Raw genomic sequence first — 576,716 nt, 5'->3', positions numbered from 1 at the left:
GATTTTATCATTATCTCCGCTAACAGTGCCTTTACAGAGTGAGCTATGCAGTTTACAGAAAGGTGACACACAGTTATTTCCCATTATCCTAAAATGTGCAATTTAAAGTTAACGTGAGTTGTTTTTATCTGTGTATATGCTTCACACAAAATCCAGATTTTGAAGCAATTAAGATAGTGTTAATACAAGGTACTCTCAAGATTCTTTCAAGTTGAAAGCTTGCTTAAGATTAATGTTAAAGTTCAGGTTTTATTCTCTTGCCAAAGTACATGCTAGGTAACCTCTTGTTAACATTAATGGGAGTTAAATATTTGCACTCAGAGGAAAATAGACCCCAGTCATGATACAAACTATGGTTATATTATGTAATATAAATAAACATTGCTCGTTTAATGACTTTTACTGCCTTATTATGGAACAAACTGTCATAATAGTATTGCAAGGCTTTATGATATAAACTACTGATTTTTATTGTGCTGGTGATTTCCTATCATTATAAATGTATAAATGAGGTGTTCTTTGTCTCATGAGATTTGAACACTAACTTTAACTTATATGGGCCAAGTCTTTCAACAGTTTAATGAATGACCCAAATAAATCACTGTATCGGTACAGTACTTCATATACAAGGAGGGGACCTTTATATCACTTCAGTGTCTGTATCCTCAGCCAAATGAGGTACTTTGGTCCGTACCCCAGACTACAGCAGCCTGGGTGTTGCCCAAATGGAAGTGTGGCTGCAGATGGCCCTGCTAGGTCATTACAGCCACTGGAGAGAGCTGGAATGCAGAAATGCTCAAGCCACGTCCCCAACATGCCTCCTGCTACTCTGCAGGAATTTCCTTGGGGCTAACTCACACTGGCTCATAGCTATTTCTACTTTAACTCCCAGCAGGATAAAGAATAGGTAGGACAGCTTATTGGGGCAGTGGGACTGAATGGTAGGTGGTTCTTTACCTATCTGGATAAGATTCTCATTTGTATTTGAATTTTTCTCATCTGCTTAAAGTATTTCTCAAATAATTACTGAAACATCCTTTCAGTAATCCTGAAGTAGCAATTGCTTCTCGTCTGGATTTTCTGTATATGATATAATGTTGATTTCAGTCGAGCTTTTATTTACTTATTTCAAGGTTAAATAAAATACTTGATTTTCCATTTTTGACATAGCTTTGATTTTTGCTTAAGACACTACGAAGTATATTTTAAAAGGAAAATCATACAATAGCTGAGAGCTGAGTTCAATGCAGTACAGTGGCTTCAGCATAACCATTTCTATTTACAATGCAATTAGATGTTGTTCTCCTGCAATTAATGGGCCAAATGACACTCCAGTTATTACAATAGGCTTCCTGATATGAATCTGAGAACTCAGGTTGATACTAAGACTTCTGGAAATGCCCGTGTTCTACACAGATGCAACTGGGAGAGAAAAGCATCAGCTGAGTTGCTGTTTCTGCCGCTGTTGGTTTTGGCCCACTGTGTCTTGGTCTATATATGAGGAAGCAGCCTCTCTCTCTCTTTTCTCCCTTCTCATAAAAAGAAGGCAAAGGGTACCAGATGGCATGTGTTACAGAGCTTTTCCTTCTAGCATAGAATTTATTTCCAAGATGTAAAATTGTGAGGATTCCTTCAGTCATCCCCCTAGAGTCACAGGTTTGGTATCTCGCCAATGGCATGTAATACACTTCCTGGCATGCTGTAGGAGAAGTAAAATTAGTTCAGAACTTCACTTTACAGTTGAGGGGTTTTTTTACTGTGTTATTTGAACATGCCTGGAAAAGGATCAGTGTTTAAGATTTATTAACCTTTTCATTTCTGAGTTAGCCATAGCCTCCCACCCTGGTTGTAGATTGTCAAAATATGTGAACACTTTGAGTCTTGTTGCTTAATGCCACATGCAAGTATCACTCATGCTTTGTTCCATTTGCTTGGTACAGACTACAGCATTGGGAGGGAACTGGAAGTGATATTAGGAAAAATCTTTCATCTATATAGCTTTTCTTACCAAAAAATATTACTGGTAAATTTTATTTTTCAGGAGTTGGGGTTTCCAGGTGTAGTTTCAGGGTTGTTTTTGTAGACAGAAGAGAAAGAAAACAAACTGCAAAATACAAGTGAGTAATTATTGTAGGCTGTTGCCCTTATAAGGTTTTTGAGGGAACTTAAAGCCACGTCAAAAAAATCCTCATGAAACAGTTGTCACAACCCAGTGATTAATACATATAAATAAATATTTCTCTGGTTTGCAGATTTGGGTGCAATTTAACAAGTTGAGTGTCAAAAGAAGGTTTATCTCAAGGGGCTTCAGCAAAAACTTTGTTTAGCTATTGGGACATGACAATGAAATTCTTTGATGGCATTTGCCTCTTGAAGGCTTTTTTCTTTTTCTTTTTTTTTTTTTTTTTTTTTTTGCATTCTGAGTTTTATTACATGGGTGTGAGTATTTGTTTAGTATTATGAGGAAAACTTCCTGGGTTTGGTTTTTTGTTATATCTCTCATACATTCCCTTGCCAATTTATGGGTGTGCTGCACTGTTATCTCAAGAACAATACACATCACACCGTATCCATGTAGTTGAGCGCATGTTTATACAAAAAAGGAGATTGTTTCTGTCTTGCTATAATCCATGTTTGTACAATTCTTTCAATGTCTTTAATTGTTTTGAACTCTAAAATGAAATGACTTCTAGATAAAATGAGCTTTCAGCTCTCTCCTTTTGTGACAGATTCCAGAGCATCTCTACCTCAAGGCACGTTTGGTCACCATTTTGCCTTTGTGACCCTTCCTAACCTGTACCACTCAGCAGGCTAGCACTAATGTCAGTACTGTTTACTTGGGCAAGACTGATAGCATCCAGGTGGAGTTTCCAGTCCTCTTCCCCCCCCCCCCCCCGCCTTTTTCTTTATACAGCCATGGAATGCATACCCTAACCAAAAAGTCAAGCAGCAGGCTATTTTGCAGATACGCCAGGTCTTTGTTTTACAAACTAGTTAACATTGTAATTTTCTTTTGCATAAACACAGGACAAAGCCCCAAGTCAGTGGGAAATGGTCTGAGGTATACTAAGGACCTGGCTTGCAAATCTGCATTTTTCCCTTTATTTGACCTTTTCCAAATACCATTTCTTTACACTTTGCAGTGAGCTTGTAGCCCTCACTTCTCCCTAAAGTACTAACACCAGCACATCTTTATTTCATTGATTTTAATTACTTGTATGCTGGTTTAGTGACACCAGCTTACTCAAATGCCCTTTCCCTGTGTTTCTTTCATTATTTACAGATTTCACCTAGATGAACAAGGTTATGCAAATTAGTATAAATCAGTCCACTTACAACTTCTGACACTTATGATTAAATACTGAATTACTGTCCTTGACAGCTGAAAGCTGCACAGTTCCTCTCCCTTCTGAATTTAAGACTGGAAAGTAATTCTTAGCAATTAATAATAGATCATTAGAAATATTCTGAAAGTATCCACAATTGAACTGTAAAAGCAGTGCGACTGACCAGAATCCTACAGAGTACTGCAGCAGCGCCTGTCAGAGAAAGAATATTTAACAGCAAGTGCTTGCCTGCCTCTCAGCTCCTCCAGCCAGCGTAAAAGCAGGGTAGGACAAGTCCCCAGTCGTGTCTTTAGGGACAACCTTTGCAAAGAGCTTCAGTACCATTAGCGTGGCAAACTGTGCTGGGTACTTCTCACAGTCAAGTACAGGAAGTCCAGTGTAACCCCACCGCTCAGCTGAGGTTACATTTCTTTAATGCACGGAAAGCAGGAGTCTGCCACTGAAATGCAGTGTGAGTCTCCATCCTTTGGCTCCAGTTGTAGAGCTCATGCTCTTACCTCTTTTCCAGATAACAGCTAATATGATAGCTGTTTTCCAAACCTTTAACCGAAGTTTAATGCTGATACCCGTGTAGGTTTGCTGGGCAAACAGATGCAGCCCACTGAATTTTAGAGACACATAGCTGAATGAATTTTTTGCTCATTCAAAAAAGATGGATTTTGTCAGCAGGTGAAAATCGCTTGATATGACGGGTTTTAAACATATTTTGTCTCTGCCCATTGGTCTTGAGAGTGGTGACTTCCTTTTTGCTGATTGTAGGAGTGGTGTGAAGCACTCTGTCCTTCTGTGCTCACCTATCAGTGCTGCAGCATCTTTGTAACTCTGAACGAGGATTTGTGCACTGATGAACTAGTGGTGAGATGGTGTCCTGTCCCACTCAGTGGGTGAGGTTAACTTTTTAATTCTCTGTGCGGTAGTCACGGGTAACAACAATTACTCCATGTTCAAACAAATCACAACTTTACTTAAGACTCAGCAGAACTACAAAAGATAGAGACTTGGCGAAAGTTATAACAATACTTAAAACTTAGTGGAACTATGAAAGATGGCTTAGCAAAACTTGTAACAATATTACCCTAATGTGCCGAAAATTTAGAGACAAAGAGAGTGACAGAGGAAAAGAGAGAAAGAGAGGGAGGAAAAGAGGAAAGATATCATCACCCCTGGATCCAGCGATGTTCTCTGCTCATAGTGGTAGTCCTCAGGTTGCGGGCACACGCCGAAAACTTATGTTTCCTCTTTTTATAACCCAATGTGCCTGTCCCATAGGTGGGGGTCTGTCATCACCGAGCAGGTGCAGTATGTGCTTAGGAAATGAGTTGGTGGGTTGTGGAGGTCTTAGAGGTCTCTCAGTCTTCCTCACTTTGAGGTTGACCAAGTTGATGACCTTTCACAGGCACGCACATGCAGAAGACAGATGGTCTTTGTCTGTATGTTTCAGGAATAGGGGAATGGGCTCACAAGATGGTATCCTGCCTCCGCAGCTTCTGTCCTTGGTCAAGACGGATGTTTGCGACATTCCCTTGTTATCAGTTTATCCCTGCTTATGTCAAGGCAGATGCTTGTGACATTCACTCGTTATCAGACCCTTACAGATGGTACTAAACAAAGTACCCCCAGAACCCCCAATTTCCCTTAAGTTTAAAACTGGAGAACAGCAAAATATCAGTGACTTTGTTTCTGATTAAAGTTGCAGAGCTGACTTTAACATAGGCCAGTCCTTCATTATCTGTTATATATTAGTTTGGGATTCTGCTTGTTGAGAAGCTGAAGTTCCCTGCAATAAGATGAAAACCTGTTTATTGTGCCTATTTTCTTGTGAAAGTGAGTTGCAGCTAGTTTTGTTATCTTATGGTAGTTGATTGAAATATTGAGCAAGAACTCCTTTTTGAGAAGGTTCATAGATACCATTTGTGGACTTGTTATAAAATGCCCATCTAAGAAAACAGTGAAGATATTTACAAGTCTCAAATCAAAATTCATTTACCACGGAATATCAAAGTGTCCTGCTATTTACTCTATCTTTGTGCAGGAACACAGTCACTGTTGCTGCTTTTATCACTGATAACATATGGGGATCTAATTTTAAATGTGCTTTAAAGGGAATGTAAACCAAGAAATCTAGAGGTTTATGACATTACCTTGATTTGGTAGTGTTTTCTCCAATATGTTTGGAGGCAAGAGAGAAGGAAGGGTGGAAAGATGATGCTTAATGAAGCTAGTCTTCCTAGGCTCCATGTATTAACATTTCTGTAGAGGACTGTGCAGAGCTATGCAGAATATCTGCATTAAGCTCCTGTTTCAAAACCTACAGAAGGAGTCTTTCCCTCTGCGCTGAAGACAGAGGAAGCTTGGAGAGAACAGTCTTTTGGAATACCCTCTACTGATGCTTAGTAATTATCAGAGAAGTCAGGACACTGTTGCGCTAAAAATCAGTTTACTCGAGTTTTTCGTTCTTTTGAGCATATGGTTTTCAAAACTTGCCAAGAGGTTAACTCATGGAACGATAGCACTAGACTACCTGGCTCCAAAACAGCCCTTAGCAGTGCAGCCCCAGGTATTGTCCTGCTTCTGCGACTAGGGCAAACCCCAGTCTGCAGGCAATAGGGAGGAGAGAGAGGGAATCACCTGCCTGTAGTCGCACAATTGCCTGGCAGAAGGTTGGGGCTACAGTCCAGGTCTCTCAAGTCCAAAGTCAGCATTCAGCTCATCAGGCCAAATTCCCTGAAAAACTGTGTAATAAATCTATGTAAGTCCAAAGGTATTTGAGCTTAAACTTGCATCATAAGGTCTTGCTTTGTTATATAAAGAATTGTTCAAAAACTTTAGTTCTTGAGTGCTACTGAGTGCATGACCTTTTTACGTGTAAGATTGATTCAGACAATGTTTCTGCATAAGTTAGGTGGCTACTTGCAATGCTAAAATGGACACTTTCTCCAAAGATAAGAAATGTCTGGCTTCATTGCTACCTCAGGAATTAAAAAAAATATTAAAATTACACCAATAAAAAGGTCTTGCATCATGCCTAAGGTCATTAGCATCTGGCTTTGGGAAGCTGCCAAAGGGAATGAATTTCAAAGGCTGAAACTATTAGTTGAGAGCCTGCCAGTCCCAGGAGATCTTACCTCAGTCTTGGAGCAAGAGCTTCCTGGCAGATCTTAATAGCTGTGACAGTACTTTCAGTGTGAGGATATGACTTATGATTGAGTCTAGAACTACTCAGGGCTTGGAAGAAACTTTTCTAGCACAATGAATGGCTCCAGGAAGTCACCTGAACCCAGCGAATGGCCTGCATGCAGGTGTTGCCTGCTCACATAAGTTCTCTCTGCTCTGGGGGAAAACAGATGCTTTTCTGCACCTGCTCTACTTTCAGCCCAGCTAAGAAGAATGCACTGCATTAATCTTGTATAGAGGTGACCAAAGCAAGGTGAATCTGCATGGTCTCTTCCCCAGCCATAAACAGGCAGCTCTCTAGATGAGCACTGTTGTATATAACCCCCTAAGCCAAGAATAGGCGGTGCATATGCAGAGCAGGCATTGCTCTTACTGAGTCCTCCAAATACTTTTCCAGCCAAAAACCCCAATCTTGTCTAGCTAATCTGAGATGAGTCATAGTCAGATTGTTTCATAAAGTCCCCTGCCTTTGTCAGGCACTGGGAAATGGATCTATGGTCGAATGTTATCTGCCTGTTAATGTGACACTGCAGATCAAAATAGGTGCCCGTGCCTTCCAGCAGCCTTTACAGACACAGCAGTGAGGACAGAAGAATGCAGACTATTCTGGGGTACAAACAGCTGCCCAGGGGTGTACTTTGGAGCACATCCATTCATTTTAAAAGGGGAAAGTGTGTGTGTTTTAGCACATAAATAAAACCAAAAAGAACTTTTTGGCTGAGAGGCATGCAGGAAGTGAACTTCCAAAAAACCCCTCATAAATAAATAAAGCAAACCTGCAAGTCGAATGCATCACTGGTGTAATTCCTTTTCTTCAGTGCTTTTTGTCCCTTTTCCAGTGTGCTTTTGTAGTCAGTGTCAGTTATTGTCTCCAGACATTAAAAAGCTGGTGTCCTCACCTTATTACAGATGGAAATGTGAAATGCAGTGATTACAATGGAGAGAGGTCCTTGGTTTCTTTTAGAGATGGTAAAATAAGTGAGCATAAGCACAAAGGTATTTAATGGTTCACCAAAACCTGCCTTGCTTCACTTTCAAGTTCACTGTCCTGTTGTTCTCACCTGTTCTTAACAGATCATTGGTAACCCAGGTGTAATTGAAAGAAGTGCCTAAAATCACTTGCATGGCTATGTAAGCGGACAAAGAAACACACGGCGTTTGTTCCAACAGTGCATTGGTGTTGCTGTACATAGAGATGAAATATATCTTCTAGAAATAAAAAACATCATAGTTTCACAGAGAGAAAATGTTGGCATTTAAAACTTAACCTGTGGTTCATCACTCTTCTGCATGAGATCATTGAACAGAAGAATGAATTTCACAAAACATAGTACAGATAATTTTAAAACAGGATGGATTACTGTCTTGCTTTAACCTCAGTAATGATGACTGGAAACTGTTCCACAATGTAGAAGTGAAAGTTGATAGGTCTCACTTCAGTTTGCATATGGATGCAGTTTAGTTCTCATGTGGGAAGGTGTGTACATCACTGAAACTGCCATCTATTTTTTCTGGTTTTGGGGGGGGGGGTTGTTGTTGTTTTGGGGTTTTTTTTTTTCTTTCTGGTAAATGAGCAGCAGGATCAGGGAAAACACGGATTTGAGTGAGCTGTGAAAAGAGAACATGTTTTTCTAGAGTTGGTCTCTCCAGAGCTAGATTTGGGTGCTAAGTGGGACAGGGTGGGAAAACGTACACACCTAGTTGCTGTCCCCAGACCCCTCAAATGTCTGTTTGATGCCTTTTCTCAACAGCTAAAATAAGACATAATTTTAAATACCTGCTTGCATGGGGCCTGTGGATTTTGTTGTCTGAGGAGCCAGAAAATTTTTTGCAAATAGTAGAGAAAACCTGTTGTTCGTATGGTTGAGGTTTGGTTCTTAATTGCAGGTTCAGTGACATCCTTTGTGCAGTTTCATCTGTAGGGTGAAAATTTAAAAGTGATACACAAGTCACTTAAGTATTTTAAAAACATTAACAATCTTATTATGCTTAAATTTAACTTTAAAGAAACTGTCTGAATCTGAAATAAAATACGTTTGACAAAGATTGAGCAGTTTGACCTAAAATAAAATTTTGAAGAGCTGCTGAAATATTTTTTTCCAAATTGTACTTGGAAAATAACTTGGCAATCTTTTTACTGATGATATTAAATGAAACTCAAGTTAATTGTTTTTAAAAATGCAATGATTATAAATTAAGAAAAAAACCCCCATAAATACTAATAAGTAAGTTAAAAGGAGATCAGTGCAAATGTGAATTCTGCTATGCGGCCCTAACTTCTTGGTGCGAGGTACTGGCATTGGTAATTGGGTGTATTTTTGCCTAAAGCATCGCAGCAGAGTGCCGGACCTGGTGTCCCCTTGGTGCTCCCTAGGTGAGTGCTTGGGTGGTACCTGTGCTTCCTGGTAAAGAACTGTATGATCTCAGAGAAGAGGAGCAAATGCTCTTTAATATGGATGTCTGTCTTTTCCCAAGATTACTGTTACTTTATTTACAGCTTATTTATTTGCCAGCCGCGTTTCAAAGTTAGCTGAGTGTTCAGAGCTTGGTACAGATGGAAAGAGGCCAGTCGGTAACTTCCAGTCCAGGATACAGTAGTTAGTCACCTGAGGTTTGCAAACTGCAGGTCTTTGATAAACACTCATTGTTTCAAACTGTGCTTATTTACTAGAGAGGTAATACAGTAGGTATCTGCTGTACTCTTGATCACAACTGTTATTTACTTATGCTCATTGTGCCAGTTTTTCTAATTATGACTGGCTAGGTGCGAGGCAACACTTTAATTGGTAAGTAAAATAAGCAACATTTTCCACTGCTAATGGCTGGCTGTGCAGAGCAGTTTCTAATTAGACTAAAGAAGCACCAAATACTGGCATTTTCACAAACTGGCTTTCCGACAGCTTATTTACATCACAAAATCGGTATATAAAAGTAGCTTGCATCCCTCCTCCCCTGTAAACACGTGTTTCACATTCTGTGAGGCTGATGCTTTACAATGAATGTCATCCAGATAATGTAGTTATGGAGTATGGAGAAAGCATCTTGATAAACAGAATACACAATTTGTATGGCTAGAAATGAGTTTTTAGAGCTTTCTAAAGAAGCCAATTTTTTTAATAGATGTATTGCAAAGGCTCCGTTATTTCTCTTTGCTGGCCAGTATAATATGATGGTTCTGCACAAAGACGTCTTTTTTCTAAGTCTATAGAGGAAGAGTTTGTAAAGGCAGGGATTGTACCTATACTCTGCTATTTTTATAAACAGTAATTGTCACTTGCTTGCTAAAATGGTGGTCAGGAGAAAGTGCTATTCTTGGGAGGAGGATGAAGCTGCAGGACTGACTGAATGACAGCCTGGCTCTGTCACGGGTTTATTACAGAACTTTGGGTAAATCACAAATTTACCGGTTTGTAAAAGGGAGATAATGCTAAGCTTACAGTGAGGGTCGTGATGTTTTATTGGTGTGTTTTTAATAAAATGCATTGAAATTACTTGAAAAGAATGGCCTTGGAGGTATATGGAATTTATTACAGATCTGGTATAAATTGCCTTTCTTGGAACTAAACTAATTTATAGCAATGAGGATTTGAACATACTCAGAGTCCAAAAAGGCATGTCCTTCCCTACCAAAGAGAAAATTAAAGTTGACTCCAAGTATTTAATTTCTATTTAAAATTTCAACAGTTTTTTTAATAAAGATTGTGCCGACAATATCATGGCATCATTTTGGCATGAGTGATTTCAAAAGAAGATAGCACTAAATGCTGATGTTGAGTTTGGTATTTTTCCCTATTCAGGTTTTTGTCTAATCAATGTAGAGGTTTAGTGCTCCTTTACTAGAGAGTGATAGAGGCTGGATGCCAGCTGCACCTCCTGCTTGTAGAAGACACAGTTCAAAAAGAATATTCTCTTAATAATCCGTCAGGCAAGCTGTGTATGGTAGAGCCATATCTGGGTGAAGAGTTTAATGCAGAAAAATTTATGACAAGCCAGGGGCTTTAGAACAAGGCATGTGGCTGGACTAATAAAAATGTCTCACAGTTACTGCTGGAGGGCTTGCTCTGGCTTCCCTTGAAGCAAGCGACGCAAGTCACGTTGGCCGTGCAAAGGCAGGATAAAGTCCTTTAGCTTGTGGAGACCCCCAGCAGGAGGGGACACCTGTCCAAGCTATTGAAAAAGGCATCAAAACTAATCCTGAACTCCCATTAACCCCATGCTGCTCCAATACAGCCTGTTGCAGTAGAGTCGCCTTTACATCCTATAGGGCAATGACCGTTCAGCGCTTCTCTATAGGAGCCCCAGGCTCCGTCTTACAACTGCTGTGTGGTTTATTTTAACATGAGGACAACATAAAAGAGAAAAGGAGGTTTGTGAAAAGTCACACAAACCGTGTGTATGTTTAGTATACCTGAAGGCTCGTTACTTCCTTGTGGTAATCCTGCCAGGCCTCCTTCTTCAATCCCTTCTGTGTCGGTCTGGCAGTCAGCTTCCTGCAGATATTCTACCCCAAACCACTGCTCCATAAGAGACTTCTGTTTTACACCTGCCATCCTTCTTTTAATTGTATGATTTCGCACCTTGTTCTAGGCCTGGCACTCCTCCAAGCAATTCCCAAGCATCCACTAAAAAGTGGTTGGTCTTGAAGCATTTTTCTTCCTTCCCACTTTTCATGCTATGCATGCCCCCCTATTATTTTAAACCAGGGTATTAATGGAGGGAAAGCCCTGGTAACCAGTCCAGTGCTTCAAAGTTATTAACAGGGCGGCTCTGGTCTCACCCTAAAATAGGCTCGTGCTTGTTCAAGTGTATTTCAAGCAGCACAGATGCTAAAATTTAAGGGACTCAGTAGCTAACACAACACTTATTCATAGCAACTTTGTGTTTCTTGAATTGCTTCTACCTGTTGCAACATTCAAACGTTCCCACAAGTAAGTTAGTTCCCAAACTTGCTAGCTGTCTAAATAAGCATCCTAGCCACTTTACCTGAGTCTAGTGTCCAGATCACCCAGATAGATACAGCTTGAGCTGACAAGGAGTTTAGTTCCAGTCTGAACACATTTAAGCTAATAATTTCCAGTGTAAAAGTCTGTTGTTAATGTTGCCAAAAAAATACCAGGCAGCAGAGAGATTCTGGTTTTTTCTGTATAAGCAGTCTCTTGTCAGAAAGCTCCGTGAGGCAGGGATTAGCAGGAGGAGGAGAGGGGCTGGAAAGCCTGGGTGTCTGTAAGCGGAGACGGGCTCTGTGCTGGAAGGCTGCTCTGTATCCTGGGTTCAGAGGAAGGCAAAAGTGGTGAGGGGATGAGAGGAGGGGAACTGCGGAGACTGCCGCCTTGCCCCATTGCCCAGGCATCGGAAAATAAATGAGAGCTCACGGCAGATGCCGATTCCTCAGCCAGCTGTTCTTGGCAATGAATAAAAAGGTTAAAGCAAGGAAGAGTTATATTTATTTATATATGTGTGTGTATGTATATGTATGTACATATTTTATTTTTAAAAGATTGCTTTTATTTCCAGGTTTTTAATTATTTCAAAGGTTGACTGTATTGGAGGTGCCACTCAAAACTTCAGAGACAAATCTATTATTGCTTATATCACAGGAATGCCCGGAGGCCTCTTGTAGGGACAAAGCCTCATTGTGTCAGATGTTATGGAAACATCATGTATATCTTTGATTCATAGTGGATTTTGAATCACCCTTAATAGTTTAATATTTTTTTCCCATCACTTAATTTCAGTTTTCAAGCTCTGAAAGGGGCTTTTACACAGGATTTGTAGGTTCTGGCAAAAACTTCTACAGATCGCTACAGCTGCCTCTGCATACCATTTCTATACACCACCATTGGCAAATACCAACAGCAGGCAATAAAACTAGATATAAGTGATTCTGAGAATGTATCGCAGTGACAGATCCAAGCATTAGTTGAAGAAAGAGTAGGAAAACTAGACTTTTTATTTTTGGTGAAGTAATCTTAGAATTGAAATGTCCCTTTATTAGCAAATTATTTATACATTCTGTGACCAAAAATGGAGGAGAGAGAAAGGTAATGAAAACACTAAAGGATCATTTGGAAAAATTCAGTGTAACATTTTCAGTAAAGTATTATCACATTTAGGTTTTTTTCCCCAAGATCTGTCCTAGCTGCTGATAAACCTTTTTGGTTTTTTTTTTTTACAAGATAATATAACAGACACTAGGTTGACTCTACAGTGTAAAGTTGTCCTGTTGAGCAGACAGATAGTAAGATACTTGCTCACACCATTTAGCAGCACACTCTGCAAATAATCTTTGGAAGCCACTGAGACTATTCATGTATTTTAAACAAGTGCTTCTGTAAAGTGCTGGCATTGCCCAGGAATGGTCATTTTATTCATTATGTGAATGCAGCAACTTTGAATTTGTTCAGTGCAATATAAAATAACATCACTATGCACAAATATTGGAAGACATTTGGACTATGGCTGCATAAAGTGATGGTTTGTGTTGTTTAGACTGGTGTTAGCCAAAATTCCAACATTTTTGTTAACGCCACTCACATCATCAAGGTATATCCAAAGCTACCACCAACTAGCCAGGCAGCTTTCACATATTATCCTTCTGCACTCCATTTCTAAAGTCTTATCTCCCTTGTCCGTAGCCAAAAGCTACTAACTTGGAACAAAGTTCAATCAAGACCCAAACATAATGAAGAAGGAGAAATCACAAAAGATGGAGTTAATGGCTGCAGCTACCGCTGTGGATCCTTTTGCCACAGGCTCTGAAAGTCTGGAAAATTAATCAAAGTTCAATCAAGGATGTATGATATTGCGGCTGCTGCAGCAGCAGTGTCTGGGGTCACCTGGGAGCTGTCCATTAAAAACAGCTCCCTGCAAACCATCCTGGTATCGATGTGCTATCCCGGTTGAAAGGGGTAGTCAGATGCTACTCCAGGATGTTGCTATACCTTCTGCTTTCACTCTTGGGTAAACTTCAGAAGTTCAACACATTTTAGACATAAAAAGAATAGGCACATGTCTGGAGCAAGTTAAGGAAAGAGGCGGTTTTAAAGGAATCTACTAAGTGGAAGATGGGTGACCCTTTCAAGGAAGCTTACTTGGAATGTCATTGTAAAATAGGAACTGAACTTTCTTCCTTCACATCACTAAGAAGGGGATGTAGATGGGAAAAGATTACTGAGAATAAAAGTTTTGGCTAAAGCATAAAGTTTTAAGAAAAGTCTTCAGCGGAGTGGGAGAGCTGGTAAATATGCCTCCATAATAAACAGTGCTTGACCTGGTAGAAACAGTACTTTAGACACAGTTGTTAATTTCTGACCAAATGGTTGAGTTTTGTAGCTTAAGAGCTTCGGGGAAAAAAAATCTTACACAGATAAACTGTAGCAACTTTTTTGCAATAATTCTTCATTCAAAAATTAATTTTAAAATACAGAATCTTTGCTTTTTATTTCATTACCTGGGGAAAAAAGTGCCCTGTAACCTGTGGATGTTTATGATTAAAACTTGACAACACTTGTAGGCAGGAAAAATTAATTTTTCATTTTATCAGTCTACCACTGAGACATGTCCTAGTCATCTCTCTAATACTCTAACACTCCCATGAAACAAAGCAAAATTGCCACCGCTGGTATTACTGCTATGTTACTCATCGGTTATTATATGCCATAATTTAAACGGTTGAAAACCACTACCTGGTATTAAAGAACAAGAAGGACAGGAAAAAAAAACCAAAAACCAAAAAAGAACACCAACCAACAAACCACAACCAAGAGGAAGGAGAATGCTGGAGGCTGTGAAAATAAATACAAAGCTCCATATTTTAGGTGAAGTGTATCCTGCATTGGTAGGACTCAATCGTCTCTGGTAAAAAAACCCAACAGCATGACTGTTTCAAGTATGATACTGCCAACTCTCCTTTTTTTTTTTTTTTTTTTTTAACCATGTGAATGTGAGTGGCTACCAGTTTTATGGCAGGCATTTTATTCTGACTTCAACACACCTCCGGCCCGATGTCACACCCTTTGGCCCAGGGGCACAAACGTGGTTCCTGACTATTCCTCTTATGACAACATGAAGTCTCTGGAATTCTGTCTCGGCCCTTTCAATCAGATAGCGTAAACATGTCTGTCTCCCCATTGTATTTCTGCCTGCTTCATCAGTATATCTTAACTGAAATTACTGGTATTCTTTTGATAAACCATTAGTGTTAGGAAGGGGGTTGAATTTTTTTGTTAATTACTACATCTTGGTGACAGACAGAATCTGCCTGTTAAAACTTGTGTTGTAATTTGAGGATTAAATGCTGCACCTCTGAGAAACATCAGTATCAAAACTGATTTGCTCTAAGAGACTTAATGTTGTTAGGAGCTGCAGTTTGACAAAGTAGATTCCTTAATAATAGAGTTAGCAATTAAATGTTTTAAACTCCTCACAGGATTTGCAAGATGAGAGAGCGGTTGGTAGAATTGTGCAGAAAGGGAAATATTTAGCCAATACAGCTCCCACCTTAATCCCTGGCAGCAAGAGACTTCAACTCCCATTATTGTTTGGTTATTAGATAATATTTGAAAATTGTATTTCACTTGATAACACCTTTCTCATCTTGCCCAAAGGCTTGCAGGTTCATATTCTCTGCTAGCATTTTTGTGCGAGCCCACCCCAAACTAGATGACCATGCAAAGAAAGATGGGCAAAGCTGCCAAGAACATTTGGGTATCTTGTCCTTGCTGCAGCATTCCCATCTCACTCTTCAGGGTGGTATCTCTAGTTGGGTAGGCATCTCATTCATATGACATTCATGATGCAGTCTTTTGCCATCCATTTAGATGGAAGCCACATATTTCATTATAGTTAAAAAAAAAAAAAATTAGAAAGGTAGAGAACAGAACAAATGGGTCAGCCAGTTTTCTTTCTCACAGTCCAGGGTGGGGGGGAGCGGGAGGAAGGAGAAAAAGTCCTTTAGGTTATGTCTAAAGCTGTTCCGATCGAGGCAAGTCACTTTAAATATGCTTGCTTTGGATAGCAATGTGTTGTGATTCATATTTTTGTAACAACGCTTCCAATCTTGATATTTGCTGCATATATATATACACACGCACAAAGTGTTTCTATTTCTGCGTTTTTAAACAAATATATTGCATGGGGTTAAAGAACTTCAAAATTGGTGCTTTTTTGGCCTGTTTGCAAGCTTTAGTTACAAATACAGATTTGGATTCTGAAGACCATTTCCCCTTGAAGTTTGAATTTTGTGGAGGTTGATCTTTACAAAAAAATTTAAAGATGACAATATTGCTGTGTATGCTCCTTATTTCTTTTCTTGTACTCTTTGGTTGTACATATGGAAATCCAAGTATAGAAATTACTAAGCAAGAAGGTAAAAGGTAATGTATTTAGTTTAACATTATAAAGCGGCAAAAAGACAGAGAACAAACAATAGGAACAACCAGGAAGTTTGCAAAGGGCCAGTAGTTTAGCTGGATGCTCCGGGCTCCACATTGGGTCAGATGGTGTTTATTAAAAAGCTGGGGAGGGTGGAGAGAGTGCAGAAGGAATGTTGCTTGCAGAGAAGATACATGTTTTAGACTCATTAAGACTCTGAATTGTAAGGTGCTCTGAAATGATCTAATTAACCTACCTAAAGAGCTGATGAAGCTGTTGAAAAATGCAAAGTAGAGCATGATGGAAAGAAATAATTTGGAGCTTTTGTAAATGCTGTCAGATTCTGGAATGAAGCTGTAAGCATTCAACAGAAAGTCCCAGTTATCACACAAGTGGGTGAACTCACCGGTATGGCATACATGAACAATGGATTATCTCTACTGCTTTCATTAGCAGAGGAAAAAAAAGCTATATTTATCTGTTTGTCATGAAGTATATGCTAAAAGTTGTGTGTCTCTCTTGCTTGGTGCAAAAGAGCATTAAAGGGAGGAAATTAAAACGCTAGGAAGCAAAAAAGTGGAATAGAGTAATACTACAAGTATGTTAATGCTATCAAAAAATCAAGTGTGGCAGCGTATCTCTTCTGGTCATCCTAAGACACCTCCAAAAAGACTTAAGCAAAGAATGAAGAATCAAAGTTGAAGAATCAAAATACACAATTATAGAAATCATTGGAAGCAGGGGAAGGCTTTGGTAGGAGGATCATCAACAGGACCACCTCAATTAGCAGAGAGATTAATAAGATATGACATGAACAAATGTGGTGATTAGCACAGAGTAGTCGAACCAAGACCTTTGCTTTTTGCTGTTTCACACTTAAAGCAACATGTTTTAAAATCAGTATATTGAAAAGCCTTTGCTGTGCAATGCATAACTAAGCTATGTTGTATAAATATGGTACCATGCATGCTGAGAAATTGGCCTTGAAAAAGGATTTAACTTAAAAAACCTAACTATATTAGATGGCAAAATGTTACAAAATCACGTTTTTCAAAGACAAATAGATTGTGGTATAAAACAATAACTAATAAATGTTAAAAAGAAACTTACTATTCAGGCAGGGTTTTTCATAATTGCTAATTGCAGTGCTGCTTGATCCTAGGGACTGTTTCAGCAAAGAGGCACTGTTTCATGGGGATGGATCAGTGGTACGATCTGATACTGGTCATGTCTTTCTGGGTCTGCATATGCACTACTTTAAATATTAATATTTTGTAATGGCCAGTGCTCACTTTACTGCTATTTTGAGCTACAGAAGAAAAGTAGTGCTGTGAACAGTTAGATGAAAATTAGTGCTGAAACAGGGATGCAAATGCAGACAGCATTAAGTAAACTTCTTGTTTTTCTTAGTGCAATTAGACAAGAACCCAAATTGAATGTAAACAGCAATACAGCAATCAACATTTGAACTCTGGTTAAGCTGTTAGGGGGAAAACGGTTTTGGACACTTTATATTATGTGTTTGGGCCACCTTACAAAATCAGACTACCTGGAAATACTGAACAAGAGATTTGGGATTCCCTGCTGCTTTGACGAGAACTGGAGCGTCCTACCCAACCTTCCACTGATCTTAAGAAACTTTATGAAGTACTTTATGGCTTTAGCAGGCCTATTTGTAGTTTGACTAGTGCTCAAAACCTCCTCATTTTCAAGATCTGTTTCCTTTTTCTCCTCCTGCCTCTGCAAAATCTTGTGTCCCTTCAGTCCTGGACCGCAATTCTTACTCCTGTTGGCTTTTCTCCCTGAAAGGTGACCCAGTGCCCATCTGTATGATCATGGGGCTGACCATTCCTTCACTTGTCTTCTGAGAGGTGAAATGTTTAATCCACACATCTCTCCAAGGCGCTAAGCGAACAGAGCATTAAGTTAGTGCTAAGATCTTTGCCAGCACTGATTTAAGTAAGAGGGACATAGTGTACTATGTGTTTGGAATTTAGGCCAAGCAGGCAGGACACGGAGGTTAACGCCGTTTTGCAGCTAACTCTGGTAGAAACAGTGCGAAGCAGGCAGCACGCGGTTGGGGAAGTTACATGCCCATTTGCCTAGGGAACACAGCAGCAAGGACCAAACCTACTCCTAACATTTAGTCAGTGCTTGATTAGTTTCTTGATATTCTTTCTAGAATATTTTTTTCTTTTTTGGAATCAAACACCAAAATTGAGGTCATGATTGAAATTTCAAAGTCAGGAGAAATCTTTTCGTGGGGATTGTATTGAACTTTTGTGCTCTATCACACTGGCTCAATTGTAGTGATTCCCTAGGATTAATACCCATTTTTTAAGCATCCTAGATAAGAAAATCGGGTAAGAGCAGCAGCTTTTTGTCTGTAGTCCGTTCCCTGTGTCAGAGCTCTTCTCAACACCATGAATACTCTTGTATCTGGTTAAATAGTTTTAGCACTTCACGATCTGCCCCACATCCCCTTACGTTCAAGCTGCTCTGAACACACAGGCTGAGACACGGAGAAGAAGAAACAGGCTGGGGCAGGTGGGAGGAGAAAGCAGTTTTCCTTGGGCTGCGTTGTTACACCATGATTCTAGGTATTTACGTTATGACTTACATGGAGTTCAGACCAGGGAACCCCTTTCCTTTGCCCTCAGAACTGTCCCTGAGAACACAGTAAGATGCTGTGGTTTCCTGAAGGAGCTTACAACTCAAATAGATTTAAAAAATAATAATAATTCAGAAGCAAGGCAATAGAAATCAGAATTGAAATAACTTGCCCAAGCCTGGTGCTCTGTCCTGATGCTTGTTTCATTCCACAAAAAGCTGGTTTTCTGTTAGATTTTACTGCTTGAAGAGGAGTGATGGGAGTCAGCCTCTGGTTTTGATTTTGGTCATTCTTCAAGAGACATCTTGATAACTGTTTTGCACAAGCAAGCTTGAACTACAAATCAGCTAAAATTACTGCAAACGACGTTAATGTGCCAGTATTCCTTTAGAAGTTGACCTGTAGATACAAACTGTGCCTTGCACATGTCCCATTATGCTAGAGATCATTGGATTTTACTAAAAGGTGCACAGATAGTAAAATGCTGAAAAATTGCTAATCAGTAATAGTGAATAGTTTAAAAAGAACAAGGCATGAATATGTTCCCATAAAATATTCATTGAAAAAGCTTGAATACTGAAAATAATGCTTAAAATAAAAGACTGTTAGTAGATAATTAATTAAGAAAAAAGTAAATTGGTCTTAAATTGTTTGCTATGGATAGTTGGCCCATTTAATAAGAATTATCATCTTCCAGGCAAATGGCAGATAGCTGGTAAACAGTTTTTTTTCCTGGGAACTGGCTAGAGGGGAGAGCAGCTCTCCACACATCTAAGTTTTACTCACTTATCATTTTGAAGTCAATTCAGAGCTTCTGGCGATTTGTGTAATCTTAAGCCAGTCTTCCCACTTTTGTTGTAGAATTCTCAATCAGGTAGAGCCCTTTTTAGTTACATCGCTGCTTATTTCATTAAGAAGGAAATATGATTTTAGCAACAAGGTGTGCCTTTGGCTTTGAGTTATCATTATGAGAGAGCAGTTAGGTTTTGTCCTCATCACAGAACACATGCTTTTAAAACACTACTGTTAAGAATCACCTCAAATGATGTTGGCCTTGACTTCTCAGGCACTTTTTCCTACAGTTTACAAGACTGCTTATAATCCGTGTGTAGCTGTCCTGGCACCAGGATAGAGAAGTGCCCCCGGCACATTGCGAGGGGCAGAGTTGGCACTGAAGCCCCCATGTAGAGCCCTGCTGGGGAAGGACCAAGTTGCCACAAGTGTTTGACTCTTCTCTTCCTTTGGTGGGTTTTGGCAGAAGCATCTGGCAAACAGTACTATAAAACTAAATCCCCCTCTCCATTTTTCTGTCTTGTTCAATAGCTCAGTTGGACAAATGAGGTACAAGGTGGAGAATCCTAGGGATTTAGGGCCAGCGTATGCTTCGTGGGACCAGATTCTGGTATCGCACTGGCTTTATCCTGGCCTGGTTCCAGCCACTGCCATGGAGCTAACATTAGCTGTACTCCAGTATTTAGTAAAATGTAAATTTAGTTCTCTCCTTAAGCACTGTGCACGTATCTAGCAAATAGTAAATAGGATTAGAAGACAACAAATTAACCAACAATAATAATATGTTAGCTGTCTTCTCCCTACAGCCATCTTATTTCCTGCTGCCTTTCCTATGGGATTACAGGTATTCATCTGGTCAGATATTGTCCTGGTATGTTCCTGCAAGGATTCCCACTGAGTTCAATGCGACTTCCTCATGTCTATCTCTGGATGTAGTACAGTGTATTCCTGGGTTAAGAGAGTGCCAAGAAATTATCTACAGGAGTCAAAAGTAGAGTAGAGAGGAGGGGAGAAGTGTTTTTTTCAGGGTTTTGTTTTGTTTGGTTTTGTTTTGTTTTTTTTTTTAAATAGGTGAGAAATGACTATAACAAAAATCCTGCTCTAACTCATGAATGCAACCCAACACCTGAATAACTGAAACCAGATTTTAGTCCAATTACCAGAAAGCAATTCTTCTCTTGTCTTTATGACCTGTACTTCTGTTAATAGGAAGCTTCAACTTCATAAAATGAAATAAAATTCAGCTCTAACTCAAAAGTAAGTTGATAGGGGGAAATGTTTTAACTTTAAAAAATACACACCCCACTCAGTGAACCTTTGAGACCTGCAAATGTTTAAAAAAAAAAAAAAAACCCACAGCAGCTGCAATTTGAAGAACAATGCTCTGACGCTAAAAATAAGTAATTTTAATCATAAGTACCTCATAGCTTATTTGCAGATAGTTGTATACTCTGAGAAGAAAAAAAAAAAAAAACCCAAGGAAAAAAAAACCTGTAATAGGCCTTAGGTCAGCTGCATTGATTTAATGCATTACTTAGGCTGCCAGAGCAGAGGTAGAATCTCCTCGCGCTGCATTAGGAGTGCCTTGAGCCTCCGTGACTCCTTTTGATCAAATCTCTGTGAAAGATGAGTGTCATGCCCTCTTCAAGCCAGCTGTGAGGGGACTGCCCTGCGACTGGAGGAGCACGCTGGAGCACACCACTCCGGGGCAGCGAGGTGAGAGCTGGCTGCAGAGGTGAGAGGCAGACACAACTTCGTACTGTAGGTCTGGAGAACACCAAGGGGGAGGATCTTATTTCACTCCCCTGTGCACAGCCTGAGCATACATCAGACCTTGAGGTGCTCAGAGTCAGACAAGAGTAAAGAGGCGTGTGATGGTTCTGCCTTAGTACTTGTACAGGCAGGAGTGTTTCCAGTACTTCTTTGTACAACTCACTGAGGGAATGGGAAACTGTTTTATAGCTCTGGAAACATAAGCACAGTAAGAATGTCTGAGGTAAGGAAAGTTCTTTGCAGTTCTATATGAATGTGTATTTTTACTGTGCAACTTTTACTTGTGGTTATGCACTGTGGAGATATAAAAAAAATCTTGTAATGGTGTTGTTTTGGGTAATGAACAATGGAGATGAGAGCTGTAGGGAGCTGTACTCTCCATTTCTTCATTACAAAAAGATACTGTGAAAGTAGAAAACTAGTTTATGTAAAAAATCCTGTTTTTCTTTCTGTCGTGCACTGTAAACAACTGTTTGACTTTTCTGTTCTATAGTAAGTAATGCAGAATTGCAGGCTGATTATAATAAGCAGAGCCATCACTTGTGTAATTGTTTTCCAATTGTAGTAGCAGCATGTAAATCATAAATACTTGACCATGTTTAATTGTACAAGTCCTCAATATACATTCATAGCAATAAAATCTGTGATTTGTGACTCAGATGTTTTCTGAGTCAAGTGCTTTAAGCAGATACATTATCATTACTGTGACGTATAAATGCACTGGAGAGCAGACAACAATGTAATTTCACTATGAAGTTCTTTAGAAATTACCACTAAAGTGGAGTCTAATGTATGCCCTTTATATACAATTTATTCTTGACTATTTAGCATCCAGAAAATAAGGCCAGTAATTCTTTTCTTAGGATCAGTCTGTCTGTATTTGGGGGGGGCAGGAGGGGAAGAATGAGTGTGAGAGTGTGTGTATGGGGGGGGTCTGGTTTTTTAAATGTACTGTGCTAATTAAGAGGTTAAATGCATCAGAATACAAAACGCTTATTTAACTTATTTTGATTTTTTTTTTCATCACATAAAAAAATAAACATGGTTTAATTGTCAGCTCATACATATTGAGGATTTGTTAATGTGTTTAAGATACAGCATTTTACTTTCTGGCTTATTAATTGGTCAAATACTTCTAGTCCTCTGTGTAATGAATCCTTGGTTTAAAAATGAGAAGAGGGCAGATCACTAAGAGGACTACTGATATACACAGGCTGTGGTTTATCCTTCTGTAAAATCCTATGGATAAAAAGTGACACTATTTCCCCCCCTCCCCCCCTTTCTTTTTCTTTTCTTTTCTGTTTTGTTTTGGTTTTTTTTTTTTAATATTTTTCAGTTTGAATAACCTGGGAGCCAGACAGCATTCTGATATTTTGGGGATGTGGGAGAGAGAAAATGAAATGAACTGGTTTTGGTTTAATTTAAAACAAACCATTGTTTGTAAGACATTTAGCAGTCAATTTTCACATCTGATCTGAAGTTGGAGTTTACTGTGCTCATTTAGCTGAGATTGTTGTTCAAGCGATTCCTATATAAATTTTTGTAATTCATGTAACTACTTGGCTTCTTGAACCTCGGGAGCTGATTGTTTGTCTTATCTTTTGGTGAGCTAACTCTGCGTTATGTTGCAAAACCTTGAGGCATGTTGTGTTTCTTCGTGTTCCTGCAGTCTGCAAGTGAAGTCAGCTTCATTAGTTTCATGATGGCACATCAGTGCATGGCTGGTGTTGCCGCTTCCTTCAAGCTACTCCCGGAGCATGATCTGGGCTGCCTTGGTTTGGATAAGCTTGTAAGGATTTGTCAGCCAGATGTGACAAGATTGTCAAGAGGCAAGTAAAGAAGGAGATCTGATATTAATCAGTGCATAGCTTGGAGCCAAACTTTCTCAAATGCAGTGTAGTAACATGTTCTTCTCATTTACTGCTTCTCTTTGTGGCTATAGAACTGCCACTGTCTGAGTTTGACGGTTAAAAGGGATGCCAGCTAATAGTCTTTAATTGTAAGGATACATTTCTAGGTGGGAAAAGATCATATGCTTCTATTTTTAACATCCTTTTGGAAAATACAGTTCTGTTTACTGCAGTTTGCTGAAAAATATGCAAGCGTTCTGTTAGACAAGAGTCTCTGTTTCTCTACTTTGGTTTTAAAATACAGAAATTGTGGCTCAGCTCTCAGTGCTGGAGGAGTGGGAGGCGGGGAGCCTCACGCCACTTCAGGTCATGGTGCAAAGTAGGACTAGCATTATTTTTAACTGCTAACAACAGTGCGTGTTGGTTTCCTTTGTTCTAGTGATCATAACAGTATCCACTGAAGAATACCTTTCTAATTTCTTCTTTTACAGAAAAGGGAAAAAAATACGGACTTTCAAAGAATGTATCGTGTATATTGCATTATATCTATTTACCATTATGTGCATAACGCTAATAAGTTTTCTTTATAATCGGTATAATTGTGCATTTCTGTTTGAATTAAACTCTAAAGTTTTTAGTAGTTTGTAGCTTAACCAGACTTTCCTTTTAACAATAGGTGAATGTGTAAAAAGTAGCTAATCTTACATTATGGAAAATACATTTTTGTTATACTTAATATATGGATTTTTGCTTGATTGATTTTTAAAAGGTAATTGTTCTGTTTACTCTTTGAACTACCAAACCATCTACAACCTATTCAGAAACCTAAAACTAATGGTATCTGCAAACGCATCCAAACCTGCAGAAGAGCTAAATCTTCACAGAAACAGGAAAAAATATTACGAACGTTGGGCCACTTCATGGGCTTTACTATAGCCGAGATGAAATTCTGCCTACTTAGGCTGCAACAAGGTTTGGCCTTTTCATACCAAATGTCTTGACTTCCAGCTTCTCTGCCTGTTCATGATATTGTTTAAAAATCTGTTCATAGAACATTGAGCATGTCATTCCATTTCCAATCAAACAAGCCAGTGATGTATTTTGTTTTCAGGAATAAAGACTTCATTATGATAATATTAAATATACCTCTGAAAAGAACAGGAATGTTCTCATTTTAGATTAGTTTTTGCTACATATACATGTTTTAAAAGCACATTTTCTGTGATTTGACATTCAGTATACATTTTTCATGTAGATTTCAGCTAAAATTCAGGTATGGATCTTGAATTCATTATTCCAGGAAAACATCCACCAAATGCAGGGAAGGAAAACTATTGCTTTGGCCCTCTGGGTCATCTCCGGCCCTTCCTGGTTTCAGTGGTGCAGTTCCGATGTGCTGGCCAGCCAGCAGTTTTTGTCCTAGCAGACACTACAGTTGAAGTTGTACAGCAAGTGCCAATAACTTTTTTATTTTTGGTTTTTATTTTTTATTATTTTGTTGCTAATTGCTCTCTAAAAAAATCTGCTTAGAGACTGAAATTTCAACATTCAGATGCAAAAAAAAGAAATTATTGAGGGAATGAGGACAAGTGACGTTTTCTATCAGACTTGTCATTTTAGAATAAAGAACAGTGATATTTTCATTCCATACTTTAAAAACATGGTAGGATTGTTTCTTTAAACAAACGGGGGGGCAGAAAAAAAAAAATGCAAACTTGACTTCAAATTTCAAATGTAGATGATTATCAGTGAGAAATGGTTTTTTTTTTATTTGAAAGTAGCTGATGTCTCAAAGCCGGTTAAAAATTTCCTCACCTGTGTTCAATAAAAAGGAATACTAAGTTTTAAATTGTGAAATTGCCAATGGAGCTACAATTGTTGCGTAAAATATTGCGTAACTGTAGCACCATAGATAGTATCGTGTCTATGTGTACAAATATTGTTTGGGTTTAAAATTTATGAAATTGCATTAAATGAAATTGCGTAACGCTAAATATTTCAGAGAGCTGTTATTTTGCTTTTATTCTTTAATCTATGTCTTTACTCTGTAACAGGAAAATAAGAAAAAATTAAGCATGCATATTTTATGGCTTTGAGACTTAAGTAGCGGTGTGAGGAGCTGAAAAAGTCAGGATTGTCTTAGAAACATTAACTCACCCACATTGCGCACATATAGCGTTTTATAAACTAAGTAAAGAATTAAAGACACATTTTAAAGGGCTTGCATTTGATTTATACTAATATTCTTCATTTCTCTGACACATGGGCATTTGTGTTTATAACACTTATTTCTTGCTAATGTAGGGCTTGGATTTAAGTATTTAATTAAACTTCAGTTCATGGATAGGCCTGTAGTTTCAGCATTTAACGTGGCATGCATAGCATGTCAATATGGATAAATAGTATGTGTGCAATTTATTTGCTAGATTAAATAGCATCTAGTGCTTTATCATAAGAAATTTCACACCATTTCTATCCAGTGACTTATCTTTACCCCTGAAGCTTATGCAGTTTTTCTCATCACGATGCAGCAATCTGTTACTCATTTTTGAAATGCACTAATAAGAATGATTTTTCCTGTAAATTTATTAAAAAGGGGAGTTACTTCAGTATCTTCTGACAGACTCTGCTTAACACTCAGCAAAATGTTTCTGACCTGCACAGGCTGGGGCAGGCAGGCCATGGGATCTGTAGCATCGTAGTCTGTTTCAGAATCAAAAGTAAATAACAACTGTAAGGTAATGATAATGCCACGTTTTTCATTCCTCACTTTGTATTTGTTGTTTTTCTTTTCCAAACCAACTGGCAAAAGAGGCTCTAAATGCATTCCCGAGTTTGACCAAGCTGTCTGTCAGCACACACCTGTTGTTAACAAGGCAGATTAATTGCAGCGTGAGCCAATGTATCTACAAGCACGTTGCTGAACAGCAAAATTAAGTTTTACTGTCCAGTGCTTTTTGTTTAAAGAGTAGCAGTCTGAGTGTGCATGCACACGCGCGCGCACACATGCTTTTCTCTTTATAATTATTTTGACAGTGCCATTAACAAGAGTTGCCCTAAGGGGCCCTACAGGGTAAGTGACATGCACGAGGAGTGATTTTCATCCCGCAAGTTATGCTGTGATTAAAGTTTGGCCTTGCAGCGTGCTGCCTTGCTCAGAAACGGCTCCCTTCTGCTTCCTCGCCCAGCCACGTTGCCCGAGACCGCCCAGAGCTGCCCTCCGTTAGCTGTGAGAGCTGCCGCTGAGCCCGAATCGGCTGTAGGGTTGTGAGCCTGTGGTTAGTTTAGTCTCTTATCTCAGCTCCTCGCTCTCAGGACTGTTCTCAGTTAGAAAAACTCTTTAACAAAGTGGTGACATGTGGGCTTGTGGTCCCTAATTCGGTAGGCAGCTAAAACTGTCTTTTAAATCCACAGGCATCGTTGGTTTGACGGGGTGGTGCCATTGTGTGAAGGTATTACCTAATTTCACTTCCATCTTACTGAGCCTTTTCACTACCCTACACACACACACCCCCGCCACTCCACTTTTTGGCTGGTTTTGAGGAAATTTTAGTCAATTATTACAAGGACAATTAAACATTTTCAGCTCAAGGTGCTCAACTGCACCCACAAGAGAGAGATTTGATCAAATTCTAGGCCAAAACTGGCTTTGTTCAACCCCACTGAGGGAGAGGGTAATGGGGTAATGCAATTTGCTGCAGATCTGGGTTGTAAATACTCTGTTTATGTCTATTCTCAGGCGGTGGCTGTTTAAAAGGAGGTCAGGTTTTGGTATCTGACCCCAAATAAACAATATGAATATATACATAAGGATCCAGATAATTAATGGGATGTATTCTGTGGTCTTATCTAGAAAATGCATTCAACTTGTGGCCTTTGTGTTCTTATGATTTAGGAGTAAAAATCATAACATAATTTCCGCACAGAGAAGGGATAAGTGGGAGTTGAGTGGTATCAGCACAAGCCAAAATTTTCAGCACGATAGGCGTTCAGTTTAACTCCTAAATCCATGTTTGGCCTCTGAAACAAAAGCTTTTTGTCTGGGTTTTTCAAAGGTTCTTGCACCTTCTCAGCTTGGTAGGAGTGTACATGGTCGGTGTGTATGAAAACCAGCCCAGTTATTGAGGAGCCGTCGTGGATGTAGGAACCGAGTTGTGAGCGTGACTTTGTGTTTGGTGGCACTGTAAAAGGCAAGTTGTGGCCCATCTCCATCTTTCCCATCTCTCTTCCAGCTGGTCTCTTAAGTAGGAGACAAGAATTTTGCTAAATTATTTTACTAATAAGCAGTTTGTCAAATGAATCATCTAGGGCTAGTATTTTAAACTTGTTAATGGAGAGGGTTGGAGCTATTTGGTCAGTTCAGTTTACTCTGTCGCATCCATGTGCAACTTTACTTACTTCAAAGCTCACAATACAGAAGATATCAGACTGTTTTCTGGATACTACAAACTGTAAGGCTTGTTTGCTTCTCATGAAAGATGTTTGTTGTTACTTATTATGTTTATTAAATAGCTGTATTAATAGCAGCTCTTACTTTGTAAGAAACTTTTTTTTTTGTGAGATAAGACCATGGAAATAGTGTGTGCAGCATTCAGTCCAATACAATTAGAAATCTTATAAGGACCTTTTCCTTGTTTTAATATTTTTACGTAATTATTTAAGTATTTTTAAACGCTAGTGTAGAAACAGCAGAACTTGCAACAACCAAATGTACTTGAGTTAGGCATTAAATGTACGTGAACGGAAATCCCTTTGTTTCAAGGGCTAAGGATGTCAGAAGCGGGCAGTGTCTGTACACTGTCGGTGTGTGTACCTTACCAGTACAGTTCTGACCTCAGCCATAACTGAGAACCTTAAACATGTGACGAAAGAAAACACCACAGTACTGAGCTGAACACATGCAAGTTGTAGCGTGGGCCGAGTCTGCTTTGCACGGAGTAAGACTCAAATTGGCATTGTCACCGTCAGACCTGCACATGTGTAAGTGCGTGTCAGCACACTATTGCTTGGTGAGTGTCTCCCTTTTCCCCATTCCCTGGTTGTCCTCCCAGCTCTACTTACAGGCAGTGAAGGGTTTCCATATTCTGTCCATCCTCCAGGCATCCATCCCGTTTCCTCTTTGAAGTGAGCATGTTGGGAATAAGAAAATGGCCCAGAGCCTTTCCTTGAAGATGTTGCAGGGGCCCTCCTAATGTTCTCTACAGGCACATGGGATTCGTAGCCTCACTGCACCTTGGAATAGGTTGAATCTTTCAAGGAGCAATAGATATAAGATGCTTAACTCTAACAGATAGAATATCAACATGCAGTTTAGGCTTAATTGTTGGGCTGTGTCTTCAACAAGTGCTTACACTATCTGGAGCAGCCCAACACCTTTTGTGACTGTACTTAGAATATACTGGAACATATTTGAGTTCCAATAAACTAGAGGGAGCTCAACAGAGAATCAAAACCTGAAGTCTGTGTTTAGGAAGAACAGCTACAAGGGCTAAATATGTATTATAGACTGGACAGGGTGGAACTCCACAAATACATGTGAGAGAGCTGAAAAGAACAAATATTATTAATGTGATACAGATAGGCACAGCTGGGTTGTGATACAGTGAAAGTAAGGTGAACAAAATGTAAACTGAGAACTTGTTTTAAATCATGACAAAACTGACAGACAGTATTATTTATCAGTGGAATATATCCCTAGGGGAAGTGGCAAAAGTTGCCTGACAAAAAATGGACAGAGCAAAGCTTTGCTCATTGTATGATGTGGAAAAGTACGGCATTGACAGAGATGCTTAAGATAAGGTTTTTTAAATTTCTCTCTCCTCTTTCAGTGCTTGTTCAAAGGATTCAAATGCAGAAGTAATCAAATGTAACTGGGTGATGAAAAAGGAAAGCTTATTTCAACTTTACAATTGCAAGAAACCTGGTGGGTAACAGTAAAAACAGGAAAAAAACCAAACTGGACAGAAAGGCAACTTTGCACTCATGTATAGTTACTATTTTCCTTACTGAAAGATGCACACAGATTTGGATTTGGCCTTTGATTTAGCTGTGGACTATGCTTTTAAGAGATGGTAAATGTATCCTTCCCTTTACATGCCTTGCAAGTCTTTTACAAGGTGCAAGCAAGAAAATATTTCCTAATAACCAGACATATCTCTCATGTTTAATTTTATTTCTACAAACCAAAAAGAGAGCTTAACTTCGGTGTATTATTCTTAATATGTGAGAAGATTGTTACCTGTACTCTAGGAAGTAAAGAGACTTTCATGTTTTGTCTGCTGATTGGCAGACGAAAAGAAAATCCTAATGCTTTACAAATTGGTCTTTTTCCCCTGTTATAAATCTTGCCTCTTCCTCCACAAGTGTTCTTACTGTGGAGCTACTGCAAGTCTATTCTGCAGAAATGGGACACGTCCCAGTTCTTTCCTACCCAATATGTGCTCACCGTAGCACGTATCTTGGAGGGTTACATGTATTCAGTGGGATTACTTTTTTTGGGAAATGAAGGCAAGATGGCCATAGGAGATGCAGCTTGTTGCTAGAAGCCCTCAAAAAAGGACGTGAAAAGCAGTGTCTGTTGTATCTCACCTAATGAAAGTTTCTCTCACACATTTATTTCGTGTAACTCCTATTTATTCTTCAAACTTACATTTTAAACTGTTAGGAATTTCTAATCCCTGTTTGCAAAAGATGTTCCTGTAATACGGCATCAATGATACCATTTTGTCAGTCATCCACACAGCAGAGCAGTGAGGCTCTCCATGGGATGGCAGTAGCTTAAGAAAAAGCAGTTTCTAAAGTGAGGGGTAGCGCTGTGCAAAGAAGACGGGAGCTCTTCTTGGATGCCAGAAAGAAGTAAGGGTGCTGATCTGTGCATTACTGATGCTAAATGCTACCAGGGTAACCTGGGATTTGCTCTTCCATTTTATTGGTGTCTGCACTTGCAGCTCTCACTGCCTGCAGGGAGCCAGACCGGCTTTCTAGCATGAGCACAGATCTCTAACTCCATCCTGACAGGGTCTTCCAATACTTACTTTTTAATTTATTTCCCAAGCCAAAGTGTTGTCAAACCAGAATCCACTTAACACTGAATGAGATTTGATACAGTCATAGTGCCCTTCTCTTCCTGCATTTTTTTAAACCAGCTGTTAAGATGTTGCCAGTAAGCATAGGTTCCAGAAGGCTTTGGGAGAGCACAGATGATCTCAAACGTGCTTTATGAAACAGAGCCTGATTCTACACCCAGAATCAGAATGAACTGGTCCCATTAGCCGGTGCTTTGCTTTAGCTGTGAAGGCTGCGAGTGGGTTGCAAAGAAACATTCAGCAACTTCTGAAACATAATCGAAGCCACATCAATATCTGGTGAAAAAGATGTCAGCAGTCATGACTTTCAGGCAACAGATGTTCAGATTTCTTTTCCAGTGATTAGTAGTTAGATGTTTTTCAGTGGCCAGTTTAATGGTTAATCTGTCTCTCACGTAATGAGGAATCATTTATTAAAAATCCGATGTTCAGATTCCCACAGTCGTGCTGGTAAAACCACAGAAAATTTTGATCAGATTTTTCAACTCTATTTTTTTAAAAACATAAAGTGCTGCTGATAATGGATTTGGAAAGATCCATTCATGAGGGAGAGAGTGACTGGAAAGCAAAAACAAGATCCTTGATGATAGCATAAGATTTATTTTTTTAAACATCTGCCTTACATTTCTGGAAAATGAAGCTAAATAATAGACCTGAATGAAAGGATTGCACTTAACAAATTTTCCACTTTAATTTCCATCTATATTTCCAATCCTTTAATTATGATTTTGAAGCTTTAAATGTATGTAATATAGAAAGTTATTCCTTTGTTCTATAGAATGAAATTGTGTGTACATTCCACTTGTTGGGAAAATAAAGCTCATTAAAAGACTTGATATAATTACAGTGCCTTAGAATAGGTATATTAAGGATAGTAGGATTAACAGGCAAAAGACAAGCATATTAATCTCATGAAGTTTTGCGAAGTTTCTCTTCATTAAACTCTGATATAAGTTAATTTGGGAGATAATCAAAGTGCATATTTTTACAAGTGCCTTTTTAAGTTGAACAATGAATGAAGATTGAAAATTGTGACTCACCGATTATTTTAAAAGTTAATTTTGCCACGTTACGTATTCTCTGTGATTATATTAATGCAAACGTTGCTAGAAAACTTTTAGGAGACACAGACTCTGACAAGCACAAATGAAGAGAAGTGCTGCCAACCTGAAAAATCACACTTGTTTCTTCTCAGGGACCCTTACAAGTAATTTTTTAACTCAGCGACAGATCCCTGATTCGAGGGTACACCTTTGATACGTTAGCAGCATGCATGCTAACTACATCTAAGACTGGTGTCCAGAAGCAGTAATGTATTGACTTGAGAGGGGATCAATTCCGTATTTGGAATAGAAGGGGAACTCTACTCCCTTTCTAATAGCTGCTTTCATATATGTAAACCAAAATGTCCTTCTTTTACTTTTTCTGATTTTTGCATGTGCAATCTTCTAGACATCTACAGGAAGACAAAATAAATACATGTACCACGTAGAAGAAAGATCTTACACAAAGCTATGAAATGCAAACTTGTGTGGTATATCTTTCTTGTCTAAGTAGAGAAATTAAGAAGAAAAAATAGCTTTAAAGGTCAGTGGTTTGTGGAACATGTCCAAAGGAGAAGGAATGAAAAAAATTTTGAAATCTCAATTAACTTATCATCATGACAGCTTTTTTCATTGTGCATATTTCTGTTACTTCTTGCAGAAAAAGGAAGTACTCTTTTGTAATTTTGTCTGGAGGGACTGCAGAAAATGCATTCATGGAATGCACTGTAGCTTACCGAACCTAGCAGGGTCGCCTATGGAAGGGGTTCAGTCTGTGCAAGTCACAGGATATTATGTATGTACAGAGGTAGAATACTTGAACTGCATTATTGTTTGATAGCTTGTGAGAGAAGTGAATCATTAGCCAACTACACTTTTTTTTCCCCAACCTTTCCATATGAAATTTATGGCTTTTTATTGTTTATATGAAAGTATTTTAGCATCTCAGTGAAAATATATTCTCCATTAAAGTGAAGCAATTCACACTGTGTAGGGTATTGATGTGTATTTTATGACTTTATGGGGAGCACAGAGCTTTTCTCAAGCATTCAGTATTTTGCAATGGCTCCTTTAAAAGATTAAAGGCAAAGTGATTCAGAGAATTCAATAGCCCTGTTGCCACTTGCTCCGATCCTTCAAATAAAGATGAATCTCAGCATCAAGCCACTGCAGTTTGGAGATGTGCCTGTAAGCTAATTCCTTGATAAGCCAGCTACTGAGATTTTAAAATCTCAGTCCAAATCCAGTCATGTAAAGCACTAGGCATTCAAACGTCCTACACGTGCTCATTTGACTGTTGGATGTAGTATCCTCCTCTGCCCTGAGTCAGTCAAATTCTTCAAGCCTAAAGAAATGCCCATTGCAACCCCAGTGAAATTAACCTTTCTCTTGTGTCCTTTTCATTTTAAACATTTCCTGCGTCCATCTTTCTTAGTCTGATTGTCCAAAAACTTGCTGCTTTGTATGTTTTCCAAAAGTGCCAATGTGGGGATGCCAGCATTGAAAAGACATTAGTTTTTTCTTCAAATCTTGTTTTGGTTTTCTATGGGTGTTAATAAGTAGGGAAGTCCCTGTTTTGCCTGAGGAGCAGGAGTAGCAGCCAGTAGTGGGCATAACTTTGCCTTATTTCATATTTGCCTCTCTATTGTTTACAAAGTAAAATGTCTTGTTTTAAAAACAGAAAAATGCAGACATGTTACCATTGCATTATCTTTTTTTTTTTTTTTTTTTTATTCCAGAGCAGCCTCTGTGCCCATTAATTTCTTCCCTTTCCTTCCCTTAATAAATATTCCATTTATGCAGGAACTATTCTCAGTATCAGATCTAAGCAATACAGAATCCTACAAATGCTTTGCTCTATAGCAGTCCCTATGGAGCTTTAACTAGGACCTCAAAGTTATGTCTGCCTTCTGCAGCAGATGCGCACGTACAGAAGAAAGCATATATTCCAGGAAGTAAGTTTGTATTACCCTGTTGATTAGGAGTATCTGAATACTAATTTGATTTGCATTATAGATGACTTTGGTGAGAGTAAAGTGATGCACAAATTGAACTGTGCAACTGGTTGCTATCTGTTTGTGTGCTCTGTTTTGCCTATTATCTTTCAAGCATTTCCCTTACAAAATGTGATGACTATAGTCTTTGAGGAGTTGGAGTACTTTTTGGTGAGCTTTGTTACTGAGAAGCATTAGTGAACTCACTTATTTTTGACAGGATACATATATTCTATGTGGATACTGCTGTATGTGAGGGATGGCATATATGCAGAGCTAATGCATTGCTCATTAGAACTTCCTATATTGCAGTATGGAGTTCCAGCAAAACTTCGAGAGTGGGACTTCCCTCAGTATGTCTTTGTTTTCAAACCTGCCTTAAAAAAGTGATCTTACATGAAGATCATAGCTTAGGTGAATGCACAAGAACAATTTATTATTTTTATAAAGGTGCTTCAGCCTAAGTAAATCCACAGAAGTGTTGCTACATGTGTCATTAAATATTTTGCTTCCATAATATTCTACTATTCTAGCTGGTGACCAATTCTCTTTTAAAACAGAGGTAGAACTGCATAACTCGGGTTTTGCCTGGATTATTTATATTGCACATTGATAGGTATGTGCTGGTATGTTAACTCTGTCTTCATATGGATTTTATGGGTATATCGTATATGTATAATCTGCACACTCTAGATGGTGCTTATATATTACCTGTCATCCTTTCTATTGATTTCCAGGCTATCCGATGCACTCTTGTGAACTGTAGTTGCCAGTGTTTCAAACCTGGGAAAATTAACCAGCGACAATGTGACCAATGCCGGCATGGATGGGTAGCACATGGTAATATTTGTTCTTACAATCTATATAAAACCTTTTAGGATCTTCCTCCATATAGCTTGCTTTTTGTGCCACCCCTCTCCCCAATATATTTTACATTTCCTTTTATCTATGTCTTCTGACTCAAGTTTATTTACATTTTGTGATTTTATTTTCAGCCCTGAGCAAATTAAGGATTCCCAACCTCTACCCATCAAGCCAGGTAGAAATAGTTCAATCCAATGTTGTCTTTGATATCAGTAGCCTCATGTTGTATGGAACCCAAGCCATTCCTGTGCGCCTTAAAATTCTGCTAGATCGGCTTTTCAGTGTTCTGAAGCAGGAAGAGGTTATACAGATTCTCCATGCTCTGGACTGGACACTACAGGATTATATACGTGGATATGTGCTACAGGTATTTAGAGTGGCTTTTTTAGAGAGAGATATATATAAAAGTAGTATTACATAATGTTCTCTAGTTTAATCTTATCGGTGATTCACAATGCATTAACAGTGTGGTACATCTGAAAGGCAGTAATAGACTTGTAGAAACTTAGCGCCAGAAAAGAAAGGATGGACTTTTGGTCATTGCTCTCTTTTTAGTCAGACTTAACTGAAATCTTCCTACTTTGCTCAAATCTATCAACAAAGGTAAGCCAAGATAAAAAAGAAAACGTTACTGGGAATGTATTAAAGTAAAGGCTCCAGAATTTGGTCCAGTATTATTTAACCAGTGAGTTTACTTTTATGCAGCAGAATAATACATTGACAAATAAACTTGCCATCATTTTAAACACCAGGGACAATGTTCATCTCTGGTGTAGTGCTACTGACCTTACTGGAGCTACATCAAGGATGAATTTGGCCCTATGTGCTTACACTGATGTTAGTCCTTGCTACTGTGGAAGTTACCTTTTATGTAAAGTAACGTTATGATCTTACATTATGACACGAATCAATATTTAATGGTCTCGATAATCTTGCTTTTTAGTGTTAGGATTAAAAATATGGAATCAATTACCTTGAACCTCTACCACATGAAAAATTTATAATGTTACGTTCTTCATCATCTTAGAAACTCTTACATGCACTGTGAAAAATCTCAGTAGGCCATCAAATACATGTTCTGTGATAAAATATTTATTGTAGTTATTGGGAAAAGTTAGGCATAGCTAGAGTTTGAAAGAACTCCAACACTCTAGTGTAATTACAGCTGTGCTCTGTGAACACTGGCAATAGATCAATACAGGTTCATTTGTTCTCTGATCTTAGTTGCTTGGAAGATTATTAAACTTGCAATGAAAGAATACTTGACTTAAATGAGGAGCTAAATCTTGGTCTGATTGCTCCATCTCTGCTGTCTGTGCTTACATGATACTAACTGTTGTTCAAGTGAAGTGTCTTAATTTTTGTGGGGAAAAAAGAATAGTTTATTGGAAAGTATTAGTTCAGAAAGAAATAATATCACCAATGTGGTAAAATTTGGAAGAAAGTATCACAGAATTGGCATTAATCACTCATTAAATAGAGTGATTTTTATCATTTTGCTAGAAAAGAATTTTTTGTCCCTGAAAAAATGAGATCTAGAGGGGAGGGGTTTTTTTTGTTTACCTTAACTAATGTCTGATTCATTTAAATATTTTTGGCTTTAGGATGCTTCAGGAAAGGTGCTGGATCACTGGAGCATAATGACCACTGAAGAAGAACTGGCTACATTGCAACAGTTTCTTCGTTTTGGAGAAACTAAGTCCATTGTAGAATTAATGGCAATTCAAGAGAAAGAAGGGCAATCAATTCTAATACCACCACCAACTGTCAATTTGGATATTAGGGCATTCATTGAGAGCTGCAATCAACACAGTCCTAATTTTTCTGCTTCCCTGGACAAAATGAGTCCCACCAACATTCATCCCTTTGAGAATATTGTAAATAACATGGCTTTCATGCTGCCGTTTCAGTTTTTCAGCCCAGTGCCTCCACCTTTGATAGGTTCACCACCAGAAAGACATTTGATTGAGCAAGGTCAAGACCATAGCAATGAAACTAAACAAGATGTTCAGATACCATTTTCTGACAGCAGCTTCTTAACTTCTAGTTCTGCACCATTTCAAGTTGAAAATGAGAGGAGCATAAATGGTCCAGATGTCACCACTAAAACAGAAGATGATGCCCTTTTAAGTGATTCCAGTTCACATAATACAGCAGCAAAGCTTGAAATGACAGCACTATCTCCAGAAAACAAAATTAAGTCTGTTGAAAAAAACGGCACTGCGCCAAGGAAAGGGCGTGTTTTCTGCACTGCATGTGAAAAGACATTTTATGACAAAGGTACTTTGAAAATACATTACAATGCTGTTCATCTGAAGATAAAGCACAAATGCACAATTGAGGGCTGCAATATGGTCTTTAGCTCTTTGCGTAGTCGAAATCGTCATAGTGCAAATCCTAACCCCAGACTCCATATGCCAATGAACAGAAATAACAGGGATAAAGATCTAAGAAATGGTTTGACCATTGCTGGACCTGGAGATAGTAAAAGGACAGAATTTACAATTTTAACTCCGGATAGCAGAACTATTACCAGCTATGCCAGCTCTTGTACAGATTCAAAGGGGCAGGCTGGGTTTCCCAGTATTGGACAGAATGGTGTCCTCTTTCCAAACCTGAAGACAGTACAGCCTGTTCTTCCTTTTTATCGTAGCCCAGTCACACCAGCTGAGCTTGCTAATACTCCAGGTACTCTTCCTTCTCTGCCTCTTGTGTCTTCCTCAATACCAGAGCAGCTTGTTTCAAATGAATTGCCATTTGACGTGCTACCCAAGAAGAAATCTCGTAAATCAAGTATGCCTATTAAGATAGAGAAAGAAGCTGTTGAGACACCTAATGAAAGTAGTGATGTTGCCAGTTCTGAAGATGATACGCGTCTGCAAGTGGTAAGCGATGGAGAGCTTGAGACCTGTGAGCATAAGATACAGAAGCGGGTCACCGACAGGGTGGAAAAGCACCCTCTTTCAGGTAATTCGTGGAAATCTGTCTCTGGGGTAGAGGGCCCAAAGTATTTTGAATCTGTCTTTGCGCCAAATAACAAATACATCAAGGATATCTCTGAGAATGAATTGCATCACTGTGAGAAAGAGGTTAAACCAGAAGAAAACCAACCATTAAAAATAGTTTCCCATGAGATTATGTATGAAGATCCAAAACACCACCACAATGATGTTATAAAACCAATGACTGAACCCCCCATGTATGTTAAAGAGCAGTCAAAGCGCAGGATTCCTAAAAATGACTGCCCCGAATTGCAACACCACTTGCTGACCGGGGGCTTTTTCAGCACTTTGTCAAACAGGGGTGCTGCCATTCCTTGTTTTGAAGACTCTAAAGATATGGATCATGTCAGTCAACATGCACTAGGGATTCAGAAGGAAGAAAGCCGCTTTCATTGTGACATCTGTAAGAAGACTTTTAAAAACCCTTACAGTGTAAAAATGCATTTTAAAAATGTACATCTCAAAGAAATGCATATTTGCACAGTTGAGGGCTGTAATGCTGCTTTCCCTTCTCGTAGAAGTCGAGACAGGTAAGAAAATTATAAACAAAATTGTATTTATTTTACCACCACAATGGAGCCTAATTTGAAATTAAAATGAGTGTTTGAGGAATGGAGCCTGCAAAGATTTTCTGTGTATCCTCGTATAACAGGTACGATAACTTATCAGAACATTCATGAAATGAAAATCCATTGAAAGAAACATTTGCTTTCCACTAGACTATGAGGTATTAAATAAAGCCATGAAAATTTCATAACTGATAAAGACTGCAATAGTTGAAAGAATACTTTAGAACATAAAGGAAAATCCACAAGGGTATGAATTCAGCAATTTTCCAGTAGATGCATGTGTGGACTTATATGTTTAATATGTACTTTCATATGTATTTTAATGTATACAGTGTTCTTTAATGAAAAAGCAATGAGATCAATTCAGGAAATCTTCACTTGCCCTTGTCCTTGCTTTACTCAAGGATTTTGAACAGATTGGTGGGAAAAAGCCCATAAGAAAAGCAAGATTACTCTATGTCAGTACAAAATTAACATTACACAGTGCTAGTTGAACTACCACGATCTAGTGTGTATCCACATTGGTAGCACTTTTATGTGAGATTACATACTGATTCCTAAACTATACCGTGAGCTCAATTCAGTTTACTGTTAGCCGCAGTATTGCGTTGCTGTAAATCATTGTATTTCAGCCTATTACGCACATAGGCTGAGAAACAAGAACTGAGGATTTATTGTTGACCATCAGTTACGTATCTGAATTGATAAGTGATAGACAACAAACCTGCTAAAGTGCGACTAAGTGTTGTGAGTTTTCTAACCCTCCTGTGACAGTGTTACAGCAGCTTTTGGCTGCAGGAAGCATGCCTGGATAGTAGTTCAGAGTGACACAAGGTTTAGATTGTCTGTGATCTGCGAGGAGTACTGGAGCCAGCTGATGCAGTCCAGAGAGAGGATGAGCCAGTCTCTGAGAGGACTGGCCGCTGCATCTGAGATGCACAAATTCATCTGCTGCTGGCAGGGCTTCACACCCTGATCTGCTGCCTGCATCTTCCCAGATGTGAATTCCTCTCCGCTGTAACTGTGATATGGGCCACAGGAAAGAAGGCCAGCAGTAAGATTTGCGTTCACATGCCACGAATTCCTTCCCACACCAATATATTCAGTTAAGTTTTAACATAGGTGCTTTCGGAAGATGGTTTATTTAAAAACAAATTTTAAAAAGCCAACTCAGAAGAAAGTTCACAAGCTTTGTACAAAACAGTAGTTATTTGGAACAACTCTGCAGAAGTTTCTAGAGTTTAATGTAGAGTACTGTAATGGCAAGTGCAAAATATTTCTGTGCCCTTTTGAACAGTTCATGGTTTGGATGAAACCATGATGGCAGGGGGAAAAATGAATGGTTTCCCTGTCTTGCAATAAACTGAATCTTCTAGCCTGAGCCTGGAAGTTCCTGGTGAGCTGATTGATAGTATTCAGTGAGGAGCAGTGATTTCATATGTTTTGGTGGTTTTAAACTGAATCTAGAGATGCCCATTTGAAAACTGCAAGTTACATAAAATGCAATATTCCTTCATTCAAGGCAATTCCTGTCAAGGAAAAGCTCTGTACCAATGTTTACAGCTGCACCTTGGCACATGGTTACAATACTTAAGAGATCAATATTTTTTTGTAGATTCAGGTGTCACTCCTTTCCTGCTTTGGCCATTGGGAAAGGATCTTGCTTCTCCCCCCCCCCCCCCCCCCCCCCGAGTCCATTCTCTGATCTCAGTTCAGTACACAGAAGGTTTTTAGACTGTCCCCTAATTTTTAGGCCCAGCACTAGATGTAGTGGAGCAGACAGCTATCCGCAATGCTGGAGAGAATCTGAAACGTTGATTTCTGTTGAGTTATTTCTGATATATGCCAGTGCAAGCAAGTTCAGATACCCAGTCACATGTGTAAATCGTCCGTGTGCAGTCCCAGTGTGGCAGTTGGTCAAATTAGAAGTATTACAGTTCATGCATGCTACTAAATATTGATTTTTTTTCTTTGTTAATGATCATTATGAAACAGCTGTTAAGTGAGGCGAAACACTTTCTTGCTAAGCTTGTCTTTGTTCTTCTAGACATAGTTCAAACCTAAATCTTCATCATAAGCTTCTGACTAAAGATACACTGGAATTCAACAACCATTTCAATGCAACATACCTCTTGAAAGACATGGCTAAGGAGTTTTGTCAAGATGTCTCTTTAAAACAACATGTTGGACATACTTCTGTAATCTTCAAAGGAATGAACAGAACAGGCAGCTTGGTTTTTCCAATGAGCAAAATTAGAGAACCCTGTTCTGAGAGTTATGGATACGATCCATTGAATGATGGAGCTGTTCTGGATCTAAGCACTACTTCCAGCATTAAATCTGAGAGCAGTGCTCATTCTTCTTGGGATTCTGACGGAGGAAGTGAAATATGCACCATGCCCTTGGATGATAGTGATGAAAGCTGTGAAGGACCCAGCCTATTGCCCAATGATGAACTCTACCAAGACTGTACTTTAATTGAGAAAGCGAATCAAAACTTTACAAGTTTACCTTCCAGTTTGCCAATAACTTGTCATATATGTCAAAAAACTTATAGTAATAAAGGAACTTTCAGGGCTCATTACAAAACTGTGCATCTCCGCCAGCTCCACAAATGTAAAGTCCCAGGTTGCAACACGATGTTTTCGTCTGTTCGCAGTCGGAATAGGCACAGTCAAAACCCTAATCTGCACAAAAGTCTGGCTGGGTCACCAACTAGCCTACAGTAAGATCGTGCTGATCTTAATTTATTTCTGCTAAGAATTAATCATTTCAGTTAAGGAATGTGTTAACTTTAGTTTTATTTAAACTCATTTGACTTCTAGCCCACTCAACAACCACGATCAAATTCTTTTCTCCTGTATGTGCTCTCCAGCAGTTTCCTTTAGCAAAGCTTGGTGCTGTAGTTTTTGTGCAATTGTTTGGTTCGATGTTAAAGAGCTAAAGCTTCTGTGAGGAAAGGAAAGTATCTTAGAAATGGGGGAAATATGGAGTCATTAACTAAAGTATTTCTGATACCTGTGAAGTATTACTTGTCAACAATAGGAGCTTCAAATAAGAACCATTGTCTCTTGTGTTTACATGTTAAATAAGTTGTTGTGTCGTGTAAGAAATGAGTAACGATTGGGGTGAGTTTCTTCTGGTTGGGTTGAGAGTTGGGGCTACCATTTCGTTCCTGAGACCATAGTCTGAAGCTGACTTGCAGTATTAGTTGAACGTGGTATTTGCAGTTTATTGTATCCTGGAATCCAAAAGATAAAATACAAATTTAGGAAGACTTTGAATACGGTCCAGTATCCTGCAGTCCTTACTCTAAGTTGGCATTTCACTTGAATAAAGATTGCAGTATTTTGGCTTGCTTAGAATTTAATATCACTTGCTTTGCAAAAAGAGGGGCTACCTAACTTGGCAGGGTTGCCTGAATAAATCTGAGATGTTCTGATAAATCATAGTGATAGGAAAAAATGAATAGGTTAAGCTAAAATTTCTAAACCACAGGAAATGCATCCATAAAATAGGAGGAAAAAAAAAACAACTTTAATTTAAAATGCACTTTTTGAGTTCCACTTTCAGGAAGAGAAAAAGTTTTTGTTAAAAATAGAAGAAAAAAGAAAAAAAAACAAACTGCTTAAGAGTTTGAAGGTGCAATTCTGAGAGAGAGAGAGATAAAATGGATGCGTCCATACCTTTCATGATTCAGCAGTTATTGTTTCTCTTACTGGTGGGGGAAAAACATGTTGATCTTTGTAACACTAGAAGAATGCTTATTCCCATTCACACCTTTTTTTTGATGAGAGCATTGTTCAATATCTGTTCAAATGTTTAATACCTTTGTACTTGTCCCTGTCATTAACAGTATTCTGCATTATGTTCTATGCACTTAAGAAGACTGGTCTTGCATTGTATTTAAAAAACACTTTAATATTTAATTTGTAGTCACATCATACAAATGCTGTGTGTGTACTTGTGGTGCATCTTCTTTGACTGGATCACTTCCAAAAAGAAAGCAAGTCTTACAGTACCTTTTTTTTTTTTTTTAAACTTTAATTCACCAGTTGAAATCTGTGGATCAACTCTGGTATGCAAGCATGATATTGACAGCACAATCTGTACATATTATACCAAAGCGCTTACAGTATTTGTGGTTTCTAGAACTAGTCTAGTTTTCCAGTATAACTGGATCTTAGTCTTTATTCATTTTTGTGACTGAATAAAAATAGACTGAATTTCTGGATTTCATATGTATGTAGAAAGAATAGTACCATGCTATTGCCATATGTCTTGATGTTTAACTTATTCTAAAAAATACTATGGTATTGTAACCATTTCATATTGTATAAAAGAAACAAAAGTGGACTGAATATTTCACTAATTCTTTTGAAAACTGGTTCGTGTGTGAGTATGGGTTATGCAAGGAAAAAACATGACACAGTTGTAAATGTTTGTGCTCACTAGAAATGGTTTCCATGCATTGTGTAAAGTGATCTTCTATTTTTTTAATTTACAGTAGGTTTATGTGATATTTAAAATAATCCATTTGTGCTTGAAGCTGTCAGGAAAAATTATTAGCCTGGGGAAAGTTGTGCCATTGCTTTGAGTTTTTGTGTTTTGGTGGGGGATTGGTGTTCTGGGGTTTTTGGGGGGAGTTGGGTGGTGTTTGGTTTTGTTTGTTGGGTTTTTTGTTGTGTTTTTTTTTTTTTTTTAAATGGGAACTTATATCAGTGGAGATCATGGTTTGAAAGCTTAAGGGCACAATCATAGAAGACACAATTGCTCCCAGCTTTTGATAGTATAAATCAATGATTTGTTATCCAGCTATTTCAAGCTCTCTCTTTTTTTAAATATATATATATAAACTTATTTGTTTAATCATAAATGGTGTTTTTTTGAAACAAAGCGCGATGTAAACTAATGCTGTAATGCCCATTAATTTAGCTTTCACTGTGTCCAAAAAGGAAACACATTTGTATACCCTAATAATTTTGTATGTGTTAATAAAAACAAATAATAATGCCTCTGGTTGATTCAGAAAAGTAGGCTTTTTGACTGAAAAAAATTACTATTCTTAATTTTTATTTAAAAAAAAAAAATCTGAAAACACAAATTCCATCTGTAGAGAGCATTGTTTTGACAATGGTACTAACTTATTCCAGAATAAGAAAGTGTCGTTATTTTAATGAGCCATTAGAAATAATGTAATAAATGCTGCCAGATATTTTATTGATTTTTTTTCTTTGTGCAGTAGGCAAGGGTAGAGATTAGTTTAAATGCCATCGGCTAAACAGAAGGTAAATATCTCATAACTGAGAACTGTGCTAAAATATAGATATTTTGGGCGCTATTTATACTTTATATTTTGGAAAGGTGTTATTGTTATTTCTCCAAAAACTGGACAGGATGGGAGATTTATCAGAATAGGCTAAGCCCTTAGTACCTCTACTACGGCATATGTATCTCATGAAGCATTTGTGTAGCTCCCTCCTCCTAATACCACAATGTGGCTGGACCAAGCCTTAACATCTCCTGTTAGTTTTAAATATGTGTGATGCTTATAGCTGCCTGAATCACATATTCACCACAGATGTTGAAGGAAGTAACCTCACTTCAGAATAGTAGTACCATTTTTTTTTTTGAGCTTTTCAGAGTCAGTTTGGAAAGCTGAAGCAGCTTCCACTGCCTGAGATTCAGTCCCAGAGATGTTTACATCTGTGATGCTGCGAGTATGTACAGTTGGAGGCTCAAATCTTTGTGTGAGATTCGAACTGGGCCTGGACGTGCCCACCCTTGCTACCCAAGTATGTTGCTCCATTTTTTATTTGTATCTTTTTTTTTCTTCCCTTAGAAAACAAGAGCCTCAAAAACTAGATCCTGTCATCTTTCTGTGACTCCAAAGGAGAAGGCACAGATGCACACTGCGGGGTAGCCACTCTGTACGTTTGAGCATCCGATTTCTCAGAATACAGGTATTTTGAATAGTTCTTGGTAGCAAGCCTATGTCACTCTGGAAGAATGAGTGTCCTAGTGCTTAAAGGAGTATTTGCAGAAATGCATTTTGAACTGAGTGTAAGGAATCTGTTTTTATAGCTCCAGTTTTCTAGGTAGTTTGAAAAGAACTGCGGCAAAATGAGAGGCTATTGTTTCTGATGAATCTTTAGTGAAGTTATACACTGTAAAACCCAGCAGAGTGGAGAAACAAGTTCTGAAAATACCTGTCTGATGCCCTGCTTTGAATAGGGAAGCCTAAAAAATAGCTAAACTACTTGGACTTAGTCCAGGGTTTTTAAATAAAGTGCCAGGTCCTCTGTGAAAAGGGTTCACAAGTGGCTTCTGATTAATCAGCAAGCATAGGTTTAAGAAATGCAGCTAAACTAAAAACATCTTTAGAGTTTGAGATACAGCCCATAAGGATTCCATTCAGCCTGCAAGTGAGTGTTCATTTCCAAACTGAAATGAGAGTTTGACTCTGAATTGGGAAGGAGACAACAATGCAATAAGAGAAGGAAGGCTGGATCAAAGAGGTTTTGTAGAGAAAGCCAGGCCACAGGTTTTGTTCAGAGCAGCATTTACTGCCAGTCCCCCCATTTGTGGGGAGGGCAAGACAATATATAAAAGGTAAGGTTTGAAGTTGAATTAAGTATGCATAGTGTGATCAAGTCAGCTTTGGATTACTTGGAAAACTTTTGGAAAACTCTTTTGAACAGCTTGCTGGCTAGCGAGATTTCCACGTAACCTCAGCAAGCATGTTTCTGAGATAGACTGGCTTTTAATTTCCCCTTGCTTTCACCCCCTGCCCCCCAGCTCCCCGTGCCTTTTGGCACTCCTTGGATTACGCAGAGTTGCTAACTTGCAAATGTACTGTTGAAACATCACCCTGTTAAGCTCTAGCCTTGTCAGCTCCGTTCCCTGTGAGCACCCTTCAGCTTTCATGTGTGTTCTGTAAACGGGTGAAGGAAAGGCAATGCTGTGAAGTGACAGTCCCTCTCTGGTGAGCACAGCTTCTACTTCTGCTCCAGTTTAGAGCTTCACAGAAGAACTTGCAGCCCTTTGTCTTGTGTCTCTGTAGCTCCTATCCTAAACTGGTAAAACTGACTGTGAATTACTTGCCATTATTGCCTGCAGATGCACGTGTTTAATAACCAGAGAAGTTGCTTTTAACTCCTGGGTGCAGTACTAAGAGTGTCAAACTTGTGCTTGCCAAAGTCTCTAACAAAACTCTCATTTAGTTTCAACTCTAAGTACCACCGTATATCAGCATCCTTCTACAATTTTCTGAAACATTTTTCTTTTCAATGAATTAAGGCAAACCCAATGTCTCAAGTGCAAGATGATTCTTTGCTTCAGTTGTTTAAATCTTTGGTCACTAATCTTGTTCTATAGTTTCTGCTCATTCAGCGTAGGAATTTCCATTATGTGCTCTCTTATTATTGTTATCGTTAGTTCCCACCTCCACCACTCTTTTGAAGCTTACAAGTTTAAGTAGAGGCAATCATTGAAGACCGTACGCTTAGCAGGTAGTTGCAAGTCTGAGAAACTGTCAGGGTTGGACTGTGGAAATTAGTTACCACTTTCTGGGAAAGCATGTTGATGTGCTGCTTGAAAAGAGGTCCTAGAAGCACCACGTACTAGAAAAAGCCCAAGCCTTTCCTGTCATATGATGATAGGAGTGAGAGAATTCAGTACTTTTGAAGCTTCCCTGTTGACTTTTTGAGGTTCTGAGTCAGACTGTAAGTTTCTTAAGATGTCTAACACATTTCCTACTCATTCTCTGTCTGCACATCTCCTACCACAGACTAGCATTTCTCAAGTCCAGAAGCCCAGTCTGTCCTTCCCACTGAAGCCTAAAGTCATAAACAGGGAGGTGACTGTCAAGGATGAACTGAATAGTCCTGGATTTTTTTCACCTCCTCTCTGTATCTGTTCAAATTCAGAAACAGCTAGTCCTAACATTTGCTCAGTAACAATAATAAACTACAGTGGCTTCCTAATTTCTTTTAAAAAAGAGGATACTTGAGTTGCAAGTAACAGATTATTGTTAAGGTCTGTACTGAGCAAATTACACTGCAGTAAAATTGAGCAGGCAAAAAGATTTCAATTTGAGTTCTCATTTTAATACCAAAATTATTATATTTAATTATAGTCATTATACAAGCCCATTTCTAGAAAAATATTTATCTTATCTGAATCTGCTGATTTATAAGAATGACAGTATATATATGCACTCCATACAAAAGTAATTTATGCACACATATATCAATACATAGTATAATTGCATATGCATAGGGCTGCATATTTATGTTAAACCTAATTCCACTCTCATTTATGGTAATATAAGTTGGGAGTAATTTCAATGAGTTCAGTAGAACAGGGCATATAATACCAGAGTCATGTCTCAACAAGGATCGTAAGTTACTTGTGTGAGTACATAGGCTCACACTGGCTGCTTACACTGCTTTGTACTCGCTGGCTTACTGAAGCAGGTCAAAATATAATACTTTGAAAGAGCAAATAAGTTTTACTAATTTCTGTGCCCCATCTCCACTATAAATAAGTACTTTGCAGCTGTATTTCTACATGACCAATGTAACAACTGTATTATGAGAAGTGTTATCTTTGCTGGTAAGATAGGATGAGACAAATGTTGTGTAAATGTAAAACACTAACTCTGAGTGAGCTCTGCCAGTTTAGGCAAGTTCAAAATCTGGACAGATATACCTTATGACAGTCAGACAGTCTCCAGCCAAAAATTCTCAAAGAGAACAAAATGTGTGAGTGTATGGCATATAGAGATGTGGAAGAACCAGGAGCAGCCAGAGTGACTTCAGAGGAGACTCTAGGAAAACAACATAACTTACTAGAGAGGAGACACATTATTGCTGCTCTGGGAAGCTGACATCTGCATCTCTGTGTGGGATGATATAAACCTTACGTTGGATTCCTGAGCACAGAGAGGCCATGTGCAAGTGAGAGGTATATGCAGGCTTCTCAGGCTGCGAACAGCTTGAATAGAGCATGCTCCAAACTAGCAACTTGCCTAATACTATCATATGCACAGTAATGCAGGGCTTGTTAATAATATCTACAAAAATGAGGGCTTATCTCTCTTCAGAAAGTCACTGTGCAGAGCTTCCAGCCTTCACTGACGTCCTATAGACTGTGAGCCTCTCTGCTTTCCTAGGCATATGCAGGAAAACCTCCTTTGAATGAAATTATCTGCTTAGTTTGCTTTGCCAGCACTCTGCCTCCCCTTGCTTTAGCAAAAAATCATGTCTTTACCCTCTGTATACAGAGGATGGAGTAGCTACAGCTTCTGCTGTGCCCATCCTTACCCTTCAGCTATTTCTTCATCTCCTCCCTTTCCAGGGGAGGAGGGGGCACCTGGGTCTCTCTCACTGCTGTGGAGTTTGACAAAAATCTCCAGGCTCCTTTTGTTTTTTCTCAGCCTTATCTTGCACAAAGAGAAGAATGAAGAACAGTAGCTGGAAATGAAACTGGGGGCTGTAACTTGGAGAGCAACCACAGGGTGGTTCCAAAGGGTGAAGGAGTGCATGGAGCACATAGTTACTAATGCGGGTGACATTTGTGCGCTCTTGTGTGTTATCACCATTCACAGAGAGAGAATCTTTGGTGAGGGGTTCCTTCTAGGGTATTTGTGGCAGAAGCAGAGGAGATCTTTCTTTGCTGAAGCAAACAGTAAGAACTGAATGGAGGAGAACCCGTTTGGGAAGCTATGCAGGCATGAACGGCCGCTGCCAGTGAGCGGGTGATGATATTGTGGGAGATGAAGCATGAATGGAGAAAGATCTGCATTTTGAAGATGAAAGGGAAAATGTCTGTATTCTCTGATTCACTTTCTTTTTTCCTACTCTTTTCCCTGTTGCATTTGAGAAGGCTGCTCTCCCTTCTTGTATTCTGTCATGATAGGAGAAAAACCTCTTGTAAGGGGACCAGTCGGGAAGCAGTCTCAATTTCTCACCCATACATTTGCAACACTCTTTGTGGTAAAGGGATGGGGGTTTTCCCCTCATTGGGACCATGCAGTTCAGCTGTAAGAAAAAAACCCAGTACCTCCTCTCACACTCAGCTGCCAGCATTGCATTACACACTCTTTGCTCACTTGCTAGTGCCCTTGAGCAGATGTAATGTGAGTCTGGTACGTGCTCTGAGGATGCATTCTTCATGTGGAGGAGGGGAAGGGCTATCTACAGGTAACTGAGCTGGTTTGGAGCTCAGGAGACCTCCGTGAAAATTCCAGCCATAACTCTAACTTTCTGTTTAATTTTAGGCAAAGATCTGCAAGGGCAGAATATGAGTTTCCAACCTCATTAGAAAATTGTGAGAGTAACTGAGCTAATAAAGGCTTGGATGTATGCTGTGATATTGCAGAACATGTAAGTTCTATAAAATCCTTTTCGTGTCCCTATGGATGATTATTGCAAGGGCAGTTTTTGGATGATATTATACTTCCCCATCCTTTAATTCCTTATTTAAAAAAAAAAATCTTCAGTATTCATAAGCAATCACTTCCTCCATCATCAGTCTCTTTGTTTACAGCAAAATGGCAATAAAAAGTAAATGACTCTGTTTTTCAGATCTAAAGAGCAATAGTCACTGATGTCAACTCCCATCCCCTTTCTATTACCTTTCTGTGTGACTGAAAGAAATCAATTTGTTGTTAAACTGGCATTTATTTTGGTTTACATGTCAGGCTAGTATTGGAGGGAGTGGGTGATTTTATTTTTTTGGTCATTTTCTGAGTCTGTCCTGTGAGGACATGTTCAGCATGGGTATATACTGCTGCACTCTTCTGGCTGGAATCAGAACTGGCCAGACCAGCCTCTTCATTGCTAACAACGGGAGGCAATTCTGGTTCTGCCACATAGTAGATGCCTGTGTAAAATCTACACAGGCATACTTTAGAAAAATAAAATCTAAATTTTCTTTCCTCTTGTTTCAAGAGGTTCATAGCAGTAATCTCCCAGGCAATGCCTAACTTGACATACATTCCTTACAACACACCGTATTCTGTCTTATGAGGCCTGTCGGTCATTGTAACGGACCAAGATCATGAAGTGTGCAGCACAAACCAACTGTTAGTGCTTTAAACTTTGAGATAATAAATACACATGACCATGTTAAGTAATGGAAATATATCAAGTGTTGCACATCTGGTTTCAGGGATGCATATAACCCAGACAAAAACAATAGTCAAACAGGGAAAGTAGAATCATTTCCAGGTCAGTAATAATAACTGTTCACACAACACTCAGGGGAAATCAAGCATGCGTACTTGCATTCAGATATGTACTGCAAACTCAAGAAGTCTGCATACCCTTCTATAAAAGCATGCCAAAGTTTCTTTCAAAAGTTGTGTTTTTCATCACATTAATTACATGTTGAATTTGGATAGAAGACCCCCATCATGACGTTACATCAACAACTTTTGCACTAATATAAATACCGCAAAGAATCCTGCAAACTAAAATGAGCACTCTCTAGCCCAGAAATCTCTGCAGAACACGGTTTAGCAGGGCAGAAATATCACCCTACTTGGCACCCTGCTTCTGAAATTTAGAATACCTCCTGAAGCAGTGATGCTCTTCTAGAAAGGGAGAAGATATCTTTCTGATTTCAAATTTCTTCTTTTGTATTTATAGTTTCTATCTTTATATTAAATCACAGATCTTTCTTAGATATATTTTTCCTGTGCTTAAACATGAATGTAAGTGGAAAACTAACACAGTGCCTTTGAAAATCCCAAAATTGCACAAATTCTGTGAACAGTGAAGAATGCACCCCTTTCTTAACATCAAAGGAGAGTCTCAGAGCATTCAGAATGAAGATAAAAATGTTTAATTCTGTGTACAGAAAATACTTTCAAGTGAAGCATACACTGGAAAGAGAAAGCTCCCTCCCCAGTGTTTTGGCCTTCCAGCCTCTCTAAAGTCCCAGGACTAAGACTGAGTCACAAGTAGAATTTGAATGCTTTATTTGTTGTTTGTCATCTTGTCTGAAATAATTATATGCTGCCACATTAGTGGAAGAAGGTTACTCTATGGAAGAAATAGGGGTAGTTGGATGCTTTATAGCAGCTACGTCTCAGCTGGAGGATAGTCCAAGTTTCTGGATCCGGGTGCATGACCTTGTGTCCATCCCGGTGCAAGAGTCAACTTACAGTCTTATCGTGTCTTAAGGACCAGTGCCCTAAGGCATGCACCTACGTTATTTTCATTGCAAACAGCGTGGCTTAAAATGTGTCAGAATAATATCATTGGAATGGGCGTGCTTTGAGGTTTTTTTCTGCGTAACACAATGATTGACTTTTTCATCCCACTTTTCCAACCTAGGGTCCTGGCACCAAGCAGCTGTGTGGCTTCTTTGCACCAATGCAAAACTTCAGAAATATAATTTGATTAAATGAAGGGAAAAAGATGTGTATTTTTGTTCTCAGCCCTGAGAATTCTTACAGAATCTAAAGCTAAGTGGGAATTAGAAATGTGAGAAAAAGGACCCAAGCATGGAGAAATTAGTGCCATTGGTATGTTACAATAAATGTGGTTTGGGAAGTCTCAGCTATTCAGCATTGTATTCCTCCAACCAGCAAACCCAAAACGTAATACATTATAATTCAAATTGTTGTTAACGTTCCATTTCTATCTGTTGTTTAGAGTGTGAAAATCAAGCCCAGTGCTGCATCCTTACTCAAGGTCTATGTTACAAGATCTTTCTTATGTGGACTGTGGTATAAGGAAAGATCATTCACATGATCAAATCACGGCCTTCCTACGTATTTACTCAGGCCTTTTGCCCTGAAAAGGTGACCCTCGTTTTTAAAGTGCTAACTTTGAGTAACAATACAGAGCAGAAGTATATTATTTTTTAATTTTAAAAAAATGAATACTGTCTGTGCAACTTTATCATGCACGAAATTGAGAGTGGCTGTTGGAATTATACTATCTAATCTGTTGAAAGCCTTGAATTCACACCTGCAGGTAACTGAATTAATAGCACTCAGTTTTGTAAAACAGCTAACTAATGGCAGTATTATGCCAAACATCTGACAGGTGGAATACATATGAGTTCTCTTCTGCAAGTATTGTAACATTGCTGAGTTCTTAAAGTTCATGGCTCCAAAACCTGAGAGTAAAGAATTGTAATCTCATGACTTGCTCCTTTCTCCACACTGTTCAGCAATGTTTTTTCTGTTGTTGAGCACTTTTTCTGTTGTTTTCTTGTGCTGTGTTAAAAGCTGGACCACATTCCAAGTTTAAAAGTGAGGATCTTGTATAACTTGTGCACTTCTGCTTCTGTCTTCTGTTATTCCCAGATTCTGCTCTCACATAATAAATGTATATTTCTGCTGAAGTCAATATGTAGGGGGAATTTTTTTTTTCCAGACTAATGGTAACCTTTCTCAATAAAAGGACATCTTTAAATGTTTTGCTATAGCAGCTGTAAAGCAGAAGGATAGATGTTGGGGGAAGACGTGTGGTAAGATGGCTCTGAACCTCTCTGCTAGAATTTTTCTACAAAGAACACATGCCAAGAAGAGACACCCACAAACCCTCTTTACTGGTCTGATTATTCATCACCTTCTGCTGGGTTCTTGGTCTATTCCTGCCCTATTTTCATTTCTTGAAGGTGGCTATGGCCTACTGAAAGGCCTTAAATTTTGAAGCAGCAAGAAAGGAGGGATCTAACTCTTGTTTAGGGACCTAAACAAGGACAGAAAGTTCCTCAATCTCTCTGCTTCTTTCACGTGAAGTGAACATAAGAGCCACTTTTGGACACAAAACAGGGCCAATGTGTCTTCTCTCTTCTTCCTCTGTTGCTCATCTTTTCTTTATTTGATACTTTTCTTCTGCATCCTGGTGCTTCATACGGATCAAAATTCAGTTGATAGTTGAGCTCAAGGCAGGCCTTTGATCTGTGGTATTCTGGTGAGCTTTAAATCAAATAGACTCACTTTGAGCTTCTTCAGGTGAAAAACATGACAAATGTGCCTTTGAACCTGTAGCCTAGGATCATTTTCCTTGCCATTCGATTTCTTCCTAAATGTAAGCTTTTTGAAAGGTCTTTGTCTGAAGATTTTGGCTCATGGAAACATTTTGGCACAATACAGAATATTTATGGAAAACTAAGAAAAAAGCAGTAAGAAGGAGGGATATGGTCAATTGTACTTACTGTTCCAGACCACAATGATACTTGTGTGGTAGCTGCAGAGGTTCTGAACTCCATAACTCCAAATTAAATCTTTGTGTTTTTCCCAGACAATCCTGACTCCCATTGTAGCTTCTTCCAGCGTCTTTCAGTTATACAATTATCCAGCAGGGTAGAAAGAGGAGGGAGTTTTATCTACAATGTCATCCAGACTTGCAGCAGCTATGTGGGAGGAAAGCATCTAACTGCAAAGTATCGGAACTGGAATTGAACCCTGATATGCAAAGGTTAAGCAGGTTTGCCTCTCATCTCCCCATTATCATAATCACAGTACATGTTTTCAGCTAAATACAAAGTAGCGGGACAGATTGGATCATGGTGATTTCCCCTAAAAGTCAATATACCATCTTAAATCAGAACCAATACTAACAAAACAAGGATCAGCTTTAGCTGGAATGCAGGTATTTGCTGGGAAAGAGGGAGTGAAACATGAATCAAATTCTACCCAGAGTTTGCAAATCAAAGAACTACTGAGTTGCAAGTGAGTTTTTTTTCAAAGGACTGCAAGAATATCTACTGGAGTACCCAGGGACTTCTGTCTCATGGTGAATTACAAGCAGAAGACAGGTCCAGGCATTGATTTGACTAAAACATTCAGTTTGAGACACAGTGGAACTTTTTGCTGTTTGATTAAAATTCCTTGTGCTAAACCACAAGCAGTTCCTCTCTTCCATTTTGTCCCAAAGGGCTTGCTGTAGCGGGGGACACTGAGCAAGGGAGCACGTTATCAGTCTGTTTGTTCAATACGTACACCTGCTAGCTGTGCATGAGTAGGAGGGATTGGGTCAAAGCTGAACAAAGAATTATGGTGCTGCTGGAATTTGGCCTGTGATCACATCCATATAATGCCGCCTTAACTCCAGTATGATTACATTGGTGTAGGTCAGAGTAAATGGCGCTCCTGTGCTAAGGCAAGTTGTAGGTCTCGTGCTATGTGCTGCAAGGAGTATAATACATTTTCTCATTTTGCAGTTGTTTGTTGTCTTTTAAGGCTGAATTTGTTTCCCATATTGTTCTCAGTACATGCAGCTTCCAGTACTGCCTCAATGCCCCAACTTGTAATATTTTGTGGAAATGGAGTGAGAGAGAGCATGTATGTATGTAGTTACCATCTAATAATGCTAGATTTTATGACATGAGTAAGAGTTATTAAGAAATTGGCTTGTGATTCTTCACGCATTCCCCACAAAACCTGCTGCTGTGAGTCACCCCACTGAGATTGGTAGGATCAGACCTTGACACGCTCCAGCGGTATTTGTCCAGTGGTCTTCTCTTTACAGAAGCTGGTGGTGGTGACACAGATGTGACACAGATGTGCTAGATGTGCTGGACAGGTCACTGGTCTTGTTTCAATTTGAAATATGGAACTGTGATTTTTGGAAAGCTGGAGATGAAAGGAATGTGCACCTTTCACATCACAGTTAAAAAACTATGCCAGGATGTATGTATCGAGAAGCGTTCAGGGTGAACAGCCATTAGCAGTATTTTGTTATTGTATCACAGTTATTGTAATGTTGGCACACAAGAAGGTGTTGCAATTGTGCTACGAGCTGGGGAAATTATGGCGATCCTGCTGCAATACTCACATCACGCTGTTCTCTGCCATAACAAAATATACACACCAGCAAATGGCTTGGCACAGAGGAGGGTAAAGTTCTTTCCTGAGGTGAGGGAAGGGAACTTGCCCCACCCTGATGATATTGTTTGAGCTTCAAAAGAGCCTCTGTTTGAGACTTCTTAAATTTTCTTGGTAAATTGAGATGCTGCACAGAGCAATTAAGAGACCAGACCTAAAGGTAGAAATGCTTAATCCTTATTTTTAGCACCTTGCATTTCACGAGTGCATCCCACTCAGTGAAGTAGATTAGTAAATAAAATTAAAGACAGGGAAATGTAGGCATAAAAATAAATCATTTTCTCATAAGCAGATGGTACGCTTGTATTAGAGCCAGATGAGAAGCAAAGAGATTGTAGCCTGAAAACTGAATGTCTCTTGGAGCAGTTCCCCTTTACCATAGTTAGATTTCAACTTAGGGATCACAGTACACTCTGACAAGAAAGGAGAAGTTTTTTTTCTTCACTTGAAATGAACTTGTCTGGTTTGCATCCAGAAGTGTGATATTTACAGTTTAATACTTCTCTGATTTATTTAACAATGAGGGGCTCTTAATTCTTAAACTCTTTGAAACATGTTGCTTTTGGTAGATAGGCTCCACGTGCTGCACAAACCTTAACAGAGTTATTTAAAATATCTTACATAAGGAAACCTTTCTTGAGATTCTCTGTGTATGCAATAGATGGGCATTACTGCCCTATGAAGTAGATGATGATTTCTCAGGCACTCAGATTCCTGAAGTCTTGGTTTTGTTTCTTAATCCCGTGAAGGGACAAAGCCTAACAATGATTTTTGAACCCTGCGATGTGTAAGCAGTCCAGCCAGACTTTAATTATTAGTAGGCAGAGACCTCTGCTGGAAATTGTTCAGTACTTCAGGGAAATATAAATTTCTATTAACAGTTAGAACAAAGCTTGGAAAACCCTCCTGGTGAGAAAGGTCAGAGGCCTGGGAAGGACTACGTCCACAGCAGCGCAGATATTCTTTATGTGGCTGTTCTCTCTGTCCATTCTGTGAGAGCTGAATGGCTCTCTTTAAAGACAATAAGTGATCTAACTTGGATCTGTACACGAGTACAACAATGGCAATACTTTTGCCTCTGGGCAAAAGCAGTCCGTTTGTCCCAGCAGTGTCTTGGCAGACAGCAGTATGTCCATGGCGTTGGCAACAGCCATGCAGGAGATGCATCTTTGGCTAATGCGGGGGACCCCAGGGAGAAGAGAAAGCCCAGCTGGACAAGTCTTTCTGGCAAGTACACCATAGTAGTAGCACTAGCATGTGCTAAGTAGTTTCAAAGAGAGCCATTAACTGCATTGACAAATGATCAGCAAAATGTTGAAGCCACAATCCCTGTGCTAGTCTGTCCTGCAGGAGCCTCCGCACTGAGATTTTCTTTTATTAATAGTTGCAGTGCTTTTGGACATGATGGTACAGCTAGCAGTATGCTGCCAGTTTCTCATCTCAGGAAAGGCTGGATAAAGCTAAACCAGGACTTGACCCAGTAGTTTTCACAGTAGGTTGCAAAATTTGGTAGCAGTCAGAAGAATTGGCTTCCCATTTCTGAAGAGAAAACCAGTTTTGCTCTGGGACAGCACCACAAACAGCAAACCACCAAAGCTCTGTGTGTGTCCTACCAGGCGTAATTCTGAAGACCCCCAAGTTTGTCTCCTGATAGAATTCAAGCTCAAAAATAAAAGAACACTTCTCATGGAGACTGCAGATCATAAGCATGTGCTGTTATCTTCTCCCCAATTCCATTAAATGTCACAATAAAATGTCTAGAAGCATCTGGATTCTTTGGAGTTGATCAGTCAGTCCATTGGTCTGTTATAAACAGTACAATTCGGTGCATATTATGCTATAAAATGGCCCTCATGCAAAGTTTATTAGTTAATGGAAGGATTCCTACTGACTTCAAGTTTTTGATTGTGCTTAAACAGAGCATCTCCACCAGCTACGTAATATGCATATATAGTAGATCACATTTTAAGAGTTTCCCTCGCCATTTACAACAACTGCAGCTTTCTCTGCTTTAAACTAAGCAGGGTGTAGCTGGTGACCATGTGTACAAGGACTGGTAGTAAAGTTTTCAGTGTGAGTGACAGTCTGACAGGCTTCTTGAAGGGGTTGGCATATTAACTTTTAAACTAAAGCTTCCCAGTGGATTTCCCATTTTTCTCAGAAAAAAAAATGCCAAAACTTTCTTGGTTTATCCTCAGACCAATGCCCAGTTTATAAATCCTAGCTTTGTAGTATTTTATGGTTCTGTCTGCTAATGTTTCTTTCAGTTAATTTTCATACAAATGCATTCCTGCTCTTATTGACCAAAATAGCCCATACTTGTGGACTAGTTCAGTTCACACACATCTCTCTATCTGAAAGAATATCCAGAGTCACAGATTTTCTGATTAAAGAAGAAATCAGATAATCTTGGCCTAAAGGTCTTTCATCCAGCACCCCACCCCACAGTCCAGCCTCTATATGTAACTGCTTGTTCAAAATTCCTTCTCAGTGAGTTTCATGTTCTGCCTCTTATTTGGCTCTGTCTCCTCTTTCACAAACCACTTCTCACACCAATGCTAGATATATCTTAGGAATTCCTGGGCTGCTTGGCTTTTGATTTTTAGAAGAAACCACGTGTCTCAGAACCTTTATTTTACACAAAGAGCCCATTGACCTAACCATTTCAGTGATGTTTAAGAGGCAGAGGATCCTCTGCTACCACCTTCCTAACACATTATTTGACTTTTCTTTGATCTACACTAACATCATCATTTTTCTATGGTAAATAGAATATGTGGCCTTGTAACATTTAAAATAGATAGAATATATTACATACATAATAGACAGAAGATATTAAATAGAGAGCTGCATTCATACAGATTAGCTTCCTTGACATGCCAGAACAAATTATTCAAATATATTTTACATTATTTACTATTGATCATAAATAAAATTCACATTGTGATAATCCTTGCTATCATATGGGGCCTGCATGTTGTTAATTTCTCCAGATGTAGGTGGTTTTCGTAACCCGTATGTATCTAGTTTTTGTGACAAACACGTGTCACAAACATAGGCTCTACTGGGCTGGGTGCTAGACGTGCAGAGCAAAGAGAAAGTTTCTGATTTTTCTATACACTCCACCATAACGTTCCCAGGCACTATGCCTGAACTTAGTTTTGTATTGCTTCTCCCTGTGAGCGTGCTAGTCTGCACTGGCACTTCAGGTTACTTAAGCGCTCTGGTGGCCATTTTAGTGTCAAAGGAGAAAAAAGAATACAAGTAAGGCGTTCGGAGTGCTTGGCTTCCATGTCATCCTCAAAAATATTCTGATCTAGTGATCCAAACTGAAAAATAATTTCAACAGGTTGTGATAGAAATTGGCAGTCCAAGCAATGTTCATAAAGAAACACATGGCCAGCTTAGGATAGTACAAAGCTGCAAATTGACTCCGTTATTTCACAGAGGATCAAACACTGGGCAGAAGTTTACTGACGCTACTGTGCTCAACCCTGATGAAATAATTGAGATTGCAGGTGGAAGGAACATGTAGCCCATCGAATCCTTTAAAACGCCCATTGTTTTTATTAGTATTTTTATGTGTTATGCACATCATTAGCACTGTAAGGAAAACAGGAGTCATAGTACATGTATTTCTGAAAGGAAGCTAATTTTAGAGAAAGCCGTTATCTTCCTTTTACACTACAAAGAAGATTATTAGAAGTACAACAGAAAGCAAGAATGTTTAGAAACTGCTTTGGAGGCCACTTTAAAGGCATTTGTATGTTATACATGATCACGGAAATGATCATGAAAAAATGCATAGATGAATTTTGAAATTGTAGAGGTTTTGGCAAGCAAGCGAGAAGCCCTTTTCTCATAGTCATCTGTTTTTACTTTTACACTAAAACAGCGCTGTAGTATCCTTTTAAATGGTGTGGGAGCCCCCAGCTGGGCCTCCCTGACTTCCAGTGCAAAACCCACCAAAATGTAGGAAAAAAGCTTTCCCTCTAAATAGCAAGAGCCATGTGTCCAGAGTGCATGTGTGTAAGCTATAATATAGATCTGAGTTGTGTGATTTGTGTAGATTTTACAGACTAGAAGTGAAACCAGTTTTGTCACCATATTGACACCTTCTCCTAGAAGAAGAATTCAGACCAACCAGAAAACAAAAGCCCAGCATTGCGACTAATCAGTCTTAAAGATGGAATAAATTAACATTTTAAAAGCAAATCCATCCCCAGCAGAGTTGTTAGCCAAGAAAGGGAAGGCTCCACTGAATCCAGTAGAGATTCAGCTGTTGACATTGCACAGGCATATTCCGACGCATGGTGACACAACGTCAAGAGGTAACATCTTGTCTTTTCAAGTAAGAACCTTTAGTTTGCCTCTGTAGGATTTTTCATACGGAGGTGTCTTTACTACAACATTCATTCTATTCAGTCATTTATTCTTGGAGTTTTTCCTATAACATCTGAGTGATTCAGTCAGTATATGTATAGGCAGTAACAATAAAGCTCCAGGCCTTAGGAGCATCACAACATAACCCAGATTCCCATCGATTGCAGTAATAACAACTGTACATGTTCTGACTTGGCTTCTGCTCATTACGGTAGCAGCATCTCCAAATGCCACTGCCCATTCAGTGGCAGACTGGATGCTGCATGGTGGGGCAGCAGCCTTTGACATGTCTGGCAACGAACTACATCCCATGAATCTGGAGACAAGCATTTAGGTGCTCAAAGTCCTAGTTTTTAAGTGTTTGAAGCACAAGCTTCAAATAAAAGAGCTTGCAGGGGCACTTCACTAAGAAAAACGGGAGAAATGGAGCATTTGTCCTTAATACAAACCAGAATGGTTACTGACAGAAGAAGGGCACTGAGAGGATCAAAGCTGTTGCAAAAAAAAAAAAATAAATGTGGTAGTTATAAGAGAGGGTGCAGCAGTATCCTCGTTCCTGCAGATACTTACCTCTCTGCAAAATGCTGAGAGAGACTGCACATAAACATTTTTATTATCATGTCACATGATGGTGCTGCATTGACGGTGATAGATTTCCTGGCAAATGTTTGTGTAGAAAGGCAAAAACATATGGCAGAGTGATCTACTGTGAGACGGCTGTTTGGACCTCCGCCCAGCCCTTCAGGGATTCTCAGGATCAGTAAGAACCAGTAGGTTCATTACAGTGTGTGTGTATGAGAATGTGTGTGTGAGAGAGAATGAGTTCATATTCAATGAAATAGAGGAATGTGTGTATAACATTCCTGATGTCTGAAGGTTTACATCAGCTTTGTGTGTGTATACTTCACTGAATACAATTTTACGTTATATATGTATACAGTTTAAGTAACGTTTAGTATAAATTTAATCTTCCAGGTTTTCGTTAGTAGTCTGTAAGTGAGCAGAACTATTTATTCAGTATTTATAAGACTGAAATTCTGTCTGGAGAACTCAAATGCAGGATCTTGCTGGTTGTGCAAGTGGGCAGTCAGAATTACTGGGAGTTTTACACTCGGTAGGCTTGCGTGAATGTGCTTCCTTTCATTGCCTTGTGCAGCAGAGGACTGGATACACCGGGTGCACACTGGCCAAATTATTCCTTCTATTGGTATCAGCAAAGTTGCACCAAGAGCATTTGGCCTATTGACCTCTGCTACAATTACAATTATTATGAACTACGTATTTGCTGAGAAATTAATTCCTCACTTTAATTTGTACACCTGCTGTCACTTTATTAACTTTGAGAAATGAACATAAAATGGAACCCTCTTTTGACTGTTCATTTAAAGCCCCGTTGCTGAAACAAACAAACAAATTGCACAAAGTCTATATCATGGCCGGCACTAGATGTAAAACAGCGTATGGTTTTCAGTTATAGAATAGCCTGCTGTTACTGGATTATACTACTGCCCTGAATCTCGATTGTTCATGCCCGTTGTTAACACGCTAATTTTATGTTATGTTATTACTGATATCCAGGTAAATAGTTTATATTGGTTTGGATCCCTCCATATTGGATGCTGAAGTCTACATGCTATGAGTTCCTTAAGCAGCTATTGTAAGGTGCAAACTATGCTGGAAGGCTGGCAGTAGGCAGAGGAGGGCACTGCATGGGAAAGCAAGCTGCAGCTCATTTCAATGTCATGCCATTGCTGCCTGAGACCTGTCCTTCACATAGATGTATGGGAAAGTGCATCTTTTCACGTTGGCAGGGTCCAAAATAACACACAGGTCCAGAGCTAGACCTCAGTTTAAGCTCTGTGCTTAAACTGAGGCTTGCAGGGCAGCACAATTTAACTAAAGGTCTGTGGTGCCTAACCAGATGTATCAATTCTTGCCTTTCTACTGCTCCTCTGCTAGCCACACTTCAGAAATTCACTGTTGATCACTTGATGGCACAAAGCAGTGGGGAGCGTTCAAACTATTTCTCCTCTTTGGACACCGCGGGCCACATGGCAACAAAGACTGGCTTTTATCTTCATAGGGCCAGCATCTGCCCGGTACGGCAAGCTGTCAGACCCCATGAGGTTGCAGAGGGAGGATGCAATACAAGCAATTAATACAGGCATTACATGAATGGACAGAAGATTTGGATATCGCTTTTGCTCCCAAAGTCCCTGCTCATCTCCAGACAGGCAATATGCCCTTTGAAAGTTTCAGTGGGAGGTCTGCCTGAGTAAGACAGGAGCATCATGTCCAGTGGGAGTAACAGTCTATAAATACCTGTCCATTATAAGACTATCATTGCCAATTCTGTTTGGCTGCTTCATCTCATAATATTCTCTTTGACTTTCTTAATACTAACCAGCCTAAATATTTTATGCTTGTCTTCCAGCAATATACTAAGCCCCTTGCTGCTACTCAGTGAAGATAGGTATCATTTTTCTGTTTATTCTGAAACATTGTAGTTCTCTGAACTACAGTGGGAAGGTTTGAACTAGTACTTATGTTCAATGAGATAGCATCCACTTAAACATAAGTGACAGCTAAAGAAGAAAATAAACAAGTGGCCAGAAACAAGCCGTTTCCTCACCAAGTCACTATGTTCTAATTAAATAGTAATGTTGTCACTTCTCTTGAAATATGTACATTTCCTGGGTTATAATAATTTCTCTGCAAATCTGTTAGGATGTCTATTATTTTGTAATATTTCTATTGTCTTTGTACCTTATTCAGATTTTACATTTTAGCAACTCAGTTTCTCAGTGATATGAATCAGGACCAACTTCACTGTACCCAAAGTAGATAAAGTGGCAGAAACAGTGGCAGAAACAGACCCTTTGACTTCCAAGAGACCTAGTGCATATTGGCTGTTTGCTGGCAAGTGCAGTAGCCCTGATTTATTATTATTCTATTTATTATTTATAAACATATAACTTTCCAAACTCAGAAGAAGAAAACTATGCTGCCTTTGAAGAGGGCAGTGTTGAGGAAAACAAAGTCAGTCTATGGGGAAACGGATACATTATACAACAAAGGAATCACTGAAACAGCAGGCAAAGTTATGTTAATTATGAGTTATAATCTTAATTGTTATTAAGCACGCTAACTTCCTTTCCTCCTCCACATCCCACTCGTGACCTTCTCTTCTCATCCTATATACCACTTTAATTCCAGGCTCTTTACATTCCTATGCCAACCCTTGCTCATTCGAGCTGTGGTAGACCTAATCAGCTGTCCTGGGTGTCTGGGAGGGCTAGGGTTTTGGGGAAAGAATTCAAAAGAAATGAGGTTGTGATTCCTGAGAAGCAGGATATGAAGAACATGTCACGAGCAGGGAGTATAGGCTGGAGATCTCTGAGAGACAAATAGGTGAGCAGGATATTAGGTTTGGCATGGTAAATGGGGAAACAATCGACATGTGGCTGCCACATGACCAGATGTAAGTAGGAAGGGGCAGTCTTGCAGGCCATCGCAAGAAACATGATCTGGAGGTAGCGGGTATGTGGAATGTGTGAAGAAATGTGCTTTTAAGAAGTTCTCACGGGAGCCAGCTGGAACCAGTTCTTGCGTTGCACAGGGTGGTGTGCTGATCTTTCAGAGTACACCAGAAGGCTTAAGTGATAGCATTTCAGACCAACTGTGGTGCTGGTGGATTCAGCAGCTTCACTCCCTCCCTTCCAGCTTCCCTTCACTCCCTGGAGAGGAAAGGAGCAGCTGCCCAGAGAGTTGGGTCCTTCTTTGTTAGGAATGAGAGAAGGAGAGAAAATACACATTTTATGCCTGGCCAGTGATGACTTACTTTCCCTGCAACCCATCAGGCGCAGTATCATCCATATCCACTTCCCCAAGCACTTCTTCACATCCATTTTCATCCTGGCACCCATCATGGTCATCACCCTCAGCATCACCGTGGCCACACAGCCCAAGGACTCCCTCAATGGCTTCGACTCCAGCAATATCTCAGTCCTCACCCCCGAGTTCCTTTGAGAACTGGTCTCATCCAGGAGTCAGGGGGATGATGCAGCAGGTCTAGGCAGGATGAGGGTGGGAAAGTGAGGAAAAATGTACTGGTTTTGGCTGGGATAGGGTTAATTTTCTTTACAGTAGTTCATATGGTGCTATGTTTTGGATTTGTGATCAAAACAGTGTTGATAACACAGGGGTGTTTTTGTTATGGCTGAATAGTGCTTATGCAGCATCAGGGTATTTTCTGTTTCTCATGCTGCCCTGCTAGTGAGGAGGCTGGGGGTGTGCAAGGAGTTGGGAGGGCACACAGCCGGGACAGCTGACCTCAACTGACCAAAGGGATATTCCATACCATATGACATCATGCTCAGCAATAAAAGCTGGTGGAAGAAGGAGGAAGGGGGGATGTTTGGAGTTATGGTATTTGTTTCCCAAGTAACCACCATGGTGATGAAGCCCTGCTTTCCTGGAGATGGCTAAACACCTGCCTGCCGATAGGCAGCAGTGAATGAATTCCTTATTTTGCTTTGCTTGCATATGCAACTTTTGCTTTCCCCATTAAGCTGTCTTCATCTCAACCCACAAGTTTTCACTTTTACCCTTAAATTCTGGAGATATCTGGAGAAAAATGCTCATGGAAAAAGAAAGATACTAAGATTTGGATGTGGCCTAGGTAAAAGAGGGGGAGAGAGCTAAGACCCATTTTACAGATTTGAGTCACTGAGAGTTTGGTGATGTTGACCATGGGAATAGAGGAGGATGATCTGAAGAAAGCTTCAGAGGTGACATCATGGGAAAAAAATGCTGAGTTTTTCTACTGATTTCAACAGAGTTGCCAGGACATTCCAGTCATTCAGTTTGGATTCTGTTGAACTCTTCTTGATGCCAAGCTATCCAGGAAGACACTCCTGACCAAATTATTAATTAATTCTCTGTCTTTCCTGTGATAACACCTATGCATTACAACAGATGAGATTCTGGAGCTGTGAATTCTAGAGCAACAGGTACATCCCAACATGAAACGGCTGCCTGACAAGGGTTTCATGGTACAAAAGAGTCACAATCTCAAGAGGTTGCATGCTAGCCACATTATTTCTTTCTGTTCCCTGGCTTCTGGCACTGTCATTCAGGTGACACAAAAGTGAAGTTACAAAGCTCCTTAAATAAATATGTTCTGTTGTCCATGTCGGGATGTAATTATTCATTAAGTCACATTCCAAAAGGCACTTTGATGAATGTACCACAGGGCGTGTGAGAGAAATCCTTTCCTTGAGTATTTATGAGGGGAAACTACAATGGGGTAAGTGTCATGAATCTGGCACTAAATTTATTGTTCCTGTCAACTCTCAACATATTTCTCACCCAATAAATTTCTGAGGCTTTAGATGACACATTTAAAATATTTCTCCAGAGGAGAAATGTCTGTTGCAGGTTTTCTTTCCTAGGTATTATGGCTTTATAGCTTTAGAGATGGAGTTTCTCACCTGGCCATTTGAAGAGGCATTTTATAGATTAGTATATCAAATGGAGATGAGAGTCATTAGCTTCGTTGTAATGAATGATGTCTCTACCAAACATTTAAATTATGGGAATGGCAAAGTAGACTGTGCAACTTCTGTCCGACAAGATAATCTTCATATCACAGATGATGTTTACTGTGTGTTAATGGAAGAACAAGATTTTGATGAGTGTGTCTCAACAAATGGCTGCTAAAGCGTCTCACATGCCACAAGAGAAAATTCAAAGAACAGTGAAGTTGCAAAGTCAGGTAGTCAAATGTTGGGAAATACTTGTGCTGAGGTTGCTGGTGCAACTTTAATTCTGCTGTCTTCTTGGAAGGTTTGTGATACAATCTTTAATAATCTCTTTCTGGGATGGTTTGGTTGGGTTTTTTTGCCTGTAGAAAATCTCAGGCTAGTTACCAGTTAGAGACTCTAGGAGGTCAGAGAGTCCAATACCTTTGAATGCAGTGTCAAGATTTCCACAGAAGTTGATGAATTAACTGATGGCACAGTAACAGATCATTAGTCTTTGCATGGAGAAGTTACCAGCAGAGAGCGAGATGTACTGGGCCACAGAATTTTGTTAGATCATGTGTGGGTTTTCTCAAAGTTGTCTAAGATATTCTGAAATCTTTGTGTTCCTACACTCATGGCTGCTTTCACCCCTGTATCCTAATTCTTTTCTGCTTTTCTCACATCTTTCCCAGGCTGTAGCTCCTGCTCCTCTTCCAGTTTCTCCCAGTTCTCTGCATGCAAGTCTGGTCACTCCAGTCTGGCGTACTATCCAGGTACTCACAGGGAGACAGCTGTGTTTTCCTCTCATGAGCTTTACGTCCACTGTCATCTCCAGTCATAAGCTGAATCACATCTAGAGCATGTTTACTCCAGACAGAACATCTGAGACTTGTTTATCAACCCCTGTTGAGCACATAGGAATGCTTTTCAGAGTCTTGCAACTTGGCTACATTTTTATGGATATTCTTAGGACAACAAAAGGTACCTGGCAATTTGGTAATTTTACAGTTCTTTCTTCTACTGTCACTGTCAGAAGAGTTTTGATTTTAGCCACACAATCATTGTGGAAAATTTAAATTCTAATGGTTAAATTATGAAAGATATACAAGCAACTGAAAACAAAGGTTTGAATTGGAAATTGTTAAGCAGCATTAACTGTAGGCATCTTTTGTCTGCTGTAGCTTCACTTGAAACGCCTGTAGAGAACAAGGAATGGCAGCAACGCATACTTGCTAATAACATTTCCATCCCATCCAAACCTTTCCAGCTAATAGTGGAAGGCTCCCAGTCAGACAGGAAGTTAATTTTAACCGAAGTGATCCAATCTTTTCTGCCGCCAGGATATGCATTCACACCTCTGCAACATGTAAAGCAATCACCTTAAAGATTGTCTAATTTAAAATCATTAGGAAATTGCTCCAGTGTATAACATAAGATTCATGAAACTGAGTATAGATAACTTGCTCCAGCTATGATACACACCCTTCTCCCTTCTAAGCTTATTACAGAGAAGGCTTAAGATCCCCTGGCGAGCTTCTTATCTCCAGTAATTAAGAATATCCTAATGGGCATGGTAAGTGCCTTTCTGTGCACGTGGGGTGGACATCTAACATCATGGCCTCTTTCTGCCTGACATGAAGTAGCACTGTGCTTGCAGACAGTGCTCTCAGACATTTCTTGCGCAGGGGAATGGCTCAATTGTGACTCAGAACAATTTCCTATTAAAATATTTAACAGACAAGCACTAGCTTACTGTGGACATAAGCAAAATACTTATCATCATAATCATTGCTGACACATTTTTACACACAGGAAAAGGAAATGCAGAAGGAAAGAAAATTATATCAGCTATAGATAGGTAAGTAAAAAGAAATAATTTTATTTCAGTATCTTGCAGTGAAGTTGATTATACAAGTGGCCATGCTGCAGAGCATTTATAGTCTGATCTCAGAAGGGATTTGAGTGGGGAAAGCAAAAATTGTAAGGTGGACAGGGACAGAATTTCAGAGGCAAATATAATAATCTGTGTGGCTTCTACAGACACAATATAAGCAGCATCTCACAAAACAGCAAGTGCAAGATAGCAGCAGGAATAGGATTCATATACAAGATAGTTTGCATACAAATGTCCAATATATATGTGCAAAACTATGATCATGGAGTATTTTATGCAAAACTTAAATACATTTTAAAATTTATTCATGACTTTGTGGGTGCTTTTGAAATTAGGCCTTTTATGTCCACACGCTGTTTTCTTAAAGATTGATCCACACTTTTGAATCAATGGAATTCTTTCTCTATGAAAATTTTCAACCAGGAATGTAACTATTTTTCTCCTCAAGTGAATGGGGGGAAACAACCAGGGCTGGCTTAAAGCTTCTCAACAGCTCGAGAACACTGTTTCCTGGGAATTATTGGGAAAGCAAAATTCAGTACTGTGGTAGTGGCTTCAAAACAGTTACCTCAGGCACCATCTGTCCTGGGTGACTCATGGTTTCACTGCTGACCACACTCCTGGCCCTGCCACCTCTCTGCATGGTCCTGCTGGGCTTCTGCCTTTACTCCCTTCCCCTGCTCATACTCGTATATCCTGCCCTGCTCTGGAAATATAACACCTGTCTGGTAGGATGAAAAGTGAGAGGGAACTTGGTCTTATAATTTTGGGGAGCTTAGGGGGGGAAGGGGAGAGACATCCCTGCTGCAGGTCTCCCTTGCTCAGTGAGGACACGGTGTTGCTGCCTCTGTGACCTGCTGCTCTCTCTCTGTGCCCAAAACAGACTCAGCTGTTGACTTCTGCAGACTCAGCACCTGGCCTATATACACGTAGCGTACATATTAGCAAGCCTCCACACCCTTCCATTCACAGTTATGATCTGAAACTGCTCTTGAAGTGTTTGGAAGAAACTCTCTTCGTTCCCCTTTCCCACTTCTGTGTAGAAGGGGTAGCTGAACTCCTCTTTGTAATAGAAGAGAAAGGAATAGAATACAGGTGACATAGCAGAAGATCTCAGGCTTTGTATGCTGCGATGAGCGGCTGATGGGGTTATGTACACTAAGAAACTCCTTTGCTGTTTGAGCTGAGGTGGTTTTCTGTGCTGTTAATGTGTGGGTTTTCACTTATCAGCAGGGAAATTTGCTTTTTTTCCCCATTCTTTCCCAGCATCTTAACCATGGCTTAATGGAGGAACCGTCTGCAAAGTGTGTTTAAGAGTTTGCAGCTGGACAAAGCTGAGCAGAGTTCTTACCTTGGCAACTCATTCATCCTTTGCAGCCTACACACAAGAGAAAAAGAGAGCCACATCCTTGCATGTCCATGGGAGTAGTTTTCTTTGGAGCTCTAGGATGTGATTACCTTCACTGCAGACTAGAAACATTATTCATTTACGGCATCTTCTACAGATACCAATGCTGGGACAAACAGAAGTTAAAAAGTGGACATTTCAAAGAGATGTTTCAGTTCAGTATCTAGTCGCTTTGAATTTTGTTATTCTGACATTAGGAATACATTGTTGCATGGATGTGTATATCATAGGTACAGTTTCCTTTTGGAATAAATTGGCATACATCCTGCTCCTTTCTGATTTAAGGTCATAGGGTCAGAATCATAGAATGTTTTGGGTTGGAAGGGACCTCAAAGATCATCTAGTTCCAGCCCCCTGCCATGGGCATGTCACTAAATAAGTTACTAGAAACAGCTATTAATATCTGTAGATGAAAAGCAAATAATGTATTTTAAAAAAAACCAAACAGCTCCATCTCTCTAGTAAGTATTCCGGAGGTGAGGCTGGTTTGGGATATAATAGAGGTGTGGGAGGTAAGACACAACACACAGGATTATTCTGGACAGACTCAGACCAGAGTCCACAGCTCCTGTACTCAGAGATTTTATATTACATTTTTCTGAAGGGAATTTAAACTGAAATGAGCTATCAGTTTAAAAGGATGCAAAATCCTATCTGATGTGAAAGTGAAAGTGAGCTGTTTGGCCACATGTCTATACTGAAGGTTGCTGCGTTGGCAACCCTGTCACTGATCTCGGTACTTCAGGAACAGATAACAGCATTAAGCACAGTGCAAGCTAATCATCTAAATGTTTATCCAGCTTCTTGGATTGTTTTTTTTCCATTGTTAGTCTGCTACTGATACCTAATGATTTTACAGCAGCACTTCCCCAGGCAGAGAAGTCCTTATCCTATTTTATGACCTGGAGTGACAAACTTATTACCTCGTGTATTACCAACAGCAGCGTTTGGGTACCAGAACCACATGTGGGGACACCATAAACAATAAGACTCTTCTTGGTCCTGTTCCAGCCCAGGAATGGGTGCTAGAAGAGGCATTTCTTTCTCTTCTTTCTCTGCCATTACCAGCCCTTACACACTGGTAGTGCTCTCTACGGTCCCTCTACCTCCCCCCCCCCCCCTCCAGAAATGTGACCCTACAGCCTTCAGCCACCTATTTCCTTCTTCATCAGCCAGAACTGCCTGCAGCCAGGTGCCTTCCTTGGGACTCAGAGAAGCACCCAGCCAGAGCCATCTCCCTAAACCCAAAGTGGACAGTTGCTGTCTTGCATGTGGCAATGGTTGGGGAACCCACTGCTACAGTCTCAGCCAAACCTGCAGAAAAATCTTTTTTTTTTTTAACTGGTAACAATATGGTAAAACCAGCAATACCTGGGGTTTGGATTTGTGAGTTGCCAGTGCTTCCCTTTCACAGAGGAGCACGTTTGTAAAAACTGGCATCATCTGGCAGGTCCCAAACACCCTCTGAGGGGAAGCCCTTCTATGCATTTAAGCAGATCCCAGGTCCAGGTCTTTGTGGCTGTAGGCGGGGGTTTTTGAGTTTTAGGCTGAGAAGGAAGGTGGATGGACTGGTGATGAGGAAGAGGCTGGGTACAGAAATTGGGAAAACCCTGTGCCCTGTAGCCAGGCCTTCAGCCCGGGGCCTGCCTGGGGCTGGGTGTTCGGCCACATGGGGAGGGCCAGGGTAAAGCCAGGGGTGCGCAGGCACCCTCTGGGTGCGGGGAGGCTGGTTACAGGGTGTGTGCCAGCGGCACTGGGGGCCCAGGCACCTTGAGGAGACGATCCACGCAGTGGCCTGGGCCTCCATGACAAGGGGGGACAGGGCACCCCCAGGCCCAAGGGCTGGGAGCCTCTGGCCAGGGGAACTCGGGGGCTCTGCTGCAAAAATCAGCCGGGCTCAGCCGGCTTCTCCTCGTCGCCCAGCCTCCATGTCGGGTGCGCATAAAGAACCATGTCATGCTTCAGCTGGGAAGGAAGGGCCGGGAGGGACTGGAGTCGCTCTCTGTTCTCCTATTTTTACAGAAACCGATCTGTGTACCTACAAAATAACAGGAAGGGAAAGCGCGGGGGGGAGGCGCGGGCGGGGGGGGATAAGAAGATCCTGTTTTCGGTCGCTGCCCGAGGAGTAATTCGGAGGAGACGGCTCCATATTCCCGGGGCCGCGGCGGCTGCGGCGGGGATGGAGCGGGCGGCGCGGGCGGCGTAGCCAGCTCGCACGGGGGGGCCGCGGGCAGCGCCGCGCCCGCCCGCCGCCGCGGGGTGAGGGCTCCCCGGCCGCCCCCGCCCGGCCAGGCACCCCGCCGCCAGCCGGCTCCCTGGTACCGGGGGCTGCTGGGGTTGTGTCCAAGGCCTCCCCCTCCCCCGCGTACACACTCACACACACACACACACTCACACACACACTCACACACACACCCCATCTTCTCCTGCCGCCGCCGCCGCCGGAGAGATCGGGGATTGCCCGCGGCCCGGCCCCGCTCCTGGCTGCGCCCCGTGCCCGGGCGCATCGCACCCCGCGGGGGCTCGCCCGGCTGCCCCCGGAGCGGTGTGTGCGGGGCGGGGGGTGTGGGAGGGCGGGGGGACACACGGCGGCTCCCGCGGCGGCTCCCGATGGCTCGTCCGCGGCCCCGAGAATACAAGGCTGGAGACCTGGTGTTCGCCAAAATGAAGGGGTACCCGCACTGGCCGGCCCGGGTGAGTACCGTGGCGGGGGCGCCCGGCCCCGGCTCCGCGCCGCCGCCGCCCCCCTCGTCCTCCTGCCGGGAGGGCAGCGGCCGGGCCGCGGTGAGCCTCCGCCGGAGGCCCCGGCCCCGCCGGACGGGGGACCGCGGTGCGCGCCCACCCTGTTATTATTGTGCATCTTTTCTTTGATCTGCAGATTTCTCCCCGGCCCCCCGGGAGGAGGAGGAGGAGGAGGAGGAAGGGAGGGGGGCGAGCGCGGGCTGTACCTGGGTTGTTATCGCGGGGAGGAGGCTTGGGGAGCCGGCAGCGCTGCCTGCATGACAACGATGCTGTTTATTAAACGCCCTCCCTCGCCCCGGCCCCCGGCGCCCCCGTGGGGCAGAGGGGCCCCCACCTCCCCCGCGGCCGGCGCTTGGGGCAGGGTAGGGCAAGGCGGCCGCATCCCCCGGGCCCAGCGCGGCCCAGGACCCTGGCGGGGAACAAGGCCTCGGGCCGGGCCTGGGGACGTGTGTGTGGAAGGGGCACGGCCCAGGGCAGGGCCATGTCTAGGGGAGCATGTGGAGAGAGGTGAGGCCTGGTGGCACGCAGGGGGAGGGGGCCGGGGCCCGGAGGCAGGCAGCTGTTGTCCTCAGGGTGGTGGGTGCCAGGAGAGCCTGGAGGCATGGCTTGGTGTGGAGAGGTTGGGTGAGGTGAAACAGGGCCTAGCTCTGAGGTGCTGCCCTGTCCGTATGGGGTGCTGACATCCCTACAGCTTGGTGGCTGCCCCTCTGTACACAGGCTGAGCGTTGGGCCTCCCGGTCAGCCACTGGCTTTATTTTGTCTTTTACTGTGTTGACTTTCTTTCATAGCTCTTTGTCATTTTTTGTTTTATGCCACTGTGCTATAACTGAGGTGGAAAGGCATCGTGGGCATTTGGCAGTCAGATAAGCACCCCATTGTATTTAAACATCCATTTTTGGTGCCACTACAGTAACGCGGAGCAGGGCTTTCTCTGGAGTGTCTGGTACCATGGCACACTTAGACAGCCTGTCCCTTCCCTCCTTTTTGGTCACTGTTGTGTAAACTCACTGTGAAACCTGTGTGGTGTGAACTCATTGGCAGGCATCAGCCGGTGACAGTCTATTTACTGGTCTTCTCCAGCCTTACCAGGATGATTGGTTCGTGCTTCATGCCATCATTTTCTAGTCAAGGAAAGATGCTGGTCTTTATAAAGAGCATGAAGATAATGAAGTGTTGTATACAGCATGCAGGAAAACATAGATGGGCAGGATAAAAGACTGACATTTAGCATTACCCTTGACAAGGGAGCCCATGAAAAGGATGGGTGAGAGTGGTGGAAAGTGAATTGAAAGGTGTCCTGAGTATAACTGAGGAAGCAGAACTGATGTTGAACAGCAGACACTGTACAAGGAGGGAAGGCCAACACCACAGGCTTAAGCAAAGGTTGGTGAAGAAAGAATAGTGAGGGTGCTAAATATCTAGAAGCATGTAAATAAGGTGGTGCATTCAATTATTTTGGCAGAGCAGACTAAAATTAGCATGCAAAAGGCTGAACTTAATCAACACTGGGTTGCGGTTTTGTTATTCTATCATTATACAGGTTGGTGGATACACTACCTAAAAAATGGCAATTTATGTCAGCAGAACAGCATGATCCACTGAAAATTGACTTCTTTCCTACCTCTGTCATGGTTTAATTTACTGTGAAAATTTTAATGTGAACAGTTGAGACCATTACCACGTTGAAGCCTGTTAATCCCTTTCCTTTTTGAGCCTTTGTAAAACTCCCGTTTGTTTACCCAGAAGCAGAACAGGGCCTTTTGTTTTAATGGCATTTTCTTTCCTTTAAAAAAATCATTATATGCTATGCAGCTGGTCGTAGCCTTTGACTGGGTGTCTAAATAGGTATCTGAATGGCAGTAATATCCAACAGAGTGCATATTCACTAGGAAAAAATAGGTGTGCTATTAACATAACTTACTTCCTTTGTGCAAACTAACAGGATGTAAAGTTCAAGCGAAGACAAAGCAGTCTCTAGTTTTAACATGACTTAGCAAGCGGAGGTAAAAACTGTAGAGAGCCCAGACCCTACCGTCGGGTAGGAAGAGAGCAGTCAGGCTAGGGGAGCGTGAGGGCTCAGTTTTAGTTCACCTGAGCGTCAAGAGGCACAGAGTGTGTTCCTGTAACATGTGAGGCAGTTACATACAACTTCATGTTAGATTAGGCTGATGTCTGCGTGAACCTAATGTATTGTTTGTGAAAAATACAGTTCATACCATCTTTACTAGGACTTTTCTTCATCTTGGTTGCCAAGTTTTGCCTGATGTGCACTTCCTGAAGCGAAGAAAAAACCTAGTGAGGATGCTAGTCTTTATTTTGTTTCCCAGAAAACATTATTATATACAAATAGGAAGAAAAGAAGTATTTGAGTTGAGAATGCAAGTCAGTTACTCTGATTAACTGAATGCCTTTTATCCAGGGGATTCACTTGTTTCGAGATCCTTGAGTGTTTGCTACCTGCATCTTTATTCATTATGCAATTAGCGTGTTTGATCTTTGTATTCTCGTGTAAAAACTTACATATTTCATGCTAATACACTAGCTTAATAATACGAGTAATAATACATTTAAATGGCAGTGTTATTGCCCTTACCAAATGGTGTTTTGCATCTCTCAGACCTTTAGCATGAATTTCCTGTCTATGGACAAACTTCTTAAACTGTGTTTAATAAACCTGAGAAGTACTAAAGCAGGACAGAAAGACTCTGCCTACCCTTTAATGAAACACATGGACTTAACTGACCTGGCTCAGAATCAACCATGTATTTTTGTGTGCATGGGTAGGGTCATACAGAAAATCTAACTCAGATCCCAGAAGCAGTCCAGCTGCAGTAGTGCAGATCTGCAGCTAGGTCAATTATCCTTGTCTGTCATTAGGTATGCTTCTGGGCTCAGGCAGCTCCATGTGGCACAACACGGTCCTAGACCATTAGCCTTCCACCCCCTCTCTTTGGAGGTACGTTGCGATCAGCAAGAACGAGACTGGCAAACCTGACTTTCATCACTGTGAATAAAGAGAGACAAACCGTGAAGAAAGTGGCCAGATAGTGATGATATGCCCAGGGACCATTGAAAAATTTTGCCTAATAATTGATGTTGCCTTATAGCAGTCAAACTGCATTTCACATTTCTTTGTGGATTGGTCTAGAATTAATTTGAAAAGGACTAAACTTGCCATACTTTGCCGAAACGGTAATGGCTAGTAAATGTTGTTTTTACATACCCTATTAAAATAGAATTGGTGAATAAAACCACTCTCTTCAAAAGATGCTTTTAGATACTGGGTGTCTGAAAGACGTCACTTAGGTCTTATTACCTGGAAGGCCTGCTTTGCATTTTGGTATCATGTTTTCTTGGGCAAAGCCAAAATTTCCTTGAGTTTAACTAGAGGACAGTGAATAGGTTTGGGGTTTCGGCCCCAAGAACTATACTGAAGCTTAATAATAACAGTAGATAAAATACTGGCAGCAGTTTGATTTAAACATGGGTTTATGTTAGCCTGTGATGTCAGTTGTCTTCAGATGCTCATCAAAAATGCAGAATAAATACAAATTGGCCAGGTCATCAGTCGCTGTAATCTAACAAATAAGCAATTGTGTATCCAGGGTGCATGGAAAAATAAGAGGGAAGGTATTATTGTGGTTAAAATGTAGGAAATAAGGATTCAATTCATTCTACATTTCATGAATGGTCTTTGCCTTTGAAGCACTAAATCCCTCTGTGTCTTAGTTCCCTGTTTGTAAAAGACAGTTAACAACACTTTTCCCTTTAAAAAGGTGTTGTGGAGACAAAATCACTAACATTTATAAGTTGCTTGGCTACTGCCATGCTAGGAGCTGTGTTAGCAAACATAGACAGAAAAATCTCTTTCTTCAGATACCCTAGTTTATCTAGGATAGAGGTCCTGCTTTATTGAGAAATTGCCCCTTGAATAGTCACTCAGATGAGATAAAAGGGAAAAACTAGTGGTAGCTTCAGAAAGATCAATAATGGTGTTTGTTTTATGAGCGACCCTGAAGAAACAATAAGCACTTAGTTGCTGAAATTAGCTGCTGATTTAAAAATAGGAAGGAAGCTGTTAATGCAACTGTAGAGAGCAGAGGAAAAAGTCTGGAATGACCTCAATAAAATAAGAGCATGCCCAAGTAAATGGCTGATGCCATTATTGAACAGAAATCTAGGATCATACAGCTGGGTGGACAAGAACTATATTTGGGTAAAAGCAAGTAGTGTGTATAGGGTTGGTAAAGTTGATTTGGTACAATGCAGAAGAGATCCAAGCAGGTAAGGCGATGTATTTCAGTGTAAAACACATGGATGTGTAGAGCTGTTCAGAACATTTTGTGTTGGGAGGAGAACGTAGCCTTTAAAGCAAGGATGTCACTCTAGCTATTATGAAGGTGGATTTACTGTCTTGTGGAGGTGAATTTTCCTATTTTCTCCTGTTTGTCGTGTCCAGTTCCTTTATTGCTACTCTGAATTAACACCTACTTGAACTCCAAATTTCTTAGTTAGCTGACAATCCTCATATGTGAGTATCACTATTACATAGCATCTGCCAATAGCAATGGCAAAATGGTATTTGGGGCACCTTAATGTATTAGAGTTGCAAATAGGTACGAAATTTTCAGTATCTTGCTTAGAGTAATACATAGTAAATGCTATCATTTTAATGGGAACTAGCATCTGTGGCAGGCTGAGCATCATAAATATAACAGTGATTACATGATAGGTTTTAGTGGAGTATGTTTTTTCAGTATTGTTGACTATGATGTCCCCCATCCAGCAAGGCATGAAAGTAAGGCACTTTAAAGTATGAACTAAAGTAATCCAAGGGAAGGGCTTAAAGGTAAGCTTACGCTTAAAGACTTTGTTAGACTAGAGCCTAAAAAGATAAGGCTAGTAACACTACAGTATTATAGCATAATATAACGTTAGAGACTATTAAAAGAAATTACTACTACAGAGTGACAGAATTGCAGACGACGTTCAGTATCAGTAAAAAAAATCAAAAATCATATTTTTTACACCCCTATGCAGGCATTTTAGTGAATAAACCTCTCTCTTCCAGTTCAGTGAAGTATGGATGGAGCTAGGGGGTTGATTGTGGTGAAGGTCTCAGTATAGGACCAAGGCCTAAGTTCTGACATAGTTTGGTAAAATACAAGATACCTAACCAGGAACAACTTTGGACAGCTATAATTGCAAGTATGACAGCTTGGAAATATCAAACTCTCAAAGGCATCATAGAAGAAAGAGTCTACATTTTAAGTGTTTGATATTGCAAACAGACCATTTGTTTTCTTATTAGTATAAGGATAAGGGAAGGTAGGTTTTCCCTGGCAGGGTTTATCTTTTTTGGCAAAGAATGACAGACGAAAATCAGATTAGATCCAGAAGACTTCAAAGGGTCCATCAGAAATAGACAACAGATCTTTCTGTTTGTTTTTCTGCCAAAACCCATTCTGCAATCTTGTGAGCTTTTCTCCTTGGCCATTTGGGACCTGTTCAGTCCTTCACCATGTGCTTTGCTCCTTTTTCCCCTTTTGGTTGCTCTGGTTTATGACCTCACTTTTGCCATGTTACTAAATACGAGTCTCCTGTGACTTCTCCTTTACCAACTCAGAGCTTCTTCCATCTCTCTTCTTCTTTAATTATGTACGTCATTCATACATCACTCCTCAGAGATCTGCAAGCAATTTTTCATGGCAGGTCTCTGTTCCCTTCTGACATGAGACATGATTTGCTGATCACTGCAAAGGTCTGTCTTCACCTAGGAACTAATAGCGAAGTCGTGGCTTCTTCAGGCAGCACTCCCATGACTTCAGCTGTGGTGCATCTGAACAGAGCACATTTAAGGCAATGAGTACTTTATGAAGCTGGTTTTTACTTTCTAAACCTTCTGCACCAGGTTGGCACATGTTAGATAGCATTTAAACTTTTATTTGCAGATATCTGGTCATATTTAGAGTAGGTGTGAGTGCCTTTTCAGTGACTTCGTCAGCTCACTGAGTACTGTTTCCTTCATTTCCTAAAGCAAAACCAACAAGGAGTGAAGTGTGAATTCTCCTAGTATTCAGAAGGTGGGGAACCTCAGCAGCTGATGGACTTTCTCCATGCTCCTGCATTCTGCTCTAAGTGTGACTTAAAAACAGATTTCATCTTAAAATTGTAGTGTAAAATGCAGTATTTTTTATACATAAAGGTGAATCATAGCTTACAGTAAAACCTTTATAGTTGCTCTTGTTTGGCAAAGAAATAATTTTGGGGCCAAGATGTTCTATGTTTGTTGTTAGCATGGCAGGGATATTTGGGAAACTTCTTTAAAATTCAGTTCTTTAAATCTCTCTGTTGGTTGTTTTTTTTTTCCTTTAGTTTAAATAACTAGCCCCAAACGTGCAAGTCTGATCTTTTTGTGTAAATGACAACGGGTGAATACATTTTCTCCTGCGGTGTCATGATTTTAAGTCCAAATGAAGATAACCCAGAATGAAGACAGTTGTCTCAGAAGTTTTGAGGCAATAAGCAATTAAAGTTTTTCATATCCATACTGTACAGGCTTTTTGTTAGATAGTTTTCCTTGTCATTTTGAAGCCACTGAATAATTTTCATCAACTAATCTCATGAAAATCATTGGATACATGTTTTGTCTGAAGGAAGGGTGCCCCACTGAAATTGGTAGTCTGTCAAGTCAATCTCTATGATTTGATTGTAAAAAGATATGAGAAATGTTAGTTTCCATTACATTAACTGACAGATCTCTTCTTTTTATTAAAGAACCTTTTAGGACCCCCAACTGGAGTGAATTTTTTGTAAGCATAGACAGCAAAACGAAGGCTGAGTTTTCAGTCTTAACTCTTCATTTCCTGATTTCCCCATCAGAATAATGCATTAACGAGTCTTCCTGTATTTAGGGTAATAAAAATCTTGTAAGCAAGTGATTGCTGACAGTAAGTATATACAATTGTCATTTGAGGATAGATGAAAGGATTTCCTGATAATGCTGGAAAAGTGATGACAATGTAGAGAGCTTGGACATTTTAACTGTTTGAAATGGTGGTGTCTGAGCAGTAAAGACCTTTTCACTGTATGCTTGAGAGGCATAAGGGAGAACGAGTGTGCCTGAGGCCTCTCAGTAATACTGTAATTTGAGTGATAAATATAGCAACAAACACTGGAAAGTAGCCTGTGTGGAGCAGGCAGGAAGAGGTTGTGGAGCCAGCTTTTTAAAGGTGTCAGGAATTGGCTGAACATCAGTACTTCCCTGTACCTTTAGGTACTTTGGTACTTTTCAAGTCTTCCCCATGTCATCTGTATCTCTGATCTCTACATACCATGGACATGTATGTGTGTGTATACACATACCTGTTCTGTGCATAGATATACACACCCCCATAGAAAAGATAGATGCTTAAAGCATAGGTGTAGCACCTTGCTGTGGTAGCACATCACTTGACCTTGGACTCCAACAGAGGCAGCATCAACAGAGAAGGGCCCGGTAGTTTGGCTGAAGCACAATAGAAGCAACAAGAATAAACAGTTATTTGAAAGAGTCCAAGAAATATTTGGCAGACAATTGAGTATCATGAGGTAAAGCTTCTAAAACTTAAAGAAGGAAACAGATCCTTGCTTCCTCCTCTTGGGAAGGTCTCTACATTACTGGCTCTGCACATCTGAGATATTGTTTCATTTGTGTAACGGCCAGTTCTAAACTTGATACAGAAATTGGAAATAAACTGCAGATTGATTTCCAGTTTTCTTTTCTTCTGCTCAGACTATTTGACATGACAGTCTTGATAATACTTACTTTTACCTAAAGGGTAGGTGAGACGTGGCTTTGGTGACTTTTTTGTTGTTGTTGTTGTTTTACATTAATTTTTTGTTCTAGAAAACAAAAGGAAGGTAAGAAGTTTGAGTAAATACTCCAGCATCTTAACAAAACAATGAACTTCCCATGTTATGATGTAGTTCCTATTGCCCTGTTCTGAAGTTCCTCATCCTTCGAATGGTCTCAAGTCATCCCAAATATTATCCTTGGCATCACTGCTGCTTCAAAAAGACACATAATGTTCTTGAATTTCAGAAGAATTTTATCTCTGTCTCCTGGCCTTTTGTAAAGCACTGCTGTAATCTGAAAATACCTTCAGAGTCAACATAAAGGGAGGAGATGCTCTGGGTAGCACAAAGCCCAAAGTTAGAAGGGACAGGTGTCCATAGACTCTGGTCTCTGCCTTAGAAAAGTACATTTAAATCTCTTTCAGTTTTCCATTAGCAGACTGAAAGGATAATTAGCATACATCTGTAGCCCTGAAAATGCAAACTGGAAACAACTGTTTATTTTGCCTTGCAGCAACATGTAAAAAACCTAGAGAGAGGCTGTTTGCCAGCTCTAGTTTGGCTGCTTGAATAGAAGACATCATGTAACAAAAGAGGAAAAACAGGGCAAGGAAATATCACACACCAAAGAATTTCTTCAAGACCGTCAGTTAACAAAGCATTCTACATAGAGCAGAGTAAGTAGGGCCGGGGAGGAAGGAAAAAATCCAGGCTGGAGGGACCTTACAGGGATCACTGTGGTGTCACCAGTATCGACTAGGGAACATTGTGTCAGCCTTTAAAGTCAGTAACCTTGTGCTCCTTGGGCTTGGAAAGCACCTACCTGTGAAGCCACTTATAACACAGAAAGTAAAACCACACTGAGGCAAGGAGTAGAAGAAACTTGAAGTCTGGGAGAGCTCGATACACAATTGCACAATAATGCAAACCATTTCTGGGAATCGATCCCATATCAGACTGGATTACTAAATGAACTAAATACAAGTACGTATTGAAACATGGGGAGTAACCTTACAGAGATGTGTAGCATCAGTCTGGAGATGCAACCCAGGTGGGAGCAGCAGGAAAGTACAGATAGAGGAGCAAAAGCTATAGTTGCAAATAACAATTCTGGAGTTGCCGTCCTTCCCTTGATCTGTTTAAGCATTTTGCATAGAAAGTGATTGGATATACACAGCTCTTTTTCGATTGTTTTTCTTCAGCTCCACAAATCTTACATTTTACAGTGTTCAGGCTTCCATGAAAGGGATAGTATGAACCCCTTCTTTAGTTCCTGGAGGATGAGGTATCATCCTCAGCTGGAATCTCCTCCACATGAAGAAAACAAGAATCCGGGTCTCTGTTCCTGGCTGTTACCCTGGTCCCTAACCTATTGTTTGGTAACTAGGAGGCAGTTCCTCCAGCTCCTCCTCCACATATCCTTTGGGAAAACTTTAGACTTACGGTTCACCTTTTCTATGGAACATATCAGTATCTTCCTGTTACAGCAGCTGGCGGGGGCGGGGGGGGAGGAAGGCACTGATGGGGTGGCATTTGGACTAGCATGTGCCGTGGGTCGGCCATCCTGACAAAGCAGCATAAGATGATGTCAGAAAGCAGAGCACTGTGCCTCAAAAGGAGGTTTGTGTCCTTCCTACTCTCGAGTTTTGCCTTTCTCTTTCCTACCGCTTGTGCAGAGACCACCCAAGCACAATGGCCAGCAGGCATAGAGGGGTGTGATTTGCACCCCATAGCAGAAGTGAGGCCGTCCATGCATGGCCTGCCTGCCTTCCTTCCTTGGGATAGTATTTATTATTCATCACTGTATGTAAATTGATCCCTCCGGCCCCATTGGTTGCTTTTCGGTGTGTGGGTTGACATAACTATCTGTGTATTTTTCTTTAGCTTCCTTCAACTTGTTACCAGCCTGCACAGCGATGTCCTGCACAGGGCCAAAATAATTTTCCTGGGTGCGGTCACACCATGTGAGGTTGTCTGCCAGCTCTCTGGCAGGATGTGTGTTTGCATATGGGGATTTCTGCATATTGCCTTGACCTTTGCAGCACATTGGTTGTTCAAATGTAACTTGTGGTCCACTATTGGCTTCCTGTAGTATTGCTGCTTCCAGCTTTCTCTCTCTTATGTTGCTAGTCCTTTTCCCCAGATGTGTTAGCTTTTTCCTTTTGCAAACTAAATTTCAATTTACTTGTAGCTCTTATTTCTCACAGACCCAGGACTCTGTGAGTCAGTTGTCGTATTGGTTTTACCATCACTGGGTGTAGTTAAATGACTGCATGTTTATACATACATGCACATGAGCATAAGAGACTATCTTAATACTTGCTTGCTGTCCCCAGTGCTTCTTCCAGAACATGGAAGAAGGTGTTAAGTGAGGCAGATCTGGGCAAGGAATAGACCTAAGCAAGGCATCTCATGCCAGGCACTGTGCCCTACTGTAGTGCCATCTTTTGTCATCTTTTTCTTAAACTAATTAGTTGCTAGTTCGTTTTCAGCCCAGATGTCACTGTTTCCATCTAAGCCAGTGTAAAGTTGTATTTCTGTCAGGATTTCTTCAGTCACCATTATCTGGAATCCAATTAGGTAGTGTTCATTCAGGGTGCATCACATGTGGAAGTGTTTGCAGAATTGAGGTTCCTGTGTTCTTAGCAGCCTACTATTACCACTGTGTTTCATTATCCTCCAGCTGGCACGGGCTTGGGCATTTCATGTGTTCTGGGAGATCCACTGCAGGGCTGGTGGCTTGCTGTCCTGGTTGTTAGGGAATAGCGGAAGGAAGATGATAGCTATCCTGTTAGTTTGCTCTCTAAAGACCATGTCCCAAAGGCAGCGAATGAGTTTGACTGCAAAAAGATTCCTTGATTTCAGTAAAACTGCTTACATGTGTGCTGCCGTGCCTGTAGAAACATAAAGTAGGACCACAGCTTAAGGGAGAAGGCAGACGTTCATGTTAAAAAAAAAAAATAAATAAAAGATGACATTCCTTACTGCAGTGCCTCTCCAAATACCAGGGCTTTTGAAAGATATTAGTGGTGCAACGAACTCGACAGATAATTCTTTTCATATGGTGTCTGGATCAGGTGACTCACATATGTTCACATTTTCAGGTACCCCGTTTGCTGCTTTGTATCGCGAGTTCTTTTTCAAAATCTTCCTCTTGTGCAAACTTTATTTTTCTTTGTCACAGTCAGTATTTCTATCACAGCTTTCAGAGGAAGGTAGCATAAAGTTATTAAGCCTTGTGGTTAGAATTTTAATCTCTGCAAAGATATATCACCAGTAATAAGCTTGTTCTATCTGCTAATATTTTGTTTTCTTTGCATTTATTTGAGAGTCTCCAGTTTGGAGCTTTTTATTGTTGTTAAGTGAGTAGGTCAGTTTTCTGAGCAGGTATTTTGAATTGGTTCTTCTGGTAAAATGACAAGAATTCCTTGTTAAAAGATGAAAACAGATTAGAGAAGACATATTTGTCAGACAGGGCTCTTCAGCATTAAAATGCTGTGAATGTTTCCTCCTTATCTTTTGGAAGATGTTTTATGCCATCTCCTGCCTTACAAATGAATGGATTCACCTGCATATATAATTGCCATGTTATTGTGCTGGATGGGATCTGATCATACAAAGACAATGGCTTTGTTTATGCTGCCAAACTGTATGCCCAGCTGTGCTTGCAGGATCAAGCCTCTAGTTGTTAAGTGTCTAGAAGCCCATAATAATAAAGATTTTAGTGGCAATATGTTAAGAAAAAATGCCAGCTTCTTTAGCAGATGTGGGAGCAAGGGGAACAATTTTTTAATGAGAAGCTTATACTTTCTCTGAAATATTTGCTGCTGGATGAAGGTGTTAGTTTACTTGTTTGTCAAATGTCAGCAATACAGTTGACCTGGTACAATAACAGGGCTGTCAGGGTTGTCTCCAAGGCAGATTTATTGAAAAGGACACCATTGTGAGTGCTACGTGTGAGACTGAATTGAGGATCTTGACAATTAAAAGCTTTGTGAGCTAAAACTCTTTGGTTGTGGAGCATGGTTTGGACACGTCATGTATCATCACCAGTGTGTTAAAAAGTAAAGGCAAGGGACACTTAAAATTTTGAATACTAACTGAAAGGCTTTTGGTTGGATTTTGTTGATTTGTATGAGGTGTATATAATCACTGTCTCTGGATCCCAGGATAAATTTGTATGTGCAGTGTTCCCTAATGCCCTTTCTAGTTCCAGATATGTGTCTCACTAACCAAGTTCTCTTTTATGTGTAATTGCCTTTTCCCAGTTATTTGCGCAATATGAGTCAGAATAATATGCTATTTCTTTACAGCTGCTTTTTAAAACAAAATGGTAACTGGATTTAAAGCATGTTTTTTTACTGATATGCCAAGGGAGAGTGCTAAGCTCCCATGCTTAGTATGGATGCCATTCCTTATTCAGAGGTAAAGGGTGTTTTAAAAATTTAATATTAATGTATGTGGGAAAACAGCTATTACAGTTCCACACGTGTAATTTGTCCCTTGAGAGCCTGTATCCTTTTAAAGTCATCATTCCTTTAAAATTAGTCTTCTGATTACCCCTCCAAGTCTGGTATAGAAAGGAGAGCGAGCAATGGCCAGAAGGCCTTGGTCTTGTTTAGGGAAGGAAAGTTAGAGAAAACCAGAGACTTTTGGAAGAAAGTAGATTCTAGAGTAAATGTTGTGACTTCTGTAACATAACTGCAGCTGAGTCACTAGGTTTTGTGGATAACTTGTGTTCATGGTAACACCATATTCTGAGAGGTTATTTGAAAGTAACACCAAATACTTACATGTACCTCATACACGTACTCAGGGTAACTTACTGGCTAGAAAGAAAGGATGTTATAAAGTAGCTCTTAATCCTACAAGTGTATAAACATCTAGGCAAGTTCAAGCCCATAATTAAGAGAATGCTCACATGCTTAAAACCCATATTTAGTGTTTGTGATGTAAAATATATTTTTTTAGAATAATGGACATCCCACCCTAGCAAGTCTGGTCACTACCATACTGATATATCATCTTGTCTCTGACATTAATACCACTTACAAGTCTAAAAAACCATCTTTTTGTCTTTTTTTGATTTTTTTAAATTATTATTTCATTTGAGTAATTTTTTTTCTAACATGGTTTAGTAATTAGGATTTAAGTTTGTGGGTCTGCATGTACATAATGGAGTGCTTTGAATATTTTTATATAAAGAGTTTCATTCCTGTAATCTGCTGCTTGAGATTATTTTTTTTTATTTTTTGAGGGAAATGTTCATTTTGATAAATAACATTGTTAATCTTTTAGGGACTATCTAAGTAAATTTAAGCAACATTACATTTTTGGTCAAAATAAATGAAAACTCTCATTCTGAGCTTTTGGAAGCAGAAAAACAGGCAGGTGGGGAGGAATATGACTTGGCTTGGAAAAACTCGCTCCTGACTCTCTTTAGGCAGACAGATTAAAATTCCTAAGAGTTTAACCTAGACTGAGGAACTTTGCAAAGAAGGTATTTGACACCGTAATGACAGCTCCTGGAAATCTGAGCAGAGATTGAAAGCAAACCCAGTAAAAATACCAAAGTCAGGTCCAAGGGCTGCACAGAGACTGCTGTGACTCCATGAATCTCTTTTCATTCCACGGTTTTAGCGACTCAGTCGACAGAGGCAAAAGTTCCATCTTACCAAAATAGTCTGCCGATTTAATTGGTTGTTTTGTACCGTAGATGGTGGCTAAGGCCACGGAGTAATGGAAACAATTATTTACAGGCAGTTGTTAGGTTTATAGCGACCCTAGGCTTTCTACAGACACTGAGCTCTTCTGCAGGTACGAGTTTGCAGTTTGTCAGCAGAGTAAACAGGAAAACCTGCCTTTGAAAAATTATTGCAAATCACTCCATTTCATTGGCTTTGCAATTAGATGCCACTGCTTCTCATTCCCCCCAGCTTGTGTACGTGGTGGTGTTGTATGTGTTATTTGCATCATGACAAAATAATTGGCCTGTGTGCCAGTGATACCTGGTGATTATATTTACCCATAGCTCCAAAGTCCAGACTGAGGGCTCTCCCCTGCTGAGGAGTCCCAGTCTACCACCTTCATGTACGCACCCTAAGTGCCGTGATTTGGTGCTCTGAGTGTGCCTGTGCTTTGGCAGTCCTCAGCACCGGGATGTGGTGTCTGCCCAGGGACCTCCACCATTCTTGGTGCCTGCAGAAGTTACCTGTTTGTCTGGCTAAGTCATAGGTAAATTAGTTTATGATACTGTTGAAACAGAAGTTTATGTTTTGAAGTAGATGCTTAAGTCCTGCAAGTAGATATTCTGATGAGAACGCATACATTCAGGTATTTAAGACCACAAGTCTTTATGGTCTGTGGGTCCACAGAGGGCATCATAGTGAAGCCAAATACATGCTTAGCTGTGTCTCCATTCCCTCTGGAGGACTGGTCAGGACACTCATGTAGTCTCATCTCTCCTACTGCATCCAAACCTCAGAGGGTTGCAGGACAGTAAAAATGTTTTGTGCTTTTAAGGGACAAAGCTTTTGTGGTTTTTTCCCTTGTAACAGTAAGCATTTTTTTCATGCAGGCACTTGTTCAGTGACAGGAGTGTTTCAGTCCCCTGATAGACTCCTTAGCTGCAACTGACGGTAACAAAACAGGTCACAGAGGAGACAAGCAGGAAGGTTTTCTGTACCCAAAGGCCCAGATGATAGTTGCAACCTCCAGAGTGTCAAGCTTGAATCCTCTCTAGCAGGAGCCCGCGGGCTGCAGCAAGTGAAGCAGATTGTTCCCTTCTTTGTCTCTAGCATGTTTGTCTTCACCCTGATGCAAACTGGAGGCTTGTATTCTGGGACCTGCAGTCTCCATTGATCACATTTCCTTACTTAGAACAATTTTAGCCGCAAGCTGTAGTGTCAACAGGGTTTTGTGTACTTTGTGGGAAGCTGGACCAAATATTGCACAGGGAAACTCGGTATTCTTCAGCCTGGAAATATTGTACAAATCCAATTTTTTTAATTGACTTTTTGGAGAAGTAAATTACATTGGAAAAGAAATAATAAATTAAGCCAGCCAAATCTAGGAGACAGCAATCTTCCAGAAATTTGCTTACCTTTTGGCTTTAAGTGTGCCAATATGAGTATAAGGACTAGCAACACTTATTTTAATAAAAGCTTGAACAATGGAATATGGAGCTTTGGATATGTGGAACAGGTGAGCCTTGAGTATAAAATTTGGTCGTGTGTATTTGACCAAATGTCAACGCTTTAGACAGACTGTATCTGATAGAAAAGGTTTTGATCAAGTTGACTGGCCAAAAAATCCTCTCTCATGAATATAACATTTTCCTTAAAAACAAACAAAATCAATGAAATAGTAAAATTGTAGTGTAAATATTGGAAGGCCAAAAAATAGTCCTCGGTCTGATGAGTTCTTACACCATCCATTCACTCTTTCTAGCAGATGTGATATAGAAGGTGTCAGGGTTTATCTGAGCACTTTAGGGAGGAAGATGGTATGACTTTCCATGTCCCTTTGGTTTATGAGAAGAGAGTGGCAGGAGAGAAATACAGTGTTTGTGAATGTGGAGTCCCTAAAATTTCTCATTTGTTGATGTCTTGACTGGTTAATTAGTTTCTGTTTGCTGTATGTCTTCCAAACACATTTTTGTATGTGCATTTCTTGCACACTTTTATATTTCAAGACAACAATATTTGTAGTAAGATGATAAAGTAGGATCACCGGATTTTTTCATCAGAAACTGCTTTCATTTGGTGTTAGTGGGCTCACTGCGGTTTGCTTAGGTGGATGTACATTGCAAATAGTATTTTGATATCTGAGGAATAATTCAGATAAAGGAGAATCAAGCTTTACTGTGCTTAAAGGGAAGAAAAGTAAACACAAAATGCCTCAGAGCTGGCAATATTTGTTGAAAACTAACAACCTCTCCCCACCCATCCACAACTAAAAAGTAATTTTGTGAGCCATGAAACTTAAGAAGTTTATTTTTCTCTGGCTTGCCTTTATGTGGAACCCCTGTTGTCTGACGGTTTGGTTGAGCCTGCATTGCAAGCTGTCTCTCAGCATATGGACTACTTGTCTGTCTGTCTTCTGATGGACAGCTTATTTATCACAAAACATGGGAAAATTTAATATCTCTTTGGCCTTTCTCCTTTTGTCTGGTTTGGCAAAATTGTCTCATGTGTCCCTGAGTTATTGCAGGTAAGAGTTGGACTGAGAATAGTGTGATCACATCCTTCCCTTCCCTTCCCTTCCCTTTTTCCCTTTTTCCCTTTTTCCCTTTTTCCCTTTTTCCCTTTTTCCCTTTTTCCCTTTTTCCTTTTTTCCCTTTTTCCCTTTTTCCCTTTTTCCCTTTCCGAACAGACTGAGGGAGAGGGGGGAATTCCTAGTGGTAGCACCATTGCTTCACTCATAGTGGCAGGGAAACACTTCATTTGGAAAAAATGGAGCATTTTTGCAGCAGTCTAACTTTCGGCTGTGCTCACTGGGAGGATTACAGTTTGATAACCTGAAATCCTCCTCTGACAGAGCTGCAAGTATTTGTTATTAGTAATACCTAGCATTTTAGCCATGGACCTCAAGTGCTTTCTAAAGAGGACAGTACCATAGTCCCCATTTGTAAAGTGAGACTGAAGGAGATGCAGTGATGTGGCCAAGGTCATCCCAGAGGCCAGTGAGAGAGATAGGACAAGGCTTTGTCTCCTGCTCTGACAGTCTTCTGTCCACCAGCCACCAAAGCTCACAGAGGACTTGAATCACACGAATAGATCTGTTATCTACAAAGTCATGCATATAGATACCAGTCACAGAACTAAGCTATGGCCCCATTTTCATACTGAAGATTAAAGCAGCTCTGCAGAATGTGTATTTCAACTTTCTGCCTTAAAAATATGCTGCTAATTAGGGATGTAAAGGGGCTGAACTCAGCTGCAAGACTGCTGATCTTTCCTAGTGAGACATTGCCTGCCAGCATTGTTTGGACTCCAACTAACCCTTCATTGTCTTCTATCTCATAAGGTCCTGAGCATGCACAGAAAAAAAGGAGGATTGATGTCTTTATATTGTCATTTCTGGCTGTCTGCAGAATACCCTTCAGCCATTTTCAGCAGTGCTCAAAAGTATGCTCTGCTGTTTTTAATCTTGTTGTGCTTTTTGTTTTTGCTGGTGGCACTCTTCCATGCCCAGAGACTTTTTTAATTTTTACTTTTGTAGCTGTGCAATTCCACCTTATTAACTTGGATTCTGCTTCTAGTCTCACCCTTCACAGGGTTATCTTTTTTAATGGGTGAAAAAGTGCATATGCCAGCATTCCATACTAGGAGTTCTAGTATGCGATGTACGTTGGGGAAGGAGTTGTGCTCTGCTTCACATATCATATAGTCCTGATAAATGAGAGAAAAAATCTGCAGTCTCCAATCAGCTTTAGTTGGATTGCTGTTCAATTTAAGTACTACAGAATTTGAGTCAGTTTTTAGCTTGAAGGAGATTGGATATATTTTTCTTTTTTTCTTTTTTCTTCCTTTTTTTTTTACATTTTAGGATCCTCTGGGAAAAAAAAATAATATTTTACATTTTTACAGAACAGTATTTTAAATAATGGTTTAGAAAGGATACTGCCATACTACTGACTCCGAGTAGCATTAGCTATTAAAAAGCATATTAAATCCATCTGAATAAAAACATTGTAGAAAAGCAAAATATCCTATTTTAATAATGGATTTTGAAGAGTATTGCTTTTATCCATCTAGAGTTTTGCTAATAAGCTAACTGCAGAAGATCAAGCTGCTTGCATGTGTTGGGCAATAATAAGCAACTTGAACCACTTTCCAGCAAAAATACTATAGGCCTTTGCTCGACTGCTGTGCAGTGACTCCAGGGATTTCAGTGGGAGATACTGATCTCTGCAATGCCTCTGTGTGCTTTTGCCAATCAAAGGCATTTACAGTATGTCAAAACAATCAGTGATTACTGCTCTGCAGTTTTAATTCCCTCTTTTTGCAAAATAAAAGGACTTGTTCTTGTGGTTTCAGTGCCCACATAAGCATCTCTGCATGCTGAGGTAAAGCTTTCTTGTCCGTACATGTGGACCTGATAAGTATTTTTGCATAATGCCTTTTTTTTTGCAGTGTAAGATTCTGTTAGAACATAATGGAACAGGGTCTGGTCTGAAAGCCACCCTGACAGCCTGGAATTCCTGCTTCTGAACAGCAGCTTATCCACAGCACAGAGATTTTGTGATAGCCATACAACATGACACCTGCTGTCCCTCCAAGCGGAAGAAGACGCATCTGGGATGCCCTTCCGCCTTGATGGGCAGAACTGCCCCTTTCTTGACCGCTGCAATAATGTAAACCTCCGCAGAAAGCTGCTTCACATAGACGAGCAGACAGACAAAGCTTGCCATTTTCTCTGTACCTCGGAGAGCCGTTTCCCATTTTGCAGGGAATGTAGAGCTCTGCGGAGCAGAACACCCGGGGGGGTGCAGCTTCCTCTGGTTCTGCACCAGCCCTCCCTGGGAGCTCCTGCGCCTGTCTGGAATATGCCATGTTATCCCACAGGCAGGCACGGGGATGATTTGTGCTTCTGGGAGCCACTGTTGTTCTCGGAGAGCAGCTCTGCGCTGTCCTCCTTGCAGAGCTACGGCTCTGCAGCTCCAGTCCAGTCCAGCCCAGCCAGCCAGTGCCTTTCTCCCCAGGGTCCCTAACCTCATGGCAACTGGGAAGAAAGTGTTGCAGTATGAGTAGTGCCAAACCCAGCCTGTGAGAACCAGTTGGAAACACTACCTGAGAAGTCAGCAATTACTCGGCACCACTGAGAGCAAAATATTCGGGCTGCATATACATCCCAGCCAGTAAATCACAATGTAAGGAGACAGACTTCTTGCTTGCACATTGGTAGTCCCTAGCAACACCATTTGATAAAGCCCTGCTCTGGTTTCAGAGGTCCAGGCTAAATTTTCTGTTCAGTGTTCCTGACCCTAGAAGTCTGGCATTTGTTTACTGAAAAAAAAAAAAAAAAAGCACAGCTACGTCTTTAAAGCTCTGCTGCTTGGTTGGCAAACAAATGCTGGGAAGTGCAGCTCTGCTGAGGTTGTGCAAAAAGAAAGCAATTGTTATTCATTAAGCAGATGACAGCAACGGGAGCAAAGGGGATAAAACTCGAAATCTGAAACCACCTGCTTTAATTTTAGCCATAATTGAAGCGGCTGCCCGTGATGTTGCTGATGCACGTATCAGATTTGCACGCCATGCGCTGCTCTCACTGATTTCTGTGGCAGCAAGCTCCAGCCCACTGTCTGCTCTGGTTCAGGAGGGGATGAATCTCCTGTTTGATTGCAGGTTATAACGGGCACTTTAGAATCTGTTTGTTTCCTTCCAGGAGCAAAATGCAATTGCAGTCTGGCTCTCTGATAGACAGATGTTTTAGTCATTAGTGAGGTTTCTGTGGCCACACCACTGTGTCCTAGTATGGGTGCACTTATCTCTTTTGTTCCTGGTTCGAAGCAGTGCAGCTTTTCTCGCTCTTGTGCTCACATGCTCACTCTCTTTCTCTCTTTCCCTCTCTCTCTGTCTTTGATCTTGCTGGTATGGGGAAAAATATCAGATCCAAATCTTCCACATATTTAACCAAAACATCTTGTAGGATGGGAATAAATTGTGACTGAGTGCAGCAGCAGGGGGCTGCAGTATGATTGCTTGTACTGCTTGCTTTCTGTTACTGCAAAATAGCAGCAATCCTCAAGGAGTGCTGGGGCTCTGCAGCTACATAAGCACTTAGGGGCTCAACATTCACAGAGGGCTAAGGTGGTTTTGCTGGGAATGGGTGGGCTGTGCAAAGCTTTCCTCTATCGGTCTCAAATTCACATGAAACAGGTAAAAAGGGAAGAGATCTTTCCTAATGGCAGAGGGGGTCTCATCCTTCACTAAATTCCCTGGAGTTTTTGCCATGGAGTTAAATGGCCGTAAGATAGCACTGTCACTTCATATTCAACCTCATTACAGTACTAGCGACATAAGCCTCAGAGCTGGGGAGCTCACAGCAAAATCAGTAAAGGCAGGAAAAGTCTTGACCTCAGCTGCACAGTGAAATGTTAGAGTGGGAGCAGTAACGGTCTATCCTTGAGCTGTTTAGTGCAGATTTATACTGCATGTGTTTGTATGTCTATGCCAGCTTTCAAAAGCTATGAAAAGCTTTTTTATGGTTTCCTGTGATGATACATAGTCAGAGGGGATGCTCAGATGAATAAAGAAATATGCCACGAAATGGGGAACAGGTGAGCTGCGTGACAGATGTGTGTGCTGTCCTTTGTCGATTCAGTGCTGCTCCTTGGCTAACAGTATGAAGTGCCGGGAATACGACATGAGGCTTAACTCCACTTGGGATGTTGCTTAGGGAGAAGATCCTCACTGCTTTGGAGCATAGCACATTGTGTGATGTAAGATCCCCATTCCCTTCTGATCAGCCTTCCCTACTAAGCATGTCTTCATTCCTCTGCTTTACTGATCATTTACAGCTGTTTGCTTTATTTCATGAGAAATTCTTAAAGGGCTGAGACAGTAACTGGACTGCGCTGTTCTGTAATGCAGCCCAGAGCTGCCGCCGCGTTTCGAGCGGCCAAATGAGATTCACACTCAAGTCCCAGCAGACATTGTTCATCTTGGTTGCAGGAGTCCACATTTATCTGGGGTCTAGTATCTCCCTGGACATCTTCCTTGTCGTAATAAAGACGAAGATGGCTATGGCATTGAGGTGTAATACCCCCCTACTTGGTAGACTGCCAGCCCAACCTTTTTTGGTCTGACGCGTAGATACTGCCATCTTTAAGGAGGCATAAAATGTGTTGCAGAGTGGGTCATACCCTGACATACTATCAGTTTGTAAAGTGAGTTGCAGTGGTTTTTCCCTGCAGTTTTTTTATCACTGTTATAGTCTAATACCTGTATTTAAATAATGAATTAGTGAGCAAATAACCACATTATGGGCACTTACTTAAAAACAAATAGTGTCAGAAAATAATGAGTTCTAAAAAAATATCTCTGGCAGTTTTTCCTTTATGTATTCCTGGTGATGAAGAGGACACCAAACAGCCTGTCATGTCGTTTCAGTTCCTTTTACGCACAGCTGGGCTAAAAGTGAATGCACGCTTCCATCTTTCACCAGTGTGTATCTTCCTTCTATATGCATTTAAATAATAGATTCTCCTTTTATTTATCAATTCATTAGCTTTTTTAAGTAAAAGAAGTTGTGTAATTGCTATGCCCACGAGGCGTGTGACACCTCTGACCATCATGGGCTGTCTCCTGCAGACCATGCTGGGCAGTGAGTGCATGGTGCCAGAGCCCACCATCCACAGCCCTAAGTCATGCCGCAGAAAAGACAGGGAATGGTTTGCAAATGCACTTACATCCCCTCATTTTGGTGTGGCTTCAGAGAATGCTCCGCTTAGACCTAAAAGATAGGCATCCATTTCTTTTGCATAAAGGAGTCCTGTGATGTTACAGCTCCACATGTGGCTCTGGTTTCTCTGTCCCCAACGAGTATCCTTGCAGAAAGACCAAAAGTACTTGAATTCTTCTAAAAGCTCATACTCCTTTGAGAGCTACGTAGCCAGCAGATGCTTTACAGTGAAAGAGAATATCCTTTGAAAACAATCTGGTGTTTATTAATCAACAAGAATTCAGTGTTTGGGGTCCTTTGGCAGGAAAAGAGAAGGAAAGCACATGTGGCCTGGCCTCCTGAGTGAAAACATGCAGGTTCCATCCCTGTGCTCTGCTGAGGAGCAGATTTTGTATAGCATTGGTATGTCAGCACTTTGCTCTCAGTTCCAGTGACATTTGGCAGGATTCAATATGCTTATGTTGAGACTGAGTTGCCTAAAACCCAGGCAGCAAGCCATTCACCTGTTCTCTGGTGTTGCCCTATAGATACCTAGATTCATTAGACTCCCTCTTAGCTAGAGAGTTCTCTGGACGCTTAATTTTAGACGCCCACATATGCTCAGAAGTGCCATTTCTGGGAAGGCAGGCACTTGGATCTTATTTAAAGCTGTGCTGTGTTTCTGGTTTATGTGGGTAGGCACCTGGACTCTGGTTTTTTGTTGCAGAGGACTGAAAAATGAGTTATGGACAAGACTAAGTCACGGGCCTAACCTCCCGCCTTGCGACCATCGCTCTTGCTCAGACATCGGAAGATGGGATCTAGGCGCTGCTCAGCCTGAGGGGTTAGTCCCCATCCTGACTATATCTCAGGAGAGCACCCTCACCATCCCTCCCTTAGCTGCTCTGCAGCTGTATCTTGAGAAATATGAGGCCAGGGATAAAATGTGAAAGAAGAGATTGAGCACAGAGGGGAGCAGTGACCAAAACCAGTTATTAGGATGCTGCAGGGGAAGGAGAGTCCCAGGCCCTCCTCCCTGGCATGTGATGTCCATTTTACACTGGGTACCACCATCGCCATCAGGAAACACCGATGGGAGATTGTCTGGTTTTCTGGCTGCAGAGTCTCAGAGGTGCCATCTGTTCCCCATTTGTTGCAGAAGTTATTTAGGTGGCTGTGTGAGACAGACAGGATGACCCTCTGGGCTTCGGTGCCTTTGATGAGACAGCATCTGAAGTTAACACTTAAACAGACTTGATTTTATTGCCTTTGTGTATAATAATGCCCATGAAATCATTAAAACTTTTTGTCTGCTCCTTGGTCTTCTGTCATCTCCCTGTAGTGTTTCTGTCATATGCTGACTTTGTATGACCTGCCTGCCTGAAAAATCACCAGCCATCCTCCCTTTCCCAGCCCCGCACGCAGGGGTGCGAGGTACCTGCACTGGCACTTCCATGGCTCGTTAGGGATTCTTGGATGAGGGACACCACATTTGGGAATAATCCTTTTTCCATTTCTGACTCACAGATTGATGAACTCCCTGAAGGAGCTGTGAAGCCTCCAGCAAATAAATACCCCATCTTCTTTTTCGGGACTCATGAAACGTAAGTGAATGAACATGGTCTTTTCCTTTGAAAATATCTTCTTCCACTGCAGCTAATGTAATCTCCACTGATTTTATTGGAACAAATCCTGACTGAAGCCATTGGGAGCCTAGAGATAGGTCCTGTGAGCCCAACTCATTTGTATCAACACATGGAAGTGAAACCTGAAAGTAGGTGGGAGCACTGCTGCATGGATGGTATACCATGGTGTAAGCATAAATAACTACTGGTGCCGGTGTTTCCCATAAAGAAAAGTGTTGGCATAAATTTATTAAAGGGTCGTCTGAACTCAGGTGAAGGGGCAAACATTTTTTGCTTGGATGTACGTGATAGCAGGGATCAGGCACATTTGGGTTCGTGTCCTGTGTGAGAACTCGCTCGGTAGTTTGTAAAATGAAGGGAAACAGACCCCAGAGTCTCACGCAGTTTTCACATAGCTTTAAAATATATGTATTCCTGTGAGATTTGTGCTGGGGATGTTGTAGGATGGAGCTCTCAGAAGTGATAGAAGAAATGAGCTGGCTGAGCTCATAGGAAACGAAAGAAATCAGAACAGAAAGGGTAAGTTAGGTCTAGTAGTAACTGCCACAGAGTTGTGCAATTATAATGTACGTGTGTCTGTTTTAAACTATGTCAGAGGTAGTTAGAAAAAATAAATCAGAGTTTCCATTTTGCATGAAATGTTTACATTATAAAACTTTTCCTTCCCCACTTGCAGGGAAGGAATTCCTTAAAAAGCGGAAAATGAAAAAATGAAATTGTGATGACATTTAAAATTCAATTTTAGAGGTTAGAAGCTTTATTTAAAATTTATTGTTTATTTTTGAATTTTAACATTATTCCAGAACATAATAAGCCCTACAGCTCATACATTACATTTTATTTTAAAAATCTTTAAAGGCAGTTTCTGCTTAATAAGGATCAAAATAGCCCCTCTTTAGTTAAAATATTTCTTCCTGTTGCTGTAATGAAACAACCTGATATTTTGATATATTGTGATCTACTACTAGTGTCCCAAAATAATCTAAAAAGAATAAAGTTCAAATAAACTTCTGATGCTTTAAATTCAGAAACCAAAATGTTTGTTTTTTTGTAATGGAAAAATTCTTCATGAGAAACATTTTGAGAAAAACCTCAGACCACTTTTATTCTGAAATGAATGAATCCCAAACTGCTAATCTCTTTTGTTTGGGATGTTGTTAGCCCATGATCTGACTGTAACGTCTGCAACGGGAAAACAGTTTGTAGTTACTACCTTAATAATTTAAAAAGCATAATGATTAAAAATGAACTGTAGATTGCAGCTCCTTAGTTTTATAGCAGAGCAGTGGAAACTCTTGTGCTCTCCCAGTGGCAATGAATGTATTTCAAACAAAGATGTAGGCAATTTTTCAGTGTTTACTATACATAAAAGGCTTTAGAAACATTTCCATACATTACTGTTGAGCTAAATTAAGGTAACTCACGTAAGTTTCACGCAGTTTTCCTTTGTTATTTGTATTAGAACTGTTTGTATGTATTTTTTTGCAACAAGGAGACATCTAGTATTAGCAAAAGCATAGATAAAATAATTTATTCAGATCCCTTGCTCTGTTGTAGCATTTAATATTAACCAGACATCTGTTAGTTTGGAAATCACTGTTCGGCTTTCAGGTAGAAATGCATTTTTGGCTTTGTAATTATAGAATTGAGATATTTCTCAATGAGACAACGAAGTGTGGATACCATTCTTCTCCTGTGTTGTTAAAAGGAAACTCTTTCCCCAGAGACTTGCCATCTGATGCCTTTAGCCACCAGTTTGCTCTGTAGTGGCGAACTTCTTGGCCAGTGGGATGATTTAAGTGAATGAGACTTTGCACATTCATAATGCTGGGAAGAATCAGGGCATAAATCAGGCATTAATCTGAAATAATGTTTACAGCAAAGAATAAATATGATCCTGTGATTAAGGTGTTAGACAGAGACTGAAGAGAGTTGGGTTTTCCTCTGTAGTCTGCTGTCAGTTTGAGTGTGACCTTGGGCAAATCTCTGTGCCTCAGAAGCCTGTCTGCAAAAAAGGGCAACTTCCCAACCTCATGGGGATGTTATAAGAATAAATGTGTTGTAAATGGTGGAGCTCCAACATCCCATGGTAATGGAGACCATAGAGTTAATGTTAATTGCAAAGATCATCAGGAAAGTAGGACAGTGATTATAGTGAAGGACGCTGTGACTTGCTCAGCTCCAGTCATTGGTGACATAGAATCTTCCATGTGGGAATGAAGTACTTTTTTTTTGCTTTCACTGTTTTTAATTTAACTTACAATTAGCCATCCCCTCTGTACCGTGATACAGAGCCCAGTAAGTATACTGGATATAGATACTCAGTGAAAAGCAAATTATGCTTTCTTCAGTTTTATGTAAGAAGATAGAATTTTACTGTAAAGTATGTAGAAAAAGTAGGATAAATCACCACTCTTCTTTTTTTTTATTATTATTTTTCCCTGCATTGTGCTGCCTGTGCCTGAAATTAATTGGCCCAGTGCATAGCTGACTTATGCAGCAGCAGAGCACAAAATCCTTCCTTTGCTGTGCTGTCTAAAAAACAATTTGGCCGCAACCACTCTGTGTGTCTCATTGTTTCCTTGTATTACTCATCTGCCTATATTTACCCATTGTTTCTTGTCTTATATGAAATTATAAGTTTTTTGGGAAAGAGAACATTGTTATTGTGTTTGCACAGAATCTAGCATGCGGGGGGCTTATTCCAAGACAGACGCTCCCAGGCCTACTGGCAGTATAGATAATAATAAATGCCACTGCTTTTACTGTCTAGTAGTACAAGGGATAAGTTTTGGCTCATGGGTTCTAGGGACTCCTTACATGCTTTAACTTTTCATAGGGTATTTTTAGGCTTTTCTGGATGTGTAACACACAGGACTGGAAGTTTGGTCCCTTGCTATCACAGGCAATTACGTCATATAATCCCTTTCATAAACTGTTCAAGTGCCAGTTCCCAGCAGTAGTTAATATAATAAATGAGACCCGTTTTAGTTGTTTCTAGAGAGACCCAGCATGATTTTGCAACATCAAACGTCAGGATGGTGAGCCAATACATTAAATCAGACTCACAGCAGTAACTCAAAGTCAGCGTGTTAAATAAATAAATAAATAGACAAGCAAACAAATAAATAAAACTGAAAAAGAAATGATGGCCTGAGCAGAAGAGTAGAGAAAATATTTGCACTGTTAATGTTGGGTTTTTTTGAAGAGGAGGAATTTAAGTCTTTTTTTGAATGTTACCTTTGTTAAAATGCAGTGCGTTCCTGGGGCCCAAAGACCTTTTCCCATATAAAGAATATAAAGATAAGTTTGGGAAGTCAAACAAGCGAAAAGGATTTAATGAAGGCCTGTGGGAAATAGAAAACAACCCCGGAGTAAAGTTTACTGGATATCAGGTAAATGACTTTCACTTCTATTCCTCCTTATCTTTCTTGTTTTCTTCTTTGAAGACTTCTTGTCGATGTAAACATTGTATGAGTGATGTGGAAGGTCCTGGTTTTGGTGGAACTAGAAAGTTTCACAGCTTTTGTAATTGTGTAATGTAAAGACAGCTGTGGTCTTGCACTCTGTGACAAATTGAACTTTAATCGTACTGCAGTGCCCTTTGCTTTCTGTGATATTCTGGGGTGGTGAAGTGGAAAGTTCTGTGGCAGATTTAGTTGAATTAAAAATGGAAGATTTTATTTACTCCAGTATAAACATGAATAATTTCTGACTTCTTCTTTCTCTTGTTTATTTTTATATCAGGCTCAGTGTATTTTACACAGACCTTAAGGTCACTGCACTTTTGATTTTTACATTGGTAATGTATAACACGTAGGACACCACTGCCAAAGTTGTGAGGGGTGAGAAGGTGGAGGTTTACACTGCTGTTACGAGATAGTAGCTGCTGTACAACAGCTCTCCCTGTTGGATGTCCGGAGCAAAAAGTCAGTGAAGCTGGAGGGGGGGAAGAGTAGTTGGGCTGTGTAAAACCAAAGAACTTTTCTCATTAAAAAAATGTGGTCCTTTGAAGGCAGAAATCACCTACAAAAGGCGGCGAACACCTATTACATTATTAGCACAAAACCTTACAAACCAGAGATAGGGACCACCTGCAGACAAGCTGCTGCCCCTCTCAGTTCCTGTTTCATATTTTCAGCCCTACAGATGTTTTGCATACACTTGGGGATTTAAAAAAAATCTAGTGAATAGTCTGTGGGAGATGGACTGTCAAAGAGCTCTCAGCCTTCTGGTCAGGGTTTGCTTTTTCCTAACATGGAGATCTTGCCCTTTGAGGGGTTTGTAACAACCATCTTCTCTCCTGAGTAAGTCTCTCCTGTTGCAGCCAAAGTCTAAAAGTTTCTATAGTTTTGCCCAAAGTGGAACATGCCAGATCTCTGCACTGAGCAACCCTTAGTTCTCCAGCAAATGCATTTTTGTTATCAGATCTTTTGTTTCTGTGTAAACCCTTCAGAACACGCTATCCCAGAATCTGCATCTGATAACTGTTTCCAAGTGGTGACTGAGAAAATTGCCTTTGCAGCCCTTTTTCTTGATAATTGCAGGAATAACCTGAGCTCTTCCTGACTGTAGTGATTAAAGTGTAAGCTGTCTGATACCAGGATTTCTGTCTTCAATATAGAACAAAAAATAAGTAATAGATTTTAGTGATATTTTTGTTGTTTATGTTATAATTGTTATTGTTATTTTAAAGGCAATTCAGCAACAGAGCTCATCAGAAACTGAAGGAGAAGGAGGAAATACAGCAGATGCCAGCAGTGAGGAGGAAGGTGATCGGGTAGAAGAGGATGGAAAAGGAAAAAGAAAGAATGAAAAAGCAGGCTCAAAACGGAAAAAATCCTATACTTCAAAGGTTATCTTCTGAGTTTTGCCATTGTTACCCCTATGCATTTATAATTAGAATACTGTCCACCTCACAGCAATCTATTCTTCCTTCTTCAGCATTTTGATTCCAGTACTGTAATGATGGTGTTCAAACAGGCAAAGGGAAGTGCTCTTGCTTTTGTAGGCAGCCTCGGTGAGACAGCACTTGAAATCCTCTGCCCTGTTCGAGCACCCACACTTTGAGAAGGAGGTGAAAGTATGGGAAGGAGTTCAGAAGGGCTGGAACGGAAATCTATGAAAGATGGATTGATAGGTTTGATCATCTTAGATAGGTATTTCCCCATGAAGAGCAAAAAAAAATCCTTAGGAGTGTGCCTCCTGGGAGACATGAGATCAGGTTTGAGTCCTGTCTGGGAGAATTCCAGCCTCCCTCTCTTGTCTCCAGTGCGAGTACCCCAGATGCTGTGCTAAAAGATACAGCAGGGTCAGATGTGCTCAGCTGCGCCTGTTGTAGCTGAGTGTCAAATACTTCAGTACAGGATACAGAATGGGAGGAAGAACTAATTCATTAAGCAGGGAGTAGGGCATTCAATTTGTAGATAATAGACCTGCACTGTAGTACCTAACTGACTTGTTAATATCTAAGTAACGGTATAGATGAGGAAACTAAGAGTAATGTGTCTCATAATGGCTGGTGAACGTAATCACCCGCATAGTGACAGCTTTGGGTTCAGATACACTTCTCACTTGTTGCCTGGGTGAAAGGGAGCAACATTATAGTCATTTCCTCTGGTTCTGTGTGTTCCTCCAGGTTTGTACTTCACTTAAAAAATTGTGGAAAGTGTGGCAGAGTCATGTTCATTCACATTCATGTTATTCTTCCCTGAAAGTGAAAACTAAATGAAATGAAAAGAAGCAAGCAAACAATCTGATCCAGGCTCAGTTTGGGGGAGAGCAGGAGTTTTTGTGGTTCACTTGCTGGACAAAATGTATTAAGTAATTTCACCCCCTTTGTGTGTTTTATATTAGGAATTCAGGTCTGGTCTACCATCTTCCTTCCAGAAGACCCTGGGCAAACAGAGGATTAGGAAAATGGTGGCTTAATGCCACAATTTATCCTTTTGTACTGTAGAATTGCATAACATAAGGGGAGCAGAAAAGATGTATTGGTTCCACATGGCTTTAATGCTAATATATTAAAGCTGACAGCACTAAAAAAAGTATGGAAAGCAGCTCTGCTAATGTTATTCTCATTTTACATCTCTGTGTTTAATCAAAACTTTTGTCAAGCTGGCACCATCTGTTTCATTAACTAGCAAAACCTACAGGTGACCCAACACTAATACCCATCTCCTATTACTGTGTCTGTCTCACAGTCAATTGTGCTGCCAACCTGTGCTTTAACACAGAATTTCTCCTTTTGCTTCAATGATGGCAGTAACTCCAACTACTTCACCTGAAAAACGCTTTTCACCCCACGTATCCTCCCCAATATTCACCTTGAACCACATGATCAGACAGCGTTCCATGTACATTTCAAAAGTGTCTTTCTATGATTGAAACTCAGTTTTTACTTTTTAACTTTGTTGTTGATCATTTTAGAAATCCTCCAAGCAGTCACGGAAATCTCCTGGAGATGAAGATGATAAGGACTGCAAAGAGGAAGAAAATAAGAGCAGCTCTGATGCTGGGGACGCAGGCAATGACACAAGAAACACTTCTTCAGATTTGCAGAAAACCAGTGAAGGGGTAATCTTCTGTTAATATAATTCACTTCCCGTGCAGTTTGCTACTGGGGGCTTTGGCGCTAGGGGTGAAAGGCATCGCATTGCCGTGACCTGTGCAGACCACATGCCATCTTTTTACATTGCATTTCAGTGCTCAGAGTGTGTCTAGAACAGAAACGTGGGACTGGTCCCTGCATTGCTACAAATTTTGCTCTAGAGAAATGACCAAACGAGGAAAGATACTATTAGCATTATTTTTGTTTCAACACTAGCATGGATGTCAGCTGAGAGAAACTACTGAAAACCATGAGCTGGAATGATGCAAAATTGATGCGAGAGCAGATTCAGACTGTGTAATGCATTTTGGCTCACTGAACAGTGGGAGCCTTCACAGTTGGTTAAAATTTGTGCAGTCCCACTGACTTCTTTGGAGTTCATGAGGGTTGATGTGCACTTCACAGACTCTGCATACAGCAGGTTTTAGGGCAGGTGCTGCTTGGGATATGATCTTCCAAGGAGGGGACATACGGTCTGCCCCAGAGCAGGTTCATATGATCTCCTTGTACCTTTGCGTCAGTTGTGTGTTCATATCAATATTATTTTGTTGTGATCACAACAGCAGAGAGGAAGGCTACAGAGCAGGGGGATTGGCACAGGAATTGGGTAATCATCAGCCACCTTTAACAACCACTACTATTTCCATGCCTCTGGAGCAGCACAAGCCTCCCTGCTCCAGCATTACCGCTCCAACTCAGACCCAGTTCTTGTACAGTTCCCGTGCCAAGGCTCTGCCACGTGTCCAGCAGCCGGGCTGGGCTGTCACAGGAGCTGCTGAGTGACATGAATCCCCAGGTGTGAGAGGAAGCCAGCCAGCACAGGCTCTCCTCCGACATTGCTGAGGTGCCTTAGCACCCAGCCGCGTGCTGAGCCTCAACCCTTTTTCACAAAACACAACCGCTGGGGAGCTGCTGTCGTCTTCTCCTTAAAGACTCCTCCCAGAGCTTCCTTTCCCCTCGTGTCTCTGTGGTACAGTGGATGTGTTTTGTGGCTCTTCACCTTATGAAGACTTTGATACATGACTCGTGGCATCAGGAAGGTAATATGCCCTGACCCTCTCCCGTTCACTCTGAACAAGCAGCTGGCTTGAGGCAGAGACTGACACAAGGAGACGTGTTCTTCCCAGCACCTCACCAATGTAGTCTGAGAGTTTGAGGCTGAGTGTGGTGTAGTGGTCATAGCACATGTGTTGCCCACCTTCTGGCTGGTGAACCCTGTGACTCTTTCATATCTTCAAATAGGTATTTGAGTGAGAAAACTGGCCATAAGGTCCATCTGAGGTGGCAAGAGGTTCAAGAAGGCAGTGACGGGATATGTCTGTGAACTTCAAGCACACTCTCCATGAAAGGACCAAATGCTTGCTGAGTTAGATCAGTTGCACATTACGTGGCTAAAAAGTCAGATAGGATGTTGGCTTTGTGGCTGGTGACATTCATATGGCTCTTCCTTCTGTATGTGACATGGTTGTAAGCGCTAGGAGGTCAAGTCCAGCGTGCTAGAACATCTTGGTGCTCTGCAGCCTTTTGAGGATTGCAGGTATGTCAGCCCCTGTGCTGAAATATCATCAGCAGTCTCTGTGTCCTTCCTGTCAGCACCAACTCCAGAGAAATACTCAGTCAACATCATTGTCTTACCCATGTGAGCAGTTGGCTTTGCTCTGACTTCTGCAACCCCAGTACTCAGGCTTGACCTCACACTTGAACAACCAGTCTTTAACTAGATATTGGATGCTTTTAACTCCACCTTATGGGAAAAGTGCAATTTTAGTAGGATGTACTAAAAAGAGATGGAGAGACCGTTCTAAGGGCAGTTTGAGATAAAGGCACTGATAAGTTTGGAGAAATTCACATCCTGATCCAGATATTTCACCTTGGGCATTTCTGCTGCAGGATCAGCATTTCACATGTAAATCCTCTTTTTAGATTTTGTCAGTAGTGCAGTTCTCTTTTAGGACCAGGAGGGGACACTCCATCTCCTGGAATCCCCAAAGCCAGACCAGGTGTCTTTTTAGAAGGTATGCCTTCATCAGACACAAGGCACTCAGGGAAAGAGTAATCAGATTATTTTTTTTCAGTTGGTGTTAACAGCCAGTCACACAGGATGTGTCTAGATTGACCTGCTGGGTACAGAGCCGGCTGTCCTGCAGCCACCTTCTGCTGGACATCCAGACTGGGAGTCTGCCGGAGGGTGTTGAACTTCTCCAGCTCACACACACAGGAGGACTTCTATAGAAAGGAAGGTCGAGAAAGACCAACACGTGCCTGCAGAGTTGGGATATGGTCCTCTTGTTCACACGCATGAATTCAGAAGAATGTCTAGGTCTGCTAAAAGACTCCATCATAGATGAGATTATGGTCTCTTTAAAATCCTTTACCTTGCGAGAAGAGCGTTGTACCAACGCCCCGCAGTCAGAAGAAGGGCTGTCTCCTCCAGAGGCGCTGCCTGCCCACCGCTGCCCATCCTGTGGGGCCAGCCGAGCTGGGGGGGTCGGTGTGGCCATGAGATGGCGTCAGGAGCACGCCGCTCCCAGCGCTGGGTGCTCCACACGGGGCTGGGGCTGCCCGAGCCTCCACCAGGAGAGACGTGGTTTCTAAATAGCCTGTAGAAAGGCACCATGAAGGCAAAGAGACAAGAAGAATGAGATTTCAGGGCCCTGATCTCAAGGATAGGCGTGTTTGATTCCCCTGGATTTGCCACTGTGACCGGCTGCTTAAAAGATGCCAGGTAGTGGAGGCTGGGGAGGGCTGTGGGAGGCAGGTGGCAGAAGGCTGGGGGCTCAGCTGCACCCTACTTGTAGTGTTCCCCGCGGGCTGCATCCGGAGAGCCTTTGGCTCCTGTGCTGTGCACCTCCCAGGCCTCTGACCGGGCAAGAGTTGCCTAAAGGACACAAGCAGCTTTTCTCTTAATAATGCTAATAATAATGAGGTCGTGATTATGTTTTATGATGCCTGGACTGCAGGCTGAAGACGCATCTCCCCTCTTCAGACCAGAGGGAACTTTGCCTTTTAATCACACTCTTACCCTCAGCATTATGGGGATCTTCTTGAAGGATTAACAGCTGAAGCCAAATGATTGCAGGAGCATCTTCACCTATATTTTTTAATGAAATTTCTAACCTCCAGGTGGTAGAGAAAGGCTTGAAAATGTGAAGTGATGGCTTCCTAAAGACTCAAAACCCAGAGCAAATAAAAAGTGCTTCCAAAGCTATGATATTTTTTCAGCCGATTTCATACTGTTCAAGGGCTCAACTTGTGATTTTTTTTTATCCCTGGGGTTGACAAAGCTGCTTTCTTTTCTTATCTCCATCCCTTAGATTCTCAACTATTCTTGAGGACTACAGGCACTTTCAACACAAGAGACATGTTTCCTCAGACTCAGCCACAGTTTGTAACAGTGCCCCGCCACTGCCAGTTTCTCAAGCTCTTTTCCTCACTGCTGTTCTTTGGCTGATTCCTTCCCCAGAAAGATGCAAAGCCTGACCCTCAGGGTTTTATTATCTAATATTAATTAACTAATAATATATTAGCTAAGACAGCCCATCCCAGAGTTTGCTCAAGTCAAGAGTCACAGACACCCCCCGCCATGACAGTCCTCTGCTATTAAATACTAAATTGTTTTGGTTTTCTCAAAATACCGCATAAAGAGAATATTCCAGTGGAAAGGCTATTCACAGCTCTGTGTTGGTTACTTTCTATGGAACAAAATTAGCTCATAAATCAGTGAATTCATGGCAGCGGATTTACATTCCACATTTAAATCTCCAGTGACTTGTATGTTTGTTTCTTGGCTGGTATAACTCTGAATTTTCATAACTGAACACCTAAGTTGCTTTTTACTGTTGCTCTCTGGATACCCATATAATGACGTTTGAAAGCTGGCTGTAGTCCCTGCCCTATTAGAGAGTATTTGAATGTTAAGGTCAACACTCAGGGTGTGTGGCAAGTTTTTCTTTTGGTATTCATTATTTTAGTTACAGTCTGGACATTGTGTTGGTAAACAAGGCATTCTCTTTGTGTAGCGATGCATGTGGTTGCCTTTCAGGAGGTGAAATTATTTTACTGAGTCTTTGAAAAATAATAAATTTGTTGGAAATTAAATACATTTTTTTTGCTCCTTGGTACGGCCCGAATATTGGAGTAAAGGACTGTGATCTTTTTACTCACACTGACAATCAGTTACTAACATGGGAGTCAGTGGATCTATTTGTGGAGGCGACTGCTTGCCAGCATGAATAAGGGGATCAAAATCTGGTCCAAAATTACTGCCATCTGATACTATTGCAATTGGGAGAACATATTTAAAACAGCCTGTGTCCAGGACGTATTTTTTGTTGTGATGTTCTTGTGGGGTAGCAACAATTCCAATTACTGCTCTGAAAGACAAGTGTTATGGCCAAACTGGCCATAGAAAGACAGGTCCATTGTGTCCTTCTGATGCGGTTTTGAGATGTTTGGTTCCTTCATTCTTCCTTCTTTACTTCTCAAGAATAACATTGGTTAGGCTGCATTACAGATTTGGGGTTTTATTGACATTAAAAGCATAGCATTTAGGGCTATATTCAATGTAAAAGCATTTATGTGGGTACTTCTTAAGAAAATGAAAAGAGAGTATGTATTTGTGTCTGAATTTTTTAGCAATTTAAGATAAGTTAAAATCTATCCCTTCAAAAAAGATAGTATTTGTAAAAAATGTGTTTATTGCACAGTAAAAATTTCTATGTAAAAATCAAATAGTGGCGTACTCTCTGGTGTAAAGAGGTGTGTTTTCTGCTGCCTTCATATAGCTCAGGACAACAGCACTGCTAGATAAGGCAATGGGACATAACTCGGGAGAAACATATATGTCTGAATGCAAGCTGAGATTAAAGCAGCCGGTGTAGATGAAATAAATGCTTTGCATCTCTGTGCACATCGAATCCTGTAACCATTTTGACCTCAAACCAACATGGAATAACAGTGATCATACAGAGCAAGTAAATAATTATCTGTCTGCCCATCCAGCAAGAGCCTTTAAGTACAGGATGGCTGAGTCAGTTGCCAGACACTGTGGAGGAAGGAATTTTCAGTGCCAGAAAAAAAAAACAATTTGTGGGTTTAGTTTTATTCCCCGCTCTGTCCTTCAATTTTATTGATGATTGAATTTTTTCACTCGAATCAGTCAGATTCTGTGCTCTTTGTTTTGTGCGCAGCAGTGTTAGTGCGACACACGTTGCACCATACCTTACAGTAAAGCTGAGGGACTTGTTCAAACAAAGATGATGCGAGTTGATCTGTTTCTGAAGAGACGTGAAACCATGGAGACCATGGAAACCGCGCAGCTCTGCCGCATCCTCGTTCAGCGGCTGCCGCAGGAGCCGGGCAGCACGTGCTGCCTGGGAGGGGGAAGGAGCCCAGGTCCCTGTGCAGCCCCACTGGCCCCAGGGGCTACCTGCATCTGGGGAAAGACAACTGCTGACTTCTGGGGCACCTGGGAGTGCATCTGGGAGGCAAAATGTGTGTCGTGCTGGAAGGTGGGTCTGGAAGCTCAAAATCCTAGAGGATGATTTGCATACCTGGCTCTTCGTTGTCCCTCCTGTGCCACGCCGTGGCCCAATGGACCTATCTGAGACAGCGGGGAATGGAAGTGTGAATATTCCCAGCGCCCCACGTGAGAACGGTGCCTTAGCCCAGGGGGGAATTGCTGTTATTAAGTACAAAGGTTCCATGCTCCGAAAGGAGAGCTTTCCTTACCAGATCTGAGAGCAGTACCATAGGGACCGACTGTTTCACCACCCATCCTGCCTGTCAGTGCAGGGCAGCAGCTGTCATTCCGAACTTTAGCAGAAGGCATGGCTTGATTGACTGATCATTTGTAGTTGTTTTAATGGGTGTCTGCACTTCCCTCTGAAGGGAAAGAAACAGCAGCAAACCCCTCCGAGCCCTGTCTCCAAAGCTTCTGTAAGTATAATCTTATTGACTCTTAAACAGGAGAGAGGTCACTGGAAGTGCGTTGTTCTGGATGAGCATTGTTACATCTTTTGGGGGTGGCAGGGCTCCAGCAGTTCCTGCAAGCCGTCATTACACGCATGAGCATTTTATAATAACCCTTCATCGTGTGTCCTTAGTCAGGATGTACCAGGACCTCCCACACAGAAAGTGCAGGTTTCCATTACTTACTGTTTGCAGACCCCTTGTCACAGGAGAAAAGAACCACACTGAACAAACACGGTGCAGGATCCCACACTGCTAAGTGGGCACTTGTATGCTCTTATCCTCTTGGGTAGAGAAGCCTAGTCCACCTGTAGCCATGACATCACACACAGCAGGTATGATGGGCCAGAGTGGGAGAGCGCTTAGGCAGCAAACTGCTAGCGCAGGGATGTGAAAATGTCTTCATATCCTCCTCTGGATCCTGTGTAAAATGAAAATTCCGTCATCCCCAGTGGATTTAACCTGTACCCCCCACACACTTATTCCTTCATGCTGAATTTTTTCTTGGATGACCAAATACAGTACTCATTCCTTCGTACCGCTTGTACGTTGTGTTTCTTTCCATCCATCAGGGTGTGAGTGGACAAGCGTTCACACTCTGAATTTCTTACCAAGGAGAAGGGACATATTGCTCAGGGTTAGATAGTCACATTAGGTGTAACGTTGCATGTCTTCGTGTTGGAGAAAACCTCACCTGTGAGTGAGTTTTGCTATATTTGCTTAATATGAAGAAACCAAGACTTGGAGACACTTACATGACCATGAGGACAGCCCGGCCCTGTTCCCACTAGTGTCAGTGGAAGCAAGAGCTGACCTGGCCTCAGCCATGAAGTAGGAGTTTCTTCCTTTTCTGTCATCACCTGACAGTGAACTCCACGCCAGACTGTTTCCTTTTCAGCAGCAACATTCAGATACGTCAGCCGTGAAAGCTGCTTATCTGTCTTCACCCTTGCCCAGTGTTCTCTGTTTTGAGCAAAAGGGGGTTCTCATCCCAAGGCGTTTGGGAACCCAGCAGCGCCTCAGCTTTTGCATGAAGCCTGTCAGTGATTTGGTGCAGTGGGAAAATGCGAAACTTGGTTGTGTGTGAAGTATATGACAAGATTCCTAATGAAGCGATTGGGGAAAACAAAAAACAACCCACATCCATGACTGGAGCTGCTTATTTGAATAAAGCCCTAAATGTTCACTTTTAAACCATGTTCTTTAATATTTTGTAGTGGTGTGTTTAGTGGATGTAACATAAGCAGTTTTCTCTAGAAAAAAATGTCTCTTCAAACCGACCGGGCAGTTACTTGTACCTGTGACTCTGAAGTGTGGGAATATGGCATTAATTATACCAAGTTTGTTGCAGCATGCTTTTTCTTACATTAAATGTGATTTTTTTTTCTCTCCTTCTCTTTCAGACTTAACCAACATAATGACTGCTGAATATTAAGGGAAAACACAAGAAGGTTACATGTTTGGTTGTCTAATATTCTTGGATTTGATATGAATCACCGCATCTGTTCATTAGTATCATCAACAGCATCCCAGTTTGTATGCACATTATTCACATTCCTATCTGTTGTGTTTGCAGAAATGACATTTTACCCTTTTTTCTAAGGGTTACTTTTTGATTTTCATATTCTTTGGTTGCATGAAGTTGCCCTTTACCAGTGGCTGAGGTTTATGAAGTATCGCATACTTGAACATGTTTTAGATCCCTTTTCTGGATAGAAAAGGTGTAACTCCAAATTACATCACTCTAAATCAGCATTTTTTTAAAAACAAGTAAATCTTAGGAATGAGTCCCCTCCATATGAGACTACAACAATATCTTCCACCTACAAACATAATTTTCAATTTCCCTATATCCATGCTATTTTGATTTTTGATCAGTTTACAACATAAAAGAAAAATTCCTTTTCAGTTGAGATCACCGCCAAGTTCAATAATGTAATAAAATACCTTTCCTTATTAGAAGTACCTAGCTAGTTATACTCTTAATACTTCTCAAAATCATGATGTAATGTACACTATCTGACTTAGTTCCTATATGTGGAGTTAGTGAAAGTCTTTTTGTGTTTCTTTAGATTAATACAAGGATTTTTTCCAATGCCAACACAATTTGAAATCATTCATTTGGATGCTTTCCATTTTTAAGCTTACTGTGATATAGAACCCTATGGGAAACCAAAAGAAGACATCAATTTTAAATAATGAAAGGCTTAAAAAAGGATGCTGTCATTCTGGCTTTTTTTTCCGTTTGGAAATAGAACTAGACTAGTAAGTAAGCATTCCAAATCCATTATTCTGTGTACATTATTGTTGCTATTGTGATAATAGAGATTTTTATTTATTTTTATGCCAGCTTTTATTGTGAAAACATATTTAGTCTGGTTTTATCAATCCTTGTTATGCTTGTCCTTGGAACATCTTTTGCGTATTCAAGGTTTGTAGTTGACGAGTTTACTGTAAAAAACTGAAAAAAAACCACAACAAAAAAACAAAAAACAAAACAAAAAGAAAACAAAAAAATGTATTGTTTTTACAGAATAAATTTATTGGAATGTGTATTGGGAGTAAGGTTTGAGGTTGTAAGCAACTAAGTTAGCGTCATATTTGGCTTCATACGTGTAATAATGTGAGGTATTAATGTAAGTCAAGTATTAAAGCAAAACATTCTGTTAACATGAGTTGACCATAATAGATACAAGTGCAGGTGAGATCTTTATTTTTTCTGTACTTTGCCTTTTCTGGATAACAGGAGGTTATTAAATTCACCTTGAATGTACTCAAAGTTTCTTTAAAAACATTAGAAGGAACATGGGAGGCTCAAATGCCCGTTTGTGAGCCAGCATGTCCCATTACAGCCCAGCAGCTCTGGGGTTGTTTTCCTGGGAGGACGTACTGGGACGGAGCTAGCCCAAATTGTAGTGTACCTGGGAGGAGCCCACGCCGGGGAGGCTGGGTGCTGCTGAGTTCCTCTTTGCCAAGAAGCACTGACTGAGATGTGTTGTGCTTATTTTGGACCTGCCCCTTTGGCCAGAGGTACCAAACCGTGGGTTCTCTCTTCCGAGCGCTGCTGTGAACTACACCGCAGTGCTCGACGGGAGAGTGTTAAAGCATGAATTTCTCGCTGTTCTGATAGTCCCCTTCTGCAGGGTTGCAACATGCATGCGCATGAGCTGATGCTTTCTTGTTACTGGTTAGGTTGAAAAAGACAATTAAAAATCTCTAAATCAAACCACCCAAAAGTCAACATCCCAAAATAAAGTGTTTCCAGTTAAAATGTATCAGCTAATTTCATCTGCCAGAAAGGCACTAAATGTACTGCTTTTAGTAAAAATACACGTAGAAGTCATAGAAGTAGTTCCGTTTGCAAACAGAAACATAAATACACACCCCAAGGCGGTTGCATTTGCTGCTACTTGTTTATGACCCAGGAGCGTTAGCTGCAAAGAAGCACAGGGCCAGCCCCGCTCCTGACAACGCGTGCGGGGGTGTGAGGCCTGCTCAGTCAAGGGAACAATGGTCCCCCTGTGCCCAGCTCGGAAGTGCTAGTAAGCACACGCTTCACTTCAAGGAGATGAGCAGTCCTTGCCGAAGTGAATCCTTAAAAGAATTAACAAAACTATATGATTTGCTTATTGTACCTAGATTCCTACCGTAAGAGTTGACTGCTTCTTCAGAGATTTCTTGGGATTTTTAACAAGGCTGACCCACAAGACATACTTTTTGACAAATAAAACATGTGCATGTGACAGAGTTACGTATGTTAATTTTTCACACTGCAAAATATTGACCTTCACATTCTACAGTAGCTCTGTGTAGGGATTGCTAGCTCTGATATTCTTCAGTGTGTGGAGGCTAAACACTGACATCATTATTATTATTTAACTTCATGCAGTATTTCTAAAACTGTCAAAGCAGCTTACTTAAAAATAGCTATGTGAGCTAGCGGCTCCACTGCAGCACAAAGTCAAAATGTTGAGAAGTGGTACTGAAGGCAGTCATCTTTATTTTCCCTTTTTGAGTAGGATAAACAAAATAGACCGCGCAACTTTACACAATTGTGCAATTTTACACATCTTACATGCTTCAGCTGGGTTCCATTTAAGCAGTTCAATTACATCCCAACCCAATTATATACATAGCCAAAAAGAGGAGCAGAAAACAGTCGTGCTATTCCATTTTTTCTTCTTGTTTTGTTTTCATAAAAAACTCTGGCTTGTTGACACACCGGTAAGCCAGCAGCTGGGGAAGAATCCCATACATTACGTTCAGTATCAGAAAAAACTGTTTTGCTTCTTCAGGGACTCTGTAGATGTAAGGAGTTCGAGCATGAAGAGAAGCACCAATATGGGAAAATTGAGCCTGTGGTGTGTATAGAACGTATATATTAAAAAAAGGGTGAAGTTGATGTGTATTTTGGAAAGACAGCATAATCTGCATGCATGTATGCATCTCCAGTGACATTTGCCAAGCCAATCCTTTTATTTCAGAATTATCCATCATACTTCTGCACAGTGGTATAAAAATACAGGCTAAACTAAGGTCATTAACATCTTGGTATAAGAGGGACTGACAGTACCATGGTAGGAGGTTTATTATATGCACGTGGTGGCACTGCTCTTTGCATCAGGTATAGGATTTCAGCCCTGGCTTATGGGTGATTATTCATGCAACAGGGTCCGTGGTCCCTCCCCAGGCAAACAGCTGCGGGCATCACCGCAGAGATCTGCGCTCCTGAGGCTCAGCCCTGCCATGGGGGTAGGACTCGCACCCGCCTACCCAGGGATGTTGTGTTTGGCACCAAGGGGAGGCAGGCAGACACTCACTCACTCACTCTGAGTGAAGTTAGAAAAAATCTTGGAAGCTATGTTAGTTTCTTTTTTTTTTTTAAATCTTAAACCCAGTATCCCAGATTCTGATCCCAGAACTCCTGATGATTTCAGAAAACATCTGCAATATTTGGCTTTTGGGCTGGGGGCGATTCTGAAGTATAGATTAAGTTTACAGTGAAGGTTGTATGCAAAGACAGGCTTGCTGGGCTGAAGCGTATTTTTAGCATAAACAAACATTTAAAGATAGAAGCATCAGGATAGTCGCTGTCTTTTGTCTCCATCTGTTACCTGCTATTTCAAGCCACAGCTCATTCACATTAACTATTGTCTGTCCTTTTTATTATTAATAGTTAGTTTACAGGGGAGGAGATCTGAGAAGATAAACATCAATTTGACCTTAAGCAGAGCAGGAGAAAGGGACACCGAGATTTTAGTAACACAGAGGAGAACACTGTGGCCAAATTGCGTCCTCTGTTCTGGCTTCAGCAGGAGTTACTTTGGGCTCAGAAAGAACAGAGTTCTGTTCACAGATAGCAAAGTAGAAAGTGAAATACAGTGCAGGTGTTTTAATCCACACACCTCTAGCAAAAGGTTAGGCTGAGACTATACAAAATGGAGAAGGAAATCAGTTCTCAGGTGATTCTAACCACCTCCACTTAACAGGGGAGCTGATCTCGCAAACCTGAGTCAGGAAATGGAGCAATCAAAGAAATCAAACACAAACACACTTCAGCAGAGTGCCACTTAGCATGTTTCTGTAAATAGCTATTACACAGGTACCAGATGTTCAGGGGCATGGTATCAGCAGCTTTTTTATATCAGCCCCATAATTCACTCACTCTCTTGCAGCCTGTGTGTTCTCACCTGTCTCAGCTAGGAACTACCTTTGGCTCCTCTCCCTGCTACCTTTCCTTGGGAGCCATCTCAGCCAGAGCATTAGTGCTCAGCAACAAAGACCTCTTCTGATGTGAGGTAGCAGTTTCCCAGGAAGATAGCTGGCTGCTGTCAGGCTTCAGGTAGGAGGTGTGGGGTTGTCTGATATTACCTAGACACTAACAGCCTCTTGGTAGTGTTTTAGAGCCTCTCCTGGGGTAAACAGGATGCTAAGCTACGTACTCCTTTATGGAGGATTGCAAGGCCTGCCTGTCTCCAAGAGTAGCCAGCTGTGCAGCATAGTAAGTTGATAGTAAACTCATACTAAGTTCATAATAAACTGCCTCAGAAAGAGCTGTAAGGGACTGTGCCTGAAAGACTTAGAAATCTCACAGTCTCCTAGATGCCTTTGAAGATCTAAGCCTTATTTGTGGTCTTGTCTCTTGCAAGAATTGTGGCACATTAGTGAGCTTTGAGCATTATAAAAAGACAAAGCAGAAATGTTTTGTTCTATTTGTAGCCCATGAAGATTTTTATCTAGCTAATGATGTACCATATAATGAAGTTATTGTTTATTAGACTCATTTGTCAGTATAACACATTGCTTTTTCCTTTCATTACCAGGGAGGATATTTAGGTCTGTTAAAGTCACTTTTTTTTAAATTTGATTTGCTTCTGTGGAAATTGCGTTATGTCTTTAATCTCATGTGTTTCCTTTCCATGACTGTACTCTTGCTTTTATTTTGGTTGGGGGTTTTTTGGCTACCTTGGGGCAGGGATGCGTCTGCAAAGCAGATCTCTCACTCACCAGTAGCCCAGTCCTGCTCTTCTTTCAAGTACCAGGCAAACTTGCACCAAATCCATCATTTTAAGCAGTAAGACAAGAGCCGTTAGTTACTGCAGCACGCTCTGCCTCCTGCGCGGTAGACTGGCATTGCAGTGAGAGCAGCCTTGAGTCTGCTGTGTTACCTTGCTGTGATCAGATCTTCTCAGTGAATAAGCCATTCCTTGGTGCTTTCTGTTACTGAGCCCTCTCTAAGTGGAGAATTTTGAGGATCAAACCCCTAAATCTTGGCTGAGAAATCAACCAAATGAGATGCTGCAGGTAAACTTATAAGGTAGCCTTATACATTTAATGTACAGCCTTTGTTAACCTCAAAGCCTCGGCCAGCCTGCTGATCAACCCATCCTACAGCAATTGGAAGCTGTCTGGTGCTGGACGTGGCACTGCTTGACTTGATAGCTGCAATTTGCATGCACCTGCTAATCATTAAGCTTCTTGTCTGTATGAAATAGTTTGGGTTTGGATCTTCTTACAATATATTTTACCTGTAGCCTAATCATAGGCTGTACTTTGAATATTTCTTACCCTGCAGTCAAGAAGGCCCTCCCGCTAGAGACAAAGAAAGGCCTGGAAAAAGGTTAGGAGTCCTTTCTTCACTCTGTGCCTTCTCTCTAAAACTGACTAAAATTAGGCAGACTGTAACTGATTTTGGAAGGGTTTGGACCAGACCTTATGCTTATAAGGAAATGGCTTATAAAGAAAGCCATCAAATAGAGTGAGAGTAACCTAGAAAAACATGTTCCTTGGGTTAGGTTCTCTTGTAGACAAGAGGCACTAGAGAAACTAGCCAGCAAAAATTGCAAGATTAAGGAAAGCACTTAGATGGAGAAGAGAAAAACTTTTCACATCTTAGGGAACAGGGAAGTGGGCTATGGAGAGCTGGTGAGACAGAATGGTTTTGGAGAGCAGGGCTGTGGCCCACTTGCATTGAGAAATGACAGTTTAATCCAATTCAGAGGCTATTACAACCCTTTTGTGTACTCAAAGCTTCTGGTACATTAGTTGCATGTAATTTAAAGAGCTCTTCACAAAGCTTCAGAAAGTCCAATGACGGTTAAAAATCCTCAACCTGGAGGAATTTTTTTGGAGTCTGGATGTTAGTAACAGAATAATTCAAGCTGAGAGCTATGTGTAATTCTGAAACAGTAAGTATTTCTCTCTGTGTGTGAAAGGAAGGGTACTTTAAGAGGTTTTCAGTAGATGCAACACATAGTATTTTGAGACTTGTTTTTGTAAAAAAAAAAAAAAAAAAAAAACCCAACAGAAAAAGAATTTAAATCCCCACATTCCTCATCTATAGGAGCAGTGTTCATTCCTGGGGGAAATGCCTACTGTTTCCATCATCAGATAGTTACCTTTTTTGTACCTTTGTGCATAACAAAGCAGAATGTGTTTCAGTAACTACATACATTTTACTTATCAATTGCAAGTGTTTTAACTTGAGAAAACAGCAGTCAAACTTGGAAATGTGTGTTGTGCCTCAATTACCAAAACTAAAAATAATACAGAAATGAGCCCTCAATTCATTGTCACACACATTTTTTCATCCCAGGTTGCTCATAGTTGTATCAAGTCAAATCAATTAAATCATGCCTAGTTGTGGGACGAGTGCAGTTGATTCTGCAGTGTGTTAAAGTCAAAACTACAAAAAAACCCAAACTTAAAGAAATGTTTCTTGAATCAGGATAAAATGTGGGGAGTGTGCAGGAACATAGTTCTCTTAATCAGTTTTTGTCAGGCTGTGGTTTTTGCTTGTGCTTAGGACAAGCTTCAAAGAGTAAGATGGGAAATTGAGTGTTAGCTTTGGATAGCTTTTCTTTTCCTTGTCTGACGTGTAAATCAGCATTATCCTGAAACCATGTGACAAGGGACAACAGAGGGTTTCTAGGCTTTGGCAACAAAATGTTGCATGTATTAATTGTACAGCTAAAAGGTACAAGGTGCCATTAAAAAAGTGAGTGTTTTGTTATGGGAAACATCTTAAAAAAAAAAAAAAAAAACCACAAAAAAAACCCAACAAACCAAAATCAATCAAACAAAAAACTGCCTCCAGTCTGGAGGGCTGAGCTTCTTGGGGATTTTGCAAGGTTGCAATAGCACATTCTGACTTCTTATTGTGCTAAATAATCTTTGAAGGAGCGTTTCTTTCCTGACTGGAGAACTTGTGAAACCTGAGTGATCTCTCAGTAGAGAGGTTCCTGACACTGGCTTGCCTACTTTAGCTAGCTTGTGCTTTTTTAGATTAGATTTAGGCCAAACACAGTTGTATGATATTTATGATACCTTTTGAGCATTTCAACCTCCTCATTAATATGTTTGCCAGATTCTGTTTTGATATAATTTGGTGAATCAAGATTCTCTATAAACTGGTGTGTTTTAAAAAAAAAAGTCATATTCTCTGTGATAGTTGCTCAGAAACAGAAAATAAACTGTCACTCCCCTGTCCTTACTGGGCGGTTAAGCTGGATTGTAGTTTGTATCCATGATTGTTTCTGGCCTGGGGAACAAAGTGTTGGTCTAATAGTGGTACCTGACTTACACTTATTGCCATGTTCCTATGTTCTCGTTATCACTGCAGGATTATGTGCGTATCTTCTGCATTGTCTGGATGCTCATAGTGCATCTCACTTACTACATACAGTACAAAGCAATTGTCACTGTCTCAACTGCTAAATGGTCAGTCTATATGTCATGAAGTCATTTGGTAGTTCCTTTTGAATTGTTTTGGCCAGTCTTCTCATAACCATTAGCACCATGTAGTAATTAACAACAGTTATTTATTTAGGAGAATCAGAACAGAATGAGATAATAAAGTATGATCATTTCCTTTGGCAACATGAGCCTGTATTAGTGTTATTGTGGTTTGTGGCTCAGGAGGTTCCCAGTGTTATATCAAAATCATCAACTGACATTGTTCATTTTGTATGACTACTAGATACTTTTTCCATTTATCTTTTACACTACCTAGTTGTCCAAAACATTTTATGGAAACAATGTATTATGTGGTTTTGGTTTTTTACATGGTTGATAGTTACAGCTTTAACACAGGCTTTCTTCATGGTCTCAGCTAAAGAGTAAGTGGTGCCTAATATGGTTTAAATGAACCCAATAAAAAGATTCTGCAGAAGGAGAGAAGTCTGGTGAAGCAAGAATGCAGTCATTAGAGACATATAATAGGTTTGATTCTCCACTCTCTTAGTTTTTTACAGATATAAAAGGCGATCTGAGTTACAATGGCATAAAACCTGCATGGGAAGACCAAGCCCTGGGCCCCTTACTTATTCCATAGGTCTCTACTTATTAACTTGTAATTCAAGAGTGAACATCTCACAGAGAAATACCTGAGCTAGTCCTCCAGCATGTATAAGGGTTAAATCGGGCATCCAGGAACAACCAGGCACCAGTAGGCCATACAGAGCAATCACATAGTATGGCACAGAGTAGAACATGTATGCCAGCATCTGCATTTTAAACAGAAATATTAGTTGCTTTGCAGTGTGAGGGAGATACACTTTAAAAAATGAGCCAGCTGCTGACTGAGGAGTTGAGACTGTTCAAAACTACACTCCTGGCAGCAGTATTTCCTAGGCCTTTTTGCAGCTGTACCTTCTTTGAGAAAAGAATTTTACACCTGGATGCTGTTGACAGGATCCAGCTACCCTGAGGCTTCCACTAATACTGATGGCCATTGTCTCTGCCCCATCCAAATCTACTTCATCCCAGACATGTTTTCCTACCCCTTGCCATCTTGAGACCATGTCAATAAGCATGGTTTAACCTAACTTGGTGTCCAACACAACATGGGTGTCCATTTCTCAAGCTCCATTGCACTTTCAGTTGGGAGGCAAGAGATACACCCAAGCCCACCCCTTTCCCAGAAAGAACAGGTCCAGCAGAGATATTTGGGTTCTGCTCATTGCCTCACTTGAGTCCTCTTATGGCTTCAGGCCCTGCCCCCATGCAGCAGCCAGGGTTACCTTGCAGATACTACAAAACTAAAACACAGTGTTCCTTCCTCTGCAGTGCTTGTGTAAATAGGGTTTGGAAAAAGAGTGTCAAGTTTCAAAGAGTGTGTTACTTGTGACAGAAGTGTAACATGAGCTTAAGGAATCTAGTACTACTACACTCCTTTTCACTCCATTATTCCAGGCTGAAAATCTACTTTGCCCTTCTAAGGAAGAGGAATGATCATAAAAAGCATGCAGGTATGTTTCATGGGATATATTAAAAGAAGCCTCAGTAATTAGGATGTGTAACTCCAGGTAGCTGATTTGAATCCAAGTTAAGTTTATTGCAACAAAGTGTTGGTACCCTGTAATGGCTGTAGTAGAAAACATGAAATACTGTTTAACTAGCCATGAACAAGTACTTCCCTTATTGATATTGTCTTCTGTGAAACCCATGGCTTCATCTTTGCGCCAGTTAACAAATCACTTCTTAACACTCTATGCTCCACAGTCAATGCTTTACCTGAAGCTTAGGATAGGCAGCAGGATCTTTTATATAAGGCTCGTGAAGTTGAATATATAGCCGGCAGAGTTCAGCAGGGCAATCCAGAGCAATCTAAGAAGAATTTTTAAAACTTCCTGTGAACAAAGAATTTGTTCTACAACAAACTAACCTGATACTTCTTACCAGCCCTAAAGATTCACTAGTGGTTTGCAGCACTGCTACCCTGGCGTCTTGCTCAAAATCTATTGCAAAGGTGATCAATTTGATCACCAATTAAAATGCTGAAATGCAGCCTCCTCTCAGCTCTGGCTCAGAGGGTTTGCTAGGAAATGCTGACAGCCTGCTTTAAAGATTTTGACTGGAAGAGAATTCAGTCAATTGGCTATGCTGTAGTAAAAGTATAATTGCTATTGATTTGCTCTGATAAACAGTGTTTGATCCCAGCAAATGAACTTTCCAATGGAAAATTGCTCAAACAGTGGAAACTTGATGTTCAGCACCCAATTTTAGGATAGCAAGCTATGAATGTAGGCCAAGTAAAGAGTTGCATTGTGGCAAGGTAGCAGTGAAGAGCAATGCAGAGAGATGGGTGTCGCTTAAAATAATAATTTTAAAGAGTAGCAAAGGAAGGATTATTGGATTTTACATTCCTATAGAAGGAACAAATTTCCCAATAAACATGGAGAGAGACCCAGTTGTAAAACTAGTTCCTTTTCATAGTAGCCCTTAAAACTACTTCAAAAAATACTATTCTTAAAATGACTTAGCAATCTGTCAACAGCTGTCACTGTGTTTTATAGCAAGGCGTTGTTAATGCCTAAGTTATAGGACTGAACAGTATGTTTTGCACAACTTAATTTCATGTGTATTTGTTGTGTGACTTTGAGGGGGAAATGCAAAGATTTACAAACAGTGGATATTCCTCCCTGTTCTTCTCCAACATGGGCATCCAAGAAGCAGGTCTGAGTGGACTATAATGGATTATGTTTTCTTAGCTTTTTCACAGAATCATGGTTACTGCAGTTTACACAGAGATGTTAAGTTGATCTCTGTGTGTATAAGCAAGACCAGTAAGCAGGTAAAGGAAATATATAAGGAAATGACCACACTCTCAAAATCAAGAAAAATAATTCCTCTGAGAAATGAAGTGGGATTGCTGAACCAAGTTAGATGTTGGAGCACGAGATTAACATTTCCCACAGCGAAATTACAGGTAAAACAGCTGATTAACCTGCATCAGTGGTGCTCTGAAATAGCATGATCTGTAAGAAATGAAGCAGTCTGTGACAAGTTAGGAGGAAAAAAAAAAACAAACTTGAGGCAAGTTTTCAGAGAAACAGCAGAAGATGACAGAGTAATGTGAGCAGCAGAACTACAAAAGAACTGTCTGTGCTAGGTAAATAAAATGTTGCTTGGGTACTTATCGTCACCTCTTACTTGAATTATTCTAGACAGGATCAGATCTACAAATCAAGCAAGCAGGCAGGCGGTTGTCTAAGACACCTAAACATTTGAACATTCTGTTCACTGAATGATACACAACTTCCCTTCTGCTAAAGACAGAAAAAGCTTTAGAGCTGACAAAGGACTAGATTTACCTACTACTGGATTTACCTACTTCAAGCATTTGCAGTACTGGTTAATTCCTTCAGAAATTTTAATTCAATCAACTATGCTTAAAAAGCAAACAAAAAAAATCAGCTCTTGGTAAGTAGAAATAACGTGGTGTTCAGGTAATGTGGATTTTTTTTTTCAGGTGGAAATGTACTATCTCATGCAGTGTAAATTAACTTGGATTCCTATATAATTTTAACTATGCATCTCTGTTTAGACAAAAATTAATACAATTTAATTTAGCTGTTTGTCACCATGTTCTTGGCCATAAATGTAACACCGGACCAATGAAAATAGTTTTAAGTCATGTTGATCTGTACTTGCGATGCTATTTACTCTTGTGATTGTGCACCTCCATTCTTTTGAAAAACATACTTCACACAAGGCAAAATGGAGAAGCAAAGCACCACTAATAAATAATCAAATTGTTCTTTATATTTCTAAGGCCTATTTCAACCCTGAAAGTCACAGGATTTCCCTTAACCAAAATCTACATACTTTTTAACACAGACACAGTGGTTTCAAATTTAAGTCTGACTGAAAATTAGAAGCCAGAATATAAAAATATCTTCAACTTACCATGCCCCTAAATATGCAAAACCCCGTTGCTAGAATGAGGTATGCAGCTAGGAGTAAATCTATTGGTCGTCTTAAGAGTCCTTTCTTCTGGACTTCCTGAACCACCTGCAACACAGTGTGTGTTTAGTAAGTGCATCCTGGTTCCATGTGACATGTATTTAACTCCAGATCACTTGCTATAAGAAGGGTGAAGCGGTGAAACGTAGTGATAGAAGCAGTTAGTTCTCAGTTACATTACACTATTTACCCACTGATTTCAGAGACAGAAAGATTGCCACATCTAGAAAGGTGATATCAGACTTCATGGGATGCAGTGAGGAAAATTAATCTGAATAAACTCTAGAAATGAATGGATCCAACTAAAGCCATTTCAAAACAGATTAGCTTACTTTCAAAGCAACCTGAATCAAATGAACACTAACTCTGCAATCCCATAAGCTTTAAAGCAGCATAACTAACTTCAAAGTTGCATCTTTTGTTAATTGGAATGAATTCATTTTCCTGAATGTCTCTATATAGAAAAGCTTTGAAAATGCACATTTGTCTCAAACATTTGAAGTTGAATCTAATACACTTTGTGAAAGGACTGTTTGGAGGGACAGTGAAATGAGGGTCCATCTCATTATTGACAGTGAATGAGTTTCAGCAGCCTGTGACGCTATTGAAATTAATGGAATATCACTGGCATAAAATAAAAGCTTTTCTTTGGCCAGGTGAGTTCTCTACTGAGTTCAGTGAGCAAATAACATATCTTAATATGTAATGCAGAAATAGAGAATGAAATGTGTGTGTGCATATGGAGCATGTGGAAAATCCTCCTTTTATTACTGTACACTGTGGAGTCCTCCTGAAGTGTGGAAGCACTTCTCAGCACCTGGATCTGATCTGTTCTGTGCCTTCTTTCCTCAGCCTCAGAACAGGAATCCCCTGCTGCACCACGTGGGCACGTGAGGGGTTCACACTCCACAGTGGCAAAGGCCATGTAGATGACTAACATGGAAGATGGCTTGGAGGAACCAGAGTCATCTCTTTGCCTATGTGGTAAAACTTGCAAGAGCCGTGGAAATAAGTTGAAGTAGACTTTCAGCACTCTGTAGTCACAGACAAAATTATAAGCACTTCAGAGTATCTTTCTGTAGTTCAGAGGGAAAACTTCCCCATTTATATGTTAGTCATTTCCTCTTCCTTTTTATTAGCCGTGTGTTGGCATGCAGACAGCAAAAGAAAAACCTGATTTCCTTCCTGTTATACATTTGTGGAATTGTCTCCAAAGCACAAAACAATAATTAGGATGTAGAGGCACTCAGGATCGAGATAACTCACAATAAAGTTATTGAAACAGGAGAACTGATCTTGCAAGCACAATTCCTGAGTAAGAACTGCAAGGTCTGAATTGTAGTTTAACAAAAATAAGGCTGCTTTAAACACATAGGCCATCCCTTTCATAAAATGATTTCTTTTCTTCTTTTAAATGATCTTTTTCAGAAAACAAGTGACATCTTTATTTTTCAAACACAAGAAACAGGTCTGTTTTGGCAGAATGGTAATTATTACCTGGGCCTGTGTCACTTCACGGTATTTAAAGTACTAGTGTAGGAATGTTTAATATTACCTGCAAAGAATATGTATTTTCTAATTTTTATTCCTATGAAAGACAAAGGCCTCCCATGGCTGCTGAGTTGCAAGTCATTTTCAGATGTAGTCTACCTAAGGATAATGGAAAGTTTGAGGGTTGATATATCTTCTTTCCACTTTTGTCTAAGTATGAAGCTTATATATATTTGTATCATTCCTCCTTTCAAAAGGTATATTAAATGAATGTGCATATTTACTGTGATCACAAAGCTACACCAGAACCTCATACTTAGAGGTTTTGGAGACAAAGGCAAAGTTAGTGGACACAACCTTTGATGCAGTACGAGCTTGAAATTGCCAAGGTACAGAAAATTTGTACCTTTTTTCTCTATGCATATATTTATGCAAACAAAATGAAAATGCAAAGCTTAAAAAAAGCAGAAGCAAGAATTTGGAAGACAGTATGCACTTGGCTGACAGACCTCAGCTACATAGTACTTTTGCCTTACCCTTCTTTTAACCAGCAAAGTCACCTCATTATGTGCTAAAATGAATTATATGTTAAGTACGCTGGCCAAGTAGAGATGACCTGCCACAGGTTTCCCATTTATTGCAAACAACATTGAACTCCACACAGATCTTGCCAACCTGGCTGTTTCTCTTGTGTGGCAAGGAAGTGTGTAGGCATGCTTTGTAATTTCTCTCACTTCAGGAAAAAGCTATTTGCTATCACTTCTGTGAGGCTCTTTACACAATCAGTTTTAAGGAATCAGAATAATCTTGTGTGCTGTCCGTAGAAATCGGTCCCTTCAGAATTTGTGTGCAAATCTGTTTATGTGTATTAATTCTGTTAATGAATTTTAAATTACATTAAGCTTTTCTGAGCTGATACACTTATAGCTAAATCTGCTGGGCTTTGTAAATACTGCAGCACAGCTGGGTCTGATTCTAAGTGAGGGCATAACTCCATTCCTCTCCTGTGCACTCACCTCCACTAGAAAACACCCAAAGCTTGATTACCTCTTCTCTGTCCCCACAGTGATTTTTTTTTAACTAACTTGCTTATAATAATATTATAGCAATGAATACCTTGGCCAACAGAATATACCTTGTTTATGTTGCTTTCACATAAGTATTTTTTCTATATATTTGCACCATCGTGTTTAAAAGCATTATTACATTTTCTTCCTGAATCTTTTAATACCAACTCTGAATAATGATAGCTAAAAACAGTTCAGTTTTACAGCTAATTGCAAATGATCTATTGAAAGAGAACTAAATGTTTTCAGGACTTAACAATGATTACCTAACTGATCAGTAGCATTACACACAATTATTTTGTGGAAACACTATTTAATGTAGGACTGAGTTGTGTGAAAAATAAGAAAAATTCCTGAGGAGTCATGTTAAGTTTTAAAGGCATTTTAAGGTATGCAGTTATTGAACCCAGGTAATTATGGTTGGATATGGAGCATAAATTAGCTGTGAAGATAAAATGCAACCACTAAAAAAGAAACAACTTGGGAAGGGTAGGAGGCCCCAGTGAAAGTAATCAAGGCTTCTTCTATGACCTTCTGAGCAAGGAAGTTTAGGTTTACAAGAAAGGATTCACTAAGTGCAACATTAAATTTTCAGATCACCAGCTTTTTATGCACTCTCTTTTTGAAATAAAATTTAAAAACTAAGTTTGTCCGGAATATATACCAAAGTAAAATATCAAACCTAGGTAAGCAGTTTAGCTCCTGATAAGCACAGGAGACTTGGCTGTATTTCAGCAAATAAGCAGTCCATCATGTATTTTCTCGATAATAGCAATTTCTGTGGTGTTCTCAGTACTACGAAAACAAACTGAAACCTTCATCCATCCTCCATGCAAAGGATGTTCTCACTAATATATATGGCAAAAATCTCCATCACTGCCTTTAACTACACTTAACTTCCCTACCCTGATGACTCTAAAGAATGTGTTTCTGGCCAGAGTTACTGACGCCTTTAAGTAAATCAACTCAATTTGCTCTGGGATGGCATATGTGATTTCCTATAAACCTATACAGGAGGGTAGAAGAGGGTTGAGTACCTGAAGTCTCCCGCAGTTTGCCTTTCATAGGGATTTGCCCTAAAAGCATTGATTCTGTAGCGGTTCTTCAAACTTCAGGAGATATGAACATCTGTCTGTACTTCTCTTTCCTACTGAAGAATTATGGATGGATGGCTGAATGCTCCCTTTCATACATTTCTGGGAAAATCTGTCAGTGCATCATCACCTGTTATTCTATGCCATAGGCTATGCCCCTTACACACTGACTGCATATTAGCTATGGAGTAGGAACTCACTCCTCCATCAGTGTCTTATGTTTTCAGTTACAGAATAAACCTGACTGAGATGCAGGAGCTCTTGTAATGCAAAAATATTAATGGATTATATTACTTAAAACTGATATGGTATGCTGTGGCAATAAACTGGCTTGCTTATAGCAACAAAGCGTTAAAGATCTGTTCTGTGCTTTGTACTGCAGTGATTTTTTAATTTTTTTTATAGAACAGTGCATATACTGTTATTGCATTTTTTGATTTTATGTTATGTTTGATTTATTTAATGTTATGACAGCCCAACTATTAAATTCAAAGGCAAAGGTCTTAGGAGTTTTAAGTAAACATTATTTTTACAGATTTTTTAAGCAAAAAGTAAATAATTTTCATATCAATTAATGTACAATCTTACCTGTAAAATCTAATATTGAAGAATGCACATACAATAACAAAAAAAAAGTTACATGAAATCTGTAAGTCATCTGCAGAAGAATATTTTCCTGCAGAGCTTCTATAAGGCTTTTGTGGTGTTTTATGAAGCTGGTATATGTCAATATTTTCATCAGCTAAGAAAGTGAAAAAAAGAAACTGCATAGATAGAGGGTTGTAATACAATTACACATAGAAATGAGTTTTCTACTGTATACATGAGATTCTTTCACTTTTTCTTTATCCCACCATAATGAAATGGTCCTGCAGTATAGATAATTTTATACTGTCCACACAGCCCAGCAGCAATTGTCATAACAGTGAACAATTACAGTACATTCCACACTCACCAAGGGACCTATACAACTTAGTAGAAACAGCAAGCATATTTCAGTTTTTCAAAGAGCAGCCAACACTTAAATACAATAATATTACCTTGACTGGAGTGTCGTGAGTCACCGAAGGTTGGTTATAAATTCGGAACCCAGCCCATATGGGAAGGCAAATATATGGTACGCTTAAGAAAAAAGCAGGACACACTTTCGTTCCATATTTGCCTGTTAAAAAAAATTATAAGATGTATGAGGATTTGTAAGCTGTGTTGCAGAAGAGTTAAAAACTATCCTTTGTAATATCAAACCTGAAGCAGCTATAGTAATGTAAACATAAACCATTAGAAATTGCTGTTAAAGCAACACAGAAATCTTATTGAAAATAATGTGCTCAATAGTGGTAAAGTCACAGGTCACAGAGAGCCTATCAGGAAGCCATTTCAGAGATAAGGGGGGTTTTGAGGGGACAGGAGACCACCTCTGTCACTCTATAGTAGGTAATTTTATAGGATGGGACAGCTTTGAAATCTCTTAATGGAACCTGCTTCAAATAGAGGCATCATTTTTTAAAAAAATGGAAAAAAAGGAATGTATCCATTTTTAAAAGATCTAATATAACATGCATTTTCCGAAGTCCTCATTTTTCCTACAGGCCTGTACTAATATTTGAGGACAAAATATAAATTCAGGGAGCTATCCTCAGCCCAGGTAAATCAGGAAAAACTGTCTTTTACACTGGCTAATCTTTATGCCGGAAAGGAAGGCAGAAGGCATGCTCTTGAGAAAAGGTTTTTCAGCCCTCCCTAGAGGAAAGAGGAAGAGAGATGGTCGCATTAAATCTGCTGGAACTGGACTGGCCTCAAGCCGCACCATGAATATTCTTCCTCTGGCATATAAAGTGGGGTCATAGCGAGCTTTTCTAAAGTTGTCTGCAGGATTTTGACCCGTGAATGTTTTTCTCAGTTGAACACTTGTCGACTTTGCATCAATTTAAGCTTTGCTAAAAAGGAAATCTTTAACTGGGGGGGTGGCACTCTTAAAGGACCACCTTTCAATAATAATGATGTAAAAATTTTTATTACAATTCTCAACCTCTAGCAGCACAGCTGTGCACTTACTTATGTTAAAATCTATGAATGTTAATTTTATTTTGAAAATATAGTAACTTCCAGATTTCACTTTTAAAGGTGATTTGGATGCCTCTTGTAAGCTGCTTGAAAGTCAGACTATTAAGTAAACTGTAAATTTTATGCAAAATAAGATTTTTTTTTTTATGATACTAAGCAACAGTTACTGTCTCATTGCTTAAATTAAACCTAGTTTCGATAAAAGCCTGATGGGTATAACAAAATACAGTACTTTTTTTTTTTTCCTTGAGAACAATGTAAATTGAAAGTGGTTTTTTTTTTTTCTGGTCTCCATCTTGCCCTCCTGATATTTAAATTTTGAAATACCTTGCATCTCTTTACTGATACTCCTAAAATTCCTCTTTCATATTATTACAGAAAGAAACCAACGCTGCAGTAAAATACAGATAGCCTAATGCTGAATTTAGAAAATGTTTCACAGGAAAAAGTTAACCATATAAATTATGTCCTTACCCACAATGTTTCCAGGCATAAAGACAATGATGCTCATGATAATGGAACCTAGCCAGTAGAGGCCAATGGTTCTATAGCTTTGTCTGTTTAAAAAAGAAAAAAAAGACAATTACTGCACCATCCCTAAAAATCCCCTACCCCAAATCACCCTCAAATATTATACTGATTGCCATGGTTGTACCTTAGTAAGTAAAGGTTTTAAAATCTGTACCACAAGGCAGCAGTGGATTCTTCCTCTGAGAGGGCGATATGGAGAAATCCTATGTTCATGTGTGAAGTTATCACATGAACAGTACAGGATTTGTGCATACGTAGTTATTTGCCATTATGTTTCACTTATCTGAAGGCTGACTGATTTTGCACATCACAGGTTGTACAAGACTATCAGATAATTAATAATTTCATTCTGGTAGTGCTTCTATTACCAGTGGGAACATTAGCCCCTGGAATTTAAGTACTTATTTTCTCAAACTCTTTATTCAACAGTGAGAAACATAAGAAATACTCTAAGAAACTCTAGAAATAACCATTTTCTCTTAAACTGCATGATACTCTCTAAAATAGATGTTTTAAATATGTAATTAAAAAAAAGGTTTTACACATGGTTTTAATGTGCATCCTCTTTAAGCTTTCATTTTAACTAACATAAAGCATTCAAAGGGGCTATGTTCTCTGCTGCAGAATAAAGAAGAGAGACTACAACTCAGTGGCTTTGCTGGTCTTATTCAGCCAAGAGAAAGGGTAACTTGGTGAGGTTTCACTTCCTAAAAGTAATGAAATTTTAATAGTGTTGCTTTGGCCTAAGACATGAAACAGTCCTGAAAGAAAAAATCTAAATACTACAGAGAAAAGAAAGCCCTTTGTAGGTTATACGAGAATGCAAGCAAAGTAGACAGTACACAAATCAAAATTACTTACTCCCATGCAATAGCTGCCACCATCAACAGATACATCAGATAATGAACGGAGCCATCCCAATAGCAGATCACATGGCCATAGGCAGTGTTCAGATATGGTTCACCCTAGGGAACATTTATTTTTAAAAAGATACAGTGATTAGAGGAAGAATAACAATTAATAAAGAACAGCAGGAAACAATTTCAGAAAAGTAACTAGTGTTCTTTCAATCCAGGGGTACAGTTTTTGACTGACAAGACACATTTCCAAGCACAAACCTGATTTAGGTAGGATCAGGTATAATTAAATCAGTTCTAAGGTTGCAAAATAGGATGCAAGATGGAAGGCAAAACTCCTATGGATAACTGTCAGCGTTGTACTGCTATATTATGGAAATATTAGTTTTCCATATTTTAGTGATAAAAGCCCAAAATAAAGATACATTTAACGTGGAACAAATAGAGATATATTTAGTAACCTAGAGATTTACAACAGCATTGAATATATTGATGACAAGGTATAACCTTGTAAGGTCCAAGTCATTTCACACTAAAGTTCATGGAATCTTTTCAATGACTTCAGTGACTTTCATGAGAAGCCCTTACTGAGCTATTTTTGGTGGATGTTGATATTCAGCAGCTAACAGATTCTGCTGACTAGGTATCTGGCATCAGCATTTTTTAACTCTAATTCCTTTTAGTAAAGTGATTAGGCAAAAATAAAGGAGCAGTTTTGTTTCCTTCTTGGTAACACATTTAGGTACTGCAGTACTCATCCACTTCTGAGTGCGGACTATCTATGGCTTTCTGTAATTCTATGCAATTCCCACAGAAGTTAATTCATTAAGGCATTCATAAGGCATTACTTCAACTAAATGAAATAACATTGGAACTTGAAAGGTATGCTATTTTTTCAAATGAATCAGTGATTTCAAGTCAGTGAAGGTTCTGTCCATAGCAATAACGAAACAGGTCAATGACCAAATTCAAGATGACCCTTTTCAATATGTTAGTGGCTGTTTTTTCTGTGACAAATACTATAACAAGCTATTTATAGTAAAGATTTTGTTTACATTTGTAAGCCAAACAATTGTTTACCTCTCTCAGGTAATGAGTCATGAATCCATCAATAATTCCATCCTGTTCCAGTCCAATTATTAGATTTACCACACTGGTAAAGGCAAATACAGCATAAACTGTAATAAGATAAAGGGGAAAACAAATAATAAATTAATAAAGACTTGGAATCACACAGTTACTTCACAGTCCAATAAATTCAGTCAGGCAGACACCTGTTGAACTAGATGCATCTACTTTGAGGTCATAGATATTTAACACATAATGACTTTCCTACATAGCTTAATATTTCTTAATTAGTGGTTAGTCAACAAAGCCCTTAGGAAGCTTTTCTTAGGAATGTGTAATTATGTAGAGCTGTGGGTACAGCCTACATGGAAAACCAGCATCTGCAGAAAGGGCTATGTAGCCTCTCAAAAATCTTGGTCACACAAAGCAGACAACCTTGACTGTAGTCATCTCTTGGAAAGGAGAAAGGACAACAAAAAGGAGGTGGAGAGAGAAATGTGACTTGCCCTTTTTGGAGGTAGGCCAGGCAAACTGCATTAGCCACAGCAGTCCATAGGAGACTTATATGGCAAGTTAGCAAGTCACTCCTTTGAGACAGGAAATGTATTTGCAGTAGGTTTATATTATTAATTTCCTTTGACTTCAGTGTGAACTAAAAGTTCCCGGCCTCACACAGAACACTGGGAACAGACATCTACGAGTTGCAATGAGGAGGAAGACAGAGGGCAAATACAGGTGGTTTGTATGCTGCTTTGCCTATGGGCCCATCTTGTAAAATTTGCAAAAACATTGGTGTTTTTTCTACTAGATTTTTGCTATACAGTCTAGATCTAAGGTTTCCTTTTAAAAGGTAATAAATAGCTCTATTATTTTATGGCAAAGTATCAATATAGAAATCTTTGTCTGAGTCTACAGAAAGCCTGAGCTAGGAGTTAGGGTGGTTTGAACTTTCTTATGCTTCATTGTTACCAAGACATACCATAAAACAGCGGGTCTTTTGGAGGTTTTCTTTTGACAAGAACACGAGCCAACAGAGCAATAAAAACCAGAACCAGCAATCCAACTGCAACAATTGCCCAGGAACTGTAACAGTATTAAAAAGAAAAAGAATTTAAAAGAAAGATGGAGAAAGAGACAGCATTTTGCTTCTTCAGCTTTTCTTACCAGCTATCCTCAAATGCACGTACTCTTACAGTAACTTTTAATACTTTAAAAGGCTGTTTTTAAAGCCCATCACGTAGTCTGTCATAGTATTCATTTTATAGTTTTGCAGAATTTATGTGCCTGTCTTTTCACATGTGATCATCTAAAAAAAGAAAAAACAAAAATAGCTAGATAAACAACATATCCAGGAGTCTAGATTTGTCCAGCTAAAATCAGTTTTCATACTGGTATCTGCAAAAATAAACAAAATGATGGAAAACTTAAAGGCCAAGGAGAGGTGAAAGTCACAAACAGAGATTTCAAGGCTGAAAATGATCATTAGAAACATTTAGTCTAACCTCAGTACTAAATTATCTACTCAGGAAATTGCATATTCACAAATAAAACACATCAGTCCCATGGAATAGAAATAACAATGTGAAGTGCCTATGATGGGTCTAGGTTTAATTTCCAGTTTTGGAAGTGCTACCAAAGGTCTCTCCATCCCTAGAAGGCAGGATGACTTGGGGGGCTCAGCAGAAAAGACCTTTTCTCTGAAGACAGGCTATAATGATAGTGCATGTGAAGTGTTAGTGGAGGAAAGCATAAAAATCTTCGGCATAAAGCTAATTTGTCTCCTTCCCCAAGAAAACACAAGTTAAGAAAATCAGTTTGTAATTGGTTTATAGCTCTAAGTGCGTAAATTGTATTTAGTTCTCCTTAAGACAGACTGTCTTTCTCAGCCTTCACTTTCATGCTTGTGTACAGGGGAAAAAAAGGAGGGGAAAGTTAGGTGAAGTCCAGAAGCATAAGCTAAAAATATTTGGCACATGATTTTATATGTGGTACCACTCTGTGTGTCAAGAAAACAAGTTGTGTACAAACAAGTAATACTGACTGTGACAATTTCAGCCTTACTGAAACTTGTCTTAAAATTATCGCAAAAAAAAATTTGCAAGATCAAATATTTCAGAATATATACACACATACTTTCTGAGTCAGGATGAGCAGTACTAGCTTGTTGATTTATTTTACGGTTTGAATCTTCTGCTAGTCTGTTTTTCCAGTGATGAATTTCTTCATACCATTACAGCTGTTAATATTGCAGTGACTTTTCACTGCGGTCTATCAGTTTGAAATAAATATTGGCAACGAATCAAGTAAGTCAGCATGTGTTATTCGGCATTTCTCTAGCAACGAGAAACAAAAAAATAAGTTATCGGCCAGAAGGAGGAAAACGAGGAAGGAACAGATGTAGCAAAGCCTTAAAAACACAAAGCAAATATTTGTGCAGTAAAGCTGCAAAACACCCCAGGCTGTGGGATCACAAAATACCACAAGGACCTTTAAGTACATTGGTTTTTCCATGAGGAAAAACCTTTCTTTTATAGACCTGCGGTTTATCCTGGGATCCTATTTTTTTGGCAGAGCAAGGGCATATGGACATTTTCAGTTAAAACTCGCACGTCTTACAGGGTGCCTGAAGCGTGCGGCTCGGGAGCTCACCGAGGCCAGTGCGTTCTTCCATTCGTTTTTAAATAGAATTGGATTTTGTTTGCGAATGCCTTGACAGGGGAGCCGGAGGAAGCCGCAGAGCCCCGGGACAGCCTCCAGCGCCGGCTGCCCCGGGCTTCAAGGCACGGTGAGGGCGCAGCCACTGCGGGGCCAGGCGATACCTTCTGGGCTGGTTCGTCCTTTTGGCGTTACCAGCCAGCCCCGGCGGCAAGCCGCATGCGGGAGCGGCGATGACCCGAGCTCCGGGGACAGCGGGACACGCGTCAGGTGATGCGAAACCGGCAGTTTTGAGAGAATTGGGGTGAGCAGCCAGGATGGGCTCCCCAGCCAGGAGTCCCGCTCGTGTCTCCCCGGTTGCATCCCGGCACGGCTTCCGTTAGAAGACGCGGGCAGGACCCGGCAGCGGGTCTCCGTCTGCCGCCCGAGCCGCCCACGGCGGGGCCGGACCCGTGCCCTCCACTGCCCCGCTCCGCCTCCCGCCCTGTCCCGCTCAGCCCCGCGGCCGCAGCTGCCCTCTCCCTGCGCGGCCGCTAAAAATACTCGCCGGGCTCCCCCGGCCGCCCGCTCCGCTCCTCTCCCCGCAGGGCGGGAGCCGCCCGGCCTCGCCTGCCTCACCTGCCGCCGGCCGCCAGGCAGTTGAAGAGGTACGTGACGGGGATGGCGGTGAGGGAGAGGACAAATACGCCGGTGGCCGCCGAGGCGCTCATCCCCGCGGCGGGAGGTGACAGCCGCCCTCTGCACCCCGAGGCGAGCGCCGCGCCTTGCCCGAGGCGCCGCCTCGCCTCAGCCCTTCACGCCCCGCGGAGGGGCGCCCGCTCGCCCGGCCCCGGCCCCGGCCCCGCCGGCCTCTGCCCGCCGCCCGCCCCATCGCCGGAGCGTCCCGCGGCGGGCCGCCCCCTCCCGCCCCGCGCGGGAGAGGTTAAATCTGCCTCAGAAACCGGAGCCGCCCGGTGCTCCTCCGGCGGCTCGGGAAGGGCCGTGGAGCTTTCCGCCTGCCCCGGGGGGTGGGGGACTGGCCGAAAAGCGAGGCGACGCCGAGCGGCGATGCCGGGGGTGATGCCGCCCGCGCGGGGGCCAGCACAGCGGCGGCAGGGAAGGGGGCTCCTCCGGTAACCGGCAACGAACGACGGCGGCAAAATGCCAAGTGGATGCTGTAACAGTTGAACTAATTGTTGTGGAAGAGGCTTCACAGGTTAATTGTTAACTAATGACACCGCCAGAAGTGGCAGGTGGATGCAGTGGTGTGCGCGGTGTCTTTTTGGAAGCAATCCATTTTGGTGCAAGGTGGTAGATGGAAAAGGGTTCCCTTGACCCAACTAGTGCAGGAGACTCTCTAAGAAACCCGTAAGAAAATATTATGCATCTCTTTTTGCATCAGAATTTTGCTAGGTTATTAGGAACAAGGCCATTAGCATTTTAAAAATGTTTTAACTGTGAACTTACCTTTTCCATTTAAATGTCAAAAAAAACCCCAAAATTAGGCATATGTTTGAATTTATCCATTAGCATTTTTTTTCTGGCTTCAAACTTTGTTTATACAGGAGTATCAACACTAAACTGTCAGTGTGCAAACAAAGGCGGAACAAGTCTTGTGTGCAAGGCAAACAGAAATGAAAACCACTATTCCTAGAAGTTACTGAGCGTTTATATTCAGGACGTTGGCAAGAAAGAATGATCATCCTGTGTTGCTTGGGGGAAAACAGCAAATGCATTTCCAGCCTGCCAGGCAAGCTCTTTCTGGTAGAGATCAGGAAGTATTAATGCAGTTATAATGTGTCCATCTGCAACAACAGCATAATTCTGGTTCCCTTGCGGTGAAACGATAAAAGGAGGACTGCTAAGGTGGCTGAGGAAACAGGGCACCTGTCCATCAGGAAGAGGCTGAAGAGCTTGGCATACAAGTGCTCTCCATAAATACTTGAGGAGTTAACACCAGAGAGAGAAGAGAACACTTTAATTTGAAGCTGTTAATTTTAAGCTGTAAAGAAACTTTGACTAGTTTTTGGAAAGAGATTTTTAGCTATGAGCAGTAAAAGGTCTTCTAAGTCTTTTACAATAAGAGTAGTGAATTTAAAAAAAAAAAAAAAGTCCAGTTTTAAGATGTTATTTGATAAGTTTAAGCAACAGACTAATTGATGTGATTGCAAGAAAGGAACTTGATTACCCAGAACATATCTATGTCCTATATATTATATACAAACAAATTCTTGCATAATTATTTCCAGTGAGAAAGGCCTAGAATCTGGCCATAGGTGTATGAACGGGTTAAACCATGCTCAACCAAACTATCTGGTAAAAATATGATGCAACTCCTAAAAGTAATTTAGTCTACCCAAGTGTCAAAATTGCCATTGGATGAGTCAGGGCTAAATTTACCACCTCCAAATGCCTACCTTTCAATGCACAGCCGGTTTACTTCTCAAGCTTTCAAATGTATAGGCTGCTTATTTGTAGGCAGCTGCCACAGTGCAGTCTCAAGATTCATGTCTCAAGCTTCACTCCTTAGTTCCTGTGTCTGTAATAATGCTATATGGGAAACTTCTTCCCCATCACCCTGCCAGCATGTTCCACCATTGATTTGCACCAGGCTTGTTAATCAAGTCGTATTTCAGCTTCTGAGCAGAAACTGTCAGGGCACATTGTGTGGTGGGCACATAGCAACTCACTGGTACAGGGTGCATTGTTTGAGTCTATCATGTTGACATTTATCAACTTTTGATTTAAAAAAATTATAATCATCGGTAGCAGAAAAGACCCCATGATAGTTTGAACATGTGGATGCCGGTATTCCTCACTTTCCATACTAGAAATCTTTACTTCTAGTAGCTACACATCCTTCTAATTCCAACCTTCCTTCTCTATGCCAAAATAGCCTGGCTTCTATTTCAGTCTTTATAAAGAAAATAACATCCCCAGCATTCTTGTTGACTTTATTTGTATAGTTGACACCAATTCTAGAGGAAAAGGGAAAACTTTCTCAGTTAGCGTAGCCCAAAACCATGGACCAACTTCCTCAACAGCAAATAGTTCAAAATTTGGCTTGAAGTCAGAGATTAAATCAAACAGCAGACTATCTTATTGATCAAACAACACCCTCAGTTTAAGAGCAGGAGTCCTCAAAAACTAACACCTGCATTTCTGGAAAGCTGTAAGTGTTCTTGTGGGGGAGGAAGGGGAAAGAAGAACTTTGAGTTCAACTGTATGTAACACCACCCTCTACGCACAGGTACCAGAACAGCAATATAAAAATGAAGGTGGGAATAGGGTGTCTTTAACAACGTAATTATTAATCCAAGTGTTAGATGAAAGTGGTGTTGATAAGCTGCTGCCACCAGAAAAAGTGTAACCTCTCAGCTTCCTGTCACATACTCAATTATATTAATTTCTTGATGTTGCAAAAGCATTTTTTCTTTCTTTTTCCTGAATTTTATAAATGGTAACATCATCATGAGGCACATAGATGCCATCACTTGTAGAAAATCGTACAACTATTTAACTATTTAGCAATATTAGCTGTCAGGATAAGATTGAAAAACACGTATATCTTACATAAACTGCAGTGAAGCTTAGCAAAGCAAAATGGAGTAATGAAAACAGGAAAATTAAGACTCCTTTCCATGCAGAAATTGTCAGAGGATCATATTGATTGACAACATGAGATTCCTTGAGTTCTGATCTTTCATTTCATCTGAAAGACAGTCCCTTCAGCAGCACAGTGTCAAAACTGATGATCGTTCACCACACTGTAACATTCCTGTGTCAGAAATGACATGATTTCTGTCTAAATGGTCATTTTTAAATAGGTAGCCCAACTGTTTCTCAAATCACAAGTATCAGCCTTATGCCACATGACAGACTCCTCACTGGGAATCCTGACCGCAGCAACGAACCAGACCCACTTGTGTGGCCCCTTGGCGAGCAATACTCATTACACAAGCAGTATGCCTGGGCAGGTGTTTGTTAGCTTCTCAGTGACAGCATTACTGGATCAATAATCAGTATTTATAATATGGGAGATGTTTCTCTTCAGTCTCTCTACTAAATGATCTTGATGTCAGGACTAAGAAGGCATTTGTAATTGTGCCAGCAAAAGAATGCTGTGGAGGACATAAAAATACTTATTTATTAATGGTCAGCTTCAGAGTAGGAGACTAACTGGCCATTAGGTCTTTGTGTCTACTTTTAGACTGGGAAACAGCTCTTATCTTTAATAACTGCCTGTTAAACCCTAAGAAATTTTAGGGCGTAAGATTATATTGAGACATAGCTGATTTTATTTTAAATCAAAGAAATTACATTAATCTATACAAATATAGGTAGGTGAACCTTAAGCAAGCACACGAAGATCAATGCAAGGATTAAGAGACGCTATTTATAGCTGGTGGAAGCATTGCTCATGTGTTTGCATATGGCTCTGCCAAGCAGCAAGCTTTCACTGCATTATGATGCCAGCTACAAAATACCGTCCTGGTACAAAACAACTCGTGCCATTCAATTTTTATTGAACTAAGCTGGTACATTCTTGAGAGTGTATTTCCTGTATTTGCAAGCGAGTTTTTAAGGCAAGAGAAGACAGTAACCAATAGTCCAAATAAATATGGGTTAAAAATGGAATTAAAAGATGAATTAAAAGCTTCATGTTTGGGATTCTTGTTAATTTGTTAATTTGCTGAGGGAGCAGCTTAGACCGCAGATATCTGCAACCCTCCAACAGCTTTAAATCCAACGTATTCTTTTTCTGAATTTCTTGTTAGTAGAGGGCATAAGACCTAATAAATGATGCTGCATTGTAAATCACAGACTGCATGGTGCACCAGAGGCAATATAATGTAGTTCATACAGTATGCATTGAGGGTCAGGAGGCCACGTGCTAATGATCTGCTGAGGATTTGGGGGGATTCTCTAGCAGCAATCACAGCACCAAAGAAGCACGCAAAGAGGAATTAGTGATTAGTGTCCATTCCACTTACAAAATTGAGCATCCATACCTCAAAAATGGAGCTACTTTTGGTGCTACAGCCTGTCTATTCACCAATTAATAATCTTAAGAGGAATAGAGATATGTCAGAGTAAAATTAATAGGCATTACAGTAAAAGGGAGTATGTCAGTTGTACTATTTGACTTAAGCTGTAAATGGCAAGAGTGTGGCTTCTTGTTAATCATGCGGAAATTGAACTGCTAGCTAAACACCCTGGTAGAAATGGAGGAAATGTGTGCTCTGTCTGGAACACGGCTGTGCCTGAACACATTTAGCAGGGACTGAAAAGTAAATAGCTTCACTAAATAGTCTCTGCTCAATCATAAAGATATGCTGGTAATAACTAATAAAAGAGTTTCCCCCTCCTTTGCTTTCCAGCTATGCAGTAACAGAATATTTTTAATTATTTAAAAAATATGTCAAACTATAAGACTTTTCATAGAGCCAGCCATGTCAGTATTTGAAATTATATGTGAAATAGGCATGTGGTAAGTAAAATCTTCTAAGGCTTAATTAATTGGTTTGGATTTGTAATTATTTTCAGATAAAAGATGTGACGAATGTTGCTGTTGCCATTTGCTGTATATATTTGAAATACATAAATGTGCAGAATGAAAAATGAAAGACCTACCTCTAGAACTGGAGTGACTAAAAATTTCCATGTGATGGTTGTATCAGTTGTTCACGTCTCTATGTTAGGATTCTGAAAATTTTCACAGAAATATTTTGATTAGCAGGAACATTTATGGCAACAGTGTACTGTAAGTAATGATTACAATATATTAACAGACATTAATGTAGAAATTATGAGTATTATCACTAAAAATCAGAAAAGTATATCAATATAAATGAGGGCACAAGACACATAACAACCTTAATACTCCAGGACAACTAGCCAGCTCATCTGAAAATGTGGAATAAAGTGCTCGCATACAATAATTACTTATAGAAATTATAGAAATAATTATGAATTTAAAAATTCTGAGAAAGTTGCAAATTTATTATGGTCAGTTTTAGATTACAGTTGAATTTATGGGAGAGAAAAAATACTAATTGCTCTTATTTTGGCTTTTTTATCAACATTATATAGCCACTTTACAAGACATAAGAAAAAAATGTAATCCCTGCTCTTCGTGTTCCTCAGATCTAAGACTCCAAATTTGTTTTCTGTGCATGCATGGATCCAGTGGTCCAAAAACTTCAAGGTTATGTTACATGCAGACCCCATATCACAACAGTACAGGTAAATGCAAACCAGAGAAAAGAATTATTATTATAAATAAAAAAGGAAGAGTTATTATTATTATTATCATCTTTATCATTATTATCATTATTATTTGTAAGCATTCTTACTGCACATTTACATATTTGAATAACTTTAGTGCTACTAGTAATTCAGTCATGAGAAGGGTAATATGCATATTTGTTATACACAGCACTGGCATGGATCAGATGTAGGGGATTTTAAGAATCTAATTGAGCATGGAAAGGAAAAGATGTCATCAAATGGCCCCAGCCAGGAAGTTTAATCAGAAACAAATCTGTGATTTACTCTGAATTATTCTCTTCCCTCCTGAAGCAGAGAAAGGATGCTAACCACTTATGAGAACAATTGCTAATCACTGTAAAAATACGTGCCAGCTCAAAAACTCCGATCATAACAACAAACAGCTCCTTAGAACCTACACAAAGCTGAGTTCATGTGGGAAAAAGAAGGAAAGGGAGGAGAATTTAAATAATTTCAGGAACAAGTGATTGAAAACAATACGCTTTGTAACTCAAACCCTTTTGATGGCTCTCACAGAACTGGCCCTGTTTCACCGGCAGGCATGGCGAGGGCCGCTGGGCAGGCATTCCTTTGTCTCTGGAACATCCCTGGCATCACAAGTATCTCAGAAATCCCTGCAGTTTGATCAGGACATTCTCTGGTTCTTCTTCAGTATCTATAAACCCACTTTGTCCTCTCTCTCCCTGCTGGCAAGTAAAGGAACCTCAAAACTTGGGGAGTTCTTTTTTCATGAATTTCCACAGCAAAAAGGCACCAAGTCAGTGTGAGCTTGCCCAGGCCATTATGGTAGACCTTGAAAGTGAGTTGCTCAAAAGCGTATAGACTCCCTGACCTTCTGTTTGCTGGCTAGTGATCAGGACAACCTTCACAGCTATATAATATAATACCGTTGAACTTTTGTCTGCAGCCCTTGATTTGTAGCCATTCTGTTACATGAGATCAAACAAAAAGTTCTTGGGCCAATATGCACTGCTTATGTTATATAAATATTTTTCTCTATATTGATTTCTGCTATATTTCCTAGATGAAAACTGAGCATACTAAGAAAGCAAAAAACAGGACAGCATTTTAGTGACATTCACATGTAGCCCCTTTTTGGAAAGGCATTGTATATTATTTCTGATCTGCACTGGTGAACACAATCCCATGACAACACAATCCCATGACATCACATTTAAAAATGGCTATGATCCATCTACTGATAATGCCAAAGAAAAACTAGCTGATTTTTTTTTTTTTTAAGGAAGCTGGCACTAAGATTACAAGGTGAAACAAATGTCTGAGGCTCATTGTCTACATGTAGAAAAGCCCAGTTTCAAAAGGAAAACTGTTACTTAATAGTCTTAGCTCTCACTTCCAAAACTGTTTAAATTAGTGCATTTGGCTTTTAGCTGATCAGATCTGATGGGCATCCAGGTTGCACTTCTCTTTTTCTTTGTCTCCTTTCCCGTTTTTCTTTTTAGACTTTTGATTTCTTTCATCTTATTTTTATTTGTTTCTTTCCCCTCATTTTCTCTCTCAACTTTCTTTCTCAGCCTTTCCCATTTTTTCTGTCTTGCATAGCTTTGTCATCTTAGGATTGATTTCTCATCCCTGAAGCTATCTTACATACTCTGTCTGCCCCAGCCGCTCTCCTTTTAGTTCTTTGGCGTACCTTTCCCTCTTTTTCCCTTAGCCTTCTTCCATCCTTGTTAACTTCCTCTAGTGTGTTAATGACAATATATTCACATTTTACAAACACAGTTCTCTATAAACAGAGCAGTCATGGCTGTCAGCTCTCAGCTGACAGACTAACCTGTGAGTGAACACAGAAAGGTAAAAGCAGAAAGACAGCAATGAAGGAAACTCATTAATACCCAGATCATCCCATGACTGAAAAAAATACACCCAGAAAACTATTTATTTGTGTCCACGGTGTCACCATTTCCCTCACGATTTTTTCTGTCTCCATCCCTAGCTGTTGGAGGGAATCTGCGCTTCTCCTGCTTTCCCCTCTTTGCCCACCTTGGGACAAGAAAAGCGCAGAGGTGATACCTTCATTCTTCTAAGTCAGCAGTATGATTTTATTTTTAAATATAGCCTGTGTGCAAAGCTACTTGCAGCTTTCTGGTTGGTATACTACGCCTTCCTGTGCCCTTTCCCACTATAGTTTACCCCGCTGAAATTGCTTCCATCTTGCTTAAGGTTCTCTGAAACTTGTTCTGCGAAACAGACCACATTTGCTTGGTCTCAGTTTTGTCCTAATTATAAACCTAAATGCAGAGTGGTGACATATTCTATTCCTCTTTTAGCCACACGCTTCCATAAATGCTGACAAGTCAGGAGCTATGATAAATAGCTTTCAGCTCCATGATTTAAATTGCTGATGTATTTACAACAAAACTCCAGTAGATGGCAAAATGATCCACCTGATTTTTCAACTGACAGTGGCTGGTTTGACAGGACTGTGAAAACGCAAACATACCCTTTTTGTCTTTCCCCTTTCCTTCCCAAAAGCCACGAAGATATGACACTAAAAATGATCCTATTTTGCTTGTCAGAATTTGCCAAATTAATTTACATTCCCTGGTTCAAGGACGTTAATTTTGATGGCTACTGCTTTAGGCACAAACCCCACACTGCCTCTCTGCCACATTCACTATTGCTAGGTTTGCTTTGGTTTTTCTCCTCGGAAGTTTAAAACATGAAATGTCGAGACACATTGTAAACGGATTTCTTTTGTATAGGAATTGTAAGGTACAAGTGCCAACAGTCATTAATGTTTCAACACTGTTTCAGAAATAGTTAAAATAGGTGATCGATCCTTGTTCTGCCTGTTACCAGAAGGAATGAGGCATTATAAAAATGAATTTGCATTTCTCGTGGGCAAGTAGAATAGCCGCAAGATCTATTCATTCCCACATGTAGCCACATACATTTCCGTGACTGTCGCAGTGCCGTGTGCTTTGCATGCCTGGTTTTTCCCCCTTCGCGGTTCTGGAAGCGCATTCCCCCCGCACACGCGGGTATCAGACTCCTTTATAAAACTGACAAGTGACACAGACCCAAAGCACGGCCCAGAGGCGGCGGCCGACGCCTGGAAGACCCCGCTCCTGCCCCCGACGGCCTCCGTCCCCTCAGCCTCGCGCGCGTCCCCTCAACCTCGCGCGCGGCCGTTGGGGACCGGCAGACGAGCAGCAACGGCTTCGCCGCGAGCCTGCGCGAGGTAGAGACGCATGCGCGGTGCAGGGGCGGTGAGCGGTTGACGTCGGGGCGCGCGGCGGACGTTCGCGTGCCGCCGGCGGACGGAGCGGCCCGGCCCGGCCCGGGCCCTCAGGGCGGCGATGGCGGCCGCTGCCGGCGGCGGCTCGGGTGCGCCCGTGGAGACGCCCGCCGCCGCCACTGCCGCTGCTACTGCTGCGGAGGCCGGCGCGGTGCTGCAGCGGGAGCCGCTGTACAACTGGCAGGCCACCAAAGGCTCGCTGCGGGAGCGCTTCGCCTTCCTCTTCTCCAACGAGCTCCTCAGCGACGTGCACTTCGTGGTGGGCAAGGGCAGCCCCCGCGGCGGGGGCGGGGGGGCACCCCCCGGGCCTGGCCAGCAGCGCATCCCCGCCCACCGCTTCGTCCTGGCGGCCGGCAGCGCCGTCTTCGACGCGATGTTTAACGGCGGCATGGCCACCACCTCGGCTGAGATCGAGCTGCCCGACGTGGAGCCCGCCGCCTTCCTGGCGCTCCTGAGGTCAGGCCGCGGCGGGGCGGAGGGGGGCGGCCCCGGGCACGGGGGGGTGCTCCTGGGCTGGGGGCACGGCGGGGCGGGGGGACGGGTCAGGTCTCTTCCCTCGCCGGTATCGCCCGCCCGCGGCCGAGGAGCCGGGCCGGGAGCCCCGCTCGGGCGTTGGTGTCACTTCCTCGCTCCGCGGCCCCTCCTGGCTTCTGTCCCCGAAGAGCCCTTCCTTTTCCCCGGCCCCCCGTGTTCGTCTCCGTGGAGGGAGATGCAGAGAAAACGCGTGACCACCTTGTGGGCTGGCAGGCAAGGTCAGACCGCCCCACGAACACATTTTGGTGCCTTCTTGCTCTTTCCCTGCATCCTTTATCCAAGAGGAGTGCCCTAATCTTAGGGCAGCTAATTGTCCATTCACAAAAGTACTTTGGTAGTGCTGCGTGTCCGGTTTGGCTTTTTGATTCCGTTTTTACTTTTCAGTAAGGTGATGGGAGTTAGCAGTTTCTCTGGCTGTTGCAGCTATCCATCCACCTTCTGATGATGGCTAAGAAGGGACAGAGGCCGTTGTGCCAAGCTTTTAATTTCATTTGGTACTTACTTTGCAATTTTATTCATGTTGCTGTTCACTTTTCTTTTTCAGCAGTGGTAATAAATTGTTGTATCTTTTTACCAGAGTAATGCCCATTGTAGTCACACTTATTTCAGATATTTTTGGGTGGAGAGTGAATATGCAGCAGAAGGCAGTAACTAACTGATTTTTACAGACAAATCACCCAAGTGAGACTGAGTGCAGTGATGGCAAAAAGTATGTAAAATGGGTTAATGATTTCTCATTTGAGCAGAATAGGATCTGCTACTTCTCATGCTCACAAAACTGATGAGTTTATCTACCATTTCTTTTTACTCACTGTACTCAGTGGTAGATAAAAGTTATGGTGTTCATAGAGACAATTGCTGATAGTTTCTTTGTGCATCAGGCTGTGGTGTGGTAATAAGACTAAAAATGCTTAACCTTAAGGCTTTTCTCAAAGAAACTCTCTGCTAGGCATAACCTCTATAAAATAGATGAAATGGATTTCTGTAGTGAACTTTGGGAAACAAGTAATATTATTGCCTGGAAATAAATACATAGTGTCTAGAAGCTTTCTGTAATGGGAAAAGCTCCAAAGTCTTAGGAACTTTCTCTTTGTTTTGAGGCCTAATAGATAAGAACGGTGAGAAGACTCATCTAGTCCTTTTCGTAATCATGGACACAGGAGTTGCAGCAACTGATTTGAAAAAAACAAAAACAACAAAAAAACCCCCCACAAAACAACAAACCACCATGCAGCAGCAATGTGTCTCTCTTGCCATTGGCAAATGAACTGTATTCTGTGGATTCTTAGCAAAGAGGGAGTGGCTAGGTGAAGACTCTGTAGCAGAGTAGGAGATAGTGGGAAGTATCTTTCAAGCAAAATGGTTTCAAAGGTTAAAAGTAAATGACTGTGCATATACATGTTTATATATAAGTGGAAAAAACTGGACAGTGAAAAGTGGATATAATGAGAAGTTTGGATAAAAATATAAACACAGAAACAGGAGAATTCTAAGTAAAGATAAGGAAGGTATTTGAAAACTGTAGAAGTGAATGAAGAGATGTTGTTAGAAGCAAACAAAAGCTATCTTGTGTTGGTCAAGCTGCTAGTACGTAATCGCCAGGGGACTTACGTAAGTAAACTGATTATACTTGTGTCTTGTCTAAGTATCACCAGACTGATGAACTGTTGAAGCATCTCAGGTTTGATGTCTTTTTTGGTATGAAATACATGACAACTTTTTAGGACATTCTTCCATATTTTATATATATCTATCTATCTTATATTGGAATAAATATACACTGCAACACCTTGTTAAAAACATATATAAGGAGAATTTTAATACAGTCAAGTACTGGACTTCTTCCATGCTTGTATACACTGTTTTTAAAGTATACCAACTGTAAGACAACCTGGTTTTTTTTCCCTGAGGTTGGCCAGAAAAGGCAAGAATTTACCTTGTGCTGTTGGCCTCTTTTATCTATCATTAGTAATTTGATCAGGTAATGATGGTTGCCTCTTATAGGACCTTTCTTTAATCTTTGCAAAGACCAATTTGAGGTGTATTGGCTAGAAATTAAGTTGGGATCTTTGAATACACACAGCAAATGAACATCAAGGTAAAGGAAAGTTTAAGTGGTGCAAAAACTTTTAGGGATAACTTACTAATTATTTAATGTTCTACGACTCGTTTCTATTTTATTTACTCATGTGGTTTGTTAGGTCCTATCTGTAGTTGATGTGTTTCATAAAGATCTACTGACAAATGCTACTTGTAAATTAAAGTCAAAGGAAAATATTTTTTTATGAAAATTTTTCCAATTCTCTTAAAAAATTAATTCCATCTATATCTGTTCAGTGAGACTGAGTGTCATTTCTCCGTCCTATGATGTAAACTTTCATCAGTATTAGTGTTTTGTCACAAAATAGATAGTAGTTCAAGAATTATGTTTATGGGGAAGAAAAAAGTAGCTAGAAATTGAACAATTTAAGCATCTGATAGTCACCAAGTTAATGTGACATCTGTTTTTTTTTCTTTTGGATGTATTCTTACACAATTTAAAATCACCTACAGTTGCTACTTTTTTCTGGCAGAGGCCTCTAAAATAATAGATTTGTAGACTTAAAGTATTTAAAAATAATGAACTGAAACTTTGATTGATAGTACCAGTGTAATTCCAGTAATATGTTGTTTTTCCCCCTAGAGAAAGTTGGGTAGTCTTCCTTCTCTGTGGACTAAAAACTTAACTGTAAAGATGGGAAAAGAGGAGCCTTTTAAAATTGGCAGGGGAAGGGGAGAGAACTTTCTTAGAAAACAATTGGCTGAGCTCAAAGCCTAGAAATGACTGTGGTGTGTGTTTTGGCTTATCATCCAGTATTCCTCTTCACTGAAGAGTTTTCAAACATGAGCCACGGAAGTTTTTTTTTAAAGCAGCTGACTACTTCAATAATTTGACATATAAATCCTTAAGAGCTGAAATAATATCAATCACAAAGTTTGAATCTGCTTCCTAATTAAATAGCTTTTTTTGGTATGTTTCTAACTGTACAAATTGACTAGCAGCGATCAAGAAAATTAACATTGTCTCAGTAGGATTCTGCTTTAGAGTTTCATTTTGTTGGTTTTATAAGATTTTTAAAAAATTTCATTCACATTTTAAAATACATTTTACAGTAATTTAATTTGTCCTTTGATCATAGTATAAAGGAAAGTGACGACATGGCACAAATTTAGCAGTCCACCTTCCAAATGTCTTTGCAGAGGACTTTGGCAAGCAGTAAATAGAGGCGTAATCATGACTAACTGGAAAAAGATTCCTGTGTGCTTTTATAATGGTGAAAATATTTCAGCTGTTGGGAAGATGCTAAGACTAGGGGAGGAAGAAGTGCTAACCTGACAGTAAATAAAAGTGGCATAAAATGTATGAGAGGCTTTTATGTAAAGTGAATGATCAAGTGGTCCCTTGGAAAATTGTTCTGGTCACTGAAAGTGTTCTTCCACTATGCACATACACATGCCTCCCATCCTGGATGACAATAAAATGAGTCGATATCTAAGGAGCAGGTTATTTCTGTAAGTCTCTCGAAGGGGAGGAGAGGAGGGAAGAAGACAAGGGAGAAGGCTAAGTGATCTTGATCCCCATTGAGTCAAGCGGAGGAGGAGCAGTGCTATAAATGTAAAGGTGTGCTAGTTCAGGCATGCCACAAATGGGAGAGTTAACGCAGAGACAGAGCTCTTGGCACTTGAGCAGAGGGATTTTTAGAGAGAAGACACACCTAGTGTTCCTCTTTTGTGAGTAGATGAATACATCGTGATCATCCATCCATATACTTAAGGGAAATGGGATTATACAACATCCTAGAGCAATGTACTTTTTAACCATTTTTTCATAGTTTTTACAGCTACTGCTTAACTTTGCAAATTCATACTTTTTAGTGCTTTGAAAATCCCAGACAGGTATTGGCATTGTCAAAAACTTGAAATATTCTACACAAAAACCTGACAATATGACTTTCTTAGTGTATTTGGACACTTCTTGTCATGAGTTCTCGCAGTTTCAAAGTACGTAACTACATTGCAAGTTCTGGGACAGTGAGTTGTTATGGTCTGTGGTGATTGATGTGTAGAAACAGGTAGTGAGGTCAACAGGGTGAGCTTGAGATGCTGCACAAATTTTAATTATCAGAACTTTAATCACATAAGTCAGTTTGTCATTGACACGCTTGCACTTGAGGAGTGTCTCTTAATATATATCCAGCCATACGGCAGGGGAGGGATTGGAGCATAGAGCCTCAAGTGTATCTTTCATGGGATGAAAAAGCATCCTGTAGCTCATAGATCTCACATGAATTAAAAGCCTGCGTGTACATGCACCATTATGACATTTGATTTCCTGTCATTTGGCTGTGTAATTGGTTTCTGATCATATGAGGAGAAAGCCTGCAGAATTCCTGGGAAAGCAAGGATCAGAAAAGTGCGATTTGGAACTGCACCCCGATTCTTAAGAAGGTGTAGTAGAAAGTGAACCACAAGCCAGACAAGCTCCTCTGGTGGGTCAGTTCATTAGCTTCAGGTTGGACGTGCTTAAAGAATAAAATCAAAATCATGTTCCAAAAACAACTTGGTGAAAATGTTAATTTTATTATTTTTTTTTTAGGATTAGGTAAAATTTATAATGTAGTTTGCATGGTAATGCTGCTTTTTTACAGCCTGTTCATGCTCAGCTCTTGCATGGTTTGGATTTTAAGCTCCTATAAAGTCATACAAGGAAGGTTAGGGCATTTTGAAACAGGTTGGGGTTTTTTTGTTTTTCAAATCTAAAACCAAAATCTAAAGGCACTATTCTAGTTCTTTAATGAACTACTTGGCAATTTGGTATACAAAACTCTACCTACGAGATGTTAGTTTCTTAAAAGTAAGTTTGTCAGTGATTGTGACTGACAAGACAGCCCATCATTTTCATCAACAGATAATAGCTCATAACTTTCATAAATCAATTCTAAATGAACTGTATGAAACTTTTACTAACAAAAATGTTACCATTTAATTAAACTATTTTTTTCTAAAAGCTATTTGATGTAAATCCAGTTTAAAAACAATCTAGAGCATCATTCACAACTGATGTGAAAGCTGGTCATTTGAATGGATTGGAGTATTGTAATGGTAAACATGTACCTGTTGGTAAGTGGCAGCAAATTTTATGTTGAAGGCCATATTTAATTGTGTGCTAGCAATTACTGAGAATTAGAGTTTTCTTCGAATATAAGAAATATAAATAGCGAAGAACTTTAGTTGAAAGTTTAGTTCTAGGTTTCTATTACTTAGGTCTCCTCACGTTGCAAACAAGTTTGAGTCCATTACTTTCACAGGTTTCTTCTGTTAAATACTAACTAGTTATTGTTACATTAAAAACACTTCTAAGCACCTTCTGTCTCTACTTGTTGCTTGCTATTCATTTCCAGGAGGTTCCGAACAAAAAATACTAAGAAATATAAAGGAAAGATTTGGTCTTCATTGTGGAATTCCTGCTAATGTACCCTGGTTTATTATGTTTAATCGCCTGTGTGTTGGGGACGAATGTATTTTTGTAAATCACAAGCTATTCTTGATTATTATCTGAAAAACTGATGAAATATTGCTAAGGTTATCATCAATGTCACCTGTAAGAAAAGTTATTTTTAAAAAGTCATCTTTTCCATACAGAACCCTAAAATAAATCTTATCTTGTCTGGTCTTGAATAACACCTGCTTAGGAAACAGGTTTTTTTCCTGGTTTTGGTGGAGGCTTTTATGTTTTGGTTCACAGCTTCTGCTAAAATCTCAACCAATCATCTAGCCTCAAGCAGTGGAGACAAGCCAGAGTGTTTTGCTATGGCAGGAATAGAAGAGTCAAGGTCATCTGCTAGAATATTACTCCCTTTCCTCTTCTCCAAACACTGCAGAATGGTAACTTTGACATAAGGTGTTAACCACAGTCTGAGTCCTTGACTCAATTCTCCTCATGGTGGAGAAGCTAGTGTGCACTGTCAATAAATTAAGTTCAGTAATATAGCCATGTATTGATACTTAGAAATACAGCTCTTCCTAGTGAATCAAAATAGCATGCATTTGTATGTTAAGTAATTCTGCAGCTCAGCTGTTGTTTACAGTTCGGTAGCTATGTATAACTAGTACAGCCAGATTAGTCTTGGGGAGTAATACATATTTAAAACAAATGTATGCCATTAGGTTAACGTAATGTTCTTTCTTTAACCCTTTAACTAGCATATTAATTTGTAAAAATGCTACATGGTGAAGTGTTGCATGTTCGCAGTGCAAATCTTTGACTTGTTTCCTAAATGCAAAGAGACTGTTACGTCGTGCTTGACTGCCCCCCCTCAAGATACATTTTTGTGATCTGTATTTGTGTATTGATTTTTAGGTTTCTTTATTCAGATGAAGTTCAAATTGGTCCAGAAACAGTCATGACTACTTTATACACTGCTAAAAAGTATGCAGTCCCAGCCCTGGAAGCACATTGTGTGGATTTTCTAACGAAACACCTCCGAGCAGATAATGCCTTTATGCTGCTAACTCAAGTAGGTAAATTTAAGCTTAGTTTTGATTTACTAGGAAAATCAGTATTTGGAGGGAAATGACTAAGTATTGCTTCACAGTGAGTTTGCTATCACATAGTCTATTTTATGTATAAAAATGTCTTGTTCCTCTGTTAGCATTTTTACAGACTCAGCTTCCTGTTAATCTGGAGGAAAGACTTAGTGGTTTGTCAACTTTATGCTTAAGATGTTTTTCTTTACCTTTTTAGGCTCGTTTATTTGATGAACCTCAGCTTGCTAGTCTTTGTCTTGACACAATAGACAAAAGTACTATGGATGCAATAAGTGCAGAAGGTTTTACTGATATTGATATAGGTAAGTTACTTTGTGCATCCTAAGCATTAAACTTCTGAAGGGAATTGTAGGGCATGAGAAGACTTTGTTACAGTAACCCAGGATAGTTTGCCTCTCATCCAGTATGTAGAGTCCCAAGGATATATTATCTCCTTGTGACGGTAACCTGAGATAGTTTGTTTTCCCCCTCATCTGAACCCACCTTTGCACAGATGCCAATGTGATGGGCAGCTGTGGATCTCAGAATTTGGACAACAGCACTTGCATTAAATCAGCAAGTTTGCTAATGAGAGCAAAACAGGACATTGCATGTGTATGATGTGTTAATCAGCGCAAGTTTTATTATCCACCCCTGCAGTGCTTTCCTTTGAGCTTCACTCCTAAACAGGGTTCCACTGCATTGGGTCCCCATTTGATTAGTGTAGGTGTCCTGGGGTTACCATGACATAAAGCGAAAGCTTTCACTTGCTGAGTGTTGTGCCTTGTCCCCAAGGGATCCACACCTGCTTTTCCCGTGTAACAGGAATCATACTGTTTTGTTGCCACATGGTACTTCTCTATTCAGAAGATCAGGTATGATTTATGAAATCTGTTAAAAAAAAATCTAAACTGCTGGTTTCTCTGTTTCATCTTTTATGAAAAGCTAGCAGTTGTAAATTTGCTTAATTTCATTGATACTATATGTGTCTAAGATTTTACTGCAATTCAGGTAGACTGTGTGAAAAACTCAGACTGAAGGAAAGTATTCCAGCTGCTTAAAGAAATTGCAAAGTCATTTGTTAACTCATGTTCAGTGGGATTTGTACCCAGACTGTGAGTGTTCATCTCTACTCTTGATAAGTCCCAATCTGTTTTGACTTTGCAGTATGATACTTTTGATGACCGCAAACATGCCTTGCTTAAATTCAGGGCATATAAAAATTCCCAAAGAAAACAGAATGTTCAGAATATGAAAACACATTTTTTCAGGCTTGTGTTCTATGGTAAACTGAGACTTTTTCTATACCTGTTATTTATAAAATGCCAGAAAGATTAAGAAATATAGGAAAACTTGCTTTTGTAAAACATAAACGAGAGTACCTTGCCTCACATTCTGTGTTTCACCTTCAAGCTTTGTGGGTGGTAAATATGTCAATGTTTAAGATCACTTCCATGTATCATTAAACTGGTTTTGTGTGCACCATTGCTGCTTGTGTCTGTAGTTGATCCAGATTGGTAGGTGCCTAATCGGATGGGAATATGACAAAGTCATCATGAGTAACTTGTTTTTTTCAGTAGTGTGCATTCACCACTTGGTCACTTCCAGTTTCAGTTTTGCTCTAGCCATGGAAATTCTTTCGGGTATTGGTTGTCACTACATAGTTTATATATAGTCACACTCTTAGGAATCAAGAAGAAAGTTCACATGCTGTCTTCATAGCAGGAAAATGATTTTTTGGTTTGAAGTCTATACACCATTGGGAGATTTATTTATATGTAAGATGTCTTATCTTTGATGCATTACTATGAATGTTCTTAGTGTTAACTTGCTTAATGTTTTAAGCTTACTTCATGTGTAGCACTGTTACTGGTTTGGATGAAAACTGATGTAAATTTGTTAACTTTTTTTCTTTAGACACATTATGTGCAGTTCTAGAAAGAGATACCCTTAGTATTCGAGAAAGTAGACTCTTTGGAGCTGTTGTTCGCTGGGCAGAAGCAGAATGTCAAAGACAACAACTGCCTGTGACATTTGGAAACAAACAAAAAGTCCTTGGAAGAGCTCTTTCCTTAATCCGTTTTCCATTAATGACTATTGAAGAGTTTGCAGCAGGTGAGTTTTGGGGTTTTGTCTTACTCTTAGACCATATCTCTGCACTGTCACCTGTGAGTGTTTAGATGCTTAAAACTCTATTCTGCTATTAATATTGTATTAGTAAAAGTTGTAATGAACAAATGAAAGCAAAACATTCTGCAGAATACGCTCTTACCGTTGGAAAATATTATCATCTTCAGTTTGTGAATCTGTGTGGTTTAAATACAACAGCTGGAGTAATTCTTCGAATCATCTTAGAAGTTGTTTCTTTTCACAGGCCCTGCTCAGTCTGGAATCTTGTCAGACCGGGAAGTCGTAAATCTCTTTCTGCATTTTACTGTCAATCCTAAACCTAAAGTAGATTATATTGACCGACCAAGATGTTGCCTTAGAGGAAAAGAATGCAGCATTAACAGGTTTCAGCAAGTGGAGAGTCGCTGGGGCTATAGTGGAACAAGTGATCGGATTAGGTATGGCTTTTGAAACTAGCTGGAGGAGGGACAGAGAAGTGTGGGAAGAAAGGGAACATGTTACTCAACTTCAACTTTTTGGCATAAGATACAGTAACAAACATGCTGGTTCTGTTTGGGCACGTTTGATCTCTTCCTTTTTTTTAAAATAACTTAGGCTGTTGCACACATGAAAACATGAAGTAGCAAAGAACAAAGTTCAGGAGGACTGGGTGCATTCTAGAGTGATTGTTTGTTAGGTGCATATTTCTTTTTAAAATACCAAGTCTCGATCTGTTTTTATTTTGGAGATATTCAAAAGAATCTGGTGGGTTTTTGTTTAGTGATACTGACTATCTTGGGGGATTAGCAAAGCTTTAACCTATAAAGCTGATACCTTACAAAGCATTTAACTTAGTATTGAAATCTAAATAGAAAGCATTATTGAAAAAAATATTAATTTAATGTCATTTTCAGCTTACTTCCCTACTCTTCAGGGCGAGACTTTTTCCTGCTTGACTGTAACATACCCATCACAGCTTTTTAAATCCCTTTTTTGGCTTGTCTTACTAGGTTCACAGTTAATAGAAGAATTTCCATAGTAGGATTTGGATTGTATGGATCTATTCATGGACCCACAGACTATCAAGTTAATATACAGGTACAGTATATTCTTTTTAAATAGGCTTATGCAGAAACTACACTTGTAGTACTTGCAAAAGGTTTGGTGTATATTTGAATTGGGTAGGAGCAATCTGATAGGCCAAGAATCTAACCCATGTTTTGTCCCCAACAGTGGTGATAAGCAGATGACTAGGGAAAAGTAAGAACAATATGAAACTCTTCTCCCTTTCTGCTGTATTCTGAGTTTCCTCAAGTGTTTCCTGAGGCTGATTTGGTTTTTCTATTTAGTAGCTCTTGGTGAATCTTTCTTCAGGATACTTGTCTGGTCTAACCTTGTATTCCTGTAAGGAATTTCATAGCTTTGTAATCTGTTCAGTTGTGCACAGAATCTGTCCTTTAATAAAGTTCTAGTAATTCAGGAAAGACATCTTGGATTTATCAGCAACAGCTCTCTTAGAGCTTAGAGTCTTGTCCTTGCCCAGAGCTTTTTGTAAAGTTTGACATCTCATGCGCTACTGATTCAGTCTTAGGTAGAAGGTTGAATGTTACTGTAACTTATTCTGAAAAGGTGCTTCAATTTTAGGTTTGCAGAAAACATTGTCCCGCCATGGGAATCTCCCAAGTTTCTTCTGCTGGTAAATTACTTAAATATATTTGTGGTTCTCCAGGCTCCTATGTGAAGACCTTATCCTGCTGCTACTTATATCTTCACACTGTTTACTCCACAAGAGAGTCTACTGGGCTCTACAGCTACTGCTGTGTTGAAAATTATTTAGCACTGGCTTTGATGCTTTCAGATAGCTGTTCCTAAACATTCTTTTGGCCTGCTTAATTGTATTTTTTACATTTTAATCTGACAGTTTGAACTTTTCTGTTTTAACCTGGATACAACTTCATATTTCTATGGGATGCCCTTTTTTTGTTTGTTTTCCAGTAACAGCCTTTTGCTGTTCAGCCATGCCAGCTTTTTTTCCCCTTTTCTCAAGCCTTTCCTAATAGATGATATGTTCTGATACAGTACTTGGGCACATGATGTCCTTTAGTAGTCTGCATGCTTCTTATAAGGATTAAATTTTCTTAATTGGTCCTCCTAGCTTCTTTTGAACAAGCTTCTTCTTTTTTCTCTTTTTGAAATTTAGCACAGCTATGGTAGGTTTTCTTTTGTTGTTCCTGTGGCAGCATTGACTTTAAGTGTATTATGGACACTGTTGCATAGTGTTTCCATTATGAAATTTTGAATCTGATCCTGCTTATCACTCAGTACCAAATCAAGGATTTCATTTCTTCCTACTGAGCAATTGGTTAGCAAGCTCACAAAATGGTCAGTGGTAGCATCTAAAAATGTCACCCCTGCTTTGTGTCCTCATATGACCCTTGCCCGGTCTGAGCGGGTAATTGAAGACAGCACTAAAATTGTATTTCCTGCTCTTGTGGCCTGTTTGATCTTTCTTAGCATGTTGTGGTCAGGATTGTCTTCTAGTAATATTGATCCAGCACTGTATTTTTTCCTTTTTAAGTATGGAATTTCAGTCTGTTTGAATTCTCTTATTGAGATTGGTTGTGACTTGATTCTACGCTTTCTAACAAGGTATTAGCATTCCGTGACTGGCACAGTTTTACTCTGCTGTGCATTTCATAACGTGGTACTATTGCATCACATTAATTTATTAGGTGTGTGGGAAATCTTGTGAAAGAAAGAAGGTGTGACTTCATTTAGGAACAGAAGTTCCATTGTCCCTGCTTTATTTCATAGACACCTAGCATGCGCTGGAACTGCTTTTTTAGTTCATTTCTGGGCATCCTATTTAAATGACAGTTTATTTGTTTTCTGTTTCCTATTTGATGATTACCATTCTCTGACTGTCCTGTACTTAAGGATAGGAATTTTGTGTCTGACTCTTAAGAAAAAAAAAAAAAGAAGTGCCTTTCCTCTTATGTTGTTCCAAAGAGAATGTATCTGGAATGAGGTTTTGAAGGAATTTGTTGGCTTTGCCACATTCCTCAGTTTAAAAGCTCACTTGCAAATTCCTCGATTTGAAGTGCCATCAGTTGGGTTTTCTCAAACTATACATCTATGTAAATAAGTAGCATAGTGCACTAGATTGGATTTTTAGAGCAAAAGAGTTGGTACTGAGGACCTAGCAGCTATACTATACATATCTGGGGATATTTACTTTGTATTAACTCTTGTTTGATCATCTCTGCTAAATTCCTGTTAGCAGATGAGAGCATTTGGTGTGCTCCCTCAGCATGTTTGCTGGATTTATTTCATCTGAAAAGAATTTAGTTCTTGCAAGGCAAACCGAAGCATATTAAGTGGGAATGATCAAGAGATTCACTTGAAAAACATGTTCCTGATCCACACTGAAAGACTAATACACCTTTATGGTTCAGATGAAGGCCATCTGTCTTATACATGTTCTCTTTTTTCTGGAAGTATCCCCAATTCCTGATGAATCTGAAACACCTGTCTGAAAAGGTTGTGACAAAGTTTAAGTCCCCTGTCTATTTTTCTTTTTGGACCAGTGTCACTACTAGCAGAGCTTCAGATAGTTAAGCTTTAAATACTTGTCTTAAAATAGTGACAATGTATATTGCAAATACATCTTTTATGGGAAAGGGGCTTATGACTTCAGCATTACAAATAATATTTATATTGGCTGTAGCTGGGGGGGGGGGAAATTAGAGCACATTTTGCCTAGAATAGGGCTTTGTCTCATTTGTGCAATGTTAAAAATTATGTGGAAATTTAAAATAAAATTTATAGGGTTCTTGTCAGCGCAGTAATCATGAGAAGTGTTCATGTTACTCTAAAGCTCTGATATCCATCTTCTGCAAGCGGTATTCAGCAGCATGGATCAGGATTACTATCCAAAATGAGAAGTGAGGTATCTGCTACTACTACACTGTAGTGATTCTTATTCACCACTAAAATTGAAGGCAAAAGAAATAATGTGTAGTCTGAGTGTAATTTCTATGCTGAATATAGAATAGAAATAAATTGTATAAAACATAGCAGCATAAGTTTCTGTTTTCTTTTAACAATGTATCATTGACTGCTTATGTTATCTGTGAAAACTTGTTTTCTAAATCAGCCACAGCCAGCGAATGTGCTTCCCTCCTGTGGGCTGTGTAGGTGTATGAAGATCAGCAAATCTAAGTACAGGATTATATGTAGTACATGAAGCTCAGAAGCCGAAAGTCTATGAGCTATTCTTCATCTCCCAAGCAAAAACTTGAACACTGCTCCAACCAGGTTACAGTTTAGCTCACAGATTGGACAGCCTGTGTAAAACTCTCAAGCTATCATTCGGCATGCAGCTGGGTCAATCTTAGTGATATCGGGAAATTACACCTACTTTCCAGGTCTGAGATTGCACTATCCTGGCAATTAAACTGGGCAGAGTAGGCAACTGTTTGCTTGTAATATTCTAACATGCATACAATAAGAATATTTCTCAAGTTTGTAAACCTAAAAATACTATTTTTATGTTTTTATACAGATAATTGATTATGAGAAGAATCAAACACTAGGACAAAACGATACTGGATTTAGTTGTGATGGAACGGCCAGTACATTCAGAGTTATGTTCAAAGAACCAATAGAGATATTGCCAACGGTTTGCTACACAGCTTGTGCAACATTGAAAGTAGGAATACCTAACAGTAGAGAAGAAAATGTTATTTTGATGCAAGAGTTGTTCTTTTGATGGGAAAGTGTCTTCTAGGTCTTGGATTTGTTTTAAGTTTAGTACTAAAGAAAGCTGTAGGTAAACTCCACAGTAACTTCTAAGACTGCTACTTCTCTTCTGTGCCACAGCACAGAATTCCTAACTGGATCTCTTGTGATTTCCCACTTCCTGGCTTGATTTAAGAGTTAGAATGAGTCCTAATGGAAGTCACTGATTCTGTGTGGGCAAAAGCACTGTCTAGAATATTTTATCTGGCAGCTCTCTATAGAAATTTGTTTGATTTATCAAGGTTATTCTAACCACTAGCTAGAGTCAAGAAAATGGAAAGCTTTTTTTTTTAATCACTTTTTGTATACTGGTGTTGAAATCTAGGAATGTCTCCCCTTAATGTTATGGACAAATTTATTTATTCAATGTTTTCTCAAAAATCTTTTAATATTCTTTTAAATATAATTCCCTATACAGAAATCAAAGTTGAATGGGTTGGAAAAAAATGTTGTACACTAAAAGAAGCTGAGGCAGGGAACTAAGTGAGAATATAGACAACCTGTATGACAAGGAGATATACTAGAAAATATTTATTCATTACTAGTTGGATAAAATCAAGTGGTTTAAGTCTGCTGTCAGAGAAACTTTTGTTATTTAGACATAGGGCACTTCCTTGTGTTGTCTGTGATTTTTGTATATAACTTACATGGTGTGGGTACAGAAATTTTATACTATTAAAATAACCTAAGTCAGTAGTGTTTGAACTTCAACATTTTATGGGTCTTACTGCCCACTTCCATTCAGTTGCTGATCTCTTCTGATGTTTTTCAGGGTCCCGATTCCCACTATGGAACAAAAGGTTTGAAGAAAGTGATCCACGAATCTCCTACTGCTAGCAAAACATGCTTTGTCTTTTATAGTTCACCAGGTAACAACAATGGTACATCAATAGAAGATGGGCAGATACCAGAAATAATATTTTATACATAATTTCACATGATAATCCCAAATGCATATCAGCGGACTTCAGCTTACTATTGGCAGCAGTTAAAAAATTTTGTGAAATTACATGAATGTGTGAGAACAAAACTAATTTGTTTGAGCGGTACCAGAAAAGCTATTTTCTCTGCATCGTTACTAGCAGAATGTAATTTAGCTTTTCCTCTTAACAAAACGTCAAGTGGACTAAGTACTCTGTGTATTGAAAAGATTGTTTTAAATACTGTCTTGTGATTAATTGCTTTGTATTTTCACCCCTTCATTTCTCATGTAGTAAAATTCATTTTTGGAACTGGAAAATCCTTACTCATTATGAACTTCTTGTCCTAAAAAGACAGTAAAGCTGCTGCTGTAGTTCTAGCATATACTTCTTTCCAAAATGACCTTGGAATGACCTTATGGACATGAATTGCTACTTTTTTTTTTTTTTTGAAGTACATCAGCAAAGCTGGATTCATATTGCTGTCATCTTGACTTTTTGGATGTGCCATGGAGAATTAATGGACTTGGCACTGCAGACAGCACCTGCAGCTGCACTGAAGAAATACTGTGTCAAATTCAGCAATAAACAGATCTTTCCAGAATCTCTCTTAATTCAGAAGGGCTGTTTTGGAACTTAGAGCTGGTTATGGAAATAGCCACTGTATATACATATGTGCCTGTAAGAAAATGTATAATGTGAAAATAAGAATACAAGACTACAATGTTATTTTATCATTGCATATTCTAATATTAAAAATTAGTATAAACTAAGGTTTATTTGTGTGCAACTAGTTCTACAGCTTGCATACAATAATTTGATGCAATTGATGTATGTATATAGTACGCAGTGTCTTGCAATATGTGCTGTGTAGTAGTAGAACTTCATGTACAAAATCCTGTACACAAATCCTCCCACAAATTATAGTAAAGTATTAATTTGAGAATACAGATGGGAAAAAAAAAATCACCTCCTCTTTTCTTTTCCCTACTTTATCTGCCTGCTATCGTGGAAGTCGTGCAGGGCTTAGGTCTGAAAGCTCAACCTTTAAACCAAGCTCTGCCAGCACCCTACCGGGGCCGGGTATTAGCACACGCGGCGCCCGCAGCTCCGGTCTCGCCGGGGCAGGCGGGGGAGGCAGACAGGGGAAGAGGGTGCGAGCACAGCCCCGGCTGCCGGCGCCTGGAGGTGCCGCTGCCCGGCAGACGGAGCGCCCCGGCCCGCTCCGCCCTTACCGCCCAGGCGCCTGTGGCGCAGCGCGCAGGCGCGGCAAGGGTGGAGCCGAGCGCTTCCGGGCGGGGCTGCCTGGTGTTGCCGGAAGGGCCGCACGGCACTATGTTGGCCCTCGTCGGCTTCCGTCGGCTGCTGGCGGCGCCGGCGCGGAGCGGCGGCGGGGACATGCCCAGAAAGGTGCGGGTGGGGAGGGCCTGGGGAGGGCGAGTCCCGGAGGGGGGGGCGGGGCGGGACGGAGACCCTGAGGAGGGGGGGTAGGTGGTGACTGCGCCTGTTTCTCTGTTTCAGGGAAAAGGAGCCGGGAAGGGACCCGCGGAACCGGCCGCCGCTGCGGGACCGGTGGCGGCGGCGGGTGACGGCTGCGTGAGGGTGGCGGTTCGCGCCAAGCCTGGTGCCCGGTGCAGCGCCGTCACAGGTGGGGCTGCCTCCCGCTGCCTCCCCGCGCCTGGAGGGAGGTGCTGCCGGGGCGGGGGGGGTCTCGGGAGAGTGTGCCCGCCGCTGTGCCGGGCGTGAGGCGCGGGAGGAGGCGGGACAGCGTTCTCTTGGAACAGCCGGGTTGAAGATGCTCCGGTGGCCTTTCCCGCCCTAGGAATAACCGCCCGTAACGGGGAACCGAGCGGGAAAGCTGGTTTTTCTAACTAGTCTTTCTAACGAGTTCAACGGCTTATCCTTAACGCCTAAGCTGTAAAAGAAACAAAAACCCACACCAAAAAACCCCACAAACAAACCCACCCAGAAATCAGAAAACTAAAGAAAGTAAAAGAAGCCAGGAGTAGCGCTTCCACGTTCCGCTGTAGGTAACGCTAGGTGGTGCCGCGAGCATGGTGTAAATTCTTCTGAACAGATTTTTTTTTTTTTTTAAAGGAGTCACAGCAAACACACTTGGTCAGCAGCGCCTCAGTTTGACGTGTGTAATTTTTTGCATGCTACTTGTATCCCAAGAGTTCGTACGGTTTCCTTTGAACTCTAAAGTTTGATCGAATAAAAGGTGTTCTCCCTCTGGACTTGCTCACGTACAAATTAGAACTGCTTTTTATGCAGATATGTCTGTGAGACTAACGTGGTGGACTGTAGGAGGGTATTCAGGTTCAATTGGCAATGCAAGGAAATTGTTGATGATAGCATAGCTCTCTGGGCAGGCTTATTTATCATGCTTTTTTTTGGCGGGATAACCTGATTTGTATTATGCTACATGATGCCAAGCTGGACTACACCTGCAGCAGAATGGACAATGTAGAGAGGGGCTTAGAACATAAACATTAATTTTCAGGAAACAATAACTAGATGTTTTGAATATTTTGAGCATAAAATCCTTAAAATATTTGTTATAGATGTGACAGCTGAGGCAGTAGGTGTAGCTATTGCTGCACCTCCATCAGAAGGGGAGGCCAATGCAGAGCTGTGTCGCTACCTCTCTAAGGTGCTAGAAGTGAAGAAGAGTGACGTTGTTTTAGAGAAGGTACTTCCTTTTTCTTTTCTTTCAGTCTTGCCCTACTGCAATTTAAATTCAAGATTTTGAAATGTACTTTTCGAGTACAGGTCGCTGCTCTCCAAGTTGAGCCCAAAAGACACTTTAAAGGTGTTTAGTTGAGTTAATGAAATGATTCATTGAGAACAAACCTCGTGTAGGAAGAACCACAGCTCATCTTGAGATCTTAAACCAGAGTAGTTCACATCATGATATATTTTTCAAATTTGTGTGGGGCATGTTTTCTGGGTTCTTCAAAGATTCTCTTGTTTTCATGTCAAATGCAGTTCACACAGTTTGTGCTTTGGAGAGAATGTGCGTTTTATTAATAACTTTAATTTTCTTGAAGTAACTTCTGTATTTGAGGGAAAATTTTCTGACAATTAACTGTCACATGTAAGCAAGAGCATATGTAAGCACTTGGGTTATATCTGAGCCTCAAGAGTTTCTTTGTATTAGAATTTACATGTCTTGACTTTGGTGAATGGAAACTCTTTGTTTTATTCATTGCACTGAATAAATAATTTGTTTTATTAATTCATTGTACTTAAAGTTAGTCTTTCCAGCCATGTTCATTTATAGTTTATGAACATAACAGCACAATGAAAAATTGTGCTTTTTATTTTTGTCTGTTGGTTTAACATAGTAGTTGTAGAAGTCTGCTAAAGGATCGTCATAAATGGCAACATGATGAATGAATTGAGCACTGTGTTACTGAAAGGCAGAGGTGTGAAGATTTGAATCTTGTTTTTCCTGAATCCTGGGCAAACTGCTTCATTTGTTTATCAATATTTTACAGATAACACTGTTTTCCTACCTTAAAGGGATGTTCGGGTTTAACTATTCTCATAAATGTTAATCCAAGTTGAACATAAAAGGGGCCAGTGTTGTCTGACCTTCTTGACTCGGTTGTTCTCACCTATGGTGTCCAAATAATTATGTTAGTGTTTGTTTTTCACAAGCCACTGTCTGTTCTCAGTGGAGCACTGTGGTAAAGTCTGTATTTTACCTGTGGCTTAGATTTTTTCCATCCTGATCTGCTAGGTGTAAACAGTGAGTGATTTTTTGGTACTGGTTGCTGTCTTATGTGCTACTTGCTTTATGATGAGTGCTAACATTAACAAAACCAATCCAAAGCAGAAAATTGGTGGGAAATGATCCAGTATAAAATTGGGGTTACCAGATTTTTATGGAAGGGCCTTGATTTTCATCAGCAGCTGGCTAGACCACTTCAAAAGTCTATTTTTAATTTTAAGTTTCATGCTATATTTCTGTATAGTAGAGTTAAGGAATTTTTCCTCCTTCAGGATGTCCCTTGTGGGTTTTTCAAACTTTTTTGCCAGGCTGCAGATTAACAACCAACTTGTTTCTCATGGTTTACTGAATACTAGCAAAGTTGTGTCTTCAGGCAATGTGAAGTGAGGTTGCAGGTTTGCCAGTTCCTGTGTAAAATAGCATGGGGTTTTTTTCAGTAATACAAAAATGGGTCAATAATATTTCAAATAACTGCTGTATGAATCTGAATGTCTTATATACAATGTGATTTCATTTCAACCTGAGAACTCAGCTTAGGAGTAACTAATACTCTGTGGGAGACAACTTTGAAGAAAGATCTGAAAGTACCCAGTTATCAAATACATATATATATATATATGTATTATACCCACACACTTTTTAAAAAACAAAAATGCAAATTGGAGTCCTGCTTCTAGATGATACAAGTGAATTATGGAAACTTATCACTCCTCGCTTTTCATTGTAGCCTATAAAAAGAGCATGAATTCAGGGCATGCTCTGGGAGCCATATCCAATTTTAAAAGGACAGTAGATAAGACATTAACTAGGAAGGACATTGATCTATCTCTTTCTGCTGTTAATTCTGCATGCCCATACTTTAAGAATTCTTTTTAAAGTACCCAATCCATTGGCATTGCAGTGAATTTTTTTTTTTTAATGTGTATTTGGTGGTGATTCTCTGAAAGATGTTTTTTATGTGTGTGTCTAAACCAGGGTGGTAAATCACGTGACAAAGTGGTGAAGATTTTGGTATCCATGACACCAGACGAGATTTTAGAAAAACTGAAAAAAGCAGCTTCCAGTTGACCTAAAACAAGACCGGGAAATGGGACAATGCATCTTGGTAAATGGACTGATATTCCTTCTTAAGTAAATCTTGTCCTGTTGAGAATGTGGGTAAGGAGTAGGCAAAGCTACTTCCGCCTCCCCCCCCAGTTAATATTGGTGCTGTATCATTGACGTTTTTGTGTAGGTTTGCTTAGAAAAACTTGGCTTTACTGAGGCTCTGTATCTGCTTCTGTCACTACAGACTTTTTTCCCGCTGGAGTGTTCCCTGTTGGTAAGATTTGTCCTCTTTCCTGGTTCCTAAACAAATGGTTTAGAAAACTTGTTTCTTAGTGAACCAAACTTTGGTTAACAAAGTAAAAAGCTTGGAGTGACAGGCTTTAATGTGAAAAGTGATACAAAAGGATGAGTCTGGATGGATGGTAAAGACCCTGGAAGAACGTTCTCTTCAGTATCTAGCCGCAGGTACTGGGTGCAGTTTTCCACTATGTGCACATGTGTACGTTTAAAATAAATGTATTTGAGGCCAGTATACTGTTGTTGAACATGCAAGCAAGCTAAAAGCAGAATCGCCTGAAGAACTGAAACAAAACTAGAAGTTTGCAGTATGAAAAACTGACCCAGAACCTGGTAATTGCACACACCGTGTCACTTTGTAATAGTCTGTAATTAGTTTCCTGAAAAGTAGCAATACAATCATGGTTTTTTGCCAAATGTATGTCAAGTGTAATGACTGTTTTTAATAAAAGGGGCGAAAAGTATTACGAAAACTTTGTTTTGTGCTTATGTTTTAAACTAAAAGTTTCCTAGAAGTCACTTACTAGAATGTTATTTTTAAACAGGGCTTTTTTGCAATCTTTCCTTGATTTAAAAATGAGTAGTATTCAAACCCGTAGAGAACTGAGCAGAGTCATTTGCAGAACAGAGCAAGAACTCTGAAACAAAACATACAACTATAACCCAGTCTCAGGGCTGATGAGAAGAAGGTTTAACTTCTCTCTTTGTCACGCTTCAGAGGTCAGAGTAAGATTTAACTAGTATTTCCCCAAAATGTATGTGATATCCCACATGTCTCTGATAAGAGTTTGCTTTTTCATCTGCATCGCTGCTGAGATCTGAAATTGTCCTATCTTTACTATGGTTGTCGTATTTAAAATAGATACACACACACACAGAATGCCTAAAATAAAAAAGAAAAACTCTTCTGAAGGTTTGTTTAAGATTTATCGTACTTTCTCCTGGAAAGCAATATTATGAATGCAAAAGTTACAGCTAAATTTCTTTACCAGCTTCATGCAGTGCAGGCTTCATAGCTCATAATTCAGTTTTTCATGGTAAAAAATCTTTTGCTTTAGGAAATTCTTTCTGCTTCCTGTTATCCTAAATATTGCAACAATTGTTTTTAGAGTTAGATCACTGATGCTTATCAAGATGACAGCTCCTTCAAGGTGACTCATTTTCACAGATGTTATGAAGAATGTTACTTTCTTGTTTGGATAGCATTTGGAGAACTGAGTCTAAATTGTGAATGCTGTTTGTGTAACGGTTTGCATCTGTGCTCCTTACTTTCTCAGGCTTTTGGTCAGCCATACGTTGCCTCAGTTGCCGTTCCTTACTTATCCCTTTCTGTCTGTACAGGCTGTTTTTGTTTTACCGTTCTGTCAGTTTTGGTTTATGGCTCCTTGCTGTGTCATTTGTTCTCGCCCAGCAGAGAGGTGCCATGTCTTGCAGAAAAATTAAGGCAAAGCTAGCCAAAACTAAGTGTTCATGGCTTTTTTTTTTTTCTTATTTCCTAAACTACTTTTTATTGTGAATAGAAAACAGCAATCAAAAGACTGAGGAATCCTGCATTTATAAGTTATATTCTGAGCTGGATGCTGCAACAGCTGTTATAAAGATTTCTTAGGAAGCTAATACCATATGTGCCATTATTTCAATATAGTACGTAATACATATAATGTATTACATTTTCCCATGACTTCAGACCCAGATTGGAGGAGCTGGGTAGGCAGGTACAGTCTCTGAAGTCCATTGGTCTTCAATGATGATTATCTGCAATAATAGCCAATTTAATCTTTCAGTTCCCTCTGTGTCTTGGCAACGTGTTCTGCCTAGTGTCTTTGCCAGCTTCTGCTTCAGAGGTCTCACCTGTCCTAAATGCCTTCAGCTGGCATCCTGCATCTTTTCTTCCTAATCAGTGAAAGTAACTTGAAGACAAATAGGGTGCCTTCAGTGTAGTATGATGTCATTTTTATGTACCATGAGCCAGGCACATTGTCACAGTCATCACTTGTCAATCAAAAGACGAGTACTGTTCAGCTAGGAAGTTTATTAGTCCTTGGGCAAACAACCACCGTGCCCTCCTCCCTATTGCTTTTCGGTGTTCTGTTGCATTGACAAGTGTTTGGGAGAGGGGGGAGCCATTTATATAAAACTGCTTTTGTGCTTGGCCAAGTACTTTTCTTCTGTCTGGATCATAGTACAGCATTTGAGACTCGCTTTAATCTGTCCAGTTCAGCCATCATACAGTATTTTTTCAAAACTTGTTGCAGTTGGCTATTTTTTAGCATTGCTTCTTAGGAAGCAGAAATATTATTGGTGCAGTAGAATGAAGTCCTAGCTTCTGTTGGTCAAGGCATTACTTAATTGAGGCCCCAGTGATGGTGTAAAAAAGCCATGGCAAACGGAAGCCACAGTAGCAATCAAAGCAGAGAGATGGAGATTAAGTTCTCCTGGTAGCAGTGCCCTGTCTCACTTAAGACTGAAACAGTGGGCTAGCTAGCAGTGTGGCAAATAAAGCCTTTATGTGCTGGGAACAGAGAATTTTTTTAATATGAGTAACCAAAATTATTTTAGAATAAGTATAATAGTATAAATAACACTGGGTTGTTGCCATGTTTAATATGAGAGCTGCTCGTATCAATGTTTTTCTGAAGTCTTTTAATTATATCCATAATATCTTGGTTGTGGATATGGTGACGTGCCTGGGAAGCAGGAACCGTTGGCCCACAGTATATCAAAAGTGAGGTACAGAAGAGTTAAGCAGCTTGCGTCACCAGACAAGTCAGTGCCAAAACTGTGATTTAGGCTTAGCTCTTTCAAAACTTCTATTGAAATCCTAACCTGCCAACTATCTCTTCATGAACACAGTTAAGTATCTTTAGTTGTGTTGAGAAAATTGTGGTAGCAAATATCCCTAACTATTCGGCAGAGTATGTTTTTAATAGAACAGAGTGGTATTGTGATGTTGTAGGAGGCTTCTTCCGAGAATTTCAAACCACTTTTCACATCCCCTGTCTCAAAGTGAAACTTAACTCTTACTCCTAGACCGGTTTAAAAACATTGTAGTGCCAGTTGCTGCCCTCCTCTTACTCGTTGGTCCCTGCTTTATCCTTGTGCCTAAGACTATCTGATTACTCAGCTTCTTGAAATCATACTATTGACTCAAGCACTGTCCTTTTTTCCTAATGTGTTGTCTGACCAATTTCAGTAAAATGTGTCTAATGGTGATTTACTATCTTCCTACTTATAGACCTAGGCAGTCAGTGCATTTTTTATATAATTAAGTTATTTAAACATTAGCAAAATAGAAAGTTATCTAAATAAATTCTATGCCAAGCAGTCTTAAGGCATAGAACATTCTTGCTCTTTCATCCACTTGGTTACATTTATTTTCTAAAATCCAACTTTGAAAGTAGGTGTATGGTTTCATTGCAGTACTCTAATATGCTAATTAAGGCTATTTATACCCTCTGAAGCTGGCCTCTTTGCTCGTTTACTTTCAATCCACTCCATTTATCACCTGCAGCGCATTCCTATCTCTCCTTTTAGTCCCAAGTGTTTCTAAATCCCCATTTCTTCAGGTATCATCAGTCTAAATAATCCTGTATAATTGACAACTTTGTCAATAACTGGCAGTGGCAATTTACCAGAAAGCACAGTTTAATATCTTCCTTCTTTCAGCCTCCAGGAAGACAGATACACCTGATCTTTCTGCGCATTACTTCACATGTCTCAGTGTTTCCCCTCTCATACTGTTTATTTGCATATTCTTGAACCAGCTGAATCCCTTTTTAAAATTTTTTTAGTTCAGCCTACTGTATTCTCCCCTTAATGTTTTTAGTCTTTATCCCAGGAGGGTGATTCACTGCCGTATTAGCTATTATAAAAATGTGCTCCCCTGTCTCCTTCTGGGAACACAGTTCTTTACCCGCACGTAAAGTGTATCTTGGTGGTTATTCTCTAGGAAGGCTGCTGCATTTGGGGCAAAGTGCTGTTAGTGTAACCAAGGCGCAATAAACAGTCAGAAAGCTGCTGAAGAAATTAAATACCTGCCCGAAAGGAGGAGTCTGATACTTCTCTAAGGTACTGGGAATTAATTTTTTCCTGGTCCTTTGTATATTAGTTTTTCAAGTAATTGTTTGTGAGCCATGAAGAATTTTGCTTTCATCTATAAATGCTGCATTTATTTGTTTTTGCATTGTTTCAAGAGCTGGGGAAGTTAGAGTGATGAAGTAGTCTACCATACAATCTTACTACAGCTCGAGGCTCGGGTTTTGGAACGTTATTTAAATAACATTTTGAGTTTCCAAGTCTGAAGTAAGGCAGGTGGAAAGGGAAATATATTGAGTATCAGTTTAGCAGTTGGTCACTATAGAAACATGCTGTAAAGAGAACCGTTAACCATGGACTTAAGGAGAAAAGAATGCTGAAATAAACAGCAGAGGGTCAAAGCCTCATTTTGTGCTGCTCAGATAAAGCAGTTGTCTGCCTTAAGAGAATAACTGGGGTTTCAAAGTGTAATTCTGGATTGATTGTCATCAAGTTGCCTTTATTTTATTACCTAGTATGCGTGCAGCGCACATGGGAAGGGCTGCAGCATGTTATTCCTCCAGCCAGCTTTCATTGCTGTAGTGTTTTTAAACCAGGATGCATTGAGGCAAAATTTATAAAAAAATTTCAAAGCTCTCAATGCATGTTAGGACATACTTGGTGCCCATCTGTCTGAAAGGGGCATTAGCAAGTTGAATTTTATAAAACAAGCTCTTTCTATGGAACCTTTTTTAACTAGTGCTACTTTCAATACCTTGTCTTAACATCTACAGTTTTCTGCTTGTTTTCTGATGTCCAGAAGGTCTGTGGGGTTAAATTTGGTAGCGGTATCCCCACACATGCTCAGCTCAAGCAGCCACCTTCCTGACATCTCTGGGCCCTGGGTTCGTATGCCCTCTCGCTGCCTCTCACGTTCAGTTTTGCTGCCGCTGTATCAGGTAAGTGCCCTCCAGCAGGACCAGGCTCTACGGGGATGTTTCTGCTCTTTATTTGTCACATCAGCATTGTTTCTGACGCTTATCTCCTTAGATGCTACTGCATTTCTTTTTCTGTTTCTTGGGCCTGGCAGCTCTTTGAGATGCCTTCATTGTGGAAGAGGGCAAAAAAGACCTTGCAATATAATCTTTGCAATTGGAGGGCAAACCTGTCCCTTCCAGTGAGGCCCTGTAGCAGCTCTGTGTCACCTTCTGGCATTTGCCCTTTAATAAAATGTCTCCTTTTGTCTTCAGTAAATCTGACGGTAATCAGCTAGCACGTATGTGAGGTCATGTCCCTGCTATGAGGAAAGATTGCTATTAGCTGCTAGGATGCACTTCTGAACAGACAATTTTCTTCAGTTTCTTATCTGCCTTTTACAATGGAAGTGCAATCTGTTACTGATAAACCTGATAGGTTTATGGGTTTGTTGTTTTTTTTTTTTTTTCTTTTTCTTTGAAAAACCTGATTAAGCTCATCACTGGCTGAATATAAATGCTAATACATAGAGGGGACCAGCCATGCAAATTGCACTTGGCTAATTTTACTTAATGAGAATGTCTGATTCTGCTCAGTCACTTCCTTGCTGAGTTCAGGTTCAGCTACTAAAGCAAACCCAGGAGCTTTTTGTTAAATATTTTAAAAATATGATCAGCTTAAATGATGTTCTCAAACTGTATGACTTCTGTTTGCTGTGATTGCTGTCACATATCAGCTAGAATAAATTTTTTTCTTTATTTAATGCAGTGCCAGGCAATATTTCTGGCAAAAGATAAATGTGAAACTAGAGCATGTGAAAACACTCATTTGACAATAGCTGTCATTAAATTGTGGATGTGTGGCAAGGCCAGTCTTTCAGTAGCCAAATGCCTGTGCGTGTAGCAGTAGAGAAGGTGTAAGATCTAATTAAACAACTTTCAGTATTCTGAAAAGTATATAAATGCTAAATCTGCAAAAATAAGTGAGCCTGTCAGTGGCGGTGTTGGTATACGTGTGTTACGCACTTTAAGAAACAAAGACAAAAAGAACATGTAATACCACAGTGCCAGCTGTATGGGGTTGCCATTGCAAATCTGAATTTGAAAGTTTTTTTCTCTGATCTTGCTGTAAGATAGACGTCCACAAGAAACAGAAAATTTTCTGTACCACTGTTCATGTCACAAGGCTGTGAAGAAAAGTTCCACTGAAGCCTGTCTTATGAAAATGCTATTTAGCAACCCTTTCTGTAGAAAACCTTTGGTTTCTCAGCTGCATATGATTCCTGCTCACTCCAGTGGACCTACTTGGTCTTTTTACCTGAGGAAGAATTTAGTGAAGTGCTCCAAGTTTTACACACTTGGGCTTATAAACGTAAATAAGCCATTTCTGTTAGTTCATTTTCAGATCTTAGCTATTTCCAGGCTGGGTTTTAGGCTTTGTCCTGAGGTTATCCAGTGGGAGGTACTTTGATTAGACTCTGAAGAAACAGAAAGCGTTTGATTCCCGGGTTTGCATAGTAGGTGAACTTCTCCCATCCAGAAATAAAGAAAATAAAACATGGTGGGGAGAAGGGGGGGGGGGAAGGAATCATTTACATTAATCAAAGGTCATTTATTGGGCTAGGAGCAATTTTGCTTGACTTGTTGGAAGTATTTGCTGCATGTCCTTCTAAGATCTGCTGGGGAGGAACATGCATCGAATAGAGGGTGTGATAGACTCTATAGATATTTTGTAGCACCTGCTCTGCTGTTTAGCACTCAAGTCAGAATGGGGAAAAAACCCTGTCATGTTTTTATGACTGTAAATCTAATAATTTGCAATATAACGTTCACAGTTATTTTTTACTAGCAATCTATGAATCTAGGTGGGAAAAAAGTATTACTTCTGGCCCTCTTGGTGTGAATCCTGAGCCCTTAAATGCCAATCTGAATTTTTTTCAGGAAGGAAAGATTAATCTTCTGAAATGATAGATTCATGTAAGGGCCGTTGATGTGTATTATAGAAAGAGCATCTGCTGATGTTGTATGGGTTAAAATACGAATTCAGATGGAAAAGTTGGTGAGCTGCTCAAAGTAGTTCATCTATTCTTCCTTCCTATGTCATTTAAATAAATTGATTCTACAAAGGCAGCTACAGTTTGCCAGTGGTTTTTTCATTTTGGAGACTGAAGGTGACTGAACTATTATCCTTCACAGCAAGTCAGGACTAACACTTTGTAATTGCTGTGAGAGGTTGGCACGTCCCCTTGACACCAGAGTCAGCCAACTGCAACTCCCAGGGTCTTGTCTTATCTGCAGAGCTTCGTCCAACGTGTTGCGAAGTCTCCCACAGGTTTCCATTACACTAAACTGGGAGCCCAGCCTCCAGCCTTTTGCAGAGGGAGGAGCTGCTGCCAGAAATGCTCATTCAGGTTAGTAGATATGGTGCGAGTTTGCTCTGCAGGGGATGATAACTGGACTGTATTAAAAATTGGTCCAAAATATCAGATGCTGTCTTCTATTTCTGTGTCAGAAAAGAAAGCATTAAGGCTCTAATTAGAAGAGAAATTTGAACTCGGAGAAATTAATTCCAATCATTGTCACCTTTCATATCTGAATTTTGGACCTAGCTCCTCTGCTAGGTCTAATTTCCGCTGTTGAAAAAGTACAAATTCCAAAAGGGGATGACATTTCAAGGTTTAAGTGAAATCACTTGGGAATGGTAAAATCAGGTCTTCTGGTTAACTGACTCATTCAATAGTGTAGTATGTGAGAGGGTAAATCGAACACCTGTTTTCTTTCGCTTTACTGTCTGAGAACAGCATTGAGTAGAAGAGACACCCGTCCTTGTTTCTTCCAAAATGATGTGCTTTCTCCACAAAGAAGCCTTTGGTCTGCTGCTGCGTGCCTGTTCAGTTTTAGAGGATAAATACAGCCCACAGTTTTAGAGGGTAAAAAAATCTGTGACTTCTTAGTTGCAACAAAAAAGTGTGACTGGAGGCAGGTTTGGCAGCAGAGAATAAGCTACCAAGGCTGCTGTGAATATTGGATTGGCAGCAGGGGAGATAGCTGTATTTAGGATTTTAGAGAAGAACTTGTCCTAAACAGTAAGGCTTGAGCCAGTTCTAGACATCAGAATTGCTGATTATCTTTGTGTCCAGTTTCATGAAGGACAGAATCTTTTCCAAAGAATGTCAGACTTCTGAAATAAGAAAATAAGAGCTTATAAACTAGGTATAGCAACCTCTGTGTTTTGTCCCTTTTCCCCAGTCTTTTGTGTTTGTAATAACCTACAAATTTTCATTCTAGATTAGATGCAGGTTCTTGGAGATGCATGCTCCTCTGTTCCTTTGATAAAGTCTCTTGTTGCCACTGTAATACAAATAATAATAAGAGCATAATCAAGGTTGTATTTGTTTTGTGGTTATTCTGAACGCTAGAGACTTACAGTAATTATAATACCATTAAATAGTAATGGAAAAAAGATTTAAAAGTAGATCATGAGACTCCTGGAAGAAGATGAAAATCTTGTTCAGTTTTCTTCGCTTACCCCAGGCATTACATTCCTCTCTTTTATGGCAAAAAGAGCAACCTAAAATGATTTCCTAAATGCTGGGGCATATATCAACCCTTCTGTGTTACAGGCCAAGAGTGCTATATAAAAGACAGGTTTATGTGGGAGAAACTAAACAGGAATGAATTCAGTTTCAAAAACTAGTTTTTTGTAATTTTGGAAGCGCATTGCCTTTGATTGCATTTGGTAGTCAGAGATACTGCATTTAGTGCCTGGAGACAGGAACATAACTATGAAGAAAGCCTTAGTGTGTGTGTATATGTGTGTGTGTGTATATATACACACACACTTCAATATACACTATGGAGTCTGATTGCTTTATGAATCTATGCAGGGTTACGACACTATTTCAAAATTTCTGGAGTGTGCTGATGTAAAAACATTATGTGATACGGCTCTATGACCCAGCCCTTTGTTTTGTGAAACAATACCCAGTCCCAGCATAGTGATCTGTACAAGCCAGTGTAAGGTGGTATTTGTCTCCCGTCTTCTTCCGTAATGTGTTCACAGTGTAAAGCTCCTGTTATGTCTCAAAACTCTGTGTAAATACGAGGGATAAGAACACTATCCATCTAGAAGGCAGGTAATAAAACTGGTTGTGCTAAGACTGAAGGTGGCAGGATCCCGCAGGGCCAGAGGTGAGTGCGCAGGCTCTGTACTCTGCAGGTGAGACAGACCGGCTCCAAGGAGTCTTCCAGCAGCTGCAAGGCCGTTGCCTTGCCCTTCTTTGGGATGGGTATGTTTTAGGGCAAAAAGATTTTTTTTGGGGGGGTAGTTTAATCTGCCTACTTTGTCTTGTGTGAGCCACAAGGTCTACGTTGGGCCCTGATGATACAGAGTCTCTGTGGCTGTTGCAGTGTTTACAGTGTTCATTTGTGAGGGGGCGATGATGTATGTGATTTTGGTTAATGATCCTTTAACACGTGCTGCTTCCAGTTGAAATTGGAAGAGAGCATCCAAAGAGAAGGACAGGCCATGCATGATAAATACCTCTCCCACTGCACAGTTAGAGTAGGCTCATAATAAATGTGAAAAATGCAATTTCATTTTCCTTCAGCTTTTCAATTTCCTACTAATACCTTTCACAGAGGAAAAAATGTTTTTTGTCAAAATCATTATCATTTAGAGCTATATAAATTTGAAAGCTCTTAGAAGGTTGCAAAGGTGAATTAAAATACCCATTTTAATTGTTCCTTAAGCATACTATGTTTGACTTTGTTTTATTCCTCTACCTCCTCTTGTGTATGGTGAAGTTTCCTGACACAGGGCCAATGGAGAGGATGTATAAACTGATTTTAGTATAATCCCATTCTGGCCTATATCAGTATTCAGGATGTATTGCTTATCTTAACCTGAAATGATGTGTTAATTTGACTTGGAAACGGAGTAAGACAGAGTAAACAATTTATTGCATTAAATAAAATCATAACTACAGATCAGTGATTCCGCTGTAGTGTTTTGCCTGTTAAAATAGAAGGCCTTGCCGTTACTGCATGGGAATCTGCAGTTTATCATCAGCCGGCAGATAATCAGCCCAGTTACCAAATTGTGCGCTCTCCAGTTTTGCCTGCAGGCCAGCAATGTCACAGGGGCAAGCAGAGCATCGTCAGCCTCCAAAACAGCACAGACCCAGCGTGGCACTTCCCCAGCCCAGTTGCGAGGCAGATGTTATATGCATAAGAGCCTTCATGCGTTATAACTTTTGTTTAGGTTCCCAGCGTGCTGCAGTGAACTGACTGCTCCTATATATTTATATCTGTTGTGCTCACAGAAAAGAATGTGGTTTATTTAGCAGCTTAATGCATAGGAATTCAAATAAATTCTACTCTTTGGACCCTTTGCTTGTTTTCAGGTCCATAGTGTTCTCCACCACTGTCTGTGTTAAACCCAGACAAATCCTAGTGAGGTGGCAATGATTTTTTATTACCTACAGTCATTTTCTTTTGTTAAATAACATCCTTTCAGCTGTTGAAACTGAGGCACTCTTGTGTAGTTAACTATGAGATTCCCATATTAAACTTTACTTGTCTCTCTTTGCAAGCAATAGCAGGGGAGCTCGGTAGAGATTTGGGTAGGTGCTGTAAGGATCCTGGGATCCCCGAGTAGGCTGCTTTTATCCCAAGTGGTGCAGACAAAAATACTCTAAGGTCACTGTCACGCACTCTCCCACAATGAAGCTATCCCAAAGTAACAAATCCATAGCTAATGATAAACAGTGTAGAGGAGAAGAGGTCCCATACGTAAGCCATTGTTAAGAAAGAAGAAACTGGCAATGAGCTCCAGCAGGTTCAGAGAAGAGCTTCCAAAAGGAAAATCTGTCCCTCGATTAATCTAAAACTAGACTGGACAAGAAACCCCAAGCCCAACTACAAATGCTCTGTGTGTGGAGGGATGGGATGATGGCATGGTGGCATCACAACAGGTAGAGTGAAAGAGGCTGGTGACAGGGAGTTAGGTTTTTCCCATGTAGAGACTATATAAAAGCTCTGCTCTGATTTTGCCAACTGAAACCAAGATGCAGCTATTTGATATGGTTTTAACTCAGGGTTGATGTTTTGGTTATCTTGATGGTCACTTTGGGAGACATGAATAACAAAAGAGCTGACATTCATTTTCTTTTTTTGTGTTACAATTCTTAGTGTTTTCTAGCAATCCTTAAATTTTCTATACTAGTAGCAGAAAACGTGAAGAGCCTGAGGTTTTCTGAGGCCTGTCTTGGGTGGCATGGTTACAGACAGCCTTTTAAAACAGTATAGGAAGCGTGATCTAAAGAGACAGAAATTAACAGTTAAATTCATTCATCAGTTGCTGTCCTGTAGCACTGCTGCGTGCCATATGCATGTGCAGCAAAAGTGGAGTTGAGCCAAAGAGCAGCTGAGTTTGTGGACAGCTTTGAATCCAAAGTCACAACGGGACCTGCTGGGATGTCTAGGATCCTCCCCCAGAGCATTAATGAGAAATAGATGCCATCTGGAGGAATTTTCTTGCCAAGGGACTGTGATGCCATCTTTGTCTTCCAGTTCTCATCAGTCACAAACAGCTTTTAAATAGATTTGTATTTTACCTTCAGTCAGATATTTCATCTTCTCAGCTACTAAGGACACTCTGACCATTCAATAGACTCTTCTAGAAGAAGACTTGATTTCTGATAAGACACATTTTGTGCAATGGCTACTCTGTCAGCCTTCTCTTTTCCTTCACCAGTACATTCCCTCTTTCACCGTAGCTGACTCGTCCACTCCCCTTACCGCTCTCTTTTCTTTCCTCTTCTTTTGCTGTAGATGCAAAGAACAACTTTACCTTTAGTGTTTTTGGAACTCAGATGCTTAACTATGTAATTCTAGTAGTTTGCATTAGAATTTTTGCATCTACTTGATTAAAAAAAAAGTCAAGCACTATAATACTTACACAAGGCTGGAATTTTACTTACTCTTGCCATGATTATATGGTGTGTGCATGAATGTTTTTAAAATCAATTAAATATAAATGAATAGTACATTCAATGTAGTGATCATCATGAGTTTTATTGATGTGGAATCTAGATTGCACAGATTGCCCCCTCATTTTTAATTCACCTCTCTTTAATTCAATGTTAACTATCAAATTAGACTACCCATACCTTGTAGCTATGATGAGGTTGTCTTCATGCTACTTATATTTTTGAAGGGCTTTCCTACTACACCCATAGGACTAGAATCACGTATTGTTTAGTGCAGATCTAGCTTTGAGAGTTTGCTAGGCCACAGAATCCCAGCTGTACGCCTCTAAATACTATGCTATGTAACTATGGAGTGACATAAAGGCAGTGTTTAAATCAAGTGACTGCCTTCATAGTATCTATAATGTGTTTGCTTTTAGCTTAAAAAATATTTTAAAATCAGCAAATCAATTAATTCCCTCTCCAGAATGTTTCTAATGTGTTTTGTGGGGACATACAGACCCCAGGTGAGATTGTTACACGCCGTACCTATGTTTTCAATGGAGTAGCCCCTGCCTGGGAGGATTTGTTGCAAAAATACAGAGCTCAGAAGAGGGAAATGGGGCAGACTTACCACTGTTTTGCGGGTGGAAGCTGAGACACAAAAGCATTAAAGGTTTGTAGCTGAGCTGGGAATTAACATGCGTGTCTGGTTCTGTCTTTGAAAACATCCTTTCCTTTTAACTTTCTTTTTAGTTCAGGTAGAATGACTGGTACTGTGGCAAAGTTGTCTTTTTAGAATTTTAAAGTAGCTTTAAAAGGTCTTCAGGAGTGTTCAAGAATATGGGGGACAGGTAAAGCAGATATATCTGAAATAAATAGCCTGGTGCCAGCGTAGTGATCGGAAGGAGAGAGTAAAAACAGGATCAGATTTAAAAAACAATTTGAGGCCAGTAGTAAGAATATGTCTAATGCAGGTATGGAGGGAAGTAAGATTAGGCTGATCTTTTATTACCTAGCAATAAATCTGTTTTGTCTCTAAAAACTAAAATCCCGAAGAGGTTCTTCAATTGCATTTACCCAGACTGCAGGCTATGTGATCAATAGCTATTTGTTTATCGTTCCCTGGATCTGTCCACCTTGCTTAAGGACTTAAACTCTACCAGTGCAATGAGTCAGCTGCTTAACTGCTTCCAGATTCCTACGTCCATGTTCTGCTGGCTTGTTTTGGGCTGGGGAGGTCCCTGGAGTCTGTGGAGGAGGAAGGAATTTCTCTTCCCTCCCCCAGGCCGTGGCATGGCAGTTAAGTCACTTGATAACCAATAATCAAATCTCCAAACTTATTTTCCCCTACAGGATTCAGGATACGAGAAGAAACGGCCATGAAACAATTGTTCCTTTAGCTCAGCTGTGCTCCTTCCCGTCATTGCCTGGGCTGTATGACGTACCCTCCCACTCCCATCTTATCTTAGAACAACAAAAATTGTAATTCGGCTGATGGAAGTATCCTCTGACCTGCAGGGTTGGAGAAATAGGATTTGCCCATGTTGGCAATTTAAGGTAAAGGTCCTTTATGTTCTTATAGCAGTTTAGCTGTAGCAGGGGTTTAGAGGAGGGTGTGTGTATCCCACGCTTGATGCTCCATTGGCTCACTTCAGAGCAGGCATTTCAAGTGTGTGGCTTATAAATGAGTAACATGGGCTTGATCTGAGGAGAACATGTGTCCACACAGAGCTCTTGCACTAAACTGATCTAAACTCCAGAGGTTTCGTATGCTGCATTTAAGTGTTCATACCATTAAAACCACTGAAGCAGTACTCTTAAACGTACTTTGTTTTAGGTCTCGGTGGCATTCATAAATCAGGATGACTAGAAAGGGGTAAAACTTAAAACCCAGGCCTTTGCTATGGAAAAATAATTTTTTTCATTTTGTAAAAGGAGTATGTAATCATTTGGGGCTGGTTGCACTTGGCAGTTACTACCATTACTTTCTTTTTCTTGAGCACTTTTTTAATACAAAATGTATTGTTTCGAGCATTTCTTCAGAAACAAACTTTTGACATAACTTTTGACAAAGAGCATCTGCTTTCTGATCAGCTCGGATCATGCTAAACTTGGAACATGGTGGCCAAAAGCTATGTGAAACATCTTATGGTATGCTTGTGTTTTTGACCTTTATCTCAACAGTACAAATTATAATCTTAAGTAGTTAACTTACGTGGGTATACAAATACCAAATTGTTTTTCCTCACTCTGAACAAGAGCTTTGAAAAAGCTTAGTGTCTTAATCATTCTTTTAACACATAACATGTTTCAGTTTGAAGATGCTGCTTCAATCCTTGAAGATTTTTTTTTCGTGGATAAAGTTGGGCCTTGGTTATTTTTGTAGTTCTGTAACAAATAACTAAGTTTTCTTAACTTTAACTCATCTTTTGAATAGATGAGTTTTTTCTTCAAACAATGAGCAGGTGCAGCTTTGATATTTGTTATTGAAACATCTTTTATTAGTGAAGCAAGGTTTGAATTACACAATATGCAAAAAAAGAAAGGTAGCAGTCCCTACTTGTGGAAAAAAGTCCTCCAGCTGCTGAAGTATTATTTGAAAAAGAAGCATCTCTGTGTTTGGAAAAAGACAACATTCATTTGTATTCCTGCTGGTCATAAATAACAAACAAGGTAAGCATTTGGGATAGTGATATGATTTATCCTGGTGTATGTTTATTAGACTTAAAGGAAAACATGGTTATTACCAACTTTTGCCATCACTTTTAATAAATTTTCAGTTTACCAGGACAGAGTTCTTAGAAAGTCAGGGTGCAAGCTGTATAGAAATAACACTTTAGCATCACTGTTTCACATAAGCAAATGAGGACTGACAACCACTAAGTACAGTCCGTGCTTTACTGAAGAAAAATAGAGGCCATGGTAAACCCAAAAATAAATTCCAGCCTAGTGAAAAAATTAATCCTCTTGAGAGGCAAGATCATTGTGCACCACCATACTACGGTTGCCATCTACTCTCCTGGCAGTGTTGGAGCCACTGGACTCTGTTTTGATCTCTAGATTTACCTCCGTGTGCCTCGAATTGGGCTGTGTATCTCCTAGGTACTTTCAGGGAAACCTGATCCGCCCTGTAATCTTGCTTAGCTTCCAGTCATTAGAACGTCAGTGCTGTGAATAATTGAAGCAGGGTTATACAACTCACTTCGAACATACAGGGACAAGGGGACAGATACAGACATTCTTCCTGACTGGCAAGTGAAAGGCAAGGGAGGTGCCGTTTCGTTAAGTTGCTCCTGAGGCAGTCAGTAGCTGCTATAAGGAGCAATCCTGTTTTCCCTTCCTTCTTGCTCCATGTTCCTATCCCCTCTTGTTTGTGGGAGTCAGAGAAGGGGTGACTGCACAAGTTGGATCAGCTAACAAAATTCACTGAGTTGTGCTATTCAGAGATTTTTTTTTTTCCTAAGGAGTAGGGGTGGTGGCAGGCAAAACCTTAGCTTAAATGATACAAAAAGAATTTTCTTTCCAACATCTCAGTATGAGAAGCAGATGTGAACATGTTTCTTGGTTAAGCAGAATATTTATTACCAAGTTAACAGTATGAGTTTAAATATATTAAAATATATTTAAACAGTAGGAGACTAAATATATTTTTGTTCTAGAAGCTGAATATTGATTATATGTACATTAGAAATGACACTTGCCTTCCCTGTCTGAAATCTCTACTAGAGCCTCTTGAAAGTAGTTCAGCTTCTAACTAACCTTTCAAAGCACGTCTGCACGTTTCTATTCCCAGCTGCAGTTAGGATAAAATAGACGTTGAATAGCGGTGAACACTTGTAGAATTGTATCTCACAAATCACACTAATTTTTTTTTCTATGCACTTTCTTTTGCCTTCAAGTATCGAGTGGCTTAGCTGTGATTTGAAAGCCTGTAGTATTTTTTAAAATGCTAGTTAAGAAATTGTATAAAAGCTCCTGAGTTTCCTTAGTTGTTGGCCACAGCACCTGTATTTTAGCATAATTCTTCATTATCAATTAACAGTCCGTACAAAATTGCTGTATGTGCTCAGGATTTAGAGCTGCTGCAAGAACCATATTCAGAACTTCTGGGGCATTCGAACTCTTGGTGAAGTGACAGTAATTTTTTTAATACATAATGTTTATCTTTCGTTTTATTCATGATAATAATGATGTCTGAGCAAATGTCAGATGGAAGAAATCTCTTAAAGTGAGATTCCGGATGCTGAATTTTAATGTTTACCCTGCAATCTCCAGCATAGTTAAAGCAAACAATTCCTGTAGTGTTTGAAGTTGCAAATGTTAAAGTTACCCAGCCTTAGTTTTGTCATCTCTAACACACAGTAACGCACAAACCATAATTGCAGGCAATGCTACTGGTTTTATTTAGCTTGACAGAAGCAATAAACCAGACTTTGTCATAAATACTAATTAATCTAAGTGGAAACTGCTGGAGGTAATACATACTGAATTCTATTTACCTTTCTGTCCAGTGCAAGGCCTGCATTTATTTAGAAACATATTTCCCCCCGAAAAAAATTACATTCTTGCCATAATTGTTCCAAGGAAAGGTTTGTAAATTATACAAGTCCTTAAAGTTGAATTGAGAGCTCCAATGGTGAGGCAGATGGGGTCAAGAATGTAAAGACAGAAGCTGGGAAGCTGCACTGGCCTGTTTGTCCTGGTCTGACAGTCAGGAAGCTCAGACTAAGAGAACTGAGATCGTGAAATGTGTGATTCCAAGTCATAACTTCCACTTAGGCCATCTTCATCTATCAGCTGCTACAGCTTGGTCACAGTGTTGTAGATTCTTTATTCACTAGCTGAAAGACACTAAAAATAAAATAGTTATTGGGCTTGAGGAAAGGCAACAGATGAGACAGAATCCATTCCTTTTGCCAGGCTTTATTTCAACCTGAGATGCTACTCCAGATGGTACGGAAGAACATCACCCTGGCACAGCCTGACTTCCGTGGCATAGCTGGCAGCTTCGGGCTCTTTGCAGAAAGAGATGCGCTCCCTTCTTGGAGGGGGGAGTTCGGGTTATCTGGCACTTTGCACGTGATTCTGCATTGAAAGGGATTTCTACCGTACCAACTTGCAGGTTCTCTGTAGTGCACAGACAAGAACTTCCTACTTCTTATATCCCCCAGTGTAATGGCTCCTCAATATTAATGAGGGTTAGAAAGGCTGCATTTCATCAGTAGAACTCCTTAAGGAAACCCAAACCTATCAATAAAAGATTTCTAAGGTTAAACAAGTGAATTCAGGGCAAATACTGTGGGGACTATGATATTAAAACTGTATCAGAGCTAACAGTATTATATGAAAAGCAGAAAACAAATACTTAGCAGGTAGATGGAGACACCTACGTCACAGCTTTTGTATCACAGACTACGTAAAACCTACATACAGTGTGTGTTTCCAAGATCAACAGTAAACATAATCTTTAGCTCTTAAAAGCATCTTATGAGTTGGGAGACTGTGCTTTTGACTTCTATATTTATTCTTTGATTTTAAATCAAGATGCACTAATTTGCACTCCTTATCTCATAATGTCATGACTTTTACAACAGCATGGATGGTTCCATGTTTCTGTACAACAGCTGAAGAAAATGTCAAGTAAAAAGAAATGCACTGCTCTCCTGATACAAATTGGCTTATCACGTAAATGGTGAAATAGAGAACTTTGACCCTATTATAGTAGAACACAAGATAGTGGATTAACATTCCAGACTGCTAATTAATCACAATGTGTCTCATCCTCTTGATGTAGGCCATTCTTCTAACTTAAACCAACAGCTGCCCCGTATTAGCGCTTATCTGTCAGTACTGCTTCTTGCGCAGCTGTCAGCCTAGACGACAGCATTGCAATTCTGAATGTTTCAAAAGTAAGTTTCAGAAATACTCAGAAACATCCTTACACGTGAACTATACTTTTATTGTGTGAATGTTTTAAAAAACTCACAGAACTTAAATTCTAAGAACTGAATAAGACTCTGCACTGCTTATGCTATTTTCTCGTGCAAAAAAAGTACAGAACAGTACTGATTACGGTTCCTTTCTTCTATAACATGTACAACGTATTTCATACAAACTAATTACAATTATCATCAAAATTTTACAGCTTTACTGAAAAGCTAGGAATTCCAAAATTTGTTATGCACATACCAAATGTATTTTAAGATGATACAAATTAATCTAAGTCTGATATCACTTCTCTGGTAAAACTTATGTATCACTGAGCTACTACAGTAAGAAGATACATATTTAAACTACTTAATTTTTATTGCAATTTTTAGACCATGTTTTAAGAGGAATACTGCAAATAAATTGAAGCCGTTGAGTCAACAGACACTGTATCGACCAATAAAATATTTCTGTAATAGCATCTCACCTCTTAGTTTCAGGCATCTGAAATTCAAACCAAACTGAGCTTTTCTACCAAAAGCCAAACTAAGAAATTCTCTCCAGAGAAAGACAGTATGTTGCTTTCAAAAAGAACTATCTTAAGGCAACATGCCACTGCTACAAGCTGCACACAAACCACAGCTATTTTCCCCACCTGTTGTGCTTTCTAAAATGTAAGAGAGAAACTGCAGTGATGGAAGAAGTGTACTAGTATGTATTCAGACAAAAGAATATGAAATAGAAATTTAATCTAAGATCTACAGACTCTAAACAAACTCTGTATAATACACTTTTATTATTCATAAAAGGTATTCCCTTTTTCAATTCACACTACAAATAAACAGCAATGGAATGTAATACTGACTCTTCAGTTATCTTTACAACTGTGGCAAAATAAGAAAACTGAAGTCTAACTCAATTTGTTACACACATTACTGAACTTTCAAACCACAAGTATCATCAGTAGGGATGGTAACGAGGCCCTGGGTTGTAGGAGTTGTAGCCGTATTGTCCATAGTGAGAAGAGTACGATTGTCCTTGTCTGTGCTGCTGGTAGTTATTACCCCAACTTCTTTCTGGCCTCTGATTAGATCTATAGTCACCTTGCCAGTTGTATCTGTCCCCTCTAAAATATCTACCATCTTGAAACCTGCAATTAAAAGAAATGTCAAAGATTCATAGAAGTTGTGAGTTTTAAAAAAGATGAATGATAATGAACTCTTACATTTTAGTTTTCATGAAAACTGTTATGTAACTATTTATACACCCAATTACTTATCCATTTTTATGACAAACAGATAAAAATACATCTACAGTCATCTGAGATAATTTCTTAATTTCATATTACTACTCAACACACTATTTGCTAAGCAATGGGAGGTCAGTTTGTTTCCTATCACAAAGTATTCACAGGCATTAGGTGAACTGCTGGAACTTTGAAGAGAGACTCAAACAGACCATGTATCTAAAAAAAAAAAACCAGAAGATAAATCTGTAGCTGTACCAAAGCCAGGTTCAATCTGGTAGCTTCATGGTTGAAAGCTGTGGCAAAGCTGGCTTAAGTACAATTTAGCTACCTAACAGCATGGAGTCCTGGGATCTGCATATTCCTTAAAATACATACTACCGCTGCTTCATGGTCTCTTGTGGATTCCCAGACTCAAGAGAGTGTATCTCATCAGTTGTACTTAGCCATTGTTCAGTCTAAATTTTGGCTTTTCAGCTGTATCTCAATTCCTATCAACACCTGAACTGCCTCACAGTCACTTTCTTTGGATATCTCAATAGTGTGGTGTAGACAAACAACATCTACATGTGGTTCACTTTGTGACCAGAGCATAGATGTAAGAGTTCATTAGTTTAAAGAACCACAAAGTTTTGTAAGAAGATCTCCTTAAACAATCACTTTTATTTTTTAATCTGTAGAAACTGATTCTGTGTTTAACTTAATGACAAGCTTCTAGGGTGAGAAAAAGTTAGAATGTTGTCCTCCTTTTCTTCAGACAAAGCACAAATCCTCTTTAGATATTTAGCTAAGAAGTCTTCCTAATTGTTAGTTGGGACTGGAGTTTAACTGCTTTATATTAAAGGCTGATGTTAGTATTACCAAACATACTATATGCTGTAATCGTCATTTTTCAGTCACAGAAATCATGTTACTGTCCAGAATTCAGTAAAAAGCTGTAATTACATCCTGAAGAAATAATACAAAATATTTTGCAGTAGGCAGGTAACACTGCACTTGCTAGACAGAGATGATGAATTTTACAGTTATTTCTAATAGATAAAAGAAACAGGCTAATCTAACAAAGCACAGCAAATGTTTAGGTTACAAATGAAAAATTTTTCTGGACAGCTAGCAACAGATAATCACATTATTAGCCTGTTCCTTCGCACATTTTCCTGCCAGTTATTATCCAACAGAAGATAGGCTGCTTAGTTTTGCAGAACTTCCATCTTTCCCCTCTGAAAAAATGTTCGTGGCTGAGCAGTAACAAACCCCAGGGCAATGGGTTCGGTGGTTCCAGCTCATTCCTTACTAAAAAGCAAATTACTTAATACTTTTCTACACAATGCAAGAACTTTGACGATCAGTACAGAGAAAATGTAAGACCTCATTACTTTTCAGGGAAGACTATTTCTATTAAACAGTTACCTGTGAAGTAACAAGAAGATACTTCTATTAACAGAACAAATTCCTGTCTTAATCTGAAATAAATGATCATTTAACTATATGTTTGTGAAACTATCAAGATTGAAAAAAAAAAAAAAAAAAAGGAAATCAGTACCGATCTCTGTTTCTCTGGTTGCCACCAGATCTATTTCTCCATTCTTCAACTATAGGAGGGGGATCTGCAGGGCGTTTCAGATATTCTTGGTATTCTTTATCATCTGATGTGAATCGATGAGCAAACATCTTTTCATAATTCAGGGGCATGTCAACCAAGGAAGTCATTCTGAAAACTTTAAACATGAACACAATAGAAGTGGCTTTAGCAATGTACAAACACTCTTAGTGTAATAACAGCTACCAAAATCCACTTAGGGCAAATGAAGTTCAATGAAAAGTTACACTCAGATTAACAGCAGTAAAGTTTTGGGCAGACAGCACAGATGACTGACTCTTAAGTTTTGACGATCTAAGACTGTAAATAACTCTCCTGAATAGGTCATCTCTGATGGAAAACAATTCCAATTCCACATGCAGTCCTTGGCCATCTATACTTGATATGTAGACACCGATCTGTCTCTACAGTGGGAGTGGTTTTAAGGGACTCCATCCACACAGGAGAAATTCAACTCTCATTAACAGCTAAAATAGTCAGCCATTACACAGCAGCACCTTTGAATCAATTTTGATAGACCTAGATTAGGTGAGATGAATCGTGGTAGAAAGATATGGGACATTTCTGAGGGTTAGTAACAGAAAAAAGTATTTCTCCAGAATGCACTCCCAATCTACTCCTAATGTATTTCTGACAGGAAAAACATTATTACAATCAACTTGAAAAGTTTGCTAAGGCAGATTATCATGCAAACCCCTACAGGTATACATAGCCAGCAAAGCAAAATTATCAGATTTATTCACAATAATTTATGTGTTAATAACTTGATTCGGAGAAAGGATAGCACCTAGGAGGATGTTAAATTACCTCATAATATGCCTCTCAGATGGGACTTGTGTTTAAGACCTTAGTTTCCTTAATTACCTGGCTATATATGCATTTGCCCTTCAGACACTGGTGCTATCAAGTACTGACCATCAGTAAAAGTCTGGCCCTGATAGCAGATGCTGAGAAAAGCTCTACGCCTACTGTTCCAACAAGCCCTGGGTAATTTAGAGCATTAAATGTCTTTGCCTCTAGACTTCCAGATTAAGGTCTTCTGCTGTCTCCTGAAGATTTGCAGGTAGGACCAATATTCACCTTGCAAACTGGAGGGAAGGGACAGGTTTGTTCTGGACCCTGAGGGCTAAAGTATACACCCTCAATGACCAAGCCCAATTCTCCCTGCTGTACCCACGAGCGGCTTGAGACTAGCGTGAGTAACTGGGATGTTTATGGGGAATACAGCACAGTACTCTTTTCTGTAGGCTGAACTGCCCTTTTGTCAGCTTCAGGAAGCTCAGCGTCTGGTGATCTCCAGAGCCCATCTGCAGCCTTCTCTCATCCACCTGATGATGCAATGTAAATCTTTCTGAAGCAGGTGTAGGAGTTATTCCTGCAGGATGTCCAGTGACTTCATTCTCGTTTTTTGCAATGAGCTAACCTCGTTAGTTTTTACTATGAGCTATCTCCAAGGAACTTAGCTCCTCAGGGGCTACCTCAGTGGGGGCGGGGAGGGGTGTAACACGGCCCTGGGGACCCACCGCATACCACTACAGCCTTCTCCAGAGAGCAGTGGAGAGCTGCTCTCCTCACCATTAATAATTTTAACATCAGTATTCATCCTGCGGCGACCGGTAACAGGGGAGACCCGTCACCTTCCTCCGCCTAAGGCCAAACACTACCTTGAACAACGGACTGGGCTCACTCCCCTCACGGCGGATCAGGCCCGGAGCCCTGTCCCCTCACAGCGCGTGGGGCCCCGCTGCAGCTTTGCCGGCGCCGGTCGGAGCTCCGCCGGAGGAAAAGCTGAGGGGAACAGCGGGGTTCGGATTCCGACCACCCTCCTCCCTTACAGCCTCTCCCCACCGCCCGCCTCACCCTGCTCCGCCGGCCTCCGCCGAACCGCCGCAGAAAGCCCTCCTCTTCCGGGCCGGGCCCCGCCGCTTCCTCCCGCCGCTGGGGCGACGCCGCGTGAGGCCAGCGTCCCCTCAGCGGGCCCCGGCGTCGCCCCGGTGGCGAGGGGAAGCCGGTCGGGGTGGAAGGATTGATTCCTCAAATTAGGATTTGATAGAAAGCACGTTGACATAAATAATATTGAGATTTGTGAGACGCTTTCCTTGGCTCCTACGCAGGAGGTGATACCTGAAATATTTGGATTTTAACAGGAAGGTGCAACTGAAAAGGATAAAACGAACGTGGTGCCTACAGCCATAGCCCTGTGGCTGTTGATGATGCGATATAAGTGTGTTTCAGGCCTAAAAAAGCTCAGAGATGCGTTGAATTCTGTGTGGGGAAAGTAGGATGACATGAAGCCATTATGGCAGTTAAATAATTCTGCGTAAACCAAAATAATTCTGGATGGCATCTGCTCCAGCAATGTATTTATGTTCCAATGTGGTGCTGTAGGTAGTGGTTAGACCTGTCGCCTTTAATTAACATGAAGTTACGCGTGAGCTTCAAAACTTTCCCTAAATGAGGTCCTGAACTGTACCTCCCCTCCTGTACTGGTGTGGCCCTGGGTGTTATTACTAATTTACAAAGTGCCACAGCAATTATTAACAGCTCGCTGCCCAGAGGATTTGTAGTACAGGGATGCGCTGTTGCCTCTCCACATCAAGACCTTCCTGCAGCAGAAATGGTGTTGGTGTCCCTGTTCCCCTGTTTGCCTTGTTTCCGCAACACTGACATCTTTGCGTTGCTGACTTATTTTCCACAACTCTGAAGCCGATGATTTTTAAATGGTCTCTTGTGCTGTGTATAAGAAACGGATTTTTTGTTGGACCCTTTCAGAAAGCAATGGGTTTTTAATAAGCTCTGCTAGAGACTATTGCTCACAGTCACTAGCAAAGCATAGAGACTGATAATCGAGTACGTCACGTGAAACAAAATACCCCAGCAACAGCGATAGTGGCATCCAATTCTCAAAAAATAGTAGACCCGAATAAGTGCCCTTTGTTTGATATAAACAGCAATAATTACAGTCTGCTTTCCTGTGTGACCTATAGCAGAAGTGTAGTGTCACTTCCAGAATAGAACTGATGACCTCAATCCAAACAGCCTAATGCAAATATCTTAGCCTGTATAGCTAGTTCTAAGCCAAACAAATTGTCAATTGAGGCTGAAAAATAATATATTTTAGCTTAAGTTTTCCCCATATAATCCCTGTTCTACTGACTGTCCTTTTAAAGTGGGCTGAAGTAAGCAGGATTTTATTTCTTCCCCAGCCATGTTTCATTTTGACCACTGGATATTGCAGTTTCAGGTGTGTCTACAGAGGATTTAATGTATAAAATTCATGAGATGATCCTTAATAAAAGGGAGATTTTTTTTTTTTTTTGAGGCTCTGATCTGCTCTTTCCTGGGTAACATTTGTCATTAAAAGACAAAAATTAGTATTAAACTTATAGACTCAAGTCATCCATACATTTAAGCACTTACATAATATAAGCATATATGTAAGTTCTGTTGAAGGCATGGGCCCCTTGTCAGTGCTGGGAGCAGTCCTTCACAAATTACAGTTTTGCTAAGGTGCTCTCATCAGCATATTCTGCACAGAAAACACTTGCAGGGCATGGCTAAATCAGAGCGGCACGTAATTATATATGTGATGTGTATTTATATATGATGTTTGTGCTTTCTGTCTTTTTTCATGACACATCTTTACACCTGCTGTGGGTTATAACATCAAGAAGGAGATTGCGATCCAGGTTGCAATTTCCTAAGATTTCTCATAGAGGTTATACTGAAGTTCAAACCGCACATAAAAAACCCAAAGTGACAGGTGATTTTTAAAGGAATAAGGGCACTCAAAAATTAATATTGTCACCAAGTCAGACTTTCAACACGCACATAGCACATACTTACTTAGTAGGTGCCCAGGTACTTAAAAGGTCTAGCTCCAAGTGTTGTCAAGACTGAGGACTTGATAATCCACTCTTGCAATCTTTCTGCTCACTTCAAGGCTCTCCGGAAAATTAATGTGTTGTTTTCGTACAAACACAATCTTGTAATCAGCATCTCTGAAGCCTACTGTAGTGTGATACAGCCTCAAAGCGTTTGCTTTTTTTCCCTGTGGATTTCATTATGTTAAATAATGTACTGTTAGATGAAGTCTTATCTTCTAAATTTTAAACTAAAAGTTGTTCCTTCTAGCTTATCGGAAATTTATGGAGCTTTTGTGGAACAGAACTTCCTGACTGAACAAAGGAGTATACACTAAAACTAGCAAAGTCTTGTTTGCCTTGAAACAGTGGAAAATGACAGTTCTTTTTATAATTATTTAGTCTTGATAACTCTTACTGTTCTGCCACAAGACTTCGTGTTTGATGTTTTACATAAATCCCCAGCTTCTGGACTCATGTGTTTTCATTATACTCAACTTTCATTTGAAAATTAATTTCTATCCCTTGTTATTACGGACACTTCTTGGGAGATGAAGTAAGTCTGCTGTACAGGATAACCAGCCTGTACCAAGAAGCAAAGGTAAAACATTATTCAAGTTTTATTTGTTTAAAATCTTATAATTTTTGCAATTTCCCATTTCTTTATGACTAGGTTTGTTGTTTTATCTCAGTAGAGGTTGACAGCTGTGGCATTTTTAATGAAAAGTCAGCATGTATCTCGGTAGCGGGAAAAAAGTAGAACTACGTTTTTGTGCATTTCTGTACCTTTAAACAGGAAGAATCCTTTTACTTCTGTGTTAATATCTACCCTGAGAAATCAGCTAAGGAACTAACATCCCTTGTAACTGGGGCCTGTCTGATCAAGGGAATATTTGTCTATAAACGAATAAGCAGAGAAACCTGCATAGGTTGTTATGGATCCTGCTGGGTTTTTTAATAGGAAAATAATATATCAGATAATATTTTGGTGAAATTTTATTTATCTTCAAAACTCTAATTTTTTTTCTTAGCTTGCTGAATCTGCCCAGTGCTTTCCTGTCAGCCCATTTCCCTCTCCCCCTGTTCTTTTTTTCAGTGTCTCAGTTACAGTGTAACTGAAACCCTGGTTTGTTTGTACAACGAAACCTGATTTCCCCAGATAATTTATTCTAGGAAATGGTGATGTCTGGCACTGTTAGAGCAAGACTTTGTGTTCTGGCTAAGGGCAGGTCCAAAGGGCGTGCATGGCAGCCTTGTTATTGATTACACACTAAAGGAAAGCTGTGTCTCTGTGGCACAAGAGGCTGTAAGACCACCAGGGGACATCGGAGCAACTAATGACCGCCAAGTATTTGCTAGATCATTCATTGCACTGAGAGGGAAACAGAGAGAGTCTTTAGCCAATCTGCAGAAGTATTTGGAGTTGTGCTTTTTCTCTAGGACCTCCTGTGCTCGGAAGATCAGTTCTCATCACGGAGTATTATTCCTTTGGCTGGAAAGGATTAATGCCTAGATGAAGCTCACTTAAATTAACAAGAAAGACGGAGATATAACAGCTGTTACTGACAAATGCCTCCGAAGCCCGTGCAGTTATTCTGTCAGATCTCTGCCTTGCCTTTGCCATTATATTGTACAATATTGCCGAGCTTCACAGTGTCTTTCACACACCTCCATATGGTATTGTAAAGTGAAGTCCATAAAGGAACAGACTGCGCCGTTTCTACCAACTTCACTAAACTTAATACAAGAAATGTTTCCTTCCCGTAACAATGACCTTTAAATGTTAACTGCTTAAAAAAATAACATTGTCGTTTTTTAAGAAGGGGAAAATGCAATTCCTGCTGCTTGATTGTGTTACAGAATAACCGTTTTGGTGCTGTGGGGCCCAATTCCTTTGCATTAAGCTTACAACAGTGTAACACTTGATTAGAAGGAATTTATTCCTAATTTATGCCAGTATGAAAGAAGGCCTTTAATTTTCCTAAGAGCTATTTCTGTTATCAGTCTTTTAAAACTTGCAGTCACATTAAATTATATTTCTAGCGTATTGTTCTTAAAATGAGTGCAGAGGTGGTGTTATCTGACTGTCATTTATACATATCTATATACATATATACAAATTAAAAATCACTACATTCTAGCTGCCTTCTTTTATTTTCACCTTTTAAACTGACTAAGCCAGCTGTGCCCTTTGGGGTCTATAAGAATGAATCATTTTTATTATTTTTGCTCTCTTAGACAGTAATTACAGAGTAGTATGCTGTCTCTGTTTTTTAATATTATGGTGCCATTTTAATCCATGGTGCAACACCATTAACTTCAGCAGAGTTACACTAGAAATGAATTTGTCCCCAGGAGGCTTTTCCAAATGTTCAGTTCTTTCCTCATGATTACCCAGAGGAACAGAGAAGAAGGCAAGACAGAGGGCCCTTTGATAGGAGGAATGTAGTTCAAAGTGAAGTCTTGTTTCTGCCATTGATGGTGCTCCATATGTTCCTCATTTGGGGTGGAGGTGGGATAGACCCCATGGAGGCACACATGCTGTGGCTGAAGGGCAGGCAGAAGTTTTTTCATAGCACATCTGGTGCACAGGTTATGTTCCTCCCCAGACGTAGGTACTGTACAAATGGGAAAAAAAAAAAAATAAAAAAAGAAGGAAAAAAAAGTGGGAGGAATATTCAGACACTTAAAGCCTACTTCCGTGGAACTGCTTGAAAGTCAGAAAATGGAGTAGCCGAATGCTAAGATATCAAACTCATCATAATCATCAGGCTGTCTAAACTCCAACTCAGAGGCTTTTTAGATGTCAAGTAATCCTGCAAGTGGGGATGTATGAATCAGTGCTACCATGGATTGCCTATTGTAAAGATAGTTGCAAAATACAAAGGAGGTACTTGCAGAAGTTTCTAGGAGTAGATTTTATTCATAGTCAATTTTCTTTTATAGTTGGATATTTAATTTTAGTTTGGGCTCATTTCTTATGTTCATACCCAGTCTAAAACATTCAAATCTGCTGCAGTATGGAAATGCCAACTCGTAAGTTAGGTACAAATTAGTAGCACCCAGTGGAGTTCAGAAGGGGAATTTAGAGAATTTCCTCTTTGCTGTCAGGGAGCAGGGAGGGATGGGGAGCCGATGGGGTAGGGGGCCCATCCCACAGCCCCCGAGCAAGGCTCAGAGGGCCAAACAAGTTCGTGGGGATGAGACAAGTCCAAGACAAATCAGAAATTCAGTCCGTGGGTCACTGCCCAGACCAACAGGGTCCATGGCCAGGCACCGCACAGCTGCAGCACAGCTGGATCTGAAGCCCGGCACAGCCGCGGCGGCGCTGGGCAGGGACCGAGGGCCCCGGGCTGAGCTCACACAAGCCCCTGCGCCCCGGGGCAGGGCTGTGGGGGAGGCCCAGGGGGGCTGGTCATGGCAATTAAGGCCTGTCAGTGCATGCAGGGCCCTGACGTGCACATCTGGTAACAATTTCTGGTATGTTTGAATCAGAAACTCAGATCCTTGCAAAACCTAGGATCTAGCAGAAGGAAATGGTTATGCCTTTTTAGCAAATGTCTAGCGTTTCTCCTGAGTTGGATAGTTTATGGAGTTTGCATGTTGCGTGCCAGTCAGTTGCCTCGGATACAAAGTCAAGTATTCAACCTCTGAAGAGGATACCTAGGTCTCCCGTTTGAGTCCCAGAGTCTCCCTTCTCTGGATGGTGACGTTCCCCAGGCGCTGAGGCTGTGTGGGACTGCCATGCCCTCTCGGAGGCCCAGGGTTGCAACCTGCCCTTGCTGCCAGCCCTGCAGATAGATGCGCAATGAGGCCCTGCTCCTGCCTGTCCTCCTGCTTCCGTGCGTCAAAGCCACTGCAGATGTGTGAGCACACGTTCAGGTTCTGCTAAAAGCAAGAAAATTCAACAGCATTTCAGTGTTTTGTTCCCTCTCAAGGCTCAGGTCAGTGGAACTGGTCAAAGTAATGCTCCCTCCATTAGATACTAAACATGACTCCCCTCAGATGGCTTTACCAAGAAGCTGTTAGCCCAGGAATTTGTCTCCCATCTTTCTCTTCTCCTTGCACCTAAGGAGAGTTCTGGAATGTTCTCTGCAGTTCCTCGTAAGGTTAAGGGCCACTAGAGAAAGCAAGGGCTGAAGTGTAGACCAGCTTTGTTCTACTTCAAGTTTGAAGTGTCTTCTTAGTCTGACATAACTTTTTTTAAAATTGTAAACCAGAATTTTCCTGAGATACCAATCTGTCCTGAGACCACACCGTGCTAAAGTGAAATAAGCTATAAGTGCAGGCTCAGCCTGCGGAGAAGCCTGCAGGATTTTGCAAGGCTGGACTGAGCAGTCTGCTCCTTGTTCTGACATTGCCTCGCTACTGGCATGCAATCCCCTGTGCATCCTTGTGTTGTCCCTTGCCCTACACAAAATCGGGAAACTCTTTGGGCAGAGACTATCTTTTAATTTTATGTTTGTGCTGTGCTAGGGCTGGTCCTTGTCTGGGGGTCTAGGTCACCACTACTCCTACCAGTAATAACTCTCCTTCCCGTTACTAAATTAGGACTGGAGATCATTCTTTCCAGCAGACAAGGGTTCCTAATCGTTTAGCAGATTACACTGTGGCTGCCACCCCTCTGCATCCCCTCCTGCCCTCCCGAGACCTCTGCCTCGGATGTTGAGGCACAGTGTCCTTGCCTGCCCCAGCGCTGCTGTAACTCCTTCTCCATCTTTGCCTCTGGCTCCTGCGGCGGTTTCCTTTCCTGGAACCTTTCCGTGGTGCCGCTGTTCCCGTGGCCCTGCTCACCCTCCCAATTTAAGGTCTCTCTCTTCATCGCTTTCTTGAGTTGTGGCTGTCTCTTTCCCATCCCTGCGCCGCCTGCAGAAGTCATGCTGTGGTGGCAACCAGCTGCCTGGTGTGCTAGTGCTCAGCTGAACGCTGCTTTCTAATGTTGGCTGGGAACCAGTGCAGAAGAACATGCCGACTGCTCAACAGTCTGAACTTAAAAAAATATAGAGGTGTTATCTTGGAAAATGCAAAGTTGTGATGGAGCCTCTGATGGAGGCTTATTAAAAACAAGCTCAGAAAATCTCACATATAAATGAAAACCACACAGTAATTTTTGGTGATGCGTTGAATGTGATTGTTTCATATTATGCTATGGCTGCTCATTTTAAGAATAATACACAGTTCTTTTCTTGGTCTTAAATGCTGCTGTGGGGGTATCACAAACTTCCTGAGTAAAAACTTTAATTAAAAAGCAAACGTTAATCTCCAAGCAGTAGCATCTGCAGCATATTGCAAGATAAGACTTTGCCAACCTGAAAAACTAAGCAAGATTCTAATTAAATCAGGGAAAAAAATGATGAACTAGATATATGTTTTATTTAAGGATGGCAGTTACATAAGATATCAAAGATCTCCTGGTTGCTATCTGATGGGAAATGTTGCTGCCAGATCTCACAGACTATTTCCAGGGAGAGAAATCCTTGTTCCTCTGGTTCCAAGTACTGTTGTGATTTTGCCTTCAGCGGGGTCAGGACTTTGCTGTGGCTCTCCATTTGACTCGGAAGTCACATCGGTCCTGTTGAAAGCTGCAGATGATCCAGCAATGAAGCAATGTGTCAGCATGGTATGAGGAAACACTGCACTGCGAGTGCTGCCATCTTTCCAGCGAGGCACAAATACAAAGTCCTGACTATTTATGGTTATTAAAGGTCCCAGTGCACCTTTTGAAAAGTAAGGCTCTTAATCCCTGTGTGCTGGCCAAAATCTATTTTCAGTGATGCCACTTTGGCTATCAGCATTTCCTATATTGTTCCAGATGGAGATAGTGTTGGCCATTGCATCCTGTTCCAAACTGCGCACTGGGCTCCTCTCTGTTTTGGAACAGCTGATATTTTCCAGAAACAGCCATGCTGCAGTGGTGTGTGAAGTGATCTCTATATATCCCTCACTTGTCTCACAGGAATGGAATGAGGATTAATCAATTATGACTGAATCATGATCCCAGTGAAGTCAAAAGAAGGGTTTTTTCCATTGGCATCATGGGGGCCAGGGTTGCATTCTGTGTAGATATTGTTGTTTTGAGATACGTGCACATAAAAACAAATGAAAATGCAAAGCATTGCCTTGTTGAAGGTGTCTGTGTAGTGAGAATTCCTTTAGCTGGAGAGGAGAATGCATTTTAAAGGCTGTTTGCTCAAGAGTCTAGTTACTTGGCACAACAGGCGTTATTGTGCATGAGGAAATTCTGGTTTGTTGGATGTGGCTTTGAGCATGCAGCGTTGGCTGGCCGGCATTTGTGGCTTTGCATGTCCTATGCATTCAAAACATGCTTTGTTATGCTTTCAGGGCCAGCTCCTGCTCTTTTCCCAATGCAGCTGATGGTGTGGAATTGTATCTCAAAGCCATGTTCTTACAACCATTAATAATTCAGCTTTAAATATTGGAAGAAAGTTGGATACTGAGTAACAATAGCTGCAGGTTATTCTCTTTGACCAAATGTTAATTCTTCTGTGCAAACAGAGGATCTAAAAAAGAACAACTCTGGCTAGATTTCTAAAAGCCTGCGAAGATATTTACTGCTTAGATCTTCTGTCACATGCCACTTACGATGTCACATTTCAAATTGTAAATCAATTTACAAGTTGGACAAGTGATATCACTGAAAAACATTTTTGCAGGATCACCTATCTTCTTCCATGCAAATATAATAATAGTACACCTCTCATGCAAATATAGGCAAGAGTGGTCATGGACTATTTTGGGAAAAGCGTACTCACCAGATGGACATAGAGAGAATATTCAGTCAGCCACTGAGGAGCAGAAGAACAGTAATAAATATTATTAAGGGTGGGTATGGATGAAGATTAGCCTATTCCTGCAGGAAAACTATCAAATTAAACTTAGAAAAATGTTGGTACATGCATAATATAAAACATGTGCTCTTCTGCAAATGAACAGTAAATGAAAAATAGAGGATATGTGTCATCCATGCTTTATAGTGTTGACTTCATTTTCTCAAGTACATAGAAAAAGGTTTTGATGTGTGTATGTTAATATTTCTCTATTGGCTAAAGATTAATTTAAAACAAAACATAGCTCAAAGCTTTTCTGGAAGTTGTAAGTGTTCTACTCCATCTTCCACCAAGTCCCATGGAGTTACACTGAATTCTGTAACTGCGTGCTTAGTGTCACCTCCCATGGTAGTGTGCTGTGATCCCTCCCCTGGCTCCAAAGCCCTAACTCAACTATGTCTGAAAATCTTAATATGCTATTAATGCACGGCTGCTCTGCCTGCCATCCTTTCGGTAATTCTTCAAAACCCAGGTAAGCACTCTGGATCTAAAGAGTGCTCCTCCGGGTGCTTGAGCTGCAAATATGTCCCTAAAATGGGTGTGGGGGTGGGGGTGTGTGTGTGTTAAGTATTTTCAAGTGACTAAAAATTTTGCTCTGATTTTTCAAAAAATACGGATTTTATACACCCCCCAAGGACTATGACATTTCCCCAGAGAAGTGGAATCTGTGTTTACCGTTAGATAGAGCACTTTTATAACTTCTATTAACTAGGTTTACACAAGATTGGATTTAAGAGTGTTGATAGTAAATACTTTGTGAGAAGCAAAATATGGAGCTGAAAAAATCTGATGGTGTTCTGATGGTGTTTGTTTAACTGATTGGTAGTGTTTATATATTTTGTCATCCAAGTATTGCTGCAGAACAAAGTTATATTAGGCAGAATTAGGAATGCAGAAGCTCCCCTTGAGCTAGCTTTACCTAGGGAACACATGCAGCCTAACTTGCCATCCAGTAGATTATTTTAAAATGTATTTCCTCATCAAAGTTTTCCTGGCATCTTTGATTGTGGGAGCTGTAGTCTCGTTGTTCTTTTGTCAAATAACTATTTTTTACTTTTCCAGATTTTAATTATTAGTGTCATAAAAAGAGAAAAATTTCTGCATGATTTGTGGCCTTCTGGCTTCACTTTTATTATTGATTAATTATTGTAGTTTAGCAGGACCTAGACATAAGGACTGGTATAAGTCAAGGTTTTTAACTTAATTTGAAAATGGTATAAATTAAGTCTAATAGGGTTTTTTGGTTTTGGTTTTTTCTAATGCATTTTGGAAGCATAAAAATATTATCCCACTTCTTAAATGCATCTTAATTGCTTTCTATAGGACAGTCTGCAGGGTGAAAAACTCAACACTTTTTTCAGAGGATGGTGCAAAATATAGCTTTTGTGGTGACAAATAGTTTCCTTCACAAATGAAAGTTATCCCTGTCTGTGAAAGACACTCATAGCTGGGAACTTCCAACTTCGTATCTCTGAGCCAGGTCTGGCTTCTGTGAACTCAAGATATTTTCCACACTTGAGAAATCTTGTGCTGTGGTGCCACTCGTGTCCTTATGAGCTTTAGTGAGAGTTTTGGGGTGCTCACCACTATACCTCAACCATCAGGTTTTGTAAATAGGCTTGAAATCCCGTGTGGCTTCATTCCCACCTGGCACTCTGTGCTGCTCGATCCTTTGAGAAATTCATCCAGGCAAGGGATCCAGACACCTCTGCCCACAAGGAAACATATGAGCCTTTATCAAGGCATCGGACATTCACGTAAATAAATCAGACCTCCAGCGTACCCAGGAGATGTCTTCCTTTTCCAGTTAGGCAGGCAAGGAGCTGATTAAGGGACAAAGTCCGCCGATGAGTAAGGTATAGAGAAATACAAAGAATGAGGTATTTTGCACCAGTCTGAAGTACAAATTCCCTCTCTTTCCTTCTGCCATACCCGTCCCCCATCCTCACATGTCCCTGATTACACTCTGAAATTGTACCCACCGCTGGAGAAAGCCAGGTGAAAGGCAGCAAAATTCAGTTTTACTTATGCCACTCGAGCTGGCTCTGGTCTCACGGGCAGGATTAGTTCTACACACAATGCAGGACCACAGCAGAGTCCCAGGCTCAGCAACGATCCCTTGGCCCCGCAGCCCCCTTGGAGGCCAGAGCCCTTCGTGCTGCAGGAGAGCTGGCCACAATGAGCCTGGGGGGAGTCTTTCTCCACCTCCCCTCTTCCCTATCCCCCCAGCCCCTCGCCCGGCTCGCTGACCGGCACCCACACCAGACATTGTTCATGCACCGTAGAGCCCGACGCAGCCAGTATAGCGGAATGGGCTAATTAAAAAGGCAGCATTTAAAATGCCAGACTGTGGTTGCTTAGAAATGTAATCCAACTTTGGTATTATTTTCGAGCTTAGATTTTTGAATCCAAAATTCCATGTGACGGAAGAGATGGGTATTTAAACAGATGTCTGCAATTTCTTTAAAAAATAGAGATTGAGTTACAGATGGTAGAAAGGGCCTGAGAATTAAAAACTCCTGAGCTACAAGAAAATTTACATGTGAGCAAAATGTTTTGCTGAAATGAATGGTCGTGCAATTCTGCATGTTTGAAAATTAAGGTTCTTTCACCAAAAAAGTTAGTATCTTTTTCCTTTTATATTATCTGCTTCTCTGCTAGTAGTCTTGGCTGTCACTATCATCGTCACAGCCAAGTCACAATATGAGGGTCCTGTTTCTAACAGACAAGGCATATAGTTCTTTTCTTCTCCTATCTCTTGTACAATTTGGCTTGCCAGGATCAAAATCTTTGATCTGAGTTAGTTTAAAAGAAAGCTAATCTACCCCATCTGTATAACCGGTGCCTGATTGCTCTAACTTCCATTTTATAAATCACAAATAAATGGAATTTTGTGATGTAAGCCTGGAAGGAAACCGGAGTCATCATCTGTACTTGCAGATGAAATGGATTATTTTTTTCTTCTTTTGGGGATTTAAAAAGAAAATGACCAAAATAAACTTTGAGTGAAAAAGCTGATAACTTCTATGAAATGCAAAGCACCGCATATTGGAAGGGAAAAACTGAACATAGCTTTATGAAGGTCTCCACTCATGCATATGTGCTCAAAAAACCAGCAGTATTAGGATGTATGTGAAACAAGTACATAGACTCAAATACAAGCTGTAAGGAGACTTTTACTTGCAGTACTTCTCACCTACTCTGCAGAGTCCCAGTTTGTCCATTGCAAAACCAGTTCAAATTAACATGGTTTCAGAGAAGAGCAGCAAGACCCAGTAGGTGCAGAAGAAAGCTGTCACGTGAAGAGTGTGCCACCTTATTTGCTTTACATTGGAGTGGACATAATCAAAGGGTCTACATCAATGAAAACATTGAGAACAAGAATTGGGAGTATCTGTTTTCTTAATCTTACTTTCTAAGTACAAAGAAATAGGTCTGTTAAAGGAATGAGGTTTGCTCCAAGTATGGGACCACCTTTATGAATGTTTGGGTTCAGGGTGCACTCCTGGGTGTGTCCCAGGCTGGATTTCTAGCAGACCAAAGTATAGAGGATGCCTAGAGGATCTGTCCCAAATTGTTTATTAATGGTGACAGATGCTCTCTGACTACGCCAGTATTATTAGAAATCCATCGGCCTCTTACAATTTTTCAGCCTTCAGCACTGTGCTGGGTACTCACATTCAGGGGTGGGAGACCTGTGGTGGCTGGTAGGGCATTATTCTCATCTTGCTGGCTTTCTTTACGTGCCTATGTCTTTTCTCTCTAAAATCTTATTTAATATTATTTTTTGTTAGCTGTGTATTTGTCTTCATTGAGAAGGCAGTGTATAACACATTGTGACAACACACGCTCTTTGCATTTACATAAAAATCTCCTCTGAACTGATATTTGAGTATTTTACAGGACAACTTTTTGAAAGTGAAGTAGAAACTGCTTGTGTACCTTATATTACTCCACTTCGACAGGAGCTTCCTGGCACTAAGTAATTATACATATAAGAATAAGCTGCAAAGAATAATAAGAGAATGTTCAACCTACTCATTTAAAGATGATTGACAAAATGCTTTTAAATGGGCTTCTCCTTTTTTTTTCCACTTTTAAAGACACAGAAAGTAGTCCTACATGATTGTTCTGGGATTATTTTGGTTTATTTCTGGAGGAAAGTGGAGAGGAAAACTACTTTTACCCTAGAAATCACATGTCTTACTGGAGGACTTGGTGAAGGTCTCAGATGTTTTTTGTGAGCTCTGACATTTTAATTGAAAGGACAGGAATGTTGATTTTTTTAAACAAATAGATCCTTTGTCCATATTGTTTGTTAGATATTGGATTAAGTAGGTTTTAACAACAAAAATTGCAAATCAGAGTGTTTTCAATAGTCTGACTTAAAATCCTTTCTCTTCTCAGATGCTCATCTTCAACATTTTATATCCAGTGATATAATAATTACATTAATTCTCCATTTGTCAAGGGATTTTGAAAACTAATTCTGTTTCAAATGTAAAATCAAGAATTCCCCAAAGCTTTTTTGGTTAAACTCCTGGATAACACAAAGCTTGAAAATGGTTGGTTATTTGTCAAAGGAAAAAAAAAAAAAAGGGAAATGGCACAATTCTGTTGGAGTAAAAAAATGCAAATTTCATCAGTCTAGTTGGAAAAAAGATAAAATCACAGTATTGAATATTTTATTTAATACTATCTGCCATGGGAGAAGACTACCTTGAAGTATAATAGTTGAAAACAGCGGGTTTTCTGAAATAAAATTATATCTAAAATCAAAGGGTGGCAAAAGATGACAATTGTGAAAGCCAAACAAAAGGAGAGAACAGAAACACTGAGAAAGAGGAAGAGATTGGTGAGCTCTTTGCTTCTCAGACTGCAGACTGAGTACATACTCCTGATCGCTAGATCAGTTTTCTGACAAGGATATTCACCCTGTATCTAGGAATCAAAAAATTATATTGTTAGAAGGCCTGTGGGAATAGAAGAAATTTCTCATCTAAAGACGTTACATATTTTTACAGAATGTGGGCATTTTTATTGCTCAGCTTGAATCATACTGAGGGATCCTGTGCCTTCAGTATTTTGAATCTTCCTAACCGTGCCACAGTAATAAGAGCACACTTGTGAATACTAAATGAGGACTGAATTACCATCACGTATACATCCTGCATCGGAGCCAAATCGGAAATGAAATATCACATCACATATGAAAGCTGAAGAACTGATTAATTTTGATAGCATATTTATAGTTCTCATTTACAGAGAACTCAAAGTACTTTAAGAAAATGGAATATAAATTACACTAAAATAATGTAAATAAATGGGAACTATACATGAAGTAGGACTCTTTGTGACAGCGGAGGAGTTCAAGATGTCAAGAACTGTCTGTAGAGCAATCGCTTCATTCAATATTGATAATTGATCAATTGAAGTTAAACGTTTTGCATGAGATCTGGGCCTCATACAAATCCATGGGACTTTTGCCATTGAGTTAAATGGAGGACAGGACTTCATCCTCCTTTTGGCAGAGATAAGAGGACAACAGTGTGCCATGCTTCAGAAAGAGGAATATCTCATCCATTTGGAAGAATACAGGGAGTTTCAGATGGAGTGCACTTACAGAAACCCAAATATGAGCAGAAAACTGGGTTAACTCGTTGTCCGCCAGACCAAATGCCTCAGGGTCCTTGGGAAATGGGACCACAACTCCATCTCTTCTAGAAGACAGTTCTGAAAAGAGCATGAATCAAATGGGAAGACCTTATGAACGAAAGTAATATACAAAATTTTGTATCATGCAAACTTCACAGTCAATTTTGCTTCCATAAGCTTAAGCTTTTTTATAATTGGGGATGAAAATACACTCTTGAATGCAAGATTGGAAAAGATTAAAACATTAGAAAATGCTAAGGCAACTGCAGTTCCAATTTTCATCTTAGCATGACACGTAGTAAATGCATTGCCCCATTTTGATCCAATTCCATTAGATATTTGTAAGTCACATACAGTGCTTGTTCATAAAACACAGCTTTCAGATACTCACCAAAATGAACAAATTAATCAGAGAGGACTAAGACAACCTCCCTCTGATGAATGGAGTATGTAATTTAACAAAATGAAGTAAATTATGTAAAAAACAGTGAGATAAAATCATCAGATTTATGGTGGGAGTTTTTTCCACAAGATTGCTAGGCTGCTATTTTTTCCCCTGAGAGAACGCTACCCCTCGCTGTTTCCCCAGGAAGAGAGGAATGAACATATCAAAGCAATATTCAAGGCTGCAGCCCATTGTGAACACAAAAAGATTGTGACTTTTGCCATGTCTATCCTGGAGGAAATGGAACCTTGCCTTCAGCTGGCAGAACAGGACATGGGAAGTCCTTAGACATCAGTGATTAGGTAAGGAGTTAAGTCTCCTTCAACATCCACAGTAACCATCTAACCACGGTAGAGAGAGCAGGTTTGTTGGAATGGTGTCATCCCACAGCCTCTTGTAAACATCTGTGTAATTCATTCTGCTTTTTTTCCCCACGGCATGGACTTTATTTGAGTGTATGGGATTGAAATTCCATTTTGGTGTTCCAGACATCAGGAAATAGTTGTCTGTCAGAGTTTCATTGTCCATAGCTGGACACATTGGAAGGTGTTAGGTTGCTGCGTAAGTTTTACTTTGAGGTCCCCAGGTAACACTGGAGACAATCCCAGTTATTACACACAAAGATAAAGCAAGCAAACGTAAAGCCTTTCCCACAACTTCTAAACTTTCTTTGAAAGAAAGGATAAATCAACATGAGATAAAAAAAAAAGATTAAAATAATCACTCTTGATGGCAGGGTATTAATTATAACTTTGTGTGGGAGAAGTTAAAATCCTCTCTTATGTGTGAATTGGGCATCTTTTCCCCACAAAAGAATAACTGTGTCTGTGTAGCACAGTCCTACGAATACCTGCACAAGCAGGTCCATGGCTTTCCTGAAGGTTTGTGTCCTGTGATTGCCTATCGGATGTCAGTGTGGTTGGGCAGCTGTAACACAGCTCTTCCACACTGGGGCAATTTTTCCTTCCATGGAAAGGAATCATCCCTCTCTTTGTTTTCATAAATCCTATAGGAAAATGATAGCTTTGGGACCATGCCAGGCACAGATTTGCAGGGGGGCTGAGGAGGACTAAAAGAGGGGCAGTCCTCCTGATGCGATTTGGACTCCTGGGTTGAGCAGCAGGCTGGTGGCCAGATCAGGACTGTGGGGCCGAGTCTGCCAGGGCCGATTGCCCAAATGTGGCTGAAATTGCCCAGTGGCTCGAAAGCTCTTTGACACGGCACGCACACACGGTGCTCCCTTCCTTTCCCTGGGAAAACGGATTCAAACCGTGAAAAGACGTGGGGAGGGCTCGATGGTGGGAGAGAATCGCCTGCGTTTCACATGGCGTCTCTCGGCGGTGACATCGCCTCGGGGTCGGAAGGGCACCCCCGGGATCCGCTCTCGGACCGCGGCCGTGCCCGCGGCGCGGAGCCGGGGTTAGCGGCGGGGCGCGTTCCCGCGGCGGGACAAGGCGGTCTGGGCACAGCCGGTCCCGGGACAGCCCGTCGGGAAGCAGCCGGTCTCCCTGGGAAGCCGATCCCGGGAGGAGCTTGTCCAGGACCGCCGGTCTGGGCTGCCCCCCGTCTCCGTTGGGGCTTCACGGCAGCGGGCGGGGCGGCTCGGGGGACACCCCCACAACTTCACCCGAAGTTTTCTCGCCGCACCGTCCCCGGCAGGTCGCGCCCCCACCACCCCCCCGGCGCGGGCAGCGGGGGGACGAGGTGCTGAAGCCTCCCGCCGGAGCTTCTCGCTCCCCACCCGGGGCACAAACCCCCGCAGCAAGATTACTCTCGCCGCCGCCACCGCCGCCTGCCCGGGCCCGGGGCGGGGAGCGGAGGGGCCCCGGGGGCGCGCCCCGCCCCGCTCCCGCCCCGCCGCCCCCGCGCTGCCGCCTCGCAGGGCGGCGGGTGCCGCGGGAGGCTGCTCGGTGCCGCCGCCGCCCGGGAGGGAGGTTATGTAAGGGGGGAGGGAGGCGGCGGGAGGAGGAGCAGGACGCCTCGCCGCCGCGCAGCCGGGCAGCCGCAGCCAGCCGGGGCCGGTACCGGGGCGGCCGCATGTGCGAAGTGGGGACGCGGCCGCCGCTGGCCGCCGAGCGCGGGGAGCCGCCCGGGGGTGCCACCGCCGCCGAAAGGTGCCGAGACATGGGGTGAGTCCGCCGGGCCCCGGCCACGCGTGGGCGCCGCGTCCCACCCCGACCCACGCGTGGGTGCCGCCTCCGCCGCCCCGGCCCCGCGCCCCGACCCACGCGTGGGCGCCGCCTCCCGCCCCGGCCCCGCCGCAGGTGCGCCCGGCCGCCGCGAAACGCTGGGAGACCCCGGGTGCCCTGTGAGCGCTCCCCAAAACCGGCGTTTTATAACGTAATTACTCGTTTACCGCCCGCTCGGAGCGGCGGCGGGGAGGCTCCCGCCCGAGCCACCGGCGGAGCGGGCACGCAGCGGTGGAAAAACACCCCCGGCACATTACCGGTGCCAAAATCCCCACTGGAATAAGCGGGGAGGAGCTGGGGGTGTCGCGGCCCGGGGGAGGCTGATGCGGGGCCGGAGGGTCCGGTCGCTCGCCGGGAAGCTGCGGGATGTGCGCGCCGGTGTGAGCAGCGAGTTCATTGTCAGATGTTCCATGCTCTGGTTCAGCGAGAGCTCTCGGCTGCTGGAGGCACACAATAAACTTGCCAGAACTGTGCCAGTTGTTCGTTAATTTGTGTAAATATTCCCCCCTCTTTTTTTTTTTTTTACATACAAGAAGTGTCTGCTCACATGTGATGGCCTCTTGGAGAATTCATCTTGATCTTTCCAAATATCAGTCTTGCGTTTTTCCTATCTTATAACTTTAACAGGGGGACAAAAGCCGACTGCTGGCATTAAAGCAGTTTGTGAACTAAATATCAGGAAACAGAGGTTAACGTTGTGCTTTTGGCTTGACCTATATAAAGGTTTGAGATCCTCTCGACCAGAATGTCTTGGGGGATTCCAAACCCACACATTTAATTTGCTTTATTTTTATCCTATTATGTTCTCTTACACCTTTTCTCTTCCTTGCCTCTCCTCACCCCCCTGTGGCAAGGAATCGTTCTCCAGTTTCTGAGCTTCCTCATGCAGCTTCCAACTATGCAAACTCACACTATAGATTTGTTTATTATTGTCAAAGTCATATAATTTGAGACAACATGGATAAATAATGAATTAAAATGACATGCATGTGTCTGAATTTGATACCCAGGAGTACTGAATAGAAGTACAGGGACAGAGGGAGAAATAAGATCTAAGTAAGTATCTCCACGTGTTTCACTTCAGGATTACAAGGGGCTCGTCTATTTCTTAATTATGTAAAGTTCCACTGGAAAATAAAACAGAAACTGTCCTTGGGGTTGGAGAGGGAAACATCAAAACCTGGCTGGAGCAGTGCTGCCCCGCTGAGTCCAGGATGGACAGAAACATCCATCCAAGGGAAACTTGCCTCAGTCATTTTCCCTGGGCATCTCTAAAGGCAAATATTTTTGTTGTCATCATTTTTAACCATTTTCATACTGGTAGATCGGTCTAGCTGAAAAGTTCAGCTGTGACTTGAAGAGAATTGAGTGGAAGGGTACAGCGGTCCCCCACCCCATTCTGTCAGTCGTAGCTCTGGGCTCGGCGTGGTCCTGCTCTGCCTCCAGAGCTGTTCAAGCTGCGAAGGACTTGAAGGCTTTTGAGTGCCTTGGTTGTGCTCGTGTCTGCGCTGCTACTTGCGCTGTGTTGGGTCATGCAGACTTATACAGGTATAAGGCACGTTCACGAGTCGAGTTCAATATCCTGATTTAATGTGTTTCACTTCAAGTAAGTTATTTCAGTCTTACACTGGTGCAGGTGAGATCAAGCTCCCAGCATCATTCATTCCCAGGGTTTTGGCGTGGGTTGTACACGTTCCTCGCACACTCTGTACAGAGTGCAGACAAGGTGGTTTTTGGATGTATGTTTTGCCCATGTCTCACATCAGCTTGCCATTCACCTTTCTGCTACAGAGAACCTGGAAGTGTGTTTGTGAGAGTGGTATTGCAGCCGTGGCTCAGCACGTACGACACAGGAGCAACCCCCCCAGGTTCCATCTCTGCTGGCAAATCCTTCACCTCAGTGTGCTCCAGCTTTTCCTTCTGTGAAATGGGCACCTCTGTACTCATCTGTCTTTGTGAAGCATGTTGTGATCAGAGCTCAGTCTTTCTTGAAAGAATATATTTTGCCCCAGGCATTCCAGTGGGATTTGCTTCCTGGGCACGTTTTGATGTCACGTACGGGGCATGTTCTCACAGAGATTGTGACAGTGACTTGACTCTTAGCTCTTATAATATTTTTTTTCCCCTATTCCTGGGGGTGACCATTGGTAATGATTCATTTAAATGCTGCCTATGGATTTGGCAGTGACTGATGGTGCTATGAAACCTGATACAGCTACTTGAGCTCAGCAAAGCTATTTAAATTGCTTATTAGCTGTGAGCTGAGCTATTTAAACTGTTGTTTTAGTTCAACTTACTAGGCAGCAAGGTAGTGTCAAGTTTTACAAAAGCGATTTACATGTTTAAAAAAAAATAAATGCCCGTAATTCAGGGCATGTGAAAACAATGGGGGGGGGGGGGAAGTGTCCAGGCAAAAAAACCCCAAAACCTGCTTCAGTGTTCATTAAAGTCAATGCGAAGGTTTCTGCTGGCTGAAAACCATTGTCTTTGGGTTAAGCCATTGTTAAGAATCTCACTGGACAAATGTTTACTTTAAAAGGAACAAATCTTTTCCTAAATCACCACTTTCTTCTACCCAGCATATCTAATAACTGCCATTACCTCAGCAGTCTCAGAGCTTAAACTTTAGCTATATGAAAGCCACCATGTAACACATTCCCAGCTGCAGAAATCTTCGTCTGAAAATACCACCTGATTTGTCTCTTGGTGTCGCAAGCCAAGGGCTAACACAACCCGGAAAATGGCTCGCTTGTCTATGGCTCTGACTTTAGCAAGCTGTACTTACCCATCTAATAGCCACGATGTGATTCAATTTGACCTCGGTTTAAGCGGTCTAAGCTAACTTTCCAGTTATAAAGATGCTTCGGTTTTAGTTATTAGATGATTTAAGGAGGTATTGGCTAGCTGCTTCCTCTGTGCTTACATTCTTTTATTGTTTTCATTTCTTTAGTATCTTTGTTTTTCCTTATCAGTCTGTTACAAAGTATTTTTTGTTATTGAGGCATGTGACAAGTATCCAGTTTGATTGGACCTGTAAATCACTTCACTGCTGCTGAAGCTGTTATTTATATTATCTATTGGATTAAAACTCAACTAATTTAAATACCCTCTAGCAATAAAATTGAGTTTCAAATCTGGTTTATAAATCATATCAAAATGAAAATCAGGCCTCTGAGTGTAAGAAATTATTGCAGAAAGCTGTATACCAAGGTAAAATGTGTGCTACACAGGTTAATGATGAACTAGCTCATAGCACACGTTTCTTTTGGCTGATATGACATGTCCTGCTTTGGCAGGGGCTAATGTGGTAAATTAACCCTGGCTGGCTGGATCCATCCGTACCTCCCCCAGGTGGGAGGTGGGAAAGAAGGTGGGAAAAGGTGAGTTTCCAAGCCTGGGTCAAGCGATGAAGTAACCTCATCTTAAGGAGACTGGACTCGTCAGCAAGACTTGGCCTCTCCTGTAATATTTTCATGAAAAGGTGCAGTTGAGGACCTAGATTTCTGAGACTAATCGTATGTAATGTTTTTATTATGCAGTGACATTTCAGAGCATCAGGAAAGTCTGCCTTGCACTCCCCCCTTCTGCTGTTAGCAATAGTAACGTCCATTGGCCAACATACGGCTTTATTTGGGGAGTAAAAGGCAAACAAATGGGAAGATGAGGAAAGAAGGCGGTGAAGGAAGCAGATGATGTGATGAAGCGAGTGTTATAGGAAGACATTAATTTTGGATGATGTTCAAGCTGGCCTTTCCCGGTACCAGCAGTACTTTAGATACCATGGTGATAAGCTTCGCCTAAGAAGCTCCGTAGCGGGGAATAGCGTGTTGTGGAGGAAATTCAACTTGGCCGTCGTCCAGCTCCCGCTGACATCCACAGGAGTCTCGCGCCAGCTCCCTCCAAAGTTTGGCTAAGCCATCTGTCCACGAGGAAAGGGGACTTCCTGGGACCGCGGGAGTGGCGGGCAGATAACAGTACCCAGCTTTTGCTGCGAAGCCAGTGTCCCTCAAAGCAGGGCAGGGATGAGTGTATGCCCAAACGCAGCTCAGTTGGCACTGTGAGCTCAGGGACTCTTTTCTGAGGTTTTTAAGGCCAGCAGCTTCAGTTCGGTTCCTAGCATAGCCCAGGGGGGCAGATTATATCAGGTATCATCCAACTGGTGATTGTGTTGATGTTCAAGGAAAGGGACTGAGATTTGATAGATGCTGTTAATCTCATGATTTTTTTTGAAGCAGCTGGCTGGGGATGCTTGAATTTTCACAGCCTTGGTTCCTTATGTAGCTATTCTCATTTTGCAGAGTGGGTATAAATGGCTGCTGTTCTGAGAATTCGGTATTTCTGTGTACCGATATAGGTGTCTGTACAAGATCCAGTGGTAAAGTCAGGTTCAGAGAACTTTAAGTTCTGGAACAGTATGTTGAGTTCACTGAAATGGATGGGAAAACTCAGCTGACCTCAACAATATGTATAAAACCTGTTATATGTAGTTCCTTTCTTATATTTAACACAATAAGATTAGAGAGGCAGGAAACTTGGGGGGAAGAAGGAAAAAAAAAAAAAAGAAGAAATAGCTAGATGGTCATAAGGATTTGTGTATGCTTAGGATTTTGGTGTGGTTGCATTCAGGTGAGTAAGCAAACCTGTGACATGGGAGTGTTCTACCCAAGTCTGTCGTCGAGTGAGAGCCCTTGTCTTCTCTCACATGAGTGAGAGGAATTTGTAACATTGCAGATGCACGTAACTGAGTTTGAGCAAAAAATCTCCTGTGTGAATAAGCTCCAAGGAGAACACAGGATTGGGAGAAATTACAAAACAAGCTAACAAGAGTAGCAGAAAGAAATGATGAAGGAATGATTGGCATGAAAGACACAGTGGGTTAAGAAAAAAATCATAGGGTCTGCTAGAGCGAAGTTCAGCAAATTGCAATAGGAAAAATCTGCCAGTACCACAACTAGTTTGAGTGCCCTGGTGCAAATTTCACCAAAATTTGCTCACGTAGACAATGCTGTAGAAAGAGTGACCAGAAAGAAAACTTAATGCTAAGAGTGATCATAATCAAGTTTTGTTCAGCTACTAGCCTAATTAATTACAACTGTTAATTTGATTATCACTTGAGAAAAAACTTATAAATAAAATATTCTCCCCAAAGTTGGGATGTCCCTCAAGCTCCTCCTTCTATTTGAAAAAAGGATGGTGAGTAGGTCTCCTGATAAAAAAGGCATCATTTGAAATGTTAAAAAGAATTATTTGATGTTCAGTTGCTTTAAACCGAAAGTAGTTTTAACTGGTTCAGGATCTGACAAAGTGTCTTAAACTGTTCAACCATATTCCCAGCATGACTGAAAGGCGCAGAGAGGAGCAATGAGTTTGCCGAGAACCCAAGAGCAACGGCATCAGCCTGGTTTTGCATCTAGATTTTCTGCAGTGCTGTGTATTCATTTTATTCCTTCGGCTCTGTTAATGCAGTGCCTACAATAAATAGCCTCACCCATGAACATGTATTTAAGGACGCGTAAGCATTTTGATTCAGCTGTTGGTTTTCCTGTTGACTTTGTGATAGGGCGTGTGCAGAGTGGGAAGGTCCTCAGTCCTGAAGGTTGCTACATGGTCAAATCTCTGCTTGCTTTCCCCTTGAATGCTGTCCGTCGTGTTTGTGCACTTCGTGCACCGCAAATACAGCGTGTACTTGTTTATACTGTGTTTTGGTCATGTCTCTTTAGGATGTAAATGTGCTTAGGGGAACATATTTCAACTGTGTTTCTCTGATAATTCAGCTGTACACTGTAAATAGCTGACGATCCTGTTATTAAACCTCAGAATGTGACAAGGGCACTGCCTTCAAACGAAGACAGGAAGCATTTAAGCTTGAGCATTAAAGAAGCACTTTTAATGGCAAGAGCAATTAGGCAGGGAATAGACCATTAGTATCAGGGAAGGTTACTGCTGCGCCATAGCCACGCAGCACCCAGCACAGGTTAGAGACGGCGTGAGTAGGGGTTGTGTAATATGTACTCATGCAAAATGTACAAGATGAGATTGGATGATGCAGTTGATCTTTGATCATATTTTTGATGACACATCCTAGCTGCTCTCTGCCTGTTTGTAAGAGAAAAATCTGCCCGCTGCTGCTGGCTTGGATGCTCTGTGCTTAGCTCATGTGTGACACGGGTAACTGGCTGCTTACTCCTCATTGACGTAGCAACTATTAGAGGCTATTGGGCCCTCTTGCATCACTTGGAAATGATTCGTAATGGTAATTTTGCCACTAGGGTCAGGATTAAAATGAAGATAATATTTTTAAATAATTGATGCTTGAGGCGTTTTAGAATTTGTTTAAAAAAAAAAAAAGGATATTGCAGGATGACATCACCAAGTGGGACAGCCTGCTTAATGACTCATAGGGGAGCAGGAGGCTCTGCTGTGTAGGTGTTTTAGGATTTGTGGGCTTCATGTTGAAGGCTGGCAAGACTGGGAGCTTTAGCTGCAAAACAACTGTGGCTTTATCGTGGAGAAGAGAGAACAGATTTGACACAGGGGAAAGAGGGCCTGGCAATGGAGGTGTGAGCAGAAGTGACTGCAGGTTACTGTGCAAAGCTTGTTCACTTCGGTGGCAACGCATCCTCCCTTCCTGCCTCCCACACGCACACTAGTCTGATTTTATTTATTTGACGTGGCTTATCAACATGCAAGATTGTAAGAATTTCTGGAGTGACAAACTGTTTTCTTTCCGTCTGGAAGTTTCAGTGCAGCCTACAGGATTTAGAAACTTGAACCTTGCTGCAATTCAAAAAGAAATTTTCTGTAGAAGTTGCACTCTTCTGTCTACACCTCAAGGGGCCTGAGAGAGCCCTCCAGAGCAGCTAGGTGTTGTTCCCTGTTAGCGTTTGCATTATAAATAGAAGTCCTGCAACTGCTTTCTTATCAGGCGAGGTTTAGTACCTCGGTGCAGCAAGACAGCAAAGGCCTCTTCAGAATATGTCTAAAAATATGTAGCCAGCTTGTACGATATTTTTTCCTAAAGCTGCTTCTAGTTGAGCTGAGGATCCTTCCTTGTGGACTGTGAAATGGTATGTATGAGTAATTACTGTATAAATACTTGTTGTTTGCCTGTGCTTAACGCTTTGCAGTAGATCCTCATCAGCCATGGAACACTGTATTTTAGGGAGGGGAAAAAATATAAAATTTAAATCATGCATGGCTCTGAAGGGAAATATCAATTTTATTATGTGGAGGTGTGAGCATCTTACTTTCAGTATTCATTACTGATTGTTTTATCCCTGGAAGAAGGGCAGGTATTGTAGTCAGAGCTGGGAGTACTCAGCGAGGCTTTTCCTTTTGAAAACATAGTACTTCAAGAGGTGCACTCTCTTCTTCATATTAATTGCATTGCGGTGACTGACTCGAGTTCTTCACTTTCGGTGAGTTGCTCTGTAATATGTAATCGCAACACTTCGTTGTTGCCTTTGTTTCATTCCCCAGTTTTATCGGGCTCTTGTATTCTGGCTTCCCACTATAAATCTGTTGCACACATCTAAAATGTCTCCCTGCAGTTGTTTAAGTGGGAACATGTGATCTGGTTTGTGATATTGAAAACTGTCGATGAGAGCATTTGAAAAAAAAAAACAAACCAGGAGAAATGCTCTGAGAGGAGGTGTGCAAAACGTCACCAACCAGCACTCGGGGCAGCTTGGAGGAAGTGTGGGTAAACTTGGGGAGAGTCTGACACCTTATTATTGTTTATTTCAGAGATGGTGACGTCTAAAGATGAGGCAGGAGCTCTGTTCTGGCAGGTAGTTCAGATGCCAGTGCAACGATGGCAACAGCGTAGTTGTACCCCAGTCTCTGCCTCGACGTCAAGCCACCTCTTCCATCTTTACGTAGTCCAAACCCCTGGTAGCCCCAAGGCTGAAACACTCCTCCCTCGCTTGCCCAGACAGGGCAGCCCCGAGGTGCTCATGGGCACAACGTACGCCAAGGGCACCACCATTGCCCTTGGATAGACAAGGAGGAGATAAAAGCATCTTTGGACTCTACTTATGTACGTGTATAATCCAATGATTATCTCCAGCTGAGACAGGGAGAAATTTATTCTTTTATGAAACAATAAAGGAGATTTAGTTGCCTAAAACTTTATAGCACACGGGTGAATAAGAGCTCTCTCTTCTCATGATTATCTTGTGTTTGACAGCTGTTTGTCACTTAGGTAGTCCATTACAGGAAATAGCTGATTTACTATTGTCTGTTGTTTATAGAGGTGGTCTTTATAAACTTGTATTTAAGGGATCATCTAAAAATGCTGATACATAAAAATGAGCCTAATTTGGTTTATAGTTGTTTTCAAGACGAGCAGAAACTGACTTGACTGAGAACAGGGATCTGACACTTTACTACACCCACCCAAATTCAAGGAAATTCAATTAAAAGCTTGAATCTCTAATCTCAGTTACAATGAAACACAATAGCTGCAGAATGAGGGTCAGATCCCACGTTGCAGAAAGGGAGCTGTTGGTTTGGGAGTTATTTGGGGTAGACAGGGAGGCTGCTCGCCTCCCAGGCACATCCATGCGTGAGTCCATGCTTCCTCAGGGAGCTTCCCTTTCCCTTTCCCTTTCCCTTTCCCTTTCCCTTTCCCTTTCCCTTTCCCTTTCCCTTTCCCTTTCCCTTTCCCTTTCCCTTTCCCTTTCCCTTTCCCTTTCCCTTTCCCTTTCCCTTTCCCTTTCCCTTTCCCTTTCCCTTTCCCTTTCCCTTTCCCTTTCCCTTTCCCTTTCCCTTTCCCTTTCCCTTTCCCTTTCCCTTTCCCTTTCCCTTTCCCTTTCCCTTTCCCTTTCCCTTTCCCTTTCCCTTTCCCTTTCCCTTTCCCTTTCCCTTTCCCTTTCCCTTTCCCTTTCCCTTTCCCTTCATGCCCTTTCTACCTTCCCCTGTGCTTTGAAGCAGGGCAATGGGTGTACATGCATAATGTGAAATTCCACTTTGTCTGATGAGAGATCTGAAGGACTAATAATGTCTTTAAAGTTTCCGTGCGATCCTCAAAGACGTTCCCCGGACAGAAAGTTATGAGCATCTGTTTTCTGAGACCTTCAAAATTGCATATTATGGAAGATGCATCAGCTTTCAAAGACTTAGTCGCATGCAGCCTGATGCTCCCAGCAATCACTCTTGCCATGCTTTGTCTCTTCAGACTTCTCTGCGAAGCCTGTGGTTTGGGCTTCCTTCTTCAGCTGGACTGAGCTCCTCGTGAAGCCTGGGGTAAACACCTCTCGTGTGGTTGTGGTTACCTGCTTTTCCCTCTACAGGGAAGGTCTGTTCTGCATTTTCAGTCTCAGAGCAGTAATCCTGCATTTGTGTTGTTCAGATCTTTGCAAGAACTTTTCTTTGTTGAGTTAGAAGTTAGCACTTCAAATTCTATGGGGGAGAAGTTTCCAAAGTTTATATTTCACGTTTAGAGTTTGGAATGGAATCAAAATATCTAATCCACTTTGCATTCCCCGTTTGGTCTTTCCTCCCTGCCTTATGAATTGGCATCCTTGTCCTTAGGGCATAGAGCAATATTGTGCGACTCTAGAAGGCTTCTCCCATGAGAAAGTCACTGATTTGCAATACGCTTTCAAATAACCATTAAATTAGCATACGTGACATGAGGTTGTACTGGAAAGAGTTTATGCTCGTCAACTGCTTTACAGGATGACCTCTCAATTATTGGCTGGAAGATAAAATAGACACACGATCGCTGGGAACGATTCGGGATGGTTCAGTGCTGCCTGTTATTCCTTACAAGAACGACTGATTTCCATGAGTTAAATAGGGTGGTCCAAACTTTTCACCTGGGATCCACGTTACTTTTCCTCACTTTCTTTTCTTTTCCCGTCTCCTTTTGGCACTCCTCCTTCCCCCGTGGTGACATTGGAGCTGCTGCGGCTGCCTGCGGGGAGGACAGCCTGGCCGGTGCCTGGGGCGGCAGCAGCTCCGAGTCCGGGTCAAAGCGTTGGCTGGGGAGGCACGTGGAAAACCACGGGGCTAGCCTGGGTTGTCTAGGGAGAAGTGGGCAACTGAAATGTTCCTTTGCTGCCTTTCAGGAGTAGTGACGCTTCCCAAACGAAAACTGTGTTTAGAGAGATTTGTGTGTAATAGAGGCCTTACAAGTCAAATCGATTTAAATCTTAAGGTGCTAAAGTGTGAACGTGCAAAAAGCATAGTAAGAATTTCTCACCAATTGGCACTTTATCCTCAGTGGTGAATGAGTACTTGATCCATTCTGCATACTAACACCAGGCACTAATTTTAGATCACAGGGACTACAAAGACCGCAGTTTCTAGCTCTTGACTTGCTATAATTTACTTACAGCAAATAGGGGAAACTGGTGCATAAACTTTTTCTCTCCAGCAAGGGAGGTGTCTGCCTCTGCTAGGAAGGAATCTCCTACATTAGTACGTAATACAAGACATGATTTTTAATCCTATTTTAAAAGAAATAAATGTTCGGAATTTTGTTCTGAAAATGAAGCAAAAAAACCTATTTGAGTTGTGTAATATGGCTTATTATTCTAGCATAAAAGTCCATCTAGAATTTATTGAGCTGATTTTGCTCACATATGTTTGGTACAAATAAGCAGTAACTTAGAGCAGGAGAGGATCACATCTCTTGCACGTACTCTCCCGTTGTTTTGAAGGGTAAATTCACTGCTGCATAAGTCTTATAAAAGGTTCAAAGCCCCACAGCAAAAGTATTAGTAAAGGACGCAGCCATAAGCAGGTTGTGTTATTTGGGATGCGTGTCAGCCTGACGTATTATCCATCGCGTGCTCTGCTTGCATTGGGTGAATATGATGAGCTACCGGCTTTGTGCTGAAGTAGCACTGCAGAACTTAGCAATGGCTTATCCTGTCGGCAGTGAGCAGGATGAGCCTCTGGTCACCAGAGGCTCACGGGATTGCGGTGGGCATGGTTCTGTCCTCTCCCAGTTGATTCCTCTCTTGGGAGCAGACGTGAGGACAGCTGAATGCACATAGGACACATATAGTCCTACTCCAGAGACCCTACTGTCCATGGTTTGGGCAGTCATCCACTGTATTTACATGGGCCATGGCTGGGTATGTGGCTGCCTTTAAAAACAGGACAATAACTGCAGTGTGTTTTCAACCAGAGAGCAGAGAAGGATTTAGAAAAAAATACCAGGAAAATAAAGTATGCGTATGAGTGCTGCCTACTGACGGGGCAGCCAGCGTATCAAGCAGCACATAGTGGCAACTAAATAAGGGCAACGCAGAATAGCTAAACTGAGGCGTGTTATCCCCTGGCTATCATAGCATCGCTGTACTCCAGCTGAGGCCCCAGTACACAGCCGGTTTCATCAATAACTGTGCAATACCCGCGGGCCCTCGCGCCTGCACCGAATGGCAATCCTGGGAGAGAGCCCAGCCCTGGCGTGCCAGCCCATCCAAGCTCATCGTTTTTACCCCAGTCCATGGACAAATTATTTTAGATCATCTCTTCACTTTAAACATTTTGGTAAGTGTTAATATACTTTCAGTGCTGTGGAAATAATCACCATATTGCTGTAAGATTTGCCATCTGTCCAGAGATGCTGAAATACAATTAGTCCATGTAGTCCATTTATCAATCTATAAGTGACAATATTCACATTCCTGGCAACTTGGGCTGCTGACAGAATCAGCACTTGTATAGGCCTACCTGTCTGACCTTATTACAATCAATATATAAACGAGATGGAAAAAATCCCGTTGTTCAGCTGTGTCCTTCACCCTTGACAGAAAGAAAAAGGTCTGTATTGGAGTAAATGAGACTGAGGAAATGTTATGCCTTAATTTTTGTAGCACTAATTGGATTTTTATGTCTAGTAGACCTTAATTTTATAAGGCAAAGCCAAATTTACTTGCAGTCTTTCAATCAAGAAATACCAGCAGGACAGAGTATGTCACAGGGGAAAAAAATATTATTAAATCCTCTCCTTTGTATTAACTTCCAAGGCACAAAAAGCTGAATGTTAGAAACATGAGAAATGTGATCATTAGCATCATACAGGTGAGATTTTATTCTTTCAAGGTTTCTTCTTTGACTTCAGAAAAGTGAGAAGATGTCTTTTCAGCAGAGTGAATAATTTTTTGAAAAAAAGGTCGAGGCCTTTTTGTTTTAAAATTACTAATGATCTGATACTATAAAGGGTCTGACTTTTGACCGCTCCTGCAGATCTAGCCCCTGGTGGGTGTCCTAGCTTGGCTGCTCAGGACTGTTACCTCCTTAAAACTTGGGTTAGATTTGTAATGGCTAATGCATATCCAGAAAATAACTTGAACTTTTTATTTGTTTTTACATATTACCCGGACTCATCTTGTGTAATAAGTTTGTAATAAGAATATGTGCTATGTTTTGTTTATTCTACAAATTTTCAGCCAGCCCACACTAATTTTTGAGACTCTGCTGACATGGGAATGTAATTTCCCCCCCGACACACACCTATTTGCATTATAGCCCATAGTTATGGAACCTGCATTGCATGAAAAATGCTGATACTTAAAATTAAATCCTGCCATAGCCCACACCTCGTATAACCTGTATGTTGCAGAACCCACAGGGTTGGAGGCATTGGCATGCAGAAATCAGAAGTGCTGAGGGAGCAGGACTGTGGAGATCAGAGAGACGTGGCTGTTGAGTTTCAGGAATTTCTGGGATAAGTTTCTCCCAATATTACCTGCAAATATGTGCTTTACTGTGGTGTTAGCAAGTTGTAGGGGTTTAGTTTTGTGTTTTTACTGGTGTAGGGGCTTTTGTGGCAAGGGGAGTAGTGGGGGTTTTTTTTGTTTTGTAGAAACTGTGTTTCTCATGAATAACCTGTTGGTTAAGTTTTTCAGATTTAGTAGTTTTTCTCTCTGAAGCTCAGGAGATTACCAGAGGATCTTCACTTTTCTCACTGGCGTTGCTGACAGCTTTTTATACCAACAAATAAATGTACATATCTGAGATCTGTACTGTAAATCTGATGGCGACAGATGGTGTTATATTTTTAAAGATTAAAGTGAATAACGTTACCTTCTAAATGTTCGAAATTTCCTTTGTATTTTTAACTTGAAGCAGAAGAAATGTGTCATTCTGTGATCTTATTGGCTGCTAGTAAATACATTAGTTTCAAGAACCGTGTCCCCCAGTTCCTTAGAGAGGTGCTGCCTGTGTGCTAGCAGCAACCAAAATACTCTGGTTATTGATTCCATTAGTCTATTAAAATTGCCAGAAAATTGAAATCTGTTTTTTTTTCCAGATAGTCTAATTTAAACTGCATTGAGTGGGGAATGACGCTGGCTTTAGCTGTGCCCGTTTGTGCCCAGCACCTTGCCCTTTCCCAACGGCAGCTGTGGGGTTGCTGGCCGTGGGCATGGGGCAGGCACTTGCACTGGAACCTCTCTTTGTTGTTTTTAATACACTGTCTTTGGTGCTCTTGACTACATTTGGTGATTTTTGCCTTCTAGATGGTTTGCTTTAGAAGGAGGCTGGTAGCAACAAACCTGTTGAAACTTGGCAGCGCTGTTGCCAGCCCGGTGCTGTTCTCAGCACAGGCAAGTTGATACATGTACCAAAACCCCAGTGCGGGCATTGGTTTGCATCTTTCTAATCCCTTACAGACTAAATTGCTAATTCTTTAATTGCTTTTAATTTTTACATCCTTAAGTTTCATTAAAGGCATGCATCCTTGTATTAAACCATCTGTTGGCACCCTTTTTCTTGCTGGCTAATGAAGCACTCAGACCTGCGTGTTTTATTAGCCCAAGTGCTCTGGCAGCATCTCCGGTCACAGCGTGTACGAGCACCGGGCGCACGCCGTGCCCTGCCCGTGCTGCTTGCGTGTGGTGGTGGCCAATGGGACAAGCAAAGCCCTATCATTTTCTTCTGACGTTATGGCTGGTAGAATTCCTTATTTGATCCTTTAGGCAGTAGATCAAAACGAGTTATACAACTTGTTCTTTAAACTGAACTGATTGGCTTTTTTTTCCCCTGGTGTAAGTGGAAGAAAAGCCTCAGGGGAGAACATTTGAATAGAGTATGGGAAAGCATATCGATAATTACATGCATGGATTAGTGCACAAAAGTACTCCCCTCCAAGGATCTGCTTAGTTCTGTGGCGTTTGAAATAATGGAGTGTTTAATCGTATTTTTTGCAATAGTGAGACTTTGATTATGCTACTGATTAAAATCAACTTTTCAGAATTTTTTTGTGCAAAGATAACCTCATCTGCCATGCAAACTCTTTTAGCATGGGAGACAAAAGTGTCCTAAACCTAAAGATGCTGCCCTGGTGGTGTCAGCGGGTTTTACATGCACACGCACACACGGTCTTTCACTTCAGTTTTCTGTTTGTAGGTACAATGTATTTTGATTATATATCCTCTGACATTTAGTCTTTTCAGTTTTGTAAATAAACACCAAATAGCTCACACAACCTCAAAGTATCCCCAACCTTCTGCCACACGGAAGACATAGTGCAAAGGATTAGTAATAATAATTAGGAATCCACTAGCATGCTAAAGGATTTTCCTGCTGATTTACAAACACAAAATAAATTACTCTCTTCCTCCAAAATTGTGCCTACGTTATTTTCTCTTCTTTGCTCATTTCTCACCAATGCTAACTCTAGGTGTGTATGGCGTCTGATGTGGGCGAGGAGGCTCAGGAGCGACTGTGGCTGCTGGCACCTCATCTCCCCCAGCAGGGCGGGTGCTGGGGGCCACTGGGCAGCGCTTGCGGGGTGGGTGAGGCCTCTGAGGAGCGCTGCCTCTCGTTTTTGGATGGTGCTCGAGGAGCTTGATGCAGTTCAGATCTGCACATTGGCTCCTTGTTTCTTCTTTGTAAAACAAACCAACTAACCCCCGTGGTGTTTTCGCGTGCATGAGAAAATTCATGGTGGCACAGAGCTGCAGAGCTGTGGTTTTGTTCGTGTTCGGTTGGGCTGCTCCAACAGTAGCAGAGGCTGGTGTGTGCCCCGTGGAGGTGAGCTGAGTGTTTCTCACACGTGGGGTATACCTGGGCCAGCTCAGCCCTGCACACCCCACCGTAATGAGCTCCTGTGGGCTCCCTCCTGCTCAAGCCTCCCCGCACTGCGGCAGAGGGTCTCGCCGAGAGCTTTCCAGAGCAGCCCCCAACATGTAAAATGCAAGGCGAGCACGTGCCAGTGTGTCATCCTTCCTAACATCAGCTGCATGGGGTAAATTTTGGGGCGTGCACCCAGGTCTGTGAGCCAGAGCCCAGGGAGTTGTCACAAACCCGGTGTTGCCTGGGTTTGTGTCTGGGTGGGGACTGCCGGCACCAGGCAGGGCGCGGAGGGAGGCTGCTCGCTCTCTCCTACAGGCTTGTGCTCTCTACTCCAAGATTTACACTTTCAATTTACAATGGCAATCTCTCGCTGAAATATTACAATGCAAACATTGTGCCACAGAGGAGGCTGTGCTAAAAGCATTAACTCTAGTGGAGCTGGGGCGAACCCAGAGGATGCAATTTTTAACTGATCCAGAGAAATAGGAAGGGTTTGGGGTTCTGTGTATGTGCTGATGCAGCCTCATTCATCAACGAGGGTAGGAGAGGTGCTGGCGGTAAACAGAGTAAGAGTATTTTTTTCAGTTTAATAGGGTTTGAATTTATTGCTATGCAAATGGGAGACCATGTAAACATTACTGGGAGTGCAAATTTATGGATCCTCTTTCAATGTCTTCTCAGGAGAAATCTCTGGAATAATCGGAGTAACACAGCCAGTTTCACATGCAAGTGCCTCAACTTGCTTTTTTCTAATAAATAACCTTACCTGTGGAGGGTTAGTTCAGGGTCCTCTCAGTTCCTGTTACTTGAGTATGAGTGTTTATTCACAGTGTCTTGAAAGGTTAATAGCTTTCTGGAGATAGCCCAAAAATAAAGTGTGAGCTTTTTCGCTGCTGAATTTAAGCCTTTTAATTTGTATATTGACTTTCATAAAGGCATAATGGTATTGTAAGATCTCACAGATGTTACAATGATTTTCATACCGAGAGCTTTTGTCCTGAAGATTTCTTCTTTTGGACTTACTCAGCTGCAAATCAAAAATGAGTTTAATTAATGCTTGTGCTTTTAACAGAAAATTCCTCTTTAGCTAGCTAGGTTTTTGGGGTTTTTTTCTTAGTAACTGGAACTATTATGTTTCCTACAAATGCAAGAAGCACTTTGTTAAATATATTCTGTCTATTGAAATAATAATGCCTGTAAAAGAAGGGAGCTAAAAAGATGGTTGGGTTTTTTGCATGAATTTCATATATTTATACAGATGAGTTGATATCAAGTATAAAGTGGGCACCAGAGAATCACAACTGTGGTGATTTGAACGAGTTGCACAACCTTGCCCTCGATTAGCGCTGCTGCTGGATTCAGCACTTCTATTCAGCCTCATCACGGTCTGCCTGCAAGACAGGAATTTCAGCAGCTGAAAGACTGCAAAGAAGGACTTTGAGTAAATTATATTTTAAAAATAGCTGTTTCTCTTTCTTGTTTTCTCTTTTTTTAGGGACAGTGTAGTCTGGGTTTTTCAGAAGTTGTTCCCCGTACCTTCCTATGTACCGCAGTTCCACCCTGCAGCAAAGCACCACCCGGGAGCACAGGGCTTGGCTAGCAGGGTACCGATAAATGCAGTTTAAGGGGTGCTTGCGCTATTTTTATTTTTTTTACACAGAGGAAAAAGAAAAGCAAAAACCAAGTGCAGTTGTCCCCTGCAAGCCCATCCTGTCGCTCTAGGCCAGTTCTCCCATCCCTCATGTTCAACAGATATTGAAGCCTCCCTTTTCTCTCTGTGCTCCCCCTTTCTGCCCTGTATTGCTCAGGGTTGCTTCTCCATCCTTCCAAGTAATTTTTGCTATGGAAATAACTGCATGAGGAGGAGTATTTGCTTTGCAGGACAAACGGGAGCTGCCCAGGTCTGTGGAGGTGAGGCACGCTGGACAGACCCGCATCCGGCCACCGGTGCTCGGCTGCAGGAGGGTGGTTTGCAGGGCTGGCATCCTGTCCCACCTGCCTCCGCATCGTGTGGGAGCAGTTCTTAAAACCACCGATAGTTTCCCTCTGGTTTGTGAAGACCCTTAATTTTTACAATAATCCCGTTTGTTGAGTGGTGAATACTCAGCTGTTGATATAGCCTTGTAAATTCACGTAGTCAAAATCTTGCCTGGATGGAAGATGTGGTATAAAACTGCCCTGTAATGATTGCGATAGCAAAGCTACAGAGAGGAAATGAGGCAATTTAATTTTATTTCCAGGCTTGCTACTGGCTCTGTTGTCCCGGGATCCCATCTCACTCTTGACAGCTGTTTCCTCAGGTGTAAAATGGAGCCATTACCCACCTGCTTGCTTCACACTACCAGTTTTGCACCCTTGCAAGTTGGAACAGGCTCTTCCCTTTTGCCGGTTGTGTACGCTGGCAGCCGGCACCCGAACCTGCCTGTCACAGCTGATGAGATCTGACTGACCTGGATTAATTAGCGTATGCCCATTTGGGAAGGGAGCAAGCTGCCTGCTTTCTTAATGCTGCTTTGCTGCTACCACATCTGTAAAATGTGCAGGTTTAACGTTTGCCTCTCCCCAGCTCTGCGTATTGCCCGTGGTGGCTGGGCCCAGCCTGCCGTCCTGGTCCCCAGCCACAACCCCAGCGATGGGCGCTGAGGTTGCAGTATCTCAGGGAGCGGGGCTGAGACAGCTGCATCTGCTTCGTTTGTGGCGAGGGTAAGGGGGATGCGCTTGTCTCGACTGGAGTACATGTGGTGAGGCGAGGAGGAGTCCTCCGACTTCGTCCTCGGTCATCATTAAAAAGCTCATTCATGTGGTTTTCCGCTTCCTGAAAAGATTTGATCCAAGATGGCATGAGCCTTCAGTAAGTAGAGATAAGGGGCTGGAGGATAGCGGACTCTCTCTTTTGCTTTGAGCAAAGATTAATTTTGTGTATAAAGTGCATCCGGTGTGCTAATTATGAAATGTGACCCCGTGAGCTGTACCTTCTCCCCACAGCAGTTACGTCCTTCATCAGAGGTCTGCCTTTGAGTTTTGGTGTTTTGGGGAGAGGGGTTAGTTGTTTTTAAAGTTGGAGATGTGCACGCATGAACAAGTGAGTAGTGTTACAGGTAGGTTAAACAGTATTTTCCCAGGTAATTTTTAGGCATCATTACTTGACTGGACTTTCATTGAAATGAGTATTTCAAATAGGAGAAAAATCTCCATCTGTGAACGCAGGGGCCATCATGCAACAGCAACATCGAGGCAGCAGCAGCCTGGCAGGGCAGCTGCACGCCCCGAGGCGTGGGGACCCCGATACCAGCACTGTTGCCGGCTGCAGGGGGACATTTGGGGACTTCTGGGGTCGCAGAGAGTGACCAGAGAGCTTGCTGCTTTCAAGGGGCAAGATATATTTATTCAGTTTTGTTTGGGACCGAAGGCACGCGTTTGCCTCGCTGATGTGCTCTGAGCCTGTGGAGCCGTGTCGGAGGCACAGGTAGCGCTCGGTGGCTTTGGGAGCTGGCGTCCTTACCATCCCGCTTTCCCACGGGAGGAAGGGCGGCCCTGTGGGACAGCTGTGCACAGCTGGCCACGCCTGGGGAGGGGTGGCATGGGGACAGCACTCCTCTTTTTAGCAACGTTGCTTATTTCTGAATGATCATAAGTAAATACAAATGGCACTCCAAATTACATTATATGTGAAGATATACGTAAAGGATCAGTTATTTTTATTGCACTGTCAGGCAGTAGTAGCGATGCTTGATCCAAACAACTATTGACACCAAGTTTATCACATTGCGTTTAGCAAATAAAATTTTTTGTATCATGACCAGTGATGGGGGATATGTCACAATCTAGGATTTTGTGTTCGTATCTACTCTTCTTTCTTGAAAGATCCTCATTATCTAATACTTGCTGTAGCAAATCACTGCAGATCTGCTGGCGCTGTCAGGTAGTATAAATCTCAGCGTGTGCATGACACTGGCCTGTAGCAGGAAGCGCCACGTTCCAAAAAACTCTGCGCTGATGCGCTGTCTGCAGGCACGTGCATCCTCCAGCAAATGGCAGTTATATGAGGACATATTCTTTTAAAAAATATATTTATTCCAATTGGTAAATTAGTTAGTGCAAAGCTGTCTTGTATTAGTGTGGAGAGAGCACAAATAATCCTGTCCTGTAAACTAGGAATCCTCTTCATGGATAATTTTATGTGATCTGTTAATAACAGTTTTGGCAAAATGTGCAAATGGTTTTGCCTCTGGTGAAGTACGAGAGCTCCTGTCACAAATATGTTTGATGTTCCAGATCCTACAACAAGTAAAGGGGCTGCTTTGTGCTTTCTACTTCCTGCTCGGTCAGCGCGTCGACCCGATGTGCACTGGATGCTTTGCCCATTTAAAAGAAGTTGGGTGCTGATCCCGCAGGCATCCCCACAAGTCGCTGTGTTATTACCGAAAAGATTGCTCAAATACAGAAATGTTCACATCATCGGTGCCTTGATTGGAGGTGGCTCCAGGTGTTGTGTGCGGCTGGGGTCCGGGGCTCTCCCAGGTGCCGGCTGGGTGCCCAGCCAGGGCTCGCCGTGCCGCCGCTCCATCAGCCACCAATATCGCAAACCCCTTACGGTGCTGGCTGCCAGTCAGCAAAGGCTCTCTACAGCTGAAGTGATTTAAACCACTGGTTGCGCTCATGATTCAAATGGTAAATAAGGAACCTTGAATGAAATAATGTGAACTTTTCCTAAGTGAGAGCCATTCCTGTTGATTGGGAGGAGTAATGTAAAATACACGGCTTGCAGCTTGTCACGCACTTGTGAAATTTGGCATGGTTTTATATTAACCAGAAAGTGATATGGTGGATGCAGTTAGTTAGCTTCACAGTCTTCGTTTATGGGGTTTTTTTAATTCCTCAGAAAAGGTTAATGACATATTTCTTCATTAATGGAGAATGATTGTTTTTTACTTGAGATTTGTCTCACATGACACAAAGATGGCAATCGAAAGTCAACTAAAATGTGTAAAACCATGACTTGAAAATTGCAATCATATTTATAATACATGCTGGTCATATTTAATAACAAAAAAAGCTTATCAAAGTGTGTTTTCTCTCTTAATCTGCATTATTAAACAAAGAACTGTTAGCTATAATTTAGGTCTCCATTTGCTACTTTTCAAGCAGCTTTAAATATTGGATGTTACCATCAAATTGATTTTTAAACAGATTTTTTTTTTTTAAAAAGAGTATTTAATCAATCATTAACACCTTTAGTTAAAATTCATGAGATTTTAAACATTCATAAATTCTTTTTGTCTTCTGATTTACAAGTCCACAGCCTGGCTGGCAGCGCCAGTGCTCCCTGGGCAAACTGGCAGTCTCACGCAACCACCAGCTTACAGGGGCTAGAACAACGCAGGATGTGCTGTGGGAATTTCAAGTTAGTAATGCTGTTATTTTAGGCATAAACCTTGATAAATCTATGATCAAATTAAAAGGAAAGAAACCCTGGGAAATGAAGTCATTCCTCTATCAGTAAAGCGAGTTGCAAGTAAAGTTGCAAGTGAGTAACGCAGAATAATCCTCCTCAATTTGAAGCTCTGTAAGACCATGGTAAGTGTTTTAAAAGTGTCTAATTCAGAGTTTCATTTGAAAGTGGAGTGCCACAGTTTTACTGTTGCCTGTGTGTGTGCTTCACTGGCCAAAGGAGGTTGGGATGCAGTGAAGGAGGATATTCCCTGCAAACGTTAAAAGCTGCACCACTGGAGTTTGTAAATGCTGTTGGCTTTGTCGACCCGCCGTGGTGTGAGGGACAGCGTGGTGGCACCGGCTCCGAGTGCTGGTGGAGCCGGCTCACGGGCCGGGCTGATGGGTTTGGGCTCCTTGGGGTACCAGCTGAGCACAGACCTGCAGGAGGATTTGGCAGCAGGGAGCACAGCAGGGCAGGGACAGCCCCAGAAATGCATCTTCTTTTCTTAATTATTAGGAGCCAACACTGGGAAATCCTTCCAGGAGGTTGTGTCCTGGGGCTTTGCTGCCTTGTGGAGCCACCTATGGCAGGGAGGTCAAAGGCATACGTGGAAGCATCCAACTGGCCCTTCCAAATTTGAAACCCAACACAAGGTCAACAGCTCACTTATCTTGAATGAGTTAAAATGCTTAAGTTTACACATTGCTTTTACTTTTTTTTAAAATAATTTATCAACTAGCACACTATCACTGTGAGTAATAGGGCTGCTATTTGTACCCAGAAGACAAAATGCACTTTTTTTTTTGTTTAATAATAATAAAGATTAGAAACATAGTCAGGTTTTGCCTTTACTTTTTCATAGAAGCCCCACATGAATGGATAGATGGCTGTCTTGAGCCCTGAGCTTCATTATCCATTAATTTATCCACTTGGATGCATGTTGACAACAGTAGCTGCTACAAGACTCCTGAAAAAAGGGGGACAGATAGTTTTTCCCTTCATTCTACTTTTGTTATCTCCAGTTGTACTTTGTGTGCTTACTGTTGCTGCTGCTGCAGAGAGGCCAGGCATAATTTTAACAGTGTTTTCTGGTATTGTTAAGATGACTTAACAGAGTTAAAGTTGTTCGTGGAATGGGTTTGTCTGAAGGAAAAGTCTGAAACTTCTGAAAGTTTCAACTGCAATATATAGGTCATATTACCGTTAGCAAACCCAGTTATTAGTAGAATCCACTAAAAATATAGAGCTAAGTAAAAGGCAAAATAAATTCAAAATTATTCTTCACTCAGGGAAAGTACATATTTTTAGAGTAAAAGAATAAGTAGCTTGGGGAAAACTTCTCTTCACTGCATTCCTTATTGCAAAGAAACCCCACAACCTTCATGGGTGTTACACTGCTAATCCTATGTAATGGATGATGGAAATATTTTTAAAATGTTACGGAGACCTGCCTCTTCTTTCCTCCCAGCTAAGGACAGCATTGATTTTAGTGTGTGAAATGAGAGTCAGGTTCAGTGATAAGGAAGAGCCGAAGCAAATGCTACTCTTTCACAGCTGTAACATGACAGTGCTATTGTAATTCCAATTTATTTCATATAAGTATTTTACAGAGTTCAGCACAGCTATCCATCCAGACACCTGCATGGCAGCCCCTGGAAAAATGTAAAACTTTGCATATGTCTTACAAGGAGAAAGCCATGGTTTTATTTTTCTCCCTCCTGAGCCCTCGCTGGGCTTTGCAAGCTCACTCCATCTATGCTGAGCTAATTCTACAGTTAGACTGCTTCATCTGTTTGATATTCGCAACTTTATCCCCCTCGATTTTAATTTAACTGCAATGGTCAAGATCACGTGCGATGCTTGATACGGTTCCTACGTACAGTACCTGAAGTTGTTCTATTCTAAAAATGTATAGGTGGATATGCACGGAGCTGAACATTATAGAAATCTTAATAAAAACATAGTTCCAAAACTATGGGACTGAGAATAATAGAATTATTTATATGAATAGGAAAGAATAGCATATGAGAGCAAGAGATCTCTCTGGCCTTTTACCTACCTCTTTTCGTTTGCTTTGTGCAAAATTCAGCCTGGCAGCCTTTTCAGTTTCCATGTGGTAAACATTTTTGGGCGGTAGCTCTGTTGTAGTACAATTGGGTTTGAATCCTGTCATAAGTCTGTCAAGTGTAGCTATTCATGATATAATTTTTTGTACACGATAAGAATATGTTGAGCAGTACACTTAACATAGACTGTTATATACTGTAGCTTTTAAGAATTAGAAGCATAAAAATGTACATAAAAGCACAGCAGAGCTTGATTTGCACTTCAGTTCTACTTCTAAACTTGGATTAAAGGTATAGTTGGAAGTTTTATGGCCTCTAAGTAAGTCTTAATTCTGATCTTCAACCTAGATGACTTTGTGCATATCACGTTTTGTTCTTTTGGTCCTGCATCTTCTCTGCTTTTACGTGTGATTTGCATTGTCACGTGTTGAAGGTAAAACAGAATCCCTCCACTGTGTGCACAGTTTTCTTGATGAGAAAAAGCATCCAAGGAGGGTTGGTGTTTAGGAACGGGGTGTTAGGGACAATACGTCATCCGCTGAGGGTTGAACTGAAAGGCAATACGTATCGACGCAGGGTTTTGGTGGTGTTTCTTTTCCCCCTTGCTTCCCAGGATGATTGGCTGTTCTTGCGTCTGATGAAATTTTCATGCACATCTACAGAACAGTGGGATTCTAAGGACAGAGATTAATATTTCAGTAATTATACCTTGCCTGTAGGTTGCTGGAAGCGTTGGTGCATCCACAGAGGAACCCTGGCTGCAGGCAGCGATTCACAGGAATGTGCGGCAGGAGGAAATCCAGCTGGGGGGGCGGGGGGGGGCACGTCGTTGCTTTTGGCAAAATATGTGGATGGGGAAAGGAAGAATGTATGCGAGTGTCCTTTCCTGGAAATAAATATTTTGAGGAAATATACTTGGGTACCAAGTTAGTATAACATGGGAAGAAAAAATTGCTTCCTGGGCTACAGCAGTAACTTTAGGGCTCTGAATGTCACTTAGCGATGGCAAGGAGAGGTACCCAAGGCTGGATTGTGGCTCGGCAGTCTCTGCCTTTTCACTTGGGGGATTGCCAGGTGCTCTCTGTCTTGTGATTTCAACATGCCTGGTCAAGGCTGGGCTTCTGGGACATTTCATCTTCTGCAGACTCATGCATCCATTTCTCCTGTCCCTCCCTATTCCAGAGAACAGCCCATCTTCACCACCAGAGCCCATGTCTTCCAAATTGATCCCAGCACGAAGAAGAACTGGGTTCCCGCAAGCAAGCAGGCTGTAACTGTTTCCTACTTCTATGACAGCACGAGAAACAGCTATCGGATTATCAGTGTGGATGGAGCCAAGGTAGGAGGCTGATGGTACCCTGGCGTGTTTACTGTGCGGAGAGGATCGTGACTGTCAACCCTGGCTGAAGATAGACATTGATGGGCGACATTAAGCACTTAAATTCATAAATAATCACTTTTTCTATATAATCCATTATGGACACTTATAGTGATAACTGGAAAAACACAGGGCACCTTAAAAGTGATTTTGCCAAACTTAATTGATTTTATCTCTGACTAGTTTGACTTCACGATCTTAATGAGCCAAGAGCTTTAAGTGTCCAAATTGAGTCTGCAGCACAGTATCTGAAACCACCGCCCGTACTAGGTAGATAAGGCTTAGGCCTTTTCGGTGAAAAAATGTTCTTTGTAAAGAGAGTGAGGAGGCAGATATGTGCAGACTAGAGCTTTTAATGTAAATGCCAACTGCATATTCACTTTTGCCTGGTTGAACTGGTTACAGGTTAGCACTTCATTTTCTTCAGCTTTTGCGCTGGAGTTCCTCAGCCTCAGGCGACACACTAGGCATGAAGACTCCCCCCCACACACTCTTTTTTTCTCATTTTGTTTTGCATTACCAGATAGTGTGCTGAAGTATCTCCTGTAAGAATCCCAATCAGTTGGATTGAACAGGTTCCTCAGACAAGTGTTTTTATTACATACCAGGTTTATCCCTCTGATTCATCCCTCCAAAGTAACTTGTAAGGTGACAACTTTCCCCTAGCAGACCCCAGTCAGAGGTATTAGTTAAAATATTTCACTCATGTACAAAAATCATCGATCATTCCTGCCAAAGCACAAACCACAGGATAACGAGACAAGTTTACAGCCTGTTTATCTGTGCTCCTGTTTGGATGAGGATGTTAAAATATCACTATCTTGGGAGAGAGAGATCACAGAAATCATCCCTTAATAAAGCTTTTCTATTTGTCATGCCTATTTCACATGCTTGTTTTTCCAAACATCTCCTGTGCTATATTTGGTTATATATTGGCTTATAAATCAACCATACTGCCTGTTTAAATTGATGGTAATGTTTCATTGACATCGGTATAGCATTAATATATCACCATCATTACACTGTTTGTGCCGGTGTGTTCATTTCCAGAACGCCAGCTAACCGGCTGCCTTGGTTTGCAGTCAGCACACACAATCCCTGCAACTTGCCGGGGAAAGCTGGGCCCCCCAAATTTGCTTACACCCCACGGGTGCTCCTACACCTGCTCGGGTGAAGCTGGCGCTCGTGGCAGCGGGCTGTTGGCTTTACAAACCCAGGCGAGCGTGACATCCAAACCGAAACTGCTGTACTCGCAGCAGTGGGTGGCTTGATTTGTGGCTGTGCGTGCATGCATTAAGACCAATTAATGAAAAGAAAGTAATTACTGTATGTGGCAGGGGGAAGCTGCAGGGGCAGTGTATGCCCGCAGCCAGAGGGTCCTGCCAAGCACTGCAAAGCGTGTGCTGAGAACAAGATGGGCACCCAAGCTTCGCCTTGTGATGTGCCCAAAAGACGTTCAGAAGGAAACACCCCCCGCCCCGTTTCAGTGTGCCCCGGAAGAAGGTGAGCTTTCCATGACTAAAATTCTCCCCCTGGGGCTTCCCGAGCAAGAATCAATTGCTGGCCACATGAATTATTCCTCTTGTATTGAACCTTTGCTGATTAAGGAGCAGGTCAAGAAGAGATGCTGCCTTCACGCTCGCCTCTGGAGAGTCCCCGGTTACCCTGCCTGTCCGTTTTAAGAGTGCTGATTTGGAAAAAGAAGGGGTTTTGTGCCCAGACAAAGTTAAAAGTTGCTTTTCTCCCTCAAAAAAACATTGTTTAGTGTTTTGACCTACTTTTCTAGCCCAAAATGAAACTGGGTAGGACTGTGAGGGAGAATATAGACAGCATCAGTTGGCGTTGTCCTGCTTTCCGTACATCTCACTTATTAGAATAAAGTCTTCCGTGTGTTGGCAAATACCAGCTAGATTAGCATCATGGCATCACTGCGGGCAGAAGTTATCCCTGTTTTAAAGACAAAAATGCTGAAGCTCAAGTAAATTGGGGAGTTGGCCCTAGAAGGAAGGTGGTGATGAAGGACATGTATCTCTTACAACTCTCTGGCCTTGTCTGAACTGCAAAGTGACTGTTTTAACAGTTTATTTTAGACAGACACTTACAATGCACATTGGCTTGCAGAGAAATCTCATTTAAATCCAACTTGTATGCAGCAGTTGAATTCGTTTGGGATTATTTTTTTTTACCTTATGTTGATATTATAATAAAAATATTTTAAAGTGATCAAGAATACAGGGCACTTCACTTAAACTTTGTTCATTATCCAGTTGCATAAGCTTTATTTTACTTTTAGCATTCAACGTATCGCTCTGGGTGGCGTGTTGAATTGCAAGTACGTGGGGTAGCGTAGCGCTGCTGAAACCAGTTAGCACTGCTGTCGTGCAGAGCATGGGACAGGCTGCGTAATGCCAACCTGATATTTAGTTTCCTCCTGAGGCACCACCGACCCAATGGGCTGTGATTCTCACAGCAGTGGCTTCCTCAGGCTGCTGCTGCTGTCCCCGAAGGTCCGGACCCTCTGGAGTCCCCTGTCCTTCAGCCCATCCTCTCTTCTCCCAGCAGGCGTAGCCTGTCCCCTTCTCCTTCCTGGCACATCCCTCGCCCTCGTCCCCAAACCCCGGGGCGCAGGAGGGTGAGGAGGGGTGCTGCAGGAGAGGGCAGCGGGAGGATTTAGGAGTGGGCTGAAGGGGAGCCCGTGTGTTTAAGGGCATAAATATTGGGAGCTCCTTTTGCGAGCAGGGCTGGCAGGGGGGCGGGGGGGTTGCTTGGCTCTGCTGCCAGTGAGTGCAGCAGGACCCTGCTCTCGGGTCTTTACCCGTTTGCCAAGTGGCGGGGAAGGACAGAAGGGCTTGGCTGGTGCGTGGGGTGGTGAAGACGGACGTTGCGGCAAAGAGGAAAATTGGACAGAAAGGGAATAGGATAAAGGTAGGGATCAGAGTGAATTAGAGGGAGCTTAACTCTTCCTTTGCAGAGGGATATGCAGGAGGCTCGTGCTGAAAGCCAGGAGTCCGATATGATGGGGGGCAGCCAGGTGAGACCGTACGCCTTCCAGGTGCCAGGTTTCTTCCAAATCTTCCCAGCCCAACAACAAACCCCCCTGTTGAAATGCCTGGGGAGTCAAGCACTGAAAAGTAGAGATCCTAGATTTAAAAAGCTTGTATGACTTTAAAAAAAAAAAGCTAGAAGAGAACAGGTCTTATAATTCCTGTGTCTTTCACAGAAACACAGGTGCTTTATAGCAATTTATAGCAAAAGATTTCACAGATACCATACAAGTATGCACCACGTGATCTTAACCAAGATACCATTCCCAAACAAGGGAATAGATTAGTATATCTTTTAATTATATTATAATTGACTTGTATGTTGTCGAGAATGTAATTTCATCATGATGTTTTAAGAAGTTTCTAGCCAGAGGCTGTTTAAACTGCAGCATAATGAATATTGGAGAAAATGATACAGTAAAATGCAAGGGCACATACTGATTCAGAGTTAATGAGGCAGCCAAGAGACTTCACCATATGAAAGCACCCAGCGTTGTGGGCAAATTCAGCCCTGTTGAAAAATGAGAAAATATGGTGATGATATTGGGCGAACATGCACTCGTAAGTGCCTGGTTGCTGTGGGGAAAGCCACACGCAGGGCTCCTCATTAAAAGTGACCTACATTATTCTGCCTTTTAGAGGCGAAAAGAAAGTTTGGAAGTATGAGAATTACTCAGACCGATATCCTCTGTCGTCCTCTGGAATGATACATGGTAGTGCCCTGGTTGGTGGGTTTGTTTATTTTTTTATACACTGGAAATATGTGTTATCCAAACAATACAGGCGAGGGGGAAAAGCTGAGAAGCTTGTTTCCATATAGAACTTGAGAAGGAAATATAATCCCTCAGAAACAAGCTTTTGTCCTCATTTTCAAATGTTCAGGTGTTCTATGTCTACAAAACGTGTGATTGCAACAGCATCTTTTTTATCTTTTGGGAAATAAGTTGTTAATAAGGAACATAAAGCTATCTTAAAAATTAATACCCAGCAATAAAGTGTATAGTGAGACTTTTTGAGACAGCAGCAGCAAAGTGACACAGTCAGAGTCATCTGAGATGCCAGTCTTGAGTTGTTTCTGTGAGACGCTTATACAGATGACTGGCAAAAATTAAAATCAGGGTTAAAAAGATGAATAGATTGCAAAAGTAATTTTGGTAAATATATGATACAGAAACGTGGACTTTGTGTTTCAGAGGAAAAAAGATCGTCAGCTGACAGTCATTCCCAGTTGCTAGATCATTTAAAAGAGTTTATTACCTAACAATTACCTTGAATATTGAAGATCAGCAGCTAAGTTGGGCATAATTGTGTGAAAGTATTGAAGAGAGAACCAGAAAAATTGCTGTGCTGGGAAAGCAAAATCAGTGGGTCTATTTCAGAAGTAAATTGAAATTAGTAAGAATAAGAATATGGGCCAAATTTTGCCAATCAGTATTCACGTAATGCTCCCCAAAGTGAGTACAGTACGCTATATAGCACGATGAAGCTGGTTGATTAAGTGACATGTATGTCCTGGTAATGGGATCTGTCAGTGAGTGTCACAGCAAGAACGCACAGCGTGTTTCCCAGAGCAGAATGATGCTGGCAGGGACAGAGCCCCGGCACCATGTGGTAGCAGATATTTAGGAAGGCAAGAAGGAGTGATATGTAAATCTGCTAATATTTTATGTATTTCTGGCTTTCTCAGTTCCTGTACCAGTCCTAATTGCTACCTAATTGAATAGCTGCCCACCTCTTTACGACCACGCTTTTTTTGTTCTCACGACTGGAGACAGGCATCCTCGGCACACGGAGGGGAAATTCGGAGCTCTTCCAGTGCTGTGTTCAAAGGCTCAAAACAAATCATTTTCTTTGCCCATGGAAATGGAATTATTTTAAGACATAGTTGTTAAAAATATCCTAGGGTATTTTGCCAAAAGGTGACTCTTAGATTTAAGAAGCTTTCCTTTCACAGGAAAAAAATTGCAGGGTATGGTAGCACGGATGAAATTCCTTCATCTGGTTAGTTCTTTATGTTCTTTTTTTTTTTCCTTTCATTGATGTAAATTCAGCCATTAAACCAATAGCAACTCTTTCTCAGGAAAACCTACCAAGTAATTTAGATATTACAAAATTTTTGGCACTGAATTAAAAAAAGGCTTCTGGCAAGGCGTACCTCACCGGGGGCCTGCGTTGGTGTGGCACCATTTAACTGTGCTTCTGCGACCTGATGGATCTGATTTGTGATAACGTGTAGCAGAAATAATCACAACATCGCTTTCCCTCTTGGCATTCAGAGTATCAGCGTGTGTTCGCCTGACCCCGTGCTTGATGAGTTAGATGGAGCGATGTACCATGTTCTATATTGTTTAAATACATAATTTTTTTTAAATGCCCAAGTTGTTTAACTACCTCAATTTTCAGGTTTAATAATTTTGTAATGAAATGATCAGAAGATATTATACAGCCTTGGGTAGCAAAAGATAAAGGGATGTAAAAGAACATGAAAAGTGACCTTACAAAGAGGTGCGTTGCCTTTTCTTTTAAAGTGTATAGAGAAATCCTGAATTAAATGCTACAATTGTGAAAGGTTTGTGTGAGTATGTATGTGTGTTTTGTCAAAGGGACGGAGAGTCTTTTATTTCCAGTTTTGCCTGCCCTAGTTTTGTTTATGGCCATCGCTTGTCAGGAGTGCTGTGTGCATCCCGGAGGAGCGTGGTGCTGCCGGGGTCCGAGCTGGATGCCCTGCGCTGCTGAAACACCGACAGACTGCAGCACTGGCAGGACTATGATTTCCAGAGAGCCTCTGCTGGTAAAATCAGATTAAATTGCAGAAAATATTTTTTTATTCCAGATCTCAAAGTTTTTTTCACTGCTGGATACCTGAGATGGATATTTGTTTTTTTCAAACCTTTTTCTGCCATGCTCTTTTTTGCCCTTCACACCATTTCTTCCAGGCGGGGTGTGAAAACTCTGCTTTTCTGGTCGTCCCAGAAAGAGTGCCAACCGTAAAACAGGGAGGTGGGGGAGGCAGGGGCTCAGTAGTACTTATACTTCTGACACTAAGAACCAACACCAGAACGACCTTTCATCAAAAAGGCAGCGTGTGACACTTGGTACTGTTTGAAGCGCCCAGAAGACACATCCCAGCTTAGGGGTGACACCGCATTAGGGTAAGCCGGCAGAGAGGTGACCAGGTGGTGACCGATCCAGTATTCCTGCATTCTTGGCCATACCTGTCCACAAAAGAAACTTTCGTATGCCGTAAGAAAAGATTTCCAGTACTGGTCTGGCTGATTACTGTAATACAAAAATTTGAGCATATTTGATGGCCTTCATCTTCTCTTTATCATAGTATGTTGAGTATTTCATGAACTATTGGAGCTAATTTCAACATGATTATTAGCACTGAGGATGATAGTGGAGCCATAAAAGAGTAATTCCAACAAATGGAACTAATTAACCCCCCACATAAAAGGAAGAATGTCTTTTGAAATACAAAAACATGGTATAAAATGTAATTTTAATGCATAATCCTGTCTTCCAGTGTGCATAGCTTGTGTGCGTGTTATAATAAACATCTCATTGCTTTTATGCTAGCATGATGACTATTAAGTAAAAATATTGGTTGTGGGTTTATGATCTTTATATAAACAAAATATAATAGGTAAGTATTTCACAGTTGATACAGAACAACTATAATAATATCTATATACTAAACTTCTGCGAATCCATATTAGAGCCTTTAAAATAATTTGATGCCATTTAATCCACTCTCATCAGACTAGTTTGCTTCGCAAGGCAGCTGCAGTGTGGACTTTTCCCAGTTCAGATTACCTGCCCCATGCTGGAGAACGATGCTCGTCTGCTGGAGACGTGTTCTAGTACCAATTGTGCTAAACGAAGTACTTTGTAAAAGATGCCTGAAGAGTCTCTGGCTGCTCCTTGTCATCCTTTTTGGGCTTGTTGTTGTAAATAATGAAGCTGGATCGGGCTGCTCTCTGAGAGACAGCTGCTCCTTTTGTAGTGAAGTTCTCCTTCATTTTGCATGATGAGCAGATTAAAAACAGGACAACATCTGTCCTGCCCCGAGTCACAGCACACCAGCCTAACCTAAGCTGGAACTGGTCTCTCACTCAGGCAGTGAAACAACTTGCAGTAAATAATGAATATTTTTACTGTGCTGGTTTTAATGGCTGCTTCTTGATGTCATTTAAAGATGTTACAGTTGTGGCGATGCAACTTCCAGATTTTTAGCATCGCTTTGAAGGATTCAGGGGGAACTCTCAGTTTTAGGAAAACTTGCCATCAGTGGATGATGCTGGTGCCTCCCAAGCAGAGGGTGCTGCTCCGGTGAAGGCGGGGGTGCGGGCACAGGGTCAGCAGCAGCCTCGGCACGAGGGTGTCTGCATGGGGTGGTGGGTCGGGCACCTCGAAGGTGTGGGGTGTGCCCAAAGTGTCACACTCCAGGAAGGTCCTGTGCAGACATAAATCATTCAGTATTGAAGAGAAATGTGAATGTTGGGGTTAATGGAAGTTGAAGTAGGACAGGCACAAATGGAAAATGAAATGCACGTTTTAGAACAAGCGTCAGTGTCTATGTGGGGTCAACACACCAAGGTGTGCACTGGATCCTTCTGCTACGTAGACCAGGACTTCACATTCTTCTCAAAGACATCTTTGAAATTAGAGTGAATGAAATTCAGGAAAATAACAGTCCCTGATGATCTCAAAATATTTTTGTTGTCTATGTTTGTGGTATACTCAGCTGAACTAAAGTTACCTGAGTTTTTGTTTCTCTCCAGATGTTAAAATAACTTGAGAACATTTTCTTTGGAATTTGGTGATGAAGAAATACAGCATAAAAGGAGAAGCAGAGCTGTCAGCCAAGGATGAGACTACTCGCTTGCATCACCTTTTATTTGCTTAAGGTGATATGAAGTATTCAGAAATTCAGGCTGAGGGGAGGTGCAGGATTTAATAGTTGGGAGGATAGTACATTGCCTTGAGTTGTGTCTGCAGGAGAATTTTCAACAGCTGCCAAGACTGGTGTAGGTAGGTAGAGCTAGTAACATTGGGTGCGCTTGTGTGGACAGGTCCTTGAGTGTTCAGAGGATTAAAAAAAAATAGTACTGTTAGGGTTTAACTGCAATGGTAATTTCAGAATTGCTAATGCTAGTGGAGATGAACTGGAATGGAAAGAAAAATTAAAAGTGTTTGCACAAACAAGACCTGGGACTGCAGTTGAAAGAGAGCTTGTCTAAAGCTGAGAAATGGAGCAAAGTAAATAGCAGGAAATTTGGCGAGTCCCCTGAGATTGCATCAACCAGAAATCCTGATCATCTGCTCAGGCTGTGTTTTGGTTTAAAAAAAATATTAAAGTCTAGAGCTGTAGAACTCATATCACTTAAATGTTTCTATATTAATCTCTTTCCAAGTTATTAACTTCGAAATGTGAAAAATCCTCTGTTCATTGTCCGGATTATTTCTGGAAGTAAATCCTTCAGAAGCCAGTTAGTAAGCTTAGGAGAAAAGATAACAAAGTGCTGGCAACAGCTGTATCCTTGACAGAAGCACCGAGGCACATCTGCCACTGTTTGATCCCTCCTGGCTCATTTTCCTGCTTGTATGTACGGTGCGCGTGCGTGTCACTGGCTCGGTGGGAAGACCACACACAACTGAATCCAGGAGATCGATCCTGCAGAAACCTTTTCATAAACGCAATTTGGTACTCTTTAAAAAGAAAAGAAAAAGAAGTTAAAAATCCACGCTAGAGGATTTCTTGTTGCACCGCTCACCGGCAAGTGGGGAAACTGTGGTCTGGGTAGGTTTTCCCTTTTTGTAACCTGTCCATGAAATTTTATGGAAAAGCTCCATCAAAGAAAGTATTTCAGTGCATAACTTCCTCACACAGAGTTGTTTCTGATACCAGACTCCAGTATTAATGTGGCATCCAAACGTGCCAGAGGGGTTAATGAAACCATGTGATGTTATTGTAAAGAAAACTGGAATCGAGCAAAGGATGCTTGCTTTAGGTCGTGGTCCTTGAACTTAGCGAAACTTCTGAAGATTCTTGAACAAATTTCTGGTGAAAATTATCCATGCCTGTAGTTAGGTGAAAACTGAGGGAAAAAAATCAAGATTTTTAGTAACATCATCAACACAGGCACAACATGGTAGAGTTTGCAGATAGCTTCCCACTTCTTTTTTGGTTTCATCAGTTGTTCAAAGCAAAACCTGTGAGATGAGACTGAAATAGGCAAATTTATAGGTGGTAAAAACTTTCATACCAGCTCACCAGACTCCAGTGAGCGCAGTGGTGCTCAGCTTGTTTGCAGGTTTTGCACTGTGCTGCCTTTTTTTTCCCAAAGAAATGGGGCTGAGGAACCTTGTGCCTAAAGATGAGCTGAACACATGCTCCATCCCTTGGGCTTTCCACAGCCTCCTCCCAGGGCATTAGGGACTTCTGTCAAGAGTTGCAATGGATGCAGCACTGCTTAGCTCTCGGTTTCTTAATCTGCGATTTTTACTCCCTCTTTTTTTAAGTTCAACTACTGAAAGTAATAATAATTCCTCTAAGCTGAGCTTTATGAAACTCTAAGGATTGCTTGTCCAACAAAACCACTACATCAACTATTTGCTCCCTTCCCCCCCGCTGCTGTAGTGCCAGAGGTATCTAATACTTGGAAAGCCCTATTCGGAGAGTTAATGTATCAGACATGCTAATCAAGTCATGCCAGATGGAGTTTATAAATAAACTACACTGCATTGTGTATTCTTACAATTTGAGCATCAAACATAATTCAAGGCAATATTTTCCTAGTTTAAAAAAAAAAAAAAAAGCCAAACATTACTTCTTCCTTGATTCTGGATTGTGAATTTGCATCCAATGGCACAGTGGTTGTTGGATGGAAAATGAGGAATAGCATACAGGACTGTCAACCATTAAATACTAGCTGAAGTCCAAAGCTAATTCTCCCTGAAGAGTGAACAAAATGATCACATGAGCCCCAGCTAAACTCCACCTAGCTTTATTTTTTAACAGCAAAATAAGGGATGAGGCATTTCTGAGGATGCAGAAGGATTAATATTTTATATTATCTCATAGACACCTTGTGTCTTCAGTTATGTTAGAGCATTGTTCCTAAGTGTTGCTAGACCTGGTTGCCCTTGATTGTCATCTAACACCGACAATTTCAAGGTGCTTTAGAAGATGTCAAGTAGATCCTGTCATCTCCTCAAAATAATGTACCTGCCCTTCTTGGCCATTCCTCATGTCAAGGGACAATTTTTCCAGATTTTAGAGAGGAAGCGGTAAGCTATCCCATTGCTGACCGCTTGCTGGGGTGCGTAGGTTGTTAGAGAGTAGAAGAATCTTTAACGACGCCACGTGGCCAAGCCCCTTCTGACCTCTGCAAAGGGACCTTCAGGCTTAAATGAAGCTGTTGTCATACAGCTTGAAGGATGCAGAAAATGATTAGGGCTTAAATGATTCATATAGGGATGTGGTTATACTCTACACAAAGACTATATGCTTTTATTAAATCCTCCAAAGCGTGAATGTGATTTATCTATGGGGTTTTTTTTTTAGTTGTATCGAATTGTAGATAATGCAACCTTCTCCTTCACCCCATTTTTAGTCACCAGGCAAAAATGAAGAATCTCCACTGTATCCTTCTCCCTGTCTCTATCAGCTAGAAACCTTATTTCTCGTGTGAAAATAACACACAAGCATCTTGGTTTATGTATTTTATAAAACATTGCATGAAATTCCTGGGTAACAATTTGTTCCAGTTTAGAAGGTTTGAAAATCCTTGCTGTAGATTTTCTTCATGAAACAGCTGCTGGTGCTTTGAATCGGGTGGGTGGGTGGATGTGTGTGCTGTGCCTAAAAGGAAAAAAAAAATTCTAGTCAGATGTCAAAGCAAAAATAGGAGATTTCAGAGATTTAGACTGGGTGGAGGAGGTGGGAAGCCAACTCTGCAGAGATGTTAATTACCTTGGGAAGAAAAAGAGCGCAATGGAGTAGGTGTAGCAGGAGATTTACTTAATAGAATTCACATCATCGTGAACCCACTTTCGCTGCATTTAGACAGGTTCTCAGTGAGGGCTTTACAACAGAAATATTTTACCAGAGGAAAAACAGTTATTAGTCTTTTTATGGGGGGAGAAGGGGGCTATTTTTACATCTCTTTTCATGAAGGAGGACAAGAGCTGTATGGGTTTTCTTTGATTTGTTGGCTTTTGGGGTTAAAAATGAACGTCATCATTCATTGAATTATCCTGGGGATGCAAGGTGACGCAAGGAAAGAAAAAGATGATATGTGCAACTGTAGAAACGGCTCTTTTGCAGCAGCATGGGAGACACTTTATCCGTAAAAGGTGAATCTCCTCTCTGCAGAGGGAGCTCAGGTTGGGAAGTAAACGCTTCGGACTGCAGCAAGTCCTCTGCGGCTTGCAAGGCGTCCTGGCATCTTCCTCTTTGCAGAGTGCGGATGAATCACTGCGGTTCCCCTTCCACTCCTGCCTCCCACAGAAATACATGAGGTAGCTATGGAAGCTTTTGGAGTCCATCGACAGGTGAAATAACCACTGTCCTGGTTAACCGTGTGGAGCAGTAATTCTTGAAAAGCAGCGGCTGGCCAGGCTTACTGGCACGTAGGGATAAAGTGATGGGTACCCAGAGCAAGAGTCTGGTAGTAGATGTCCTGCCAGCTGTTGCCTACCCTGTGCTCTGGCCCCCCCCAGGCACGCACAAACGATGGAGCGGAGCAGGAGGAACAGCAAAATGGAGACACTCAATGCTCTTCTTCACATATGTTTACAGTGTTTCCAATCTAATTGATCCACAACCTCAGCCTGGCCCAGGTAAAGCACTGTGTACATGTCAGGTGCAGCAGATAAAAAAAAGCCAGACTGAGTGCCATTGCTGCTTTCAGTTTTCCCAGGCTTTTTTTTTTTTTTTTTAAGGACCTTCTACAAAGACTTAGCAGGAAGGGTGGGGAGAAAGATTTGATCACATCTGCTGGCCCTGATTTGTAAAACAGCTATAATTAATCCTCCTGCATTACAGGTTCACTGTTTTAGCCAAAGGCGGTTTGTTCTTTCATCCCCAAGTTCTTACGCTGCTGTGAGTGTCTTTGTGTTGTTCCTGCTTCACTCTGTTAGGTGGCCTCAGCAAGGGACTCTCTTTTTTCCTATGAATAGCACTGTTTTTCTTAACAATGTGTGTGTGTATGTGCATGTGTGCAGGACTAGAAATGAGATGATCAGTTTATCACCGGTGACATGTTGGCGAGAAGGCATTACATGTAAGCCTATAAGCTGTCAGCAGAGGTAGGAAGGATGGTAGATAGCAAAGGATAGTGCAAATCACGGAAACGTAGGTGGGTTAATTCCATGAGGGAGTTGCTGCACATTTGGGATAGAGGGAGAATTTCTCTGCAAATCCATCCTTGTCTCCTCATCTTCACATCCAGTGTCACAAGCCCTTCTGATTCACGTCGACTTGATGGGCTGGAAGAACCTGCTGAGCCTGTGATAGCTGTGGCCAGAGGATTAGCAGCTTCTTTCCCTCTTCAATTCTGTTTTTGGGCTGGGATACATCTTTACTGAAGATTAACAGCCTGGTGGGTTGGGGAAATTAAATTTGACAAGGGCTGCAAACTGGAAAGCACATATTCAGAGGTGTGAAAAGGAAATGGGGAGGTTTTAATGTAGTGACTTCTTAATGAGTAGATCCTATGGCCTCAAGCCTTAGGTCTTTTCTGGAGGTGACGTTACTTCAGAGTAATAGGTGATGTGAATTTAAAGGGGAAATTCCAGAATAATTCCTAATCTGGCACTCTTGTCTCAGAATAAGGGAGCCTTTTCTGATTTGATTTACTTTAATGTGGTTCCAAAATACATTGGCTAATATATTAGCTCGCTATTTCATAGCTCTTATTTCAGTCTTTTCCCAGGCAGAGAAGCTTGTGGCAGGGCTGCCTGCATTGGCTCACCATCCCCTTTGGCAGGCATCTCATCAGAGGAAGCGTCCCGGCCGATTCCTGTGGGCGCGTTGGCACTCCTCGGGGCTCTGCCAAATGCCCGCCACGATGGCTGCTCTCCTCCCCTTGGAGCTGAGCTTGCAATCGTCTCTGCTTTTCCCTCCTGTGAATCTGGCAAGCCAAGGCCGACGCGACCGGGGCGTACGCTGTGAGCCAAGCCAGCAACCCCCCATGTGCTGCTCCAGCTCCGCTCCCTCTGTTCTCCAGCCGGCCGACACACACTTCACCTTACGTTACTCAAGCGCTGACTTGGGAAAATGTACTTTCAGGGGCCACATTGGCTTTCCCCTTTAGTGCGGTGGTGTCGTACAGGGAGTTTGGGAGGGCAACCTTTTAAATAGTTGAAGCATCCCCTAAGATAAGAGGCAGCTATACGTATTATACGCAGCATGAGCTGCCAATACATTTTCTTCCCTTCTATACACTCAGGTCATCTTGTGACCTCTCCCTGCTTGATTTATTTGGCAGTTTCTCTCCATGGGAAAGCAGCAGGATGGGTGTGTTACAGCCTATGAATGTTCAGCTCTACACCCCCTGATTTGCATTCACTTTTATCTGATGGATATACCTGGTGTGTCTCTAAATGTCTGGAGTCATTTCTGGTTGATGCAGTGCTACCTTGTACTGTGAAAATTCTTCTGTGTCATCTTTAAATAAAAATTTAGATCTGTCAGGATTGTTTTTCTCCCAAAGGAAGTGAAATTAGTATGAGATTTTTGTTTGGCTTATGTGGATGTATCAGGAATGTTCATCATCTGACACGCTTGCAGGTAGATGAGAGCAAAGGCAGATTTATTTATTTTTTTTAACCACATGTAGACAACTCAGTATGATGAATGAGTTTATAATTCTGTAAGGTGCTTATTATATTATACTCCTCTTTGCCTTTGTCTTTAGGGAGAACTCTTTAACCACTTCAGGGATTGATTGCACTTGATTAGAGAGTAGTTTGTCTTTTGAATCCATTATCCTGGATGAAAGTCTGCAAGTTTATTTCGTTTTCTGAAGCAGCCGGAATTGCACCGTGTGTGTTATACGAATGAGGACCAAATGCAAAGTTGTTTCATAAGAGCCCATTTGAATTGATGAGTGGCCTTTTCTTACAGAATTATAATACTGGATTGCAGGTAGGGGTGGAAAAGAGCCCACGGGCTCATCCTGCCTGCAGAAGCTTTCAAATATGCCCTTTCCCTTCCACACCCTTCCTCTCAGCTCCTTCCTTTGAAACCTGAAAATTCTGGCTCATCCTTTCATGAAAAAAGGAAATTTTCCCAGTTTGATTGAACATTCCCATTGCGGTGGCCACAAATGCTAACCCTGCCTTCTGCCCCGGCTGGAGACCTTCTGCCTGGGAGATAGAGGAGGGGTGGGATGTACTTTCCTTCTGGTCTCACATAGCCGAGGGTGGGCCAGCTTTGGGAGGGGGGTAGGCTGGGTTACCTGGCAGGAGTGCTTGCAATCCTCACTTTCTATCATTCTTGGAAATCATAACGCCCTTTCTTTCTCCTAAACAAAACCAACATGATTGATCCCTCGCCAGTGTAGTGTCTCTGCTCTGAGATGATGACCAGATTTACATGGGAAGTGAATGTACAGGCTGGTGCTCCCAAAGTTTAATGTTATAGCATCTTCCGGCAAGCGTGACGAGAGGGTGGGTTGAGAATGGGGAGGAAGACTGGGTCGATAAGTGCAATGTACCCGCAGCATCCAACTCCTCTGAACCGTTTCCATGAGCTCTGATTTAATCTCCTTAGGTTTTCACTTCTCTGTAGGAACGCAGCGTTTCTGAAGTGCCTGACTGACAGAGGAGGATTTAAGGAAATAAAAGGCAGAGCTGGCTTCCAGGCAGTTTCACTAATTGCAGCTTATTACAAATTTAATAGATGAACTGTCAGTTTCTTGAAGGTGTGTGATCACCACAACTTTTTCTTGGATTCTGTGCTGGCTATAGAAAAAAATCAACCTCTAAGGTGCAAAGCTAATGTGCATTTCATTGCTCAGTAAGATGTTTCTTGGTTTACAATTTGCAGGCTTCATTATTCCTTTTATCACATCTTTGATAATATGGAACTGTGGCCTCAAAGATATCTTTGGTGTGTTTATTTTTTTATATATTTGTATTTACTCAATTAATATTGTAGGAGGTATTGAAGAATTTTATTCTTCTTGGAGTCTGTTTCCAGTGAGTGAGGCTTTTTGCCTTTCAATAAAACAGGTAATTTTATTAGTTTTTCTCCATAGATGTCTAATTAGATAGGCACAGTAGGACTGAAGTAATACTTTTTATCACTTGAAATTTCTGGGTATTGCAGAGCTTCTAAAATAAGTTCTGTAACTTGAGAAGCTAAACATTTGTAAGTAGTTCATCTGTCTGATGTAAGATTTTTAAAGAGGAAATATACATATTGCACTTTAAGAAAAGTTTTTGGAAAGCATCCTGATTTTTCTGGGTTGATGGTAGCTTTTCCTCTCTTCCTGTGACTCTCCATCATGCACTCCTCGTATTATCATGCTCCCTTCGCATTGTCAAAACGCTACAAAAATCTTTGATTTTCTTTTAATTTAAATCTCTGAACTCACACTTAGATTTCATATTGGCTGCATTTCTGTTGTGTGACTTAGCCGGAGGAGAGCAGGTCTGGGCAGCTTCGCTTATAGCTCTGCCTGTCAACTGGCCGTTCAAAGAGATGTTCCGACCCTGAGAGCCGACGTCTGTACGGTGTGTATCGGCCAACGCCGGTCGCAGAGTCACCTCTCCCTCTTTCTTACCCATGGGATAAACCCACGCAAAAAACAGTTTCAGGGGTACCAGCCACCAGGCCCTCTTCTGCTTTGACCCTTTTGGTGAAACTTTCAGTGGTGGGAAATGGCAGAAAGTCATACGTTTATTTGAAAGTGATGGTGCAAAAAGAGGGAACCACTGAAGTCGAGCAAGAAAGAAACTAAAAGCATCAGCACAGAGGTCAGAAGTTAGGGAGGGGACGGAGGCAAGTAAGGATCTTTCACTGGTAAATTTAATTCATACTTTTTGCTAAATGTAAATGATAGCTTAGGAAAAAAAACCTGCTTGGAATACATAGTAAATGATGTTGCCAGGATACTTCCTGATCATGTTAATTAAACTGTCCCACAGATTTGGCTTAATTACTGCATAATTTGCATATTGGAAATGATGGTATGCATTACTAAAGAAAGCTCCTATTCTGTTAGCAGAAAGAACACTGTACATGAATTAATTTCCAGGGGAAGGAGTCTCTAGACTCAGATAATGATGTATCTTGAAAATAAAGTTAAGATTTTTGATAATGAACTGACATATATCTCATTCCTTTTTGCAAGATTACATTTTATGCTTGTTCCATTAAGTTCCTTAGAGACCTCATCCCATTGTTGGCTATTTCTTTAATTACAAGAACCACTGTTGCTTTCAAGGTTGCTGGTGGTGAAGCAGACAGTAGTTAACTAAGTGGCAGAATATTTGTCTTGAAGAGGCCCACATGGGCCTCTGCATGGCGGTTGTTGGTGATGCACTTCGCAACCCTCCTAAGTTAAACTCACTACGAAGCTATCAGTTTATCCTTGTCTTGTTTTCTGTTGTTTTGTGTTTGGTTTGGTTTGGTTTTTAATTTCTGACATGTCTGTGGCATCCTACTTGTGGAGGCCTGAGGCCAAATGGAGAAATGCAGAAATCTCTCTTTGCTCTTCCAGTCTGAGGGCAGGTGTTGCTGGTGGACACCCTGCTTGGAGGCCTCGGGCCATCCCGGGTGCCTGGCGGGGCGGTGGGAGTAGCCATGTGCCTTTGTAACACATAAAAAAAGAGGCTTTTTGCATATGCATTTCTGCCGGGGTGATTTTATAGCTCCTGTCCCTGCTGTTGCTTTGAGTTCAGTGACGTTCCTGCAGCCGTGTTTAACTGCAGGACTGTGATAGTGCTTTGGTAAAAGGAGACAAAACTTCAGAATTCCTGCATGAAGTAAGACAAGATAGAAACTGTTTTGTCTGAGGAAAAAAACCTTCTGAATACAGCAATTTCCCAATTTGGACTGCTAATTGCTTTGGATGATAGGATCCCGTTGTTACTAGGATATGCATTTCCGATGTGGCTTCTACTTTTTAATTCTTTTTTTGTTCTGCTTTTAAACAGGTGATCATAAACAGCACAATCACACCTAACATGACCTTCACCAAAACATCGCAGAAGTTCGGCCAGTGGGCGGACAGCAGAGCAAACACTGTGTTTGGTTTGGGCTTTCCATCCGAGCAGCAGCTGACGAAGGTACTGGGGCTCGCTGAATTCCTGCAAAGGCTGTCTTGTTTCTTATTAGTGAACAATTGCATACACCCATCTGACCTCTTCTGAGCTGCATGCCTCTGCAAGTCATCTTCATCTGTGCAAGCTGCCCATCTCCTAGAATTACCCTGTGTCCGTATTTACAGAATCAGGCAGTATTGCAAACTTTGTGGTCAAAACTATAAATTAAATCTGACCACTGATGATGGCACTAGTGAGGTGATCTTGATGGTATCTTACCCAGTGGCTGAAAGCATTTGTGTTTTCAGATGTTTACAGAAACAACGTGAACTTTGAAGTATTTTTTTGGCATCTCCCTGCCCTGTGTGCTCATTTCAGCCGAAAGCAGCACCAAAAGCAAAAGGAACCACTGATATGCCAGGACTGTTGGCATTAGGGCTGCCTAATGTGGCTGAAAGAAGAGAGTTGCTGTCCCAGCCTCAGAAACGTGCGCTTTGATGACTTGCTGCCGTTGGCAGCTAACTGAGGTAAAGCAGGTGCCAGCCCCCGGGGCTTGCTGGTGCGCCCGTTTTGCAGATACCACTGTTGGCGGGGCCGTGCTCTCAGGAGGCTCGGTAAACTGATCTGGGTTAAAATAATACTGCATTTTTGGCACTTCAGCTCAGTGATGTGATTCACAGCCCTGACCCAAAGTGGTTTTATCACAGACCTGAGGAGGAGGGAGTGAGTCGTGGCAGAGGCGGGGGATGAGGAGCCAGGGAGGTCTGACTCCAGGTTTGCTGGCAGAGCTGTGTCTCGGAGCTGCACCCCAAACATGGATTTGGCATTAATGCAACACTTCCCTGGACCAGGGACTGGCTACAATAACAGGCTTGTAAAGTCTAGAGCTGCCTTTTGTCACGAATAACCAGGAGTTTAAAATACATCCTCTGTCATTAGATCAGTGGTCTCGCCAAGTGCTCATCAAGCAGCTGAGATGTTTGTTCATGCAGTAAAAAACCCCTGCTTATCTAACACATAGTTGACACTTGAAGCATGGCTACTTGGCAGTGGATTTTGTCAGTTAACTCACCGCTGTGTCCTTGGGCACGGCACATGGTCTCTCATGTTGCTGTCCTCTTGTGTGCTTTGATATGAAAAGAATCAGGAGAACAAGGTGGTTCTTGTAGTGTCTAAAATAGCAAAGGCAGACCATTGCAATGGAAGGAGGACCTTCCCATCAACTGAGTTGTTACAGGAATTTGTTTTACTAAGTCAGTCTTACTGAGTTTTTGCAATTTCCAGAGAGCTGCATTTTTGGCAAAACTGTTTTGTTTTTTTTTTTTAAATGAGGTGCTGGTTATGTTTTATGATGCTTAATCAAGTGTAGGAGACTGCTCATTTCACCTATACATACTCTCCACTCCTGTGGCAGAGGTGTTCATAATAGCTAAATAAGTAGTATGGGAATAAGGGAGCATTAAAGTGGGCCTAGGGGAATAGTTTGTTTTGAGTAACAGGTAAGCATGGTACAGTGCAACCTTTGGACACCAAATGAAAAAACTAGCACCTTTGGATAGCAATTTTTAATCCTGGATTACTGAAATTGCACCTCTGGAACATGACAGGTGACCACGTGGTACCTCGGTGCTGACTGGGGTGGAACATGCACCACGCACAACATGGAGCAGGTGGTGCTGAGGCTGGCTCAGGAGACAAGACGTATAACAAGGCATGAGGTACATTCGGAGGTCCTTGCACCCTAATCGGGGAGATTTTACCATATGCTCCAAAACTGTCCAAACACGTACGTAGCATAAATTTAATGCTGGTATCAGAAAGCAGCTCTTTAATGTTCATGTGGCCAGACTAGAGTCAATCTGAAGAACATGTTGCATGGGCACAGGGGCCCCAGCACCAGCTGTGTTTCTCTCCAGATCGGTTTGCACATCTGTTTGCACTGCAGGACCTGCCGAAGAGTCCATTGCCAATAATACAGACTTCTACTTGCGGGAAAAGCTTTCCAAATCAGCAGAAAGGCTTTTTCTGGTCTGAATATCGAAGGAGAGCTTAAGGGGAATACTTCTGAAAATGGCTCAAGATAATCTATTTTAAAAAAAATAAAAAATCTGACAGCTATCTAGCTGGAAAATGTAAGAAAACCTGGTTTATTACCACCATGCAAAGCAATAGGACAAAGATAACCCTTATCATCCATGCTCCTTGGTTTAATTATTGAACCATTAGTACAAAAGATCAGAGATGGTGGAGAGATTACAGATGTATAAGTATCTTGGGAACAGTAAAATCAATCAAGTTTCATTTTATGTTGATATCATTACATTCTTATAAAAGACATAAATTAAAGCTTGCCAGTTTTACTGGAAATAATTGAAGCTTTTAGTCAGGAACTGGGAGGACACACTAAAACTCCTCTAAACCAGAGATCAATAGCCCTGGCTTTAAATACATAAATAAGTAAATAAATAAATAAAGCTGAAACATGTCTGCTGAAAATAATGAATAATAAGGAGACATGAGGAGAGGTTAGCGCACCTAAAAACATCTGCATTTTTAAGTATATTGGTTAGCCTAATCGAAGATATTGCCTCTTTCTAAAGCCTTGCTTTTCCTGAGATACATAAGCATATAATCTAGACCTATGGGGAAAAGCAGTTCAAATTAAACATGAACCATTAATGAAAACTGCATTCAGTGGTGTACTAACCTAATTACCATTCACATTGATTGGGAGAATCCCAGGGCTTAATGTTGATGTCCGACTCAGGGTCCTTTTCCCCTCTGGCAGGACTCGCTGACCCTCCTTTCCCCCCTTCCCACCCTGTGCCTTCAAAAAGATCTCAAGACATTATTCAGACATCGCTACAGCCAAATGGAAATAGGAATCAAAAGACAATTAATGGTGTGCCTGGGTGTGCTGAAGAGGCAGGGCTGGTGCTGTAAAGGCAGTGATGTGTTTTGCACTTGAAGCGGTTAGGTCAAATTTCTGCTATCATTCAAGGTGCTTCGATGCAGACATGCTATCTGAGGAGGTGCAGGTAGTCAAGGGCATAGGGACAAAGATTTATACAGGTGAGAAACCCAGTAAACCCAGACTTTGCACATCATAAAGCAACTGCATCCAGCATCTGGGGAGCACTGGACTTTATTTCTATGCATGAGTGGACGTTATGTGTGCGGTATTCGCCGGGCAAGAGGGGAGAAAGCTCAGAGCAGCGTCTGCCCCTGTCCCCAGCACACGGTGCAGCCCCTGCCCAGTCCAACCAGCATCGGTGCTGGCAGCACGCTGGCTGTGCTAGAGCAAATTGCCAGCCACTTGCTGGAGTAAATAGTCTTGTTCGCTGCCAATCTGCCTGGTAGTGAGGGCTCATGCAGGGAAAACCACGGGCAAAGCCACGCGTCCGTTGTGGGTCACGGCACAGTGGTGCTCCCAAACGAGACCGTCGCATCACCCAGCCTTCTGCAAACTGAGAGGGCGATGAAATATTTATGAGGCTGCTTTGGGTGGGAGCAGCTGTTTCATCTATCGACACTGGCACACTTTTTCAGTAGAAGACGTAAAATACTATGCCAGATCAGCAGCTTAAAATTTACACATACAAAATAATGCTTTTTAATGTATAAAATGCTAAGAAGGTCTATTTAAATATATATATATATCTCCAGGGGACAAGCTGGCTGCAGATTTGAACAGCCTTTAAATAATTTGTGCAATGCACAGTAGCATCCTTGAGTCCCCATTAAATTTCACTGGCCAAGACTCATAATCAGAGCGCTCAGGGGCTGCAGCAGCCTCAGACTAAAAGGCTTCACTAGTGTTGGTAGCAGCAAATCTCTTCCATATTGTAGCTCCCTGGGGCACAGGAAGACATGTCATATAATCCATGATGGACTATTGGAGTGGTGTTTAGTTGGTGTTTCTCCTATTCCAGTCTTTTTTTTTTGCTAATTTTCAGGAGCTTTGTCTGCCCAAGGACAAGGGTGGAGGAAAGGGAAGATGAAAAGAGTAAAGATGATAGGAGAAAGAGCATGATTTTTTTTTTTTTTAGTTGGTTTTGGGTATTTATACACGCCATTGCCTCTTGAGACCACATTTACCAAGTTTTCATTTACTAAACAGAAGATTATTTCACTTTTTAACTAGGATTTTCACATTTGAAAAGCAGTCCCTATTGTTGCAATGGTTTGACAGCTCAAAGTCGACTTAGGTCTTGGAGTTGGCACATGATTTTTTAGTATCAGTCACTTGCCAATTGCTTGTGTTTGAGACAGAAGGAATTGGTTACTGGAGAGAAAGCGTCTCTCCAATTTCTGCTAGTGATTGGCCGCTGTGGCCATGCCATCGCTCTCAGAGAAGCTCTCTGGATCTCAGTAGCTTCAGAAACGCCTGGTCTGCCGCTGTAGCGATTAGCGTTGGTAATGCTTCCCTGAGTTTGGGCTGTCATCACCATGCTGCTGCACTCAGAAGAGTAATCAAGTGAAAGACTTTAATTTCATAACAAGCCAAGTGATCCTCTGTAGCTTTCAAAGACAGACTGTTAGTAAAATCTGGTAGGTATTAATTAACTAAGGAAAAAAAAACCAGCAACAGCAGAACTCTTTATGGACTGGCTGTTTCCAAGTGTATGGGGTAAACAAAAACCAGAGACAGTCTTTCACCACGGTTTTTGTTACGGCCATCTTTAAATTTCTAACGACAATGAGAATGAAGGGTAATATTTTGACTCTTAAAGCCTAAGCTCTGTCACTAAGATGGTGAAAAATTCAGTTACTGGTGCTTGTTTCTAAAAGCAAATGTGTTAAATACATGTGTTGGTAAACCAGAGTCATGACTGAAATCTATTGTGCAAGGAGATCATTATCAGTTTTGTATTGAAGATTCGCTTTGCTCAGTCATACACAATTTTTTTATTATGGATATGTGGAAAAATGACCTTTCCTTCTCAGCTCACATAATTTTTCACAGCAGTCTCCTGTGTGCTTTATGAAGATAGCTGCAAAAATAAAATCTGATAGATCACTTCCAATTCTTTTTGTCTTTTCATATTTCATATAGTCCATGAAGAACCTTCATAAATTTTTCATACTTGCCCATAAAGATTTATTGTAAAAGAGAGACTCAAACCAGCCCTTTACTATTTGCAAGAAACCCAAGTGTAGAACTTACTGTTGGTACAATATTTTAGAAATAATCATTTTGTTATAGCTGTTTTGTCACAGCAGGAGGTACGTTTAGTGTAAAGTTGGAGTTAAATCACTTAAGGCGAAAATGTAATGTAGCTGTTCCTAATGATCTTCATAGTGCTACAAAGGTAATCAAGTCATTTGTGCGTGTAGTGACTGCACATGCCATCAGATAGCAACTGCTGCCATCCCAGAACACATACTTTGCATATGCAATTTCAGCTGTTGTATAGAAAACAGCTGGATTTGAGGGCTCGATCTTCATTTCTAAGCATTGTCAAAGACCGTAGTCTACGACTGAAATTTCACTTGGTTTTGAGAATGTGCCCATCCATGGGATCTAAGAATGATGTATGTGTGTTTGCTGGCAATTTCCATTGGTGTGTGTTATACAAAACACAGATGCCTCCACATATAAATCCAGATTTCTCTTAGACCAGTTGGAGATTTGTTTTATCAGTCTTTATAGTCCCAATATTTTACCAAGAGAGAGCGTGCTAAATGCCTGCTGTAAATCTAAAAGGTAGAAGATAAGATTAGTAAGTGGATAATGATTCTTCCCATTCCTTGACTATAAAATGTGATGCGTGTTCATGCTTTTATTTACAATTTTGTCATAAGTGTCCTGAGTTATCTGAGGATATAATGGCAGTCCTTTTATTCACAAACTGTACAATAAAATAGATTTATTTATATGCACTTTTAATGTGTCTTCCCTTTCTAGTGTTTCAAGTTTCTCAAAACACAGGCAAGCAAGACCAAGCTGCTTTAGCAGGAAGACAAAGTTACCCATTCATATACAGCATACATCTTAATTAAATTCTTTTTAATGCCTTTTCTTTCATCTTTGAAATCCTCCTTTTAAAACTTTAAACACTGTTTAAAGTGTTTAAAGCCCTGCAGCCCTGATCGGCTGTGATCATACTTATATTTCAAAAGTGCTGGACTGGCTTCGGAGCAGATGTCCTACAGCAGCTTGTAGAGATTGGGATCGTTCCTTTTCATCTTCATCTTTCCTTTCCCCTGCCTCCCCCAGCTTGCTATAACCCTCTTACAGGAAGCATGCAAGCTTTTCCCTGAAGTCTTCTACCTTTATTTTTGCTCGTAATAAGAAAATTAGACCAGAAAAGATGTGTTTTCATATGGCCCCATCTTACATTCAGATCTACCTCTTTCTCCTTTTTTCTATGTCTTGATAATCCCTTCCTTGCATCCTGCAGGTGTCTCATGAGCTCATTTGCATTCTTTAATTTAATTGACTTGCTCTTAGGAATAGAAGGCTGATAATTTTTTTTATCCAAACATATGTCTTTTATACTTTCAACTTTAATAGACTGTCAACATTGAGTGAAACAGAGGAGGGGGAGGAAATAAACAAAACCAAATCAAGCCAGAAGACACTAATAGCTCCTTTTTCTCTCCATGGGTTTTTACTGTGATCGGCCAGAGCTTCAGAGATGTCCCCTCTTTTAGAAACACCTCCATTCCTTTTGAAAGAACCTTCCTGCAAAGAATTAAAACCTTTTTTTCTTGCCAAAAATTTTAAATTATCAAAATTAGTTGTTCACTTTTGGAGATCTATGAACTATATAAATATAGTAATCTGAACAGTTTAATAGATGACAAATCATTTTAATAAATATCTTTCGTGCTTTTTCCAGTTTGCAGAGAAATTCCAAGAAGTAAAAGAAGCTGCCAAACTAGCAAGAGACAGATCTCAAGAGAAAATTGAGACATCAAGCAATCATTCCCAGGTTTGTAATTTAGCCATAATACCTTATGCATACAGGATAAATAATTTAAAGTTAAATTTTCTAATGGACTGTACCAGCTTCTGGCAGCAGGCTTAAAGTATATAAAAATGAAGATTGCCGAAGGTAATTGTCAGCTGCTGGACATTAACATTGTCAGAGGCATATTTTTCATCCATGCATGCTCTTTGCCTTCATTTATATGTATTTTTTTTTCAGCAGTTCTTGAGCTATTATAACTGTTTTATAACAGGGGAAGCTATACATCCTTTGATTTGTACCGTTACACACACTTGGGGTCACTGGAAAGTAAGTCAGTGTAATGCTTCAGCAGACAGTCGATCAGCTTCATCGCGATACTTCTGTTTGTCATCTGTCGCATCTACTTTTGCTGGAGTTTGGTTTGCCAATGGAGAGGCTGACTTTGTGGCCATGGTGCTTCACTGCCTAGGTGTGACTAATGGAAAGCCGTGGTGTGGGAACGGAGGCGGTGCTCTAGGGAGCGGGTGGGTGGAAGAAGCTTGTGTTGCGTATTTGTATGATACACTTTTCTAGGCAGCACACCTTGATATAGCCAAGCGCGTCCGTGTCCAGGGAGATCTGAGTTTCTTACGGATGGAGGGAATTGAGTGTTGTTGCAGTCTGTCTGTATGTTTGTCTGTAATTTCATACGCATTGCCTGAGGTAAGAATGAACCCTGTTCAGTGGGTGTTCTTGGCCTGGGCTAATATTTGGAGGAAAGTTAGACAAATTTTGGTCAGAGAGAAATTCAGATACATGATCAGAAAAAAGTTGTTGAATGCTCTTAGTCTTGCAGCTAACCTCCTTTGTGAGGTCCACAAATAGCGATCTGAGAGGCCGTCTTTGGATAGTCATTTTTTAAAGACTTTGGTCATGGCCTTTATGGTTCACTTTGTTTGTTCTCTGTTGGAGATCAGCACCAGGCAGTCTAGGAACGGCATCTCTTTGGAGGAGCAGTATCTTCTTTTTTTTATTTTTGGTTTGTGCTTTGTGTACTTCCAGGTGCACTGTATTGTTTCGTTATCTTCAAAAAAACCCCAACAACCTTTAGAAAACACAAGCCTTGTCAGTTAAAACACTTAAAAAGGTTTTTTTAACACTTTGTGTATCATTATCATTTTTTCATTCTTTTTAAACAGACCAGCTTTGCAGCCAAGATGTAAAGGGTATGTGTCTGTGGCCATTGTTCTGGCAGGAGAGCATATGCAGCCTAGGTCTCATTAGGATGGTGTGGGATCAAGATTACAAAGCAGTTGGTGTTGTGGTGATGCAGGAGACGCCCAGTGTTCATCTGTGTGTTGTGCTGCAGGAATCTGGACGTGAAACACCATCTTCCACTCGAGCATCTAGTGTGAACGGGACAGACGATGAGAAGGCGTCGCATGGTGGTCCTGCTGAGGCACATCTCAAGTCTGAGAATGATAAATTAAAAATTGCTCTAGCCCAAAGGTGAACTTTCTTTAATACCTAAATTGTGTTGGAATAGTGTGCTATAATTATCTGATGGCTAATGAAATTAACAGAAATTATTCAAATGTAATTGCATTAATTTCAAATGAGGCAGTAGAATGGGTGAATGAGCAGATTTTAGCAAGTACCTCCTGGTATCCGGTTGAGAGATATTTACTATTTAGATTTTTCCTGACCTAGTTCGTGATGAAATAAGATCTCTTTTGTTCTGCTGATGCCAACTCTTATAACCACCTTCATTTGTGAAGTTTTAGAGCTACAGAAATAATATTAAAGCCGCAGGGGAGCAATTGCTACTGATAACATGTGAAGCCAATTTCTTCCTCTTTGAGTTTGCTACATTTACTTTGATGAAAATAGATATGAATTTTTAAAATTATAAAAAGGAATGAACTCAACCATAAAAAGTTGAAGTGGGAAATATAATTTCACCAGGCTGCTTAGAAGTCTTAAGGGGATGGTTCTAAAGCTGTGGACAATGCCCTTTGAAGTCACATTTTTTGCTATTTGCTTTGATAAATTATTTGAAAATGCTGAGAAGAGTAATTTGCAACTATAGTGAAAATACAGGCATTGGAATATGCAAAGTTACATTAAAATAGAATAATTCTCTACTGGGATCTTGCCTTGGTCTGCCTCTTGCATGTCAATATATTTGTGAATGGAAAGAAAATATAACAGGATCAAGCTACTCTTAAAAAGCTATTAAAAAAATAAGGCAGCAGCACCATAAGCAGCACTACCCAGTGAGCAATTCTAAGGTTGCATAGATTATAGTTGCAGTACATCATCTCTCTTTATTGACATTTCAATAGAGTAACCTATTTCAAATCATAACGTTTGCTCGTTCCTCCTGCTGAAGACACCTCCACAGGCAAGTAGCAACTAGCATGTAGGGAGCTTCAAAGCCTTCCTTCCATTCACTCTCTAATCTCGTGCTCTACGCTGCAGCTTGAAGCTTTGGGGAATGAGTAGTTTAATTCTTCAGCATTATGTAACACTTTTCTGTTTAAGGCTGAGCATTAAAAAAAAAAATCAAATATAGGTAGTGTCAACCCCCTGTCATCTTCTCTTCTGAATGATTGTACCGTTTGCAAATGTGTAGAGTTGCTCTGCCGCACGGGTACCACGTCCCCAGGCCCGCCAAGCAGCAGGTGCTCAGCGAGGCACAGCCGTGCCGCTGTGGAGGCGAGCGCAGACCGTGCGCAGCGCCGGAGTAAAACCCCTGTTTGCAAACGGTGGAGATCCCAGATGTCAGCTTAACCCTGCAGCCTGCTTTGACAGCAGGACTTTTGTTCCAGAAGCACAGGTCACTGTTGCTGGAGTTGATAGATCCCTTTGTTTTGACAGAGACAGTCAAATTAAGGCTTAGGTTCTCCTGTGGCGGGCAATGGCTAGGGGCAAGTACCTGCATCTGAGCGTGCTTGATCTCAGAACAACAGCTCATTGGTAAACACGCGCCACGGGTGGACGAGTTTGCAGTCAGGTAAAGAATAATGATATGCAGAATTATAAGGTGAAGCCGCCTAACGGCACCTTGGTTTTTCTCAGTTCATCCAATGTGAAGAAGTGGGAGACGGAGCTGCAGACGCTGCGGGAGAGCAACGCCAGGCTGACCACGGCGCTGCAGGAGTCCGCAGCCAGCATCGAGCACTGGAAGAAGCAGTTCTCAGCCTGCAAGGAGGAAAACGACCAGCTCAGGAGCAAGGTAGCAGAGCATACCCACAGGAGAGCCATCTCTTCCAGTTAGCTGCTCGTGCCATTGCTCTTTTCCTTGGATTTCTGCTGCTTTACCTTGGTGTGTGTGTTAGGAGACAGATTTTGTCTTTGAAAAGGAGGTGGATGGAGGCGGGGGAGTTGAGGCAGCTGCTTCCCTCTGCGCGCAGCGGGCAGGGAAGTTGAAAGGGCTGGGATCAGCGGGAGGACTGGTGCTGCCGCAGCACGTGAAGCTCCCTGTCGGCAGGGGTTCCTGGCTGGGGTGATAAAACAGAAGAGTTTTAAAAGTGGGATTACTATTGCATATCCCTTTCAAAGCTCACTTAAATACTGCCGGATGATGAATGAGCAGAAGGCAAAGATCTGGCCTGGTTACCCACAGGAAACTAAGCTGGGAACCACTCAGTATTAGAAGCAAATCCCAATGGCAGACAGGGGAATGAAGACGTGAGTTATATCCTCAGCTGTGAGCTGGGTCCTCCGGCCCTAATACCAGGCACATCTCATCCAGAAACCTGCCAAGAGGCATCGTCAGAAGCTTTTTGCCCTCCATTACTGAGCACAACATTTCTCAGTAGCTTAAGACGGAGGGTGAGCAGCAGCTACAGCAAAGAACAATTGAGAAGTTTAAATTTTTAAAGCCTCAGTTTAGAGTAGTCATTGGTACTGTCCCTCAAATCACACCGTACTATCCATCAAGTGCCAGTAGCAGCCCCACGCAGTGCTGGCCCCAACCTGGACACGGGGAAGCCTGGTTTCCATGACCACTGCTCGTGGGGACAATTTCACTCCCTTCATCTTAAATGTCTTTGAAAAAGCTGGACCCTTTCCCCATTCACTTAGATGGATCACTGGGACGTTTGGAGTAGAGATCGGATTGTATCAGCCTGGTGAGGGGTTTGGGTTTTTTTGGTTTTGTGTTGGCTTTCAAAGAGGGGAAGGAATTTCATATCTTTTTGTATGTCAGTAGGCCGAAAGTAGTATTTCTACGTTGGAGGTGGCCTGGGTTGCCTGTTGGCACTGAAATTCCACATGGAGCAACCTTTTCCTCAGGCAGATGCCCTCTATCTATTTGCATGTATTTTAGGTGTGCACAGCGATAATTCAGAGATCAAACCAGAGCTGTGTTAGCTGATGTTACATTAACAAATTAATATTAACTGTTACATCATTTGGGTTCCTATATCCAGTCTCTTTTGGATAGGGGAGAAGTGAGAGACTGGAACAGCACGTTACAAGAAAAGAGCAGATTATGATTATGAATTACTACTGATTACTAACTACTAATTTGTAGGTTTTTACTTTTCTGTACTGTTGCGGAGAAAAGTTGTTCTCATTAACATTAACTGATGAAACATGCCACATCTCAGTAGCTGTAGCCTAGATATGAAGAGGTTAGCAAAACACTGCCTTACTACAGCTGCAAAGTCACCGTACCGATGACTAGCCAGGCTGTGCAGCAATGCTGTCTGTATAATGTGCTGTCTTTGTCTATGCAGTGAGGTTTTCTGAGCTTTTCCCCCGAGTAGGTTCCTCACTCGGTGCTCACGCTGCACCACTGCAGCGCCCTGGGAAGTTCCTTCTCCTTTATTAATTGGGTCAGAAATTTTTGCATATTGCTCTACCTTCAAATGAGGGAAGTTATAATCCCAAAGCAACATGAAGCTGAGAATTAAAATACATACTTTAATGAGCTGGCCCGTTGGCCTGTGGGAAGTGCATCTTCTGGGAACTAAGTCCAAAGCCGGCAGGAGGAGGTATGGAGAGAGCAAAGCACATCCCTGGGCAAGAGAACAAAGCGGTGTACATTGTTCTGAACTGGTTCTTCCCCCAAAGTTTTGGTGTTGTGTCCCTTGTACTCTAGCTTGAATAATAAGCAACCCCTGAGGAGGCAAAGCTGGGAGTGCTGGAGAGATTTCTTCTCCTTGCTGCGTTAAGAAACCCCGTCCCTTATAGACTTGTGTTGGTTTCATGGAAGTGAAGTGCAGGTTTTATCCCCACTTATTTAAGCAGCTCAGTGTTTTGCGCATTCTTGAGTAATTATATGAGATATTGTGTGAGAGGGAATAAACACAGTCCCAGGGCTTCCTAGTGGATGTGTAAATTGGCTCTTTTAAATGAAAGCAGCAATAATTTTATTGCAGTGAATCAAGTGCTATGATCTAGGAAACAGATCCATGACAAATCAAAATTGCCCATGCTTCCCTCTGCTCAGTGGAGCAATGCCCCTTTACATCAGCCACGGTCTGCCCCAGATTTCCAGAAATTTGAAAAATTTCACCTAACGTCTGACATTTCTTAAAGATTGAAGAACTGGAGGAACAGTGCAATGAAATAAATAAAGAGAAGGAAAGAAATGCGCAGCTGAGTAGACGTCTCCAGGAACTGGAAACAGAGCTTCAGGACAAAGAGCTGGTAAGTGCCCTGTACACAGAAATAACATGTTTTTGAGTTTGAGTGGCTCAGTCTCCTTCTCTCTTGGGATGTAGATTTATGGACTGGCTCACCTACACCCAGAAGCAGCCCAATGTCTCAGGGTGTCACCCATTTCTAGATTTTCCACATTCAACTCTTTAGCAGTAGTTCAACAGAGTTCCTCAGTGTTGCTTTCATTATATGTTATGTGCTGTGACAGCACACATTAATTTGGCAGTGGTTAACAAACATGATACTTTTATGTATACAACACGTTACTCCTAATAGAAGAGCTGGAGTGGTGAAACAAGTTGCCCAAAGCCAGGCAGACCTAGGCTGAGAACAGAGTTTCGGTTGCCAGTCCCCATGTCCTGAATTCCTGCAGATATCAGGACCATCATTAGAAGATATAATTTACAAAATATCTTGGCATTTGTGTAACAAGTCCTGTTTCTTTATGCAGGTGGCTCATAGTCTTCAGCTTTGCTGTTTTACGGTCTCCCTCTGATCTCAAGACTAATGCCAAGAATGAGAAATTCAGATTCATTTAGAATACCCCACTTTGTCATTTTTGACGTACAAGGTGTTCATTTTTCTAAGGAGAATGACATTGGTGGCTTGGAGCCCCTGAACAGTGGGGAAAATAATGGGATCCTTGTATTTTCCTTCATTACTGTGACCAAATGCTCTGTGCTGGCTGAAGAGAAAAAGCTATCAGCAGGTGCAGTAAAGTTTGCCATGTGCCATTACAGCATCTCTGCTGGTGCTCTTAAAAGCAGTGCTGTTAAGGGGTTTTAAGATGGCACAAGGAAATAGTTTAGGGAGATGGATTTTGATGCACTGTTATAAATATAATATGGTTTTCAGCCCCATATTTCAAAGGAAGATGTCATGCTTTCTTCCCAACCTTTCTGTGGTAATAGCATGTATAATAACCCTTATTCTCCGCCAGCATTTTCCTCGATTCACATTTTTACGGTACCAAATGAGCCAGAAAATTGATTGACTTGTGAATATTACGTGCCTATCTTCCATGTACACTGACAATATACTAACTTGTTTTCAAACTGCAGACTTACATTAGCAGGTTCCTGATTAGGTCTAAACCACCCATAAGGAACCTTTTCCTCGTCTGCAATTCGAACCGGCATAAAGCCCAGTCGTGGACGTTGCTGATAGCTGCTGATAGCCTCTTCATGAAGGAGAGAGAAATTTAAAGACATGGGAGTCAGGACAGAGCTATCTAGTGAAATATTTATGTATATACCAGATGCCATGTGCCATATACCATATATATAGTATGTATATAAATATGCACACACTGTATTAAACTATTTATAGTAAGTGTGGAGTATAGTAGCATGTGTATGTATATACACATAGTAAGTATATATAGTATAATATATTTATATTTTGAGCTGTGAGTCCCCAAGCATTATTTATGTATATACAGATATATATGTATGGGAATCAGGGTGACTTGAGAAAAAAACGTTATTGTCTGGTGCTGTGGAAGAGCTTGACCTATGGGTTCTGTTACACTCGTAACTTAATTTGTGCAATCCCTATTGCACTCTGAGTTCACCTGTTAGGGAACAAATCACATTTCGTAGCCAAGACATCTGCCCTTGAGATAGGAGTGGTTTTGCTGTGCTGTGTCAGTACAGCTCAGGTAGGACATACCCCCGTTCACTCTTGAGACCGTCACCTGCACGGGCAGTTTCTGGAGGAGGCTCTTGCACTCTCTTCAAGGCACAGAGTTTCTCTGGACCTGCAAATGTGCTTTTCAGATGCTCTGACATTCTTTCTGGAAAACGTACAGGTTTTCTTCAAGTCTTCCCCTACTACCCACAGTGGTGGTGGTCGTTTGTGGTGTGAATGTATTCAGCGCCCTTAATTTCCATCAGAGACGTGATCTCCTATCAAGTCACATCATTGCTCTTTTCATGAACTCCTTTCAGCTAGTCCTCTCAATTTTGGTAGTGATGCCAGAACTGAATACAAATTTTGGGGGGTGGGGGGGTGTCTCAGAGCTGTACAGTGGAGGAGAGCCCGTTACAGCTGTGCTCTGTAATGATGTCTCTGTATATTCAGCTCGTAATGCCATTGGCCTTTTTTCGCTGCCATATATCATTGAAAATTCATGTCTAATTTGCCCTTTGCTACCATCTATAAATTGCTTGTAGCATTACAGCCCTTCAGATTTCTCTCCTATTGAATGTTTCTTTTGCATAGGTATGTGTTTTCGGTTAAGATTTCATTAATATAATTAATGGCATTCATGCTAGAGATTGGATTACATTGTCTCTTTTAGAAAAACAAAGTCAAATATATAGTCCAATTTTCTAGTAGAATATTAGCATATATTTTGGAATGCAGACATGCTATTTTGATTATTTTACATCCAAATACTGTGCAGAATACAATAAAATATGCACAGTCATTTCATATTCTCAAATTTTCATTATATTTTAAATTGAAGCTTGCATTAATTTATTTTTTTCTTTTATATTTTCAAAGGAACTGGAAGAGCTGAGAAAGCAGGGTGAAATTATACCACAGCTAATGTCAGAATGTGAATCTGTATCTCAGCAATTACAGGTACAGTTTAGCAATGAAATTAATTTTAAAATAGTTCATACATTTATTTTCTTTCTCGAAACTATATGCTTTTCTTTGTTCAGACTTCAGTGGCTGAAGGCAAAAGAGCTCCAGTTTGTAAAAACAAAAAATGCTAATGACATGCAAAATACACCGTGCCCTTCCCAGCACAGGAGTAATTAAATAGCTCAATTTCTTTGCCTGGCTGTTTGCAGAAAGTGCTTTGCCTGGGATCACGTTGCATCTATCTCCTGCAGATTCCAGGCTATCCTGGATCCCGTATTTCTGCTGCCCTGGGCTTGTGGAGCTGCACCACAGCCATGTGTGTCGAGCCGCACTCCAAGACCCGCGGCTAATTGCCGCAGCGGCACCAGGGAAGGCTTTTTGGAAAGAAGCAGATGAGCGTAGCTACACACCACCAGGGAAGAAGAGTTCACCTGAGGATGCATTGACATGCTGTGTCGTTCCTTTCCAGCAGAGCATGGCTCGCTGTGGCTTGGTTTTGCACATGTGGCTCCTCTCCTGGGAGATGCTCGCTCGGAGCAGAGCCGGATGGGCTGCGGGAGCCCTGCCCCAGCCGGAGGCTGGGCTTTGTGCGTCACTTGTTAAAGCCAGGGCTTGTTAAATGCAATAAATTAATCCATGAAAGGAGAACAAACACAAGCAGTCTTATCAATGAAATAAAATCCAATCAATGAAATAAGCCATCACGCTGATAATCTGAACGATCAAAAATAATTTAGAAGGCTGCTGAGGAGTGCAGATGATGAAAATGGTTAAAATATGAATTTTGTTTGATTCAGTATGGTAAAGTATGTTGTCTATGGCTTTTGGTGAGAATAAACGGGTGCTTACATGCATGAAATGGAGAACAGTGGGCAGAAGAGCTAACGAGAGGGGAAAATAATAGAACAAACTGCAGCAAGGGAAGTGTTACAAGGCTGCCCCATTCCTTGCCTGAGTGCTCACACGAAGTGGAACTTTAAAAAAATACCAATAAATCCAAAAGTGCTGAATAAAGCAGTATTATTGCTCAGGCAGTATTTTCTAAGCTTGTTTTTCAAGGTTAAACCACCATAGATAATTCTGTATGTAATCGGTGGCACGGCGTCTAATTCTGCAACTGTAGCAATGACAGAAATATATGCACAGTGAGTGATTTAAATCCAGCTGAATTTTAAGATACCAACCAAATGACAAAATCTGATGCAAAGCATCTTTTCCAGTTAATCCGTCCCCTTTCTTGCGTGGGCTTCCTTTCCTTTTAATCTGACTAGCACGTGTCACTTGCTCTCAGAGGCGCTTGTCTTAATGAGTTTGCAGAAGTCAGAGCAAACTTTTACAGGCCGGCTGCCAGTTGTTGCTTTACCCTATTAAATGCTGTTCATCCTTCTTCTCTGTGATCATCTTATTGTCTCTTTTGTCTTTAAGGCTGCTGAGAAAAGGAACAAAGATCTTGAAGAGAAAGTCAGAACGCTAAGGACAGAAGTTGAAGAGAGCAAACATAGGCAGACCAACCTTAAAACTGAATTAAAGAATTTTTTAGATGTACTAGATGGGAAGATAGATGAATTACATGATTTCCGACAAGGACTGTCTAAACTTGGGGTTGACAACTAGATGGCAATAGTTTTTTTTTTTTTTGTAATCTAGGGTCTGGATGTTTGATGTTTTGTTGATCCCAAATGTGTGTTTTACAAAATATAACTAGAATGTTCCACTTGTTTGCATCGTTTTTGTACATAGAGGCTGAAAATTTGCTGTGGGGGGGGTTCGGTTTTGGGGTTTTTTTTGTTTGTTTATTTTCCAAACCAATCATGCTGCTCACTGAATTCTGTTGAGATTAGAAATTTTCTATATTGCTGCTCTGGCTTCGTGGGGTTGGGAACAGGTAGAGCGTTCTGTCTCAGGAATCTGGAACTAGATCTACCTTAAAATGAATATGCAGTTAGTTGTTGCAGGGAAATTTATATCTTTCTTAAGGGCTGTTGCAACCATAGAAACAGAAAACAAGTCTTTTTCTTGTCTGGACTATCAGCACTCCTAGCAACATCCACTTTTATTCCTTGGTGGAGCAGAGAGAAGATTAGCTGGAGCTCCTGCAGTTTGTAAAAATGTGCCTGTGATGAGCTGCAGTCAAGTGAATCGCTTCACACAGATACCAGTATCTTTAGGGACCACGTCGATCAGGCCTGGTTTGCCGAAAAAACACCCCAGTGGATTTCAGATAACCTCCCATACAGCTTGCCTGGACCCATACGGCACAAAGTCAAAGATATAGAAATGAATTTCAGTCATACATCTTACCGGGGAGGTGAGGACAGCTTCTCTTGCTTAGCAGGATCATCTCTCTCTGGCCTTCAATTTTGAACCCATGTAGTTCCATCATTATGTGCATCTCTGAAAAATGACCACCTGAGTCCCGGGACCAGGTATTTATTTTAAAAAGCAATATGTTGCTGGTTTGTACACAGGGCACATGCACTGCTGCGCAACTTGGTGGCTGTTGATTAACTTCTGCAGTGGTGAAGAAAGGGATGTCAATCTGAAAAGCAATATAAGGTTACTTGAAGGCGTTGCTCAGAAGCAAGGTTCTGCCCAGGAGACTGGCAGGGTCCTGACCACATGAAATCAAAATCCTTTCCTATGATTTCTGCATTCTCACCTCGTGTGTCTTGGCAGGAGGGTGGACATTAGTCACCAAGTTAGCCTGTCCAAAAAAACCCCAACCCAAACGGCAGAAATGCTGTTGTATTCTCAAACTGATTATTCAGCAGCTCTAAATATGTTTTGAGAAATGCAAGGTCGTACGCTGGGCTCCAACGGGAAGGAAGTTCACTTTATCACAGACAGGGATGTAAAAAGGGCCGGAGAGGAGGATTCAGCCCAAGTTTTGCTCTTGCCCCTAGGACTGCCTTCAGCTTCTCTCTCTTCTCTCTCCATAACCTGGTTTGAAAGTGCATTTACAGGGGGTCTGCATAAATTCAGAAAAGAACTTTTGTTTATGTGACATTATTATTAGTTGCTTAATTCAGACAAAGCTTGGTTAAGAGCTGCATTAGTGCATTCCAGCGGTGACTAATATAAACTGGCCACACTTTTTTTTTTTTATTTACGGGGTTTTTTCTTTTCTCGGCATGTCTCTATTAAAAAAGTGACCTTTAAAAGAAAGGTGGTTTATAAATGAAACACGCATTTGTTACTTTTTGCACATGGATATGTAATTTCCATGCTGGAGATAGGATCTGTCTGCAATTGTCCCCTGAATTTTCATTTCATCTGTTATTGTTGCGTTACCTTCATTGCCTGTTTTTTAGACTGGACATTGTGTATTTTTGGTTTTACTCCTTTTAAACAACAGATGTGAAGCTGGGACCTTTCATAACCGTTACGACCATTTAAGTCTCTTTAAAAAAATGCTGTAGGCTGTTGATATTTAAAAATAAAAATAAAAATAAAAATCAGGTACATAGCATGTAGGCGTGTGAAAATTAGACTTTGCCAGCGTGGAAGATGCAACAATTGCATAATGTGGGGTTAGATCAGACTTCTCAAAATTGAAAATGACGTCAGAAACTGTGTGTGGTTGTGCACAAGTGATCTCCATTTTTAGTCTTTTTATTTGATAGCAAATCAGATAGACACCATCATTTAACAGGCAGCTTGTCCTGCTTCTCCTCTCCTCCCATGCTGCTTTAGAGTTCCCAAACTGCAGCCAGTCCTTGCGTCAGCTGGGAACCAGGAGATAACACAACTAAGAGCCGCAAGCAATACAGGTAGTCGGTGCCCTCCGCGTCACGGTGTTTTGTTGCTTTTGCATCCAGGACCTTGCTCCATCTTCTGGTTCCTTTTTCCTGTTGAGCAGTCTTAGGGCTTCCTTCTTGGTTTTAACCTAAAATCTGATTTTTAACATGATTCTGGGTAGAGGGATACAACAAATGATTTTATTGGGGTTAATCCAGTTCTTTTTTTCCACCTTAGTCAAGTCTAGCTCAGATCCAGTTCATTAGGAATGTATTAAGCCACTCTTAAACTGCAGAGAAAGTGTTTCTATGGGATTGCATCAATTTAACAGATGGAGTTTAATACTGGCGCATTAAACTGGTGCATAGCTCTGACACGGGTGGTTATTTCTGTATCCTTCGTGCTCACCAGAGGAATGATGGGGTGTCCTTAGAGGAATCGCTACTCTGGCTCTTCTAGTCGTGCCCCAAATGTATATTTTCCTTATCTGCTGTAGCTCTAATGTCGTTAGGGGTGCCTGTACATGGCTATACACTGTGGGAAACTCCCTCCATCAAGCATCCAAGGTCTTGCTATAATTACCCCCTTTCTCTCTTTTTCCTTCCCAATAGCTTGAAGTTGAGAGCTTCTATGTATAATTACTTGCAAACCTCTCCCCACACTCGCTCTCTTTTAATGTTTCCCTCTCTTTCATTTCATTTTTCCTCTTCAAAAGCCAAAAGCACGTGAGGAAGAGGCGGCACATGCTCTCAGGAGTGTTTGGATGTCAGCCACAGCTCCCCTCTCCGGCCTGGCCCCGTCCCTGCCCCAGGACCGGAGCCCCGTGCGCCCGCTGAGCGGGGACCAGTGGTGTCACACACTGCTTATTCCTTGACGCTCTGTGGTGGCCCAGCAATAACCCCTGTGTGCCAAACCGTGAGCCCCACACTGCTCCTCAGGGACCAGTCCTGGCATCAAAACGCCTGCTCCCTCCTGGCGGGAGCACGGGGACGGTGAGCCTTCCCCTGCCAAAATGCCCACACCGTCCTACGCAGGCATTTGTTCCTCCTTTTGTGCACGTTGGGGATTCAGCCCGTGCCAGGAGCTGCGCTCAGCCGCAGCCAAGAAATCCTCATCCCTGTCCAAGAGAGGGTCCGCAGAGCTTGGGTTTGTTTGTTATTAAAACGCAGCGCTGGGCAAACCCTAGTTTCCCCGTGCCATTGGCAATGAAGTAGGTCGTCGCTCCGTTTCCACGGAGCCCGCGTGGAGGTGTCTTTATACAACGTTATACCTCACCTTGGACAACTGTGGGTTTGCTTTCCGCACACAAGTTTCTCCCTCAAAGTGTTTGATGGCAGGATCTATCCTACCTCAGCTACACAGTCTTTGGTCAATAAAGGTCTCGCGCTGGCACTTCCCGTGCCGATGCCTGCCAGCTGCACCGCCGCGGGTCCCACCACGCTGCCCGTCCTGCCTGTCCGCCCCGGCTGGCGTCGACGAGCTGGTGGCTCTGGGAAGAAAAGTCTGTGGTGGCCTCTTGTGACACGGGGTTAGCGAGTGTCTTACTGCCTTCTGGGCTTGGAGCTGATGTCAGAGCTGCTGAATAATGGGTTTGGGTTTTTTTTCTTGGTTCAGTGGCCAAAATGAGAAAGAAACAGGTCTACTTTGTATTAGCACAAAACCTAAAAATATTCAGCGATAGAAAAATATATGGAGATAATTGTTTTCAAGGGGAAAGAGTGTTTAATTAGAAAAGTTGTTTCACATTTTGGAAAATGACCTTAGCCTCATCTTTGGAATAAAGTATTTCAAAATGAAAAACTGCAACGTTGTTTTGCACCCCAAAATAAAACAGATTAGCCTTTTGCTTTTTTCCCTATTTGGCTGATTCTTTATCTGCTGATTTTGACTCAAATTCACATCTAGTAGTTTTGTTTAGCCTAAAAGTGCACTTTCAGCTAAATTAGTACTTTCCAGTGTTTTTCTGTCTATGTCTCTTTGGTGTCTCCTTTACTAAGTGAGCTCACTGGAAGAAAACTGTCTTTTCTGTAAGAAATTCCGTGCCACTTCTCACTCTCTACAGCCTAGTGCTCAAAAGATGCTCTTTTTAAAACTAGTTTTACACTGGGTGCATCTGTGCCCAGAAAACAAATGTTATTTAGATGATGCCTTTTTTGTAGATAAACACCTGGTTTTTATTTTGCTGTGAGCGATTTATGGTGAACATTTTTGAAAGCTGCTCAACGAATTAAGGGGAGCGGGAGGGGTGTCTGCGGTTCCTCCTGCTGTCCCTGCCACTGCTGTTGCTTTCAACGAGCATCAGCAAACGCATTCATGGTGTTAAGGCGGGTGCTCGTCCTGCGCTCGGCGGGCACGAGGACCCCCCGTCCCCCTCTCAGCAGGGCACAAATTGTCCATAGGCTTCCGCACTCTTCTGTTGCACTGTTTTCTCCCCAAGCGTTCATTTTCTCCCTTATTAATTTCTTCCCACCTTTGGCTGCTTCATGACTGATGGAAGGAAAATTCCCTGTTAATGCCACCGCCTCGTAGCGGTGGGGGTTTCTCAGCCACAAGACCATGCTCTTTGTTAGGTGCTTCTGAGTAGTTATCTCTGCAAAACCCTTCAAAGCATCAGTGACTTGTAAGGAATATAGCGCGCTCTTCCTGAGCCTATGGATTAGCAAAGATAAAACCGCTATCAGGGTGAAACGCCCCGCTCGGCTTAGTGTGTGACTGATGCTGAATCCCGAGGGAAGGGCTGGAAGGGGGACTCGGACAGCAGCAGCAGCTAATTTTGACAATCGTTTCAGCAGAAGCTTCAGTGAAAGACGTGCTCTGCCCACAAGCTGTGGATGTGCCGAAGGTATAGGATGGCCGCGCTGAACTGTCAGCTCATCCGCCTTCGTCCGGGCAGTTCTGGGCTCATCAAGCCTGTAAATATCAAAAAAGTCCTCAGCATATCACAGAGGCGGCAGTGTGAGGGGTGAAAGGCAAATATCCACGCACACAGCTGAGCAGCGCTGGTTTACGGTCAGACATTTTCAGTCAAAAATAGGAAAAGCTGCTGCTGTCCTACGCGGGCTCAGCAGCACCAGGGACCTTGCAGAAGGGCAGGGTCAGCTTTCGGGGACTCCCAGGCTGGGCAGGCAGGGTCTGGTGGTGGGCACGATTTAGCAACTGTGGGGCACAGAGCTACACTAAAGTAATCTTTCTTTCCATGGATCGTGTTCAACAAGCACCTGTGTGTCAAGCAAAGCAATACGTAGCCACAAGACGTTTAATCCAGACACCTCCAGATGGAGAGCCCCAGCTGGCCGACACAGCCTGGCCGGGGGTGCCCTGCCTGGAGTCCTGCACCCCCAGCAGCTCGGCAGTGCTTTAGGCTCATTTTTAGAATATAAACTTGACGGTTACCTGAAGCTTCCATGTCTTAAATACTGTTCTGTGCGGTAAACCAGAATGTACCTGAAGTGAAAGACAGGGTTAGGAGGGGAATGATAAACGTGGCGAAGGTGCTTCCGAGCGAAGGCTCTCCTGCAGGCTGCGGGCAGAGCCGGTCCTGGCCAGGAGAGCTTTGCTTGCATCCCTGGGGGATGGTGGATGTCTAACCAGTTTGACTTTCTACTGTGTTTTGTCTTAGCTCTTCTTTTTTTTCCTTTTTTTTTTTTTTAAAAAAAAAACAGCCTAAACATAGAGTCTTCGGATGAAGGTGCCTATACATCCAAAAATTTTATATGCACATTTTGAAATAGATTTCTTTTTCCTTTCTGGTCATTTAGTTACCTAATAATAATGACACATACAAGAAAGGCACTTGAGAAAAATCTGTCTGCTGTTGTATTTTTGTTTGGGTTTGGTTTTGGGTTGTTTGGGTTTTTTTAACACTGGTCAGCAATAATTATTTTAGCCATATACTAGCTAAAAGGACTGATAATGTAAGCTTTGTGAACTAAGCTTCTAAGTTTGCAGTACGTTGATTAACTTGGGCATGTGAAAAGGGAGCTATGCTCAATAAAAGAGTATTTTGCAGCATTTAGATGTTTTCATTTAATTGCCTAATAGTGATCATGACCATACTATTCTATAAAACCCATCATGAATGACAAACAAAGCACATAGGTTTTAACATGAATATATCCCTTGTAGTTGAAAGTTCTGAGAGTGTTTTATTGTGGTCTGCTATACCAAAATATTTAGACTATTATGAGATTTTAGTACTAAAGATAAACATACACCCTGTTTTTACTGTTTCAAGTAAAGTTTAGTGAATGACTGACAATTTGTTGATATACAACTGTGGGAAAACACTGCAGTGCTCTAAATGTATACTTTTATTTGGGTTTATTATATTTACTATATGGTTTAATGAAAACTGAAGTGTTTACTACAGTTGGATCATTGTAAAAACATCTCTTACCTCGTCATTTTTGTCTGCTGTGAAAAAGTACTTTCCTCTTCTTTTTCTTTTCTTTTCTTTTGTTTTTTTTTTTTTTTTTCAAATAGACCATAGACAGTCAGTGTTAACATTTAGACTCCTAGTAGCAGTAAATGCTGGGTTTTATATATATAAAAGGAAAACTTGATTTTTTTCTTTATCAACTTATTATATAACTTTGTGATTTTTATCTGATTTTATTGTAACATAAAGTTGTTTTATGTAAAAATATATAGTTTAAGTAAAATCTCTTGTCTCACTGTCTTCATTGACTTTGGAAAATGAACATCCTTGTGGCTGCAAATCTGAACTCAAGGTAATGCTGTCCTTTGAAAAGAACACGTATGGAATAGCGCCTTAGATAATCTTAAAAACTCTTTTTCAGGAGGTGGAGCTTTACATTGCTTGTCTCACCCCACTGGCTACTGCTGGTTCATCCAGAGGGGGCTGCAGGATTGGGGCGGGTGCATACGTACATACTGAACTGGAAAAGGAGTATCTAGAAATACTTTGGCTTGCAATTTTGGACTTACTGCATGCTGAGAAAGGTCTGTCACTAGGAGAAGGCTTTTTGTCACCCTGTTTGGAGGATGCTCGGGACTGAAAACCCTCCCGTGACTCCTGTAACTGATGTAGCAGCCCCTGGTGGCAGCTAGCGCTGGTATTTTCTCCGGAGGAATTACACAGGACTCAGAAGTAGCCCTCTGTATTGAAATCAGAGATGTTTTGACACCAATGTCCTGTATCAGCATATAGCGGTTGCTAAGAGCCCTCTCAGAAGACGCCTCTTCCCAAGGTCCTTGCTGGTGTCTGGCAACACAGTCCACACTCAACAGCACATCCCTGGTAGGGGACAAGGCTGAAGTCCACCTACAGACAGTACGTAATGATGCTCTCAGCATCGTTGTATTCATCGTAGAGAAGCCAGGTTTGCTGTCTTTGCACCAAGCCAGGCTTCCCCAAAGGAAAAAAGAAGGTTTGAGGACTGTTAAATGGCTGAGGCTCATCGTGCCTTTGTTACTCTGTGCTACAAGGCTGCAAATGTCAGCTTTGGGGTGGGCGAGAAGCACGTCTGCCCCTGACCTTTCATCAGAGCTCTTCTACCAGGAGCCATCAATAGCTCCGACAAGCAATTCAGCAAATTCTGGCAGTCCCTGAATAACCAGTAGCCATAAAAGCAGCTTATATGTCCTCTAGTAAAATGCAAGTAACGGTCTCTAATTCTTAGCAAAAAAAGCATTTGTCTATTTGGCTTTGCATAATTATAAAGCCTGGTGTAATAGCAGTACCTGGGTGTACATCCCATCACCTACGGTTAGCGGAAACAAGCCTCATTCTCCTGTTACCAAGCAGGCTGATGATCCCGCAGCGTGCACTTCCACTCCTCAGCGATAGCACCCCTCTCCAGTCACGCGTGGGGAAGTGCCTCGTGCCGCCAGTCGCGTGGAGGTGCCAGTTCGCTACGGGCACATCTGATGCTTCTGTAGGCTAATTGCCTTATCAAGTCCAGGATATATTTTTAGCATCGAGAAAGTCACTGGTCTGTGTGAAGGCTGTTCAATGCCGGCTGTTCATAATGCGGGTGACCAGGGTTTCCAAAAGAGACAGCCGAGTGACGCTGCCATCGGGGAAATCTGCTGCTGTCTGTCTGCGATCCCTTAATTCTCATGTTCGACTGGATTCATACCAGAAAGCTCGGGGAGCCTCCTGCATGGGGGTTGGACTTCTGAAGTTATCCATTAAACAGCTTTTTACCTTGCTGTGTGACGCTGAGCTGAAAATATGAGCTGAAGGGAGATGAAGTTTAATATTTGACATCCAAGCGGATGAACGACCCTGCAATATGTCCTCCTTTTGGTTAGCTCGTATTCCTTCAACAGCGTAGGAAAAGCTAATTTTCTTCCATTTGGAGGAAAAAACCCACCGCACCACCACGGGGGAGGCCTGTATAAAAGCAGTACAGTGGATGAGATCCCTGAGCAGGAACAGGCTTGCTCGCTCCGTAACACATGTAACTGGTGACAGGGCTGAACTTACATAAAAATGCGACATTATTCTGGCCCACGCGCTCCAAACGCTATGTTCCGCACTTTTCATCTAAAGGCATGTCTGCACCAACAAGGGAAGAAAAGAGGATGTGTTAATTATATATTATTCACTTAACTGTCTCCCCACTTCCTAGGAGACTTGAGCATTTATGCACAAATCCTCTGATACGTACAGAAATGTGCGTATATTTTCTTTTATTTCTTTTTATCTCCTAAGAAGTAGCCAAAAGCTTGTAAATAATTTTAATGATTTACAACATTGTATATCCTTTACATAATCAGCATTGCCAACCAGAGCAGAACAGCACCAGTAAGCCTAATATGTAAGGGGCTAACCTTCTCCCGTGCACAACTACAATGTGCGTGTTAGGTGTACAAATACAGCAGTAGCAGGTGAGAAAGTGAAGCCAGGCAATGAATGTAGCTCGGACCCTGACCTGCAGCTTTGGCCTCGGAACCAACTGGAGCAAAGTCCAACCATCCTTCAAAAGCGGAAAAAAAAAAAAAATACCAGGCGCACTGCCAAAGTTTGATCTCAGCGAGCAATGCTAGAAAGACTCGTAAAGCAGCTCTGCAAAGGCCGTGCCGGTTACCTGCAACACGACTCTTCAGTTTATCTTTTAACACGCGTCAGGGTAGCGCCGCCATGTAGCTGTCCCAGGCTGTGAAGATCTGAGACCTGGCGAATTTTAAAAGCTTGGCTAACCTTTGCAAGGCAAACATCTCTGATCTTATTGCAATACTGCATTGCTGGGAACACTGGACGGATCATTGCAGCCGAGTGGTACTTAACTCTGGCCTCGGCCTGCGAATTTTTCAAAGACGGATCTCGGTGCTATGAAATTCCTTTTGGGTCTTAACACTTTCCTTGAAAACTGAATATATTTCAATAACTTTTCAGAACTGTTAGATCTTCTCGGAAGCACTGTCAAATGAATTGATCCCTAGATCAAAGCCCTGTGGGCTTTCATTTGGGGTGAAAAAATAAGAAAATTTTGTGTGCCAATATGGAGCCCAGCTTCTGGCTTCAAGGCTGGTACCCAAGCGTACAGGCACAGCACTTAGAAATGTTTTACTGAATCAGCCCTGCTGGAACAGAGCTTTGGGGACCAACTGTTCTCCACCATAAAATGCATCTCTTCATAAACACGTGCACCCCTGTGTTGGTCTGCAGCGGTGGTTTGTGTCCAGGATCCCAGAGCTAAACCCCACGCAGCTTTCCGGGACCATGCTTCCACACGCGGCTGGATGCTGCAGTCTGAGTGAGGGCTTAAATACCCTGAATAACATTTCTTGACAACGGTTTGCATTTAATTAGTCAAATTTATGAGCAGATACATCTATTGGTACATGAAGCACGTTGATTTGAGTATTTTTGTTTTCCTTTCATGTCCTCTTCATTCATTAGTACTGGCAGTCTATGAAAAAGAAATCTGTGGCTGCTGTAATCAAGAGAGATTGAGCTCTTGCTTTTCTCCCAGCTTCCCATCATTGACTATGATTTGTTGCATATGCCCCGGATTGGGCTTAATATATGCTGGCTGGAGGGAATTCAGACATTCAGGGAATTATAAATAATACCAGCACAGGCAACCTTTTTGCATTATCATGTCACACTGAAGTGTATCAGTTTTCAAAGCTATTTTCTTTTAGGCTTCTGCCATTTATTTTGTTGCTACCATTAGCCATGGCTTTCATTTTTCTGTGGATGCATGTTTGCTCTGTTCATTAACCTGAAGATGAATGATGCAAAATGAGATCCCAGAGTTCACTGAAGAGCGAAGAACCCAGGAAGGAAACAAAGTATTTATGTCTTTCAAATCCCACTCATCTATAGCTGTGTTGGGTGCATTTATAGAGATAATCCCTGGCTCTAAAACCTGAGAAATCGCAGTATTTCACTTTCTCCTTATGCTGCAGAGGTCCCATGGTCGTCAGCACAGTCATTTCAGTGGGAGGGGAATGGCTTTAGGACAGGGATAAGAAGGACGCCCAAATGCTGTTTGAAAACCAGGAAGGAAAAGCAGCACGGATGCATTATGCTGCAGCCTAGCTCTTCTAAATCCTGGGGTTTAACGTTTTGCATGCCTTATCAGTTCAGATGAAGGATGAGTGGAGTCCTGTGTCCTGGTCCATCCCTAAGGTGAGATGCAGCATCCCTTGGCAATCCACAGCTTCAGCTGCCCTGATTTTGTGTCTTGTTACTGGGTGCTGGAGATAGAAAGTGAAACCACTGACCTGCAGAGGTTTTTGAACAAACTCTGGACAATTTTCTTCAGGTATGGTTGCTGTAATGGATTTGATTTTTTTTATGCTTTCTGGATAAACCAGCATTGCTGATCACAGCTCCGTTTTAGAAAATAACCATAAAGGCATGGATAGGCTACTACTGACCTACAACTCCTTGTCTCTGCATGTGATAAATGTGTATAAAAGCCAACGCTAGAACTGATGGGAGTGTGCAAACGGGCTGAGAAGCACAATGTTTAAGCAAATTAATTTGGGCTCCCTTTATCTTGCAGACCAGCTCATTTTGTGCAAAATGTGGAACAGCAACACTGGCGTGCCTCATCCCGAAGCCTCCTTTGGGTCACACCAGGCAACTGCAACGGAGCCTGGTGGGCTCAGCAGACCTGTATCGAGGGAAAACATTGCTTGTCTCTAGATGCCTGCTTCACCTCTGGTCCAGATGTCTCCTTGCCCAATTTAAAGCTAATTACAGTTATACAGATGACTGCAGCCCTGCCAGACCCCATTCACATCGCCGTGGGGAATACTGCTGCTGCCGGCAGTCATCCCGCAGGGACGGAGGTTTGTCCTCACAGCCAGCCCCATTTCTCCCACTGGGCATGGCATGGGGAGACCCTGCCCTCACGGGAGCAGGCAGCTGCCTCGCGTGCAGGCAGAGGCACTGGCGCTCACTGGTGAGCAATGCCGGGTGGGAACAGGAGTGTCTCACACACAGGCTGCGTCTCCCTGGCATGCGGCACTTTTCCCTGGAGCAGATGCTTCCCGGAGTGTTTACACGTGCAAAGCACTGCTTTCAGCACAGCAAACGATGCATTCCTGCTTCACCACTCTGTGCCTGCATGCTCACACACACTTTTCAGTAGTTTGATTCCAAAATAGTGGGCCTGCTGGCTCGGGAGGGAGAGGATGGAGCAGAGCTCTCTGTGTAGGCGGGGGGAAGCGTAGGTGCTTGATCCTATTTTGCTGTCACCTCTGTTTTGCAGGAAGAGACTGTGGGAAGGGCAATGACTCACTTGCTGATGAATAGTGATTCGAGCACATCTCCAGGAGTGGGACAGATTCATTTCATAACCCCCAGCGTCTGCACTGCCCACTGCCAGGGTGCTGAGACGCGCAGATAACCACGCTGCTGGTGTCGGAGCTGGCTGCCTTTCAACCCCGTCTCGGTGAGAAGAGGATGGAAACCGGGGGTGGAGCAGTGTCTGCAAAGACGCCCATGGGATGGTGTTTAAACAATTTCGCCTCGGGGTAGAAGAAGGGAGCTGCAAATGTCTTTATCACACTAAGAATGCTTAACTGACTCTTTCAAGTAGGGGTAAACCCAGTCTCCCAGTAGGACATTGAGTTTCTTCCCCTAGCTGCAGCCTGGCCACCATTTCCCCGGACTGCTCGCCTTTTGGCTACTACCATGTTGCTGTGGGTTGAGGGGGTGCGTGTGCTCCCTTTCTGTCGTGAAGCCCTTGTTCAGGGCTGGCCCCGAGCCACAGCCGCACAACCCCGCTTACCTGCAGCCAGCTGCCTGGGAGGCTGCTTTTCATCCCCCATCCTCGGTGCTTTGCTGGGGATCTGGGGCAGGAGGGGGATCTAATGGGAAATGAGCAACTGTGGTTTTGCTAAATATGTTTTCTGAGCAGTTTGTGGCTCACTCTTACTGCAAGAGCAATGCCTTGCTAAAGATGCTTGTTTTACAAAGCATTTTTCCGAAGTAGCTGAGCTGTTAATGTCACTGCTACCTGAGCAGATTTAATTGTGCAGCTTCTTGCTTTCTGCTGAGCGTGACATGCTGAGAATGAAAATCACATACCTTTTTGCCAGGAAAAAAAAAAAATGCCATGTTCTGGAGCAGTTTTGAGTGTGTGTATCCCCCAGGGATTCATTCACATATTGTTCTGAGCTGCTTTAGCTGCCACGGTTTGCTGTGGCATTTATTAAAAGATGCCTTTAATATCATTCACCTTTTATCATCGCCCCGGGTTTAATTGAAACGATGTGTCCCTCTTTCCTACTAGTATCACGTTATTATGGTGTGTAGCGCACAGAGGTGCTCTCAGATGCAAACAGGAAGTTTTGGAATTAAAACCATACTTTTGAAGCAAAGGCATGCGCAGCCTTAAATCTCATTTTCTGCAAAGGCTGCACACTCTTACCTACCAACCTCTTCCTTGTAAAGGAGGACTGAAAAAAAAAAAGAAGCATGTCCCATCTTTTTGTTAGGCCTAATGAATGCCTTCATTCTGATCCTTTGTCCCTCTTGCTCCTGGTGCCCTGGCATACATATGCATCTTTTTATTTCAAGGGATAATAGAAGTGAGTGGAAATGATCGAAGGACGAATTTTGGGCGCTGACTTGCAAGCCTTCCCTGGCACTGCTTCAAGCCCAGGCACGTGCAATAGTCCCTGTAGTCCCACAGGGTTTCGGTGGCCTCTCAGACATGAGGGGCAGCAGGAGGCAGGTGGTGGCTGCACAGCAGCATCGGCACCCCTGGGATTTCAGCCCTGGCCCCGCTGGGGTGGCGGGGTGGCAGGCGAGGCTCTCGCCTCACCCAGGGCAAGAGACACCCCTGGGCCGGCTCCTCTGCGAGGGGGAGAGGAGGAAAGGCCCTGTAAAGACCGGGTTAAACCTTGTGTTATGGTAGAAGCAGAAATTTGGTGGAGTTTTCCTCTTGGTTTTAACAGGAAGGCAGAGAAAGGCAAATGTCCGCAGCATTCAGGCATGGCGTGGCTCGCACCAGCGAGCAGGCTGCTTGTGTGACACACCAGCCGCTTCCAACCGTCCATCTTGGGAAACAGCCAAGGAGCAGGAAACACACATGGTTTGAATGGAGATGATAGGCTTTGGAGTTTTTAACACAATTTGCTATTAGGTGAAGCACTTTCATAGCATGTTTATAGCTCTCTGTATATAGAAGCATCCGCAGTTCCCAAGCACTGGTGGTGAGGACCGGGCATCTCCCAGCTCCAGTTTGCACTTTCCCAGTCCCTTGTGCGAACAGCAGTAACTCCACGCCCCGCAGACAGGGGTGAGGTGATTCCTGTTGCTGAGAGGCCCATAGGGGAGGACAGGCTATATTTGTGCAAGCACATAAATCAGCATCAATGTCCAAATAGTATTAAATTAACTCAGAGAGGCTCTTTGACCATGCATGAGTAAAGTGACATATTTGCTCGAGTCCCTGTAAGAAGAGAATCTGGATTACTTCAGAGTGTTCACACTCAGACTTGATTTGCTTGATTCAATACCATTTTGCAGGAAAAAAACAAAGACAGTATCCCGCTTGTGAGTCAGCCCTGTGTACTGAACTGGGGGGGTGGTTATGGAGGAGCTTCATAAATCACAAAAAGCGTCACTTTGACAGAAATGCTGACAAATCCATAGCTGCACTGGCATTACCAGCTACGGCCACCGTGCTCCGCGCGCCGGGTAACGTTGCCACGACTCTTCTCTTGCTGTGATCAAAGCACTGGGATTTCAAAGTGAAATTCTTTTAGTCAGACCAAGTAGTCTTTGAATACATTAACTTTAAACCTCCCTAAAAATACTGGCAGCCGCTGTCTGGACTGCCCACATCTAGTTAGAGAGATCACAAGCCACAGTGATACTGATTTATAGAAATTGATCTCTTTCTTTACCTCATTACTGGGCTTTCCAGCAAATCTGTGCATTATTAACTCTTTAAAGCCAGACAACTGTATTTTTTTAGTTTAAACAAATCAATTTCTGCAGCTGGACAGTCAGGGCAGACTATTCCCACTGAGGGGTTCATTTACTAGCCCAGGGTGAGATACTTTAAGAAGGGTATTAAATGTCAAAAAGCTGTCGCAGCAGTTTTGCAGGTTACTATTAATCTAGTCCAGTAGAGCTGGTCATCACGGAGCCAACCCGCCACTCCAGTTTCTCCCATTTTTGTCCATTAGCCCTTGCACGTTGCTGAAAGTGCGTGGCACCAGCAGCAGTACCAAATCTGCCAGAGCATGCCGAGGTGGGAAGGTGCTTGCTGAAGCCTGAGCTCAAATCCAGATTAAGACCTCTCTCCTCTCGACACTTGCAGGTGGCTTCTCTTGAGTGCCCCAGCAGCCTGGAGGACATCAGCCTCGGGGCACTGGGGCCATTTCCTACCTGCCATTCCCTGTGCAGCCCGGTGCCAGCGGCACAGGACAGGTCATAGTCACGGAGAGCCAGAAAAAAAGGTCTGAGGGTGATTCGCTAAGGTTTGGGGTTTTTTTTTTCAGTCATCTTAGATTTGGGCATCTCTCAGCAAATGAGCTGTGGCTTTCCCCATGGAGCAAACTGAACCGCAAGACAGTACGATGAGCTCACATGCATGGGCTGGCCACAGACTGCAAACCTCCCCCTGCCGCAGTGCATCAGCGATACCAGCAGCACCTCAGGGTGTTTGTCTAACCTGCTTTTAAAGATTACCAGTGACAGAACTTCCACCACCTTCCCAGGCAATCTGTCCCTGCACCTCTCTGCTCTCGCTGTTTGTTAAAAAGGTTTTCCTACCATTAATTTGAATCCTTCTGGCTGTAATTTAAGCCCCTTACCTCCCTGTGAACTCACAGAACAAATTACTACCCTCCTCTCTGCAGCAGCCTCTTACGTATTTGAAAACTGCTCTCGCTTTTTCTTCTTTAGGCTAATGCCAGTGGTTTTGGTGTTTTCATCTCCTGGCACTGCGGCTGTGCATGGGCTGCTCCATGTCCTGGGAGCCCTATTCCCATCAGGGCTCATCTCTGCTGAGTAGCAGCCTTCAAATTTTGGTAGTGAATCAAACAGCAAGGATATTTGATAGAGGTGAAAGCTTCCACATGAACTAGAAAATTGCTGCAGCACATTTTTCACAGAGCGGGCCTGTTGGCCATATTGCAAATGAAGCGGGCTTCAGAAAAAAACGAGGTGGATTCAGAGAGTTCTGAGTGGGCTTTTAAGGACATTTTTTCATCCTGGGATGTAGAGAGCTCTGTTGAACACCCAAGATCAGCCCCTAGCCGAGCTCCAGGTATGGCTGCAAAAGAAAACTCTAGGTAGGAGAAACCACTGTCCAGTGGCGCTGTTCCTCAGACGGCCTCTCCTGGGTAAAATTGCTGCTGTTAAACACACAAAAGCTGTAAGATTTGTTGGAGAAATTGCAACTCACTCACTCTCTGCTTACTTTAAACTGCTGCATTTAATCCCTAGCACTGTAGCTGAGAATTCAGCCATAGCAATAAATCAGCGACGGGCTCTGCCCTGGACTCTGAGCTGCCTTTTGGCAGGAGGTACCAGCCATGGGAAGGCAGCGGAATTTCTGCGCCCTTTCCCTTGGCTTTAAATAACTGCACTGCTAAAGGGCACAGCCTGCATGAGGGCAGCTCTCAGCCCCTGCACCAGCCCCCTCTGCCCTCCCCACGCTGCTGGCCAAGCCCCCCTCTGCCCTGGGTATCCTTGGGGAACAGATCTCCACACACGAAGGACCAGGTTTTGTCCCCAGTCCCGGTCTGGGGGAGGAATTCAGCTGGACTCTGAATGTGCAATAAATATGCCCCTGCTCCCCCCCGGTTCAGCACAGCCCTTGTGCCCAGGTCAAGCTCAGGGGCAGGCAGGGTGGCGTGTGCGCACCGCAGCATCGTGTCCACCAGCTCCCCTCTGCTGACATCACATCAGAAGCGTTGAGTAAGAACTGACCTGTGCTGCTGCCGCTTTTGTCTCCATTTGTCTGATGGCAGTGAGCAAAAAAAAAAAAAAAAAAGTTTTTTTTTCTGACTTCCAAATCGCAGTAGGTGCTGAAACACTACAAAATGAACCCCCAGCTGCTGCTTCTGCTTCTCACATGAAAACTGTTGCATACATATTTACTGTGCTGATTAAACAGATCTGCTACTCTACAGTAAAACAGAGAATTAAAGCACCGTATTTGCAATTCTGTTACCAAATTACAATTCATAAATATTTGAGAAAATAAGGCTAGTTGCATATATGGTTACTGAGTGAGCACAGTTGCTGTATGGCTGCCACTTGCTATCAAAAACCAGAGTAGCATGGTGTTAAGTAATGCTTACTTCACAGTGGCGTCCTAAAATGAGAGCACTCTGAACCCACTTCTTCTGTCAGGATATATTTTTATTAAGGGTCAGTATGAACTCCAGAAGAAACTTTAAATAATTTTTGTCACTAGCTTCCCAAAATAGAAACAATCTCTAAACTGAATGTAGCTGAATTTTTAAATAGTGAGGTTCCAGGCACAATGCAAATATCTGCCACTTATAAGGCTATCAGGTAATTTAAATTCATGACAGTAGCTATAAACATGTATTGATGTTCAGTGGAGAAATGCAGGTCTGTATTACAGGGCCAGATCCCAGAAAATACTATATACAATATTTTGGCTCTTCATTTCATGCCAACAGTTCATTGTAAATGTAGGTATATGAAAAACATTCAGCATCTAAAAATCCTCTATATTTAAGCTTCCAGCTAAAAAGTAAACTTTTCAGTTATTACTACAGTAGTGTTTATTTCAAACTTGGTAGTAATTTTTCCAATCAGCATTACCAAGCCCATTCATAAGCGCACACTTTATAACATAATGATAAATGGAGTATCCACGTAGTTAGAGTGAGCTGTATTAGACAAGCAAAATGTCAAAGAAATTTCTGGACAATGGAGGTAGGAATGAAAGGTTCCAGATTATGCTAAGTTTTGTGGCCTGCCTCTAACACCACGGATTTGGTTCTACTTTTATCTGACAAAACAGATTTTCAGTTAGTTTTTCACTCCTTAAACTGTGTTGTGATAGCATTACCTACTGTGTAGTAACAACCTAAACAATGTATGTTTCAATCCAGTGTTTTGGCTGTCTTCAGAAGCAGTGAAAATTCTACATGGTTGAGCCAGAAATAGCTATTAATGCAAGCATATTTTGGAGTATGATTTCTCATCCAAAAATAATGATTTGCAGCTCCTGTAGAGAATCAATAGGATTCTTTTACTTTACAAGACATTTTGGACTGTGAGAACACCACGCACAATCACACTGTTCATTCATTTTGAAAGGGACAGTCTTCTACAATGTGCAAAATGAGACACACGCTCTGTTCCAGTCAGTATGTCTGTTACTCTGAATTGGTTAGCTGTCCCATTCTGCATTATTCTGATCATTGTTTTCCTCTTCTTCAGAATCAGCAGACACTTTCTTAATTCTCTGGATGACTGCCTTAATGCTTCTCTCTAGCTCATTAGTGGATCCTTTACTGACATCTTTCTCAGTATCTCGATTCACTTTTCTTAGTTTAACTCCTTGTCTTATGGCAGAGAGGATGTTGTCTTTTACAGAGGCATACGGATTTGGCTGTTCCACTCTGCGAAGATGAACTTCACTGTGTTTTAGAGAAGCCAAAACCTCATCCATGGAACCTGCGACAGATAAATGTATTGTTACCAGAAGAAAGAGCAAGACAACCACACTTAGTTGTATAAAACCCTACCCAAGTGTACAGGGTTCTTCCTTTCATCTTTGCTAGAGACAGGAGAAAGAATGGTCTGTTCTGGCACAGTCTTTTCATGTTTCTGCAACGCCAGGCCCTGGAACTGCTTTTAAAAAGCATTTAAATCTTTTCTATCTAGAATTGAGAATCCAGCGCCTCTTCAACATTATACAAGGTTGTGCTCTAAGGAAGAAATGATACACAAAGGAAGATGCTTCTTTTTCATTACAACTTTATGGGCTTTCAAAAAAAATTCACTGAACCAAAAAATCTCTTGTATTCTGTATTAGAAACAATCTACCATTCATCCTAGCTTGCTCAGATGCCCGCTGAGACTGTCAATTGCATTTTTGCTCAGCCAAGAGAAAAATGAAAGGATTTGAGTAGAAGGGCTTGAAACGGCACCACTGAAATCAGTGGAAGCCTGATCAGACCCTAAGCAGGCAGGCAGTTCTTTTCTGTATAGACTTAAAAAATAATTCTCATTTTACAACATGATTTAAATCTCAGGCGTATGTTTCTGAACTTCAGACCATAAAGGACACCATACTGAGAGAGCTTCCACTAGTTCTCTTGATACACGCTGCAATTTGTGGGTTACTCCGTCTGCTGGATTCTTTGTTGATAGCTTCAGACTGTTGGACAGGGAGGCAGTTTCCCTGGACAGCAGTCGACTCCTACAGCCATAGCTTCAGACCATCTGTGCCTCACAGCTAGAAGTATTTTTGCCATGCGCAGTGCACAGGTTATGTGATTAACATCAAGCACTTGAAATGTAACATTCTGTTAAATCCTGCAGTACCTTCAGAGACTGAGATGCCAGAAAAGCAAAGATCCACCAAGTTGTCCTGCAAAGCCTTCAGGTAAGAAAGTCTTAAGTCTATTAATCAAACAGGCTGCCTGGGAAAAACTAGTCAGACTAACAAATTAGAAAAGAAGTTTCCCTTGGAAAGTATGTTAACACATTATGGACAGTATATTCAACACCAGAATATGAACCTCTCCTGCTTTTCATGTGCAGAGACATGAGTGGCCCATGTGTAACTAAAACCAAGCTGTTTATGCAGCTGTTTCAGTAAGTTCCTGTGGCAGTATTTTATTGATTACTATTACAGCAATTAACATGTTTTTTCTTCATGAAATAGGCAAAAACAACCAATTGGATTTCTCCAATAAACAAAAAAGGATTGTTCTTATCCAAAAATAATGAAAGGACATCAATGTTAGACTGTAAATGGTAGTAAATATTAACTACTAGCAAGGCTGTTCCAGTAGCAGACTACACTGGTGTACAACTCCTATTTGTTAATCAAAGCTTCTTAAGAGTATCTGTGGTAGAGTTATCCCACAGACCTCCCAGACTGAAGTCCGCATGCTAATCCACAGGATGCACAGTAGTTTGTCACAGTAACTCGACTGCGTCTCAGCCCTTCAGCTGCTTCTACTTCCCCACACCTTGGAAGAGCTGAAAATGCTGAACTTTCCCTGATATTCCTGCCTGTGGTTTGCCTCTTAACTGAGAGGATACAAAGGCTGCGTAGATGTATTGTGAATAGTCTGAAAAGGAATGTACCACATTTAAAGACATGCTTCATTCTAGCATAAGCTCCACTGTGAAAAATGACAATAAAAAATTGCTGCCTTCTAACTTAGATCAATCTCCCTTACATAGTCAAAATATCTGCTTGCTTTAGAGATAAAAATAAGCCTGTTAGCAGGATGTAACCAGTGCAGCCTTGGGAGGCTGCTGAGCTCTATTCTCATTCAAACTACTGTTTCAATTGCTGAGTTCAGCCTTCAATTACACCTGCATGATCTTGCTAACAAAGCAGAGGTGTAACAGTGCGGAATTTTTGCCCTAGGAATATTAGTATGCCAAAACTATCCATCTGCCTTTCAAATCCTGGTGGAATTCTGCATGAACTCTCTTAAGAAATCTTTATTTAGAAACCAAGCAAATTGTAAGTGGACGCACGCTGTGCATACCTTAGAAATGCAAGCAGTCCAACTGCTAGCTCTGTAGTACATAAATCATAAACACTAAAGTGTAGCCTTACTACAACTACAAATCTACCCAAAGTGGTCTTCTGACTGGACAGGTGACTAATCCTCAATCAAAATACCACATTCGGTTCGAAAGTTGCAAAATTATGGCAAGAACAAACCTGATAATAAAAGTTGCTTCTCACCAAACAACATGAATAAACACCCTCTCCTTTCTTCTGACACCTTCCTACCTATTACAGCAGTGGGGTTTTCAGTGTCATGAGAAATGCAGGTCCTGAATTAAGATCTCCACAGAACTAGAAGTGCTGTGATTAATCATCGTTTAAACTAACCTGTAAGGCTGTACCTAATAAATGTAGGATTCCAGCAGAGATTCAAGTTCAAATGTCCTAAAAAATTGACCTGTCCAATTTGACAGCACTTCCCCAAAAACACGGAGTCACACACTCTGAGCATCAGGACCCTGTGAAGTATATCAAATGGGATACACAAATCATTGTTACTCATTTAACATCCTGAGTTATGGTCAGTGTTATTGTATGTGGTTTCTTAGACTAAGCTTTCCAAGAGTTTCATTCCCTTGAGCAAGACTGCACACTATTCCTGTTCAGAACCAAAGGGAGGGAGAACAGAAAAATACAGGAAACAAAGAAAAAAACACCAGTCGATGTGAGCCTTCTTACCTATGTAATTATTTATACACCTCCTGGATGAGTCATCCTGTTTGTGCAGTGCAGGGCTTTCTGTGGGGCTATCAGAGCTAAGGGGAAGTGGTTCATCCTCTGGTGATGATGGTGTCTTTAACTGGAGAGGTAAGGGGGGAGGTGGAGAAGGAGGGGGTAAAGGAGGAGGGGGTGGAGGAGGTGGTGGTGGTGGCAGCAAGGATGGAGAGACCATCAACCCCTCGCTGTGCTTCTGTAGCTCTGTGTTGCCATCAGTAACAAAAATCTGGACAGGGATATCTGCTGGGGTATTCTGATATGAAGCTTTTGATTCTTTGGCTTCTACTAGCAGTATGCTCTTTGGCTGCTCTGGAGCTGCCCTTGTTCTCAACGAAGGTGGACAGGACAGTACTGCAGCCTGCTGAGTGATGCTTTGTGGCAACTTGGGACTGAGAGGCTGGGGACGAGATGTTTTCAGAACAACATGAGCTGGACACTTCTGAAAAACAAATTGTAAGGCAGAAGGTCACATCTCCATTGGACTGGCCAAAACATCAACCCCAAAGAGACAAAAAGCCAGAGAGTACAGACCTGTCCCACTCATCCATTCAAGCAGAAAATTCAACCCTGAACAGATTTAAATGGATATCAAGGTATTTCTTTCAAAGCCATTTCCTCACTCATACTCTTTGCAACAGGTTCTGCACCTGGAAACTATATCCTTAGTGGATATAATCCTCTTGACTCATTACACACAACCGTATTTTAGGCTATCCAAATGGTTGTCTCTGATTTGGACTGTGCTAACACGTGAGTTATGGCTATTTTCTGACACTGTGTTTTGACACCATTTAGGACTACTGTAACACAGTACTTGCCTCCCTGAATGTTTTCAGCCTCTCCAGTGTTTTCTGACGTTCCTGGCTTATCCAAGCTTTTTTCTTTTTCTCCTCCTCTTTTTGCTTGTCTCTCTTCTGCATTAAAAAACAAGTAAGTGAGCCTTAGAGTGTGAAAACAAGCAACTGCCAGATTCTCCAAGGCTGCTATTCAGTACTCACTATCTGTATGCTGTGATGCTGCTGGAAGCGTTTTTTGCTTTCCTCTGCCTGTTGCAGTCTCTGACGATGGCTTGCTTCACATTGATCCTGGTAGAACAGCAAAATTCACGCAACCTTTGGTTAGTTCCCATTTACTGTGCACCATCTGTGCCATTAACTCCTGTGCACAAGCCACTAAACAGCGACCAAGGCCAAGTGCCTGGCTGGGCCAGGAAGGATAGCTAAGCTCAACCAGTGGCAGATGTGAGACCCTGAAGGTAAAGTCTGTGGGACTCCTTCATGGCTAAAGCCAATGGGATCTTTTGTTCTCCTAATTAGTGATAGGGTTATTCATGCTGCAGAGCAAATATACCCAGATCTGAACCGATGCCTCTTACACTTAGCTTAAAAAAAGGAGAAGAAAGAAAAAAGACAAAAGCAGAAAAACAAGCTCTGAAGAAATTTCACTCAGGTGCCAGCTGAAGGAAAGGGGTGCAAAGGCATGAGGAAGAAGGCAAGCAGGAAGCTAGCAGGGCATTACAAAAATACAAGGCTACTTTTCCCGCCCCTTATTTGCCATAGGTCCCAGTATAAAAGCCAGGGAAGCAAAGGTATGGGAAGCACAATGAATGTCTAACAGGGATACCTTCTGTTAGTAACAAAATGCCACAGAGAAGCTGCAGGCTTCAATATTTTCTCTGGGAGACGCTATTTGTCACTGTGCAGAGGGGGATTATCCACATGGCTGGGTAAGCATTTGCAAATCATCTGGCATTTGGCTTTAGCGTTATATAACCAATAGACAGCAATTAAGTGAATGAAAACAGAAGCAAAGGAAGTGTCTGCCGAGGAAGCAGTCGCAAGCAAGAGACAATGGTGGCTCACAAAACATTTCCAATGTCACTCCCATTTTGTCCAGTCTAGTGAGAGGTAAAAGGCCAGAGAGACTGGAGCTTAAACTTTGCGCTCTGTCTCAGCAGGACTGTGCAGGTGTAAGGTAAGCTCAGCTCACTGGGAAGGTTCATGAGAGTCAACTGTGATCTCACTTGTGTCTTCCTAGTGTTCTGCTCTGAATGAGAAACAAAGGAAAAAACTGCCCTTTGCACAGAACTGTGAGGCTGGAGAGAGAATTGCAGCAGTTATTCCCCTCCCTCCCATTCAAAGGTAAATTATCACTGTGTGGGTTGCTCTGTCACTGCAGCTTCCTTCATTGCAGGCCAGGCTTCCTCCTGTACTGCAGCTGTGGTGTATAAGTCTGCCAGGGCAAAGCTCCAGCTGGCCACAGCAGGGCTCTGGTAAGGTTTAGCTGATAGGGGAACACCTCCTAGGTCACCCATGTAAGTTTGTGCTCTCTTAATAAACTAGAGGGGCACTTGCACCACACAGTGGAATGTAAAGCTAGATTAAATCACATTGCCCCTCTTTCTGTTTGGAGGCCTTGGCACTGAGTCACATATCATCTTGTATGCTCCACCCAAATATTCCCTAGCTGTTTCCTAGCCATCCCTCATGAGTCAAGACATCAGCTAAAGAAAATGCACATCTCCAGGACTGCATTTACTTTTTTGTTCCTGAGGTAGGCTCTCCTGGCACAGACAGTCCCACGCTTTGACTCCAACTGCTTAGTCTTCTGCCTCAGCACCGTCATTTCTGACAAGTTAGCGTAATGTTGTCCCATTGTCTGTTCAATGACCTTGAGCTCCTCAGGATTTTCACATGTATCATAGTAAACAACTTCATCCTGTTTCTCTAAAAAGGCATTTGGCATTTTTTTAAAAAACCCAAAAATTGCCACAGTTATTTAAACATTTAAAGAACTAATGACATTTTAAAAGCCATTGAAAGCAGTTAGTTATTAGGAATTGTAATGCTCCAGAGCCGAACTTGGTCCTTCAAAGTCTTATGCAAACATGTCATGTTACTCACAGGGGTGCTTTGCAGGATCAAATTTATGCTGTTAGCATTTGTTGTTATTTAGCTTCCTCTTTCAAATGTCTCTCTGTGCTTTAACTCCTACCTTCATCAACTGGAGTTTTCCTGGAAAACTGAAGACTCTGCTGATCAACACTGGGTGACTTGTTTCACTATTTACCAGGTTTTAATTATGCAACAAGCAGGAGCAATGTTCACTTCACGGTGTACACAGTAATAGAGAATTCATAAGCACAAATAAGTGTAAACAAGACTGGTGCCTAGTTTGGTCATAAATATGTTACGAAGAGACACTTAAACTGGAATATAGCAGTACTCAAGTACCATCTAGCTATAATCACCTCTTCTTTTGTCATTACAGGATGTATTTTGCAATTTCTACATGTTAGATTACACAGATATATGATGAATTTCAGAACCCGTTTCAGCAGGTCACGATATCCAGAGTTTCTACACATAGATCCTGTAACTACGAGAACAGTTAAATATTTTCAGCACAAATTATTCCATATGCTAAACCACTGCATGCGCATATCACAGCTGCTGTGAAGGTGAGCTATCAGTGTGACTATTTTTTTAAACTTGTGTTATCAAATTAGTGTCACGTTAGTCAGAAGACATAATATCAGATGGTGCCACGACATCAATGTTTTCCAATGATGCTCTCTACTATCAAGACCTGAGCACTGATAATCATCCTTTTTTTCTTTTTTGAAGTGAAAACAGAGCAGGCTATATCATTCCTGTGTTTTGGATATGTGCTTAAATGTTTGTTTATTCTTACCTTTAATCTGTCTCCTTAAAGTGTCCAACTGTACAATAAGCAGCATCTCTTCATGTTTCAATATTTCAAGCTGTACATTATATAATTCCAGCTGCATTTCATAATATTGTATTTCCAGCTCCTCCACTACAGTTAAGTTCTCTTCTTGTTCACTGAGGTTCTCCAACTGTATAGCCCCAAATAGAAAATAAAAAGCATTAATAACAAAATATGCACACACAAACATGCACGGATTCACAAGTACCTGTACAGAGCCTGGCCTAACTGGCAGCTGCTTAGGTGCTTTGGTATGGAAACAACAGAACATTAGAAATGGCTTGGAGCAGAAACTCAGAGGAGCAGAGAGCCTTATTAACTGAAAGTGTAATTTTACCTTAAGTCTACCAGGAAAGACTTCATTATAATCTGCACAAATAATACTGCTCCTGAAAACAATTATACATGGTGCAGTACACTACTCTTGGAAAACAAATATCAAGTACTCCTAGAAGCAGTTAGATAGCATCAAATCAAGAAGATTAGAAGATTAATATTAAATAAATATCTTTATTTTGCAGTGTCCTCTGAAAATAATATCTGGTCTTTATCTCCCTAAAATGAACAATTTTAAAGGTTAATATCACAAATGCTAACATGACACTTGAACTGTAAAAGCATGTATCTTAACCTTTCCTAAGTGTCCTCATATGTGCAGGAGCACTTTTAAAAAACTGGAGACATGCATTTTTTCTGCAACTTAAAACCATGTTGAAAACCTAAGCTGTTTCACAGACAAAGACTTTGAAAGTCTACTCCCATGACCACCCTGGTAGGTTTTGATCAGCCCTTCACAGAACAGTGACAGAAAAGGAGGCTTTTCTTACATTTTTCTGAATGCCAGCTCTCTTCTGTTTCAGGCACAACTCTCGGGCCCTCAGATGCTGAAGGGTTTCTTTAGCTAACATACATTTCAGGTTTTCTAGCCGTGGCAAAGCAGATGCCCACGTGGCTTTACCAAATCTTTCCTGATCTTGTTCCATCTGTTTGTGCATTGCTGCAGATTAAAACATTGCAATAAGATATGAGAAATGCAGTATGTGTTTCTACTATAGCTGCAGTACTAAAAATTCTGATGCTATTAAACAATTTCTGAAGTTCTTTAGAAATTACAAGACTAAAAGGTTTAATTTATGATTTTATATATGTAAGTAAAATACTTCACTGTACCATGGAAACATACCTTAACAGTTACACAGCAATCTACTCAGTTAACATGCTGAAATCCTTGAGGCTTGCATATCAAGCATCAGAAATGCACGTGGGTTTTGTTCAGAGGTTTGCAGCCATAAGTCTCAGGCCTTGATGATGTTTATGTGCAAGCCAAATGCAAGTTGTAACCCAAATTGGTTAAAAGATATAAATCTTAAGTGAATAAAATGCTTCTTTCTTAAGGTGGAAACTTGTCCTAACCTCAGGGTCTGCAGAGAGAGACCAGCAAAGGTGACAAGAAGAGCTCTCAGTCCCCTAAGTCAACCTTTTGTGTAAATCATAGAATCATAGAATGGTTTGGGTTGGAAGGGACCTTAAAGATCATCTAGTTCCAACCCCCCTCAACTAGACCACGTTGCCCAAAGCCTCATCCAACCTGGTCTTAAACACTTCCTGATTACCTGCCAGAGCCTTTACGGTTTCCTTGAAGTAGTTCACAGTGATATCCTGAATGGAGCACACAGCATTCTCAGCTCGCTTAGTCCATACTTCAGCATCTTTCTGCAAAGCTGCTACTCTTTTAGGCCCCAAATTATCATACTGCAAAGATTTCTGCAAGGAGACAACATTCTCAGTTACCAACTGGTTACCACAGTGGTGCAGCCCGCATTACGCTATACTTGGAGACATTTCAAGCAAGGCAGAGCACAGTGGCAAACATGACCTTCCCCTCATTTGACATAAAATGAATCATTACTCATACCTATGTATTGCCCCGTTCCTCATTCTCTGGGCTAACTCGGAACCTGTGCTCCCCAATCACGACTTCACGCTTAACTTTGGATTAATTTATTTCTTAAAGTATTTTTAAACTATCATGTTAAAAATCATGTCCAACACAAGTGTTTTTAGTTGTTACTAAAAGTAACTCAAAACCACTCTTCTACGTGCAATGTTCTCTTCTATTTTTCCCCTTGTGTTGACAGCACATTGCACTGTCAGGTTCTCCAGTTTGGCAGTTCTTTCACACAGGAACAGGGATATAGAAATGTAAGAGAGTATTTTCAAGTCCACAAAGAGTACATGGGTACAAGACCAGTATATTTTTAATATTTTTTTAAAGAATGTGATTCCAAATGAGCCTAAATATTCTTTTGAGTTGTGGTTGGTTTTTTTTTTAAATACTAAAACAAACTTTCTGCTTCATCCATTCCAATTTTCACTTTAATTTTCAGTACAGCATACTGGGTATTTTATCTTCACAGATTTACACCTTCAGTAGCCAAGAACCTTAGTCTAAACTTAAAACTGTTCTCTTTTTTTAGAACAGCTCCCTTCAATTTTAACAGACTATTTAAGGAAAAATCAAAATAGTAGATGGCTGTCTTTTCCAGGGGCATCATAACTTTCAGTATGTGCTTCCAGTTTAAGATGCACATAAAATTAAATGGACGAAGTGACAACCGACATGTTCTAATCTGTACTTCTAGCAGGTTGTAGCAGCAATAGGAAACTTTGTGTGGTAGGGTCTCCATTCTACCACTGCAACTGAGCATTCTCAATGTCACAAACTAATCCCACTGAAGGTGGCACAACGGCATCAACTTAGATCTCTGCAAACTCAGCCTACCAGAGAGTAATCCGCAGAGGGGGGGAAAGCTTGGGAACGTTTTCCTTTTAATTCCTCAAAACAGAGGGAAGTGGAACTCTGGTGGGAAGACAGCTGCAGTTCTATTCAAGCCAATACCATGGATTCAGAGATCCTCTGAGAGCAGTTCTGCACTAACTCTGAATTTCTCAGTCACGTTTGGTGGCTTGGCAGGGGGAAAAAAAGAGTAGGTAAGCACAGAAGTAGGGAACATTAAGTGATTTGAGTCTAAATTGCTCCAAGAGCAGCTGATGCCCTACTGTATAACTCAGCCTTCCACTGTGCAAAGGCAGACCTACCAGGATTTCCAGTTTGTACAGTGTCGCCAGCTCTCGCATATCTCTGAAGGGCTGCAGTAAATACTGGTAGAATTGTGTTGCCATGGTGACCAAATCCTGATAAGTTTCGTCTTCTTCTTCATAAACCTTCATCAAAGCCACCATTGTGTCAGCATTTTCATGCTGCTGAAGAACCTAGTGGGATAAAAGGTAAATCAGACTTGGCTGCTTTGCATTTGTGTGTGCTGACGAGCTTTGGTGGAAAGGACCTGCCTTTTGTCATTTGATGAACCGGTGAGACTTCCTGCTACACAGGAGGCATATGCCAGGCATTCAGCAGCCACCCCTAGCTGGAAATATCGTTAACACCATGCTGTTAAAGGCACTAATTGCTGCATGTTGCATTGGGAGACTGCAAGGAGAGAGAATCATGCCTAGGGTTTCCACCACAGGAATTCTAATAGCTCTGTGCAGATGACTTGGTTGCTGCTTTTTATAAACACAAATGGGAAACTGGGGAAGTCTCTGTATGGGAAGGACAAGTAAGGTATTCTTAAACTACCTCTTGCATTGCTTCCACAATTACTAAATGCCTGCTCACATTAAATGAGTTTCTGGATCCAGAATTTCTGACTTAGGGCACAGGAAAATCAAATTGCCATTTTAAAATAAGAATTCAGAAACAGATTTCTACTCCTGATATAGCCTGCAGTTAAATTCCTTTCACATTTGTGTAATTTTTAATAGTTTATTCTAATCTCAATTCTAGCAATATTACGCTTTGTGACTTGTAATTCTTCCAAGGAATGATTGCCTTCCTGATACACTAGTCCTTATTTAAGGTCTTTATTTCCTTCTACGACACAAAGTTGGAAACTTCCCTTTAATTGCATTTGTTTACTGGCACCAATCAAAGCTTCAAAGATTTTTCTTTGACAGCAGCTAGCAGAGACCATGGTGCGCTCTACGTGCCAGGATAGTGAGCCAGCTGAGAGAACACGGCTAAGTTCCACTGGGAAACACAGACCTTCCTGGAAGGACAGTGTTCGTTCTACAGCTCTGTAACAAGGGAAGGGAATAGGGTGTTAGGTGCTACAACAATAAGAAAAAGCATTAGAAACATAAGCTTGATTGTGTTGCAACTGAAAAGCACTGGAATTAAACCACCACCTTTGCTCTTGCCAGCTGAGTCTGGGTAAGACAACAGGAGCAAAGTTCCCAGCTGTGAAGGCATTTCCCCAAGGAAAATCCACAGAAGTCAGCTCAAGGGCATTTCCCACCCATTCTCCCTCCAGGCCTGGCACAGGCAGGACAAGGGAACACAAGGATCTGAACTGCAACATCTCTGATAATCCCAGAAGTCCTGTAGCCCTTTAGGCTTCCCAAGGAGCTCCTGGTGCCTCAGAGACAGTCCCAGGGCCCACCTGCAGCAATTTAACAGTCTGCTTTTCCCTCACTATCAAAGCCAAATAGAAACACAATAGTTCACTTCCTGCTTCCCATACTCAAAGCAAAAAGTAAGGGGCATGCTGCTCCCGGAAGATGTTTATAGTGAGTAGAGGGGAAGTATTAGTGACATTTTAAAGTCAACTCATGAAAAAATTATTCATTACAAGGGTTTGGGGGTTTAAGGGTTGTTTTGTTTTTTCTGTGTGTAAAAGCAAGGATTTTACTTTCAAAATCTGATATTCTTTTCACAGAATTCTGGTTTGCCATTAGCCCAACTGACTCCTGTGGTTGTTGTAACAGTATTGCTCCAGGGTTATTTCCTTTGTCTTTGAACACATACACATGAAAAAAGTATTCAAACAATACTACTCTACTCCATCTTGTACTGGTATCTTCCACATTCTTCAAAATTAATTTCCTGGTCCAAAGGATGAAGTTTTTGAGAAGGAAATGGATGTAAAAAGGGAAGAAGGATGCTCTGAATCTTAAGGCTAGTTGAATGTCAGAAAAGGCAAGTTTTATTTCTTGAATCTTACATAATTTCATCTAGACTGCAATATAATGAATTTATGTCCCTGTTGGGCCTGCAATACAACACTTCATAGCATGTTTAGCCATATCTAAAATACAGTTTGAAATAGCAGAATAACTGGCACTGAGTTATACTTAACCACCAAATCCCAAACTGCCACATGGCTGTACATGCTTGTGCTGCTTGCAAGAGAGCATGGTGGCTAGAATTTATTTCTAACTGGGCCACGAACTGTCATAGTCAGTTATGAAAACTGTAGCCTTTGCATAGAACACTGTGCATGAACTTCATGTTGTTCTTCAACTTGTCTTTTTAAAAACAGTATCTTTCTGAAACAGGAATGTTGTTACAGCTGTTAACTACTGAAATGGGAAATAGAAGGCTAAAGCCAAGTGTCTTGACTTTCCCCCAAAGCATGATCATTTTTATAAAACACCTTTCAGCTTACTTTGCCAGGAAATAGACTGCAAACAGATACTGCAAGAAAACTGTAGCAGCAACACACTAGTGAGCTTAAAGTATCTGTAACCCTTGTTTTGATGTACCGATGCCCTAATTGCAACCATGTTACTAGATACCGTCCTTTAAATTCATGCTTACTACAAGGGGAAAAATCCAGGAACACATCTCCAGCAAGAAGAAACTTACGGTACTAAAGGGAGAAAGGACTATCATCATCACTAGTTTATACAATCATTAGGCCAGTATTTGACACTTAAAAAAACATAACACAATTTCTCTGACTGCGGAATACCTATTTGGTGTAGGTCCATGGCTAAGTTTGGTTTTAATAAAAAAAAACTTGACTGAGAATCCCCCAGTTATAGGCATTACTGCAAGCAGGCAGTCTGAGACCTTCATAGAGAAGTTAGAAAATTAAAGCATGATCATATTCTTCCCTTTGGTTACCGTTCCACCCATTGCACAACACTGCTGGATATTTTTACCAATGTGTTTTTGTAGGAGTGCTTGCAAGCAAGCGCCTCAACATTTTTATACTAACTGCGCACCCGGAGCTGGCTTATTCTCCACTTCATAAAGTGGCACTTACAAAGACTGATGACGCTCAGTACTTCAGAAAGTTGACCTAGCAGTTTCCAGACAATCAAAAAAGTTTTTGTGTAGGTACTAATCCAAACATAGGACAATACCTGAGCAAGATGATATTAGTGACTTGGTCACACTTGCTCACGTTACCCAAACGTGAGTCTGACCCGAATTACCAAAAGTCTTGCAGCAGAGGCTGCTAACCTCATGCACACAACTCCCAGGTGAGCAAGAGGTGCTAAAGCAGAGGCTCAGACAGGTGCACCTGCGAGCCGGGCTGCAGCACAGAACAGCACAGGCAGTCCCACACCGAGGGAAACCTGCAGGGAGAGCTGGGGGTGGCCCTGCAGCCCCCCCCCACCCCGAAGCCCTCAGGCCGCTGCACTCCCTCAGGCGAGCAGGCCCAAGCCACTGGCCCCCTCAGGCCTCGCCGGCGCTGCGGGGCGGCCCCCCCGCCCGGCCCCAGCACCCGTACCAGCCGCAGGGCCTCCTTGGCCCGGGCCAGGTGGCCGCGCAGGGCCCTCCCACGGAGCTCGTGGAGACTCTCGAAGTACTCATCATCGCGGAGGCGGCGGTCGGCGGCAAAGAGGGCGTCCAGCACCACACGGCCGCCGCAGAGCTCCAGGGCCCAGCCCAGGTAGCGCTCCAGCTCCCGGCACAGCTCCTGCACCTCGGCCTCCCCCGGCGCCGCACCACCGGGGAACAGCACAGCCCAGAGCCCCCCGCCGCCGCCGCCGGCAGCGCCGGGCAGCGTGGGCGGCAGCGCGGGGAAGGCGGACTCCAGGCGTGAGCAGACGGCCGCCAGCTGCCGGTGAATGCCGCGTAGGGCCGACGCCGAGAAGAGGCCGGCCCAGCTTTGCGGGGCCTGCGCTGCCGCCTCCGCCCGGCCGTGGCAGGTCACGGCGAACGCACCCTCCACGCCGTTCCAGCCCACAAGAAAGCGGAGCCGCGGCGGCTGAGACTCGGCGAAGGCGGTGTCACGCACGGCCACCCACCCCTCCAGGCTGTCGGGCTGCGGCTCCATGATGGCGGCGGCGGCCGCCGCGCAGGCCCCACGCCCGCGGAGCGAAACAGAAACCGACAGGCCTTAAAGGCGCCGCTCGCGCACGCAGCGAGGGGGCGGGCCCCGCGCGTCGCGTCGCCGGCAGCTGGCGGAGCCATTGGCGGGCGTCGCCCGAGGGCGGGTCCAAGGCGTGGCCGCCGGAGGGGGCGGAGTGGGCGGCCCTCACACAGCTCGCACGAAAATAAAGAATAAAATTGAAAGAGTAGGAGGGCAGGCCTGCGCAACGCACGCAAACAGCCTCGAGTGTGGGGAAAAAAACTTATTTTCGTGAAATAAGCAGTTATTTCTGTGAAGAGTGGTGGGCAGGGTGCATAAGACACACAGCCCTGCGGGAAGGAGCACGGGCATTACCTCAGGGTGTCCCTGCGCTGCGGGAGGCCTCCGCCATTTTCCTGTGCCCCATGGGTTTGAGCCGTTGACTGGCTGAAGGAAAGCTGCCGTGTGCAAGTGGTTTTCCAGCCACTGTTCCTGTGGGCCTGGCAAAATTTCACAAGTTGTTCCCAGCCAAAACCTCATGCTCCTTCCCTGCACTTCAAAATGGAGACATACGCTACCCTGTGTCAGCATTCAAGCCCAGGGATGGTGGGTGGCCGCATGCACACGCTGTGCCACGCACCCAGAGGCCATGGCCGCAAACCATCCTAAAGTCAAATGGTACTGGTCCTTAAATCAAATTTGGTCCTAAGGTTGGCATACTTATTATACCACCTAAATACTGCCTCGCAGGCCTCTGAGGGGAGTGGGGAGCAAAGGGAGGGTTTATATAGCACATAGCTCTTATTCAGACTTCATGTGCAAGGGCAAAAATAAGTTCTCGTTCTGAAAAATTAATAAAATTTGTCTGACAGCATGAATGTTAACATTTCAGCAAAGGCTACATCGTTTGTGTGAAAACATTTCTGCTCTGATCTCACAGATGATAGAGGCACTGTCAGCAGTAATGAGATCATGACTACATGGGTAATTAACTTGTAATTCCTTACCGAAAGAGCAAATAAGTGCACTTCTAGAAATGTGAGGAAATGACACCAAGTTCAATTGGAAAATGAGGAAAAAGCAGAGCTGTGTCAAGATCCAACAGACGTTTCCCCATGTGCTGTCCCTGGAGCTCAAGACGCATATGATGCAATGTTCTCAGTCATGCTTAAAAACCTCTTGCCAGCAAGGCTGGCTCAGTAGTGTGTTCACAAACAGATGATGTATGCTGGACAACTGTGGGTTTGAGTGGATACCTAAAGCTCAAGTGCTACAGTAATCACAATAATCAGTGGTAATATACAGCCTGGTTTTCATCAGGTGAACCACTACTGAGCACACACTGAAGGGATACATTCCTGTGAAAATCCTCCCTCGCTGGGCCATTGGCCACTTTCTTCACTATAATTAGCTTTCCAGTGGTCTAGCATACACATATAGGGTGGGGACGTATGTATACGTATAATAAGTGTATGCAACATTGTGATTTCTTTTTTTCTGGAGTCTGATCTTGATTCCAATTCAACCCCATAGTAAAGCTTCTGCTAATTTAATAGAGAGAAGGACTTTGCCATTAAACTTTTGCAAAGAACAGAACAGATACTTCCACTTAAATACGCAGCAATGCTGTAAGTATGCATCCAGCCATTTGAGTTAGTTTGTGCACATTTTGTGTATCCCACAGGCGATACTCTGCCTAGCACCACAGCCTTGGAAATCACGCCTAGAGTCAATGACTGCACTCTGCCAAGTTTATTAATACCAGCTCAGAAAGTGAGAGGGTGCTCTGGCTTTAGCAAGGGGTCCGTATAATTGTTCCAAGTACTTCAGATCCAGGAATCAACCTTCAGAGCCTTTTCTTGGTGTGTGACATTCATCCTGGTGACACTCAAGTAGCACGCAGCTGAAGGACAGCCAGGGCACATCTATATTTGTTCCATTGCTCATTGCTGGCATGTCCCCTGAGCAAAGAGGCGGTCTAGGATTACGGTAACAAGTCTTCCAACTGCAGTCATAGGAAAGTGGCAGGGGATTGCTTTCGTGTGAATTAATTTTTACTAGGGGAAATAAATGTGAAGTTTGATGCCATCTGAGCTATCAGAAGAATTTATGACGTCTTAAGATAGAAGGCAAGTTTTTAGGTAGTAACATTCTTTGTTATATATTTTTGATAATTCATGGTCACGGACTTAAACATTCTTCACTGTAATTGTATCTGTTCCTGTAAACTGAGCAAACACTGAGCAATCATCTGAAAATCTTATTTAGGCAGCAGAGTTCCAGACGAGCTTAATTATGCTCATTTTAATTTATGTTATTTAATTTCATTTTGGTAGGAAAAATATTTGTTAACTCACTTTTCTAGTTAGTAGTAGCTTCTAAAGGAAGCCTTCCTTATTATAATTATGGGGAAAAAAGTCTTTGCGGGAGCCAGACAACATTTTCTGGTATGTGTCAAGACGTTTTCTCTGTTTAATATGTTAAAATTTGCATGATTTATTTTGTCACCTTTAGCATAAACAGTATTTCTGCCTAACTTCAGTGTTTTTGTCTATAGTAAGATTTTGCTAGCTGTAGAATCCACACCCATATCTGCAGTGCCAGAAGAGAAACGGTGAACTTCTGTGTGTGTTTTCTTGCAGATCTGGTAGGCTGGACTGTTTTCAGTCATTGATATAAAACTAGAGAGTTGGAAGTTTCTTAGCGTTTTTCACTGTTTTGAGAAGTTGCTTTCTAATAATTCACTGGCTGTGTTGACTTTGTTAGCTAAATAATCCTCAGGAATATTAGTAAAATTTTGATGAAATAAATTTGAAGTCATAGCAAGTACTCAAAACTACAAAGAGCATAAAAAGTAGTTTGAAAGCAAAGCTATGTGAAAGCTTCTGCAGAAGCTCTGATAACCTTGATGTCTGACTGACCTTTTGGCTTTTTTCTGAGAGAAAGTGGTTTTAAAGCTTTCGCATGCTTCACTGAGCTAGGACTAGATGTAACTATAGGTTCATTAATATTCAGCTGAAATCTTTCCATGAACTCTTTTGATCATAGTAGTAAACTGCTGAGAAAATTGACCTGAGTAGTTTTGTAGCCATGATTTTGTTAGTGCTGGTGAACAGTGGAGGGCTGCAGGGACGTTGCAGCTCTGACAAAGCACCATGTGGTCTTTCTGTACTAGCATTATTTCATCTGCTGTTGTTAATACGGGCTGGCTGGAAAGAGTGGGCTTGGGGAGTCAGCATTAAAATTGCCCTTGCACCTTTAATGTTATCCCACATGCATCTGCTTTATCATACAGCTTTGCATTTCCCATCCACATGCTCTTCACACCTCCCACGTTACACAGAATGGACAAAGTGTGCAAGCTCCAGGTCAGAGCGGACTTCTCTCCATTCAGGGGTCAACAACTTGTCTTGCTTCCTAGTTACTGTAAGCTTTATCATGGGAATCATCATCAATCTTTTTTTTGAGTTTCATTTATGTTAAAAATATATATTTTCACAATACTTGAGAACCCCCCAAAGGGAAGTATTTTTCCCTATTTTATAGAAAGGACTCGAGACCTGGACTGAGAATAATGCTAAAAGAAACCTCTGGTTTCAGTATCAAGAATGGCAATTTGAAAAATCCAGAACAGGATTTTTCAGGGCATTTACTAGTGTGTTATGTGGCATCAGTGGTCACAAGGGGGGCATCCTACAGTATGCCTGACTGACAGTTCAGGAAGAGCACTTGACAGCAGCTGAAGAGTGAGCAGACTTCAAACCAGGCCATCTCCAATTGCACAGAACAGCACTAAGTGCGCCTGAAGCACAGTTGCAGCGTTGAGCTGGGGACAGGACTATTCCACAGTTCGGAAATCAAACATCAGCTGAGCCACTCAGAAAACATAGGATGCACACCAGAGACCAGCTCTCTGCTGTGCTTTGGACAGAGGTGAGAAAAAACAAGCCTTCCGTGGCTTCACCTCAGAAGCTTTGATCTTTCCCGTGCCTACCTCCAGGCCCTGAGCAGTCCTCAGCCAAACATATTCCATCAATATATTTTTAAGCAAGAAAACTCATGTTTGATATCTAAGCATGTGGCTAAAGGTCTTTCTTATCTTTTACAGGTTTGAGACTCATCGTCTCAAAAGCCTCACTGAGGATACCAATGTCATCCAGATCTGGCAGTGCAAGAGAGTATGAAACTAGTGACCAGTTGCTTGGTCGTTCAGCTTCCCCACCAGTCCCAGAGTCTAACGAGACTGAGGCTGAAGGCTTGATATTTTATCACATGGATCTTTATGGATCAAAGGAGAGGTTTGATATCTTTCCTGAAGAGCCATCTGGTCAAGGAGACAGATCTCTTGGGGATACCAGAAGGGAATCTGCATTGAGTAGCAAAAAATTTCAGCGCTCACAAGAAGCTGGATATGATTTGGAAAAGGAGGTTGCAGAGTTGGCTAAGATGTATGGACTTGATGAGGATAGAGAAAAAGAGCTTGAGCTTCTTGGAGGACATCTGGAGATGGTGGAGAGCAGATGGCCACCTGCTCGCACAGAAAAAGCAGGATCACAAAGCTCCATATGTAATGCATCAAAACACAGCTCGCCAGTGAAAGATCGAAGTCAAAGCACAAAGCAACAGGGACTTCCTGGCAAGGCTGCTCAAGATGAAGATCAGAGCAAAGCCAGAGCAGAGGATGAGGCTGAGAGCCATGCATGGTCCAGAGAGGAGCTTAGCAGTGGCGGCATGTCGGATGAGTGGAGCAGTCAAGCTGTCAGTGAGGAGGAGGAAGCCGCAGATGTTTTTTGCTCTACCTGCAAGATGCCAATCCGAGCTTTTGACAAACTGTTTGGTGAGCACAAGGATCACGAGGTGGCTCAGCTCCCCAGTGCTGTGGAAAGCGAAAAGGTAAGAGTAATACAAGTGTACTGTGGTGCCTCAAAAACAGTGTTCAGCCATACTAAGAATCACACTGGGTGTTTTGGTAGGAGGAGATTCATAAAAATATGTGCAAGTTGGAAGAGCAGATTGCTCAGATGGAAAACTTTGCCAGTCACTTGGAGGAAATCTTCATCACGGTAGAGGTAAGGCATTTTTTCTTAGGCTAACTTTGTGGTAGTGGGGTTAGAACAGTTTTGACAGTTCTTCAGTTGTTAATGAGGTAATTATGGTAACAGAGCGCGGAGTTATCTTGGGGTTTGCCTAGACTAAGGTACTCAGGAAAATTAATCCTAATGAATTTTTTAAGTGGGCTAGTAAAACCACATTAAGCATTTGCACAGACACTTGCATTCAGAAATAAAGTGACCCCCACTCAGGTTATCTTAGTTTTAAATGACCAAAGACCTGTGATCTAACTCGTCCATCCAGAGTGTACACCTTGTGTTCACTCGGTTCCATTCACAGAAGTGCCAGATACAGGCAAACCCTTGGACCAGCTGCATCAAGCTACAGCACTTCGAGGGTTGTGCTCCTGCTTGCCTGATGTCAGCTTGGCCTTGGGGGAAGGGGCCCAGCTGGCAGCAAGTCAAACTGAAGCAGTAACTCAGGGCACCTACTGTCTTTTCTCTGCTGCACGTGGCACGGAAGGACATCGGCGCCTGGCAGTAAAGCCTTGCCTGCCCCTTAAATCTTCCTTCCTAATGCTTTCTCCAGCAGTGAGTGAGGATACCAGCATTAGCTGCTCAGCTCCCCCAGCGCGAATCCATGGATCCCACTGGGTTGCTATGGTTTCTTTTATGGAAAGATGTGCTTGACTGTGTTGGTGGAAACACTTGTGAGATTATGGCTAAAATATATCCCTAGTTGTGCTCCCTGGGCTTAGGTTGGAGATGGTTGACTTGCATCAGTGTTTTTATTATAACTTCTGATGCTCTTCTTATGCCTGGAACCAAATCCAACACTCTCTTGTGCCTCAGTGGGGGTGAATGATTAGAATAAACCCCTAAAAAAATGCAAATTACTCAAATTACAGCTTCTGTGTACTGGCATTGACTCCCTGGCAAGGAGAATTTTAGGCAGATCTGAGTAAGATTTTTCTCTGGCTGAGCTATGGATCAGGCCTGACACCAAGGAACAAACCCCCAAATGCCTTGCAGGAAAACTTTGGGAGGCAGGAGCAGAACTTCGAGGTGCATTACAATGATGCAGTGCAAGTGCTTGCTCAGAAGTATGAAGAACAGTTGGAAGCACTGGGGGAAGAGAAGAGGCACAAGCTGGAAACTTTATATGGGCAGCTGGTCAGTTGTGGGGAACATCTTGACACCTGCAAGGAGCTGACAGACACCACCCAGGAGCTTTACCTGGAAAACGACAAAGCCAATTTTATGAAGGTAAAGAGTGTTAACTGGCAAGGCCCCTTCTAAATGTTCTTTGCTGCTTGCAAACAGTCCCCAGCTGGGAAATCTCAGCATTTCTAGAGGGCATTTGGGGTGCTTGGTCCATGGTGCTGCCACTGCTCCAGGTGCTTGGCATGGTGGCATTAACTTAGTGGGGCAACACAATGGGGCCAAAATGCAGAAACAGCAGCAGAAATTTGTAACTTGGATGCCTAATGATCTTTGAGTCTCACTGGGGTTCAGAGAGAAGATATCTCTCTAAAAAGCTTATCTCAGGAAACTCTGGAAGCACTTAGTGTTCATTGCCTCATGCAGGCTCAGCTCTCTTGCTCTATTCTGGGCTCACAGCAGGCAGGCTGATCCAACCACTTTCTTGCTCATTTTGTTGGAAAGTTCAGCTGAACAGGAGGCTCCAAACTAAATACATCAGGAGCTCCTGCAAAGTGATGGATGAATTCCACTGCTGAGGAGGTGTCGAGAAGTTATTTTTCTTTAGCAAGTAGAAAAATAATTGAAAAAAAAGAGAATTTTCACTGCTGATGAGTGACTGCTCTAATCTGAGCCATTCTGTGACTCAGGTGGGTGGGAGCATTTCTGTAGCATAGCCACAGTAACTTCTGAACCGGACAGTAAACAAATCTCCTAACACCTCCAGTCTGCTCTGACGGATCAGCTTGCTGTGTCACTACAACCTGCTGAGTTCTCCGCATAAGCTGACTTTTCCCGTTCCTCTGCATCTCTGGAATAACCTTATTTTCTCCTTAGCTCATAAGCAGTTTTACATCACCCCTGGGAACTATTATTCACCAAGAAGTGAATAGCTCTTGGTTGTGAGCTCTCAGCTGCTTAGGTTTCTCCAGGGACAGTGTGTCTGTCTTCCAGTACCATGCACTGCTCGAACTTGCTCCAATGCAGATAATTTCACTAAGTTATTTTCTCCAGCTGTTGTTGGTTTTTGTTTGTGAAGGATCTGTTGGCACTCTGGACACTTGAGGAAGGAGACAGTCTAGAGTCTAGATGGGTAGACACTGGTTGCTGCCTGATACTGCACGTTATCTTACTGTCAGTTCAGCCAAGATCCGTCCGTTTGAATGGACAGTTAGGCATGGCTTTATTCTTAGACCTGGGTGAGAACTAATTAGTTCACTCTAAGGGCTGCATTTGGGACAATTCCTGTTAAGACAGGTGAACAGCATGATGTAGACTAATGCAAGAAATATATCTTTTCTGTCTTTAACACTCTCTCTCTTTTTTTCTACAGGCAGCAGTAACCATGGTTGACAGGTAGTATCACACTCTGGGATTTTGTGTCACATTCCTTCCTGCTAATTGGGCCTGTTATTGGAGACACTTGCATGTTGTGGACTCTGTTCAGACACACAAATGTTATCTAAGCTAGTAGAGCTATTGAAATCTTTAGTATTTCTGGTTCAAACTGCAGCAGAAAAGGTTGCTCTGAGAAGTTTAACACTCAAAACTAGTTTTGAGCCAATTTTAAAAAACCCAAAGGGAGAGTTAGAGCATGAATAAATCACTGTTTTCAGCTTAGTCATAAGGAACTAATTTCAGTGACTGAGAATCAGGGTTGCTAAAGATCTTGAAAGAAATTCTTTGGATACAAATCTGCCTAAAACTGAGCTCCCTAAATAGATTAGTAACAGGCTTATTTATGCATTAGTATGGAGGGGTAGAAAGTCAAGCTGTGGAAGCTCAAAACATACTGAAAGATCTTGGAGCAGCTGGAAAAAATCTTAAGGCACACTAAATCAATTGCAAAAAATATACATTTAAATTGACTGTCATCATTTATGAAAACACAGAGAAAAGATACCCCTTTGTTTCAGATTTACAACACCTAGGACCATGAGGTAATAGTGTCATAAATTCTAAATAATGAAAGTCACAGAGCCAATAGCTTTCTTCCCACAGAGGGGTGCTAGGGAAATCTCACTCACCGGCTGAGTGGGAGTGCAGTGTGTGGCAGCCGGCCTGCTGCGTGAGCGGGGCAGACGAAGTGTGGTCCCTCAGTCCTATCAGCATCCAGCTCTGTTTGGCATCTTGGAGCACTAGTCTGATGTATGGCTGTGTATCTCCAAGCAAAGGGCATGGGGAGGCTGAGCTTTGTACAACTATGAAAACATTATTTTAAGGAAATAGCTGTTATTTTTGAGTTTGATGTTCTTTTCCTCTCACTGATAGGTATAATAGAAAAGTATCTGCAACACTATGGTACTTCCAATTAGATATTTTTTTTCCCTACCATTACAGGCTAGAAGAATTCTTAAAGAAAGAAGTAGATTTAGAGCTTTCAACACTGCCAGACTTTGAAGAGCGGGTCATAGATTTCTCTGAAGTTGAACAACTAATGAACTCCATTAATACTATTCCAGGTACTCTTCCTATCTGATCATTTTTTCAGACCTATTTACATTTAATTAAGGAAATGCATTAAACAAAAGTCCATTACTTCTTTTAAAGGAGAACTCCAAAGGCAGAATTAGCTTCTCCCTAGTTTTCCCTCTAGATTTTTTTTGTTTGCCTACATATACAGAGACACTGGCAGATATTTTGGGATTTCTTTTTTCATTTGTTTTCAGTAGAAAATTACCCGAACTGCCAAGTTTGGTCTTCCCTGCTTTTGCTGGATGATTTCCTAGAAGACTCACAGAGACCCCCCCTTCCATTGAGGGGTCAGGCATGCTTAGTTGATGATAGCTTGTCTTACCTTGTAGTTGCTTGAACAAAGTAGAGAGGGACACCAGACTGCTTTAAACAACCTGCACAGCTTCTCTCATTAACCAGATTTCAGTGCCTTATTCCTCTGCTACTTAGCAAACATTTTTCCTGTTATCCACAGGAAACAGAGCAAAACCCAAACAAATTTCTAATGATGAATGAAATAAAAATATGAAAGATTTTACATCTTTTATGGCACACCACAAATGGTCAGAAAGAACAATATGATTTTTTTTATGCCCATACATTGTTTTTTCTTAAAGTAAAATAGCATTTGCTACTTGGCTGCTTGTGCTGCTGACCCCCTATGTTGGACAGCTTTTCCCTCATCTTTCCTCCAGAAGCTCCTCAGCACCTGCGCTGGTCCGCAGGAGTACAGTGTGTGTCAGATGTTGCTCCTGCAGGGCTGTACTAGGTCGCTGGGGAACAGCGGCTCTCAGGGGGAGATGAGGTCAAGTTTACAGAGGAAGGTTAGGCCAAGGCTTATGTATTTTGTTGTTTTGATTTTGATTTGAAGCAAGACTAGTTCATACACTAGTGACCTGATTATTATCTGCAAGTATTTACAGGGTCTGCTCCTAACTTTTCTCCCTGTGGGAGGAATTTGACTCTATTCAGTGCCTAGGCTTTGTGTAAACACCTTTGTGAGAGGAGAGGTGTTTGCCTGTGAACAACATGCCATGCTTATACATTCAAAACCTGACCTGTTTTCCCCTCTGCAGCTCCTTGTGCCCCTGTGATCAATCCCCAGGCTCCCAATGCAGCAACTGGCACCTCACTGAGAGTTTGCTGGGGCCTCTTCTCAGATGACACTGTCGAGTGCTACCAACTGTGCTATAAACCAGTGAGCAATGAGCTGTGCAGCGATGAACAAACAGGTAAGGAGGCCTGGACCCAAGTGCCTCTGGACTTGCTGTGTGCACTCTCTCCACCACCAAAACTGTCATATCTGCCACCACATTTCCTGCTTCTGGCTTTGTCACTCTTCCCCTGCCAGGTCTGCCAAGCAGCAGGACCCATCACAGGAGCAAAGTCAGGATGGGCCAGCAGCTGGGATAGCAGGAGTGGGAAGGGGACAGTGGCTGGAGTCAGGTCTCAACAGTAGCATTTCCTTTCCTGGGGGTGGGCACTGCCTTAGACACACATGCGTTGTATCCACTGCAAGGCATAGTATTTTTAGAGAGCAAATCATCATATTATCGGCACGCCCACTGAAACCCCCACAGTCATCTTACAGTTTATCTCAGTGCTAATAATAGGCTGTAACACCCCATCACCCACACGCACAAAAAAAGAACCACAGAACCATCCTAAAATGTCCCAGCCTTGTGACAAAACTGCTAATAATATTCTTGCAGAACCTTTTACTGAAAACACCCAGTCACTTCTCCAGCAAAACTGGAAGCCAGTAGTGCCAAATGGCCAGTTCAGAAAGAAAAGCAGAACTTGTCCAAATTTTATAAGAATGAGAAATGAGTAATGAATAGCTTCAGCTCTTGTCCCGCTGCTGGGATGAGCTGACCAGCCAGCACCCCCAGAGTGGGAACCCGCAGGATCTTTTTAGAAAAAAATCAGTGACAGGTGGGTGACCTTTCTTTTGGGTTGTTTTGTGGTTTTTTTCCTGAGCTGTGTAGCTCCTTCAGAAGCTGATGCATTATCTGATTTATACCTCCTTAGAGAAAGGCATGCTGAAACAGCCTGACAGCTAATCAAAGGGTATGGAGCACAAGGAGCTCTCTTGAACCTAGCACACAAAACAATGCGCCTCAACTCCATTATTTGAGGCAGCTTTGGGTAAGGGTGAGTAACTGGGTAAAGGCACTGTAAATGCTTTGTTGTTTTCATTTCAGAGCACACGCTGAAAGTCAAAGAAACATACTGCACCATTACTAATTTGTTGCCGAATACACAGTATGAATTTTGGGTCAGTGCTTTAAATGCCTCTGGTATCAGTCCACCAAGTGAAAGAGCAGTTTATGTAACAGGTAAAATATTTTATTCATACAACTATGTGACCTTCATAGTGAAATTCAGTCATCTCTGAATTTTATACAACTAATGCTTTCTGGGCACTTCGTTTCTTCTGATGTAAGTCTACTGACTGCACGGGAATTTCCTACTTTTTTTTGGTGAGCCTATCAGGCCAATTGTTCCTGTTTTAGAGCTGAAGAAACAAAAGCAAAGAGGCAAAATAACTTATTTAAATGCGAGCATGTAGGAGAGCTGGGAATAAGGCTCAAGTCTCCCAGTGCTGCCAGGTGGAGGCCAGTCCTCCTTTTATTGGCCTGTATATATTTTGTGGATTCACCTGCTATGCTGCCTTTGTAACTCCAGTTCAGTCAAGCATATTTTGATTAGCATGGCTTGTCTTCAGGAATTCTTCCCAATAGCTGAACCACAAGAAGATTAATTACAGGCCCCGGTTCTCTTTTGTGAAATCCTGACATCAAATTGAGCAAGTCAGAGTGCGATCTTCAAGCACTCGTTCCATATGTCTTTGACATCTTAGAGCAGAGAAGAGATGCACCTTTATGACAAAGATAAAACCAATGATAGAAAGAAAACAAATGTGTAATCAGTCTCTATCTATGTTACTTCTCTGATTAATTCTCTTGGGACCTTTATAGTCCAAATTAAGTCTTTGAATAGTACTGTTAATCGCCCTGCCTGCTGTTTATTGTCCATTGGGGAAGCAGGTTTCTTTAACTGTATAGTATTAGTACACACCTTTGTACTATTTTTTAAGTCCTCAAAACATGTTTGTTGCAAACATCTCCAGGCAACAGCTTAGAATTGTTCTTTTGCCTACTTTTCAGCTCCTTCCCCACCTACCATAAAGAGTAAAAAGATCCGAAGCTGTGAAAATGCAGCACTGGTGTGCTGGGAATCTAGAGACATTAACCCTGTCGATTCCTACATGGTTGAATTGTCCAAGCTGCCAGATGAAGAAAATGGCAATATTATTACTGAGTGAGTTACTATTCTATCAAGTCCATGATATGTAGAAATGAAACCATTTCATGTCATGTGGCATCAGGTAGCACTACGAAAGAACCCATGAACCTTTGGTGAAATCACCTTTGTAAACATTCCTGTTAGAAAAATTAATTGTATAAATATTAATCAAAAATGACTATACAGGGTATGGGAACAGGGCAGAAGCAAATGTGAAAATCTGCATAGTCTGTCACAGACTATCTCTTACCCCCACTACTGACAGCTAACTCTACAAGGTGAAGTGTTGTTGATGGGTTACAGGAGAAGCTGATCATGTAATTTCTTCTTTGTTGTTCAGAAGAATAATCTGAAAGGCCTATCTTTGTTCTCTACCCTATCATTTTCCATGGATTTATTTTCTGTAGATCTATTGTTGGGATTCCTAACTGCGAAGTCCTAATTCACCTCCAGCCAGCACAAAGCTATCGCATCTGTGTTAGAGCCATAAACCTGGGTGGTTCCAGTGAAAGAAGTGAACCTGTCCTGATACACACCACAGGTACTGTACAGCTCAGAACAACTCCAACAGCCTATTGTAGCACCTATTATCTCAACGGAAAGATTCCTACTGGTTTCAATGGCTTCTGGATCAGGTCCTAGTCTCTTACATCTAATTACACACCTGGTAACCTTTTAGGAATGAAAAAACCCACTTTTTGTAACAATAAGTGCATTGCTCTACCTCTGTAATTCACAATTATTTCTGTCCAGTACATTTGATACTTGGAAGTTACTAATTTCTAAACGTTTTAAAAGACTAGATCAACCCAACACCCCCAGGTGTTGCCAGCTTGCCAAGTACTGGCACATCACTGAAGAAAGTTGTAGTGTGAATTTACTTTACTTCAGAGATTACCTTGTAATGATGCTGCTACTGGAAAGCATGGCTGAGACAGTCAGCACTTTCCAGAGTTATTTGGATATGCAAAATATTCCTGTGTATATATTAGACCATCTCCAGCTTGGCTGGGGAAGCTCTGAGGGCTGGTTCCCTTTATTCATCAGGAAAAAGGCAGTCTAGCTTTCAGCTGGAAGCTTTGCTTTCGGTAACCGACAAAGTATTATCACCTGTGCTCTCAGTGCCATGCTGGGCAAGGATTAACCTTCTCCCCCAAAGGGAAGTTAGAAGCCCTTTCCCCTCCCAACCATCTAATCAATCAAAGCTCGTTTTAATGACTTACAGGTAGACACCTGTTTTCATCTTCACCACTGCTATAATGACGCTGCAGCTTCACCAGGGTGTCTCAAACCTCCCACATCACTCACAGATACATTCACACCATACCTGTGTCTCTTCGGCACTTACCTTCTGTGAGAGCTTTGCAAATTGCGCTTATTCTGCAAGCTGACCACACACCCATTAATCAGTGAAAGGTTATGTTTCAGTAAGAAATCTGTCTGCTACACATCAGTGTAGCAATCAGAAAAGAAATGGTCATTCTTAAATCCCTAGAGAGGAAGACTGTCATTGTGTTACCATTGTTTGTATTTCAACTGCTTAAATACAATATTTGAAATTGGCAATTCTACTTGCACAGCATGTGTTTGTTTTCAGCAGCACATGCCTGTAATTGCCCTGTCATTGTTTGTATTGTATTTGCATTGAAGTAACTTGCAGTTTGATTATAATGATTTCATTTGGAGAGATTTATCTTCTCTGAGTCTATATTATGCAAACAGCTGATGCAAATTGATCTGTCAGCTGCAAGCACTCACCTCCAACACTGGGAATGACCTTTGATTCTTACTTACTGGGGTGGATACACAAACACGAACTACAAACAGCAGCTGTGACGCATGTGGCTGCTCATCAGAGTGCAGTGCGTCAGACCTGCTTTGTGAAGTCTCTGAAGGGAGAAATACAGAAGTACTTTTATCCTGGGCTGGCTTAGCTGACTTACCTCTCTGAGGGCTGATCTGATGAGGAGGTGCTGAAGCATGAGGGATGCTGTGTATGGCACCTTTGTAGAGGTTCCTTCTCTTCAAACTGTGCCCAGCATTTCTGTGGAAGAGTGGGACCATGGAAAGGCCTTTAAGCCCCCCTTCTCCTTTCAGAGATTAAAAATAGATCACTTCAGCTCTGAGGAAGATGACTCGAAACTGGACAGTCCATTGCAGGGAGGACTCCTCATCTCTGAATAGCTACTTCCTGCGCAGTGCCTGCAGCTTTGAGCCCTGGCTGGGTTCCAAACCAGGTTAAAGCCCCTTTTCTGCTTTTCCCAAGGCTGTAACTAAACAGTGTTAAGCTGTAAAACACCCATTTATTTGAAAAACTCCAAATGGACAACCTTGTCCTCTGACTGTCAGCCACAGATTCCTTCCAGAGCACTGGTTAATCTTTTTGTGGATCCAAACGCTTCACCACACCCTTGCTGCAAACCCTAATGCCATAAGGAGTTGCTGGAGTTATCCTCAGGCATTCTCCTCTCTTGCAGGCACCTACTTCTGCCTTAACGAGGACACAGCCCATCCCTTACTGGCGATTCTAGATGACGGATTTACAATTGCATGCGATGAACTGGAAAACCCGGAGTGTGATCTGCCTGTCTATGATAACAGCTTTACAAGGTATACAGAAGAATTTCAGTTGCAACTAATGCATGTGGTTTGTGGCTGCTTCACCCACAACACACCCCTACCTTGACTTTCAATCCACTAAAAAGGTTTACTGCTATTGCAGCTCTCCCCACCTTCAAGGCAGGCACCAACCAAGAAAACTTCCAGACTGTATGTGTGTATAATGTATAGTGTTTTTTTCCATCTTGGTTTTTGCATAATTGACTATGGTTGTCTTCAGTTTCAGACAACTGCAAACATCTTTGTCAGTCCTTTTAAAATATGGATTACTCATCTTTTAGAAAATCAGATTTAAGGTATTTCAAGTTGGGCTTCTAAGGTAACTATTCAGTTTGAAATGGTAGACTTTCCCTGTAGTTCCTTGGAGAGTAGAATTCTGTATTGATTTATCCAGGCTTCATAGTTTCACTGGGGTATCGTTCCTGAGCACCATTACTGAACTCCCTGTGGCTTGCTGCTCTTTTCTGAGAAGGTCTAAGGTAATTAATACATCTCCCTTTGCATGATGTGTGCACCGACTTCTATTAAATTCCAAAACTTTCTTCCCATTTACATCTTTACAGAGCCCAAAAAACCCCAGAAAAATGTCACAAGCTAAAAAAAAAAAATCAAACCCCATATACTCTTAATTCGGCACTAGTGGGATCTTTTTTAAAAAGGCATAATTATTAGGTTCTCTTTTAATTACAGTGATCCAGCACTTGCACACTTCCAAGACTTGAGAAGCTGGTGCTCCTCTCTGCTGGCTGTTGCTTCCTCTCTCCTGCCCCTTCCTCTGCAAGCTGCTGAGGTTATAGAGCCTTGCACGAAATGTGCAGGAGGCTCTGCCCATCCTTCCTTGGTCTCATTTTCACACATGGAGATTTGGGGCTGTTTTTATATAGCTCTATCCAATGGAAACCACCAAACACCCATCTGATGTAAAACTCGTTCACTACAGCCAATACAACTGAACGGGCAAAAAAACCCATTGGTGCTTTGGGCACCTGACCGTCTTCTTTGAAAGAGGCTTGTGTAGTTCAAAGCACAGTTGGTCTGTTTGTTGGGGTTTTTTAAATAGATGCTAAGAAGTGTCTAATGGGGCTTTCAGCAGCTCTCTGATTTTGAGTTTAAATCTCTCTAACTGCTCTTTGGAACTTAAGCATCATTTGGAAGTTAATGCAAGTTCATAAAGAGGATTACAGATGCAGCCAGCCACGATTATGTAAAAACCTGCTTACACATGTTGGGCACCTTGAGCTAAATTCAAACAGGTATTTAAGTGCCAAATCAAACGCTAAGGAAAGGAGAGAGATCTGAATACTTGCCTCTTGATGAAAACTCTAGCTGATACTATTTGGGCCTACAGATTTTACTTTCAAAACAGAATTAGGCCTTTTGCCATTGAAATGAGAAACTTAGCTTGCCAAAACGCACGTTTCCAGACAGAACCACAGAAACAACATATAACCAGGACAGGTATCTGCAGACACAGAATAATACAAGCCCACAACTTAGCCCCTCCATGGAAATGCAATGTTACTAGAGGGCTTGGTAGAAAAGAGCCAGGAGATAGAAGATTCTCTTCATTAAAGTCATCATGATAAGCCTAAATGGGATTTCATCCCACTTCCACAGGGTGCTTTTATGTTTCACGTAAACAGCCAGAGCTGGCACTCATCTCATTCTGAACTCTGAGGCTGAGGTTTTAATGCCACTGTGAACTCTCAGAAGCCTCTTTCATGCCAAGATACTGTGAAAAAAAAAAGAAAAGAAAAAGCTCCCTAGCTGAAATGACTAACACTCATACTACAAGGAAATTACATAGCAAACTCTTCTTTCTGAAGTTTGTGTGATCTCTGAAAGACTAATGTGTTTCTTAACCACAGCAGCTCCTATGATCTGACTCAAGATTGCCTTGGTGGCTTTGCAACTCTCATTACTATGGTAATATTTTGTTCACACGTTTACCCATCCATTATTTTGCATCATTCCTTTTCCTTCTCAAGCTGTAGCAGCATAGCCTCTCTGTGTCTAGATTTCAGCAGCCTTTAAGCTATTTCCAAGACATCTACATGCATTTGTAATAAACTGTACACCTGCTTTTAGTGATGTCTGCTGAGGTGGCACAGAGTACAGCTGTCTTGCTGTGCATGCCTGTCCTTACGCATCAGGCCCTTCGAATGCTGAGTGCAGCTTTCTCAGCATTACCTAGGGGTAAAGGAGCTCAAAGTGTCTGCCAGTAACATCCTTTGCCTATGTAATGTACATCTTTAGACGACTTTATCACAGAAACATACAGGTTGTGTATCATCCAAAACTGAAGATGTTTTGAAACCTGCTATCCCCTGTAGCACGTACTCCTGTCTGTCTCCCACAGGTGTATTGGGATCCTGGGCAGTCTGATCCCATTTCCAGGAAAGCATTACTGGGAGGTGGAAGTTGAGGAAGATACAGAGTACAGGATCGGCGTGGCTTTTGAAAACACTCCAAGACATGGTTATCTGGGGGCAAACAACTCATCCTGGTGCATGAGGCATATCATCACACCATCGAGGTAAGGGCTGTGGAGGCTACGGGTCTCCTACAGGAACACCTCCTACATGTACACCTGCAGGCAGAGCAGCAGAGAGCTCCTACTTGCAGGGGACAGCCAGAGATTTTATATGAAAGCCCAGACCAAGCACTTAAAGAGGGGCCTCTGACATTGCACGGTAGGCACTGTGAACTGCTCTTGGAAGGATACTGGAACCTTTAAGCAAATCCTTCTGCTTAATGACATTCTCACATTGAAATAGGCAGTCCCAGGAACAAATCTGAATAAAATCTGCATTACAGAAGTTAGCTGTAAAGGCCTCAGTTTAGGTCACCGAAACCCCAGTGGGAAGACAGAGTAATAGATCCATGTAACCTAGAAACTACGTATCTGGCTAAACCCAGTTGTATGCAACTGGTTTTGATTTCTCTCCTACCTATGGAAGTACCTAACAGCCACACCTACACGCAGAAATGCCAGCTCCCCTTACACCTCAGCTGAACCTGCTGGCTCTCCCCCCGACCACTGTATTAGCATCATTGCCTTTGACTCCTGTGTGATTTGGGCACTCCGTGAAACATCCAGGCACAAGAAAACAGTCATCCCCCTGCCGGCACCCCCAAGTATCACCTGCTGCCTGAATGGCTCACCACTCAGCCTGCAAGAGTTGCCAGGGTCCCCTTGAACAGGGTGCCTGGACACCACCTGAAGCATAGTCAGCAAATGGTAAGGATGGCATAGCACAGGCTGCTGCCTGCTGGTATGCAGGGAGAGGTTTTAGATGCAGCTTGCTTGGCTTGAGCACACACTGCTCCCCAGGCACCTGCTGCTCTCCCCAGCAACTGGCCTGCTGCACAGCCAGAGTCCTTAGCAGCGCTGGCATCTGCCTCCCACATAGCAAGAAATGCCGCTTAATACAAGAGACCAAACCCACTAAAGCTAATGACTCTCCCATACACTGCAGGCAGGCTAATTTGATTTCCTTGCTACGCTGACCTAAGAGGGACATTGAGGTTTGTTCTCATTCTTCTGGAGCAATGAGCATGGACTTCAGAGAGAAAAGGGAGCTGGGCCGTTGCTCAGTTTGAATCACTGTCACACCCATTTCTGCACGGAAATCTCAGGTTTGAGTGGTGTGGGTGGAGGAGGTGGTTAGTGAAGAAGCTGGCCCTTATGAAATGCCAGTTAACTCACTTCAGCTGAGTAAGTCTTCTTTCTGCTCAGGAAGGCACGTTCCCATAAAAGTCTCATATTTTTGGTTGCAACGTGCCACACTAGGGAGAGCTGTTCGAGTAACTGTTACAGGACCTCAGCATTACTCAAACAGTGACTAGATGGGGAAGAAGAGGGCTACCCTCATGACAAAGCTGCTTACGTACAGAGCACCTTCCTGGCCTCCAAGGCCTCCACAGTTCAAGAATCACAATTAAAAGATGTCACCCTCTAGTAAATGAGCATGAAGACTGGAACTTCCCCATCAACACCACCCTGGCTGAACAGAAAGTCTTGTAAGAAAAGCAGCTGGAAACATCATTTAGAGAGCAGGGTTTGAAAAATGATGTTGAATAGTCTGGAGGATGCCTAGCCACGCTGCGTCAGGCAGCCTCTGCCCAAGGGATTACGCTCCCTTGCTGCTGCTGTGAAGGTCAGCATGAGCAGTTCCTGTAAGGCTGGCAGGAAAGAGGGCTCGGTACCACAGGCCCGCAGGGAGGAAGCAGGCAGCACGGCAGGACCTGGAAGGACAGGACTGAGTCATCTTGCCAACTGTCTCCTCGGCATGCAGACAGCTATCCAGGGCAAGGCTGAGGGGACGACAAGTGTTGTCCTGGGACAAGCCTAACTGCCCTAAGAGAGCACAGCTTCTTCATGGAGGAAGGGACAACTTCAGGCTACACCTAGTGTCAAGAGGGCACCCTCCAATTTACAGGACACCCACATTGCCCTCTAAGACATGGAAAAAAAATGGAAAGTCCTATGTCACGCTCTGACCTCATCCATATCGAAGAGCTACCACCCATCCATGTACAGCCACATTGGGATATGAAATAAGAGGCCTCTTACACAGGTTAGACACGTTTGAGCACTGCTGTGCGGAAGCACTGAGCACACCATTCCTCGGCAAACAGCCATTGCTCAGCAAAGCAGATGAGACTGGGGCAGTAACCACCAGGCACACAGGAGGGGTGGGACTGTGAAGCAGGAAGCGTACCCTGGAGCACACTTGTGTGCACAAAGCCCTTCCTTCTGAGAGCAGCCAGGGTGCCCTCAGGTTTTTTGTCTGTGTTTCTTGCCTACAGACACAAGTACGAGTTCCTGCACAGCGGGATGACGCCAGACATCAGAATTACTGTCCCCCCCACAAGGATTGGCATCCTGCTGGACTATGAGAACTGCAGACTGTCATTTTTCAATGCAGATATCGCCCAGCACCTTTACGCATTCAACTCGCACTTCCAGCATTACGTCCACCCCTGCTTTGCCTTGGAAACACCTGGTATCCTACAGATACATACTGGAATTGCAGTACCCCCGTGGACTGCCCTCCCATAACCTGTGTCCTGCAGCTGCCACCTCTACATGTAACCTGCATGGAGCAATGCCCTCTTTCAGCATTACCTGCTCCATCACACTGCCTATAAACCAGCGCTCTCCCAACGAAAGAGCAAAGCGAGCCTGACCCAAACCAGCTGCCTGAGCCCTTACGACAGTTTCTGTCCTCTTAGGCAGGATCTTGGCAGAAACCATTATGGTCACAAGACCCATCAGCATCCCAGAATTCTCCAGGTAGGAACGGACACCATGCTTCTCAGAAGCGACAGTATCACCAAGCAGCAGGTGGCAGCTGGATCACTGGTTCCCCCAGTACCTATTTGATGCCTGGGGAACTCCCCTGTTCCAGAGCAATCATTAATTCCACTCTTGGGTCTACTGAAGAGCTAAAAATTCAAAGAAAAAAATAGCAAAAGGCACAATCACTGTACAGCTGCTAGACAGAGCTGAAAACACTCCAACCATGAAGCTGATCTCACAATCAAGTGTTCTTGTCGCTACATGAAGCCTGTGACACAAGATAATCAAATACGCCTCCCTAGCCTGTGAACTGTTAGCGCCTACCACACACTTTCTGAAATACCCAAGCATGCACCACAATCTCAAACATTAAAGGACATTTTTACAGAATGCCCATGCTTCTCATCCATTCTTCCAGGGAAAAAACAAACCAAGGCCTTTTGCAGTGCTCGATTGCCCCTACAAAGAAACCTAAAGCATCATTTTTAGCTTGTTCTTTTTGGCCCTGCTCACCTCCACCTGGGTACATCCCCCCACTCACAGATCTGCCCTCCCCCTCAGCACCAAGGGCTTCTCACCAGATGCAGGGTCCTTGGAGCTTTGTGTGTCCAGGGGGCTGGCCCAGCACTCAGCTGAGATGTCCTCATTTAGGCTTCATTTCCAGACAGCAGAGAGGCACTGCCTGTCAAGCAGGCTTGTCTAGCTCTAAACAGCCTCATTTGAGTATGTCGAAACTACCTGAATTCAATCAAGAGTCATTAACAGAGATGCTTTTCCACAGATTTATTGCACATTCATTACAAAAATCATTGGTTCAAGTTACCATTCTAGGGGATCGTCAGGAACAGGCAGCAGTCTCTACAGTATACAGGGTCCTTACAAACAGAGCCTGGCAAAACTGAAGAGATTTGACATAGAACCATGTGCCCAAAACTTGTCTGTTCTTCCCCAAATACCTTAAAAAGGTCTCCCTAAAACAGGCTTTGCAGAAACCATAAAACCAGGAGCTGAATATGTCATTATGGCAGTGATTGGTACCATCTTCTCTTGGATATCTATTTGTTTTGCAAGCCTCAAAAGAAGATGGGTTGAGCGACAATCAGCTACAAGTACAGCATCACTTCTTAGCCTACCAGGAATTCAGAGATTTCCAGGGCAGAACAGTCTGTTACGGTCACTCTGTCAGACCTTCTGTAAGGCAGGCCAAGACTTTCAGTTGCTACATCCTGCAGCGAGCACAACTGTCCCCAGCAGGAACAGGTGACTTGCCAGCAGCCACTGCCAATGCACAGGGCACGAGGTGGCCACATGAGCCCTGCTGACTGATGTTGGCATAGCCGTACCAGAGAGCAGCAGCTAAAGCATACAGCTCCTCTGCCAGGGAATGAAGTGGTGAGATGTTTTAACACCTTTCCCCCCCCCCCGCCTTTGCTTAAAAATGTACGCTTTGATTCAGGGTCCAATTTCCACCCACTGGAACATGTTTTACCTTTATCTGCCAAAAATTGAGAGCCAAGCTCTTCAAGTAGATATCTGAAAGAGTAAAACACGCAAGAGTCAGAGCAGAGGTACGAGGATGTCTGAACCTCCCAACAAAGCCTTTAATGCAGAAAGGCTCCCGCTGAACCCAACAATTCTGATGAAAGCAGACGTTCTGTTGTGAAGTCCCACTGCTCCCCACCAACAGCTTCCACCTCAAGTGTTTAAGCCATACCTGTATCCTGGCACCAGGATTAGCTGTTCATCTCAGACAGTACAAGAACCCAATCCAAACTAGTTTTCAACTGGTGAACTGCCCTGGGAGTCCCGCAGGACTGCAGCAAGGACAGATTTTTCTGAGCCAAATGCGAGGTGCTCGGGCACCCTTGGAGTGGGACTCTATGGGTACCAAACAGCTCCGCCACTACGTTGCTACTTGATGACTCCGTTGGAGAATGCAGGCCTGATGGCTGAGCACAGAGCAGCCTGCTCAGCAGAATACGACTCAGCGGTCATCGCCAGGCATGGTACAGGACAGTTAAGGCAGCAACAGAACTATCCGAAAAAAAGAACAAATAAGCAATAATTGGCTACTAGGTTAAAAACAATATGGGAATGAGTTTGCATGTTTCTGTTTAATAAAAGCTTCATCTGTCAGCAATAACCCAAGCATTTCCTCCCTTAGGAATGCCAACCCTGTCACTTAAATATTTATGCAGCAAAGGAAAAGGCATGAACAACCTGAATTTTTTAAAGCCAGCCGTCACTGTGAATTACCTTTATGTAACTGCTTTACAGGGAGGCCACCACTTCCACTACGGGGTCTATTGATCAGACCAGTACAGCACCCAGGCTGGAAGTTCACATCAACCTCATCTTTCTGCAGAAGTCCACCAGACCGGAAGAAGTGCAGTACTTCTGTAAGACTGTAAGGGCCAAACCCTGTACAGAACTGGAAGGTGTATTTGACAGGAAAAGGGGAGTCTCCTACTGAAGCTGAAGGGCATTAATGGGTCCAGCAGAGTACGCCAGAACAAACACCAAGCGTATTCGGTTTATCTGGAATCCTGGGTACGCCACTCATCTTTGAGAACTGTGTTGAGCTGTCAATCAGAGTTAGTTCTTTGCATTGTGTCTCAGATGAGGTAAAACCAGTTCTCATCTCTGGCCTGTCTACAGGAACTCTGGCTCACAGCTGAACTAGGTCATGTGAAAGGACAACAGCCAGTTACAAACGAGCTGTCCCTGTCTCTGACAGTGAGTTACGTGCTGCAAGATGCATTTTTCCTGGTACCTGTTGGCATTTTTCTTCCTGTTCCTTTTCACTCTGTGCATTTACTGGCAAGCAGCAAAATTCATCATCTGTGAAGGACAGGAGCTCATGCCTAAAGCTCTGGTGTCAGCCACCTGGACCCCACAGGCTGCTCTGATTTGCAGCAGCGATCTGTGCATCCCTGCACAGCTTGCAGCAGGAGGACTGCCCAAGGATGGGACACCCCAGCCAGGCCTCACCCAGCAGCTAACTGGGGACCTTGCCAGGGCTGCCCAAAGGCCCCTGGGCTTAGAAGGAGGTACCCTCAGACCCCTTTAGGCTGGGCAAAAAGGATCAATTTTCCAGTTCTTTTCTGTTTCCTCTCCATTTAAAATATCGGTACACGTTGTTGCCACTGGAGGGCATCCCATGAAGCTCATTCACAAGGCTGCACTGGTTATCAGACAGGTTTACCCAAACGGTCTGTGGCTAAACACACAGTTACGGTTTCCAAGCTGGTTACCATAACCCTTCAGCACATCCAGCATCCCTCCTCACCCAGTCCTGGAGCGGGAACAAAGGAACCCATGGGCCTGTGAGCAAAAAAACACACGGGTGAGAGAATGTCAAAAGAACAAATGCAACATTCAAACCAAACACACCTGCCATTTTCTACAGAAACACCTTTTAACTTGCTCCCTCTGATTGCCATTAAAACCTTGTAGGTAGATGAAGTAGGCCCTGACTTTATCTCACAGGCAGGCCTTGTTCTTCCACCATGTAATTTAGGAGGATAGTATCAGTGGAGTCAGTATAGTGTCACTGGCTCCACTTTCTTAGTCCTCCAGATGAATCTCTGTAAGAAACTCCTGGGAAGTCTCAGGAACTGACTGTGCCCTCCTACAGGAGACTGCAGAGCCTGACGACCCAGCCTGGAAGGCAATTCCCTATTCCTGCCCTCAAACTCGGCTCTACCTTTGTAACTGCCCACTTCTGTTTTCCAACAGTAACCAGTATTACTCATTAGCAATGCACAGCAAAGCCAGCGACCACGCAAAGTCGAGGCTCTGCTTCCCGTTCCACTCAGTACCTGGACTCCACTGACTCACTGCACAGCCCTGGGACAGCCCAGACACACCGCTGACTTTTTGTTAAATTTTCTCTCCATTGCATCTATGCTGGTGTGCTCAATTGTGAGTATATACTGGGACTCGGCTATCCTGGCCTCAACTTAAGCTTTTTCCAAGCAGGCCTACGTTTTCAGCTCTACATATGCAAGCAATACCGAGGCCACAAACTGCTCCATAAGATGGCCGTAAGGGGCTTCCATCTCTGCCAAAAGGGAGTTTGGGCACAGCTGGAGCTGAATAAAAGTGTTTTTCTGCAGACGCAAAGCTGTGGCTTAAGCACAGCAGCAGAAAGGCTGCAGCAGCGAAGAGCAGGGTATCAAGCCACTTCATAACCGCAAAGCCAGCGGCAGCCGCTCCTCTCGCAGGGCCGGCCACGCTGCTGCGGGCGCTGCCCCAAGCCAGGTCGTGCCCGCAGGCTGCTGGGCCCGGCGGGCAGCGCAAGGGAACGGGCGGCGCTTACCTGCCGCCCTGGGGAAAGGGCTGCGGGCAGAGGCGCCTCTTCACCAGCCCCGGCACGACAACGGCCGCGGGGATTTCCACGCGAGATGCACATCACGGCGGCAAATCCTGTAAGGCGATACACGAGTAGTGAAGACAGGCGCAGGCCGGCGGCACCGCGGGCGGCTCCCCCTCCGGGAGCGGGGAGGGAGGCCGGGCCTCGCAGGGCGCCCACCGCACAGGGGACTCGCTCTGGCGGGAAAGCACCGAGGCCCGCCCCGGCTCCAAGGGCAGCTTACCCTCCCCGGGCCGCTCCGCGGGGCCTTTACGTGACCCGCGAGCGGAGCGAAGGGAAACCCCCAGCCCTCACACTAGGCCGGTGCCGAGCGCCGCATGGCGGGCCCAGGGCGAGCTCCGCTCCGCTCCGCTACGCCGCCGCCCTCCCTCCCCCGGCCGCGTACACCCGCCGCAGGCAGGGCGGAGGAGACGCTGCGCCGGAGCAGGGGCGCAGGCACTCCCCCACCGCCATGAGGGATCCCCACCCGCCTCACCTCGTGCCGCTGCCATTTCCTGCGAGCCGAGCCGAGCCGTGCCCAGCCGAGCCCCCGCCCCGCCAGGAGAGGCCGCCCAGCGCCGCGGCGGGTAGGCGGGCGAACACTTACCGCCGGGCGGGGCCGGCTCTTTCTTTGCTTGAATAAACATGACTTTTCCGCCGGGCGGGCGCTGCCTTCCCTCCGCCGGCGTGGCCCAGGGCGTGCCGCAGACGGCAACCTCAGGCGGGGGGAGCCGACGCGTGTTTTACGCTGGGTGGGAGCTCCGTCCCGGCGCGGGCCCCGCCGGCTGCTGGTCACGCGTTGGGCGGGGGAGCGTGGCGGCCGCGAGCCCTCCTGCCGCCTGTCCCGGGGGAAATGGCGGCTGCGGAGGTGCCTGGAGGTCGGCGGGAGTCGCCGGGACTGCGCCCGCGTTGGAAGGGCAACGTCAGCCCGAGGGGCAGCTGGCCAGGCCCGAGTCCACTGGCCCTGTACCCTGCCTGGCCGCCGGCTGGGAAGCGGAAGGGTTTTTCCAGCTGTAGCTCTGTCTGGCTCCTTGCTGCTTCTAGCAGCCCTCTCCCAAACACCACCGCCTTGTGCAACACCTGCTGGGCTTGTCCGTCTCCTTTCCTTCCAATAACAAGTGCTTGATCCTGCATATTTAAGCACGTGAACAAGACCCTGCTACTGGGTCGGGGGGTGATTTCCTTTCCCCTGGGCCCTGATGCGGGCACTGCTCTAGCATGGCTGAACGAGAGCCGCCAGCTCGCAGCAGCTGCCAGGTTTCCACCAGCAGGACTGGAAGCTGCTAACTGATCTCAGCCCTGGGGCGGGTGGTACACGGCTCCCAAATCTGCCTGCGCGGACACCCGCCGTGCAGGCTGGGCTGGGCCCAAAGTAGTGTGTAGGGCCCCTCTATTCGAGGTATTTCACAGCCAGTTGGATACACTCAAGTTTTCTCTCAATCTCTAAACAAAATTCCTCATGTTCACCTACAGTGTTGGAAAGCACATGGTCAGGAAATGCCTGGGGCCACCCCAACATCTCCTGCCCTGTCCTACTCCCATGCTGACCTGAAAACTGTAGCTGGGCTGCTAGAGTAAACCTATTTATTGTGCCTGTGCAGTGAGAGTCACAGCCTGTGTAATAAAACGCTTGATGAAATGAACACCGAATAGCCTCGCCATTTATTACCTGAGTTTGTAAAGCTTTCCTGTAGCAAGAGTCAGCAGCAGCCCTGCTTGCCTTCATTCCTTTGGCGTGGCTTTTCCTGCTGCCAGGAAAGCACCCAGTGTGTTTAGTACAGGCCTAGGCTTTGGGAGAGCTTCAGTAACCTCAGACTAAATCGTTTCATGTCTTACAGGTTGGCCCACCACCAGTTGGGCTGGCCAGCCCAACCCGAAGCCTTATGTGCGTGTGTTTGCCCCTTTTGAGTGCAGCGCATCGTTAGGAGGGCTTAGCTATTCATCAAGCTGCAGCTCGCTCTCTCCTCATTGCTAAGGCTCAGGGCAGAGGCAGCTGTCAGGTAGGGACAGGCTGGGGGGGCTTCATTCATAACTTTTATTCTTGCACAAGGCAAAGAAATAGCCAGAGGTAAAGAGCAGTAGCTGTAAACCACCTCTGCAGCCTCTGTGTTCTGCAGGTAACAAAGCTCTGCTTGGCCTTAGCAAAAGAAAAGCAAATTGCTCATCAGACTCCTCTTCCAAGCAAAGTAAACACTCTGCCTCCTGCCCTTGAAATGGCTTATCAAAGAGCAATACCTCATCAAAGCCTTTTTCAAACCTGGGCTAACTACTGTTCTTGCTATTATTAACTGGAGGCAGTTTGGGAAGGGGAGGTAGGGGGCTTTGATTCCTCTGACATGAAAGCTTTAAAGAAGAGAAAGAAGTCATAGTATCGACCTGTGATGCCGTGGCACACAGATAAAAGCCTCACTGTCATTTTTGCCTGCAGAGCCTCACCATGACTTCAATGGCCTGACTTTGGGGTAGCTCAAGCCTGATTTATCAACTACAGTTTTCCCCCTCCGGTCCCACAGAGCACGACCTCTCCTCCTCTCCAGCACCCCACTAAGGCAGGGAGAAGAAAGTCATGTTGCTTCCCATACATAGAAGCACATGGTCTAGAGCGACGATTTATTAAGCCCAAAATTTCTGAGCACACCTTAAGAGATCACTTGTGTTGACATCCAGGAAAGGACACTTAAGAAGCAGTCTGACTTACTCACAGCCCATCAGATGTAAAAGAAAACCTTTATTCCTAGCAGAGAATTTCAATTTCAGAATCACTGTTAGAACCTGTGCTCTTGCTTTGCATTCCTCTGTCTGTGCATTAGTTAATATTTGGCTCTTAAAAGAGTTAAATAAGCTGACAGGTCAAAGGATAGACAAAAATACAAATACATATACAAAGATCTGTTTAAATTAGAAATTGATAGTACTTTTTACTTTTGCTGCACACGGAAAAGCAACCATCAGCTTTTAGGCTGTGTGGTGCCCTCTTGGTCCCTCAGCATGTTGCTCATGTGTCTTGGCTGCCCCTGGGTCAGCTCAGTTGGGAAGCTGTGAAGAGCCTGTGCAGGGGGGCTCTGCGCTTACAGCACCAGCAGCAAACTGAAGAAAATCTACGCTCAGGGAGCAGCTGACCAGAAGAGGTGGGAACAGGTCTGAACTTTGTTCGGCCATGGCCCCATGGCATTTCAGGTACAGACTATAATAACGGGACCACATAGTTGTAACCAGTCTGGGGGCAGACTTTCTTCAGAAAGCCAGCATGATCTAAGAGGTGGACCTGTGGGTAAAAAGTAACACCTAAGAGGCAGATTCTGAACTGAACTAAGCCAATAAAAGTGAAGTATAATTTCACCAAAATCAGTGCATTGGGAAGGTTGTTTTTATTTGAAAGTCCTGAGGTGGGGCTACTGGTGGGCAGGTGTTCCTCTGTGGGATGCTAAGTGGGAAAAAACCCCCAAAAGTGCCTTTTTTCGGACCTTCTAGACATACTATTGACTCTTCTTACAACAAAAGCAGCACAAATACCACTTTGCTAATACATACTGAGCCAGACTTAAACATGTCACTGATAATTTACTTAATATTGTTAGGTATGTACTCTGATGTGGTTCAAAGAACACTTGTTTATTTAAAACAGCTTATTTTTAAACAAGGCTTTTTTCTTTTTTTTTTGTTCCTGGCATTATAGAGCAGCTAAAACTTTATACTTTCTGACCTTGGCTTGTCAGAGATTTGTCATAACAGGGGACAGCATATTTGCACTGAGTCTGCCAGTGTGGATTTCCAGGGGCTGGGAGAGGCTGCTCACTTTTAGGGCTTGGTTGTACAGTGAGGAGAATTTCATTCTGCTCTCATGATGTCCTGAGAACTATCCATTCAGGCAACTGGAGTCTTTCTCCCTAACTATCCCCCAAAGCCGTGCCTGATGTTATGCATGCCGTTCCCAGCCCAGCCTCAGTGGGGTGGCTGGGCATCTTGCCCGTTTCTTAGCACTTATATTCATGCTATATCATTGCAGTGTGTCTTACTTACGGTAACCAGCGTCTGAAATAGCTGGCACCACCCACTGCTGGGGACAGGCGCTGGGACTCCATGTGCACACGCCGATGGCACTCGGCACTCCCACGAGGTCAGGACAAAGTGGTGGGGGAGGACAGATTTCTGGCTTCGCAGGAGCTCTGACCAGCATCTCTGTAAAGTGGCAGTGACAAACCATTATGAAAGAACCCGCTTTCTAAATTGCTTTTCGTACTTTGTTTGAAAGTCAGCGTGGTTCAGGCCAGAGCCCACAGCAGCAGCCCTGCGGCCCCCGGGTCTGGGCCATGGTTTCTCCTAGGGTGGACACCGACAAGCCACTGTGCTTCCCTGCAACTTGTTTTACTCACCTGCAGAAGGGCTCTGTGGGTCATCTTGCAAAGCACTGAGGGAGCTGTGAAGGAAAAATTTCATTTTCTGTAAGGAAAAAAATATTACAGCAACGTAACTTTTTTTTTTTTTTTAGGCAAAAAGGGACAGTTCTTGCTGGAGGTGCAAAGCAATATTCCTCACACATTCCACACTGCAAATACCAAGGGAAATCTCATCAAACATATTTCATTTCATCTTTAGGCTGAAGACAAAGCCGTACCTCCTCCCAAGGAACTAGGGAGCTGCAGGATCACCAGGATGACGTCATTCTAGTTGGTTATAAAATGTGCTGCACACGGAACTTGGCGCTCAGCGTGCTCAGGTTGAGCTAAGAGCTCATGTAATGAACTCTGGGGAAGGATTTACATCAAATACCACTTTGGAATATTGAAGTCAGACAGGACCAACTTCTCACTTGAATAATTACTCACTGGCTAAATTCCCCCTTTCATTTCAAAACCAGGCAACCACCTTTTTCACTTCCTCTCTAAACCTGTGTTCATTACTGTGCTATTTCACTACCTCAAGAGAAACATACGTGATTAAAGGATGAAGTAACTTCTATTAATTATTATGGGCTGAACCAAGATTAGTTTTAGCTCTAGCAATGACTCTTGCTACTCGAGGGGGGGAGCAAGCAAACCGAGAAAAGAGAGATTCAAATTTCAACAAGTGCCCACAGCTGCTTGTCTTTGTTAACATAACCTCAAAGGCAGAGGTGCCTGCAAATGCTCCTGAACTTCAGTTTGCATGTGGGAGTACAATATGAAATACGTGTTCACACTTCACGCAGGAGCAATGCAGTGCTCGCGAGCTGTTTTAGTTAACTATGTTTGTATTCTTCTGTCTGTGGATACCGGTGTAAGGCTGTCAGCCATTATAGGGTATTTTTACAGGCTTACTTTAATTTGAATCAGAAAAAGAAGATTTTCATGCGGTAAAAGTTGTTGTGAGCAGCAAGAGCCCATGTGAAAGGCAGGATTTATTCCCAGCCTTACGGCTGTGTGTTTGAGGGAGATACAAAGCCAGTGGAAGTTAAGGGAAGGACTCCGAGCAAATAGGATCAGAATAAAAATGGAAGACAGAGAAGCTGAGAGGGAAAAAGTAGAACATCAGAAGACGCAAAGACTATTTCCTGGCTTGACAAAGACTTACTGTTAAATCACAGGCGGGGCTTGAATGTCCAGGACTTCAAAGGTGTTTAGAAGCCTCAAACCCATTTTACTTAGTGGCTCTGGGTCCTCCGGCCTTTCCAACTCAGCTGCCTCGCTTGTTAAAGAGGATGCTAACACATAGTGTTGCAGGGTTTGCAAAGCTAAGTTCACTGAGGTTTGCGTGGGAAGTATGGGAGGAGATTCTTAAAGATGTTAAACAAGGGGAAAAAAAGGAAAATATGAGACACTTTGCTGTAGTAACATGCAAAGCAGGCACCAAGAGAAAGCATTCAGTGGAGTTACAACACAGAAGTCCTTTGCCCACAGAGCCACAGCTTCAGCAGAACAAAAAATAGCTGAAGCACCTGGACATCCCCTTTGTTCTGAACCAGCAGTACAGGCTGCACAGGGACACAGCAGTAATTTAAAAGCTCATTTTCTGCATCCAAACATCATGTTGGGATGAAATGCAATCCATCCTGCTATCATTTAATGACCACCCCTGGGACCACTGTACCCTGGAGGCATGATGTCACACATCAGCAGAGAGATTATTTGTTTTGAAGCTTGTGAATAGCTCTGAGACTTCATTTCAGAGTGTTCCACGCACAGTCATGACTCAAACCCTTCTGGTCTCACAGAAGGGCACAACTGGCTACAGTTTCCCTGGGCTGTTTCTGAGCATCCTGTAACAGATTAATAGATATTTAATTTTATTATCCTTTCTTCTATGTAGGAATGGCTTTGTCATTGCTCCACTTCCTTCACGTTCATGACACATGTTCTTAAGTGTCATTATCAACGATGTCTCCACTGAGACAAGCAAAGACAGCCACAGGAAAAAGCACTGCAACCAAACCCAAGGCATTCCATTTTAGGTGATTTTTAATTTTTATATAGCCATTGGGAAGATCGTAATATGAAAACCATCTTCAGACCTGTGGCAATGTAGCTGTGCACAACAACTGTCTGGTTTATCCTTTTGGAAGAATACGCAATTTTATACCTATTCCTGGAAGGGACCAAGATACTCATTTAGGGCAATTTGCTGAGGAGCCAACAATTTTTTACCAGATCATAATAGTTCATATTCGCCTGGAAGCAACGAAAGTGATACCCAGGTTTAGCAGCAGTATTACCTGATTGAAAATATGCAGCATGGAAAATAGAGCCAGTCATTCTGAATGGGTCATTTAATTGCTGAATTGCTGAACCTTACTCAATTTTAAAACACATAGCTTTAAGATTAAAACCCCAGAGGTGCATAAAGGACCTCTCCTTCATCGTGTCTGCATTGGAATTTACTCTTGTATTAGCATTAAAGCAAAAACAAATGAAAGTGTAGACACTGTGTAAGACTGCCAGCCTGTCTGAAATGGGAAATAATTTCAATCATACTCTTTCAGTTTATTCCAGTGTTCTCCCTTCTGTGGTGAAGGACCATCAGTAAAGCCATGGTTTCTGTCCCAAGCAGAGCTCTATGAGTGACAGTTCAAAAGCACGGGAAGAGATACTAAACTGGAAAGGGTTCAGAGCACAGCGCATGTGATGTTGCTATGTAATCTTGGAAGAGAAAGGAGGGGGACCTCGAATGGCTGAAGAATTTGTAATGGGATCCAAAGACATTTGGATACTGGAGCGATAAATGTCACATTACAACTGTTACTGCTGCACATCAAGGCCCTTCCTGCTGCATGGGCAGCAGCCTGGAATCGGCCCCACTGAACCTGCACAGAAGGCTTAAGAGATGTAGCTTGCAGAGAGAAGCTCAGTAGGAAGAGATCTTAGGTAAGGATCAGCCATGGTGGTTCCAGACCTTAATTATAATCTGACCCTGGCAACAGCAAAATTTAGATGGACAACAGAATCAACAGAGCTGCATTCAATAGCTGTAAATCAGTGTTTTATGTTAAGTGAAATTATTGTACACCGATATGGACATAAATCTGGCTGATACAGAAGGTTGATTAGCACAGCTCTACGCTCCAAGTAATGGCATTTACGATGCAGTGTGAATTCAGGGAATTAATCATATTGATCACATCTCTTCAATGATGATGCATCAGGCATTTTTATAGCAGATTAAATTAACTGCTTTTACCATTCATTAATACAACCCAGAATATTAACTATGCTTATGAAGAAATATTTTTACCCCCTTCCTGCAGACATTCTCTGGACACGTATGCTGTTAATTTTCCTGTCTCATCCTTTTTTGCAGCAGATAAGTGGAGGAAATATTGACAGTGTGATCCAGCTTCCCTCCAATGGAGCCAGAGTAGCTTTTCCTTCAACTAGGTACAGGAGCCTGCATGCAATGGAAGACATTAACGCCAGGTGGCAAATTACAGCCGATTACAATAGGTGCATGTATACAGAAACACAATGCCAGGAAAATGTTTTTGGCAGCCAACTCTCCCTTTCCTTGCATGTTCCCTTTGAAAATAGGATACTTCATTTTTCCAGCCTTCAATGGAAATACTTCTGCTCCTTCAGTATCGATTGTACGACCCCTGGAAGATCACGAAGGACGCCATGCCTTCTGTCCCACTATTATCTCTGAGACAGTGACATGGTCTGGGCACTCCTAGGCAGGATCTGAGCCCCACCGGGTTAGACAGTGTACACGCATCGATGAACTAAAGGAAATCACAAAAGGGAATTCCCTGCCCCAACAGCATATAACCCAAATACTACGTAGGAAAGGAGACCACATAAGTAGGGTAGGGGCAGCACTGGCAAAAGGCATGATGCAAACACGAACGGTAGTGAGCTACAAATGGCAGTGGCCCATGAGTGTCATTGGCTTGGAGATGAAGCAGGAACACAGAACCAGGTCACAACTGGAGAGGTCACCTGTTCCTTTCTTACCTGCTTTAAGGCTTCTACTGCTGCAGTCCCTGAACTGCTCCATCTTCCACCTCTCCCCTGCTTGTGCTGCTTCAGGAATGGTTCAAAAACCCTCTAAAGTCAACTGCCTCTGCATTGACAACAGTCAGCAATTCTTTCCGTGCTTTTGGAGTGCCTTTCTGCCTACTGGGAAGGCTGACAGGATACTCTTCTAGTCCTTCAGTGGAATACGTGTGGCACTGCTTTTGGCTGTGAAGAAATTTGTCCAAGGGTTTGATGGGCTTGCCAAGGTCAGGCCACAAACACAGGGGCTTGCCAGCCATATACCACCTTTCATCACCCTTATGCCAGTCCAACCCCCTCAAATTTTCCCTTCCCCAGACAGCAAGTATCTTAAAAGAATGTCCTGTATCTTAGTCTTCAAACTACAAAGTAAACATGGATTTCAAATGAAATGGCTAGGACTTTGACACTTCTTAAAATATACATTTTATTATTTTCTGGTGTTTGCTATGAAGGTTTCATTCAAATTGTGAAGGTACACAGCCTTTACAAACTTCTTGAGTTAAAGATTTTTGTTGGTGGTTTTACATTGTGTTTCTTTCATGGCAGAGGAAAATACATAGGCTATAAAATGTTGAAATTCATTAGGTGTTTGGTATTACCTCTTCATATATGCTGTGGAATGCTTTGTAGAAATACTATATAAAATAAGGCAGACTTTGACAGGGAATTCAGTCATAAAATTTCATGGGAGAAAACAAAAAGTTCCAACATATTATTATTTTTGTAGCCAAGGGAAGATCAGGTGGTCGCCACTGGTTTGTGGGAGAACTACTGCAGTTCTGGTGCTCAGACAGTATACATTTCTTGTTTATTCTACTATTCTCAAGTGAGACCTTTTCAATAAAACTTATTTTAATTAACATAAATCAGACAATATTTAAACATACACATCTATCCTTACAGTGCAATAAAAATGTATCATTGTATAGTATTTTGTATTTGCATTATGAAAATAAAAGGTCTGTACATCAATTAAATGTATATTAATGAGTATGAATCATGTAAATTTGTAATGCATCTAAAGTTGGCTTTGGCTTTTAAGTATTTATAAATTCATAGAAAATATTGAACATCTAACAAAATAAATAAAACATATCATTTTAATCATAGATGCTAACAATCAACCTCAAAAATTCTTGTGTTATTTTTTACATTTGCTACTAAATTTCTTAAAGAGAACTCACTTTCAGTAGTGCTCAGAAGTGAATGATTGCACCTTCTGTGATGTGAAAAAATAGAGTACATCTATTTTTCATAGATCAAAAATTCCTTCATAGAGAGTTGCATTTTAAATGTCTGATTGTTCTATGTAACTGTCTTAAGTGCTTATAAAAAGCATGTAGCTTTCTCATAAAAGCTGTGAGTCTCTATTAATATAGATATTTCTTTTTCACTTGCAGGATTGAGGATTAAGCAAAATCTTCTAGTGAATGTCCTTTTTATGAGGATTCTTCAAGGTCTTCCAGCTTCACATACTGGTATGAAGATGTCGCAAAAATATGTTCACTAATAAACCCTCTTCAGTACAAGTACTGCAGCAATCCAGTGTAATTCCACTTGATAGGCTTATTTCATTGGAGTCCACACATGGTAGTTTGTGGAAGTCAACTGCTGACCTCATGTTCTCTTGAATTTGAAAGTTCTCCAAGCACATGGGCTAGCCTTACTGTAATACTGAAGAGACCAAAACAAATCTGAAATCACATGAATAAAAGTGAGCTTGAATAAATATGCATATGGTTAGTAAATTACACACCATGGTCTAATTGCTATTCTGGTGGTGGTCGAAGGCTCCGCAGCTTCCTTTCATCTAGTCCTTTCCAGTATTTAAAGTTATTATCCAGATGCTGCATCAAATTTGGCAGGTCTGCAAATGCTAGGGAAGAGAGGGCAGAGTGTATTTAGTTTGCAGAATTTAAACAGTCATATGATTCTGTCTGCTTATATATCACTTGAAATGTCTGGGAAACTGTGTTAAGAAGGAAAGCTTGAATCTGTCATACTGATACTTGAAATGGTTTTGGCTGTATAGCTCTCATCACTCATGTATCACTCAGGCCACTGAGAACAGTTCTGTAAGTCTACTTAATACTGGTATTGCAAGACCCAGCAAAGGAACGCGGTTTGCCAGGAGGGGCATAGCTAATTATGTTTGTAATTATTCTACTTCATCAAATCTCAGTCACATGTCATGATCTGGCATTCAGGAGAGTCACATTTCTGACCACTTTTACCACGGAGGCAGCACTTGGAAGGAAATAGCTGCTCCCCCAAGCAGTTTCCAGACTGGAGAAATTTGTCTTGAAGAATAACCGATATTAACATGGACAAAATGATTGTGCCCAAAGTGCTACCAAGGAGAATATGTTCTGTTCTCAACTTACAGAGAAGCAAGTTTAAAACAAAGAAAGTTAAACATTGCCTGAATCTAATATATTAAAGAGAAGCCATGAGAATGGCTTGTAGCAGTATCAAAATACTTCTAAGTAATAATGAAGTTATTAAGCTTGCTTGAACTGCAGAAATCTTCCCTTTGCTCCCCCTTTCTTCAGGAGCCATAAGAAAGCAATTTTCTATCACAGCAGTTTCAAATGTTCACAAAAGACTTATTATCAGGAAATACAGCAGAATTTTGCTTACCATCCCAGGCATCAAACATATCCGTGATGAAATAATCGATGAATGATATTTGGGATTTGGGGATGCTGCAAGTATTTCTGTCAAAAACTGGCATCACAACAGGTAAACCTTGCCTTTTTTCTTCATCAGTCTGCAAAAAAACACTCTTGTGATTATTCATCTAAGACACATTCTGTTAATGGGCTTCTTTTAGCAGCAGATTGTTTGGCACTGACTAGAGCATGCAACTGCTCAATAAACAGAGGAACCTGAATAAATCTGAAGAAGCAGCAATTTAATCTTCAGCACCTAGCTGTTTCAGTTTCAGCCAAACAGCAGACGGATAGTGCCTTCCAGTGTTTCCCACAAAGCAATACATTTGCCTTCTGCATCTGCACAGAAAGCTGACCCTAAGTAACTTCACGTTACTGATTAAGTTACGACTGCTTCTGAGCTAAAAGATGCCCAACCATTCTCAATCTCTGATGGAAGTGACATTCTGTATAACTCAGAGATGGCAAAATATCTTTTTTATCCTCTTCCCCCCCCCTCCCCCCCAAGGTACCAAGTCCCAATTGCACTATTTGGTCTATTACCTGTAATAATGACTCTGCCCTCTCCTTTTCCCCATCTTCCTAAAACCCTTTTTCAGCACAGTGTGCTGAGGTCTTACAGCATTTCCTGGAGTGAGTGCTGTTCCCATGCTAACACTAGGACCTGATGATTCTATTCTTGAGGCAGAGCCAGTACACGGGTACACAGAAGGCACCCTTCCTCTGCCTCTTGTGATGGGAATGCATTTGCAGGCAAAACTCAAAAAGCCCAGCTCCAAACTGAGCAACTTGAAAACTTAAATTTTTCAAAAACTGCACTGTAGAAGTTGTCAACTTCCATCTGTCTGAAGGCATCTAGTCTTCTATCAGCATGAGTAGAATCCCATCATTTAAAATAAGTTATTATTTTTCACATGACGTAATGCAGCCTTAGACGTTCTGGGACACTGGCAGTGTATGCACCCTTCTCTTCCCTTTTCGAGATGCTGAACTGGAATTTCAGCAGCCCGTTGTAGCTGCCTTACCTGTGCAAAGTACTCCTCAGAGATGCGTCCAGCCCACTCTATACACTGCTCTATGGGTCTGCATGGGTTGGAAATGTCAGCACACTTTATCAACATGCGTTTGATAAGGATACGGTTTTCAGGGGACGTGAGAACAGTTTTGATTGACTCTCCATCACCATTATTCTGTAACATTTAAGAATGAAAAGCAATCCATTAGCAAGGTCTCTGTGCACTTACTCAAAAGCTTTGTGCCCTGGGAATGCTTTCAGCAGACCCTACAGGGATCAGTCCTGCTACTGGCTACCATATTTGATGTCCAGCCAAATTTATAGGGGGATTATGAATGTTAGCCACAGCTCTGAACTAGCACTGAACTCCAGGTTCTGGATTCAGTCACTGTCTTTGTGACAGATCTCTTGGGCATCTTTGGGCAAGTCATCTAATCCCTCTATGCCTTATCTGCCTCCTCTAAAAGTGTGGAGAGGATCCATCCATCACCACACACATAGTGATGAGCACTGTGTAGGCAGATAAATGTAACTCTCTGCTGAAATCCAAGGATTAATGGACTTGCACATTAAGAGTGGAATAGCTGGTTTAAAAAAAAAAAAAAGACTGACCCAAGATGCACGGTCATCCTCTGCACGCAAACCTCAACAGTGTGAGCATCAATCATTCTGAGAGAATTGCTGTTATGAGGAGAGTCAGATCCCAGACTGCCTCCCAGGCATGCTCCTCATTCCCTTCCGCTGGAGCCAGGTTAGTCCATCAGTCTCTGACCTGACTGGGAATTTTGCTTTCTGAGACTTTATCAGTATTAAAACAATATATTAGAAACATGCTTCCGAACAGCCTCATCTTTCCTCTGCAAGTCTAGGAAAGTTTTCAACCCACACATGACTTATATTTGGTTCCCAGGCTGCACATAGAAGCATGTCAACGGTACTCTATATTTGGAGCCAGCATACAGCTAATGTGAGTAAAGGCTCCAATGATCCAGATTAGAAGCTATTTTCTGTGGAGCTCTGATGAAGTTAGTTTCCAAAGGACAGAGATTCAGGATTAAAATCTCTTAAAAAATTACGTATAAGTACAACATCATTACTTGACTTTTTAGGGATGGATAGGTACAGAAATTTACAACACTATCTACTCAGAATAGAAACTCTTTGAAGCAAGGAATATACTAGATTTCTCTGGCACCTAACAAGGTCTTGATCTATAGTCAGAGCAGTGAAGAAGTAACGGTAATAATAATGATAATAATAATGTGCCTCCAGTTCCTGCAGTACAAAGAGGGAGATACAAAGCGGCAGAAACGTTCTGATCTTTTATTAGGACATATTTTTCAGAAGAAAGTTCTTGTGGGGAAGAAAGTTCTTCCAGAAGGAAGAAACTGACAATAATAAAAACCTATTATTTGGCAGTATACTGGCTCAGAAATACCAGCTCCACAGGTCCTACCAAAACGAGACTCCCAAACCAATTGTTTTCCCTCATTTTTAGATATATGGAAGGGAAAATACAAAGAAACAAAAGTGAGGTGCCTACATCTCCAAATGCATAGCAAAATTAGGTAAGAGAAAGCCAAAGTAAAGTGATGGAAGCTCCAGAAACATGAGCAGTGTGTAAAAATTAAGCATGGAAAATTATTAGAGATCATTCAGTTAAGGATAGTAGAGAATATCCTAGTAGGTAAACCACGAGGAATCAAGAAAGGATGTTTGCTTCCGTGATCTGTTCAAACCAAGGGCACAGTTCTACTTGCTGGATGCGGATGTCTTGGGAATAAAATGTGCTAACCGTGCTTAGTCCCAGCATCCTGCTCAGAGTGCAGAGGTGCTCCGCATGTCAGATGTTGGCTTCCTGTCATAGGCTTAGGTGACATCATGAAGGGAAATGGGAGGATAAAGGATGCTGGAGCTGGAAAGGATTTTTTTCAGTTTATGAAACAAAAGAAGAAAGGAAACAAACAGAGCAGCTTCTCAGCATGGCTCTTTGAACAAATATGTATAAAAATAATAAATAAAAAAAAATAAGTGGAACTGTCCCATTTGGAACACATGGTTGGCAGCTCAGCCTGCAAACACTACACTGAGTCACCGCCATGACTGGAAACCAGGCCAGGAAACACACGTTCCCGCTGCAACCAGATACACAACCAGACTTGAAGGAGGATCTGTCAGTGTTGTTCTGCTAGTAACAAGCACAGCAAATGATTGGGTTTACCCGCTTGCACATTACAGGCCTTTTAATAGGAACCTGCTGAACTGAGAAACTCCCAACCAAAAGAAAGGAAACATTTTGCTTCTTGTTTTCAATAAAAAATGTATAGCCTTTGTGTTTCTTCCCATCCTTGGGCAGAATTTACTGTGAATCGCAAATGCTTTGTGGGGTAGATTATTTCCCTGCAGCCCCCCAGGGCTCAAGGGCAGAAGTAAACTTTTGTTTGCTTTCTGTATGTCACTGTATTTGTTTTTACTGTCTGACTGTACAGGTCCAAGCCCTGTTCTTCAGCAGCAACAGCTATTCAGCTCTCCATAATAGGCAAGAAGAGGAGTTTGGCTTTTTGGATGGATGCTGCTGCTCAAAAAACTGCTGCATCTCAATTCTTGGGGCTGCGAGAAGGGGCTCTGCGCACCAAGCCATGCCAGTACAGAGCCCTCCGGCTCTGACCAGGCGCCCTGGAGAGTTACACACCCCACAAGGTGAGCTGGTGCGGTGCACTACACCCAGCAGCAGCTCCCTTGTTCTCCTCCATGTCTTTTCCCCTCTGACACTGAATGCTGCTATGCTCACTCAGAGAGGTTGCCCAGCTGCACCCCTGCAGATTTTCAAGAGCTGGAAAGAGAAGCCATTTCTCAGGACTACTGAGAGAATAGGTCCTCTAGTGAGCCTACATGCCAGACTACACTGGGGGGTGAGCAAGGACACAGTTTGGTTGCCATCAAGCAGCTCCTTCACCTGCAGACTATTTTGCACAGTCAGTTAAGTGCCCTGGCTTTTCCTGGCTAGCTCACTTGCTTGTAATCTACCAAGAATTGCTCCTCCTTCTTTTCTTCTTGTTTGTTACAATCAGAGAAATGTTTAGCCACAGAATTTTCCATCCATTTTGCTGGCCTTACATTTCCATTAAAATATCCTGAAACAAAATATGTCTATCAGGCATTCAAACAAATTAGCGTGTTATTTCTTAAAATTGTTCTAAGCAAAACTGGTTCTGTGGAAAATTTCACAATCATAAATTAATACATATATATGTTTAAAAAAAAAGGTCTACAGTGAAAGAGCTTGATCATCTACAGCTATGGGTGTAGGCTAGCCTGCAGGCTGACACTTCATATTAAAAGATTTTGTTTAATACTATTCATAACTGCCAATTTAAGTTGTTTGGTTGAAGTTTCCCCACCAGGTGTCCACCTCAGGCAAAGATTTCCCCCTCCTGAAAACTGCAGTTAAAAATGTTTTGGTGGCTTCTAAATATGAGGTATGGGGAAATAAGCTCTTCGTGCTGATGTTAAAAATTATTGCTGTTTTTCTCTTTTTCAATACCCTCACATCTTTATGAGTGAGGACCTGGAATTTAGTTGGAGGGATGGTTTTGGGGTAAACCAGTCACCACACCCCTGTGAAAATCTGCTGGAAAAGTTACAAACTTTGGAGAAAAAAAAGTTGTGGTTTGTGTAGACTCAGTAGGGATTGGTGGAGCCTGGGACTGAACAGGACTCTCCCTGCAACTGTAGTTCTTGGCTGTGCTGGACCAGGCACTGTCCAGGTCCCAGTTTTGTAGCAAAGAACAGGGAGCCTGTCTCCAGTACTTGCAGTACATAAAACCTGCAGAAAAACAGCAGCAGGGAAGAGGAGGTTGTTGCCTGATCTGAATGCAAAAGAAGTGAAGAGAAGGAGTAAAGTGGCACAAAAGTCCTGGGAACTGTGAAGGAGAGAGGAGACTTGCAAGCAAACAGAACTGGAAGAGGAGAGGAAGGCTGAAAAAGGGGGGACTTGTTGAGTGAGGAAGCTAGTACTGGAAAATGGAGGAGGAAGAGAGAAAGAGCTAGTGAGGAGCCAAGGAACGCAAGGGTGGGTGAGAAGTGAAAACAGCATGACAAGATAGTGGGCAGGGAAGGGGCTTTGAAGTCAGAGCAGAGTCAGTGAAAAATAGAATCTGATGATACAATTAAGGGCTGACTGCATCATAACATGTGCATATAAATGGAGTCATTAGATTGAAGAGATGGTGGTAGTCCTGTCACTTTATAACCTTTGACAATGACTTCACAATTTAAGCCTGTTTTTTCACCATCCTTCTTTTATTTGTAATAGGTAGGAGACTAACTGTGGTAAGCCTTTGTTACAGATGAGCCATTAAATGATCAATCTAAGGACAAATGGGTGCACAAAGTAGTTCTGGTCTTCTCTAGGCTCTGGTAGCAGTGAACAGGCACTTGTAGCAAAGTGTAGATATGTCCTGCGCAGTGAACTTCATAATTACACAAGGTCCAATATAGCACCCACAAAAATCAGGAGTATTAATCTGTCTGTGACTTTAAGCCACATTCTGCACCATAAGGCTGTCTGGGAAAAATACTTCATAGCCACAGACTTAACAGCCTTTCTCCTAGTTTAGTCAGTAAAACCAGTATCCTACTGGGACTTTGGCTTCACATGCACATAGTTCTCATTAGCATCGCCGGGTGCCAAGAACAAAGCTAATTCTAGTATATACTCCTGTGGACAGAGGTACTCTCTTCCAATTAAGCTCCAATCTGCTTCTGATAGGTGAAGGAACAAGACCTGTTCCTCTCCCACCTTCAGATAATTAAAAGACTTGCCCCCCCATTACACACAACAGCCATAAAAGTGGGTTTCTAAAAAACATGGTAAGAAAACACAGAAAATCATTATAGCTCCTGCAGGACATTGCCACCGATGCAAACTTTATTATAACCATTTCTGAAAATCTTCTCTTTGCAAAAACCATTCCAACAAAATTATACACTGCTCTTACTGGCAACAAAACTGCTGGTTGAAGCTGTTATTGAAACTGGTGTGGTTTTTCAGAATGAGTTCTTAACAGGCAATTTCATTGTGTCCATTGGGTTCCAGATGGCTATTGATTATGTCTATATGATACATAATGCCACCATCATCTATTTTAAAGATTAAAAAAGAAAGTAGACAGAAAACCCATGAATGCTGCTAGGCAGTGCTGAGGCTGAGGGCCCTCATTTCCAGAGAATGTGCCATATGGCAGTCAATATACCTGCCCTTATGCTGCAGCACCAGCGGTTCCCATCGTGAGTGAGGGAGTAATTCAGCTTCTGTTCTGAGGCAAATCTTGGTCCCTTTGCAACAATGGCCAACAAAATGCCAGGTCTTGCCGCTAGCACTCTCTCTATGGAGTGACTGGGTTCATCAAATTTGCATTTTTAACAGGAAAATATACAACCCAAGCTTCTGGTCCCAAGTATATCATAGCACTGCAATATTAATAGCAACCAAGTAAGTTCTACTCATCCTCAAAATGTGTGATGACCATATTAAGCAGAAGGGCATTCAAACCCAGGGGTGAAAGACACATTTCTAGTCTCTCTTCCTCCATGTTTCTGATGAACTTTCTCAGAATACCATGTGGGGATTTCCTACTGCCAAGGTTTCCCAGTCCCTGCCTAGTCATTTTAAGGAGGACTTGGAGTGTTTGCTTACCCCATTTTCTTCTAGCGCTGCCAAGGGTTTATTAATGCTGTTGACAAACTTGTTGACATGCTCAAAGTGCTTTGTCATTTCTGTTGCTAAGACCATGTCAATAATGGCTTGGCGAAGGGTTCGATACTCATTCCTGTTTAAAGAAGGAAACAATTAAGAATGCTGGCTAGTTCACAAAGGGCTGCTTGCTAAAACAAGTCTAACAAAAATGCTACACACCATTTCCATTAAAGAGAGGTGCTGGGGGAAGAAAGAACAGTAATAAAGGCTTGGGCAGCTGCATCTATCCTGGATGAAGTACCCTATGGTGTGCAGAGACATATGTTCTAGAGGCATGACTGGATCTCTAGGAGAGAGAGTGCACGAGCTGGGCAGAAGCAGCGGCACCAGCTACTCAGGAGGGCTGCCAGGACTTGCCACACCGGTGTGTTCCCAAGGCGTTTAGCACAGACACTCAGCAGTGGCTCATGCTCCAGACAAGTTTTCAGCAATACTTTTCTGCTGTATCTTGAGAAGGCCAAGGCAATGGTCACATCCTCACCCTGAATGCCTTTTTAGGACTGGAAGAAGAACAACCATTCCTTCACTATCTTCTCCATTGCAACATGACATTTAATTTTTGACTGATGCTCTGTGACTCTTTCTATCCTTGTTCTACCCAGAAAACATCTACCCACTCAGCCATAGCTTGTCCTCTATATGCAATGATACACAATTATTCTTCTAGACTTGCTAACATTAGGATTTACACTAAGTTCCTTAGATAAGGTCCACTTTTTTATCCACAGAGGAACTGAAACCATGGGATTACTCCTAAGCCCATGCAGGACAGGCAGAAGCACCCTACTGTGTTAGAAGCAAACTTCCACAAGGGCTGCAGACAGTTATCCACAAGGCACTGCCCTCCTCTACAATGCTTGTTTGTATTATCTTATGCTATACGGAAGAAAGTGAGAGATGTGAGTGGGCAGACAAGGACCCTCGGTTTTAAGCTTACCTCTCCATGTTTTTAAATATATTGCATTTGTCATCCCGGGTGGTGAGCTGGAAAGCCAGGGCAGCGTGATGGCTCTCCAGCACTGCCGTGTCATTGTAAAGAATTGCTAGCTCACTGCCAGCATTGCACAGGAAAGAATTTGTTCTTCCTGGGTGATCCACGTCATGGACTGTGGCAGCAATGAGTGCGGCAACCTCATCAATCGGATCCAAAGTTTGCTGAAAATAGAAGGATGCTTAGTTTTCCTGGCAGACTCATTAGAAACCCTACTCTGTCCATAAGATTAAGCCAAGTTGCTGAGGAATAAAAGCCAGAACTCTGCAGATCACTAAGGGTCAGATGTTCTAGACAGAGCAACGGAAAATTCATTATAAGCTTCATTGAATACTTTTTTGGCCATGACTTTGTTGGCCATTTTGTGCCTCTTGAATTTTGCCTTAGCCACACCTTTGACAAAGCACATCAAATTAAACAAACGCAAAGTAATAAATTAGTTTGTGTTTTCTAACAACACAGAAACCACCTTCACTTGGAGTTACTGTATTTGGCTTGGAAAAAACCCCAATACTGCTAAAAATTATTCTATTTCCACCAGACCCCTTCATTTCTTTTGGAACTGTAGTGTCCTAATCACATTCCATTTACGTGCTGGCTAGGTTTACAATTTGTAAGGAATGTTTCCCATATATCCAGTTCTATAATAACGGTGTCCTGGGGCTACAGCTAATATGAATTCTGTGAAGAATACTTGATGGTTTACATGCATGGAAAAATTACATGACACACTGTTCTATACTTTCTGTATCAGATTCTGATTCTCTTAGCGTGCTGCACTCCATGCTTTGTCTACTCACACTGCTCATTGCTTTATGTCTAATTATATCTACCCTATAATGAAATACAAAACTATCTGACTTTTAAGGTTTTATACTTAAGTTTTAATATGGTATTAATAGCATCGAGGAGAAAAGAACCAAGCATCTCAGAAATATGTTGTATACATTTGGAAACTAGGCTTTGTGCTGTGTTTATGCTGGCTTTTTGTGAAGGACACAGATACAAAATAATTATGTTAAAATTTTTAATAAAATGAAAGAGAGACAAGATCAAAAATATTCCCAGTTGAATCTGGGAGCAGGGCAGATGATTTCCATTCCAATTAGCTTGAATTTAAGGTCCAAATTCTCTACTGGCTTTGACAGTACCATGCAGAATAGTTAGACTTGGTAGGTGAAAAGACAATCCCTACCCTACTTTATACCTCCTGAAATTAATGCAGTGACTTCAGTTCAGTGGAGCTAGGATATTATTCATTGAGGACTGTCAAGAGGTTCTTGTGGAGAACAAGAAAAGGGAAAGAATTATTTCTACTCCAGGTTCATAGTTAGCATTGCCTGAAATACTGTCCGCCATGTGTTAGTTTCTTCCTTCTTTCTTTTGGCTGCTGCTCATGGGATTCTATTTTTGTGGTATGAAGTTAGGAGAGAGACATTTAGAACAGGCTCTCCTCAGAGGGACATACTGACCAGTGCTCAGTCTGGCTGAGAAAGACCTGTGCAGATGGGAAGTGGCCAGAAACTGGAGAATACTTGACCTGTAGGACCACAGCAGTGTATCATCTCATGCTTACTTCCTGAGTCTGACATAACAAACTTTGCAGGGATTTACAGCACCTTTACCCCTGACTACAGGTCAAGGATTCAAACTTTGTCATCTTAACTCCTGTGGCACAGAATTGGAAATGATTCTGAGAATACCACTTCAATTTGGGAGCCAGAAAATTTTCCCAGGCAAGAACTGAGTTCAATTTACTGAAGAAAATCTTCTTGGTGTGAATTTGAGTGGCAGAATCGGGCCTTCTGTATTTAGGTTAGGTTGAACTCTGGACAACACAAAAGCAGCTAGGCTGTAACTTTGAAAAGATAAAGAGAGAATTTTGAACTTTGATTCTGCTCCTGCTGCAACATTTTTTTCTCTTCCTATGCCTAGAGAGGAATGGAAATAACATTTTGGAAAATGAGGCGGCAGTCATGCTTCTGTGGCATTGAAATGAGTCCAGATCTTGTCTGTTTTTCATAGATATTCTTGGGAACATCAGCTAAACCTCTGGCAAATCAGGGGCTGAAAATATCCAGTGAAGTTCTGTTCCCACTTGGCATATAGTAAGTGTTTGTAAATAAGCCTCTGGAGAGCACACTAATGAGCTGCAGCTCCAGGTTAATGGACTTACTACAGTTTTAATGAGCTGTCAGAAGCTTGTTTACAGTCACAAATGTCTCAGCCAGGTGCCCATCACTAGCACTATCCTTAGGCAGGCCAGTTCAGGGTAGGAATTTTATCCAAAAATGCAACTCAGAAATATGTACTGCCACTCTGCTGCACACACATGCAAGCACTGTTTTAATTCCCCTTCTCCAGTCTGCCCTCTGGGCATGTGAGAACAAAGGTTGCTCTGATTTATTCTGGTTGTCAGGGGCTCTAATATGCCAGTGGGTGTTATGGTACAAGGAACTTCGACAAGTAACCTTTTTCAATACTCTCCTCCAATGCAGTCTCTTTAAGCCTCAGGGCATCTCATCCAGTGGGTGATATAGCTTTGGAAGCTCTAAGCCTATTTGATGGCCTATATTTTCCTGAGAGTCTTCTGCAAAATGACCATCACAAGGCATAAGAGATTGCGATTTATTACATTAAATCTGTATTTGGCACATACCATCACAAAAATAATTGTGTCATTAGCTCACCTATCTGAGAAAGTTTAACTATACAAGGAAGAGGTTCTCTTATTCCCCCATCAAGAATAGCTCAATTCCCGTAGTATTAGTATCCATCCTTCCACATATACTATAAGAGAGATCCTAGAACTCATGTAAAGCAGCCCAGTTCTTTGACCTCAGAGTTACCAAACTGGTCGGCCCTAGGTAGACATTTGGCTCTTGGCATCTTTTTTGAGAGACCTTCCTTTGATTGCACCTGTACTTCCCACCTACACTGTTTCTTATAAATGTGGACTCACCTTTACTCTTTCTTTAGACAAGAAATAAGCAGTGGCATGTAGTACATCTGCTGAATGAGTAGAATTATGGTAGGAGTTGGAGGAATGGTAGTTAGCTTCAATAACTTGTAACCATGACCTCAGAGTTGATTCTGAACAGTTTAAGAACTCACAGATTCCAAAGCGAGCAAATATTTTGAGACCCAGATAAACCAAAGGCCTGGGGAGAAAAATAAAGATTTAAAACAAATGAGTTTGAAATAATATTAGATAGCATAAAGAGTATGAATCTATACAGCACTTTTAACTAATGCCATGTCAGTTTAGGTATAAGGACTTGTTATAGAATTATAATCCAGACCTGTAGAAATGTTCTGCTTACCTGTCACATGCACACTCAGAATCTGCCAGTTCCTGACACTTCCAGAATATTACAAAGGCTCTATATTGCTGCTGTACTACATGTAACACTTTTGTGGGGCTTGGAGGATCTATGTTGGGTAAATGTAGACTGCAGTCAAAATGAGATAAATTAGCAAGTACTAAACTCTGTGCACGAGAGCAGGGAGGTAATCTTGCTGCTGCCACAGATTCCTAAACTAGCTTGTTTACAGTTAGATTAAGTATATCTATACTATACAATGTTTCAATCACTATTCTTTCTGCACTCCAGATCTGCTCCATTTCTTTTACGCTCACCCTTGCAGGCTTCCATTGCTCATTGACTTTGCATGCAATAGAGGATGAGAGACGGAGGTATTCTGGAAGGAAACGACCGGGCATTTCTAGAAGACTGCCAGGGCCAGATGAACCTTCAGGCTAACCCTGTCTCCAAAAGTAGCCCACATGACTGTATTCCAGTACTCTTGCTCCTCCCAGGCCAAACTGCACCATTTAAACCCAGATAACTGGCAGGTGAATGAAGATCAGAACAGCAGTACAGAATATTTGTAATCTGAAAGCTGTGAAAGTGCATTATGTTTAACAGAGCAAATGAAAAAAAAAAAAATAAAGTTTTAGTCCACTAGCCTTTTTTCGAACCCAGTTAATACTGCTGTTTTCTTGTCAAATACATTTTTTGCTTAAGAAGAACAAGTATAGTGGTAAATATTTTCAAATGTGGATTCTTAAAAATAGATCTTAAACCCTCCTTTTGGCATCTCTCTTTGCTGCTTGATTCCAGATGCATCAAGCACTCTGATTTCTAGCTGCACCTGATGGGTGAGGTGAGGTCACGTAGAGTTGCTGAGTTGGATGTTGGATTTAGAGTTGGATGTACATCTTTTGGCAAAAACACTCAACAATATTGTGTCATATACTAGAATCATAATATACCAAAGTTAAATCCCCCTGAATGCTAGACAGTTAATACCATGTAGCACTGTGAGACAAAGGTCTCTCCAGGTTTCTGTGTCAGGGAACTGTAATGCACTAAAGCTTAGATTTAATGAATTATCTTGGCTTTACTACCGTATGTCTGCTTGGACTTGAAGACAATACTAATAACATGTTCATAGTTGTGATTCATTGAAAATCACTTTAATTCTCTTAATAAATGAATTGCCTTTATTTAAACACAGCAGGAAGCAATCATAATGATAATACCTTTAATAAGAGGACAGGCAACAAAATATCTCCTTTGTCCCTCTGTGGTCTCTCCAAATCAATACAAACAGACAAATCTATCTGGTGATCTCATGCATGTTGACTGGGATAATTAATTCTTATGTTACTGCAATGTGCATATGAAATGTTATAAATCATGCAGACTAACTACATTTTTACTTTTTTTTTTTTAATTATTGTACCTATAGCACTTCATTAGAAATGGAAATGTAGCAAAGCAAAAAAAACCCTAAAGCAACTGGGTGCAAATTTCTTCACTTATGGTAAAATTACTTTAAAGAAGAATAAAAAACTGATTTTTCTTTTTTTTTTTTTGTTTTTGGCTCATAAAACCATGGTCTAAAAATAAAGTTCATATATGTTAACTAAATGCCTGATATCTTTCTAAGACATTGGTTTTTAATATCTTTCAAAGCTCTTATGGATCTGGGATTTTGATGAGGTCTTAAGACAGTCAATTCATTGCAGGATCTAGCCTCCAAATTAGAGTCTCATAGAAGCTTTAAGCTAAGACAAAACACAATACATGAAACTAGACCCCAAAGAGAATTTTTGATAGGCATCACCAAATAAAACCAAGGATTTAAACAGAAAGATCAATATACAGTCTTAGTGGGAGCATTTGCTACTAATGAAGTACAGTCTATCAAAACTGCTGATCTGCTTTTGAAAACGTCTGTGATGGAAATTGGTATGCCCTACTTTTTATAAGTAAATATTCTTCAGTTAATCTTATACATAAAATGTAGCCTGCCAAGATTTTAGCATAAAGACCTTCCTCTAATCCCAGAGAAAGGCAAGGGTAATTCTGCTGAAAAGCTGTATTTGTACTGTTTAGGAATAAAAATTACCCAATTACATGGAGAGAAAATAAAACATGATCTGTATCAACTGATCAAATTAAGACCAGCATGTTGATTCTATGTGTAGTTTGCCATAATTTGAATTTGAATCCCCACAAGGAAACAATTTGATTTGTAGAACTTTTCTGTTATTGAGAACAGAAAAGGAAGGCTTTTAAAATGATGTTGTTTTATTATTATACCGTATCAAAGATATATAATGTTCACTTACATCCACTGGGAATCTGCAGGAAATAATGTATGATGAAACAGAAGATATTTAATGGGTTCATACACAACTAGAAATGACAATGAGAATATTTCAAACATTTGACTTTGAAAATAAAAGTAATTCCGTTTTAAAAGCACAGGTAGAGAAATTAAAGACCTGATTACAGGATGACATTTAAGTCAGTTTTCAGCAACTTAAATTTATGAGCTTTTGAGTTTACTAACCTTTTATGGGTGGCAGCCTCAAGTTCAAAGATATCAAAATCCCAGTGTTCTTCATTTTCCATTGCCTGTGTTATCCGTGGGGGTATGTCATTGAGGGAGATTGGAGAGATCAAACTGCCAGCAACCTGATGAGTTTCTGTTGAGGAATATATTTGCAGATCACTATTAATAATGCTGAGATATACTCTTACTCAATGTACATGTTTTCTTTTCTGTAGTAATGCCTAGCAACTCTCATTTCTATATATCTCGCTAATGCTGCAGAACAATGCTTATAAATAAAAATAAAACAAAAGAATGCTTATAGAAAAAGAACATCTGATCACATTTCCCACGTTTCTTAAATTTCTTAACATGTTTTACTATCTCAGTAACTGCCAAATTAAAACTTACGTTTTGCTGACAATATGTATTCGTTCCCTGATAATCTTCGTAAACCATCCTGTTCAATAAAAGTTGAGAGTTAAATGCAGGGTATTGTACAACAGGTCTATAAGATGATGACACCAAATAGTAGCACACTGACTTTAGAGAAGCCTGACTGCAACCTGTCACAGTCATCAAAGCTGCCTCTCTCTTATTTGTGTGTACTGTTAAGATTTGCCTGTTTTACATGCACTTCAAAATGGATGAGAAACTGCAAGATATGAGATGTGATATAAGATATGAGCTCAGAGAGGTAAGATATACAATATAAGATATGAGCTCAGCGAGGTACAAACTCAGATTTCCCAGGTGCCAATGGAGGTCTGGAATTAGTCTCACACCCACCTTTGTCTGGATAACATGCAACCCGGTTCTGGATGTGTGCCACAAATCAGACACGGTATGCCCACATACTTCCCACCAACAAGGAAGGGTGGGTGGTGGGAGGGAATGGATGGAGATACGCTTCTGCTCTCCTCCCCCTGGTATTGGCAGCTCAGGTCACCTCAGCAGCGTAAGAATCTCGTGATTTGTTGCTGGGATTGCAGAGCAACAAATTACTCTGAGGCTTCCCTTCTATCAAAGAAGAACATATCCTTGTTTATTCTCCAACTCAGTGCCTCCTAGGCTTAATTCTGGCATGATGCCTAGATGTGCAAACTGAGACGAAGGATTAAAATGAACAGAATGATATATTTAGTATTTACTTTTCAGCTCATAATTCTAAATGTTGTGGTCCAAATCCTGCTTGCTCTTTTGATGTATACAGCTGTTAGTTACTGCACATTAATGTTTAGCCCATGATGTAAAAAACCAGTTATTTAAATAAAAAAAAATCTTTCTGAATGCACCTTACTAACAATGCACCCAAAGTATAGCAGAAGTAAATGTGGATGTTGTATCTGAACATGCAATGTCTGCACTTAAAAGAATTGTTACATCTCATTTTTATTTTCATGTTTGTAAGTAAATTAATCTGGAGTTTTGTGATTTAAAAGGAAAGGGAGTACTACCTCTATAACTGGCTCAGTGACTCTTTACTAGCACTGCTATGACCCAAATATTTAGGACACCAGATGCTGTGTTACCATCTAGAATCAAAGATTAGTTTTAAGAGTCAAAATAGCAGGTGTAATTGTATCTGGCAAATCCATCTTTGAACTCCAAATGCCCTTCCCATCATGAATTCTGCCTGAGAGTTCAAATCCAATAACCTACTACCTGTTCCCCTACTCAGACATAACTTCTGAACATGAAATGGAATAATATGATTCTATTTGAAAACAGACCCTTTGCTGGAAAAATGTTTCTCCCAGATAATTTTAAATCTCATGATATACCATATACCCTCATGCTCCGAAATGGATTTTCTGAGCTTTTCTATTGCTCCATAAAATAGCCTTTGTTTTATTTTTAGTAAGGATTTTGTATTTTGCAATATTGTTACCTACGTGTTCTGGGACCATGGACTGAATGCAGTCAGAATACAAATGTATCTAAGATGTAAGAATCAACAATCCACAAAAAGGGGAAAACAGTTGAGTTTATGGACTGTGTGTATTCAGCAGGACAAAATATTCACTTTGAGACTCTGATGATTATATGTACTAATATTGTCCTGATATTTTTATAGTTAAGGTAACAATATATTTTGTCTACTGAGTTAGTAAATTCAACCCTAAATGAAGCATTTAGGTCTTCTCCTGGAATTCTTGAAGTCTCTTATATGTCTCCTCTGATTAGACATTTGCTGTAGTATTTTAAAAGGCAAAAATATATGCAAACTGTTTCAAGATTCTGATGGATACTGCAAAGGCATCTTGATAGTTACAGCATGAAATGATAAGAGCCCAGAGACATCTCTGAAAAGCTCACATCTTGTGAGCCTTTTTCCATCCAACACACTGAGGTAGCCTTTTATATGCAACCTACAGACTAACGGGAATGCGTATCCTTAAGGCACAGGTAACATTCATCCAAGTTCATCTAGTTATCATCAGGAGGGTCAGACTCCAGGCTCTGAAGGTTTGGGTTCAGTTCTTGCTTTGCTACATGTCCTTTGTTCAACTTTAGGTACAATGCTTCTTTTTCCAATGCTCCCGCTCCTCTTTTCATAGCATGACAACATAATACATGACTTCAGTCTTTTTCTTGCCTTATTTATTTAAATTATAAGTTCTGTGGAACGTGATTGTGTTCTAATATGTGAACATTCATGTTTCTAGCTCAAAGCACTCTGGTCTTTCTATGAGTCTCTATGGGTACAAGTATAATCCAAGAAATAGCAACAAAAAATATATATTTCACATTCTTTTGGAAACACATTCTTTCCGTCCACTGAAAAGCCTCCAAAACATGCCATTCTAATCCTAATTAATAAATACAAATGCCTAGCTATCTTTCTTTCTTCCTCTCTCATCTATACCTTTCTAAAATGAATCACATTGAAGAAAGAACTGTTTTTCTTTTCCATTTCTAGCAAAACTAATGCTTCAAAATGACTGGTCAATTTTTTTCCCATTTTCAGAGATACGTTATTAATGGGGGGGGGGGAATATCCACAAAAAGAGGTGTGCAGTTTTTCCTTAAAATTTGGCATTGTAGAGGCAAAGCACATGCCAGATGATAAAGATTGAGTAATTGGGAAAATCAGGCAGTTAAAACATTAATCAACAGCTGTTTGTAGCAGTATGTACTTACTGTCATTAACCCTCCAACGAGGTCACTTGTATGCGGATCCTCATCTTTTGTCCCCAGTTGTGGAGAATACAATTCAGTGGTTCTTAAAATCTCCAAAACCCGGTCTAAAGCTTCTGCAACTGGCATGGGACTGCTTTCTTGTGCAGCATTGATGATGTTTATTACCTAGTTTAGCATTAGACATATTTTGAATTTAGAAGTGATTTAAGAAAGAACAGAGACACTGATCAATTACTATGGAAAACTCAGCAACTAAACAAGATCTCCAACTTTAATCCACACGTGGGAGAATCAAAATGAAAGGGATGTTAATAAAACACTGATGTTTGCTACTGACTCTGGGAGCAAGATTGTGGCCCTAAAGACAGCAGTCTTATTAATTACTTTCCTGTTCAAGGCTCAAAATGTCTTTGAATGGATTTAGTATAACCTTCTCCCATTTGCCTCTCTCAATTTATTAAAGAGCTGATTTTTGCCAAATCCTTGAATGGTTTCAGAAGACAGTTTACAAAGGTGGAACAGGGGAAAGAGTTGCGCCAGAGGCCAGCACTGCCTTGCTCCTCAGTCTGGATGTTGTTGCCTTGTGCCCCATATTCCAGTACAGCACAACTCACAACAGCTAGCGACAGTGCTCATTACCTTGGTGATGGGTGCTTCAATAGTCATGGAATGTATCCTGGCCATAGAAGAGTGCCGTCTTTGTGAGCTGCCTGTGTGGAAAACAAAGCAGAATTTGTATCCTGATTTCAGCAACAAGGCATGACAGGAGGATTCAGCCAAGAAATCTTGATTCATTTTCTGAACTGCTTACCCTGCTGTGCCATTCAGAGGCAATCTATTGCAGAATGCATACACACATTGTTATGCTGGGGACACACAGTGCAAAGAGACGCTTGCTGAACCACTGATACGCCAGATTAGAGATAAGTAGCTGTAACAGCCTGGCAAAATCATGGATTTGGTTTTTTTTTATTTTAAACCAATTAAAATATTCAATTTAAAACTCAGTTAAAAGACTCTACAGATGTGTGTGTATAAACTGGCAGGCACAGGCAGGTAACTATTGCACTTAGGTTATTACAGGATGTATCTACTTTTGCTGCCTGATGCAACATGACAAGTCATAATGAGTCAGCTTCCAAGCTGAGGTAAATCAGTGAAGCTCCTCTGAAGTGAAGACAGCTATGCCAAATTAAAACAGCAGAGGTTGTGGCCTGTTATTCATTGGAAATTGAAAAACAAATGTTTTGTATCGGTTTGCAATTTTGGTTCCGTAGCGAAAAGGTCAAGATGGGATTTTTCTGGATAATTATGTCGTGCTACCCATAAAATGCAGACACATGTCTGTTACTCTTTGTGCTGAGCAGCTCTTAAGAAGAACAAATGCTATTTTTGCTACACTGGAGCATGATTGTATTCTCACTGCCACAGACCTACTTCCATGTTTCACTAGTGTACACTGCCTGGACTATAATGATGTGTGCTTTAACAAAACCGTGTAAGTATCAGCAAAAGTTGTGAATATGTGACTCATCTGTCAAGTCTAGGGTGATCTAATGAAGCAAAATACAACACAGTGAAAAGAAAACAAAATTCATAAGAAAATTATCTTCGTATTTTTATCAAGAGAAGAAGTAAGAAATTTAATAATTTGTTAGGTTTAGAGTTTGCCATTTGTATTTGAAAGTATCTGTGTTGAATCTCACGAGGTCTTCCATGCAGGATGGTAGACGATAGCCTGCCATTCTCCACTGGTTCAAAAAAAGACTCAAAGTAGTTCAAGAGAAGAAAATGGGGATATTTGACAAATGTAAACTTGTTCATGAATTGATGACTTGATATTTGATTCATGTGTGTATGTGTATATATACACATGCATACTTGCCTATATTTGTATGTGTATGCATGTGTGCACATAAAAATCTGAATATATATAGAAATCAGAAAAAAATCTACTTAACATACCATCACTCCCTCGTGATGTTGTGGATCTCACATCTAGTGATCCTTTCCTCCTGTCTTTGTGTCTGCAAGTCTGAATATCTGTGGAGAAAATGATATTGTACAATAACATTAAATTGAGCCTAAGATGTATGTTAAAGGAACTGCAACTCAGAGAAAGCCTGAGTGACGTTTACTACAACACTTCAGCAGCTGAGAGCCAATGAAAGCTCCTTTTTAAAGTCTTGCCCAATTACACTGTCATGAACTGAGTCATGCTCTCTGGCAGAACATGCCGAAGTGTTTGTGCAGAAGGGCTCTAAATGTGGAGATTGACACAGTGACACAATTGTAGTTGTGAATACAACTTGTGCAACACCCGAGTTCACTCAGGTAACAACTGCCACAAAGAACTGGTGGACCAAAGTAGTCTACACGGTAGCAAACTAGGCAATGTACCCTAGGTCCCTCATGGGCTCCCAACAAATAGAACCTGTGCTACCAAGGCTACAATTAACAAGTACCTGCAGCACGGCTGCCAAGGTTGTCTTAACTGAAGTGTTGACATGTGGGATGAGGGTGAATGGCAGTGTTGGTCATCGTCATTTCCACCCGCATGCAAATACCCACAATACAGTTAAAAGCAATGCAAACATACATGCCCCCTAGCTATAGACCAGCCACAGCAACGTGACGACCAGACGGTATCCTTCTTAAATCTAATTTTGTCACAGGGATCCACTACCTACAACTGAAATGTGACACTGAATCCAGCAATACCACAATACCAACTTGGGGCCCTGCGTTTTCAAGGGTGGGTTGCTTTATATCACTTCTAAAACAAATGAGGCAGGTAGAGAGGGCTTGTATTTAGTTTCCAGCTTATTGTTAGCTAAATAGTACTGTACAGACTGCCCTGTGCAACCGTAGCTTTCAGTCAGATCAGTAACAACAGGATTTATTCTTTCCTCAGGTACATTCTCCACTTATTAGGACAGAAGAGATGTGTCATACCTGTCTGAGATTCAGCCTGAACACGTTCACATGTCTTCTCTGCCTACAAATCAGTATGAGAAATCCAGTTAGTCAGAACTTTCACATTATTTTGTAATATTTAGGGCTCAAACTGAAGCAAGCATAGCACTATTTTCACTTACCTTATTGTTGTCATTGCACAGTCTACTAATTGACACATAGTGTCTAATCTTTCTGTAGGCAAAAAACAGTGTGTTAATTGTCATCCAAACAGCAGCTCCAATTCAGTGCTGATACACAATATGGGTAAGAACAACAAATTAATATAGGACAAATCCTGTTCTGGCAGGAAGGCTCAACTGAGAGTGGAAAAACCCCACAGTTCTGGACGTGATGGAGAATACAAAATGGAAGCATTTTTTGCAAAGATTGTCTCCTCCTCCTTCTCTCTTCCCCCTCCAGCTTCTTCTGGGCTACTGTAGGATATTTCAGGTATGATATAAATGTGAAACATGCAACTGTGCAGTCCAACAATCAAAACCTTCTATAGGGTTTAGGGATAGAGCAATCAGACTGAAAACTATACCCTTGATTACCAGGAAACTTTCTAAGCCAGCTTCAAAGGGGCTTAGCTTGTTCCATAAGTAGCAATGTACGTAACACATACTGGTCTTAGGAGTTTGGCATCTTAAGCTGAAAACATGTTTTCACTCTATTGATGGAGAGTAGAGAATAAGCATTACTTCAGGGATGAAATCAACTCAAACCACTTTTTTTAGGAAGTAACTGCATGAAGAAGCTGCATTTGGCCTTTCCTTCATGAAGACACACCTTTCTAAACTATTTTCTCAGCCAAGTCTGGATAATGTGCCGTGCTTTTAATTAATGTTTGTGTTGACTTAGAGGACTTTGAAACTACTACTGCATGCAATCTGATCCACTTTCTTTCCCAATATACTATAGAAGGACTCATCATAAATGTACCAATAACCAACAAACACTTGTGTGCTCCAAATGCTCTATTTGGGAACCAGGTGGAAGTTGCACAAAAATAAAGACATGCTTGAATTTTGACCAGGATCAAAGCACAGAGTGACCTCATCACAGAAAGACCCTCAGCAACAGCCATGAGTGCTGAGCACGGAGGGACATGGTACAGGTGAACAGTGGAACAGGACATAGGTCCTGGTGGTCCCAACACAACGCACAATAAAAGAGGAGGGTGCACTTGCACTTCAGGGAGTATTAGAAGAGTAAGAGTCACAAGTGAGCACATCTGGATCTTTGGCTCCTTTCTGGGGAGAATTAGGAGAATGTCATTTCCCCTGCACACAGCATGTAAAGTTGGTTTTGCCTCAGGGAATTAAATCCAGAGGTCTGAGGCTCCCTTACTTGCATAAGTTTCCTTTATACTCAGTAACAGGATAATCCAATGTCTGCTGAAAGCAACTGAACTCTAAACTGAGCCTTGATTCAGACCTAAATCATGGCTTTAGCTTTCATACTTACCCTCCCTGTCCAATGACAGGTAGTATCTTCACATTTTGTTGTATGCTATCTCCATTTTTCTTCTTCGCATAGTACATTCCTTGCCATTCCTGAAAACGGAATTCAAGTGGAAGTTCAGATAAAACAGGAAGAGCAGCTGTAGCTTCATACCTTTTTTCACTGAAAGCTGTCTTACAATACAAAACTAGTCAGGACTGGTTAAATGGTGCTTACCCACAAATTTCTCCCCTGTAACTAACGTGTAGGTCACTGTTGCCACCAATGCATGGAGAACTTCCAGAGGGGCAGCCTGCAAGTGCCTTGATGGCAAGAGCCAAACCTCAGGTGCTGTGGGAATCAGAACCCCACATTCTCTTCCCAGTCCTACTCCAACAGTGTTCAGGGTCACTGGGGGGAGATGTGGCAAAGACCTCTGCAAGAGCGAGAGCTCAGACCAGCCCTTGCCTGGAGCAAGAGTCCCCAGGGGCTCCAGGAGTGCTTGCAGGCTCTGACAGTGAGGGGCACCCCCCTGCCCTGCCCCAGGACCAAGCACCACATGGCTGGGACTGCCACGCTGACCTGCCTGACTTCCTCCCTGACTGCACTGACTCCTCTCAGGACAGGAAGGTTGGTGAGAAACTACTATGCCAACCTGTCCACCTTCCCTTCTGGACTGCACCGTCTCTCCTGCAGAGCTGGGAAGTCCTATCACTGGTTAACATGAAATATAGCTGTGACTAAAAGCACTTTGATATCCTAGCACATTTACTTTCCACACATCAGTTCAGTCTCAAAAAGTGGCACAGATTCATCCTGGCTTTTTAAAGCAAAAGAGAGCTTAGTAGAAAAGCCACTGGATTCTGCCTCCCATCTGCTGACCTCCCCTCTAAAAGCACTCTGGTTTCAGGATCACATTTAAGTAGACAATTTTTGAAGTATCAGATTTTCACTGCCAGTATCATTGTTTTTTGATAAAGTTCATAAATGGGGAAAAAAAAGACAAGGTGGAAAGGAATTTTTCATTTTGCAGTGAGAAGTCTTTTTTTTTTTTTCCTCTGGAAATGAGACATTTCTTTCTAGTGCAGAGCCTCGTTTTCTCTTTCAATGAGACTCGGGAAATGTCCCTTCTCCCTTGTTTAAGACACACTTTTAAATGAAATACTGCTAAAACTTCACTTTCGTTTTTTAGAGATTTTAAATCCAGAAGGCACCACCATAGTCTAACACCCAGCCCCAAACCACCTCTGTGCAGGGCAGCCCACACCCGTGCTGTGCAGCAGGAGAGTTCCCATGCCGACGCACGCAGACACTGCTAAACACAGCTTCAGCACATGCCAGGGCATGGACCCCTTACCTGTTGCTCCCTCACCACGCTGCTGCTGCTTCTCAAACTGTGCTACAAATACCACAGCAAAGATATACACCACAACACTGACAGACCTCCTCGGATCTCCCCTCGCCTGTGGTGCCTGGACTAGAGCTGCCCTCTAACAGGGCTATTTAGGAAAACTCAGGGAAAGCAAAATTTGGGAACCCTGCGTCTCCCCCTTTCATTTCTGCAGCACAGAGGCCAGTAATCTTCCAACAGAGCCAGTCTTTTGTAACCTGGCAGCTGACAGGACTTACAATCTTGCCTACACATTTCCATCCCTAGAATACTCGCTGGAGGTCTTTTTTAATAGATGCATATTTTGAGCTGGGCATCTAATAAATACCAAGTGATTACTAAATAATTGATTCCATATTACATATTCACTTAATACAAACTACCCATGCCAACTGCTGTATTTCAGTTGAGTTCAACAGACTTTAGATCAGATCTTACAAACGCATGTGAAAATACGTTCATGAGGCACATGATATGTATTTATTTATGTTAGACTGACAGATCCCACAGTCAAGCAGGCCAGAGCACAGGTACAGAGAGAACAGTTTTGCATTTATGTTGATGGAGCTAGCAAATAAAGACTCCAGCCTGCAGAGAGCTGCATGGTGACAGGCTGTGCAGAAAAAGATACGAAAGGCTTTTCCAAGGATCTGTCGGAGAAAAGAACTGTGCATAACAAATTGGGAAGCAAGCATAATATCTTCTCCTGTGAGCTGCATGAGGAATACAAATGAAGACAGAGACAAAATTCAATGCTCTCATAATTAAAAGTATGCATATCAATAGTTTCCTGACAACCAGGATAAGGCAGAGATGAGTAATCGATCTCTAACCCAGGTAATAAACCCAGAATATGCACAAAGAGGTGAAGTCATAAATTACAGATTGGATGATTCTTGCATTGAAAGTGCATCCTTTTCAAGACAGGTTATCCACTAATGTGCTCTTCTTAGTCAACAGATCGATTCTTCAACTTGTGAATTTCTAAAACCTGTGAAACTGTGGCAGGAAATGTGTGAGGGAAAAGGTCAGCAGAATTCTGAGAAATAGGAGGTCCAAGCCAAACTCCTGCTGGTAGGTAAAGTTCTCCCAGGGATGTTACTTAACCATATTTTAAGAACACCATATGCTCTCTCACAGAGCCTCTGTCAGCAATCCAACAGAGAAGAGCTATTTCACAAGACGTGCTGTCAGTCAAGCTCATCCTTATGTCTAGATTACAGCCACACAAGTGACAGTGATCAGTCACTTCTGCACAGCCTGGCGTGCTGGGATCCGGTGCAGAGTAGAAGCCACACACGCTAAAGAAAACAGTTTCACCCTTTATAGAGCAAATCAACACTGAGGTTTCAAACTTCATTACGAAGGCCATGGCACGCATCTATCCACTGAACACTCACATGCAGAGTAAATAATCCCCCGATTCAGCCTTCCTTTTAGATTGAGGCTTCTTGCACTAAACAGCAAAGTTCAGCGAGCTACTTGTAGAAAACAGAGCAAACCAAAATAAACACAAGATGTCATGAAAACAGTATCACAGAAAGTAAGGGTGAGTTAAGAAGGAATTGCCATAGACCTTTATCACAGAGCTTGATCGCTCTCCCACCCTCTCTGCAAAGATAGCTATCTTGGAAATAATTCCCAAGGAGTGAGAGGAATTGCATGTCTTGTCTGATTTATCAATAGCTATCCATCTCACTTCAGAAAAAGGAAAAGATAGAGAGCTTTGTGTTAAACTGCAGAGATCAGAGGCAACAAGAATTCTACTCAGAATTGCAAATTTCATCTTAATGGATGTAATTTCAATCATGAAACAGAAGAATGAAGAAAGTACAACTTGGTTTTTAACTCCTCAAATACGGAAGGGTGAAAATGCCTTTCAATAACGTTGGCTTCTTGCAAATTACACCCAGCTGTGGTAACAAAAAAAATGAACTTCCAGAGATATTTTTTTTTGTTAAGAGAAACAACATCCTGACCCAAGAATCCCTATGTACCATGCAATTAGCAATTTTTGTGTATAATGCCTATGAACTTTTGTTTGGATATACTGAACTTACTCACAGCACTATGTTTGTCAGCACAAGAGGGGAAATGCTGCTAGGGTTCATCTTCCTCAATTCCATTTAAAGACCAGAAGTAGATTTTATACAGCTTACATTTTTCTCAAGATCAGAAAATCCTGCTTTCCATTATTTTTGTTATATTACCATGTTTGTTCAAAACAGAAAAGCCAAATCGATTGATAGGAGAATATCACAGTAGTAGACAGTTGGCTTTTTTGGTATGCTACAACCTATAGAAGCCAATATATAGCCTATTGTAATAGAAAGCAGCTATTTAAATTTACGATATAAACAAATCACAAGCCTGAAAACAACATACAGACCATGTCAGAATGATCCAGACATAAGTTAGGCACCTCTGAAAATGCTGTAACATCTTAACAGAAATTATTTCAAACTAAAGCACCTTCAAAGGGCTGCAGTATTTCAAAGGTTGCTATGCACAGTTAACCTCTACTTGCAAATACTTCCTCTAAGAATTTAATTTGCAATTCATTTTTCTATTAATATATAAATGTAAGCCTACATAGATTGCATACTATAAAATGTTCCAAAGGGAAATACAAAAAACATGTAAACAGAACATATCCACCTAAAACAGCTTAAGCTGTTCCAGACAGACAGGTTTAAATAAGTAGTATTTCATTAGCCCTTGCAGTTGGAAGTCCTACAGCCAGGAGTAAAATAAGTGCAAGGAAAGAGATGGATTAGGGTTAGATGTCTATCATTCATAGAGTAAAATATATTTCTGTTATTAAAGACATTTTTATCAGCACACTAAAATATTAAAAATTCAATCCGTATCTTGAGAATCGATGCTGTGGATTTAAAGCCTGACACGTGTAATATATTTGAATTATAACTCAATAAATACTCCCTCATAACATTGGGTTTGTATTACACACATTTAGTGAAATGATTTCGGTCAGCCAAGAGAGGTGTGAAGCACCATAATCCAAGCTATTGTCTATTGCTGCGATCTCCTCCAAAAGGCCAATACACGTAGAAATGAGCGACACATTCTTGTTGAAAGGCACAAGCAATCCGCACCCAGCTAGAGTGCAGCTTTTGTTGATGAATGCTTGTGTTAGTACCCTGATTTACACAGTATGACTCATCACAACTTTGCATCGGTGCTTTCGCATCACTGCCTAGATACACAGAGTGCCATGATTCATTTTAGCATCCCCCTGCTCTGTGTCAATAACATGGTGCTTCCCCGCAGACAAGTCACAGTATGACCCAACTAGCTATCCTGACTCAGGTCTGAGCATGGGCCATGACGCATCTACAAACACGCCAATTCCCAAATCTCTTTGTGTCACTTCCATGATCGTCTTCCTATAAGGTACGATGACATGTTCAATGACATCAGAAGCATTTACACCTCGTTGTCAAAATGCAAATGAAAGCTCCTAGGTGGATCCTCACACTGCAGCCACAACAGTTCCAAAGGAACATCATGTTGCTACCAGGCAAACCGCAATGTCTCCCTGTAATGACCTCCCTTGAAGCCAGCTGCGCTTCCTCCGTGCACTTTCTTGGTGCAACAAACATTTCTAATGGAAATCCATTAGACAGATCCCATGTCATTAGAGAATAAAAGATAGTGGCAGCTGGCAGCTGACACTGCCTGTCACTCTCAAGTGATATTGCAAATGTCTCTTCTGATATCTTTACATTCTAAACTTGCAAATCAGCTTCCACATTTCATGCTGAAATACTTCAACATGGTTCTTTTCTCATTTACATCTCACTGGATAACATGTACATCCATCCCATTTCTTTTTGGTATTCCCATACCTTTTGCTACATACAGCATGTATTATAAAGAAACACAGCAAGCCACTCATTTTCATAAAACATGTACCTCTTCCAAGCAAGAAAAAAGAAGCCCTGAAAAAAAAGAGCATTTTTTACTTTCTCTTCTTGTTTGAATAAGAAAGCTGCAAATACTGTGTGTCTGTGAAGCTGCAATTTACATCATGTGTTATCCCTAGACAATAATAACTTTTACAGGTAGCAAATGGTAAGCGATTACTCACCTTTCCTATCTTTATGCAGGAATTAATTGTATCTAGGAAATCAGCTTTTTTTTCATTTATAGGCACTTCTGTTAATTCCTTTCCTATTAGTTCACCTATTTGATAGCCCATCACTGTTTCAAAAGCAGGATTGACGTACTGTGAAATACAAACAAACAAACAACCATTCAACAGAATACTTAAAGCACAACAGAATCTCTTTTTTCTATTTGCTAAACCAACGGATCTCTTTCCCAGCCTGAAATAGATCTTTGTATGTACTGCTTCTGAGAGAGATGTCTACATTTTTTTCTTTGTGAAGCAAAACAGGAATGTCTATGCTAGAAGAGTTGTGTAGAAGTGTGCATGTGAGCAAAGAGAGGGAAATTATGGAAACAGCTGAGTATTACATATCCACAGAGTTTAGACAGACAACATAAGATCCTGAAAAATGAGCTCAGTCAGTTCTCAAACCTATACACCTCAAACCTGCCTCGGTGTTCCTAAAAATCACACCTGGTACCCAGGTACCATAACAGCATCTGAACGCCTCACAACTTACAGTGTTTCAATATGAGAGAAATAAAAAAGGTGCCACTGGTGCCCTCTGCGCCTAAAGGTTCCCCCCTAAAAGTTCCTTCCAAACGGTTCCCCCCTATGTGAGAAAGCCCTGTCTGCTGGAGATCCAGGACTCTTGCACATATCGGTTGTCTCATATTCTGGGGCTGTCTGCACAGGGACAAAATTTGGTCCGAAAAAACATATTTAAAACAACTTCAGGATATCTTCTGTTATTTTTGTAAAAGGGATGAAGAAGGCACATCCTTCAATGAAACTGCCATTGTCAAGATTTGGGTCAAGAGAGTACAATTTATATGCATGTGCTAACTCCCAGAGGCTGACACTCAAGCTCTTTACTGATAATAAAATCGCTCCTCACAGCCTTCATAGCTAGGGATGGAACTAACTTCCTTATAAAGATGGTGTTTTTCAGGACTGCAAACCTAAGCACAATTTCTTTTGCCTTTTTTGAAAATAATTTTAGGAGATGATTACATTCAAAAACAGTTGGCCAAAAAATCCCAATGCATCAAACAGTATCAGATTTAGGCCAAAAAAAAAAAAGTGTACTATATTTAAATAGAACTTCAATTAGATTTGCTTTTCAAGAGCATCAAATTAACATACAATATTTTTGGAAAAGAATGCATACAAGCCAGTGGCTGCATTCATTCATGATATAAAAAGAATCATTACAAAAAATAAAAACAAGAGACTAATCCTTATTCATTCAGAAACAACAATCCCCCTTAAAATTTACTTGATTTATGCAAGATATTTTACATGGAGAAAATTCTTCTCTACAGCTAAACTCACTCCAGTCTTTTTAGAACCATTAAGTTAGGTTAGATTCTTGGACTATAAGAAAGAGTAAATGTAATCACGGATGAAATAAAAAACAGTCAGTCCACAGAGCAATCTTCTGTACTTATAACTGGAACAAACCTGTATTACATGGTCTTCACTTGTGATCTCAATGGCTTCTTGACTTTTCTCTAATGCTGTAAATAATGAATTACATGCCCTGGAGACAAAAAAAAAAAAAAGAAAAAAAAGGCCTCTGATTAAATTTAATCCATGTAATTCTGTATATGACAATAAGGTATTGCAACTCCATACTGAATAAAATTGTACTTTAATGATTAACATGTTTTCTTCAGCTAACTGACATTGTATAATTAACTACAGTACAATAAAATAAATACTCTTTTAAGGACGTGACTGAATTGGCATTTTTTTGTTGATGATGTTTTTGTTAAAATTACCTTAGTTTGAATTGTGCCCGCACCTCTCCAAATTCCAGCTGAATCAACTCATTGTAACAGGCCATTATATTAGAATTTTCTACATATCTCTGCAAATAAAAGGTTAGAAATATTTCATTAATACACATTTCTGTACTCAAGGGTATGAAGCTCTGGGTTTTTTTGCTTGGTAAAGAACAAAAAAGGAGTAGATATGCCAAAAATGAACATGTTGTAACACAAGCAACATAAGAAGATTATATTTTGGGACTAGTAAAATTTGTCAGGTTACTACATTTTGAAAAGGTGACAGATCCTCATGGCAATGAGGTTTAACCAATCTGTTTATTCTCTGTGGCTGTCAGTATGGTTAATAAATAAAATAATCTACTTTTAATAAAGTTATATGCTTTCATGCTACTTATTTTAAATAACATTGCACAAATTATGTTGTGTCTCAAGTCATCAAAATTTGAGATTATTATGAGTTTCGAATTGCTAATACCCCAAATTGTATGCATAGAAGAAAGCAAAACTTCTTGACAAATACACCTGCTACTGGATACAATTATGCATTTTGGGGCTTGTATAGCAATGACTTCAGTATCTTTGATGGTTTTTTAAAACATATTTAACAGGTATGAGCCTGAATGTTAAATCTTTGTTCATGCTAAACTGCCACAGACATTGATAGTTCAGAGGGAGGATTGATTATAAAAGGTAAGCCACCACATCAAGGCCGCTAAACGAAATTTTCTATGCTTTGCCATTAGTCCTATCTCCAAGGCTCTGATCCATAAATAATTCAGAGCCTGTGTGGCATTACTTGTATGTACAGAGTCATTCCAGTGGGCACATAAGTACAGTTATTTTCAGGCTTTAGCACTTCCTATATTAGGACCTTACTACAAATAAGCAAATAGGTGCAAATGGATTGTGATGGGATAGCAAAAAATCTGGTGAGCGTGCAACCAAATACTCTGAATCACACTGTAAATCATGCACATTTTTGTTCCATTGTCAGCTTAATGTACAATAAAGAATCCACTTAACTGACGCACTAATAAGCACCTTTCCTGCTTAATTGGAATAGTTGCCAAGGAACAGATTCAATGTAATACTTTTCAGGTGCCTCCAAACAATAGATAATAGCACTTGGCAGTGTCTGAAGCCTGTTTACAGATGTGAATCGGCATTTGATAGAAGAGATTTCCCACAGCACGTTCTGTTGTTCATTGCAAGCTGTTCTCAGGCTCTCCTATAGTCACTAGTCAATTATGTCAATGCCAGCTTTTCAAACAGAGCATTATGTACTTACTCTGAAATACATGTATAAAGCAGAAAAGTCTCAGCACCACGTCTTGTATTCCTGAGAATGTCCACCTACCTAGTCAGCATTATTCCGATTCTACTGGTGTATGGTAGTTCAGAATTGGGATATATACACATATAAGAATAAGCAGCATGAACAAGATTTACAGGTTGCATTACTGACACAATCACTGACAGCCAAACTTCTGGATAGTTTCTTGCACGGCAATTTTGGAATGTCAGAGCAACTTAGCAGAGTATAAAACATACATACCCTCGTGAAGCCAGCAGCGATCAGGGGCAATATTGATGACTCTTCACGATCAGCATGCCTTTTAAAGAAAGATGATAAAGTCTGAAATTATTTCTGTAGTCAACTGAGACCATATTTCACAAGCCATTGACATACCTGTACCCTAGATGTCACACTAAAGGCTAATACAGCTGGATACTTATAGGATCTATGAATAAAGCATATTTTTTGTGTTTTTTATAAGCTTTCATCTTTGGCACAAATGAACCAAAATATTATTTTCTTTTTTGCATGTAATGAGCTGCTTGCATCACAGAAAACTAATGCTTCAAGAAAACAAATTGATTAGCTAGATTGTTGGACTATTCCTTCGTTTTGGGTGCTGGATTCTTTGTTGTTTATGCTGTCCCTAATCAAAGATGCACTTGGAAGTCTACATGGCCAAAGTTTCAAGAAATTACTTCTTATCTGAGTGTACCAAATCTTTAAGTGGGCTACTCAAGATGCCAGAATGAGGATGGATTTTCTAGCGTCGCCTACCCAGTGCCTTCTAGTAGGTCACATACTCCTAAAATGAGATATCTGAATCATTTTGAAAACCTTGGCTGTACTAACTGTTAAAAGACACTCCAACATATGTGAATGTATGGCTGGAATCTCGAAGAAAGGCCATTATGTTAAGTTTCTGTAAATGAGCAGATGGAAGCTGGTCAAGTTTAGCAGATGGCACAATAGCTTTTATGTGTGAAATTTTGGATCTTATGGCACCTCTTCTTTTTGTTTTCCGCGCACCTGTTTCTTATGCATAAAGAGAATGATGCCTACTGAAGTACCAGGTTTGCCCAAGATTAAGCAGAGAGAGAAGGGCAGCTGTCAGAAAAACCTCCCCATTCCTCATGCTGGCTATCTGGTAATGCTGGCTCCCAGAAGCACAGAGGACAGCCATTCTGCAGGGAGGAAAAAAAAACAACCCCAAACCAATGAACTGAACTGCAGGAAAATGAAGGAGAAGACTCTCCATATGCTATTGGCTAAATGTCAGGCTTTTTCACAAATATGCTTCTTGCAGCAAGAAAGGAAGTGTGTGAAAGTGCTCTGTCTGTGAAATCCTAAATGGCAACTTGAGAACGCTTGTGTTTAGCACATGGGAACGTGACACAGTCAACTCAGTCCCAGTGGAAGGCAAACTCACTTTGGAAGTTTCCAGTAGCCAGATAAATCTGAAAAGTTGGAGAGCTCAAGCTTCTGCGATATTGTCACCTCAAGGGGCTATCATCTTGTCCCTACACACAATGTGAGCATTTTGAAAAGACAAAAACAAACTACAGGGAAAACCCCTTTTGAGCAGCTTCCTAATTGTGAGTTAGCAAGCCCAGCTTCCAAGCTCTCCTCACTTTTGAGAGGAACTGCTGGCCCACAGAACCACAGGTGTCTTTCTCGCTGATGTACCCGAAGAAGCTCTTGAGTTACTGTTTGCTCTTTTGCTCCTTTTTTTCTTTTCTTTTGCATTAGTTCGATGAGAGACAATTCTGACTGTAAAAGCAATGGTTACCATAGTCAGAAGACTTCCTGGCATAAAAACATTAAAGATGATATTCACAATGGAATCCCTTGAAATGTTTAATGAGGGTCTTTTGTTGACTAGAGATGGTGGTGGAAAACAGGATTTTTAATGGGAAATTTCAATACCTCTGAATTGGCTTTCAGAATAAATGTTTTCTGAGAAATGGACATTCCCAAAATTGTACTTTGAGGAAATTATCTTCCATTTATTTCATATCAGATGAAATATCTTGCATTTTTGTTACTTTACATTATTTTATGATATATAAGTAATGTTTTCAGAGGGAGGAAGAGGAAAAAAGCATATGCACTGCTTTACTGAGATGTCATAATATAATCTATTTTATTTTTAAAACTTCTACAGTCAGATGCTACTTTATACTGACCAAATTGTTCTATATCTTTTTTTGTAACTCAACAGTTCTCCTGTTTGTGCTGAGATTAATCAGACTGAAAGACAGATCAATAAAGGTTCAAAGTGTTATTTTTATTAATATCAAAATACAGATCCATGAGGCAGTTCCACAGTTCCGTACATGATGTTGCAGAGGTTATTTGAAACATACTCCTAAAGCCTCCAGTGATCAGGAGAGGGGAAAAAACAAAACAAACCAAAATAATCTGAAGTGAGACCTCTTTAGCAAAAACTAGAAATCAAAAATCTTGTCCCAATCCTGTGGTCAAGGATGGTGAAAATTCTATAACACATTATTACTAGCACAGTAAGAAGTTCTAATTCAAATTTTTTAATGTAATATTTACTTTTACAATGCTAAGATTTACATTTTGTTGATCACATGAAAGTAAAGATACGAGTATTTACCTTCGTACTACACCAATAATAACTGTATTTTCTGAGGGCTTCGTTGTTCTGATAGACCTTTAAATAAAAAGCAAGTTTAACATTTTTTAAGTTCACATTTCAGAAAACATGACTTTACAGAATCTTCACACAGTACTTTTCTTAAAATGTCTCTTTTAAAGGGTTTAACAACAAAACAAAAATCAAATCTCGAGCCTGCTGGACCACTAAGAAAGGAGGATAAATTTAGCAGTGTCTGAGACTCCATGAAAAAAAAAAAGACACAGAGAACGTATATTAATCTAAACCTTGAATATTCTCAGTGGGGGAATAGCAAAAATTCTCCCTTCTGAAACAGCATGGAATGGACTTGTTTGCAGGACTTTGCCTCACTCATTTAAGGAGCATTTTACTTTATTCTGGGACAGAACTGTAAAATTGTAACAAGGGGAACAGCACTGATATCTAGCCTTTGCCTGAGAAAGATTTTATCTAGTTACTTTAGTTTAGCAAGGAGAAGAGCCTTTGTCCCAGTGCCCTGAACCCACCACACTCACCCAGGGTACATAATCTGACCCTGCCACCCCCACCCCATAGACTGTTATTTAGTCTAGACACATTCCCAAGGGGTATTTCACTGGAAAGTCACTGAAGCAAAGCACCACTGCCTGTCGTGTCTCTGTGGAGAGACTCCTTTCCCCCTTTTTTCATACTTTACAGCAGTTTGTGAAAGTATTTTTGGAATCAGTTTGCAACTTTGCTCTTCATAACAGATTTTCAAATGTTGTAGGTATGGAAACGTGCACACAAAACACTGCCTATTTGCATCTGGAGTTACTCAACAGCAAGTGACATTTCAAAAAATTCAGAACATTAATGAAGTGAACATATGATTAAATTGCTTGGTGGCACATGTGATCGTGGCAGTTAATTTAATGTGCAAACAAGGAACCAGGTATTTGAAAAAAAAAAAAAAAAGAAAAAGAAGTTAAAAAAAGTTCACTATGGCAAGAAATTTGTACACTGTGGCTCCAAGCCAGATAGAGCTTCAGATATCCTAGTGCACAACAAAAAATGCTGCTGCTATCAGATGTAAAGCACTGAGGTAACATTAATTGATGCTGCCAGCGGACATCTGTCCAAAAAAAATATTAACGTTCAATAGATTTTACAAAAGGGTCGTATAAAAGCAAAAAAACCTTTCATGATGTGTTAACTATATGGTTAAGCATTAATTACACTGAAATGGTGCTTACCTGCATAATGCTTCTGCATCAAAGTATCTGGAATGTCTATGGTCAATAATGATAATGTCATGGTGTTTATCAAGAAAACATTCTAGCGCAGACTCAGGCGTCCTGGCAATATTACATCGAAATCCAGCTTTCTCACATGCCCAACAGAACCCGTTACTCTGGTTATCTTCTTTGGCAAACACTAGAAGTACCTGGGTCAAAGACAGACAGTGAATCATTACAAACAAGCCTTACGTATACAGTAGATTCTGTGACTTTTGCCTGTTCTTAACATGTTTTTTAAAGCCACTTCCAAGGCTTAATCCATTGGTTTTGAGAAAATTGCTTTCTACAGACTATTGCTTTTTATAATTGTATACAGAGGTGTTTTGAGTGGATAAAATAGTCTGCCAGAGCCATTTATATGCACACGGGATGAACAAGTTTGGGAAGTGGTTCTCTTGTCATTAGCTACCAAGAGAGCTTAGGCAATCAGTTGAGACTAGATGCCTACATTTCAGACAGTGTACATGAAATAACAGCAAGTCTACTTTTCTTCTCTGAAATTGTCTCACATACAACCGCTTTCTTGGGTTTTATTTTTCTTGCCAGGATCATATTCCAGAAAAAAAATATGCTGTGGTTCACCTCATGTGAATTAATATTTAACAGTGCTTTAATGGCATGATGAAAAACGTGCTTTCCTTTTCATCTTGTTCTAGTTCCCCAAAGTACTGGAAGCAGCCCACTCTGCAGGGTTTCTGGAAACTACAGACAGGCTGGTCAAGACGAACTCATGCAAGACTGAAATCATAAGCAGTACCCTGTATATGAAGTACGTCCCCATGCGACTCCTATGCAAAGCTTGCCATGGGATTTGTATCACAGAAGGAGATTACCGTGGTTGAAATCCACAACTGGAAGTCAGATCTATGAGCCAGTATTTGCTCTGTCCTAACTTTCTGTGTAATTGTCAATGACATTAATCTCTCTGAGCCTTTTAAAAAATCAATACAATGCCTACATACTTGAAGTATGATAAGGCCCAATTCCTTCTAAAATGGATTTCAAATTCTAGGATTGAATACGGCACAGAACATAAACAAAGTCTGCTAAGGAAGACTCAGTGATGTGATTGTGCTTTGCATCAGGATATTTTGTAGAAGAAAACTTCTTTTGCCTGAAAGAAAAAACAGAATGGCAGACTATAGATCTATGTTAGTGTTGATTCTGTGATGACTCAGTATATGCAGCCTTTTGGGAAAGATGGATAACTAAGCCAGCATTTGGTCTATTGTCCCAAGACACCAATCTTTCAGTAATTCAATCAAACCACACTTAGATATATGCTATAGTCAGACAATAATGTGGAGCATGTGTAACTCATACCACATCCCACTGCCATTTATCTTCTGGGTGTCTTCCTTCTTAGGAATTCCATTGCTGGTTACACTTTGGACCAAGTTGGTCGAATGTCTACCAGTAAATCTTAACATTCCCATGTAGTGCATATTTTTGTAGGAATGAAGGACTTTGTACTTATTTAGTTCAGATTCCTTTTATAGCAACCTGCAAAACTGTTTGCAAAAACATGTCATAGTTTGGGCTATATTTAGTGAAGTTAATTTATAACACTCTTAAAGAGTGGAAGAATGGTTTTCAGCATGCTGAAAGTCAGCAGATCTGAGTTGTACGATTGACTCTGGCACCAGTGTGATGTTGTCTAACTTCTCCTTTCCTCATACCTGCCAGCTGTATTACCAGGACAAATTGGTAGAATTTTAGAGTGCCCATGACTGGACAAAAGTGATACAATCATTAATAACAATAAGGGAGGCTGAAATATTCGAGGAATGTTTCTGCTTTATACTTGGGGAACGGCTGGATGAGGCTGTCCTAAGATCTGATGTTCAATGATATTACTGTCTGTTCTGACAATAGCTCAGGAAGATGTTGAACTGCAGTTCTTGAAGACAGATGTTTTCAAATGATCAGGTCCAGAGTACTTTCACCCAGGAGTTTTGCAATTACTGACCGAGGAACATCTTGGATTATTAATGGTTTGGTATGCCTTGGGATACAGGAGAATTTTCAGAGGAAGTCCAAAGGAGTCATGTATCTGCAAACCTCATACCCATCCCACACAAAGTAAGGGGACAACTACCATACGACCTTTATTAATAAAGAGATAAAGGAAGATGAATTAATGCCAGTCAACAATGAATGAGAAAAAACCCCATACTTTGCCATGCTTGCTTCTTATCTTTTGTGATGATACTGCAAGTTTGATTGCTGCTAGTAATAATGCTGGTGTAATAGACCTTGAGAGGACATTTGGCTTAGTATGATTTTGATGAGATTTTGATTAAGAATTGACTACTAGTAAAATACAAACCAAGGCACACACTAAATTGATTACAGGCTAACTGATAGCAGAAAGAAATATATATAGCTCTATTTTTATGAGCTGAGAGATGGTTGGAGAAAAGAGGTAGGCAGGATTTTTCGGATATCACATAGAATGCCATGATAAAAATCTGTTAAGTGCACATCATCACTTGACAAAAATGCTCTGTGAAGATCTCTATACCCAAAAAATTCCAGTCATAAAGTTTAAGCTAAAATCTGTGATACTTTAGAAATTAAGACTTCAGTTTGAATTGTTGTAATACCTGAAGTTGATCTTGATGAAGTCTCATAGGGCCAAACTGCACATCTGTTACTGGTGCCTAGAAGAAATAAGAAGGGATCTTATTAATACATAAACACCTAAGGAAGAAGAAAAATTAGCTCTGTTAGAGAAGACATTTCTTATTTACTGCCGTCTCACAGATGTATTGCTATTATTATGAGGCTGCTTCTTCATGAAAGCCTTATTCTGCTTTTGTAAATTTATATGCTAAGCTGCATTAACACAGTTAGAAATCAACAAGTTACTCTTCAAGTAATTTTTTATTGCTATTTTAAACATAAAGTAATGGACTAGTCATGCAAGTTAGAAAGACAGACTGTTATTTTTCTGTATCCTCTGTATCGCTCCAGCTGTTCTGCAAAACATGGAAGTGTTTAAAAATTCTTTTTTTTTAAAGTCCAAAAAAGCATTAAATCTCCAGGAGAAAGGCAAAAATACGTAACTCTGCTCTTAGAATTTCACATGAACCAGGTGTCCAAGAGTGCTACAAAAACACACCAATTTCATTTCTCCAAGGGCATTTTGCTGCATTCCCTCCTCCCCACCCAGCCCCTCCAGGGAAGGTTTCAGAACTCAAATATTTATACTTGACGACGTGTGTATTCAGCACGCAACTTTGCTTTGAAAAACCCTGCAAAAATGCTGTCATATGTCATACATTCTGCATGGCAGAAATTCCTACGTTAGATTCTGTTCAAGTAACACAGGCAAACAGTTTAGGTTAGGATGCAAGAACTGAGCTGGGATCCTTCCTTCTCATGTGTCACTTCAAGCAATGGAGGTCAATGACCAGAAGTGCTCTTTATCACAACTGGTTCTCTTTGATATGATTAATCATTAATCAAGTAATCAAGCTTGAACATGAATGACTCTTCAATTTGTACGGGACAGACTTTCTAAAGCAGTTAAACACATAAATACAGAGGGAGACTAACAGGATTACACAGGTTCGGTTCTTTGGGAATTCCCACGAGGCAACTATCTGCACTTTTATGTGCTTAAATATTTTTCACCTTTTATATCTGAAATGAAAACTAAAACGCAGGAGTAACAATGCTGCTGATTCAAAATGCAGAGTCCAACCAATGGTCCTTGGAGTTACACTGACTCTTCAAAGGTATCGGAGTAAAAAAGCAGAATAAAATTATTTTTTGCAATGCAGTAAATGGAAGGTATCTCTGGATTCATCTGTACAAAGAAAAGATCTGTTGAGCACAGAGGTGGCATTTTTACATTGTTGTTTTTCAAAGTAAAACCATACTTGAAGATCAGATTTATTGCTTTGCAGTCTAGAGTTTTTCCAATAAGTAATTTTATAGAATCATCAGCACGTCTCACAGAAAAATCTTTCAGAATTACACACTCCTGTCTCTCCATGACCTTACTGCTCCATTGCTCAGCCCTCAGAGTTTCTCATGTGTGATTTTATTTATTTATCAACTCGGAAATCATCTCTGCAACATTAAATAAGCAAGAAACGTGAGTCAAAGAAAAATGGCAACATAATGCCTGCAAAAACAATCCAGGAACCAGCGTTTGCCTGTGTTATTTAAGAGGGCCTCTAAAAGCTGATGTTAAAATGACATGGAAGGGTTCCAGATTTACTCTCGGTCATCCTGGATCGGATCAGCTTAGTTTAAATACTCTCCAGTCAATTTTTTCTAATTTCCAGACCAAAAAATCTCACTTCGGTTGGAAAAATCAAGCTGCTTTATTCTCCTTTGTAGCCCATCATCCAATTATTCAAAATCTGCACTAAAAAAAAGCAAATATTTTTGCTGATAATGCACGTAGCAGGAGGGGATCATCCAGCTCTTGGCACCAGTGTTACTGGTTTTGCAGCACTGACAGTAGTTAGCACTTGTCCTGAATCAGTGAGATCAGCAGAAATGCCTGAAGTACACAGAGGGATCATATCTACTGAGAGATGCCTTTTTACAGTCACTTCTCTGACCATAACCACACTTCAAATGAAATTTTGAAACATTTCTTTTGTACTCCCCAGCTGCCAGCATAAAGCAGCAAGTGTTTTCGGTTTCAGCAAGTGAGGGGCCTGAGATCTGAAGCTGAACTTCACTGGTGTTTGGGGGCATGTAAAACCCCACCTATCAGGCCAGCATATCCTTGGACTATCAGTCCCAGTCCAAGGGGAGTTTTAACAAATCAGATAAACCCAGTATTGCCAGATACTGCTTTTCAGATGCTTCTTTCTTTTAAAAAGGTTGTGAATTAATAGTCATCAAAGTATTTAAAGGACTGAGCCTGAAAAACACTTTTCTGCCAGAAACCTGTGGCCATTTCTACACTGAAAATACCTGTTTATGCACCATTTAAGCTCAAGTTACAAGCACTGCCCAAATGAGATAAACTGTCTTGTTACACGTTAACTTGCTGTCCTGAGTAGAAGGAAAAACCTCGGTCTGTATCTCAGCTGGAAAATTTTGGTGAACTCCAGTTAATTCTTAATCCTGTTGAAATCTGTTCAAATAACTTGATTAATCATTTCAACTTTTTGTGTGCTGCTGGTAGCACTGAGAAGTAACATGCTGATTAAGTACTGTGTCAAAAAATCAAGGCTTCAGCAAGGATTAGCAGAAACTCTCAACAGTCGGTGAACTAAATGAGCCTTTAAAAATACCTCTAATGCTGCAGGCTTATAACAAAACCAAACCCAGCCAAAGCTCCCATGTACAGTAGCAGCACAAACACATCTTTATTCACTCACACCGTGTGCTACTTTTTCCTTGAAGTTTCTTTCCTACTTGAAAAACAAAGACCCAAGTACATTTTCAGATTGACAGACATGACTTGTGCATGTGACAGCCTTCCAGGCAGGCACAAACCTGTAAGAAAGTATATGAGAAGACAGAGAGACAGAACTAGTTGTAGGTTCCTGAATTGATCGTGATAGATCAATTAAACCATCCCAAGAGCGCAGGCTGGTGCCAGGGCTCATGGTCTCAAAGACGTCTACGTGCTAGAATAGTTTGCAACAGTAACTAAGTCTCAGTCTTTTGAAAATGCAAATCTTTTTGACTCATCTGTGCTAGTGCAACTTCCATGATAGCTGCAGCTCAGTTCCTCCAGGTCTGGGGAGTGAGAGATGCCTGTAATAGCAGGCTGCAGGGCAGCAACTACTAGTTAGCTTTAATTGCAGACGGCAGCTCAGTTACTGCAGCAGCAAGTGTTTACACCCTCTGCTTAGAGACACAGCAGATAATCAACTCCAGGCTACTTTAAATGCTTACACACAGCAACTGCGGCCATTTTACATTCTGTGACCTGCTGAACTACTGCTGGTAGCACTTATTTTCCCCAAAATTTGCCTTTCTTATTGGAACACCATATTTTCTGTCCTGTCGAACCAGGCCTGGCCCTGGCACAAAGTGAGATCCGTCACGAGGCCATGGCATTAGCCACACATATGATAGCTGTCAATGGGGAGGTCTTCTACTGACTCCTGTGTGCAGCTTCACGCTGGCTAGAAATGATGTGCATGTTGTAGCAGCTAAGTTGCAAACATTGAAATTGCTGATAGAAATACTTCATGTTTCCAATGTCCAGAGAAAAGTGAATGTTTGGTAAATAAAAACAACTGAAATAAGCTTTAAAAAGACAGACCCAAACAACTGTAACTGATCTGATTAAAGTACAACAAACTCAATGTTGACCTGATATAACCTTATAAAGTACTTCTCACTATGAGTCATTCTTCACATTCTGCCAGAACAGAATCTACAGGAATGGTCTGTTCATGGTTGCTGGGTTGTTTGTTTTTTGGGTTTTTTTCTACTTTTAAAGAAAAACTTTAAATGAACTTACTCAATGAATAAATGTATATAGGAATAAAGGGTGGAAATAAAGCCAGCTTGATCCACATGCTCCCTATGGCAATGAACTGCCTGGTTGGCGTGTGGGACACATCAAAGCAGCCCACAGGTCTCCTATTTGCTAGAGGTCTCATATCTTGGCTTTCTCCAAAATGCCTCTCTTACCATCACCAATTGGAGAAGAGAGCAAACCTCTTAAAAGGGCAGAGTCAGCCCCCAAAAAATCCTTTGGCTATTAACTCCCATGCAATACTCCTTCTATGGACGAGCAAAAACATTCCTTCTGGAGGGTGATTTTCTTAAGTCACTTCTTTTATGAAGCTTTTGCGGGATGTTTTATAGTAGAACCCTGTGCAGACCAAGGTAACCGTTGTCAGAGCTGGAACCGCAGGCTGCTGCAGCACTACCCACTCCCGAGAAGGGCTGGCCAAGGAGCTGCTGGCGTCCTGGGGAGCAGGAACCCTCACCCGAAATCCTCCTCCACAATCCACAACTGCTCCATCACTTCCTTTCTGCCACAGATGGGGCTGTGGAGATAACAGGAATGACTCTTTGTCTGGGCATGTAATTGCCATGCACAGCCCTGGCTTTCTACTAGCATCCCCCCTGACAAAAGAGCAGCTGGAACCATTTCTGCTCCTGCCGCTCTTCTCACCTTTTCCAGGTTAGAGTTTGTGGGAGGAGATGTGACAGCTTATTTTTTCTGCAACTGACTTGAACAAAGAAGTGATATAAACTCGTGCTGAATGGATTGCAGATGCAAATGGCTGCTGTACAGCTAACATCTGGGTTTAGAAAGCAGACAATGAGAGGAGAATTACTGTTACTAGTTTAACACTAACTAACTGCCTCTTCAAATAAAGACTTCAACCTCAAGACTCTGATTCATTCTAATATATGACACAAATAACTACAATGATTAGACGTAAGACTTTATCGCTGGTCCTAATGGACTACAGCCAGCAAAATTCATCATTTTACTCAGACCAATATTTTAAGACATCACAAAGAAGTGTTTTATCTTATTTTAAAATATATACTTAGGTTTTCTACATATACTACGTACATGATATAAATCAGCATGAGCTGACTCATCACAGCAAGATTTGACAGTCTTGATCATCAAGATATGCTAGGAGCTACAGGACTGTTAACATAAACTGAATTTTGATAATTCTAAGAAAAACAAAGGGATGAATTTTACAAAACAAAAAAAATCCTTTTTCTGAACCTGCTGTTTTAAGCATAGATTTATGACCCCAGAAAATGAAAGCTCAAATGAACTCACAGATTTATACCACACTTTAACTGGTTCAGGATCTATTAACAGCAGAAATTTGAATTCTACATGGTAATACCTTTTCTCAGAAACCTTAGCCAAATCCTCTTGGATGCTGAAAGCTGGGAAATAACCCACTTGGCATAAACTGGCATGGCAAGGTTCAGGATCTAGTCCACCCCAGTCATACCAGTGTGGTGCCTCTATCTGAACAGAGAGGGCTTTGTGACGGCGTGGCTAACGTTTCTGGGCAAGAAAGTCTCTATGTTCAGGATCAGCTATAGGTTTTCACTATTCTCATTTTTGTTTATAAAAAATTTTATCACTTCCTGAAATATATGAATACTAATCAAATCCATGGTCATTTACCTATTTCTTTATTTCTTTCTCAGAGGAAATCTACCTAAGTAGAGTATTTAAGACTTAACTTCCTATTTTCCATGCACTTGTTGCTAGACACTTAACATCACTGTTCACTTCTTCCTTGCAGACCTTGATGGCACTGTTTTGTTAAAAACATCGGTACAAGTTACATACTATGCTGGCTGAGCAGATCTTCCTAGCATGCACAGCCATTCAGAGCATAAAATGAATTTTATAGTCCACAGGCTGAATTCCGATGTAGTTAGTAACAGTGAAAATTCAGAGTAATTCAACCAAATACAAAGAGAATATGCTGGATTTACTTCAGTGTAAAGGAAGTGGGAGTCTGGCCCCACACAGCCACTTCTTTTGTTGTTTGGAAACCATAACAGTTTGAATAAAGAGGGAACAAAGCATCCAAGGTTTCTGTCTTTGCTCAACAGGTTGAAGGACAAAGGTAAGCCCAGCTCTCAAAGTCCCTAAGCCATATGTAGTCAGTTTATTCTCTGCTGAAATACAAAGACAAGAATTCTGAAAGACAATTAAAATTTACCAAAACTGCTGTTCAAGCTAGATGAAACATGTTAATTCCAGACCTTGATATTTTTTCCTATTTCTGTTTCATAAAAGACGTAGACAAATGTCACAGACTCAGTAATTTACATAATGTAGCGGTCTGACTCAGTGCAACTTGCTTTGATAAAATCTAGCATTTACATTAATCTAAATCAGGTTCTGATGCATCTCTGTCAACAAAACAATACAGATTTCGATCTATATTACAAGGTCTGAAGATCACCTGAGGTTCTATTCTGGTATCTTCTTCCCTTTATCTACTTTCTGTTTTCAATTGATTCCTAGAAGAATTACCTGCGATGCTGCCATGTAATGATACAACAGACAGCGTGACAGGGTAACATACTCTGTTTTCTTAATCCTTTTCTTAAGTTTTAGTACCAGCGGTGAACCAGTTTTACGTAAATGAGCTCTTGAGAGCCAAACTCTGGCCTCTGATTCCCATCAATAGCAACACAGAATGTGGACAGCTTGCAGTTTTTGTGAGAAGAAAAGCTTTATCGAGTGTAATGAGTTGCCATAGCTCTCGAATCCGGCTGCTGGCCCTGTCAGCAACCAGACCCACTCTCTAATTCCCGAGTTCCTGACAACACCTTTACTGCTCCTAAAATCCAGCCCCTCTTCCTCTCCTCAGCTGGGAGGCAAGTTTTGGGTTAGCCCAGGTCCCGAGGAAGCTACCTGGGACTGGGACTGCTTCGCCGGCGTGCCCGGGCACGGTGCTGAACACTGGGGCTCTCCCGGGCCCGAGGAGGACCCTGCTGATTTTTGGCTGCGCATTCAGCTCACCACACATGCCAACCATTATTATATATGTTTGTTTGTATTCTGGGACTAATTCCCCACTGCATTTCTTCAGTGTTATTCCACTGCACTAAGTAAAGCTAAATTAGAACAAAACTGGAGTAATACTGTTGTGAAATCAGGCTCGCTGCCTTCTAGCACACTTTGGACACAACTGAGAACTCCCATTTTGTACCGTTTATAAATTCTCCCCTTATTCGTTATAGGAAACTTTGGTTATCAAACTGCAACCATGGCACTAGCAAAAGTGAATCATTCCGTTTTGTTGGGAATAATTAACGATGCTGTCCCAAAGTGACTTTTATTATTATTTGTAATGCGGTAAGGCCTGGGTGGCCTCTGGCCCAGACGAGTGTTCCTCTGTGGTAACGTTGTACAAGGACAGGACAAAAAGGCAGTCAGCAATCCCTGTCGTTGTTAAAGGTCAGAACTTTTACACAGAACACGCTAACAATTTGGGTGATTTTTTTAGCCCTTGATAGGCTATTTAAGCGATAAAATAAATGCCATTATCCCTTAGCATGCCTACAGCACTATTACACAGATCTCAAAACTTGTGAGGGAGGAAATGGTTGCTGTTTCCATTTTCACATTCAGAGGAACCAAGGCACCGGGGGAGAACGCCAGTCCCAGCACACCTCGTGCCGAGCCCCGGCAGCCCTCGGCACGGCTCAGGTCCCCCTGCTTCCTCGCCAATCGACAGCAGCGGGCACTCATAACACTGGGACCATTTGATAATAGCTGCTATCTGGGAAACACCCACCGATTTCTGAAATTCAGAATTATAGTTTCTGATAATTTGCACACAATTTACATTACAACTTAGTAAAAGCAGTGTTCTTGTAGGTGTCTGAGGTAAGCAGATACAACTCCAGCAAAGCGACTATGCAAATCTCACACGACATACTTCCATAAGAATCCTCACTCCCAATGAACCTCATACCAAAAATGGACGGAATAAAACACAAGACAAGTCAGAAAAAGAAAGCCATCTACTCATTAATCCACACTAACTTTTTCTGTCCAAAGAGACCAAAGTTGAATGGAAATCAGTTCTCACATCATAAGCTATACAAATCTAGCAAATTATATTTGCTGTAGCATCTACCTGATTCAGAGACTCCTTATAGGCCTGTAAGCTATGCACAAGTACACAGGGGTTGAAAGTTCATCTATTTGTCTGTTTAAAAGAGAAAAAGTGTGAATCATATGCTCCACAACACCCCTGGAAATGTGAATACCCTTAACACTGGTCTGTGCCCCATGGTCATCATTTTGCCATGTGCTTTTATGACCAACCAGCACTGAATTTAAAATGCTCTAGACCTTCACCACCTTAAGATTTGAGATAGCTCACTGGGGTCTTCATTAAGGTCCCCACTTTCTGACTGAAAGTCTTTCCAGAACTTCTGCATTCAGGCCACATACGCACAGATCTTTGTCTGGAGGCTGTGAGCTCTCCCCGCATTGGATCCCTGGGCTGCTCACAAAACTATAGCCAAATATTTCTGTGTGGTAAGGACATGCTGTAAAGCATTTGTAGTTATATCCTGCTCTAAGAGAAAAACAGCAGCTTAAATGATCTGGTTTGTACTTTAGAAGAATTTTTTAAACCCTATAATAATGGTTTTCTATACATAGATTGCAGAAATGGATGCCTTTATCAATGCAAAAAAAAAGTAGTACGGACATTTTCAGCTGTTCAAAGTCAAATGTAGTTTTTAAGCGTTTATCTTTTCGGAGACTCCAGCTTAAGGGAAACAGGAATAGAATGTGCAACATGCAGAAACTGAATTGTTTCAGATGAAAAAAAGAGGTCATCTTTATGCACTAGCACCTAAAAGAGCACATCTTTAAGCCACTAGCACCTAATTCCATGTTTTATTTGTTTTTGACAAAATTCAAGGGTCAGCTAGAACACTCTGCACTTCAGAGCCAACCTCCGCTGAAGTCAGGCATCCTTGGTATTCTGGGTTACTTGCAAATAACAGTTGCAATTGCCTTTGTGAGATGTTACCTTGCAGGCAGCTGAGCAGCACGTCTGTGTGGATATTACAACTCTCCGAGCTTCAGCAGCTATTCCCTTGTACTCCCAACAACTCTGAGACTGCTCTGTTTTCCCCTTTGCAATCAAGGCCAGCCATACTCTCTCTCTCAAAATGCTTCAAAGGCAGCCACATAAAAATGGTGCGTCGAGCAATTACCAGAAGGCTGAGGCCTATTTCCTCTCCCCTTTTCCCTCACCTGACACGTCTGGCTACTCCACTGGCTAGGAGAGCTACAACAGCTCTGGGGACCAACTAACTCCTCATATGCCGGCATCGATATAAAAGTTTCAGTGTGTTATCCTCTCTCATCTGTTTGCAGAAATAACCTCTACCCAGATGTAAAGGTTAGCCAAGAAGACAGAGAAGAAATTGGTCTTTAAGTCTTGCAGGTCATCAGCCAAGACACGTTCGAAATGAGAGCATTAAGTACGTTGGGGTTTGCATCACTCCAAACAAATAAATCCAGCCTCGGCTTTACCAACATCTTTGTCTAACTGAAAAGGAACTTCTCATTCGCCTACTGCTGCCTCAGGTGTATTAATTTTGCAGACAGGCTGTAGCTGACTTTCCATCCCCCTACTTGAGCAGACACTTTAGTACAAATGCTACATTCTTCTGGCCCAGAGGGAAATTCTCACTGCCTGCACTTTAACAGTTGAGCTGCATGGCACTCTGGGAAACTTAAATATGGCACAGTAGTTCTATTGTTTAATATTATTAAAACTGCTTGCTCTCTCGTGTGATTCTGCAAGATCCTGGAGTGTCGCAATAAGCGGTAATCTATTTCACATCTATCAGCTAATTCTCTTCTTTCTAGTGGATACCACTGGCTAGTTTTATTTTAGAGATGATTACACATGCATCAGGATACAATAGATCTCCATCACTATCCTTTTTTTTTTTTTTTTTTTTACGCACATGAACTTCAGTGGCAGTTTTCCTTGAACCATCTGGATTTGAACAGAGTCAGCTGACTAAAAGGAAATTCCAGTCTATCAGGAAGATTTCCAATTACTTTCTGTCAAACAAACTTTTCATGCCTTGATCTACCAACACTGCAATCGCCACAAATAGACCAAGCAAAGCAAGAGAGTACAGCACAAAAATAGCATAAACCACTCAGGCTTCCTAAAAGATCTCTATTTTGTCCTAAGCCTTCCATTTGTTAAGGAACAAACTTGCTTTTTCTATTGTCATTAATAACCAATTGTTTGCACTGACACAGTTCAGGCTTTACTGACCATAATAATTTTTTCTATCTGCTGCCACCCATGATCATAAAAGCGTACACCTTCACACAGCTTCCTCGGGTGTCTGGGAACCTGCTGGACACCGCTGGCATATGGTTTTCTGTATGGTCTGAAAAGTGTGCTCTGCCCACCAAAGTAAGCACAAACTCATTCGTGCTCTATCCAGTACCCTGCCTGGGAAGTGCTCTCAAAGACAGCAAAGATGCAGGCCCTGAGATGTAATTTCACAGACAGAATAAATGCTAAGTCAGTGGGACAGAGGCCAGCACAGCGAAAGAGAAATGTTCAATACAGATAATAAACATTTCAGTATTTTTGTTTATTGATTGCAGGTTTCGCAGGCTGATTGCAACTGTCCACTGATATTTGAGAAACCCAAAAGAGAGGTTCTTGGCACTCAAACCTTTTCTACATACAGAACTTTGTCTCCAGTAAATGGAGGACGCTTTGAGCCTGCAGGCACATTCAAGATGTCTTTTTAAAAGACACAAGGAAATTCACAGTGGTACATCCATTCCTCACTCTAAGGTTTAGCATTACTTTTGCTTGTTCACACCAATGACCAATCCAACAGGTTAACTCCAGATTTTATCAAAAGGAGGAAAACAGACAAATGGATTTAAGAGTGCTGGGGATCCCTTCTAACTTTTGACCACTAGGAACTTCACTGGTGGAAGGGATGAGTGACTGGTTTCCTCTAATACAGATGTCTCTTCATTTCTGGGGACCTACAGGGTAGTTAGAAACCTGACACTGCTTTTCTGCTGAGTCTGGTTCAGTAACACACAGTGCTTCTGCCAGCCCACAGGGCTCGTTACATATTACACACTCGGTAGATGGGATCACTCTTTTTTTTTCCTTAAGTACAGTAGAACCTTTTTACAGTTATGCCGATCCCCCTAAACTTTGCATGTCCTTAATAAAGTGAGGGTTTCATAATAATCTGAATTGCAATTAAGTAGAAGTTGAAGCAGCAAAGCAACTTTTCATTCTAGTTCTCTTGTAAACAGAATTTCACTCTATCTGGATTTGTGGTAGGCATACTCCATTTTATTTAACTGACAAAAATCTGTTAAAAAGAATTAACTATACTATTATCCTTGATATAAAGCAATCTCTGCACATTCTGCCTACGAGTAGCATTTCCTTTACAAAAGAACTGCTGGATATGCCAAAGTAGACACTGCTGGTATAAAATGAATTATTACGGAGCATGATTTTCTCTTTAGAAATGCACAAGCGACCAATGTGGTAGCACCTCCTAGTAAAGCTTCACAGGACCAAAGCTGTGGCAACCAAGGTCTCCGCAGAGCTGTGTCCCACGAGGCGGCTCCTTTTTAATAAACAACCCATCAGCAAGGCAGCCCATAAAGCACTCTGCCACTGCAGTCACTAACAGGGAAACAAATTCAGCCGGGTATCAAATATCCACTTAAGATGAAATCCTGCCCACAGTGAAGGTCATTGACACCGACACTGTCTACATATACTCTCTCCAGGTATAATGTTTGTATTTCTCAAAGTACAAGGGCCATAATTATGCAGATAATAATCTATAGATGTTGAATAGCCTCATATAAATTATTTAACCTTGAGATTTTCAGGAGAGACATCATCTGGAGATATTTGCATCAGATACTTGTACCAGTTATGTAATGGCAGTGAAATTTTGACAGAGAGTCTTGCTGCAGTTACAAAGTTTGAAGGAAAGATCTGTAATGTGCAGGGATAAGAATATGGGGTGAGAAAACGCAAAACCACTGAATAAATCTATAATGTAAACACGTGCATTCACCTGCATTCAACTGCATAGACCGATAACTACTATATAAAATCATGAACACTTATGAGCACACAGCTAGCAGTCGTTAAAAGGTGCATTTGGTTGAGCAGATGTGGACTTTCCATGTGTCTTTGGACAGCCATTGTAAAACAGTGCTTGTCTTCCCTATAATGTGGGTTGGATGTCAGGAAATTTTTTTTCAGAAGCTTTGTCACTCTCCTCGAGTTACAAGTCCTCAGATTCTCTGGTGGGCCCTTCCGTAGGGGCGGTTTGAACACCAGCACTGCGTGCAATCTCTGACGTAAGCAGGTTCTCTGCTCCCCCCAGCAAGGAACACGAAATGCAAGCAAAGCAGAGTCAAGACTAGCACAGCTAAACAGCTTCTCAAATATCAGGATCACCAGGTACCTACCACCTTCTGCACAATTTTACTGACACCTAAATGTCTCTGGCTTATCTACAAAAGTCTGATGTTGTAGCTGAGACTTGCACAATTGTCCTACAATAGGAATCAGCGCTGGAGCTGTGCACGTGTGAGGAGCCTGGGCTATTCTGTCCCATGTCACAGAGCTCCATGCTCCATCATTTAGTCAGGCAGCAATATCCTCATTTCACTTGGATAACAAAGATGAATTAGGAGAAGAAGCTATATTAAAGAAAGAGGCTCCACTTAGTCATTATATAATAAAATGGTGTCAACCTATGCAAAAAAACCAAAAAAACCCAAACCCACAACCCTGATTAGTTGCAAAGAAAACTGGCATCCATCCAAAATCAATCTCCCTTGACATACAAATTCTGGCATCTGACAAGATGGAAGCTCGTTTAATCTGTTTTGCAACTATCCAAAATATGTTTCCACCTTGAACATTTTTGCTTTCTCACTCTCCTGGTGTTTCCAAGAAAGGATGCAATGGGCCTAGGCCTTCTGCTGCGAGCGCGAAAGCTTTACGCCAAAGAACAAACAAGAGAAAATAGACATTAAAGTCCTGTCTGGCGACACCATTAATAAGTTCACAGTCACCATTTCCTTCTTCCTCCCCTGCACCAAGTGTTTCTTCCCAGACAGTGATCCAGACTGCTGATAGCCCTGGCAGGGAGCTTTTACCAGAAATTTTAGCAGGAAATGTTAATTTGCAAGCCTCGGTGTCCTCCCTCGGGGAAGACAAACGTCGTATCTGCACAACCAAACTGGGGACTCAGAGCTCCTCAGACCTGCCTGCAACACGTAAAAGAGAAATTGCTCTGTATCTGTAGCAAAGCTGAGTAAAAAAACCAACTGTACTCATTTATTTTCTTTTGCCTTTTTCCCCCAAGCAATGAAATACTAGAAGAATGTCCAAAGCAAACAGAAAATTTCTATTAATGAAATAGCCAATTTAGTGTAGTTTCATGGGTCAGCCTGATTTCTAGGACACAAAACCTAGCTGGAAATGTTTAGGACTAGAATAAAACAAAACTATTGCTATCTGTAAAAATTCTACTGCATTTCTATAAACCAGTTCAATGGTAAAGACAGCCTGTGTGAAACAGTGAATATAACACATACATCACAAATAAATTAGATATCAGGGATAAATAGTTTTCCGGTATAAAGTCTAATGTCTCATGTAAGAGACAGAAAGGAAAAGCCAGACTGACTTTATTAGCAGTTCCAATAAAGCTACAGCAAAACTACAGGTCACTTGGAGAATTAAAAATAAAAATAAACCTATAAACTCATTGAAAAACAATGTAGATCAGACTCTTGAGAAGTTTTATTACTCAGAGAGATCGTCCGATTTCTTTTTCTTCCTCTATGAACTTTGAACATAAGGCTGTAATTACTTAGTATAGATACAGGAGAGAACCCTGTTCTTGATTAGAAAAACTTTTATCAATCATGGGAAATTTCATTTAACTTGTTTTATGTGTTTGCATGTTCCTTTGAGCCACGACAAATGTTCTTACCACATTCACATTTGTGTGGTTAGCAGATTTTTCTGTATCTCTCTTGTCCTCATCCTCCAAAGACAAAACAAATGGTGTGCTGCTAAATGTTGAACTTTGCAATTTTAATACTACATTGCGACAGGAATATATTTTGACTAACTGTATGAGCTACTACATGTACAGTCTAGGCACCTACCACAGAACACCAAAGTTCTACTTTTTTTCTTCACAGCTTAATTTGAACCAATATGTCGTACTCTGGATGACTTCAGAATCTACTATGAGGTGCATAATTTAATCCAGTTATATATTGTAATCTAATTTTGCTAAGAACATTCAAATGTATTCCAACAAAACAAACCTTCTGTGAAACAGCAGGAAAGTATTAGAGGTGGCATCAAACAAGTACTACATTAGATATAAATTTCTCACAGTACGTTCCCCACAAAACAGAGTAACAAAATTTGCAGGCCACAATCTGAGGTTGTACCCAGAAATACTTTCCAGATGAAGCAAGCGAGATTTGCAGTGGTTTTGTGACACAATCGACAATTTTCCTGCTGTTGGAAGAGAGATTATCTAGTGCATTTGCTGCATGGATTGTGTCTTCTTGCACACCTCCTTTTCTGAGTTCTGTGAGCGATGAAAGCTAAAAAGGACACTTGTACAAGTGTGAGGTCCATCATGGCTCTCTGTGTCCTTCCTTCTCTGTGCAGCTGGCCCTGAATGCTGAATAGCTGATCACCTGTGAATTATTTTGTCAGACAAATCAAACAAATACATTGCCTACCAAGCGGGTATGACATTTCAGCCTCATGCCCCATCTTTATTCTTAAATAATACACCCCTGCCATTGCTACCCATCTACTCTTTGGGAAGTAAAGCCTTGTTTGAATCATAAACTAATACTACTTAAAGCATTTAAGATTGATTTATTTTTTTACAAGAGAAACATGCCTATATTGGGAATAATATTTTGCTGATACTGTAAACATGGAACTATGGGTGTCTCGACTCATATCCCACATATTACATTTCTACTTCAGACTGAGTTTTAAGACAGAATTTCACAATGTTTATGACAACTTAATAGCTTAACTGATGATTTTGCTTTGCAATTACTTTTTGTATTTTTAGCCCATTCTATTTTTTTTAAATCTGCATGGCATAGAGAATTACCAGAACTACCATTTGACTGGCTTGCTATTTTTCTAGAGTAAGAATAATCTGTTGGCTCTGCCAGTCAAGAAAAAACACTTATTTCCGCAAGTTCGACTTTGAGAATTTAGTGAACAGCCTTTACAAGCAGAACTATGCAAATCAATGTTTCCTACGTAAGAAGCTTTTCAGAGTCTGCAGCAAGAAACAGCTTCTGATGAGTATAGACCTATTTTTTTACAGTACATGATAGCATATTTTCTTCCTGAAATGCTCCATTATTTCCAGCATTTCTGTCATACAAGATTATTTTAATTTTCTTTTTAATCTAGTTAGTACTGTTCTGTCACTGCCGTGCCTACCAGTTGTTTTCTTGATGCAACTCTCCTAGTCTCATCTGGAACTCTCCCAGCTTCATCTGGTTGGAAAAACTGTGTCCCTTTGACTGCAAGCCACTGGCAATGGTGAGAGCATTCATTTCACTCTCTGTTCTGTCATCTAATGCAAGACTGAACAACTGGAGCCTCAAACTGATTATATCAGCACTCCAGGAGTCAGGGCAAACATCTGGAATTTATTTGTTAGAAATAAAATGAATGACATCTTTTCAGAAGTTTTAGCTTGCACCTGTACTTATAAATCTCCATGAGGGCAAGTTATGAATAAATTTAATCAGGAGCAGGACGCAGAAGGCTCTGATTTTTAGCCTTTTGGCTCAACCCCTGTTAAGGGCCCCAGGAAGAAGGTTGGTGCTGAGATGCCCTGGAGGCACAATTTGTTCAGAGCTCTCCTCTTCCACCGGAGGATAAGGAATACGCTACATTAGGCCTCCTGGGGCCCACCATGCTTTCAGTGCACACATCCAGCCAGCCCTGCAGAGCAGGTTGGGTGGCAGAACGTGCTCTCTTCGTCCCCTCTCCCTGATGATGGAGTGTTCTATCCAGCCTTACAGTCCATGCAGGCAACTGGGAGTTTGGTCCAGCGTTGCCACAGGGGAAATGTAGCCCTGAAGGTTATTTTTGTTGCCTGTACCACCACCAGTGGTTCAAACTTCAGCAGAAGCTGTGAAGAGGAATGGAAAAGAGGACAGGAGGCTTTTAAGACGACAGTACTGCTAACAGAGTAGTGATGGGGGGGGCAGAGGTCAAAAGAATCAAACACCACCACCGTTATCTGATGGGAGGGCACAAAGGTACAGGATGAACCTCTGAAAATATGTGGAGGAGGGAACAGGGAATACACAGAGAGGAAGAAGGGTAGGGGAGAAACAAAGAGAGAGAAGCCTCTGCCAATTGTTTGGATGAAGTGTTACCTTTGCCTAGGCACTGAACTCATTGTCTGCAGCCGTCTCCTTTCCTGCTTCTTTCCTGAGCCTCCCTCAGCACAGACAGTGCTTGTTCCAAATCGGAAGGTGACTGATGTGGGTCCTGTGCTATGGGCAGGTCTACACCAGGGACTAGATCAACTTCTTTATTTTCACTTGTGCAGAGTGCAAGATTTTCACTGCAAGGATTTCACTGACTGAAGTGCAAGTTGACCACATCTTATCCAACTTGGCAGGGTTGGAGGATGTCTTGGAGAATGTTCACATTTAAGGATTGGTATGATATTAATGTGACAATCCCATGGCAAATGCAACCAAACACCTGGGGATTCAAAGCAAATTCCCACAGGTACCCGTGGCTGGGCACTGCATCCAGTTCATTTCTCTATATACTGACTATGGGCCCAATTAGGGATGCGGGATGCTGGAAGAACAGGAACTCTGTATTGGGGACGGAACTGGTTGTATTCCTTTCTGATCATAAAGGAAGATACTCTGAGGGAAAAAGCATTTTTGTTTCTGCACAGACCCAAACATGAAGTAGTCAGAAAAGACAAAGAGAACTCGGCATTTCAATGAGGTGAGAGCCCACATGCTCCACACTCAGTACTTCACACACTCAGACGATTTCCAGTTACTGAAAACATCACTGAGACAGTGCAGCAAAACTGAATTTAGCAGAGAAAGGCACCAGGCAAAATGTTCTGGCTGTACCTTAATAAGACCTTTAAAAAAAGAAAGACAAACTCAACCCCTGCAATGGTGGATTGGTTCCTATATACCACTCCAGCAACCCTGTTGGTCTGTCTGTCATCAGATGTCCCCTGACTTTTGCCCTGCTCTGCAGGGCAACTCCAAATGTTCCAAGTTCTGGGTTTTTTTTTTCTTTTGCTGGTTTGGTTTGGTTTGGGTTTTGTTTTTTTTTTTTTTTTAAATAAAGGACCTTAGAAGATTCCTTACAAGAACTGCTTTCATGAAATGATCAACTGCTTTTTGCCAAATACACAAGCTCTTTGGAGAAAGGAAAAGTAGGATTTGGAGACAGAGTAATGCTATGCTGGGGGGAACCATTTGGAGCTTGACAGAACTACTGAAGAGATAGGGAAGCACAAGACTCAACTACCATAAGGCACAAGCATGCCCTATTTTTACAAAGGTTGTTCCTTTTTTCCAGTAGGTGCTTCCTCTTGCTATGGATGACAGGAGGCTAATGCGATGATGTTGTTAGTATTATCGACTAAAGCTGTCCCAAGCTTTGTCTGGAAGAACTGTTGAACTAAGGTCTGCTCTGCTCATCACTGGTTATTGTCCAAGTGGAAGTTAATAACCCTGTGGCACTGGCCAAAACCAAGCAAACCAAAAATGTAAGGGGGGGATCAGACCCCTGGCAGAGTTTCAGTATGCCTGATCTCGGCAACCAGACTCTCCGCGCTAGCTAGTAGAGGAACTCTTGATGAATGTATTGTTGACAGTTCCTCGGTCTGCAGAATTACAGCACTAGCAGTTTCACTGTCAACAGCTCACAGAATGTTTTGCAATACCTGGTGAAGGTGTTTTCACATATACATCATACAGCACCACATTACAAACTATTTCAGGCTGCTTCAGGAAGCTACTAACATAATTCTGTAAGAAAACACACTCATGGAAAAAAAAAAATCCAAAAGCCATTAAAAAAAATTCAAAAGCAACAAATGCAGGCTTTTATCACCACTCGATATTTAAACTGTCAGCTTTATCCTCCGGGTAAGTAGGCAGCGCTTGTTCACAACTGAACACCTACTTTATTTATTTAGCTATGCTGCATTTAACCTTACATCCTGTCTGCTGGGTGCATCCGGCTCCACAGATCTCCATGCAGCAAAGCTTTAGCATAAGGTGGGGGAGCTACTTTCCACAAGCCAAAAAACAGGAAATTTGATGACATTGTTCAGTGAGCAGACGTCAGCAGAGAGTGATACAAAAGAGTAAACAACTTCCTAGCAGCAGCAGACAAATGGGCCGGAACTACTGGAATCCTGTGATGTCTGGTGTGTTTTGCATGAAAATTACTGTCTCGATGAAACAGGGAGAGATCTTCGTCTGATGCAAATTGGAGCTGCTCCCTGGAAATCTAGGAACTAAACAATCTGGTCTGTTTAAGATCGGGCTCCAAGTTTTTACCTTTGTGATCCTGGAAACATAATTTTTGAGAATTCACGTTGTTCATATTCTAAATATTTTGTAAATGTTCTCATTATTTTAAAACACACAAAAAGCTGATTTCAATAAAAAGGATAAACTTCAGTGAATATATGTAAGGCAGTGTCAGAAATGCAGGTGCCATTTCATTGTAATCATACTACCATCAGTCTTACATGTATGTATACATTATACATATGTATAATATAGAATACTCTTGTTAAAATACTTTTATATGAAGGAAGCTCAGCACTTTGCCGGTGGAACCAAACAGTAGGTATGACATCTCCCTTTTGGATTTCAGTGTTTGCTTTGTGGAATCTGCTCTCATATTTTCCAGCTATGGGCAAATGTCAAATATGATCCAAAAAAATAACCTCTCAGCTAGGCGTACGATGACTCAAAGCCAGGTTATAGCAGGCAGAAGGGAAATGTAGGGGAAGACATTTTTGCTCTAATCTAATGTCACTCTGCCCATCTCTGTCCAATTTAAAGATCTCTTAACTGCAAGAAGTAATATTTGACCATTGACCACAAATACGGAGCGTCACTATTGCATCCTAATCAACTGTATCAAGAAAAATGGTATCGTCTGGAAAAACTCTCTTCCCATCTCATCTACTTGTAAAGAGACCGCTGAGGTATATCATTTTTCAGGTCCTTTATATGGCCTTTCGAGCTCTGCCTTTCAATGGGATGTAGATAATTCAGTCCTATTCTAAACAAGTTAGTTCTTAAAAGAAACTCTTGACAAACAGACTAGGACCTTGCTGGGGCTTTATGATCTGGGAAGATCTTACAGAAAATACACAGGGATGTTCTGCAGTGGGATGCAATTCAGTAGGTACAATCCCAGGGCTCTCCTCTCACCCAGGTATCCCTTCTAGCCAAAATCTAAGCAGAACAAACTCCTAAGATGAAAATTAGCAGCTAAATTTATAGCCGTTCACAAGATTGCCCTACTCTCAGTAACAGAGTGAGGGAACAACAGGAAAGAGCCAGATGCTTCTCAGTTTTCCTCGTCAATTCTCCTCTCCTCGGAGACAAAAAATGTAGTAGGTAATCCTGGTGAGGAAGACTCACCCATAACCATGTCAACGCTGCAGTCAAATGACAAGGCAAACACGCTGGGCCAAATCTATCTGCAATATACCTCCAGTGACTTGAGCAGACTTTGTTCTTCCTAAATCCTGGCAAGTAGCTGTAGGCTAACAAATGGCTAGACAAAAATAAACAAACAAAACCACACACCCAAAAAGCAACAAATGCCTACAAAAACCAGTAGGTCTGTAAAAAAAAACAAACAAAACTGCTTCTCATTCCTTACTCTACCTACCTCAGAATTTTCCTGGTTCCAATTAATTTGTCATTTCAGCAGAGTATGAGTTTGCACCAGTTCTGTCATTCTTCCCTGACTCCTCAGTTTGAATGTAAAAAGTAAGGGTTTAGAAAACAAACTCCTGCCTGAAGCTGATCATTCTCAATCCTCTATCATTGGTTACATGACAGAATTAAAAATATATACATCACTAGCAAAAACTTCCAAGAATAAGCAAATCCATCTGGAGGAACTCCAAAGTATTTATCAGAGAATAATATTCACCCGGCTGTGCCAACAACGTCAAGAAGTTAATCTTGTCAGAAGACAGGTTTTCTGCAAAACTCCCATGGCTTCAGGATGCAAACATTATTTTATTACAACTCCCTTTTCAAACTTTCCAGTAAGGCTTATGGCCAATACATGGATAGGAAAGAGACCTTGCAGCAACAGCGACGATGGTGTTGTGACACGACCTGAGTAGAGATACATGACTACGTAAGTCTGTCATCTCCATGGCACACTTATTTAGGGCCTTCCATTGTTAAGTTCTGATTTATATCAATCAAGGTGAACACGGTGACCGAAGGCAGACAGCACGTGGTTTTAAATATAAATGAAACTATGGAATCCTATTGTGTGCAAGCACAGAAGCGGGGACAGCATAGGAAGGGTGGGTGGCTGTGCTGAGCAATCTGCTGATAGAGGTTACTATCTCTTCTTGATAGGGTCTGGCAAAAAGGATAGTAACTTCTACAGGATTTCCCTCCCACTTTTCAATGGCCTGAGGCCTCAGACTAGCAGGTATTACATAAAATGCAAAATGTTTTCCAGTTATCTCTACAATGCCATACAACTGAGATTGATTTTGCAAGCCAGGCCACCGTTTCCTGCTTCTTCCCGTGCAGCTAATAGAGAAATCCTTTTAACTTTCTGTGTTTGGAATATCTGTTGTTATCACTTCGGTTCAATTAAATTTTTACATACGATTTTGTGTCATGGAAGTGTATTTTCAAATTTTACTTCTGCAGTGCAATGTAAAAGCACCTTCTAATCAGATTAAATGACTAATAAAAACCTAGCTTAGGTTTACGGGGCAGTTAACCTGGAGGCCACTAACTATGGTATTTCCTATATTTTACACCTATTTTGGGGTTACTTTACATTAAATTAGCAAATGGATGAAACTGAAATGTTTTCTGATATAAAAAGAGTGCTTGTCAGGAAAAACGAGAGCTCCGAGGGTTAGATGCACCTACCATTTGCCCATCCACAAAGGGGAATGTGTTTCTTACGGGATCACTGCACAGTGGTAAGCTTTGTTTCTGTAGAGATTTTGACATATGGCTAAAGTTAGACCTTAAATTAGAATATTCCTCTTTGAATTGAGAAATGATCTTTCTGTGCAAATGAATAGTGTATTCAGTGTGAATAAAGCTTCTGCTATTGCACAGTTCATCTTATCTACTGATGTCATTTCCTCTTAGTTGCTTCTGTAATATTAATAATCACCATATAGCCAAAGAGGTCATATACTAGGAATGTATACTTTAAAATTCTTCAACATCGCAGAAGAGCTTGAACAAAAAAAATCTATGTTTCTGGCTAGATGGACACACTGAATGACTTGCAAGGAGATGTTACGTCATTTAAAGGTGGGGATAAAGAAACCTGTCTACTTAGGGGAAAAAGACTCCAGATTGCAAGAGAAATGCAAGAGTTGAACAGAGAAAGGAAAATCGCTAATGAACAGTGAACCTAACCTTCCTCGATAAGCAAAAAAGGGTGATAAACAAAGTAATCATGCTGATAAAACCAAAGGATCACACAAAAATCATGAAGATTTGATTTACGGGTTCAGGACGTTTCTGATGCAATTCTTGATAATTCTTGTTCTAAAAGGACTTTCAGTTGCAGCTTCTTTTTTCCTGAACACAGCAGAAGCTTCCTGAACACAACATTTTCAGCAGTCAGTTCCTAGGGATCTCCACTTACCTACCCAGCTGAAGAGCAGAAGAAAGAAAAAATGCAGGTGCAGAAAGGAGACTGGTACCTTTTAAGGGAACTGCCTGGTACGAGCTTCTCAGAAAATCTCAGACTAGAAAGTTGGGGTATCATTTTTGTGGTGAGTGCTCTGCTTGGCGGGACTGTGGCTATCTGTGGGTGTTACGAAGAATTTCAGCTCTTTGTACATAAACGGGAGCAAAAGAGGAAAATTAACCTCTACCACATACATCAAGGGAAATAAAGGCCCAGGTCCATCCTGCCTCGTTTTAGTCACATAACCAAGATGGCAGCATTAAAAAGCTGGAAAGCTTAGTCACCCCTCTAATTCATGGACAAATGCAGGAACCCGTGTTTCAGATACAACGGAGCTCAGGAGACAGAAGAGCTCACAGGACTGTCTGCCTTAGAACACACCAGAGCTGCTGGCAGTACAGTGGGATTTGGGAGGATCTGCCCCTTCTCACTGACTCAGCTCTCACCCCTTGAGCTTTAAGAGGACACTTGTGCTGGCATACCACGGGAAATCCGTAAGTGCATTTGAAAAATGAAGTTTATGTTTAAAAAAGAGAATTAAGACATTCTTTTAACATCTTTGATTTAGAAAAGCCCTTCATGTCACCATATATCATTTTGAATGAAGCATTTTTCTCCTTGGAAAAAAATGAAAATTACTTTCTAGTAAAAAGCAATTGTTTCTACACAGAAATTCAAAAAACTGGATAAAATGCTACATTAAAAAAATGTCAATTTAAGGAGGAGACAAGTTCTAGGGCACATTGGAGTGAAGAGACATTAAGAGCTGAAAACTTAGCTCTCAAGAAATGGTATCAGAGCACAGTAGCTGGGAGCTTTCAAGATGGGCTGACAAAGAAAAACTATGAGTAAGATCTAGTTAAAGACAGCAGTGACTCCTCAGAATATTATAGGAGAAACAGTATCTCACAAATATGTTCGTTTGTTTTTTTCCAGGGTGAATCTAGATCTATGACATAGACACTCTGCTCTTTATGTATTGAAAATCATTCTTTTAAGTATTTCAGAGCATGGAAATACTGATTTTTACAAGGTCTTTAAACCAAATAATTTTGGATAGAATTTTCTTCCTCGTACTACTTTGGCTTTATGTTCTCTCCAGAATGTTTTCCCTTTTTTCTTCACTTGTAAGTACCAATGTTACCAGGTGTAGAATCTCTTTAAAGGATCTCAGAATAGCTAATCTTTTCGTCAAAGCCAGAGTTCCAGTTCCTAGCATCATGTGACTGCATGAGATCTGGGGTTTCCTGGCAAAAAGGTTACTTCTGCCTCTTGCATTTGCAGAAAAAAAGCTTGAATCCTAAATGTTCAAGCACTAGAATGTCAGCAGAGAGAACCAAAATGTGCCGTGATTTAAAATAAACATTAATTTCTCAAGCTTAGTGCATTTTTTTTTTTTTTGTCTGGAATAGTGACTTTTAATCCCCTGGAGCTGGCAGTACTGCATCAGTGCAGCAGGAACAGGTCACAACTGCTGCAGGACTTTGATCTGAGCAAGAAAGGCATTAAGTGCTAAGCAAAACAGGGTGAAAGGGCAAGGATCAGCCTGATGAAGTCTAGTGCCCAAAGTCAGACCCTCGATCAATATTCAGCCAGCTGTCTTCAGCACCCAATTCCCAAACACAGACTGCCACTTTTCAAAGGAGACATGCAATAGGAAAACCAGCATTTGGATTATCACATGTCTAATAGTCCAGGACAGACAAAAGCAACCTGGGCTACCATGTATCTCAAATAAAGGCCAAAGATGGAAAGAGCTGATTCCACTCCCTGTCCTAGTAGAGCAGCAAACACAGACACAGGGTAGGCAGAACAAAATGTAGCCAGAGACAAGAGATCGTCCTGCACAGGGCCAGAAGTCAGACAATAATTTACACTACAAGAAAAGCTTATACTTTCACAGGGCAGAACATAAAATCACAGAGGTAGAAGGCATCTCCAGAGGTTATCTAGATCATCCTCTATCCCAAGGCAGGATTAATATAGTTATGTCACCTTTAACACACATTTGCCTAAGCTTCTCTTAAGCTCCATGACTCTCTCAGCAACCTACTGAATTCCTTCACTGTCCTCTACGTTTGGAGGTTTTTCCAACTTATCAGACTTCAATATTTTCTATAATTAAGGCTGAACATAGTATTTCTTGCCCTATTCACCACGGAAATTAAAAAAATATCACTCCCTCCCACTTTGTAGCAGCCTTTTCCAGATTTGAAGGCTGGTTAGTTTGTAGAAGTAAAGGACTTGTTATTTTCTGTTAAGTCAAAGCATTTAAAACCAATTAAAAAAAGCCACCAAAAAAAAAGTTGTCAACGCTGTTATGGTAGCTGTATAGGGTGCAACTTGTGAGCAGTAGCTAAAAATGTTTTGAGCACAACTTATGGGGGGGATTGCAGAGGGATGCAGGTACACACAGATAAGCAGCTGGACACAGTGTATCTGAGTAGGACCATCCTTACCAGTTGAATCTCAATTTCGAGGAAATGCCTAGAAAGAGGACAGGCACTGACTTCCATGGAAACTATTCTGTTGAAAACCAAGGCCCTGCGTCTCCACTAAGCAAGGACTGTGCCCCGGGCAACAAACAAGCATATCTTATTAAAACCAAGAGAATTTTAAGTTAAGCTTGTGCTTAAGTGCTTGCTGAATCACGGCTTGGTGTTATACACAAGGAAGTTTATAATACACATTCATTTTCAGCCAGACAACCTAGACATTATAGGAATTACATCTAGCTCTTAGGATTGCACTTGGACTGATTTTGTCAGTCCCCAAAGAGAGAATTTCACTGTTTATTACAACAGCTGGGATTAACTATGTACTCTAGTAACTAACGACACTAGACATCCTAGCAGGAGGTAACTGTATAATTACATTTCTCATAGATATTTCTGAATGAAATACAAATCTCAGTTAGTGCTTACTGACATATCCAGAGCACATAAACTCATAAAAGAAGTTTTCATAGATTTATGAAAGGAAAGAGAAAAGCTTACTGGAAAACAACAGACTGGCCACACTTATCTTACTTAATTTGAATGAGGCTCTGGCAGACCAGAAAGTATAAAGGAAATAGTTGTGTAATGCCTAATGACTGCTTAGAATGGAAAATGTTTCTTCTTTTATCTTGGCTTGTTATAAGGGGATGGGTCAGAGTACAACACAGCTTAAATAGGAAATTATGCCTATGATCAACTGAAGTTTTTAAAAGCTGTGTGCACATACTGTACAGTACCAGGTTAGCTTTGAACCATGTTGAAAATGGAACAATTTCTATTTGCTAGGAAGTTGTGGGTTTGACTTTATAGCACATAAGCAATAAATTTACTTTCTTGTAACTAAGCCAAGGAGGACAGAGTAAGTATTCTCATGAGACTAGGAAATAAATGCAGCTACATCTATTTCATACTGATAAATCCATATCCCATGTCTTTGTTCTCTGACTCTCCATGCATTAACCAGCTATTGCAAATTACCAGGAAAGTGTTATTACCATATACTTCTGAAGCTTCCCATTTTCGTGTATCTCAGTTTCTGAAAGGTACTAGCATTGGAGCACGCCATGGAGGCAGTGAACAAGGTCTGTGTTTCACCAAGTGGAATTTAAGTGGAGAAGGCTCTCCTCTCTCCTACAGTCACTTCAGCATGTCATCTCAAATGAACCAGGTCAAGGCATTGGGGGAGGTTTCTGTTCTGAGCTTTGCCTTTGATCTCGGCCCCGCTCAGGAGATGCAGGACATGCACTGATCTTCAGGACAGCTTCCCAGAGCGTTGCAGTGGATGCATTCCAACAGATGCAACAGAAACAAAAAGGTAAACGTAGACCTGGCCTAAACAAGTGCAGCTCTCACAATCCTGTCTCTGAGCAGTCCCAGCAGGAATCTATGTTCTATACCATATAAATAGGCTTTGAGTTTTTAGAAACAATATGTTCATTCTTCCATTGCAACATTATGCCTTATATTGCATGTGCCAGGCATAAAAGTCAGGTTAACACATATCAAGATTTTTACAATTTCATGCCAAGAAAAACCACCTCTGGTACTTTTGGTCTTGAATCTTGCATTTCTTGTTCATTTAACTTCAACTCCATGTCTTCTGAGACAAAGGTACCCCTAGCGCACCAACCGTTTATTGCTGTTACCATCACCCAAACAGACCTTATTAATGGGCACTAGAATACTACATTAATGAATATGAGTATTGGTAGCATTAAAAATGCCCCAGGTGAGGATCTGACCCTTTTGACTATTATTTAGGAAGTTGCACTTTTCACAGCTGCAACTGCTTGAAGTACGTTTCATTGCCAACAGCTTTCTAAATGTGTTGTAGAACTAAAAGCTCAAGACTCCCTAATAGATGATATTAAAATCACAGTCCTTAAAAACAAGAAAAGCAATAAATGCAACGCACAGGTTTAGCACCAATCTCATCATCTGTTTACACTGGACATCTATCAAGTCACTGGTCGTTATTCCACTGCTTTTGCAATTATTAATCCCAAGAATCCAAATTCATTTTAACATGCATGACTAGGTTTTGATACTTGAGCTCCTGCTGTGCAACACCTTACTCCTTGAAAAGTCTGGACAAAATAAAGACGTTGGCAATCTTATTTAAACTTAGACCAAATCTGGGAAGATTAATTCCGAGTGCAACTGTAGTAAAAATCCTTCACACGTAACACTACACTCCCCCCAGCATTTCTAACAGATATGAATAAGCAGTCAGCAAATAACCTATTTGACATCCAGATCTTCAGGAAAGCGTAATCAGCTGTCACTGCAGCGAGCTCCAGTGAGCTGCATGGATTTACACCAGCAAGAGGCCACACTTACAATACAATTTCCAGTAACTGCGTGAATGAACTGTTGGGTTTTTTTTTCTTTTTAAACTCTACACATGACTTAGCAATTACATGTGCTGAAGTGCTCCCAGACCAGCAGGCTGCAGTTCCATTGGGTTAGGACTCTGTGCAAACCTACAGCAGAGCCTGTGTTGCAAAGCGCTCACTCAGCAGGGTCCCTGGGCATGTGTGAGATCTGGGAGTCCCCTGGCAGCATCTAAACCCCCCATCTGATTGCAGTGAGTCCAGTGGTGATACTGCCCTTCCTGCTGGGAGGAACGCGGCAGCTCAGGAGGAGAGTGGGGAGAAGCTGCTGAGGACTGGAATCTCTCAGGGAGGTAAAACAATGATGTGAGGAGTTAAGTCTAACCAATGTTTTATAGATGACAATCCCTACAGAAATAGAGTTGTGGGCCAAAACAGCTCCAGGACAGAATAATAGCAACCAAGTTTGGGTCTTCATTCCAACATTTTCTGGACATCTTTTTGGGCCCCAGGGCTTTATTGCAGGTACAAAAGGTCTAAGGCTGGCCTGGAGTTAATGCATCCCTTCCCAATTCAGCATATTCTCCACCTGGATATTGTTCCTTTGACAGATGAAATCCATCCCTTTCTTTTGTTGTTTGTCCTCAGACAACAAAGAAATCTGACAAAGGGTCAAAATGTATCATCTCTGTTGCCAGCTAACAATTCCTTATCGCCATTACTCATTTATACTGTTTATGTTTTCCTATTGCCATAGTAACAACACAGACAGCTAAAAAGAGCTTGCATGAAATAAATCAATGGAGTCCGCAGACCTGAAAGCTGCTCAATTAAACAACAGTTCATATCGAGGGGAGAAGGTGAGGGACAAAACCTACAACACATTAATACTGGACAGTTTTTTATCACTCACATGCTAGTAATTGGCAAACATAGTGTCTAAAGAAAACTGTCTAGTATAAAAATCTAATAGGGAATATAATACAAGGAGGAGGACTTGAATGAGATGGTTGTGATTATTCGTCAGTGTTGTAACGTATTAATTAAGTGTTGATATTACATTCAAAAATTTGGCCTGTACCCCAATAACTCTGCAGTCTATGAGACACAGCCCTCAATTCTTCCTTACATTAGTGTCCTTTTTTTATATGACCAGCCTCACCGCATGAGATGCAAGACTTGCACAATCAAAACTTTACGTGATAGACAACACATATTCAGAACAAAATTCTATTAATGGTGATCTGCAAAATGCTTTAGGGAGAGCATGGAGGGGGGGACATTGTATAAAGGACATCCAGGCAAGTTTTATTCAGTTTGTTTTAGACTTTTTAACCTGCTCTCCCTGGTTTTCCCTCTTCCTAAAATAGCAAGCTTTACTACAGTTCTCAAAATATATTTACTGTTAGTCTTTGTACTTTAATTAAGTACATCAGAATACTGATACATTAACAAAGATGCCCAGAAAGAGAACTTTTAAGATACACAGAGATTTTAATCTAAATACAGGTGTTTAGTGCCATTTGAGATGACCTGGTATCTCCCACATGGCCTTCCCTGCTGGTCCAGAAGGTTTTTTGTAGGTCATGTGTTACGTACACTGTGTAGCAACCCAGGAGGATCATGTGAGATACTGCAGGGCATCACAGTGGGCACACACCAGGCACCTACATTTATGCAATGGAGTAAGTCCCCAAGTGCCTCCACAGTTAAGCAGCATCTAACCAACTGGTTTAAGGATCAGAGTCTTAGATGAGGAAACCTAAATCAAGTCTCACTTTGCTGGATTTGGCTCCTTCTAACAATCTGTACCACTGTTATTGCAATAGGAAAGCCTCAAGTTCCTTTTCAGCTTTGTTCTCCCATCAGCTCCACTGTTCATGCTTATTTGTACCGCCGGTATATCCGAAAGCCCTTTTCATAGGCTGGGATGCTGTTATGCTGTATTAACAAAACACAACGATGGGCAACATCTTACAGATCAAGTATGTGACATGGAGCAAACCATAGAGACGGAGGGATGGGTGTAAGGCAAGGAAACAGCACTGCCGTAGTGGAAGGCAGTGCTTTCAACAGACCAGAGACACAGCCATAATTAACTGGGTCTAGCATGGCTGCTTCTGACACTGCATCTGTCAGCAGCACTGGCAAGCTTTTCAGAACAGTAAATAAGGGCAAACAATATCCAGTGACAGAGTGACCTGGATTTTTAATGTGAAATGTGTCCTTCATTCTGCCGTTTTCCTAATTTCACAGTGTAAGCCTAGCTATGAACAAATTTGCAAAATGAAGGCTGGAAGGATACATGACTGCTCTCTATGAAAATGCTGGACTAGAAAAAGAGCAAGCAGAGAAAAGAACTACTGCAGCTAAAGGAAAACTTTGGCACAAAAAGAAGTAGGTATTGACTCACCGTAAGTAAGTTTAGGCTTGAAATAAGGAGGATTAGAAACCCTGAGAAGAGGAAGGATCTGGAGCAACCTTCTAATAGGAACAGAGAAAGGCTGAAAAGTAATTAGCTTTGAGACACTACAGGATGCATTTCTGAAAGACATTTAATGCAGTGGCTGCCCATAATAGCAGAGGACTGACCTTCATGACCCAGGTCATCCCTCCTACTCCAGTAACTGCTATGTCCCCAGAAGACAGAAAAGGCCAAACCCCTCTTTGTTCAAAGTCCCTCTGCCTATATGCTTGTTTTGTGCTTTATCCATTGCTACAGTAGCCAGGGGAATACTGAAAAAGTGGTATGGAAAAAATTGTTAGTCCAAGAAAATGCATTAAGCAAAAATAGAATAAGTCAGGATATCAAAACCCCAAATGTGTTATATTTGAAATTCAAATTTTTCAATCTTCCATCCCCAACTCCAAAGCATAAAAATGCAAAAGTGATTGGGGAATCGAATCTTCTGGTTTTACGTTTGGCATTAAACAGGTCATAAAAATTATTGACTTTGGCTCTTTATGCCTTTAATACATTAAAAATAATTACAACCATGCCCCAACTGAAAATTAATCTCAGAAGTCACCATGTGAATTTAGGGTTTTGAAGAAAAGCAACCGCTCAGCAGCACACACAGCTCATCCCAGAGAAGAGAGGGCAGCCTGCACAACCGTGTTATTGCCAGTGCATCATACGACACAGGCTTATGTAGTCCTCTGGCCAGGGTTAAAATCCTTCATTACTACGATTACCTCCACAGTGAGTTAATCCTGGAAACTACAAGAGAGTTGCATAAATTCTAAAGAAAAAGGGAAGGAAGAAGGTGTGATTGTTTTCCAGCCAGCTGGGAGGAAAAGTGGTCCCAGAGACACCACATGCAGCATAAAGAAAAGCTGAATTCCCTTCATGAAGTGCATTTACAGCATTATGTAAATGTCCCACTCGTTCCTGCTCCATATAGAGTTCCCAAATGTCCTGAAGGGGAAATGGCACTGAGTCAAGCATTGAGACAAAACTTCAGAAATGACCTCCAGTTCTGGGTGCCTCCCATTTTGAGAACCTCAGGTGACACTCCTACAGCTGATACTCAGAAGGGCTGTAAATTCACTGTTTATTTCCTTACCTGGCCAGGCAGTGTGATTCTCAATTGTGCTGCTCCTCACACATGGCACTGCACATGCAGTAAGAGTCTGTTAGATCTCCTCTGGCAAAGTGAAGCAAAACTCAGAGACCTCAAGTTCCCTTTCTACATGCCAACGTAGAAGAGGCTGCCTTACTTTACATCTGCTCAACTCAGCTCACTCTCCTTAACGCTGCAGTGACTAAAGGCAAAATTTATCTCAATGAAAGATTCCACAGAAACCAAAGAATTTGGCATCAGCTTTCAGCACAAGAAGCTTCATTTTTTTTCTGTTTATGAGTTCTGTAAAGCCCAGTAGAAAGTCAGCTTCCGAATTCATGTAAAGGTACCCACATGACATTTCAAAGCTAAAACAGGCACGCAGTCTTTGGTGCAGTCACCACACTGAGTGAGAACGGGATAATTCAGCACCCATATAAACCTTAAAGTATTTCTAGGTAAAAATAAAAATCATGAATGTTTAAGTCCCTCTTCAAAATCACCTTATCCACCCTGGAGTTAATGCCACATGAAAGTCTTATCTTATTCCCTCTTAATATTTCATTCGAAGTGCCTAACCACAGGTTTAGAAACTCTTCCATCAGCACCCAGTTTTGAAAATTGTAGTAATTACTTTCAATTGAGATCGTATATAGTAATCTGCTTGTTACCTCTTTGTTACAGTGTCCCACTGTGAACATATCAGCCCCACTGAGGTATTGCGTCTCTCCTTCCCATTTCAGGCATTTGCAATTTTATCAGCTTTTGAAAGAGAAGTTGGGCTGGGTTTTGGTAGTGAAGCAGAAGAGAAACTGACTTTCAAGGACTCCCAGTGTGAAAATATTTGCAACTTTTCATTGGTAAAAGTCTAGTCAGGGATGTGGCTGTTTAAGGTCTTCAAAAGATGCAGTTACAAAACCTCTCTGTTCATTTATAGGGTTCTTGTGTTCTTTTCAAATAGCTCTTCAGACGGTTCAATATCTGGACCATAAAGCAGATAAGATACAATCTACTTGGCAAGAATACCCATCGATGCTATTTCTTTTTTGTAAGTACATTGCTATGATCACATTAACCTTATCAAACAGTGTTACCAGATCAAAGGTGTAGATTTGCTCATAGCACAAAACTACCTATGTCTCGTTTTACTATGGAACAAAAATGTCAGTATTACTAAGTGGTATAAACCTTCTTCACTTGTCAAGCAAGGCTAAAGGGGGATCCCCATGGCATTGAGTCACTTAGACTATATCCAATTAAGAGAGGAACCTTTCTGCTCCTCATCTTTAGTTTCTGGCTGCAGGCGCTTTGAGGCTGAAGCCTCTGGAGGCCCAGAAGCAGCATCCATTTCCATGGGCCCATGGCAGCTACCAGTGTCTCTGGGGGCCACTTTCAGCCCCACAGTTCACAGCCCTGGACCTCCTTCTGTCACCTCCTTCTGGAGGGATGCAAGTCCCAATGACGGGCGCACCCAGGCTCCAACTACCTTCCCTTAGCTCTTTAAGCCACCTCAACATCCCCCAGTTACTTGCATTGACTCATTCTTTTGTTCTTCTTGGAAAAATGATTGCCTACAAACTCCTCACAACTGGAGGAGCTCACAACTTCCCGTTTGGCAGAAAAGCAAAGCGGCTTTCTGGCACGGGTATCAGTAGTGCTGTGCTCTCCGTCTGCCTGGAGTTTTGAGCAACCCAGCCTCTCCAGTGACTTCAGTCAAAATAAGTCTGCCCAGTTAGCTTCAGCCTCTCCTGTCCTACTTCACAAGAGACTCTCCCCAGCCTAAAGCAGCATACCATTCCAATGGCAAGTCCCTTCAGGAGAAAAAACAGGTTTTCCAGTTTAAGGCTGAAAACTAATTTAGAGAAGAACATAAAAATTCCTTCTCTTGCAGCATAAGGAACAAACCACGCTCTATAAGGTGCAAGGAAAACTTCACGTCTCTTCTTTTTTGGCCATGAACATACGTCCAATTAATGGTCTCCAGCAAAATACAACTTGAACCCCATGATGCAGTTTTACAAAAATTATTATGTTATTGTCTGGCAAAGCCTTTTACTGACTATTAGATTATTTTTAATGAGTAGGGAACAAGGGGGAGTTTGCTACTGCATTTTACTTTGAAAGACATTTTTCTTAACACAGTGGTACATTTAATTGGCAGACAGCACTCAGTGCAAATGAGTGCACACGGTGTACACCTGTCCCACTAGCAACTGCACTTATCTCAGTGCATAAGGTCATAAGTTTCCAGAAAAAAAAGGGCACAAGCAGGACAGGAAGGAGACAGTCATAAGACATAGGGCCCAGCCCTGAAACAGTAAGATCCACAGCCTGGTGAGGTCTGCCAAGAACGGGAAAGCAATAGGTAACAGATCATAGAGTGGCGCAGGGGTGGGGAGGGGAAGCTTTGGACTGGTTCCTTTGCTAATCCAGTCACAACCAAAGCAAAGTCCATGTTGCCAGGCCAGGGGAGCAACGGGAGGAGTCCAACGCTACCGCGAAGCAAGTCTGGAGCTCAAACATCCATGGACCTTGGAACCGCTTGCAAAATCCTTTAGTGCTGTGAACTCTATTTACCATACTGAGAAGCACGGTCTTTGAACCTGTTCACACCTTGTCTAGCCTTCCTGCAATCGGTGCCAGGACTGACTTGCCATCGTAGGTGTGTGTCCATGCCCACAGTGTGAAACAGTGCATCTGCTAGCACAGATGTCTCCCTTCCCCTCCCACTGCCTGAGCTGTTTCAACTCAGCTTTGAGTTGTTCATACTAGGACACAACAAATACACAAACCCAAACTTTCCCTTGAAGGAGATGACTTTTTCTAAGGAGACCCAAGAGTATGAAACAGAGGGAATCAATGCTGTGAAGGACCAGGCCTTTCATAGAGCAGGCAGGAGCAGACAGACCTGGAGGGCTCCTGTCCCTGCTCCCGCAGACCTTGCCCTCTGCAGGGCAGGTGAAGGTTAGGCTCTGCTGTAGAACAGGGAGAAGTCAGGCACTGTGCTCTGGGGTAGGACAGTTCACAGGGAGATGATGAGGAGATGTGTCAGGAGAGCTCAGTCAGCAGCATCAGGGCAGAGGAGGAAGCAAGCACTCCTCCTGCCCACTGCTGTACTTTTGTTTCCTCTTTTCCTTGCTGTCTGCCTTTTCTCTCCTCACTGCCTCATTTTTCAGTGTTTTCCCTCTTTTCATTTTTTCCTCCCTCACTCTCATAGTCTTATCTCCCTCTGCACTTCCAGCCCTGTTAATTCATTCCCCTTCTCAAACTTCCATTTGTCCTCTTGTTTCCATCAAGCAGAGATGCGTGGAGGCCCTAGCCAGACCTTAGCAGCCAGTGGCAGAGGGCTGTGAGCCTGTCCTAAGGCTGCTCACAGCTTGGTGCCACCCAAGTCCCCGTGGCGAGGGAGACAGGGCAGCATCCGCCTGTGCCCGCCATGGGGGAAGCAGCTGCTCTCCTGTAAACCTGCTGCATTGCACTATTGTAACATTTTGCATGCCTTTGTTTCTGAGCTCCATCACCACAGCCAGGGATCATCCTCGGTCACCCCTCCCCTCCTTCCTGGGGATTTTTTGGGACTCCAGGCAGGGCCCAGCTGAGCCCAGGCAGGAGGATCTACCACAGTCATGTGGGGATTTCTCCTTCTGGTGGATCCTGCTTCCTCCTCCTGACCCACGGCCAGTGACGCTGGCCGATACGTCAGAGATCTATCATCCCCTTCAGTGTGGCTGCCCTGCAGCTCGTAATCCCTGTCCCTGACAGCACACAAAGCCTCCATCGTCAGCAGCAGCCCCTGTGCCAGTTTAGCAGCATGTACAGATTGATGTAAAACTTATGGTCTCTACGTCAGTAGCCACAGTGGACTGTGATGTCCTTAAGCTATAAAAGACCACAATATTTATGCCCTCCCTCTTTAAGCTCAAAACTGAAATCTTCCCAAGAAAAATGCTTCACGGCTCATTATCAAGACCAAGGTCTGTTTTGTGGAAAAGACTATTTTTTATTTATTCTCAGACAACGCTAAAATCCTGAAAGACTTGGCTCTGAAGAAGTCTCCCTCTGGGAAACACAACCTCTGGATAGGGCAGAACATAGACTTTTCCAGTTTCCTCCATAAGTACAAGACATCTGCCCCACTGGACATCAAAGAAAGCCACGGGGACGATAGGAATCTTTACATTGGCAGAAAATGGCACACAGCATATAAACAACATGCAGACTACGATGGGAGCTGGCCTGCTGTGGCTATGTGTGCTATCCATTACTCCCATACATGGCTGTGTGCTGTCTTCATTGTGATTTTGTTACCTTTGCCTCATTTGTATGGATTTATTTAGAAAATTCTATAAAGCAATAAATAAATAAGTATCTAAGGGACCTCAAGAAAACTGCACACAGAATGCCTCATTTACACCACATATTCGTGCTGTCTAATGTATATGATTTGTTGTTAAACCATAGAGATTCTGCAAACTTCTGCTCTGATATTTAATTTGTCCAACAGTGGCTGTTTTGTTGACCTCTGGGGCTCCCTGCAAAGCCTGTTTTCCCAGACTCTCAGAGGGGTGGACTGAGCTGGCTTGAATGAGGAGTGTCACATTTACTGCGGGCTGGGAAAAGATGAGGGCTTTGCTTAGTGCTGACATGTGTCAACTTTAAACCTGTAATAAGTGCATTTTTAGAAACAGAATTGTCTGCGTGCTTTTGTCTGGAGCTGACTGCGTTGTGTTGCCTGGACGGAGGAGGCACAAGAAGATTGTGAGGTCACATAAAACTGGATTATGACAGTGAATCAACGGGGCTTTAGGAATAAGCTAATTAGAAAGTAACAATCTGCATGTACACACACATCTTGCTAACTGGTGAATATGTGAAAGAAAGGATCGAGAAAATACATGGCAGCTAAACGGGACTTGAGACAGAAAGACCCTTCCCCTCAAGGACAAGAAAGGATAAATGTGGCAGATATGGTTGATAAGAGAAGACCCGTCCCACTGTACTGCAGATGTCCCTCACACGAACAGTGTGGTTGGGCTCATCTGAAGTTCAGGAGAGCTGACAGACCTCAGTCACCTCAGACCCCAAGAACAGCCACCATCATGGCAAGAGGTCTCAGAAATCTGTGTGATTTCAGATGCGATTCCCATGAGAGGATGCTGCCCCATTGAGCAGATGAGATTTCACATTGGTAAGGGATAACTTTTGAGCTAGGGATCCATCACAAGCTCCAGAGAGCCACTGGCACCATGAATTCCTGAGTGGAACATGCCGACCAATTAAAGACAAAGAGGAAAAGGATTACATCTCTGCACAAATATCCTAGCCAGGGAGCTCCACCCAGATTTCTCTGAGTCTTCTGACATCCATGGTGTTTATACCCTGGCTTTGGCTTTTTCCACAAGGCTACCAAGGTCACCCCTCAGACAGACATTGCCTTTGAAGTGGTGTACAATAAACTGTGTAATATTGTCCTCCCTCAATAAAAAAATGAAAAAGAAGGACAAGAGATCCTTAAAACACATTATTAGACCTTAGAAAAAAATTATTTAATGCTACAAAGGGAGGCTTCTTAGCATACAGAGCAGCTCTAATAGTATGTTCCTACACACAACAAAACCTGAAGCACAGGTGAAAAACAACAGAGCTAACATGCAGTATAATTAAGCAACAGTAAAATTTAGCACTGGTGAAAGCAGTAAAAACTTTAAATTGACATCCAAGACTAAGTAGCTGAAGTTACCTCCCTAACTGGAGTCAAAGCGTACAGTCGCAGGACTCATATTGCAATAACAAGAATTGTCCCAAGAGGAGATGCAGACTCCTGGCTTTGTACCATTCATAACCCACTTGTGCAGTCTTCTTACGGTTTACAGCGTCAGCCGAGACCCAGGGGTATGCTCACTCCAGGGACCATCTGTTATCCTCTGCACAACAACCACTATTAACTCATTGTCACTGGGAAATTGTTTACTTAATAATACATTGGGTTGGCTGTTCTTCCTGCAGAAGAAAGCTGTTCCATAAACATAAGTACGTATTTCCAAACCTCCACATTCGACACTTGCTTCTCTGCCTATTTCAAATTCTTCATTTTTAAAATCTCTTCTTGTGATACAGACTTTTATGAAGAAACAGTTTATTCAATAGTTAGTTTGTGGTCTTGAATAGCCCTGATTAATAAAAAGATCAGATTAGTGTTTCCCAAACTACTTCTCAAAGCGTAGAAGGAAAATAAAAAAGTTCCCATGCTATTCCAATGACCGGGTAGACCTGCTTTCATTTTAATGGCAGTTTTACTCCCCACCTTCCTCCCCATAAGGTTATTTACTATATGTTTGTTACAGATTGGGGTCCTTGATCCTGCAAGCACTTGGGCACCGAGTAGCACACTTTATCTCAGCAGGACTCACTCAGAGATACAAGTCTGCAGAGATCAGGGCCATAGCTATATTTCTGAATGCCACTGGAGTATAAAGACTGCAAAACCAAAAAGACAGAGTGTCAACAAAACCTCAGGGTAGAGCAGCTCCCTGGCTGTTGACTCAACTGATTATAAATGATGCAATCGTGACATTTCCATTACTTTATGGCAGCACTTATAACTGGAAGGACATAGTGGCAAAACCAGATATAACGTAAGCCATGTTCCTCAGCACCCCTTTAAAAAACAAAACAAAGCCAAATAAACAATTCGAGACAAAATAATAATCTGAGCTGACTTTGCAGTATTTGACTTGCTTTCAAAACCATTTTGTGTTTTTAGAAAATACTGCGGGTTCTGTACTCTCTGTGGTATTTCCAGCGGACACAGCTCTTCCTGTGGTATTAGACCTGGCACTGCCACAAGAACTTTGCCCCTGATTGTCTCAATGAAAACACCACAAAAAGGAACACTTTCCATGACTGGCTGAAAACATCTAAAATATACATATGTCCAGGGATGCATTTATATATATAATTAGGAAGGGGAAAAAGAAGAGAAAAGTCTGGAAAACAGATGAAAATGCAGTGAATGATTTTACCAAAAGAAGAAGAAAAGACAACAAGGATTTGGGGAAGGATTTTTGTTCGTTTGTTTGTTTGTTTGTTTTTTGAGAGATTCCAGTCAGGCTCAAAAGCTTTGCTCGTTTTTAGCTGGTGGATTTGAGCCAGAGCCTTTCCTTGGCTCTGACTCAACTCTACTCTATAGCTTTGATTCACTGAAATCTCAGCCTCAGCTGGGGGAAGGGAGACGTGTCGGTGCTGCTCCGGCAAGGGGCAGGCAGGAATCGGAGGCGCCAGCTCACCCACCTCCGTCCCTCTCCCTCCGGCGGTGGCACCAGGTCCCTTGTTCCTGGAACCCACTCAACTATCCTTCTTTCCAGACAGAGTTACCGGATCATCTAGCCTCACCACATCTTTTTTGATGTGCGAAAGCAGAGTCGAAGGGAATGAAGTAGATTATATATAGATTATTACATGGGCTTCAAACGGGTTCCGATAATGTCACACTCCTCCGGGTGCTGGTGAGGATGCCCTGCAGCCACGAGACAGATACCTTCCACACACTGGCAAGGAGCAGAGTACTCACACACGTTTCCAGACTAGAGGTTGGCTTTTTCTGTCAAGTACAAAACAGTGCTTGGCAGCACCAGGTTCCCAGCACAGCCTTGGCAAAGTGCCCCAACCCTCCCCAAGAGGGGCCAGCTCCGTGGGTCAGTGGGTCTCCACTCGTGTGCGCGTGTTCTGCCACGGCCCTCTCCACTGAGGCTCCCAGCACAAAACCAGCAGGGCGGTGGTGGGTAACCTGCCTTCTAGGAACTCCTCTGGGTCCATTGGCTTATTACACATTACTCTAACGAGCTAGAAGATGACAGTGACTTTGCAGCACAGTTGGATCTAGACTGATGATCTAAAGTCTGCAGCTTTCATTCAACTGTTTAGTTATCCAAGTCACACAATTCCCTCTGTGAGCTCAAAAAAATACATTCTAGAAAAAGAAAATTGTAAAGGTAAGCAGGTCAGGCTTAGACAGACATGTACCCTCTGGGGCACGTGGCAGGGATGCGAGGAGAGACATAGAGTTAATTGCAAATTGCTGCCATTGCCATATTAGTAATGCAACATAAATGTTGTCAAGTAACAAGCTTTATGGGAACAGACTCTGGTTTCTCTAACAATGCCAGAAAGTGGCATTGTGGCTAACGGCTGTAAATTAAGCATTGTCAGGGTTGATAGAAATGTGCCAAGATCTGTCAGCTGTACCTAGCAGGGGAAACGGGCTGTATTTAAGACCAGGCTAGTTCTGCAAGTATGGCTGACCGCTGCTTGGGATGCCATAGAGGAAAGAGAGCAGGAGGCAAAAAAATACAGCTCCGTGGTCAAAGCACACACGTACAGTCTCAGGCCGACTCTGCCTGCAGGAGCCCTGGAGAGCTCTTCCTCCAAGTCAGAGTAGCTAAAACGTAACACTGCTTGACCAAGTATTTTCCTCATTTTGGTGCAAACAGAGGCCAAGGTCTTTAACCACATGGAGATCTTTTCCTGCAATGGTACTCTTCATTAAGGAAACCTCTTTTTTTCCCTTATGCTCCAGCGCTGCATAAAAAGCATAAAGGTACAAGTTGTGGGCATTAGGCATGTCTTGTTTCCTTCAACAGAAGTAAATTAGAGATTTTTTCAGATTCGTTTCTGACTGCATAAATGGTTGAGCTAGCTCCATTTTGCTGTGCTCTGCAGTAATTAGTATCATGACTCCAAAATGCCAATTTAAAGCTTCTCAATCAAAAAGTCTTGAAGAAGATGAGACTCAGATATTCTGCTTTCTGGTATTTATATACCTCTGGTATTTATATATCCTCATCCAAAATGAATCTATTCTTAACACAGAGCCATGTGGTAATGGCAAAGAAATACAGACCCTTTCACCCCAAGCAAGGGATTTCATCAGAGTAAGTATTATCCCTGAACCAACAGTAAACTTGGTTTTGTGCTGCTGTAGGGTTCCTGGTGTGGGACCTTCCCCAGACCCCCCAGCCAGGCTCCTTTCTCTAGTTTTAAGCCAGCAGTACAGAGCCATCCCTCTCCCGCAGATGAAGAAGTTCTAGAAGTGTCTGTGTAAAACACCAGCCAGTAAAAATAGATTCTAACAAGCGAAAAATGCAACACTGAGATTAGAGAGTTGCAAAATGGTGAGAGACCATCACTCCAGAGGGGTAGCTAAGCAACAACTGCTTTGTTTTGTTTTGAAATCTATATGAGGAATAAAAATACCACCAAGCATAGAGTCAGCCCAGAAAAAATACTCCCTCCTCTGAAGAAGAGCTGGGGCAGTGTCAACTAGTCTAGTTGCATGCAGTGCATGAAAAAGCGTCATCTTGGTTTTAAACCTGCCATCTCAAAGCTGCTTTTGACAACCTTGCAACTGACTGTTCAGTGCCTCAGATAATGATGAGATGGCTTTATTGAGGTTTTTATTGATGGTTTTATTTGAAAACAATGTATTGAAGGTAGGCATGCTATTCTTGAATAACCTGATACTAAGTCTGAAAGCCTAGCGTTTGCTTGCTAACAGAAATAAAGCCTCCCTTGGAAGCGATATTAGCTTATATGCACTGAGTGGCTTAACCAAAGGCAGAGAGTCAATTAACCTAATGAGCACTCCATTAAAACCCTATTAAACCAGGAAGTTCCAAATACCTGTCAAAGGGAACACTGCCCTTTCCAAAGCCAAATATACTCTTAAATTCATGAAAAGCCAAAATAAATCAGTCCCCAAGTAAATTCTGCTGGATGAACTCTAAAATGCAGGCTGAGATAGGATGACACTTACAGTATCATACAAAAAAAAAAAAAAAAAAAAAAAGTGCTGTATAACTGTTTAAGACAGTACTGAAAACTTTTACCATTCCAAAGGACAGACTCTTCCCCAACAGTTAGCAAGTCCAAGACAAGGCACTGGGCACCATCAGAGCAGTGCCCAGCTCCATGCTCCTTGAGCCCTGACCTCTTTAAATGCTGATTAGAATGACAAGGGACACAGGGAAAGTGTGCAGCTCTAAGCAAAAGCATACTAAGTCCTTGCCAGTCCAAGTAGGACTCATTTCTACTATTAAAACCAAAGAGCAACAACTTGAGAAGGAAGACGAATCCTAAGGAATGAAGATGCTTTATAGTTTGGAAGAAGAAATAACCAAGCAATCTGCTGCTGCTGTGCTAGCCCTATGGGACTCCTCTGCCCTGCACCTACAGGGCAAGTCGGAGGAGCCAGGATGGGCAGCAGTGAGCAAGCTACCGGCTGGAACAGCCACATCACCAGCCAGGAGCCACAACACATCTGCTGTCATGTGGCTGCAAGAGCAAGTTCTCTTACAGAGGAGAAGAACACTCAGCAAAAGATAACACACAGAAGAAAGCAGGTTTAGCCTACTAAACTGAAATTCCTGGATCTCTACTGATGTTGAGTTAGATGACCAATACAGTGGATTTTGAGGTAGCTTCATAATCAAATAATTACTAGGCTGAAATTTTCTTTACTGAACCAATACAGGGACAATCTTTAAAGGTGTTTAAGCACATAAAGGCAGAGGGGTGCCTCATAACATCCAAGCAATTTGCTCCTGCACAAGATAGGCTCACCGAAAATCCCAGTTGGTGCCCATATGCATTTTGGGAATCTGTAATAAACCTGTCCTTTAATCCCTCAAATGTTTGCTTTCAGGCATTTACTGAAATTCTTATCACTGGAACGCTTCAAATATCATGATGTGATATAAGGATATCCGAAACCTGAATGAGCTTAGTTCTTCTCCCACTTTCTTTTTATGTGGATATAACTTTATCAGTATCACTGGAAAAAAAGGAACCTGTCCCAACATTTATAAATAGTACTCTTCTTTTGTCATACGAGCAGAAAAATATGACATATTCTGTTAACATTTATAAACACATTTTATCCAAATCACAGAATAAGGTTCCAGCAGACTGACAAAGAAAACTCCGTTCTATACCAATGCAGTATGCAATGTCACCCCTGTCCTACTGAAGCAACAGTGAAAGGTTGGAGGTGGGACTCCTCCACAGCAGACACAGAGGGTGTGCAGGGATTGCAGAGGGTTGCCCAGTTCCTGGTAACTCCTTGCACACCAGGAGAGGTGGAGGTAGAGAACTCTCCAGTGAATGAGCTGTAAGGGCTGGGAGGGAAATGTGTCTGAGGAGGAAAATTCTGAACAACCAGCTACTGAAGACACCTCTCTACATCAAACCCCTGGTAGGGATGTACAGTGTGTAGTTTGGTTAAAGCAGGATAGAAACTTTTCCTCTTTCCAAGGTTCAGGTCTGTTTCTTACAGCAATCCCTCTGATTTTGAAGGGATTTGGACTGGATCCTAAGTGATTTGTATCGCACATATTTCTAAGAACTTCAGCCTGTCTTTAAGAAAGCAGAATCTATGTTTGAGCACCTTAAGAGGTCTTGTCATAATTGGATTTTTCCAGTGAAGACAAACTTTCTGCACCCGTGGCACAGCAGACCATCAAGTCGCTGCTGTTGCTCATGTTGGTTAGACTGAAAGTAGTGGAAGACGACACAGTTAAAATGAAATTACAATATCATTGTGATGAGTCCAAACAAGCAGCCATTGGGGCTATGCCCATCTCATTCCAACAGATGGAGACAGAGACCTTTGGGTTTAAGCACCAAGCCTCAATCTCAAAATCTACAAATTTAAGTATTCCCCTAGTTTATCCATGCACATTCCCAACAGTTTTAGAATCTCATGTAACCTTCTACCAGAGGAACAACAATAAGGGAAATAGATCAGTTTACATGATTATGTATAGAAATAAAATGGAAGAGTAAAGTAAAAAAACCCAAACCCCTCTTTTTTTCCTCTCCTATACACGATTACATCCAGTTAGAGTCCAAAAAGCAGTGTCAGGACGAGAAGGAATAGCTTTTCTTAAATTGTATTTAACCAGCTCAAGTAATAATATTCTCTTGAGTTCTGGGAAACAGTCTGATAGTTGGAGGGAAAAACACAGGTCAAATATTTTCATTGTTTATCATAATCGTACTTTAAAGGTTTGGATACTCTTTGCGCGTCATAACTGCTGACTAAGCAACTGAAGCCAGTGAGGGCTCTGAGGTGCTCTGTACTTAAGAAGAGCACGTCACAGCCCCAGAATATGCTCGGTTCCCAAAAATAACCTAGGGAAGTTGTGTCTTTGCATTTCAACAAACCATGGAAATGTCCTGTTGACATTGCCTGCTTATGGACTCCAAGGAGACTGTCTTTCTCAGCAATGCAGAATTCAGAAGAAACCATTTGTCTGGGCCATGTAAGGTTACTGAACTCAAGAAACCTTTCAAAATACATTTGTCCGATACATTTGTTTAATACAGCCCCCTCTCCTTTTCTGGGAATACATAGCAAATGTACTATGATTTGAGCCATGACATCTCCCCATCTTACCTCTATTTTAAAGTCATCTGTCTAACCATTTTCTGAGGAGGTGCAATTCACTCTTACTGCAACATGTACTTTTTTCCCCTCAATATGCTCTTTATGCTTCCAGCTCATGACAGTCACTGTAGCAGTTGGCACTCTTTCCTCCCTTCAAGCTCAAGTGTTTCACCTTCAGGAAACATCCCAGCTCCTCTAGCCAACAGGATAAGAAACCTGAGTTGGTTTCTGTACTTGGTTTTACTGAAAAAAATGACAACACTGCCAAGTTTCTAGGCTGACCTTTTGAATCTCAAATCTAGTACTGTATGTATATACTACATACTTCTGACCTATACAATAACCTGTAACATAAAGAAACAAACAATAGAGACAGTTCTCCTTTGATACATGTATTGCTTCGCCTTCTGAATATTTGCTGGATTTCATCTGAAAATGGCAGAGTTAAATAAAACAAACAAACGAAAACTGGTTTTGACTATTTAAGGCAGGAGGACCCTGCTTAAAAGATAAAAGCAAAAAACTTACAGGTGTTTACCATATCAGTTTTACAAACAACTTGCAAGGCTAGACAATAAATTCAGTGCCTACATATGCCCTGTCTCTCTTTTCAATAGCTCCAAGCTCTGCACCTTCCTGGCTGCTAAAACTCTTCATTACTGCTTCCCCATCTTGACTGTGCCAGCTTTTCTTTGTCCAGCTTCCTTACCTCCAGACCCTTCTCCTCCACTCTGCCCTAAAGTGAGCTGCTACAATCTTCCCTGAATTTCTCCAGTGGTTTCCTGTTATTACTGCAAACTCAAAAAGCTTCTTCCTCACTTAAGAGTACTCTATATGTTTTTCACATCATCTACATCTTTGCTGCCCTCCAGCTCCTCCCATACCACTGTCCCCGCTATTATTTTCTCAGCTTTCTAGCTTGCCCTCACACCCAGAGCAGCTGCCTACTTCTCTTCAGCCACCTTTGCCTCCTAGCCTCATCGGCAGGTCAGTTTGTGCAAGACCTCTTTTTTTTTTCTTTTTGGTCTTTACTCATTAACCACTAATACTCTAATTCTCCCCTAAAGTATTTCTCCATAGTTTGATTTTTGCCTCTCTCTATATTAACTTCTAACCTCTTCAACACAAGAATCTTATCTTGCTGTTTGCTTCCTGAGCATAATTTCAACATTTTTTCACAGGGAATAAGAGGTTAGAACAAATAACCCAAATGCTGTAGGAGTTTCTTGAAGGTAAAGGTACTGAATCCAATGGGGAGTTCAAATTTTATATTAGAACATACAAGCAGTTCAAAAGTAAACCCAGAAGCTACTCTGTAAAGGCAATCACTAATGTAGTTACACAGTTATAAGAACAAATTGTGTGTGCAGAAGATTTTATTTAATTGTAAGCAAATCAAAGATGCACATCTCGTATATTTATTAGTCGGCACGGCTGTGCTGTGGTTTTTTGCTCAGGTGGAAATGGCACAGCTCTAGATGGGCCCATGAGACAGCTCCACCTCCTCAACAAATGAGTGTTGCCACCCTTGAAGCTGACCACGTTACTGGGAAAAGAAAGGATATACTTTAGTAGCTTCAGTGTAAAAGTAGCTCCTTATTTTCAATGTCTAACCCTAAAGTGCTGTTTCATTTGGCAAATGTTACTCAATTTGATGCTCCTTTTATGGAGTGACCACTTCCAAACCGCTTACTGTCATACACCAAAAACGGCCTGAGCAAGATTCATCACTGTCATGAAGAAAGATACTTAGCCTGGAAGCTCACTCTATTGTCCTTCTCCGGCAACTGTCTAGTTGTTAACCAGACTATGATTTCACTTGCAAGTCTTTCTTACTTCTGAAAGTTTAGGTGAAAACTGAAGCTGCAGAGGTTAACAAAAGCTCAGCTCTGCGCTTCACTAGGGACAGTTGCAGCTGGTCTGAACCTGCACTTGTTCTACTGCAGTTGAAGGAGTGATGACAGTTCACCAAGGCTGAGGCTTTGCCTCCAAAGATGCATACGGGCTTTATTCTGCACTTTATTTCATTCCAGAAGTGCTGATTTAAGCAAATCACCCAAAGCACAGTTGTCACCTCTGAAGGGACAGATCCAACACGAAAACAATCAAAGCCAAGACTAAAACCATATGACCAATCCCCTGCCAAACAGACCCAGCAAAGATTATGCACAGCAACACCGTACAATATGCAAGACAATAAGCATGATGCAGCATGCTGAAGAACTTACTACAATGCATTAATAGGATGTAATGTGCTAACTTCAAAAACCCTCTAGAAGAATGAATCATAATCGGCTCCATGCAATCATTCACGTACAGAGACTACAGCAATATTAAGCTTTTATAAACCCTTTGAAAATATCCAGAAAGCAACTCGGGCAATATTTGAGTAGAGCTACAAAGTGTAGAATCAGTTAAGTAGTACCAGGCTGTCACACACGCACAATAAAGACTCTGAAAATATGCTCACAGACAACTTTTTAGAAAGATGACAAAGATCAAAACAAGCACTTTGTGTTTTATTCAAGTAAAGGATAAATAGATATCAAATTGTACACGTTAGGAACACTAATGTCCAAATTCATCTGTTTTTTCCTGCTCATAAAATACCCTGCTGTTTCTGCACAGGAGAGAATAGATAGAAACAGCATTACGTACGTCCAGAGGCCCAACACTGTACGTTGAGGCCGGAAAGATGAAAAGAGAATCGTCCATCCCTCCACTGCTCACTCAACAGACTGTCAGTCCCTGGCTTCCTGACAAACTCCAGAATGACAGCAAAATATAGCCACGATCTGTCACCCCGTGCTGAAACGCACCCTGTGTCCCATGCAGACCATAATGCGGACGCTCTCTAACACAGACGTCATACAATTGTGTAGGTTGGAAGAGACCTTTAAGATCATTGAGTCCAACCATAAACCTAACGGTGCCAAGTCCGCCACTAAACCATGTCCCTAAGTGCCACGTCTATGGGTCTTTTAAACACCTCCAGGGATGGTGACTCCCCCGCTTCCCCGGGCAGCCTGTTCACAGGCTCCAAATGCACCAGAGGTAGGCTACGGCAGCCCGGACCCCAGGCAGCGCCGGACTGCTCGGTCCTGAGCCTCACTGCACCTTCAGCTTCCAAACCACTTATTGTCACACACACATGTCCCACAGACACCGGGGTACAGAATATACCCTCATATATTTGTGTAACACACACACCATGCCAACGACTAAGCAGGCATGAAGCGGAGCACGTTTGATTTTTGCAGTAAGAAAAGTGAGCTTAAAAAAGTAAGAAAAAAAAGAGTAGTTGGGGAGCTGAGGAAGCCAGGGTTCAAGTTCCTGGTCTACCACAGAGTTTCTGTGTGACCCCGGTCGAGTTTATTCCCCGTACGCCTGAGCAATAGCTCCGTGGGTGGCGCAGAGGAGAAATACATTAAAGACTGGGAGGTATCTGGATACAGGAATACCCAAGAGCTCCAGGACTGGCATATTTATACATACAGAAACCACTCAGAGACAATAATTCAGAAAGTGGTAAGTTACAAAGTAATAAATGCATTAATCTTGACAGCAAATGTTGAAATAAGCATAAAAGGGAACGCAAGAACTGTGATGATTTCCCTCCGCTCTCTACATGGTCCTAGAACTCAAGAGAAGGTATTTTCTTATAAATGTAACTTTGGGGTTTTTGTGAGGGATCACAGCTGCCCATAAAACTGATGAGCAGAAACACACCTGTGTGTTTTGTTCTGGCTGACCTGTAACAACTGGAAGCAGCTGCAGAATTGCAGTGTAAATCACGGTCACTTCTGCAGATGCAGCCAGCTTAGTGCGGGCTATCAAATGCTGCTGTAAAACTACAGAGCATGAGTTTAACTTGCTTCTTAATGGAAATACGAGCTGGCTTGTATAACCTCTGCCCAGCAGTTAACAAGAAGTCATCATTAATTGGAGAGAATACAACTCTCATCCGAGAGCTCACTAGCTTTTCTTGGGACGCTTCAGCTGAAAAAGCAAGACAGAGATATTTTACAAATACATACCAAGGGTTTTAACTTTCCACAGCTTTTCTTTTAAATGACCAACATTTGTTTGATGATTACTTTTTAAATGTGAGAGAGATTTTGAGTTTAAATATTGTAATTTGCCATAGCACAAAAACCCCATAAATAACTTGTTTGAAAAGTAAATCCTAACTGAAAAGGGGGACCTTCATTCTTTGAACTGCATTTCCTTTCGCTCGTCCTATTAGGCTGATAGGACAGTTTTAAAAGAAAAATCACAACTGAGAAAAACAGCGTCTGACTAGTTTTTGCACCTTGCAAAACAGTTAAAAGGTTTTTCTGTTAAAATGTATGCTGTGGTGCTAAAGGAAAGGATATTTTCCTTGATATCCTCATCTTTGCTCTTAAGCCAAAGGAACATGATGTTAAATTCTGCGCAAATATAGCACAAACCACAGTCCTTTGTGCGTGTTCTTGAACTGTTTCAAGAAGCCCTAGAGATATCACACATTATCCCATGATTCAAAGCTTTAACCTTGAGGGAAAATACACAAAACAGCTTCAGATTTTTTCCAACTCAATACAGCATTGTAAATACTCTAACAGCTATTTGATAAACACAATAGAAGGGCCTTTAAAGTGAATACATCTCGTTTTCCATGTTTATAGTAAATGTCTCAGTAAAGGCTGTTTTAAAATGAAATAGATCATTAACTACTCCAATATTTTTACTGTGTGTACTTCTCTATGTCGTCTGATTTCATCTGCTTTAATAGAAATCCAGGCATGTCTCCATTTTGAAGAACAGAGTATCACTCTTGTTTACTAAAAAGGTGATTGATAATTTCTAAAACTAAATAAACTTGGGTTTGATCACCTTCACCTGATATAAAGAATATTTTAAACAAACTACATTTGTCCCGAGTACCTGCAATAATTCTATGGGGTAATGAAGTGGAAAATCTCCCATAGCACAAAGAAAGTGGGGTGTACACAAATGCATTTCCTCTGTGCTCATGCAACTTGTACTGGACCATATGGATTTACATTAGTAGCAAACATTCCCTAGCACACAACCTCTTAGTAATGTTTAGTTTGCATTTAGCAAAATATCTGATTTAGTGACAAAGTTTCCAGTGTAAAACTATACCGAGATAACCTGCAAATTGAATTTTAGTGTATTTCTACTCATGGTGCCTCACTTTTTACAAACAATTTAAAAAAATTAAAAAGGTGAAATATCTCCTCTCTTCTTATACTGCTTTCCAATTCAGTCTTATTGGCTAGAAAATAGATCTGATTCTTCAGGAATCTTAAGGAACTTAAATTTCTCAATTTTAATTTCATCGTCATTCAACTCAGGCCAGAAACAGCAAAATAGCAAATCCCCTTTTCCTGCCTTATTCTGCAAACTACCTTTCAGAAGAATTACAGAAGTTGTGGTAAAGACACTACCATCATGCATTTGAAAAAATAACAAAAACTAAAACAGCGATAGTCTGACATCATCATTGCCATCGTATCTCTATGGAACTGTGAATTCTGCGGGACTACTGATGCAGAAAGACGCCACTGTAGAATATTTTTAGACATCTGTTATTCCTGTAAATGTTGGAAGTCAACCTCAAGTTTTAACCTCTTTTTTTGGCAGGAGATATGGGAGCCAAAATACGGTATGACAATAACTTTTAAGAAACAAACTTCTGCATCATTTTTCTGCTACACCAAATAAACATCTACGCTCCACAGGAAGAGGAGCTGGTGATCTCAAAGAACAGGCAAAGCTTTTCTCCCAGCCCAAAGCCTGTCACAGACAGGGTGAAGTCACAGTCTCTTGAGGCCTCCATGCCACAGACCGCGCACTCCAGCCACGCGTAGCCATGTCCAGGCTGGGACAGGAGAAAACACATTTGTTTTGTTGCAAGTCTTCACCAGCTAAGAGATTCTGCTGTACGAAATACAGACCCTCCGGTGGCAAGGAAGGACGGTTGACTACAAAATTTTTTCTCCTGCAACATCAGCCTCCCACACCAGTGGTGTTCCAGCAGAACAAGGAAACTGCCAACCCCTGTTGGTGGGAACACACATGTATTGCAGGAGCGAAGATCTGGTATAACAACTTTGGCTCAACACGACCGGGGAAGAAGCCTGCATAAATACATTATATCTCAGAGCAAGCCAGACATTGCAGAACCACTACTGTATTCATTTCCTCCTAGAAGTATTAATAATTTACCATCTTTTTAAAAAAGCAGCACTGGAGCTGCATCATTGCATTCCGAGCAAATTCTAGGTATTCATACAGTTGTTTGTTTTCCTTTGCCTCTTAGTTCAATCCTGTGTTTCAGCCCCACTGGCCTGCTGTAAATCCCTGAAGATAGCTAGACGGAATGAAACCCAAGATTTTATTAAGCTACAAAAGAAAATAAATTATGCTGAAGCTCATGTGAATATTTAGAAATTTTTCCAAACACGAGGATAAATGCGAAGCTCTCGTGATGAGATACAGGAAAAAACAATTCCATTAAAGGACCACTTATGCCCAGAAAGAACATTCAGAAAGTGATGGGAAAAAAAATAAAGGGGATAACTTAATATCAGGGCCTTAAATACTCCCTGGCCAGTCCACCAGGGACAAGACAGAACTTTCCTGGGAAGCGCTGTCACCTTTTGCACAAATTGAAGTATTTCTGTCTCTCTCAGATCCAAGCTATCTCCTTCTGGGTTGTACAGCTAACACAATCTTCAGTCACAAATGGTAACCAGATGCAGTGCTGGTTTCTAAGCCTGCAAACAAGAAGCCTTGCTACCTCTGCTGCTCTGAGCTGAGCGTGTGGAGGTCTTCGTGTTATCAGTCTGCGGTGGGCTGCCAGATTCATCCCCACCACGGTCCCACTGCCACCGGGAAAGACTTTGCAGCAGGAGAGGCACCCTCCCAGAGCTAAGCATGTGGGTGCATGGGAGGGTGAGAGGCAGAACAGACCGGTCAGTGCGGGGAAGGAGAGAGGCACCAGCCAACACTCTTGTCTGTCCCACTGCAGCCCAGGAAACTGGAAGAAAATGAGGGCAGGGGAGGGAACAGAGCTTAAAGCACTTTATAGCTCAGGAGTGTTTTTAAAAAAGGTGCTGCTAGAAGGATACAGCCATCACCTTAGTGGTTATCTAAACACTTTCTCACATGAAGTAACTACCAAAAAAAGCCAGTGAAGGCTTCTCTTGCACCTCACCAAGCTCCTTCATCCGTTCACCCTGGGAGGCACTAATACACCCCTTGTGATGAAAAGCCATGAGATCTGGTATGTGGCTTTACAGTTCTGATGCTTCCTCTCCACTGCTTGACAAGAAATCCTGAAGAAAACGGCAAAGCTCCCATCAGGCTTTAATGGTGACAGAACTGGGCTCTGAGCCTGGTGTGTGAAGGGTGGCAGTCCTGCAAACAGCAAGAGGAAATGCATGCACCTTAGTGCTCCCCTCACTGCTAAATCCTGCAGAGAAGAGCTGGGGTTCACAAGGCTGGGAACGAACATTGTATAAAGCTTCTCTAGTGCAGACATGATTAAAAGTCTCTCCATGGAGAGAGATTCCTCTAAACTAATTCTTTCCTGTTGCGAGATATTTATTTTTTTTTCTTAGTAGACATCAGAACTATCTCATTTGCAAATACATGTACAAGTCTCCAGAGGGAAGCTTGAACTTATCCTTCAATTACTGAAAGTTTATTATTATTTTCTCATGGAAAAAGTCACAGATGTCTTGTAATCCCTCATGTTCCCATCTTCTAAAGCTGAATGCATCTTGACCCAGAGAAAAGCTTGGGAGCCCACTAAAACAGGAGGCAAAAAGACAATTCTGAAACAATTTACAACATGTTCTTCCAGACTTCAACGTTATGACTCACAATTGGGTGCTGAAAATCCCCTGAGAGTAGTAAGAAATCTATACGTTCACTTGATGAACTTTCTAGAGCAAGAATGGGCTGTTTCTGTGTTTTGTGAAGTGAAGCAAAATATTTTGTGTCAACAGAGCTAACCCTCCCGGTATCTTGGTATGACTGCCCAGTCTGGGATACTGACCCTCTCAGCACCTTCATATTTTGGAATCAAAATACCTCTACATTTTTAGGGGATGAAAAGGGAAAGGGTAAAGTTTGGAAGGCCAGCAGTCTGCCAAAAAAAATTAAGCAGGATTTTAGCCTGTTCTGTAGAGTGTCTTGTGTGTTTTCTTAGGGCCTTATCCAAAGCCCGTTGAAACCAATGCGAATCCCTCCAGGCCTAGGTTTTAGCCTTTACACTACTGTATACATTTTTATCACTAACTACAAATATATTCTTATAACATCTATGGGCAAAATGGCCGTGAGACGCTCTGATACATAAAATATACCCACAACAGTTCTGCTATAAGACTCTTCCAAGTTTGTTTTCCTGACTTCTATGTGGTTGTGTTCAATGCCTTCATTAAGGAAGCAAAGAAAATTCTTGCTTTCTGTCTCATAAAATGATTTGAGAGAGAAATTAAGAAACAATGACTGATAGGATTACAGTTAATCACTAAATTTGGTCATGCCAATCATATTCTGTACCTAGATGGCAAATGATTTTGCTCACCTTACCATAAACCAGCTCGTTAATCCCATCAGCTGCACTGGTGTCCTAGAGCTACTGCCTTGCTCCGGAATGTAAGGGCCAAGGCAGGCACCACCTCGCAGAGCAGGCGTCTCCTGCCTACACGCTGCGAGATGGCTGGCTGCAGGTATCACAAACCAGTTCAAAGACCTGACCCTTACAGAAAACAGGCAAAGACACCTGAGAATATGGGCTGTTGTTGTATTTCTGTATTCAAAGACTGCCCTCCTCTTGGGGCAATCCACAGACCAGGGTACAAACTGGAACCTCACACTAAGAAAGATTACTTCATTCTGTGCATTGATTTTAAGAAAATCTATGATTTAATTGTTTTGGAAATGCACAGCAGACTCACATAAGCTGCGTTTTTTGGATCTCAGTTGGTACACCCTGCAGAAGAGGTGAATATTGGGCTATCACTGAGCATACCCAGGTTCCAGCGCAGTTCTAGCAATACAGAGGCACACTACTGCATTTGTTTCGTGTTTTCTGTGGTTAAAGGAGAAGCCTATTTAGAGGCTCAGAATTAGCATCAGAGATTATGGGTACTATGTAGGTGAGATCTTATCTTAGTGATATTACATCTTGTGGAAAATATGTAAATATATCAAGTTACATGTGCATACAAAAGCATTTCACAATTACACTAGATATTTAGACAGTTGATCCCTCATACAACAAATACAAGTGATACAAGCTCTTAAAACTGCACGAAACAAGACTGCTTTTTTGCCAAATTAGCTGGTAAACTAACTCAACAAGCCTTATCTTGCTCTTATCAGCCCACCTGTCTTTGCCCCTTTAATGTCAGACTTAAAAGAGGAAATGAGTACTTAACTGATAGTGCTTCTTCAAAGGAAATATTTGCTTCAGTTACCTTGCGTTTTTAATGAGATTGTTTAGTCACAGCTTGGCATCAGTTCATAGCATGCACCATGTCAAAGCTTTCAGGTTTTCAAAGCTCAAAAACACATGAAGTTGGTTGAGCCAGCAAAAGTGAAATTGTTCCTGGTTGGCATAAAATCATGGACAAGATCTTTACTTCCCTTCCTTGGTCAGAGCAGAGACAGAATTAACAGGAGAAAGATATTCCTTTAATTGCAATCCCTGTGCCATATTGCGGGGCCTGTTCACAGAAAATTCTCTGCAATTCATATTCAGCTAAGGAAGGAAGCGCCCAACCAACTGCAATTTGTTCACGTTTCAAATGAGGGTAGGAGCTGCCGAAGTGGCTTTGGCACACCAATGATCCCTAATTTACTATTAAGTCATGCTACTGAAAACTTAATAATACTGTACCTCTGTGGCTGGGTGGCCTCTTTCATTGAAGGGGAGGATAAAAGGTGCTATAATATATTTTTATTGGCTCTTTGTTTTCTTACAAGCCCCAGATCAAATATTTTACTTTGCACGGCTCTGACTCAGCACACAGTATATGCATTTTTGACAAGCAGGGCATCTACCATGCACAAAGACAAAAGCCTGGAGAACACTTACCGACTTAAAACAAAAGTACAGCTCCCACCACCATCTCAAACCCTCTCACAGTACACAAGGAAAGCAAGTGACGTGCAGCTAAAATGTGAAGTTTTGCACTCATGAATATTTCAGATCAATACCCATGTTCAAAATACATTTCTTCTAAGTTTTGCCCTTCAGTAAACACCATAATGGTTTTATAAGGCAAATGGCAAAAATCACTGGAAGCTGTATAGCATGACAAAAGCACATCCCTGCCTTTACACCTGGCCATTCAAGGGACAAAAGCTACATCAGCAGCTGAAAGGGGACCCTCCCTAATAATTTCACCTTTTTTGTTCTGCCCTCATTTCCACTCTAATCTGTTTTAATTCCAGACTAGTGAAAATGTTTAGGACAGCACTGAAATTGCCATTTATAACTGAATTAAAAAAAATAAAAAAGAGAACAAACCCCAGCTCTGCAGGGCATCCTGCCTTCCACTGTTATGATGCAAAAGTGGATACTTCTTTCTCATTTATTATATAAACTAACTACCCTTGAGCCTCTCAGGAACTGATCCGAGGCTTGTGTCTTGTTTGCCCCTTCTCAGCAGCTGAAAACATTCAAATGCTGAACAGCACCTTTATGTTTTTACTGCTCATCCAAAACAAGAGGGGGAAAAGAGGAGTAGAAGAAAGAGAAAAGCAATATCCAAGAACTGCCATTTCTCTTTAGCTTTGATCAATATAGTGCTACTGTCTGGAAGGACAGCAAATGGGACAAAACCAATCAACAAATTACCAAATGCAGAAGGAATGAGGAAAGCAAGTTACTGCTGCAGGAGGTTGGGCACCTCTTTGAGAGCAGCACCCACCAGAAAGCATCCAGCCCTGTGCAGAATAAGGCACTTGACAACAAGAGATTTCTCAAACTCAAAACAGATGTGATCTTAGAATTCTCTTCCAAACATCCAGAACAAATGGAGTCACCATATATGAACTCTTCTGCCTCGTGAATGCCTCTTGAACTCTATACTGGTGCTAGGCTAACTAAGTATCCAGAGCAAACGCTTTGCCTCCCTCATCCTAAAATGGAGCTTAGAAATCAGACCCAGAGACTCCCTTCAAAAGATTGGAGCACCATTAAACTCCGAGGGCTCCTCACCAGGCAAGCAGTCACCCCTGCAATCACCTAGGCAGTGCCTGGGGGCAGAGGCTCCCAGCTCTGCCTGCTGGGGTCCCAGGCTGGGGCCGGCTGCCCAGGTTGTGCAGGAACACTGAGTTCCCGTTCTGCAGCAAGCAAGCGCCCGTGTCTGTCAGACTGTGCTCCCGGTGCAGAGGCACCGAGCAGAAATACTAACGTCAGGAGTGGTTATTTCAATCATAGGCTTCTTTAGAAAGAGGGAAAAAGCTGCAACACAATTAGGCACAGGAAGGGCTTGTACTGGGAAGATGCACAATGAAACACCAGGGCTATTGAGGAGAATTTATCGGGATTCTTCCAGTATAGTAAATTGTTGGCCTGGGGCTTTCTGTACCAGCACCTGCTCCCAGGTAGTAACTTCTGTCATGCTTGAACAACATCTAATGCCCCAAATTATCAAAGCAAAAGCCACAGCATTTTTCTTCTGTTTTTAATTTCTCGATCTGTGTTAATTTTCAGGCCATGATCCAGCTGTCCTTTTTCCTTTCCCAAATACTGAAATAAAACTAGTGGCTAATGAAAATCCTTAAACACCACTGAAAGCTCCCCTCATATTGCTGAAGGATTACCTTTCTTATGTTTTACCCAGGCATCTAATTTTGGAAAAGGTGGGAGAGGATTTTGCTTTTCAAGAAAAATAAAGTTGTCTAACTTTTGTATATAGTTTCTGCGGCAAACAAAGACACAGCTTGAAGAGCCACCCCCAGCCTTGATTCCTCTGGAGCAATAATTAACAATATTCTTCCTCCGCTGATTGAATGAGTTCATTCATCTGAATGGGCTGTGGATCAAGCAATATTTAAGAGGGAACTGCTAAAGGAGCTTTCAAAGCCAAAATGAGCATGCAGGTAGAAAAGCAAACAAGACTCCTTCAGACACAGAGCTGGAGAAGGAAATTGGAGGCTCTGCTGTGCCACGTGAGCTTACAGCAGCTACTGCAGACCTGGGGTATTTCTGAGAAGCCTCTTTTTGTCCACTGCCACAAGTGCTGGGAAGAAATCTATCCCAACTTCCTCCTCCCTCGTAGGGAAGACAATATTCCCAGCAACTGATGTGTTAGCAAGGGTGCAAGAATAAATAATAAATAAATTACTTGCATACAAATAAGCAAATTGCCTGAAAGAACAGTCATGTCTAAAAATTCTATATAGTGACCAAACTGCTAAAAGATGACAGAACTGCTAACAAAAATAAGAGGTTTCTCAGTAAAAAACAGCCACAATTTCAGGGGACTAGAGTATAATAACTATGGTAAACATTTTTATTTTTTTTTAAATCTATGGGCAATCCAGGAAATTTAGACCTACAGTTGTGCCCAGCAAAGTGGCTGAAATGGTAAAACCAAAATAGCAATAGGCCTGGAAAAAGATTACATAAAAAAAAAAAAAGAAAATGTTCTGCAAAGGCCCCATGTCCCTACTCTATTCAAGTTCTTTGAACAGGTCAGTAAATTAGTGTATTTAAAAAAAAAACCAAACCAACACCCAAACAAACTCAAAACTGGATACTGTAGTTTAGACTTCCAAACTGACAGGATCCCAAACAAAGACATTGCACTAGAAAGTACCCATGGGCTAAGTGAAGGTACCACCATAAATCAAACAGGAAAGACCCCAAAAAGAGGATAAAATGCACAGCTTTCATTATCTAAACGAGAATGCGTTGCACATCATCTCGTGCCAGTATTTGTTTTCAATATTGCACCTACCAGTGGCGCCATCGACACCGACCTGGCTCTAGCAGAAGGAGCAGTTTCCCTACGCCAGCCCATAGAGCAGTTCCTCTCTTCCTCATGTAAGCGGGTTCACAGGAAAGGTGGATGCAGTGGCCTGCAGGTGTGACACAGTACGGCCATTCCCATGTAGGTCAAGACACTTTCAGCAGCCTCTCAAAGCTGCATTAGCACTAAACTCCTAAATCTCCTTCAATTTGTTTAATGGCATGCAATGAAGAAACAGGGGAAACAGCAGTCGGAGAGCTTCTCATTAAATAAGATACAGCTTGGCCTGCAGGTGATACAGGCTTGGCCATGTAGCTGGGTCTTAATCAGTGGAAATGATACCTGTTGTATAACCTTTTCAAATTTTATTTTTAATGCTGAACCAACAAAGTCTTATTTTTCATCTTATGAGCTATGCTAAAAAGCAAAGGCAAATAGCTTTGGGACTTATTTTAGCATGTATTTTTACAATTGCATGAAATTAAAAGTAATAACATGTAGACAATCCTAAAGATCCCAGAGAAAAATCAAAAGCAAACACAATAAGGTACAGAAAACATTTTGCACTGATTTATAAATCTAGGCTTAGATTTCTAATCAGTTTAGTGGTAATCGCAGCATTGTTAACTTCCAAAGCCAGCTCCTACAAATGCTTGTGTGTAGCCTCTGGAGGATCTCAGCCTTATATACTGTAAGGAACTGAAGCAGAACTCCTTCAGGCGAACAGACGTACTTCAATTTGAGGCTGATGCCAAAGAAATTCCAGCATATATGTCCATAAAAGAGGAGTTAAGATCTCCTGGGGCAGCCAACCAATACAACTGCCACTTACTTACTTATTATTCATTACTTGTACTGCGATAGAGCCCAAGGACTCCAATCATATGTCAGAGCTCATTCTGGTAGATGCTGTACAAACACATAAGAAAGAGCCTTTAGCCCGAGGAGTTCACAATCTGATTGTTAGTTAGTAAAATCACTCAGCCAGAGACACCGCTGTATAATCTTCCTTGACCATAAACTCACCTTTTATCTCACTCTAACAGCGCTACCCATGTAACAACTAAACTAAGGGACTCCTGGGTTGCAATTTGGAAAAATAAAATCAACAGAAAATTAAAGCCTTGCCAAGTGACCTATAAACACACGTGCATACCTGTAAGCACCTTCATAGACTAGTCCTTGCAAAATCCTATTCTCTAGCTGTCCTTGGGCTACTCTTTTTTTTTTTTTTAAATACACATAAATTAGCATCGATCAGCGTGATAAAGAGCAGGAGACAGTAGGCTTTACTCAGGCCTCTATTTCTTGGTGACATTCTTAAAGAATGATATATCAGCGGGCTATAGTTCTTCTTAAGACACACTGTTCACATTAAATCATTCAGCGATCACATTTTTGCAATGCTACTGCATTTCTAGCGACAGACTCATGAGTACAATAAATTCACTTCAATCCACCCACCTGTTAGACCTACCCACTACTAAGCAAATTATTTGAACTTTTTTGAAAAAACCTTTATCACCAGATAACTCTTCAGCTTAAAAAATTGTTTTCATCCCTCAAACAGATCCCTTTTTATCTCTACATTGAAGAGTTTATTCCACTGTTTTTCCATGCAAGCAGATTTAGAACTAAAAAAAAGCAGCAACATTCCCTAAAGTTTTGATCTGTTTTGAAATGAATCTCCATAGCTGCCAGTCCACGAAAAGGAAAAAAAGGCTATCTGTGGCAAATATTCGAAAAAAGCGTGTGCACTCTGCAGTATTCAAAGCAGACAGAGCTTGAGGTCTGCTCTCAACCAAAGCTGAGACAGAAATGTTCAGATTTTTTCTTTCAGCAACTGCCAAAACCCTGGTTCATTATTTTTCGTGTGGGGGGTATTGCACATTTGAAACACTCCAGTTTTCTCCCTCCTCTCTATCCACTTTATTTAGCGTTTCTGTTCATTTTCTAGTCTCCATCTTCTCCAGCCTCACTTTCCCATTTCCATTTTCCCCACAGATTCCTTCCCATCTTTCAGAATACTTTGCCTATTTGGGTTTCTTTCCTTTTTATAACCACAGAGTTCTCTCTTCGCTGTCCCTGCCCACATTGTCAAGCTCTTCTCTCCATGCATACCCACATTTTACCTGCTCAACCTGGCACAGGAGCCCTGGGAGATCCAAGCACCTTCCAAAGGGAGGAGATGTGTTTTGGTGGCTGATCTACTGACCGAATGAGCTCCAGAGTGCCACTCTCCAGACATGAGCTGACTATGCTTGAAGTGCTGGCTTCCCATTTCCACAGCAGGCCAGCTTCCCCTTGCACTGGTCAGCCTCCTGCAAAGCTGAAATCTGCATCTTTTAGGTTGTATAGACTGAAAAACCTCAAATATTTTCTGTGGGATAGAGCCCTAACTAAGGGCTCTATTCACCTGAAATGTGATGCCATCGGCTTCCACAACCCAGCATGTAGGCAGACTGCACTTGATAAATGTCTGTTTATCATAACTGCAGAAGTCAGCTCTGCTTTTCCAACCTTGTTCTCCCTCGAGATTAGGAAAGTAAAGGTCACATTTTAAAAAGACCAGCCTTTGAAACTATTTTTTTTTTTTAAGTGCTAGCAACTAAACTCTCTGTTTGAAAATATCCCATCCTTTTCCACAAAATTAGGCTGCACTAAATCAACATACTCTTCTTTAAAGTGCTGGTACATTACTGACAATGGCTTAAGAACAACTTAGTTACATGGATACACAGAGGGTAAAAAAAAACCCCTCAGCTACTGAGAAAGGAAGCCCCGAAATACAGAACTGCAAATTCCAACATGGGAATGAATTCAGATCATATTCCAACCAAAATTCTTACACTAATTAGAGATTGATTTTTACAAGGCTTCAAATCCTCTGTGCGTCAGTGCTAGGTTACAGAACTACTAGCTTTATCACTCTTACTCTTTAGACAAAGATTCATTTTCTGCTCAAATCAATATGAAGAATCTGTTGCACTCTAGCCACCACTAGACCCTTCACAGACACAGCCATGCTCTCTTTAAAGAGACACAGAAGTCCTCACCAACACCCTTTTTCATCTCAGCAGAGACAGCACTTTGCAGCGGCACAGAGGCAAAGCCATCCTCAGCCTTGGGGGCTGGAGCAGAACCTGTATTTTCCCCACTCTGTCCCTAACAGGAGGATCTATAAAAGCCTATTTTCACCATCTACGCTGCACCTTTTACTAACATGAAGTATGTTTCTTCTTAACATTTAAAATATGCTCACAGATGTCCTTTATTCTCTACTTATTCCAAAATCTTGAAAGGTAAAAATGCTACTGATAGGCAAGAGGCAAATTTTTAGTTTCCTAAGAGCATATTTGCGCAGTTAAAATGCCATCCTAATCTGCTATCACTCTTTGTTCCGCCGTATCTCTCCTGACTTTCCAGGCAACGAATACACAGCCAATAACTCTATCCTCCCGACTACGCCTTGGGCTCTGGCAAAGAGCAGCTGAGAAGAAAGACGTTTTACATATTTATGATTAAAAGATAACCGATAACCAGGATCCAGATGTTGGTCTCTGCTGGCCAGCACACAGTGCAATTATTATTCCATTTATAGAAAGAGATGTTGTCCTGCCTTTTCCAGCCAACCAAAAGGTCTTCCATAAAATGCTCAAATAGTCTGAAGAGAGGCATTCAAAACAAGGAACGAAAAGGGAACGAATCGTATTTGCTCCACAATTATTGCATTATATAAATTTAACATGGCCTCAGTCCTACAGCATCATCCATTCCCACAAGCTCTTAGGCTCGCTCCGTCAGGGGGAGCTCGGATCTCCCTCCGCGGCTCGGCACCGGGCTCCTGCACGGGTGCCTACGGGCAGCACCGCACCACCCAAGCGAAAAGCAGAATGTGGGCCAGGCGAGAGGCGAGATCAACCTCTTCACATCCACAGCCCAGGGCAGCTCCTAACGAGGTCAATGGGAACAGGCACAAATTGTTTAAGCCAAATGAAGTCTGATAGTGTTAATAAAGCTCTTCCCTCTCTGAGCTTGATCTTGGAAAAACTTTTGCATCTGTTTAAAGAACCAAATAGTATTCTAATTCCCTGCGTTCCTGGCAAAGAATAATCCAGCCAAATCGTAGGGTCTCTTCTGGGATTTTTGGTTGGTGAGACATCAAGCTGGGGGAAAGGGATGGAATAAAAATAAGTAGGGCTGAAAGGCAAGAGGTTTTCAAAATATTAAATGTATAAAAATGATAGTTACCAGGCTGAGGAATAGCCCACAGCTTCAACAAACCTATTAAGACTGTTCAGCATCTGGCATCTGACTATAATATTTTAATGACTTATCTTAATAAATTGTCAACTTAATAAATCCAGTTGCCATTTATACCAGTAAGCGATACGTTTTGGCAAAAAGCATCCACAATTCCATAAAGGAAAAACAGGTTAGAAAGGTTAGAAATACTTGGAAAAGATAGGACAATCATTACAACTGAAAATCTGTGAAATGTTAACTTTAGACTGAGTGCTCAGATTCTGCACACCGATACACTATTAAATTTTTTTTCAGCTGTGGACAAGAAAATGTATAAACTGTTAATCCATTATATACAGCTACTTCCTTTGGGTATTTCTAAACAATGGAAAAACAGAACTTAGTGAAGTTTAAAAATAACTTTCTGTCTACCAGCATTTCAGTTTACTTTTCAAATATGCTTCTTGCAGCCTTACAATCACTATGTATGTAGTGGTCATTTGTTTACTAATTGTCATGAAAAATAATAAAGATTAAGTTATATGTTTCCTATTAACATCATATTTTTATAATTATATTCTGCACGTCATTCTCAAACTTTAGTGGAACTTGACACAAATGTGATTTCTTCCAATTCATTTGCAATTTCTCCCTTTTCCGTGAACAGCTTCTTACTTCCTGAAATGTACAATATGCAGTAATTTCTGCCTTGATTAAATAATTTTAATTTTCTCCTCCCATTGTAAACACCGCTTGTTCCCATATAACGTCAACATCATTTATACCATAGAAAAATATTTACAGTCAGATAATTAAAACAAACAAAACTAATAGAGAGCACTACCCATCAAGAAGTTGTTCCTCCTCAAAGTTTATTTCTTCCACAAAGCCTCAAATCAGATTTGATTCTTAAGGACAGCACATATCCACCCAACTCCAGATAATGATCAAGTTCCTGGTCCCAAGCTATTACAGATTTTAAGAGGAAACATTTCCAGGGTTTTAGCATGGCTCAAATAAATGTTTTTAATGGTACGACACTTACAAACAACAGCACTATTTCGGCTGAAGATTTCACACACAACCAAATACAGACACACGTTATCCCTGAGGCAGACCCCTGACTGACAAATCAAAGTCAATGCTTGAAGTCTGATGAAATAACAATAAAACAAAAAAACAGAGCTTGCCAGCATACTGTGTCAGGAAACATTTACAGCAAGTGACTCTACAAACCCCACCACAAAATAAATTCCTACAAAATTACGTCTGCTTTGGCCTCAGTTAATTTAATGCAATTTCAGTTGAACCTTACTGGTTTCAGCTTTGTAAGCTCCATCAGGCTTTCGCACAGGGCCGGACATTAGGTTGGCTTGGATGAGCTGCACAGGGACAGCACTGGGAAAACACTGACTGCTGATCCATCACCACTTCCATTGCCTCAGCGTGCTTCCCATCTCCATGTTGCATGAGCAAAATTCTCTTAGTTCAGAGAAACCCCTAAGCCAAGCAGTATGTACTGTATAGAAAGATTATACAAAGAAAAGCAAGGAGGTCACCTTTCCATTGTTTTAATTTTAAAAGAATAAAAGGAATAAAAAGCATAAAAGGACAAAAATCATTACCCACATCACAGTTCTCTAAAGGGAACAGAAGCTTCTGGTACTGCAAAAAAAATCTCAGAAATTATAGTATAAGAAATAAAGCTCATTCATTAACTCATTTCCTAAAGGCAGTATTTTCTGAGTAGCTCCCTCTTCCCCTTTTTACTAACACCACATTATATAACTACTTCATTACTGTTTTTATTTAAGACTTAGAAAGCAAAGTTCTGGACAGCAATGCAGGCACTATTAGCTAATTTAATGGCAAACTGTTCCAAGAAGAGTCCTTTCATTTCAGCTGTTTTGCAAATTCACAGCTTTGTTATTGGCTGCATTTGCAGAATTATAATTTTTAACATTATTTTTTACTTTCACAATATTCATATGGGAAAGATTATGTAATATCCCTTATTTTAAAAATCTAGATTTTTTTTTTTAAGTCAGAAAAGTCATCCAAATATCTAAGCCATCGAGACTATTATTTCAATGGTGTATTTCTGAATAGCTCTAAAGTCTCTACAATAAACAGAACTGTTAAAACCATCAGAAGGAAAAATTTAATAATTTAAAAATAGACACCGTAAGTAGCACTACTATTAAAAATTATAGTTCGGTTGTCTACACAAGATTTCTAAGGGAGTTAAAGAATATCACAAACTACCATAAATCTCACAGCTTTGTATATTAAGCTGTTACATTGCCATTCTCAAAAATGCTCTGTTAACATTAAAATGAAGGAAATAAATAGTCTGGGATTTTGTTACAAAGCACCAGCAAATCTTACATTACATACACAACTGGCAATGTTTATAGAAAGCCAGTCATTTAAACCTCCACTGAAAGTTCTTAAATCTTTGTTGCTGACAGTTCAGAAGACAAGTAAGAAAAGGCTCGTGCCAGAATCCACTGTTTTAAGAAAGCAAGACATTCAACTGGTCCAAATTTTGCTAAAACACTGAGTTTGTGTAGAAATATTTATGATTATACAACATGCAGCAAAAGGTGGGGAATCATTATAGAAACACCCAGAAAATTAATTCAGAAATGGTCTTCTCAGCCAGGTAGCATTAGCTTCTGTTTCTGATTTCATACTCCTTAACAAAACATTCCTTTTTCTGAAGGAAAAAAACCACACTGAGTTTAAGGATATACCTCAAACAAAGAGAAACGAAAAAAACCTCAGTATTCCCAGGGTTCCACTAAATTGCAAAAAGTTCAAAAATGTCTACTCTCCCGAGGACCTAATCTTTTTTTATCTTTCAGTGTAATCATTGCCGCATAGATAAAAATTCCCTTTAGCCCTCTATTGCTTATCTGCAGACATAGCTACTGTTTCCTAGGAGTAGCTTCTCTTTTACTTAAAAACGTAAGAAGTAGCTTTGTTACAACGCTAGCCTGACTTCACCAGTTGCCGACCGCCTCCTTCGTGGCCCAGAGCAGACAGCCTGTGCGCTCAGACAGGCTCGCTCCTGAAACCTAAGCCAAGGCATCAACGGCGTGTGCTCAGAGGAGGAAGGCTCCAAGCATCACACAGCACATACAAGGCCATCACCATAGCATCCTGCTCTAACTCGGAGCTATCTCTAACAGCCGTGGGACTCGGGCAGCCACACGCGTGGCAGAGGCGTTTACCCACGCGTTGTCCCCAGGCCACCTCCCTCACCCCACAGCCTGTGCTTCCCTTCCTCCTCCTCCCTCCCCTGACAACTACTGCTGCTGGTTTTCTAAAGGTTACCTGAACGGGAGGGTTGTCGAGGAACTTTTTTTCCCAAATAAACAGTATTTTTAAAACAGTAGATTATCTGCAGTGCAGCTTGTATACATGGAGACTAACATGCTGCTGTTTAAAATCCCTTTCTCACTAAGATGCATTAGCAAACAAATGTATATTCATATAGGAAATGATGATCATTCTTATTTTAGACATAAAACCAGAATTTTAGCAAAAATAGTTTCATTTAAACCTTACTAACACTGAATGATTATGAAAAAAATAAATGTTCTTTAAGCATAAGAGACTTACAATCCTTATAAAACTATTTTGCTTTAAAATTGTTTTGCCTTAAATCTCAAGTCTGGCAGAGAATAAATTTCTACTCTGCTTGGTTAGAAAAAGTATCAGCTTACCACTTATTTCTCCGGGTACAATAATTTCCACACAAAATTTGGTTTATGTAAAAAGCAAGGCTTGAATGACTTTAAGACAAGAAATGGGACACATTGCACAGCCTCGTCTAATCTTTTTTCGTACAAGTTAACTTTTTTCTTAAACCAGTTTCTTATTTAACAACACACTCTGACATTTTGCATCTCTTCTTTGTGCACGTAAGAACTTGACCAAACTGGAAACACTTACAAATTGCTTTTTTTTTCTTAGTGACATTTCTTTAAAATGATATTTTTTCATGGCTTGCTCTTAAAAAGCAAGCTTATTATCTAGAAAATATGCCATATTTGCAAACTCTTTTGCTCCACTTGCTTTATGGAAAGGAAAAGAGCCCTATTTTCCACAAACGGCTGTGGTTTTCATGTCACAGAAGGGCACATAGCTTGGCTGTACACCCTACCCACTGAGTCATCAGAAACTGGACTTGGCTGCAGAATGCCATTTTTCGTTAGATCCACATGTGATTGACACAGCCCAACAATCTTGGGTAGAGGGCTCATGCTAATCAGCCACATACACAAACAAGAGCACTCAACCCACACAAGTTTATCCAGTTTGCATGGGGTAGAAAATAGCTTTTCATGTTCAGAATGTTGATTTTTAGGACTACTAACTATTCCTTAGTTCTTTTTTCCAAATGGCTCAAAACCCATGTTTATGTCCCTGACTAGAAACACCAAGGAAGCTTTCATTTAACAAAACCATCTTCTTTTAATAGCTAGACTCTCCCACCATTTGATCAAGGAGGGTTTGCTCTCCAGGCCAGCTAAGACACCAGCTACCTTCTTTCACTCTGCTGCAGATGACCCTAATTCTGACAGAAAAGCAGAAAGTCCATCACATCTCATTAGCAGTGTGCACATGCCTAAAGCTACTGAAGACCAATTTTCAATATTTATCTGTTGTTCATTTCCTCAACTTCTTTGTATTTGAAGAATAGTGAAAGCATCTATGTGTCAGCTGAAAGGTTAATGCTGCATCAAAATGAAGAGCTAAGGTATTCATTTGGAGCATCTGTGCACCGATATGGATCATCAAAAGTGGCACTTTGCTGCTGTTTTATGCAGAAAATTTTATCTCCTAAATCAGCATTGGGTACTCATGTTTTAATTTAGTAAGCGAAAAAAATTTAGGTCATCTTGAATAGAAGAGATGCCTATCACCATGCACATTAAAAAGCAAGAGAATTTTTCAATACAGTAAGTTGTGGAAGCCTGCAGAGCTTCTCTAGAAGTATTTTATAATGATTTAGGTAGTGGGGTAAGAGGTATCCACCCTTGCAGCTACTGAAAAATCTTTCAAACAGTGTTCATTTTCCAAGGGAAAGGTATGAGTGAATTGAGTGAATTGTGTTTGCACAGAAGCACAAAGCTGTCTGAGCCAGAAAGTTTCACTGAACTCTCAGCTTCAGTTAAACTATGCCAGAAATATATGGGAATAAACAAACAGATTAGGAGAAGAAGGCAGAAGAAAGTAATAATCTTCAGTGTGAGGAATGGGGCAAATGTAAACTGAAAGGGCCTCTGTGTGTAACAAACAGAGACTATAAAAGGAAGACTGTTTAGTGCTAAATCTGTTTTGTGTAGGCTTCTTACCAAAAAAAAAAAAAAAAAAAATCACACTAGCCATCCAAAAACTTTACACCTGGCACATGAATACGTTTGGTCCAAGGAAGAGGAAGAAACAAAACCCTTAAACCTCCCCCAGGGCTTGGAAACGAGGGCCTTTTGAGTCACTAACTTTGCAGGAAAACCGAGCAATGCTAGAAGGATCACAGCAAACGCCGTTCCTCTGCCAGACTCTCAGCAATGGCCACATCGAGTCTCAGGAACTCAACCTTTGCCATGGGATAAGAGATTGCTGTGGCAGCACAGTCACCTCCTTTCACAGCTTGAGCCCAGGAACCACAAGGGCCCCGCAGAGGGGGAAACCTCAAACTGGCAATGTCTAATTCGGTTTTGTTTATGTTCCTGTGTTCCCTATTGATCTGCACAGGGCTTAGAATCAACAGCAAAGACCAGCAACCTCCCCAGTACAAACTGCAGAGGCAAAATAATCTCAGAATGATGCTTCCTGCTCCAAATCAGAAGAGACAGCCGGATCCAGGAGCCTGCAGTTGGGAAGTGGCCCCAAAGTCTGCTCGGGATAAGGCTCCTCACACACATAAGTATCCGTTTCAGTTTATCTTGGTGCTGCAAGCTGGGCTTTCTGTTGGACACAGTAGTCTTTGCAATAAAGCTGAACAAGCAGTGTCCATGGAGGTAGGACGTAAACCCCGTAAGGAGGTAAAACAGGTTCTCAGTAGAACAAATGTAATGGGGAGGAGAAAGAGTAGAAGAAAAACAACATTGGAAATAATCCTTTGGGAACAGTTTAACCCTCAAGTGACTATTACCAGAGTCTCTAATTAACAGATACACTGACTCCAAAACAAGACATGGCTGTCTGTCCTCTAACAAGGATAGAGACTGAATAGTTTGGACACTCCACATGATGAATACTTGACAGTCACCAAAACATGCCTCGCTGGAGAAGCCTTCACAAGCTTCTCAGGAGACTAGGAAGAGCACAGCGTCTGCATAGTAAGACACAGTCCAATGCCATGGTTAAACAGCCAGGAGACATCGCTGTCAGTAGCTGGAAAAACCTACCACACACAACTGCTCTCAAATAAGAGATCAAGGTAACGATCAAAGAGGGACCGCATCACTTTACTGTGGCAACAGCCATCTCCGCAATTGATAAGTATCTTCCATAACTTCAAAAGACACGATCTCAAATCATGAATTTTATTTTACTATAAAATAGTTGTCTTGTTTATATCGAAAAGTTAGGAGCAAAAGGAGAGGAGAGAACAAATTCTTGTTAATAGGACTGACGCACCCAAGACTTTGAAATTACATTCCTACTTCAAAGGGGCATTTGTATGTTGGTAACAATCTCTGTAACAGCAAGAAAACAAAAAACAGCAGGAGGCTGGGAAGACAGATAGTTCTGGTGACAGACTGCGAAGTAAACAAATAGAAATTAAGCAGATACATTTTGCACTTTTCTTTAAACCAAAGATTCATCTTTTCTTTTTCAAAATGAAGTTGTCACCTCTATGAAGAATTAATTATAACACAAATTGTATGACACCATTGAAATAAGGAAATAATAGTAAAGAGAGGACATACAACAGGAATGGAGCCCATCAGCATTTAAAGAGAGCTTTAAAAATTCTATGAGTAAAAAATTCTGGTTGATAATACATGGTTTAACTTCAGAGATTCAAATATTGGTACTAAAACCAAAAAAGGAGAGGAAATATGTCTTATAAAACATGGAATATTTTTTTGTAATAGTAATACATAGCAAGTTGCATAAAGCGTCATCAATGCTTCCAAAGTAAGATCTCCTCTTCTTTACCTAGGCAAGGGAAAACACAGAGGGTGATGATGGTAAAACAAGCACATAGTTGTTTCTGTAGTGTTTGGTCCAAGCTAAGTCACCAATAAAAAAAGAGCACTTTCCTATACATCTGTTGTCTAGGTGACATTTCTTGGAGACCTAATCTGCTCATTTTGCAGACAAAAACAAGCTTTTACTACTGTTAGCTCTGCAAAACCAATATTACCATGGCTGAGCAAGCTGGAATTTTTATTACTGGCAATGAAGTAAGAATCAGACAGAAAACAGCTTGATTGTCAAACCCAAATGTGAGAGTTTGAAATATTGGCTGTTAGAAAAATCACCTTTTGACTTGTAAACTAAGCAGAGTTTTATCTGAAAGTGATTGGGAGAGAATAAGTGCAGAACCTCCTGCTGTCATTTTTACAGAGTCACTTCTGGAAACAGTTCTGCTGTAGGATAACAACCCTCTGCCCTCTTCCCTTTCTGCCAGCCTGCGTACGCCACTCGCACGTGCAACTGGACGAGCAAGCTAAAGAGTGCTGCAAAACTCCAGGTATCACAGAGGTATGTCAAAATCATATGGGAACAATCAAAGAGTTGAGAGACATGGAAGAAAAGGTCTGCACCTTTCTGGACAGCTGAAGCTCTGCCCTGCTACACTCTGGGCTCTGCCACTGCCTCACTGTGAGACAGTTTTTCCCATCTTCACAAGACCAAAAAGCGCAAGCATAGAAAAACCCGTTATGGACTTGCTGACCTCCCTATAGGGTTCCTGCATATCAGACTCCCCAATCATTGGGATTTAGTCTGCTCCCAGCAGGAACTGCACAGGCAGTCCCTGTTGCACTGCTGGGGACCTGCTGTCTCGCTTTGTCCAGAATCCCATGCTCTGCCACAGCCACAGAGCCCTTGTCAGGCTGCACTGAACAAAAAGGGCAACTCCGGGCTCCTTCCCTCATCTTATTAAAGGCTTGATCTCCTCAGCTTTTTGTGAGGGGATCAACATAGCAGGATGCAGAGCGGTGAGTATGAAAGCTAGCTCTGACTTAGTTTGCTCAGGGACTGGAAACACTGTAGCTGTATCATCACAGTACTCTGCACACCTCAGTACTAATGTTTACATGGCTCTTCCTGCTGCTGCTACCCAAGCTGGCCTGGTCATTCAAAACTAATTCACGCTCCTCTACGCAGTATTACTCTACCTCTGCCCTTTAGATACACTGAGATGTCTGTACTGGTTCAGATGAGGAAGCATCAAATTGGAAAAAGCAGATGCCATGAACAAGAACGTCTACAACTGGACGCAAGACACAAGTCGCTCCTGCCTCTGCAAACAAAAGAATACTGCCACTTGGCCCTATTAAGACTTCTTTCTGCATCCTGGGAAACAGTTATTTAATCTCTGTGCAGCATCAGATTGAGTCAAGAACATGAGTTCCATGACAGTCTTCTACATATCCAACTTAATCCCAATTTAATAATTTAAACTCTAAATAAATAACATTTTTCCCAGGGCGTTAGGCCATTCTAAGGTCAGCACTCCATTCCAGAAGGAGCTGCCAGCCACCATACCCATCCTTTGGGGACCGCTTGCTCAGAACATATGCTGTCATTGCCCATTCCGACACGAAAGAAAAAAAGTTATGAGAAGTCCCAACTTCGATCATATTGCTTGAGACCATACTTTTGGCTATCTTACTATCAAGACCTATTTCAGGTGATTCCAGCACCTCACTTAGGGTCCAAGATCTTATCAAAGAAACCCCAAGTACTTCCATTATTTTCTAACTATTGTTTATTTTCTAACTACTAGACCTCTAGACCTACCATCTCAAGTACTGAGGCTACCCTGGGAAGCAGCTGTGCCAGGGCTCCTGTCCCACACACACTGGCCCCCAGAGCCCCAGGGAGAAGGGCAGAGGCAGGGAGGAGGGACAGACAGTGGATTGCTCCAGCCAACATCAGCACAGGGAATGCTGTGCTTAACTGATTCCATGGTTTTGTTTCTGAAGGAACATTAGCCTGTGTTTTTATCTAGTTCTGGTTTAATATACTCCCAAGAGACACCAAGTTCAGCAATCACCAAAAAAAAAAAATGCTTTGGTTTAAAATGTCGGAATACTTTTTATTCTGATAGACCCGTTCCTTTCCCTCAGGCTTAATGCAACAGTTTAAGAAAATCACTTTCTATGAAGAGATAAATCCATCTGCCTCATGTCCTTCCAGGGGAGGGCTCCACCGCTGTCCTCCCCATCTGCAACAGCACAGCTCATGTCAGCCAGGGCAACCTCCAGCAGAACAACACCGTCTACCAAATACTGCAGCTGCAAAATCAGATGCAGAACACAACTTGACATGGCAAGCTTGATTTGTCTTGATGCTTTCATCTCTTTTTTTTTTTCTTTTTTTACTTTAAAACATCAGGGATTAAATTAATTCCAAATACATTTAACTGTAAAAACATAGCCATGCAAATATATGGAAATGTGCTGTATAATCTTTTGATGTAAGAAGATTGATTTTTTTCCTCCAGTTGGTAACTTCAGTCTGATAGCTTTAGTGTTAATTTCCTTTTTTTACTGTAAATAACTGGGACACTGGATACCAGTGCTATCATTAATTATGCCAGCAGATGAACAACTCATCTATTACTGAACTAAATTACTTCTAATTGCACATGCAACTCTTGCACTTTCCTTATGCATAAATAAGAACAAGTTTGTCTTTTAAAAAAAGCGTATGTCATTGTAGAGAGTGAATTAACAGAATTCACTTCCAAATATCATCACTGTTTTTATTTTATTTTTATATTTGTACAAAATGTACAAATATAGATATACAACATCCCTGTAAACATACAGGAAAATATGATCCCAGTCCCAGTGAGCTGACATTCTAAGATGGGATTTCTTGTTGGCACTAATTCTTTCCACTTTTTCAGACTGATTATCAAAACCAAAGACCTGTACAAACTGTATGTGCTACTGCCTGCTAACACAAGTAAGATGGCACTTAGGCAGTTATCATTACTTGTTTTTCTTCCTAAATCCATTTTTCTCAATGCAGCATGACCCTCTCCTCTCTGCCCGCCCCAGCAATGCACTCACAAGAACACGAGTTACCCAACTGAGCCGAATATACTGAACTCATGTACAGCCAGTCATTCCTGAACATTAACAATGACATCTGAAATCCTCAAGCTATTGGAATGAGAAACAATTTTCAGATATTTTATATATATATTTCCACTTCTTTTTTCAAATACCACATTGATTAAGCCTTTGATTAACATGTCACTTCAGCAAAATTTGGTATCATTTGTATACAAAAAAAACCCCCAAACAAACCGAACACCACGCCACAGAAAAATAAACAAGCACAGCTCCAATCGCAGGAAAAAAGCTCCTATAATTTAGACAAAGCTAAACGATAATTTCTAAACTAACAACCATGTGTAGTCCTTGCACCGCAGTTACTTATCTGTCACAAAGCAGACAAGCTACACAATGGCCTTGACTGACCATTATACATCATTCAGAATTAACATTTTTCTATTTGACCACCTTATCTTCCTGCCTGAGCAATGAAACCCATGAGTCACTAAGTAAAATCTCATTCTAGATCCCAAAAGCCTTTGGCAAGGCACAACGTGATCAATTTCAAGGATTTTTAAACCAGGAATCTGGTGGTTGTAAAATGATCACTGAAAATACTGAAGGCCTTTCGCAGACAACTCTCTTAGTTTATCCGTGTTATATTTACCATTGCTGTCTAAGTTTCTTTTTTGGTAATTTCTAATTCTATAATGCTATAGCCTTTGCTTCGAAAGGAGTTGTAAAGTTTAGAAATACCTACTTATTAGTCCTAAAAAGCTGCTATTTTACTAAAAGCAGTTAGAATCAAGCAATTGCTTTCTCTAAAAAGAGAAGTATTTTCAAAAAGCAAGGAAGTGCTGACCAAAAGATGTACTCCAAGTGTGAAACAACATCATGTGAGTGACATGAAAACAGGCTGGGGACTCCTGATCCCAGGGCACATGAGGACTGAACGTACCACGGAGACTGAGATTGCTTAGTTTCTGGTTGGAGGGTGTTTACCCTGCAAATGCCAGCAAATGCACGATCTATGGAACAACATTGTCATGAACTTCAAAAATTTAATAGCCTAATGTTTATAGAGGGCAAGGCATTTTGGAAAGATGCTATTAAAAGGCAAAGAAAAATTAAAGAACAAAAAATAAAATATGCACAATAATTATATTTTCCATGGACTGAACTGGAAGATCATAAAGTATAAAAAAAAAATCAGAGCTGAGATTCAATAAAGAGCTTCCCCACAACATGCTATCACCAGCCTACATAAAGATACTGTACCAATACACGGTAGCATATTTTTGTGCTAAGCCTAACTTTACAGACTTTTTAATGGCAACATTACAAATGTATATAAATTACTTAATTTTATTATATATTTTCTGTCATTTCTGCACTTGGCTGTTTGTTGTATTAATGACAACCATTACCATTCCAGCCACTGACACATAGTTGACTTCAAATAGGCTAGAAAGTTTTATTCGGCACTGAGTCCTCCAAGTCAGCAGGGTTCACTCACCTGTGCTCTACCAGGCACACACGATGGAGCCCTAACACGGCACCAAGAGTCCTCGGTGGGCTAAAGCCAGTATGGACCACCCTCCAGTTTTTGGTAGTGATATATCAGACGTCAAGAGAGCAGCCAAAACCAGCTAATACCATAACAGCTCTGAGGAAACCAGCCTTTCCATTAACTCTATGGGCTTCAAGCATCGGCTTGGCTTCAGAACGTGGGTACCTGGAGGAAAAGTAACAATTTCTTCCACTTAGTCCTTGTCAAAAAGAAAGCTGTCACAAAACTAGCTTGAGCTTCAATACTTTGGGAAGCCATTTCAAGATCCCTACTAAGGGGAAAAATCAATTTCCATTTCAGATCAAAGTTCAGTTCAATCACAACTATTCATGCAGATATTCCCTTTTTACAGCAAGCATCTGAACTGACATGGTTACAAAAATAGATGGAAAACGTCTAATGTTTATTAAGAAATTGTGTCAGCACCAGCTGAATCATACAAGGAGTCCATGCCTAATGTAATTTATGACAGTCTCTATTCATATTTAAATAACTAGAATTCATATCCAGAAACTGTAATTAAGTAATTTACACATCAACTAATTATTTATGTTTTGTGCTATGAAAAACAAAACTATTTTTTCCCCACAATGTTACTTCTTTTGGTTAACCAACACAAGAACATACCTACAATTTAAAATGTCAGTGAGGATAACATTTTAAGCATTGAACAGCATTGCAATTTTGAAAGCGGATGAAAAAACATTCTTCTAGTACAGCAGATTAGAAATAAGTTTACTGCACTTTAGCTGAAGTTAGAGAAAAAAAGATTTTGTTGATTTGAGTCTGTGTACACATCTATGAAAATACTCCTCTAATATCAGATTGATTTATAATAATGGCATTTTAAGGGCTATTGACCTTGGTGCAAATGATTAAGAGTACACTGTGTGTACTAAATAAAGATTTTCAGGGAGAGATCTGCTTCCTGTCTATGCTCCTTTGTAAACAAAAAGATTCTATCATTTCTAGGGTAGTGTTGGATGCCAGTGGGAGGGAAGAAGCTAGACCTTCCTCAAAGACCTTCACCCAACAAAAGCAGTTCATTAAAAAAAAAGTACTAAGTGAGAGGAGCCAATGTGAATTTCATCAGTGAGAAGACATATACTATCTGTGACCAAAAAAAATTATAGATACAGGCATACATGAGCATTAGAAACATGAAAATGGCAGTCCAAGGTAGAACACAATGACAAAAGGAAGAAAAGGGCCTGCAGGAAGGAACCCTGCTATGTGTAACTGAGCAAGTTAAAGAAAAACTACAGACCACCATGGATGCCAAAGTAACAAGGTCAAGCAGAAACAGGCAGTAAAATGGCGGTTCTGCTGCAGAAGCAGCTGTGGTGTGACAACATTGTATCACAAGTCACCTTTTTATATTATCATCAAATTGTCACCCAATCACACCTGGTAACGCAGTATCTTCCATACAATAATCACTTGTCCCATACTCAAACATAAATCTAGAATAGTTTCATGAGATAATTATTAACATCAAATCGGTCCTAAACAATGCAATTAATTAACTGAGAGTTCAACTTTTCCTTAATAACCTTAAGCCGCAGAATGCAGCGCCACATACTTAGAGCCCGTTCTGAAGAGCAGTGTCCTACAGTAAAAGGCACACAAACAGCAACAGAGGACAAAGGCCATTAACAATCACTTATGTGTCCTAATTCAAGGACTGTTCCCCTCTGTTTGTTCTACTGCCTGGTCTAGCCTGCGAAGCCTTGCTGACAAAAAAATGTCTCTTCTTACCAAAGCTTTGCAAATACCCACATTGTAATTTCATACCCCGGCTAAAATATTTCCTGTTAAATCTACCTATCGGAAAGAGGAAAAATTCCAAAAATGTGCTAGTGTTGTGGCAGCATTCAGAGTGCTAGCAGAGTTCCTTGGAGCTTTCACGGCTACAAATGCTTGCTGCAAAGGCATCATAAAAGCAGGCAAGTGGCTCACAGACAACAGCTGCCAGGAACTATCACAGTCCAAAGGCTCGACAAGGAGGAAAAGGGCTCCATGTGCCGACTCTCTACCAGGTTCTCACTTCACTTCCATTTCACTTCCACAGTCCTTAAACCCTGGCACAGATATAACACAAGTGTCCTGGGAAACTTTCTTATTGCAAATGGAGTTAACATTAGCAAAAACTGGTTTTGCTGGTATATTTTATACTAGTTCCTCAAATGATACAAGCTATTCTAAAAAAAAGCATGTTTCCCCCCCCCCATATACTATCACTATATCCATAACAGAGATTTTTTCCAGTATAAAATATTATTAAAAATCAAAATCCCTCACTGACATTTCTAGAGTAGGTAACATTCCTTATACAGTCTTGGCCTTGAATGTATTAAGACTTTGCCTAAATTAGAAATGTGTCCTAGGTGTAATTCCACAAGTCAAGAAATACAGGAAAACTTTCTATTGTGAAAGAAGTTACACTGTTGTATTTGTACTCTCAAATGGCATAAACTATGCTGTCACAAGCACAGTAGTATCAGTATTGCTGCAATTAGAGCAGGGCTTTACCCTAGCCACGTCAGTAAGAAATCACCAACGTAAAGAACAGGCTATTGCAATATTAACATACAAGGTGAGAGGAGGATGCCTCACTGCCTAATACCCTAGACACTTGTTTCTGAAACATATAATAGGATCTTTCAGGGTCATGGGCAGCAGAGGTTTGCAAACTTCTTTGAAACAGTATTTACCCTTTCTCCAAGGCCAAATTGACAACACCCATCTAGCACATCAGCAAGCTCAGTCTCCATTGCTATCAGCAGGAGTTTTAACAGCTCTCAGACAAAATTTTCTATACTGTCAGGGAACAAAGGGGTGGGGGGAAGACAAAGCACAAAAATAAACCAGATCAATTAATTTATAAAAGAAACAGATAACAATGAACTATTCTCTTATTTTTAAGTGAGCTGGGTAACAAGGAATTGCATGTGTATGCAAAAATACTACTGTAGATCTTCAATCAGTACCACACAGGAGCTGCAATCCACGCAGCTCAGCCGCAGCCACTCGCCCTTACCCCACCACCACCATCAGCTTGGCAGCATATGTAAAACAGCATCAGCTCTAACATGCAAAGTGCACTAGGCGTCACTATGTAGGACTGTACTACAGATCATAGTATTTTCAGGATCCGTTAAAGGAGGCCTTAAGTGGTTTTAGAAGAAGCTGGACTGCAGTAATACATCTGATCTCTTGAAGCATGAGTTGGAAGTTGTACCCTCCTGTCAGCAGGTTCACTGTATGATGTACTATGGAGCTTTGGCTGCAAATAAGCTGTAGCCTGCAGTTAATGAGCTGTTCAAAGTAGCTGTGAAATTGTCAACTTAATTAAGCCAAGTTTAGTTAACAGTCATCTTTCAAAAATTTTGTGTGACGAAGCAGGCTCTGGAAGTGCCCAGATATGTACTGTAGGAAAGTGCTGTGTACTTTTCTGTCCCAAGAAATAAAGAGCTCATGTGATAAGAGATAGTGCTATTTTACAAAGTGTTTAAAGAAAGCCCCTGGCTGTCCCAGCATGTTGGGGAGCTTCATCATTTTTTCTATTTTTAGAGAGTTAAGAAGCATAAGCACTTGAGAACAGTTAGTGATGGTTTCTTAAGATAGCCTGACCTCTAGAAAGACACGTATGACTTGGAGACAGGAAGGAGAGCCTCCTGAGGAAACCTTCTTGTGAAGGTCCAAGCTCTCAGCACGCAGTACTGAGTTCTAAGATGGCTGCATTGACATGGCAGCCATGATCTGTGAGGTTTCTCCTACTCAGATGAAGGCAGACAAGTTCAGAGAGCATCAGGAAGACCAAGCTGCTCTATACTCCCTAAATGTATTTCCATCCTTGTTGTTTATGACTTTGAATAAAGCACTTCAATACATACCACTGTCCTTCCTATACCTTAACCAGGTTAGCACATGTTAAAGACCATGTCCAAGCTAGATTAAAAAATAAGATGTTAGGGTATACCAAGTCAGGGGTTTGTATTCTATTTAAATTAACTGCACGCTAATTGACAAACATCATGTACGTACGTACTCCTTTGGACAGTCTGTTCATGTCTGTTCTAGGACAAAAATATCTGCAGTAACCAAACTGAGTTATAGCAATCAATTAATCTGGGTTTAAACAAACCATTACCACTGGCCTCAGTTCATTCCTCAGTACACAGGTCAAGGTTTCCCAGACCTAACTCAGGCTCTTAAGGATATGAAGACCTCTTGCAGCACCCAGCAACTGCAGAGGTGCAGTGCTGTTAGCCATAACCCTTCACCTGAGCAATCCTATGTCATGCTTTTCCCTCTACATGAAATGTTTTGTTGGTTTACCTTAAAAATCAGTAAACTATTTTAGAACAGGCTGTGGAGACGCCTTTAGGAGAATCTCCTAGAAATTCTACCTCCCCATGTTTAGAAAAAATGATGAAAAAAATGCCAAGCCTTTCACACACCCACCTTTCTGCAAAATGGAGGGGAAGAAAAAAAAAACAAAACAAACCAACAATGAGGTACTTTACAGGTCCTTGTAACTCTTACAAAGTACTATTAGCATGAAGCTAATAGTAGGCAACTATTTAAAGATTCCCAGGTAATATTTCACGTGTATTTACTGTTATTGAGTGTACTGTTACAGGGGTAAGGAGAAACTAGATCTTAAGGTAGTCAAAGTGATTGACCACAGTCAGGGAAGTGCAGCTCTGCTTTTGGATAGACTCAACAGAACACATTTCCTTGGTACCTTTATCCTGAAACGGAATAGCACTGGCACAGCGAATCCTAGTAAGTGGAAGTAACTGGGTACTTCTCTGATCAGTCAGCTGGAATGCCAGTCAGCTGGGGAAAAAAATGTAAGGGGCCATTGACCAAAAGTATCAGGTTTCCTGAGGGGGAATGATAGTTCTTCTTTGCAGGTCGTCCGTGGAGAAAGGGCAAGAGACCACATGGCCTCATTGCTAAACACACATTTTAGGAAACAACTGACTGAGGGAGACAGTGTCCTTGCTCCAACTGATGATGGAAAAATTTAGGAGGTTTCTCAACCTTTTAGGATAAATCACTCTCCCATAACCAGGTAAACACCCCTGTGGAGGCAATGAGACTTCTGCAACCTACAAGCAAAACCATTCCCCATACTGACCTCAGAGTCAAGCGCTGGACCCCACCACTCACACTCTGCACTGGCCTCTGGTCTCGACCTCATGATTAAACTTAAGAGGCAATGACAGAGCAGCACAACGTATCAGGGGAGGCGTCTCCTAACCCAAATAACTCCTGTCCATAGAATAAAGGGTTGAACATCACAGCTACCTCTGAACACCCACAGCCTGCACTTCCTACAACAGCTCAAATGCTCACAGAAGAAATGGAGGAAAAGATTACCATTCCCTGAACCTGCACTGGGTGCATTTCACTTCCACAGTCCTTAAAATTCTCTAGTTTCCTCAGACTTTGTATACCAACAAAGCAAGGCTACCCCACGAAGCAAAATTTACCCATGAACAGTGTCCCACAACCTTAGCAGAGCACAGCAGAAGAGAGTTTATATTGCTCAGAAAGCACAAGAGAGCCTTGTAAGAGCTCTTAGCAATCAGAACAGCCAAGGTAAAGTTAGGAGAAAACTTGAAAGCTATGCAACCTCCAAAAAGAAGTCATTTTCAGTTTAATTGGCACAATAAGAGACTGTAATTTCAGCTCACTTTTTTGACAGTCCAGCTATGGATCTCACTGTAAGAAATTTAGAAAATATGAACTTCATAGCTCTGACTTCGAAGGAGCTCCTTTGAAAATTTGGTGCCTGGCAATTTTCCCATGGTCACACTGTGACTAGGGGCTAAGTCTAGGGATCAGACAAGTGGTTAGGTTTCCCATGCCTCCTGCCAACCACTAGCAGGGCTTGCCCCACTCCCACTGTAACTTCAAGACTTTGCACCGATATAAAAAAAAAAAATCTTCCAAATGTTGTAAACAGTGACAGCAGAACTGTGTTTTTCAGTAAAATACCGTATGCGGATACATCAATATTTAGCTCTAGGAATCAAGAGTAAAGAATACCCACTAAATTCCATTTTTTAATATTTACTACCAAGACAGCAGGTTGACACTACTGCCTGTCTTTCAGGGACAGATACTGTCTTTGCCCTTCTCACCAAAGCCAGGGGTGAAAGGGATAGATCAGCTTCCTCACTCAGCAGTTTCATTAGTTTCATGAGTTTTTATTATTATCAACAAGGATTATAAAAACTAAATCTCTTGTATCCCCAGGAAGCTGGTTCTTGCTACTCGGTACCACTGCCAGAGACAGGGCATGGTGAAAAGGCTACACAAGCTGCTTTTCGGAGAAAACTTGGTTCCCAACAAGCTATTGCTCTAACACATTCATTTTAAAGAGCTGTAACTTGCAATAATATTTCAGAAAACATAAACCCCTCCTAAAAAGTAAGCAGTTGTCCCAAAGTAAGAGATTTGGTAAAGGTAAAATGTTACGATTATTTGCTGAGGGGAAAAAGTGTCATTGCTAGGCTTTGGGGCTGTGACTGACAGCGCTGCCACTGAATTCACCCCGACTGCTCTCATGACAGATCTCAGCTCCATGGCATTAAACAGCAGAGAACAAGGCCCATCATTTCCAGAACCGAGGACATATGATAACATAACTAATTGACAGTATAAGCAGAATAGCCCTTTCATCTGAAATTCTGCAGAAAGCAGATCACTTCCACGGCAAAAGACAAAAAGAAAACAAATACTAAGTAAATTAAAAGTTAACAGCAGAATCAATGGAAGCATGAAGCAGTGTCTGAGTTCACAGGACTTACTCTTCCTCTCAGTGCAGTTGTTAACAAAACAAAAGCTGTTTGGGTTTGCAAAACCCTCTTTGCTTGGCTTTGAAATGTTTCGTTCCTCTAAAATATCAACGTTACCCTCAGCTTTTTTTCATCTGCAGGATACTCAGACTTACGTATGAAAAAAAGCACTAGCTGCTTTGGTCATGAAGTCCTCTTCAAAATGCAAACCCATATTTGGTTACAATTCATCCCCCTTGCTTTCTTTTACACACTTTCATCAGTTGTTCTTGGTCCCTGCTTTAGTATTTGCAGAAACAAATACATAAATGATTCACATTGATGGTGTTTCAGTGCTAAGTATGTGCTAACACTGGTTTGGAAATTAATCCTCCATTCAAAATTTCCACTCAAGAGTACAACTTTTATTAAATTTGTCAACTTAGCAACCAACTTTTAAGGAGATAAAACTAAAATATATTATCATATTACATGCCAAAATTGTGAAGAGCGAGAAGTAAATCAGTATGTCCAGACTAAAGCCAGAAGAGGAACATGAAAAACTCTTCTCATTTTTGTACCTTTAAATAGATTCTTTGCATCTTTCTCCAAAGAACACTCTGCTGACTGCATTACATGGACACAGTTTGATCTGAGAGCAACTCTTACGTTCCTGGGTATATGATGGCCCTGATCTTGCGTGAGACATAATGAAGATCAAGCGTGCAAGTGGAAACACAGAGCAAGTTGGCCAAAGAGCCACACGTTATCCAGTGGCAGTTAGTTGTTCTGATTTCAGTTCAGTATCTCTAGCCTTGGCCACACTGCTGCATCATTACTTACAGAATGATCAAATGCAGGTATCTTGCCAGCAATCTCAGTGCCATCCACACCTCAGTGTGTGGCAGAGGTCTGGATTCTCATACTTTCAGACTTACATCCTGATACTCATCCTAGGCTGAGATATTTATCACTGAATTACAGCTCACGGAGAAGTGCAGTTTTACCAGGTACTTAAGCTGCAGTAGTGTGCAGGGCAAGTCACTTCTGCTTCGTGTTACCAAAGCAGTAGGTGTGGTTGTCCTCAACCATTTGTGGAATTCCTCACCAAACTTTTATGGGGAAAAATAAATAAATAAATAAATAATTGAAAGAAACAGCAGACAGTATTCCAAAAAGAAGAAATACACATCTGCAAACTAAGTCATCTCAGCTGAATGCTGATCTTGACCTATCTGCCTATTACATGGGTACGTTAGTGTATTTTGCAACAGTGGTTTTAATTCCAAGTTTTTTAAATGCACAGACACTTCAGCGTCAGAAGAGATGCGATCTTGATAATTCAGTATGAAAGGAGAACATCACCTATCTGACAATGCAAAAATGTAGATACTCCTAAATACAGGAAGATTGTATTCAATGCGGATCAAGGTTCTTTTGTTGTTCTTTAATTAAAAATTAGCATAGTTTTTTCAAACAAGATCCTTATATAGAACGTTTACTTTGCTGAGCACTTTCTGAGGTTATTTGATTAAATGTTATTAGAGATAACAGAACCTCAAACTGAAAGATGGTAAATGTGTAACTTTAAAAATACATTGTCTTTTAGTGGCAAGTAAGATGGGGCCTCATAAAGTTTCCACTGCATCCCAGTAGGAAGCTAAAGGTCATTGCTAACTCAAAGTTAAAAACAATGGGAAGTAGAGGATGTCATTCTTTCATATTTGCCCAGTGATTCTGTGTTTTCTTTGTATGGATTTACTTAGGAAACTGGGAAATCTGTAAAACAATGAAAAGATTTCAAGGTTACCATTTTTCCCTTAACAATATAAGAAATTGCTCATGTCAATATGTAAAATGTTTGATTTACAAAGGAAAATGCCTCTTACTTGAAAAGGTTTGATCTTTCCAGCCCTATAAAATGTTTGAAGTTTCCTGTGCAACTTTGAAATTAATGTGCAAATTAATTCTGATTTTGCAAAAAGAGTGAATTCTCATTTCCAATAAACAGGCACAACTTAAATATGTTACAATATTATTTAACAAACAGACTAATTTCTATCCTGATAAAAAAAATAATTCTTTGAAATAGTATCTGTTTAATTCACTCAGGAATAAAAGGCTTATCTGGCCAACAAGGAGATGGTCCTCACACCAACAAAAATGTTACCCTAATTTCTAGGGATCTAGTGCTCAAAAATTGTCTACCATGTAATAAAGTAGCGGAACCAAAAGCAATTATTTCCTCCTTCTCCAAGCAAAGATGGGAATCCTAATTTGAGTCCCTCATACTGGGCATCAGAGTCTTTTTCATTAGCAACAGTATTTTATTCACAAAACTGCTTTTAAATCTTGAATATTCCTTTTTTATTCCAAGTTCTTTTGCTTTGCAAGGACATTAACTCTCTACATACATATGCAGACTACCTTTAAACATTTAAAACTCTATCAAAAACCATCTCAAATTACCTTGTCAACCACATTCAAAATAGATATAACTTAATTCATGTCAACACATTTCCATGTCAAAAAGTAGGTTCTAGCCCTGTCCTTTCTCCTGACACAAAGCCATACATGTGGAGCTGGTTTACAGAATGAAAAGCTTTTTACTTTATGCAGAGTGACAGACTTGCAGATTTTACAAGGAAGAGGAGAAAAGAGCCTGGGAGTTTGATTTGAGGCCAACAGTTCAACCCATGGTAAAAGGGGATGGTCTGAAAGAATGCACAGATTAGAGACTCGCTATTTAATTTCACAGCATATGTACCAACATCATTTATTACATTTTGGCCTTAACAGGAATTTCAGGAAAGAACCTAAAAGGCACTGGATGCTGAAATCTTTTTGAAAAGCAGAGGGCTTTAACAACATCACTTCCTTGATGCCTTTGAAAACTTAAAAATCTGACTCCAGGCAATAAAACTATTTAGTATGTCATGCACGTTAAAGCTATTCAATTTGCATCTTGTCATCCTGTGCCAATTTAAATTATGATTAAATGAAGATACCTAATTATTTTACCCAATGGATGGATAGCAATGCGTAGAATGTCACAGGGCCAAGCAAATTCCCAATGAACCTCCACTGGATGAATGGGTCTGACACAGAAAACACTGCAATTCACGTGGAAAACTGTGCTTTGGACATGAAATCACGTTCTACGTGCACTCTGGGAAACACTGCTAACAATGTTTTAATTCCATCCATGGCTGGTAAAGCAGTTTCCAACTTGGGCATATTATATCCATACGCACCACCAAAATAGAACACAATGCTAAATTGTTCTCCTATGTGTGCAGGTGCTCCTGCGGTCCCCTGACAAAATGACAACTTATGTAAAGCTTGTATTGAAAAAAATTCACCTTGGGGCCAGTCTGCTCATGACCATCTTTGCTTTAGGTTTCTTTTGTTTTTTGCTGAGAGCTAATAGGAGCTTTAGCTGTCCATATCTCTAAATATTTATTACTTTGAGGACTCATTTGGAAGTCAGTTGGCATTCCAAGTGCTCAAAAAATGGAATATTTTCAGTGTACTGTTACCATTGCTTAAGAAACCCAATTCTAGAGTCCCTTCTCAAGGTGACAGCCAAGAAAGGTGAACAAAAGTTCATATAATAACTAAAGTAAACCAGCAGTTTATCACTGTTGGTAGTGGCAACTGTTGGATATAACAATTTCAATGGATGTTAAAAATCATTCTCATTCACATGCCTCTCGTTTTCTTGACATGGACATTCACTTGAACACGAGGAATAGATATTAAAGCATGCAATATGGGAAGTCAAACAGTTTCCAAACAGTATTTTTTCTAAGTTTCAAATTACCTATAAGCCACTTTCTTAATGAGACAGTCTTCATATTCACATAAATTGTAAGCATCTTCTAATCTAAAATTCATTGAATGTGAAGTATTTGCAAGCACGTGCAACCATTTCACCACTACGTATCTTTATATTTAGACTTAGCATTTTGGATGTAAAATCTGAATTGCTGGCACCTTAAATAGCAAGGCAACGCTGGTACCTTGCACTGGAATTCCACATCACATGTAGAATGGTAGGAAGGGAGGGAGAGCTAGTAAGTATATCACCTCCCATTCTTCTGCCTGGCTTCTAAGTACATCCTACAACTAGAAAATTTCTCACTGTGGATGTACTTGCACTTCAAACTGAGCCATACTATTAAGAATACAAAGGGTACAACGCAGTAAGATAAATACCTAGAACCACAGAAATAAAAGCTTGTTTTTAATACTTCCTCTATTGACACATTCAGGTGGCAGAAAAGGAAAAGCTTAGAAATTAACTACCTAAAATGGCCAGGGAAGAGACACAAAGCACACTCAGACTGGGGCAGCGAGGAACAATGCAAAGGGCACAGAGAAGTCAGTGTTCTGTGTCTGGCAGATAAGTTTACAGCTGAAACGAGTGTCAGTGAAGTCTTCACCAACAAGAAGTACTCCAAAAATTCAGAGTCTAACCTTGCTCATCTCGGTCACACAAGGAATTGCCTTCAGATGCAGTGACACGTTTTGCATGACCAGGAGACGTACCAATAATCATGTTTTAAAAACTGAAAACATAGCTTATGCTATCTTAGTAGTGTAGCAATCTATATACGCTGTGAGTGATTTACAGCTTGGTTTTTTCCAGTTTACACTACAAACAACAGGAAATTAAAAGGTAAAGATAAAAAATAGACTTAAATATGAACCTACTTCACATGTTACTACACAAGTTCACTTCACGCCATCTAAAAATTAGCCTCCCATCCCCTGGAGAAAAGGGTTCATGCCTTGCACAACAGCATAAAAAACATCAGCCTGAACGTCTGGAGCCGTAAGATTGAGAAAAGTTCTCGTATCTCAGCGTGGGAAGGATCCTCTCAGTGGGAGCAAGGATCTCTGTACAGGAGGGCTGACGTCAGTGGAAGTGGGAGGGAAATGGTGATGGGAGGTTTGTCGGGGAAATGATTGAGGACAGCTTCAGTGGGAACAGGGAGGAATCAAGAGAGGGCGGATGGCCTCAGTGGAAGCATGGACAGTACGTGTGGGAGTTTCAAAGGGAAAGAGAGCTCGTGTGTTCCAAGGGGAAGGAATTACCAGACAGACAGGAAAAGAGCAGACGGCTTAACGGACTAAATTATGTGCTGCTAAATGCTGAAACGAGATCCACTTCAGCACTGCAGGTACAATATAGCATACAGCCTCCTATACGCAGAATTATGCAACCTTTAGTTTGCAGTGACTGCAAACTTCTCAGGCAATTTCACAGAGTTTGAATGAAGAAAACTTAGTGGCTGTAGGGCCATGGATTTAAACTGGCTGCCCCATATCAGCTGATAAATCAAAAGGCTATTTCACATTTAGCCCTGCTGGCTTAGGACTACTTTTAATTTAAAATAAAGGAACTTTGGATTTACTCTCTGATCCCCTTGCACCCAAACGCACATATTTGTGTGTTAAATATACATAACAGGGAGAGTTACACAAGAGAAGAGGAAGGAAATCTCACGTACGTAAAAGAATGACAGAGCAAAATAAACGTGCAATGTATGTTCTACAGTGTATATTAATGCACTATACAAGATTGACACACACACACGTGATGTTGGGACAGCATATGCTTATGAATACCCAAGCCAATTTTAAATAAGTGTCTTATGCCATTACAGCATTTACTCCACTTATGCTATAGATTAAACAGATGTATTATTTCAAAGTGTTTAAGCAGGTTTCTATAAAGCCAAGTACCTTTACTACAAATGCAACACCACAAATGTCTGAAGAAGAAAATCATAGCTAGTATACATGAAAAAGATAGACTATCAAAATTTTGAGTCACTTTCTTGGATTGTTACAGCTAAAAAAAGAAAAAATAATCAGGAAAATTCTCCTTTGCAACAGAACTGGGTAAGTGTTATTTGATATTCTTAATGTAGCACTGGATAATCAAACCCCAGTCACTGTTACTGCATTTAAGTCTTGCTCATCTTTCACTGGAAAGGGTACAGAGTTTAAGCAGTGGAGTCAATACATCAAAAATTAAGGGAAGGGTTTTCATGGCTGGTTCACTTTTTAGACATGGCACTTATTCCAAGATGCTCATAAATTTTCCAATGAAGGCCACATATGAAACTACTTATTAAGGAGGGAGATACAGGTGCCACAACCAAATATAATTTATTAAAATGCGTCCTCCATTTCTCACATACTACGACCACACTCATATATCAGAAATAGGTGTTATGGCATTTATCTCTGCACACACACACTTTCAGGACTGCTTTGCAAATTTGCTATGGATAAACTTAGGGTTTTCCATGTTAGGAAAAAAACAGGTAAACGATTTGTAAATTGATGCAAATCTCAAAATATAGTATGCTCATCACAAAATACAGTATGCTAACACCACACATCCAAAAAATGATCCTCTGCTATCTGACCAGAAGAAAGATATAATAAGATATAAACATAAAGCCAGAATAAGTCTGGGGGCTAATTAGCAATATATATAATCTATTTTACAGTTCACATGGGTTATTTCTTTTTATGATTCTTTCTGACTTGAAAAATGTGCACTATAGCTAACAAACTGATTCGATAAAAGTTACTGCACTACCTATTATACATATTTTAATAAACTCAGTGCTAATGCCAGCCAAAGTGAAAATATGAGATTTACACACGGGCCAAGTTAAGTTGTTAGCTCTCACTTAAGACCCTCCTGGCTTTAATCTGTGCATATGCAACAAAAGAATGTGAATGAATTTCAATTGAAGTGCCCTGAAACCAAGTGAAAATGCCATTCAGGCAGGGTACCAGCTATTCACACAAATTCTGATGACACCACCATTGGCCAAAGCACAACAGGTTTGCAGCATCTTGCATTCGTGTGAGGATATCCCAGGGGCCATAAAGGGTGCGCTACGCACAGTGAAAAATAACAATAGCTCCTAGTAGCACCCAAATTCTTACAGTTCTTCCTCAAATCAAAAATCCTTTTAACTCCAAAACTGAAAAACTTCCTGCTCAATGCTCCTTTTGGCTTCCAAGAATTTCAGGCTCCTGTCCGTTATCTTCAACGTTCTCACACTTTGTTTCTTTCCAAACAACTTCACTGTACTGTGAAAACTGCTCTCCAGTGATAGCGTAGCCCTCTCTCCAGCACCATCTCCGAGACAACATGGTTATCTAGCACACTAAGAACTGTAAATCTGATCATACTATACACACTAATCATAAAAGCAGAAAATTGGAATACCATGCTGCTTTACAGCTCTAAGAGTATTATAGGATATTGCGCATGAAAAGCATATAGATGTGATGTGTCCAACAGATTTTGTATTCAGCTGATCACAGACAGAATTCCGTTCGCATTTCTCAAAACCCATCGTTTCACAGCAGTGTGCTTAGAGTGATGACAAGGGCAGAAAATATGACTGAGTGATAAAAATCAGAATGACTGCCAATGAGATTACAGTATGCATATGAACCAACATCAACCGTATAGCATCTGGCTGAATTATCCAAACCTAGGAACAAGAAATTTTACAAAGTTCTTGAAAACGAACAACAAAATTTAACAAAATTAAGACTGCTGCCCATGCATGCTTCTGGAAACAGATTTTGGAGTTGTTTTTTTCCCCCCACAAGCAAGCACACAGAAGACAAATTCAGAGAATATACATTTTAAGAATATTTTTGGTTTAGATTTTGTAATGTGCAATTACAATCACTATTAAAAATTCAGCTGGCAAAACAATTGTCAGGATTCTGATGACAAGTTTCCTTACTGTGGTTACCATGTTAAATATGCTATAAGCAGGTCTATCATGTATGAACAGGGCCATAAAGTTCAGTTTCCTGTACAGTGTTATTAACACAAAAATTCAGTTTAGTATAACACCATTCAGCTTCATGTTCTGCCTTAGGTATTGTTAATTCCTCCTCCAACTCACAAAGCGTCTTCTTCTTTGCTACACTTTTTTTAAACTCCTATGAACTAAGATTACTAAATCTGGAGGAAAACAATTGAAGAAAATCACCCACGGTACTGAAGAAAATTATTCCAGGTCAATACTCTACAAGCCACCTTAATGAGCACGTAAAAATCCTAAAAGAACTACAAATCATCAAGAGTTTCTCTGAGTCTGCAAAACACTTGACATTTAGCTAGTTCTCGCCTGCATCTCAAGCCTGTATCTTATATTTACGGCATGTGTATCTCAGTTCTCATCACGGTAACCCAGAGCAGATCAGCCATGTTATATAATATCCCCTGGGCTGCTACAATTTGATTTTTTTTATACTTGCAATTACTTACTTTTACAAAACAGAGATAATTCCCTAAAAAAGCAAAAATACAGAATAATCAAAACCTATAGGAACCAAAGCACAACCCGTAAACAAACAGGCCATCAATAGAAAGGAAATAGACAAGCAAGCACTCTGCACCACCGACTCTCTTGCTTTAAAAAAAAAAATAAACAAAAATTACAATTTTTTTCAGTGTGTATCTGTCAACTTCATACAGCCTTGTGTTACATCTCCACACAAAAGCAGGCATGCTAACACACATGAAAAAACCCTCCAAAAAAATACCCTATTTACAGCAACAGACAAGGTCAACAAGTTGTTAATGTAAATCAGTATCCAGAGCAAAAACCGCTGTCGCTCTCCTTTCAACTTTCTGAATGGAAAAGGTATGCAAATTGATCAGCCCAGCTAGCAGATCACTTCAGACTGCGATTTGTCTCTGCTTCCAAACAAGACGAGCACAAACAGCAAGACTGGACCCAGCACAAATACACACATAAAACACAGGAGTTAGTGGCAGTGCAGCTCCCATGCACGACAGAGTCCCACCAAGGATGGACGGACAGGCCCTCTGCGTTCAGAAGCGAGACCCGTGCCCCTGGCTCGTAACGACTGTCGAGGACAATTACACCACTCTCCTTCCCGGCACTGGGAACACCCGTTTTGTGGAAAGAAGAAAGAGGCTTGGGTACATCTATAAAGTCATTTCATGAGACTGATTAGTTTATAAACGAAAGTAATAGCTTGAGCCAGGAAAAGCTCCCCCACAACATACTGCTTCAGCAGGGAGACTCCTTGGGTTAAACCGCTACAGCCAACTCCTGTTCTGAGAGAAACAGTGCTTATGTTTAGCACCTTTTTTACCTTAACACTGGATCTGCTGGTCTGGGTCTCTGCCTCCATGCTCTGGCTGTTCTCCCTCTTGTCTTTCTTAGAGGAATTAGTCCTCACCTTATAAGTGGATGTGTTGGAGGATTTAATGAATAATCCTGGGACGGGGTTGCCTTGCTGCTGTTGAGACATGGTTGTGTTGGTCTGGTGAGGGGAATTGCACTCCTCAGACTCTTTGCTACTGTGATAGACCACTCTGCTGTCAGAGATGTGGATGCTTGGAGCACAGCCCATGCTTTGTGGCCACCTGGGGAATACTTCTAAATTGTGTATATATATATATATATATTTCCTTCCCGTTGGTATTTTCCCCCTGCTTAATTTTTTTTGTTAACAGGTTGAATCTCTTTCCTGCGTCTCCGCTACACTCTGAAGCATTGCCATCAGTCCCTTCTATACCACCAGAAACGTGTCTGTTCTCCTCGTCCTCCAGGAAATGGGTCCTTTTATCTCAATCTCAGCAGTGGGCTGGGGAGCTGGAGGGGAGGGAAGGGGGGAAATCAAGAATCGGTCGACTTCATATTTTCACAGGTTATTATTAATTTTTCTAAGCCATCTGAGAATCCTGGTAGGGTTTTCTTTCCTTCTGGGGAAAAGAAAAAAAAAAATAAAAAGGAGGGGAGGAAAAAGGCAAAAGCAAAAATAACAAAAACCCCCAAGCCCCAAACCACACGCACACACACCCCAGCGTCTTCTCGGCTAGGCGCTCAGAGTGGCCGGGGGCACTGCACCATCGCCTCCCTCCTAGTCCGGAGCACGGCGCATTTTCCACCTGGGTTTGCACAGCGTTACCGATTAACCCGGGTACGGGCCGGGGCCGGGGGGGCCGCTCCCCACCTCGTCTTCCGCGCTCCCCGCCGAGTAGCGTTTACTCCTCACGGTCCAGCTCGGCGCTGCGCTGTGCCGTGCCGGGGGTGTGCTTTGGGGCTGAGCTGGGGGGCCGGAATAAATAAATTTTAAAATAATAATATTAAAGAATCGAAGATTGCCCCGCCGCCCCGAGGAGCCGGCTGCGCCCCTCACGCCGCGCTGGGCACGTCCCGCGCCGCCTCCGTCGCGGGCGGCCGCCGCGGGGGTGACATTCAGGTTCCCGTCGTCGGAAGGAGAAGCCCCCCGTCAGGCGGCAGCGGGGCTTTCGGGCCGCCGCAGCGGCATCCCGCCCGGCGGGGCGCGGGCTCCCGGCTCAGCGCCGCGGGACCGGAGCGGGCCGGGCCGCGGGGAGCCCCCCTCAGCGCCCGGACCGAGCGCCGGGGGCGGCCCTCGGAAAATCAGGGCACGGCCCGGAGGGCTTCCCAGAGCCGCGGGAGGAGCCGGCTCCGCTGGCGGAGGCATCAAAGGGCCTCCATGTTGGGGGGGAATTTTTTGGTCAGAGAAATGATGCGAAACGACGGGGGCGGGGGGGGGGGAATAAATATTTAAAAATAAAGAAAAAAAATTAAAAAGAGCGAGAAGTAGAACAAAAACGATCCTAGCGTCCCATCCCGGCGGAAAGGGTTGCAGCGGTGAGAGCTCTAATTCCCAGGGCCGTGGTGTCTGCGTCCCTTGCAGCAGGGGAAGTGTCTCTCTCCTCGCAGCCGCCTTCCCTCGCTCTGCGCCCGCCTTGTTATTATTGATGTTCCTCAGCAGCAGCAGCGGCAGTAGCAGCAGCGGCGGCGGCGGCGGCAGTGGCAGCGGCGGCAGGGGCAGCAGCCCCCTCCCCGCCCTCCCTCCCGCCCGCCCAACGGCCGCCCCGCCCGCCCTTCCCCCCCGCCAGCGCTGCCCCGGCGCTTGACAGCGGCGGAGCCAATAAAAGCACCCGCCGGCGCTGACCTCCGGCCTGCGCTGGCGTCAATGCAAATCAGCCGCCGAGGGCCAATGGCGCGGCGCGCCGCGGCTCCGCCCGAGCGAGCGAACTTTAAACCGCCGCTCCGCGTGCGCCGAGTGCGGTGGGTTGTCGCGTGCGGTCGTCACCGGCAGCGTCACTGGTGCGGGAGGGGGCGGAGGCTCCGGTTCCTCTCGGGGCCGCCCCGCTCCTCTCGGCCCCCGGCAGCCTGCCAGGGCAGCGGGCGGTGAGGGCAGAGGGGAGGTCGTTCTGCTGCGGCGCAGGGAGCCACATCTGTGTCATAGTACGACTCCAACCATTTCGGGTCTAACTAGCTTCTTACTCTTGACTTAAAACAAACCAAAACACAACAAACCAGCAACAAAGTGCGGAGGTCTTCACCCTGCACGGTGTGTCAGGACCAGGAGCTCGGCTGCCCCACAGACGTTCGGTAGGAAGAATAACGCCAGGAAGCCGGCAAGCGGCTTTCCTGTACGGACACTGGTTCTGTTCCTCAGGAACCGGGAGCAGCCAGAGCTGTGCTCCGCTGTTGTTTCCCATCGTCTTCCCTTCCACCTCTGGCCACGCCAGGTTCTTCGAAAACGTTTTTGAAAGCAAAGACTGAAAAGGGAAGATAGTGTTATGTGAGTAGAGCCAGACCTTAGGGCTTGGAAAACGAACTGCAGACAGACTTTATGTGCAATATGTATGTAAAATAAACTTTTTCTGTTTCTATATCATATGGAAGCGACTACACTGTACATATTTGAAGACAGAAAGAGTATTTAAAGCCCTTTGAAACACCATGCCCAGCGCAAGGCAAGTTGCTGCTACAGACAATACGTGTTTCAGAAGTACCAGCTCAAGTGCGGCTCAGGTTCAACAACAGACGTACAACACCTTGCTCTGCCACAGACCACACACAACCCGACAGGCTCATAAGAGCTCTGTTCGAGTTCCACACGTGCCTTTCACTTTCCTCACTATGTCATTTGTAGCTCTGCCAACCTTCACTCTCAATGACTCGCAGAGATGCTTCTCCAAGGTACTGCCTGTTTTCACCAGCTGAGGAACAGCCCAGAGGCAACAGCAGTTTAGGGAAGGCCAGATCAAACTTTAGATTTAGGAGCACAGAGAAACCCAAATATCAGAGATGTGACTTTTGTCAATAAGCACCAGTGTCTGAGGAAAGAAAATGATGTATCATGGGAGGAAACCATTTAAGTTACTCAACATTTGCATTGTGAACACTTTTGTGCTCCCCTGCCAGAATTACAGTTTCAGAAGCTAGTTCAGCATGAGCACTTCTGCGCATTCAGAACAGTTAGCCTTTGAACAGTACCTTAACTACATGACAAATGCCATCAGGTCGTAATTAAAAGCAAAATATGCAGATAAGTGATGAATGACTATGACATCAAGAATGGCAAAAAGAAGCTCTTCATTCATATCCGTACCAGCGTCACTTGATGCAGATGAGAGCACCTTATACGGTTAGGAGATGCAAAGCCAAAAGTCAATGCTTTTGAGAAATGTGGTTTTTCAGGATAACCACAGTGCTTGCACTGTCAAAATGCTTTTATTTACTTCTTGTAATTGCTAGCATTAGAGGCTGGAAAATCAAGTCTTTCCTTCCCCAATCTCTCAGCTACTGTGCAGTTTCAAGTATAAGCAATAGTCACATAAACTTCATCCACCCCATTAATTTAGCTGATCTATACAGCTAAATAGAACCAGAAAAAGACACTGGCTTCCTGTGCTCCCTCATCACTTTGGATGCCCGCTTAAGATAAGCACTTAATAAATGAAGGGAAAAGGCTTAATATACCTGCTTTAAACTGTGGGCACTGTTTGGAGAGGGATCTTGTCCTCATTCTTCCTTTACGTTACACATTATTTACTAGATCCCATTAACAAGAGCACAAGTGCAGCTAGAAAGAAGAAAACGCTGCAATTCCTACTTGTGCCATTAACCACAAGTGTGGGCTCTCCTCTTCTTCAGCCTTCATGGATCTGTCAGCAAAACTCTATTGTACTTTATTTCTGGTGGCACTGGAGGAGTCAGAGACAGCAAAACTTCATTTTCAGAGCTCCACATTCAGTTTGCAGTGCTGACACCTAGAGTTAAGCTTTTTGCTTTGTAAAATAAATGGGTTTGATTTGCAGCTACACAAAGATGAAATGTACATTTCACAGTGTCATTTCAAAAAATATCAATATTAAAAACATCTCTGTTTTCCATTTTGGAGGCAAACAAATTCTCATTCAACCAATACTTCAGTTTATCCAAATGACAAACAAATACTGGGCAGGGAAGAAATGCTTTGTTCAACATTCTATAATAATAGCATGATAAAACAACAAAGTGTACATGCAGATTTGAAAAAGGGCAAAGAGGTCATGCACGTCATAAGTTTTTCCACACTAACCCTAGGCAGATTATTTCTGATTATTTCAATCTACAGCCTAGCTTCAAACAAAACAAAAAACCTCCATTTGCAAGTTTTTCAGTTGAGAATTCAAGCCTTGAATGGGAGGATGAGGTGAGCATAAAGTACCTGAATAATCTCTTAGTAGTTTAATAAAAGCCATTGAGAAATCACTAGAGTGGTTGCTACACTGATAAAAGTCCAACTAAAGACAAAAATTTCTATTTGAACAAGACACTGGCACAGGCATTTGGCTTGTTTCTCTTCAATTTGAAAACATTGCTGCTGGTTTTTATTGCCGATAGAAAAATACAGTTGAAAGTACAGATTTACCTGCAGCATAGAATCAGAGAGAAGGGGTGAAAACATCAAAATCATTGCCAATGGTAGTCATTTGTCACTACGCTATTTGAACTCTGTGGATAAAGGGGCTTGTTCAAGCTTATTTGCTGAAGTGCAGCTCAGGAAATGGTGGGCCCTATTATTAAAAAAAAGAAACAGTGCAAAAGAGCAGAGGAAGAATACGAGTGTAGACACTGGCAGATTAGGGCTGAGGGGAAGCGCAGGGTCAGTACAGAGTCAGTAAGTGAGAGGTCAGAAGAGAACAAGCTCTAGGAGACAGCTGGGGAATGAGAAAGGTTATTTATGGAGAATAAGGTTGAATTTCATTCAGGACTGCAGAATAAGAAAGAAGGCTAGGAAAGAGCTTGGGATGATTGTTATCAGTTTGGTCTGTAGACAGGTGGGTGCTGTGGAAGATCAGAGTATTTAGAGAACAAATACATAAGCTTAAAACTTTAAAAGGATTGAAAGTTACAGTATTCAGCCACATCCATCTCATAGGCAAATTACATTGGATCCTGCATTTTTTTGACAAAGGACTGAACAACACGCTGACTCCTCGATCTCCCCCACTGCTCCCTGTGTCTGCTGTCTCCTCCCAAATTTCCATGAGCAAAAGCACTTCCCCTTGATGTATGAGCAGTATGCATCCATTTCACACAGCCCTTGACCATTTCTCATTGCACATTATAAGAGTTCCCAGTGCATGAGCATGGGGACAATTCACTCCTGTCCAGTTACACAAAAGTTCACGTGAAGGCCTGAAGAAAATGTTTGGTGCCAAAATCCAATTCTGATAATATTTCACTGCCAAGATACTGACAGGCAGAATTATCCAGAAGAAATTATGGACTAGCACCTGCATGAACAACAAATATCAGTGTGCTCTGAAAAAATGTTTATTCGGTGATGGTAGAGCACGTGTGCCTGCAGTCCTGTGAGCACAAGGCAGCAATCTTCATATGAGATTACTCTATGTGGTTTTAATTGCTTCTCCCTCCAAGTCAGCTGTATGTCCCAACTGCGTCCTCTAGCCTTCTGAATACTTAGGCAATCCCGCTGGTCTCTAGGCCAGCAAAGGAGGCAGTGAGGAGGAGGAGGAACAACTGTGGACACGTGCCAGGACACAAAGAGCTAAATGGACTCTTCACTAACTACTGACACGTGCAAGCTGTGACAGAGCTCGTCTCTCCAGCCCCAAGATATTCTAGAAGAGAAAAGAGGGACTATATGCCGCCCTAGTCACAAGTTAGTATCAGCATTACATCCCACAAGCAGGCCAGGGGATGTCTGCTTGCTTGCGTATAGCATACAGGTATCCTGTAACTGGGCATCTTCAGGTGACACGAGACAAGTGTAAAATTTGTCCTGAGATAGATCATCCCCAGCTCCTGGAATGTACAGAAATTACAATGGGTTTGTTTTCTGCATCACTTTCCTGATGTCCTGAAAAACCCCAAAGCAATCAACAGAAGCGCCGCTCTAAAGGACTGGCAGGCTGTCTGCTGTGCTGTTGTTGCATAATTGCAATTGCAGAACACAGACAATTGTCTGTACCACTTGGAAACCAGGGCCTTCAAGAGAGTCTAAGTCAGCAACTTTTTCAACTCTAGCACCAAAGACAAATGTCTTTGAGTCTAAAGCTCAGATACTTCATGTATGTACAAGCTTGATTGTCATAACTGGTGTTAAAATGGCTTTCTATTGCAGCTGTAGTTTACACATCACAATCACTGCTGCTCAGCAGTCAGCAGGATAGATACACTATTTCTGGGAGAAAAATGTATCCCCTTTTGCACTGTACCTCCTTTCCACTTTGATTACCTTTTTGCTGTCCCACAATGTGGAAGTCTCTTTCCTGGCCCCATCCTACCCTAAAGATTTGTCTCTCTTTCTCTGTTTCCTAGTCTTCCCACTTGTTCCTTCCTACCTTTTCCTCAAATCCTTATCCTTCCTCCTCTAAGCACCCCTTTTGTCATCTGCTTTTTCTTGCCATTTCTCCCCATTGCATCATATCAAAATCCTTTGCCTTGCCCCAAAACAATTCTCGCCTCTGTCATCCCCAAAAAGTTCAGTCAACCCTCTTAAGTCTCCCACAAAAGCTCCCCATTTTTTATACTTTCACAATTGTCCATCTGTCCAACACTTCTCAAGTATCCTCCAGCATTACACCTTCTCTGTTTTTTGTAGGCTCTCCCCAAATCACCCAAGAGCAGCACCTGCTTGCACAGAGGATGCAGAGTGAAGGTGACCAGATCTCTCTGCCACCCAGCTTTAATGACTGGGCATGGGGCTTCTGAGGCTGCTGGCTAACAGCAGGCTTAGCTGAAGCCTGATCTCAGTGGAGCAAGGGATGTGCAGGGAAAAGGAGTGAGAACACGGTTTCCCTCAATGTCCTCTTCCCCAAGGGAAACCGACACTGGATCTGGGGGCAGCTGAGACTGACACCCACAGCATCACTGATCTCTCTAGACACTGTGGGTATAGATCCTTGGACTGATCTGGGGCCAGAGCAGATTACAGAGCTCTTACCACTATCTTAAAGCCTCATAGGTTTTCCTCTCCCTCCCAGTCCTCCCTTCCCAAGCATCTAAGTCCTCACTACCTACAGGAGATCACCACCTAAGCCTTGTCTTTCCAATCTCTGAGCCTGGGTGCCCTACTCAGCCCAGGGAATGCAGCACCCATGGCATGCTGGAGGCTGCACTGTAACACCCAGCTGCTCTGGCAGTGCCAGCCCCAGAACTCAGCAGGAAGGAGTGCTCTGTGAGCTGCCAAAGCAGCCTCCAACAGCTCCCGCTGCCTGGCCTCGCCTCTGGTCAGCCAAAAAATTGTGGGGAAGAACAAAGCACTGTCGTCCCCACCCACTCCCCTATAATTATCCTGTGCTTCACAAGCAGGATTATCTATCTGGATACACAGTGCCATGCAGGCAGCTGTGACCAGAGAATTAGTTGTTCCCCTCTTGGAGAATTTGCCCTTCTATCTTCCTAAGTATTTTTAAACTAACTTACATTCATTTAGTATGCATTCCCTTCAGTTTGTGCTTTACTAAACCAAGGGTGAGAACTCGTCCTTCTTCTAGAAAACCGATGCCACATAGATGGAGTGGTGTACCCAATTCCTACACCCTACAGGCTTTGTTGCCTGTTGTCCCTCTGCTTCCCAAGGGTATTGAATCCCCCCTCTTAGCTAGCCAGCCTCTGGCCCAGCCCAAGAGTGACCCCCAGGACCCTTCAGACTCATAAACTGGTTCCTGATGCCATAACCCCTTTATCACATTGTGGCCTGCCAGTAAGAGAAAGCAAAAGAAAAACAGTAAAAGAAACAAGCAACCTGGCTCCTCCATCAGTAGGTTAGTTTTCTTTGGTCAGCCTACCCCAGCAGCTAAAAGATCAATTCAGGCTAATGAGGGAAGACTCACAAAGACAGGCTTTCAAAACCACGGACTTGCTCTCCCTGACTCTCTCCCCATCTCCCCTCTTCCAGGTCCCCACTGCCTCCTGCCCAGTGGCCACTTTCTTAATTGCTCCTAGTTAACCAGTAGTGCCAGTGGCCGGCAGCCTTCCTTCCTGTGCCAGCATCCTTAACCCTGCCCAGAGACAGATGGAGTAACAGTAGCAGAGAGAACAACAAAATACAGAGCTAGAAACTCATCCCTCCAGTATGGCAGCAGCAGGAACTGAAAAACTCTCTAAAATTACTCTTTAAGACAGGCTCGTACACCTGCAAAACGGACGGCTTTCATGGTTGCTGAATTTATTATTTAGGGAACAGATCCATCATCCATGGTTGTACCGAGCAGTAATTTATTATATATTCACAATAGCAAAAAAATCCCATGTACTGGCTGTGAGATTTATGTTTCTAGATCACTCAAACATCTGAAAAATTCATCTTACAAACATGTCTGAATATAAGACAGGGAACTGGACCTCATCTGAATACTTAACAACTGTTAACTGTATTCTCAAGTACATTTCCTTCCCTTGGGCCAAACCAACACCTTTAAATACACTCAGTCGTATCTGACTATGTACAAATCCTTCCCTGATGTTAGGTCTTTCTGTGGAACAAGGCAGTATCCTTACATATGCAAGAAGCTGAACCCTTAATTAACCAAGAGCAGCATACCCTACCATCAAACCCAGAGATGGTTGTGCAATTTATTACTCTCTCCAAATGTACCCCTTTTTCCAGGAGTGCTTCACATCTAGTTCTCACATTGCAATTGGGCGCTGTGAGTAATGTTTCATTCATGATTCACACTATTTTTCCAACTGTATTCTTGTTTCTGTAAGCTCCCATCAGGGAGGTCGCGTTCCCTGCCACTTGCCTGCATGCAGCCCTGCATGCAGACAGCTGTGAGGAGGAATGTAGAAGAATCCGACCTCTGCGGTGCCATGGCACAGCGCTCGTAGATTATGCGTCTTGTAAACTCCATTTCACAGCTGTCTGCACATGCAGCTGAGCAGCGGGAAGAGCAACACCACAAGAATTGCAAGACCAGGTGACAACTTGGGGGAGAGATAGGGAGAAACCACACTGAGGGCAGGTGGAGAAACCAGACCATGTAACTTTTCTGGGGATAGCTATTTTTAAAAAACAAACAAACAAACAAACAAAAAAGACAGACTCAGGATGTGTCGGGGAGATAAATCTTCTGAGTTTTTGAAAAGGGGAAGGCAGCGCTTGCAGGCTCACTCACCACAGCCCTAACCAACATAAATCTCACCCGGATGGGCACCATCCTTCCCAACACGCTCACCAGGGCTGGCTGTAGCACAGCTATCACGGAAGGATCTGTCATACTAAGCAGAACAGCACTTGGCAGTTTTTGTGAATTATGGTTACAGCCAGCACAGCTGGGTGCTGCAGGGGTTGACAGACTCTGTAACACAGTCACAATAGCGAGTGCTCTAAAAAAAATTTCACTAAAATGGTTTGGGAACGGAGCTGAAAAATAGTTTTAAAACATGTCCTTTAAATTCCTGAGAGACTTCCAAACAGATGGGGCTGGAGGTGATCTGACAAACTGAGGGAGGCTGATCCACTTTGGGGGAGGTTTATATCTACCTTGGCAAGACCTCCTGGGTCTGCACTTACTGCGCCCATGCTGGTGGGTTCCTCATGCTCAGTCCAGAGGCTTTTTTATCTCCTCTCACTTGAAATAAGCTGTGGTACCATCTCTTTGTCTCCTTGATATACCTCCAGGACACAGGTCTCTACTTCCTATCCCTTTGGAGAACTGAGACCTCACATTTTGGTGGCCACAGATAACCAAGAGCAATGGCACTCCTTCCCTTAGCTCTCACTAAGTGCTAAACACACCTTTTCGCACAGCCCTAATCTGGTTTACACTTCTGGTTTTGGGGAGTTTCAGAGGAAACCAGTGCACACATTAGATTTACAAAGAATTAAAATAACCAAGCCAGAACAATCACTCTTAAATTCACTGCCACAACAAGTATACCAAAGTAGATAAAACAATTAAAGATTTGTTAATCTCCTTGCACTCTCAGGAGTCCAGAGTCATTTGAGAATGTCAGGGTCATCCCATGCATGTGACATCTCTCCAGATCCCCATGCAGATGGCTTCCCTCTTGTTCAGCCGGTGTAACACCTAAAAATCACATCTTCCTTTTGACAGTCTTAGGCATCAAAAGAAATAACCACTTTTCAACAAAAGCTCTGAGTCCTGAGGACTTCAGAATCTGACCTAAAGCAATTATCCTTTTAAAAGGAAACTAAGTTAGTAACCGTCCATTTCACAGATTCACATGGGAAAAGCCATGTGGCCTTTTGAGAGGGGTGAAGTGAGAAGGAGAAAGAAAGCATGTCTACTACATAAGATGCTTACTAAACCGCTTGAAATAACCTCGCTACAAAAGCTTCCTCCAGGCTTTTCAGCATGAACAGCAAATCTCAGCAAAATCAGTTTTCCACTGGGGAGATACACACGTATTCAAGAAAAATACTACCAGAGATAACAATCTAAATTCAGCTTACTCTCAGCAGGTTGAGCAAGCACACAGACTTGTGCAGCAGAGGCAGGCAGCAAACGCAGCTGGGGGGGACTTGGGGACTGCTGGTTACTCAGAGACTCCTTTATGGTTTGCATGGGGTGTCATTCCCCACTTACTGCACCCACAGCTGCCATCTTTCTTGCTCACTTTTCCCTCAGTGCCCTGACTAGCCCATCCATCACACACAGGTGGGCAAATCTTGCTGGGACCCCTGCCCCAGCTCGCTCTCCCTCATTCAGGGGGGATTTCTAGGAAGCTCTGGGAGAGGGATGTTGGGAAACACTTGCCTTCCCTTGCAGGTTTCCCCAAAAAACCAGGAGCAGATTAGCCTGAACTCATACCTGCCGCTGACTAAGCAAGGCGCCATTCAGGTCTCTACCAAATGCCCCATGGAGATGGAGAGAGGAGAGACATAACAGGTCTAACAACTAATTTAGTATCTAGGCAAGAGCCCAGGCCCCATTTTCCTCCTACCTTGGATCAGCAGCAATGACAGGATGCAGGACCAGGCCCCTTTCCTAACCAGTATTTCACTCTTGATTTTTAAACTACTTGCTCATTTACCAAAAAAAGCTGGAGGCACCTCGCAGCTGAGACCATGCATCCAGCTGCAAGGTATTTCACTGATTACATAACAGATGATCAAAAAGAAAAAACAAATTAAAGAAAATAAGCAATATAGCAAATTCCATCCCTCATAGCCATTCTGTTCAAGTTTTTATTAATATTATAACCTAAATAACAGGAAAAAGTTAGTATACAAGGATGGCTTGGAAGTGCTGTGCTTGGAGAGAGACTGTAGGTATACCTGTTAAGTACAACATATCAATTTCTTTCACGCAGATGCTGGTTTTACAAAACAAACCAGGGAAATGCAAACTTTTGCCGACTGGCAGCACAAGTTGTTGCACATTTAAGAATGGAGAAAAGGCACTGACCTACAGCAACAGTTAGACATATCCACCACTGCACGAATTACCTACACCATCAGACGCTCAGAGAGAAACCACTGACACACGGGTTTAGAGAAGAGGGAGCAGATCCTTTGATTGCATGTGCTTTGTAAAACACATTGTTGTTTACTCCTTTGCTGGCTAGCTGTCTCAGCTGTTCCGCAAAGTGTGGAAGAGAGAAATGCAGTATCACCAGGAGGGGACTGTCTGGGATAGAAAAGCCCATGTGAAATGGCCAGCTCTGCCCTGGGCAGGGTGGGCAGCTACGCCCAGGAGCTCACAGCTCCTGGTGAGGGTGGCACAATGGCATCGCCTCACTGCAGCCCTTAATAGCTTGTTGATTTAAGCCTCAGTCACAGGCTTTTAGTGCTGGTCAAACAGAAGGAGACATTTTTTCACCACAAGATTGTTTTCCAGACTTTTTCATACCTGCTGATTTTGTATCTCTGATGCAGTGAGGTTAGTACCCAGAATCCCTCTTAAAGGTCTCCTTTGTGGTCATGACATGGCACTTAGGCAAACTGAGATAATTTTAATCAGATTCACTTTTCTTTATTTGGCTGTTTATCGTACTGTTGCATTTTCATTAGTACAGAGAACTCCATTAGATCAGCCACCTTCACTTTTGCTCACTGCCTTTAGTTCCAGTCTCTTGTACGTTAGCACAGTGCTGCAATGCTCATCTTAACACAGCATTAGCCACATTTTTAAAAGCTTCCTGTTTCCTGTTAATCCTAAAAAAATTGCCCATTAGAGGAAGAGATGGACGTGCTAAATGTCCCAGAACTGTTTAGGACAATCTGCTAGGGATACAGTCTTGGAAATTATACTTCAATGTCATTGCAGGTGATAATGTAGTTTAGCTGTTTCTAAGCAACCAGGCTGCCTTTAGATGTTACTCTTTAGGTGTGTGGACATCATTACGATCTCCAGCCCACAGCAGAAGCAGAAGAATTGCCCTTCCCCTCTGTCAAACACTTATAATGTCTGCTTTATATTGGACTTTTTGTGGATGCTACTAATTCATATTCAACAGCTGATTACAGCAAGACTCAGTTGGGCTGCATGGCGGTACCGCTCCAGCACCAAGCAGAACAGATTGCATGCTCTCACAGCGACTCGTGGGGATGCCTGAACACACCAAGCCATCCCAAAGCATGCCAAGTAACTCCTCGACTTGTGTCTCAGAAGTATTAGGCTATTTATCAAAAATATTTTGTAAGCACTTTCCCACAGGTACCTAAATATTGACCTATATGAAGGGTATATAAACACTCAACAATGAGGGCTGCTGGTTTTCTCCCTTTTATAGGATTTTTGCTTTTATCGTGTTTGGTTTTTTTAACTTTTCTCACCATTTTGCCACATGACAGCATTTTTTATCTTAATGGAGTGACCTATTGATAACATCAACACATTAAGAATTACAATTATACTTTCCCATTGGAGGCATTTATCCGATGCTGCTATTTGAGCTGTCCTAATTAGGGCAGATTGATCCACATTTATCCCAGCATAGCATTTTCTGTCAGATCCTTGTATTCGCACAGGGCCGTGCTGGCAGCGCCTGGGCTCCTCCGGGCTGCCTGGAGGCTCTGGGGACAAAGTATATCAACCTTTGCAATTGGTATTTTCTGAATTTGCTGCACGCAATGAACTTAACAAAGAACTGAAGCAGAGATGAAGAGTGTGAACATTTTAAGAGGAAGAGGAAGTAAATTAAGCATGGACATTGTTAGACAGACACTGAAGTAGGAATAAAAATTCTTTGTAGGGCTGTAGATTTCAGACAAAACCTAAACACCCAGACCAGCTTCTGGTCAGAGTATAAACTGCACATACTCTGGCCATTTTCTCAGCAGTTTAAAGCCAGGGTCATATTTGTTATGATGACAGCATATTTACTAATGAAAGCACTCGGAAAGACATTTCAGGAACAGAAACAGAATTTTATCAGACTGAATTCCCATCGCACAAACACTGGTCTTTAAATACAGTTGTCCGTGCCCCCTACATTATCAAAATAAATCTGAGGTAGCTCCCATACTACATCCTTAAAAAAAGGCAGAAATTACCCAGCTCATCCTCCACTTGCGGAGAATGTGAACTTCTGATAAAAAGTTTGCTTTTGTTGCTCTGCCAAGGGCTAAGCCCAGAACTTGGGAGGATTAATAACAGGAATGGGCTGGAGACACATGATTTAGCTAGCCTTGTTTGCAGTTCGGCTCCTTAGCAAGGTACAGCCTGACCTTAGGTGACTGTGGCTAAAAGGAACAATTATGGAGCTCAGCAGTGGAAAAAAAAAAAGTAAAACAAAGACAGATGGGAGCCATATAACTTAAAATAATTTAAAGTGTTCAGCTGAATTATGCACATTAGAATACACTACATCCAAGCTTTGTTAACTGGTTCAGTGAAAAAAGAACTTCTGAAGAGATTATAGAAACCGTGTATTTCTTCCAGAACAGTTGCTATACCACTTTCTTTTATCTCTTGAGCACCAAATAGAAGTAAACTTTCATTTATCTAAAGTTATATGGCCCTATCACAGACATACAGGAACACATCATAAATATTGGTTGATTTATGATTCTAATTCCTTACAGATGGGAAAACATAAATTGAGTGACTTGCCCTAAGTCACCTAGGAACTATTTGTCATTGCCTAGAAGTAAGGCTGTAATCTGACCCCCTTCACCACAGTATCCATCTTTTGAAACATCAGTGGTTTCTGGGAAATCGTATGTTTAAGATAGTTAATATAGCCAAGTAAGATTCCATATTTTTGAAGTACTTCTAACATAACCTACGATTCTGCAGTAAAGCTCTGCCTCTCCTACAGTTAGCACATCTTGGTCAGCATCAGCAAAAAACTGCTTGATGTCAACCGTGGGCTTGAACTGTCTAATGATCATCTAAAAGGCTTTAAACACAACTTTCTGATACTTATTTAAGATTGCACTTCTCTGAAGGTCAATATATCATGAAAATGCTAGTAATAGTCAATGAAGTGAGATGGGATTTAGCGTAGCAGGTTTGCCCCTAGAAAGGAATGTATCCCAGCTTTCTTACAAATAGGAACCACTGCAGAAAAAGGAGCTGGTACACTGGAGACACATGTGCAGTGGGTTTACTCAGTTTCTGACTTGTATATGGGGAATAACACGACACTTTTGAGGAAGCTCAGAAACCCGCAGAAAACCTCTCCACAGCTGTACAAGGAAATAGGTCTCATCTCCATCTATTTTCTTAACTCTGCTGGTTTAAGAGACTTCCTAATTCTTGTTGGAGCATGAAACTGTTGGCATTTTCTGCATAACAGCCAGATTCCTGTTCAAGAAGGACTTTGAGAGCAGCACTTCTGGGGAGATGAGCAGCAGGCACAGAGGTGTGCTGGCGTGCTCTCTCCCAGCCCACGCATGGTGTTCTGCAGCCAAATTGCCTGGAGTGCTTGGGGGCTGGTACCCAGACAAGGAGCTTTAGGATCAGAAGCAACTCCACTGAAGCCACTGGAGATGAGTTTGGTCTTCTATGTGATGTCTTTCAAATGCTGTTTGTGGGCGCAGAAAAACACCAGAGGCATGTCTTTGGGATATAGTCATCAAAACGCAGGCATCTTGGGACACTCGCAAATGCCCGCTGCAAGCCACAGAACATAGGCCTGCCGCCTGCTGATCTGCTTTGGAGAAAATTGCTAGGGTTGAGGGAATTTAGTTTGCTCTGTACTTTAAGAGCCTCCTGTGGCCAGACGGATGGGCCGGATGCAGCTGGAGCGCTCCCTCCCCTTCCTGGTGCAGAGTGGAGCCGGGAGGGCTGAGCTTGGCTCTCCGATGTCCTGGGATGGCTCACTGTGCTGCCCTGGATACAGTGTTCAGGAGGACAATCCCCAACCCTTCCATACCCCAGCTTGCCAGTCAGGGACCTGGTGGGTGGCATCCACAGCCATCAACCCCTCCTAACTCTTCCCACTTAAAGCAGCTATTTGGTCCTCTTTTAAAGTGTTTCATGAGTATTGATTTGTACGAGTTTAAAATTGGGCTTAGCTAGCCAGAGTGGATGGACCCTGACAAAAAGCTTTCAAGCCTCCTCTGTGTAAACACCTGCTGTGTTGGGGGAACGTGTTACAACCTGGCAGTAGCTCCTTGCACTGGTACAACAGGATACTGACTGTCATTCTCAACAAAGACAAGAGATTCATGTAACCACAAAATTTAACACATTTGTAAGAAGATTCAATGTTACCTACAAAGACAAGACAACATCGTGTGTTAGCTGGGGCCGGGAACCCAATTTCACCGGCATGTGGCTCCCTCCTGACATAACCAGCTGCAGTGGAGGTCAGCCCATCCTCTCTGATATCCACACTGTCTTGGTCAGACAAGCGAGTACTGTGACCTGATCTAGCCCGTCAGGCACTGATGCCAAACAGGAGATACAAGGCAAAGGGCTTCCATATAAGGGGAGAAAGGAGTCAGGAGAGTTTAGAAAAAAAAGAAGGACCAAAAGGAAAATTTTGTACTGCAATTCAACTCTCATCAACACAGCCTGCATGGTGCCGCCTTTGGCCCATTATCCCACGTATAAGAACAAAGCTAGATCCAAAAAGACAATTAAAAGGAAACCATACTATCTGGATAGGATATCTCTTCTGCAGAACACTAACGATTAACCTTTGGAAACTACAATAATTTATCACTGAAGTAAAAAGTGCAGTGAAACCCCAAGAGCATTCATGTGAACCAGGAGTTGCCTCTGGCAGAGGTACTGGCTAGAGGAAAGCATTCAAGCTACATACAGTAAATGATCAGTGTCTGGACATATTATTGGTTTTTGGAACATATCTTGTACCTTAAACAAAAAGGAACATCCTATGAGATGATGCTTGAATGCCCATTGGAGTATACCCTGAGACAGCTCTGTGAAACATTCAATGAAGGAATCACCACAGTTAGTCCAGTTTTAGGGAGCACATTAGTCAACTGGAACAAGCAAGGTTATAGAACAGAATAGTCTACGAGCTTGGGATCTCTCTGCAGAAAACATGAGCTCTTTTTTACTGTATATAGTGTGATGCTTGTTTGAGTAGTGGCTTACTGCAGAGCACCGTCTCATTAGCTCACCTCTGGGCGTAACAGGTAGCTGTCACTTGCATGGAAATGAAAACAGAAGTTAACGAACTAATTAATTCACTCGGTGTTTAAAATCCCCTCCTTCCTATTCCCCCTTGCCCATGACTCCTAAGTAAACTATGTAGAAAGGGGTCTGATTCCCCTGCGTCTCTGACTTTGAGTGTATACACAGTGCTTCCTCTTCATACGGTTATCTTTGATGTAAAGCCACTGCATGCTGGCTACTAACTCTACCTAAATCCATTATAGGCACCCTTTGTATAATATGCACCTTGCTATAGCATGCAAAACATTTGGCTCCCAAAGACACGATAGGATGGCTAGAGTAACCACTAACCAGACATGCTGGAATGCCTGAAAGTGTCCAAGATTAGTCATTTGGCAGCAATCCTGGGGAAATGTAGCTTTACATATCCCACTCTGGACAGAAAGGTTTAGTGCTTGGGGCCTTCTGGCAGGCCTGAACCTGACTCCTTTCCTTACAGTGCGCAGCCATGACTACAACAGCTAAAGCTGGGATGCAATTGCCACAAAAAACTGAATCATTCACTTTGTCAAATCTGTCTCCAGTATAGTCTTTTCTTCACCAAAAAAAAAAGAAACCCAAACCCAAACAAACCCTTCCTATACTTGGCCTTGATATTTATTTTTTCTGGATAATTTCAGCTTCTGTGTTTGTCAACTGAAAGGAAAACGCATGTGTCACAAACATATCAATCAGAAATCTGGAGGGTGTTTGTATATTATACAAGAGATCAAAGGTTGGAGAAATTTCATTCTAATTTGAGGGCAACAAAACAAGGTTACTGAAGAGCTGCATGCATGCTTGTCAGCTATACAAATCAAGGCAAATCCAAGATTGCATTTAGGTGCTAGGAATGACAAGCAGCAACACTTCTTTGGTCACTGAAGCTCGATGCAGGACTTGCATGGACACATCTTACAAGAAGGGCTGGCACCTGCACCTCACTGCACTTTTAACAAGGGATCCAGTCACCTACACATAAAGTAACATAACCGATTTCTTACGCCACATCCACCCCAGGCAAGAGAGCACAGTGGAAAGCCCGTACCATCGCTTTGAGCAAGCCAGCACATCCAAACCAGCAGCCGAGTGCTGCACAGAGACAGCTCAGGGCTAACTCAGAAGCAGCACAGCTGGAGCAGGGTGGCCTGGCTCCTAGGCTCGGTGTCCCTGACTCTCAAAAGGAACAGTTTGCTTGAGCTTAGTGCTGAGCTGAGACAGAATTAGTCCCACTGGTTCAGGATCTGTCATGCTCACCACGAGACCACGGACCTGCGCATCACGCTGCTGTGTGGGGCTGCCACGGCCTCAGCATTTCTGCTCAGAGCTGCAGAAAATAAACCAGTTAAAACATGCAGAAACTGGCAGCTGTCTTCGTGCTTTTCACGTATTAAGCTGCAGAACCGGTGCCAAGTACTCCCGCACTCAGAACTGCACAGATGATATTGCTTCTTCAATGTATGACATTCATGTAGCATTCCAACAAGGAAATAAACCAGCACAACCAAATGGATGAATGGAAAAATGAATTACTTCAAGTTAATTTAAAGAAGATATTTAGTCATGCATGGGAAGGAAAAAAAGAGAATAGGTAACCAAAATAGAATGAAGCAATTGGAAACAGCTGATGTTTGATGAAAAGAAAGATACTTTCTGGGGTGAGAAATTTGAAAGCCTCGAGTATTTGGAAAGAGCAAATTATGCATGACTTTTTAATCCTTTAAATGGTGCCAGGTTATCCAGAATCCACTCCAGAAAGGTTTCCGAAACAGTTTATTCTAGAACTAAGCCAAAACCTCCGTCCAACTTTGGAAAATCTTATTTAGAGTCAGACTAACATTTTGTGAGCTCATGTCAATGTTGGAAAATTGCTCCAGCTGAAAGCATGAGGGAATAGTTTTGCAAAGGAACCCCTGAGTTTTAGCCTGGTTTTATGATTTGCAGTAAGAAAAGGCAGAAAAGAAAACTAAGATCCTTGATAGAAAAAAAAAATATAGAAAGGCTGAGTTGCATTTGCTGACAGAGCCGTTATTGTCTTTCCATTTCACAAAGAGTGGACAAGTTTCATGCTGTACTGGAAGCAAGAGTAAGGGTTTGTTTTACATGAGCTTTACATTGGTGCACTTAGCATACAGACATGGAAGAGGGTACCTCAGTCCTGCCCACAGCACCTTATGACTACAAAAGCGACAAAATCAATTTTATTGCTCCAGCCAGTATCCACATCACACCAATTACTGTTAAAAATCCTGCCAAAAGGGCAGCTCAGCGCAGTCCTGCTCAACTAGTAGGAATTCAGGTGTCAGACCCCACAAGGCACACAGGTGACACTGTTGTGGGCACTAACAAATTACTTGCCTAATGCAATTTTTTTTTAGGTTTTGTGTGAACTTTTGGGCACATCCAAGTCTGAGGCATCTGAGTCATTCATGTTTCTGGGTCACTAGCTGCTCTTTATGTCCTATCAGTCCCTCTTTTCCCTCGTTTTTTCTTTTTCTTTTTTTGTTTTGAAACCTAGCCAAAAAAGTTAGCGGATAAATGACAGCTACTACTTTGTCCTTTTAGTAAATCATTGGCAGACATGGATCGGCATTTTGAAATGTATGGACATAGGTAGGAAGCCAACCAGACAGTATATTACTACTTTTTGTAACAAGTACTGATGTTTTGCTTCCATGAGCGTCCACATCTTTTTAAGTCACAAGTAAGAAGTGTGCTGTAATAAGCAAATATAAAGTCAGATGCTTTTGACCATATAAAGCCACAAGGAAGAAGAAAAGAGGAGGTATGTGAAATTCATGACATCTGGGAAACACTTTGTATATGGAGTTTGAAGACAATATACATTGCCAGCCTGGCAGAACAGACATAGACGTCCCAAACAGAAGCCTGAGAAAATAGAAAATCAGTAAGTATTAAGTTAATCCACAATGTACCTTTTCTGGGGGACCAGATCTGTTTGGAAGTTCAAGCCAAATTTGGGAAATGATTGTGAACACAGAGAAAAATTCAAAACAGAAATGTATAGCATATTCAAATATGCTTTGAGCAGAGGGGTTGGACTAGATGATCCCCAGAGATCCCTCCCAACCTCAACTATTCTATGATTCTGTGAAATGTTTTGCTTTGGTATTTTCTAAATGAAATGGTTTGGGTTTGATTTTTTCTTTTCCAAAATGAAAGGGGACAGAAATAACCAGCTTATAAAGCAACATCAGGCATTCTGTTTGGGACTGAATAAAAACATTTTGCAAAATTTAAGAATTTTCCTCCTAAATCCCCCTCAATTTTCTCCAAAGGAACCTCTGCTTTTAGTTTCATTAGACCTATGTTTATTTTTCATATCTGGGGGGAGGGGTCAGAGAGCAAACCAAAAAACTCACCATTCATCCAGCTCTGCTCCCAACCCCTATTTTCTTATTCACAGGTGAAAAACTGCAAAGATGATAAACTCTTTCAGATGCACCCCTGTTTCTTCAGGGCTGAAGGTGCAGAGCAGGCGTCTCTGCAGCCAACAATAACAAACACTGATGCCAACCTTGTGCGTTTCCATGGCCATGGTGCCCCAGAGACCTCCTCTTTCATCCCCACGCTCCTCCCCTCCAAAGCCACCTCATCACTTTCTCTTTGAGGTTGGGGAGGGAGGGACAGTTCAGATACACCTGTTTCCCAATAGATTTTGTTCCAAGAGGGCAGAAGGAGGAAAAAAAAGAAGAAAAAGGTGTTTCTGCTCTTTCATTCTTTTCCCACCTTTCTTGTTTTCCTGAGTCTATTTACCTATCCCATGTGGTTACTGGTGGAAGAGAAACTATTTGGTTAGAGAGCAGAGGGAAGTAGCACAGGGAGCATCATTGCAGAACTAGGAGCCACCAGGACCAAACTAGTGTTCCCAGGGCTGTACGGGCAAAGCAGAGCAGTATTTTCCTATAAACACTAAAAACACTTGCAGTTAAGCCTTGTGCTTGGGCTGGCATGGGAGTATGTGACACAGGCAGATCACCTGTACCAGAGACTGACTCAAGTCCATCTAGGGTCGATGACAGCTTCGGCCAGCTGCATGCTCATGGCCAGCGCTGCAAAGGTGCTGCAGAGGTTGGTGGGACTGACAGGAGGTTGGAGGGGCACCCCCAGGAACATCCCGGGGGCAGGGAGAAGCGGGGTCTGAGCACCTGCAGGCTTTGTGGCAGCCAGGTGTCCTCTCCATGCCACGTGCCCATCTATGTCCCAGGCACGTTTGCTAGCACACAGCCCCATAATTGTGCCTGGGACCCTGGCGGAGTGACCCCACAACGCACAGTAGACCTGCTCCACTATAAAATAGCTCTTGCCGAAGTAGGTAGAGTCCAGGGGATCATTTGCCTGTTTTAATTCTAAGGGTCTTGGAGTTACAGCTAAACCTCTGGCTCCTCTTAATATTTCACTCTCTGATAGAGCTGGTCAAAATATTTCCATCTAGCAAACTTTTTCTGAAGAAAAATTGATATTATTAAGGCTTTTATTACTCTTATTAAGAAAATGCCCATCCTGTCAATTAAAAAAAAGTAAATTTCAAAATCCCAAATTCTTTTTTGGTTTTGGTTGGTTGGTCAGTTGCGTGTTTTTTTCTTCTCTTAACTCCATCATCGTACTCTCCTCAGGACAGGGCTTCTGCATGCATCAGGGAAAAATGTCAAACCCCCATCACACTCAGATACCTGCTGCTGGTAAAATACCACTGCCGTGCATTTGCGCAATACCACTGTTTCACCTCTTTTATAAAAATAATCTCAGACCTCTGCTGCAAACACAAAGGAGCTTCACCGCACCTAGGAGGGAGGTTGGGATCGGTACAAATGGGGGAACAGGCAAGGAGTGAGAAAAATGCCAGCCTTAGGGAGGGGAGGCAGCAGAGCTCAGCTCATCATATTAGCATTTGTTTGCTCACACAGCAACACTTCAGCACAAAGAACTCCAAATCTTCATTATAATCTCACATTTTTGGACTAGGCTCCTGCGTATTCATTCCTATTGATTGACACGTGGAACAGCACACTTTGATCATCTTGTTAATCAGGTATTCTTGAAGCAATATGTGACGCAGTTTAAATAAGCCAGGTTAAGTCCTTGTGTACATAAGGAAGCTATTATAAGAAAAGGCAATGATGAAACTACTTTTTGCAAGAAGTAACTAGAGATTGAGTGCCTTATATGCTTTGGAAAATTTCACTTTGTTTATATCATTTTTCATGACTTTCTGCTTAGCATGACGTGGTGTTGTCCCCCCAGCTGTGACCGGTTTGGCTTGAAAGTCAAGATTTTGCAAACTGGCCTAGTGAAACCCCCTGAGGCTCTAAGCTTGCATGGAACTCGGTACCTTCATTTTGAGGGGGCATCTCCTTTATATAGTGTGTTTTGATCATTCAAAATACTGACCACTCTTGAGGCTATCACTTAGAGGCACAGCAGTTCTTGGCAGATAGGACTGCTGAGTTACCATGGCCCTGTAGCATGCTTCAGCCAGAAAAGTCCTTCCTCCCCAAGGCACCAAAGGAGGAGACACCAGCGCTGCTACGGCGGAAGAGCACTGGTATCAAACAAGGCTACCCAGCCCCAGACAGGCACCTTGCTGCACGACTGACCCTGCTGCCCAACCTCCCAACAGAATTACATTTGCAAAAGCATCTGATTTGCAGAAATACTGATGAGCCGCAGCTCCTACTGATACCAGCGGGGACTACAAGCAGTGGGATACTGAAAAATCAGAGCATCACCACCAGCCCGTGCCTCTCTCCCCCCCATTTATGAGTGTGGCTCAGCCTCTTAGCGACCATAACTGAGTTTTTATGAAGCCCTTGAATGGGTTTTACTGCAAAACAAAGCTAAGAATGAACATGCACGATTATACCAGGACAATAGTCTAAACTTAACAATCGCTTCCTGTAATTGTCTGAGGCAGCCTGTAGAACAATCAATCATCTCATGATAAATCCTTGTTGGTCATTTACCATCATTAATCTATACTGTCAGAATGAATTAGGTGCAGAGGAGCATGTTAATTACAATGCAGATGACACTTTAGCTTTAATTATCATGACTTCAAAGTAAACAGTGTCAGTTAATCAACCTCAATCACCATAAATGGCCATTGGAGGAAAGCGCTACTCAGGGGACGGTACTGACCTCCAGCTTGCAGGGTCTGCAGTTACAAGGCTGGCATTATATCATGACTTTTCCAAACTGCTCTCTTTCTATCCGCAGTAGTCAGGTCTATGGGACACTTTTTCCACTGCCTATGACATGCCTTAAATTAGGGGTGACCAATTTTGTCAATATGTAGCAACCTAGCTTTATTTATAGAACACTTCAGATTGAACAGCAAAAGCTCCCACTGTCCTTTTATGCCTTTTCATTTTGCATTTAACAGCTACTTATTCATTTTACTTACCAACTAGGGCTGTGTTTTTATAGCTTGTGGTTCCCATTTCAATATTATTTTATGCCATTTTCTGGAGGGCTAGGATTATGGAATAAACCTAAACACCTGGACAATTTGTAAGGCACTGGTAGAGCAGCTAGCAGTGTTGCAAAGGCCCCCAGATCCCATCAGACAAATGTAGCCCTTTTGTTATTGTAGGACGTGAGAGAAAAACTCTCAAACCCCATCAGATTCCTCCTGAGATCCTCTCTGTGAATCCCAGCCAGAGCAACCAGTCAACCTGCCTGCTGTTACCAGCATCAGGCTCCTGCAGAGGAGAACAGATAAAATTGTTCTCCGTATCTCCTGCAGACAGGACAAGAGGAGGTGGGCTCACACAGCATGGAGACAGCATGGCAGGAAGAAATACTCTAATGCTAAAGCTATAAAAGTGTTGGAGCGGGCTGCCCAGCGAGGCTGCGGGGTCTCCAGTAGCAGAGGCTTTAGAAGCCAGGGTATCCATTGCAGAGCCCAGGGCTCTCACAGCCTCTGGGGTGCTGGGCCTCACTCCAGTGTATTTCCTGCTGCTTGATACACCTTGTGAAAAAACACCTTCCATTTTCCCCAAAACTGCTGGGCAAAATGCAAAAGTCTGGGAAGATACAAGCAGCCTGTGAAATGTCCTGCTTTGCTCTCTCAAGGAGAGCAAACCATGGAAATAAGGAGTTACAGAAATAAACCAATAAAGTAAAATTAAGGTGGGGAATTTAATCACTCAGGAGACGGGAAATTCAAGGCTATGGTACCCATGGCAACTGCTATTTGTCCACAGTTTATGGAACATTAACCTTAACTCCATATGCGGAAACAGAAAAAAATTATGGGACATATCACGTATGAATGCATATTTCATGCAGAGGGTACTCTGCGAGGGCTACTGTGAAAGCAATAATTAAATTTCCTGACTGCAAAGCAGGTAGGTTCATGCACAAGCAGCTCTTCTGAGACACGAGCTAACGTCACCAGACAGAGCTCCCAGCTCATCCCCACAGTGTAGGCAGGGAAGATTCAAAGTCTCAGTTTGGCCATAGTATCACGTCCTGCCTTATAAGCTTCTGGCTGCTGTTCAGATTTTGTTTTGAAAATTGCCATCTGTTGATTTAGGGAATGTTGTGATATTTCTTTCAGTTGTTCAGGTCAACAAGAATTCTGCCTTTCTTGTATGTTTTCTTTTAAGCAACTAAAGCAACATTCATCATTCAACAAGGCAGAAGTCCAGTTCCTGCTGGGTGATCAGTTTATTCAAATGTGAGAACCAGATTATTGCTGAGTTAGACAGCAAACAAGTTATCAAAACCTGAGAGAGTTTTGTGCTTGTCTCGAGCTGAATTTTAACCCCGGGTTGGGTGCAGAGGAGTCAGATTACTTACGGAAAAAGACAAAACCAAAGCCAGCCAGATAGACTGTAACCCTGTGGATGGTGGTGTCCTTGAAGTTTCATTTTTTTACATGATCTTGGACAATTGCTGACTGGTATATCTATTTTTGCTAAAGTGTGGCAGACAAGAATTTATGAATATAGAAATCACAGCAGAAATATAACAGCCGAGAAGACTAATTGCAATTTGGGAGGGGGAGCTATTTAAAGAAGTATCGGTTTAATAAAAATTACTTCTATCTTTTGTCACCACCATGGGACACAGAAGCAGGTGGTCTGCTTGGTTATGACCCCCCAGCCTGACTTTGGAGGTGTCATGTGCTATCTCCTCCCAGGACCAGAGGCAGGGTGAGGAGAGGGAGAGACCCCTCATGCCACAGCCTGCAAGGGAAGGACGTGTCTGCTCCTTTCACCTTCCCTGGGTGAAAACACTTGGCTTTAGGCAGAAACGGGCCTGAGCAGGTATCTCGGGCTCTGATGCCGTAGGAAAAACTCATCTCAGAGGCAGCACACCGGGTACCAGTGCTTGCAGGCAGCCAAACCCAGCACCCAGCATCCCCCACATAGAATTTTTCAGCAGGAGCGTGGCCAGACTCTAACCCAGCCCATCACTCTTAACAAAGTGATTTAACGCATCCATGGCACCTACCAGCATGGCTCAGGTCTGACCTCTGTCACCACTTCATAGGCTGATAGGACGAGGCCAAAATCCAGCCATGCACACGGAAGGGCTGATGGAGTCAACAGAGCAGCAGCACGCTCCTGGCCAGGCTCAGATGCCTGCGTGCGTGCCCTGGGGCGTGGGTGCCTTCGCAGGTTCCCCATCCCTGCTCGGTAGGTTTGAGCAGCTCTGTGCGACCACGGCTGGGGGCTGTTGGCTCAGATGGGGGTCCCTGCAGAGGCAAGGATGGGAGCAGTATGAAACCAAATAAAACTCTCCTCCTGAGCAGCAGCGTCCTCATGCAGTGCTGTGCCAGAGGGCTTCCATCCAGTAGTCTTGGACATATTTTACCGAGTCAAGGCCACATTTATCTAGCAGCAATTCAAAGCAAGGAGATCTCCCACTGTGGAGAAGATTGGTGTTTCTTTCACCTGCACTTCAAAATAAGAGTGCTCACATGAACTCCCTCTGCCAGAAAACCATCCCAGGGCTGTCCCAGACCACAGCCAACAGGCAAAGCCAAGCTGAAGGCACAGCTGAGACAGGCAGCCCGAGGACACTCGGCACAGGCTGGTTCACAGCTGTAACCTGGAGATGCAGTGAGAAGAAAGCAGTGGTGCCTCTCCATGGCTGACTTCGAGCTCAGGCTTGCCCAGGGGACCCACATTGTGCCCTGTGGGCCATCCACCATGACACATGCTAGTCCACATTCTGCCCACCCTGCTCCTCCTTGCTGAAGTCTCTGAAAACCTCAAAGTCAGCTGAGAAACAGAGGCTGATAGCCCTTTACCAGCAACAGTCAGCTCACAGGCTTGAAACTCCTTGCAGGACCATGAAAGCTAGAAAGAAATCATTTTATATGAAGGAAAAAAGCATAAGGTAGGCCTCTTGCAAATACCCACTGAGGGTGCCAGGGTCAGACCAGCTGATTACAAGCCACGTCATGACACCAGCATCCTTCACACAACATCCCGCTCCAGGGAAGGGGAGGACTCTCAGCAGCAGTGCTGCCCTTCGCTCCTAGAGACACAGGCACTCTCCTCCAGCAGCGTTTGCCATCCATCACTAGTGCAAACTGCAGACCAGGCTCACGAGGGCTGGGCCGAAATTACTGACCTCGTTTCCAGAGAGCTGTTAGTAACCTTGGACTCTTCTCACTGTAAGCGTCTTAAGTATGAGCTATTCCTCAGCAGGGAGAAATCGGGATTTGATACTGCACAGCAATGAACAGCCGAACAAGCCAAATCTTGTAAAATGGCTCTGCATATGTTTTCACAGAAGTCATGGCAGGTTCAGGAATTAATCTGGCCAGACACCACCGCAATATCTATATGTTAACCTGAGTTAAGGCAGGTTTGAACACTGCTGAAAAATCCCACCCTCCAAATGACTTCCATTTCTGAATCGCTGACCCACTGTTTATGGAAAGGGAAAGAAGTGCAGTGATGAGGTAAATGTGTTTATGAATGCGTTATTGTTACCTTTCTACTCTAAGAGCTTACGGTAATGACTTTACCACCCATATTTATTGCTAATCAAGATCAGCACTGGGAGAGGAGGAGGAATCATTTCTGCCACAAAGTGTGTGCTAAGTCAAGACATTGTTTTTTCCTCATCACATGAAAGCCATAGCCCAGGCAGACTTATTTGCAGCCTGTTAATGGCTAGAAGTATCCCTTTTATACACGTTTGCTCTTACTTCTTACAAGTGCTCACATTTTACCTGGCAGCTCTTCTGTAGAGCAGCAAGCACAGCCTGAGCTGCAACCGAGCAGCAAAGTCAAAGCATTCAGCAAGCTCCGCTGAACTCGTGTTTGACAAGTTTCCTCAAAAGCAGCACAAGCTACTTTGCCAGCTAATCTTTCCAGCCTGCAGCTACAGAGCGAAGCGTGGCTGTGGACCTGTGTCAAAGGTACATTTGTTAACACATTTCCCCCGGAGTGCTAATTAACATTTACATCAAGTACTATGAGAGTGAAAAAGCTTCAACACAAACACACTGCAGGGAAACACAAGGAGCAAATTCTCTCTCCCCCCAGATGCCACGTACTGTTTGCCCTTCACGAGCTGGTGAAAATCCAGTTTCTTTTGTAATCTTCCGTTCTCTAAAATCAGATATTTCTGCAAGTTAATAACTAACCAGCTTCTTTTTATTTAAAAACCTACAAGTGCATTTAAAAGTCTATGACAGCAAGGCCCTGCTGGCACTGGTGTGAGCCAGCCTGTGTGCACGTCTCCGTGCTGACTCACAGTGCGGGCGCTCCCCAGTCTAATTACAGAAAATGACAATATTTTATGATTTTATAATAAACATAAATAAAAGGATCATCAACACACTTTCACTTGCATCTTGAAATAAGATTGAACCCTCTTAAACTAAACACTAAGATAGGGAACACAAATACAAATATTTGTAGCTGGATCTTCAGTTGCCACATTTTGGGACGCTGACAAAGAGGCTCTAATGAGTAACATTTGTACCCACAATAAGATGCAGGCAAAGTTATTTGCAAACACAAATTTGCACTTCAAAAAATGCAAAGGCAGTTGCTGAACAGCTGGTTAATGAGCTATTCTCAACATTATTTCTCAATACTTATTAAGAAAAATGTGCTATCACATTGAAGTAAAATTTTTAAGACTGCACTATAACTTAAATGTGGTTGAAAAAATCCTCTAGGTTTTTTCAGGGGGGGGGGGAGTTTTTTCCAGTTTTTAAAGGAAAAACTAGAAAATCCCAGGTTTACAGAAGGAAAATTGTATTCTATGAGCCATGAAACAGTAGTATGTAAAACTTCACCTATTCTGTGAACTTTTAGGACATGAGAGAGCGTATATTATTATTCAATATATTCTCTCCTGCCACAACCATGCACCCTGTCCAGGCTCCCATGAACTCACATCTAAGCATCTAAAGAAGTGCCAATATTCTTTAAACAAGGCATACTTGCAGATGTAGAAAAATTTGACTGAGCAAGGGGTACAGCTGCATGCTACTTCCAGAAATCAGCTTCTAACTCACCACCTCCACAGAAATCAGGATCCAAGATGAATAATATATACTATGAAAACACAGACGGTTTGATTGCAAACTGGTCTAGAGTTCTGTGAACATATTTTGTTATTGTTGCCCACTTGCCAAATATTCGGGGTGAATAATTTTCAGCCTCAGTGTTTACAAACTGCTGTCATTGTTTTGTCCCTTTTTTCCTTTTTTTTTTTTAGAGCGTTGCTTGCTTCTGCCTTTTAATTGGATATCCAACTTTGTAAACAAGAAAATAGAATAACAAACAGTAAATGCAAAAGCAATTAATATTTTTTTGGAGCTACTCAAGTGAAGGATCCTACACACTAATAAGAGCGACAGCGTGGGCAGTACCGTGGGACAGGCACCAAGTGATCAATGTGGAACAGATGTTCCAACAGGACAAGGTGATTGTGTTTCTTTCACTTGACTGGCTCGTGAAACCTAACGTATTTTCATTAGATACACACCATTTCTGTATTCACTAAGAATATTTTTAAATGAGTAGCAAACACTCAGATATTTTGCAGATTGCCAGTTTCCTAAATTCTCTGTCTTAATTTCCAGTAATTCCTATCAAGAAAAGGCAATTTTGAGCTAAAATCTGAACTGGCACATTCCTGACATGATCTCCCAGAGTCTCTTTCTCCAAAGCACGAATGTCTGGACTGAAATCCTGGCTTCAGCACAGGCAATAGCAAAACTTCCACCAGTCCCCTCCGAAATTTGTCAAGACAAAAAAAACCCCAGTATTTTTTGGGAAACCGAAATGGAGGTAGAATGCCCAGCTCCCAAAACACTAATCGTTTAATCTCATGTAACAGGATGAGATTAATATAAACATGCTAACCTGTCCAAATTGGAAATCTTTCAGATTTCAAGCACAGGAAACAACAAGGGTTGGTTTTGTTGGGGTTTTTTTTTTTTTCAGACAGGATGTCAGAGTTACCCCTGTGGTTATATGTGAGCTGAGGACAATGTTGTTACATGAGATCAAATTACAAACACAAGCAAACAGCAAACAATCTCCGAATGTCACTGTTCAAGATTTGACAAGAAGCACAGCTGACCCATTAGGAAGGTTAAATGCTCTCGAGCGAGCTCTGGGAGAAAGAGAGGAGTTTGCTGCTGGACATCGCGTTCCATGCAGTTAAATTGTCAATTTGTTTGCCCAAGTTAACGCTTATCTTACTCTATACTTGCTGTGGTTTTAATAAACACATTTGACCTGCAAATCTTAAAGCAGTGGCTTTGCTAAAGTTATAAGAAGTTTCTGGATTTTCCAAGCACCTCAGAAAACTATTTTGGTAGTTTCCACAGCAGAGAAACCTGTAGTTACTCAGATATTTGAAACTTCCAGTGAGGTGGATGACAGTTGCTTAACCACACACATTACCATTTCATTTCTATTTCTAATGTTTAGCACAACCTTGCTCTTAGGAATTTCTGAAGTTGTTTACAAAGGCTGATGCAGAGGTTGTGTGCAGTCTGATCCGAAGGCAATGTTTTACTGAAGTCACTTGTAAACAGCAGAAAGATAGAATATTTTCTGTAATTGGGGGAAAAAAAAAGAAACAACAAAAAACTCCTCACCTTGCACCAAGGACCATTAGAGACAGGGCCGGTTTCCAAAATATCTGTTCCTTCATTTTCTTCCATGTCTGATTTGTTGAAAAACTTTGGTTTCCAATGAAAAACATTAAATCACCCTCCAAGCAAAACCAAACCAAACCATGCAGGCTCTCGTATTCCAGTTTGCAAAAGCCCTGCTGTACGCCACACACCAGTTTTATGGTCACTGGTCTAATCCGAGGTTGCAGACCCCAGTTCCTTGCTAGATTTCACAGAGCTTGGCCTTTCTTTTAAGCCTTGATAGCTCCTCTTGTCAGGCATTTCTCTCCCTCAGACCTTCCTTGCAGATCCAGGTTGTCACATAACAAATGGCAAACGTTTATGGCTTCCCGGGCACTATAGGAGAACTGACACTGAACCCTCTGATCATCTCAGAAGAAGCCTGACAACGGAGTGCAATACGTGGCCACACCTCTCTGCTGCCAGAGCTGGCCTAGACCATAAAATCAGAAGCAAGGTCACCCAGCAACCAACCATTCCACGTCACTACAGTAATAAAGCCAACTTACATTCGACTTATTGCTTGGGTAGATAAATATTTTTATTAGATGAAAGAAACCCAGAGAAGATGGCGGGGGGCTGACTGTTCTGAGATGAGACACATTCATTTTGATCGAAGCAGAGCTCTTAACATATGTTTGTGGGCCACGTACAAACCCACAGAGTTCTGTTTGCAAATCCCATTGGGGTCAAACCCTTAAGCACATCTCCCTAAGGGCAAGCAGACCTGTGTGCCCAGCAGGCTGGGTGGGTAACCCCTGCAGTAGAGACCATGAGCTCCTATCCAGGTGCCAGCGAGACTTCCATCTGCCACATGCTCAGCTTAAAAAAGTTCCACTCTCAAAAGTCTTCATAAAACAGGGGTGAATTTACAAAATGGCCCTCAGTTCCCTGCCAGAGTCCGTAAAAATCAGGCTATACCATAAGGCTGCCTAAGGAAGCTTTCTCAAGCAAATGGATTATTTTTCCTAAGGTGTGGAGCAACCACGTACCTAACGGAGCATGCTCAATTTAGAAAGTGTCTTTTCTCTCCAAACACACCGTATGTGTTATAGAAAGGGGCTACAATAAATATAAATAAAAGCAGGTAACAAAAGATCAATCCTCTTTGTTCTGTTTACACTGTGTATCAGGTAGTGCCATTGCAGATAGCCAGTGCCCTAAAATTTCAAAACTGACTGTGATCCCTGGCATCTATTTAAAGACACACATGGCTTCCTATTCAGTGCAGCTGCTTGGCCCGCTCAGGAAAGGTCTCTCTTTAAGAATCCCCCAAAACGAAGGAGTCCAGGGTCGCTGGCTACTCTGGAAAAGTAAGGCCACTTTTTCCTGTCTCTGATACGTGACTTTTCTTGCTGAACAATTCTTTATAAATATCTATATGGCAGGAGACAACTTTTTTTTTTTTTTGGCAATTGTGCAGAAAGATTAAAGTTAATTCTGTCAAAACATAAAAAAAATTAATCAAATGTTAATATTGGCAGCATCGTTAAAAGTTAGTGGTACACGGATCTGATTTTTAGACCTCTTTCTGCCACTGAAGTACAAAGTGCCTAAGTGATTTGCTCAAGATCACATGCTCGATTATATATACTCATAGTTTCATTAATCAAATTGGATTTCATGAGATATTTCTCAACAGTTTAATTAAAATTGGTCTTTAAGGAGTTTGAGATTACATTTTACAAAATTGTCAGTAGCTAGAAGTGTCTAGGCTATGATATGAATAGTTACAAGTCCTCAAACACTATGAGTAGTGTATGTCTAACAGTGAGCCAGGTGAATGCATTGTTGATTACATATTTATTTCAAAGAAGTGAAGTCAAATGTGACAAACAAAATAGGCAAGAAGTATAAGGGCACAGATGTCTCATTATGGAGAGACAGCAAAGCGAAGGATAAGAGTGCAGATTTGGAAACCAGCAACCCAGTCTGTCTTTGCCATTGATTCTGTGATTTTGAGAGGTAAATCAGAAGCTCCGTGCCAGTTTCCCTACCTGTGCTGCAAGACCAGCAGTACTGAGCACTGCTATCTCACAAGAATGGCTGGCTGTGCATTGAAGATATTCAATATCTTCATCAAACTTGCATCTCTCTGTGGAGATGTAGACTCCTTCTATCATTTGCCCACACAAGCCTAAGGGAAGGCAAAGTTGACCTATCCCCACAGGGTGCGGGCACAAGTGTAACACCATCCTAGCCTTCACCTAGTGGCCAGCACAAGCCTACGGCCCTGGAGGTCCGGAGCACGCGCTCACTCCGCTGCCGCAGCACAGCTGAGCAAGTTTTGCCTAGTTTAAAATAACGTGAGGCTCACATGAACGCACTATGCAAACCAGCAGATAACCACTGAGGTACTCCCATCCCAGCTGGAAGATTCTGCTGCACACAGACTGCTGCTGCAAACATTCACCAGGTTTAAATCTCATTCTCTGTGATTTCATATGCCACGGGGTCATTTTCTGAGAGCCAAAGAGCTTTCACAGCACAGAACCTGACAGTCTCTCAAGAGCCGATCCTGGCTCACCATCGCAGCCCTGACGGTGCCTGCATGGGGCAGCCTTGGCCAGCCCTCCTGCCCAGCTGGGAGTCAGCACGACCTCAGGCAGGGTGTAAGACAGGGAATGGAGTGGGGGGGAAACTATACCAATCTTTGCCCCAGTTATTCACAAGGGCTGTTTATTACAGCAGCTTCAGGGACTCTGTTTTCCACCACTCCTTTTACTCTCTTGGGCAAAAATCTCTGATCGCTAATTGCCTGCTGAATTTTAAGAGAGCAGGCAAGGGGCCTGCCTGAAATATCAAATTGCTTTGCATTTTGGTTTTTTTCTCTGGTTTCTGTTTACAGGTCACCCATTTAGTGACATATTAGCTATGTCCCAGAGTAGGCAAAACTACCCTTCTGAAGTTTGCTTGCGTTAAATAGCAAGCAAAAGTGCTGTATCTCATTATCCATGTAGGTGTCCATGCTACATCTTCTGCTTTGATGACATTCTGTGGCAGTAATTTTCACAGGTTTTTTTTTGTTTTGAATTGGCCATTTCCTAATTTAAAACAGAGCAATCAAAGGAAACACTTTCCCCATACGCAGCATAACATAAGATAAACTTTCCTATGGTTGCTGTGGAGAAGCAAACTCACAAGGTTTTCAGCTTCAACCTTTAGTGTAAACCAGACATCTGTTCCGAGTTGTGTCAGATCACAGGAAGGATAGCCCACAGCTTGGTTTACTCCAGACTAATTTAGGAAATCAGGACTCTCCCCATGGATTAGTCACTAACTTCTTGGGCAATGACAGGCCAGACACATTTGTCTCTGCAGCTCAGCGGTTTTCCCCTGTAAAACAAGGGTGACAGCTCTTCCCCACGTCAGAAGGTGACTTGCGGTTGGAGGATCTAGCCCCAATAGCAAACCAGAAGCTCAACTTTTCAGCCCATTTGTACATCTGCAGCCCTGATGTCAAAGTCCACCAGGAAAGGAAAGAAGAGGAAAAAGGGAAAGTGCAGATGGGTCTAAAGATGGCTTTGAAGTACAGCCCAGGAGTGGAGATCAGGAAGTGAGAGCTGTAATTGCAGCTGGGTATCAGTTTCCTTTTTTATTTCAGGAGAGCCCACAGCATGGTGCAGTTTTTCTCTCTCCCTCAGAAAACAGGCAGGAACAACACTTACCTCTGCAGGAGAACAGAAGGAGCTGTTAAATGGAAGGAGCCATTAGAGACAAAACAACTCTTTGCATTTCTAATGCAGAGGCAAGTAGAAAGCATCGTGAACATGTCTGAAATGACTGTTATTTCTTCTGGACCAGCAGGGAAAGCTAAAAACTATTTCTCATTGTTTCCTAAGGAAATTGCACTGTATTACTTGTGAGCTCTGCCCAAGTTCCTTGCACTAGGGCCAGCTTCAAGCAAACTCAATAGAGAGGCAATGTCAAGTTCACAAAAATAGGTGGTCCAGCAGATGGAAGAGGTCCAGCAAATGCCACGCAGAGTGAAAGACTCCCAGACAAGCTCACGCCATCAACAAGACCGATGTGAGACAGCACACCAGAGGGAAGCTGCCAGTGCTGCAGAGATGGTACATTTGACTTAGGCTGGGTGCGGGTTTATTCCAAGCTGCCTCAAACCTGGCCATACTGGGCCATCAGTGACACCTCGACACTGTTCGTACCTCACCCAGCTGAACGCATGGTGGGTGCAAGCACAAAACTCAGACCTCAGGTCCTCCAGGGCTTTGGCCTGAGCCCTGATAAGGCTGCCTGTTACAGAGGCTGCCCTGGCCTGTCTGTAACAAGCTGCTGCCACAAGCAAACGTGTCAAAACAGGCTAATTGACATCCCACTGTAACTTTAACACTAGTAGTCAACACTAAACAAAGGTTTACATTTTTTTCCTTCCTGAGATAAGCTGCAAGGCAGGGATCAGGGCTGCTGTGAGGAAACATGGACTCCTGGTACAGTGAAATAAACCTCTTTGTTCAAGTTAGAAAAGGTTTGTGAACTGAACTTGGGGGCCAAGGTATCACAGAAATGACTGTGTCTTGAAAACCATTGCAAAGGGTTTAGGTTTTGGTATTTGCTAGGCATACCTTGAGTGTTTGACCATTATAAATCTCTTCTTGTTTAAGAAAGAAATCTCATTTTGCATCATACTGTGCTTATCTTTTAGCAAAAGCGGGGGCAGGATCTGAATATGCTGGTGTTTGCAGACAGCAGTGGTGCAGTACAGCTTGTCTCTTAGCTTCACAATGAAGAAAACGAGCTACAATTGTGAAATCATTGCCTAACAATTGATAAGGACAACCACTGCAATCCTCTTCCCTGCCTCTTCTTGGCCAGTGTCCCACTTACCACACATTACTGGATATATAGAAAAGAGAATGGCAATGTGATTAAAGTACAAGCCACACACATAGAAGCCATAGACCATCTATCTCCACATCTTGTCTGATTTCCTCTTTCACTATGGCCAAGTAACTCAGTCCTTGCAATTCTTTTTTTTTCTCCTCCTTTCGTGACTATATGTACCATCCTTCTGACAGCCCTTGAGTTCTCCCAAGGAATGGGGCTTTGTAAATAGGGCTGGGGGAAGGGGCTGGAGAGACCTATCCCTTCAAAACAAAGTCACAGCAGGTACATTGAACAAGGTGCTGCAGGGGACTCTTTTAGCAGGCCTTTGCTTTGCAGAAGAATGAGGTTTCTCCTTGCCTTGTTTCAAATCAAGACAGCCACTCTTATTTCACCTTTCTTTTCAGGAAGTCCCTATGGCACCACAAATACCTTGCAACATGAGATGTCAGCCATCCCAAGAAAAGTCCAGCCCATCACAAGATCAAAGAAATTTGTTTCAAACTTTCTTGCCCAGAAAGGAAGGACGGATGTATACAATTCCTCAGTCTTCAAAAATCAAGATTCTTGGGAACAGCAAGCCCACACACCCAGAAGAAGTCACTGTTGCCACTACTCTACTGAAGGATGTGATGACCATCTTTTCCCCATGAGAAGAAAAGGCTGTGGTAAACCAAATATTTTTATATATTAAGTATTTATCTAAAATACTGACATCATAAAGTGTTAAGTAATGGTACTTTTAACAATATTTAAAAAAAAAGTGTCATTACTTGCTCTTCTACATGGATGTCACCCACTCAGTGGCAATCACACTGTTCATTAGTCAACTGCAGAAAAAACCTCACAGTTCAGGTATAATTTTTACATGAGCTGTGTAACAGAGCCCGGGTCACTGAACTGTAGCTCCCTTGAGCACAGTTCAGTATTACAGCTAGCTAGGACCAAACTGTACCCAACATCCCTATAAACATCAAGCAGATCACCTAACAGTTATTTCAGTGCCTTGCTGACTCAGAGATAATACAGAGAAAAGAGTAAAGAGGATAGATTGTGTTTGAATTTAAATTTGCTGTTCAAAAGTGCATCACTGATGTGCTACCAAGAGGAGATTTCAATTTGCAGAAGAAATAATGTGCAAATCACAAGCAATTGCTCCTTCTGTAGAAACTTAAATTGTATTTTGTCCTAATGACTTGGAATTTCTTAAGCATAATGTGAATAGCTTCCAGTTCCTCTTAACTCTCGGTTCTTCCAAATACATTTTATATTTCTAAGAGCAAGGAGTATATTTTCACTAACAAAAGGAAATATTCTGAACAGTAATCTGAGGGAACAGGAACTGCTGAGATAAACCACATCACCCACAGAAATCTCACCTGTATCGTAGCTCAATAAAATAACAATATTTGGCCTTAATTTCCTGTAGAAAGGGAAGCATAACTGAACCCCAATGAGGGACTGAAAATAATGCGTAATGACCCTATAAATGTATGGCTTTTGGGCCATAGTTTTAAAATTAATGGCTATGTCACGACATTTTTTGTGGCACTCAGCCCATGTGAGGGAGGTTTCAAAAAGCAGAGTTCAATCTTCATTTGGCCCTGATGTCACTTCTGACACCCTATACAAGCCTAAACACAGCCGGCCATTAAGGAAATGTCTGACACTGTCCTTGCACTCCACAGCAATTGCTTTCACATATATAGATATGTACTTTTTGATGCTGAGAAATAGTACTTTATGTATGATCAAAGAAATAATATCTACGAGTGAAAATCATTTTGAGATGTTTTCACTTACTTTTTGATGAAAATGTCAACAGGAACAAGATGAATAAACAAAAACTGTTCTAAAACAACCCTTGGGTAGACTGGAGGAAAGCTACTAGCACCACAGCAGCACCCTCTCTAGTGCTGCTGTCATTGGGATTTGGCAGCACTTCCTAGATAAAATTCATTTTTTGGTGTCAGGACGCAACTTCACTTGTTCTAGAGTGGATGGTTCCTGACATCTCCATGCTGGCCAAAATCTGGCATACAGGGCCCTGACTGCTGAGAGCCCTGCGCTCATCACATCCCATGGGCTGCAGGGGGCCAGGCCCTGGCATGGGTGGAAGCCACCATGGACCCATGAGTGGGCATTAGTCCCCATTAGTCTGTGCAAACCGCCAAATAGGTGCTCAAGCTCATTGCAGGGCTGTGGTTTTGGGAAGGGGTTTCCAACAGGCATTCCCTTTCTTACACCTCCCTTACTTCATGGGGATTTACTCTGTAAATGCTTGCCTAGCCTTTGAGGGTCTCACAGAGGCAGTGCTAAAGGTTATCCAACGGTGAGCTCTTTGTAGGGTATGTGCCTCAGTGAAGGTTTCATTGACGCAGAGCTCTCAATAAGGGCAGAATATCAACACCATCTTGTGGACAAAATGAGACATAGATGGCTAAGAAGACAAATCCATCGGTACAAACAAATGTTTGAATAAAGAGATGCAATTACTTAGGATCCTTATGCTGTGTTAAAGCACCTGTAGCGCAGCACAATATCTCCCAAATGATGGGAATAAAGAGCAGTGCAAAGGCAGAGATTATTTTTTGATTGTTCAGTGGAAAAGAAATGAGATTACTCCCACGGATTTCAAATAACGCGGAGATGCAACCCCAAAAGTAACTACTGTCAATCACAACAAAATAGGTGCATAAGTTGAGGTTCATAAACCACTAAAAATTCATCTGCCACAGTGGTGAACATAAAATAAAAATACGGGGGCAAGGTTGAGTGTGTAAAAACAGTGGGTGACATACCATACCTCATAAGGGGAAGGTTAGGTATGACTTTAAAAAAAACCCACTTACTGCTCTCCTGAAGTCATGGAGGAGCTGCAGGGCAGCCAAGCCACAATGACCACCCTTCCTCCACCTCACTCCCTGCAGTTGTAGGGAAAGCCCAGGAGGAATTAGTGTTGCCTCAAGTGCTACACACAAACACACCCATCCAAAGCCATTAACAACTCAGCCTTCATCCCCTCACGCTGCTACTTGTTATCCTGTGTGCCTGGGAAGCTGGGATGCAAGACCCTACTAAATCAAACAGAAAGCAGTCCCAGGCAATGGTGAAAACTCTGCATCTCAGCCCAGCCATGCTCAAAGCCAACTGGATCTTATGGTCAGAGCTGTAGCAGGGGTCAGGCAGGAGATCATCATGTCCATTATACTGTTTCTGCCGCGCTATCCAAGATGTGGGTGCATGTGAGTCCCATAAGGTGCTTCTGTCTATGTTTAAGTACAGAACTACCTTTTATTATTTGGCCCTAATATTTCTGAGTACCTCACATGCAGTTCTCGGAATCTGCCTTTCTCCAAGTGCAAGGCCACAGTTATGGTCACACTGGGTTTGTCACTTTAGCATCTGACACTCCAGCCAGATGAGGCAAAGATCCAAAACTCCACAAAGGGAAGGACTAGAATGTAAAAAAAATAAAAAAAAATTAAAAATTTCCTATTTCATGGTAGCTCTGCTCTAAGGCAGTAGGACAGGTATATTACACATCAGGAAAAAACACCAATGAGATGCCAACACAGAAACACAAAATAGTATTTCTACGCCTGTTTCTAGATAGGAATCAACAGAAGCACAGTTCAGTCTATCAGATCCCTAAACTATTATCCACATAGGTAACAGATAGATCAATGTACCTGAGGGAGTTACCTTAGTCTCTGCCAGTTCCTCCTCCTGCTTATCCCTGCCAGCTGGAATCACCTTCATGTTATCCTGTCTGGGTCTCAGCCAAATAGCTTCTCCCTCATTCTTGTCCTTCAATACATAGAGGGAGCAGGGAGATGGTGCAAACTGTTACAGAGCACGCATTGGATTTGCCAGTCTATTTTTTGAGGGGCTGCCCAATTCATCACACTACCAAGCTTATGAAAATAACACGGCAGTAAGAAACTATCTGACTTCATTAACTCATAAATTGTGACAATTTGCTATAAACTAATGAATGAACCACTAACTTGGGACATCATTCATTATCATAAAGCTATTTCCTGCCTGCTTAATTAAGCTCTGAGAATGCTCTAGCAGAAGGAAAGCAGAAGCAGACCCTCTTGGGAAGTGATAAATGCCAGAGGCTGAGGGGCATCCTGGCAGTTCCAGCACAGCTAAACACATTGGGTTCTCTCCCTAGCAGGGATAAAGAGGGAATTCAACTCCAGCAACATCTCTGACTAGCAGAAATGTCTGTGGATCCAACAATCTAATTTCTGCCAGCACTGCAAACCAGAGGAAAAAAATCCCTGTATTTCCCAGTGGGCCTAATTTTTGATTTAAAACCCGACTGATTTTATATGGAGTCACGTAGACATCAGCCTACCCTTCTTAAGCATTGACAGAATAGATGCAGAACTGTCCACCAAATTGCAGTTTGGGTTATTAATTATACGGATGCCAAAAAATAGAACCAAACGAGAGTGTTTTAAGCTAGACAGCAGAAGCATTCAGGAGATACCAAACCAAGAAACAACCATTTTCTGCTAGCATAGACACAGCCTGAAGCAACTGACTGGAGAGAACCATTCTTTCTCTTCTGCCCACTAAATAGGGCAAAAAAATGCCCCATCCTTCCCCCACTTGGTATTCTATCAGCACTTTGCATTCCCAACCACGAACTACAGATACACAGCAGGAGTCTATCCCTGCCTCAAAGACTTTACCTGCTTTCCACATCCTCTCTGGTTTGGTGCTGGTACTTTAAGAACTGTATCTTATCTAAAAAACAGACATGAAAAATCTTTATTACAGGCATCTATGCAAATACATGCAGCTTCTCATAACCAGTGAGCTTACTACAGCTGAGTTTCAGGAGCAAAATAGAAGGAAAATCCCAGCTGCCCAGGGCTCCTGCCCAGGCAGTGGTTAGCTAATTCCCTGCAGCTGAGCTGAGCCTGCCCTGAAAAACTCTGTAGATTAGGCAAGTGATTCATCACCTTTCCTTACACTTAGGCTCTAACTGATGCAGTGTTTTAGACCTCCCAGTCAGGTCTGTGTTTCTGCTGGTTCTTTTGATGGTGCTGTCTATTTCGAAAGCTGAAGCTGACCTTCTGCCAAGCAATAGCAAGTATTTAAGGCCTTCTCAGCCAGTGAAAAATGAATTACGGAGAACTGCAGCCTGGAAAAGAGATGGTCAAACACCATCATGCCTGCTTCCTCTGGCCAATAGCATCCTGTAGCCCACATGTAATTTGGCCTCAAAAAGTTGCTTGTAATTAGATATCAAAGCAGAAACCAAGCCCTTCTGTTTCTCACCATAGATCTCTATTTCCAGGGTCTCGTCTAACCAAAACCAACTGTGACACAGGCTGACCTCCCTCTCTGCAAGAATAAAAATAACTCAGAAGATTATATGTATCAGTATTATGTGGTGGCATCCACCATAACAATATTATATATCATGTTCCCTTCATCATCCCTCTTATGGTTTTGCTGTCTCTGTATCACTCCCTCTTGAATGGGTTACCGGGGAAAATGTTGCTTCTCATCAGTGTTTTTCAAGTTCTTCTACTATAAAGAAAGCCCACTAGAGCTTTAAAATTTACCTTTGAACTTTTTTTATCATTGCATTGTCCACTTCATAAATTCTCTCCTATAGCAGCACAATCATATCTGCAAATAACACTGATAGGACAGAAGAAATTGAGAGACACAGTAATTTTACATTTGGTAACAGACATGCATATCCACCACAGGGACATTTGTAAACATACTTGAGAATAATTTGTCATACTCCCTGCACTGGTGGGAAAATATTGCAGTTCCAGGAAAGGTACAAACTTTGTCCTCCCTGGTCTTGTGCTGCAGGAGACAGACACAGGGTTTCTAAATAGTCTGCAGCACTTTTGCAGGCTGGAGCAGTTTCCAGACACTTACTGTTTAACTGTCGCTATACTTCATGGAGTACCTAAGTGGGGTTCCCTTTTAACCTATGTGGAAACAGACTGGCTAACTGACCAAGGTCAGTGAAGGAGTCAGGTCTGAGAAGGTCTCAAAAATATTCACACCACCAAAATGATGGTAGTAACACTTCCTCGTGTCAGTGCATTTCTGCTAGTGTGTCTCTCCTATCTGTATTCTGATACTGCTACTGAAATCGGTACTGCTGATCATCTGCAACAACTCCCCTACCTTCCTTGTTGAAGGACGGATGACTTCAGAGACAAGTCTATTCCCAAACCAGTCAAAACCTCCAAGGATTAGATAAAAGAACTTGTATTACTGGCAGAAAAAAACCAAACAACTTCAGAAGCATACTGGTGGTTTTTACTTGGTACTGTATATGCAGTTTAAGGTAAAAAAAAGAGCATTTGATAAGGGATAAGCAAAAAAGCTGGGAAAAAGCTGAATTGTTTATAAAGTCAGAGTTTTGGCACCTACATTTCATGATGAGTAATATCCTTTTCTAAAGTCCTACCAAGTGTAACCAAGGGATCTATGAATGGAAAAGAAAAATTCGGATCCAATGAGACTATACTCAGAACTTTTTTAACACAATTCTGTTTGCCCAAAAGGGCAATTCCAGCTAATCTGTGTATTAACACAAGTAACAACATTGCTGGTTTTAAAGAAAAGTGATATTAATTCTTGAAGCTGCTCTTCAAGCAAGTATTAGAAATAAGAACACTATAACCTATGACATTAGAAACTTTGGAATCTATTTTTTGTCATGGTCTAAATAGGAAAGCATAGTAAAACCATTGTTTTCCTGTTAAACTAGAAGCCTAAACTTCCTAGTCAGTACTTTTGTTTGGCGGGGTTGGTTATTTCAGCTTCCTAAAATGAACTGAAGAAAGGCCTTCTGTAAAGACAGCTTTGTGCCAGCATTTGAGCTTATGTATTTGTCATCAAAGTAATAATTACTACACTTCTTTAAAACCCTAAGAAAACACGTGTTAAGTAGATTCAAAGAGAAGTCCATGGTTCCATGGAAATGCATCACATGCCTAAAAAGAAACAACACACAAACAGAGCCCAAGAGTCACAGTGGTGAGAATCCGTACAAACCAGAAAAGGCTAAAAAAGAATTCTAGAATTTTTCCCCTCAAACTGGAAAAAAAAAAAAAAGAAATTGTTATGGTCTTATACCATAATTGCTTCAGAAGAGTACACAGAGATGAACATTTGTAATGTTCATATAAAGCACCACTGCCCTGTCAGGTAGGGGTCATGTATAACATGATATGAAAATACAGTCTCTTTAATCCTGGAGGTATCAGGGGTGCATGTGTCCTGCTACTAATCACATTTGCCCAGAGTTTTTAATGGTTTCCGCTGTATGTTGTGATATCTTATGGCAAGCACGAACACACAGACATCACTTCAGCATTACAGCATGCAGAACAATGGGAAAGATGACCTGCTCTGCATGCTCCTCTACCCAGCTGTCTGGCTCCATTGTCAATAGTGGAAAGCAAAGCCTGGTTACAGAAAGACTTAGATGAACTTCCATTGTCTAAAGAGGCTTGATTTCTAAAGGGAGACATGGATGTCTCTACCTGGTCTCATTAGCTCTTCCAGTCTGGCATATCTATATTGTTGATACATAACCTGTTTAGTTCTACCCAGCTCTAGGTAAAAATATGGCCACATGGCTAGCTGATATGTGAGCATGTTATGCCTGACATCTGATTGTGCAAGACCCTTTCTATCAAGGTGCTCTGCATTGTACGAATTAATAGATTCCTCCACACTTTGATAAGAAACATCTATTAGTGTTACTTTCCCCCACCATTCATTCTTCTGTGCAAAATAGAAGCAGAAACACAGTATATGAACAGTATCATACAAGGATTTTCTGTAGCATACAAGGGCCTGAGATGTTACACATTTTACAGAAAAAACACCCATGTGTGTTTTGTATTTCCATCTGTATTCTACAAACATCTACCCATCCAGACATTTCATGCTTACTTATTTTCAGAAGGCAAACAAATTAAGAATGCAAAAACTTTATTAGCATAAAAAGTACATATTCAGTAATCAATACGCAAATTCCTTCACAGCATCTGGCATGTTTGATACATCTTCCTGTATCTGCTACAGTTGGAGGAAGAAGGGGTTGTAAGAGGTCAGAGGTTTAGGGTTAGAGGGGGGTTGTTATTGGGGTTTTGTTTTGCCTTTTTTTTTTTTTTAAAGTTATGTAAACAATTCAGAGTGAAACCTGTACAAGCAGAATATTAGCTATCATTTGTAAACTTTAAAAAGTTAAATAAAACCAATTTCAGTAATACAAAAAGCAATATAAAAAGTATTCAGATGCATGACAAATGCATCAGAAGAAGAAAATGTAGTAAGACATATCAAGTAGTGAACATGTTTTAAAAGTTAGATCATACTGGAAATTCTCTGTAAATATCTGTATGGCTCAACATGAAAAACATTATAAAATTACTTGGTTCCATAAGAACCATATTAGAATAACAGACGGATTAAAAGGAATAAGAAATGTTTACTCAAGTTTAACATTTCAAGCTGCCTATTTGATAGAGTACTAGACAGAGGTAGATGTCCAATATTAGTGGCCAAGCTACTCTAGCAAGACCCTTTAGCTATGTTGTCAAGTTTTTACATTCAAAGCCAATGTGAAAAGGCTTCATAGGTGAAGGATGTCTTTCAAAAAAGCCAGCCAGAAAACCTATATTGCTGATGGAAGTAATTTCAATTATACTGCTGAAAGTAAAGAGTATGTAAGAATAAATCATTTACCAGACCGCTGTAAGGACACCACTGATCAAGCACTAGAGCTCACGCAGTCGTCTTAACAAAAGTGAAATTAATTTGTTAATTTCCTATGCTTATTTTAGAAGCTGAACAGTTGCTGCTTATCTGGCTTACAACTAGTCAAAATAAGATTGCAGGGTACCACGGCGGCGGATATCACATGTCCAGCAATGGAAACCACCTCCCAGTGAATTGGCATGGCGAATATTCACTTTAATTGTAGAAATGCCTGCAAGAAACATAAATTGCATACTTTAAAATTAAAATCTCAAATTCACGTGGTAAGCTTTGATCAGGACATTAGATAATGCTTTATCAGATCATAAGGCTAGATGCAAGTACGGAAAGTATTTCCTACTCATTTGTTAAGAATTTCTTTTCCCAAATTCTAGGCAGAGAACAAGCTAGGAACATAGCTGGCTTGTTTATTCCAAGTGATACCCTCAGGAATATACAGTGCCTGGAGCACAGCCAGTGTTTGATGTGTTAGGATGTGCCAGTAATAAAAAGAAAAATTCAGTTTTTGAAGTATGTGAAGAATTAACTGAAATTCTGCTACAGTGTATGACCAGGGCACATTTACATAAATCTGTGTGAGCATTTATGGTTCAGACACTGAATGGGCTCTTTCAAGAACAGAAGCATTCAAAGTACAGAGCTCTGAGTCCCTCCTTCTCCGAAAGGGGAAAGAGGCTGTTATACTTACTACCTAGGTTAAGCTTCCTCCCACTTCTTTTCAGCTCTGATGTTTCAGCTGTGGCTTAGCTTATACAGAGTCCTGACAGATGGACTAGTATCAGAAGACTTTTCTGTTATGAAGTTTGCCTTTTTGCTTCTTGGTACTTTCAGGAGCAGCTCAGTAGAATCCATCATCTAGGCCAGCAATAGTTTTGTTCCCAATAGACCCATCTTAGTCCTAGGAACTTACTGACTACAGGAGTTTATTTAAAAAACTCACACAGACTGTGAAGTTCAAGTGTGAAAGATGTGTCATGTACTCACCAGTCTTCTTTCTACCCTGTCAACTTTTGCATCACCATGTACTTATCCTGCAGCAATAGCTGGTTGGCTGTAGCACCAAGCAATCTGGTCACCCTCCTACTAACCAACCATGAGCCACAAGTAGATCTACCTACATCTTTCCCTCCCAGCATGATGGAAGCAGTTGGATTAACCGTATGAGTTCAGATTTTTAAGTCTGTATTATTATTCTTTGCAGTGAACTGTGCATAATAAGACTTTCAGATTTTATATTCAACTACAGTTCTCCTGCCACTGCATATCTAAAGGAATTCCACCCTATCATGAGGTTACATCTCACAGGACTGAGATTCTCCATAAACAAGCAGAAATACCCAAGTTAAGTGGTCTTAATTTGACAGTTTAAAGTACAATGAGTTTAAAACTAGAAAAATCTGAAAGCATTTTGGCACTGAGGGATAGCCAGCTCAACATCACTCAGCAATACATGCACTCAACCTCTCCAAGACAGATTTTGACCTCCAAACTGAATGGACAGTTTTACATTAAAAAAAGCTAACTCAAAAGCATGCTAGCAGTAACTTTAATTGCTATGCGTACCTTTATTTGCTGCAAGCTGTAGGGGGCACAAGATGCAAGAAGTCCACATTCATATGACTGAAGTATTCAGGAGATAAATCACTGAAAGATTCTTACTTGCTAATCCAATTGTTTGAGTACCTTTTCCAGTGCTGGCTGCTTTGGCTACTTGAAGCAACACTCCATTCATCCTGATGTGCCATAGCTGCTATCACGATTTTTTTTTTTTTTTTTAAGTATATGTTGAAATATGTTAGGACATACCCAGATTTTCAAACACCTTCTGAATTGATGTCTCATTGGCATCCACCATCACACGTTTCTCATCCAGCATTAGGACATTCATGGAGAGCCATTTAGAAGACATCCACAGTGGGTGATCTAAACACATGAGAATGAACTTTCTACTGTACCAATGTTGCCCCCACATTAATACTCTTATGAATAGTCTTGGAGTTTGTAGAAAAGAAAGAGTGAATATACCATCTGGGATGAGTGGCACTGGGGGGCGAATCACAGTCCAGCCTGCTTTCTTGAAGAGCTCAATCTGAAAGAGCAATTTAATTAGATTCTAAACAGGGTTCTTCAAATTATGTCCTCCAGCCTATGCCACATTTTTTCAGCCTACTTCAATATACGTGACATCCCCTTCCATCTGTTCACTACTCATTCAATTTCCACCTACAAACCTAGTTTTCATATAAGCATTTTTGAAAGCCTTTTCAAACTTTGCATACCACTAGCAATTGTTTTTACTGTTTTTGTATATGCTAGGTATACTAAGATATGTTAAAGACAAAAGGTAGCACTTGCAGTTTGGAGCCTGTGAAGTAAAGATATTAGTAACAGCACAAGAGTATTAAATTCTTTATTTTTGGTATTATTTCTTCCCATATGACTGTAAGAGTCATTGATATGAATTATACTGCCATTTATAGAAACAAACCCACCAAAAATACCACATAAAATTACGTTTGCATCATGCTTCATAAGAAAATATGCAGTTTATTTAACAAAGGGAACAAAATAAAGGCATCCTAGGGAGTAATTTGTGTCTCTAATATTTTTAACTTAATTGTGTAATTAAGAGGAGGATAATTTGGCTAAGGAGAATTGAGTTTTCAGTTTCATTGTCTGAATACTGGAAGAGCTCTTTATTCAAGTGTTACCACTAGGTAGAGCTCCGATTCTGAAAACTCAATAACTAGCCCGGCTTGCCAGGATTTAAAAAAAAAAAAAAAAAAAGCCCCCTTTCACCTGCGCACACACAACCACCCCCCATTTCCCAGTCATCCAGAACTGCCAAATCAGTTTTTAATGAAAGAAAGCTGCATCTATCTTTTCTATCTACACAGACAGAAGTTTTCCATGAAAAAATGTGAGTTTAACACAAGGAGACTAAGAGCATCCTCTTGCAAGTAAGGCTATGAAAGGGGAAGGGAAAAGGGGAGGAAAAGACTGGTTGTTTTAAAAATCATATTCTCGTAATGGATATTACAGGAGGACATTTGCACTGAAGCCACTTGCTGAGAAGAGACTAATATTGCTTCTAAGAGCTATGCTGTGTACATGGTTCCATAATCTCTGCCCCACCCAGCTCTATCCTACTGATTCAGTATCGGCTCAGCTATTGCCATGTGGTTGTACAGTTCCTGAAATCACGGGGTTCCTCACAAAAACCCTCAAGCGCTGACAATAACATGTCTGTAACAGAGATGAGCTCTTATTCTCTGGAAGACTTTCTGATCCCATTGCACTGTTTAGCAATATTAGCTTTTTCTCAAAGTGGTACATTTTATATACTGAACCATGTCTCTCCTCTTTCCTACTCTTTAAAAAAAGTACTTCTCACTTAGTTATTCCAAGCTGAATGCCTGAGCAATTACCAGCCTCCTGCCCTTGGTACAGTTAACAATACCAAAGGAGAGGCTTCCAAAACAGGAATAAAAAAAGGGGATTACTCATCTGAGCAGCAGAAAACCCTCAGTTCCTCCTTGGATACAATTAATATATTTAATTAGTAGAAGCGTTCAGAGTAGTAGTGTAACCTCTTTACTTGCTTTGATACTACATTATTACAAGACAGAACACTTCCACCATATTTGAACCATGTACATAGGAGGAACACACAACACATCTGCCTAGCCCCACAGTAAGAGAGCACAAAGAACAGTAGCAGGAAACTGAGGGAGAACAATGGCCATTGCACCGCTGAGAAAGTTCTAGAGTCAAGATGAAAATACATCTCTACGTTCCTGAACAACTGACTGAACACTATTTAAATTCAATAATTTAATATTCAAGTGTATACAAAGTAAACTTGTGGATTAGCAATTATCCAGCAGGGACCCAATGCAGCTGAGTCATTTTTAAACACAAAACACTTTCCTTTCTGTGACACTCTTACCTGATGGCAGGGACGGTCTGGGTTAGAGAGCACAAGACCAGGTCCAATGATATTAAAAGTGGCATCAATGTGCATAGGGTTCGGATCTGTAAAGGATATTATATGCACTCTATAGTCTGGTGCAAGGTGTCGTCTCATCCATTCAATGCCCATGTAATTTGTAACCTGAAGACAGGACAAAGTAAATTTCACTATGCTAGAATACAAACTGCATCCAAGCTTAGTTTGTCTAAGGTTTTATTTAAATAAATATTTAAGGCCAAAATAATAGATTGTCTTACTGCTAAGGGGTCAGCTAAAGGCTGTCTCATCCTGTATATCAGACATTCTACGAATAGCAACTTTTGTAAACACTCTTATTTTAGTGCTGTTCAGGAATTTAAAAAGACATAAGTATCAATCATTAAGATAGATGCCAAAACTGTTGGAAGAAACCTTTGTTTACCTGGCTCCTTTGTACAAAGATATCTCTTCCAGCTCTAATGAAGTCAGCAGCATCAAAGCATGGCTCAAATTCAGTAGTTACAAATTTTCCCCGAGCAGCCAGTTTATGCCTGTCTTCAACAGTGCGGATTGGATAATCCTAGTTATAGAAAAAGGAATAACAACTTCAGGTTGGAGATGGTAAGTGAAAGTTTTCAAACTATGTGCTACTGAAGAGTATTTTGAGATTAAGAAAATATGTTTATATTGACAGCTAGTATGTTCCTTGGAAGTGGTTTGGTTACTCGTTACTAGAAAAAAAAAAGTAAGCATAAGTGTGGAAGTTTAAGTAAAAAGTTTTAAGTACATTCAAGAATAGATTATAAGAGACAACAGCTATACCAAGAAGTTAATTGCTCTTCAGAGCCCTGTCTCTATAATATTCTGACTTCTGGATCAAAACTATTCATTACCAGTAGAGTTTCAGTCCAACAAATCACTGCACAGTGACAAAAATACTGCTGTGCATGCTATTTCCTAACAAAGATAGACTCCTTACTTTTTCCACATTTTAGAATGGAGCAGCACTTCAAACTAGAAGGTAGATCTTCAGGAGTTTAAATAGATTTTAGAATGATACAATGCAATTAAGAACAAATGAGGTGTAAAAAACAGCGCAAATAAAAACTACTGGATAAGTAGTTTCTATACTTTAGAACGCGCTCTGGAAGTTTCCTAATATTGACAGATTATTCTAAGGTAATTTTGTTTAACAAAGACTTCTTCGCATCATTGATAAGATGTCAGTGTTCCCAGAAAGTTATAATAATTCCACAACCAGTTTTACTGCACTTATTGTGGATGCTTTTACCAAGGTTCTAATGCATTTGGGGGTCTATAGGAAACTACCAAAATTGTCTGAGTCAAGATTATTGCAAAAGAAAAAAATTAAGAAAATATTCACTTAAATATTTGGAAGGTAAATTCCCGCAGTTTAGATCCTCCACTATTCCTTTTATGTAACTTTCAAAATACTAATCATCATGCAAAACAAGGACTATGAAGTTTTTTTCTATTACAAAATATATATTCTTTCCCACTTTCCTGATAAACTCAGGACATGTGGGCATTCTTCAGGGAATTTTAATTCTTTAAAGTAATCTTTGTGATGGCTTTCTAGCATTCCTTCCTCTTTAGTAATGCTAAGTTACAGCCAGTAATCAAAACAATTCAAAGCAGACTTGAACTCAATACACGAAACTTCCTGTTTCTTATTCCCTAATTGCACACACTCAGTTTCAGCTGGAAAGGCTATGGAATATTTGCATACAGTAGAAAAACTAGAAGTTTCCAGAATTGTGGTGTGTGTGTGTCCTCAATTTTGCAAAACCTAGATATCAGGTTGAAACTATCAACAAAATTCTATATAACCAGAACTGAAGTTCTGAAGAAAAATGATAGTAATACCTGATCATAGAGTTCATCTGCCATTGTGGGTTTGGGGGCAGTTGTCCACTTAGCACCACAGTTGAAATAATCTTTGATTATGCGTCTATATGCTCTGTACTCAAAGAACCGAGCACGCCAAGCCATAGGCGCCTCAATAATTTCATTTCCCACCACCAACAGGATGTCTCTTGGCATGGCTGCATACATACCTGAAAGGAAAAAGGCCATTAACCTATGAGACAAATACGCTTTTCTCAGCTCTTTCAGTTTATTCACTTTTCACCCTCCTTTTTACCATTATGTCTATCCGAAAGAATGGCAAAGAGCATCTTTGGCAAAGTCAGGAAACCAACACATAATTTGAGGTCCTTACATTCTTCAGCAAGTTTTCAAAGTGACTTTTTTTGTTCAAAATACATGAAACTTTTGATACAAAGCCTCACTCCTAACATGTTCACAGCTAGATGAAAGCCATCCACAATCTACAAGCCTCCACTTCATAATTTGGTTAATGGAAATTAACTAGACAAACGCTTATGAATTACTCAGATGACTTTAAGAGGTGATGATAGGTAGCAAGTTTTCCAAGTGGACTTCATTTCTTTATATGCCATCCTTTCAAAAAGTTATAGCACAGAAGAAGAATTTCATGGAACACAAAACTAGTGCAGGAAGCAGTCCCATTAGACTTTTCACTAACATTATCTGTTCACTAATGAATGTGAATTCCACTAGAACATATCTGACATGAAAGGAGCCTGGAGACTATGCTTGATGGAAAGCTGAGTATAAGCCAGTATGCTCTCACTGCAAATACAAGGAGGATTGTGGCCAGTAGAGACATTCAAATTTCCTTGACACTAGTGAGGATCCTCCTGGAAAATGGTTTCCAGTTTTGGCCTCCATAGCCTTTTGTTGGATCCATCTTAAACTATTGAGACAGTCAGGGGGGCCTTATAGCGCACGACCTGGGAGAAGTGGAGTGACCTCATCTTATTTCACGTGGCAAGTAGGGCACAAATAGCTAACAGCATATAGCTACTTTCAGGGCCATTAAAAATGACACATGGACACTTCTTGGTAGTGCCAGTGACAACACAGCAAGGGAATCTGGCAACAGATGCTGGTGTGGGAAGTTCAGGTTAGGTATTAGGAAAACATCTTTCATTAGGAAATCCATGCAGCACTGAAATAGGTCAGCAAACCAGGTGGCAGAATCTCCATCCCTGGAGATTTTCCAAGTTATAGCTACATAAAGCCATCACTGACCTCATCTAGCACTGGCAATAATCCTGCTCCAAGCAAGAAGGTAGGCTGGATGACATCTAAAATGTTTCAGACAAGAGCTAAACAGACAAGGCCTTCAACAATTGGAGAACATTTACCTGTAGACTCAAAATCAGGTGTTTTATATTTCACAGACCAGTCAATTGGATCAGGTCTCTTGACAATTACACCTTCTCTTTTCAAAATATTGCACATCTCTTCAATTTCAGCAATAGCTTTTTTTAAATGGTCTTTGGGGAAGCTCTGGCCTCCAAATTTCTGATAAAATCCCCAATACTTTTCATATGTGTTAGCCTAAAACAAAAGGACAGGTAAGTGACAAAGAATAAGCATCAATTATTTTGACAGAGTGAAATAGATGCATAAGACACAATTCTTAATGCTCAAAGTTTCTTGTTCTTCTTTCACTGACTTCCTATTGTTTTGTACATGTTATGGCCCTAACATGTTGTAGTGTGCTTTGTATTTGATTCCTACAATATTTTGAAGAGTTGCTAAGAATTGTTAATGTCCTGCTGAGTCTTCTAAAATAAAAGGGTGGCAGATGAGGTTGGGGGACAGGGGAGAGGGAAGGAAGGGAGAAGCGTCAACGCTTCAGATAAATGCTCAATTATTCCTGTTTGAGAATCCCTATCCTGGTAGCACTCTGCTGTCTTTGTTTTTTGTCTTTACTACTTCTATTTATATGCACTATTGGTAAGGTTTCACTCAGATGTTTTATGATGTGCATGTGTCCGGTCATTAGACTTACGTAAGTGCAGGTCTTAGACTAGTTGTGAATGGCTGATGTCCTCACGAATACTTACATACAGTAACAAAGTTAAGTTTCAGCTGTATGTGCTAAGCAGGCTCATTGAACTAGCAGACAGCTTCAGTACTGGTGACAGACTATACATGTAGCATGATGCCCAAGGAAAAAAGTCCTCTAAGGAACAGCAGAAAAAAAGGGAAAGCTACTCTGGAATGTGGAGAAGTACACATTTCATTCCCACTTGCAAGTTTAGTTTGACTTTTAGATGGGATTTTCAGGATATTTCATTTCCTCATATTTTTGGATATAGACAGAGCAACAGCTTATATTACCTGTTTCTACTGATGGAAATACTATTATAAAAAAATGTAATAAATATTTCTAGATGTGTGTTCCCCTCTTTAGCCATAGCCCTACAGAAAGTCTCATTATTTACCAAAACACAGATGAAAACCAAGAGACTACATTACACCTCAGTTAGTATGTAGTGGCTAATATTGCCAAGTGGCCATGAAAGATTTGGTCCTTCTTACACTAGAGCTGTACAAACACACCAAACACTATAGATTCTATTTAATAAGGCTAGCAGACATGTTTTTAAATTAAAACAACCTTGAGCTCATCTCCAAAATGCATATATCTGTAGCCACCTTGTTAAAAACCTCACTGCATTACTGTCACAGTGGTGACATCAGGAATTCTAAAGTCATCCCAAGTACAGGTAACAGAAGGGGCCATACTTCAGATACAGCAGCAGTCTAGAAAATGCAAGAGATATTAAATTCACCTGTCAGGGTTGGATTAAATCATTTAGAGGCTTAAATCCTCTGCTCCTGAAATCATAGAATAGAATCCTGTGATAGTCTTCTCAAATTAAAAGCTAATTCAAAATAATGTCATAGTTCTCATGGTTAAGAAAATCCAGACATATAGTCAAAACAAATGATGCTGCTTCAGTTATCTTTGAAAGTACTTCATTCAGATTTATAAGCTGTGAAACCAGCAGTTTTTGATGGGTCTCTGATAACACTAACATGACAGAGGAACAAGTACATATGGAGCCTTTCTGGAACAACAGCAGAAAGGGTCAGGATCAGGTGAGCAAGAGGTCAGGTGTTCCTTCTTCCAGAGTTCTGCTCATTCAGGCAGCATGAGTGACAGCAATGGGATGCAGGAGAACCTGCCCTTCTAAATATGAGGTTCTCTCCTGATGCCGCAGTCCCGACTACCTTCCAGAAAGCAATGTTCTGGACAAAAACAATGCAATGACGTTTTTTTGTACCAGTACTGTCAGTGAGCCCCGAGCAGACAACAGCATTCATCTGAAAGCATGCCTGATCTCCTTTAACAGGCCAGGCTATCTACTCTGTTCTCTACTATTTCTGAATGTTTGCCCTATGCTAGAGAGGTAAAACAGAAGGAAGAAAAAATTCAACCTTTTAGACATCCTTAACATTTATTTAGAGAGCCCAGGCAAAGGTCTCAGCATGGCCATCCTGCTCCTCCAGTACTGAAGTTTCTTCCCATCCTTCTTGAAGGAATTTTTTCTTTTTCTTTAAGTAAGGTCTTGGGTAATTTGATCACCTCAGACTTGCCAGCTGTTCAGAAGTCACATGCAGATCACATGAAGTGCCTAGCATTCCTATGGAAACCTGTTCTGCTAATGAGACAAATTTGTGCTAAGGAGTAAAGCTAGTTATTTTCAGAGCCACCCATGATGTATTTGAATACTATTAATTCCCAAGAGGTGCAGCTCCCCTCTTCACCAGGTGTCCTCTAGTACTGCTTTTTTTTCAAACCTGGAAATGACACTTGTGTTGCACTAATATGATGGTGTAACCTTAAAGTTACAGCAGAGTAAGGGTTAACACCACTCACATTCCCTACCTTCTGAATAACTGGGAAAAGGGCATAAGACTCTGACATCTATTTCATACCAATTCAGGAATGGTATTTTAGGCCCCTTTGATCATACGCATACAACTCATTTCAGCCTGTTTAAGTACCACCATGGCCAGGACATAGAAAAGAACTTTAATCTCAATGTACCATATAACCTACTGTTTAAGAGTAACTGAGAAACGATAGCAGCATTTAAGAAAGACTCTCTTTTCAGAAAGAAATTTAAGAGTATGCTGTAAAGAAAAGATTGTCTTTAAGAAACAGCAGAATTACTCTCTATAGTTGCTACATATTTTAAACATTTGTTGTGCCTAATAATTAACAATGTTAACACTCGAAATGTACCTTAAAGCTAGTAATGACAGTTATTAAATTTAGTACATTGAAACAGAAATTCAGATCAAAATGCTTTTTGCCTAATTCAGCAGTAAACACACCCCCCAGCTTCTCACTCAAGATATAATGATCTGTGGTAATTAATACCTCTTCACCAAAAATGCATTATTATTCACAAAATATACTGAAAAACATTGCAGAGTACAAAGCTATAACGCTTAACTGTTTGACTAAGTGTCAACTGCTTCAGAAGAATACATGTGAACTGTGATAATTTTGACCAAAGTTTTAATTCAAAAAAGGGCACCTTCCTAATTAATGTAGTTGTTAACCTCCTACTAAAGATTTCCCATGTTTCCCAATAGTGTATTTACCTCTACATAACCTACACAACCCATTTCAAGCTCCCAAAAGGATATGCAATAAAGTGTCAGCTCATTAATATTCACCAGATATGTAGGGCTCCCTATTCAATTCATTCCTTCCTCCTTCTTGTGCCAAGCACATCATTCCCACATCACAGCAAAAAGACTTGTGTATACCAAAACCACATCTCAATGTACAAGAGGGTGCTGAATGCAGTCATACTTCCGGCACTTAAATATTTTGTAAATAAACATGCACACAGTCTTAAAACACAAAACTTAGAAGTACCTCAAAGCGAGTATTTACCAAACTGTTTTAATTTTAGATGTGTGTTTTTAAAGCATCTCAGGCCCAAAGCCTCAATTTTTCTTTATACAGCTCAAATTTGCTAGTTTTAAACTGCAGTTTTTATAACCAATGACCCTCATTCATACTTGGCAGAAGGCATGTGGTACACATCAACCCTGGTCTTGCTACTTACAGGGACAGTAACAGGGATTTCTGGCTATTGTATTACACTGGAGCAACACACACATACACACCTTACCTTTCAGCCACACAGCGATTTGAACAATAACTGAATCTATTTGTATCTTTCAGTATTGGCAAGGTAGGATTTGGACTACTGTTTCAATTATTCGGCAACGCCACCAGGTAAAGCTACCGTTGGAGTTTCTACAGCAAACAAAAGCAGAGAAAACTAGAGGAAACCACATCTCAGCTGGCATGCTCTATTAATATTACCTGTTGTGGCCAATGTATCCTTTAGATTTGACAGTTTACATAAAGCAAAGCTAAAGCATGCTTTAACCCCAAGTAGGTATTTGAATTGCAGAGGTAATCCTATATTTTGGCATTCCTCACTGAGCTTTTGATATGGCATGTAACAGAAAGTGAAGTTCTGACCTCATTTGATTAGTTACGTCTTAATAGACAATAGAAGCAGACTAGCTGTATACCATGTCACACTTCAGCAAACTGGACATTTGAAAGAGTATTTTTTCTGACATTAAAGCAAGCCCTTGGTCACTACAGAGTTTTGCCTCATTTAATGTTACAATGTAAAAAAGTTAGACGTGTTTTTTCCTTACTCTTTCTGTACATTCATTATTGCAGTTTTAAGTACATAAACGCACATACATACACTTGTATATTAGAAATGCCAATCCTCATTTCACTTCTTTTTCTGAAGCTGCTAGAATATTTTTGGAGTGTATGAAACAGGATTCCAGAGGTTGGTAGCTGAGCTTCAGCTTTCAAGGAGTAAATAAATGTCATAATGAAGTCAGTAGTAAAGTTTTCATTACACTCACTGGGGCCAAGATATCATCTCAGATGTCCCAATATAAATCAAATTATTATTCTTCTATCTGGGGATTAGAACTACCAAACTGCAGTAATTCATTCAGACTCCTCCAACCACTTTTGCCCACAATCATAGCTCAGATTTTAAAGAAAAATACACAAACATAAAAGAGGCTAGGGGAAGAGAAGACTTCTCTACAAGTACATCCTGAACTCCCTCTAAACTACTATTTCCAGCACTTTAAACATTTTTTCAGTATCTTTGTTTGCCATTCCTTCAACGTCAGATCAGAAGAATTCCCCCCCCCCTTTTTTTTTAACCAAGGTCTTCTGGTCAACTTTGTCAAGATATCCTTTAAATTTTTACTAAGGTCTCTTCAGCAGAAGTAGCATGCCAGCTCATTTTGCTATGATAGTCACAGATTACGTGCTGCCTTGGAGACAGTACTGTACTGTGACACTGGAAGAGAACGATTCAAGATCATACCCACAAATGCAGGTAACAACACATACTCAGCAACTTTAAAGCCCAGGTAAAACACACAGTAAAAATCTGGAGCAAGCCCATTGTTTGAGTGTTCCTGTTCTAAAATACAACATTTCAGACAACAAAGAAATGTGGATTTATTTAGGTTGCTGTTGTAGTTTCAGGCACAGAATACCCCTGAAAAATACAGGAGTATGTCTTTCCATACAATACTTCCTGTAGCACATAAGAGTTGCAGTGAGCTATTTAAACAGAATGGTCCTGCTAGTCTACAGCTATAGAACTCAGTCTTCCTCAGACTATCGTGTAGAAAACTACACTTTTTATCAAACAGTAGCCCTACTTAGTTTTGAGCCCAATTAAACCTTCATCAGTTCTACCAACTATCTCAAAAGTTAGAGTGTGTACTTTGATAGCATCAGGGTTTTATTACTAGAGCAGACTGCACATATTAGAGATTGTCTCTACTACCGACTTCTGTTAAAACAGCTAATTCAGTTGAAAGTGGAAATAAAAAAGCAAATCCCTCACCAACATGGCTATGCTGTAGAGTTTCACAGATGTAAGCAAATACTTTGAAAGAAGAATCCTCAAGACTAAACACTACACCTTGTGCACTGTAAAGCTTAAACAAACCGTATCTATAAAAATCTCATTATTTCCTCTTTAAGGGTTTTTCTTATTGTTTACCTTAACCTCCACGGAAAAAGGTGGGACACAAGCATTTTCAGCTCTTCCCACAATGACCTCTTCCAGTGGGTCCCATTCATTGTATGAGCAAACAGGACAGTTCTTAGGCACAGGGCTAGTAGCCTTGTCATCAGCAGCACAGGTGTTCTGGGAGGCTGTAGCTGCCTGGGTGCTCTGGAAAGATCGCTGCACCCATCCTGTAAAGACTCTTCCAAGCTTAAAAGAAAAATAAGAATGAAAATTAGGTTTCCCTTACAAAAGGCAAAAAATCAATGGTTTAGTCCCCAAGTGCCTTACCCTGTAATCCCAAGGCAATCTACATTATCTGGAGCACTAACAGAAACACGCTGTTTGTTACAGCCATACTCGATACTTCAAGGACAATTTTTTTGTAATGGCATATGAGCACAGCATTGACAGTGGCAACTGGAGTCACCGAACTCCGTGCTGCTGACCTGGGAGAATGCATAGGTGACCCCGAGTCAAAGAAGCCTATAGCCGTCCCCCATCGCTCGGAGCACCCCACACCCGCCAGCGCAGAAGGGCCACGCAGGACCTCCTCCCGAGGTGAGCATCCTCAACCCCAGCCCCCTCCGAGCCCGGCGGGGGATCTGCGCGGCACCAACCCGCGAGCCGATGTAATGCGCCGCCTCGGCTCCCCGACTTCCCCCCCGCAAGCACCGCACTCGCAACATCTCTGCTAGCAAGACGAAACAAAACCGCCCCGCGCCCTGGGCCCGGCCCGGCACCTTTATAGCGGCCCGCCACGCCCCCCGCACTGCCCATTGGCTGAGGGAGCGTGGAGCGGCGCGGAGCCCATATCGGGGGCGGCAGCTGCCTGCCCGGGTAGAGCCGCTGCTGGGCGGTGGAGCCCGGCGGGAAGGGGCCGGCACGGCACGGCACGGCACGGCACGGCTCCGCTCCGCTCCGCTCCGCTCCGCTCCACTCCCCCGCGCTCACGGTTCTAGGGACAGGTCGGCGCTGCCGCGAGTAGGGGTGAAAGAGCAGCTGCAAACCCAGGACGCGCAATCTAGTTGGATGAGGCAATCCCCAAAGCTGTCTGACGGCTTCTTTCATCATACCTGGCTTGCATTTCCACAAGTGGCTCTTTAGCAGCAATTGGTCTTTGAAGATTTACAGTCAGGTTTAAAATTCTTTTAAAAGTGCACTGAAGTGCATCATTCAGTTGTTTTTAGTCACCAAATATACATGTTCTTCATTAAACCTGTAGCAGACAAAAGAAATTCAATTTTACCAAAAATTCCAGTAATTCATGTTAAGAATTATTGAAGGGGTATTTCAAGAATATCCCAGATACTTTATTTCAAATTCTGGCTTCTCAAAATTCAAATTGTGATATGATAAAAAGTCATCTTAAAATGAAAACCTAAACCAGTTAGCTCCTAGTAGACTAATTATTTTCCCCTGCATAATCTCTCCATGATAAAATCAACAGAAGTATCTTCAGAAATACTTCTATGTCAATAAACTGCAGCCTTCAATGAGAAATGTTTTTGCTACCAGCTCTACTTGTATTTAGTATATCCCCCTTAGCCTGATACATTATTCTGCATTTTCTCAACTTTGCATATAAGTTCACTTTCAATCATTTGATTTTCCCTTACAAAAGCAAAAAGCAGACATAGCAAAAATTATATTTGCCTGAGTTACTCTGTTGTAAAAAATCTGCGTCTTTCTTTCAACCTTACTATTTTTGGTTCTGCTTTTATCACCCATGCAGTGCCTAACATTTCTTCAGCCTTGTTCAATGCTCCTTCAGGCTATGCTTCATTACCCAGAGCTAGTACAGTGGGGCACGGCTATGAAAAGACATGGTATTTAACATTACTTCTATATGTAAGATCACAGGTAGTGCTAGTGAACTCAGCAGACATATGTATAGTAAGAGAAAGGTAAACATCACTAGTGTTAACATATATTAGAACATAAGCTAAGGTCTTAGAATCAGCAAATCAGCTACAGTTTAAAAACGCCTTCAATATGCGAGTAAGCAAGTTTTATTCTACTGAGTAATTAATCATTCAGCAGTTTGCCTTTTTGGCGCAGGTAAACACTACACCTTTCCAGGAGAAATAGGCCAGTGCGAGTTCTCCCTTCATGAATTTACATACTTCTCAGAGCAAAGTTAATGATTTTAGTTGGTATGATATCACGCATGCTTTACCCTGCAGAACTTTTTCATAACTCACTCATCTCAGTTTGTTAGGACTCATTTGTAACACGATTGTGTCAAACACTATTCTTATATTGCAAAGGATGCAAGGATATTCTTTTTAGTTACAAAAAAGAATGTTCTTGATGCTACTTAATTCCTAGCTACCATTTTTTGTCATCTATTTAATAAAAAAAAATTCCTGAATTTATGCTAGTTCTGCTCAAATGCTTGTTATTTGATTCAGTTGATTTTGCTAAGGTCACTCTACTCACATTGACCTTCTAAAAAAATTAATGATTGGCTTGTAGCTAAATCCAAAGGTCTTGCTTCTTTTTCTGTCTTTCTCAACTTATCAGCTAGTTTTGGACCTTTGGATCATTCTTTATCAACTCAGTTTACATAGTTTTTCTGACTCTGCACAATACTTCTTTTTCAACTTACTACATATGTTTGATGCTTTATAGGGTCCCTAAAATTGTCCTTGCCATCATTACAATGAGCTTTGTGCTGAATGCTCTACCATTTATTTATTTTCCTGCTGGACTGCATTTTTTCTGCTCACATTTTTTTCAGTGAAAACATTCTTTCCTATATCTCAAAGGTCTTTTTCTTCCTTTCTTAGGGGTAGTTCCTCCCAGACGAAAGCCAATCTTCATTTAAGTATAATCAAAGCAGAAATTCTTTCCTTTTCCTAACTGGCGCATTTATGGCCTGACCTTGAAACCTTTACCTATGGTAAATAGCATTTTCCTTCCAGCCCTCACTGAGTACCAGTCATTTGAGTCCCACACTGCCCTCACATTGGCCTTGATACCTGCAATGCTATCAAAGCACTAACCATCTAAAATGCACTCTAGTGGTATCCCTACACTTCTTTCATCACTTGACCATCTTCTGGGTCACTTGAAAAAATTCTCATTTGTCTCCTTAAAGCAATCACTTATATTTCTCTGCTTACATCTTTTTAATCCTTAACACCCAATACAGACTTCATATAGTTTGCATTTATGGTGTATAGAAGGATCATTCCTCACAGTTCCCTCTTTGGCATCAAAATGACAGTCCTCTTGCTTTTTGTATACTAGGTAGCTCTTCATATCTTCTTCCTCCTCCTCTACAAGAAGGGCTTGATCTACCAATGTATGTTTTAACAGTGACATAAATAATGGAGCACAACACCAGTAATGATTATTCAAATGTAAATAAAGCCAAGTTCATTCATTTAAATACAAGAAAGTTACTTAAACATGTAGTTGACTAAGCAGGTGCTGAACTATATTTGGATCAAAAAACTTATTATAATGATTGCATCATTAATGTTATTACACACAATTGCTAGAATTATTACAACACCTCGAGAGCTCAGCTCACTACCCAAAAGCTTGCCACCCATTTTCAAAATTATGTGCTGATCTAGTAAAGATATTTTCTTCCACTGCAAACCTCACCTCAGTATGGAATTTTAAGTTGAAACAGGAACAGGAGCTTCACATTGCTATTGCTGAAATCTGTCCTATAAAGATTAACTAGCAAGTTGTTTGTTGCTTTTTTTTTAATGGGGATCTATGCATTTTTTGTGATATTCTATCCATCATTTTTGAATGACATAAGGTGCCTAGCAGACTGATATAAAACCATTTCATTCTAATAACTACGTAATCCATTTAAAGCAACATGGTTCCAGTTAACAATGAACAATGTTCTGGCCCAACAGCATTAGAGAATAAGATATTAAGTAGTAAAATTCTAGTTTAAAACCACAGAATTAGAAAAAACAAGAGACATGCAGTACAAAGAAGTTACTCTTGGCAACAAGACCAGTGTTACTAAAGATCAAAGTATAAACTCAGCTATGTTTTAAGACAGTATCTGGTCTCAGTCTCACATGTCTGTTTCTCTAACACTTATCTATTAGAGAAACAGAAATCTCAAAGGATTATACTACTGTTTAAATGTGAGTTTCCATCTGTCCTGGAATTGAGGTCCCACCTTTCAGAGCATACATTGTTGTTTAAATTTGTAATGTGGTGTAGCAACATGCCTGAAGCACTTGAGGGGCATGATGTTTAAGATTAAGGAACAGCTTACCCTTTTGTACCAGTATTTCTGCTATGTTACTGATTAAAGCAATTTAGTATAAGATATCTACTGTGAGCTGGTCTTAACATTTACAGATATTCAACAGTTTTTGCTTATCCTTACTTTTACTTAGAGGAACTTACTCTGTTCAACAATACTATTATGAGAGACTTCCGTTCCTTCTAGTGCCTTGTCAAGGATACTGCTTACTAAATTCCAACAGTCTACGCCCGCAAGAAGAGAATTTGGCACAGCAAATCTTATCTGTTAGCTATCAGGAACAACATAGAAGAATCCAGTACGCTTCTTAGAAAGCAAGTTTTAAACTTCCTGAAGTTCAGAAGTCTGGACTGTTCCAGTTGGGAAGAACAAATGCACCTCAAAATATTAAAATTACTTTTTCTTTTTCTCCTTTAAGCTCATAATTTTGTTGTCAGCTCTGAACTCTAAAAACAGTCAAAATATTCTGTTACACATAATAAAGCAATTTATTTAATTTACTTTAACTTTGACCTATAATAAGAGCTGAAAATCAATATACTATTTTCAAAGTCTTTTGAAAGATATTTCAATTTTAATTAAATAATATAAAATCTTGCTTTATCATTCTTCACTCTCAAAAAAAAAAAAAAATTAGATTTAATCCCTTATCCAACCAAACAAGTTACATATGTAAAACGGCAGGAAATTCTTTCTCCCTAATCCCAGCTTCACTGAACCTGATTTAATCTTTAAACTTGCTAACAAACTCTACATGGCTTCTGCCTATTTTATCTTTTATAGTTATTGAAGGACAAATCCTGTAGTTTTCCCCAAATGCCAGCTCTGGGTACTCTTTGGAAGATTTTCTGTTCTTCCTTGTCTGGACATCTTCACTGTGTGACATGCTGAAGCGCCAAATTCTCCATCAGACTGAATGCAATCTGCTACAATGGAGTTTTGACTACAAAATGAAAACACTTACTCTGTGAGTATGAGAACTAAGTAAAACTGATTTCCTCCTTTTTGTGCAATTCATATGGTAAATGATAAATCATAATCTTAAACTGCATGGTATTTACCATAATCAGAAATCAGAATTTATAAGGAATCTCCCTTATGTGGATACACTGGTATCTAACAGCTCTGCAACCTTTCTGCTAGTTGAGGCACTTAAGAGGTCTTTTTATTCCTATCCAGCTAGCTACTATCACAAAACTTGTAGGAACTTACTGCCATTGAGACCTATGACCCTTTCTCAAATTTGAAAGTAGTCAACAGGTTCAAATTACAGGGAGGGGAAGCAGAGAACAGACACAGACATATATGCACATACTCAACCTATGGTCATATAACCTTATGTTCTTAGGAAGCAAGACTAAAACCTTCCTTGTCTTTAAGTAATCAAAAGATGAAAAAAATTCTCCTATTTGAAAGCAGATGACTTATGTAGATGTTTTCTGTATGAACCTTAGGTAGCAATAGATCAAAATTTTGTGAGATTGTTAGCACATTGGTATGATTCAATTCTTAGTGTATTATTTTATTTTATTTCTGCAAATATTGCTCTTCATATCTTTCTGTTAAAATGTCTTTAAAATTTCATTGCAAAATGCAATAAAATCACATATACAATCAAAATGCATTTCAACACAGGTAATTCCAAAGAACATATCAATATTAATATGTATTGCACTAAATTTCAAGCATGTCTGATACTTCAGGAAATAATTTAACTCTTTTTTTGGGAACCAGGTAGCTGGAATACTAGAAGGATGTCAAGAAACACAGTTGTGTATCTCCACTCAAAACAAGGCTCACTAAGTGAGCAAAGGAAACAGTACAGGTAGTAGAGGTGCATATACATGAAGGGCAGGACACTGACCAGTGAGGAGATAGAAGTTGCAATTGAAATAGCAAACACAATGATAGAACTCTGGTGAGATAATCGTTAGACAAAACTTTTGGCTTAAAAGTAGTCCAAAAAAAAAAAAAAGTTTGGAACTTTGACCAAATAAAATTGTCCTTGTTGACTGAATCCACCTGATTTCAGGAAAATAGGACTTTCTACTGTCCTTCTGGCTACTACTCACAAATCACGATACATCATAGAAGTGACTGATTTAATAATTAATTTATTTTCCTAACAGCAATCCACATTCTGACTAGTTACACTGTATGTGCACGTAAACATGAGTACTAACATACATATAAATATCTGTTTTAATTTTAGATGTCATGTTTCTATTATAGAAAGGTGACAGAGCTGAAGAAAGTTCTATGAAGGCAAAGGATTTGGTGATCATAATCCATGACATTTTACACTCTGTCATTTCCAGAGGCAGTGCAGTGCTGACTACTGAAAAATGCAGAAGGTTCATGCAGCAAAAGGCACATCACTTAGGGGGATAGATTTCATTCAGACCAATATTTCTATGTATACAGTAACACGATCTGCCAACATTTTCTAGGGTCAACGCTGTGACAATACTTTCTGTTGGGGCTGCCAGTTGAACTTCATGGCTCTAGAACATTTGAAATCTCTTGAATCTCAAATACATGGTCTTGCGACACAGCCTGTTGTACATTAGCATTTAAAATTTGGAAACTGCTTCACATCTTTCTTGAAGAGTATTTATAGAATTTATTAATATAACTTTGCTGTGCCCCTGAAGTAACAACTGCATCCAGTTTTCTTCTCACTCCCACTGGAGTTAAAATTGCAGACATATCACATTATACATCTGACAACAGTCTCAAAAATTCTGGTTCTTTTAACCAGAGTGGCAACTGCAGGTAAGCTACTGACCTCCTAATGTGAAGGGAGTTTGCATGATTTTTGTGGCAGTACTTAGCATTTGTTCCACTAGTTTTCTTTCTTGGAAGAGACAGGAAACCTTGGCTCTCCAATAACCTCTTATCCATCCCAAGCTTCCAGGAGGGCACAGCCCAATGCACCAAAGCTATTAGACCTCTATTTACTTTAGGGAGAATGTTACAAAACCCAGCTTTCCTCTGTTTCTCTTTTCTACACTGAACCACAGAATGCCTTGAAGAGACTCCCTGACAAGAGCAATAAGCCACAGTCACTCTGTGCAGTTCCTTGAGCTTTTGAATATTCCCTTTGACAGACAAGCAACTACTCAGTTACTATTTTCTAGCATATGCATGCAGTTTATTCGTGTGAAAGAGGTTGGAGTACCCTTAGACTAAACTAGATGGCAGATCTTGTCTGTTCACTTTACTACTGATCAGTAAATAAGGCTGTGAGATTAAAGCCTCTTTTCCCCCCTTCCTTTTTCTAAGAAAACACAGTTCTTTGATAGGCACATTTCATCACTTGATGCTCCTGTTGACAGCATCTATGAATGTTGCTCATATTGCAATGCCTCTGTAAAGTTTGCTGAGTATAAGCTTGCCTTGATGCTATGATAGTAACAAATTATACAAGTAGGGTTTGATGTGAGTGTCTCCTTCAGACGATTTCATAAATTCATTGTGAGTTTTATGCTGAATCTGATTTACGCCTAAAGTTAGTGATTAAAACCAACACTGGATTTGGACACAGGATGTCATTTACTCTTCCATCAGAAAGGAAAAAAAAAAGGCAAAGTCAAAATTTGGTGGAAAGGAGTAATTTTAAATTCTCCTGAGGTCAAGGCTCAGCTAAGCTTTCTGCTTAATCCTTACCCTTTCATCTCCCCTTGGCCACTTCAGTTCTTGACAGATAACAAGCCCTCAACAGAGAGGAGAGAGCAAGGAGCTTGCTTGCAATGACTGGGATACCTGTACTAACCTAACTATCCGAACTCTGAACTAACTTCTGCTGGCATAGCCCTGGAACGAGTTTGGCTGTGTATCTATAATGAATTAACAGAATTCAAATTCTATTTATGGGATGGAAACATTTTCTCAACTCCATGAAAGAGAATTGAGCAAGGCTCCCTTTGGAGTTTCTGTATTAGGAGATGAGATAATTCCTGAGCTTTGACAGCTCCCTTCCCTGATCTTGAAGAGCACATCTGTTCTGATGAATCCCAACCACGTCTATCCAAGGAAGATGAGGATGGGCTCAGTGCCAAGAATCTAGTCACCATCCAACACCAGGAATCTCTCACATGTCACTGTAGAATATTACAATTTTGTTCCTACAATTTCATACCAGTTGCTTCTAACATCTCTGCAACAGAAAGATGAGTCTGACTATGATTCAGGCAGCTTAACCTAGAATTTCTCTAGCCAGTCATAAATGATCAGAGAGCTAAGGCTAAGCTCACCACTCAATACAAAGTAGTTTAAGATTTTTAACTTCAATAGTCTTGAAACAAACACGGTATTGTAAGATTTGGTGGGCAATATTCTAGCAAAACAAATTCTTAGTTGCAAAATGACAATTTCTTGAAATGGAAAGGTTTCATTAAGAGGTTTTAGGTCCAATAAATTTAGGCAGAACAGAGGAAAGGTTCCCTTTCCGTCTTCCACTTTCTGCTCCAGTTTTCCACGCAGGCTGCTGGGAAGACAGACACAGTCTGCTGTGAGTGATACATGTACACTACAAGCCTTCTGGCTTTGCAACAAAACGGTTAGATGGCCAACTAGAGCTACTAGAGGCTTTTGAAGACCAGGTCCTCTCTCAAGATACCATATATGCTTCTAACCAGTGGGCTAAACTATGAAGTGATGATATGCAGGACGGAGTAGCTAAGATCCATAGTTATTAATTGCATACATAGTAATAGTATTGTCATTTCACTGTCTCTGGAGTGCATGTCTACACTATCGGACATCTGTATGTGTGGCATACAAATCTGGACTATCTATACGGTTTTGTCTGATGAGTCATGGCATGCTTATTCACAGCCTGGTTGCACCTTTTTTATTTTTAAAAACAATGTCATCAAAATAAAGGAACGTGAAAGAGCTTGTGATGGAGTGCAGCAAAGTAAAGGCACCCTGTAACATCTAGATTTCTTGCTTTTTGGAGGGACCTGGGTAATCCATTAAACAAAACTTTCTTGGAAATTCCAGGGCCACAGGAGTAATTCACTCACTTTGAAGGAGACCTTTTTTAGAGGTTGGTGATTACAAAGTATTGCAGTGAACAGAGGTGTCAAATCAGCTGCAGATTGGACCAGCAAGTCAGCTCACTGTAGAGCTCTGGTAAGGAGTGAATGTAACAAACATCCATCTTGACACAAGCAGGGATAAACCGATAATGAGTGAGTGTCATAAACATCCGTTTTGACACAAGCAAGGACAAACAGAACCTGTGGAGGCAAGATAACCATCTTGTGAGCCCACTCCCCTATTCCTGAAACACGTAGACAAAAGACCATCTGTCTCCTGAGCATGCGTGCCTGTGAAAGGTCGTTACTTGGTCAACCCTGAAAGGGGGGGACTGTGAGACCCCCAAGACCCCCACAACCCACCAACTCATTCCTAGAACATTCCTGAGCACACACTGTGACTGCTCAGTGATGACAGACCCCCGCCTATGGGACGGGCACATTGGGTTATAAAAGGGGGAGACATAAGTTTTTGGCATGCGCCCACCCGCCACCTGAGAACTACCACTACGAGCAGAGAACATCGCTGGATCCAGGGGTGGTGATATCTTTTCTCTTTTCCTCCCTCTTTCTCTCTCTCTTTTCCTCTGTCACTCTCTCTCTAACTTAATTTTCGGCACATTAGGGTAATATCATTACAAGTTTTGCCAAGCCTCTATCTTTTGTAGTTCCACTGAGTTTTAAGTAAATTTGTGATTCGTTTGAACCTCTTGAGTAATTGTTGTTACTCCTGATTACCATGCAGAGAATTAAAAAGTTAACCTCACCCTTTCCCACTGAGTGGGACAGGACACTCACCTAGCCGACCTACTATAAATACTGATTCATTACAAGTTTGTAAACATCATCCCTCCAGAAGTGGGGAAAGATCTGGAAAAATACCAATAAACCGCTGATGTTAGCACAGTTTAAGTGGTGCCAGAGCATGTATTTCACTGACCTTCATCTCCTGAACCTCCAGAGCGTGTATTTCACTGACCTTCATCTCCTGAACCTCTGCCAGACAGGGAGGACAAAAATGAAATGGCTTGAACTCTGCCATGAGTAAATTCAGTAATTTATCTCTCCAGAGACTTTAAACTTGGTTCTTACATTTACAAAAATTATTTTGCCTTGCTAATAGACACCTTGCACCCCTTCCCAAGTGGGAAGGGAACAGAAGGAGAATTTGAGATGCATCATGTAGGGAAGGGAGATCAAGCTGATGCTTATTATCTCATCATTCCTTCCTTTGCATTAGTCCTAATATTGGTACTAATATGACTCCTTGGTGAGCTAGTTCTACTCAGTGAGTCAGCAGAGAACTCACCCAGCAAAATACAGTTTTCTGCTGGCTTAGTGAGCTGAATTCATCACCGAAGTGTCAGAAGAGCATCAAAGCTGGAGCAAGGGAGGCAGCAGAGCTAGGAGGACACATAAGGAGGAGAGGGAAACAGAATCACCTCTTTTGGCAGCACCAATTAATTAGATCAGGTAAACCTGTCTCATCTGACTACAACTTTACAGAAACACTGTGGTAATACTGCAAATAAACCTTTAATAGCAACTGTATTAGCTGTCAACTTGAAAATGGGACAGAAAGGCATTTGAAACTGGAAACTGAAGATTGGAGACTTCAGTTTAGCAACCTTGAAAAATACCCAGTTGGGGCTTTCAGTGGGAAAGGTCAGGTAAAATAGGTAAGAAAAGAACCAACCCAGCTGATCTGTTACACAGGTTCACTGAAGCCACAAGTCATCCACTCTGAATGCCATCAGTAATTAGGTATTGTTTTGTGGTATGATTATTGTCACTTGAGCTAGCTAGAATGGAGCATGCTGCCTTGGTACCATTAGTGAGTTCTCCCATCGAACCTTAAAAAAGCAAAAAACAGAAGAGACAAAGAGAGGAGGCTGTCTGCACAGAAAATGCTGCAGCCTGGAGCATCCTATGGTTAGCCTGCATAAGGAGCGCTGGGCTTTCCCATGCTCCCTGTCCACGTACCTTCTGCTTAAACTGACAGTACAGCGAGCTTGAATCCCAATTTAAAACAAAATTTCAGTCACTTGTTACTCTCTGGTGACATCTCGTGGATCGAAGCAAGGTATCCCTGCCTGCTGGCAAACCTTGCACAGCCTCAGTGTCTGAACCTGCGGAGTGGCAGTCTATTTCCCAGGTCTAAGGAGCTCTAGTGTCCGACAAGGTTTAGCTTTCCTTTATTTTTTCCTTCCTTTCCTGCTCTGTGGATAGTGCAACTGAGCACTGTAGCAACAAGACCCCTACAAAGAATTTAAAATAGAGGTAAGCAGGAAAAAAGCAAATGAGAGAGTAGAGCACAGAAACCAAGAAAAGAGGAGAGTAGTGAAAAAATTTCATCAACTGTATTTTCTATTAGTAAAACAGATTGTATAGTCTAAAGCTGAGTATAAGCAAGTGTTGAGCAATTAGGATTTCATAGCTGAAACCAAGAGGAGCCTATGCGCTGCTTGCCACAGCGGCAAGAGCAAGCAATTAATCAGCACCACATAATTGTAGCTCATTGTACCCTGCAAATAGTAAGCAACTAAACCTCCCAGTATGCCTGTGCATCATTCACAGGGGCTGGAAATAAAACGTTGTCTCACATTCAAGTTGTGACAGTAATAAATGGAAAAGTTAGTAATACTTTGCTAAAAATATTAATTGATTTTGGATGGTTAATTTTGGAGCCTCCATTTCAAATTACTTAGGCATTCATTATCTAAGTTAAATTTATATATTTATTATATAATATTATATATATTCTATATATTATGTAAGCTTAAATTATAGCCTCATAATGTAGGAAAAAAATCACTTCTACATAACAAGAAATACAGTCCCTTGTGACCTCTGCAGGCACCTTGAAATTCAGTCCGTCCCTCACGGAGGATATTGATGCAGAAAAAAAAAAAGAGAGTTCCATGCATGTCAGCTATCATGGAGCTATAGCAGAAAGGTATCTTCCGCAAAACATTGGTAGACTGAAAGCTGGAAATGAGGAGACTATGGAAATGGAGCATACATGGGAAGTCATAAACTCTTTAACTGTGCACCCACTGAAACCACAGTGAGCAGCATCTTTTTGCCAGGCAGCCTATACCTGTGCAGGCTCTGAAGGGGTGCTTGAGCAGTGCTGAACAATGCAAGAGAACTTATGCAGAGCATGGGCGACATCCAGCACAGGACAGCACTGCTGACTGCCCATGGTGGGCCAAGCCCTTGACCAGTTTCCAGCACAGGCTCAAGCACGCATGCCTCTTGTAACACTAAACAAGTGTCAACCTGTCATAGGAAGCCCCATCAGCTCTCTCCAAAAAAACCTGCATTTAGAGTAGCTAATGGGGGGGGGGGGGGGGAAGATAAGGTATTAAATAGGATTTACTGAACTATAAAACCTAGCAAACAACTAAGTCAATAAAAAAGCACTCCTTGTTCCTAGGCTAATAATATTTAAATTGATACTTGGTTCAGCAAAAATACTGAAGCATACTGCAATTTATAGCCAAAGCAACAGCTGCTTTGAACAAAAATATCAACATACACTATGGCAGTCCATAACATTAGTCAAGCACAAAATAGCTTGCCTGGATTAGCAATTCCCTCACAAAAATAACTTAAAAAACAGAAAAGCACCAGCCACTTCAAAGTCACATCATATGTGACACATTTCATGATATATTAACCTCAAACAACTTATGAATTAGCAGTTAATTGCCTATTAAAACTGCTATAGTAATGAGAAATACTTGAACAAACAAAACTATATCTAGCAGTGGACTAACACACCTTCACCCCTGGGGTTACTGAAGAAAACCAGATTGTCTCAGTGTGCAGCACAAACTAATTCCTAACAGGGCTTTGCTTTGTACGCTTTTAGAGAGCAACACAAAACTTAGTCATAAGTCAAGAGTATCAGAAGGAACACTACAGACATAGGAAGCTAGGGCTTGGTAAATGTTAGAGAAAATAACAGAAACTGAAGAAGTGTAGTCTGTTTCAAATTTGGAGGCTATCCAAATGCCTAGTAACGCTGACTAAACTGTTGAATTCTAGTTGCCATTGCTAGGTTAAGCATCGGTAAATACTGCCTCTGAAATTTAACTGTCTCAGCAAGCTAACTAGTCATGACTGAAATCTTTGTAGAGCTGAAAACCTTTATGAGGAGACTGTAATTGGAGGACAGTGGAAAAAGTTTATTTCAAGGAATAGCTTAGAAGAACAATGCATTGAGGAAAACGTGGCCAGCAAACCAAGTATTTGTTGTGTGAAAATTTATGAAGTTTTTTAAAAAATTCATCCTGAATAATAAGGCAACCAAAGGTCCTTCAAAATGTCACTGGGGCACATTCACGATCAATTAACCTGAGGCTTTCAACTCTCCAGGCTGCTGATTCCGATCCCCTACTAAAGTTACAGAACTAATGCCACTGCCCATGCGAGAAAGTCGGAGACGTAACTGAAGAAGAAAAGGTTACATAGGAAAACCCTTCAGAAAGCCCATTGCAGGACCACAGCACAGTATTGCTACACACTCTTTGGAGAAAGAGGCTGGAATTAGTTACGGTAGTTCAGCAATGCTTTGGAAGGACTGGCTGTGAACATAGCCTGTAGGGTGTGCTAATTTCTCACACTTCTCCGAGGCAGTTACCATCAGATAAAGAAGCTTTCAAAAATATTCTGTTGCTTTTACAGCTGTGAAGTAACTCTTAAAAAAACTCTGAGGCACCAGTTTGAAACAGTAGCTCTGTTACAGAACTGTAAAAAACCCTCAAATTTATCCAAATACTAAAGCCTAATGATAGTCAACATTTACCCTAGACATAAACCAGTTAATTTTCACCTGCGCTAGCTCCCTGAACCAGGTCCTCACTCAATCCCATGAGTTCTAACGCTGGCTCACGGGGAGGAGCATGTGAGCAGGAAAGGCAGTGCTGGCTGTAGGCCACTTGCAATCCACCAGGTCCAGTTTCAACTGCAGAAGCTGCCTGGGAGGTCTGCCCACAGCTGAACTAACTGGACGGCTCTGCTCCTTCCTACCCTGCTTGAACATCCAGCACTCGTGTTCCATTAGGGCTAGCCACAGCTCCACCTAGCAGCAAACTGAATTTATCTGGCAGGGGGAACAGTCTGCCATGAAAAAAAGTTTCCTGGCAGATCAATGACCTGAATCAACTCACCTTGCGGTGAGAATACGTGATTTTATAATAAAAGGGAAGCAGAAAACTGTGAACAAGAGGGCAGGAAACTGTCCCCTTGGTGGCACTTAGCAGAATATAAAATTAAAAATAACAAAAAAAGACAGAAAAAGCAGCCCTTATTCACAGTAATGGCTGCCTCACGAAGAAAAGCACTGGGTCGCTGGGTCCAGTCAGAAGGGTGAAATTCCTGGAGTTTGCTCCAAGGTTGTCTGAGCAACTAATGTGTCTCTTAGCCTTGGACAAGAGCGAGACAGAGAGACTGAGACTGTAAATTCCTTTTGTGCATCTAGAATACTAATAAAAGTGGGAGGTTTTAATTAAAAAAAAAAGTCACACCCCAAACTTTCAGTTGGCTCAGCTACTATTTACCTATTAGCCTATTTACCACCCAGTGAGGAATAGCACCAGGACTGGTACGAGAGGAGGGTAGGAACATTTTCCCCAGGGCAGCTCACCACTTAATCTGCCTCATCCTAAATTTCTCCCGGTGTGAACCTCGACTAGGCATGGCTGCCTTTGCCACTGGTGTCTGCAGCTTCACAAGGGGACGGGCAGATGGCCCGTATCCCATGCAGGATGCATCCAGCCTCTGAGAGGGGCACCAGCCCTGATCACAACGAAAGATGCCAACCTTCTGCCCTGAATCTGCGCTGTCTCTTCTGCCGCACCGCCGGGCCCAGCTTCTGAGACCGCATGCAGGCAGGCAGCCCGCAAGCACCCGCAAGGCTGCGACTCCACCTTGGCTTGCACCACCTGCTGCGCTTCCATTCCCTACAGATGTCATCAAGCAGGCCCTCTAGCTACGGCGGGGAGCGACCGCCACCGAGTTAGACAACGCTTCTGGGGGGAGGATCGACTGCGGCGGCCCGTCAGCACCTGGCGGGGCCCGCCGCCCTGGGGCTGTGAGGGGGGGCGGGGCGGGCGAGCCCGCGGTTCTCCCCGTCCCTCCCTAGGCGCGAGGCGCGGCCGTTAATCGGTCCGCCCCCCGGTGCGAGGCGCAGCGGTTGTGCTCGAGCGCGCGGCGCGGCGGTATGCTCCCCGCCCTGTGCACTGCGTTGGCGGGGCTGCTGCTCCTGCCGCTGCTGCTGCGCTGCGCCTGGCCCTACTTCTTCCAGGACCTGCGCTTCGCCCTCACCATGGCGCGGGTAGCGAGGAGGGCGCGGAGAGCCGGTGCCCGCCGGCCCGCCAGCACCCTCCTGGACGTCTTCACGCGGCGGGCGCGGCGGACGCCGCACAAGCCGCTGCTGCTGTTCGGAGACGAGGTCTCCACTTACGAGCAGGTGGAGCGGCGGAGCAGCCAGGCGGCGCGGGCGCTGCGCGACGCCGCGGGGCTGCGGGCGGGCGGCTGCCTGGCCCTCTTCATGGGCAACCGTCCCGCCTACGTTTGGGTCTGGCTGGGCTGCGCCAAGCTGGGCTGCGCCATGGCTTGCCTCAACTCCAACATCAGGGGCGCGTCCTTGCTGCGCTGCTTCCAGAGCAGCGCGGCCACCGTGCTGCTGGCGGCCCCAGGTGAGGAAAGCACCGGCACCGGCCGGGGCGAGCGGAGCGGAGCCGCGGGGGCCTTCTCGGTTGCCCGCCCCGCGGTGGCGGGGCTTCTCTCCGGGCTTGTGGGTGCGCAGAGGTGGCGGGGAGGCAGCGCCGGCTTTGCCTTTTGGGCCTCCCCCGGGAGGCGCCGAGGGTGGCTGGGGCGGGGGACGCTGTCGGCTGGCTGCGTCCCGTCCTCTAACCGCGAGTTTGGGGATTTGGGAAGTTGCTTCAGACCAGATGAAAGGAAAAGATTTCCAAACAATTTGCACCGTGTTTTCGTTTTCAGCTCATGTACAAGACGTGGACACTGAGCTCTGATACCTTGTTAGCTATTTGATAAGGATAACAAAGACCTAGAAATAAAATAGCCCTCAGTCATAAACAACAGGATTAATTCATGGTTATGTTCATGCACGTCCCAAACAGAAATAAACAAGGTAGCGCAGAAGAATCCTCTCGCTGCTGCTGGACAGCGACTTGGACACACGCAGGTGGTTGCAGTCTGAAAGCTTTCATCAAGCTTCAGTTCAAAGCAAAACGTGTGACTCCATGTACATAAACCATATTTCCTTTTCTGTAGAAGAGACTTTGACATAATAGTATGTTTCAGAGAGCTGCGTTCTGTTCCATATAGAGCAGAGACCTTATTTCATGCCCAGTCCTTTATATATATTTATATGTATATGCATACATACAGTATGAATGACTGACCGTATGGGAAATCAAAGATACTCTTTATCTGCCTAGACTTAACAACTTCTACAGGAATATATACTCCATTTCAGCTAAATAGTCAAACCCTTTCATCTACTGTAACTGAAGTATTTTACATGCCCCAAAACCTTAGGAGTTCAAATTTCTGCCTCAGAATAAATTCTGCACAATCTCTGAACTTTTGAAATTAATCAGTATTTGAATTATTAGCATATGTGGGAAAAGCTGTAGTGTCAGATAGGAAATATATTTTTCCTCTTTCTATAACATACTTGCCTCAAATTTTCTAAAAAAGCCTTCAGCTCTGAGGAAAAAAAAGTAAAAGAAAAATTTGAGCCTTATTCATAAAAATTGACTACATGCTTGACTCCACAAGTGATTGCTGGACATCAGGAGAGGATAGAAGTCTAGGTCTTTTCTGCTGGACCTCAATTCTCTCTGTTCTTATTTTGATCCTTTATTATGTAGAAGATAGATATTGTCTCATCAGAACTTGCCATCACATGAGATCTTGTCTGTGTGCTTGCACAGATAAGTTTCTGAAAAGAAATATGCTGTATTCATTAATACAGTTTATATATCATTAAAGTTACTTATATCTACAATAAAATATGGATTTCAAAGTTTATTAGAGGGTTATTTATCTCAGTGGAAGTTTATTGTGGGTTATTTATCTCTAAAGTGCTAGCTCATTAGATACTTGCATAAAAGGCCTTATTTTATCTCCTTCATGCCTCATAGTGTCTAAGGACAAGAACTCCTCTCCCACCCAGCTTTGCTCTCTGTGCAGTCCAGCATCTGTGTAGTGCTGGAGAGCATAGGTGGAATGGAGGAAGACAGGCCAGGCTGTGCTAATATTTTAAGGTTTCCTTACCTCTTCACTAAAAGAAGCCCTTATTAGATTTTTGTGAGTAGCCTGGTGGCTACAGGGCACCCACAGTAATCCCAGGATGGTTTTTGGACCAAAGTTACAGCAGAAGTACAGAATTGTTTGATTTGGAATTCCAGAGTCTGCCAGACTTGAAAGGGTAAGGCTTTTATTGAAGTTACTGCTTTTGTGCAATTGAGACGAACTTTTGATGTGGGTCTTGGCTTTATCTAGTCAATTAGTGTGGAAATATAATTTCCAGTAACAGATTTAGTTTTCAGTATTAAATTGCCTCAGAGATTTGTTGATTTAATAGTATTTAATTTATTCTTTGCTTTCAAATAAAATAGAAGTGGTAAAAAATAAATTACACATTATGGAAAGTTTTATATTATGATGTTTCAGTGAAAGTGGTGTTAGGAATTCATTTTAAATCCTGTGGATTATCTATTCAAGTAGAAGCACCTGTGAGTTGGAAGGCTTTTAGTCTGGATTCCTAAAGAAAAATGGTGTATACAATTGCATCATCTGTCTGGTCATCTTCACTTGAATCCATTATCCAATTATCCAGCTTCTTAAGGGAATAAAAGCCTCGAGGACGACTACATTCTTTCCAGCTTGGTTGAAACTGGCAGTGAATAGAGGAGGGACGCCTGCATTACTGCTTCAATAAGAGAAAGGCAGACAGGACTTGATCATGCAGGGAGTTAGCCCGCTCATTGCTTATAACTGAAACCATCTGGTCTTGTTGGTTGGAGATACCAGGGGAAACATGAGGAGAACTGGGATTAATCAAGGCACATGTAGGAGGCTGGCATAGGGAAAGACAGAACACAACTATCTAGGAGTCCAGGCTTCAGTAGTACCACTACTTACTAAGTCACTCTTTATTCTGCTTTTCAGTGTTTCTTCCATTTGTGTTGGGACTTCAGAAAGATGAGTTGCATAAAACTTTAAGCAGCACCTAACTTTGTGTGGGCACTTGCCAGGTGAGGCATTTCCCCATGGTAGAGAGGGAAGGTAGCAACATGGAGCTGGTGATGCTCCCTCGGAGTCCTGCAAGGTCTGCAGGCAAGGGGAAATGTGCTTGGATTGCTCCTCTGCAGTTCTGTTCCTGCTGCAGAAAATCAGATCAAATCAAATCACTCCCAGTTCTGTGGGGAGACACTGTTCCTCTTCAGTCCTTTTTGCTGGATTCTGAAGTGACTTGAGCATGAGTTTCTCCCAGCAGCTAAACATGAAAGCTGCTGAGCCAAAGTTGATGCACCAATAGCATAGTTCACAGAATAATACAGAATTTTCTTATAATACTTTTTCTCTCCTCTTTAAGAACTGAAGGAATCTGTTGAAGAAATACTGCCATTCTTGAAGAAAGAAAATGTTAAAGTTTATTATTTAAGCAAGACATCTGCTACAGAAGGAGTTGAGAGCTTTCTTGATAAAGTAGATGCTGCTTCAGATGAGCCTACTCCATTGTCTTGGAGATCAGATATAACCTTTAAAACTCCTGCCATGTACATTTATACTTCTGGTACTACAGGTAACGTAAATTCACAAAAACTATATGAATGGCCACACATTCCTCCCAACATTGTGATTTTTTTAGTAAGGAAAGAGAAGCTGTTACTTCACATTAATTCCTAGTCACATTCATTCCCCCTCAGGAAACTGGAAATTTGATATCTGTATCTAACAGCAAAAAAGCACATAGAATATAGGCTGGCTTCACGCACTAAATCTGGCGGGAGGGACTGAAGTAAAAGCCAATTAAACATACAAGTTTTATGCCAGTAAGGTCACTAAGACTCTCTCTTACCCTAGACACACTGTGTCTTGGCATCCACCTTATACTTGGTATCTTTGGAGCATGAACTCTAAATGCTGGCCTCCTCTTAGGGCAGGAACTCCTTTGGAAGGGAGGAAGTACAAATTTGAATCCTATTTGGACTGCAGAAGGCAAATAACTCGGGTGTCCTTCGTCCTTGTTAACATCTCTGTTCTTACAGAATAGGCAGGCACCACCATTGTTTTGTCTTCTAGCATCTGTTTCAGCAAGTAATCAGTTCAGCTGTATCTGATGGGAAACCAAGAAGAGATTTTGTAGTATGAATTCTAGTTTCATCTAGGATGATTCAGAGCTGCAAGGAGATACCTAGTTCCAGGAGAGATGCGAGATCTGAGATTAACCTCTATTTTAGCATTTCCATTCTCTTTGCTCAGCATGCTAGATTCCCCAAATCCCATTTCCTTATTCCCTAGGTGCTTGTTATTCCTAGGTACCATAGTACTGGGAATTTGGGCACTTAATAGAGGGGTTATCACCTAACAGTTACACTTGGGAAGACATAGGATCCTCACCAAGGCTAAACACTGATGTGTTGCGTTGACACAAGCTGCATACCTCCCTGAACTCTGGAACTATCACTTGCGTCAGTAAATGAGATAAAATCTTTTCTTAAGCCCTTGTGAAACCGACTGGTCTTACTATGTTTATTGTTCAAGTGAAGTTACATGTCTTTTTGCTTGACTTTAAACAGGTCTTCCCAAAGCTGCAGTCATTAACCATGAACGCATAATGCTAGCTTGTGGTTTGTTTGATGCTGGCAATGTTACCTCAGAAGATATTGTGTATAATGCTCTACCCCTCTATCATAGCTCTGCCCTTCTTGTTGGAGTCCATGGATCTATCATGAAAGGTACCATGCACTTAACTAGTATGAACAGGTTTCTGTGCAGAATTCATGCACAGATATGATCACAGAACATAAGCCTTTCCCTAGCTACCAAACTTTGAGCTGAAATACTTGGTTATACACGTGTCTATTACCAGAAACTCTGTAAGTCAATAGACGTTCTTGTTCCTCTGTCGTCTTCATATGACTCAGATCTTCACCCTGTACAAATTTTATTTCACCACCTGGACAAGCAGGATATATCCTTTCTTACATGACAGTTCTTTGCACAGTTTTAGGGTAAATTAGTAGTGATGTTTAATTTCTGATGAATAGAAATAGAGGTTAAACCAATTATTCAGCATGGATTGTATTTAAATACGTTTTAGGAAGAGTTCTTCCAAAAGGTATATAATCCTAATTCTAAAAGTTTTCTACAATGCCATGCTAAGAAATTCTATCTGGTCTTATGATATAATAAGAATTGTTCCTTCTGTTGTTTGTTCTACTTCTTTCTACACAGGTGCAACTATTGTTTTGCGTGCCAGATTTTCAGCAAGCCAGTTCTGGGATGATTGCAGAAAATATAATGTAACAGTGATACAGTATATTGGGGAAGTGCTTCGGTATCTGTGCAGTGTTCCACAGGTAGAATTAACCGCCTTTCTTTTTTGGCTAATTAAATTACTGGGAATATTTGTTATATTATGCTTAAAATCTAACCATAAGTGGAGAGGGAAAAAAGTTTGGTAATGTTAGCCACACAGAGACATTTAGCTTAACCATTGAAGTGACCTGTTTATCAAAAATAACAGGTTTGTAACAAAAAACAAGGAACGTGAATGGCTGAACCTGAAGCCCACTGAATGATACAGCTGAGTGGTATTTGAGGCTCTCTTACAGATTACTCATTACTGATGGCTGCTTACCTACACAAGTCAGATTTTAAGATAATCACAGATAACTTAGCTCTCATTATTTAACATAAGGATTTTAGTTTACTCAGTACGTAGAATTCAACACCAGTGGAGAAAACACTTTTACATAAGCAAAGTTTATAAGCTTAATATTTGATCCCATGTACCCATATGCGTGCTACTTTGAGTGCACAAGTCTCCCAGAAAGATGGGATTAACATTTTAAGAATGCAAGAACTTGACTGAATGGATGGTATTACTTAAACTGTTGTGGTGCCAAAAGGGCTTGGCCTGTTGTTGCAGCTGTAACAGAGACACAGCTTTTTCCATGAGAAACTCCTGGTAAAAGCAAGATCCTCATTAACTTTTATCTGTGCTATCATTTCTTTCCTTTACACATGCACAGAAGAAAAAAGCTCAATATGTGTCACAGTTTTCTTTCTGATTGTATTTCCGGCTAACTTGCATTGTCATTTCAGAACAAATGAACAGCCCAAGTATTATAGAAATCACCTTAAGGGTGAATCATTAAGTCCTTCCTTCCTTCTTTCATTAACTGTGACTAATTAATAGCTAAATAATAAATTTCTTTATCTGCCTAAGCAAATGGGGAAGAAAGATTGAAAATAGAGACTTAAGAACAACCAACAGATGAGGGACAGTGTGGACGCAAGCAGCATCCTTTCCCCAGTGAATCATTTCAAAATAAAGTCTTTAAGGTCCAACATATAAATCCCCAATTAACTGGAGTTGGAAAAAAACTTCCCATGAGAGACAAAGGTATTGTGTACGCTGTTGTAGAGCATCATCTACCACACACACACAAAAAAAAGATTTTATAAGAAGTGAACAACAAGTCATTTATATGCTATGCAGAATTTCAGCAGATTTCATTGTTCTATTTTAAGCTTGATTCTTTGCTAACATGTTATTGGCAGATCTCCCAATATTACAGAAAGGACTATATATTAATGTGTTTCTTTAGATCAAATTTAAACATCTATTTCCAGACTATTCTGCAGAAGAGCAATAATAAAAATCCAGAAGTGATGTGACTAGGTCCAAAATAAAATTAAAGTTTTACAGTATTTAAAAATTGTAGCCATTTTTATTGTGGCAATTTTTGGTCTTTTCTGGGAATATGACACTATAAGACCAATCTATATTTGTCTTAATGGCCAGATTTCTCTCTTGAATCGCTCCTTGAAAGTGCATTTTGCAATTTCAATATTCCGTGCCCATCTTCTATTCCTGCCATCTACTGCGTTGCCCTCTGCACTGCATTCCCTGAACTACATAAAACAAACATACTTATTCTGCAGAAATACATATTCCAGTTTGTTGCTGACAGAATAGTCTTATTCTTTCAACAAGTATTGCAAGATAAGAAGCCAATATGTATTTAAAAAGACTCTTTGTGCCTTCAAATACTATTAAATTATGTAATAAAAGAAACAGTTGGAGAAAAAGGCAGGAAGTAGGACAAAAGAGCCTTTCCATATTTTGCTAAAATTCTCTCAGGCTATTGTTATTCATTAGCACGTTAGATATGTTTATGAATTACAAGTGTCTGACCCAGTTCAGTACTTCCTTTTGTTGAGGATAAATATAAGCATCTAAGAGAAGGCATAAGTGGACTGCCATCCTCATTCTCTGTTTATCGCTTTAGTCTGTAAACAGAAAGATCTAATAGCACTATTAAAAGTGATATGAAATGTGGTAACTTAATTTTTAGCAGGCTGAATCCTGCACTTTAATGGCAGAAGGGATTTCCTTTCCACCCAAACACCATTTTAAATCCTGCAAACCTTTTGCTAAATTCGGAGTAAAATTACACTCTTCTGCAGATAGTCACCACAAGGCTTACAAACAAAATAGTTTAACATGGTGCCTGAGTTTCATTCTGTCCATACTTGTTCCTGTCTTCATCCAAATCAAGTTAGCTACTAACTACACTTAGATATATGGCCTAACTTGCTCAGTAATTTCCTTTTCCATATCAAACTCGTGAGCTTAACTGTAATGATGTTTGCACACATTTTACTTCAGAATATGCTCAACACTTTTAGGCTAAAATTTCCTTCAGAATTTTCCAGAAGTAGAAGCTTTCACTCAGCAGAAATGTGAATTCATGAGTGTGTCTTGTTTCTAGAGAAACAATGATCGGGATCACAAAGTCAGACTTGCCATAGGAAATGGAATAAGGGCTGATGTTTGGAGGGAATTTATCCAAAGATTTGGAAATATTAATATTTTGGAGTTTTATGCATCAACTGAAGGAAACATTTCTTTTGTTAATTACACTGGAAAAATTGGTGCAGTGGGAAGAGTAAACTGCCTGCAGAAGGTAAGGACAACAACAAAACCTGGCATGTTGTCTTTCTTGGTGAAGTCTGGTATATTGCCAAGGGCATATACCAGGCCACTTGTATGACAAGTTGGGAAGAACCCAGGGCCCAGTAATGAATTTGTTCAGGGAGAAGATTCTCCCCAAGTACAGCGTATAGCTGCCCATGCTAGATATCACAGATATCTCTCACTAGTTCAGGCAAAACAACATTTAGACTCAGCACATCCAGTTGAAATGTGATGAATTTGGCTCCTGTTAAATAGAAAGTTGACTATGTAGTATAATGCTGAAAATACTTTTCAAAGATTGAATATTCATGTGTATATACATTTTGCAAATTTTCACTAGAAAATCTTACGCTATGAACTGATTAAATATGACGTAGAGAAAGATGAACCAGTGCGAGATGAAAATGGATACTGCATAAGAGTGCCAAAAGGTAAAAACTTAACTGCTTTAAAAAATTTCAGAAAGGTATTTACTTTTTTTAAATTACATCTCTTTGCATCACTTCTGTCTGGAAAGATGCTAAGAATTGCCATTGAGTAAGCCAGGTTTTTAAATACAAGTTAGAAAACACGTAACAGATCACATACTACTGTAATACAGCTTAACAGAAAGGTAAAGCACAGTGGGGAATGCAGCATCTGTCTAGTTAGATTTTAATAACTTGTTTCATTTTAATAGTGGACACAGTAACATTTTTGAGTACAGATCTTGACTTGCAGCAGGAGCTATTTAATCCTTCCCAGACTTTGTACTTAACACGCCACTAAAGAAACATTTGCAAAATAGAAAGCAGTTCTCTTCTCCAGCAGTGGCTGAAACTTTTTGCCATTGGCAATAGAGAAAGCACACATGAAAATACTTGTTTTATAATATATCTTGATATCAGTTTTTATAGGAGGGGTTTATATATTGGCACAGGCAAACCTGTGTTTAAACCAGATACTTGTGATACTTTTGATTTTGTTGCATTCTGTCATGTGTGCAGTCATTACTGTGAGAGAGGACAGAAATGCTCACCTTCTCTGCGCGTAAGGGAAGAGGTGGACGTGTTACCAACTGTGTTAAATTCTCATTGCTGAGGAATATACCAGTTATGTTAAGAGTGTCTTCTCCATAGGCAAACTCTCCTATGCCAACTGTCCCTACACAGTCTCGAGTTGGGATATGGAGGGATGTGCACGCATATATTCCATATCTACATAAATGCACCCAATGTTTAAGTTGTTGAACTGCAGAGACGTGGAAAACATCTACAATGTAAGAGAGAAACCCATGAAAAATGTAAATCATAGAATCATAGAATGGTTTGGGTTGGAAGGGACCTTAAAGATCATCTAGTTCCAACCCCCCTGCTGCGGGCAGGGACACCCTCCACTAGACTATGTTGCCCAAAGCCTCATCCAGCCTGGTCTTAAACACTTCCAGGCTTGATGAGGACAGACTGTAATTTATATTGTATAGAGATAAAATTCACTCCAGTATGTAACATCCATGCAAAGCTCTATATAACAAGGAATTGAGTTTCAATTTATATAAACATATAGGTGTTCCTACTCCCTTCATAAATTACTCTAGCTCTAGCACATGAAAGACTAAAGAACATACTAAGCAGCCTTTTGGTCTATTTTGCATTCAAAAGCAAAGCTGAACCCAAATATCTGGTTCCTAAATACAGCTGAATCTTTCAATTGAGGAGTAAGGCTGCCCCATGCCAGCTGAGTTATGTGGAAGTAGCCAATGGTGACCTTCTAAAGACACATCCGATGCCATGTGTAAAAGTTTTCTTTGTAGACACAGCTCCTATTGAGTCAGGTGTTTTAAACAGGTTGATGAAGCTGTCTGGAGAAACCAGGCAACTATTTTCCACTAACCAGACAAGACCTCAGAGATTCTGTTCTGCTGCATTAATATAAGCAGGTGATAAATGGTATTATCTACCGGCATTTCTGAGGGCTAGTGAATTGAGAGGACAAGGTAAAACTCAGTCTGTACCTCCACAACTGATTTTGAAAGATGATTATGACAAAATTCTTAAATAACTCTATAACATCTGCAAACTTCGCTGATGTAATGAAAACTAGGATTTTTTGGCAATTTACACTGTGTTTTTTAAATGAAGAGCAAATGTTTTTCCTCTTCATAGGTAAACCCGGACTACTGATCTGCAAAATCACCCAATATGCACCATTTAGTGGCTATGCAGGAGCAAAGCAGCAAACAGAGAAGAAGCAATTAAGAGATGTCTTCCAAAAAGGGGATTTATATTTTAATAGCGGTGACCTTTTAATGATTGACAATGATAACTTCATTTATTTCCATGATCGAACTGGAGACACATTCCGGTTAGTTTATTTATTTAAATGCTTGTCACATGAAAAAATTCTCACTCATTTTCAGGTTTGAATTCCCATCCAATATTTCCTACTGACTGACAAAGAGGAATTCCTCTGACTTCAGTCAGAAAAAGAGAGGACTCCAAGTCACCTCCATTGTTGTATTTTATCAATTGTGTTCACAGTTACATACAGAGCCCACAAGAGTTTCAGTTTAGGGTGATGAATGAATGCTATTTTGAACAGTCAGAAACCAGTCACATTCATAGAACAAAAACATTGTGGTTTCGCATTCACTGCGCTTTTAAAACACAGAAAGCATAGAGCCTAGGATGGAATCTAAGCTAAGTAATATTTTAGGGTTTTGTTTGTTTACAGCCATTTTAAGCATGATTAAACTAACTGTGCTAAAGTCTTCTGAGATTTGAATAAGCTGAAATGCATTGTTGAATTTTGCGGCATATTTTTCTCTACTTCTCATAACAAGCTCCTTGTTCTAGTGCAAAAGTGCTTTCTGATCTCAAGCTCAGTGTTCAGCCCATTATAAAGGCAGACATTAAAACACTGGAGATCACTACATGTATTACACATAGACATCATGACTGTAGGCTGCTCATTTTCCAGGTGGAAAGGGGAAAATGTTTCTACCACGGAAGTTGCAGATGTTTTAGGACTGATTGACTGCGTTCAAGAAGTTATTGTATATGGAGTATCTGTTCCAGGTATGAGTGAAATACTTGAAGTATTTAGAAAAAAGAATTTTTTAATATATTAACAAAATATCACTGTACTGAACTGCAGAGTATATGTAGCTCTACTTCAGCTTATTTTTTGTAAGCTACATTTGATACATGCCATCATTTAAATGTATGCAATATTAATTAGCTAAGAAAACACACCCAAAGCTTATATTAATGTAGTACAAAAAGAATACTAACAGGAGAATGGACAAACATTTGAGATTAAGTATCTTGGATATAAACATTGTTGTATCTTTTACAGGAATATAGCTCTGCAATTACTGTAGTGGGACAAACAAAATAGACTTGACTTTCTAGAAGAACAAGAACGTCACTTAAGAAATTGATTCCTCCCTTTTTCACCTTTCTTTAACAATCTGAAGGAATGCAAGACGTTCTGACATGTTTACTACCTTTTTTCTCTACTTCTCAAAAATCTGTGAAATCTTTGAACTTTTAACTCTTTAAGTGCTTTTAGCAGCTTTTTTTCTTTTTTTTTTTTTTCTTCCTAAATTGAGAGGCACCACTGGTAAAGGCAGATTCTCAGATATATTGGAAGACAAAAGAGGGAACAGATAGCTTTACTCTCCCTTCTTGTCTCCTGTATTTTGGACGTACCTTCCCATCCATGTTTCTTACTTACCCAAGATCCGCAGGGGTCCCATCTAGCTCCTCACTGCATTTGGGTTGTGATGGACAGTTAAAATGAAACCCATTCTTAGAGTGTAACGTAGGGATCTGAAATCAAACAAACAAGGTTAGATTTGATTGAAATCCCCAGTATGGCATTGCACAAGTGGTTTGGATTAGGTGGCATAATACATTGTATGCCCTTAGAGTAGTCTAAGGAGGAGGAGGAATTTTGGATCCCCTATTAACTAGGTTAACAGATGCATTAACAGGTATAACACATAGAGATGGATAGATAGATAGATAGATTTAACAGGTATCACACTTCTCCAGAAAGGCTTCCAGACTGCAGTATATCGTAACATGGGTCACTTCAGTGACAATTTAGTATTTTGGAATGGAAAGGCGTGTTAAGAGATACCGCTCTTCCTATACCCGCCACTTCCTTCCACCATTCAACATGTGCAAGATTCTGTTAATGTTATGATCCACTCACTGTTTCCTCTACTAAAAGTGGAAGACATGAGACTAGAAATGCCCAGTGTTTCTGAGACTAGAATAACAAGGCTGTTTTATAAACCAAGATGTTTATCAGAATAGTGAATTTAATTCAAATGAAGAAACTGTTTATTAGTTGTGCATGTCTCTACTATACCTATTAATCTAAAATAAAAGCCTCTCTCTTTAAATCACTCTTGTTTTCAGTTGCTTTGGGATAGGGATAAACACACAGCTGCCCTAGGAGACATTTCAAAGGAAAGGTAACAACTTAAATGGTCTAGAGTTCTTTATGTATTTCTCAAATTACACTCCAGGAAATGAGGAAGATACGCTCTTATTCTCAATGCTCTTGTAAAACCACATAGAAGAGGTGTTAATACCTAATTATAGATCAACTTTATGGAAAAAAAAAATACTGTTCAAACCGGTTCTCACCTTAGATTTGTGTGAGAACTCGGTGGATTGTGTAATTTTGTCTTCTGTTTTTACATGGCACAGAAATACTTGTACTTGAGTAATGCAGCTGGAGGTGATAGTACACATCACCTGAGAATTCATTAATTCAACACTCTAGATTTTGAATAAACAAGTTGGAATGCCAGGTGTCATCAGTATATAGTGTTAAAGGCAAACAGAAACAAGACTCAAAAGAAACTAAAGAACAATTAAATCTTAAATTAGCATGTGCTTGTGCTCTACTTTTCTGTAAGCATTAGATGCTACTTTTGATTGTCACCTCCTCCTGTACACAATTCTGTGAAAGCATTCATATGGTTCTCATGTAAAACTTCGTATAAGAATATTACATATTTCTTCTTGCATTACGTGTAATCCCTGAAGACAGAAGGAACACTAAAGGTTTGTGTTAAAATGGTGTCCCATCCCTCAGCCACCAAAAGGGGAGGAAAGAAGCCCCCTCAGTATGTAAAACAAGTAAAAAATCTGAAGTACTTAGATTTTTGCAGTACTTAATTAATCATTCATATGGTAATAAACAATGGTAAACTGGGTCTTTATTCCTTTCTGTCCTCTTTCTGCATGCATGAGCTTGTCAGCACAACAAGTACAAGCAGATTTACCATGATTTATTGTAAAGTAAATTAACCCACACAATTAAACGCTGCTGCAGGCAGACTTCTGCCTCAGAGTACTGAGACCCGATTTTCCAAAGTCTTCCCAAAGACTTTCGAAAGAAGGATGATTTTCAAAATGTCTGCCATCTATAATTCTGATGCTGATGCTGGGCTTTCAAAAGAGTTTGGCTTCTAGCATGCTGAAGCCTTAAGAAAATCTAATCACTTAAGATGTCTAAAGGAAAATATGTTAGTATGTTTTCTAAAGTGGCTTACAAGAAAGGGTTCACTTACAGGAGAAAGAAAAAAAAAAAAGTTTAGCCTGAAGTTCAAAGTTAGATATGAACTACAATTCTTTGCTGTCATTATTCCCTCAGGTTATGAAGGCAGAACAGGAATGGCATGTATTCGACTAAAGGAAGACTGTGAATTTAATGGAGAAAATACTTACAGGCATGTTAACACTCACCTTCCAAACTACGCAAGACCTCGTTTTATAAGGATTAAGGTAAACCAGTGTTCCTAAGTAGCTTTTGTGTGTCCATCTGGATTGTGTTTTCTCGCTTTTCTATGAGGACTACGGACTTTCTAGTTATACTAGCAATTCTCAAAAAGGCTTCTTTTGTCTCTCACTTGCTCTTGTCATTTACCAGTGTGAAAGCAGAACTGCACCCAGATGTTTCAGTTCAGCCTGAAAAAAACAAGTTGTATGAGCAGCTACAGGATACCTGGCACATTTTAACATACAAAATCAGGAAGATCTCTTAGTGGAAAATACATTTCCTGTTGGATTTCTTCAACACAGTAACACAGCTGTGTACTCTGTTTAGTGCAGCTCTGTCTACGGACTGTTCTGTGCAAAATAAAGATCTACACACAAACAAAAGCTTGCAAGAGAGTTGTGTTTTGCAAGAGAGGCCTTAAATTTTTATCCTACCAGTGAATAAATAGCCAAACTTGAATTAGGAAAATGTTGCAAGAATGTCACTCTCACCATACTTCTCAAGTTATTTATTTAAAATAAACATTGCTCCTTTAAGAAAGGTTGTGTATTCACTGAGATGATTCATGAGGACTAACACAGAGATACTAGCATGTCTAATCAATGAATCTTTAAACGTTTAGTTAAACAAACAAAACAGTTGACCAGCCAAGGTAGTGGTTTGTCTCGCCGTCCCATGTAAAGTACAGCGAATCTTGCCCAGTCTCCCAACTGCCATTTTCTTTGCTCTTCTGAGAAAAATGCTGCTGTTTTTTTGATCCAAGAACATAATTAAATACATTTCTGGATAAAACCCTTGATTCTCTCTGAGTAAAAGCTGAAAACTAGTGTTTTCCTGCCTCATTTAAATAAAATAGTAAGTTAAGCCTTTCAATAATGTTTCTGTGGCCCCAGCACTTCTTACATTCAGAGTAATTACTGGCCCACATATTCCACGATCCAGTTACCTGATGAATGCAGATAGTTTAGATCTCTATTAGTAAGCCTTTGACTTCTGTGCTGTATGGGTTTTCTTTAAATATGTTTCCCTTTGAATTTAGAAAATCTAATCTAATTCCCACTGTTATATGCTGACATTGATAAGTAGAGATGTACTTTTGTTTTGTAGAGTGCCATTGAACTTACAGCAACTTTTAAGTACCGTAAAGTACAACTAGTGGAGGAGGGTTTCAATCCAGCAGTCATCAAAGATCACCTGTATTTCCTGGATGACAAGGAAAAGCTGTATGTACAAATGACCCAGGAGATTTATAACTCAGTAAGAAAACATGACTTCAAATTGTGAGTGTGCTAAAAAAAAAAAAATCTCTATTTTATAATATTCAGTTTTTAAAGCATCTATTTTAACCTTGCCAGGAAATCCTATTTATTAATATTAGCAAATATCAGTACCTGAAATAAATTGTGAATGTGAGATTGTTTGAATAAAGCAGAAATTCTGCAACTCTTATCTTAGCCTGGCTTCTCCTCTCCTTCATACTTTGAATCTTACCTACCTTTCTACTGTGTATGGATGTATTATTACTGCTATGAATGTTAATATTGTGCACCTAAGCATGTGAAAGTGGGTACAATATAAGACATCTTTATGCCAATACATTTATACTCATATTAAAGGGTGATCCACTGCATCAATAAAAATTACATCCCTAAGTCAAAATACAAAACTCATTAAAAAAGACTATTAATGAAGCTTACAGGTGTGTCTAATAAAAAAGAACTCTATATTAGATGCTTACATTAACTTTTATCCATTCCAGTAGAGATGCCTTCTTATTTTTTTATGCATCAAATAATACATACACAGAATGAGAACAATTTATAAGAACAAAGATGTATTTTCCTTCGGGTGAATGGCAGGCCAAATACTTCATAATAAAGGGTGGCTTAAATTTCCCTAGGATTTAAAAAAAAGGCAAATGACATTACAGAATGGAATAAATCTGTTCTTCCTAGAAAGGGCTAGCAGGCCAAATATTACTACTACTTGTAACACATGCCTCACTATACCCCACTGTGAGTTTAGCTGATGTTATCTAAAGGGATGGAAATTGTTCTGATTAACCAAACTCATGGTTTATATAACTTGAGAATAGTTGTACTGGGTCAGACTGAAGATCCATCTGGCCGAGTACACTGCCTTCAAGATGGCGTGATAGTAGATGTCTGGAAACAATTATGAAGAAGGCAGCAAGCATTCAGCAGTGCTTTCCCAGCACAATCTCCTAGCAATCATCATGCTTCCTGACTCAACAGCAGTATCTCTGAATTTAAAGCTACCCTCAATAGATTTTTCTCCCCTCAATTTTTTTGAATTATTCTTGAAAAATATGTAAATCATAGGCCTCTTGTAGCAATAAGTGTTTGCTGCATAGAGACCCTTTCTTCTGTAATGTCCCTTAGTTTTTCTGATATGAAAAAGGGTGAAATATCATTCCTACTCTCTTTCCTTATGCACTTGTGATTTACAGACCTTAAGTGATGCTGGGAAAGGCCACAGGTGCTTAAGCAAGGGCAGCTGCTCTTGCAACACAGTTGCTTAAAGCCTGGCTGTGCACTGTAACTGATTAGCACACGTGAAATGGCAGGGCTGCTGTGTTTTTAAACTCACAGAGTTTTACAATTGCCTTAATACAGCAAAATCTCAGAGAGAGGTTACACACTTCTTTTTGCGCAGTTCAGAATCGATGTTGGCATTGTCTGCACACACAGATCCTCACAGCAGTCTAGAGAGTGAAGTCAAGGTATTTAAAAAAAAAAATCAATGGTGCAAATAGAGAGCTGTTTACCCCCCTACTGAGGCCAGTGTATTTTGTCAAAATGGTTCTAGCCTAGCAGCTAGAAACTGTCCAGTACCAGGACTGATAAGGCAGAAATTAGCATTTTCTTTACCACAGTCTACAAACCAGAGTTTCGTGTTGTATGCCTACAAGATTTATTTGACATTTTAATCTATAATACATGAGGTTTCTATCAGTAAAAGCACAGGAGTTTTCTCAGTGGTCATTGCCACTGCTTACATATTGAACAAAATAACATGTAGTATTGCATATGAATAAGCAAACTTTGGTTCTCTTTCTACCTGGAGAGGTCTTAAGGACTGATCTCTCTCACTTGTTAAACAATGGCTTGCAGAGGACAACAAGGCAGCTGAAGGCCACACTGAATGCTACACTCTGGAAAGCTTGGGACACTGTAGAACTTAATTAGTTTTTTGAAGGCACTTTTTTTGAACATCATCACCTCTTCCGGCAGCCTGGAAAGAATTCTGGCATTTGCATGAGACTCCTTCTTGTCAGTGGCTGCTGCTTTGGGGTTACATTGCTCAAGACTACCAGTTGTTGGCACACTGTTGCAGCTAAGGGAACGTGCTGTCTTTTTCTTGCCTTGAACAGACAAATAACTGAATAAAAAAGAGGTTAACTTATGTTTGTTAACATCTTGGACAGCTTCTGGAAAACAGTCATCTAGAGGATCCCCTTGACTTTTCACTTGTTGACTAATCACGCATGTACTGGGACTCACTGCTAACTTCTTAGGCTGAACTACTGTTTTTCTGGAAGGTGTTTTGTGTTTTCCTCCATCTAGATAAAGCTGAGAAGCATTACTAATGACATTAGAACTAGGCTTAACTATAATATTAGGAATTCTTGCCCCATCACCATAATTGATGTGGTGCAACCCATAATTCTGGCTAACAATTTGGGCTGCAGCATGTTGAATGATGTTCCAGTCTTGCAGAATATCTTCCCTAGTTGTGAACTGAGATGTTACAGTAAAGCGAATGATGAACTTGTCGTGAATGGTTGCTGGAATCAGGAAGAGCCTGCCAGAACTGCTTAGTTCTTTCAGGAGTTTTTCTGTCAGCCAGTTGGGACCCTGTTTTAAATATGAATAAGAAAAAAAAAACCCTGTAGTTAGAATTCCCAGTGACATCCAAACATCTCTGTAAGAATTCCAGCATTACAAATTCTTATGTGAAAATTTATTCACAGTTCTTAATGTCTGGGGAGAGATCAGCTGTGGTCAATTCATTCCAAAGAGACATGCAAAAGGCCCAATCTTTACCTTTAGACGAAATACAACCAGTCCAAGATGTCTCTTGGCAGGAATTTCAAAGAGTGGATCACTTTTAACCAAGGATTCAAAGAATTTGGCTGTTTCGGTACCCTATAATTAAGGAAAAAAAAGTAGTTATGTATTGGTTTGTCACAAACCCACTGTAAGACACTAAGTAGTTAAAAAGAATTCCTTTCCTTACGAAAACACATCGTTCCAACGCATGAATGGTAACAAACAGAAGAATGACAACAAAGCTAAGAATTTTAAAGTGTCTCTTATTTGCACAAACCCTTGACAATGAACAAGAGTAAGTGGACTATACATAGGAATTTTCTAGAAGACTTGAAAACAGAATGTGCCTTCTCAGATTGGAGTCCTTTTGCGGCAACCGTTGACCCACAATATGATCCCTTGTATTTACATCCCATCAAAGACTTAAGCCTGTAAATTTTCATAGCAATGGGTTCAGCCATCCCTCACAGCCTGCCTCCCAGACAGCTGCCACTTTGCCTCAAAGAAAGCTTCTACAGATTAGTACTCAGTAATGTGCAGAAAGCATTGACTTATCGAGCTGCTTTCCATTGCTTATTGCTTCCAAGAAGGGTACAGGAAATGTTTTGTCTACACAATCAATCTTTACAGATTACTTAAGAGTAAAATCAACATGCATGTAGTGTTCACATGCAAGCTTTGTGTGTGAGAGGATTTCTATTACTCATCTTTGCATCACTGACTTTAATAAAGTTAGCTACCAATAAATGAACATAATACATTTCCGCTTGCATTGTTCATTCACATACATGTCGGACATGAGCTTGAAGCTTTTTCACCCCAAATGAACGAATCACAAACCACAGCTTCAAAGAACGAAATCGACGACTCAGCGGAATTTGCCAGTGCTGTGAAAACACAACGGCTTGTCAGTGAGTGCAAAAAAACCAGAAAGGAGCGTTTCCTTACACTGCTATGTCTGTTACTTCAGACTCAGGTCAGAAATCTCCCTTGATACAAATAATTTTCTATTACTGAAAATCTGCTAAGCCTAGGAAACAGCCATCAAAAAACATTATGTCTACCTATTTTTCAATTATTTGCACAAATAAAATTTTGGCTATCCCCCTTAATCTATGGCCTAGATACGCTTAGAATTTTTAGTTAATTACCAGCTAATAACAAAACCTTTTTGCAGTTAAAGACCATTATCTAGTTAAGATGTGTCCGTTTACACTTTAGGACTGAGTGCTCACTTCACTTCCTTTAATTTGCATATATAAGTGCCATCCTCAACATTTTCCCAAATCAACTATAAACAGTGAGAGTTGATAGAGGGGTAGACCCTCCCAGAGGGAGTAACACCTACTGCATGGAAAAGAATGACAAAACCCATGAAGGAATACTGCTGGGGAACTACGCAATTAAATGCAGGGTCCTACTTAACCACAAGAGGGACTCATTGATATTTTTTTCTCCACCCTTCTCTACACTCACACTAGTAAAAAGCACTATTGATTTCAAGAAAACAATTCTCTTTTCAGGATCAGGATGAGATCATAGCAGAAACAATTGGCAGTGAATATTCTTTTGGTTTACTGTACTGAAATCTGCTGTAAGATGGATCTAAAGTCAAATGCCTCTTAGCTCTCCTCTGAATACCTTAATCTGAAGAAAAAAATAATTGATTCTAAAGCTGTTTCAGAGTATGGTGTTTCCATTGCTCACTCCTTTTTCTTTTTTATTACATACCAAAGATACAAGAAAACCAGCCAAAATTCCATCAGTAGGAATTGCTTCAGCAACACAATGCACAGAAATGACCTTTCTGACTAAAAAATGCAAGACTGGATCCCCATCTCTGTAAAGATCTTAAAGTACTTCAATCTCTGTATCTGAAAGCAATATTATAATTTATTTTCATCACCAAGGCTTGCTTCAAAATTTTATTATTTAATCTGCATTAAGATCTCAGTATAATTTGGTTTATGCTTTTATGTAATAAGACCAGCTATAAGATAAGCACACTCCGGAGTGTGAGGAATTTAGCACTTTGAACATTTTATACGCAATTTAAAATACCAACTCAAATACCAACTTACCATGAAATCAACAGCAGCTCCTGAATTGGGATGTCTGAGGTAGACAGGGTTAACACTGAAGGTTTGATGTAACTTGTATTTATCCTTAACCCTATCAATTGTAGAATGAAGTGTATTTAGCAAAAAATTGTGCAGAGAAAGACTTTGCAATTTGCAAGTTATCCTTTTGGGTTGTGTTTTGCTTTTACTCACCAAAATCCAGTGCAGTCAAAATGAACCATCATCCATTTAGAAGGATTAAAAGTAAAGGAGTCTGCATATTCAATTCCATCCAAGAATGGTCGAAATTCAGGACACACAAATGCTGTTCCTGCATATGCAGCATCAATATGAAGCCAGAGTCCCTCAGCATCACCTGTTGGAATTGAAATTGTTGTTATGTAAGGGACATAAGGAATCAAAGTACATGCTTCATCAATCCTCTCTGAAAACCAGGTCCATGTTTTTGCAGGAGGCGGACAGACTGACAACAAAATAGCAAGCAAGACAAACAATTGACAATCTAGTTTTATTCTAAAGCTGTGGATCCAGAACCCCAAAATATAGGATAACGCTGAAATCAGATGGACTCTATAACAAAATTCACTATGCCTTATTTCATATGTGTGAGGCGTTTTAACTTTTGATTTGTCACCCGCCTTTTTAGTAAGTGAAATTCCCCAGTACAATGCAGTTGCACAAAGCTGGAATAAAGACACAGTGGAAAGCAAAAAGGACCCAGAGATAGAAGCCACACTCTGACCCATAAAAGAAAGTGTGGCAGGTCTTCAGCAACTGCTTGTGAGAATTTATGCGGGAATAGAATCTGCAACTATGTCAAATTTACCTGTTGGACCGGTGGCTACAAAGGCTGCCCTACCAAACTCTACCTTCAAAACTCCTTTGCTAGGTTAAATATTTATGTATCCATCCTACAACAGTACTGCACTCTGTACTGTACAGTCTGTATTCCCTAAATAACTACATTAAAGATTTATCAGTTGGCAAATTTAATCAATTTTGAATAGAATGTATTGTAGCATCCTAACCTAAATCTTACAGAAATCACTGCAAATTCTTGTGCTGACTCCACCAATCTTTGAGACACATCTGAAAAACTCACCTGATTAGCGTTGCCACTCTCCTTGGTTTTAGCATGAAAAATTATCATACTATCTTTTCTGTGCTATCATAATTTAAAATCAGGAAGAAAGGACACTTACAAATTGGACCCAATTCTGAGAGATTGTCAAAAGCACAGACACCAGTTGTACCCAAAGTTGCACAAACCTAGAAGAACACAAACCTGTTAAGATGGCATTTTTAATAAATAGATGCAGCACTTTAAAAGCAGAGCAGCTATCATATACAGTCGAAATTGTATTACTTTTTTTGTTCAATAAAAGAGAAATTACTGTATACATTTTAACCTTCAGCTAATGTATTTTAACCCAATAAGACATGTTTCAGATGTAATTTTATATCGACATTAAGAATACAACACTATGTCAACACCCCCAACCAGAAAGTTGAACATACAAAGACTGGCACTAGGCCTTTCTTTCTGTCTTCTGCAATGGCTTTCTTCAAAGTTTCACCTCTGAGGGAAAAGTTCTCATCCACAGGCAGAAATTTCATCTTCACAAGAGAAATCAAGCCAGCCTTTTCTACAGAAGAATGTGCCTTTTAAAAAACAAAAACAGTAAGAAAGCAAGCTCTGAGGCTGAACAGCTGTGATAAGTTATGGCCTTATAAAAGACAGTGGTTGAAGAAAAGCAGAGATAAGATCCATATTATAATCCATATTAATACAAGTCTGAAAGTTTCTTCTTTGTGAATAGCTAAAAGAAATAATACACTGTAATTCCAAGGAATGCATATGTGCTGTTTATTTGGGTACTGGTCTCTAAAATGTACTACTAGGCATCCTCACCTTGTGTTTGGAGGGCCATTTTATCAAAACTCAGGTCTTAAAGGACCCTCTAGAAATGGATCAACCTCAGTTTATTCCCTCCTCCTTGCCCTAAGAAGATAAAAACACTTGAAGTGTGCCTACTTCTGGGCTAGGGTAGACCAAAACTCCTCCCAAGAAAAAGCCCTTTTAGTTATACTAAGAACAAGGATGAGTGTCTCTCCTGTTGCAGTTTTCCCAGGGGAATACGATTGTTCCGTTCAGGAGCTAAAGGAAGGGCAGAACAGGTTTGCAGACAGAGTCACAGTGCTGTATAGATGTTTCCTCCAAGAACAAGCACAGAGGCCTGGAGTGGAGATCACAACCAGGAGCAGCACTGAGGCAACGCCCTGAGCATGCCTGTCTCTGAGCGGAAGGAGGCCGTGAAGGAACAAGAGCTGAAGCAGCATGAGATCAGCACCTAGTTACTGGATTCAGGCTTTGTGAAAAACAGGAAGTGCAGAAATAAGTCATGTGAAACAGTCTCTTGAGGACTGCCGGGACCCTGCAAAACCCCATCTCACATGGATTTTGTTTCCTCATCTGCAGAAAGCAAGATTAGAGGGATTCATTCATGCTTGTGAGGCATTCACGTTTGCATTTTTCTCTTGGAACAGAAATGCGAGTTCACATTGTATGGTCTGGGTGAGACAACAGAAGCAAATTTGTTTTCTTTCTAACCATAAGAACCTACTTGATCAGACGTGTAAGCGATGAGGCGAGAATTGAGTGAGGACTCATCAGTGTCTGGCTCAGAAAGCTTCATCTCCAGAATTTTGTTTTTCCTTGCTGCTAGCAGTGCAACCAGGGTTGATTCACTCACAGTGCTCTGTAAAGACATTGCTCATTTACTGCAACCTATTACTACTTTTTTGCTACTTTGTCAGGGATTTACTGAAGTCATTGCTGTGCTCAGCTGCCCACACCCTCTTTTATTTCTATTCTTGCTTTTCTGGGATGCAGTGGAACATCGCTAGCTGATGAGCAGCTCTCTGGGCCAGCAACGCAAAACAAAGCCTTTTAACTGCTGTATATTTTTAATGTGCAGGACCAAGCGGGGGGAGTAAAAAAACAAACAAACCCAAAACAAAACCCACCACATTCTTCCTTTTGTTCTTCTACAGCTAAAACGTAGTATCTCCCATAAAAATCACAGACCTGAGCAAAGCTCCCTGTAACAACACAGCCTCAGCACTGATTCCGGGGGATACTTGCTTAGACCTTTTGAAAGGAGGTAAAGGTTCAGGCCTTGAACATGCAACTCTCAGGGACACAAAGTAGACATGAAAAAAAGGAAAAATAATTTCTTGCGTGGCTAAGGACTGCTGGCAGAAGGACAGTGACAAGGATTCCTTCTCTAAGTATATAAGAATCAGTTCAGTGATAATTTGGTGATGTGAAAGACTGAAGAAACCAAATCTGACTCTCATTTATCCTTAGTAAAGCCACAAGACTACTGGCTCCTCGTCCATAACACAATTAGGACTAAAAACAATAGCAATTCCTATTCTATAACCTTCTATATTTAATACTAAAAATTGGGGAAGTAATGTCAAAATTGGGATTTGTCCTTATTCAGATCCATAGAGCAAATCTTGTTGGTTTTGCCTCCAGGAAAACTATCACCCAGAGGGAAATTCACTTGAGTGAAAACAAAATGCAGATGAGGCCACCTCTGATCTCCCCTACCTGTAATACTCCTCCGCCCACACTGTTGGGATGGTGATGCAGGAATTTATCTGGAAGGCCCAGCATTTTAGCCAACCAATCCATCACATTCATTTCTAGTTCTGTACAGGCTGGACTGGAGGCCTAGAAAAATCAAAAAATGAGAATCAGGCTGTAATTCACCCTGCAAACACAGTAGCAGTATAACGCTTAGAGTAAACCATATATCACATTTTAATTAATAGCTATTAACACTTTTTAATTGCCTTGGGAGGAAACTCACCTAGATGCAACAAAGGTAGATGACAAGCTTTGTAGCACTGGATATATAAGCAGCTAACTGTGTAATACTATGGCCATACCTAGCAGAACACTATGCTATTGTAATAAAAATTATGTTGTTTGATGAGTTCTGTAATACAGACCTCTATGTTAAGGTTGCAGTTGAGCATACCTTGCTCATTGCCAGTTACTCTCTTGGAACATCAAATACAGAGACTATCACCAACCTCCTTACAATGCTCTCTCCAGATTATCTGCATCACCTCAGTGTTGAGCTTCTACACTAGCAATAATTTTAGAATCATTAAAAAAAAGAAATCACAATGAGCCATTTGAGACAAAATTGTGGAACTGCAATTCACCACACAAGTACATGCTCTTGATCCCTAAACAGAAAGGGCACTGATCCATCTTCCAAGTGAGGAGAGTTAAGGAAGGCTTTTTGAAGAGGGGCAACAGAAAGATGAAAGCTGTTCTGCAGTGTCCAGCTTTCCACTTACGAAAAAATCAGTTTACATGGCAAACTTAACAGAAATCTATCAAAACTATTGAGGGCATGGAAATGGATGTTTGTGTGCATAATCTGCTAATCTCATACAACTCAATGCAGACCATAACCATCGATTTCTTATAGGTTTATGAGCTTCTACTGCTTTCTTACACAGAGACATGCATCTAAAAATATGGGCAATTTCACCACTGGGGAAAACACTGACTTCAGAACACTACTGAGCTATGTAGAGTCATAACTAAGTAGCACTGTGTTGCTGCTGCAGGAGGATATAAAATATTCAGATGTTCTGGGACAGGCCACCAAACAATTATTTTCAGAAGAGGAAAAATAGGAAATGTGTTCTCTCAAAGGAACAGGAGAACTGGAACTGAGCCCAACCTAGCCTGCAGTCATGGGTGGTGGCTTCTCAGTTGCCTGCAGTGCTTGTGTAGCAGTCTTGGCAATGAGACTAGACCACAGGGAACAATGGTCACAGTGGGACAGGCAAAGAATAAGAAAACAGACATTTCTAGTGGTATATTTTCTTCATTCATCTCTTACTACTAGGTGATATTTGCTCTCATATATTCTATTTTTTTTTTCAAGTGATATTTTTCATTTATGCAAGTAAATAATTATACTGACTCACAGAACAAGAAAGAATCACTATGAGCTGCTCCTACATAATACACACAGGAGAAGAGTATCTAAAATAACAACAAAAAAAAATTACCCATGTGAATCCCAAGCAGTTAATTGCATCAGCCAACATATCTCCAAGGAGTGAAGGCCAGGAAGTAAGAGCTGGAAAGTAGGCATGCATGTGTGGGCTTTGCCAATGGACTACCTAAAACAAAATTATCTAGAAGTTAAATATGAAAATGTCACAAAATTCTGCACGAGATGTAGTGATTAGCATCTGTTTAAAGTGATGGGAAAGGATCACAGCAACACAATATGTGCAATTATAGATCTGCTAGCAGAAAGCTACAGAGATAATAATCAACAGGAGTGCAGCACTAGCAGATGATAACACTGTGTCGTTATTAGATAAATTCCAAATTATAGCAAAAGCATTTATCTGAATTAAACAGGCAGACAAAGATTCTGAACAGGAAAGAATGGTCTTTAGAACATTGCACAACAGAGTCAGAAATATTTATCAAAATATTTATCTTTATAAGGAGAATTCTTGCAACAAAGTCGCTCTTGCTCATTTTGTCAAACAATAGCTTGCCTTTAGCTACACGCAGCAATTTACAACTATATAGCCCCCCTCTATAGAATCATAGAAAAGACCTTTAAGATCATCAAGTCCAACCTGAAGGAGCTTGTATGTGGGACACCACGGTAAGCATGTTTAAAGTGAGCACCCTTCCTACATCAGACCAAGTTTCCACAAATATCTATAAAGAAAATTTTAAAATAGACTTTGAAACAGCTTCTTACATAAAACGTTCAATTAGGTAAAACTCCCTTAGCAGAATCTGCAGTATTTGCGTACAAGAGGAAGGATACCTTTACATTCAAAGAGCAGGAGACAAGTGTTATATGTACATGACTTTAGGCAAGAGATATTTTACCTTGTTGTACCTGAATTTCCCCATCTCAAATTGAGATGATGCAATTTAGCAGGTAGAGGCCTTGTGAAGCTAAATTCACTAGTGTCAGAAAAATCATTGTTTCCCTCTAAGCAAACATGAGTTATTCTTAATGTATATAATACTTGAAAAATACATTCAGTCTATCCCCTAAAATTATAGTTAGGAAAACAACAGTAATCTCCAGAATCCTTCTGTGGACATCATGTCTACAAGACTTAGTCTACATTTTGGGTGTTTTACTTATTTAGATAAATGTTCTGCAGAACCTGCACATTCACAGGATTTGGTGTTCATCCCAGGTAGTAATGACTTTCTCCTGTCACGATTACACTTTATTTCTTACCCCAGGCATAATAATCTTCTCTATATCTCCAAAGATGTTGTCCCAGTTGTCTGGGTCCATTGGGGCAGAATCCGGCAACTGGGCTCTCATGTAACCTGGCTGTACATCAGGAGTCACCCGTCTCTCTCTCACATTGCTCAGGTACTGGCAAATGTAATCCACCATCTCTTTCCCTGGAAGAGGCAAACCAGTGCTTTGAGTTTCGATTGCAGGAAAACTAACTAGTAGTACTAACCCTTCATGCAATCTATCATTAGCGTTGGACAAGGCTTGGAATACTGTTCCCAGGATAGCCTTCCTACACCTTACTTGTCCCATCTAATAGTAATGTAGGGACATGGCTTCTAGAACAACTTCATGGGGACAGAACAGCTTCACAGGGTTATTTCAGTGTTGTCATTGAATAGTTCAAATGTACCTTTAAAATACAATCACGATAAAAGTAGAGCTTGTTTGATTATTGAGAGACAGATTTTCTTGCCTACAAATTAACTGAAACTGCATTTCATAAAGTTTTCATAATGCCCCAATGCTTCCCTGCTGTTATCGCATACCCCCAGCTGCACAGCTACACACCTTTTCTTCACTTTTTAGACAATCACCTCCAGTCCCGAGACCAGTTTGCTCCCCATCTCCAGAAATGTGCAAGTATCACCGAAGTTTCATGCTGTCAGCCAGGGAAGAACCACTGTGCATAACCCCTTACTAGAAGTTTATTCAGAATCACAGCTTTGCAGCTTTTCTACAGTATTTTAAGTGTAAGACCAAAAAGCCTAAGTCATCCACTGACTCTAAACCCACTAATTTAAACTCATCCCTGAGACGCATTTTGTTCCTCAGCCTCAGCAGATGTGTCAAAGACGTGCGCAAATAAAGAGTATATAGCCCATCCTTATTCTGGGTACCACTCCCAGCCCTGCAATAGTTGTTGTCCATGAGCAAATGCTACCTATTTCCAAGAGCAAAGAATCACTCACCTCTCTGTCTGTACTCCTCAGGCTCCATACCGATTCCTTCTAAAAGCACCTCTTCAAACCTGGGCCACAACTTTGCGGGAGCTGTGGACAGTTTGGTCTGGTGCCCTGCTACTGCTTCACCCTTTATAGCTCCCTTTATCTCTCAGACTCACGCATTCTGGAAAAGGTTTAACGTAGGCAGGTTATTGGTGAGTGTTTATCTAACTCCTCCCAACCAAGGGCTTTTACAGTCTCTCATATGTTCTCATCTGTGCTCTTTTGATGTGTTAGTGTATCTCTAAGAAGAGCTGTCTCTGCACTATCCCTTTCCCATTTTCAAACAATCTTTCAGAAGTCTCCCAGTAATCCATATCATGAATATAAGACACATTAACATCAGAATTGTAGGAGAGAAAAAGCTCAAGAGCTTCCAAAACCAAATAAAAGCAGCCATGTTACTCTAGCACACTGAAGTACTGTGCTAGCAGTAGTCATTAAAACAAGGCATCAGCAGGTAACAAATTTGACACTGCAGGTGGGGACTTTTCTTCCTTTCCCCCCTTAGCCCCCCCCCCCTTTTTTTTAATTATGGGACTAAGTTTTCCCAAGACAGTATACCTGCATCCCGCAAGTCCTCAGTCCCTATGCTGTTAGTTCCTTGCTGCTAGGAGAGGCATTACAATTATTGCCAGTTCCAGAACAGCAATATAAAGCAATGATCATCTTTGTGGATTTCCTGCCCTTCCACATCAGACCAGGTTACACTGAATGGTGATGTTCCTCCACCAAATTCACCTGATTGCTGAGCTGGGAAAACAAATCTTCACCCCCTCCTCCTGTGCTTGCTTTTCTCACATATGATATGCATAAGCACTGGGATTTGGCCTTCTACCTCCAGAATTCCTCCAAGTTCTCCACCTGGGTTGTTCTCAGTTTGGAAGAACAGCCATGTAGATTCCCCCTTGTTCCATCTTCAGGACCTGAAAACACATCCTGACCTATCTTTGGCAGCATGACCTTTGACACTGTACTCAATGTTGAGCACTTATCTTGACCAGAGGGAACTCGCTCTACACTGATACCAGGCAGCCCTGTGAAAAGAGAGAGGTAGGACTTATGGACTAAGCATCATAAGGTGAAGTTATAATATATGGTTGCCTAATTTCTGCTATACCCTAGGCTCCTGCTTAGGGCAGGCCCTGTTGGAGAAGGGATACCAGGCTAGGCAGACCCTTTGTCTGATACATGACAGCAGTTTCTCTGCTCTCATCATACAAGAGAGAACTGGCTATCAGAGCAGCTTTGATTTTCTGCCTCATGGACTATAATGCAGCCTAAATACATTCATTATTCTAGAAAGTTGTTACGTCTTTCTCCACATCGTACTTTCCACTGAACAGTGTGGAAACCTTTCCTAGTTTCTGCTGCGATTAGATATTTGAGAAAGAACTATTTCATAGATATGACAAAGATGCTCTGATACACGCACATCAGATTACTATACTGAAATAAAACTTTTAAAAAAGATAAAAAAAGGCATTGAAAGAAGTGCAGAAAAAAACCCCATACTATATGCATATTCATCTGCTTTATCTCACATTTCTCTGGAAACATTAGGGAAAAAAAGTAACAAGCTGCCCACACACTTAGTAAATTTATGAACATCTCTTGGCTTTACTGTCAATGTTACTACAAAGGGGAACAAAGAAGGTGAGAAGGGACTGACATCAAGCACAAGACCAACTCAAAAAGAGCTCAGAGTTCTTAAAAACTGTGATTCTAGTTCATTACAAGTAACTAATACATTACTTTAATATACGGACGTCTGTTCAAAGAAAGCTGGTAGCTAATTGCATTTATGATTTCAATTTGGAACAGCAAATAAGGAGCAATACTTTTAACAATGTTTTCAGAGCTAAACTACACAATAAATATTCCATGTGACATATACCCTGTGCCTTTGCTCAAAGCTGATAGTTTCATCAGGTTGGTTTCTTGTTCTGTGCGGAAGAGAACAAACAGCAGGTCCTGTTCAGAACTAGAATAAATTACAGGTAGGGTAAATATTGCTGGTGATAAATAAATTTTTGTATAGCTACCGTGCACTTGGAAAGATTTTGTTACAGACAATAGGGAATAGAATATTTGCTCACAGGAAGCAGAATGAATAGAAAAGGTTCTTTTCATTGTTTGCTACAAAGGTCTGTGCCGTCAAAACCGTGGGAAATTCTCCATTTGGACGTGAACATTACCACTATCACTACTCAGACTAACGCTGAAATTCTTATCGTTATTAAGAGTTCACAGAGATTAAACAGCAGTTAAGTTTGTGGGATGTGAAGACACAAACATTATTTTGATCACAGAGTAATTCAATTGGAGCAACACCTAACCAGCACATTTAACTTGACTAACTGGTTCCTGCATTTGCTAGTGACATAATGGATAGTTTCTGAAACAAACAAACCCCCCCCAAACCAACCTCCTAAAATATAGCAACTTCCAGTTAGTCACTGCACAAGACTTGCTTCAAGTCCTAGTACCAGCCGAACATGATTATATCCTTGAAAATAGTTCTAAAAACCATCACCCCAGATTTTCCATTTTTATTATATTTTGATTATTTTGGGGTCAAATTTGCCAACCGGGATCAAATTTGCCAGTTATACCAATACTAAGATATTTAGGATTTTTTCCTAACTGCCAATTCTATAAACTCAAGTCAAAGTTTAAAGAAGGAAGATTTTACTTCATATTGTATAATGCAATTATTTCCCCACTCCTCCCTCCTACCTTTGAAGGCCATTCTAAGCCTACAATTGTTTTTTCGTATTGTTCTGAATGCCTGACACAGCACAGCTTTGACCTTCTAATGTGCATACACAAAACAATTGAAATTGAATTGATTCTACACTATATATATGTGTAAAAGATATTTAATTGTAAAATAGAAAAAGTAGGCCAGAGTACAGTTTTAAGGGTAATTCTTCTGTGTACAGTATAGGTAAACTAGACTTTTTGCTTAAGTTTATACAAACAATTCCATAAAAGCAGTGAAACATGGAACAACAAAGCAAAGCACAAAGAGTTTTATCTTACAAAAAAGGAATCTGCACAGTAGTTCAAAATTTAATGTTAACACAGCACTGAACAATCTTAAGGCAGCTCAGTCTAAGCACAGGACTAAAAGCCAGGAACTCCCGAGATCTATTCCCAGGTCTACCACAGATTAACGTGGTCTTGGGCCAGTCATTTAACATTCCCTGTGTTGCGCTTATACCAGTTATAAAATTGAGACAGTAACACTCACTTACCTGCCTCAGGCAGTACAGTAAGGGTTCTTTAAAAGATTTTACAATGCTCTGAAGATGTAACGTGCTATATAAATCCTAAGCATAATAGATCACTGCACAGACACACACAAATACAGTATCACAGTGAAGAACAATGATGCTAGTTAAGAGCAGCATCACCACAACATAAAAAATTTACTTGTCCAATTGCATAATTAAAATGCAAAAGTCTGTTTAGAAAAAATGCATCACTGAAATAATTTCAAGGCTATTGGGAAAAGAGATCAATAGGAATATTCTAAAAGAACTACTGTTTGTGTTCCAGTGGAGACATCCTCTTCTATTCATTACTGAACTTTAAAATGTTTGTAAGACACACAAAGTGAAGTTTCAATGCCTCCACTACCAAATTTTAAATTGCCTCTAATATGTAAATTAAGTTGGGGTTTTTTTATTCTTTTTAATTACAAATTACATTCTTCCAGGAAATATACCATCCACAATAAAACTGGCTGCTAGCTTACTTCAAATGACCTATAGGCTAAACATTTTTCTCATAATTTTTCTCATCTTTGCTGAAAAATACCTATGCAAGATGTGTAGAAATTATAAAAACATGCAGCATATGTACAAACTGAAAAGTTTAAAAAATATTAGCTTCATATACATGTAAATCTACTTGGATATATCTGAAATTAAATATAAAAATTTCACCGCCTAAAATAAAAAAAACCCAAAAATGGTTTTCAGAGAATCTGAGACAACTCCTTAAAGCTGTACAAAGATTTCCACCTGGAAATGTCTTATTCAGAGAAGTTTAAGTTGTTACCATGTAGAAATAACTGTTAATTCATTTAATCACATAATTAATTTTCAAGTCGTCAGCTTAAATCAACAACATCACCCTTAAAACTGTTCTGTTTTTCAGAAGTTAGATTCATACTAAAATCAAAAATTTCACAAAAACATTGGCTTCTCGTGTTTCTGGATCCCTTCAAAAAGATTTATCAACTCATTTTGAAACTGTAAAAAAAACAACTATTTACAGTATTTCATTTTAAATACTTTTCACAATTTCTAAATTCAGAGTTTTTATGTTACAAGAAATTCATCAGAGCTCACGGCTTAAGTCCAGTTATCAACTTGTAGCATCTTCTCTATCATGTAATCCTGTGTGTGTACCTATATAGCGTACAGTTCAAGATTGTACTGCAGGTTTTTGGGAGTAACAGGCTTTGCAGTACGTTCATTTTTTATTAAACAGCTTCTTTATTAGTCTGGAGGCGGTTCATTGCCTCTAACTTCTGCCGATAGGCCTCTGCTTCTTGTTCTTTCTTTAGAAGCTGCTGACGATATTTTTGTGCTTCTCTGTTTGCCTCATCCAGCTGTTTCTGAAGAGTTTCTCTTTCCTATTGAAAACAGAACCAGCAACATTTTGTCAAATATGTATCAAATACAAGTTAAAATGGCAAATACTTTTCCTTTACATGCAGCTGAAGTGTTAAGGTATCATGTAGAAACTGTTTAGTTCTTACTTGGGCAAACCTATATGAATGCTGCTGCATAAGTTAGACATGAACTATCACACCAGACAACTCCCCACAATAAGACTTGAAGTGCAAATATAGTAACCCCAAATTTCTTTAGCTGCAAAGATATGAGGCAAGTCTTCATGGAAAAAGAGTGAAATAAAAAAGTGGAAGCGTGGTGATCAAACAGTAACATAATGTATTAATGTTTCTCCAATGATTCAATGCCCTTTGTTACTTTTTGTAAATTGGAATCCAATCTAACAGGATTGTCCCTTTCAGTTGTGTTTCTAATCAGATAATGAAAATCTGTTACCTAACAGCAGTTTGCACTGGGAAGTGACAGCTGCTCACTCACCCAAATACACACATAACTGGTTTCTGAACGATCTGAAGTGATTGATACTATGCAATCCAGAGGTACAATTATACCCTCAAGGACACCACATTTTTATGAACTAACAGGTATGTAGCTAAATAAGCTTTTTCAATTCAAAAGGAGCAACTGAAGGCTCCATCCTGCATACAAGTTTGTTTGGGGTGGCTATAAAATGGTTTCCAAGCAAAATAATACAGGAAATGCCACTTATTATGAATCTGCCTTAGGAACTAAGGAGAATATATTTCTGACTCCAGTGACGTAGGTACTGTCATTTTGTTTGATGCTGAGCTGAGCCCAATTGAAAAAGCAATTTGCTTGGAAAAGAGTTTTGTTTTGATCTTCAACCAAATACCATTTCATTAAAGTGCATCATACTTTTATGAGTAAGGTAGTATTTGATTTCAAATCATTCTTTCCATTGTAGTTGTTAAGTAGCCACAGGAAGGAGGTTGTCAGAGAAGTGAGCCATCTCCCAGAAAAACAAAACTCTTATCAAAAACTGAGGCCCAGGGAAAACAAGTTGCCTTTTAATCTTATTCCCATCCCAGCAGTTCAGTATTGCATTCCCATTTAATACCTCACACAGTTGTTAGAAGTTTCTCCCCCCACACCCCCATAACAACAACCCTATTCTTCACCTCTGAGGCGCTTACATATTTTCATGGTCAGAACCTGAAAATACAAAACACTCTGCCTCCCTTCTACTTGCTACTGTTCTCAGTACTTGTCACAGTCACATTTAGCAGTCACATGCTGTGCTGAATGTGCTGGAATATAACGACATAGGTGATCAGATCATTGCTAACAGCAGCATCTGTATAGCAAAAACAACAGGTGAAGGAGAGATGTTATTAACAAGTTACAAAGACTTGATATAATACAGCACAATCAACTCCAGAAAGCACAACATGATTTTACATAGGTCTTTAAGAGCTGAAGGAAGCTAGCTAGGGTTTGCTTCATCTGGAGTGTATGCTGATAAAAATGAGAGCTCATCTGATCTTCCTTACTCATTTGAAAAGGAAGTTCAGCTTCCACCTCTGAAAATTTGGATTCTGCTTTTTAAGCAACTTCATAAATGGCCAACCCATGTAGCAACTGGATTGATGAATGCCAAAGGAGCAGTAGAGCCTACACCTCAAAGGATCTAAAACACACCAAGGATGTTCCAGCACCAGGCCAAACAAAACATACTGCTATTTCTCTAAGTTATCTATGAAGTTTAAGGGGAGCCAACAGCTTATACCAAACAGCCTCAAGGAGTAGAAAGTTGGTGAAAGAGCTACAAGACTATTCTCAGGGAAACAGGCTAAACAGTTGAGTCTGCTACATGTGGAAAGCAACCCTTCCCTCTTGAGGGCACTGAGCTCTGGGATAGATAATGCCCAGCTCAGTATATCTCATGAATTTGTCACATAAACCCCATCAGAAATCTACTACTGGCAAGAAGCAAAGCTGCTCTATCTACTGGGCTGCAGAAGAGTAAGAACCACCAGTAGCTCACTGGACAGTGGTTCTGCGCTGGATTACCAAAAGCAAGGCGCTATCACTACTACAGAGCGCGGTGCAGACTGCAAACACTTCAGGGTAGACAGGGTCTCAGACCACATCTTACGAGTATTTCCCATAGAAGAGAGCAATAGAGCCATGTACCCATAAGGAGCATACCACATTAAAGAAGGGATAGGGAAAAAAAAAAAGGAAAAAAACCCAAGTCTCAGTGGCAGAGACAAGAAGATAAAACCAGTATCTACCAGACAGACTAACAATTCAAAGCATGTATATTAGTCTAGCAACTAATAGGTGTAGTTTTTAGACAGTCATTGTCCTAACGTAAACAGAATGAGTTAGGGAGCTAAGGCCAAGTATACTGTCTAACCAGCCAGTGGAGAGAAACCAACGGTTCTGGAGAAGCAATGCAGATCTACAGGGGACTGAACAGTGAAAACTGGTTCCTTAACTTTGACATCTACAATAAGGAGAACTGTATCTGGTCTATTAATTTAATCAAATCCAGCAAGTGTTCTTAGGGCATTCTTTAGAACACAACTGAAAGTCCTTTTGTATCAGTATAAAAACCTATCCAGGTAAAAATCAAATTAGAGGATCCCGAGCGCTCTTAAGAAATCTTCCATTTTATCAGGAAATTTTCTTCATTACATGTAACTTTTCTTAACAGTCTATATATTGACAACAGGGACATCCATAACTAAAATAACCAAACCAAGCATTCTTTTTAACAACAGAAAAACCAGGGACATGAATTCACTTATATAATTAATTTACAACTATGATTTTTTTTTTTTCAGTCTAATGAAATGATTGTCCTGGTTCTAATGCATGTCACCTTTCAAACATACATGGGAAAAAACAGTCAAATTCAAGAATGAAAATTAAAATCACTGTATGTTAATGAATTATGCATGAAAATGACAAACAGAGGAACTGTGTGACAGGGTTTTTTTGCTGCCCTCCTATGTTTAAAATATCAAACTGTTTAGGAAAACTGCTATCACTCTTCAAAATAAGCTGAAATGTTTGAACTTAACAGACCCAAAAGAGAAAAATAAAAAAAACACCACTACAGCTTTAGTCGTTCACAAGACTTTCAGTGGAAAGTTTGTCACCTCATGTGAATGGGAGGATGTTCAGACTTTCAAACTACAGTTAATTGTTCATACACTATGAATTTAAAACAGCTGAAGAAAGCACTCTTAGCCTTGAATCAACTCTTTATAATGAAATAAAGGAATGAATCACCAGTGAGGCAAAGAAACCAACTGTACATGCACTTTAACATTCCTGTTACCAAACTGAGGTAGCACTATACCCCTGTGAACCACAGTAAGGCTCGCTGAGGTCAACTGGCCTCCACACAGAGGCAGAGGTCTGCATGTGCATTTCCAGTTGTACAGGCAGGGACAGAGTCTGACATCAAGGCTTGCACTTAAAAGTAAAAGATGAAGTAACTCATTTAAACCAACTTCTTTTGATATTTGAGAAATGTGTTTAATATATATAATTGAAACTGGTAATCCCCTTAAAAGAACTATTCATACTGTTACACCAACTATCTGTAATTAGGAACAGGTCAATTTATTCCTTAACCAATCTAATTTTTTTTCCTTCACCTAGCAGAATCATAAAAATGCTTAAGGAAACAATTTCCTTTAGGAATAATTCAGGCAGATGTTTAAAAGTGTGAACAAAAGAAATGCTTTTATTGTAACAGTCATACATTAAAAAAATGCAGCAAGAAAATTTCAACTGTCATGATATTCTGTAATGACCACAAAGCTGCAAAGGCCAAAAGTATTTGATGTGACAACTTAGGGACAGGGAAAGCAAGTGATGAAATGTGGTAATTATTGTTATTAGACATGGATAACATAGCACATACTGTACAATAAAAAGTATTCAATTAGGCACAATTTGATAATATGAACAGAAGATGGAGAATACAACCTTTGATAAATGAAATATCATGGAGTTGACAAAATGAGAACTTACAGCCTAGTCAAGGCAGACAGCAATTTTCATAAGCTTTTGGCCAAAACTGGTCAGCACAGAAGTAACAGAAAGAACGAGATGGTTGACCTATTGTGGTTAATATAAAAAAGCTACAACTTTAAACTGAACGGCTACATCTATTTGTCATATATAAAAAGAAAAGCTCTCTCAATGTTGTTAGGTCTTCTGCACTATAATTTAAAAAACAAAACAAAACCAAACCACACAACAGGATGGTGCAAAGATGTGTAATAGTAAACTGCTCCAGAATTTAAAAAAAGAGAAAAAAAGAAAAGAAAAAAGGACAGATAAAAATTGACAAACACAGAATCTTACTGTTTCACATTTCCATTAACAGTTATCTAGATATCATGAATGGAAAGGAAACATTGCTAAAAATATGATCTCACAATCAGGACAAGCACATGGTCGTAACAGAAAGATGAGGGTACAGTACTCTCATTCACTGCTAGCAGAAAGAGTCAAGTTACTTGATAATATATCAGTACCTAGTTTTAAAAACCAGCTAGTGATCTTAAAGGTAAAACTTATCATATACTTAAACAAGTGTCACTTTTATGTGCATGACCAGAGGATGAAGCAAACAGTCCTCCTATATTCTTTTTACAACAACTTTGTAAAAGATGAATTCCAGTAACAGGGGAGACTGAACAAGTTATTGTTTCACACACTTCATTCTGTGGTAACACAGAAATTAAACTCTAGGACAACACAAAAAAACACAACCAGATACTCAGTGCTGAACACTCTGGTTAACACATATCATGTAATATACTCCTTACTTCTATTTCTGCAGACTCCACACGATTTTCAACAATCTCAATGCACTGTCTCTTCACTGGCGGTTCTTCGCTTATCACAGTTTCTTCAGCAATGTCTGTTGCTGGAACTGTTAATACTGAAAACATATTTGTACATATAAATAAATTTACTTCAAACAATATTTGCACTATATAAAATTCATATAATTAAGTAATTTCATTAACAGTAATAAAATGCAAAGACTTCTCCTTATGCAAACACAACAAAGTGTGTTATAAAGTCAGTACAGTGCAAATTTACTAAAAACTTCAGCTGCTTGTATGTTACTAAAGAATTGTAAAATTCTTTCTTGCTGGGGTCTACAATAGTTAGCTGTCACTCTGGAGTATCATTGTCATTTTTCACAGAGTAAACAGACACGGAAGCGAACTGCAGAAGAGTTACCAGTCTGTCAATTCTGTAACTTACGTAGACCATCTCCTTCACAGTGTTTCTTAAGCAAATACTAAATACAAAACTGGCTTTTGATTTTGATTAATTAGAACACCTTAGGTAATCTGAAAATCCAGTAGTTATTAACCTTGGAGGAAAAAAATCAAGGATCTAAAGAAATTCATACTCTAATTTACTCATGCAACCATCTGGCAAATAAATGTTATAACTGTCACTTCAATTACTACCTACAGACATTCATGCTTTCTGATTAACTAGCTATACTTGTTCAGACAGACAGTGAACCAAATAATTTGTCTCCAGTGTACAACTCTTCAAGCTTCACACTGGGAGTCCTCATGGAGAAACCAGAGAGGGAATTATTTTTGTCTAAATAGTAGCAGCAGAACATCTTTAAAATAAGCCACCCAAAACCACACACGTCACAAAATAGCACTCATTACACTAGCAGCTTCTACAAAGTACATATGGCCCAATAGGACAATTTGTGCCACCCTGGCTTCACTAATTCTGCCACTGCTCCCCTAAAACCTCAGGTATGTAAGACTTGGCTTTTGTTCTGTTCAGAACACATGGGACTTTCATAGTATGACTTGTGCATCAGATTTCTAAATCCAAGCTTCACCTCCCCACAATATTTCCAGCAAGGCAACAGCGTAAGTATTGGAAGAAGGTTTTTGTTTTACTCCATGTAGTTTTCATAACAAGTTTGCAACAATCAAGCTTATTAAAGGCAAGGCAAGTAGCTATCACTTTTCCCTTAAATGGCCCATTTCTATTACATACAGTTTAGCAATTCTTCCATTCTTTCTCCTAATGCAGACTCAGCTGACACGTGAACTGCAGTAGCTCATGTGTCTGACCCTTCTGCAGCATAAGAATTCAAAGATCTATTTAAACTGATAATTACACAAAGTTGTCCAAGGTATTTGCACCTAACAATTTATTATTATAACTAAAATAGTTCCTCAAGCTCAAACTGTACACGTTTCCACTCACCTTGCTGTCCATCTGGCATGGTCACAATGATTGGTTGCCCTATTCCACTGGTTGGAATTGAATGCAGATTACCAAGCTGAATGCCATCTGTAACTATAGTAATAACTTGCTGACCTCCAGAACTGACAACTTGCTGAATAGCACCATCCACAGATTCTGCAGTCACCACCTCTTCTGTGGCCACAACTATCAACAGATTAGTAAAGGAATTAAGTCAATTTGTAAATTAAGCTTTATGATTTCAAGTGCATTTTAGTACAGCTGAGAAAATATTTCTTCCATGTCTTTTAAAATTTGATCCCCCTCCAATTAATGCATTACTACGTATTATATTGTTAAGAGAAATCTTTCAGCAGGCCAACATAAAGCACTAACATTTTGAAACATACATGCAACTCTGTCCTTGTTTACCTTGCTCAATATAATAATTTTTTTTATTTAGCATGTTTCCTACTAGATACACTACACTCAAAACTGACACTTTGGGTTCAGTATTAACATGGCAGCAAGAACAAGAGTTGTTTTTAAGAACACAAATAACTTTTCCATTGTACGTAAGCTGGACCAAGTTACACTAACAGCAGAATAAATATAAAAAAAATTGTACTTGAAATACTAGCTTGAAACGACTCCTCAACCAGTGCCTTGCCAGGTGTACCTGAGGACCCAGCCCCAATTTCTCTGTTTACCATAATGGTCTTCAAGATAGTAAGAGACTAAAGGACCAAAGGACCTCTAGAGAATCTTAAAGTTTTGTCTGTACTACATGGGTACTTCAAACACAACCACAACTTAATTTATTCTACAAAGTATGAAACAGGACTAAAAGTTCTGCAGAGTTGACATTTTTATACCTTTGAAGGAGAAAAGATAAAGCTAAAAAAGTAAAACAAACATTGCATGTGTATAATTTTATATCATTTCACTTTACATGAAAGTAAAAAACCCCATCAAATTCATGAACTGATGAGTATACAGCAGTGGACTCTCACAGTTCTATATTACATCTATAAATCAAGGTAAGATAAGAGAAAGACTACATTCCGAACTACAACACATACCACAGCTTGCACTATACACTGTAATTGGGGTCTCACACTACCACCCTTATTTTTTAAAACAACAAGATACTGAGACAAAGAGCAAGATCACTAGTAGCACAATCAAAGAATTTCAAGCACACTAACTCTGTATTTTATTCTCAATTTGTCAGGGTAAAAGCAAAGCCTTTGATTTAAATAACAGATATTAGAGTGCTTTCTATCTACGGAGATGAAATTAAAACCCTATAGACTGTGTTGTGATGCTCAAGATGAGAGAAGGTAGATAAAACCCTGGAGCTTTCATCTTTTACATTAATTACAATATCACACACACACACACAAATGACTGTAGTTCAAATAATGACTGCAGTCATTGCCTTTTGAAGATCTTTATGTTCAGAGATTACTGTCCCATAGCACTACTTAAATATTCACAGACTGTTTATTCAGTAAACCAAAACAGTAAGTCCGACATGAATAAGTGGTGTTGTATTGAACTTGATTTGGCTTTCAAGTACAGGCTCAGCAGTAAGACAGATCACTGTCACAAAAATTTCCAAGTTGTAAGTGCCAATACTAACTGCTGTGGCAAACAGCTCTGATCTTTCAAACTCAATGTTGGGCTTTTAGTTCTGGAAAGAAACATTATTAGGACTTCTGCAGACCTTGAAAGAAAAATGGAGATTTTGTCTAAAAAGAAGTTATTCTATAAAAAAGAAAAAATATCTCCATGAATACAGTCCTTATTCTTTCCTGGCTCTCCTTCCGTATCTATATCCATATAATCACTAGTTACCACACTACTTTGTATGCCAAAGGAAAGCTGAAGTCATTTAAAAGAGCAGCACTATTATCTCTTATTTTCTTCTGCAGTGTGTGTGCAGGGGGAGAACACCTGCACGTGCAGTAAGACATATGCCTAATTCCAACATAAGCACACCAAATACTGCATTCCAAATACACAACTTAAATCAGATTTTTATCTAATCCAACTCTGAGTTCCATACATACATTATGCATCATATTTGTATGCAATGTCCATGTCTTCATAAACATTTCCTGTGAGTAACAACTAAAAAAAGCATGATTCTATGCAGCTCCAGTGAAAAGCACCTTTCTTTCTTTGATTTTACAAGATTGATATGTTTTTAACTGTAAGACATGAGGAACTAGGGGGAAGAGATCAGAGTGAAGTTAACTTGGAAAGAGGAGAAAAACCTAGACAGAAACAACATAAGAGGCAGAACCTAAGTGTTTTGTACAAGTTTATACAGTCTTAGATACAGGAGGCCAAATACAAGGTAATAGTCAAAACCAGAATTCTCAATCCTATGTTTTTTGAAATTATTTATAAATGGATCTTTTACAAGATGAGCACAAAGAGAAGGGGGGTTTTGTTGTTGTTCTTAGGTGGGTTTTTTTGTTCTTGAACACACTTACAAAAACAGCTTTTTGTCACCTGTGCATCAATAGTATTCTTTACACTTTATAAACTATCAAAGAAGTAAAACCCCAGGAAATAATTTGCAGACAGCAAGATGCTGCAAGATTGCCCACACATCTACATGAAAATCAAAGCAGAAGAACTGAAATAAACAGGAAGGTTAGGTATGATGCACACTGCATTATTGAAGGTGGGAAGTTACTGCATCAAGATTTCAAGCTGATTTCTTCCTGTCTGTCATCTCCTGCCTATTCTCTAATAAGTTTTATCTTCAGTAGTTTACTAACATGCAATGTAGGTTACGCTGCACTGCTGCAAGGGTAGGACTGTGAAACACGACAACACTTGGTTAGTTACCAGTGTCTACTACCGGGTTCTGGATACACATCTAATGCTCCGTAATCCCATGCAATCCCTTCTTGAGTTTCTCTCTCTTACAATTAGATCTGAATTTCATTGAAATACATTAATTGATTGAAAACACCAGCAGCTTCTTCTATAATGAAAGGCACTGCATTCTGGCTTTGAATCATCTGCTTCACTTGCGATATTTAAATGTCATAAAATAGTATAGCTGTACTTATGTACTGCTTTGAGGAGAAGTAGTAGAAAAGAGCTGCATTAAGAAGAAATCCTGCAGGACTTCAAAATACTTGAGATATGGAAACTCAGGTATATGTTAGGATGCAGCTCTCATGCCAACAAGTCTGAGAGTACAGATCCCTCCTACATTTTCAGCAAAAACTGTCCCCTTAAGAATGCCGTCATTTGCAGAGCTGAATTCTGTGAGAATTTTTAAGTACCAAAGGCTTTGGCCATGCAAGGTATCTCAGTTCCTTAAAATTTATCATACTGAGCATCACCAACAAGAAAGCAAAATAAATGCATTTCTTTAGAAATGTGTTCAGAAAAAAAAAAACAGGTTACCATAAGCATCATAAATCCCTGAGCAACAGAGAGTTGTTGCTCTCCATTGTGATCTCCAGTCACTGGCTTTAATGCTAGGCTCATCTTGCTACATATCACATCATTAATCAGTGCTCAAAATTAGAAGTAAGGCTATAGTGCTACATGTCAGCGTAATAAATACTAAATAAACAAAAAGCAATTTAGCCTAGCATAAAACTCCAGTAGCTACAGCCATACCATACTGCCTGAGAAAACTGGGGAGCAACATATGAAAAACAGCACTGGGCAAGTAAAGAGTACATGAAATACTTCACGGCTTTCTTTAGAAAGCCAGGTCTCCACCAAAACACCTCTCTGGACTCTCAAGAGTAACGGAAGTTTTTATTCAAGTACACCATATAGCCTACTTCAGAGACAGAAACTAGAGATTCTGTGTCTCAGCACCTGATCTCCTAAGAGCTAGTCTTACCTCATTTTTTTATGCAATGGCAAGATATTAACATACACCATAATAAAAAAATGTCTGGAACAGAAGTTCAGTGGCATCCTCTTATAAAGTAACTTTCAATAATTCAGAAGCTTTTGATCACATTTTAACTTTATTGTAGATGGTATTACAGCTTGCTTAAATTATAAAAGGATGTCTTTTCCTGCTTCTCTCTCTCTCTCAAATCTGTTAGTGGTGATAACTAGTCTTTATAATCCACTTTGATGCTGTAAGACTCCTGACTGCCAGTTTTCTTGTCAATTTGCATGTTGTAATGAACAAAAGTCAAAGAGTACACAAAAGCAGGCACCAAATTATTGAGAAAGAATGGAGAAAGATATCCAGGACAACTTGCAGAGTATGGAACCTTGACCAGAGGTTTTTTCAGACAAGCAGTAACTGGCAAAGATCACGGGGCAAGGGTGAAAGGGTTTTGTCTTAAAAAGAGGAATGCAAAACTTGGAAAATAGGGGCAATGGAACTCCTTGTGCCTTTCTGGCTTCTTGTCATAGCCTTATGGAATAAGAGAGTGTACAGATGCAGGCTACTTCTTCCTAGGAGAACAATAATGTACTGCTAGGCTTACGTTCACCCGAAGTGCCATGACAGCATACCGGCCTGAAGTGGGACATACTAATCACTACGTATTTTTATAAATGCAAGTAGAATGCCTCAAGGTTGAAAAGACAACCCACAGACATGGGAAAACCACACACTGAGATCACCAAATATTCTTGTGCCTTTGGGGTGAAAGAATAAGAAAACTGCTGACAAAGTATATGCAAACAACATTGGGGGCCACTTCCTAATACGTAACAGAAGAAAGCATTCAAAGAAAACGTTCTCCCACCAGATGCAACTAGACTGTATGTAGACATAGATGTAAATTCAATCTCCTGGATTATGCTTGCTTTCAGCAAGATGAATGCTACTCACATTAGAGTCAGAAAAAAAATCAGTTGTGGTCAGAAATCTTACTAAGAAATAATTGTATATATGAACCTGGCAACCTTCCAGTAAAAGTAAAGGAAAAATTTTGTTCATGCTGAAAAAAGGAAGGAAGATTGTCATCTCATTTCTGTATGAACTATTATGTCCAAAAGTGCCAGCTATGTACTTTTGGTTTATTAAATGAGGTTAAATGACTTAGCTTTCCAACCTGGTGTTTCTGAAGAATTAGACAGCGGAGCTGATGCTTCTGCTAAAGCTGCCAATGTGGCTAATACTGACGTTGATGAATTTCCAAACTGTACTGCAGACACTCCTGTTTCATCTAGTAGGATGAAAAAAAAAAAGTTGATTAACTTTAAAACCAGTGAAGTCTCTTTTTCTATTATCATTGCACTGAAGCTTCTAACACACACTGTGTTCTTAGCAACATTCTGCTAAACCAAAGTGTGATTCTGAAGGCAAGTTTGTTAAGCAAATGCAACTTCTGATAATTTATCTCTGTGAAGACTATTGGTTTAGATATTTACAACACACAAAAAACACTGAAGAGGAACATGGTAACTATTCTTACCACTGTTTTTCCTCAAGCTTTTTCACTAAATGGTGAAAAACCAATTAAAGTATAAAATCCTAGTAGCTATCCTATAGGCATCTAAATACCTGTTCCATTTGATGTATTTGCAGAAGATACCAGACCTGTTAGGTTCACCACCCCTCCAGGTCCGATGATGAACTGTGGTGTTGCTGCATGTATTGTCACAGTGTCCGGACTCTCTGGATTCGTATTGATTTGGTTCTGCATTGCAATCTAGGATACAAAGGTAATAATATCATTCTAATTGTAGGTATAAGTCATTTATCTTGTAAGAAACAGAATTATTGCACATTCCACTCAAACAGGGAAGAACTCCCTTGTTATACTCATGCAATATATACACATCGTGTCGCATCTTGTACTCTGTGTAAGTACACGAGAAACATTTTTTTTTGCTGAAATCTAAAGACAGAAAGTCTGCTGAAGTGAAAGAGAATAATGACACAACACTACTTCTCCTTACCATTTACTGTAAGCGAAGAGGACCACATAAAGACAAGGCCCCTCTGTAGACGTGCAAACTCGCGTATCTAAAATAGAGGCCTGAAGAATCAAGGCTGCTGTGGCAGCTACATGCCATGAAAATCAGCTCTGACAGCTTAGTAATTGCCATGAATTGTAGACAGCACTCTTCTTTTTGTCTTTCTCTGAATTATTATGGACTTTTATTTACTATATCCTTTCTGCAATGAAGAGGAGGCTAACGGAACAGACCAGATGTTCATATAGTTCAAGATACAGCGGAACAATAGATCTATACAGTGGCATAATGATATTTTTCATTTGCTTTCTATTCTTTTCTCAATAATACCTAGCACTTCATTTCCTCTTAAAAACACTACTGAACAGTGAGCACACTTCCACTGTCCATGGAAGTATCTATTATAATCCCGATCTCAATCACTTCAATAATTCAATCCTAGTTTTTCTAATTCAGGAAAAATTGCCATCTCTTCTCTCCTGATCTCCAATTGTTAGGAAACTAAAATCCATATATGAAGCTAACTGAATGCTAGGGTATAGTCAAAATTTCCTACTCTGCCAATATGTCACGTTTTACACCTTGGTTGCGAAGACTCCACCTAGTTCTGTGTACTACAGCACTCAAATTTAAGAAAATAAAGGATACTTATCCTTGACTTTGTAGGTGTGAAAATGCTCTTTGGCCAACTAATGTTTATTAACATTAATCTCATTTCCATGTCATGAACTAGACTGGAGTTTAGCATTATCAGTCAATATATGGTCTCTCAGCTGCTGTATTAAAAGCTTAGTTTATCCCATGTGTAAACAAGTACTTTGCCATAAACTCCCTTAACATCATGCATGAAAAGTTACCTGTAATATTTCTGCAAGGTCTTCATTTCCATTGTCTACTGCAATATCTAATGCCGTTTTGCAAAATTTACTCTGAGCATGAACATCCGCTCCATACTTTATTAAGAGTTCTACAACTTCTTGGTGGTTATGTTCAGTAGCCCAGTGAAGTGCAGTCATTTTGAGCATGTCCTTTGCGTTGACATCAGCACCGTGCTACAAACAAGATCATTGCATAAACTATGTCATTAGAAGTATCTGAAATAAATAATGCTGGCCACAGAATGAAGCCCAAAATTGTCTTTTTCTAGCAGTAATATCCTGTTATCTTACATTTACAAATGTATTAAAAGTACTTCAATGTAACTACCAATAAATTATTTACCTCAAAGGATTAAAGACTCCCTAAAGCGTAACATGTCTTGGTTCTAAAAGCTGTTACTCACACAATGTCAAACTAGGAAGTAGTCTTATTGTGAAACAACAATAATTCAACTAAAATCATGATGATTTTAATGCTAAAATAAATTACCTTTTAATAGGAAAACAAAGCACCCAATGCATGCAGCATAAATATTCATGTAATTTCACTATTGGTTTCATGACTAAAAGGAAATTGCAAATATTTTATCATAAACCATTGTAATATCCCCACCTCCGACCTTGTTTCAGCAGTCTTTACCTTAAGTAAGACTTCTACTATACTGGCATGGCCTTCTGATGCTGCCATATGCAATGGAGTTCTGTCCACTTTGGTTCTGGCATCCCGACTTACACCTGCTCGCAGCAACACTTCTGTTGTTGAGTAATGTCCATACTGTGCAGCTAGATGAAGTGGAGATGTTCCCAACTGTAATGTAATGGAAAAAGTGAAGTTTTAACAGATGTCACTATGAAGCATTTTTTCTTATTCTGGAGCTATCAAACTCAGGTGTCAGGCCACCACTTCAAAATCATTTTCCCTTGCAGTCTCAAGGAAAGAAGCTGTCAGGCCTTTTATAGAGTATGAAGTTTAAAATTTTGTTTTCAATAATCCCAACACGCTACAAACAAGCAACTTTTTGAGGTCTGTGCTATGTTTTTTCTGCCTTTTTCAGGTGTGATGTTTCAAGGAGCCAACACGCCATACCAACATTGGAAGGGACCTCTGGAAGTCGTTTAAGTCCAATTTCCTGTTCAAAACATAGTCAACGTGAAAGTTAGGTCACTTTCAAGATTAAGGCTCTTAAGGGCTTGTAAATACCCTAAAATTTTAGGTACCTGAACTCCCCATACAACCTATTCAAAAATAGGCACCTCCAAAAGACAACTCAGAGCTCTTATATCAGGGAACTCTCAGCTGCACATCTCAATTGGGACTGCTTTCTTAATTCAGACCTCTTAGTATATTAAATGCATAAACACAGTAACTAGGAGGATGATTGCTCCTTTCTCCCATCAACCATTCCAAAGTTCGTATTAAAAGCCACCAGAACGAGCTCATTCACAGTCTGTTACTAAAATCAGTAGGAGATCATACGAAGAAATGGAAAATTTTAATTTTTCATTAGACATTACATGATGTGATTGCAGAATTCCACACAGAAACTCCCAAGGCTTGCAATATAAATGCTTAATTGTAATAATCCTATCTTCTTCTTCAGGTGAGAAAAGAAAGAGGCTTTACTGAACACTGAAAAAGTTTTCATTACCCAGTCTGTGGTAAAAGGTGCTCCATTTGCCATCAAAATGCGAACTTCGTCATCTTGACCTGCTCGTGCAGCTTCTAAAAGTTTCTTTCCCAAATCTACTAGTGACATCTAGTGAAGGACACAAAGGAATAGAAAGAAAACAACATTAATACTATTTTAAGTACACAAATGCCGTTGTCATTTTTTAATGATTATTTCTGAACTATTCTGAAAAGTTCAAAACCAGGAGTTGGTATTTCAGCCATGAGAACAAGCTTTATTGATTGCAATAAGCAGTTTGATTTTAGAATTACTTTTGTCAGCCAAACGGAACTGGCACTGGGGTAAAGACTGCAGTATTACAATGCTTTAACCATAGCAGCTGCAAAGTTATAGCAAACTAAATTTAAACTGAACTGGATGAACATTTCTTATGGCAGAAAGTGGTTTAGAAGCTCTCACCTGATACTGCAACCTGCTGCAGCTTTGTCCAGCTTTCAAATGGTACTACATCATGGCTGCTATGTCACACGCCCAAAGGTGCTACATTCATTTCTCCAAAATGCCTATACGTATTTAAGAGTTACCACTATATAAATACATTTAGGTAGATAGGAAATGCAACACCTTTCTGACATTTTGTCCATCACTATCACTTCACTTTGTTCACCCTAAAATATAATTTCTGTATTCCTAGCTACAAAACAACACGTGTAATTGTACAATTTGCATCAGATATATGAACTAAAATGTCTATCTGAAAGCAAATACTACTATCTGCTTCAACTGTCTACAGTTACTAAAACCATGTTAAGTGCAAGATTTTGATTGAGACATGACTGAGATACTAGCTGAAAAACTTTCACATCATCTTTAGGTAATTTAGGTAAATTTAAGTTGCATATAACAGAGCATGCAAAACTATACGTAGACAAATGGCACCTATCCATGTTTTTGTTGTGTCAAAAAATTCCTAGTACAACAGCTTTTTAAACCCACTCTATTTCATACTTGCCACTAAATTTTTTCTCAGTAAAAATAAAATTTAGAACTAAACCACAACTCACGCTACTAACCAAAATACATTATTAATGTTTTAGTCCTACACCTATGTCTTCCACTACCAGGATGCTAAGGATGGAATTACTTTCATCAATTTACTTTCCAGTCACAAGCAAAGTTAAGCCTGTATTACTAGTAACAGCAGTTTCAAGGCCATGCAGCCTATTTCCCACACAAAGCCAGAGTATATCAGTTCAAAAAGAAATCCCAATAGGGTCATTTTTTAATCTCTTTTCTTAAACATACACTTCTATCATAAACCCAACATATTTAGAAAGTTCTCTGCATCTGGCTCAACTGGCAAAATCTGTGTAGTATATTGCTCAATAAGCTGGAAGCTATTGACTTTGGAAGAAATTACAAAGAAATACTGCAAATGCAGAACTCCAACATGTATCAGTAGAGCCATGAACTGGAGCAGATTACCTCTTTGTCTACAGAACTGACTGCAGGCAGCAATATCCCCTTCACCAAGATAATATTCCATTTATGTCCATCCTTCTAGTACACATGGACATGTTGATTTGTCTCCAGCCAGAAAAGGGAAGAGGAGCAGGAAGGTGGCAGGACAGGACAAATACTGACAATGGGAAAAGGAAGGAAAAAGGAGCACAGAGTCAGATGCAGAGGAAGGGACAACAGCTGACTCTCTTCCATAAAGAGCAAAAAAGAAACAGCAATAAGAAAATCTACTATCCCTGTTAAAGGGAGACACTAGGATTAATGATATAAACCAGTGCTCAGAGAGGGCATTTGACAAGTGCAGCAGTGAAATGAAGGAATATAGCACTCCCTTTACATGGCACCTTTTTTCTTTTTTTTTTTTTTTTTTTTGAGGTGGGGGGGCAGGGCTGCAATTTAAGAAGGAAAAAAGCACACACAGACATATTTTTTTCTAGTGGTTTAATACCACCGCATCAAGGTCCTCAGAAGCAAAAGGAAAGCTGGAACTTCATGCAAAATACTGAAGTTAAGAACTAATCTAGAAAGACAACAATTCATTTTCCTTGTATTTATTTTTGTTTTAAACACCAGTAGAGACAAGGAACTAATAAAGTCTCCTTTTGGAATTACAGAATAACTGAGGCTGGAGAGGACCTCTCAAGGTCACCCAGGTCACCAGTCAGAGCTGGCCCAACAGGCTCAGGCTGTGCAGGGCTCAGTCCTGTGGAGTTTTGAATGTCTCTGCGGATAAACATCCCACCTTTTCTTCAGCCTCGTTATGGTATCCAACCACCCTCATGGCAAGAGCTGCATTCTGTGTATACCTGTCTTTCTCCATTAACCAAAAAGACAACCCTGATAACAAGCTTATACTTGATGTCTGTTAGACAACAAAAATAGGTGAATTAAATTACATTCTGTACATTTAGCAACCACACCTATTCAGAACCCACTGACCACATCTATACTAGTGAAATGAACTGCAAAGTTGTTACCAGAATCCCATATAGCAAGATCAAGCAGCAAAAAACCTCAATTATGGTGGCCTGCAAAATACAGGTCTCAGTCCCAGGAGATTTTAGGGACAAACTTCAGGTTGAGATTGACACCTTTTCAGAGTCTCTCTGAATCACTACTGTTGAACATGCTGTCAGAGTGACAGTACATCAGTTCTCATCTCAATGCAAAACTAAAAAGCATTGTACTACAGTCAATAAGAAATGTTTTGATCAAGGAAAAAGAGGGACATGGAAGATCATGCATAATGTAACCTTCGCTACCACATATTACTTACATTAACCAACACTCTCTTGCTTGATATAAAGTGTTTGTATTTTAAACAAGCACAAAGCATCACAGAAGTTTACATATGTTTCATAACCTCAGTTAAAATGACATCAATTTATTTTAGAAATGAAGTTTCAGTTTTCATAGGGTACCTGAAAGCATGCTCAGGCCATCTAGTGGAAGAAAGTTAAAAACCTAGCAAAACTACTATTGAATTCAAAAATAAAAATCACATTGTATGTCACTAATGCACTAACAACAGCAATTGAAGAGGCCTTTCCGACAAAGCTTGCGTACATTTAGTCATGTTTTACCCATGAATATTAACATTCACAAATTTTCTCATGAGTAGTCAACCCAAAGCTGATTTCTACTTGGCAGACTGTTCCAAGGACCAGTACTGTAAGGTCAGGAAACCCTGGCGTAATAACACGCCCCACACTTCCCCCCCCACACACGCTTCCACTGCTAGTACTGGGACATACTGAGAAGGGTCTGCAGTGTCAGAATTTCTCTTTCTTCCCTTTCCAGAAAAATTCTTCAGCTGCTCTCTCGAGATCAATTAGTAACACCACAATAACACAGTGATACTATCAAAGTTCTATATATAGTACAATAAAATAGATTTAAAATTGAAATGAGATTTCCATTTCAAAGCAGCACTCTTAGTTAAGTACCACTGCTACTCCATGTAGTGTTAACAAATCAAGTCTGCTGAACTGTATTAGAGGGTACTCTTCAGTAACTGTGTCATTTCCATCAAGCTTGGCTAGCACGACAGCTGGGTAGTGCCTTATAACAGGATTCTTTCAGACAATAAAAACATCACTGGCTCTGAAAAAGTCTTGAGACTATTATAGTTATTCTTATGGCAATCTGAGTATGTTTCCAGACTTCTAACAGCTCCTACACATCTGTGTGAACAGAGGGTTTTGTCTACAGTTGAGTAAATAGGGAAGAGATTCTGCTGGGTTTGGACTTCTTTGCATTAACCACCTCCTGAACTTCCACATTTCATTATTGCAATGCATTCTGTACTGTATCATTAACCAGAAGCCACAATGAACTGGTAATTAAAATTTACATCAAGTTATTATTGCTATTTTACTTCTGTTCAATAGGAAATCATACTGGGTTTTTGTATCCATCTTAAAGTTTTTATACATTCTGTAAAACTCTGAACATCATGCTGTTACCAGAGGGGTATATAACAGCACTTGACAGGAGTTTAGTTGAAACTGTGTGTGAAATAAGCTGTGTGGGGAGGGAGAGGAGCTGAAAAACATGCAGCTTGGGGAGCCCACACCACAGCCTACAGACAATGGAGCAGCAGAGTCTGTAGTCCAAAGGAAGATGATTAAGTTTAGCTTAAAATATTGCAGCACCTGTCAGACTGGTGTCCTGCCCCAAGGATCTTGGGCCCAGCCTTTATTCCCCTTCTATCACCGCAGCAATGAACATCGGCAGTCAAAATCAACAGGCACAAACAGTTGTTGCAGAACACCTGCTAACACGGAGATCTTGCAGTCACCGGTGTACTTCTACCAAGGCATGCTCCTAAAAGAGATGTACTTTACACTAGAAGAGCATCGACTGCACCACTGCAATTTACTAGAAGGTAAACTGAATCAATATATACCATATCTATGATAAGGATTTGCAATCATTCCTAAAAACCCCAGGACAAAGTTCCATGAAATGCTAATTAAATGTTTCCCTACCAAAGTGACACACAGCAGAATTGTACTTGAAAGACCGCTTGAGACTATATCATCTCTCACACTCATTACATCTGGAAAAAGAATGACCTTTTCTGAATGTCTTTTCCTTTCCACTACTAACAAACAAACAAACCACAACCTGCTTCCCCAGACCTGTTCTTCAGAAATGCTATCATCTTACTGATTTCAACATTGCACGGTATCACTAGAAATTTAGAATAGCAATTTCTAACTAATTTTATATGCCTATCCATACCAAGGTCAAAAATATTTAAGTACAGAGTATAAACAGTTAGCAATAACTATTTCAATCTTTAATTAAGCACTCAGTTTTGATCATTATTAGAATTTAAATAATAAGATCAACTTGCTTCATTTTTTATGTTTTTACATCCTGATATAACAGCACAATACTTGAACTCAGAACAACTCTTCGAAACGTTTTTCATTTCCATTACTGTTTTGTAACTTTCAAAGGAATGGGAAGGTCTGTATTAAACTTGGGGGTATTTCCATGCGCTAGCATCTCTTAAAAACTTTGGAATGATTTTACATTATATATAATTTTATAGTGATTATAGTGACTTACATGGGATAAACTCAAAAAGTTCCAGGATTGTTTCCTAAGGGAGTCATATCCTTCCAAATGTATTTTGACAATGATTTCACATGTCATACTTCAAATCTTAATATAAATATCATAGGCTTAGAGTGTCCATGCTTCTATTATAATGAAAGTTACATTAATGTATTAATAGCAGATTGCTTTAATTCCAGTGCTTTCATCTTTCCCCAATGACTGTGTTGTGTTTGTAACTACATTCTCTCTAGTTTGTTTAAACAGACTATGTGTGTATCAGATGAAAAATATCTGATTTAAGAGATCAGAAAAGCAAACACATCGTTGAATAGTATAGTGGTTAAGATAGTCAAGCCTGTATTTATGCAGGTCTGTCCTCCAAATAGGCTCATACATTAATTTAAATTAGCACCAATCATCAACATAACTCCATTAAATAATGCAGATGGCAGAAAGGTCTTGTCCTTAAAAATGAGAGAGCACAGATTTGGCCATTACCTGCAAAATGCAACATCTAAAAAATATCATTATGCAACAAGGGTGAACCATTGGCACCAACCAAGATTTGGGCTGGCGCTGCCGCCAATCTACAAAGCTTTCACAGATAAGTCTGGCACTAGATACCAAAAAGGTTACATTGCAGCAGCTCTGATCGACATGAAGAATCTAAGGGCTTGTGATGTAGCCTTTGAACTGCACTAGAGCCTTAAGAGTATGTTTCAGATTGACTGAAACTTGAAAATATCCTCCAACAAAAATCACCAGCCTAATTAAAATATCCATTTTATCATGAGGAATCTTCCTCAACAGTTTCTGTCTAGCACACAGGCCTAAAAAAACTAGAAAACAAACTGTTTTCAGCAAAGAAAGTGGGTCACGAGCAAAAGTCTACACGTAGTGTATGCTGATCTGCCATGTGTGCTCTTAACCTTATTTACACAGCAGAATTAGGTACCCTTGCAAGTATTTCTGTGCATACACAATTCAACCAAACTGCTTAGTCTTACTAAGACTTCACAAGTCACTAATAATTTAAAAAAAACCCAAAAAACATTAAGCTAAAGTACTCCAAGGTGTGCATTCACAACTTTCAGCACACTTAACTCTAATATACACCATTTGCCATTAAAGAAAAGCTACCTTAGTAAACAAGATAAAGAACACCATACAACTGCTTTAAGTTAAAAACTCTAAGCACAGACTTCTTACAGAGGACTTCACTGATGTGCTATAAGACAGCATCTCACCAACAGAAACTACTTTGACTACTAGGAGAGAAAAGAAAAACAGCAGAACTAACACATCTTATCCCACATTTATGCTCCCATCACACACTTTTTATTGAGTCCAAAGCAAGAGTTACAGACTCCGGGTGAGAGACACTGCAGAGGAGGGAAGCGCTCCCGTCCCACCGAGGCTGCCACTCCCCAGAGCACCTTTGGCGCCAAGCTCCAACATGCAACTCAGCCGCCGCCGGGGCGCCGGGCCGTGACAGGAACCGGCCACCCCGTCCCACGCGAGGTCCGAGACCGTCCCCACGCGGCCCAGACCGGGCTGCCCGGCGGGGAAAGACGCGGGACGAGCCGGGCCCCGCTCTGCCCCTCAGCGCCCGGGCCCCTCACCGGCCGCGTCGCGCTCGCCCGGGCCTGTGCGACAGCCGCGGGAGAGGGGCCGCCGCGGGCACCTGGGCCCCGAGGCGAGGCGCCCCGTGCCCCCGCCCCGCCGGCCGCGCGGCGGCCCCCGACCCCGGCGCAGTCCCCTGCCCCACAGGCCGCGCCCGGCGCCCCGCGGGCCGCCCAGGCCGCCGCCGCGGCCCAGGCCGCCACCGGCGCTGCCCGCGCCCCCCGCGCGGCGGGGTCCCCGGAAGGCCGGCCAGCGCGCCCGCTCTCCCCAACAGGAAATCCTGGCTGGGCTGGGCGCTGCGGAGGGAGCCGCGGCGCCGGGTTCCGGGGGAAGTGGAATTATTTTTTACCAGCGAAGAGATCAACTTCCACATCCGGTAACAGGGCCCTATACAAAGGCGTAGACTGACCTGGAAAAGCTTGGCCGGCCCGGGGGGGTGAGGGAGAGACGAGGCGCGGGGATGGGGCCTTACCGTGCTGCCGGCCCGGCCGCCGCCGCCGCGACAACAACCAGGGGCGCCGGAGGCCGCCGCTCATCGGCGCCCAAAAGCCCCACACAAAAGTCCCCTCTGCGCCTGGCGGAGGAACACGGCGAGCGGAGGGGAGGGGCGCCGTGCCGTACCGCGCTGCGGTGCCTCGCCGCCAGCCCGCGCTCGGGCGTGAGGCGGCGCGGTCGGTCGGCAGGCAGAGCATGGAGGGGCGCCCAGCACTTACCATGGGGTGCAGGTATTATCTTATTACACAAATATCCCGACAAAAGGGGCTTGGCGGAGGGATACGGCCTCTGTGCCGTCCGTCGCGCATGCGCGGCGGCGCGGGGAAAGGCGGGGGAAGCGGGGACTGGAGGGGCCCGCCATGTTCCGTCCTGCTTCCCGCCCGGCGGGGGGGGGGGGGGGGGGGGGCAGGGCGCTGCCCGCTCGCCGCCCTCGGCTGGTCCCGGCGGGTGGAGGCGAGCTCTCAGCGTACCGCGGGGGGAGCCTCCTTAAAAGCAGCTTGAGAAATAAGAAAGAGGGTCGCCATCCCGCACGCCGGACTTCTTGGAGCTCCCCTTTGCCACAGGGTGGCGGGGGTTGCTCTTCCCGCCTCATGGCTGCTGGGGCTCCGATTGTGCTCCCAGTGAGGGTGCTCTGCCTGAACAAGGCTGACTTGCGTCCTCTAGGCAGGGCTTTAGCTACGCTTTGGGATCCTAGGGATAAGATGTGATATGGATGACAACTCCAAAATGATCCTAAGCTGCTGCTGCTGTGTCAGAGAGCTCTGGCCTTCAGTCTCAAACTGGCATTGGACCTGACAGCCCAGCCCCCAAAATGCTTCTCCTGGTTTTGTTTCAACAAAGCAAAATTGTCATGCTCACATTCTCTCCAAAGCCATTCCAAGTCACAGATCTTCTGATACCACTGTAAAGCATAGATCCCATAATCTATGTCCTTCAGAAAAAGGTATCAATCACAAAATTCCACTCTCTTATTGTGGAGATCATAATACCTACTAGATAATCAGAGGAATACTCGTGACAACGTTGTTTACAGAGCCGTTATTTTTTGCCCTTGACTTACCTAATAGCTTTGGAGAAAAACAAATAACTAGATTCCAAAGAGCGAATATCACCTCACAAATGTCACAGAACTGAATCCTCAAGTCACTGCTCAAACAGAGACACGTTCAGTCCGGGAGAGAAAAGAGCATTTCCCACATGCAGCACAGAACAGCCCTCCTGGCTGACGGGATGCTCCCCAGTTCTTACAATATTTTTGATCGGAGTTAGACTGCAGGGAGGAATTCTCTGCGTACTTTTTGGAAAGCTGTTTCATCTTCCTTGATATGTTGTCACCAGGCTCGGGGACCTGTTGAGTTATTTTTCCAGGAGTGATCAGCCAGAAGGCGGCACTAGTGAACGAGTCCAGATACCTCCTCTTGGGCTGTCATTTGTCACCAAGGTACAGAAACCTTAAATCAGCCTGCATCGCATCTCTTTTCCATTGTTGGTAAGTGTTCTGTGTCTCTCAACAAGCATTTAGCTTGCTGTATTATGGATTTTCATTTACATAGTAGTAGTAGATACAGAAAACATTGCTGTGTCCTCATAGGCATGTGCCAATGAGTGGGAATGCCTTGTGGCGTAAGCTGCAGTGCTATGGAATTGCAAAACATTCTGTATTATTGAAAATCTTTTATAGAGGTGAAGAATACAGTCTGCATGTAGTCCATTAGCACTGTATATGAGTTTTCACTACTATGATTGCCACTTCCATCTTTAGAATAATCATGTCTAATGTTTTTGACAGAATTCACCAAGAGTACATTTAAGATATACGTTTGATGTCTGATATAGGCAAGTCAAAACACATTTCACATCTGTAAAGTACCTGGTTTCTTTTCCTTTATTTTATCCTGCTTTATAAAATGTATAGGTTTTGTTAACTAAATAATCTAATACATTCTATTAAAAAGCACACTGATTTCTACTGTTGAAAATTCTTTTTTTTTATTTACTCTATACTGCTACACAGTAACATGTGCTGATAGGAAAATGTGTTTTAACCTAAGGCAACACCGCAGCATGTTATAACGCAATCAACATATTAGCATGTTTGAACAAGTTCTTGAATATGGTAAAAGCTAATTGTACAGGCAGGTCTTCCCCAACACCTTCCTATATACGGTTGGGGTTTGCTCATACAAGTAAGACCAAAAGATTTTATGACACAATTTCTTCATATAAGAGAAACAGTGAAAGGGACACTCAGTGCAGTTTGGAAAGCAGCTAGTACAATACTCAACATTAATTTGCACACTTAGATCCCAAGCCTTGACATCAGCAGATGTACTCCTTTCATCTTGTCATAAATTTCTGGCATGACCCATCTTGGCTAAAACAAATGGAGCAGTTCTGAAAAAGACAGAAGAGCATTGTGTTATTAGTGTTATTCAGTTCAGTTTCATGTTGTTAGAGCATATCAATTCACTTTGGTATTAACCTCTCTGCACAATGCAGAAGACTTGGAGCTGTACTCGTTTCTCCCAGAATCTTTTACATGTCTGATCACTTACATGCACTGCAAATGAGAGATGGAGGATATTGTTTGAGCCTTTCATGTACCCAACACCAACCAACATTACTGTACCACTAAGTACTGTGATACAATTAAGCTTTCTGGGCAGTGAATCAGTAGTATTTCAGAAGGCTATGTGAAGATGCATCTTTCTCATTTTGGCTTCATGACCTCCCTTTTTCCCAGAGTGGCAGAGGGAAACAGCTCAACTTCACAAGACATTTCCATTGGCAAAATGGAGCAGTAGGTTAAAGTATCTGAATTAAATTCCCCACCTTGACACAGTTAGGGGACAGATCGGGACTGTGGCAGGACACAGCATCTTTCTGTTTGTGTAAGATCTCGATGACATGACCTGCCTCACCGACTGACTGGACACAGGCTCAGCATCACCCTCTTCCCTCCCTTCTCCCATGTTTTAAATCCCAGTATGACTATACCAGCACGTCAGCATGTACCTGCCATCCCTGAGGTACGATGCTTGTTGTAACACCACAAGCTGCACAGAAAACAACAAAAATGAGATCTGAACTTGCATGTCTGCAGCCAATGCAGTTTTCTCTAGAAAATAAAAGGATATTTTCTAAGGGGAGGTGTGTCGCCTTCCCACACCAGGTCTCACAGTGCAGAAGGGTCAGTTTAACACCCTGTACAAACGCTGCATGTCCCACAAAACTTGTCAGACCTCAGAGCCTGCTTTTAGTGGCTTGGCTTCGATAACACAAAGCGCCCAGAAAGGAAACGGGGCGCCAGACCCACGGAGCTGGCAGGACACAGCAGGGCAGCCTCAGCCCTGCGAAACGCCCGAGTGGCAGCCACGGCAGGACTGGGCTGTGGGTGACCCCACGCTTCTTCTGAGCCCT

General features: G+C 41.3%; 14 protein-coding genes, 1 long non-coding RNA gene and 1 other non-coding gene across 54 annotated transcripts; 8 read left to right on the top strand and 8 right to left on the bottom strand.

The window, feature by feature from the left end:
* The first annotated feature begins 33,712 nt into the window (after positions 1 to 33,712).
* Positions 33,713 to 40,205, top strand: BNC1 (basonuclin 1). Its single transcript, XM_054837012.1, has 4 exons — positions 33,713 to 33,881; positions 34,037 to 34,272; positions 35,510 to 37,437; positions 39,524 to 40,205. Exons 1-4 carry the CDS (start codon positions 33,713 to 33,715, stop codon positions 40,203 to 40,205), a joined length of 3,015 nt encoding a protein of 1,004 aa, XP_054692987.1.
* A 28,457-nt stretch (positions 40,206 to 68,662) lies between these two features.
* Positions 68,663 to 107,281, top strand: HDGFL3 (HDGF like 3). 2 transcript variants are annotated; one of them, XM_054836646.1, is made up of 6 exons: positions 68,663 to 69,233; positions 92,031 to 92,107; positions 95,406 to 95,544; positions 96,846 to 97,004; positions 98,579 to 98,725; positions 106,133 to 107,281. In XM_054836646.1, exons 1-6 carry the CDS (start codon positions 69,150 to 69,152, stop codon positions 106,136 to 106,138), a joined length of 612 nt encoding a protein of 203 aa, XP_054692621.1. In that variant the 5' UTR covers positions 68,663 to 69,149; the 3' UTR covers positions 106,139 to 107,281. The 2 variants fall into 2 exon arrangements, with proteins under 2 accessions (XP_054692621.1, XP_054692622.1); XM_054836647.1 differs by lacking the exon at positions 68,663 to 69,233 and adding an exon at positions 69,729 to 69,788.
* A 1,428-nt stretch (positions 107,282 to 108,709) lies between these two features.
* Positions 108,710 to 129,688, bottom strand: TM6SF1 (transmembrane 6 superfamily member 1). 6 transcript variants are annotated; one of them, XM_054836645.1, is made up of 12 exons: positions 129,420 to 129,683; positions 128,280 to 128,479; positions 127,311 to 127,452; positions 127,126 to 127,229; positions 126,159 to 126,256; positions 125,083 to 125,186; positions 124,165 to 124,247; positions 122,667 to 122,788; positions 117,918 to 118,022; positions 115,743 to 115,835; positions 114,614 to 114,733; positions 108,824 to 109,085 (listed from the first exon to the last, which is right to left on the bottom strand). In XM_054836645.1, exons 5-12 carry the CDS (start codon positions 126,177 to 126,179, stop codon positions 108,894 to 108,896), a joined length of 840 nt encoding a protein of 279 aa, XP_054692620.1. In that variant the 5' UTR covers positions 126,180 to 126,256; positions 127,126 to 127,229; positions 127,311 to 127,452; positions 128,280 to 128,479; positions 129,420 to 129,683; the 3' UTR covers positions 108,824 to 108,893. The 6 variants fall into 6 exon arrangements, with proteins under 6 accessions (XP_054692615.1, XP_054692617.1, XP_054692616.1 ...); XM_054836644.1 differs by lacking the exon at positions 127,311 to 127,452; XM_054836640.1 differs by lacking the exons at positions 127,311 to 127,452; positions 128,280 to 128,479 and having other exon boundaries at positions 108,710 to 109,085.
* An 8,590-nt stretch (positions 129,689 to 138,278) lies between these two features.
* Positions 138,279 to 154,216, top strand: BTBD1 (BTB domain containing 1). Of its 2 annotated transcripts, XM_054836706.1 has the most exons (9): positions 138,279 to 138,789; positions 145,268 to 145,424; positions 145,652 to 145,757; positions 147,352 to 147,549; positions 147,809 to 148,001; positions 148,554 to 148,641; positions 152,108 to 152,254; positions 153,116 to 153,212; positions 153,558 to 154,216. In XM_054836706.1, exons 1-9 carry the CDS (start codon positions 138,395 to 138,397, stop codon positions 153,611 to 153,613), a joined length of 1,437 nt encoding a protein of 478 aa, XP_054692681.1. In that variant the 5' UTR covers positions 138,279 to 138,394; the 3' UTR covers positions 153,614 to 154,216. The 2 variants fall into 2 exon arrangements, with proteins under 2 accessions (XP_054692681.1, XP_054692679.1); XM_054836704.1 differs by having other exon boundaries at positions 138,280 to 138,789; positions 153,116 to 153,577.
* Positions 154,217 to 154,551: 335 nt separating this feature from the next.
* On the top strand, positions 154,552 to 158,810 carry C10H15orf40 (chromosome 10 C15orf40 homolog). Of its 2 annotated transcripts, XM_054836703.1 has the most exons (5): positions 154,552 to 154,673; positions 154,785 to 154,911; positions 155,828 to 155,955; positions 157,975 to 158,104; positions 158,291 to 158,810. In XM_054836703.1, exons 1-4 carry the CDS (start codon positions 154,599 to 154,601, stop codon positions 158,065 to 158,067), a joined length of 423 nt encoding a protein of 140 aa, XP_054692678.1. In that variant the 5' UTR covers positions 154,552 to 154,598; the 3' UTR covers positions 158,068 to 158,104; positions 158,291 to 158,810. The 2 variants fall into 2 exon arrangements, with proteins under 2 accessions (XP_054692678.1, XP_054692677.1); XM_054836702.1 differs by having other exon boundaries at positions 157,975 to 158,810.
* Positions 158,811 to 175,212: 16,402 nt separating this feature from the next.
* Positions 175,213 to 181,008, bottom strand: RAMAC (RNA guanine-7 methyltransferase activating subunit). 2 transcript variants are annotated; one of them, XM_054837267.1, is made up of 3 exons: positions 180,940 to 181,008; positions 179,023 to 179,197; positions 175,213 to 177,383 (listed from the first exon to the last, which is right to left on the bottom strand). In XM_054837267.1, exons 2-3 carry the CDS (start codon positions 179,187 to 179,189, stop codon positions 177,194 to 177,196), a joined length of 357 nt encoding a protein of 118 aa, XP_054693242.1. In that variant the 5' UTR covers positions 179,190 to 179,197; positions 180,940 to 181,008; the 3' UTR covers positions 175,213 to 177,193. The 2 variants fall into 2 exon arrangements, with proteins under 2 accessions (XP_054693242.1, XP_054693241.1); XM_054837266.1 differs by lacking the exon at positions 180,940 to 181,008 and having other exon boundaries at positions 179,023 to 179,207.
* Positions 181,009 to 197,660: 16,652 nt separating this feature from the next.
* Positions 197,661 to 262,880, top strand: HOMER2 (homer scaffold protein 2). The gene is made up of 9 exons (XM_054836992.1): positions 197,661 to 198,019; positions 221,798 to 221,954; positions 239,210 to 239,341; positions 246,163 to 246,255; positions 247,583 to 247,722; positions 249,295 to 249,451; positions 251,764 to 251,874; positions 254,395 to 254,475; positions 255,907 to 262,880. The coding sequence occupies exons 1-9, from the start codon at positions 197,928 to 197,930 to the stop codon at positions 256,093 to 256,095; spliced, it is 1,152 nt and encodes a 383-aa protein (XP_054692967.1). The 5' UTR covers positions 197,661 to 197,927; the 3' UTR covers positions 256,096 to 262,880.
* Positions 262,881 to 273,013: 10,133 nt separating this feature from the next.
* On the bottom strand, positions 273,014 to 288,132 carry WHAMM (WASP homolog associated with actin, golgi membranes and microtubules). 4 transcript variants are annotated; one of them, XR_008578576.1, is made up of 11 exons: positions 287,435 to 288,062; positions 283,953 to 284,126; positions 282,467 to 282,617; positions 281,681 to 281,850; positions 280,818 to 280,983; positions 279,663 to 279,850; positions 278,123 to 278,209; positions 277,943 to 278,038; positions 277,086 to 277,563; positions 276,735 to 276,865; positions 274,189 to 274,324 (listed from the first exon to the last, which is right to left on the bottom strand). XR_008578576.1 is itself a non-coding variant. In XM_054836377.1 (10 exons), exons 1-10 carry the CDS (start codon positions 288,118 to 288,120, stop codon positions 274,038 to 274,040), a joined length of 2,046 nt encoding a protein of 681 aa, XP_054692352.1. In that variant the 5' UTR covers positions 288,121 to 288,132; the 3' UTR covers positions 273,014 to 274,037. The 4 variants fall into 4 exon arrangements, 3 of the variants coding, with proteins under 3 accessions (XP_054692352.1, XP_054692350.1, XP_054692351.1); XM_054836377.1 differs by lacking the exon at positions 276,735 to 276,865 and having other exon boundaries at positions 273,014 to 274,324; positions 287,872 to 288,132; XM_054836375.1 differs by lacking the exon at positions 276,735 to 276,865 and having other exon boundaries at positions 273,014 to 274,324.
* A 1,824-nt stretch (positions 288,133 to 289,956) lies between these two features.
* Positions 289,957 to 308,485, top strand: FSD2 (fibronectin type III and SPRY domain containing 2). 4 transcript variants are annotated; one of them, XM_054836372.1, is made up of 13 exons: positions 289,957 to 290,127; positions 292,107 to 292,891; positions 292,972 to 293,067; positions 294,082 to 294,315; positions 295,583 to 295,605; positions 296,590 to 296,711; positions 297,780 to 297,935; positions 298,908 to 299,042; positions 299,874 to 300,027; positions 300,420 to 300,553; positions 302,490 to 302,622; positions 304,991 to 305,167; positions 307,444 to 308,485. In XM_054836372.1, the coding sequence occupies exons 2-13, from the start codon at positions 292,148 to 292,150 to the stop codon at positions 307,694 to 307,696; spliced, it is 2,361 nt and encodes a 786-aa protein (XP_054692347.1). In that variant the 5' UTR covers positions 289,957 to 290,127; positions 292,107 to 292,147; the 3' UTR covers positions 307,697 to 308,485. The 4 variants fall into 4 exon arrangements, with proteins under 4 accessions (XP_054692347.1, XP_054692348.1, XP_054692346.1 ...); XM_054836373.1 differs by having other exon boundaries at positions 289,957 to 290,139; XM_054836371.1 differs by having other exon boundaries at positions 289,957 to 290,445; positions 291,294 to 292,891.
* Positions 308,486 to 311,384: 2,899 nt separating this feature from the next.
* On the bottom strand, positions 311,385 to 311,515 carry LOC129211050 (small Cajal body-specific RNA 15). The gene has a single exon (XR_008578750.1). It is a non-coding gene; the product is annotated as a small Cajal body-specific RNA 15 (non-coding RNA).
* Positions 311,516 to 321,177: 9,662 nt separating this feature from the next.
* PDE8A (phosphodiesterase 8A) lies at positions 321,178 to 477,691 on the bottom strand. Of its 5 annotated transcripts, XM_054836355.1 has the most exons (24): positions 448,363 to 448,477; positions 447,499 to 448,001; positions 359,705 to 359,761; positions 357,054 to 357,244; positions 355,819 to 355,875; positions 353,454 to 353,511; positions 351,890 to 351,978; positions 351,570 to 351,648; positions 350,085 to 350,222; positions 344,608 to 344,696; positions 343,281 to 343,332; positions 343,138 to 343,180; positions 342,148 to 342,225; positions 340,822 to 340,892; positions 340,183 to 340,347; positions 337,450 to 337,498; positions 337,057 to 337,192; positions 334,154 to 334,352; positions 331,138 to 331,355; positions 330,141 to 330,273; positions 324,453 to 324,617; positions 323,396 to 323,525; positions 322,512 to 322,631; positions 321,178 to 322,429 (listed from the first exon to the last, which is right to left on the bottom strand). In XM_054836355.1, the coding sequence occupies exons 2-23, from the start codon at positions 447,757 to 447,759 to the stop codon at positions 322,525 to 322,527; spliced, it is 2,565 nt and encodes an 854-aa protein (XP_054692330.1). In that variant the 5' UTR covers positions 447,760 to 448,001; positions 448,363 to 448,477; the 3' UTR covers positions 321,178 to 322,429; positions 322,512 to 322,524. The 5 variants fall into 5 exon arrangements, with proteins under 5 accessions (XP_054692330.1, XP_054692331.1, XP_054692332.1 ...); XM_054836356.1 differs by lacking the exons at positions 447,499 to 448,001; positions 448,363 to 448,477 and adding an exon at positions 477,342 to 477,691; XM_054836357.1 differs by lacking the exons at positions 447,499 to 448,001; positions 448,363 to 448,477 and adding an exon at positions 467,614 to 467,752.
* Positions 466,857 to 487,784, top strand: LOC129210554 (uncharacterized). The gene is made up of 3 exons (XR_008578575.1): positions 466,857 to 467,138; positions 482,630 to 482,890; positions 487,543 to 487,784. It is a non-coding gene; the product is annotated as an uncharacterized LOC129210554 (long non-coding RNA).
* A 2,419-nt stretch (positions 487,785 to 490,203) lies between these two features.
* On the bottom strand, positions 490,204 to 504,674 carry GATM (glycine amidinotransferase). Its single transcript, XM_054836366.1, has 9 exons — positions 504,581 to 504,674; positions 503,955 to 504,170; positions 498,216 to 498,411; positions 496,849 to 497,039; positions 495,404 to 495,541; positions 494,959 to 495,123; positions 493,035 to 493,098; positions 492,816 to 492,932; positions 490,204 to 491,220 (listed from the first exon to the last, which is right to left on the bottom strand). The coding sequence occupies exons 1-9, from the start codon at positions 504,647 to 504,649 to the stop codon at positions 491,108 to 491,110; spliced, it is 1,269 nt and encodes a 422-aa protein (XP_054692341.1). The 5' UTR covers positions 504,650 to 504,674; the 3' UTR covers positions 490,204 to 491,107.
* Positions 504,675 to 519,467: 14,793 nt separating this feature from the next.
* Positions 519,468 to 534,919, top strand: SLC27A2 (solute carrier family 27 member 2). 5 transcript variants are annotated; one of them, XM_054836360.1, is made up of 10 exons: positions 519,468 to 519,961; positions 522,892 to 523,101; positions 524,099 to 524,257; positions 524,757 to 524,881; positions 527,303 to 527,497; positions 527,849 to 527,939; positions 529,653 to 529,851; positions 530,467 to 530,564; positions 533,164 to 533,294; positions 534,397 to 534,919. In XM_054836360.1, the coding sequence occupies exons 1-10, from the start codon at positions 519,484 to 519,486 to the stop codon at positions 534,571 to 534,573; spliced, it is 1,863 nt and encodes a 620-aa protein (XP_054692335.1). In that variant the 5' UTR covers positions 519,468 to 519,483; the 3' UTR covers positions 534,574 to 534,919. The 5 variants fall into 5 exon arrangements, with proteins under 5 accessions (XP_054692335.1, XP_054692338.1, XP_054692336.1 ...); XM_054836363.1 differs by having other exon boundaries at positions 534,376 to 534,442; XM_054836361.1 differs by lacking the exon at positions 534,397 to 534,919 and adding an exon at positions 533,440 to 533,529.
* Positions 534,920 to 536,221: 1,302 nt separating this feature from the next.
* On the bottom strand, positions 536,222 to 546,852 carry HDC (histidine decarboxylase). The gene is made up of 12 exons (XM_054836785.1): positions 546,741 to 546,852; positions 545,764 to 545,936; positions 544,550 to 544,663; positions 543,063 to 543,185; positions 542,068 to 542,202; positions 540,962 to 541,105; positions 540,646 to 540,712; positions 539,636 to 539,798; positions 539,444 to 539,534; positions 538,151 to 538,249; positions 537,357 to 537,458; positions 536,222 to 537,167 (listed from the first exon to the last, which is right to left on the bottom strand). Exons 1-12 carry the CDS (start codon positions 546,766 to 546,768, stop codon positions 536,406 to 536,408), a joined length of 2,001 nt encoding a protein of 666 aa, XP_054692760.1. The 5' UTR covers positions 546,769 to 546,852; the 3' UTR covers positions 536,222 to 536,405.
* Positions 546,853 to 548,379: 1,527 nt separating this feature from the next.
* On the bottom strand, positions 548,380 to 573,575 carry GABPB1 (GA binding protein transcription factor subunit beta 1). Of its 16 annotated transcripts, none has more exons than XM_054837583.1 (12): positions 573,211 to 573,225; positions 570,263 to 570,434; positions 567,573 to 567,726; positions 566,547 to 566,650; positions 566,106 to 566,213; positions 565,097 to 565,264; positions 564,436 to 564,630; positions 563,163 to 563,310; positions 562,711 to 562,824; positions 557,669 to 557,854; positions 556,237 to 556,352; positions 548,380 to 551,421 (listed from the first exon to the last, which is right to left on the bottom strand). In XM_054837583.1, exons 5-12 carry the CDS (start codon positions 566,211 to 566,213, stop codon positions 551,269 to 551,271), a joined length of 1,188 nt encoding a protein of 395 aa, XP_054693558.1. In that variant the 5' UTR covers positions 566,547 to 566,650; positions 567,573 to 567,726; positions 570,263 to 570,434; positions 573,211 to 573,225; the 3' UTR covers positions 548,380 to 551,268. The 16 variants fall into 16 exon arrangements, with proteins under 16 accessions (XP_054693558.1, XP_054693554.1, XP_054693557.1 ...); XM_054837579.1 differs by lacking the exon at positions 573,211 to 573,225 and adding an exon at positions 571,188 to 573,111; XM_054837582.1 differs by lacking the exon at positions 573,211 to 573,225 and adding an exon at positions 572,514 to 573,111.
* Between the last annotated feature and the right edge of the window lie 3,141 nt (positions 573,576 to 576,716).

The sequence above is a fragment of the Grus americana genome, chromosome 10, assembly GCF_028858705.1.
Source record: "Grus americana isolate bGruAme1 chromosome 10, bGruAme1.mat, whole genome shotgun sequence".
Classification (NCBI taxonomy): Eukaryota; Metazoa; Chordata; class Aves; order Gruiformes; family Gruidae; genus Grus; species Grus americana.
Note: the sequence above shows the minus strand (reverse complement) of the source record. Positions and strands in the feature narration are given on the sequence as shown.

Excerpts from the sequence above, each read along its gene's own strand:
- BNC1 (XM_054837012.1), top strand. The coding sequence starts at position 33,713 with ATGTATAATCTGCACACTCTAGATGGTGCTTATATATTACCTGTCATC. Across the intron at positions 33,882-34,036 it reads GCATGGATGGGTAGCACATG|CCCTGAGCAAATTAAGGATT; the intron begins GTAATATTTGTT and ends TTTTATTTTCAG. Across the intron at positions 34,273-35,509 it reads TACGTGGATATGTGCTACAG|GATGCTTCAGGAAAGGTGCT; the intron begins GTATTTAGAGTG and ends TTTTGGCTTTAG.
- HDGFL3 (XM_054836646.1), top strand. The coding sequence starts at position 69,150 with ATGGCTCGTCCGCGGCCCCGAGAATACAAGGCTGGAGACCTGGTGTTC. Across the intron at positions 92,108-95,405 it reads TTTTTCGGGACTCATGAAAC|TGCGTTCCTGGGGCCCAAAG; the intron begins GTAAGTGAATGA and ends GTTAAAATGCAG. Across the intron at positions 97,005-98,578 it reads AAAAATCCTATACTTCAAAG|AAATCCTCCAAGCAGTCACG; the intron begins GTTATCTTCTGA and ends TGATCATTTTAG.
- TM6SF1 (XM_054836640.1), bottom strand. The coding sequence starts at position 129,511 with ATGAGCGCCTCGGCGGCCACCGGCGTATTTGTCCTCTCCCTCACCGCC. Across the intron at positions 115,836-117,917 it reads TTTGCATATTTAGGGGCATG|ATTGCTCTGGATTGCCCTGC; the intron begins GTAAGTTGAAGA and ends AATTCTTCTTAG. Across the intron at positions 109,086-114,613 it reads ATGCTGGAGGACTAGCTCAG|GCTCAATTTTCCCATATTGG; the intron begins GTATTTCTCTGT and ends TACACACCACAG.
- BTBD1 (XM_054836704.1), top strand. The coding sequence starts at position 138,395 with ATGGCGGCCGCTGCCGGCGGCGGCTCGGGTGCGCCCGTGGAGACGCCC. Across the intron at positions 145,425-145,651 it reads CCTTTATGCTGCTAACTCAA|GCTCGTTTATTTGATGAACC; the intron begins GTAGGTAAATTT and ends TTACCTTTTTAG. Across the intron at positions 152,255-153,115 it reads CAGCTTGTGCAACATTGAAA|GGTCCCGATTCCCACTATGG; the intron begins GTAGGAATACCT and ends GATGTTTTTCAG.
- C10H15orf40 (XM_054836703.1), top strand. The coding sequence starts at position 154,599 with ATGTTGGCCCTCGTCGGCTTCCGTCGGCTGCTGGCGGCGCCGGCGCGG. Across the intron at positions 154,912-155,827 it reads CCGGTGCAGCGCCGTCACAG|ATGTGACAGCTGAGGCAGTA; the intron begins GTGGGGCTGCCT and ends TATTTGTTATAG. Across the intron at positions 155,956-157,974 it reads GTGACGTTGTTTTAGAGAAG|GGTGGTAAATCACGTGACAA; the intron begins GTACTTCCTTTT and ends TGTCTAAACCAG.
- RAMAC (XM_054837266.1), bottom strand. The coding sequence starts at position 179,207 with ATGTTTAAAGTTTTCAGAATGACTTCCTTGGTTGACATGCCCCTGAAT. Across the intron at positions 177,384-179,022 it reads AACCAGAGAAACAGAGATCG|GTTTCAAGATGGTAGATATT; the intron begins GTACTGATTTCC and ends TTTTAATTGCAG.
- HOMER2 (XM_054836992.1), top strand. The coding sequence starts at position 197,928 with ATGTGCGAAGTGGGGACGCGGCCGCCGCTGGCCGCCGAGCGCGGGGAG. Across the intron at positions 247,723-249,294 it reads AAAATTGCTCTAGCCCAAAG|TTCATCCAATGTGAAGAAGT; the intron begins GTGAACTTTCTT and ends GGTTTTTCTCAG. Across the intron at positions 251,875-254,394 it reads AGCTTCAGGACAAAGAGCTG|GAACTGGAAGAGCTGAGAAA; the intron begins GTAAGTGCCCTG and ends ATATTTTCAAAG.
- WHAMM (XM_054836375.1), bottom strand. The coding sequence starts at position 287,983 with ATGGAGCCGCAGCCCGACAGCCTGGAGGGGTGGGTGGCCGTGCGTGAC. Across the intron at positions 280,984-281,680 it reads GAGCTGGCATTCAGAAAAAT|TTGGAGAACCTCAGTGAACA; the intron begins GTAAGAAAAGCC and ends GGGGCTATACAG. Across the intron at positions 278,039-278,122 it reads AGCATCACAGCATACAGATA|AAGAGAGACAAGCAAAAAGA; the intron begins GTGAGTACTGAA and ends TTTTTAATGCAG.
- FSD2 (XM_054836372.1), top strand. The coding sequence starts at position 292,148 with ATGTCATCCAGATCTGGCAGTGCAAGAGAGTATGAAACTAGTGACCAG. Across the intron at positions 296,712-297,779 it reads CTCCATTAATACTATTCCAG|CTCCTTGTGCCCCTGTGATC; the intron begins GTACTCTTCCTA and ends TCCCCTCTGCAG. Across the intron at positions 305,168-307,443 it reads CATATCATCACACCATCGAG|ACACAAGTACGAGTTCCTGC; the intron begins GTAAGGGCTGTG and ends TCTTGCCTACAG.
- PDE8A (XM_054836355.1), bottom strand. The coding sequence starts at position 447,759 with ATGGGCTGTGCTCCAAGCATCCACATCTCTGACAGCAGAGTGGTCTAT. Across the intron at positions 357,245-359,704 it reads TTCATCAAGATCAACTTCAG|GTACTTCTAGTGTTTGCCAA; the intron begins GTATTACAACAA and ends TCTTTGACCCAG. Across the intron at positions 323,526-324,452 it reads CTGAGGAGTACTTTGCACAG|ACTGATGAAGAAAAAAGGCA; the intron begins GTAAGGCAGCTA and ends GTTTTTTTGCAG.
- GATM (XM_054836366.1), bottom strand. The coding sequence starts at position 504,649 with ATGTTGCGAGTGCGGTGCTTGCGGGGGGGAAGTCGGGGAGCCGAGGCG. Across the intron at positions 498,412-503,954 it reads CTTTTTCCGTGGAGGTTAAG|GCTAACACATATGAAAAGTA; the intron begins GTAAACAATAAG and ends CTTTTGTTTTAG. Across the intron at positions 495,124-495,403 it reads TCTTTGTACAAAGGAGCCAG|GTTACAAATTACATGGGCAT; the intron begins GTAAACAAAGGT and ends TCCTGTCTTCAG.
- SLC27A2 (XM_054836360.1), top strand. The coding sequence starts at position 519,484 with ATGCTCCCCGCCCTGTGCACTGCGTTGGCGGGGCTGCTGCTCCTGCCG. Across the intron at positions 524,882-527,302 it reads ATCTGTGCAGTGTTCCACAG|AGAAACAATGATCGGGATCA; the intron begins GTAGAATTAACC and ends TCTTGTTTCTAG. Across the intron at positions 527,498-527,848 it reads GAGTAAACTGCCTGCAGAAG|AAAATCTTACGCTATGAACT; the intron begins GTAAGGACAACA and ends AATTTTCACTAG.
- HDC (XM_054836785.1), bottom strand. The coding sequence starts at position 546,768 with ATGGAGCCTGAGGAGTACAGACAGAGAG. Across the intron at positions 544,664-545,763 it reads AGAAGATTATTATGCCTGGG|GTAGTCCATTGGCAAAGCCC; the intron begins GTAAGAAATAAA and ends ATTTTGTTTTAG. Across the intron at positions 539,799-540,645 it reads CTCAGAATTGGGTCCAATTT|GTGATGCTGAGGGACTCTGG; the intron begins GTAAGTGTCCTT and ends CAATTCCAACAG.
- GABPB1 (XM_054837576.1), bottom strand. Across the intron at positions 565,265-566,105 it reads CACCTTTTACCACAGACTGG|TTGGGAACATCTCCACTTCA; the intron begins GTAATGAAAACT and ends ATTACATTACAG. Across the intron at positions 563,311-564,435 it reads ACCTTGCAGAAATATTACAG|ATTGCAATGCAGAACCAAAT; the intron begins GTAACTTTTCAT and ends TTTGTATCCTAG.